The 572,123-nt window shown below is 44.2% G+C and overlaps 1 protein-coding gene across 1 annotated transcript; it reads left to right on the forward strand.

The window, feature by feature from the left end:
- Window positions 1–72,678: 72,678 nt before the first annotated feature.
- Window positions 72,679–407,183, forward strand: CFAP20DC (CFAP20 domain containing). The gene is made up of 18 exons (XM_040408726.1): window positions 72,679–72,964; window positions 91,630–91,698; window positions 103,305–103,394; window positions 107,934–108,027; window positions 130,387–130,459; window positions 183,157–183,271; window positions 195,820–195,973; window positions 208,583–208,747; window positions 226,153–226,289; window positions 227,197–227,377; window positions 237,271–237,378; window positions 244,544–244,663; window positions 260,496–260,806; window positions 302,417–302,788; window positions 316,271–316,474; window positions 352,742–352,803; window positions 382,945–383,042; window positions 406,892–407,183. The coding sequence occupies exons 2-18, from the start codon at window positions 91,678–91,680 to the stop codon at window positions 407,002–407,004; spliced, it is 2,418 nt and encodes an 805-aa protein (XP_040264660.1). The 5' UTR covers window positions 72,679–72,964; window positions 91,630–91,677; the 3' UTR covers window positions 407,005–407,183.
- The last annotated feature ends 164,940 nt before the right edge of the window (window positions 407,184–572,123 follow it).

The raw sequence follows: 572,123 nt of genomic DNA on the forward strand, positions 1-572,123 counted from the left end.
TCACCAGCCTATGACTGGATTGCAGGAAGTATTTAAAGGCGCTTCCTACCGCAGGAAGATGCCTGAGCAACTCATGGTCACTAGCTTGTCTAGTTCCAAGTGTGAAGGTGTTTTTCAAGTTCTGCTTTGCTGTGTACTGGACCCTGCTTTTGGAATTATCGGATTTTGCCTGTTTGCCCCCTGCCTCTGACCTCAGAATTTATTTACGGATCTTGCTTGTTTGCCGCCTGCCTCTGACCTCGGATTTCGTTTACAGACCTTGCTTGATCTCTGCCTGCCCTGACCACATACTTCCCCTCAGTGCTTGCACTGGTATTCCTGACCCCCTGGTCAGCTGCCACTGACTCGGGGACTTCTCTTGAGTGGCACCTGGCACCTGCCCTAATGGCCCAAGCCTATCCTTACCATCAGAGGCTCTAGTGAAGACCAGGTAGTTGCTTAGGCATGCCCCTCCAGAGTATAGCCAGTCAGTGGGTTCACACCCGCTTGCATAACAACCAGTGTGCTTCTTTACTGGAGGAACACCAGCCAGGCATTGAGCTGACTTCTTCAGAAAGGTTTTGTAATGAGGAAAGGCCTGAGCTAGCTGTTTTTCTCTCTCAGAAGGCTAGTGCACTCGTCAAAGTGCTGGTGGCCCAGGGTCTGTGGCTCAATTGTCCGGTTGGCTTCCTGGTCAAAGGGCTGATGACACAGGGTCTGTGACAGAATATCCTCATTTCAGCATCTTCTTTTGGTCATTTGTGCAGTTTGGCAAACACTGGTCCCTTTCTACAGACAACTAGGGGCTCTAACTGTTCTCTTTATATACAGTTTCTAACTGAATTGGAACCTTCTAGTGGGAGGAGTGGAGTGGAGAAGCACATTCTAAACAGAAACAGTTTTGCAATTTCAGTCTTTCATAGAATTGTATAACGTTTCAATACCAGTCTATGAAAATGACTAAGCAGTTTTTTTCAGACATAAACAACAGAACCAAACCAGACAGTCAAAATGTCAGTGTTTCTGTTTTTTCCTCTAAAACTTTGGATAGTTCCTATAAGCATAGATATAAAGTCCCAAAGGCTCTCATTATTAGATGGCTGTACAATAACCCTTTCCACAGTACAGTGCAGATATAGAGATATAACAGTGCAAATGAACATGATATGTTACAATAAACATATAAAATGCAGTTCAACAATATAAAACAGTATAAGTGCACACAACAGCATACATAACAGTGCAAGTTAACCCTTCCAAGTGAAGTAAAGTAGTGAGTTGATGGCTTTCCTCCTAAATACTGTCCTCAATCATGATTGCTGGATGCTCCGTATGTCCTGTAATGGATAGATGCAGGAACATATTAGTGTGGGTGGAGGACCCTGGGCAAAATTGTGGTTATGGCCATTTTCTGCCGCTCCAATTAGTTTACCATGCTGCTTCTTAGGTTACCCACAATATAAAGGCACGCTGTTTATATTTTTATGGTACTGCCATGTTGTCCCTACAAAATAATATTGCCATATACAGTATACAGTTGCAAGAAAAAGTATGTGAACCCTTTGGAATGATATGGATTTCTGCACAAATTGGTCATAAAATGTGATCTGATCTTCATCTAAGTCACAACAATAGACAATCACAGTCTGCTTAAACTAATAACACACAAAGAATTAAATGTTACCATGTTTTTATTGAACACACCATGTAAACATTCACAGTGCAGATGGAAAAAGTATGTGAACCCTTGGATTTAATAACTGGTTGAACCTCCTTTGGCAGCAATAACTTCAACCAAACGTTTCCTCTAGTTGCAGATCAGACGTGCACAACGGTCAGGAGTAATTCTTGACCATTCCTCTTTACAGAACTGTTTCAGTTCAGCAATATTCTTGGGATGTCTGGTGTGAATCGCTTTCTTGAGATCATGCCACAGCATCTCAATCGGGTTGAGGTCAGGACTCTGACTGGGCCACTCCAGAAGGCGCATTTTCTTCTGTTTAAGCCATTCTGTTGTTGATTTACTTCTATGCTTTGGGTCGTTGTCCTGTTGCAGCACCCATCTTCTGTTGACCTTCAGCTGATGGACAAATGGCCCTAAGTTCTCCTGCAAAATGTCTTGATAAACTTGGGAATTAATTTTTCCTTCGTTGATAGCAATCCGTCCAGGCCCTGACGCAGCAAAGCAGCCCCAAACCATGATGCCCCCACCACCATACTTCACAGTTGGGATGAGGTTTTGATGTTGGTGTGCTGTGCCTCTTTTTCTCCACACAGTGTTGTGTGTTTCTTCCAAACAACTCAACTTTGGTTTCATCTGTCCACAGAATATTTTGCCAGTACTGCTGTGGAACATCCAGGTGCTCTTGTGCAAACTGTAAACGTGCAGCAATGTTTTTTTGGACATCAGTGGCTTCCTCTGTGGTCTCCTCCCATGAAATCCATTCTTGTTTAGTGTTTTACGTATCGTAGATTCGCTAACAGGGATGTTAGCATATGCCAGAGACTTTTGTAAGTCTTTAGCTGACACTCTAGGATTCTTCTTCACCTCATTGAGTAGTCTGTAATGTGCTCTTGCAGTCATCTTTACAGGACAGCAACTCCTAGGGAGAGTAGCAGCAGTGCTGAACTTTCTCCATTTATAGACAATTTGTCTTACCGTGGACTGATGAATAGCAAGGCTTTTGGAGATACTTTTATAACCCTTTCCACCTTTATGCAAGTCAACAATTCTTAATTGTAGATCTTCTGAGAGCTCTTTTGTGCAAGGCATCATTCACATCAGGCAATGCTTCTTGTGAAAAGCAAACCCAGAACTGGTGTGTGTTTTTTATAGGGCAGGGCAGCTGTAACCAAGACCTCCAATCTCATCTCATTGATTGGACTCCAGTTGGCTGACACCTCACTCCAATTAGCTCTTGGAAATGTCATTAGTCTAGGGGTTCACATACTTTTTCCACCTGCACTGTGAATGTTTACATGGTGTGTTCAATAAAAACATGGTAACATTTAATTCTTTGTGTGTTATTAGTTTAAGCAGACTGTGGTTGTCTATTGTTGTGACTTAGATCAAGATCAGATCACATTTTATGACCAATTTGTGCAGAAATCCATATAATTCCAAAGGGTTCACATACTTTTTCTTGCAACTGTATATATATATAACATTTCAAACTTATTAGTGCCAATCACAAAGTGAAAATATTAATATATTTAACTGCGGTTCATTGGACCCACTAGAGGTAATTATTCTCTGGACAGAACCTTTATATCATCAATAATGTCCAATAGGTTTTGAATAAAAGAAATAGACCTTAGAGGCAAGTGTTCATTTCTAAAAGCAGCTCTCCAAATTGATTTCTCTCTCCTGGATGTCTGAGGGCCATTATTGCACCAGAGCCTGGGCCCACTAGAGGATCCCCTGGTGGGCTCGTCTGACCCTAGTGGAAATCTCAGGACACATGACTTGTGCTCTTCCTATAATTCAGTCCTCGATGGCCGTGCTCAGAGATGGTCTTGGCAGCTGCTCTCCTCCAGCTAATTTCTAAAGGTACTAAATGAAGGACTCAATTATTCCATCATTTCCTGACAGTGTTTTTGAAAATGGGTTTTCTAAACTAGACATACCCTTTGAAACTAAATTTATCGAACTACACAAGTGTGTTTTCTTATTGATGGCCCAAGCCTGGTTATCAAGGAAATAATGATAGAATCCAAATAAAATGTAACAGCAGCCTCTTCTCACGTTCTTTATGCCTTTCATCAAACAAGATGAGAAACTAGGCAATTGTCATTATCACATTTCGTTTTTTTTTTCTTCCCCAATCAGGATCCTGTCCCACAAAATTGTGTTGTTTCTGCTACCAGCAAAGTGTGACTCTGCCAACACTGAGCTTATTAACTTATTAACAAGTGTTTAATGCAATTCCTGCTGGAAGCTAAATTAAAGCCATTTAGCCTATGAACAGCACTTATTACCAATTAATTTCCTGGCAAAGCGGACTTTTGCAATGTAGGACACAGTTTGTAGGTCAATGCGATGTCGCCAGTCTTGATAAACAATTCGAGGAGGCCCCACTTATTAAACCGAGAACTTGATTATAGCTTGTTGTGTGACTACTGTATGTTGCCCTTAATTGTTAAGCTGTGTAAAGAGTTTGCAATTATAAACTGATGTCAAAGCATTCTGTGATAGCAAATGCTTATGAAAACCTCTTGGCAAACATTTCTAAGGCTGGTCAGACACATTAGAAAGCTGTTCGTCTGTAATAATGTTTTAAAAAGCATGCTTGGCTCGGCCCAGGAGAGGAAGAGGGTAAATAGCTGTAGCAATACAATCCTATTAGCCATCTTATCTCTTTTAAGAATAAAAGGGTTGGGCATGTTGAAATCCAACAGACTGATCCATTTCTCCTTCCAAAACTGCTATCTATGTGGAGTCTGGAGGCCTCATACACAGATAGATCGATAGTTACAGAACTAAGATAATAATGCACTTAGTAAAGTAGATGCAAGCATTATATATTGAGGGAGTGGCACCTTCAAGTGTGAATCCGCTCCTATTTTATCCTGGGAGTAGCATTCCTTTGCACTTTTGCCCTTCACATCTCATAGAGCGCCTTGATTAGGTGGTACATATAGGTGCGCTCGCTCCTCCTTCCATCGGTTGCCTGACGCACATGGAGGTGACTAGAAGCAGCGCACCATATGTGCGGGGTCTGCGCTCCTGAACATAGAAGCCCAGCGGCTTAGGTAGGTTTAGCGTAGGACCCGCCTGACCTGAGACCACCTTGGCGCTTGGTAGGCGGGCACAGATGTGTTTTGATCAAAATATATTGGCTAAGTGTCTCAGATATTATCACATCAGAGTGAGGACTTTGTCCATATATAATGCTTGCATCTACTTTACTAAGTGCATTATTATCGTATTTCTGTGATTTTCTTCAATAATATGGCCAGGGGCATCCGCACATTTATACACCAGACCGTGCAGGGTGTTTTTTTCTTTGTTTTTTCAGTGATATTTTTTGTCCACATTGGATAGTTAGCCGTTCATGCTGGAATCACCAGGTTCGGCCAACTAGTGCAGATGGTTGCTAACGCAAGCGCACCAAGGATTATCCACTGTCATTTATAAGTAAAATGATCATAAGCCCATCAAATATCTTTGTTTTTCTTAGTGTTTTTTTTTTCTTTTTTTTCTGAAAGAAAGCTCCAAATCCCCTAAAGAGACATAAAATGGTAAGGTAAGTGATAAACTGCTTGCTTTCTGCTGTCACCACTAGAGGGAGCTTACTGAATACAACTTAAAGGGAGAAGTGACATATGAGTGGCTGCCTACATGTCCCTTCTTGTAGGAGAGAGTGGATTATCTTAAATATTTATGGCAAAGCCATGGGGTATGATAGATGTGGGTTCTACCCCTTTAAATACTTGTAATGTGGGGTAAACTGTACTTTTCATTAATACTATTTTGAGGTGTGTATGTCTTTTTGATCACTTTGCATTTAATTTTTGTGGGGAGGTGAAATTGGCCATTTTGAACTTTTTTTTTTTTCCATTACATCGTTCACTGTATGGGAAACATATTTTTATATTTTAAAAGTTAAGGCATTTTTGGACGTGGAGATGCATACGTTGTTTTTTAATTGTTTATATATTTTCATTTTAAGCTTAGGGAAAGAGGGGTGATTTGAACTTTTATATTTTTTATATATAAAAAAAAAAGTTAACTATTTTTAAAAACACAATAGGCAACTATAACAAGCAATCATTAGAGTGCCACTTGTTTTCTGTAATGGATATTTATCATTAAAGTGGTGACTTCTGCCGTACTTGTATGGCGGAGGTTGTCAAGAGGTTTATTTTGACTTTTTAACTCTGACCAGCTACCTGTTGTACCTGTTAAAAAATTCATATTCATCTGCTCTGCAGCTGCATTCCAGGTCCCTGGCTTCCTACAACATTCGTTCAGTCCGTGTCCTATAAACTTATGGACAGACGGGGATCACATGTGCCTCTGCAGCCAATGACTGGCCTCGGCTGAGACGTGTCTCCAAGCAATACATCACTGCTGGGTGACATTCCGATTGAGAACACTTCACTGCTGGGACCAGTTATTGGCTGCAGGTGCTCATGTGACACTGTCCATCCAGAAGTTTATAGGACAGGGACCGGAAGAAGGGTGAAGGAAGCCAGGGAGCCAGGGAATGAAGCTGATGAGAACAGGTTGACAGGTTGTCTGTTAAAAAAAAGTCCCCAAAGCGGGACAACCATCGCTGTTTCAATTTCTGTCTCTCAACTTTGTCAGCGTGCAAATGTCATCCACAATGAAATCATATAGACACTAGGTGGGCTGCTGTTTACTTGGTGCTAAATAAAAGGTCGACATTTTTTATCAAAAAGTATATAATAACACTGTATGAGAATGGGAAATAACAGTCGCTGCAAGTTAATAAACCGTTTCGACAACACACAATAAAATAGTTTTGTAAGTCCTCCCCAGGCCGCACTTTAAGTCACAAAAGAATAATAGGAGGATATTGCAGCCATCTATTGGTAGAAGAAAAGAAAATCAGCGAAGAATGTTCTCTGTGAAAGTCTTTGTAAGCTCCTAGAAGCAGAGCCATACAGTCGTTGTTTCCTCTGTAACAATACAAGTTCAATATTCTGATTAAGCCGATCATTTGGGGGGCCGAATAAAAATGCAATGACTGGCGTCTCAATAGTTCCATGCTGCGGTCTGTGCTAGACCCCAAGGTCATTATTTCAAAGGCTCACTGCAATACATTATGCTGCCACTGATCCATTGTATCATCTCTGAATATGTGTGGGGTGCAGGTTGATTTGTTTTTAACGCAGGAGCTGAAGGTATTCATCTGTATTCTTGTACTATTAGGAATTATGTGTATATATATATATGTATGTATAATTTTAATAGCGTTCCTGCTTCCTCCCAAGATTTGTAGATTATTCTATTGCTTTATATATTTGAAGCATATGGTACACAAGCTTCCATTGCAATTAAAAGCAATGTATAAACAATAAATAATAATAATAAATACATAAATAATTAAATTAATAAAAATAAATGTGTATAAATAAATTGATTATGCTAAAAAAAAAAAAAAACAGGCTATTGTCAGAAAGTATTCTGCGTTACTCTACTATGAAACCGCGTTTATGCAGTCAGTGTTTGTTCAGTGTTTGATCGGTGATTTCCATCAGTGATTGCGAAGCAAAGCCAGGAGTGGAGGCTACACAGAGATAAGATATAAAGGAAAGATTTGAACCTGTTCAGCATTTTTGACACCGCACCAGGTTTTGGCTTATAATTACTGTTAGCGAATCGAAGCATCCGAAGAGGAATTCGATCCAAGGTTTAGGAAAAATTAGATTCGCCATGAACCCGAATTGCCTCGCTCTTCGTAGTAGCAAATCGTTTTTTTTTTTTCTAAAATGGCAGCTGCATGTGTCACACAGTGAAAGGAGGAAGCCCTGGAACGCGAGATCAGGCAGGTGGAGGCAGGGAGACCCTCCAAGTCCCTTGCGCAAATGTTCAGATGCATACTGTCATGTTTGTGTCGTGACAGCCACATTGTCAGGATTCAGCAGGGGGATGACTACTGGCTATCCACATTGTTAGACCCTCGCTATCGGTTAAAATTGGGGGAATTTTTTAGACCTTCTGAGAGGGATGCAAAAATTGACTACTATAGAGACATGGTGTGTAGTCCGTTGGTTGCTACCTACAAGCATCATTGCGCGTCTTCGGGAAGGTCTGACAGGGGGGACCCTCTGCGCTGACACAGAAGCAGCACCAGCTCCATATGCAGCAACTTCAGTCTGGAGTCTATGATGATTAGTTTTCTTCAGCTTCATCATGCGACTGAAGAAACCATCCAGCAGCATCAGGACATGCAGCAGTACCTCAACCAGCAGGTGTGGGTGCAGTGGCCAGGTACGGGTGGATAATATTCTGTATTTGTTGTGATGCCAATTGCAGCGTGCGCAGGGTACTATCCCAGGGCCCTTCCAAGGTGTTATAATGCACGTCCCAGATTAGGAATGCCAGAGTGGTGTAATGGCCTATAATGTCTCTATAGTTTTCTGGTAGTTGTGTCATGGTGTCTCCTACCTGGGTACGGCCGGACTCCTGGCTCCTAGCTCACTTGCAATAAATTTGAGTGTAGTGATAGTAGGAGTAATAGAGGAATTTTGCTACTGAAATGATGTCCAGACCTTTATGTGAAGTTCAAATGTTGCTTTACTTGAAATAACTTGCATCTAAACCGTATACACTGCGTGCAGAATTATTAGGCAAATGAGTATTTTGGCCACATCCTCCCTTTTTATGCATGTTGTCTTACTCCAAGCTGTATAGGCTCGAAAGCCTACTACCAATTAAGCATATTAGGTGATGTGCATCTCTGTAATGAGAAGGGGTGTGGTCTAATGACATCAACACCCTATATTAGGTGTGCATAATTATTAGGCAACTTCCTTTCCTTTGGCAAAATGGGTCAAAAGAAGGACTTGACAGGCTCAGAAAAGTCAAAAATAGTGAGATATCTTGCAGAGGTATGCAGCACTCTTAAAATTGCAAAGCTTCTGAAGCGTGATCATCGAACAATCAAGCGTTTCATTCAAAATAGTCAACAGGGTCGCAAGAAGCGTGTGGAAAAACCAAGGCGCAAAATAACTGCCCATGAACTGAGAAAAGTCAAGCGTGCAGCTGCCAAGATGCCACTTGCCACCAGTTTGGCCATATTTCAGAGCTGCAACACCACTGGAGTGCCCAAAAGCACAAGGTGTGCAATACTCAGAGACATGGCCAAGGTAAGAAAGGCTGAAAGACGACCACCACTGAACAAGACACACAAGCTGAAACGTCAAGACTGGGCCAAGAAATATCTCAAGACTGATTTTTCTAAGGTTTTATGGACTGATGAAATGAGAGTGAGTCTTGATGGGCCAGATGGATGGGCCCGTGGCAGGATTGGTAAAGGGCAGAGAGCTCCAGTCCGACTCAGACGCCAGCAAGGTGGAGGTGGAGTACTGGTTTGGGCTGGTATCATCAAAGATGAGCTTGTGGGGCCTTTTCGGGTTGAGGATGGAGTCAAGCTCAACTCCCAGTCCTACTGCCAGTTTCTGGAAGACACCTTCTTCAAGCAGTGGTACAGGAAGAAGTCTGCATCCTTCAAGAAAAACATGATTTTCATGCAGGACAATGCTCCATCACACGCGTCCAAGTACTCCACAGCGTGGCTGGCAAGAAAGGGTATAAAAGAAGAAAATCTAATGACATGGCCTCCTTGTTCACCTGATCTGAACCCCATTGAGAACCTGTGGTCCATCATCAAATGTGAGATTTACAAGGAGGGAAAACAGTACACCTCTCTGAACAGTGTCTGGGAGGCTGTGGTTGCTGCTGCACGCAATGTTGATGGTGAACAGATCAAAACACTGACAGAATCCATGGATGGCAGGCTTTTGAGTGTCCTTGCAAAGAAAGGTGGCTATATTGGTCACTGATTTGTTTTTGTTTTGTTTTTGAATGTCAGAAATGTATATTTGTGAATGTTGAGATGTTATATTGGTTTCACTGGTAAAAATAAATAATTGAAATGGGTATATATTTGTTTTTTGTTAAGTTGCCTAATAATTATGCACAGTAATAGTCACCTGCACACACAGATATCCCCCTAAAATAGCTAAAACTAAAAACAAACTAAAAACTACTTCCAAAAATATTCAGCTTTGATATTAATGAGTTTTTTGGGTTCATTGAGAACATGGTTGTTGTTCAATAATAAAATTAATCCTCAAAAATACAACTTGCCTAATAATTCTGCACTCCCTGTACAGCTTTGCTCTCTTGGTCCCAGCAGGTTTTGGCAATCATTGGCAGGAATGAGTACTTCTGCTTTAACTGTGGAGCTTGCAGGATAAACGTCTGATAGCTCTGTAACAGTGGCAGGATTAGCTTCTGAACTTATCTGTAACTTCTGCTGTATGGGGACAGACTAGCTGGGGAGGAATAGGCTTCTCCTAGGACTCTGGACTTCTCTCACATATGGATTCTCAGGGGATGCTTTCTTCCTGTAACTCTGGTGTTTGTCTGTAGTTTCTGCTTTCTTCATCCAGCAGAGGTGAAGGTGCTCTAGCAGGGATATATAGGGACATGTCTCAGCCGAGACTATGTCCCTGCTGTCCTCCCTAAGAAGGGGTTCTCCTGGACACTAACACACAGCCTTCCCCTGGCAGGGGTGGCTGGCACTCTCCACTAACTTCCTTCTCCACCCATACTACAGGGTGTGGGTCCAGCCCATCTCTCCACAGAGGGGGAGCTAAGCTGTAATAAACCATTCCAGCTCAGATACACTAAACTGTAACTTGTACCTGCCAATGAGTTGCTGCCACCTACTGGTAACCAGGCTAATTACATGAACAATTGCATTTAACATAGATTTATATGCACATTTGTGGAGGAGGACATAATGTAAATTATATCAGATGACAGTATAAAGGATCTTAGAAGATAGTAGCGGGGTAGAGGAGTGTAGTAACACAACTCTGGGGTATTACATTTGAATACTGAGACTGCACTCTGTCACCCATGATCCAAGATCACCTGGACTACTGGACATGCAAACTTGAAGTGTGGCCGCAACTAGCAGAGTTTACCATGGGCATGCTTTCCTGCCCAGCCAGTAGTACTATCACGAGTGCCACTTTGCACTTTGCATGTTATTCACTGCACTCTTTATTCGTCCTTTTGTCTTTTTTTCTGATTTGGCACTCACTTGCTTCTTTCACTATTATCATGTACTTGGTTTTATAATTAATTGAATTGGACCTAACAGATTATGGTATATAATATTATGTATGAATTTTTATCCTTATTTATAAGGTCTTAATTACTTGTCATATTCATTTTCTCATTGCGTGGATTGTATTTTCCTGCGTACAAGACTACATGAAAATCTTCTCAATAGTCGGGGGTCGTCTTATACACCGGGTGTTGTCTTATATGTCGGTATACGGCATGCTGAAACTTACTTCCTAGCCGGACTGGAGAAGCTGTCCTTTTCCAGCCTCAGGGACAGGCGCCCTCTAGCTGAGCCACCGTGCGCTGCATCCCGGCCAGCGGCTCCTGAAGCAGCCCCTTTTCCCGACTCTCAGTGGTTTTCTCATGCCGGCAGTATCACATTGCGTACTACCGCTCAGATCGTCTTGAAGACAGGGAGGGCTGGGCAGGCAGGGAGAGCTGACCCACCCAATCCAAGCAGGCTTTGTATGCAGTGTGCACAGAAAATACCGGTACATCGCTTGCCGTGATTGGCTGGTTGTTGTATACTGGGTTGGATTGGCGATTCTGAGGGAAAGCAGGGGGAAGCAGGAGCATCTGCACTTCATCCAATTATAATTTTGGAATGGCAGATCTCTAATGAAGTTTGGTGTGCATCTTATCTGTGGTTAAAAAGCAAAGTCTATCTGGGGAGCAGATACATGTGGTGGTGAATACAGCACAGCACCAGTATCTGTACCGGTTCATACAGTACAGCACCAGTACATACAGTACAGTATACAAATGGCTAACAGTCAAGACCCCATCATGGCTCTACCAGCAAGAAGAAAGAAATATGAAGCCAGTTTCAAACTTAAAGTTGTAAACATTGCCATGGAACATAATAACTGAGCTGCTGCAAGACAATATGAAGTAACAGAAAAGATCGTTCGGGACTGGAAAGCAAATGTAAAAGCATTAAAGAGTATGCCAAGGGGTAAGTGTGCATTAAGAAGAGGCACCCCACATTGGCCATAACTCGAAAAACATGTAGCAGACATGGTGAATGAGCATCGCCAAAACGGTTATGCAGTGACACGAAATAAAATACGTTTGTTTGCACTTCAGTGGCCAAATCTAACCCAGATCACAGCAACAGATCTAAGGCCACTGTATCCTGGTGTACTAGATTCTTGGAAAGGCATAATATGGGACTGAGGCAAAAGCTGAAAATTGCACAACAATTACCTGCAGATCTTGATGCCAAAGTAAATAGCGTTGGAGGGGTAGTCTTATACGGCGAGTATTGCCCAAACCCTATATTGTAACTGGAAAAGTTGGGGGTCGTCTTATACGCCCAGTCGTCTTATGCACCGGAAAATATGGTATATATATTATGTTATAAGAGTATATTAGGAATGAATTCACAACATCCCTTTTTCATATTTATTATTTTTTATATTGATTTCACATTTATATATATGTTTGTCTTTTGCGATGTCCAATTTATGGGTTTACAACTCACAAAGGATCGTTATTTGCTTTCCAGCGTGAAACACAAAATCAAGCTATTCACATATTGTAGGTGCGTTTCAGCATGGAACGCACAGCCATGTTAGAAAAAGGAGCGATGGATATAATTGGTGGCTCGTGTTCCGGGCCTCGTTCTGACCCTACACACGTGCCCCCACTACTTCCTGTTTGTTGTGGACTCCTATCCGGTCGCGTGGTCTTAGCACGAAGGATACAGGTGCCAGCATAATATAGGTAACAACTCGCTAATGATAATGGATTGTTCCTGATATAAAAAGAGTGGTAAAGAATTATTTTTTCTTTACCCCCGGAAGAAGCCTTAGGGCGAAATGGGGTTGGGAGAAGGGCGACGCTTTATTGGTTTGTTACCCATGTTTATTGGTCTTTCAGACATTTTTGCCTTTACACTTTTGCCAAATCCTGTACTGGGTTTTTAATTTTGAGCCCTAAATACAGTTGCAAGAAAAAGTATGTGAACCATTTGAAATGATATGGATTTCTGCACAAATTGGTCATAAAATGTGATCTGATCTTCATCTAAGTCACAACAATAGACAATCACAGTCTGCTTAAACTAATAACACACAAAGAATTAAATGTTACCATGTTTTTATTGAACACACCATGTAAACATTCACAGTGCCGGTGGAAAAAGTATGTGAACCCTTGGATTTAATAACTGGTTGAACCTCCTTTGGCAGCAATAACTTCAACCAAACGTTTCCTGTAGTTGCAGATCAGACGTGCACAATGGTCAGGAGTAATTCTTGACCATTCCTCTTTACAGAACTGTTTCAGTTCAGCAATATTCTTGGGATGTCTGGTGTGAATCGCTTTCTTGAGGTCATGCCACAGCATCTCAATCAGGTTGAGGTCAGGACTCTGACTGGGCCACTCCAGAAGGCGTATTTTCTTCTGTTTAAGCCATTCTGTTGTTGATTTACTTCTATGCTTTGGGTCGCTGTCCTGTTGCAACACCCATCTTCTGTTGAGCTTCAGCTGGTGGACAGATGGCCTTAAGTTCTCCTGCAAAATGTCTTGATAAACTTAGGAATAAATTTTTCCTTCGATGATAGCAATCCGTCCAGGCCCTGACGCAGCAAAGCAGCCCCAAACCATGATGCCCCCACCACCATACTTCACAGTTGGGATGAGGTTTTGATGTTGGTGTGCTGTGCCTCTTTTTCTCCACACATAGGGCCAGATTTATCATTAGCTCAAGTCAGAATAATGGAGTGAAAAAGTCCCAAAATTAAGTCCCAAACGCTAAAACTGCGCACAAATTTGCGACTTTTTTTCTGCTCTGCACTATGCTCGCCAGTTTTCTGAAAGTGGGCGTGTTTTCTTATGTAAATGAATCTCTAGACAGATTTACTATTGGGACTATTTAAAAAGTCGCAAAAAAGTCGCAAAAAAGTCGCAATTTCACTCCAGTGAGGACCATGCTTTTTAATAGAACATGCGACTTTTTCATAAAAACGTGCGACTTTATCGTAAAGATGTGCGACTTTTGTAAAGCTGCTTACTGACGGATAAACTGCTACCGTCAAACCACATTTATTACAGTCTTAAAGGGCCGATCATAAATCTGACTTGGCAAAAACTGACTTTAGTCATATGTTAAAGTGGAGTGATCTGTCAGAGTAATGATAAATCTGGCCCATAGTGTTGTGTTTTTCCTCCTAACAACTCAACTTTGGTTTCATCTGTTCACAGAATATTTTGCCAGTACTGCTGTGGAACATCCAGGTGCTCTTGTGCAAACTGTAAACGTGCAGCAATGTTTTTTTGGGACAGCAGTGGCTTCCTCTGTGGTATCCTCCCATGAAATCCATAGATTCGCTAACAGGGATGTTAGCATATGCCAGAGACTTTTGTAAGTCTTTAGCTGACACTCTAGGATTCTTCTTCACCTCATTGAGCAGTCTGCGCTGTGCTCTTGCAGTCATCTTTACAGGACGGCCACTCCTAGGGAGAGTAGCAGCAGTGCTGAACTTTCTCCATTTATAGACAATTTGTCTTATCGTGGACTGATGAAAAGCAAGGCTTTTGGAGATACTTTTATAACCCTTTCCAGCTTGATGCAAGTCAACAATTCTTAATCGTAGGTCTTCTGAGAGCTCTTTTGTGCGAGGCATCATTCACATCAGGCAATGCTTCTTGTGAAAAGCAAACCCAGAACTGGTGTGTGTGTGTTTTATAGGGCAGGGCAGCTGTAACCAACATCTCCAATCTCATCTCATTGATTGGACTCCAGTTGGCTGACACCTCACTCCAATTACCTCTTGGAGATGTCATTAGTCTAGGGGTTCACATACTTTTTCCACCTGCACTGTGAATGTTTATCTGGTGTGTTTAATAAAAACATGTTAACATTTAATTATTTGTGTGTTATTAGTTTAAGCAGACTGTGATTGTCTATTGTTGTGACTTAGGTTACTTTCACACCTGCGTTTAGGTGCGGATCTGTCTGGTATCTGCACAGACGGATCCGCACCTATAATGCAAACGCTTAGATCAGTTCAGAACGGATCCGTTTGCATTACCATAAACAAAAAAGAAATTTTTTTAATTTTTTTTTTGTTCATGATAATGCAAACGGATCCGTTTTGACTTTACATTGAAAGTCAATGGGGGACGGATTCGTTTGAAAATTGAGCCATATTGTGTCAACTTCAAACGGATCCGTCCCTATTGACTTACATTGTAAGTCTGGACGGATCCGTTTGCCTCCGCACGGCCAGGCGGACACCCGAACGCTGCAAGCTGCGTTCGGGTGTCCGCCTGCTGAGCAGAGCGGAGGACAAACGGTGCCAGACTGATGCATTCTGAGCGGATCCGCATCCACTCAGAATGCATTAGGGCTGGACGGATCCGTTCGGGGCCGCTTGTGAGAGCCTTCAAACGGAACTCACAAGCGGAGCCCCGAACGCTAGTGTGAAAGTAGCCTTAGATGAAGATCAGATCACATCATTCCAAAGGGTTCACATACTTTTTCTTGCAACTGTATATCATGCACTTGTTGGGCTACACTGTCTGATATTTGTGCCATTTAAATTGATACATGGATTATATATAACTGATATCGCGATGCCCTCTTTGTCCTCTTTTGGATTTCTAGTTGTCGCCAATTTATGTCTTTGTACTATTTATTTATTTTAATCTAATAAATTATAATTGTTTACATACAAAGTGGAGGATATTTTTATTATGGGGTATTTAATGTCTAGAATGTGCAAAGAGGTATCTCCCAAATGTCACCTATTGGGAGAGGACCCCTGTGAATCAGGATCCAATTTTCCAACCAGTCTTGGCAAGCCTTCAGATATTCATATGTATTCAGCAGTTTTGAAGTGTTTGCCCCCCCCCCCCCCCCTTGATGCCTTGGAAGCGGCTTAGGCAGGGTGTTTAATCTCCTTAAAGAGATCAGCCCTGTACGGAGACTTACTGGAAGTACCCAAGGGTATGGCAAATTATTGGCAATGCTCTATGGTAAACAAATATGCAAAGCCATATCTCCCAAAATAAAGAGAACAATCTCACCAGTGCCACCTATGGGAAGTGGCTCTCTGAGTCAAGATCTGACTTTCCAACAAGCCTTGAGATTTGACAAAGGAAAATACCCTGGTCAGATATCCATCTGGGGTGCTCGCTCCTCATCAGTATGGAGTAGGATTCTGGCTGGCTCAGTGCAATGACTTGGCTAGTTTTATACTTGCAGCAGGAAACTCTGGCAGGCTGTTTCTGTAGAGATACCACCAACAATACTGTCATGATGTAGGGGGAGTGGAGGAACACCAGAATCTTAACAGAAGGAAAATGACCAGGAACTAGGCCTCAAGGCTAGGGAAAGGGAAACGGTAACCACCTAGGAAACCCTAAACCTAGCCCTGACTCCTGTCAGTATGAATAGACCCTGAAGGTGGGAATATTCATACACCGCAAACCTATGCCCCCCATAGTAACCCTGAATATCCCTAGGCGTAGTGACAGGGTCTGAGACTACTTATTGCTCCCCAGATGAACGAACCAGCGTCTCCCTGAGGCCTAGTAAACAACGAGCAAAAGGGAACAACAAAATACAAAGAGAAGTACACTTATCTTCAATAGAAAATGGATGAGCAGGAATTCAGATGAAAACTACACACCAGCTCTTCCAACTCCAGGCTGATAATATCAATCGCATGGTATGAAGTGTGAGTCCAGACTAAATAGAGGAGCAGTAATGACCACAAGCTGCACATGAGACAAGAGGTGTGGTAATTACCAACAACACTGCAACAAGTGAAAAGAGAGAGACTGTCAGATAACCTCACGTGCAGCCAGTCTCTCAGATTTTCTAACCTTTGTCATGGGAGGGACCGTGACAGCAACCCCCCTTCTATGGGTGACCTCCGGACACCCAGGCCCGACCTTATCTGTATGAGCCCTGTGAAAGGCTTTCACAAGGCCACTAGCATTAACGTCGGACGCTAGAACCCACATTCTTTCCTCTGGACCATAACCCTTCCAGCGAACGAGATACTGAAGGGATCTACAGAGAATTTGTGAGTCCACTATACTGGCAATCTGAAATTCAAGATTACCGTCCACCATGACAGGAGCGGGAGGCAAGGAGGACGGTTCAGCAGGTTCAACATATCTCTTCAACAATTTGTGGAAAACATTATGAATTTTTAAAACCTGCGGAAGTTCAAGACGAAAGCCTACCGGGTTAATAATGGCAGAGATCTTGTATGGACCAATAAACCTTGGACCCAACTTCCAAGAGGGTACCTTCAGCTTAATGTTTCTTGTGGACAGCCACACAGAATCACCCACTCTCAGGTCCGGACCACTCATACGTCTCTTGTCAGCCATACGTTTATACTTGTTGCTCATATTTATTAAACTATTTAGAATTTTCCATTAAATTGATGACAAAGAAGCGGAAAATCGTTCCTCTTCAGGTATACCAGAAGTCTCAGTACCAGAAAATGTGCCAAAGTGCAGATGGAACCCATATGCCTCAAAAAAAAGCGACTTATCAGTGGACTCCTGCCTACGGTTATTTATGGCAAACTCGGCCAAAGACAAAAATGAAGACCACTCCTACTGATTCTCCAAGATCAAACATCTAAAATAAGTCTCCAGATTCTGGTTAGTGAGTTCAGTCTGCCTGTTCGACTGAGGATAAAAGGCCGAAGAGAAGGACACTTGTACCCCCAGGCGAGTACAGAACACCTTCCAGAATCTGGAAACAAAATGAGTAGGGTTGAGCGAAGTTCGGGTTCGTACCGAACTTTACGGTGTTCGGCACCCGAACATTTCAGTAAAAGTTCGGGTCCGGTGTTCGGGTAATATTAATATACCATCGGATCGGAGTTTTCTCCAATCCGATGGTATATTTTAACTTGAAGCGTCCCGATCACCATGGGAAAGCCTCTATGTTAGAATATACCATCGGATTTGAGTTAGATCGTGAAAACTCAGATCCGACAGTATATTCTAACACATAGGCGTTCCCATAGAAATGGGGATGCTTCAAGTTAGAATATACTGAGAACTGTGGACATAATGGCCCCCTGCTGCCTGGCAGCACCTGATCTCTTACAGGGGGCTGTGATCCGCACAATTAACCCCTCAGGTGCCGCACCTGAGGGGTTAATTGTGCGGATCACATCCCCCTGTAAGAGATCAGGTGCTGCCAGGCAGCAGGGGGCCAGACCCTCCTCAGTATTAAAATCATTGGTGGCCAGTGCGGCCCTCCCCCTCCCTATTAAAATCATTGGTGGCTAGTGCGGCCCCCCCACCCACTTTTAAAATCATTGGTGGCTAGTGTAATACCAAGCCTCACAAAAAGTGTAATACCAAGCAATCAAATAGTCGTATGTATCCCAAAATGGTACCAATTAAAGCATCAGCTCTTCCCACAAAAAATGAACCCTTACACAATACAATTGCCTGAAAATTTTAAAAAAAATTATGGCTTCCAGAAAATGGCAACACAAAGTTTTTTTCTTTTCAAAAATGGTTTTACTGTGTAAAACTTAAAAATAAAAAAATGGGCATGTTAGATATCGCCACATCCGTAACAGCTGGCTGTATACAAATATCACATGATATACCCTCTCAGATGAATGGCGTAAAAAAAAAAAAAAAATTTAATACGAACAGCCATTTTTTGGTCACCTTGCCCCAAAAAGTATAATATTGAACGATCAAAAAAAATTATATGTACCCCAAAATAGTACCAATGAAAATATCAACTCTTCCTGCACAAAACGAGCTTCTACACAAGATGATCAGTACACAATTTAAAAAAAAAATGGCTTTCACAAAATGGAGACACAAAAACATGATTTTTTTTTTTCAAAAATGCTTCTTGTAAAACTGTCAATAATGAAGTGTGCCCATATAGCAGTTTACGACCACAAGTGGGGTGTTTCTGTAAACTGCAGAAACAGGTTAATAAATATTGAGGTTTGTTTGGCTGTTAACCCTTGCTATGTTACAGGAAAAATAGATTAAAATGGAAAATCTGCCCAAAAAAGTGAAATTTTGAAATTTTGCTTTTAATTTTTGTGGAACACCTAAAGGGTTAACAAAGTTTGTAAAATCTGTTTTGAATAACTTGAAAGGCGTAGTTTCTAAAAGGGGGTCATTTACTGGTGGTTTCTAGTATGTAAGCCCCACAAAGTGACTTCATTATTGAACTCATCCTTAATAAAGTGGGTTTTGGAAATTTTCTAAAAAAAATGTAAGAATTTCTTCTAAAATTCTAGGCCTTCTAATGTCCTAAAAAATAAAATGCCATTTCTAAAATGATGCAACCATAAAGTACACATATGGGAAATGTAAAGTAATAACTATTTTATGTGGCATCACTATCTGCCTTAAAAGCAGAGAAATTAAAATTTAGATAATTGAACATTTTTTACAAATTTTCTGTAAATTTTGGATTTATTTTATAAATAAACGTAAAAAATATTGACTCAAATTTACCACTAACATGAAGTGCAACGTGTCTCGAGAAAACAATCTCAGAATGGCTTGGCTAAGTAAAAGCGTTCCAAAGTTAATACCGCATAAAGTAACACATTTCAGATTTGCAAAAATCGGCCTGGGATTTTTAAGGCGAAAATTGCCTCAGTACTGAAGGGGTTTATTCATTTTATTGAGCATAGGAAACAATATCAGAGGCAAAACTCAATTACAATATGAAATATACTCTTCGATTTATGGTGGTGGACAGGGAACAGGAACAGTAATCACAATAGTATATAGACATGATGGTAACAGTCAAAAGTAACATGATTGTTATAATAGAGATATAAAAAATACACAAGCCATTAACACAAGTACTGACATGATTGGAAAGTGAAGTACATAAAGTAATAACCAAATGATAAGTAAAATAAAGTGCATGAACCAACCAGAGAGAGGAACGTGCACTGGACCAGGTCCACCACCACACCCCACCATGTGCTTATTGTGATAAAATTGGCTCCGTTCCTATCTGTTTGGCCTTGTTTCATCCTTTTCAAAGTTAGACCCTTGGTAATAAATCTGCCCCTTTTTATTAGCTTTATCTATCCACATTCTGATACTGTGTTTCCTAGAATTTGATCGACAGATTGATAATCCACAAGTCGCACAAGCATCGGAAGGTATGCACTTGGTCGAGGTAGACCGGCTTATTAAACTCTGACAGGTGCCATTTTTTTAAAATGTTTCCATCCAAACAGCCGATGTCATAATATCACCATATTCCGCTGATGAATACCAGCGCGGTAACATGTCTGTCACAATAATGTTTTACCTACAAATTATTGTCAGCCAGCAAGACACATAGCCAGGACCCCCGGGGATTTTAATTATTATTTTATAAGGTATTTCTCTCAAATATTTTCTCCTTATCATTCTAACTGCAGTCATTTCTGCTTTTGGTGCTAAGTAAATAATTTAGAAAATCATAAAAGAAATCCACAGTGAAAGCTTTTGTGTGATGGAAAATTCAGGTTACTTTAACCCCTTCCCAACTATATCTATAGAATTTTTCAGACTATAAAACACCCCTGACCATAGGACACCACCCGGGTTTAGACAATTATAACAGCGGTCCCCAACCGCCGGGCGATCAGGGCAGTCTTTAACGCTGTACTAATGAAGCGCTTCCATTATGGAAGCGCTTCATTAGTACAGAAGGACCAGGAAGCGGTGAAGGATCTGTACTCACCGCTTCCTGGTCCACGGCTCGGCTATCGGCTGTGCAGGGCTGCTATACACAGCCTCACGCTGTGCGCCGCTATACACAGCCAGCCGACAGCAGAATGAAGAGGATTGCGATGGTGACCAGGAGCAGGAGAGGTAAGGGTTTATTTTATTTGCACTGGGGGCTGATGGCTGACCTGGGGGACATATGGCTGACATGAGGGGCTGACATATGGCTGACATGAGGGGCTGACATATGGCTGACATGAGGGGCTGACATATGGCTGACATGAGGGGCTGACATGAGGGGCTGACATATGGCTGACATGAGGGGCTGACATATGGCTGACATGAGGGGCTGACATATGGCTGACATGAGGGGCTGATGGCTGACATGGGGGGCTGATAGATGGCTAATGGTTTGGCGGTTGATCTGAGCCATTGGGGGTCTGATCTGAGGTCTGATTAACATAATATTTTTTTCCTATTGTTCTCCTCTAAAACCTAGGTGAATCTTATAGGACAAAAAATACGGTACAGTGCAGCAGAGACCATAGTCCGTTTATATAGTCGTTCTATAGTGTTATATATTTTAATATGCACCTTGTGTTTTGCTATGCGCGGGAATCATTCAGCCCCGCCTACCCCATAAGCCCCGCCCCAGATGTTTGTTCATGGCAAAGGGGTGAGATTTTTTTTAATTTCATCCACTTTGCTGCTACTGTGAATTTTCTGACCCCATACCAAGTTGGAAAATCTACAGCTGATGCACTGCGTATGAAGTAACCCGTAGGGGGCAGTGCATGACACTGGAATTCAAAGAACATCATAGAGATTCTTTATGTCATGTGCCGCCCCCTCAGGCTTTACAGCCGACATAAGACAGCGTTCAGCTTTGTCCAGAGTGTAATGTTAAAGGGGTTTCTGGATTTAATACAGGATTACAGGGACTTTTGTTTGCATCAACAGCGCTACTCTTAGGCTGGGCCAGGTACTGCAGCTGATCTCCATTTACTTGAATGCTGCAATACCAGATATAGCCCATGGACAAGAGTGGAGCTCTTTCTAGAAAAAAATAAAACAGACCCTTTTTATCTTGTCCAAGATTTTGATAGGTCATCAGATCGGTGGGGGTCCAACACCCGGGACCCCCACCGAACACCTGTCTGAGAAGGCACCGGGCCTCCCGTGAGCACCGTGGACTTCTTCCTGCTTGCCAAGCACAGTGCCGTACATTGTATAGCGGCTCTGTTTGGTACCATGCTCACCCCCATAGAAGTGAATGGGTCTGAGCAGCGATACGAAGCACAGCCGCTATATAATGTACCGCGCTTTGTATGGCATGTAGGGAGAAGGCCGCTGATGATCTATCCTGACTATACAATATATGTATTTCGCCATAGTGATGTGCACCTACATACAGGTTGTGCTGACTCAATCCCCCACATTATCCTGACTATAGTTCATCAATATAAAAATCTCAGAAAACCGCTTAAAGGTTCATTCTCCTAGGTTGTGCTGAAGAAAGTAATTGGACTTTAACCATGGTCAAGATTTTCAAACTGAGGTTAAAGAATACTATTGAATTGATGGTGTCTTCGAAATAGTGGCAGCATTCGGTGGAACGCGTCAGGTGTCATCTGTTCTTAGACTTGGTCATTTTTACTTAATGCCTCTGACACTGTTATTCTTCAAAAAGAGTTTTCAAACTGCAGACAAGGCCGGGTGATCAGACTAGGCAATTTCCTCCATGTAATGATATCATTTCAATACTTTATTCTGGCTTGAAGAGATACATTTTGCTGAAAAAAAGAGCAAATTACTGATTATTTCATCTTGAAAAGGGGTCGTGAGCTGTTACCTTGATATCTTGAGAGCTGCTTTTGTTTGCTTTGTCAGCTCGTTCGCCAATTACCAGACCTAATAGGCAATTATCTGCATAGTTTTGTGACGGATTTGCATGTGCCATTATGAATGATAAAGAAAAAATGATTTGCAGATATTCCATAGGTTAATCAGGGACTGGCAGGATTATTATGAGGTGCCTTAGGACAAGCCTTTCAAGAGTATTTAATCTTAGGTTTTAGTCCTGATTTTGCAGATTTACACATGTTCTTGTTATAGCCGTACTCTCCAACCGGGGTATAAGAAGATCCGAAGCAGTACTTATGGGTGGAGGCACCTTGATCAGTTTCAGAAGGGACCTAAACACTTCAGTTGGGTCTTCTTGTGATTTTATGGCTACCCGACCAGTCCCATATTTCCCACTTTTTGCAGCAACTTAAAAGGGTTGTGTCATGAATAAAATTGTACATTTTTCAAACCTGGATCTAAATACTTTTCTAACTGCATGCAATTAAACAATTTAATATAGCCACTGAGTTATTCAATAAAATGTATCTGCATAGCGCCACCTGCTGGTTTTTCTTTTCCTATTTTCTCGTCCACCTCCCTTTGATGGTCGAGCTTAGTTTAAATCTTCATCTGTCACCAGCCATATGTTCTGTTAGAAGCTGTGACAGTTACAGGGAGAGAGCTGCAGCAGAAAGGACACCCCCCCCTGAGCTATGATGGGGAGATCTGCAACAGAAAGGACACACCTCCTAAACTGACCACTTGATATAAATCTAGCAGAACAGGTGGAGCAATGAATGCTCCCTGGACCCATGTGAGGTACACGGCTGGTTCTAAGCTTGTTAGAAAGAGATTCTCATGCACTATATGACGTCTGATTTCCATTTTTTACATTAATCATGGGATAACCCCTTTTTTTTTTATCAGGTCTGTGGCAAGTTTTAAAAGTCTCCCCAGATATGGGTAAAGTGGCAGATTTTTGGGGCTAGAATGCAAGGACCCCCAATGATCACAAGAATGGGAGTCCTTAGTCCCACCCATATGGAAGAGTTAGCATTAGCAGGTGCCGTACTCTCAAGAATGAATGGAATAGCAGCACACATACTCAAACAGCGATCCTCTCATATTAGGGGGCACAAGCAGGGGCATAGACCGAAATACAGAATTGCAGATACAAAAGTGCATGAATGGCTGGGTGGTGGTGGATAAGAATGAATGCAATATTTATTTTTTCTTTATTAGTGAAAAGGGGCAGGCAGGTAGGAGCCAGGCAGGTAGTACGAAGGGACAGGGGTGGGCATAATCTGATGCTACAGAACACATACGGCTTTGATCACATCTGTATTAGGGGCCAGCCTCCAGGATTCGTCAGGTATTGTTGTCTATGAGGCGCCAGCTCCGTGCCGTGATTTTCGTTGTGTTCCTATGACAGGGCAGAACGGCAAAAGTCACTAACGCAGATGTGGACAAAGCCTAATGCACACCTCAGATGCTGCAGAACATCATTATAGTGACAAGAGAACTACAAGTCTCATCATGACCGGGTTGTTATTGGAGATTAGAGGGCAATACATGGAGGAGTCAAAAAGGAGAGGACTACAACCCCCAGCATTACCAGACTGTTATTATACGGCATCAGTGGACATGATAAGAGGAGAGAACTACAAATCCCGCATGTTACATTACATAGAGACGGATGCAGTAGGAAAGAACTACAACTCCCAGTATTTCTAGGATGTTATGGGCCATCCCAGGACACAGCTCTCCTCTCCTCCAGGACCAGCAGAGAAGCTCCTCCCCAGGTTGTTCACCACATTTTCCTCTCCACTGCTGAGCTCCTTTTCCCTGCACTGGTCACATGAAGATGACATCACAGGTCTTTCACCTGCAAATCTGCTGATCACTGTATTCCTGCCATATGGAAATAAGAAACCTTTAGCAGAAGATGTATTGACTTGTGTAGGAGATGGTTGTTGGCAGGGGCAGACTGGGAACTTAAAGTGCCCATGGATAAAAAATTAAAAGTGGGCCCATGTTGGCAGGTCTAAATTGACAGAAGTCAGGACAACACAAGTAGACGAGGCCAGTAATACCATAGTGCAACACAAAATACCTCTCCAGCAACACCAAATACCACCGTGCAGCACAAAATACTGCAGTATTACTATACTGAGGGCAATGATACAGCTGTATTCAGAAAGGCACCTGTGTCTTATGTACTACATATGTACCTGATGCTCCTAGAATTAGATAATGCTGAGAGTATCAGATAATTATGTACTTGGCTAGTGGCCTTGAGGAGGACTTGGTTGGCCCCCTGAGCATTGGCCCACCGGGAAATTTACCTGTAGGGTCTATGTCGAGTCCACCCCTTGTTGCGGGCATGTTCTGTGCAAAGAGAGAGGAGAAGGTGAGCTGTGACCATCAGTGTGATGAAAGAGATGTTTAGTCTTATGTTCTTCATGGGGATGAAAACTAGATATTACTAAGTGATAAGGTATCCTAGAACACATCAGTGAGCCCTACAACCTGTGTTTTTACCTGTTGTTTCACGTAATGCACCTATGGACCAATAAAGAATTGTAGATTCATTCATCTAATTGAGTGTCCATTTGAGCAAGCAAGACAAATAGCCGTGACTGACAGACAGATACACATGCAAAATAATAGGGTCAGCCAAGATTAAAATCCAACCTATAGAATATGATTATTGATTCATTTTAGAGAATACTTCGGGAGGCTGTTGGGCAACCATCATAGACTTGACATACTTGGTGGCTCCCGTCAAATGCAATTCAATTTTTATTTATTTTTTGCAATTGATGCTTGTTGAGCAGGTATTAAACTTCAGAAGATATAAAAAAAAAACTGTCTAAAAAACAGCTATACATTCTGTTTGTATATCCGTTGGGTTGACTGGTTCAACCTTTAGTTAGTGCTTGTCGCTTAGGATTGTGCTGTAACCAAGCTAAAGTTATGTTGTCAAGCTGAAAGAAAGTTTCTATACTGGGAACAGCACAAGAATTTCCTAATCATCTACAGACGCTAATAACACCTGCACAGATTTCTGTGAGTTTGTTTCATTTCTCAAATTAGATTGCAGATTGATGAATATGTCAAAACTGAGCCTCTTCCTTGGAACTTACATTTGCAAGAATTAAAAAAGAATATTCTTTAAACTTCTATCAAGTAATAAAATCAAAAGTAATTCTTTATTGCACACTAAGAAGGGGACAAACTAGAAGTTACCTTTACTAAAATAAAAAAAATACCTTCTAAATCTAAATAAAGGATGTTAAAATGTGATGAACAAAATTTTTATTGAGATATGTCCCTTTAAAGGGGTTTTCCAGTAATAATGTAATTTTTGGGCAAGTGCCTTGTGCCCGCCCCCTGAAACAAAAGATTCATACTTACTTGCTCCACGCAGCTCTGGTCCTTCGCGCTCCCTTTGCCGTGTCCATCTTCCAGTTAACACGCTGTATTTGTCCAGTGGTGTGACTGCTTCAACGGAGACATGCTGCTTGTGCCACTGCTGAAGCCACTCATTGGCTGGAGCGGTGCATGTGACCATGTCCATGCACCACTGGATCTAAACAATGAGGGCACCAGGAGATAAAAACAGCAGAGGCAGTGTGGAGGACTGGAGCGGCGGGAAGCAGGTAAGCAGGGCCGGCTCCAGGTTCATGTGGGCCCTTGGGTGATAAATCCCAGTGGGCCCCTATGAGGCTTTTTTTACATTTACATGTCCCCCTATGGCTCCCACACGGTATAATGACCCCCAGTGGCCCCTATACAGTATAATGACCACTAGTGGCCCTTCACACAGTATTATGAACCCCTAATTTCCCCCCCCCCACTGTATAATGACCCCCAGTGGCCCTGCATTCAGAATAATAACCCCCAGTTGCCCCCATTCAGAATAATGACCCCCAGTAGCCCCCACACTGAGGGAATACTGTATGGCTCTGGGGGTCATTATACTAAACGGAGGGTCAATGGGGATCATTATACTAAATGGGGGGCACTGGGAGTCATTATACTGTGTAAGGGGCCCTCACAGTGTAATGAATGACCCCCCAGTGGCCCCCTCATATACCTATCATTGCTGGAGCGCAGGGGAGCCGGCAGTCCTGTCATTCACTAACCGTAGCTCCCTGCGTCCTTCTCTCCTCCGGCACGCTGCAGCAGTGGGCCAGGCCTGGAGGAGAGAAGGAGATGTGCAGTGATGTAGCTAGAACTGACTGGGCCCCACAGCAAATTTTAGTACGCGCCCCCCCTCCCCCCAGTGGGTTCACATCACGTTTTTCCTATCGGTTTGGTTTGATGTATACAAATGTGCAGCGCTCCATGTTTTTGTATCTTGCAGAGTCAAGTAAAAAATGCATACGATAACGTATATGTTTTTTTACAATGGAACTGTATGGTGAACGGACGCCACTGTACGGCATCAGTCTGAGGCATCTGTTAACGCATACATTTTTGGTATACATTAAATGGATGGCACAAATGGGATGTGAACCCAGCCCTAGTGTCAGAATAAGCACCAGTACACAGCAGAGCAGCGTGGCGGAGAGGGGAGGCCGCCATGTACTGACAGAGCGCTACCTGGTCCTGGTGGTCAGGGATGAGGACTGTGCTTCCCAAGGATCATTTTCTACTGGGAAATACAGGGCACAGTATAATACACTATAATCTATATAATATACAGATATTAGCCCTACCCCCGAATAATAATACAATTAGGGGGTCATTTATTATATAGAAATGCGTCTAGATTAGGCATATTTCTGACACCGATTGTGGCGCAAAGGTCCATAGCACCGCAATCTGTATCTTTTCTCACTTGTGCCAGGTCTAAAAAAAGTGGTGTGGGAAGGGAAAGGGATATAGTTATGGCCATGCAGTTATTGGATACCACCGCCATATAGTGATAACACCGCCATACAATGATAACACCACCATACAGTGACCGGATAAAAGGGTATAAGAAGGCACAGTACAGGGAATGACTAGGGGCACTGCACAGGGTGTGGTAAGAGGGCACAATGCAGGGTATAAAGGGGCACAGTACGGGGTGGGGGGCACAGTCACATGACCCTGTGACGTTAGAAGGTCCTTATGGTGAATGCGGTTCAGATGCCAGCAAAATGAGAGGCAGAGGAGTGAGACAGGGGCCCTTGATGGACAGGAGGGGTGGACACAGCAAGTAGGTGGAAGGGGCTCTGAGGGGGATTCATAGAAGAAGTAGTTGCAGGAGGTCTGTGCAAAGCAGAAATAGGAGATAGGAGGGTGGGACAGGAGCTCTGGATACATGAGGGAGGAAAGGAGACAGCAGGGGCTCCATGAGGATGAGATAGGACAGGATATGAAGGGGGGGGGGGCAGGTGTCATGGAGACGAACTGCTTAATGAAACAGTAAAACAACTAAATAGAATGAAGCAGTATCCAGCAGCAGATCGAAGAGTCCCCCCCCCCCCCTTCCCCTTCTGTCCCACAGAGAAGAGACAGTCACAGTGCAGATTCACTCACAGACTGTCTTCACACTTCTCTGCTCCAGCCCTGCCGGTCTCTCTCCTCAGGCAGCATGTCCTGTGTAGAAGGGACTTGTTCTGAGTCTCTGCAGCAGCCGGACCCATGTGACTCAGAGGGCCCACCAAAGGGGTACTGCGTAAGTGAAATGACAGCAGTGAGAGCTTCCATCTGTATTGATGGAAGTGCTCATAGCAGCTCAGTGGGCCCCCCCAGGAGCATTGGGCCCCGGCACTTGCCCAGGGATGTCAGGTTATGACGCCGGCCCTGCAGGTAAGTATGACTATTCTATTTCAGGGGGCAGACTGTAAGCACTTGCTAAAAAATCATTATTAACAGAAAACTTCTTTAAGACAGACTGTCTAGAAATGGACCATATTTATACAAAGTGGCTCAGGCTGGGTGATAAATTTGGTGTAGAGATGGACACTTTTGTCTTATCCTATTTGAAATATTGATTGATTTTTACACCAGAAATGTAGTGCAATCTTGGCGCTAAATGTCACATATTATGTTGGGCATTACAGAATCAATCCCCGTTAAAAAAAGAGTGAGTTACACATGTAATCCATAGAAATGTATCCATTCCCTGCTGTGGCTAAATGATGACAATCCTGAAAGGCAAATACCGCCATGAAGTCTGAACTCTCAATGTGAAGTACTGTGAGGCAACTCTCTAATTCAGTGTCTATAGAGAAATCACCAAAACACTCAGAGTCTACTGAAACACTTCAAGACTAATGGGCAGATACACAGGGCAATGATTAGGAACAAACAGTTTGTTCCAAATCATTGCCAATTCGATAAAGGTGCAATTACATGAAGGAATGACACCTTCTGTATTTGGGATGATGAATGATTGCTATTTTGATGTTTTCACGTAAATTCAAAGATTCGAGAATAACTAGGCTTACACAGGCTGTGTGATTAAATATGTTAGAAATAAACATAAAAGCAACTCAGATACATAGTAAAAACAATCACTCTAGCCTGTATCTAAACCAACAAGCAAGCTGCAGTCGGCCACCCTACCAACACAACATATGACCAATGCCCAAGATGATACGAGAGGTGTGGGGACAGACATTCTTTTTCATGTGATGTTTCCTGGAACTTAATGCTGTTTTATAATGCTCAAAATCTTTATACCCCACCCCTAGAGATAGCCAGTGTTCAAAATGCATGTCCCAGAGGTAATCACTAAGCAATGCAGCCTTCACAGCACAATAGGGGTTTTGTATATGCTGACTAGCTACACCAAGTAACTAAGTAACTATATAAAAATATAAAAAAGTAATATAATCCTTAAAGGGGAAAGATGCAATCAATGCTTAATTTAAAAAAAAAAACATTACAACACATGAACATTCATACCATACAGATTCGGCAGCACATCCCAATTTACACAGAGTAATGTGCTGCCAACAAAAATTTTACTGTACAGATGTAGCCAAGCAAAACTTGATTCTGATAACACATGGCACAGTGTTATTTTAGTTATCTCGTGACAAAAGCCATTGAAATCCATTGAAAAGTTAGTTATCTTTTTCTTGCCATTCTTTACTTAATGCGTTAACCATCAAGTTTAGCTCGGCTGCATCTGTATGTCTGGCATAAATCACAGATCATGGACAAACAAGTGTTTTTCTTGTCGGATGATGGGAGGCACATTTACATGGGGCAATTATTTACAGTGAGCACTTATAGTAATAATTCCAGATAACTGGTTCAACAATCTGTAAATGGGCATTGTGTAATGCGTATTAGAACTTTTGCATACTTATATATAGCTGTATGGAATATTTTACAGTTACAAGTTTGCAGACCTGGCATTGTAATAAAAGTAATAGGACACGCTAGGTTTCAAAAAGGAAAATCTGCCTTTGTATAAATTATAGACAAGGTGATAATTAAACAAGGTGAAATTTGCACATTGCCACCTGTTTTCTTCACACAAGCCTACCACTAGTGATGGAAAAACGGAATGACAAAGCTTTCCATCCACGTGTAGACATTCCTAGTAAAGGATTGAAATGTAATAGATTCTGTACAGTACACAATTGATTCAATTACCTCTGATTCTACCAATACTATACATATGAGTGGTGCCATTCTCACTTAAGGGTATGCTAAGGTAGGAACTTCCCATAATCCATGTAGAAGTCTTGGATTTATTAGATCATAGAATGTCCTAGGTCCTTAAACATTAACATTCATTGTCGGTCAACTATTTGTAAAAAGAAATCCATGGAATTTTTTTCAATTAGGGCTTGTTGGAGTTCTTAGAATGGTTTGCACAAGGGTTCCATACTAGACATCTATCTTATAAGTTACAGCTACTTCATGGTATGTTTCAAATCAAGATAAGGCAAAAATTAGAACGAGATGGAGGAGCACTTCTACACTGCGTGCAGAATTATTAGGCAAATGAGTATTTTGACCACATCATCCTCTTTATGCATGTTGTCTTACTCCAAGCTGTATAGGCTCGAAAGCCTACTACCAATTAAGCATATTAGGTGATGTGCATCTCTGTAATGAGAAGGGGTGTGGTCTAATGACATCAACACCCTATATTAGGTGTGCATAATTATTAGGCAACTTCCTTTCCTTTGGCAAAATGGGTCAAAAGAAGGACTTGACAGGCTCAGAAAAGTCAAAAATAGTGAGATATCTTGCAGAGGGATGCAGCACTCTTAAAATTGCAAAGCTTCTGAAGCGTGATCATCGAACAATCAAGAAGCGTGTGGAAAAACCAAGGCGCAAAATAACTGCCCATGAACTGAGAAAAGTCAAGCGTGCAGCTGCCAAGATGCCACTTGCCACCAGTTTGGCCATATTTCAGAGCTGCAACATCACTGGAGTGCCCAAAAGCACAAGGTGTGCAATACTCAGAGACATGGCCAAGGTAAGAAAGGCTGAAAGACGACCACCACTGAACAAGACACACAAGCTGAAATGTCAAGACTGGGCCTAGAAATATCTCAAGACTGATTTTTCTAAGGTTTTATGGACTGATGAAATGAGAGTGAGTCTTGATGGGCCAGATGGATGGGCCCGTGGCTGGATTGGTAAAGGGCAGAGAGCTCCAGTCCGACTCAGACGCCAGCAAGGTGGAGGTGGAGTACTGGTTTGGGCTGGTATCATCAAAGATGAGCTTGTGGGGCCTTTTCGGGTTGAGGATGGAGTCAAGCTCAACTCCCAGTCCTACTGCCAGTTTCTGGAAGACACCTTCTTCAAGCAGTGGTACAGGAAGAAGTCTGCATCCTTTAAGAAAAACATGATTTTCATGCAGGACAATGCTCCATCACACGCGTCCAAGTACTCCACAGCGTGGCTGGCAAGAAAGGGTATAAAAGAAGAAAATCTAATGACATGGCCTCCTTGTTCACCTGATCTGAACCCCATTGAGAACCTGTGGTCCATCATCAAATGTGAGATTTACAAGGAGGGAAAACAGTACACCTCTCTGAACAGTGTCTGGGAGGCTGTGGTTGCTGCTGCACGCAATGTTGATGGTGAACAGATCAAAACACTGACAGAATCCATGGATGGCAGGCTTTTGAGTGTCCTTGCAAAGAAAGGTGGCTATATTGGTCACTGATTTGTTTTTAAATGTCAGAAATGTATATTTGTGAATGTTGAGATGTTATATTGGTTTCACTGGTAAAAATAAATAATTGAAATGGGTATATATTTGTTTTTTGTTAAGTTGCCTAATAATTATGCACAGTAATAGTCACCTGCACACACAGATATCCCCCTAAAATAGCTAAAACTAAAAACAAACTAAAAACTACTTCCAAAAATATTCAGCTTTGATATTAATGAGTTTTTTGGGTTCATTGAGAACATGGTTGTTGTTCAATAATAAAATTAATCCTCAAAAATACAACTTGCCTAATAATTCTGCACTCCCTGTAGTCTGAGACCTATGAAATATATACCATATTTTTCACTCTTTTATCAGACCCAAGATCAGACCCCTATTCCTCCTTAGATCTCAAATTAGACCCCAATGAGAGCCCCTTCATCCTCAGACCTCAGATCAGGTCCATATCCTAAGAAAACAATATCTTTCTTTTCACACACAAAAGGAAAGATAAACTCTATAAGATCATGTTGGCAAAGTACTTAGGATCATGATAGTTGAGGAGTTGTCTTGTCATCCTCACTAGCATTGATGAAATATTGGATCATTTATAGCCACTTGGCCAGCTTAAAGGGATTTTCCATTAGTAACCTCTCTGAGTCCCAACGATCCCCTGCTGCTATCATTCCACCACTGCCACAGATCAGACCACTATGAGACCCCCATTCCTCCTTAGACCACAGATCAGACCAGTATGCCAAGAAAACAATCTCTGCCTTTTCACACACAAAAGCAAAAATAAGCTCTATGAGGTCATACTTGCAAGGTACTGAGTATCATGATGGCCTTTGGGTTGAGGAGATGTCTTGATAACTTGTCAGCTTCACAAGCATTGATGAAATATTGGATAATTTATGGCCAGCTTAAAGGGATTTTTCATTAGTCACCTCTCTGATCCCCTGCCAAGTCCCTGCTGCGACCATTCCCACAACAGCTCTGGTTCCTGGTGCTCTCCAAATAGCTGGGGGAGCCCACTCAGCTAATGAATGGCTGAGGTGGGTAATTGAGCGGCATGGATTATGAAGTGGAGAGCAGCAGGAACTGGAGCAGCATTGGAAGGAGAATTGGTGAGACATTCATGATTCTTTGTTATTTTTAACCCATTCCAACCCCTTTTAAAAAAAAAAAAAATTCTTACTGGAATATCCTCTAATTTTGTAGATGCTTATTCTTCTTTACAGTGAACAGCGAAGAACAACAGCACTTACGGCCCCTTTACACTTGTAGATGATCAGGACAATTATCAGGAGCAAACACTTGTATGAGGACTCGTTTCCAAATGTTCCATGCAAATGTGCTGGTGATCAGTTGACAAGTGAGGTGATCAGTTGACAAGTGAACTTTGATGGGATTATTAATGTGAGCATAAAAATAATCACTGGTCGATGGCACATCTCCCCATGTAAAAAGGATATGAACTGCTAATATAATGCAAAAAGCATGGCGTCGCAAATGATCTTAGTAACAATCATTCGTCCCTCATGCACTTTCCATAGGCCTGTATAAAGGACAGGTTTTATTGTTAATTGGCATTTTTTATGGGCCAGACTCAGGCTGTGCAAAAGAACACTAAAGGTCCTCAAACACATTCAGAATGGCTTCTTACTCACCTAGTCAATGTTTCAACTCCTGACTAGAGTGATCATCAACTCTACTAAAGGCTCCTGTGAAGGATGAACACAGATCCATTCTGGTTGTGTTTGAGTCGAGTTTGAATTTGCCATTGACCTGTTATAGACAAAATTAACAAATGTTTGGCAATCAATGGTGCTGTTTTCCTTTATGTTGTTAACTTTAATATTAAATTAGTCAGTTGACCAGCTTCAGGGCATTTGCCTGTCCTTCACAGAATGTTGAACCTATTGCGAAAATCATACTCATCTGCTCGCCATCGCTCTGTTCCTGCTCTCTGGTTCCATTCAGTGGTCTTCTGGTAAACGTCCAGATGAACGGTGTAATGTGTACCACTGCAGCCAATGATTGGCCTCAGCAGTGATGTTTCTACAAGCAGCACCTGACTCATGTGTAAGTTTACGGGCCTGGACCGTAGGATTGCTTCATGGAGCCAAAGAGCTGGAACACAGCAGAGAAGAGCAAGTGAGTATCATTTTGTTCAACAGGTTCAACACGCTGTGGGGGACAGGCAAAAAATGCCCAAATGCTGGACATCTCCTTTAAAAAGAAATTGGGTTTTATAAAATAAGAGCAAAATAGAGCATTTTGCTATTGGTGGGACTGGACAACTCTCCCCATCTCATGATGATCGAAAGAAGCATCAGCAATTCTAAATTTTAACATCCTTTGTTTTCACAGGATATAATCCACCATCAGAGGTGCTTCGATGTGGTTTACTCACTTCTCCCCACTGAGCTCAAGTCAAGTGTGCATGTGTATGTAGAAGTCAGGAGGAATAGCTTTTGACCAAACTAGATGTCAGATAGATGTTGGATGTATATGGCCACCATTAGAGTATCTAAGTGCCCTAATATGCTTAACCCCACCAATCATTCAATTTTACCCCAAACTTGTTTATAGGGTGGCAAACAAAACACACTGTCCATGCAAATGTATCAGCAGTTTGACCATGTGGATATATCTATAACTCTGGTTATATTACATTGTTGTAGTTGCAGGCTCATCCAATAGTCCAAACAAGATGCTAAATTCGCTCAGAAAAACCTTCTTTCTTGTAGAACCTTGAATGGAAATTCAGAGGAACAGTCAATGGGTCGAATGTGATGCCTATTTGACTGGCATTTCTAAATAACTTGGTTACCACCAGTAGCACTGACTTACTGCTGGTTGAGTTTCTTAATTTGGAATTGTGCTTTAACCTCACACAAATGTGCGTTCATCATCCATCAACATCAGAGGATTCTTCGACCAGAACAAAGCTGGCTTATAAGTGAAAACTCTTGGAGGACGACGCAGACGGCGTGAAAGTAATCATAATATGTAGTTTTTTTTACTTATTTTCCATGTCAGACACAGTTCTTTTCTTTATCAGTGTAGGCCTACTGCAGCCTAATACAACGAATCAAAGACCTTCATGATGAATACCAATGAGGACACCACATTGTCAGGACCAACTTTTGTACAGTTCTTTCAGAAACTAAACTATTAGCTCTAGACTGGTCCTGGAATATTTTTTGCCTTTAGAATGAAGAGAAAAGCACAAGGTCAGTCCCTGTCTATTCAACGCGTTTCACGTCTATTGAGTGAAATGTCTTTTGATACCTCCAACATGAAAAAATAGATGGATTTAATAACAAGTGAAAAGTTAGTCCGTGACTCCTCGAGGAGGAAGCATTATCCATATCTATTTGGGTGTTGTATCGTGTTGTTTGCACAGAATTATTGGCTATTGTTGATTTTATAAGAGGATCGTCTGAGTACAATAGGTCAACAACAGCAGCTATGGCCTTGCTTGAGGGGTGAGCCGGATCATACCAACTTAAAAGGAAGACATGAGTCATTGCATGTTTTCTACGGAAACTGTAGATTGCATGTACATGGCTGAAATGATGCAACTGCACTGTCTGCACCACAGAGAAACTGCTAAATGATGGGGTAAGGAACCCAGCCAGAAAACACCTTTTATCCAGTTTCAGCCATGCACTAAAGGCATTTAGAGCTATGTTAAACAGCAGCCAAATGGGCTATAGGGCAAAATGGGCATGAGGTGCCCATTGACTTCTATTGGAGATTGCTGTGGGCATGCTCTGAGAGCTGTAAAGAGGTCATTGTGCAGGGAGGGGGAGTAGGTGAGCTGTGATCACTTATTGTGGTGTGGTAGATCCTGTGTTATTTAGATATGCATGTTATCTTTCTGTGTAATCATGTCTGTAATGATAATGACTGCTGAGAAGTGATCTCCACAGAACCGAATGTGTCAGGGTCTTATTAATCTTAGTGGCCAGAAAGAAAACCTCAGGATTTTATGAATTATTAATATACAGTGACACAAAATGTTTTAAAAAATACCAAAATTCAAAAAAATATATATGTTTAACATAAAAACTTGATTTAAACAATTGGTCCTTTTATAATGACACACGGGAAAGTGAGAAGAATTGGCCATAGATCCAATTGCTAATCAGAGTGGTTCTGTCCTTCATGTCCTACATTGATTAACATAACGAAAGGATCAAGTGAATGGAATGAGCCGCAGTGCCGAGTACAACCACCCATGCAAACAATCAAGAGAAGCTAGAACTCGTAGAAGCGTCATGGCCCCTTCATTCTCCTGGAGGTCATACCTCTCTCACTTACCAAACGTTAAAGGGGTTGGGCCAAGTTTGCAATTTATTCTCTAAACACAGGATAGGGGATAACTAACTGATCGCTGGGGGTCCAACTACTGGGACTCCATCAACTCTGAGAATGGGAGTCTCGTTCCGACGATATGATGGAGCGGTAGGTTGATGGTACCACTGGAAATAGCCAAGAACTGTAGTCCGCTATCTCCCGCAGTCCCATAGAGAATAATGGAGAATCCAGGCGCAAGCACAACCTGCCACTCCATCAGATCAGGGGAACAGGACTCCCATTCTCAGGATCGGTGGGGGTCCCAGTGGTTGGACCTCCAGTGATCATTTAGTTATTCCCTATTTATTCTAAAGATAGACCATTTATAGTCCTACAGGAAATCAATAATTTACGATAATTGTTCTCCCATCATCCCTCCTTGTGTGATTTCTTTCACTATAGTCAGTATTGATCCAGGAACGAGAAACCGCCTCTAGACTACAACATTTCTGTGTTGACCGTGTTGATGACTTATGTAGGTAGATGCATGAGGTCTAACAAAAGTCAGAGATTTACATAAAATAATTCAACAAGCAATGGTGTTAGAATGTCATGTCCCCACCTTACTGGTGTTGGCAGGTACTAAAAATCCATCACTCTGTTGCTCCGGGGAATTGAATGCATTGTAAGCTGTGATTTATTCGATAACAGTACAGAAAATAATTTAGAATATTTCAGAGAACTTAGATCATTTTATACTGGAGGTACAACGGAAAGATTGGGGTCATACTGCATCATCTCAAAAGTTAAATGTTCGTTACTGAGGACTGCAATTTTATCTTGTAATCAGAGCAATTTTGTGTGATTTTCCATGATCCTTCTGTATAATGTTTGTTTGAAAAAAAAAAAAAAAAGGTTCTGTCTTAGCCTATTCTCTTTCCTAAAATCAGAGCCATATTTCACTGGCATGGTTGCTTTTATAGTGCACCTTAAAGGGCATCTGTCAGCAGATTTGTACCTATGACACTGGATGGCCTGTTGCATGTGCACTTGGCAGCTGAAGACATCTGTGTTGGTCTCATGTTTATATGTGCCACACTGCTGAGAAAAATTATGTTTTAAGATATGCAAATGAGCCTCTAAGAGCAAGGAGGGAGTTGCCGTTACACCTAGAGGCTCTGCTCTCTCTGCAACTGCTGCACCCTCTGCACTTTGACTGGCTGGGAAAACCTCAACAGTGCTGGGCCCTGACGATCAAAGTGCAGAGGGTGCAGCAGTTGCAGAGAGAGCAGAGCCTCTAGGTGTAACGGCAACGCCCCTGTTGCTCCTCGAGGCTCATTTGCATATCTTAAAACATCACTTTTCTCAGCAATGCGGACACATATGAACATGGGACCAACACAGATGCCTTCAGCTGCCAAGTGCACATGTAACAGGTCAGCCAGTGTCATAGGCACAAATCTGCCGACAGAAGCCCCTAAACCCAGTCCAAGCCATTTTTACATTACGGTCCAGGGATCCCTGCTACATGCCATGAAGCACCAGATGCTGGCTCTGTTCCTAAGCTCATCTGTGGTTGGACCTATCGGGGCACATGAGGAAGAGGTACTTATGGGGCTTTCGTGTTTGGTGAATAATTTGATCATTTAAATTTTGCTGTGAGGGTGCTATAAGGGGGTTTATGTGGTGGTACTTTTGAGGCGGTATATGGCAGATGTGTTGAGGGGCATGTGACTAGCCCTTGCAAGAGGGGACATGTGGCTGGCACTGTTAAGGAGAGGTATCTGGTGGGCATATGGATGGCACTGGCAAAAGGGGGCTCAATTAAAGGGGTGTCCCAGGGAGAATTAAACAAAAAAAATAGTCCGATAATAAAAATGAAAAATCTTTACTCACCTCCACTGATCCACTCCAGTCCCTGCTGCCCTGTGCTTCCTTTCTATCTTACACCTCAGCCAGTTATTGGCTGTTTGGGTCAGAGCTGCGGAGACCACAGCAGCAGGAAATTAGTGGAGGTGACTAAACCCCTATAATGACCCCCCCCCCCCCAATGCCCGGGCACCTCATATACTGTAGATTATACTTTCCCCGCTCTCCGGCAGCCGCGTACCTTCTGATCCCGGCATGGCCACTGTTAAATGGCCACTGTTAAATCTTCTGAGAACATCCCTTTAAGAGAGAGCATGTGGCAGGAGCAGATAGAAGGGGACATGCAGCTTGAGCTGGGAAGAGGGTGGCATATGGCTGGAAATGCCCCTTCTGCTGCAGCTTTCTCCCTGTAACGGTCACAACAGTAGATATAGCTGTTGGTAGTTGAAGCATGGAATTAAGCATGTGTGACCACCTCAGCGAGGTGGACAGAGAAATAATAAAAAATAAAAAACAGCAGGGGGCAGTATACGGATACATTTTATTGAATAACTCAGTGGCTATACTGCATTTTTTTATTGCATGCAATCACAAAAGTATTCAGATCCAGGGGCTAGTTTAAAAAATTTAGATTTTTTTTTTGTTGTTGTTGTTGGATAACCCCTTTAAGAAAGTCTAACTTGTAAAGCTGAATTAGAAATACTATATTTCTACATACCGAAACTGTGCATTTCCGTTTAATCTTATTTACCTATTTACACTGGCAGCTGAAATCTTAGCAGCGCGTTGCGCGGGCTTGATCACACCCCTGGGTATATCATGAATGCACGACTATTTCCTCCACAGATTTGCAATTAGGTTCGGCAAATATTTTCTACTTTTTTTTTTTACCTTTGTTATATTGCATTATTTCACATAATAATCTTCCTAAGGGTTTCAGGATGTATTTTCTATAATTTTATGTTTATTTTTTGCTCTCAGCAAATCGAATCAGAATATTTATGGGAAATATAAGAATCAAATAAGTGAATATAGGCTGACACCAGCTTTATCCTGCCTCTCTGACATTTATCATCTGCCCAAACTAATAACTGAGGTTATTGAGGAGCTATTCTTAGGAAGTTGTGTTTCATATTTTCCTACTGTAAGTTGAGCTTTGCGCTTTATTTCTCATGTGCTATGATAATTCTTCCTGCCAAATTACGACAACTAATCTGTCATGGGAGAAAAGGAATAATGATAGTTATTATAAGGGAGGGGGTGGACACGGAGAGGAAGGACTGCGTTATATTGTCAGTTTTGGGATGCTGTGCCCTCTAGAAGTAGGCTTATGAAGTGGGGACCTATCCTGGTGGCAGGTATGTCGTTGGAGATGGGCCCCCCTCAGCCTTAGGGCCACCACAGCTACACAGGTAGCACATGTTTACCCTGTGCACAAATAGAAAGAAGCAAATCTCCTACAATAGCTATTGTATTTATGTGCATTTTGCGACAGTTTGGGAATCTTGTGTTTCCATTGTCCATTCTTATTGATTTCTAACTATATCTTGATTGTGGCCATTGAATTTTGTCTGATACACAGCTCCAAATCCCCTGCAAAGTATGATGCTAATGGGGGGCGTAGCTAAAGGCTCATGGGCCCTGGTGCAAGAGTTCAGCTTGGGCCCCCTTTGCCAAATTCTCATCCTAACCCCTTCCCTCCAGCCCTACTGTTAAAGGCATACTTGGAAAACATTACATACAGCTCTACAAAACATGCAGGGTAATACAGCGCCACATACCTCAACATCCAGTGACGTCTCCTCTCATGTAGACGTTTTCTTTCCTAATCTTTCTATAAATACAGGACCTGACCTGGGCAAGGTTAATTAACAACTTTATTTACAGATGCCTAAGTAGGCAATAGAACCTGTCTTGGCCCGGGTGCAAACGAATACTTCACTTTTTCTGTAATATTCATTAAAATGTGTCACTAAATGTGAATGTGAATCACAACTTTTTGGACTACAGACAAAGAAACAAAATGGCTACTAAGGTGTTAAAAACACAGTCAACAATCCACCGTTGGAGGTGATGATTTAGTCAATTAGAGGCGATGTGCACAATCGCTCACTCTAAAGGCTATGAAGGCAACCTCTTGCCGTGCCGCGTCTGCAAATATTGTTGCCAACTCGGTCTAGTTGTCAGCTATATCTGATTATCAATTAGTGTCATTTGATAGTGGGGGACTTATTCCATCAGCCCACTGTAAAACTTGAAGTGCTGTTTGACAGCTGACAGTTATTGCAGACGTTGGCAACACAATTGCGACTCCTGTGTATGCCACCTGCTGATTGTACCGAACAGGTCACAGTGATCCAGACGGACTACTGTTTGTCTCTAACAGTGGAAACATGACCGCTTGTTAAAACCTAAAACTGCCCCCCGACATGTTTCGCCAGTATCTCTGGCTTCTTCAGGGGTAACGGGCAGCGATGAATGACCTCAGATACCGGAAGTTGAAACAGGATGTCCGTGATTGACAGATGTTGCCGCCCTATCAGTAGTGGGGGCGGGAGACTCCGTCAGCCAATTGCCATAGTAGAACAAACTCCCATCAGTTTCCTACATCACCTTCCGCCGTCGCCTCCCAAGCGCGTCATCACTATCTCACTGCCCTAAGAGCACATGCGCAGACACTTGGACATCCGCGACTTTGATGTGTGTCACTGCGCATGCGCTGCGTCATGTAGGGCTGCGCACAGACTCTGAGCCGCACGGATAGCAGAGAGGGAACAAAATGTGCAAGGCAACAAATCCCACCAGGAGTAGAAGGTGGGTTATTTTCATTGCAGGAACATGACTATTGGGCCATATGATGAAAAACGCTAAGGCTACCTAGTACTTACATCGGGTCATACCCTTAAATGCTAGTAGGATAAGCCTATCTATCTGTAATATATTCAGACTGATACTTAGCGTATTGAATAAAGCATCAGACCACAGTATTGACAGTGGATACATTCATGCACGCATATTTGTGTTCATCAAATGGCATCATGTGTCTATAATTTTGGGATACATATATCTCATCGTTCCTGAAGCTGGTAATTCGTGAAGAATTAGAAGTATGACATGGCGGTGCCTATAACAGCTGCCCATCAAAAAGTAAACAAGATCACTAATATTTTAATTTGGACATTCATATTCATTTTATTATATTGATTATTCAATCCAGTAACGAGGATCAAAAAGCCCATTCTGGCTCTATGTCTGTGTTTGAATATATATGTTCCGCTGACACTCCAACTACCATATAGGTAGGTGGATGAAATGTTCGAATCACTAGATCGATTCCAAACCACCTCCCTAATCATAAAAAAGCAGTGAAGGCGAAACCTTCGTTGAGCCCCTTTGGGTTAAGACTGTCAAGGCGATAGATCCACCTGGTTTCTTCTTGTAAAATAATATCATCCAGGTCGCCTTTACTTGCCCCTAGAGTTTTTTGCTAATCTTTTCCATTCAGACCAGACCACCATGATGATTTCTTTCAGCCGTCTTTTGCCTCTGCAGAGTATGACAAACAGATATCTTAGTTTCCTACTTTTCCATCGTCCTCTCCACCTTCTCAACACTGCATCCTGCCACCCCGAATACTGTGCCCGCTGTGCTCCCCAATACTATACTGCTGAAACGGTCACCCTAAAAATACTATTACCATGCAGACAGTACTCCCTTCAATAATTATGGGCACACAGTGCTCTAAAAAATAACTACGTCCATCAAATAGTGTCCCTGACACTAATAGTGTTGTAAACATAATGTCCCCCAAAAACAACTGTACTACTCTGATACAAAAAATACCCCCTTATAATGTGCACCAGTACAAAAAATACCCTCTTACCTTTCAGATCAGACCCCCATATCACACCTCAGATCAGACCCCCATAATAGACCTTAAATCAGACCCCCTATATCAGATCTTCAGATCAGACCCACATATCTGATCAGACCCCCATAACAGACCTCATATCAGACTCCCATATAAAATCCTCAGATCAGACCTCATATCAGAACTCAAATCAAACTCCCATATAAGATCCTCAGATAAGACCTCATATCAGACCTCAAATTAGACCCCCACATCAGATCCTCAGATCAAACCCCCATATCAGATCCTCAGATCAGACCCCCTTATCAGATCCTAAGATCAGACCCCCATTAGACTTCAAATCAGACCCCCATATCAGACCTCAGATCAGACCCCCATATAAAACCTCAGATCTGACCCCCATATCAAACGCCAGATGAGACCCTCATTAGACCTCCTTTAGACTTTCTCGTCAGACCCTTATATCAGACCTCATGTCAGCTGAACCTAACTAGTCTATTCCTAGTTTTATCCATGTCCTCGTTACTCCATAAATGTAATGGAGCGGGGGGGGGGGGGGAGGATTGTTCCTGCTCCTAGAGGCTCCGTTCTTTCATCTCTGTCATCTCCCTCCAAGTCTTCATTGACAGGGCCAGGCAGCGTTCGCATCCTCCTGCCGGCCCTGAGTGCATGGTAAATCTCGCGCCTGCGCCGTTCAGTATGCAGCGCAGGCGCAGTAAGGAGGTCGGCAGCCAGTGAGCATCCTTCCTTCACTATGCCTGCACTGAATAATGAACGGCACGGCGCAGGCGCGAGATTTACCATGCACTCAGGGCCGGCAGGAGGATGCGAACGCTGCCTGGCCCTGTCAATCAAGACTCGAAGGGAGGTGACAGAGGTGGGAGAACGGAGCCTCTAGGAGCAGGAGCAACGCCCCCCCCCCCCCCTGCTCCTAGAGGCTAATTTGCATATTATAAAAGTTACATTTATGGAGTAACGGGGGCATAGATAAAACTAGGAATAGGCTAGTTAGGTTCAGCTGACATTAGCACATCGCTAATGTCAGCCAGTTTAATTTAGGTATTTTTGGTGACAGAAACCTTTTAAAGTCCAACTGGACTTTAGCAGTTGGGGGTATGTCCCGGGACAGCCTGATACTGGCAACACTGATTGACTAGTGTTACACACTTCCAACTGGTAGCAACCAACTGGACAATTATGGCAATTCTTTCATAAACTTTTAGTAGGAATAATAGATGAATGACACAACATAGAGTTTTAAGAATAAATGGTTCAGAATTCTTATTACATGGGGAATGCAAGTTGTTACTAAAACAGACATGTCAAGAGAGGTAACAGGTCCTCTTTAAATGCTAAAAATCATTTTCCCTTTAGCTACCAGTAGGGGGAGCTCAGTAGATAACAACATTCTGTTTAGGGGTGACTGTTCAACTTTAATTATAGAGCCCCAAATCCTAAAAATATGTAACACATGTATATAAATGTAGATAAAACAATACTGAATCTCTAACTTAAAATTACTTTTGCTTAAGGGTGGACGTGAGGTTGCTCCCATGTGGAGTGCCAGTTGTTGTTTCTGGTTTTGTTTGCAACATTCTCATGAAAATAGTCAAAGAAAGAACAGCCATCCTCTAAGTCTCAAGCATGGATCACAACAGGTAAAATCTCTCTCCTTCTGAAATATCATAAACCATAAAGATAGCAGACAGAAACAAAAAAAAAATGTCAAATTTCAAAAAAGTCAAAAACAGGATATGTCAAGTTAACTATTTCTATACACTGTCCAATTTGGTCTCCTCAGCCTTAGCATAGGGACAGGAGGGAAGAATAGCTCGTTCATTCAGCAATGCCTTAAACAAAATGCAAGCAAGCTGTGAGGTGGAGATGAAAAGCCTCAAACCACAAAAGGAATCAAGGGAAGAAATGGGGGGGAAAAAATGTAAACCGGAAAAAGGCAACGCACTGGTAAATAATCTTTAAAACGGTTTTCTATCTGATCGGTGAGGGTCCAACACCCGGAACCCCCGCCGATCAGCCGTTTGAGAAGGCAGCACCACAGCCTTCTCTCAGCTTACAAACCACAGCGCCGTACATTGTATAGTGGCTGTGCTTGGTATTGCAGCTCAGCCCTATTCACTTCTATGGGGATGAGCTGCACCTAGGCTATTTGACCAATGAACGTGTCGTCACATGGCCTAGGAAAAGCTGCAGGAAGGCCACAGCGATACTGCGAGCGTCACTGCCTTCTCAAGCAGCTGATAGGTGGGGGTTTCAGGTGTCGGACCCCCACTAACCAGATACTGATGACCTATCCTGAGGATAGCTCATCAGCTATAAAGTCTCGAAAACCCCTTTTAATGAACAATAAGTAAAAGAAGAGCGGCTCCAAAAATGGGAATGCAGATGGGTACAAGGGGGTCACTGGCCAAAATATTCCCATCAGTACGGTGATTAAGCTCAGGCTAAACTGGGGTCTGAGAGGACCCTAAGCTAAACATTCCCTTTTCTTGGAATAGATAAGCACAATATATTAGTTCCGAAATATCAGTCTAATAATACCCGTTATACATTATCCATACAATGCCGTATAATGCTAAAATACCAGTGCAGGTTCTATATAATATCACTATAATGTGCCCAAATAAAAGTGCCATACAACACCTGACAACTACAGGGGTGTTGATGTGCTGCTGTGCCTTGCCGCCTGCAGGTGCGGCATCGGTGGTCACCATGTGGCGCTGTACCAAAAAACAGAGGGGAAGACAGCTGTTGAGTAAAAAAAAAAGCAGGAACTGCTGGCGGCGCGCCGAGGAAAAAGAATCCAATGAAAAGTTAGAAAATTACTTTATTAGTAGAAATCCACGCGTTTCGGGATTGTATTGATCTCTTTGTCAGGCCAGAAACACCAACTTGGTGTACCTGATGAAGAGATCAGTACCAATGAAGTCATCGTTTAACTCTTCATCGGATCCTTTTTCCCCAGAGTGCCGTCAAGAGTTGTCAATTTTTTAGTCAATACAGCTATCTTCTGTGTATTCCGGACCTGTACGGACACCGGAGGGATTTCGAGCAGTATCTGAGGCATCCTTTCCTATATGTTGTCTCAGCTGTGGTGCTCTCAGCACAACAGTGATAAGTGAGTGGCCACTTTGTGTATCTCCACCTGCTCTGTATAGCAGTACTATACAGCATTCATACGAACTCAGTGTAAAGGTGTCGCCTTTACCTGATGTTGTTTTCCTGATAAACATGCAAAATGCTCATTCACCAGGTAATTGGAACATTGGTATGGCCACATAAACTTAATTTTTTTGGCTGCAGCATTAGAATCATCTCCACTGACGAGCAGACAATTGCTGGGAAGGAACGCTTCCTTCCCGGCGATTGTCTGCTCCATCGGGCCGTGTTTATATGTTAAGGCTGTTCTCTGTGGCTCATTAGTGATTATGGTGTATTTATAGGCTTTGTTCTGTTAAAGCTCTATTGTACTTTACCTATATTTTAAGGTTAATTAATAAGTAATTGTCTTATATACCCTTCCTCAAAATATACTCTAATGTCATACATTGATTGTCCAATGGATTACAGAGAGTGTAGAAATGAGAAGGCTAGATTTTTCTAAGATACTGCCTTAAAGGGGTTGTGGGTTCCCTCAATGTCAACAACTGGTTAGACATTGCCGAGGCCAATCACTGGCCTCTGCGGATACCGAATCCCCTTGCCTCACGTGTCAATTTGTCAAGATGTAAAGGGAGCCGGTGATCGCCAAGGCAAGTTATTGGCTGCGGTGATGCCAAACTGGATGTTGACATTGAGGAAGCCCAGAGGAGCATCACAGTTATTGGCTGTGGCAATGTCAAACTGGATGTTGACATCGGGGGAGCTCAGAGGATCAGGGAGCCGGTGCTGGAAAGCAAGTAAGTTATCTATCTTTAACAGGTTCAGCCAAGAAGGGGAGTTTGCCATTTCCCTTCGCTCTCCATTCTTTCACAACCCCTTTAAGGATAGGCCATCAATATTCTAGTCTTCAAGTGTGAAAATTGGTATTGAAATTAGTATTATTTTTTAAGATGTGTTTCCTTTGGAGCAGCTATACTGTTACTATATGGCTACAGTAGATTTTTTAGGCACTTTTAGTATCTGAGTTTTTGTGGCTATCTTCGATCAACTCCAGAATACAAATGATCGTCTGCAGTGCTGACCCTGAAGTAATTCACTGCAGACCTCACTACACTTGGATGAAATGGAACAGCGTGTTGTACTTATTATAAAAATTGATTCATAGATGCACGTTGCAGCTAGGTCAAAACGAATTATTAGATTTGCTTGGATAAATAGCGCTTAAATGTAAGTAATACTCATCCATTTTGTTCAGTATTTTTTGTAATACACAAAAAATGTCAAAGGGCATTTGAAGAAAATGACAGCAATATTTGGAAAATGGTTGCACTACCTTAAATCGAAAGTCTCACAATTCTGTCACATTACTACTTCTGGGTGAAACGAGTCAACATTGATCTATGGCACCTATCACCAATCCTTTAAAAATGAAAGCCTTGATTCCAGTATGAACAGGGTCAAAATACTACATCTTTTTTTCCTTTTAGAGACCGAGTGCTCAAACTGCAATCCAAAAACCACTTATTAATCGCAAAGTGCCAACAGGGCAATTTAACCTGAATATTGAAAAATAGCGGCCAAGTTAAGCTGTGGGGCATGGCTTGACACAGACCCCAGTAAAATGAATTCCGCCATTGGTGCCCCCTGGTATTAAAAATGCTCCATTAATAGCCCCCAATATTAATAATGTCCCATTAGTGGTCCCCAGTATTAATAAAGCCCCAGTAGTTGCCCCAGTATTAAGACCCCCATTAGTGGCCCCAAGTATTAATAATACCCCATTAGTGTCCCCCAGTAAAATTAATGCCCCCATTAGTGCCCCTCTGGTATTATTTTTCCTCCATTAGGGGCTCCCAGTAATAATAAGGCCCCCATTAGAGGCCCCAGTATTCCCACTCCCCCGTTCCCCACTCATCTTGTGCAAAAAAATAAAATAAAATTCACCTCATCCATTTGATTCGCTGCTCACTGGATGCGCAGGACAGGACCTGCGCTCCAGCGTGATGACGTTTAGCAGGTCCTACTGCTTCCAGTCAATGCTGCGAAACATAAGCAGAAGAGAGGGGCAAAGGCAGTACTAATGAGTGCTCCACAATGGAAGTGCTCATTAGTAATAGTGCACAGGTGGCAACCCTACGCACATGCCATAGGTTCGCCACCACTGCCTTGGAGAATCCCTTAGACTCATTAATGAATATATGTTGCCATTTACCAGCTGTTGCCTAGTAACGGGCACTGAGCCCAACAGGTGACTACACTAGATCTCTAGGCAGTGTCCTAGTGGGATGTCATCGTAGTCCAAATGTGTTTGTCGACTACGCTCTGTGTGATGAAGTCACTCTAGTACGTATGTATATTTTTATGTTCTGCTTTGTTATGATGATGTCACAACAGCATGTGTATTTATAAGTGACATCCTGCCGTGATGACATCATTTGTTTATTTATAACCTCTTTTCTATTGTGATAAAAGCTTGTGCTATGCTGTGTTTATATGTAAAGGCTGAGCTCTGTGGCTCGTTGGTGATTATGGTGTAGTTATAGGCTTTGTTCCGTTCCTTATATTTTAGGGTTAACTATTAATCAATTGTCTTATCTCTCCTTCCTCAAAATATACCCTAATGTCATACATTGATTGGCCAATGGTTTACAGAGAGTGTAGAAATAAGAAGGTTAGATTCTTCTAAGTTCTAAACTACTGCCAGAATTTATGATAAGTTTGTGGGATATTTCTGAAAGAGCGAGTGATTATACTTTCATTACTGCGGAGGCCTCTGTCACTGCTCCAGAAATGTCAGGGAATACACAGTGTTTCACTGATGAATCGAAACAGTGATCAAAGGGCTGCTCCTTCTTACCAGATTTCATCACCAGTTGCTTGTCCAATCATTTATTAAGTTATTAATATGTTACAAATCTCAAGAAGTTACATAATAATTAAGATTAGATAGATAGATAATAGATAGATAGATAATAGATAGATAGATAGATAGATAGATAGATAGATAGTCAGATAGATAGATAGATACTCCCCGAAAGTCATTATGGACATCACAGGATCCATAGACATGGTAATGATATTGATACTTGTTCCATCATTTATCAATTAATATGTTACAAATCTCAAGAATTTACATAATAACTTAGATAAGATAGATAGATAGATAATAGATAAATGGATAGATAGATAGATAGATAGATAGATAGATAGATACTCCCCGAAAGTCATTATGGACATCACAGGATCCATAGACATGTTAATGATATTGATATACTTGTTCCATCATTTATCAATTAATATGTTAGAAATCTCAAGAATTTACATAATAGCTTAGATAAGGCTACTTTCACACTCGCGTTTGGTGCGGATCCGTCATGGATCTGAACAAAACGCTTCCGTTCCGATAATACAACCGCATGCATCCGTTCAGAACGGATCTATTTCTATTATCTGTAACATAGCCAAAACGGATCCGTCTTGAACACCATTGAAAGTCAATGGAGGACGGATCCGTTTTCTATTGTGCCATATTGTGTCAGTGAAAACAGATCCGTCCCCATTGACTTACATTGTGTGTCAGGACGGATCCGTTTGCCTCCGCATCGTCAAGCAAGCAGAGTTTTGGTGTCCGTCTCCAAAGCAGAATGGAGACGGAACGGAGGCAAACTGATGCATTCTGAACGGATCTCACAAACGGAAACCAAAACGCCAGTGTGAAAGTAGCGATAGATAGATAGATAGATAGATAGATAGATAGTGGATAGATAGACAGATGGTGAGGAGATAGATAGATAGATAGATAGATAGATAGATAGATAGTGGATAGATAGACAGATGGTGAGGAGATAGATAGATAGATAGATAGATAGATAGACAGATAGATAGATAGATAGTGGATAGATAGACAGATGGTGAGGAGATAGATAGATAGATAGATAGATAGATAGATAGATAGCTAAATATATGGAAGATATATTATATATTTTATTGATTATAATCACATTATTGAACAGAGGCGTGACCTGAGCCTCAATACAAATTCTGTAACAGGTTCCCACCTGTCTCTTATGTAGCAGAGGGCATTAGTATTATGATACAATAGCTTCAATCTTTTGTATTACAATAAAAAAAATCAAGCAAATCTTTTTCACGTCACCGTCAACACTTGACTTTTTTCAGGTTTGTGGAGGGACTGCTCTGCTCATCCTGAGTTTCCTGTTCCTTTATTAGAATTCCAGAACTACTGAGAGAAGAGAGGAGAAGAACCAGTAAGGTATCTCTCGATGCATACAGTGCCCAATGATATGCTAGTCAGGGTCTAGGTGAAAACCTGTCATCCTGTAATGGCTAATAGTGGGTGTTATCTTTGGAAACCCGATATATGTTCAAAAATAGTTGGAGACTAGTGATAAGCGGCAGGGGCAATATTCGAATTTTGCAATATTTCGCGAATATTTGGTAGAATATTCGTCATATATTTGCGAATTCGAGATTATTTTCTTGATTGCAAAAAATAGGCAATGTAATATTCCCGTAATGCGCACAAAATACAGGCGTGGGTCATTATAGCTACATTTTTCAAGCTGCTAGAAGTTTCCCGAGACTGGAGAAAATGGCTGGCACGGCAGAACATTACAATAGCTTTATATGCAGATAGAGTGCTCCAATATATTCGTGATTGTGAAATCGGCACTAATGATGCGAATATTTTGGCGCAATACGTGCAACTTCACATTTTAACAGGTCTGACTTCTTGGTGATTGGTGCATATTTGTGAATTTGTGACATCACAGCACTATGTATGTACAGTATGTATGGACAGCAGAATCAGCTACACGATATCACTATCTAACCCACACTGACTATCTCCCACTATCTGTATTATATATATATATAAGCTAACTAACTATCTAATGTAATGACACAGGAAAGCACAGAGCACAGCAATAACACTGCTGTCTCTCTCAGATCTGCAAAATACTGCACACAAGGGCTGCTGGGGAGGTTCTTATATAGTAAGGGGCAGGCAACTTTCCTATTGGTTGCTAGGGATGTTGCTAAGCTCTGACAAAGACATTGCAGCCCTCTCATTGGCCCACAAGCAAGAAGGGAGGTTACTGATGGAAAAAAAAAAATCTAGAATATTCTAAATTACGAGTATATATCACTATATTATAAATATTTGCGAATTCTCGATGTGCCGATATTCGCGATTAATATTCGCTATTCGAATATTCGCGCCCAACACTATTGGAGACAAATAAATAGAGTTCCTATACAAGTGCAATGAAAACTTAAAAGGAACCCGATGCCATCTGTGTGCTGCTTCATGAGCTAATTACAAAGTGGGTAAGAAACCTATTGGCGTGGCCTATATGTGGCCATTGCACGGTATCTTACTCCAGGATGGTGCAGTGACTCCCATGGACACACCTAGGCTTAGTGGTTTACTTGCATTGAGTCAATGAGCATACCGTTACATTGTTGGTTACACATAGGATTGTGGTAAAGAGTTTGAGAGCACTGGTGGGGGTCCAACTACTCCATTTAAGCAAATGGGTTGAATCTGCAATACCCTGCACTGTTGCTACTACTGGTAGACAGACCAATATAGGCAATGACGAGACTGCAGAACGCACATGGGCACTGCGGCCCCCTTAAACAGCTGACTGGTGGGAATGTCTAGAGTTGGAACCCCAATCATTCAATATTGATGTCCTACCCTAAAAACAGATCATCAATGTTACAAACCCCAAAAACTCTTTAATAATAATTATAATAATAATAATAATATATGAACTCAGTCGGCACAACAAGCAACAGATTAGGGTGTACAGCATTGATGGGGCATGCTCTATTGTAGCCTGATCTCTGCTTGGCAGATGTTTAACCATTCATTAGAATCTGTGCAATGATCTTTCAGGCCAGGTTACATGTTGAAATTTAGCATTGTGCAAGCCGAGCATATTTTTTATTATCTTTTTTGCCTCTATTGCTCTGGATTCGCAATATCTTGGTTTTGCATATGATTGAAGACATTAAATTGACATGTTTCACCAGTATTCACAAGGACTATGATTGCATTGCAAAATCACGTCAATCGGCATAAAAACGCACATGGTTTTCATGACACTTTTTCTTTTTACATCATTTACTGCAGCAAAAGAAAAAACGTATAAATGCAGTACACCGGATAGGGGTCACTAAACAAATTAACACCTTGTAATTATTTCTTATGGCTAGCTTTCCATGTTCCTGTTTAATAAATGTCCTTACTAAGTATTGTATTTAGGCAACTGTTAACTTATATTGCACTTGATGCTATGTGCCTGGTTTCCAGCAGGTGAAATGGTTCTAGAGAACTAACTCTTCCATTCTTTTTCCCCCTTTGGGCAGAAGTGGACTGTCTTGCTTCCTACCAAGGGAAGGGTCTTCAGGAAGCTGTAATTAGTTGGAGCTGGACAGTGGAACAGTGAACATCATGCGGTGAGGAGAATTGTCAGACCCTGTTGTAACAGGAGCTTTGGAAAGCAGCTCGTAGAGCATCACGCTCCTCTTGTGGTACTCTACTTGGGGAACAACAGCCTAAGGACACCCCACTCTTTTGGGACGCCAATAAGATTGAGGCCAGTTATACTGTAGGAGAAGTAAGCAGTAGATAGCAAACCTGCCACCATATTACATACTGTTGGAACCAAGTAAACCATTGACATTGATGGTATTGTCAAGTACACGTGGTTGAAATGTTCCCAAGTCTGGACTTCCCTTTATTCTCCAAATCAATCTCTGCAATGGAGCTCAACCCAAGGGAGCGATGGCCTGAAGGTAGGAGCACCGTGACACAAATACCGGGACACTACACTAGGATTATTACCACCCGCACTTCTAAAAATCAGAACTTCTCCCCTGGGGGTCCGTTCGTTGCATAAACCCAGCCTGAAGGTCTCTTATAAAGTGACCGAGGGGGCTCTTTATAATATGGAATCCACCTGTATGTTGTAAACATGAAGCGTTACCTATTTCTGTGAGAAGGATTTGAAAAGAGAAAAATCCTTTCCTCCCTAACGGTTCCATGTAAGGCTGCTGTAGAGCAAAAAGCACTGGGCAGTAAGATAAGCAGGTCTTGTTTAAAGCACAAGCGGAGAACAACAGCTGGCAAGACTACAGACGACGCAACCTGAGGAAGAAGCTGGCACCAACTTCATAACTTCAAAGGGAACTACAGACAAGTACGACTATGTATCTCTGGATGAAGTTGACAGGCGCACATGTTTTAAATAACACCTCCATCTAGAGGGAAGAGAAAGAACAAATGCTGGACACGAATCAGACACAAAACTGCCCAAAAATTCCCAGAATTAACATTTAGCACTTATCCACAATGTTTGTGATTAGTGTCTGATCCTACAATGATATGCCAGCATTTCCCATCATGCACCAGTACTGGAGGGATGTATGATGGAGTTGTTGTTTTTTTGGGGTGTTTGATTATTACAGTGACTATGAACCACACAGTAAGGGTCCATTCACACGTCCGTTTTTTCTTTCCTGATCTGTTCCGTTTTTTCTGGAACAGATCTGGACCAGATCTGGACCCATTCATTTTCAATGGGTCCTGGAAAAAAACGGACAGCACAATGTGTGCTGTCCGTTTCCGTTCTTCCGTTCCGCATGTCCGTTTAAATATAAAACATGTCCTATTCTTTTCCTGAAAAATCGGATCCTGGTACAATACAAAGTCAATGGATCCGCAAAAAACGGATGACATACGGATGTCATTCCGTATGTCATCCGTTTTATACGGAATCCGTTCCTGGAAATTACATTTTAATTTTTTTTTATTTTTAAAGAAATCCAAACAACTTTATTTGCTTATTTAAATTTATACATGTTTCCGTTTTTTGCGGATCCGCAAAAAACGGATGACATACGGATGACATATGGAAACATTTTCAGGAACAACGGATCCGCAAAAAACGGACAGAAAATCGGATTATAGAAAAATACTGACGCGTGAATGTAGCCTAAGTAGCATTTCCTCAAAGTGTGCTTCCTATTAAACACGCATGACCTGGGTAAGGCACCGTAGAGGCTACACTCACAGCATGTGGGACATTTCCTAGCATGTAGAAATACCGATTTCCAGTTGCATGGCCTAGAGAGAATACTACGATGTGTAACCGTAAGCGGTGTAACCGTCATATGGGAAGGAATGCATTAATAAATTATGCTGCCACGTTGTCGCTGCCAACAATGTTGGTTGTGTATTTATTGATCCTATCTGTAACTTGGGAGGTGGCACAGCATGCCCGGATAATACCCTGCAGGCAGCCTCTTCTCACAGATGACAATGAGATATGCGCTTCTCTCTGTCGTTCCCTGTGTTAGTGTTATCCCATGTGCAGGCCTTCTCACAGGGGGGCCATATGTGCCAATAAATGCCCAAAACCTGAGGGGTGCACTGTTTTCTAATAGATGCCAATTACTAATTAAATTATTAATATAATAGCTAGTAGACTCCCCTCTGTGAGCCCGAAGGTAGAGCTGCTGCAAAGATATATTTCAGGATAGGTCATGAATATTCTGCTCCAGGAAAACCCCTTTAAACAAGGATCGGGAGGACCAAAGAAGAACCAGTCCTGGACCACCACCTGAAAGTTTCATAATATAAATAAAGTCATTTTTATCAAATTTGGATAATGGGCTGCTATTATTTATTCTACCTACTTCAATAGCACTACTATATTACGCAGCACTTTACAGACATTAGCATCCAACTGTCCCCAATGGGGCTCACAATCTAAGTTCCCTAAGTCTTTGGAGTGTGGGAGGAAACCGGAGAACCCGGAGGAAAACCACGCAAACATGGGGAGAACATACAAACTCCATGCAGATATTGTCCTTGGTTGGATTTGAATCTAGGACCCCAGTGCTGCAAAGCACCAGTGCAAACCACTGAGCCACAGTGCTGCCAAGGGACTTTGCTATGGGCATTACACAAAGGACCTGTAAGTAGAGAGGTAGAAAGGAATCTCCTCTCTGTATCAAACATTGGGCGTAGAGGCCACGTCTAAATGGGGAGCAGAGGTTGTAACCTCTGCAATGTCCTTGGGCCTGGGGAGACCAAATAGGTTCTTCTAAAGCAGGGATGCCCAACCTGTGGACCTCCAGCTGTTGCAAACTACTACTCCCACCTTTTCAGGACAGCCTACAGCTATCAGCCTACAGCAGGGCATGGTGGAGTTGTAGTTTTACAACAGCTGGAGAGCCTCAGGTTGGGCATCCTTGTTCTAAAGCATATGAGGAGACCAATAACATAGATAGCACATGATAGTTTACAGATTTTACATTGCGGGACATAAGCTTCAAGTTTCAGCTCTGGCGTGAAGAACGGATGCAAGGATAGAGAGGGAGAAAGAAACACTAGGCCATGCTTTTCTGGGTGGCAAAACCTGGTCCCATACCAGGGGGCCCTTCGTATGGAACTGCCTGTAACAACAATGTTCACAGAATATACGCTGCCATAAACTGTACCTATAGTCGGGGCCAGCCTTAGTGTATATGGCACCTTACGTTCTTTGTGTGAACCCAATGAGTTAAATGACAAATTCAGCTTTGCTACATCTTCAACGAGTAATCTGTATCATACATGGTTAAAGGATTTTCCTATTGATAGCCAATCCTCAGGATAGGTCATCAATATGAGATTGGCGGGAGTCTCACTCCTGGCACCCCTGCCAATCAGGAAGGAAGTTACAGCGCTCAGAGAAGCTCAGGTGTGCGCCGTAGCCTCCTTGTAGCTTTCCATTTGATAGTGGCTTTGCTTGACCTTGCATTCACTTGAATGAGACTGAACTGTGCCTGGGCCATATGACCAATAAACGTGACGTCACATGGCCTAGGAAGAAGCTTAAGTGCTCATGGAGCGCTTTGACTTCTTTATACAGCTGATCTGCGTAGGTACAGGAGTTAGACCCCATCAATCTGATACTGATGACCTATCCTGAGGATAGGCCATCAATACCAAAATTCCAGAACACCCCTTTAACCTCTTGGGTACATAGGGCGTACAGGTACGCCCTGATGTCCCGGTACTTAAGGACACAGGGCGTACCTGTACGCCCTGTGTATTTCCGATCACCGCCGAAAGCAGGCAGTGGTCGGAACTGGGTGCCTGCTGAAATCAATCAGCAGACACCCTGGGACAATGCCAAGGGGGGTCCTGGGACCCCCCCGTATCGGCGATCGCTGCAGATTAACCCCTTTTATGCCGCTGATCGCGCTGCTGTGGCGGGGACTGAATGTCTCAGAAGGCAGCCCGATGCCGTGAAGAGGCTGCCCAATGCCTTGCGCGGCATCGGGACCTGCCTTCTACGAGAGCCGAGGAGATCCAGCCTCAGGCTGGGTCTCCTAGGCAACCTATTAGTGTATGACTCAGTATCATACACTTACAGGCAATGCATTACAATAAAGATGTATTGTAATGCATTGCAGAGGGGATCAGACCCCCAAAAGTGAACATCAGAAATAAAGTAAAGAAAAAAAAAAGTGTTTTTAATAGAATTAATAAAGTAAAAAAAAGAAAAAAAACACCCCTTTCCCCTTATTTTGTAATAAAAAACAGAAAAAAAGCACACATATTAGGTATCACCGCGTCCGTAATGACCGGCTCTATAAATATATTACCGGCTCTAGTAATATATTACTCTGTCCGATAAATACCATAAAAAATAAATAAAATAAAAACACGGAAAGCCATTTTTGTCACCAAAAAAATATAAAAAAACTATGGCTCAGAATATGGAGACAATAAAACATCATTTTTTTGGTTTAAAAAATGCTGGTATTGTGTAAAACTTAAGTAAATAAAAAAGTATACATATTAGGTATCGCCGCATCCGTAAGAACCTGCTCTATAAAAATATCACATGACCAATCACCCCTTAGGTGAATACCGTAAAAAAAATTGCAATAGCAAGCGATCAAAGTCATACGCACTCCAAAATAGTGCCAATCAAACCGTCATCTCATCCCGCAAAAATCATACCCTACCTAAGATGATTGCCAAAAAACAGAAAAAACTATGGCTCTCAGACTATGGAGACACTAAAACATGATTTTTTTTGTTTCAAAAATGAAATCATTGTGTAAAACTTACATAAATAAAAAAATGTTAACATATTAGGCTTTGCCGCGTCCGTAATAACCTGCTTTATAAAAAATATCACATGACCTAACTCCTCAGGTGAATACCTTAATTTTTTTTTATAAAAACAGTGTAAAAAAGCCATTTTTTTTCACCTTACATCACAAAAATTGCAATAGCAAGCGATCAAAGTCATACGCACTCCAAAATAGTGCCAATCAAACCGTCATCTCATCCCGCAAAAATCATACCCTACCTAAGATGATTGCAAAAAAACAGAAAAAACTATGGCTCTCAGACTATGGAGACACTAAAACATGATTTTTTTGGTTTCAAAAATGAAATCATTGTGTAAAACTTACATAAATAAAAAAATGTTAACATATTAGGCTTTGCCGCGTCCGTAATAACCTGCTTTATAAAAAATATCACATGACCTAACCCCTCAGGTGAATACCTTAATTTTTTTTTATAAAAACAGTGTAAAAAAGCCATTTTTTTTCACCTTACATCACAAAAAGTGTAATAGCAAGCGATCAAAAAGTCATACGCACCAAAAAATAGTACCAATCAAACCATCATCTCATCCCCAAAAAAATGAGCCCCTACACAAGACAGTCGCCAAATTTTTTTTTAAAAACTATGGCTTTCAGAATGTGGAGATACAAAAAAATCATGGGACATGGAGTCAAAATAACAGTCCAGCAAAATCTGCCTTCTAAAAACCGTATGGCGTTCCTTTCCCTCTGCGCCCTGCAGTGTGCCCGTACAGCAGTTTGCAACCACATATGGGATGTTTCTGTAAACTACAGAATCAGGGCCATAAATATTGAGTTTTGTTTGGCTGTTAACCCTTGCTTTGTAACTGGAAAAAATGGATTCAAATGGAAAATCTGCCAAAAAAGTGAAATTTTATCTCTATTTTCCATTAATTCTTGTGGAACACCTAAAGGGTTAAATAAGTTTGTAAAATCAGTTTTGAATACCTTGAGGGGTGTAGTTTGTAAAATTGGGTCATTTTTGGGTGGTTTCTATTATGTAAGCCTCACAAAGTGACTTCAGACCTGAACTGGTCCTGAAAAAGTGGGTACAGGTACGCTGGAGGGGTTAAAAAAAATAAAAAATTATTTAACTCACCTTAATCCACTTGTTCGCGCAGCCCGGCTTCTCTTCTGCCTTCATCTGTGAGGAAAAGGACATGTGGTGACGTCACTGCGCTCATCACATGATCCATCACCATGGTTTTCACATGATCCATCACCATTTTTAACCCCTCCAGCCCTATTGTACTATGCATTCTGTATTAAGAATTCTATTATTTTCCCTTATAACCATGTTATAAGGGAAAATAATACAATCTACACACCTAACCCAAACCCGAACTTCTGTGAAGAAGTTCGGGTTTGGGTACCAAACATGCAGATTTTTTTCACTCGCGTGCAAAACGCATTAAAATGTTTTGCACTCGCACGGAAAAATCACACAATTTACCGTGACGCACGCCTGTGTGAAAGAGGCCTAATGGTATGGCCACACAGTCAGGTTTCTGCATGCAGTTTTGGAAGCCAAAACTAGGACTGATTAAAAAAATAGAATTCATATTCTGTCCTTTATACGTTTTCTCCTTTTGTTTTCACTCCTTATTTTGGCTTTCAAAACTGCATCAGGAAACCTAACCGTGTGGATGTACCCTAAGGCTGGGTTCACACGGGCGTTGCGGGAAAATGTGCGGGTGTATTGCGGGAACGCGAGTGCAAAACATTGTAATGCGTTTTGCACTCGCGTGAGAAAAATCGTGCATGTTTGGTACCCGAACTTCTTCACAGAAGTTCGGGCTTGGGATCGGTGTTCTGTAGATTGTATTATTTCCCCTTATAACATAGTTATAAGGGAAAATAATAGCATTCTGAATACAGACTGCATAGTAAACTAGTGCTGGAGGGGTTAAAAAAAATAAAAATATCGCGTAGCCCGGCATCTCCTTTTGTCTCCTTTGCTGAACAGGACCTGTGGTGAGCATTAATTACAGGTAAAGGACCTTTGGTGACGTCATTCCGGTCATCACATGATCCATCACCATGGTAAAAGATCATCTGATGGATCATGTGATGACCGGAGTGACGTCACCAAAGGTCTTTTACCTGTAATTAATGCTCACCACAGGTCCTGTTCAGCAAAGGAGACAGAAGGAGATGCCGGGCCGCGATCAAGTGGACTAAGGTGAGTTAAATTTTTTTATTTATTTTTTAACCCCTCCAGTGCTATTGTACTATGCATTCTGTATTCAGAATGCTATTATTTTCCCTTATAACCATGTTATAAGGGAAAATAATAATGATCGGGTCTCCATCCCGATCGTCTCCTAGCAACCGTGCGTGAAAATCGCACCGCATCCGCACTTGCTTGCGGATGCTTGCGATTTTCACGCAACCCCCTTCACTTCTATGGGGCCTGCGTTGCGTGAAAAACGCAGAATATAGAGCATGCTGCGATTTTCACGCAACGCACAAGTGATGCGTGAAAATCACCGCTCATCTGAACAGCCCCATTGAAATGAATGGGTCGGGATTCAGTGCGGGTGCAATACGTTCACCTACCGCATTGCACCCGCGCGGAAATCTCGCCCGTGTGAACGCAGCCTTAATCTTAGACTATAAGGCTGCGTTCACACGGGCGAGATTTCCGCGCGGGTGCAATGCGGTAGGTGAACGTATTGCACCCGCACTGAATCCCGACCCATTCATTTCAATGGGGCTGTTCAGATGAGCGGTGATTTTCACGCATCACTTGTGCGTTGCGTGAAAATCGCAGCATGCTCTATATTTTGCGTTTTTCACGCAACGCAGGCCCCATAGAAGTGAATGGGGTTGCGTGAAAATCGCGGGTGTTCCCGCAACGCACCCGCACATTTTCCCGCAACGCCCGTGTGAACCCAGCCTAAGGGCAAGTCCTAACGGTTTTATTATAAAGTAAAGGAAGATTCTGGGGCTCTCAGAAGACTCATTGTATACATAACAAGGATCTGTGCCGTATGTCTTCTTCGGCTGGCACAACTCAAGATTTGAAGATCACAGGGAACAGGTGAGATCTTTTGCTTAGGGATCATTTCTAAATTTTACCCTTTCTTTATGTAAATTGTAAAGATTGATAAGGGATTGTAGATGGGCTTTCTAAATAATCTACAAATGGAGAACGTACGATAAACCATCTAGAGGCCACTCTGCCATCTCAGACCTCTGTGCCAGGGCTACCTACAAATCTACAAATCCTGGGTTTTGCTGATTAATATCACATCCTGAAAGACTTAAAATCCTATTTTTTCCCCCCAGTTCATGTATCTGTGATCTTTAACTAATCCTCTGTAAATGTGAAACAGCGGGGGAATAGCTAATACCACAAGAAAAATTGTTCCTTAGAAGACATAAGCTGAAAAAAGCACTAAACGAAAAATGTTCTAAGCAGCTCGAGAAATGCCATATTGCAGAATCAAGGGGGAGGTCATAAAAAGCGTGCGGATTTATTTATGATGAACATCTGCTTTCTGTATATCAAGCAAATTAAATTAATACAAAAGGGATCTTTAGAAGTGTCTGCTCTATCCAGTGAAGGGCTTCTCAGCAACCTCGGAAGGGATTTCATTTAGGGAGACAATGCCCGTAATCACAATCTTCGAGCACTTCCTTTGTTGGACAAGGTTACTGTAGTCAGATTTATTCTGCCGAGAACATATACAATTCACGTCCCGGCAGTTCATTGTAGATGGAACCTGCTCATGGGGTTTTCAGGGGAAGAAAAGGCAAATGTTCTCCCGAAGTTTGTTCCAGCGAAGAAGCGAAAGAAAACACATTGCTTACTCAAAGTGATTTATTTCTAATGAAATATCAGGCATGAGAGCTATTGCAGACTGGCATTTCAACGAAGGAAAGAAAATATTTTCTGCTTGAGAAATCGTGCTGCTTTTTTTGTACAGTGAACTTCATCCTGACTGCTGGCGGTTCTGTTTGAGTACATAAGAGAATGAGGCATACGGTGGGGAAAAGGTCCATGGGGGGACATCACTCATTTAAATGGGGGTCTTATGCCAGAAACCAAAATTATTGTAGCGTCCTGATTCCTGAATATTCCTAGGGCTCATGCAGCTGAACATATTTTTTTCCTGTGTCCGTTCCATTTATTTTTGCGCCCCATTCACTTCAATGGGGGCCGCGAAAAAACGGAAATGACTCTGTGTGCAGTCCCGCAATTTGCAAACCGCAAAACATCCAACAGTTGTGTGTATAAGCCCTTAAAGAGGAACTGTCACCTATGCTGACACATCTGTTTTAGTAACCACTTTTATCCCCATGTAATAACCATTCTGGAGCATCTTTTCCTATGTTGTGCCATTCCTTTAGTATTCCCGCTAGTGGCTATAATTACATTTATAGCTGTTTGCAATGACGGTCCAGATGAGCGATACCAATCTGGTGTGTATCTCTGCGCAGAATGATACTATCCGATCAGTGCCACCTGGGCCTTCAGTGCAAACTGTTAGCAATTGATGCATAACTTCTAGCAGGAATAACAGAGGGATGATGCCACACAGAGCCATAAGAATAGATGCGCTATTATTACACGGGGAATGCAAATAGTTACTAAAACAGAAATGTCAGGAGAGAAGAAGGGTCCTCTTTAACAGGGTATTTCAGTATTAGGCCATCAATAACTAATCAGCAGGAGTCTGACACCCCACCCCCGCCTCCTGTTTCAGAGCAGCCACTTTCTAGCCACCTCTTCTAACAATTATAGCTGCCCTTAGGACCTTGCATAAATGTGTGTGGCCTGTGGCTTGTCACCACTAAAGAGGAGCCACAGACACAGACTGACACCTACGGCTCGCACCCCAGTCCTATCTATGGATCATGGACGTGTGGAAAGGCAATTGCACAGAATTCAATGGGAGTAGTAGTAGCTCTTATGATGATGTTGCGTGAAGAATGGTATTACCCGCCGTGTCTTTTCTATGGGTACTGGTGTATACAGTCGACATATTTTTATAGGCACAAATCTAGAAAATTAATAGTATCTGGATCATGGTGGGCATCCAGTTTAATGGAGTGAATGAATTTAGGTAGTCCGTGAACAGCGGTATGGCCGCCACATCCCCAGACCACACCATAAGCAGGTCATCGATGTAGCGGCCATACAACTGCACACAGCCACCAAACAGACGAGTGTCGATGAGGAGAAAGCTCCTCTCCCACCATGCCATAAAAATATTGGCTATGGAGGGAGAGAACTTGGCCCCCATCGACACTCCCGAAATCTGTAGGTTTAATATTACACACATAATACAACAAATCAAACTTTGTAGATACCTCCAGGTTTGGTGTACTGCACAAGTCAAATGCAACTTTTTTTCTGCAGAGCCCTTAATATAAGTCTTATGTGGCTACAAGTGGGTATTTTTTAAATGTTGCCTTATAATTCTAGCCTTAGGCCGAAGCCTGATTAGGGGGTAACATATTGTAGGAATGATTTGTCCAAAAAAAAAAAGGTTTTGAGGGAACATCAACCAATACAAGGGGGGCTAAATATTACTAATGGATCTGCGGCAGAAAACAATCTAAAAAAGTGGCGCAAAATGGCTCAATGTCTAGGGTTTCTACACTTTTTTTTCCAATGTGGTCGACAAAGGGATAGGGCTTAGGAGCAAGTGTGCTGAGCTTCACTGGAAAGAGGTAGGGCCTAAGATGCACCATTTTGAACCAAACATTTGGCAAATTCGGGCATAAAATCTGTCTTAAAGTAAGCAGCCATTCGTTAATATAGGTCAAAGAAAGGCGTCCATCCCTGCACCACATTTATCATCCAGCGATAAATCTGGTGCAGGTCTAGACTTCCGGTCTACAAGAATCAGGGCCACAGCTTCAACTTCAGCTTTTACTATTCATATGTTGCTATGTAACTGGTCAACAATTATTTAAAAACTGACGACCAATTATAATTTTCTTTCCAATCCATCACCCGTTGACGTAAATTATCACAAAATCTAAAAAAAATTACACTGATAGAGCTGGTGTAGATTGATGTGTTATTAATATATAAATGATCCACGCAATGATTCGTCATTTATCCCAAAAAAGCAACTTTTTGCTTGAAATGAAGAATTTCATAAGAAGACATATTTTTTATTTTCTGTCCAGGAGAGTTTTATTGACCACATTCTGATTCCTTCCAGAAGTAAATGATGCTATCGGCTTCCAGTGTGTGAATGTGATCCTAGTACTCAACATCTACACGACAGCCATTAGTTTTAGATTTTGGCTTCCATTCACATTGGTAGATAGTTTAAGTGATACATAGGAAATTTTCACAGTAGGAATCATTTTTACTCTTCTCATTCAGTGGAACATCATTCCACTGAATGAGTCAGTTTCCAATCTTATGAGTCAGTTTAGAAAGTCCAAAAGATTTTTAATATCGTATTACCAGAAAAATACAATGACAGGTTCAGATCTGGGGAAAGTTAGAGCTCTGCACCCTATAATTCCTTTCCTGGGATGACTCCAAAATAAGGCTGACCATATACTGTACTTTAGATAACTTGTGGGCCATATGCTCATTGAGCCTATAGCTATCTCTACAGAACCCCTCATACACATGCATGCTCGGCCGCATGTGTATATAGAAACATAGAATGTGTCGGCAGATAAGAACCATTTGGCCCATCTACAGGGAGTGCAGAATTATTAGGCAAGTTGTATTTTTGAGGATTAATTTTATTATTGAACAACAACCATGTTCTCAATGAACCCAAAAAACTCATTAATATCAAAGCTGAATATTTTTGGAACTAGTTTTTAGTTTGTTTTTAGTTTTAGCTATTTTAGGGGGATATCTGTGTGTGCAGGTGACTATTACTGTGCATAATTATTAGGCAACTTAACAAAAAACAAATATATACCCATTTCAATTATTTATTTTTACCAGTGAAACCAATATAACATCTCAACATTCACAAATATACATTTCTGACATTCAAAAACAAAACAAAAACAAATCAGTTCCAGAAAGAAAGCATACCCTGAGAAGATAACTGTGAGTAAAGTCCAGAGATCCAGGAGAAGCCATATTCCTCCTCATCTAGTCAGTCCCTATACAGCAGAAGATAGAGAGTTCAGAAGCCAAATTCCTGCCACAGTATAGAGCTACAAAGCAGACTTCCTTTCCTGTAAAGCTCCAGGTTGACAGAGCAGAAGATAAATTCCTGCCAACCATTGCCAATACCTGCTGGGACCTAAGACTAAAGCTGTATCTTATAGATATTAGAGAAGGCTCACCTACTGATCAAAATATGGAATGGGTGCACCTACAAAGAAGAATTCACCCGATCTTCTAGAAGGTAATTGTAAAAATAGAAAAGTAGCAGGGCACACCTTCACTCAGCTGCACATGGAGAGTTTGTAAAGGCAATATATTTATTTAGACTAAATTGTTTACAAAGTTACATAAAATATACATGTAGAGAAATATAGACGTATACTAAAATATACTAATAATAAAAAGTATTAATAAAATCATAAAGAGTATAGTCCTGGTGGATCCCTGATGTGTTTGAATAACAATCCCAATAAAGTGGTTCTGTATAAATGGCGTTATTCGTCCGGTAACTTCACTGCCCCAACTAATATCGCGGTGGGGCGTACTCGAGTTAAAATCCATAGTCAGATGGAATCCTCAGTATAATCTCTTGTATTTACTTGGTTAGATCGCTTTATATATTTAGTACCTCAGATATCGTGGCCTGCATATACATTCACTCGGCGTTGGTTTACTCACTGTTCTGCTGAGTTTGCCGGTTATGCTGCGTCTATCGTGGCGTCCCACGTGTATACATAGACAACAATAAGATAATATGTTCCTATGTAATACCCTGAGATCCCAATCAGAACTATACAGAAATCCATGTCACATCTTCAGTATAGCACAATTTAATCAACCTGGACTATACCTGGGAAGGTATACAGGGAGTGCAGAATTATTAGGCAAGTTGTATTTTTGAGGATTAATTTTATTATTGAATATTTTTGGAAGTAGTTTTTAGTTTGTTTTTAGTGTTAGCTATTTTAGGGGGATATCTGTTTGTGCAGGTGACTATTACTGTGCATAATTATTAGGCAACTTAACAAAAAACAAATATATACCCATTTCAATTATTTATTTTTACCAGTGAAACCAATATAACATCTCAACATTCACAAATATACATTTCTGACATTCAAAAACAAAACAAAAACAAATCAGTGACCAATATAGCCACCTTTCTTTGCAACGACACTCAAAAGCCTGCCATCCATGGATTCTGTCAGTGTTTTGATCTGTTCACCATCAACATTGCATGAAGCAGCAACCACAGCCTCCCAGACACTGTTCAGAGAGGTGTACTGTTTTCTCTCCTTGTAAATCTCACATTTGATGATGGACCACAGGTTCTCAATGGGGTTCAGATCAGGTGAACAAGGAGGCCATGTCATTAGATTTTCTTCTTTTATACCCTTTCTTGCCAGCCACGCTGTGGAGTACTTGGACGCGTGTGATGGAGCATTGTCCTGCATGAAAATCATGTTTTTCTTGAAGGATGCAGACTTCTTCCTGTACCACTGCTTGAAGAAGGTGTCTTCCAGAAACTGGCAGTAGGACTGGGAGTTGAGCTTGACTCCATCCTCAACCCGAAAAGGCCTCACAAGCTCATCTTTGATGATACCAGCCCAAACCAGTACTCCACCTCCACCTTGCTGGCGTCTGAGTCGGACTGGAGCTCTCTGCCCTTTACAAATCCAGCCACGGGCCCATCCATCTGGCCCATCAAGACTCACTCTCATTTCATCAGTCCATAAAACCTTAGAAAAATCAGTCTTGAGATATTTCTTGGCCCAGTCTTGACGTTTCAGCTTGTGTGTCTTGTTCAGTGGTGGTCGTCTTTCAGCCTTTCTTACCTTGGCCATGTCTCTGAGTATTGCACACCTTGTGCTTTTGGGCACTCCAGTGATGTTGCAGCTCTGAAATATGGCCAAACTGGTGGCAAGTGGCATCTTGGCAGCTGCACGCTTGACTTTTCTCAGTTCATGGGCAGTTATTTTGCACCTTGGTTTTTCCACACGCTTCTTGCGACCCTGTTGACTATTTTGAATGAAACGCTTGATTGTTCGATGATCACGCTTCAGAAGCTTTGCAATTTTAAGAGTGCTGCATCCCTCTGCAAGATATCTCACTATTTTTGACTTTTCTGAGCCTGTCAAGTCCTTCTTTTGAGCCATTTTGCCAAAGGAAAGGAAGTTGCCTAATAATTATGCACACCTAATTTAGGGTGTTGATGTCATTAGACCACACCCCTTCTCATTACAGAGATGCACATCACCTAATATGCTTAATTGGTAGTAGGCTTTCGAGCCTATACAGCTTGGAGTAAGACAACATGCATAAAGAGGATGATGTGGTCAAAATACTCATTTGCCTAATAATTCTGCACGCAGTGTAGTCTGCCCAATATACTGAATACTATGGATAGCCCCTGGCCCTATCTTATATGAAGGATGGCCTTATGCCTATCCCATGCATGCTTAAACTCCTCCACTATATTTGCAGCTACCACTTCTGCAGGAAGGCTATTCCATGCATCCACTAATCTCTCAGTAAAGTAATACTTCCTTATATTACTTTTAAACCTTTGCCCCTCTAATATAAAACTATGTCCTCTTGTAGCAGTTTTTCTTCTTTTAAATCTTCTCTCCTCTTTTACCTTGTTGATTCCCTTTATGTATTTAGCAGTTTCTATCATATCCCCTCTGTCTCGTCTTTCTTCCAAGCTATATATATTCTGAATGTTGGGAGAAGTCAAAGCCGCCCCTTTTACCACTGTTCTAAATCCTCTGCTTCCCCTCACATAGTGTAATAGAAAACTGTCTGCCCTCAGTCACCACTAGGGGAAGCTCAGTGCATAGGAAATTATACAGTTACCAATGCACTCAATGGAAGCTGCAAACTCTGTTTGCACTGAGCACCCCCTAGTGGTGGCTGCATGAAAAAATGCTGTAACAGGCCAGGCACTGCAGGATTCCCATTCACTATAATGGGATTCAACGGGAATCCAATAGGTTTCTGGCACAAATACTGGCATTATGCCCGGAAAAACACTGCTGCATGCAACGGATCTCTGCCACAGAAATAAATATGTGGCTGCCGGTGACAGCGCCTGATTTATAATCAATACGGAGAAAATCCCAGAGCACTGGCGGGCTGTAGAGGACAAATAGGGACAATCTTTAATAAAGAACAATTGGAGAAATGCTTTTTTTGCCCCAAATAAGTGCATTGCAATAATAATAATAATAATAATAAAAAATAATCACCCAACGGTATCCATAGTCTTTAAAGGGGTTGTCCACTTTTTCTTTTTTTTTAAATACTCTCCCATCCACCCAGAGCGACCTGTGAAGGGAATTATACTTAACTACCCTATTCCACTCTGTTCCAACTCCGTGGGTCCCGGGCTGTCTTCGCTGCACTTCCGGTCCTTGCATGTAAACTTCTGGCATGGACAGGGTCGCATGTGCCATTGCAACCAGTGACTGGCCTCAGCGGTGCAAGGTCATGTGCTGATGTGGACATATCACCGCTGAGGCCAATAACTAGCTGCAGATGCGCATGTGACCTCATCCATGTACCGGAAGTGCAGTGAAGACCGTCCAGAACCCACGGGAACGAGCAGCGGAGATCAGGTAAGTATAGTTTCCTTCACAGATCATGCATGATGGGGAGGGGGGAGTTAAAAAAAAAATCTAAAAATTATGTGGACAAACCTTTTAAAGGTTATGGCGGGATTTAAAAAATCATGTACAGCCCCTTTAAGAGAAAACCAATGGGTGGGATTTATTAGTTGACAACTTGGCACAAATAATTCCGGGGAAATATGGAGAGTTTTTTTTCATCTCAATTCACACCTAAAGCAACAAAACTCATGTGTGAATGCAGCCTAAGAGATATTTAATATTGATTGCAGGAAGTTTGAGAAAACACGTCCCCTCTACAATTATAACTCTCCTTCAGTTTTGACACATCGCCATACATATCTGCGACCTATATTGGCCCCATGTAACGTAATCCATCTTTCACTGTAGATTTACCATGTCATGTGTTCAGATTATCTGTAGCGTGCCGCTTCCCCCAGTCCCAATGTTTACGAATGCCGAGTGGTGATGTGGTGGCCCTAATAGTTTGTGTCACGGTGCTCCTACCTGGATACTGTCGCTCCCCGGGATTAGGCTCCGAAAGGAACAAAGGAGTTGTAGTAGGTGGAGTAAGTAGAGCCCAGACTTGGTGAAGTTTAATGGTTTCTACTTGAATAAACTTGTGTCATCCAAACAATACTTGATCTTTCTCTTGGCTCCAGCAGGTTAAGGGTAAACTGGCAGGTAAACTGGAATACTTTGCCTTATCTATCTGCTGCTGTGCTAATCTCTGGCTTCAGTCTGGTTACTGGACTTTCTAGGGGTTCTGGCACCTTTGAGCAAGGTGCCTTTGGCCGTTGACCCCCTCGCAATACTCAGTCTATGAACTGCAAGGAGTCGGGGTGCTTTTGAAGCTGCTTTCCCTGGGAGACTCCTGCTGCAGGAGGAGGGAACGCTCCCCTCACTGCGCCATGTCTGGTCCTTTTGGACTCTAAACTCAGCTCCCTATACAGCTCCATGCAACCTGTCCCTTGGTAGGAAGCATGACTAGCCCACTTCTGCCCAAAAGGGGGAGAATGGAATGGTAAATTCCATTTTATCTAAAGGTACTCTCTGCCAGATACACTGCCACCTGCTGAACAACCAGACACAGTGCATGAAGGAAAATACAGAACTGTTACAATGCAATATTATTAAGGCACAGTATCAGAGGACCTGGAATTAAATACAAGGATGACATTCTTTGTTAGCCATTAGAGACAGTAGCTAGGTGTAAGAATGATAGTGCCCCCTCTGGGGTACTACAGATCTTCCCCTATACGTGATAACCTGCATGAAGAGCAAAAAAATTAGGCAAAGCTACACACCAGCGTCTCTTCCCAGCCCAGATTTTTTCTTTTTTATTACTTTTGGATGCATGGCAGGCTTTCTTGCCAGAGGCTTTATAGATGCCGCAGTGTAATATTATTGATGCTTAATTTTTTTTTTTTAATTGCATCGCCTATGTTCATGCAAGCTGCAGTAAATTAGTTTAATTAATCAATTTATGTTAATTATGTGTTACGAATGCTGTGCTCATTTGCATATCAGAAGTAAAATGAATAAAATACATCAGCCTTAAACCACAGATGGGGGGGGGGGAACCTATCGTCATTCTCACAAAAAGAACGTAGTCAAGTCAGATAACACGAAGGATCATTTAGGAGTTTTTTTTTTTCTGTCCAAAATATTGGATTCTTGAAGGTAACACAATGCGAGGATGAAGAATATTTTGGGTTTTTGTTGACCACCTTTTTTCAGAAGGCTGCTTTCAGATGGACATGGTCTAAGTTCAGTCCAGTTAAAACATGGGGATCTCTGGCCACATGTTGAACTGTGCTTTAAAGAGGTTCTCCATATTTTTTTTTATCAGCCCGACTGCTGGCTCCCGTGCTCCGCTCAAGTCCCTGAATGTGAATTTCTGGCCAGTCGGTGATCTGCTCTGCTTCTGTCATGTCAAATGGTGGATGGGTAAGCAGGGCCGTCTTTAATATTGATTGGACCTGGGCAAAAATTTACTTGGGCCCCCTGGGTCCCGCCTTCCCACACCTTAGCATGCAATCACGCCCTCCACCACAACACACACACAAAAAATCAGTGAATGACTGTAAATACTTCCAGTTCTGAAGACTCCAGCGGCTCAGGATCAGTGCTCTGGGCAGCTGGGCTCAGGCTGGAGGTGGGCACCGCTCTGCAGGAAGGAGACCGGGGCTCGGCTCACCCTGGTGTTACAGTGCACCCCAGCACCCCACAGTATGCAGTATAGCACCCTATAGTATACAGCAACCCACAGTATGCAGTATAGCACCCTATAGTATACAGCAACCGACAGTATGCAGTATAGCACCCTATAGTATACAGCATCACACAGTATATAGTAGAGCAGTATAGCAGCCCACAGTATACAGCACCCCACAGTATACAACACCTTACAGTATACAGTAGAGCAGTATAGCACCTCACCGTATACAGCACCCCAAACTATACACGATACAACACCCCACACTATACAGCCCCCACACTATACAGTACAGCAGTATAGAACTCCACAATATACAGCACCCACAGTATACAGCCCCCCACAGTATACGGTACAGCAGTATAGCACTCCACAATATACAGTATACAGCCCCCCGCCCCCCCACAGTATACAGCCCCCCACAGTATACAGTACAGCAGTATAGCATTCCACAATATACAGTATACAGCCCCCCACAGTATACAGGCCCCCACACTATACAGCCCCCCACAGTATACAGACCACCACACTATACAGCCCCCCACAGTATACAGGCCCCCACAGTATACAGCCCCCCACAGTATACAGGCCCTAACAGTATACAGGCCCCCACACTATACAGGCCCCCACACTATACAGGCCCCCACAGTATACAGGCCCCCACACTATACAGCCCCCCACAGTATACAGGCCCCCACAGTATACAGCCCCCCACAGTATACAGGCCCCCACACTATACAGTAGTTTGCAGTATATTAGCATAACAGCCCCTGTCACCTTTTTCTGATGTAATCTTCACAAAAAAAGCTCCACAGTTAAGGCAAACTTCTGTCACAACACTCCTGGTAGGACCTTGATGACCTCATAGCCATGTGACCAGTGATATTGCTAGGTTACTGGTCACATGGTGATGATGTCATCTAAGGTCCTAGAGAATCACAGCTCACAGTACGCTGCCTGGAGTGCCGGCAGGCATGGCAGCACCCCCTGTGTAGCTGACAGCCTGACACCCGGGGCAGTGGCTAGCAGGGCTCAAGAGGCAGCTGCCTTGGGCCCCCCAGGAGCAACTGGGCCCGGGGCAGCTGCCCCTTGGTAAAGACGGCCCTGCGGGTAAGTATGCTTCCTTTTGAAGGTCTGCCCAGAAGAGGGGAGTGCCACCCCTCCCTCACCCCAAAATTTCACAACCCCTTTAAGCCCCAAAATGTCCTATAATCACCCCACAGTCACCACTTTGGACTGGGTTTGCATTAGCCCTGCCCAATTTTGTTTACGGGATTGACCTGGAAAAATAGGAAGAGTTGGCATATGCATGTGTATGGGGTCCACAGTGGAAAGAGAGAACTAGAATGTTGGATTTCAACATGTCCATTGTCCAATCCTCTGTTCCCAAGAGACAAAACAAATCATGGGCATTAGAAAATGTCTTGCAGCCTTATAAACCCTTCTACCTATTAGGCTGGCCTGAAAAGAGTACCAATGGACCCTCTTTGGGCCCAGGCTCTGACTTAATAATGAGCGCCAAAGATCTGACTGAAGACAACCCCATTTGGAAGTCAATCACCCACCACCGGGGTCATTATTGTTATGGGATGCTTCGCTGATCACTTATTAGATCTGGCTGATGATTCGTCCTGTGTGTGCAACGCTTACCATGCCATTCATAGCGGACATGAGCATGTTCTGTATAAATGGCCCTCAGAACCATCTCTGGTGGTCTCTGGTGGTCCTGGTAATCCTAGTCCAACACCGCCACCTGCTCATAGATTACAGGTCGATGCTGCAAATTCAGTTCGCTTATCTCAGCAACTAAATGGTGACAAATCCCATCATTTATCCACAATGTCGCCTCTTCGTGTAGTTCAGCATTCAGGTCTCCACAAGGCCCGTCCTGATGAACTGAACCCCTAATAGAAGAGAACAGCGTCACACTCGTCTTCATCGCCGCTGATGATCTCTGATGAAAAGTGAATGCGGAAATATAAATAATGTGAATCCAGAGAAGTTCTCTCATGTACATAATATCCACTATTTATTCCCCAGAATAAAATCTCATGAACATTTCAGTTTTATTACAAGTGTGAGAATTACCGTCGTCTGGAGGAGAAACCGGCAAATACATGAAGAGAGATGAGGCCGGACATCAAAACGCTTCTTCAATCCCCTCAGTTACTACATAACCTGCCTATCTATCTATCTGTTATCTATCTATCTATCTATCTATCTATCTATCTATCTGTTATCTATTATCTATCTATCTATCTATCTATCTATCTATCTATCTATCTGTTATCTATTATCTATCTATCTATCTGTTATCTATCTATTTATATATCTATCTATATATCTATCTATCTATCTATTATCTATATCTATCTACTATGTTATCTATCTATCTATATCTGTCTATCTATCTATCTATCTATCTCATATATATATTTTATCTATCTATCTATCTATCTATCTATCTATCTATCTATCTATCTATTATCTATCAATCAACCAAAAAAGCTTTATTATTAAGCAGGTCTAAATTATACATTAGTATTGCCAAAGCATGTGGGAAATAGGGGGTTGAGAATCTATCTATATATCTATTATCTATCTACCTTTATATATCCATCTATCTATTATCTATCTCACATCTATCTATCTATCTATCTACCTTTATATATCCATCTATCTATTATCTATCTCACATCTATCTATCTATCTATCTATCTATCTATCTATCTATCTATCTATCTATCTATCTATTCCATATCTATCTATCTATTCCATATCTATCTATCTATCTATCTATCTCATATCTATCTATCTATCTATCTATCTATCTCATATCTATCTATCTATCTATCTATCTATCTCATATCTATCCATATCTATCTATCTATCTCATATCTATCTATCAGCAGCACCGCAGGTCCAAAGTAAAATCGGGGGCCAGCAGATGTTGGAGCGATCCAATCTCCCAAAAATGGTAGAAAACCAAAATATTCCACGGCCTCCAGAAGAAGTAACATGGATGTGACTTTAATTCACCAACGCAACGTTTCCACCGTTTGAGGAAGGTTCCAGTGTGTGGTCCGAAACGTTGCGTTGGTGAATTAAAGTCACATCCATGTTACTTCTTCTGGAGGCCGTGGAATATTTTGGTTTTCTCTCTATCCAGACACACACCTCTCCTCCCAATCTCTACTCCTGGTCCTGTCCTGAGGCTGGGGTCAGAGTGATGGAGATCTGGTGGAGACTGAGGTGTTTGGGAGATTCCCAGGAGAGTCGTGAATGATCTTAATGTACTATAAATGTTTAATAAACACTAAACTCCATCCTCCGTACATGTAACAATAAGGAGTAATAATGTACAAACCTCCCGTATAGACATGACCTGCACTGGGCCAGTATACGGGCCACTTACCTCACATGATGTGTAGGGGGGGGGGTTCATCTGTTTTACTGTCAATGTATTTAAGCGGGGAAAATGGAAATAAAGAATACAGCTTCCCATTACATGACATTGTGCCCTGGATATCAGGACTTAATGCACCAGTTGCAAACACTGGATATATAAATGATAGGAGTGGTTGTCCTCCATGTGGCCAGCCTGTTGTGAGTGTGGCCGGTTCACACAGGAGCTCGGGTGTCAGGGACAGTTGGGGAAGCGGAGCCGCGTGCAGATCACGTTACCGTGTGAATGGAGGAGGAGGAGGAGGCGGCTGTGTCTGACATGGAGGACACAGAGGCCCAGCGGAGCAGACCCGGGGCAGGCCTGGCTGCAGGTTGCTAAGCAACGTCCACGCTGTTTCCTGCACTTACTGGGGACGTTCTATCTCTGCCCTGTATTCCTGGGGCCCCCGGTAATAAGTCCTGTGCAGTGTAAGTGACAACTAGGAACCTGCCATTAACCCTTACCGTCAGCAAGGAAGGATGTCCCAGGGAGTAGATGCATGTTTGTTTGTTTTTTATTTTTATTTTTTATTAAGCAATCGGTACAACGCGTTTCAGGGCTGAGATCCCCTTCTCTAGGTACTAATTACTTCTGAGAGACCCCAGGCATCCCTGACCAGAAGTACCTGCATCCCTGACCAGAAGTACCTGCATCCCTGACCAGAAGTACCTGCATCCCTGACCAGAAGTACCTGCATCCCTGACCAGAAGTACCTGCATCCCTGACACTTAGCACAACCCCCCAAGGTGAGCCTCCATTTTTATTACTTTACCCCTGAGGCGCGCCGTTTCTTGCACGTTCTACAGTGGACACAGCCTGCACAAACCATTAACCCTTACCGTGTCAGTGCAATGCACCATTCACCGTATGGCCTGCGCTGTCACCTCTCCAGATGCAATACAGACATGGGCTCCTAGGAGCCCAGCTGGGGGGGCCACAGCCAGCAGAAGAGCCTCACTGCACATTTTGTCTCTCCTATTAACCCTTTGTTCACACTATTAGTGCCAGCAGGGTAAATGTAGTACTACTTGGTAAATAGTATGTAATGCTGTGGACTGCTACCTGACTACAACTCCCAGCATGCTGGATGCTGTAGTTTCACTGGAGAGTCACAGTTTGCAGAAGATTGATGTCATTTGTGGTTAAGCGGAATCCTTCCTCCGGACGGAGAGACCCCCTTCCCTTTGCACCTATGCTGTGGCTAATATAGACCCCTTCCATTCAGGGCCGAGGTAGAACACAAGTGCCGCTGGCGCATTCATGGGTCCATACTTTATTAACTAAGTAGCAGGACATGTAGGTCATACATGGGGGATGTCCCTGCACTTACTATTATTTCTGGGCGCCGCTCCGTTGCGCAGCTGTGGCCCCCGTTACATTCTCACGCGCTGTATGCTAAGTAACAGCATCGGAACACCAGGGAGGAGACATCAGCTTCTCTCCTGGGCGTTCCTTCTCTCTGGCTGTAGCGCTGTCCAATCGCAGCGCAGAACGTCACAGCCAGGGACGGAAAAAAAACTCCCCTTCTCCCTGGCTGTGACGTCCTGCTCTGCGATTGGACAGCGCTACAGCCAGAGAGAAGGAACGCCCAGGAGAGAAGCTGATGTCTCCTCCCTGGTGTTCCGATGCTGTTACTTAGCATACAGCGCGGGAGAATGTAACGGGGGCCACAGCAGCGCAGAAATAATAGTAAGTGCAGGGACATCCCCCATGTATGCCCTACATGTCCTGCTACTTAGTTAATAAAGTATGGCCCCATGAAAGGTCCTCCAGTGTCCAGCGGGGCTCAAGAGGCAGTTGCCCTGCTTCTATTACGGTCACAAACCCGTGCCTACCGCCATATTACGTCACTGTGCTATCAGATAAGGGAAGCCTTTCCCATAGCATGCTTTCCAGATATAGCAAGACTGATTGGGCTGATCGTTATGTACACGGTTCCTGTACAGAGATACGTGAACATTAAAGGGGTCTTCCCACCCCACGTATGGCAAGAGCAGTTCTGAAGACAGTTGTGGGTCCCAGCAGGGAAAATATCCATTTAAAGGAGCGTGAGATCGATGGCCTATAGTTAGGATAGGTCATTAGTATCTGACTGGTGGGGACCCCCCCCGCGGATCATCTGTTTAAAGGGGCCGCTGCCTCTTCTTAGGCCAGTGATGTCACATTCATTGGTCACATGGCTTATTTAAAGTTCATTCTCATTAAAGTGAATAGGCTTGAGCTGCAGTACCAAGCACAGCCACTATGCAATGAATGGCGCTGTGCTTGGTGAGCTGTCAGGAGGCTGGAGTCAGTGGTCTCTCCCAACAGCAGATCGGTGGGGCACTGATCAGATATTGATGACCTATCCCGAGGTCCCCTTTAAGACTGGTAAATGCAGTGCCAGTCTTGTCAGATTCCCCCGTTTGCTTTGAATTTCTTTGCTCCTTAATTTTGGCTCAACGGTGACATACAGGGTGCCATACCCCTTTACCATCAAACTTTACCCACTTTTAGAGGGTTGGTCAAAAAGTGCCTCATTAAATGTGGCCCGCGGCACGCCTGCCACAATACTGTCTCAATTTGAGGCCAAATTTTGGAGCAATTCCATTAGTAAATCTCCCTGTTTATATGGGAGCCCTGTGCATGCAAGCTTCTAGACTACAGGCCGCACACGTTGCGTCTTATGTGCGGATTTGTATGGGGAAAATCTGCAGCGTAAAGCAGCGCCAGCTACGTGGATGAGATATGAAGACTCTGATCCACACGTTGCAGAATTGTCCTGTGTGTGAAGTGAACTGCGGACCAGATTTTGAAATCTCAGTTCTTTCTGGGGATTTTCAGTGCGGAGTTCACCCTTTGCAATTCCATGTGGATATTACAGCAGATTTATTCTGGACTCTCAGCACAATCGGCATGCAGAAGATATGCAGATCAGAGGTCAGGAATAGACGAAGGAGCTCTGGAAATGTGAGGGGAAGGTTTTCAGTTTTCTACGATCATCTGAATGTTTGGAGGGTTGGAGATCTGGAACCGAGGGGAAGGATGGGAGAAAACTTGGAACTAACAACCCCTGGGGTCCTAACCTGTGCCCCTTAACATCACAATCCTCACCCACTTCTCTGTGGTCCCGCCACCTATTCCCATCTTCTTTCAGTCCCTGCAGCTTGGTCCCGTGACCGCTGTGACCAATCACAGGCCTCAGCGATCACATCGGCTTGAGCGATACATCATATGTCACAGTTGCGATGTGTCGTGTGACTGCAGAGGCCTGTGACTGGCTGCAGCCGTTTCGGGACTGAGCCACTTCCCGGTCATGCAGGACATATCGTTGAAGCTTATATGAGGTCTGTGATTGTCTGCAACATATAAACCCCGTTCACCAATAAGCGGTTTGGTCCCGGAGTTCATCGTGTCTGGCATAGCTGGAAAGGTCCGGAGCGCTGCCAGGTCCCATTAGTGCCGAATAATGGCACTAATGCCGAAAACACCGTCGGATCCCATATGAGTCAATGGACTCAGGCAGGGAAAGGCAGCACCTGGCTCTGCCAGAACAGCCTGTCATGTACGACTAACTCTAGTCCTTTTCCCAGCAGGCCAATATGGTAGCTATTACAGTCGTTTAGACATGATATTATACATTTGTGCACTAGGAGTTTTGTATTCTCTTTTGGCCACTTCAACACTGTCAGTATTTTTCATAAGCAGTCCGGTTGCCTGGACCCATTCGTCTTCTCCTCCTTCCTGGTGGGCCTGGCCGCTAGAGTAGTTCCCTTTTTTCTCTTGCAGGGTGTAGGCCTGATTTCTGCTGGCACCACCCGTTGCCGTCCATAGAGACAGCGGGCGCATGCCCTAATCTTCCGCCGTCATTGGATGGTCACCAACGGCTACTTAAAAGGGTTGTCCGGGTTCAGAGCTGAACATTTTCATTTTCACCCCGGCAGCCCCCCTGACTTGAGCCTCGGAGTAGTTCCTGCTTCGATGCTCTCCTTTGCCCTGCGCTAAATTGCGCAGGGCAAAGGCATTTTTTGGAGATCCGGTGACGTAACGGGGCTCTCCATGGGGCTGCCAGGAAGCCCGTTGACGTCACCGGAACTGATGGGCGGGATTTAGCGCTGCCCTAGCCAGTAAAACGGCTAGGGCAGCGCTAAAGCCCACCCATCTGAGCCGGTGACGTCACCGAACACACTGTGTGTTATTGAAAGCAAAAGAGCCCGTGCCCTGCGCGATTTAACAGGGGGGCTGCCTGGGTGAAAATAAGGGTATGTCCGGGTTCAGCTCAGCTTAACATGAGCAATAGGTTCCAGTTCACTAGTTCCTGCTAAGGTGGGCTGCTTTACTTTTGTTCCCCTGTGCACCCACTCCAGTCTGTTTTCTGGATTTTGATCTTTCGCTGCCTGTGCTGATTGTTGTCTGATCTCTACTGACCCGGACCTTTCTGCCCTGACCTCAGACCGTTTACTAGATTGCATGTACTCTGCCTTCCCTGATCTCAGCCTGTCCCTGACTACAGATTTGCCTGATCCCCCATTGTCCCGTACCAGTATGTCTTGACCCTCGTGGTTCAGCAGTCCCTTGAGCAGAGACTAGTCTAAGAGGTAGCAGCCTGGTGGTTTCCCTGCAGCAGAGTCCAGATTCCTGTATAGGGGTTAAAGCGTGAATACCAGGGGGGGCCACATACATAATACCTATGGGAGTAGCCCCAAGTGCATTCACACCCACTGCGTAACACTGGGCAGCAGATCCCTTACACAGGATGATTTTCGCGTCCACATTAAGGATGCCGTCACCTGATGAATTAGCATTTTCACCTTTACATAGGGCAATTATCAGAAATGAACATTTCTTCCCTCCCAATAATTGCCCTGATAGTCAGCCTTTGTAAAGAGGCCGTAGGATTGATACTAAATGAATTGGGGTTTTATGAAGCACTATAAAGCAATATAAAAACAGAAGAGCAAAAAGTGTCGGAGCTGTTGTCTGCTCTCCGGAATATAAAATGAATCGGGAGCTGTTTACGGTGTTGCTACTATGGAGATAATCCAGCCGCAAGGCTCTGCAAGCAGAATGAGATCTGAAGATTTAAGTGCTTCGAGAATAAAGAAAAATGCTGCTATATAGTTCTTGTCTTCAGACTTATAAAGGGGATTAATACCAAGTCTGGCCTCTTACAGGTGTTTATTACCGAGATGTCTGCATCGAAACAAAGTAATAAACTACTAGCACCATATCAATAAATACATAGCAATAACAAGATCCTGCTAAAATGATACAGGACCGCAGATTAGACGTCACACTGGACACCTTTTGGGAGTATAAAGGCAGCAAGTATGCAGTTTAATAGGATAATGCATTAAAGATAATCCATCCCGAAATGAATGATTTATTTGTGCAAAAAAATAAAAAAAAACACTGGGAGAGATTTACTAATCCTTTCTAAAATGTAGACTTAGACAAGCAGTCTAAAGATGCACCAAATTTATCACAGCGGCTCAGACTGGATTATAAATTTGGTGTATGGTTTAGCTTGCACCAAAATTGTGGCCCAAAATTTAAGCCATGCCCCCTTTCCATTAAGCCACGCCCCTTTTCAAGTTGTAGAAACCCAAACCAGATGAGCTAGGCACCATGGAGTATTGTTTTTGGAAAATAGTTAATAGTATAAATAGTTCTAAAATGTAAAAAGGCGTTTTCCAAGATTTTTTTTACTGATGTCCTATCCTCTTGATAGGTCATCAGTATCTGATCAGTGGGGGTCCAACACCCGGGACCCTCGCCGATCAGCTGTTTGAGAAGGCACCAGGGTTTCTGTGAGCGCCGCTGCCTTCTTGCAGCTTGAGTGGGGCTGAGCTTCTCGTAGGCCACATGACCGATGAACGTGTTATCACTGGCCTAGGAAAAGCAGAGAGAAGGCTTCGGCGCTACCGCGAGCACTGTTGCCTTCTCCAACAGCTGATTGGCAGGGGTCCCAGGGAAGGAGCGGGTTGTCTCTGCCCTGTCATTAAGTCTAGGGCATCCGAGGGCCACCAGGGTTTTCTAGGTTCCGTTGTATGGGCATCCCTACCATCGAGAGGTGCCCATACGGATAGGAGTTAGGGCCAGGAGCAGGGTTTTATAGGTGGTGACCCTTTTCCTTCCCTAGCGGTGAGGCCTAGTGTCTTTTCCCTTCTTGTTGTCTTTTGGTGTTCTCCCCTACTACATCCGTGACATTATCCAGAGCCAATACCGCCATTTTTTGTTCTGATCTGTGCAGCTATGGATGCTATGGTCAAACAGCTGCAGAATTTGACTTTGGAGGTAGCAGACCTCCGTGCGATGGTTTTGCAGCCACAGGCTGCTGGTTCCGGTGGTGGGTTCCAGGCCTGCCCTGAACCGAAGGTAGCTCTCCCGGACAGGTTTTCCGGGGGTAGTGACAATTTCATCTAGTTCAGGGAGTCATGTAAATTATACTTTAGGCTAGGTTCACACCTGAGCATTTTACAGCGCGTTCGTACGCGCTGTAAAACGCTCAACAGGCAAAAACCAATGTTTCCCTATGGGCATGGTTCTCACCTGAACGCGCTGTAAAAAGCCCTACGCCCCAAGAAGTACAGGAGCTTCTTTGGGGCGTATTGTCGCGCATAACACCTCTGTTTTTCATTGTACGCCTCTGTGGTCAATAGCAAAAACGCGCATACGACGCGCGTTTCCAAAATACAAAAACGCCCCAAAATACACCTCAAAAACGCCCGATAAAAACGCCTGTAAACAGCGCTTATCGAATACGCTCAGGTGTGAATCCAGCCTTAGGCTTCGTCCATACTCTTCTGGTGATGAGTGTCAACGTGTGGGTATGATTATTATTTTATTGCTTAAAGTGGACGCCTAATCTTGGGCTTTTTCTCTGCCGACCGGATCACCGTCCCTCCGGTCGGTAGATGAATTCTTAAGGCTGGGTTCAGACCTGAGTGCATTTTATATGCGCGTTTAACGCGCGTTTTTGTCGCGCGTTTTTATGCGCGTTTTTTTGCAATAGTAAACGCGCGTTTGACGCGCGTTTGTGTGATTGACTGCAGTGTCCTATGGCCACAAACGCGCGTCAAAACGCCCCAAAGAAGCTCAAGTGAGAACCAGGGCCATAGGGAAGCATTGGTTTTCATGTGTTGAGCGTTTTACAGCGCGTTTGAACGCGCTGTAAAACGCTCAGGTCTGAACCCAGCCTTAGAGCCTTGGGTCTTAGCTATGATGACCCGGATCGGATCTCTCAGGCCAAGACCAAGTTACGGGGTTTGCGGCAGGGAGAACGTTCTGCGGAGACCTTTTGCTCTGAATTTAGGAGATGGGCTACGGATACAGAGTGGAACGATTCTGCTCTCCGTAGCCAATTCTGCCAGGGTCTCTGTGAGAGACTGCAGGACGCATTGGCTTTTCATGAAAATCCTGAGTCATTAGAAGCAGCTATGTCCCTTGCTGTACGTCTTGATAGACGCCTGAGGGAGAGATCTAGGGGTCCTCACCTTCAGAACTTACTGTCCAATAAGGGTACTGCTTCCTTTGACACTTATGGTGAAGAGGCACTGGTGTTTGCGCCTTGTGATGAGCCTATACAGTTAGGAGGAGCTACTCCTGGAACTGCTGGCAAAAGCTTGGGTCATGTGAAAGGAGTCTGCTTTTGTTGTGGCAAGAAGGGACATTTTGTGAATATTTGTCCGTACTTGCAGCATCAAGGTGTAAACAAAAGGAACAAAAAAAATTACTATTGGTAGTGTGGGTGGGCAGCAAGAAAACCTACTTTTGTCTTTTACTGGTAGTACCCGTTTTCTCCTGTCAGTCGAGGTGGCGCTAGAGTCCAAAACTGTGAAGATCAAAGCATTTATCGACAGTGGGGCAGGAGTTAACTTGATTGATGGACAGTTTGTACGCATTCACGGGTTGACTACTAATGCATTAGAGAATAGTATTTTTGTCTTTGCAATTGACTCAGCACCTCTCGCCCAAAAATGCCTGTCGCAGGTAGTGAATGACATTCATTTAAGAGTGGGTGATTTGCATCAGGAATCTATCTCCTGTTATGTATTGGAGAGTCTGCCTGCTCCGTTGGTCTTGGGCTTACCATGGTTAAGCAAACATAACCCTAACATCGATTGGCAAGCGAGACAGATTCTCGAGTGGAGTGATTTTTGCATGGACAACTGTCTTAATGCATCGTTCTCTATGGTTACCACTAAAACTGTACCCTCGTTCATTTCTGAATTTTCTGATGTGTTTTCTGAGAGTGGTAATCAGGAGTTGCCTCTGCACCGGGAGTATGACTGTCCCGTCAATCTTATTCCCGAAGCTAAATTGCCCAAATCTCGGTTGTATAATCTTTCGGAAACTGAAAGAAAGGCTATGCGAGAGTATATCACCGAGAGTTTGGCAAAGGGACATATTAGACCATCCAAGTCCCCAGTGGCTGCTGGATTTTTCTTTGTAAAAAAAAGGATGGTATCCTGAGACCATGTCTGGACTTCCATGAGCTCAGTCGTATTACCATACGTGATCCTTACCCCCTTCCTTTGATTCCGGATTTGTTTGGTCAGATTGTTGGTGCCAAGGTGTTCTCTAAATTGGGTCTGAGGGGGGCATATAATCTGGTAAGGCTCAAGGAGGGGGATGAGTGGAAGACCGCATTTAATACCCCTGAGGGTCATTTTGAAAACCTGGTCATGCCCTTGAGTTAACCAATGCTCTTGCGGTTTTTCAACACTTTGTCAAGGACATCTTTCATCATCTGGTGGGGAGGTTTGTCGTTGTATACCTTGATGACATACTAATTTATTCGCCTAATATGGAGACTCATCAGGATCATGTGAAACAGGTGTTACAGATCCTAAGAGAGAATAAGTTGTATTCTAAGATGGAAAAGTGTGTATTTGCTGTACAGGAAGTGCAATTTCTGGGTTACTTGCTCTCATCCTCAGGTTTTCGTATGGATCCCGAGAAGGTCCGTGCCGTGTTGGACTGGGATCGACCCGAAAATCTGTGCCACACAATCTGCGGTTTTTGGGGTTTACCAGCTACTACCGTAAATTTATCTTGAACTATTCATCGGTGGTTAAACCTTTAACAGACATGACTAGGAAGGGTGCTGATATTTCTATCTGGTCTGATGCGGCATTACAGGCCTTTTCTGCTGTGAAAGAATGTTTTGCTTCGGCCCCTATTCTGGTGCAACCGGACGTGTCTCAGCCATTTATTGTTGAGTTTGACGCGTCAGAGGTTGGGGTAGGAGCAATATTGTCGCAGGGTCCTTCACCCAGTAAATGGCGCGCATGTGCATTTTTCTCTAAAAAAACTCTCGACTGTTGAAAGGAATTATGATGTGGGGAATAAGGAATTGCTGGCCATTAAGTTGGCATTCGAGGAATGGCGGCATTGGTTGGAAGGAGCAATTCATCCTATTACGGTAATTACGGATCACAAGAATCTGTGGCCTACTTGGAGTCGGCTAATCGACTGAACCCAAGGCAGGCCAGATAGTCATTGTTTTTCACCAGATTTAACTTCATCGTCACTTACCGCCCTGGGGTTAAGAACGTCAAGGCGGATGCTTTTGTCACGTAGCTTTCCTGGGGGAGGGTGAGTCTAATGACCCTAGTCCCATTTTATCTGAAGGGGTAGTTATTTCCGCTCTTTACCCTGATCTCGAGGCCAGGGTGTTGGAGGCACAGGAGGATGCTCCGGACTCTTGTCCTCAGGGGAAATAGTTTGTTCCCCCCGAATTACGTCACAAGGTGTTCGAGGAACATCACTGTACAGTGCTTGCTGGGCACCCTGGGAGCAGATCGACTATCGATCTAATCTTTTGCAGATTCTAGTGGCCGGGGTTGCGTAAGTGTATTAAGGACTATGTGTCAGCCTGTGGTACCTGTGCACGTGCTAAGGTGACACATACTCGGCCTTTCGGATCTCTGCTTCCATTGCCCATCCCGTCCAGACCTTGGACCCATTTGTCCATGGATTTTATCACGGATTTACCGAATTCTACAGGAAAGACCGTGATTCTGGTGGTTGTCGATCGTTTTAGTAAAATGGCACACTTTATTGCATTACCTAGTCTACCCAATGCTAAAACTCTTGCGCAGGTGTTTGTCGACAACATCGTGAAACTACATGGCATTCTCTCTGATGTGGTGTCCGATAGAGGGACTCAGTTTGTTTCCAGATTCTGGAGAGCGTTCTGTACTCGTCTGGGTGTACAATTGTCCTTCTCTTCGGCTTTTCATCCTCAGTCGAACGGACAGACGGAGCGCACTAATCAGAATCTGGAGACTTACTTGAGATGTTTTGTTTCAGAGAATCAGGAAGAGTGGTCTTCATTTTTGTCGTTAGCTGAGTTTGCTATAAATAACCGTAGACAGGAATCCACTGATAAGTCGCCGTTTTTTGGGGCATATGGGTTCCATCCACAGTTTGGTACATTTTCTGGTGCTCATAATTCCGGCATTCCTGAGGAGGAACGATTTTCCTCTTCTTTGTCTTCTATTTGGCGGAAAATCCAAAATAACCTGGAAAAGATGGGCAACAGGTATAAGCGTGCGGCTGATAGGAGACAGGAGGTCCGGACCTGAGAGTGGGTGATTCTACAAGAAACATTAAACTTAAGTTACCTTCTTGGAAGTTGGGACCAAGATTTATTGGTCCATATAAGATCACTGCCATTGTTAACCCTGTAGCCTTCCGTCTTGAACTTCCTCAGGCATTGAAAATCCATAACGTAGTTCATAAATCGTTGTTAAAGAAATGTGTTGAACCTGTTGAGTCGTCCTCCTTGCCTCCCGCTCCTGTCAGGGTGGACGGCAATTTGGAATTTTAGATCAGCAGGATTGTGGACTCCCGAGTTCTTCGGAGATCCCTCCAGTATCTCATTCATTGGAGAGGATACGGACCAGAGGAGAGGATGTGGGTTCCAGCGACCAATGTTAATGCTAGTCGTCTGGTGAGAGTATTCCACAGAGCTCATCCTGATAAGGTCGGTCCTGGGTGCCCGGAGGTCACCCGTAGAAGGGGGAAGGGGGGGGTACTGTCACACCGGTGACAGGTTTGAGAAGGTCTGAAAGATTATCTGCTCATTAGTGATCTGACAGCCTCTTTTGGTTTCACTTTGTCTGTGTGTTGCTTGTATGTCCACACCTCCTGTTCAGGTGTGGATCATGTGACCTTTACCTCCAGTGGCGTTGCTAGGGCTGGTGTCACCCGGTGCGGTAGAAAATGGTGTCACCCCCCCCCCCCCCCTCCCCGAAGCAATAATTTTTTTGCCATATATGGGGGCTATGGTGGTGCTACTGCCATAGGGGGCATCCGTTAGCTCAGCAGACCCCCCCTAGCAGTCAGAGCCTGGTCTCGGGAGGGACACTTCCAGATTATTTTCTGCCCGCCACCACAAAACAATGGTGCTTATAGAACAGACTACACAGTGTAGCGGTATACTGTATATTGTGTGGCACAGTGTATGCTATATGTGTATAACAAACATATTTCACATAAAAACTTACAGTTACTTGGCTCGGCCCTTGGGGATCTCGGACGCCACTTCAACACTTTGGCCGGGGGCTCGGCGAAGCTGATGTTGTGTTTTACCCTAATGAGAAAGATTTAATCATAGGGATTTGGAGAAAGGGCAGAGGAATAGCAGAGCAGGGAGAGGCTGGTGCTGCTACTAGGGGGCTAATACCATAGGGGAGTAATAAAGCCCACCATAATGCCCCCCCCTAGTAGAAATAATTCTCCTTTTAATGCCCCCAGTTGAGCTAATGTCCCCATAGTGCCCCCATAATGTCCCAGTATAAAATACCCCTATATAGCGCTCCCAGTAAATTCCCCCATAGTGCTCCTCTCCCCCCTTCCTGCTAGTGCCCCCCATAATGTACCAGTATAAAATGCCCCATATATAGTGCCCCAGTAGATTCCCTCAGTGTCCGGCCTCTGATAGGCTGCCGGCCTAGTGTCCCCCATAATGCCCCCCAATAATGTGCCAGTAAGTGTCCCCATAGATGCCCCCCCATCATGTGCCAGTATCAAGTGCCTCTCTCCTCCCCCCCCCACATGTCCAGTATCATAGTGCCATCTACCCCTCTATTGTGCCAGTATCAAGTGTCTCTCTTCTTCACACCAGTATAAAGTGCCTCTCTCTTCCCCCCCATGTCCCAGTATCATAGTGCCATCTCCCCTCCCCAAAAGTGCCAGTATCAAGTGCCTCTCCCCCCCCCATGTCCCAGTATCATAGTGCCATGCCATCTCCCCCCCATGTGCCAGTATCAGGTGCCAACCTCCCTCCCCCCATGTGCCAGTATCAAGTGCCTCCCGCTCCCCCCATGGCAGTAACAGTCGGGTATTAAAAAATAAATAAACACTTACCTTCATGTCAGCGATGCGATGCAGCCTCTTCCTGTATGTCCATATATGGAATCAGTGCTTGTGTATTCTAATTTAGCCTGTATTTCAGAAAAGTTTCTGCTGGGATTCGAACCCACGCCCTTCTGTATCAGAGGCAAAGCACTTAACCACACAGCCATAAGAGCTGCATTGCTACTGACTGAAAAAATATGAGACTTGTTTAATTAATACTGTTATAGCTGGCTAAGTGTACATCTATACACATCACAGCTGCCCTAACACACCCAGCTCTGCTACATCTATACACATGACAGCTGTCCCAGCACACTCAGCCCTGCTATATCTCTATATATGATAGCTGCCCCAGCACACCCAGCTCTGCTACATCTAATACACATGACAGCTGCTGGTGCAGCTGTCATGTGTATTAGATGTAGCAGAGCTGGGTGTGCTGGGGCAGCTATCATATATAGAGATATAGCAAAGCTGAGTGTGCTGGGACAGCTGTCATATAGAGATATAGCAGTGCTGGGTGTGTTGGGGCAGCTGTCATGTGTATAGATGTACACTTAGCCAGCTATAACAGTAGAAGTCTCATATTTTTTCAGTCAGTAGTAATGCTGCTCTTATGGCTGTGTGGTTAAGTGCTTTGCCTCTGATACAGAAGGGCGTGGGTTTGAATCCCAGTAGAAACTTTTCTGAAATACAGGCTAAATTAGAATACACAAGCACTGATTCCATTTATGGACATACAGGGCGGGACACAGGAAGAGGCTGCATCGCAGTGCTTTGCCTCTGATACAGAAGGTCGCAGGTTCGAATCCCAGACACATCTTTCCTTCTCCTGAGGACGGCAATACAAATGACTCGTAAATGCCGGCCCTGCTGGTGTCACCCGGTGCGGTCCGCACTCCTCTTGCAACGCCACTGTTTACCTCCCCCTATTTAGTTTGACTTCACCCATCACTCCTTGCTCTGGATAGCTTAATTTGGTGTTGGAAGAGCTGGAGTGTGGTTCTAGTTTAAGTCCTCATCATCCATCATCCTTAGAAGTTAAGTGTTCCGCTTGTTGTGTTTTGTATTCCCCCCTCTTTTGTTTACTAGGCCTCAGTGAGACGCTGGTTCCTTCACCAGGGAAGGAGCGGGTTGTCTCTGCCCTGTCATTAAGTCTAGGGCATCCGAGGGCCACCAGGGTTTTCTAGGTTCCTGTGTATGGGCATGCCCCTAATCGAGAGGTGCCCATATGGATAGGAGTTAGGGCCAGGAGCAGGGTTTTATAGGTGGTGACCCTTTTCCTTCCCTAGCGGTGAGGCCTAGTGTCTTTTCCCTTCCGTCTTGTTGTCTTTTGGTGTTCTCCCCTACTACATCTGTGACACCTATGCAGAGGATAGGTTATCAGTAAACAAAATCCTGAAAAAAAAAACTTTAATGTGACATTATGTATCAAAATTACACCAGATTTCATGGCACCAGATGGCATTTTATGACAAGATCTTGTAGGGGTTGTCAGTGCCGCTGCAGTGGGATATTCTAGTAAACAGTGGGCATTCAAATGAATAGGTAATCATACAATACGTGGCTTTTGTGGAAAATGCCTGTTTCCAGTGGCTGAATGGCAGAGGAGGGTCGCGGGTAGGATAACATCTTCTATTATAACATTATAATAGGGTAAAGGGACAAGGGTTTTCCATTTGGAGCACCCTCTTTAAGTGTAGCATACAGAGCACCTTTGTTATTTTCATTGTTCTCCTCCACTAATGCAGCAGAACAACAGCAATGACCAGTGTAGAAGTGAACATACTGTAGCCCCAAACACTTGAGCTGAGCTATAACAGTTACCATTAGCTACTGAATCTGCTGAATCATGTCTTTGTTGTGTCTCTCTGTTTCTGTTCTTTCTCCCTCCTCCTCCTTCCTCTGCCCCTTTTCGTAGACTTCTATTGGATGATATGATCTGATCCTTCAGTGAGCAGGCAGCCCGTCTTGGTTTTAACAAAGCAGATTATTCATATATTTCAGAAATAAAGTTGGTTTAGGAAGGAAACAGCAGACAACTCTAGAACAAGCCATTTTCTCCAATAAGATGTCTTACAAAGTTTCTTGTATTCACCTGTTTTATTGATTTATACAAAGTTGTGTGAAAGCTCAGTGACCAGTTAAGGTTTGTTACACCTTGAGTCTAAGGCCCCCTTACGGACTATGCTTATCTTCCTTTTTGTTATATACTGTGTATGGAGACAGCTTGATTTTGTGATGTTTGTGAAATAATCTGTATCAGGCCATACTATTGCATAGCGTAGTGCTTTACCAATGAACACGCGTGTCAAGAAAGACAAGATATATATGACTAATGGTAATGAATACAGAATCAAAGGATGGATGAGCAAGTTCTAACCATCAGATTTATGTGCTTTGGTGGATTGATGGGCAAACCATGACTAATAGATGCATGCACTTAGATGAATTAGGAATTGATAGGTTAGGCAGGCATAATAGATGCATGCATGGAGGGGAATCAATGAGGGAAGCTCAGCTAATCTTTGGCATCATTTCAATATTTTGTCTATTTCACGTAGTGAAGCGAATTTAAACTTAAGGCAGATTTCACATGGGGAGACCACCGCACAGATCATTATTTAATTGATCACACGCATTACATGGAAATGGTTATTAGAATATAAATCATCCCCATGGTTATGACAGACAGTCACGCAGTTATGCTTTCTAATTACAGACGCCCAATAATAATTTCATCCATCATTTGCCAAGCAGTGAACTTTTGAAATACCTCGATCATTTCTAAAAATTGTTTAGATCATAAAACTATTAACTTTAGAGAAGATTATTTGTTACTTTTTGCACTTATAAATAAAGACGAAGTGCTGGGTTCCAGTCTCATCCAAGTTAATTTCTCCCACTTGGAAAAAAAAAAAGAAGCCAAATGCGAAAGTGTAAGAACTCTGGATCGGGTAGCTCACCAGTGCTCGGCAATGGTCATCCACTGCGGTACCTCAAGGGCAAAAAATTGCCAAAACTGGAATAATGGCTTTCCACAGACTCTACACTTACACTTAGGGCTCATGCACACAACCGTATGCCCTCCGAGACATACTGTCCGTGAGCGCGGGGCCATTAGTCCTGGAGCGGCATACATCGTGCGCATGGGAGCGCACAGCATCATAGGTTACGGAGGAGTTATGTAAGTAGAAGTATCAGCGGCCTTGGCACTTACAGCCCGGACACCGCCCCTGGGCACTTACAGCCCGGACACATCCCCTGGGCACTTACAGCCCGGACACCGCCCCTGGGCACTTACAGCCCGGACACCGCCCCTGGGCACTTACAGCCCGGACACCTCCCCTGGGCACTTACAGCCCGGACACCGCCCCTGGGCACTTACAGCCCGGACACCGCCCATGGGCACTTACAGCCCGGACACCGCCCCTGGGCACTTACAGCCCGGACACCGCCCATGGGCACTTACAGCCCGGACACCGCCCATGGGCACTTACAGCCCGGACACCGCACATGGGCACTTACAGCCCGGACACCGCCCCTGGGCACTTACAGCCCGGACACCGCCCCTGGGCACTTACAGCCCGGACACCGCCCATGGGCACTTACAGCCCGGACACCGCCCCTGGGCACTTACAGCCCGGACACCGCCCATGGGCACTTACAGCCCGGACACCGCCCATGGGCACTTACAGCCCGGACACCGCCCATGGGCACTTACAGCCCGGACACCGCCCCTGGGCACTTACAGCCCGGACACCTCCCCTGGGCACTTACAGCCCGGACACCGCCCCTGGGCACTTACAGCCCGGACACCGCCCATGGGCACTTACAGCTCGGACACCGCCCATGGGCACTTACAGCCCGGACACCGCCCCTGGGCACTTACAGCCCGGACACCGCCCCTGGGCACTTGCGAGCCCTCATTTACATATGAATAAAACAGTGATTTTGCCTCTGTTGAACTTCAGAACACCACAACAACGGTACCATTTGACTCATGTATAATTCTGCTACAGCGCTATGTAAGCGGTCTATAATGTCAAATTGTGGTGACAGACTCCCTTTAAATTTCTAACAGTAAAATACGGAATTGCTCTTTGTACTCTTCCCAACCATTTTATGCTATTCTAATGTGCATGTATACACAGTATATAGTACCAGGGGTGGGCAACCTGCGGCACTCCAGCTGTTGTGAAACTACAATTCCCAGCATGCATACTTGATCTACTCTTCTCTGAACTCTCATAGAAATAAATGGAGCATGATGGGAATTGTAGTTTCACAACAGCCAGAGTGCCGCAGGTTGCCCACCCCTTTAGCATATATATATATATATATATATATATATATATATATATACCGTATTTTCTGGCGTATAAGACGACTGGGCGTATAAAATGACCCCCAACTTTTCCAGTTAAAATATAGGATTTGGGCTATACTCACCATATAAGACTACCCCTCTTCCAACGCTATTTACTTTGGCATCAAGATCTGCAGGTAATTGTTGTGCAATTTTCAGCTTTTGCCTCAGTACTATATTATGCCTTTCCAAGAATCTAGTACACCAGGATACAGTGGCCTTAGATCTGTTGCTGTGATCTGGGTTAGATTTGGCCACTGAAGTGCAAACAAACGTATTTTATTTAGTGTCACTACATAACCGTTTTGGCGATGCTCATTCACCATGTCTGCTACATGTTCTGGCCAATGTGGGGTGCCTCTTCTTAATGCACACTTACCCCATGGCATACTCTTTAATGCTTTTTCATTTGCTTTCCAGTCCCGAACCATCTTTTCTGTTACTCCATATTGTCTTGCAGCAGCGCAGTTATTATGTTCCATGGCAATGTTTACAACTTTAAGTTTGAAACTGGCTTCATATTTCTTTCTTCTTGCTGGTAGAGCCATGATGGGGTCTTGACTGTTAGCCATTTGTATACTGTACTGTATGTACTGGTGCTGTACTGTATGAACTGGTACAGATACTGGTGCTGTACTGTATGAACTGGTACAGATACTGGTGCTGTACTGTATGAACTGGTACAGATACTGGTGCTGTACTGTATGAACAGATACTGGTGCTGTACTGTATGTACAGATACTGGTGCTGTACTGTATGAACAGATACTGGTGCTGTACTGTATGAACCGGTACAGATACTGGTGCTGTACTGTATGTACAGATACTGGTGCTGTACTGTATGTCCAGATACTGGTGCTGTACTGTATGTCCAGATACTGGTGCTGTACTGTATGTACAGATACTGGTGCTGTACTGTATGTCCAGATACTGGTGCTGTACTGTATGTCCAGATACTGGTGCTGTACTGTATGTACAGATACTGGTGCTGTACTGTATGAACCGGTACAGATACTGGTGCTGTACTGTATGTACAGATACTGGTGTTGTACTGTATGTACAGATACTGGTGCTGTACTGTATGTACAGATACTGGTGCTGTACTGTATGTCCAGATACTGGTGCTGTACTGTATGTCCAGATACTGGTGCTGTACTGTATGTACAGATACTGGTGCTGTACTGTATGTACAGATACTGGTGTTGTACTGTATGTACAGATACTGGTGCTGTACTGTATGTCCAGATACTGGTGCTGTACTGTATGTACAGATACTGGTGCTGTACTGTATGTACAGATACTGGTGCTGTACTGTATGTACAGATACTGGTGCTGTACTGTATGTACAGATACTGGTGCTGTACTGTATGTCCAGATACTGGTGCTGTACTGTATGTACAGATACTGGTGCTGTACTGTATGTCCAGATACTGGTGCTGTACTGTATGTACAGATACTGGTGCTGTACTGTATGTACAGATACTGGTGCTGTACTGTATGTACAGATACTGGTGCTGTACTGTATGTCCAGATACTGGTGCTGTACTGTATGTCCAGATACTGGTGCTGTACTGTATGTACAGATACTGGTGCTGTACTGTATGTACAGATACTGGTGTTGTACTGTATGTACAGATACTGGTGCTGTACTGTATGTACAGATACTGGTGCTGTACTGTATGTCCAGATACTGGTGCTGTACTGTATGTACAGATACTGGTGCTGTACTGTATGTACAGATACTGGTGCTGTACTGTATGTACAGATACTGGTGCTGTACTGTATGTACAGATACTGGTGCTGTACTGTATGTACAGATACTGGTGTTGTACTGTATGTACAGATACTGGTGCTGTACTGTATGTCCAGATACTGGTGCTGTACTGTATGTACAGATACTGGTGCTGTACTGTATGAACCGGTACAGATACTGGTGCTGTACTGTATGTCCAGATACTGGTGCTGTACTGTATGTCCAGATACTGGTGCTGTACTGTATCTACAGATACTGGTGCTGTACTGTATGTCCAGATACTGGTGCTGTACTGTATGTACAGATACTGGTGCTGTACTGTATTCACCACCACATGTATCTGCTCCCCAGATAGACTCTGTTTTTTCACCACAGATAAAATGCACAACAAACTTCATTAGAGATCCGCCGTTCCAACATTATAATTGGGTGAAGTGCAGATGCTCCTGCTTCCCCCTGCCTTCCCTCAGAATCGCCAATCCAACCCAGTATACAACAACCAGCCAATCACGGCAAGCGATGTACCGGTATTTTCTGTGCACACTGCATACAAAGCCTGCTTGGATTGGGTGGGTCGCTCTCCCTGTCTGCCCAGCCCTCCCTGTCTTCAAGACGATCTGAGCGGTAGTACGCAATGTGATACTGCCGGCACGAGAAAAACCACTGAGAGCAGGGAGAGGGGGCTGCTTCGGGAGCGGCTGGCCGGGATGCAGCGCACGGTGGCTCAGCTAGAGGGCGCCTGTCCCTGAGACTGGAGAAGGACAGCTTCTCCCGTCCGGCTAGGAAGTAAGTTTCAGTATACCGGCATATAAGACAACACCCGGCCTATAAGACGACCCCCGACTTTTGAGGAGATTTTCATGTGTTAAAAAGTTGTCTTATACGCAGGAAAATACAGTACATATATAAAGTATGTGTAACTAGATCACTTATGTTTTACAGACATATTGGGCTCACAGAACACCAAGACGTCTTCAGCAGGCCAGCAACATGTTCAAAAATGATTATCAGGTATAAGTGTATAATATAAATATGGTACATAATATAATTGTATTTTCTATGTGACTTGATATGTTTTTCATACAGTGTATTAGACTCAAGCATCTTTCAGTTATATCTGTAAAACTGTTTCAAATCAAATAGTGTCGCGGCTGTGTCACGGTCTTGGTGTTATTCGCTGTGACACATTTGCCGCATATGCTGGTTGCTGGGGCAATGTGTAGTTTATGCAGCATGTGTTTGCACTGCTCCCTGTATCCTGGTTCCTTCCATGTCTAGTACTTGTGGGGTTAAGTTCCTGAGCTGGGTGTGGTCACTAGGTGCTATTTATCCTGTCTGTTGCTGAGGGCCAGGAGTTTAGTTGTCCTCCAGCCTTTGTTTGGTGCTGGAGCTATGTTCCTGTCCTGGGTGTTCCATCTGCCCAGTTCTTGAGGGCCACCTAGTGAGAAATTGATGTCACCTTCCCTTCCTACTCTGTTTTTATGTGTGATACGGTTTAGGTTATGGATTGGTTTTGTATGTCTAGTTGTTGTCCCGTGTCTGGTCTGTTTCTGGTGTGTATAGTCCTGCATGGATGCTAGACATTTCCCCTGTCTGTGCCTTTTTTGAGAGGGCTCTTGGGTTCCCCGGAGGGGGAACAACGAGTCAGTGTGCAGCTCTGCCTGAGGCCGCCATGCATCCTCTCCGCATGGGGGTCCAGGCAGTTACTGGTGTGCAGGGTTTTGTGTTTGTTGTTTGTACTGGGCCCTGTATGGTGTTCTGGTTCCAGTACATATGCATGGGTTCCAGTCATTGTTGTGTGGACTGCTGGTGTTTCTTCCAGCAGCCGCGGCAGGTAAGTCGCCTTGTATATTGGTGCTCTTGGTCCAGTGGTTGTTCTTGCCACTGGTTTCTTACCTGCCGTGTTCCAGTTTGCTACTCACTGTCATCTCTCTATGTTTGTGTGTATTGGTGTTATGCTTACATTGTAGGATTTTCTAGGGGTCAGGTGGACTCCTACTAAAACATTACTGAAAACTTGTTGTTAAATGTTTTAGAGGTCAGGTGGACCCGCGCTAGAACATGACAGTAAGTTTTGTTTTCCTCTTTCCTTTGTTTCTAGGCCTGAGGGAGATTCTGTTTCATCATTTTGGTGGAGGAAACGGTTGTTTCTATTCCTGAAACTATTACTAGGGTTCTACAGGGTGAGTTAGGGCCCTAGGTTCCGGTGTATGAACTTCCCTACCATCGAGGCCTGTTCATACTTATAGTTAGTCAGGACTTGCATTAGGGTTGCTCTAGGAGGTGACCAGCTCCCTTACCACCAGTTTTCAGGCCTAGTTTCTGTTCCGCTTCCCATCGGTGTTCAGTGTGGAGTTTCCTCCCACACCGCACCGTGACAAAAAGACCCCCATTACAGCTCCTATAGGTTGACACCCACATACTAGGAGATCTGCTAGCTGCGCTATGTGTTTTATAGCTATAATGGCCACCAAATATCTTGCAAAGTAACTTTAGACAAGGACCTTTTCACACACAGTGGCCAGAAAATGTATAGACAATTAAGTTTTTAATGCAAATTAGTGTGTTTTTTAAAATTATTTCCTTCCTTCCTTCGTTCCTTCATTCCTTCCCTCAAGAAGGGCAAGCTGGTAGGTTATGCAAACTGAGGAAGTAGCAGTTGTCTCTAAGTTCTGTAGATTATCAAATTTTCAAGCAACTAGGTCCAATCTGTGGCATGTAGGAGGGGCATAAAAGTCAGATTGAAAGCAGTGTTTTTTTCGGATCAAGTCTTGTGGGATGCCTCCTGTTTGTTGATGTGCTAGTTATCACCACTTATTGCACACTGAGGGACACAATCCTTAAACTGAGAGACCTTGGTTTATCACTCCAAGAGATCGCTACCCGCCTAGGCCGGGACATCAGCACTTTTCAACAGTGTGTGTCCTGGTGTTTGAGAGTGAAACTACAAAGTGAAACGGGAACCTCTGCACGGACGGATCGTCTGATTAGTAGAATGGCGCATAGTGATACATTCTGTAATGTAAGTGTAATTGGACGTCACATCCCAAGCCTTAGGGTGGCAAACCGTGTCTACACAAACCATCGGAAGGTGTTTGCACGACATTGGGCTTCAAGCCAGACATCCAGCTACAAGTATTCCATTGCCCTTAAGCCACCGCTTTTGTGCCCAACAAGTTAGCAATGGAGGCCTATGTCAGTGATTCTGCTTTTGTCTCAGACACAGTAATAGCGATTGGTCTGGAGGACATGTGGGCAATGCCATGAATAAGCCTTCACGAGGGAACGTCACACTTGACCTACTCCCAGGATTATGGTGTGAGGCACCATAATGTCTGGCAGCCGGACCCCTCTAGTCTTCATTTCAAGTTCAACAGCTCTGTATTACATTGATTTGCTTGTGGAACCAGTGGTATGGCCATTTCTCCAGTGTCCCAGGAGTCATTTTTCAATGGGCTGCATGTTGCTCATGCTACTGAGCTGCCTACATGGCTTAGATGTGCTACCATGGCCTTCAGCGTCTCTGGACTTGTCTTCCATCGAGTATATATGGGATGTCATTGGTTGGCAATTGCAAAGGGACCTGCCAGCAGCGGATCTTGATGATTTATGTTCCCAAGTGCATTCTATTAAGGGTACATTCACACGTTTGTAGTGTATTGCGGATCCGCAATACACCGGGCCGGCGCCCCTATAGAAATGCCTATTCTTGTCCACTAATGCGGACAAGAATAGTACATGTTTTATTTTTTTCGGGAGACGCGGACCGGAAGTACGGAGCCGCGGACTGGAATGCGGATGCGGACAGCACACCCGTTCCGCAGAATTGAGGAACAAATGTGGACCCATTATACGGATGTGTGAATGGACCCTTACAACCATTAACCTCACTGATAGCATGCCAAGGCGTGAAAGTGCGTGTAGTTCTGTGTATGGCTCTGATTCTCAATACTGAATAAGGGTGGGTTCACATCAGCGTTATGTATTCCGTTATGGCTTTCCATTATAACATGGTTATAACGGAAAATAACGGAATCCATAAGGCGGAAGTCAAAACGGAAGCCTTTAAGAGGCATTCCGTTTTGATCCTTCATAATACAAGCCTAGGGGGCAGCATAACGGATCCATCCTGGTTTCCATTATACAGGAGTCCAGTTCTGCATAAAGGAAACCAGGACGGATCCGTTCTTCTGCCCATAGACTTGTATTATGACGATATGCAAAACGGAAGCCTTTAAAAGGCATTCCATTTTGCTTTCCGTCACAATAGAAGTCTATGGAAATCATAACTGATCCGTCTGGTTCCCGTTATGCAGAACGGACAAAAAAGTCCTGTCGACAGAACTTTGTTTTTTGTCTTGCATAACGGGAACCAGACGGATCCGTTATGATTCCCATAGACTTCTATTATGACGGATCAAAACGGAATTCCTCTTAAAGGCTTCCGTTTTGACTTCCGTCTTATGGATTCTGTTATTTTCCGTTATAACCGTGTTATAATGGAAAACCATAACGGAATACATAACGCTGATGTGAACCCACCCTAAATCGAGATGTTTTTAATATCTTCCATCCTTTTTTATTTTACAATTTACATATCAATAATGTGTCTAATGATCCTGTGATTTCCATAATTCCACAACTTTCGAGGAGTATATATTGTCTATCTATCTGTCTATCTATCTATCTATCTATCTATCTATCTATCTATCTATCTATCTATCTATCTATCTATCTATCTATCTATCTATCTATCTATCTATCTATCTATCTATCCATATTGAATCAGGGAGGACTTGCTGCTGCACATGGGCCCTATAGGCAAGACGACCTTCCACTACATTCAAGACTTAGGCTGGGTTCACACTTGAGCGTTTTACAGCGCGTTTTTCAAACGCGCTGTAAAACGCTCAACACATGAAAACCAATGCTTCCCTATGGCCCTGGTTCTCACTTGAGCGTTTTACAGCGCTGAAAAACGCGCTGTAAAACGCCCTACGCTCAAACAAGTACTTGAGCTTCTTTGGGGCGTTTTGACGCGCGTTTGTGGCCATAGGACATTGCAGTCAATCACACAAACGCGCGTCAAACGCGCGTTTACTATTGCAAAAAACGCTCGTCAAAAACGCGCGTCAAAAACGCGCGTTAAACGCGCATATCAAAGACGCTCAGGTCTGAACCCAGCCTTAGGCTACATGCATTTGAACATTTTTTCCGTGTCCGTTCCGGTTTTTGTTTGCGGATTGGATGAGGACCCATTCATTTCAATGGGTCTTCAAAAAATGCGGACAGCACACCGCGTGCTATCCGCATCCATATGTCTGTTCCGTAGCCCCTCAAAAAATATAGAGCATGTCCTATTCTTGTCCATTTTGTTACAATGGATGCGCAAAAAAAACTGATGCAATACGAATGCCAAAAGGATGTCATCCGTATATTTTGCAGATCAGTGTTTTGCGGACCGCAAAACACATATGGTCTTGTGAATGTAGCCTTATAGATAATAATGGATAAGATTTTGTATCCTATAGACCAATGGGTGCACCTATGGCAGGGCCGGTGCTATAATAAGGCAGACAGGAAGCGGTGAAGGATCTGTACTCACCGCTTTCTGGTCCTCCGCTCGGCTATCGGCTGTAAAGGGCTGCGCACCATGTGACCTCACTGTGCGCAGCCTTCACAGCTAACAGCCGAGAACCAGGAAGAAGAGAGAAAGTGCTGATGGTGAGGAGTGGTGGCGTCCAGGATCAGGCGAGGTAAGTTATTTTATTTTATTTTATTTGAGCTGATGGCTGACATGGGGGGGCATGATGGCTGATATGGGGGGCCTGATGGCTGATATGGCGAGGTCTGATGGCTGATATGGGGGGGGGGGGCCTGATGGCTGATATGGGGGGGCCTGATGGCTGATATTGGGGCCTGATGGCTGATATGGCGAGGTCTGATGGCTGATATGGGGGGGCCTGATGGCTGATATGGGGGGCCTGATGGCTGATATGGCGAGGTCTGATGGCTGATATGGGGGGGCCTGATGGCTGATATGGGGGGGCCTGATGGCTGATATGGGGGGGCCTGATGGCTGACATGGGGGGCATGATGGCTGATATGGGGGGGCCTGATGGCTGATATGGCGAGGCCTGATGGCTGATATGGGGGGGCCTGATGGCTGACATGGGGGGGCCTGATGGCTGACATGGGGGGCCTGATGGCTGACATGGGGGGGCCTGATGGCTGATATGGGGGGGCCTGATGGCTGATATGGGGGGGCCTGATGGATGACATGGGGGCATGATGGCTGACATGGGGGCATGATGGCTGACATGGGGGACTGATCTGAGGCATTGGGGGTCTGATCTGAGGTCTGATTAACATTGGGGGTCTGATTGGGGCTGTGAGCTGAGGTCTGATTTACATTGGGGGTCTGATTGCTGGTCTGACCTGAGGTGCAATGGAAAATATTTTTTTCTTATTATCCTCCTCTAAATCCTGGGTGCGTATTATGGGCCGGTGCGTCTTAGAGGGTGAAAAATACGGTCCTCAAACCAGCGATTGTCTGAAGCAGTGAGAAGATACCAGGACCACACTTGTGTTGCTTGTGTTGGCAAAAGTCCTGGCACCTGCCCTGACCTATGGCGTATGTTACCATACCCCTCTGCCCCATCCAGGGTGCAGCTTTTAAACTATGTTGATCCTTCCGCTAGCTTACATCAGATTGCACATACTGACAAATGAGCGTGCAGTCGGCATAATGTAGAGACAGGCTTATTTTTTAGCATACCATTGAAGCAGAAAATGACAGGCACAGGTGCGTACGGTTAAAAACTAAGAAAACATTCAGAGAATCGCTGGACTCATGCAGGAAATTGCTTTGGGCAACCTCACAAAGCGGAGAACTCATATTTTTTTTTTAAAGTTTATAATAGTAAGAGCGCGATCAGACACGGGCATAATAACCAGGGAGGGATGAATAAGCCGCTGTGTACTTTGTCATCTCACACCAAATAAGAACTCTCTGCCTTTGGCACAGAATTATATTAACTCCACTAAGAAAATGATGGGGATGTATGATTTGCTTCTGGTGAATATTTAATTTTCGTTTTCGCACCAGTACGTATGTCACCCGGCGTAGTGAAAAATAAGCTGGTACAGTTGGGGGTGGTAGTCCGCTGGGTTTGCTTAAGCTTTTTTGTTTTTTATGTTCTGTCCTTTGAAGTTAGTGCGGTGTAATAGACGCACATTAGTCATTCACATATATAATAGGTATTTACCGCACAAGGGAATACTGCAACATTTATTATTATTTTTTTATTACTTTTTGGTATTATGTGGTGCAGTGTCCCTATAACAGCAAAATGCGCGGGAAGAAAAGGCAAGAAAAGGCACAGACACCTATAATAATAAACATTGATAATTCGGCAGGCTGGATTGCGATGCCCAAAGTAACAGTCATCAGTATTGTTGAGCGAATCGAAGCATACGAAGTAAAATTCGATCCGAAGTTTAGGAAAAATTCGTTTTGCCGCAAAGCGAATTTCCACGTTCTTCATGGTAACGAATCAATTTTTCTAAAATCGTGGCTGAAAATAAAAAGATTATACTCACCTCATCCACTTCATCGGGGAGAGGCCATCCACTCCGTCTTGAGTGAAGAAAACCTGCCAAAGGACCTGCGTTGAGTGTGAAGACATCATCACCTGATCAGTGATGACGTCACTCCGCACGGCCAGTGTGATTAAGTGGTGACGTCATCACGCTCGCTGCAGGTCCTTTGGAGGGTTTTCTTTAATCAAGATGGGAGCAGATGACCTCTCCGCAAGCAAGTGGATGAGGTGAGTATAGTTTTTTTTTTTTAACTCCCTGAGCACCTGAATGTCTCAGATGCCGCAATCAGCTTTGATCGTGGCATTTGAGGGGCTAAATGACGGGAGGCGGCTCAGTGACGGCTCTATACAATGAAAAGCGATTTGTGATGAAGTAATTCGTAACCAATCAAATTTCTTGACGAAGTTCAGCGAAACTTCGCTCATCACTAGTCATCAATATTGTGGCCGCAACACACAAACAGTTTTTTAACAGGCAGCGAGGTCCGTATAGCTGTTTAGGACATGGACCTCACATCTGCTATTGTCTCCACTGCACTTTAGGCAGGGACATACATAGATCTGATAAGGCCCCATTACAAAATTTAGTATGGACCCCCTCCACCCACCCCCCACGCAATTCTATGACGGAATGCCTTAAGAGGCTTTCCTTTATTCATTCTGTCATAATAGAAGTCTATGGGCTGCAAAACGGATCCGTCCCGATTCCTCTCCTGCATAACGGAAACGGGACGGATCCTTTTTGCAGCCCATAGACTTCTATTATGACGGAATGAATAACGGAATGCCTCTGAAGGCATTCCGTTATGCATTCCGTCATAGAATTGCCTTATGGTCCGTGGTAACGGAATCCATAATGCAATTCACCTTTTACCAGTAAACGAAGCGTGAACGAATTTCAAAATATGAAATTCGCTCATCTCTAGTTACAACACTCCCAAGCAAAGAAAAACGCAAAGCACGACTCCCAGATTTCTGACAAACTTTGTATTTTTATTCAGTGGAAGAAACATTTTCATTAAAAAAATAAAAAATAAAAAAGTTGGAACAGGTGCTTCATAAATACGGCACTCATCCTGTCCACCAGCTGTATTTCTCAGTGGCATAATTATATTAGTAAATGTCCTGCTTCCCTTCACACGGTGTATCATTAAGCTGGCTGCCTGCCACTGATATCAATGTCAGCTGTAAAAAAATCTATTTGCACTGTGCGCCTCCTGGTGGTGGCTGCTAGAAAATGCGGTGAATCTATGTGAAGAATGGAAGAAGTAGTTCAGCGCCATCCCCCCTCCATCCACCCCATAGCAATGTCATGGTTTGCGTCCTTGGTAGGTACACTAGTGTACTTGTTCTGTGTGACACAGACCAGAGCAGTATATGCTCGGGGTGCGAATTACACTGTTTACTTGTATGGGTCCGTGAGAATGTATGTGTCTAGTCATTAGTCATGTCAAGGTATAATCCCCCTACCCCCAAAAAATAATCCAGAATAATAACAATAACTGCATTGGTCTTAATTTGTCAATGGTGGCAGTCCAGTAATGACTGATACCTCACCAATCAAGGAAGTGGTGAGGGAAGCGCTGCACAGTACTCACCCCCCCTGGTCTTCTTCCAGGCCCCGTACAACATCAGGTCAGTGCAGCGCGGGCCAGAAGAAGACCGTTCTGAGGCTGATGGGGTCCAATCTGAGGCTGATGGGGGTCCAATCTAAGTCAGATTGGGTTCCGATCTGAGGTTGACTGGAGTCCGATCTGAGGCTGCTGGAGGTTGACAGTCTGATCTGAGGCTGATGGAGCTCGGGGGTTTGATTTTGGGGTCTGATCTGAGGTCTGATTTGGGGATCTAATCTGAGGTCTGATAAAAAAAAATATATATATTATTTTCCTCCTCCAAATCCAGGGTACATCTTATAGTCCGGTGCGTCTTATAGTCCCAAAAATACAGTGCAAATTAATAATCGTCTTGCAGTAATATACTTTATACATGAGATGGTATTCTGTAGCTTACAAAAGCAAGCAGACTTTTTCAGCTTAAATTAAAGTTTATTGGACATTTCTGATGCTGGTGAGTCACGAAGCCCTGCACCTGATTCCCTCCATTGCCAACAATACACTAAAGGTCTGCCAGGCAGTCGGCAATTCCAGATGTTATGGCCGCCAGGAGGTTCCTGTGTAATATTCCCAATTTCCTTTTTATGGCAACTGTAATTGTGAAAATATCATCCCTTCGCAGCACAGGTTGTACTGAACCGTGTGAGTTTTTTTGGAAGAAGCTGTCGTATGGATTAGCGGGCCCCTGCTGTGATAATATAGAGGGTTTTATTCGTTTTTATTTGCCATCATATACAATTATGTTGTCGCCTTCGTGTGTGCAGAGAAGTAAAATGTGGAAACGATAGAGACGGATAGAAAGGAGGGCATTACAGCGTTGCCAGCCATAGCTGAGAGCGTCCACGCCATGAGGCAGCTTAAAAGAAGAGGCCATTTTCAATGGAGCCCTAGCTGAGCTCTTGGCATTTGGGGAAATCTCTCAGGCACATAGGAATTCGATTCTTCTAAACCCTTGTTCATAAAAGCTTGATGCTTACTAAATTTATAGAGAAACATAACCTTAAGGTCTCATGCACACGACGGCAAAACACGGACCTGCAAAATACGGATGATGTCAGTGTTGCATCCATTTTTTTCTTTTTTGCAGACCCATTTACTTCAGTGGGTCCGTGGACCTCATTTTGTGGCCAAGAATAGGACATGTTCTATCTTTTTGCAGAACGGACATATGGATGCGGGAAGCACACAGATCATCCATGTGCTGTCTGCATCTGTATGTCCGTTCCGCAAGTCATAGAACATGTCTTATTCTTTGCTGCAAAATGTGGACCACAGGCCCATTAAAGTCATTAAATGAATGGAACACAGACATCACACATGAGTACAGTTGAGCGGACACCTGGATGTTCGGGTTCGACGGGTTCGGTTGAACTTCACAAAAAAGTTCGAGTTCGGGACCCGAACTTGACCCCGAACCCCATTGAAGTCAATGGGGACCCCAACTTTTGAGCATTAAAACGCACAGGTATTTCCTATTCTCTTCCTCACAGCAGCAGCATCCTATCCCTACACTAATCAGAGCAGAGTGACGTGCAGCGCTACGTGACTCCAGCTTATATAGAGGCTGGGTTACATGCTGCACTGGCCAATCACAGCCATTCCATTAGTAGGCATGGCTGTGATGGCTTCTAAGGGCACACAAGTTAAACGCTTGTTGATTGGCTGCCCTGCAGCCTTTCAAAAAGGGCCATTTACTCGCCGAACACCGAACCCGAACTTTTACTGAAGAGTTCGGGTCCGGTGTCCAAAAATCCTAAAGTTTGTTACGAACCCGAACGTTACAGTTCGGGTTCGCTTAACCCTACACATGAGTCATCCGTATTATGCAGACTGCAAAATACATACAATCGTGTGCGTAAAGCCTAAAGGAAAGATCCACCACCACAGCTTTTTTTTTTTTTTTTAAAGAATAAAGCCGCTCTGAAATAATTTTTACAGCTGCTGTGCGTTTCTGCAGCCCCAGTCTTATCTGTACCCTATTTCTTGTTACTTCGCTAAATTAAAGGGGTTGTCCCATGAAAAATATTTTACAGCTTTCAAACCATCACCTGGATCTCAATTCTTTTGTAATTGCATAGAATTAAAACTTTAGTATCGTCACTGAGTTATTCAATCAAATGTATCTGTATGGCGCCACCTGCTGTTTGCTTTTTTTCTTTCTTTGTCCGTCTCACTGAGATGGCCGCACATGCTCAGTTTCATCCTTCAACTGCCTCCTGAGCTGTGATAGGAAGAGATCTGCAGTTGAATGGACACATCCCCTGAGGTGCAGTAGAAAGGACACTCCCCTTGAGCTTTCAGCTTAATATAAATCTAGTAGATCAATGAATGTGGAGATTTCTGGATCCATGTGAGGTACAGGGCTGGTTCTAGCTTTGTTAGAGGTTGTCATGTACTATATGATGTCTGATCTTCATTTTCTACATCAGTTATGGCATAACCCCTTTAATGTTGCTAAGCAGTGATAAGCGAAGTTTTAAAAAATTCTGTTCGGCGGCTTCACCAAATTTTACAAAAAAATTTGCTCTGTGACGAATTACTTTGTCTCAAAGTGGATTTCTTTGTAAGCAGTGGGTGCAATGACGGGGAACAGCGATTACATTATTGCCCCCCCCCCCCCCCCCCGCTGTGGAACCCCTCAGATGCAATGATCATCGCTGATCGCGGGAGTCTAAGATCCACATTAAAGCATTTTAGTGGTTGCTCCTAAAAGAAAAAAATAATTAAATTGTACTTACCTTATCCATTTGAGTGCAAAGATGCCACCACAGCCATCCTGCTTGAAGATCCAGTGGTGCTTGATGATGTCATCACGCTGTCTGGCTTGGTTATGTTATACGTCACCGTGCACGAGATTTTCAAGCAAGGATCTTCAAGCAAGATGGCCGAAGTGGCCTCTTCACGCTCAAATGGATGAGGTGAGTATGATATTTTTTTTAATTTTCACTGCCATTTCAGTGCAAATTGATTCGTTACTACGAAGCACGAGGAAATTCGGCTTTGCGGTTGATCGAAATTCGGATCGAAGTCCACTTTGGAAACTTCGATTCGCTCTTGCCGAGTATTGGGGTACGGAGAGAATGGAGAATGACTGCAGGATCAGACTACAGGGTTTGTTGTCTGTTACTATGGATACACTTAGACGCTGCAGGGTACGCAGCAAGGTACTCAGATTATAAGACTTTGCGGCGATCAGATGCCTGATTAATAGGATTTCACTTTGTATTGCTTGGAAATGAGTTGTTGAAATAAAAAACAAATGTGCGCTGGGCAAAACCATGTGCAGGAAGCTCTAGTGTGGCACATGGAGTCCTGCATACTACGCGCCACCGTAACATTACTCATTTATATACTGTATTGACTGTATCACTGATGTTTTGTGTTCACATGTAATATCTTTCAGGGGGGACCATTTGTTGAAATTTTTAGCGCACAAGGAAAGGATCCAGTGGCCAAGTGGAAACTCTTTGGCAGCCAGTCAGCAATCTGGAAAGTAAGAGAATTCTTCCAAAAATTAATATAGTGATTTTTGTTTTTCTACAAGCTGCTCTCTATATTTCCAGGTGGTAACTGAGGACCTATCTAGAGGAGAGGTCATCTGTATTAAAATGTCAGAAAACCCCTTTAAGTTTTGAAGAACGGCCTTCTTTCTGATCGGTTGGAGGTGGTTTATAGAATATGATATCACTTTAAGACTCTCATCAATGGATCCTGTTCAGTGTACTTTGAGAATTGTGCAGTTTAAATATTAATTTGGAATTCCAGGTTAGAGATGAATCTCTTCCTTTCAGTAAGTGTTAAGGGAATCTGTCACCTGGAACTTGGCCCAAGTCACTCTGTGCACCCTCCTCCTGCTTCCTCTGCCAGCCCATCCCTCTCCTTCATTGACAGGGCCTGGTTCCTGGATAGTCATCTTGCCTGGTTCTGTCAATCAAGAAGGAGAGGAAGGGGCTGGTAGAGGAAGCAGTAGGAGCTAGGGTGCACAGAGTGGCTTGGGCCCACCCTCGGTGCACTTAACTGCACATTTGTATATACTGTAGATAAAAGTACTTTTTCCCCAGAATAAAGCAATGGATAGCTGAGTAAAATATATCATTACATTCAGCTGAGCTAGCCCTACACGGCATTATTCCTGGTTTATCAGTAGATTCCCTTGTGCCAGAGTTAAATGCTGTGTACACCTTCGGGGGCAATAATTTTATGATTACATTTTACTCATTTTGGGCTAAAAATAATTTTTTCAGTTGGTCTTTATTCAAAAAATATTGAGCCATTCTGTCACAAAAGGTTAACTGTCTAGCTGTTTGAATAAAACTTTTACTTTGTGCTGGTCATCTAAGAAACCTTATCTCTAAATTACTAAAAGGTCATAAACACTTATTTAAGCCACATTTTTATCAGTAAGCTAAAAGCTGAGCTATAATGAGTGATTATACAGTCAGAGATAAGGCGCCATCAGCTGAGCTGCCTGACATAACAGAGTAAAAATACAGAGCCTACCACTAGAGAATCTCAAGGCTGTACAGAGAAAGGAGCTCAACATTTGTAACAAAGACCAATTGAATACATGATTTGTATCTCAAAATGAGTACAATGCAATGCCCCCAAAGGCATCCATAGCCTTTAATACAATGGAAGGAAATACTATTAATAGCAAAGTTGAGGAACTCCCCTTTCCTCCTAGAAATACAGGGAACAGAAAAGTTATTGCTATGTACATAACAGGGATCATTGGTGTCCATAAATCCAATGTAGTCACCCACTGGCTGTGTTGCCAAGCAACAATCTAACCATATACTAAACTCTAATAGCAAACAGCAAGCTTTAACATAAATCAATATTAGTTAAAAGAGCCTAACCCGCGCTAAATAAAAATAGATCCAACCAATATATAGAAGACACAATCAGTACTTGCCGTTGGCGATGTAAAGTGAATCCTATCCAGATTGCTTTCACTTTCACTATCGCAGTAATGGCGATAGTCTTCAGCTTTCTCCTTCTCAGGCTCTGGTCGGTAACTCTGGCTCTGGTCGGTAACTTGCGTGCATGAGGGGAAACCGTACTGTAGTTTCCAGGAGAACGGGCCTTCAGTGTGACATCACACGCTCGTGCTATCAAGGTCTTACCTTGTCCTCATGGTGGTGCCATTTTGGACATGTGCAGACTGCAGTCTCTTATAACCTCTGAGTGTATCATCACTTGCCTGCTGCCTGGGCGTCGCACAGTGATGATGTGGCAACACCTGACTATATCAGTCTGCTCAGGCTTCAGGTACATTGCCCTTGCGTTTGTTCTCCAAGGTGCATCTCTGGCAGTCTGAGCTCCTTGTGTGTTCCTGTGTATGATCTGGCCTGGCTGACATTTCCTCTCGACCCCACATCTGACCCCGGCTTGGACGACTACCCGCTTTGGACCTGACCCTGGCTTGGACGACTACTTGCTTTGGACCATTTGGTACCAATTTATTCAATCAATTTTATTTGATGTAAGTTTTTTTATCACTCAACAATCATAGATTCATTATGGTATTGTTCATAGTCTAAAATAACCATGGCCCCTCCTTTATCCGCGGGGCGGATAATCACACCATTATTCATCTGTAACATTTTTATACTTTTCTGTTCCTCTTTACTCAAATTATGAATACCCATTTTTTGGGGGATTTATTTTCCTCAAATCCCTCAAAACGAGAGTTTAAAAATCTCAAACATCAGAGTATTCATTTATCGGATTAAAATTCGATTTAGTCTTCAGTTTAGTGTGCAGAAAGCCATCATTATTCTTATTTTTATCCTCGTTTTTATTCTTATTTTTATTTTTATTATTATTTTTATAACCCTCTTTTTTCATTTTTCTTTTTATAAAAATATTTCTTTAAAACAAGAAAACAAGAATACATAAGAATTTTTTAATACCTATAAATGCATCAAATGGATGAAACTGGGCAGATTTTACAAACACAATTTTAGTCCTTTTTGTAATAATTTAGTGTCACTTTTGGTTAATACATATTTACTTAAGTTATATATTTTTTGTCCTGTTACTTCGATCTCTTTTTGGAGATTTTCTTTCCCTTTGTCCCTCTTTTTGTTCTTTTCTTGACGGTGTGGCCTGAAAAAAAACTTTTTTAATACTTTTTTAAATCTTATTTTTATTTGCATTATCTGATTTACGTATATTCCTTTTAGGTATAAGAGTCTTATTTCTAAAAATCACTTTGGGAATTCTTAATTGATCTAAATAAAAATGCCTACTTTTAGTAAGAAGGAAGTACATTTTCTAGATTTAACTATAATGATTCAGAATAATCTAATATTTACTCAAATATACTCCAAACCAACAGATAGCAATACCTTTATCTCATTTGACAGTTGTCATTTACCTATATGGCTTACTTATATCCCCCACAATCAATACAGTAGATTGAGGAGGAACTGTACAACGGTAGAGCAATTTAAAAAGATGCAAGCATTCTTCACATGAAATTTGGAGAAAAAGGTTATAAAATAATTGAATTAGAAAAAATAAAACAAGTAGTAAAGCAAAATGAGAGAAATACCCTTGTACAAAAGGTGGCTAGAGATAAGGCAAGTAAAGAAAAGAATGAAATTGATTTCAAAGTCCCTATATAATTACTCAATATAACGAAAAGGAAAAACTTTAAAAAAAATTGTAAAACGCCATTGGGACATTTTGAAGCAAGATAAAGTCATAGGGGAAAAATTATCCCAATACCTTAGTTTCATTTTTAGGAAAGCAAAAAATCTGGGGAATCTAATAGTTTCTTCCATTAAAATGAATACAATTACGTGTGGAAACCAAAATAGTCAAATTAGTAAAATAAAACAAAAGTTTTTTTTTCCTGTAAAATGTGTAAAGCATGCCAATTTTTGAAATGCAAAAAAAACATTATGGAACTCAATAATGGGCAGAAAACATAAAATTAAGAATCACCTTACACGTCATTCAAGTAGAATTATTTATTATAAGTACTGATTGTGTCTTCTATATATTGGTTGGTTCTATTTTTAGTTAGCGCGGGTTCAGCTCTTTTAACTATTAGTTTTATGCAACATTAAAGGGGTTGTCCAAGTTATATTTATTGATGACCTATCCTCAGGATAGGTCATCAGTATCAGATCGGCTGGGGTCCGACACCCGGCACCCCCGCGATCAGCTGTTTGAAGAGAAGGTGCGCGCCGTGCCAGCGCCGCCTCCTCTTCACTGTTTACCTTCTCGCTGTTGCATCTGCAGCGCTGAGCAGGTGTAATTACACCCAAGCCGTCCCATTCATTTCAATGGTACGGATCTCTCCTATACAAGTGTATGGGAACGATCCGTCCCATTGAAATGAATGGGACGGTTAGGTGTAATTACACCTGCTCAGCGCTGCAGATGCAACGGCGAGACGGTAAACAGTGAAGAGGAGGCTGCGCTGGCACGGCGCGCGCCTTCTCTTCAAACAGCTGATCGCGGGGGTGCCGGGTGTCGGACCCCAGCCGATCTGATATTGATGACCTATCCTGAGGATAGGTCATCAATAAATATAACTTGGACAACCCCTCTAAAGGCACTGGCAGTTAACCCTCACGAACCCAGCAGCGACGGAACTTACATAGTGTAACTTGGTGAAGTCTTTGCGGCGGCAGCGCTGGTATCTATTTACTTTTTTGTAATAAATCAAAATTAATTTTATTACAGAGCCTACAGGCCCCTTTAAATCTCTACCACAGGCTTACGCATTTCACACCACGCTGAGTGTTGTAGCAGCTGATTTATTTTTAATCTAAATATAATAACATGCTTTAGAAAATTGATTTGGACAATTGGCGCGTGGTTTAATGAACAGCATTCACCTATCATTCAGGCGCTTACAGTACATTACCTGTGATCAGAAACTCCCGGGGGTTTATATCTGCTCTTCTAAAATGAAAAAAAAAAAGGGAATCTTCTTTGATCAGTTCTGCTCGGTGATTTTTCTAATAGCGTTTGATGGCTAATTTATTATATTTTTTTATTAATATGATTCAAGGACTTTGATAAAGAAGTGAAGAGCTTCGTCTTTGTCCTTGAAGGAAGCAGCCAGACTATCAAGATGCAGCTGCCAAGGGAGAACAAGCAAATGCGTAAGTGTCCTGGCGTTACTGGAAGTGTAAGTCTCATCCTAATTTAACCCTTACGCCTCTGTCACACATCATGTGCTGCCCATCTTCTCCACGGACAACACTTGTATCAATTGACTTTAAATGGCATCTGTCGGCAGATTTGTACCTATGACACTGGCTGACCTGTTACATGTGCGCTTGGCAGCTGAAGGCATCTGTGTTGGTCCTATGTTCATATGTGCCCGCATTGCTGTTTTTATATATGCAAATAAACCTCTCGGAGCAACGGGGGTGTTGCCGTTACACCTAGAGGCTTAGCTCTCTCGGCAACTCCCGTTGCTTCTAGAGGCCCCTTCTGACCTCTGCTCCTTTGACAGAATTGCACAGCATTATAATGATTCATAATGATTTAGTTGTATTACACTGACAGGATTATGTCAGTGTAATTCATTAGATTCCAGGCCTCTCAGAGTCACACAGCATTATAAATCATTATAGTGCTGTGTGATCCTGTCAGAGGAGCACAATTCAGAATGAGAACTCAAAATGACACACGTTGCGGGTTTCTCACATTGAACATGCTCATGTGTGTCTGGCCTTAAGGAAGACCTCATACATGAGGATGTCATAGCCTTTACTTCTCTACCATTCTAAGTAAACCGGCAGCCATGTTCCAGCCATGTAAAATCTGCATATCCACTAGCAATATGGCCAGTCTGCAAAGAGATAAATAGGGATATTTGAGGATCATGCCTGAAGACAGAAGTTAGTTTCACTATTCTCAGTGTAGGCACGCAATAATAAAAAAAGATGTATTAAAATGCATTCTTGTGCTAATGGTTGTGAGATTAATTATTCTAAAGTTACTTGCATATTTTCAATTATTTCTATCAGCAGAACTTTGTATAGTCAATTAATATATTCCTACAATAAATGAGCCTTTAATTTGTTTATTGCTAGCATTAATATAAAGTGTTCCCATTCCAGATTCTCACATTGCCATTCATCATACAATATTACAACTAAAAACTGGAACACACTTTATGAATGCTAATATATAATGGAGTAAATTCTATTAGGAAATGGAAGCGTCTTACGATTACCGGTAGTTACCGCATAGACCGGATTGGTTTCCTACCCCTGGTAAATGTACCCATTCTGTTTACAGAACAGATGATGGAAGTAGGCCATCAACTAATTTAAGGGGTTGTGTCACAAAGGGGTAGGGGCAAGTGCAGCCCCTAGTCTCAACCAACCAATGTCCCTACCTATTTGGACCATAAACGACGGCCCCCAACTTGATGACAGTCCCTGCTCTGCTAAGTGCATGGGGAAAGATGGAGGACAGGCAGAGTCAGGAGGAACGACAGAATACAAGCAGTAAGCCAGTAACAATCTGTAATCAGAATCAGAGGGTAAAGTAAGAACAAACGAAAGACAAACACTGGCTGAGGTCAAGACCAGGAGTATATGTAAGGAGCCAAATCAGAAGTCAAATGATGAAATCAGGTACAGGCTAGGGTCAGAAATCCAGAATTTCAATGCATATCGGTAGATAGTGTGGTAAAATAACCAATCATAGGAAAATACCTCCAGCAGTTTGCCTCCTACCACCAACATGGAACGCTGGCACAAAATCTGATTGGCCCGATGTCTGGGTGAACCCACCATCAGACCTACTGCTGCCCAGACTAGTCACCCTTGCAACAGTATGGAGGATGCCACTGCCCACGGACCAAACCCATTCCAGGAACGCAAATCGTTAAGTACATTACAGGTTGTCTCATCTCTGTAGGATATTCCACCAATGTCTGACTCGCTGTGACCTTCTCCTTGGGTTACATGCTAGGTAGTCCAACTGCTGTGACACCCTCCTGGGGGAGATACTGGTTGGTCCAATTTACAATAAAGTGAAGAAGTGGCAATGGTGCTAAGAAAGGGTCTCACCACTTCACCTCTTGTTGGCCCACTCTTGGCTCTGCTTTTCCTGTACTTTCACATGTGTCAACACAGCAGATAGACAAAACCCACTCTGCACAGGTAAAATCTATAAAGTAACTGCTGTGCTAGTTAAAAAAAATTCCCACAAAGAATATCTATCCCCTACGTACAGTTTAGAGGATGTGTCTGTTTACTGGTGATCTGAACGCATGGACTCCCAACAATCATAAGAAATAAGATCCTAAAGTTCCCATGTGAATGGAGCAGTAGTGCGCATGCATGACCATTGCTCCATTTCCTTCTATGGGACTACAGCAGTGAAGTGATAGTCATTCATCCACACTACAGCTCCATTCACATCAGAAGTCCCAGACTGTTGTATTCTTGATCACTGTGGGCCCCACCAGTTGATCTTCCGGGGATCAGCCACTTATGCCTTATCCTGTGGTTTGAGAATAGGTGTTCTTTGTGAGAAAACCCAATTAAGCTTCATTCTAAGCAGAGGTGCAACCTGTAGCTCCTTGACCTTAATAATAATTGTAAACTGTAACAAGTACCTCCAACTACCATGTGTTATAGTAAGTGACAGAGGGCTCCCCTTCCTTAGACATCAGAGCTCTAATGCGACTACCACCGTAGCACCTTTTATAGATACATACTTGATTCTGAGGATGGGTGGTAGTCCTGGCCACAAGCCCCACCAATTAAGAAGTGATTGAATATTGATCAGCCATCATAAGATCACCGTAAGATGGTTATATCCCTTTAAGTTAAAGACAAAGGCACTAAAGTGTGTTTAATAACATCTCCGTTTTCTGCTCACCTCTTCCTCACTTACTTTTCAGGATGAAGTGTCTATGTAATAAGACATATACGTCAACCAGAACTGAGAGCTCTCTCTGTGTGAGCAGCTCTGTATTCATTGAGGGTTTAGAGTAACATAAGGAGAAAGACATGGATAGTGTCAATGTAGTGTCAGAAAAATCAGCCATAACCTTAAATCCCTCTGCCTAAAATTGTGTAGCCCCCCTCATGATGCCAAAACAGCTCTGATGCATCAAGACATGAACTCCACAAGACCTCTGGCATTGTACAGCATTAGTGTTTTCTGCAATTTGTAGTTCAACAACAGTAGCTCTTCTGTGACATAGGACCAGATAAGTTATCCGCACCCCAAGTGCATCAGTGAGCCCATGAGCGCCCATGGCCCTGTCATTACTTCATCGGTTGTCCTCCCATGGACCACTGCATACCAGGAACATACAAAAAGATCTGCCTTTTTTGTCCAGCCACCAAAATTTGGATCAAGTCATTAAGCTTGCCTAGTTTTCTTGCCTCCAATACATAAATATCAAGAACTGACTGTTCCTTGCTGACTGATATATCCCACCCCTCATCAGTGTTATTTATTTCACCTGTCAGTGGTTTTAATGTTCTAGGTGTGCATTCATTAGTGAGAGGAATAGCGACAGACAATTTTCAAGCTTGTCAGAACAAGCTGCCCACTCAGAATCACTCAGAAGTTCCATATAGGAAATTATAGAGAAGTACTGAACAGCAGTGATGTGAATAAAACACTTTGGTCGAGAAATAACACTTATTATCAGCTGCTTAATCTGTCTCTCTGTGTCACAACTGGTGCTCACTACTTTTCCCTGCCCCTTCCCTGTCCATAGATGTAATCTGATCCTTCACTGAGCAGGCAGACAGTCTTGGTCTCATACAATGGAATTCTCACACAATTTTAAGAGAAGGTTAGTTTAGGAAGGGGGCAGCTGATAAGTGGAGCAAGAGGCAATGTTTCTCTGATAAGATATACACCACCACAATGGATTTGAAATGAAACGAACAAGATGTGCTTTAACTGCAGACTGTCAGCTTCAATATAGGGGTATTTACATCCAAATCAGGTGAACGCTGTAGGAATTACAACAGTTTGCATATGTGCCTCCCACTTGTTAAGGGACCAAAAGTAATGGGACATAATAATAATCATAAATCAAACTTTCACTTTTTAATACTTGGTTGCAAATCCTTTGCAGTCAATTACAGCCTGATATCTGGAACACATAGACATCACCAGACGTTGGGTTTCATCCCTGGTGATGCTCTGCCAGGCCTTTACTGCAACTGTCTTCAGTTCCTGCTTGTTCTTGGGGCATTTTCTCTTCAGTTTTGTCTTCAGCAAGTAAAATGCATGCTCAATCGGATTCAGGTCCGGTGATTGACTTGGCCATTGCATAACATTCCACTTCTTTCCCTTAAAAAACTCTTTGGTTGCTTTTGCAGTATGCTTTGGGTCATTGTCCATCTGCACTGTGAAGCGCCGTCCAATGAGTTCTGAAGCATTTGGCTGAATATGAGCAGATAATATTGCCCGAAACACTTCAGAATTCATCCTGCTGCTTTTGTCAGTAGTCACATCATCAATAAATACAAGAGAACCAGTTCCATTGGCAGCCATACATGCCCACGCCATGACACTACCACCACCATGCTTCACTGATGAGGTGGTATGCTTAGGATCATGAGCAGTTGCTTTCCTTCTCCATACTCTTCTCTTCCCATCACTCTGGGACAAGTTGATCTTGGTCTCATCTGTCCATAGGATGTTGTTCCAGAACTGCGAAGGCTTTTTTAGATGTCATTTGGCAAACTCTAATCTGGCCTTCCTGTTTTTGAGGCTCACCAATGGTTTACATCTTGTGGTGAACCCTCTGTATTCACTCTGGTGAAGTCTTCTCTTGATTGTTGACTTTACACACATACACCTACCTCCTGGAGAGTGTTCTTGATCTGGCCAACTGTTGTGAAGGGTGTTTTCTTCACCAGGGAAAGAATTCTTCGGTCATCCACCACAGTTGTTTTCCGTGGTCTTCCGGGTCTTTTGGTGTTGCTGAGCTCTCCGGTGTGTTCCTTCTTTTTAAGAATGTTCCAAACAGTTATTTTGGCCACGCCTAATGTTTTTGCTATCTCTCTGATGGGTTTGTTTTGTTTTTACAGCCTAATGATGGCTTGCTTCACTGATAGTGACAGCTCTTTGGATCTTATCTTGAGAGTTGACAGCAACAGATTCCAAATGCAAATAGCAGACTGGAAATGAACTCTGGACCTTTTATCTGCTCATTGTAATTGGGATAATGAGGGAATAACACGGGCCATGGAACAGCTGAGAAGCCAATTGTCCTATTACTTTTGCTCTCTTAACAAGTGGGAGGCACATATGCAAACTGTTGTAATTCCTACACCGTTCACCTGATTTGGATGTATTGTGGTGGTGTATAGAGCCCAAAATTTTAGAATTGTGTCTATGTCCCAATATTTATGGACCTGACTGTAATACAATGTTTCTTATATTCACCCATACTATTGATTTAAGCACAGTTGTGTGAAAAGTTAGCAACTATTTAAGTAATGGGTGATTAAAGCAAACAATGACATTTGAAAACCAGATACTGCATATGTTTCAGGCTCTGTTGACTAACATTAGCTCCTTTTTGGCAATAGCAATACGGCCACCAAATACACTGTGACATTTCATAAAGCATTTGTTTATCTGTGATTCTTAAAGGCCTGGTTCATATGGTTCTCAGTTATGATACAGTACTTTGTATACAATGCCCTGAAATGACAAGGAGCCGATAATTGCTAACGAACGTTCACATAAACGCCGTTGCAGTATTACACTGCAAGATTTTTGGTCTCTAAGCATGATTAAAAATCAGCCATGCCGACGGTAGATCGTGCTACCAAAAAACGATCTGCTGCCGGCAAACCCCTATATGCTATAGGGACGAGCAATGGCATAGCGATCACGCTTTCTGCATGCAATAGCAGCTGTCTCCTCTGCTAGCTAGCAAGCGATTCCTGGGAGGTAACGCTTCCCTCCCGACAATCATCTGCCGCATCGGCCTGTCTAATACAGGCTTAAGACCCCAGGTGATGATCAGAGAAGTATTAAAGTCGGAAAAATCCCGTTATTGTCAGTTACACCACCCACTGCATTAATCTGAAATCATTGCCCTTATAGGCAATGATTTAAATAAAAAAAATTCAGTGCACAGATGCCATGTGGTTGACCAGTTCAATGAATGGAGCCCTGCTCATTAAACCATAAGTGCGTGAAAGGGACATGAAGTGCCTCTGTGTCCTTTATATCCATTTTGCCTGCATTCAGCAATATGTCATGTCATTGGAGTCCTACTGAAGGCTTCAAAAGCAGATGAAAAGTGTGAGTGCACTTTTGATGCTCTTTTCAGATGATCTGAGTAGAATACCTCTCATTGAATTGCATTCCGCATAAAAGACATCTCTTTCTTTGTCAAGAGCCATGGACTCGAGTGTGTAAAATGCATTCGATTAGGACATGGTGCATGTATGAGCACATTTGCTGTTTGCATTGCTTCCCCCTTCCTTCCCCAGGGTTAAATTAAAGTGAAAAGTATTTAAAGAGGTTTTCCAGAAGTAAAATATCCTCAGGATAGGTCATTAATATGTAATCACCGGCTACGGCGCTCCAGTGAGCGCTGTGACCTCTTCCCCCTTATCTTGGACAACCCATTTAAGTCTTAAGGCACCAGGAGAAGTGTCTACTAGATGTCTCTTTTCTGTTGTCTCTCTACCCACTCCATTGTCAGGTCTGGACTATGCAAAATAAATTGATTATTGGTTCATTGCTATGTGTAACAAAGATATTTTGTTGACAATTTTGACAAACAAAGGCCCGACTGCATCCTATTCACCATATACATCAATTTTCACATTCAAGCTTTAATCCTAAGGGTAATTTGTATATATACGCAGTTGAGTCACATTATTCTGACCACCAGCTAATATTCAGTGTAACCGCCATGTGCAGCACGGACAGCAGCTAGACAGGCTGGGAGCGACTCATTAAGGTCCTTGTAGGTGGTCACAGGTATGTGGAGCCATGCTGACCCTGCTTGAGGGTGTGTGGGGGGGATCCATAGAGCAAACATGGTGATCAAGGTGGTCTCACAGATGCTCAATTGGGTATAAATCTGGAGAATTAGGGGGTCAGGGTAGTACTTGGAAGTCTTAGTTATGATCTTCCAACCAATGTCAGACATTTCTAGCCATGTGACATGTCTTATTGTCTTGGAAGACAATCAGCATGTATGGGTGTACATGACCCGCAAGGATGGATTCATAATCAAATCAGTTGAGAGAGCCTTTCAAATGGATGAGCGGTCTCAGAGAATGCCACAAAAACCTTCCCCAGTTCGTAACGCCGCCACCACCAGCTTGTGTTCTTCCAGCAATGGTTGGAGGGTATTTGTTCTCTGACGTTTCTCACCTGACGTGCCACCAATCCATCCGTTCAACAAAGCAGAAAACAAGACTCAGCGGAGATCCAAATCTGATAATGCTGTGAAAATTGAAACTTTTTCTGCCAATGCAACTTTGTTATCAGAGGAGCAGTGACCATCCTTCTGCTTCGGAGCCCCATATGTAGTAGGGTTCGCTGAACTGTTGTTTCAGCCCCTGGTTCATTTCGAATGTGAGCTGCTCCACTGTAGCGTGTTGGTCCACCCTCACGCACCTTCATAGCCGAGGTTCGCCTCTCACATCAATGACACGTGGTGCTCAGTTTTCACGTTGCCTATTCGCAATGGTGCCATTTGTCCACTCTGGATACACTTTCACTCAGTGGCGTCTCTTGCTTTCAAATTTTGGGGGGGCACACTGGGGGCCAGGACAAAAGTAGGGGGGGCAGCTATAACAACGATACATTTACACAAGTACGCTTAGAAATGCTGCGATACTTTACCCAATACCTAAAACCGCAACAGGGAAGAAAAGTCCAGCTGTCTGTGGATGACACTTTTATAGAGAGGGGGATCTGTGGATGCCACTGCTATGGGGGGGATCTGTGGATGCCACATACCGTATATAGCATCTTATGCTATAGGTGTCATCCACAGATCCACCCCATGACAGTGTCATCCCCATTTCCCCCTCCATAACAGTGTCATCCACAGATCTCCCTCCCTATAACAGTGTCATCCACAGATCTCCCTCCCCGCCTCTCACAGGAGTGTACATATATAACAAACATATTTCACATGAACACTTACAGTTACTTGGCTTGGCCCTTGTGGATCTCGGACACCACTTCAACATTTGGCCAGGGGCTCGGCGGAGCTGATGTTGTGTTTTATCCTAATGAGAAAGATTTCATAATAAGGATTTGGAGAAGGGGTAGAGGGATAGCAGAGCAGAGAGAGGCTGGTGCTGCTACTAGGGGGTCATACCATGGGGGAGTAATAAAACCCACCATAATGCCCCCCAGTAGAAATAATTCTCCTTATAATGTGACAGTGCAAAAAATACCCCCTTATGCCCCCAGTTGAGCTAATGTCCCCCATAATGTGCCAGTATAAAATACCCCTATATAGTGCCCCCATCGAATGCCTCCATAGTGCTCCTCTCCCCCCTTCCTGCTAGTGCCCCCCCATAATGTACCAGTATAAAATGCCCCATATATCATGCCCCAGTAGATGCCCTCAGTGTCCCCCATAATTTGCAAGTATAAAATACCCCTTCTTAGTGCCCCCGTAGATGACTCCATAGTATTCCTCTCCCCCCTTCCCCATAGTACCCACCATAATGTGTCCCAGTATAAAATGCTACTGTACAGAGCCCCCCATATAAAACACCCCTTCTTTGTGGCCTCAGTAAATGCCCCTATAGTGCCCACCAATAATGTGCCAGTAATAAGTGCCCTCAATAACGTGCCACTGCCAGTATTAAGCCCCCCCATCATGTGCCAGTATTAAGTCCCCCCCATCATCATGTGCCAGTATTAAGTCCCCCCATCATCATGTGCCAGTATTAAGTCCCCCCCATCATCATCATGTGCCAGTATTAAGTCCCCCCATCATCATGTGCCAGTATTAAGTCCCCCCCATCATCATCATGTGCCAGTATTAAGTCCCCCCATCATCATGTGCCAGTATTAAGTCGCCCCATCATCATGTGCCAGTATTAAGTCCCCCCATCATCATGTGCCAGTATTAAGTCCCCCCATCATCATGTGCCAGTATTAAGTCCCCCCATCATCATCATCATGTGCCAGTATTAAGTCCCCCCCATCCTCATCATGTGCCAGTATTAAGTCGTCCCCCCATCATCATCATATGCCAGTATTAAGTCGTCCCCCCATCATCATCATGTGCCAGTATTAAGTCGTCCCCCCCATCATCATCATGTGCCAGTATTAAGTCGCCCCCCCATCATCATCATGTGCCAGTATTAAGTCCCACCATCATCATCATGTGCCAGTATTAAGTCCCACCATCATCATCATGTGCCAGTATTAAGTCGTCCCCCCCATCATCATCATGTGCCAGTATTAAGTCGCCCCCCCATCATCATCATGTGCCAGTATTAAGTCCCCCCCATCATCATCATGTGCCAGTATTAAGTCCCCCCCCCCATCATCATCATGTGCCAGTATTAAGTCCCCCCCCATCATCATCATATGCCAGTATTAAGTCGTCCCCCCATCATCATCATGTGCCAGTATTAAGTCGCCCCCCCCATCATCATCATCATATGCCAGTATTAAGTCCCCCCCATCATCATCATATGCCAGTATTAAGTCATCCCCCCATCATCATCATATGCCAGTATTAAGTTCCCACCCCCCCATCATCATCATATGCCAGTATTGTAATAAATAAAAAAAAACACTTATACTTACCTCAGTGTCAGCGATGCGATGCAGGCCTCTTCTGGCCTGTGTCCCGCGCTGTAAGGCTCAGGCGGCGTGATGACGTCATCGCGCCGCCTGCGCCGGCCTATGATAGGCTGCCGGCCTAGTGTGTCGGCAGCCTATCAGAGGAAGGGGAAGGGACACACCTCTCCCTCCCCTGCACTGCCGCAGCACAGGCAGATTACAATGGGGATGAGCGCAATGGAAGCGCTCATCTCCCTGTGACCGGCGGCGGCGGCGGCTCACTTGTGGGGGGGGGGGCATTTTAGTTGGGCGGGCACATGGGGGGGCACAGCATGATGTAGGGGGGGCCGTGGCCCCCTCTGGCTTCCCCCTGGCAACGCCACTGCTTTCACCACAGCAGCGCAGATACAGTTCACAAACTGCGCAGTTTCTTAGATACTCATAATCATCCCTTTTTGCAACTCTGATAAATCACCCCTTTGACCCATGACAGTAGTGAGGGGTATGTGTGCAGACAGCCTATTGCACACCTTATATACCCACCAAGCCAGCTCAGCACACCTTATATACCCACCAAGCCAGCTCAGCACACCTTATTTACCCACCAAGCCAGCTCAGCACACCTTATATACCCACCAAGCCAGCTCAGCACACCTTATATACCCACCAAGCCAGCTCAGCACACATTATATACCCACCAAGCCAGCTCAGCACACCTTATATACCCACCAAGCCAGCTCAGCACACCTTATATACCCACCAAGCCAGCTCAGCACACCTTATATACCCACCAAGCCAGCTCAGCACACCTTATATACCCACCAAGCCAGCTCAGCACACCTTATATACCCACCAAGCCAGCTCAGCACACCTTATATACCCACCAAGCCAGCTCAGCACACCTTATATACCCACCAAGCCAGCTCAGCACACCTTATATACCCACCAAGCCAGCTCAGCACACCTTATATACCCACCAAGCCAGCTCAGCAGACCTTATATACCCACCAAGACAGCTCAGCACACCTTATATACCCACCAAGCCAGCTCAGCACACCTTATATACCCACCAAGCCAGCTTAGCACACCTTATATACCCACCAAGCCAGCTCAGCACACCTTATATACCCACCAAGCCAGCTCAGCACACATGACTTCCTTCATGAGCTACTCACGGCCGATGTCGAAAGTAGGAAGTGGTCATAATAATGTGACTCGACTGTGTATATGTCTACAGTGATATGGATAATTTTATTGCACATCTGTAAGATTTCACCGTTGAAGAGCCTGTTATACTCATTCATCTCTAGGACCCCGGGGAGTTCATATCTATGCATTATTTTTCATACACAGTGTTACATACAGTATTATCACTGTGACTCTAAAAGGAATTTGTAGTGCATGTGTAGCTTCTGCTGAGAGCTTCTGTATTATATTTTCCTCTGTGTCTATAGATTCCTAAATGGAGTGATAATAATCCCAAATGGCTCTTGATGCATCTTATGACTTGTAATACACGGAGGTACAAGTGCGGTGGTGATAAAGCCGGAATCAGTTCAAGAGAGGCTCAGACTTTCTTCACTCTCATCCACTAAGATCTATCTTGTTCCTTTCGCTGCAATGATATGAAAAGATTTTTTAACCCCTTGAATATTGCTTAGGGCACGTTATTTTGTAGGACACCAAAGCTGTTTGGAAAGGTTATGGCTCTGTTCGCTCTTCCTGGGAGGAAAGTAGTTGACAAATGCAACGACGCTCACTTTTGCATTGTGTTAAAGGGGCTCTGAACCCGGACATACCCACATTTTCACCCATGCCCGAAGCTCTCCCTTGCCCTGCGCTTCTTTATTTATATTTTCACACTGCTAGGTGGGGGCTTCCGTCCAGCAGTGTACCCGGGCTCTGATGGGCGGGCTTTAGCACTGCCCTAGCCGTTTTACGGGCTAGGGCAGCGCTAAAGCCGGCCCTTTAGTGCCGGTGATGTCATCGGGCTCACTGCTGGGCGGAAGCCTCCGCCTAGCAGTCCCTATGGAAATGCTCCGATGCTCATATTGGGGGGGAGGGGGCTGCGTGGGTAAAAATGTTGTGTGACACAGTAAAAGGTCTGGTGTGGAGGGGAAGGTATTTTCCTCCCAGCATGTGCTACTGGACTGATTGACAGCCAGGTGAGGTCAAGCACCGGACCGGATCTCAGATGCCGGTTCAGGCTTTGCCGACACCTGACGGTCTTAAAAAAAGTGAGCTGGGCGGCAGTAGGGGTCTGTATGAGGCTTGTGCCTGGATGAATGCTTGCGACCTGTTTGGGGAGGACAGGTAGACTAAATCCGGAACTTAAACTTCGGTGTGGACCAGTCCGATTAAGAACAGTTTTTGTGCCTCTGTTCTGCGTCCGCTCACCCTGCCTACCAGAGCGAATACTCACAGTGGGTATGGCTGGCTTCAGCTCTGAACCCAGACAACCCTTTTAAAGTAGTGGAGTGCCCCCATCTGAACATACTCGGGGGCTGCTGTGACTTCAGATGTTAATTGCTGCCCTGTTTGAACTGCGTCTCATATGTTTTCCCTAGTTCGCCACAGGTTTGACGTGAAATGCAAGGAACTCTTGTTGATGTTCTGGAAGCTATAGTAGTGTAATTGCTTGCGTCTTTTATTATATTGGTTGTGGTGGCTAACCGGTGTGCCCAGGCCTCTTCAAACTGCGGGGTTTGTCGGGAGTTAGATTCCCCCTGATAAAATATTGATAACCTATAAGAAGATATGTTGGACACTCTTTAAGCATGAGAGAGCCACCATTGCCACCTTAGAGTTGTGAAGGTATAGGCCATTATACAGTATAATAACTCTAATCTGCTTTTCTGGTACAGTAAAATGCTGCAGATTTGCCACATACAAATTCACTGCTGAAAATCAACAGCATTTATGTTCCATGTGAACATACACTTAGGTTACAATATGAAGGGTTTTGGAACCGCGCTGCTCTGGACCAAGTCTCCCGATAAACGTGGATGGCAGAGGATGAGCCCCTTTCTCCCAACACCCAAAGGATCCAATCTTCAAAAGATCTCCTCCTCTAAGGGTTTAAATGGGATAGGCAGAATAGTGAAGCACCCTTTGCAATTTTTTCTTAAAAGGTTTTATTATACTCACAAGAGTTGGTAGACAAAAAGCATATAATACAAGATATCAGAACGTCAGGTTCCTGCCCGACCCGGGTTTCGCTGTCTCGCTTCCTCAGGGGCATCTGCTGTGCATGCTTGCACTCCGGCCCTTAAATAGCCCAACTGCTCTTAATCAGTTAACCAGTAAGCTTCCGGAACATGCAGCAGTTACTAAAACAGTTGTACATCTCACATACTTAATTTGTCATTGTTGTTCCTTTATGCTTTCACAAACACATTAGATGTAAAAATAAGGAAGGTTCCTTCCTCCTTTATGAGAGTCATAAATTCATACATAAAACATATAAAACATTAATAAAATAGAAATAGGGGATCAGTTCCCTCTATTATAAATTAAACAAACCACATTTCTATCCTTATGTTGCCGCACCATTGCATATTAAATTGCAGCCTAATTCGCATTATAACATCATATAACCAAAATCTACATTACCGTTCCTAGTATCCACCCACTCCTAGTGCATAATGTCAGTATCCCCCACCCATTCTTACTAGCGTCATCCAGGTATCCCTTGCCCCACCTCCCTCCTCTGTCATAATATCATGTGACAGCACCGCCCAATAGAACGGTCCGAATATCATGACGTCACTCACAGGTCCTTGAGAAACAAAAATAAAGGAGGACAGATGCCAACATGGGTACAGACAGGCTACTGGAGCATATATTGAATGTGTAACTGTCCCCTAAACTGCCTATTCCTGAATTTTATATCCACCAATCTCCACCTAATTCCTCCTATAGCGCAATACGGGTATCCTCGACCCCGCCTCCTTCCCCCGGCGTGCGTCTCTTGGGGCACCATCACTCCGCCCCCACGACGTCACCCACAGGTCCTTAGGAGGCGCGGTGGTGGAGAGCCAGATCACGCCACTAGGCGCAAGTTACAGTATACAAGGTTTCAAATCAAATTCAATATTAAGCCCTCCTGGTTGTAGGGTCCCTAATTGATAGATCCACTCCACCTCTTTCTTATTAATCTGTGCCAAAGCATCCCCTCCTCGCCAGTGATGTTTAACACTTTCTACTCCCACAAATGTTAAACCTCGCGGATTTTTTTCATGCTTTAATTTAAAATGTGCTGATACACTGTGGGTCATCAGGCCTTTTTTTATATTACGTAGATGTTCCTGTATTCTGACTTTCAGTTTCCTGACCGTCCTGCCCACGTACTGGAGCCCACAAGGGCACTCCAGCACGTATACCATACCCTCTTTTTCACACGAGCAATCACCTCTTATACGGAAATCAGCCCCATTCTTTTTTGATGTTATAAAATTGGTGTATCTCTGCCGTTCTTTCGAATTCCGGTTCTTACATCCTGCGCAAAATCCGCACCAGGTGAATTTTCCTCCATTTTTCTGGGTCTTAATATTTATTGGGGGGATGGCACTATGCACAAGTTTTGTTCTAATGCTTGCTGCTTTTTTAAATATAAAGGAGGGATTCTTTGGTATCGTTTTTCCTAGTATCGGGTCATTCTTTAGAATAGCCCAATTCTTTTTTACCATTTTCTTAATGTTGTCGGACATGGAGCAAAATTTGGTTACAAAGGAGAATCTATAGTCCCTATCCACCTTTTTGTTAATCTCTATAGTTGGTTCCTTTCCTCCCACTTTTTCTAACTCCACACTCTGTATACACTCATCCAGAACAGCCTCATTATAACCTCTCTCCAAAAACCTATCTTTTAGTACCCCGCATTGTGTCCTATAGTCGCTCATCACTGTACAGTTACGGGCCATCCTCTTAAACTGACCTTTCGGTATGTTCTTGAGCCATGGGCCGTAATGGCAGCTCTTGGTGTCAATGTAGGAGTTCACATCTGTTTCCTTAAAATAGGACTTGGTCATATAACGGCCATCTTCTATCCGTATGCACAGGTCTAGAAAGTTAACACTCTCATTACTGATATCCCCCACAAATCGTAGGTTCCAGTCATTATTGTTCAGTTGGTCAATGAACAACTCGAGTCCCTCTCTTCCTCCTTCCCACACTAGGAGACAGTCATCGATGTACCTCCTCCAGAAGGTCAGTTTGCCTCCTGCGGTGTCCGCTCCTAGTGTGGGAAGGATGGCACTCTCCTCCCATGCACCCATAAAAATATTTGCAAAACTGGGGGCGAATTTCGCCCCCATCGCAGTACCAATGCACTGTACGTAATATGAGTCCCTGAACCAAAAATAGTTATGATCGAGGCAATAACTGAGGCATCCTAAAATAAAATCTCTCTGCGGATCCCCTATTCTTTCATCATTCCTAATCCTACTTTCTACCGCCTCCATCCCTAATTTTTTTGGGATGACAGTGTACAGGGATGCCACGTCAATTGTGGCCATCCATGTATTCACAGTTGGGGGACTAAGGCCTTCAATAAGATCTAACACGGATCCAGTGTCCTTTAAATGCGAGGGGTTTTGCAACACGTATCCTTGCAGAAAAAAGTCAATGTATTCCGTGACCCTGCACGTCAACGAGTTAAGCCCCGAAACAATTGGCCTCCCCGGAGGATCTATTGGGTTTTTATGTACTTTGGGCAGATGGTAAATCACCGGTACTAGCGGGAATGGGATGGAAAGGTATTCATATTCTTTTTTATTCAATATCCCTTTTTTAAAACCCTCTGATAGAATGTTATCCAGAGTCAATTTATACTCCTGGGTGGGGTTACTTTTCAATTTTTTGTATGTTGTTGTATCTGATACTAATCTTGCCATTTCGGCTTCATATTTTTCTTTGTTCATTACAACAACCCCCCCTCCTTTATCAGCTGGCTTTATAATAATATCTGGGTTTTTTTCCAGATCTTTAAGGGCTTTTCTCTCTTTATATGTTAAATTTTGTGTCCCCTTATCCATATCCATCTCTTCCAACTCCTTTAATAGACCAGTTTTAAAGGCCTCTACACATTCGTTATTGGGATTTTTCGGAAAAAACTTTGATTTTTCTTTCATTTTTGTGTGTAGGATCTCCCTATCCTTATCCGATTTTATATTAATCCCTTCAACATTTATGTTCTGTGGTGCAGGGTTATTAATCCAATATTTGGCCATATTTATTTTTCTGATGAATTTATGAATATCCAAAAATGCCTCAAACTTATTGATCCTCTGGCTTGGTGCATATTTCAAGCCCTTACTCAGGACATTCTTTTCTCCCTCTGTTAGGGTGTGACTGCTTAGGTTAAAGATTCCTCTTATATCTCCTTGCTCCTTTTCATTTTTGGGCTTATTTTTCCCTTTTCCCCTTTTTCCTCTACCAGGCTTCTTTTTTGTGGGGTCCTTACTGCTTGTTCTCTTAGTTCTCCTTCCCTCTGTACTCCTTTTATGCCCTGGTGGGGAAAATTTTGCTCATCCTGTGGCCTCAAACTCTGTCTGTCTCCCTCCTCAGTATCCCTTTTTGGTTCTTCTCCATAGCTGTTTCTTTCATAATGGGCTCCTTTTCCATAATGACTCATATTATAGTTTTCATTGTAATTTTCCTGTGGTCTCCATTTAGGTTTTCCCCTATATCCTCCTCCCTGATGTGACTGTCTGTACGGTGGTCTGTATTGCTGCCCCCTATATCCATTGTTATACCCGAAATTCCCATTATACTGTCCTCCTCTATAATCCTGATTAGGACCCCAACCACCCCATTGTCGACCTCCCTGGTTATACTGATATGCACTGTTTTGCGGGTGCCTATGATGGTTCGTTTTCCCTGAATGCGAATCATATGCATATGTATTATCCCTATTCTGCTGATAATAATTGTCATGGTTTCGATTGTGATACCCATGGTTCTGCTGCGGCATATACTCATTAGCTTGTGGTTTATAGTTGTTTTTAAAAACTTTTTGTTTCCCCACCCCATTCTCAAGTTTCGTAAAACCTCCAGTGTAGTCTCCATGGTTTGGATTACTATCACTGCATTCATCCACAAATATCGTTTCTGACCTAATCCCCTCCGTGTTTTTTTGCTTATTCTTCCATTTATATATCATATCTGTTTTGTAATCATTACAGATTTTGGCATATTTCTTTTGTTTTTTACTCCTAATTTCTTGTTCGGATTTGAGCACGGATTCTTGACATTGCTTACTACATTTCTCATATATCTCTCTATTGGCATTTATTAGTGGATTAATCACCTCTTGTAAATCATCAATGGCCTTATTAATCTTCCTTAGTTTGTTCTTTCGAACCACAATAATATATTGCATAGCTTTCCAGGCACATTCATTCATTACTTTCTCCCAACCCACTAAATCTTCCTCCTCCTCAGTTACCAAAGGGAGTTGCCATCTCAGACCTTCTGGGATCCTGCCTTCCATTAGGAATCGCTCCAAGGAGGCAATGTCCCAGGTGGTCCTGATTTCCCTAGTGAACTCTCTTTCCAGTTTCACAAATAGTAATCGCATGTCATCCTGCCCTTTGTCAATATCATACGGAGTTTCATTAAACACATCAAGATTACACTTAAAATTAGCTCTAAAATCAAAAATGTCCATGTTGTTAACAAGACTTAATGACCCACAAATACAGGTAAAAAAGCAAAATGAATAGTCAGTCCTGTGTCCCAACACCGACAAATTACTTGCGCTGCTGCTGGTCCCGGAGTAGTGTGGTAGGTCATACACACTGGTGAATACAATATGAAGGGTTTTGGAACCGCGCTGCTCTGGACCAAGTCTCCCGATAAACGTGGATGGCAGAGGATGAGCCCCTTTCTCCCAACACCCAAAGGATCCAATCTTCAAAAGATCTCCTCCTCTAAGGGTTTAAAAAAACAAAAAGTTTTTAAAAACAACTATAAACCACAAGCTAATGAGTATATGCCGCAGCAGAACCATGGGTATCACAATCGAAACCATGACAATTATTATCAGCAGAATAGGGATAATACATATGCATATGATTCGCATTCAGGGAAAACGAACCATCATAGGCACCCGCAAAACAGTGCATATCAGTATAACCAGGGAGGTCGACAATGGGGTGGTTGGGGTCCTAATCAGGATTATAGAGGAGGACAGTATAATGGGAATTTCGGGTATAACAATGGATATAGGGGGCAGCAATACAGACCACCGTACAGACAGTCACATCAGGGAGGAGGATATAGGGGAAAACCTAAATGGAGACCACAGGAAAATTACAATGAAAACTATAATATGAGTCATTATGGAAAAGGAGCCCATTATGAAAGAAACAGCTATGGAGAAGAACCAAAAAGGGATACTGAGGAGGGAGACAGACAGAGTTTGAGGCCACAGGATGAGCAAAATTTTCCCCACCAGGGCATAAAAGGAGTACAGAGGGAAGGAGAACTAAGAGAACAAGCAGTAAGGACCCCACAAAAAAGAAGCCTGGTAGAGGAAAAAGGGGAAAAGGGAAAAATAAGCCCAAAAATGAAAAGGAGCAAGGAGATATAAGAGGAATCTTTAACCTAAGCAGTCACACCCTAACAGAGGGAGAAAAGAATGTCCTGAGTAAGGGCTTGAAATATGCACCAAGCCAGAGGATCAATAAGTTTGAGGCATTTTTGGATATTCATAAATTCATCAGAAAAATAAATATGGCCAAATATTGGATTAATAACCCTGCACCACAGAACATAAATGTTGAAGGGATTAATATAAAATCGGATAAGGATAGGGAGATCCTACACACAAAAATGAAAGAAAAATCAAAGTTTTTTCCGAAAAATCCCAATAACGAATGTGTAGAGGCCTTTAAAACTGGTCTATTAAAGGAGTTGGAAGAGATGGATATGGATAAGGGGACACAAAATTTAACATATAAAGAGAGAAAAGCCCTTAAAGATCTGGAAAAAAACCCAGATATTATTATAAAGCCAGCTGATAAAGGAGGGGGGGTTGTTGTAATGAACAAAGAAAAATATGAAGCCGAAATGGCAAGATTAGTATCAGATACAACAACATACAAAAAATTGAAAAGTAACCCCACCCAGGAGTATAAATTGACTCTGGATAACATTCTATCAGAGGGTTTTAAAAAAGGGATATTGAATAAAAAAGAATATGAATACCTTTCCATCCCATTCCCGCTAGTACCGGTGATTTACCATCTGCCCAAAGTACATAAAAACCCAATAGATCCTCCGGGGAGGCCAATTGTTTCGGGGCTTAACTCGTTGACGTGCAGGGTCACGGAATACATTGACTTTTTTCAGCAAGGATACGTGTTGCAAAACCCCTCGCATTTAAAGGACACTGGATCCGTGTTAGATCTTATTGAAGGCCTTAGTCCCCCAACTGTGAATACATGGATGGCCACAATTGACGTGGCATCCCTGTACACTGTCATCCCAAAAAAATTAGGGATGGAGGCGGTAGAAAGTAGGATTAGGAATGATGAAAGAATAGGGGATCTGCAGAGAGATTTTATTTTAGGATGCCTCAGTTATTGCCTCGATCATAACTATTTTTGGTTCAGGGACTCATATTACGTACAGTGCATTGGTACTGCGATGGGGGCGAAATTCGCCCCCAGTTTTGCAAATATTTTTATGGGTGCATGGGAGGAGAGTGCCATCCTTCCCACACTAGGAGCGGACACCGCAGGAGGCAAACTGACCTTCTGGAGGAGGTACATCGATGACTGTCTCCTAGTGTGGGAAGGAGGAAGAGAGGGACTCGAGTTGTTCATTGACCAACTGAACAATAATGACTGGAACCTACGATTTGTGGGGGATATCAGTAATGAGAGTGTTAACTTTCTAGACCTGTGCATACGGATAGAAGATGGCCGTTATATGACCAAGTCCTATTTTAAGGAAACAGATGTGAACTCCTACATTGACACCAAGAGCTGCCATTACGGCCCATGGCTCAAGAACATACCGAAAGGTCAGTTTAAGAGGATGGCCCGTAACTGTACAGTGATGAGCGACTATAGGACACAATGCGGGGTACTAAAAGATAGGTTTTTGGAGAGAGGTTATAATGAGGCTGTTCTGGATGAGTGTATACAGAGTGTGGAGTTAGAAAAAGTGGGAGGAAAGGAACCAACTATAGAGATTAACAAAAAGGTGGATAGGGACTATAGATTCTCCTTTGTAACCAAATTTTGCTCCATGTCCGACAACATTAAGAAAATGGTAAAAAAGAATTGGGCTATTCTAAAGAATGACCCGATACTAGGAAAAACGATACCAAAGAATCCCTCCTTTATATTTAAAAAAGCAGCAAGCATTAGAACAAAACTTGTGCATAGTGCCATCCCCCCAATAAATATTAAGACCCAGAAAAATGGAGGAAAATTCACCTGGTGCGGATTTTGCGCAGGATGTAAGAACCGGAATTCGAAAGAACGGCAGAGATACACCAATTTTATAACATCAAAAAAGAATGGGGCTGATTTCCGTATAAGAGGTGATTGCTCGTGTGAAAAAGAGGGTATGGTATACGTGCTGGAGTGCCCTTGTGGGCTCCAGTACGTGGGCAGGACGGTCAGGAAACTGAAAGTCAGAATACAGGAACATCTACGTAATATAAAAAAAGGCCAGATGACCCACAGTGTATCAGCACATTTTAAATTAAAGCATGAAAAAAATCCGCGAGGTTTAACATTTGTGGGAGTAGAAAGTGTTAAACATCACTGGCGAGGAGGGGATGCTTTGGCACAGATTAATAAGAAAGAGGTGGAGTGGATCTATCAATTAGGGACCCTACAACCAGGAGGGCTTAATATTGAATTTGATTTGAAACCTTGTATACTGTAACTTGCGCCTAGTGGCGTGATCTGGCTCTCCACCACCGCGCCTCCTAAGGACCTGTGGGGGCGGAGTGATGGTGCCCCAAGAGACGCACGCCGGGGGAAGGAGGCGGGGTCGAGGATACCCGTATTGCGCTATAGGAGGAATTAGGTGGAGATTGGTGGATATAAAATTCAGGAATAGGCAGTTTAGGGGACAGTTACACATTCAATATATGCTCCAGTAGCCTGTCTGTACCCATGTTGGCATCTGTCCTCCTTTATTTTTGTTTCTCAAGGACCTGTGAGTGACGTCATGATATTCGGACCGTTCTATTGGGCGGTGCTGTCACATGATATTATGACAGAGGAGGGAGGTGGGGCAAGGGATACCTGGATGACGCTAGTAAGAATGGGTGGGGGATACTGACATTATGCACTAGGAGTGGGTGGATACTAGGAACGGTAATGTAGATTTTGGTTATATGATGTTATAATGCGAATTAGGCTGCAATTTAATATGCAATGGTGCGGCAACATAAGGATAGAAATGTGGTTTGTTTAATTTATAATAGAGGGAACTGATCCCCTATTTCTATTTTATTAATGTTTTATATGTTTTATGTATGAATTTATGACTCTCATAAAGGAGGAAGGAACCTTCCTTATTTTTACATCTAATGTGTTTGTGAAAGCATAAAGGAACAACAATGACAAATTAAGTATGTGAGATGTACAACTGTTTTAGTAACTGCTGCATGTTCCGGAAGCTTACTGGTTAACTGATTAAGAGCAGTTGGGCTATTTAAGGGCCGGAGTGCAAGCATGCACAGCAGATGCCCCTGAGGAAGCGAGACAGCGAAACCCGGGTCGGGCAGGAACCTGACGTTCTGATATCTTGTATTATATGCTTTTTGTCTACCAACTCTTGTGAGTATAATAAAACCTTTTAAGAAAAAATTGCAAAGGGTGCTTCACTATTCTGCCTATCCCATTTAAACCCTTAGAGGAGGAGATCTTTTGAAGATTGGATCCTTTGGGTGTTGGGAGAAAGGGGCTCATCCTCTGCCATCCACGTTTATCGGGAGACTTGGTCCAGAGCAGCGCGGTTCCAAAACCCTTCATATTGTATTCACCAGTGTGTATGACCTACCACACTACTCCGGGACCAGCAGCAGCGCAAGTAATTTGTCGGTGTTGGGACACAGGACTGACTTTTCATTTTGCTTTTATACACTTAGGTTACGTTCACATCTTCGGTGAACGTTTTCGGCGGAGGTTCATTGGATCTGGCTTTGCCAGATTTAGCAGATCACTCTGGTTCCCTATTGACTATAATGGACTTCAGTGGTGATCTGGCCGCTTTCCGGAATAAATGCCGGGTTTCGGCTGGAGAAATACAGCTTTTTTTTGTTCGACCAACAGCCGGTGTAAAATGCAGATTAAAAAAATACCAAAAAGCAAAACTGTGCTAGCCAGACAATTTGACTTTGGGCTTGTCCTTTATCTTGGTGGCCCCCTGGTTGTCATCCTCTAACTCCTATACAGGGATCTGGCCTTTGCTGCAGGGGAGCCACCAGGCCACTACCTCTTCCAATAGTCATCGAATAGTCATAGTGTGGTTGGCTGCTGACTGACTCCATTACAAAGCACCAAGGGATAAGGCAATACACGTGGTCAGTAAACAAGCAGAGGTCAGGGCTGGCAAACTTCATGCGAATCTGTGAAACAATCCAAAGGTCAGGAATCTTAGTAAATCTTCATGAGTATTAATTTAATCCCATTATATAATTAATATGGAGCTGGTATACATTACTTAATATACCAGACATTAAACTTGGCTCAATCTTTTGTCTTTAGTTGGACTGATCCAGAGGTTCCTCATCCTTCAACTCTACATCCCTCTAGGACAAGATTTCTCCGCTGAGCTCCTGTAAGTACCAGAAGCATCTGCATTATTTCTGCACAGAAGACACTTGATCAATTGAATTACAACCACTAGCCATTAACTGCATCTGGCACATTTCACATTAGAAATTGTGACTTATGAGGTCAATAGTAATTAAGCTAATTTAATTGTTATCACCATAATCTAGTATACTGTGGAAAAAGTGGACAGTGTTTCTATTGCAAATGTACGGTTCTTCCTATCGGAAAGAATGACATTACTTGATAAAGATTTCTAACAATGCATTAACTGCATGGGGAAAAAAACCTATCTACACTTTATATAAGAAGCTTCTGGTCCAAAATAAGAAAGTGCTAAACATACATAAAGCAGCCTCACCAGTAGGCTTTCCTTCACCTGCTGCAAAGGTTCAGTCCCTTGCCGTAACCCTTATTTAAATCCCCTGGACAAGGCATTTTAGTGCTCTTTCTGGCGCCCAGAAACATGATCTAGCAGCCCCCCACCTTCTCCAGATACTCTTGTATATAAAGCATCTAAAGGGCAAATATATGTAGCTATTGCATCTATTTTCTAGTGTTCTCTTCATCTTGCCCCCTATTTCCAGTCTTCGCCGAGCCCCATCTACTGTATACAAAATGAAAAGTTACAGATAGAATAGACCCATATATATAGATATATAGATATATATATATATATATGACCTGTCTGATTTTACTGAGTTCAAGGGTAGTTCAGGGGTTAATTATAGTTAATTATAGTGTTTATGCCACACCCCCTGGTGATGTAGAGTGGATTAGCACTAGCAGTTAAAGGGGTTGCCTCATCATAGATAATGGGGGCATATCGCTAGGATATGCCCCCATTGTCTTACAGGTGCGGGTCCCATCGTTGAGACCCGCACCTATATAGAGAACGGAGCCCCGCAAGGTGGTGGATGGAGGACTCCGGTCCGGCCACCACCACGCTGGCTCCCCATAGAAGTGAATGAGAGCGTGCCGCGCATGCGCGGCCCCCGCTCCCATTCACTTCTATGGGGCCAACGGAAATAGCCGAGCCAGTGCGGGGCTACGTTCTCGATATAGGTGCGGGTCCCAACGGTGGGACGCGCACATGTAAGACAATGGGGGCATATCCTAGCGATATGCCCCCATTGTCCATGATGAGACAACCCCTTTAATACCTTCTTTTCTAGATGGGCTACGGCGATAAAGGGGTTAATATGGATATACATCATACATGGTAATCTAGAGGGTTGCAGGTTAATATCTAATATCCCTGCAGGTATGGGAGGCTAATAATATAAGTACAATAAATGGTTATTAGTATGCAGTATAGAATGGAAACGTGGTCAATCTGTATAGCGCCACCTGCAGTTTGTTTTTTCCTTATTTTTTTGACCTGCTCACTGAGATGGCCGCACATGCTCAGTTTCATCCTTTCACTGCCTCCCGAGTTGTGATAGGAAGAGCATGGACACGCCCCCTGAGCTGTGATAGGGAGAGCATGGACACGCCCCCTTAGCTGCAGCAGAAAAGACACTCCCCTTGAGTTTTCAGCCATATATAAATCTAGCAGAGCAATGAATGTGGAGATCTCTGGATCCATGTGAGGTTGAGGGCTGGTTCTAGATTTGTTAGAAAGAGATTGCCATGTACTAAATGATGTCTGATTTTTATTTTTTACATTAGTCATGGGAGAACCCCTTCAAGAGAACTCACTGCTTATGACTTAATACAGTTTCCATTGGTTTCCATATTAAAGGCGTCTACAACTAGCTCCCCCTAGTGTGAAAAGAAAATATGTTGACCTTTAATGTATTCTCCTGAACTACTCAGTGAGAAACTCCTCCTAAAAGTGGCCACAGACATTCCAACATGTCATCTAATGTGCTTGGAGGTGTCCCATTTTCCCCCAACCAGAAGGATTGGACTGTGGATTTCAACTTGCCCGATCCTTATGTTCTGAGGGGAGATGAGCCACTGCCAGAGGTGTGGACCCCTGGGCTTGAGAACCAGTGTACATGTACTAAAGGATGTATGGAAAAATTTTCAGCATGGGTGATATGGGATCTGTTAGCCGCAATAAATGTTCTTAGTCAAGTAAGTATATGTGGAGCAGGGAGTACATTAATGTACAGAATATAACTAATCCTTTCAATCAGAAGAGTGTGCCATCCGATTTCGCCTTCTTGGTGGAGATGCCAGCTCAGTCAATCCCTGGGCATCTCTTTTCATTTTCTATGTGTCTCAGACCAGTGGTTGCAGGGTAATGGTCCGACCGGTGGTAAGTAATGCTTCCTACACCATTCTGCCCTTTATCTAAAACATTTAATTGCATCGGACAACCCCTTTAAAATGTTACTATTACACGATGAACACAAAGCCATCCATACAGTATTATAATGGCAGCTCACGGGATGATGGGGGGGACTCAGCCTTGCCTTTTCCTCTTTTCTTAAAGAACCGGCACAAGGCTTCCACTCTTCACAATTGCAACAATGTAACAAAAAGCAAAAAGTAAACAGCAAGAGTGTCACCTTGCCCTTCTGATGGGAATGGGCCTCCCCTTCACAGAATGAAGTGGTGTGATGTTATAGACCAGCAAGGGGACTCATTTTGATTTCAGCTATATGTACGCCACTATTCCCTTTAAAGGGGCAGGTTCAGGCCCCTTTAAAGGGATTTTCCCATTATTGAGGTAAAACATGAAAATAGACATCATATAGGACATGACGATGTCTTTCTAATAATGCTAGAACCAGCCGTTTACCTCACAGGGATCCAGAGCTCTCCCCATTTATTGATTTGTTAGATTTTTTTCAAGCTGCCAGCTCAGGGGGTGTGCCGTCTGTCAGTGGGCATGTCCTGTCTGCTGCAGCTAGCGGTAGTTGAAGAATGGAACTGAGCATGTGCATCCACCTCAGAGAACAGAGATGGTGGACAGAATAATTGGTTGTGGAACCACTGTACCAACCGCAAAGTGATTGGCTGCTGAGCCACTGGGACACAAACGCCAGAGAAAGGCATCAAGACAGTACCAAGCAAGGCACCGCACACAGGCAGACAATTAAGCAATATATTTGGCACAAGTACAAACACAATAAAAACAGACTACAAAACATGATCGCCACAACACGTATAATACAGATACTGGAGAAGAAACTAGAACAAGATTACCAGAATAGAATACAGACAGACAGAAAATGGACCAAACAGAAAGAAGCCAGCACGCAGACAACAACTACAGGCAACAGCCTGTAAGGGCCTGGCAGATACAGAGAATGGCACAGGCAAGGAAGAGGAGCAGAGCAGCCAAACAGCGACAGAAAACATGAAAGAAGTTAATCTCTGCAATGCCAAAGGTCAGAAAGCAACCAAGGGCGGATTGGGAACTTAAAGGCAATTTTTTTTTAAATTATTGCATTGTATTTATTTTGAGCTAAAAATAATTTTTTTATTGGTCTTTATTAACAATATGGAATCCTTTTTTCTGTACAGAGCCGACATGCTCTACTAGCTGCCTGTGGATTTTCTGTCTTTTCCGTCATCTGGGGAGCAGGCGGGCTCCTTATCTCTGCTCTCTGACATTATAAACACTCATTTAAGCTCAATCATTTTCTTACTGATAAGAATGTGGCTTAAATAAGTGTTTATGACCTTCTCAGTAGTTTAGAGATAAGGTTTTTGAGATGACCAGCACAAAGTGAAAGTGAAAGTACCATTCGCGCAGTTAGAAAAACAGTTAACCCTTTGTGACAGAACGGCTCAATATTTTTAATAAAGGCCAAATGAAAATAGTATTTTTAGCAAAAAATGAGCGAAATGGAATCCTAAACAAAAAATTGTCCTCCAAAGGTGTACTGTACATATCCTTTAAAGTGGTCCTGGAGGGGAAAAAAAGTGGCCCTGTTTTGTAGTGGGTCCTAAAGTGACAGAAGGCAGGGTCATCATAAGTTATACCATATTTCTAGTATATTATACCACCCTGGCATAGCCAAATACCACAGTGCATCACAAAATGCTCCCCAACAACTGCACCTATGTGGTGGCCAGCGCCAGCCGCCATGTTCTGTCCTACTACACCAGTTGCCATAAGATGGTAATACAGTTGAATTCAAGATTCAGGAGGGGAGCGTCAGATCATTACTTACCTGGCTGGTAGCTGTCAGCAGGGTTCAGGCTGCCCTCAGGGCATCGTCCCACCGGTAAGTTTTCCTGGGGCCAGTCCACCCCTGAAAGCAGCCAATTCACACACAGGAAGACAGACACAGGGACAGCGGAGCGGTGGATGCAGGTCGCCAGCGAAACACGGATAGATTTCATCGAATAACTCAGAAGCTTTGCTACATTTTTAATTACATGCAATTGCAAAAGTATGCAGGTTTGAAAGCTGTAGACAACCCCTTTAAGACCGTGAGAGATAATTTGCTGTAGTTTTACAGTTCTCGGAAAGAAAACGCGCATAATTCAATGTTCCCTCTTCATCAGCTCAAAGCAGCAGAGCTAATCGAAAAGGTCAGGTAGAAAGAAAAGGCTTTTCATGTTTTAGCGTAAATTCTGTTTACGCATGTTGTGCGGCATGTAACGTCTTTGCATACAGATGAAAAGCTCCTTCTTCAAGGTTAAATTGATCCTTTGCATTCTGCTGTATAAACAGACAAGAGTCTGCACAAGGCCGTTCATCATTTAAGGTAAATGGCAAGCTAGACCGTCCTTCATTTCAGCGCCGGTATGCAAGAGGCAAAAAAACACAACCGAAGAAAACAAGGAATCTTTGCCCAGCTGAGCTCCCTGATAGGAGAAAAGTTTTAACGAAATACGGCGACAGTGTGATCACTCTTAATCTACATATCGTGAATATATATATATATATATGACTAATTGAAGCCATCTGCTAAGGCGCTCATACAGATACAGGTCCCATTGCACAGGCACGTCTAATCACTGGCTGTTTATTTCGTATTCGTGACTCGCTCCGTACAGAATCTTATAAGAAATGTGAAGCTGCTGAGACAGAAGTAGTGTTTTCTGGAACTGGGAGGACTTGTCTATACATGTTTATAGGCTCAGCGAAATCATTCTGTTCCCTTTTATTCAATAGCGGAGCCAAAAGGCAAAGTTTGGGCCAGTGTGTATACAGTAGTAGCTACACCTTACTGTCACGGTGTAGGCTGACAGCACAATATATAGGATCTAGATAAATCAATGTTACTTAAAGGGATTTTCCAAGACTTAAGAACTGATAACCTATCCTCAGGATAGGTCGTCAGTATCTGATCGGTGGGGGTCCAACACCCGTAACCCCTGCCGATCAGCTGTTTGAGAAGGCACCAGCGCTCCTGTGAGCGCTGCAGCCTTCTCCCTGCTCACCAAGCACAGCGCCGTATATTGTATAGGGGCTGTGCTTGGTATCGTACTCAACCCCATTCAGTTCAATGGGGCTGAGCTGGGCCTACTAGGCCATATGACCGATGAATGAGATGTCACTCGGCCTAGGGAAAGCTGCGAGAAGGCTGCAGTGCTGCTGCAAGCCCCCATGCCTTCTCAAACAGCTGATCGGCAGGGGTCCCGGGTGTTAGTCTCCCACCGATCACATACTGATGACCTAACGTCTAATGTCTTTGAAAAACCCTTCTCCTTTTGATGTTTCTTTTTCTTTAATATCACTAAATGAAGACTATTATTTACTATATATACTATTAATAATGCATATTTAAAAATAACTTTAATATGTCATAGAAACATATCAAAGGTTTTCATGCAGGACAGTTTCCCGCAGGTGGGGGATCAGTGGGAGGGGTATTGGGGGATAAATCAGGCACATAACAAAACACAATTCATGATCCCATATAGGCCCCCACTCAGTGATTTACAGGTGATGTCTGCTGTGGCTGGAGTCCTTCTCTTTCCTTTTTTTTACCAGTCCTGCACAAATGACGTGTCCCGACCACAACTTATTTCTGCTTTTATGCCCCCAGTAGTGCCATCTTCACATATAATGCCCCCCAGTAGTGCCTTAGTGCCCTCTTTACATATAATGCCCCCCAGTAGTGAACTCTTTACATTAAAAGTGCCCCCCAATTGTGGTCTCTTTAAATATTGTGCCCCTTAAATATAGTGCACTCCCAGTAGTGACCTCTTCAAACATAGTGACCCCTCTCCCAAGTAGTGACCTCTTCAAACATAGTGCCCCCAAAGTAATTGCCACTTTAAACATAGTGGCCTTTTTAAACATAATGACCCCTCCCCTCAGTAGTGGCCTCTTTATACATAGTCCCCCCCCCCCCCAAAGTGGTGGCCTCTTTAAACATAATGACCCGTCCCCCAAGTAGTGGCCTCTTTAAACATAGTCACCCCCCCCCCAAAGTAGTGGCTCCTTTAAACATAATGCTCCAAAGTAGTGGCCTTTTTAAACATAATGACCCCTCCCCCAAGTAGTGGCCTCTTTAAATATAGTCACCCCCCCCCCCCAAGTAGTGGCCTCTTTAAACATAGTGACCCCCAGTTGTGGCCTCTTTAAAGATTGTGTCCCCTCTTGTAGTGGCCTCTTTAAATATAGTGCCCCCCCCCCCCCGCCAAGTAGTTGTCCACTTAAATATAGCCCCCCCAGTAGTGCCTCTTTGCCTATAGTGTCCCCCAGTATATAATGCACTAACTCCTCCCTCTTAGGGCCTCCACCTGGCCTCTCAGTCTGCTGCCCCGGCTGCCTGTGGTTACAGTACAGGCAGCTGTGAACATCATTGCAACCTCCTGCGCAGTGTCTTCTGTGACCCAGCGTAGGAGGTCGCAATGATGCTATTGCAACAATCCTGCACCCTAGCACTGCCTCATAGGCTTCAGGCCTAGTGGCCTTCAGCCTATGAGGCTAAACGGCAATAGTTCACGTCCCTACCATTCAATTTCGGCGCTCCCCGCAGACCAGTACCAGACGGTCCACAGCCCGGTACTGGTCTCCCGCTCTGTGGTTGAGGACCGCTGCTTGTCCATGGGCAGTCTTTCCCTATTACTAAATAAGCCCTAACCCAACGTATATGGCCTACAGGTATCTGTACATTAGGACTGAGCTCATTTCAGAGCAGAAATCTTGTTTTCTCTGAAAAAAAAAAAAAACTGAAAGAAAAACACACAAAAGGAGTCAGCACGCTCCCTTCTGCTGTAGACTATACCTAATCACTCTCTATAGTCTTTGAGAGAAGGGTCTTGTAAACCAGCTCCGTACTTGTCTTTTGAACACTAGGCTGACACAAGCATAGCCCTCTACTCCCTGTTATTACACTGTTTGTCACCAGCACAGCGTGTTCCACCATACGTAACAACTCAAAGGGAAGAGAATATTCCGAAGGCAAGTCAGTAGGTGAAAATCAGGAGGGATTCCCCTGGATTCTGACAGCGAAGATGAATATTAGTGCAGTGATATATCTCATTAACCTGTCGAATTAGCGGCTCTTACCACTGTGCCAGCGACGACTTGTGCTGCTTTTGCTTTTCATATCTGCTGTACAGAAAAAGATCTTCCTGGCAGTTTTTCTTTTACATAATTATTTAGGAAGGAATTCTCTCAGGTGCCGCCTGGCGCATTCCTAGCAATTGTTCTAAGACTAAAGTGCGCCTAGAGCAGATGTCCAAAAGGCTGCAGATGAAGGCGATCGAGCCAAATAAGGCTACATTCACACGTCCGTGGTGTGTTGCGGGTCCGCAACACACCAGCCCGGCACCCCCATAGAAATGCCTATTCTTGTCCGCAAGCTGCGGACAAGAATAGGACATGCTCTATCTTTTTGCGGAGCTGCGGACCCAAAATTGGGGCCGCGCTCCGCAATTGCGGCTGCAGACAGCACACTGTGTGCTGTCCGCATCCATTCCGTCCCCATAGAGAATGAATGGGTCCGCACCCATTCCGCAAAATTGCGGAAAGGATGCGGACCCATTTTGCGGACGTGTGAATGGAGCCTAACAAACTGCAGGACCAGAAAAAACTACCGAAAAATAAAATTCTAAAAATAAATAAATTTTACACTTGCACCCTCATGCATCACAATGCAATCACAGTCAGAGATTCCCAGAAGGAACCTTCCCTGATTGTATTAGTAGTTTCTTTCTTCTCCATCTGGCCCAGACTGCCATCAAGGCTTCTTCTGGCTGTGACTAACCTGCTACAGTACCTAATAGTTCCGTAGCTATAGTGGAATCAGGAAAGCAGCTGCTACAGGGCCCGGACTCAGAAGGGGCCCGGACTCAGGATGAGAACTAAAAGATTTTATTTCTTTATTTTTTATTATTTTATATACAGTGACATGACATACAGTGGATTTGTGTAGGAAACATATGGAGCCACTGCTGGGCCTGCTGTGAGAGAGAAATATTGACTAGCCACAGGAGTCGGGGTGGAATAGAAGGAGGGGGTTGCGAAGAAGTTGCTATAGAGGGAGGGGCCTTTAAAAAATTTGCCGTGGGCCCCAGTCATTTCTAGTTACAGCACTGGTCAGGAGGGAGAAGATAACTGTGTTGGGTCCGGTGTTATCTATACCTAGGTGATATCTGTCATTGTAATCCTACCTGTAAAAATAAGCAGATAACTGCAGTGATCCATGAAGAGGAAGACATGGCGCTTATTGTTAGTCTTGTTAGTCTGTGGCCAGTGTAAAAACTGAAGTATTTTTTTGATATATAGATGGTGACATGAAACATTAACAATAACCATCCAAAATGCTTTAAAAATGTTTAACATGAAAATGTGATTTGAACAACAGGTCATTTTATAATAACACCTTCCCTTTAAGTTAAATGAGGCGCTTCTGCTACGTAGCTAAGGAGCAACTGACAGAATTTGACATAACATACAGCACACATTGTGACTACGTCTTGGTAGTTCTGTGCGGGGGAGATCATTAGATTCTCATGCATAAGGCAACAGTTGTGATCTTTGCTCCCCTTCAGGGTCTACCTTTGCAAAACAAACAAAAATTTCTCAGCAACAACCTTTTGCGCCAAGGCGCACCTGGTGTGACCTCACCAATGTCACATGCACTTACCTGCTTGTTTATAGGGTTAAAATAATTCACATAATTCCCGTGCAGTTATATTTTTGGCGTTTTTGATTTCACGCTGAAAATACTGCGGACGTCTTCTCTCCCAGAAGACATGTGTACCCATTAGATATTCATCCTAACCAGCAATTACAAGTGTAGACAGCCCTATACACATATGCTCCATACACAGAGGACGCGGAGCAGTACTTGTTGAATGTTGATCGTGAAGTTCGGCCCACACAGCGGCTGCTTCCCCGGTGTGATGTCTGCAGGCAGCCATCTGTTAGCAGCGAGGAGCTGTCCAGGTGCTGAACGGCCACGACGCCTAGTAAAACTGACAAGATTTTAATACTGTACAAACACTTATCATTTAAAGGGAATGTGCCACCTATAATTTTCTCTGCCAGTTAAAACCAGTGACTCATATCCTATTTTATAATTTATTTTAATTTTCCGATTGTTGATTTAATTTAATTTTTATTCTATTACCCCGACCATGATTATGGGGGCTGTCATCTTGCCTTAGGGTACTTAGGAGTTCCGTCACGGGAGCTCAATACCAGAAAAAAACTGATAAGTTTTACCCTAATGCATTCTGAATGGAGAGCAATCCGTTCAGGATGCATCAGTTCAGTCCATCTTACGTTTTTTGGACGGAGAAAATGCTGCAGTTTTCTCTCCGGCCAAAAATACTGATCATTTGCCGGAATGCCGGATCCGGCATTAATTTACATTGAAGTGTATTAGTGCTGGATCTGGCATTAAGTGTTCCGGCAAAACGGATCTGGCTTTCCGGTCTGCGCATGCACAGACCTTTAAAAATGCAAAAAAAAAATTATACCGGATCCGTTTTTCCGGATAACACCGGAGAGACGGATCCGGTATTTCAATGCATTTGACAAATGCCATCAGTTTGTGTCCAGATTGCCGGATTCGGCAGGCAGTTCCGGCGACGGAACTGCCTGCCGGAATCCTCTGTCGCAAGTGTGAAAGTAGCCTTAACTGACGGGAACTCTGATGGAGAGTTTTGTAAGCAGACTCTGTGACCTGTGTAGAGGTCATTGCACAGGTTGGGAGTAGATAAGCTTTGGCAATCATCTATTGTGAATAGAGGATCTTATCTTTTATATATATATATATATATATATATATATATATACTGTATAGAATACAATTGCAGCACAGCAGGCCAAATATAAATATGGAGGTGCAGGCCAATGGATCCGGCAACAAATCCAGGACAATATAAGAATAAAAATGGCAGGACTCTCACAAAAGCTAAGCTAATACTTTATTCACCCAAATATTATATTATATATATCTTTTACTAGTCATTGTGATCCTGCCTTTGATGATAGTGAGACGACTGCTAAAAAGTGATCTGTATAGAACAAGTGGTGACTTTTATGAGGCTTAGTGGCCACTTGGAAAACTGCAGGATTTCAGGATTAAAACAAAACAAAAACAAAGAAAATTTATAAAATCACCCAAAATTCTATAAAAATATGTTTAACATTAAAGCTCGGGGGTTAGAACACTGAAAGCTGGGGAATGGGGGCAGTAGGAAGATAAAAAGTGCCAATCTGGAATCCTGCAGATATTACTCCTTCAAGACACAGGCAGTCAATGAACAGGGAGGTATTCTTTTTGGCTTACTTGCTTCATAAATATGCTTAAAATTAAATGTGTCATACCGCACCAAAAGTACACCAAATTTTGGTGAAGAGAATTTACCATACTAAATGTGGTCCAGTATTCTTCTTTGGCAGTAAAAAAAAAAAAAACACCCCAGGCACCCATGCTGCCATCTACCATCCATGAGAATATTTAAAAGCGTTTTCCAAGTGTTTAATACTGATGACCTATCCTCAGAATAGGTCATCAGTATCTGATCTGGCTCCCCACCAATTAGCTGCAGCGCTCTGAGTGCGGCCACCTCCTTCTAGGCCAATGACGTTGTGTTCATTGGTTCCATGACCTAGGTGCGGCTCAGTCCCATGTAAGTGAATGGGGCAGAGCCACAATACCAAGCACAGCCACTATATAATCTGCAGCGACGCTCTCGCAGGAGCACCATGGCCCCCTCAAACAGTTGATTGGCAGGGGTACCATGTGTAGGACCCCCACTGATCAGATGCTGATGACCTATCCCAAGGACAGGTCATCAATATTAAACACTCAGAAAACCCCTTTAAGAAAGTCCAGGAAGCATGTGTTTCATGCCTATTCTTCTTCCGATATTCAGGATTTGAAATACACCATTGGACCCTCTTACTAATAAAGACTCCCATACACAGTAGATGTGCCTTGTGTATTTCTACATTTTTATTGAAGAACATTGTAAGTCAGTGAGATCTATCAGGATACATTGGGATCTGTCTGAAGATCTGTCATACCTGACATAATAGTGTATAAGGGAGCCCATAAGACTAAAAATTACAGAGCGCACAAATCAGTTAATACCCCAACGAAACAGAATTAAATCAAGGTCAAAAACGACTGACCTATTAGTGTTTTGATCAGTCACAACATTCTAAACACATGATATACCCATGGACCTGGGAGGAGAGGCATGCCAGATGGACTCGGTCATCCACATCGGCACAAAACAAGAACCAGGAGGTAGAGAAGTTGCCGAGCAAGTAAAAAAAAAAAAAAAAAAAGACCTACATCCAGCGCTTTTTCTAGAAGTCATACACACCTGTGATTAAAAGTGCATTGATTGAGACATAAAAGCAATAAAACGTTTCGGGACAATGCCCCTTCTTCAGAAAATGGACTAATCGTGATGATAATGTATTTTGAGCCTCATTTCTCAGAGGAAGATTTATGTCTAATATTTGCTAGGGGCCACCGGTTACACTACCATTTAGACTGGTTATTTATTGACCTTTCAGGTATTTTTTTACAAAAAGTCTGCTTCCTAGAATTTCAGAGCTCACTGGTTTCTGAATGATATTCAGATGTGGAATAGTAGTCAGGGCTTTAATGTTAGCCATGATGCTAGCGTGAACGATTCTCTCTCTCATCATCCCACTCGGGGCCCCTGTGGGCATCTCCCGAATGTTACAATCTCAGTTACCTTGTTGCAAAATGTATCTCTTCATATAGTATCATTACGGGCTCTGTAATCTGGAGCCTTTCATCTCACTGTGTTTGCTCATTAGGATTAACCTCCAGGAGGCAGGAATACATCTGGATATGTTTGTCTTTGACAGTATATGAAGAATCTTGGAATATTGTGTGTTTAGTGCTAACGTGAGAATGGCTTGTGTGTTCACCGCCATCTGGATTCCTGCGCTCATTATTATCAGGCTTGCATATTGTCTGTATCCTCTCCTGAATAATTTACAAAATGAGACAAGATGGGCTCGCAAACAAGGCCTTTTAATCTGACTTTATCCTAATTAGGAAGGGAGGGAATGTGCCGGCACGCCTCTGTATTTTTATCTTCGGCCGCCATGTCTTTCTGTGTGGGAACATGTAAGGTGTTAGAAACAGGAGCATGGATTGGCAAACAGTTTGTCTCTTCTTCCAGTTATGTCTATATCAGGTTCTGTAATGTGTCTTTGCTGCTTTATAACGTGTCATGTCTAGAAGTACTAACGTTGGTGTCTTTTGTGGAGCAATGTGTGATGTAGAAAAACAACTGCGATAAACCAGGAATACATATATATAGCAAGTGGGAGGCTAGCGTTCTTTATCATCTATGTATTATGATTGCTGGTGAATATTTCTTATGGACAGTCTCATCTGATATATAAAACAGTTAAATTCTATGACTCAGGTCTCTGACCTTTGGCTTTCCATAAACTGTTAGGACATGCTGGGAGTAATAGTTTTGCAATGCCTTGAGATACACAGATTGAACATCACAGGACTAGATAATGTATGACAGGAAGGATGGCACAACGTAATACTCATCGATCACTTCTCCAGAGTTTTGGCCAGTATTTTCCAACCGGTGGCTCTCCTTTGCTTTACATATACAACTCCCATCATGCCCAGATAGCTGCCGGCCACTGGCATTCACGACACGTATGGAGTTGTTGAAGCTGAAGAGCCATAGGTTGGAAGCATTGTTCTAGGTCAGTGATGGCTAACCTCCGGCACTCCAGCTGTGGTGAAACTACGACTCCCAGCATGCTCCATTCTTTTTTATGGAGTTCTGAGAAAAACCAAGCAAATGTACAGTACAGACCAAAAGTTTGGACACACCTTCTCATTCAAAGAGTTTTCTTTATTTTCATGACTATGAAGGCATCAAAACTATGAATTAACACATGTGGAATTATATACATAACAAACAAGTGTGAAACAACTGAAAATATGTCATATTCTAGGGTCTTCAAAGTAGCCACCTTTTGCTTTGATTACTGCTTTGCACACTCTTGGCATTCTCTTGATGAGCTTCAAGAGGTAGTCCCCTGAAATGGTCTTCCAACAGTCTTGAAGGAGTTCCCAGAGATGCTTAGCACTTGTTGGCCCTTTTGCCTTCACTCTGCGGTCCAGCTCACCCCAAACCATCTCGATTGGGTTCAGGTCCGGTGACTGTGGAGGCCAGGTCATCTGGCGCAGCACCCCATCACTCTCCTTCATGGTCAAATAGCCCTTACTTTCAAAGTTTTCCCAATTTTTCGGCTGACTGACTGACCTTCATTTCTTAAAGTAATGATGGCCACTTGTTTTTTCTTTACTTAGCTGCTTTTTTCTTGCCATAATACAAATTCTAACAGTCTATTCAGTAGGACTATCAGCTGTGTATCCACCTGACTACTCCTCAACGCCACTGATGGTCCCAACCCCATTTATAAGGCAAGAAATCCCACTTATTAACCCTGACAGGGCACACCTGTGAAGTGAAAACTATTTCAGGGGACTACCTCTTGAAGCTCATCAAGAGAATGCCAAGAGTGTGCAAAGCAGTAATCAAAGCAAAAGGTGTCTACTTTGAAGAACCTAGAATATGACATATTTTCAGTTGTTTCACACTTGTTTGTTATGTATATAATTCCACATGTGTTAATTCATAGTTTTGATGCCTTCAGTGTGAATCTACAATTTTCATAGTCATGAAAATAAAGAAAACTCTTTGAATGAGAAGGTGTGTCCAAACTTTTGGTCTGTACTGTACATCTTGGGAATCGTAGTTTTACCACAGCTGGAGGTGTTCATATTCTTGTGTTCCATTTCCGGTATTCCCACAAACCGGTCTAATACTGTTAATGGTTTCTCCGTACTTGAAGTGTCCGTTGAGTCCATCAAAACTTGAAATGTATTGAAACAAGATCCATTTAGTCCATGTAAAGGTGCAGCTACACAATCAGATTTCTTCTTGCAATTTTGGAAGCCGAAATCAAAAGTGGAACATAAAAAGAAACGAAAATATAAAGGAAAGTTATGATGACTTCTTTTTTAATTCACTCTTAGTTTTGGCTTCCAAACCTGACTGTGCGGCCGTGCCCTTATACTGGTGCTATAGCAAAACTTGGAATAGAGCCACACATGGCAAATGTTTCTTATGGGATTGTCGTGGATTTTGGTGCAGATTTGCCACGGATTTCACCCTATGCATCGCAAAGGGTGGAACTGAAATCCACAGTGGAAATCCACAGCATAAAATGATCCTCTGTGGATTTAAAATCCACACCATAGGTCAATTTCTGCAGCAAATTTTTTTCCACATCATGTGGATGAGATTTTGCAATATCTCATCTTTTCTTTTTCATTTTTATTAGGCTTTTAATACATAAAATCTGGTCTTTACCGGCTGGTTCTGAGCAGTTTCGGTGCTGGAAGTACACAGCTCTGTTCATTATGGAGGGGAAGGAGCTGGTTACTGCTCCCATTGAAGTGAATGAGAGCCGAGCAGCAGAAACCAGCTCTGTCCACTATGTAGTTCGGGTGCCTAGCTGGTCGGGAACAGGTGATGGGCGGGGGTGCAGGGTGCCAATCAGATATTGATGGCCTATCATGAGAATGTATTTGTTTTCAATCACAACTACCTAAAATATGTAGAAGGAATCCGACACTCCATGTGGTTAAGTGAAATCTCTTCTTCAAGCCCTCAAGCGTGTTCCGAGCACCCTTCAGGATCTATTCACACAGACAGGGTGAGCTAATCATTTGTTTTATATGTGGACAATACCCTAAATGGACCATGATCTGCCCTATCAACTGTATAAATCAATTCTCTCTCTATTGGATCTTGTGATATTAAGTAGGAGAAAGAGTGATACAGAGAACAGAGGACAGTTGAAAGTCTCTGGTCAAGTAGTAGTAGTTCATGCAGGGCTATATTAAGGGTTCCAGGAGTACAGAGCACTCCATTCATTGGGGCTCCAAACTAACGTGAGGCCTTACTCTACCACAAACTGGAGGACATTTAGTAAGACTCGTTCACTGCTTTGGAATAAACCAGGAGGATTTTTTTGTGCAGTGTGCACCATACTGTAGTTTACATGGAAATTTGAACGTGTTTGTCCGTAGACGGGAGGAGAGTGCAGCACGGGAAGCACATGCCCAAATTATTTCTGGATGTGGATACACCCCTTTTCCTCAGATCTTCAACGCCATGTGTGTATGCCCCCACATGTTTCATAATGTGTCCTCCAAGCCCTGTGTGTTGGATTTAGCAACTCCTCTAGAAGTTCAGGAGATATTTCCTTTTTAAGGGAGCTTCCTAGAAGTTCCAGGAGAGTTGGCAAGTTTGTACTATGACATCTACAAAGATACCTACTCGCAAACACTTACTACATGTATAGCTTAATTATAGACCTAAATGTGGTCATATGTATTGACAGCACATTCATTATGCACTGAGAAAAGGGGAAAAATGTACTGTGCATAGCAAAGTTTGCAGCATTTTTTACACCCCCTAAATACAGTTCTTACTGTTGGGCTTTTATCACATTGTATTGTTCTGTTATAGGAGAAGAACAACGAAAATAATGGAAGTGCAGGATCTGGCACAGAACTAAAACAAACTGAGCTGAACAGACTCCATTGATTACAGTGAGGTCCACTCAGTTTTAGCTTAGGATGCTGCTTTTTTTTTCTACCGGACAAAAAAGTCCTGTATGCAGGACTTTTTTTGTGCGGTCTTTTTAACAGAATCTGTGATAGAGGCCCCAAACGGAGCTTCCAATGCAGATGTGAATAGATAGTATCAGATCAAAGTATAGTATCAGATCCCTTTAATACACAAACATAGTGCAAGAACCAAGATCCATACATAATTAAAACACTGGATCCAAGCACAGTACATAAATACAGCTCATACAGTTAGTCAATACATAAAGCAATACAGCACCATAAGTCTAATGCAGCACCAGAAACCCATACCATAAATACAGTACCAGAATTAACATCAGTGCATAGATACAGCACCAGACCCAAGTGCATTACATATGCACTCACCTAAAGAATTATTAGGAACACCATACTAATACGGTGTTGGACCCCCTTTTGCCTCCAGATCTCCCTAAATTCTACGTGGCATTGATTCCACAAGGTGCTGATAGCATTCTTTAGAAATGTTGGCCCATATTGATAGGATAGCATCTTGCAGTTGATGGAGATTTGAGGGATGCACATCCAGGGCACGAAGCTCCCGTTCCACCACATCCCAAAGATGCTCTATTGGGTTGAGATCTGGTGACTGTGGGGCCATTTTAGTACAGGGAACTCATTGTCATGTTCAAGAAACCAATTTGAAATGATTCGAGCTTTGTGACATGGTGCATTATCCTGCTGGAAGTAGCCATCAGAGGATGGATACATGTTCTCATTCTGTTTACGCCAAATTCGGACTCTACCATTTGAATGTCTCAACAGAAATCGAGACTCATCAGACCAGGCAACATTTTTCCAGTCTTCAACAGTCCAATTTTGGTGACCTCGTGCAAATTGTAGCCTCTTTTTCCTATTTGTAGTGGAGATGAGTGGTACCCGGTGGGGTCTTCTGCTGTTGTAGCCCATCCGCCTCAAGGTTGTGCGTGTTGTGGCTTCACAAATGCTTTGCTGCAGACCTCGGTTGTAACGAGTGGTTATTTCAGTCAACGTTGCTCTTCTATCAGCTTGAATCAGTCGGCCCATTCTCCTCTGACCTCTAGCATCCACATGGCATTTTTGCCCACAGGACTGCCGCATACTGGATGTTTTTCCCTTTTCACACCATTCTTTGTAAACCCTAGAAATGATTGTGCGTGAAAATCCCAGTAACTGAGCAGATTGTGAAATACTCAGACCGGCCCGTCTGGCATCAACAACCATGCCACGCTCAAAATTGCTTAAATCACCTTTATTTCCCATTCTGACATTCAGTTTGGAGTTCAGGAGATTGTCTTGACCAGGAGCACCCCCCTAAATGCATTGAAGCAACTGCCATGTGATTGGTTGACTAGATAATTGCATTAATGAGAAATAGAACAGGTGTTCCTAATAATTCTTTAGGTGAGTGTATAGATCACCATTCTCAGCTTAGCCCTTCCCATATAAGTTTGTACAGTGTGAAACTACAGCTCCCACTATGGCCTGGACAGTTGTAAAGGTATGCTGGGAGTTGTTGTTTCACAAAACAGAATTCTACCACCCACCGTAGATCATACAGGTGACTACAGCAGTGACCGGACGTAGTCAGTGGCAGAATAATCCTTTCTGTTTAATGACTGCCAGGTGACATCTCCTCCAGAGTTATTCTCCATCTGGTTCAGACCACCATAGTGACTTCTCCCGGCCACAACTTGACTCTGCAGATTTTGCTGCCCAGATAGCTTCAGTTTCTCGCTTTTTTTATCACATCGGCACCCTATATACTAACACAAACCCCTCTTAGTGCTATTAGCTGTGCCCTCTATATAAGTGCAACATACACTGTGCCTCTGAATGTCACATACTACACACGTCGACAATAAAGTGTCACACAAAGAGCCCCTAATGGTAGTGCCACACACTCTGTTTCCTCTTTATACAGTGTCACATGCTTAGTACCCTCTATAGATAATGTCACACACTCTGTGAAACTCATATTTAGTGCCGTAATCTCTGTGCACCGTGTGTATAGTGCCTCTTCTTGGTGCACCCTGCTGTGTATAGTGCCTCTTCTTGGTGCACCCTGTGTATAGTGCCTCTTCTTGGTGCACCCTGTGTATAGTGCCTCTTCTTGGTGCACCATGTGTATAGTGCCTCTTCTTGGTGCACCCTGTGTATAGTGCCTCTTCACGACCTGTTGACTGGGGGTCCCCCATAAAAAAAATACAGGAGGATATTTTCCATCCTGGACTTAAGTCTCTTATTATGTAGAGACGGAGGCCTCTACTTTCATTTGCCAATTCCTCCAGCAGACCGTGCAAAAGACTTAAATCTGCACCTTCTCCCTTGTTTGCATAGATTTGAGCCATTTTCCAGGTCAAAAACTGGCATGGAAAATTACAAATGAACTGGACCTGCTGGCCCGCCTGCTTCCCCTCCCATGCCACAACTCCTTTTCTTGCCACTTCGGAAAAGTGCAACTTATATCCGGCACTATTGTGGCGTATATCTGTTAATAAATGTCCCCCAGAATATTTCTTCTTTTTTATATGTTTATACCAGATCTTATACCCTAGTAAAAGAAAACGACCTAAACATGTAGTGCACAGAGTATGGTATACTGTAAATGGAAGTAAAAGATTTCATGATAGGCTTTTATGATATCAGCTCAACAAAGAGCGTCCTCTTCTATTACTAAAAGCTTTTTGAATAATAAAAGGGAAATGCAGCATATATATGCCCCCTGCGGATTAGACGGCAATGTGAATTCAGTCCACTTCAATCAGTTTAGTGTTCCCCTTGTATTAGATCCACAGGAGTCAGAAGTGTCTAATAAATGGGGCCGATCAGTTATTCTCCATGATCAAACATATATCAAATACTACAGAGAAATCAACAAGAGAGAAAAGAAAAATGAAGCTATGAAAGCATAAGAGAAAACTAAAAGTAAAGAAGGAATAAGATGAAATACAGTTGGTTTGGTTGGGGGTCATAGGTAATCAGATGGAGTGAAAATGTAATTAAAGGGGTCGCTGGAGGGGGTTCCTATTTATGAGTCAATAATGGCTACAAAGAGAATATCTCGTTCTGGAGAACCTTGCAGTTCTATGATTTAGATGGACACCCGCCGCTATTGAGTTAATTAAGAACTATGTAATACTTCATTTCCCCTGTGGAGGCACTGTAGGGAAACTTAACACTTGCTTACCAGTATTCATACTATTTTTATTGTCTAGTGTTTGGACTATAGTCCATCTTATGCATCATTATTGAATGTTTATTTGTATCAGTCTGAATTATTAGCTCCTGTTCACATCTGAAAAATCTATGCCCCTTTTACGAAATAAAAATCTATCAACCCAGGTCACTTGATAAATTACTAAGCGTGTATTCGGAATGGGATATATAACGTAGGTTAGAAGGATTGTTACAGTGGCCATTTTTGAAGTTAAATAAAAAAGAAAAGAAAAGGTCCATATGTTTCCAAGCTCTCCGATTTCAGTGACCCAGACTTGGGCTTTATACGCAGTTTGAATCCCATTTTGATTAATTGCATCTGTGAGATCATTGTAGCGTCTTCAACTAGGCTGAAAATAGTGTCGTGCTTGAGTTGCTCTTCCAATCTAGCAAGACTAATAGAAAAATAAATATGTTTAGGAGAATGGTTTAAAGGTTGCTGTGTTTGCAGGGAGGAGCGGGCCAGTTCCAAACTTAGGTTTAGGAAAATGCAGACAATGTGTTTGCCTCTGTGCACGGTGCAATCATTAAAGGGGTTGGTTGGACACATTTTATTTACACCTTTTTTTATTTAGAAGAGTCCCCTGATAACTTTATTACAAGGTATTCTACTGATGGGACACCCAGTGATCAGCTGTAATATGTGGCGGAAGATGGAAGCAAGTGTTCTAGTTTCTCTGCAGTGCCTCCGCAGGGGAAATTAGGCTTTACACAGTTCTCACTGAATCGATGGAATGCCCATGAAATGCATGAATGTGCCAGGTCATCCAGAGTGATAAATGCTCTATGTAGCTGCTCTCTGCTTTGGTTCCTAGCTAAGGGGACTGAATTGAAGATCTCCATCCCTTAAAGGGAAGCTGTCATTTTTTCATCCAAAAATCAATTTTCGCATATGTTACTTCTGCAGCAGCATTATGCATAAAGCAATCTTCAGTTTCTTCACATACCACTGTTTTCCTTGAGTTTTTCACTTAGTTATGGCTGTTTAAACATTTACAATATAAGGACCGTCTCAAGATGTCTCCTCTGCCAGTTATCTGAGGCCAAAACTGCTTTCCCTCACTTCTCATAGACACTTGCTGTAGCCAGCAGCTCCCTGCCAGCCAATCAGATTGGATTACTGAGAGACACGCCTCCTTACTCTGAAGCCTAATGCAGCCATGCAGTGTGAAGGACCGCCCCTCCATCTTCCTGTCTTCTTAGCCAGAGACAGACAAGCCGTAGCAACTGTCTTTTAAGGGAGCAGTGGAAAGGGACAGAGGACATTAATGAAAGCTGTTATTATAAGGTAATTACAGATCTTTTGACAATCATTGACAGACTAACTCAGGTATACATGCCTGTAACAGTACAGCCTGGATCGCAGCGGCTCCCTGTGACTCCGCCCACTTACCTCCGGGCCTTAAATAGAAGACAGGTGCTAAGCAGGGTGTTCCACTAATGGAGTGCGCACCCTGCTAGCTCCATTGCATCTGAGGACTCTGTCCACATATCCAGACCTCGATCCCTAACAACATTGTGAAGGACTGCCTACCTTCTTGCCACTGGCTTCCCCACTGCTGGCTTCCTAGCCAGGACCAACTAACCGCAAGTATATGCCTGTTACCTGCTCTGATTGAGGTCCTGGAACTCAGTGTGGGGTGGTTCCTGCTGGTGTGAGGCGATATTCCCAAACCAATACTAAACTGAGGACATGCTATACTAACTCTGAACTTGCTGCATATTATATACTAAACTGAGGACATGCTATACTAACTCTGAACCTGCTGCATATTATATACTAAACTGAGGACATGCTATGCTAACTCTGAACCTGCTGCATATTATATACTAAACTGAGGACATGCTATGCTAACTCTGAACCTGCTGCATATTATATACTAAACTGAGGACATGCTATACTAACTCTGAACCTACTGCATATTATATACTAAACTGAGGACATGCTATGCTAACTCTGAACTTGCTGCATATTATATACTAAACGGAGGACATGCTATACTAACTCTGAACCTACTGCATATTATATACTAAACTGAGGACATGCTATACTAACTCTGAACTTGCTGCATATTATATACTAAACGGAGGACATGCTATACTAACTCTGAACCTACTGCTTATTATATACTAAACTGAGGGCATACTATATACTAACCCTGAACCTATGGCATACTATAGACTAAACTGAGGGCATATATACTAACTCTGAACTGTTCACAAGCTTATACTAACTTGTGACTCCTGTAATACTGGGAGACCTTCCTTTCCAGCAGTAACTAATTAGATGGATAGCGGTAAATGATTTTGTTACCCCAAACTCTCCGCCCAAGACTGAGAGAGACGCCTGGGGTACATACTGAGTAACCGCGAATCCCACAGCCAAAAACAAGGGCGGTGGGATAATAGTGGATGTCCATTGCTTCCGCAGTTGAGATCCTAACTGATCAACTAGGTGCGTTACAATGCCTAGATCTAATAAACTATCAAATAAAAAAAAAAATGACAGTTACACTTTAACGTAAAATTCCCTCCTAGGATTTCATAGGCTTTCTAAGCCAAATAGACCCTTTTTAGTTACTGACGAAACAGATGTGAACGCAAAACCTTACTGTTTGTCTATGGAAATGTTTATTGCTCCTTAAGGGTACTTTTACACTAGCGTTATTCTTTTCCGGTATTGAGTTCCGTCCTAGGGGCTCAATACCTAAAAAACTGATCAGTTTTATCCTAATGCATTCTGAATGGAGAACAATCCGTTCAGGATGCATCAGGATGTCTTCAGTTAAGTCACTGTAGGGTTTTTGGACGGAGAAAATACTGCAGCATGCTGCTGTATTTTCTCCGTCCAAAATTCCGGAACACTTGCCGGCATTATTTTCCATTGAAATGCATTAATGCCTGATCCGGCACCAAGTGTTCTGGCAAAATGGATCCGGTTTTCCGGTCTGCACATGCGCAGACCTTTAAACATACAAAAAATAAATAAATGCCGGATCCGTTTTCCCGGATGACATTGGAGAGACGGATCCGGTGTTTCAATGCATTTGTTAGACGGATCCGGATCTGTCTACAAATGCTACCCGTTTGCACGCTGATTTCCGGATCTAGCGACGGAACTGCCTGCCGGATTTTCACAACGCAAGTGTGAAAGTACCCTTAAAGAATAAGGCATTGTTTTAGATGAGAATGTTTATGCTACTTGCACACATGCTGTAAGGTATCCTGCAGGCTATTCCAGCAGAGGAATAGTCTGCCGAAGTTCACCATATCCAGCATAGCCAGATAAGGCCATGCTCCGCCAGATCCCACTACAGTCAATGGACTCCAGCAGTGAATGCATCGGTATCCGGCTAGGCTGGATCCAGGAAAGTCTGCCGGAACAGCCTGCCTAAAACCATACCACTGCTGTGAAACTAACCTGGTTTTGTTCACCCAGTGCTACTGTTGTAGTTACACAGGTTGCAGACTACCAGAAGAATGCGTTATGTTTGGCAACTGTGACTTTTAACAGGTTTATGTTGGTGGCTCAGTAGCTACTGGGTCTTTTTTTACAATGACTGAACACAATCATATTATTAGGTGTCAAACCTACCATCCAGAACTACAATGAGGTCTATGAATGAGCACTTGGAGAAGGGCAATGAGCTTTCACTTCATGGCCTGCCTTTTGTGGCAGTGCTGTCATTCAATCAGCAAAGAACATGGAGCATAAACTTTATCAACTCACTGACCAAAAAATTACTGTGACATTAAATTATAGGATTTATTTTCAGTGAAGCTCAACACAGTCAAGGTGAAAGGGGGTCTGTCAGCAGTTTTCACCATACTAAACTGCTGACAGCACTGGGAAGAGCAATGCAAACATATATTTTATGGAACTTTTATTATCAGGAGTAGTGTGAATATGAATGTATCCTGCCAAGCACTGCTCTTGCAAGAACCCAGGAGGCAGAGCTTCACTGTGAAGTTTTCTATGAATTGGTCTCCTCAGCTTTGAAGGACAACTATAGCATCCAACCAGGAGGTCCCAACAGCTGTCACTCAGAGCAGAAGGAAGGAATTGTGAAGCAGCTCCATGCAGAGAGCACTTCACAGTGAAGCTCCACCTCCAGGACACTTGCAGGAGCAGAACCTGGTGGAATACAAGTTTATATTCACACTACTCCTGATAATAAAAGATAAATAACAGGTATGTGTGTACTGCTGTCTCTCCACCCCTGTGTGGTTCTGTCAGCAGTTTAGCATGATGAAAACTGCTGACAGACTCTCTTCAAGAACATTTAGAGTCGGCATGAAAACTGTGCACATTTTGGCCCTTCAGAGTCAGTGTGAACCAGACAAAATTTGTCCCTAATCAAGCAGGATAATGGTCAACAAATTATACACACTGATATATGGTCATGGAAATACATTTTTTTACCGCATTTTGCAGCACTCCTTGTTGACTCCCTGTTTGGGTGACAACTAATTTAGTACTTGCAGCTATACCTACAGAAGTAGTCACAGGAAGTTGTATATGCTGGACAAAACACTTGTTTTAAGCTTCCAAATAGGGATGAGCGAATCGAATTTGGATGAAACATCCAAAGTCGATTTGCATAAAACTTTGTTTGAATACTGTACGGAGCGAGCACTTTGTGCAGTATTAGAATGTATTGGCTCACATGAGCCGAAGTTACTACTTCGCGAAGTCTCGCAAGACTTTGAATAATGTATGGAACGAACGCTCCGTACAGTATTAGAATGTATTGGCTCAGATGAGCCGAAGTTATAACTTCACGAAGTCTCGCAAGACTTCGGGTAATAACTTAAAAAAATTAATTTGTACTGTTAAAAAGCTTTTCCCAAACTCGGGTTCGGTTACAAGGTACCACTTGGAACTGAAACCGAGTTCAGGAAAAGGTTTATAACAGTAGAAATTAATTTCTGAAGTTATTACCCGAAGTCTTGCGAGACTTCGCAAAGTAATAACTTCGGCTCATCTGAGCCAATACATTCTAATACTGTACAGAGCGTTCGCTCCATACATTATTCAAATGAAACATCCAAAGTCAATTCGCTCACCCCTACATCCAAACATTCCAGACAAGAAGAAAAATGGCATTAACGGGAGCCATAATAAAGTATAAGCCAACGTTTCCATGAGAAGCTGACTTGTGGTGATATTGCGTAAATCAATAAAGAACGTCTTCTGCTATGTTTGCTACCGCACTCATCAAGCATGGGGTTGACTGCTCTACGTTTACGGATGTAATTGCTAGTGACTACTGTATAAAAGAAGAGTAACTTCATATCACACATAATCAATGACTCAACTTGCATTATGTATCATTGATCTGACATATATTGGACAATGAATTGACTCGGCCACATGATAGGTACTTCACAGAGTAAATAAGCGTGGCATCCCCCGCACAAGAGGATTCAACCTGGGCATCTTAAAAAAGATCTTCAAGCAAGAAGAAAAGACAAGGGACCATAGACTTCTGCAGTCATTTTCTTGGTTTATCTCTTGACTCATCTTCCATATGAGCCTTATATTTGTATATACTGTAGTAAGAAATGATCCCTAATAATGGCATTACAGCTCAGCCCCATTCACTTTAACTACACACAGCCCACGGACACGAATGTCCCTTTTAACCCTTGTAATATGAAAAGTTCTAAAAGTTCTTTTACTTTATATTGCACGTTTTACATTCTTGTTTGTAACACGGAGTTGAAAACTTCAGGGCCAGGTTCAGATGTGGAAGATTTGATGCAGATTATAATGGCTGTTGATGCTACGGATTAGCTTCAGGGGCTGGGTGCTTGTCAATACAGAAAGGGGGGCTGCCGAACCATCTACTCTGGATCAGTGGGGGGTATTGGGGAGACGAGTTGTCTTTTTTTTTTTTTCTATTGTATAACATTTGATGCTGTTTTAGTTATATTTTTTTAAGAGTTCAAATAACTCATTTACGTATAGACAGTATTCAGTAGGCAGAAGTGCCCTCTAGTGGTGACAGTTTGCAGGGATTTTACAGGAATAAAATATTGATGACTTGGATGATCTTTGGGGGGGTCCAACACCAGGCACCCCCATTGATCAGCTGTTTGAAAAGGCTGAGGAATGTGATCAGTCACTTGGCTTATGTGTAGCTCAGCCCCATTCCAGTGAATGAGCCTGGGCTGCAATGCCTATCACAGCCATAGCTTGGCATGCTGTGAGGAGGCTGCAGCGCTCACCAGAGTACAGCGCCCTCTGCAAACAGCTGATCGGTGGAAGTGCTAGATATCGGACCTCCGCTGATCAGATATTAATGACCTATCCTTAAGATCCGTGATCATTATTGTACTCCTGGAAAACCCCTTTAAAGGGAACCTGTCATGTGGATATTTGATTATAATCTAACTAATTATATACAATCATTAACTACTAAAAAGTACCTTTAGATGTATTCACTTACTGGTGTGATAGATGGTTACCTCATAATATACTCACAAAGATGCCACATGCTAATGAGCTGATTTGAGTCCAGCGTGATGTCATTGAGTCCAGCGTTTATTTAATTCAGAGCTATAGCCACTCCCCTGCCCACCTGCTGCTGGTTCATATGGAAACAAACTGTCATTCAGCAGCAGGTGGGCGGGGAGAGTCAGGAGCTCATAAATATTCAGGACTCATCATTATCAGCTGGAGCTTTTCAATACAAGATGTTGGCAGATTGACTGGGTCAATTAAAGAAAGTGACCCAGCATTGTGCTAAGAGAATCAGTCACTTATTTATGTTGCCCTTAGTTAGGACACCATAAAACTGGTGACAGGTTCCCTTTAAGGCCTCATTCACACGACCGTGACGTGTTCTGCGGTCTGCAAATTGCGGATCTGCAAAACATGGATGCTGCTTGTGTGCATTCTGCAATTTAGTAATAGAAATGCCTATTCTTGTCTGCAAAATAGACAAGAATAGGACATGTTAAAAAAATTTTTTTGCGGGGCCACAGAATGGAGCAACAGGGGCTGTCCGCATCTTTTGCAGCCCCATTGAAGTGAATGGGTTCGCATCCAAGCCGCAAAAAATGCGGCTCGGATGCGGACCCAAACAACGGTTGTGTGCATGAGGTCTAACACTGCCTGTCCTAGGAAGGCAGAGCTTTGTGTGAGAGAAATGGAGCACTAACCAAATATAAAACAGAGCACTAAGCAAATAAAAAACGGAGGGCTAACCCGATATAAAATGAATGGGGGGGGGGGAGTGGATATAGTTATTACTGTATATTGTCGTGAGGGTGTTCTTAGGATGTTGTATGGAATTTTTCTTCTTGTAAGGATGTCTATGATTGCCATGCTAGGCATACCGTTGTGATTATTACTGTTTTATGTACTAATATCATGATTTGGAAAATAAAAATATATATTTATCAAAAAAAAAAAAAAAAAAGTAATGAGCTCTAAATTGTGGACTAGAAACTTTGCATTCTTCTTGCTTCGGTTTGATCGCTGCATGCCACCCACCTCAGTAGGGGTAGTTACAAGATAGAACATATAACATTGTAAGGCCTCATGCACAAGACCGCATGTATTTTGCAGTCCGCAAAAAACAGAACCGCAAAAAATACGAATGACATTGGCCCCTAATAGAACAGAACTATCCTTGTCCGTAATGCGGACAATAATAGGACATGTTCTATTTTTTTTGCGGAACGGAAATATGGACATACGGAAACAAAATGCACACGGAGTACCTTCCGTTTTTTTTGCGGACCCATTGACATGAATGGTCGTAAAAAAAAAACGGAACGGACACAGAAAGAAAATACGTTTGTGTGCCCGAGGCCTAAGTTTAATTTTCTCCCTTTTTTTCTTTCTAGATTTGCATGTATAGCAATGTATGGTAACTACTATGCATTGTCCTTTTCTATGTGCAAGCGACTCCCAGACGTCGTGTTAGAATGTGATAATGTCCTCACATGTCAGAAAGGAACAGGCCTGACGTCAAAGTCGCAATCAGCACAATGAATTGTCAGCTTTATGTGCAGCTTAATGCAATCAGTGGAGCATTGGTATTTTAATAATAAACTATAGCCGCAGTTGACAAGCCAACAATGGACCTGGTGTTCCCTTCAGCGACAATACAAAATAATTGACAGGTTTTTGCAACTTGGTAAATGCCGGGATATCAAGAAGAGCAGAAATGTTTTATTTATATCTGGTATGTCCTATGGTGGAGTTATACTGCAGATAAGCTGCGTACAGCCTTCCAATGGTCCGATTTATAGCACATGTTCAGTCAGTTGTTGTATATGTGAATCTAAAGCTGGATATAGACATGCACTACCGTAATTGACTTTTGGGAATTTAATTAATAATGGAGCATTTCAGATGCTCATCTCTTAGGCCCCTTTTACACGGGCGAGATTTCCGCGCGAGTGCAATGCGTGAGGTGAACACATTGCACCCGCACTGAATCTGGACCCATTCATTTCTAAGGGGCTGTGCGCATGAGCAGTGATTTTCACGCATGACTTGTGGGTTGCGTGAAAATCACAGCATGCTCCTCTTTGTGCGTTTTTCACGTAACGCAGGCCCCATCGAAATGAATGGGGTTGCGTGAAAATCAAGCAAGCAAGTGCGGATGCGGTGCGATTTTCACGCACGGTTGCTAGGTGATGATCGGGATGGGGACCCAATCATTATTATTTTCCCCTATAACATGGTTATAAGGGAAAATAATAGCATTCTGAATACAGAATGCATAGTACAATAGGGCTGGAGGGGTTAAAAAAAAAAAAAAAGTTTTTTAACTCACCTTAACCCACTTCTTCGCGCAGCCGGCATCTCTTCTGTCTTGTTCTGTGAGGAATAGGACCTTTGATGACGTCACTACATTCATCACATGGTCCATCACCATGTGATGGACCATGTGATGAACGCAGTGATGTCAACAAAGGTCCTTTTCCTCACAGATGAAGACAGAAGAGATGCCGACTGCGCGAACAAGTGGATTAGGCCTCATGCACCGTTGTGTGCATCCGTGGCCGTTGTGCAGTTTTCAGTTTTTCTTCGCGGACCCATTTACTTTCAAAATCCGTCGGCCCCCCTCCCCCCCTCTATTGTAATTTCATTGGTGGCCAGTGTGCGCCCCCCCCCCCCCCCCGCCCGATCATTGGTGGCAGCGGAGATTCCGATCGGAGTCCCAGTTTAATCGCTCTGGGGCTCCGATCGGTAACCATGGCAACCAGGAAGCTACTGCAGGCCTGGTTGCCATGGTTACTTAGCAATATTACAATATTAGAAGCATCATACTTACCTGCTGGCTGCTGCGCTGTCTATTTCCGGCCGGGAGCTCCTCCTACTGGTAAGTGACAGGTCTGTGCGGCGCATTGCTTAATGATCTGTCACTTACCAGTAGGAGGAGCTCCCGGCCGGACACAGACAGCGCAGCAGCCAGCAGGTAAGTATGATGCTTCTAATATTGTAATATTGCTAAGTAACCATGGCAACCAGGCCTGCAGTAGCGTCCTGGTTGCCATGGTTACCGATCGGAGCCCCAGAGCGATTAAACTGGGACTCCGATCGGAATCTCCGCTGCCACCAATGATCGGGCGGGGGGGGGGGGGGGGGAGGCCGCACACTGGCCACCAATGAAATTACAATAGAGGGGGGGAGGGGGGCCGACGGAGGCCGCACACTGGCCACCAATGATATTCAAACTGGGGAGGGAGGGGGGTCTGCCCCCTGCTGCCTAGCAGCCCCTGATCTCTTACAGGGGGCTATGATACGCACAATTAACCCCTTCAGGTGCGGCACCTGAAGGGTTAATTGTGCTGATCACAGCCCCCTGTAAAAGATTGGGTGCTGCCAGGCAGCAGGGGGCAGTCATGTACACAGTTTGTAGTATATTCTAACTAGAAGCGTCCCCATCACTATGGGAACGCCTCTGTGTTAGAATATACTGTCGGATCTGAGTTTCACGATGTAACTCAAATCCGATGGTATATTCTAACATAGAGGCGTTCCCATAGTGATGGGGACGCTTCAAGTTAAAATATACCATCGGATTGGAGAAAACTCAGATCCGATGGTATATTAACTCCTGACTTTACATTGAAAATCAATGGGGGACGGATCCGTTTGAAATTGCACCATATTGTGTCGATGTCAAACGGATCCGTCCACATTGACTTGCATTGTAATTCAGGATGGATCCGTTTGGCTCCGCACGGCCAGGCGGACACCAAAACGACTTTTTTTTTCATGTCCGGATCCTCCAATAATCAAGGAAGACCCAGGGACGAAAAACGGTCATGGATCACGGAAAAACGGAACCCCGTTTTGCGGACCGTGAAAAAATACGGTCGTGTGCATGAGGCCTTAAGGTGAGTTAAATTATTATTATTATTTTTTTTAACCCCTCCAGCCCTATTGTACTATGCATTCCGTGCTATTATTTTCCCGTATAACCATGTTATAAGGGGAAATAATACAATCTACAGAACCTTGAACCCAAACCTGATCTTCTGTGGAGAAGTTCGGGTCTGGGTACCACAGTCAGTTTTTTATCACGCGCGTGCAAAACACATTTCACACGCGCAATAAAAACTGAACAATGGAACGCAATCGCAGTCAAAACTGACTGCAATTGTGCACCTACTCGCGCGGGTTTGCCGCAATGCACCGGGACGCATCCGGACCTAATCCGGACACGCTCGTCTGCAAGGTGCCTTAGGGTGCCTTCACACGCTGCGGATTTGGTTGCCGAAAACCTCTTTCTATTCATTTGAATGGGGAGTCAGACACATGGATTTCTGCAAGCCTCATTCAGGTGAATGGAACTGATTTTCAGTTGTGAAAATTTCTGCAATAAAAACTGCAGCATGCGTAGGCAGAACTAGAGATTCTTGCAGGTTTCTATATGACATGGGCAGCCTAATGACTTAGAAAAGGACTGTGACAGATTGGTTTCTGTGTTTTTTTTTAACATCAAGGTTCTTTTTTAGTTTTTTCGCTTTTTGGTTTTTTAACAAAATGCAATGCAGCCAACGTTACATGCTGGCTAATAGAAAACTTTTCAAAAGAAGGCCTACAAAGTAGTCTTTTGAAGTGCTGTTTTAAAACAGTTTCCTGATTTTTTATATTTTTTTTGCCCCTTGGCATTTTTCCTTTTGAATGACGTTTTCCCATAGACTTTTCTATAAGAAAAAAAAAAAGTCTGAAAAAAAATGCATAAAAAATGTCATGTCATTAAAAAACACCACAGTGGTACAGGCAAGGCTTCAGCATAGAGGAGCGAACAGAGGCAGACGCTTACATAGCACATCATGCTCCTGCCTGTGCCTGCTCCTCTAAAGCCTGGCATAGCACCTAAGAGCTGAAGAGCTTTAAAGGGGTTTTCGGAGGGGGTCTGACACCTGGGACCACTGCCGATCAGCTGTAGTGCCATGCGTGCATGCCGTCTCCTGTCTCTCTCTTCCTGCTCGCCATAAACATAGCAGCAGCGAGCAGGAAAAGAGACAGGAGACGGCACGCACGCACGGCGTGTGCCATCTCTTCATACAGTTGGACCCCTACAGGTCTAATATTGATCCTGAGGATAGGTCATCAATATTAAAAACCTGGAAAACCCCTTTAAGCGGAGCAGAGCAGGTACAGACAGGAGCAATGATTTGGGCTCCTGCCTGTACTTCGCTTACTGAGGCCCCAGTGGAATCCATACACCAGTGTACAGCGGTGTACAGATTCAAAAGTGCCATAGGCACCTGAACTTCTGGTGCCTATTTTCCTAGAAAAAAATAGAATTCGATTCGGCTGAATTTCACAAAAAAATTAGCTTCGTGACGAATGACTTCGCCACGAAGTGCATTTTTTTGTAAGTGGCGGGTGCAATGACAGGGAGCTGCGATAGCGCCGCCCCCCGTCATTGTATCCCTCAGATGCCGCATTCATACATGATCGCGGCATCTGAGTGTACAAACAGTGGGAAATTAACATAAAAAATAAAATATGTATGGCGTCATCATGCCGGCCGGAGTGATGATGTAATCTCGCGCCGCACGGGATTTTGGCAGAGATCTTCAAGCAAGATGGAGGCTGGCGGCCCTTTGCGCGCAAATGGAGGCAGTAAGTTTGAATTTCAGGATTAATCGATTCACTGACACGAAGCACGAGGAAATGCGGCTTCTAGGCGAATCGAATAATTCCTGAAATTCAGATTGAATTCCACTTTGTGGAATTTGATTCGCTCATCTCTAGTCAATTCCCATCAATTACCTACAGTACAGACCAAAAGTTTGGACACACCTTCTCATTCAAACAGTTTTCTTTATTTTCATGACTATGAAAATTGTAGATTCACACTGAAGGCATCAAAACTATGAATTAACACATGTGGAATTATATACATAACAAACAAGTGTGAAACAACTGAAAATATGTCATATTCTAGTTTCTTCAAAGTAGCCACCTTTTGCTTTGATTACTGCTTTGCACACTCTTGGCATTCTCTTGATGAGCTTCAAGGGATAGTCCCCTGAAATGGTTTTCACTTCACAGGTGTGCCCTGTCAGGTTTAATAAGTGGGATTTCTTGCCTTAGAAATGGGGTTGGGACCATCAGTGCCGTTGAGGAGAAGTCAGGTGGATACACAGCTGATAGTCCTACTGAATAGACTGTTAGAATTTGTATTATGGCAAGAAAAAAGCAGCTAAGTAAAGAAAAACGAGTGGCCATCATTACTTTAAGAAATGAAGGTCAGTCAGTCAGCCGAAAAATTGGGAAAACTTTGAAAGTAAGGGCTATTTGACCATGAAGGAGAGTGATGGGGTGCTGCGCCAGATGACCTGGCCTCCACAGTCACCGGACCTGAACCCAATCGAGATGATTTGGGGTGAGCTGGACCGCAGAGTGAAGGCAAAAGGGCCAACAAGTGCTAAGCATCTCTGGGAACTCCTTCAAGACTGTTGGAAGACCATTTCAGGGGACTACCTCTTGAAGCTCATCAAGAGAATGCCAAGAGTGTGCAAAGCAGTAATCAAAGCAAAAGGTGGCTACTTTGAAGAACCTAGAATATGACATATTTTCAGTTGTTTCACACTTGTTTATTATGTATATAATTCCTCATAGTTTTGATGCCTTCATAGTCATGAAAATAAAGAAAACTCTTTGAATGAGAAGGTGTGTCCAAACTTTTGGTCTGTACTGTATATAAATGTAGAAAGAACATAAAGCAGGACTTCGGATAGATCATTGAATAAAAAGCATTAACAGATACGTAAAGTTATAAAATTCAAGCATTTATCACATAAAAGCAATTGAAGCATGCTAAGCCATACCTACTGCCCAGGATTCCACACTAAAGGCTCTTTCACATGAGCGAATCCCGTGCGGGTAATCCGCTGCGTGAAAGAGAGCCAAGCCCCGTTCCGGACAGCAGAGACACGGAGCAGTAACATGATTGATAATGGTCCGTGCCTCTCTGTGATCTTTTTACTACAAAATCACAGTGACAACTTTATCTCGTGTGAAAGTGCCCTAAATCATTCAGTTAGTTTATGTACTACACATACAAGAGTTTTGGAGAAAAATGCTGCAAAGTAAAACCTGTATGACACCTCTAGATTTCTCAACGATGACGATAGCTGATCGAATTGTTTGCGAGTCATTAGCTATCGAATGTTAGACATCACAATTGTCATTAGATGTAATTGGAATAAAATCACTGTGTACTCGCTAATCGTTCAGATGATGGAGGCGTACTACACCCAAAACTTTCAAACTGCACCTCCCGTGCAGTTGTTAACGAGCATCAAACAACTCATTAGAAGTACAGATATGCGCGATGAGCGATATTTTCGTAACATACCGAAAGATCACAATCACGAGAATCGAACGATGCTACAAACGTTTAAAACAATTAGACATAACTATTATCGCTTGATTCTGAAGGATATAATGAATGTTTGTACGATTGTCGCTTGGTGTAATAGGCCATTAAGAATGCTTTCAAAAGTAGAAGTGTTGATAGATTTATTTTTATCAATTAACAAAATGCAAAGTAAATAAACAAAAGAGAAATCTAAATCAAATCAATATTTGGTGTGACCGCTCTTTGCCTTTAAAACACCATCCGTTCTTCTAGGTAAACTTGCACATAGGTTTTGAAGGAACTTGGCGGGAAAGTTGGAGAACTAACCACAGATCTTCTGTGGATGTAGGCTTGCTCAAATCCTTCTGTCCTTTCATGTAATCTGAGTGAGGATTATGTATGTTTCCAACAGTAGAAAACTTAGGAAGTAGCGGACAAAAATGAATCCTTTTTTGCAGTTTGTTAAAACATTGTATACATAGTAGCAAGAAGCCTACAGTGGATTTATCAGAAATGGACAGGCTTCTTGCTACTATATATACAATGTTTTAACAAGGATTCATTTTTATCCGCGAATGCTGAAGCTTGAAAATTGCGAGTTATACAGTTCCGTAGTACCATCATTACACTGGCTCCATTGCGGAATTTAACCTTAAGGGAAATTAAATTAATAACCATTGACATAGAGCTGCTCCGATGATACATTACTAAAACACCTAGTGGAATATAATGTTCCTTCCTCAGTGACATCCATCCTAAACAAGGCTTAATTTGCAAGCCATTCTTACCTATTACTTATAGAATGTATCATATTGGTAGCAGAGCGAGAATAGAAATTGTTCTAGTCTAGCAATACATCTAATGGGCTCGAAACCATCCACTGAAACAGGCATTAACATACCTTACATGGTAATTATTTTCTTTTTTTTTTTAAGCGGCAAGTAGATTTCCTCTTTGCTTAGTAAGAGAAAGTTAATTCACCCGTAAAGAAATTAGAAATGGCTGGGTGTTAATCACAATCATAATTTATCTGAATTTTTTATTTTATTTTTTCTATTTCATCATCGCTGTCTCAATAGACTGCATTGACACCTACAGGCAGTTGTTTAATGCCAGGGAAATATCTCAACCTTCAGTCTAGAAACTAGTAGTAATATCTACAGTCGACTTTTTTTTTCACTTTAATAATATTTTTGCCATTACAGTCGGAAGACATGTAGAAAATATGACTAATTGTGATTAATATTGTTTGGACATACATTATACACATACACCCTATTTGCAGGTTGTTAGACACACTATAATATAGGAAGAAAGAGATGGAAATGAGCTCTTAACAAGCTCTGCCTCTGATGCCACCAGATGTAAGGCAGCTATAGTATAAGTCAATGTTCAACCCTTTAAATAGGCCTTGAAACATGATTCGGATATTAAATAAGCCAGCACCCCATCTGCAGACAGCTGTTTCGCGCTGTTTACCCCTCATCAGTGCAGAGCAGAGAGTTCTGGCTTAACTTGGTGAAAGGCCTAAGTCAGTATTTGTGGGGTACTAACTCTCATTGGGGAGAGAGAGCGGCTTATTCAGCGTGAGGAGACTTATGGACCATACATGCTCCTCTGGAATTCTGGGAAGAATGGGAATGCGAATGAGCTCTTAACAAGCTCTGCCTCTGATGCCACCAGATGTAAGGTAGCTATCCTATAAGTCAATGTTTCGGCGTGATTGCTGGCTTATTTAATATCCTAGTCATGTTTCAGGCCCTATGTAAAGAGAAGAACATTGACTTATAGGATAGCTACCTATAGGATAGCTGGTGGCATCAGAGGCAGAGCTTGTTAAGAACTCATTTGAATCCCTTTCTTCCTAGAATTCCAGAGGAGCATGTATCCCCAAGGAGAGATAGTACCCCCCAAAACATTTCAACTATGAGGGTTATACATTGTCTTTTTCTCATTCTTTACTATTAAGGTGCTCGTACACCTTCAAAAGCTGTCAGATGAATGCTCATTCCGCTGACATTTATTTATCTCTCCCAATTCCCCCATGCACGCTCAGTTTGGCTGATATTACACTTATGTGTATGGGGCGGAATTTAGAAATTAGCTTTTTGGGGAAAAAATGGTGTATGCATCCTAATTCAAAGGTGAGTGGTAGAGATGAGCGAGTTGATTATGAACTTTGGAAATTCAACCCAAATTTTTTTATAAAAAAATTGGATTCTTTTGGAAGAATCAAGAAGAGGGAGGGAAGTATGGAGAGAGGGAGAGAACTTTTATAGGCAGTCAGAGCTATTTTGATTTGCATAGAATTTATTCAGACAAATTGGACGCGTCTGGTAATGTTCTAATCGTGTCTTCTTCTGAATGAAGGAACGGTGGGGACAACCATATAATAACTGCTGAGTTTAAAGGTCATGCACCCCTCCTGAGGTTAAATCCTCACCCACCATAAAGTGGACTTATTTGCTCATATATAAAAACCAAAAAAGTAAAAAAATTTCAAAACTGAATTCAATTTTCCTACAAGTTTTGGAATCTTCCCAAGAGCTAAAACGGCTTCCGTGCGCCATTGCAAATTGGTGGGTGTTATCTTCCAAAAAGTCTCTATAGCATATAAGCAAATAACTAAACTTGGTGTAAGCAGTATTAATATTTAATATGTTTTTGTTGTTTCTGAAGTCTAATTACATAACCGAAGCCTTTATTGTGTATTGCGGTGTTTATAAAGAAGGCTGGTTATTAAATGTGCTCACGGTGTTTCCAGCAACTCATAGCCTAAAGACATCTAACTCCTGTGCGATGCATGGAGCTCTATGCAGAATATCCTATTGATCTCTTCTTTGTAGGATACTTGAAACATTTGCTCAAAACAAGTCAAACCATGTGCACTTTAAAACGTGTTAAGACACAAAACATGGTGTAACAAAGATCAAAATATCATAGACTTAGGGAATTGTACGAGTGCTGCATGTAGTGTAGCATTACTGCCAGCGGGGGCAGCGTTATTCCTTGTTTTATGTATAATGAGGTTGTGGGGCGGAAACGGACATAGACTTGTCCTGTGGATACCTTTCTTGTAAATCAAGATTTGTATTTTTTTTATTTCTTCCCTTCCAAGCCAATGAAAATGACACGCAAACTTTTGGAGTCATGTATGGCAGAATATCAAACAAAACTTTTGGTGGTGTTTTATCTTTATAACAAAAATTGTGCTTTGTCATAAACACATCAAGTCACACACAGTCCTCTAGGCAGCTATCAGATAGCAGTAAGATATTAAATTCTCCGTTGGGAGGGCTGAAATTTATCACACTTGGGAAGACATCATCTGATATGTTTCAGGGCACCGGAGTTGTACAGTGTATATGAAAATCAACTCCGTTTTACATCAGGCATGTCCTGTTGTGGCATAGATCCTAATGGTCCCCACCATGTTCTAAAAGTCTAATTTGGGAAAATCCAATTTAAGGCCTTGATAGATTAGTTAATGACATTAAAGTGGTTAATCAAATATGCCCTATGCAGCTCTCTTGTCTAGGACCTGACCTAATGCACCTAACAAGTGCCCCATTAAAATAAAAAATAAAAATACTTGTCCGCAGTCCCACTGCTGCCCTGTTCCCAAACACTCACTGGAACAGAAAATGTCTTGGTCCCTTGATTGCTGCAGTCAGTGACTCGCCTCAGCAGTCACTCCTGCTTGAAGGATTTGTCAGTGACATACCATTCAAGCACATGGGACATGGTCCTGGATTTGCAGAGATTGTCCCAAATTTTCAGAGACAGTCCCTGCAAATTGGCAGCTGTCGCAGGCTGAAAATGGGCAAAGCCTATGTAAACCCTGCCCATGAATGAGAGGTCTTGTGTGGTTTGGGGGAATTCCTGGGGCAGGGCCTATTTGTTCTGAATTTACCAACTGCAAAGTTGGTAAGTATGGTGATGCTGAGGACTGTGATTGGCAATAGTGGTCAGGGGACCAAGCCACTTCTTGGTCCTGTAGGGATCGGGAGAAGCTGAGAACAGGGCAGCGGTGTGGGTATGGTGGACTGCAGATAAATAAGTCTGCTTTTGTTTAAGACCATAGGGATTTTTGCCTCCTTTTCAGAAAACCTTTTTAATTATGGATTATGAACGAAGATTAAAATTAAAGGGTTATTCATGTCACATAATTGTATGGAAAATTACTAGAATATGCCATACTATTATGAAGGGTGGTGGGCAGTGCTTCCCACCTATTTCATGCCATTTAATTTTGTTCTACAGGGTGGGCCATTTATATGGATACACCTTAATAAAATGGGAATGGTTGGTGATATTAACTTCCTGTTGGTGGCACATTAGTATATGTGAGGGGGGAAACTTTTAAGATGGGTGGTGACCATGGCGGCCATTTTGAAGTCGGCCATTTTGAATCCAACTTTTGTTTTTTCAATAGGAAGAGGGTCATTTGACACATCAACTACGGATACTGGAAGCCTGTGCTAGCATTTCTCCTGCGGTGTTGCTATCAGTGTGTGAAGAGTGGGAGAAGAGGGTTGCATTGACAATCCAACACAATGTGCAGCACATTGAACACATTTTGTAAGTGGTCAGAAACTTGTAAATAACTCATGAAAGAATAAAGTTACGTTAAAACCAAGCACACCATTGTTTTTCTTGTGAAATTCCCAATAAGTTTGATGTGTCACATGACCCTCTTCCTATTAAAAAAAACAAAAGTTGGATTCAAAATGGCCGACTTCAAAATGGCAGCCATGGTCACCACCCATCTTGAAAAGTTTCCCCCCTCACATATACTAATGTGCCATAAACAGGAAGTTAATATCACCAACCATTCCCATTTTATTAAGGTGTATCCATATAAATGGCCCGCCCTGTATTATGTGGCAAAGAAGCAATCAGTACCCATAATCACTTGAGCCCAGGTACCACTGCCATCTCTGCAGCACCTATTCCCCTACTTGCACAGCAATGGGCAAGAGCGCCACTGTGCATGAGAAATAGTGCAGGATCCAATGCAGATACTTTAGTCAGGTCGCGAATCCTGATTGATCGGCGGTATAGGCATTGCTTTATGTGTGGGAGTGCCCCTTTAATGGTGGCTATGGTGTTGATGTCCGCCAGCTTTTCCTCAAATAATTCTTAAAGAGAAGTCAAGTGATGGGTGAGAAGAACATGAGCAGGGTTAATACAGCCGTGAAAGCATTTGCTGTGAGCATGTTTTCCAGCGTGTAGGGCACATGACTATTATTAAGTCTGATGCACATTGCAGGTGTTATTTTTGTTTTTTGTTTTTTAAGATTTTAGTTTTTACCAGCAGATGTTGTACTGTACAGTCTGAAAGCACTTAAACAGTCAAAGGGAGTGATTTTGTGAAAGGTTAGCCGTGTCAGCAGACTCGTGTTTACAAGGTACATGCACTTAGCTAATGTCATATTCCATTTTGTCTTATGTTTTATAACAATGTCTGAACGCTCCTGAAGTCTGCATTTTTATAAACAGTCTAGACACCGCGCAAAGTGAAATGCCAGGAAACCGAAATTTTCATACTCAATACAGTCAGGAACAAAGTCCAAATCTATTTATTTTACACGTGTATCTGTAGGAAGATTGATTTAATGGTGCCATAAGTGGTGCCGGGTTTGCTAAATTGGGCTTTCAGTTTAGCAGGTAATTTTACAAGTACTAGTTTCTATGTTAAAAAGCTTTGCAATTCTCAGTAGCAAAACTACTGCTTCCTTACATTTACAGGAATGCACAGTTTAGAAATCCATTAGCTGTGTCTGTAGGATTTTATGTGAATTCTAGAGACAGTAACGACAGTAAAAAGCAGAATACAGCAGAGAGGAGAAAACAGAGACAGACTCTGAAGATGTTGAAATATACCGATTAGAGATAAGTGGATTGATTCTAAATAAATTGAACTGGCTAAAAATTTCTCAAAAACTTCAGATTCCCTTTGGATTTGGACCAAATTTATTTGAAATTTCAAAATCGATTCAAATCTGGTGGCAGGCTCGACCAAACAAATTTTGGAAAATTTGCTAATTTCTAATAATGATGTTATCATTGTCCTGTAGGAAACCAGCTGTGTAAATAATTAAGTGCAATCTACTAAGATATTTTAAAAGGCTATGGCACTTAAAGGCTATGTATACATTGTACTCATTTTGAGCTAAAAATAATTTTTAAAATTGGTCTTTATTAAAAATATGGCCTCATTTTTTTATGTACAGAGCTGACATGCTCTAGTAGCAGCACCCTTTAGATTTTCTGTGTTTTCCGTCAGACTAGGAGAAGACAGACTCCTTATCTCTGCTCTCTGCCCTTATAAACAATCATTATAACTCCGTTCTTATCTTACTGATAAGAATGTGGCTCAAATAAGTGTTTATGACCTCTCAGTAGTTTAGAGATAAGGTTTATTACAGGACCAGCACAAAGTGAAAGTGAAAGTACCATGATTTTAAGCCAAAAACTAGTAAAATGCAATCATAAGCAATTGCCTTCGAATGTGTACATAGCCTTTAATTTCTTTATGGCTGATATCTCTCATGTGTATGGCTAGTTTTAGATTGCGTGCGGTAAAAATCATTCCATTTGCCATTCTTTTACCCTTCCAGGTGAACCTACCTTACAGTTAAATCCCTGACCTCTTTACTCACTGCCTGTGGGCTGAACACAACCAGAGCCTATGCGTTTACTTTTCTAACAGATCTATGATAGGTCTTCCGTAGAGTCCTCAGCTGTATGCCTGTATATTTTTAGTTAAATTTTGTACAAATCAAGCAGAAAAAAAAATCACAGCATGCTCAATAGGACTCAATAGGTGCATATATTTCCATATATACATCGCCAAACGGGGGCCTGTACTGCAATGCACAGAAGACGTATGGCTCCATACCGAGGCACGTACATATTGGATCCCTAACCTTTTTACACAGGATATAAGGGGTGAATATGCTTATCTACAGATAAATACAATACATCCCTAGTGCGATCCTATCAAGACATCTGTAAATAACTGATGTCACAGAAACGAATCAGAACTCAACTGACCAACAGTGATCTAAATTGGAAACACTGCTTCCCTTTGTGTTACAGGGAATTGCATTAGAGGAGAGTGTTACTATCCACAACATGTTTCTATGACAGCGAATTCCCATTTCCCATTAATGGCATCATTTTATTATGCCCCAGGAAAGCCGGCCTTCTGTTTATCACCAACATTATCTTAGATGGATTATTCATGTGTAAATATGACTTTAGTTATGTTCCAGGCTGCAATAAAAATGGAAGTAAAATCAATGAATGAATTCAGTATTAATACACTCTCAGTAACTGTGAAGCGAAATATCCATAATACCTATTTTACTCCTTCGGAATTTATCTACAAAAAGCTGTTGTAGGAGATCGCCATAGAACATAGTTACAAGTTTGTAATTGTTACAAGCAACAGGAATTTGTTTAATGTTCACTTAGGTACTAACTTTATCGGAGCAGTTTCATTGCATTTGCCTTGTATCCGAATCTAGTTTTGGTTATTGCCTAATTTGCCCTGATTAATTGGGGTGGAGTTACTGATTGCGGAGCCTTTATATATCTAGGCTTTACTGTGTTCTGATTGCTATGTGCATTTGCTTCCAGATATTATTGTATCTTCCCTAGTCTAGTGTGTCTTTTGCGCATTCTGGGATCTGTTGTTCTATAGTCTTTCTTTGCTGTGTTTTGGAGTTTGTTGCTGTGCTTTCGTAGTGTGTTGACTGGTTTGCTAGGTTGAATTCAGAGCAAATTTAGTTCGGTATTGCTTCATTTCTGTTTGTCGTCATTCATCTGCAATCAACTTGTATGCCATGCATCTTCCATCCACTTCATTGCTGGGTCATCTCCCCTATCCGTTGCCTTTATCATTGGTGATTTTACAGTGTTCATATGTGCTTTATATACAAACTGTTATTTACAAAACTGTGACGGGTGTACTCCCTTTTTGGGAAATACTGTACATTGTTCTTGCAACTATCCGGTTGTTCTGCAATTCAGCACTGCAGTAAGTACTGGGGGTATCTGAGTACGGAGAGACACAGTACTTAGGAAGATGACTGCTATAGTTGAACTGAAGTCCAGTTCTGTAGTCTTGTGCACAATCGGTGTTGTTACACCAAATACATTACCCAGTGAGCATCAACATAGTGACGAGTGAGTATTTGTGACCAGGTCACGTTGTATGTGGACATGGACTATGGTTAGGTGAAGAAATTAAGATTTTTTTTTTTCAGGGCATGCTTTAAAGGATAACTGTCACGTTTAGACCCTAATTTCAATTTTCATATATGTAGTTACTAATAAGATGATATTCCAGAATCAGTTACTATTAGACTGACTTACCCCATATTTAATAAGATTCAGCCCTTAGCAACCAGTCTGCATAAAACTGCAATTTCACTATTCAGTTAAGATGGCCGCCACTGCCCTCACCCTGAGGCTAATCCCGCCTGCCCTCACTAGCCAGTAACAATAGCCCCCCAAAAGTGTCAGTAACCAGAGCCCTCCCCCCTAAAGGGTTAATCTCCTGCAGCACAAAGGGGTCCTCTTACCACATGTTGCTTTCATTTATACACTGAGCAGACGGCAGATCTCCCTTCCCTGGTCTGTGCTGGTTCAACTCTGCATTCTCCAAGTCTGCTGAGTGAGGGAGCGTCTGCCAAGCGCAGGGACAGGGAGAAGTGCACACAGCCCAGGCACTGTTATCAGCTGCTGGGGAGGACCTGGCTTTAATCATTTACCTACAGTCCCTGGCTGTCAGTAATGTGACCCTGCACGCTGCGTGCTCCGTCCTTCAACAGATAGACGGACCATGCCTAGCAACCCTATTTTAAGCACAGGTAAAAGTAGGCAGTACAGGGAACAAAAATGTGGAATTAAGGGGTAATTGAATACACAGTGAAAAGTTGAAATAGGGGCACCAAGGTGATATTAACCACCTCCGGACCGCCTAACGCAGATTCGCGTTCCGGAGGTGGCAGCCCTGCGCAGAGTCACGCATATATGCGTCATCTCGCGATGGCCGAGATTTCTTGTGAACGCGCGCACACAGGCACGCGCGCTCACAGGAACGGAAGGTAAGAGAGTGGATCTCCAGCCTGCCAGCGGCGATCGTTCGCTGGCAGGCTGGAGATGTGTTTTTTTTTTAACCCCTAACAGGTATATTAGACGCTGTTTTGATAACAGCGTCTAATATACCTGCTACCTGGTCCTCTGGTGGTCCCATTTGTTTGGATCGACCACCAGAGGACACAGGTAGCTCAGTAATATGTTGCACCAAGCACCACTACACTACACCCCCCCCCTGTCACTTATTAACCCCTTATTCACCCTTGATCACCCTTGATCACCCCTGATCACCCCATATAGACTCCCTGATCACCCCCCTGTCATTGATTACCCCCCTGTCATTGATCACCCCCCTGTCATTGATCACCCCCCTGTAAAGCTCCATTCAAATGTCCGCATGATTTTTACGGATCCACTGATAGATGGATCGGATCCGCAAAACGCATCCGGACGTCTGAATGGAGCCTTACAGGGGAGTGATCAATGACTGTGGTGATCACCCCCATATAGACTCCCTGATCACCCCCCTGTCATTGATTACCCCCCTGTCATTGATCACACCCCTGTAAAGCTCCATTCAGATGTCCGTATGATTTTTACGGATCCACTGATAGATGGATCGGATCCGCAAAATGCATACGGACGTCTGAATAAAGCCTTACAGGGGTGTGATCAATGACTGTGGTGATCACCCCATATAGACTCCCTGATCACCCCCCTGTCATTGATTACCCCCCTGTAAGATCCATTCAGATGTCCGCATGATTTTTACGGATCCACTGATAGATGGATCGGATCCGCAAAACGCATACGGACGTCTGAATAAAGCCTTACAGGGGGCGTGATCAATGACTGTGGTGATCACCCCATATAGACTCCCTGATCACCCCCCTGTCATTGATTACACCCCTGTCATTGATCACCCCCCCTGTCAGGCTGCATTCAGATGTCCGTATGATTTTTACGGATCCACTGATAGATGGATCGGATCCGCAAAACACATACGGACATCTGAATGGAGCCTTATAGGGGGGTGATCAATGACAGGGGGGTGATCACCCCATATAGACTCCCTGATCACCCCCCTGTCATTGATTACCCCCCTGTCATTGATCACACCCCTGTAAAGCTCCATTCAGATGTCCGCATGATTTTTACGGATCCACTGATAGAGGGATCGGATCCGCAAAACACATACGGACATCTGAATGGAGCCTTATAGGGGGTGATCAATGACAGGGGGGTGATCACCCCATATAGACTCCCTGATCACCCCCCTGTCATTGATCACCCCCCTGTCATTGATCACCCCCCTGTCATTGATCACCCCTCTGTAAGGCTCCATTCAGACATTTTTTTGGCCCAAGTTAGCGGAAATTGGTATTTTTTTCTTACAAAGTCTCATATTCCAATAACTTGTGTCAAAAAATAAAATCTCACATGAACTCACCATACCCCTCACGGAATCCAAATGCGTAAAATTTTTTAGACATTTATATTCCAGACTTCTTCTCACGCTTTAGGGCCCCTAGAATGCCAGGGCAGTATAAATACCCCACATGTGACCCCATTTCGGAAAGAAGACACCCCCAGGTATTCCGTGAGGGGCATATTGAGTCCATGAAAGATTGAAATTTTTGTCCCAAGTTAGCGGAAAGGGAGACTTTGTGAGAAAAAAATAAATAAAATCAATTTCCGCTAACTTGTGCCAAAAAAAAAAAAATTTCTATGAACTCGCCATGCCCCTCATTGAATACCTTGGGGTGTCTTCTTTCCAAAATGGGGTCACATGTGGGGTATTTATACTGCCCTGGCATTCTAGGGGCCCTAAAGCGTGAGAAGAAGTCTGGGATCCAAATGTCTAAAAATGCCCTCATAAAAGGAATGTGGGCCCCTTTGCGCATCTAGGCTGCAAAAAAGTGTCACACATCTGGTATCGCCGTACTCAGGAGAAGTTGGGGAATGTGTTTTGGGGTGTCATTTTACATATACCCATGCTGGGTGAGAGAAATATCTTGGCAAAAGACAACTTTTCCCATTTTTTTATACAAAGTTGGCATTTGACCAAGATATTTATCTCACCCAGCATGGGTATATGTAAAATGACACCCCAAAACACATTCCCCAACTTCTCCTGAATACGGAGATACCAGATGTGTGACACTTTTTTGCAGCCTAGGTGGGCAAAGGGGCCCATATTCCAAAGAGCACCTTTCGGATTTCACTGGTCATTTTTTACAGAATTAGATTTCAAACTCCTTACCACACATTTGGGCCCCAGAATGCCAGGGCAGTATAACTACCCCACAAGTGACCCCATTTTGGAAAGAAGACACCCCAAGGTATTCGCTGATGGGCATAGTGAGTTCATTGAAGTTTTTATTTTTTGTCACAAGTTAGTGGAATATGAGACTTTGTAAGAAAAAAAAAAGAAAAAATCATCATTTTCCGCTAACTTGTGACAAAAAATAAAAAGTTCTATGAACTCACTATGCCCATCAGCGAATACCTTAGGGTGTCTACTTTCCGAAATGAGGTCATTTGTGGGGTGTTTGTACTGTCTGGCCATTGTAGAACCTCAGGAAACATGACAGGTGCTCAGAAAGTCAGAGCTGCTTCAAAAAGCGGAAATTCACATTTTTGTACCATAGTTTGTAAACGCTATAACTTTTACCCAAACCATTTTTTTTTACCCAAACATTTTTTTTTTTATCAAAGACATGTAGAACAATAAATTTAGAGCAAAATTTATATATGGATCTCGTTTTTTTTTGCAAAATTTTACAACTGAAAGTGAAAAATGTCATTTTGTTTGCAAAAAAATCGTTAAATTTCGATTAATAACAAAAAAAGTAAAAATGTCAGCAGCAATGAAATACCACCAAATGAAAGCTCTATTAGTGAGAAGAAAAGGAGGTAAAATTCATTTGGGTGGTAAGTTGCATGACCGAGCAATAAACGGTGAAAGTAGTGTAGGTCAGAAGTGTAAAAAGTGGCCTGGTCTTTCAGGGTGTTTAAGCACTGGGGGCTGAGGTGGTTAATCACCACAATCCAATACTCAAAAAAAAATAAAAAATACGACAGTTATCCTTTAAACTGCAAATGTTAGGAGCAAAAATGAGCGGAAGTGAGTTCCACGAAATATGTCCAGCATGGGTGAAGTCCTGCATCTGGGAGTGCAAGGAATAATACTGTAGGGTGAGTATTGTAGATTATTGGCTGAACAAAGAATATGAGTGGGTCATGTATTATCGTGGGATCTGTAGTTCTCGAAGAAATAGCCTTAACACGACTTTACTAAACTATGATAAAAGATATATACACAGAGATACGCAAAGATAAAGCAAGTAACGTCAGAGTCGTCAGACAAATGGGCCAGCTCCAGTTCAACCAGCGGCCAACATGGCACTTGGCCAACGCCCGTGTTATACAAAGAGAAATAATGGTAGAAAGACATTTTACCCTGATGATGCCTTCAATGGAACTGAGCTCCTTGTTACAAAGCTAAGTGTTTCTAGTCTCCTTGCCGCTACTAGTCCCACCTAAAAGTCAGTACACATGTACAGTTAACTCATACTGCAGAAATGCGGCCAGGTATCAGATATCAGCAAACAATTATATTACAAGGAATTAAAGGGGAAAGACCAATTAAAACCTTGCTTTACAGTCAGTAGACGAGATGAGAGATGAGAGCGGAGATGTAGGAGTGGGGTAGGGTATAGAGATGAGTGAATCAAATTCATCTAAAAATTTTCCAAAACTTCAGGGTTCCAGAAAATCTTAGACTCTTGTGATTTGATTCAGATGAATTGCTCAAAATGTGGGCCAGCATTTTACAGGTCAGAAGACAGAGACAACGGCCTCTTCTATCAAAAATTTTTGGACAATTTGAAACAAAACATCTGATGAGGAAGTGTGTTAATAAACAGGCTGTTTGTTGCCATTGACTGCGATCAGTTTACCGATTGTGATATATGTCGCTGAAACTTTGACATTACTAATGCCGTCTTGGCTTTACACTGCGTGCAGAATTATTAGGCAAATTAGTATTTTGACCACATCATCCTCTTTATGCATGTTGTCTTACTCCAAGCTGTATAGGCTCGAAAGCCTACTACCAATTAAGCATATTAGGTGATGTGCATCTCTGTAATGAGAAGGGGTGTGGTCTAATGACATCAACACCCTATATTAGGTGTGCATAATTATTAGGCAACTTCCTTTCCTTTGGCAAAATGGGTCAAAAGAAGGACTTGACAGGCTCAGAAAAGTCAAAAATAGTGAGATATCTTGCAGAGGGATGCAGCACTCTTAAAATTGCAAAGCTTCTGAAGCGTGATCATCGAACAATCAAGCGTTTCATTCAAAATAGTCAACAGGGTCGCAAGAAGCGTGTGGAAAAACCAAGGCGCAAAATAACTGCCCATGAACTGAGAAAAGTCAAGCGTGCAGCTGCCAAGATGCCACTTGCCACCAGTTTGGCCATATTTCAGAGCTGCAACCTCACTGGAGTGCCCAAAAGCACAAGGTGTGCAATACTCAGAGACATGGCCAAGGTAAGAAAGGCTGAAAGACGACCACCACTGAACAAGACACACAAGCTGAAACGTCAAGACTGGGCCAAGAAATATCTCAAGACTGATTTTTCTAAGGTTTTATGGACTGATGAAATGAGAGTGAGTCTTGATGGGCCAGATGGATGGGCCCGTGGCTGGATTGGTAAAGGGCAGAGAGCTCCAGTCCGACTCAGACGCCAGCAAGGTGGAGGTGGAGTACTGGTTTGGGCTGGTATCATCAAAGATGAACTTGTGGGGCCTTTTCGGGTTGAGGATGGAGTCAAGCTCAACTCCCAGTCCTACTGCCAGTTTCTGGAAGACACCTTCTTCAAGCAGTGGTACAGGAAGAAGTCTGCATCCTTCAAGAAAAACATGATTTTCATGCAGGACAATGCTCCATCACACACGTCCAAGTACTCCACAGCGTGGCTGGCAAGAAAGGGTATAAAAGAAGAAAATCTAATGACATGGCCTCCTTGTTCACCTGATCTGAACCCCATTGAGAACCTGTGGTCCATCATCAAATGTGAGATTTACAAGGAGGGAAAACAGTACACCTCTCTGAACAGTGTCTGGGAGGCTGTGGTTGCTGCTGCACGCAATGTTGATGGTGAACAGATCAAAACACTGACAGAATCCATGGATGGCAGGCTTTTGAGTGTCCTTGCAAAGAAAGGTGGCTATATTGGTCACCGATTTGTTTTGTTTTGTTTTTGAATGTCAGAAATGTATATTTGTGAATGTTAAGATGTCATATTGGTTTCACTGGTAAAAATAAATAATTGAAATGGGTATATATTTGTTTTTTGTTAAGTTGCCTAATAATTATGCACAGTAATAGTCACCTGCACACACAGATATCCCCCTAAAATAGCTAAAACTAAAAACAAACTAAAAACTACTTCCAAAAATATTCAGCTTTGATATTAATGAGTTTTTTGGGTTCATTGAGAACATGGTTGTTGTTCAATAATAAATTTAATCCTCAAAAATACAACTTGCCTAATAATTCTGCACTCCCTGTAAATTGCTTGGAAGGTGATACGTGACTTTTCAGAGCACCTTTGAGTTGGGTCAAATTTATTTCTACCTGAACTGAATCTGCCATAATGAAAAGAGTTGATGTCATGAGATACGCCACTAAAACAGTTCTTCTCCTTTTTGATAAGAAATAGTGTATACATTGTGCATAGACTGTGGATTTCATAAGTGCGACTCTATCCAGGTAACTGGTTTAAAAGATCTAAGAAATGAACTTGTGGTGCCGTTCGACTCTCCAAACACTCCTCCAAATGTAGATGTTATGTGTGGAATGATTGCGGCTAATAACCGCAGCTAGCGCAGTTACTCACCTCCTGATCACTCGAATATTATTATAAATGAGGTTGATTTTCCTTTTGACTACCTCATTTTTTCTCAACATGGTCCTATTACTTTCCTATCACATTCCTGACCCTTAGATATCAATGCTCCAGTGGAGACATAATAAAAATATATTAACTGTTCTGTGACTGCTCCAACGAAACTTCAGGAGGGGGGGGGGGGGGAAATAATGAAATAAAACGTGACACTTGGGTCTTACGACTGACGGCGGCTTGTAAGAGCAGCAATAAATAGATTCCCTGGAAACAGTACCTGTCTGTGGAATGACAATGACTCCTCGCTCCTCGGAACGTGTACTGGGTAATGGGATTTCTATAGCTTCATTCCATTTACAATATTGTTGATTTTCAGAACAGAGGGGAGAAAACTATATTTCTGCAGGTATCTTTTAATCTTAATTTCTGATGTTTCGTCACACTCGCACTAGGAGATGGAAACATCTACTGTTTATGCAAATAGCCTATCTTGATTCAGCTTGGTGAATTAGACTCATCTTAGGCTTTTTATATGGAAGATTGATCTACCTGGAAGATTGAAACAAAAATGAGACTAAGCCTGGAAATAGAGAGTGGATGTGAATGCAGATCAGATGATAATAAGGCAAGAAAGCATCACGGGTACAGTAAGGTAAAATACGGACAAGTGCAAAATATTGTTACAATCTTTACGATCTGATTTGATGAGAATGGTAAAGTTTGTAGTACCGCTGTGCAAAAGTAAAATGATAGGACTGGATACTATAGAAATTCTAAATTGTGAAAATATTATAGTGGAGAATTGCATTGATGTATACTCCCAAAATATATATATATATATATATATATATATATTTTTTTTTTTTTTCTAATAGAATCAGACAGTAAGCCAGTAAGAAACTGGGACAGGGAAAGCTAAGGTAACATGCCTGTATGTCACAAACTTACCTGTCCAGGCTTCAGAGGCGAGATCTCCCGATTCGGCGAAGTCATGCCCCCTGGTGACACAACAGCATCGTTAGCAGCAGGATGCAGTGATCTATTTCTCCCCACAGAGGGTGTGGGCTGGAGGAAACTAGTAGTGGGCTGATTGCTTAGCTGCTCTGTTACTGTGTGCTGTGTTCTGACTAATGGAGCGCCGAGTCATGACCTGTCAGGTTCTGATTCTGGAACTCGTGCTGCATTTAAACTCCTTCCTGGCTAGATACCATTGCCAGTGATAGTTTTTCACTCCCTTGCTGTGCTCCCAGTTCTATTCTTTGTGTGTTTGGATTACTTATTAGATTGACCTCCGCTTGCCTTTGACCAGTCTCTGTCTCGTGATTTGGTATTGTGTTTCCCGTCTGGTTCTGACTTTCAGCTTGGCTATTCTGACTACCCTCTGTCATCTGATTTGGTACTGCATTGTCCACCCAGTTCCGACCCATTTCTGTATGACTTTGTCTTTGTGAAGTTTCTTCTCTAGCAGAGTAGGGAACATCGACCAGTTGTAGACTTGCCGCCTAGGGCTTGCGCTGCATGTAGGCAGAGAAAGCGGGCTGGGTTCCAGTTAGGGCTCACTGTGTGTTCCTGCCTACTGTGCTGACATTGTAGGAGTAGTTTATAGTCTTCTAGTCTGTATCCGTGGCAACACATAGGTCTGTATAGGAGACTTATTGTACATACAGAACTGTACATAAATCAATAGTACATGTGACTATAAGAAACGTTGTAATATATCTTATCAAAGAGAAATTCATTGTTCTACAGTTGTCAGCTGTTTCTTCCTGATCCCCTCCATTTGGAAAAATAACATTGACTCTGAAAATTATGAGAATTTCCTCTTGGACGAATGCTAAGTTAGGAAGCAAATTCTCCTTTACTTTCTGCGTGCAGTGGATGGGAGCTAGTCTCTACCTACCAGATCTGGGAGAGCTGCAAACTAGACATACAATATGCATGGGGGAAACTGGCAAATTACATTACTGGGCCCCATAGAAAATTTTTGAACGCTTACCTCACCCCCACCCACCCAACAACTTTCCCTCAACCCCCTCCTCCTGTTCAGCACGCAACCTGTCACTGCTCAGCCAGACATTGAATGCAAAAGTCATGTGCCCCACATCAAAATGGATGTTAATGTGGGAAGACCCAGGACCTGCAGAGCCAGCGGTGGAGCAATGGAGCCAAAACCCAACGGTCAGGATCAGACAAGCATGATCGCCACCGTTGATCTGGTCATGCTGGAGGGTCTAAAAAAAGATGGACAACCCCTTTATTAATAAAATCTCTTAATAGGTCCCACACAGCAGTGAGAATACCCCAAAGCTCAGTCACCAGGAAGCACAGCACTTTCAGGCCAGTAGGCACTAGGCATTATTCATGAGCCCATACAAGCCAATATTCTCTAACTTTCCCTGAGCCTCCTAATCTTGTCCAGCTCCAGTCCTTTTATCTCCTGTCACTGACCTACAAGTCTGTGACAGAGACAGCAACACACTGCCCTGACCTCCGCAGTCTTCAGAGACTCAGTCCCCTGAAGCGCAGACTATGTACCGTTCATACTGCCCCCTCCTGCACTGATCATCATGGTGGCGACTTCAACACAGGGCTTTCACCACCACTTCATCACAGATCCTTCAGCTCTTGCAGTGGCTATGGCTGCTATGGCAGCAGTTACGCCCATGTATATAATGCTCAGAACGTTTGATGAAAGGTTAATTAGGGGTATGCTTCAAGCAAGAGTATTTGCCTCATGTTTTTATTTTTGATTCTCTAGAACATAGAGATGAATTGCAAAAGTATAGTTTGGTAGAGATAGTGACCATGACCGGGTTGTAGCTCCGCTGTATCTGCAATATGTCAAACAATAATAACTTCTAGATGTAGTGAATTAGGAAGAAGAGGTCTTCAGTACAGCTGTTTGCTTTTATTAGGGACTGTGCCTGGTGTTGCAGGTCACTCCAATTCACTTGAATGGGATGGAGGAGTTACAGTAAACTCCAATACCAGGCACAGTCCTTCTGAAAGTACAAAGCTGTGCATGCTAAACACTTAGGAGGATGTGATGTTTGCTGGATCTAATCAGCTGGGGTGCTGAGGACAAGCCATCAATTCGAGTCCCTTTTAAAACAATGAAATACTAGCACTAGAGGATGCTCTGGAGATATCTGCATAATGTGTTATTATTGAGGTACACGTACAAAAAGTCTGCAGTAATCTTCCCCCTAGTGGTGGCTAAAGGCATTCAGAACGTTATCATTTAAATGGGTTGTCCGGCCATATATATTGATGACCTAATGCCAGAATAGGAGGATAGGTCATCAATATATATGGCTGGACATCCCCTTTAACACTATGTCTATGCAGGGGAGATGTAGCGCTTTATCAGAAAAATAAAATATAAATTAGACTACTTTCACACTTGCGGCAGCAGGGTCCAGGAGGCTGTTCCGGTGGGGGAACAGCCTGCCGGAGCCGTGCTAATGCTGGCACACCGTGCCGCAAGAAGTCCACTCCGGCCCCATTCACTATAATGGGGATAGGCCGGAGGTCCGGCCACAGCACAGCAAACAGGCCGATAGGCAGCCGGACAAAAACCGCAGCGCCTAGTGTAGTTTTGGTCCGGCCGCCTTTCGGCATGTTTGATTTCCGGTAAGCACTGATCTGGCAGGCTGTTCCTCCGCCAGAACAGCCTTCCAGACCCTCCTGCCACAAGTGTGAAAGTAGCCTTAGCACCAAATTTTTATTGTGTTTAGATTAGGAGAAGGGCATTGACTTTAAAGGAGATGTTTGGCTACGTAAGAAAATACATTTGGCTTGACGCGTCTTATCATGTGATTTTTGTTTTGTTTTTGTTTTTTAAATACATATTCCCAATGTGCTAAAATGTAATCATAAATGAATTATGTAAATCTGATTATGACATATACTGTATGAGAACGCACCAAGATACGGCAGGAGTCATATTCCTAGTTTCATATTTTCAGCCCTAAATATGTATCGGTTAATCCACTGCTCTCTTCCACAGCCAGTCAGATGTCAGTGTTGATAATAACATGTAATAATCTATCTGAAATATGGACAGCATATATGAGATTGTTGATGTTTAGCCAAGTTTTATTAAATGTCAGCTCTGCAGGAGGAACATTCTATAAAACCTAAGCTCAGAGATAGAGTTGAGCAAAGAAAGACTGGACTTTATGGTATTTAATGGTATGCAATAGCTCCCATGATAATATGAGATGAAGGCTCCACACATCCATGATTATTAAAGGCTGAGGCTTTCTCACTTCACACAAATTGAATTCTTTCACAGAATGAAGGGCTTTTAAAATACAGTACAAAGTGCAGAAATAAATTAGCATGTAAAGTGATCTGTGATATCAGGCTTTGTTTCACCTACAGTAAGTCTGAAAAAAAAAAATTCTCATCTTATAAAATGTCATCTTTAAAATGCGCCGCCGCAGCTCCTGACACAGAATTTTATAGGAAACGCAACGTTTTACATGATGTTATCGAAATGCAATTTATTATGTCTGCTGTAATCTGTGTAATATTTTTCTTCCAGAATAACCGATTTGGCAAATATTAAAAGAAGATTATATTTATCGACTGTCCACAAGGAATTATCCGCAACACCGTTACATGCAAAAATCCCGCTCTTCATCATCAGGCGGAAAGTTGTAAGTTCTTGTTCATGTTCTTCTGTGAAAAATGGTAGAATAGATGTCCAAATATTAAGGATAATTCTATTAGGAAATTTTGGATGCGGAGACAATCTCAAGTAAGGACTGAAAAATATCTCTTTATAGTTAAAGGGGTTATCCGAAACTTTTAAAATCCCCCCATATGCCCGGGCCCCTCACAATGAATATACTTACTTCGCTCCCCGCGCCGCTCCTCGTCCCCGCACCGCCGCTGCTGCTTCTCCCAGTGCGCAGATTAAAACATCCAGTGTCGGGGGGAGCGGCCGAAGGCAGGCGGGGACGGGGATAAGCCTCCCTAGCATTGCGGGTGATGCTAGAGAGGCCCCCCCATCACCGGATGTTTTTATCTGAGCACTGGGAGAAGTAGCAGCGGCAGTGCGGAGAGCCAGGTAAGTATATTCATTGTGAGGGGCGCGGGCATATGGGGGGAATTTATTAGTCTCTTATAACCCCTTTAAATAAATCCACCACCTCGGTCACCAGTAAATATGTATCTATTATCCCTTGAATCAGTGCAGTATCTTTGCCTTGAAAGCTCAGCTGTTTATACTACAAACCTCACCTTCCTTACTAGTTCACTATTTTTACATTTGCTTTGGCATGCAGTGCTATTTACGCATTTATGTGGCGCTACTATATTACGCAGACATTATCATCAAGATTTTTCCTTAACGGAGCTTACAATCTAAGTTCCCTATCCCTTTGGAGGGTGGGAGGAAACCAGAGGAAACCCTGAGGAAACCCACACAAACACGAGGAGAACATACAAACTCCATGCAGATGTTGTCCTTGGTCAGATTCGAACCTAGGATCCCAGCGCTGCAAAGCACCAGTGCTAACCACTGAGCCACCCTTATCATACCACAAATCGGGAATAGCATCATGGCTTCCATCATAACCAGAGTCGATGGCTTCAGTGTGTACAGTGTACTGAGCTTTAGGGCCACACTTGACTGCACAATTATACACATTAGAATGCCCACAACTTTCTGCAAGATCCACCAATATTATTTTAATGTATTTCAGTGTGTAGGTAGCCGATATTCAAGGGCCGACTCTGGGGCCGTCCCTGCAGGGGTCCGATTCCATGAGTAGATTAAATAGAGACCCCTAAAATAAATAGCAGGAAATCTTTAAGGCCCTAGAGCCTAGATGGCTAACCTCCAGCACTCCAGCTGTGGTAAAACCACGACTCCCAAGATGTATACTTGCTTGTCTGTTCTCAGAACTCCACAGACATGAATGAAGCATGCTGGGAGTCGTAGTTTCACCACAGCTGGAGGTTAGCCTTTACTGCCCTAGAGTCTATGAGTACTTCCCACATAGGAACTTAGAATAAACTCCGAAAGACTAAATTCAAAGGAATATTTCCATGAAAACTTTTCAGATCCAAAAGCAACTAATTAAATGTAAATGCTTTCAGACTATTTCGAGATAGCAACACTTATGCTCAAGACGTTTGTCATCTAAATAAGTTTGAAGAAAATTCAAGTTTTCTGCTTATACGCAGTCTGTGCCGGAGCAGAGGGGAAAAATATGGTGATAAAATTATTATTCATAAAGTTGTACCACAGAGGTAGTTCTTAATTTGAAATAAAAAAAGAATAAATCTATTTTACCGGAATGTAATTTAAATTAGTTGGGTCTGGTGTCACCCGGCGCCAGGGTTTAAAAACAAAAGTACACTTTAATGAACAATAAATTAAATTGTATCTGAATATGTAGTTCAATTACATGCTCTCCATCGGAGAATAAATAAATCATTCATGCAAAATATGAATAAAAAAGCTTGATCAATTGCTCCGGAAAATGTGATTAATTGGCTTAAATCTTCATTACACTTCATAACTGCTACATTTCGGTGTGTTTGTCTGTGCAACTCAGGGAGTGAGACGAAAAATCCAGCAGAGATATATGAAAGGAGCACCCCCAAGAAAAAACTTGTACACTGTTATAACGAGTGCAGGGGGAGTGGGGGCGGAGCATGACACAAAGATTTACAGAGCATCAGATAGAAGTCATGCTCCACCCTTTCTGCACTAGACGTAACACGATGGGGCAGAGTTACCAACAGTTCAAACACAGTGCAAACTAACACTAGTTAATCTAAAAATGTACTACGTTTATCACAGCAGCTGATGCTGGCTGATAAGTCTGTTGCACAGGTAGACTGTCTAGTACACCACCTCGCTTACTTTACGCCAGAATCATGCACCAAAAATTTAGATTTTTTTTTTTTGCAAACCTTAAAGGAGTTCTCTGGTTTCATAATGACATTTTTTAACCTAACCAGAGTACCCCAAACACTCCATATACCGTTTTCCATGTCAGCACTTCCGTTCCCTTCTTCTGTGTTTCATTGCATCCTGGCAGGATGTTTACATATCTTACTTCCTGTTTTCTTCAGCTTCCTGCCTGTTTTTCTAAACAATCCCAGTGTCACGTTTCGGTGTGGGAGGGAAACGCCACACTGAGCATAAGAGGGAGAGGGCAACAGGGAATCAGGCCTGAGAACTAGGGTAGGAAGATCGACACCTCCTAGTAAAACCCTAACCAAAATCCTGACTGACTACCAGTATGAACAGACCCCAGAGGTAGGTGTGTTAATACACAGGAATACCTAGAGTCCTATCTAGCCCTATAGGACCCTGGTACTAATGGCAGGGACGAGACTACCTGTTCCTCCAAAAGGAAGGACAAACAGGAGTCTCCTTCAGGCCTAATACAAATAATAGGAAAATGCAACACACAGAACCCAAACAAAATACAAAAAGGGAAAGGAAAAACTTAACTTCAAGGGAGCAATGTAAGTGCCAGGAACTCAGCCGAGATCCACACACCAGCTATCAACAACTGAAACTGAAGCTATAAACCGCACAGCATAGTGGGAAAAGCAACAATAAATAAGGAAGGTTAAATGACCACATTAGCAACACTTGAGGCAAGGGGTGTGGCCATTACCAGAAACATCACAGACGCCTATTGATCCACAAGGAAAACCTGTCTATCACGGCGGGGAGTGGGGAAAACCCCCCACCGTACGATGACTGGGGGATAAGGAAAGCAACTAGGCCTGAACACAAGGATAAGGGAGCAGGTCACCTCCTCATGCATCCCTATACCTAGCCCTAACTCCTAACCGTATGAGCGGACGTGGATGGTAGGACGGCTCATACCCTGGATACCTGAGGCCCTGAGTCGCCCTGAGAATCCCTCACAAAGGAGCTGAGGAGAGGCGCCCTGTTCTTCCAGGACACAGAAGAACAGGAGTCTCAAAAGGCCTAGAAGCAGGGAAAGGAAAAGACCATATGCAGCAAGAGAATCGGCAGGTAAGAAAACAAGACAACACACTTACCTGCCGCTACCACCACAACTGGAACCCGTGAATACGTACCGGAGCCCTAACACCAAACAGGACACCATACCAGCAACTCACACAGGTATCCAGCACACCAGACTCCGCCAGGACCCCCATGCCGCAAGGTGCATGGCAGCCCCAGGCGGCACTGCATACAGGCTAGGAAGTCAAGCAACCATGCTGGAAGATATCACCAAACATACCAGACAAGGAACACCAAGCTAGACATTACAACACACCAAAAAATAACCCCACACCAAACATACAACACATGTAAGGGAGGGAAGACATCGCTGGAGACCTCGATGTCCCACTAGGAGGACCTCAATCTGGGAGATGAAATATGAAGACCAGGAGCATAACTCCAGCACACACCATGGCTGGAGTACCACTGACTCCTGCCCTCTAGCCACAGGTAAGATGAAGCACCTAGTGACCACGCCCAACAAGGTGGTTAACCCCTCCAGCACCAGACAGAGAAGGAAACAACTGACAGGGGAAGTGCACACACCAGCATAAAAAGCTACACGTTGCCACAGGCAACAACATGCAAGGCAACCATGTCACGGCACACACCACAAAGGCCGCAACACTTCCCCCGCATGCTGAAACAGCAACACGTTGCCACAGGAAACAGCAAGCGTGGCATAAGTGTCACAGCGCACACCAAAGGCCGTGACACTGTCAGATCAAACCACGTGTTGCCAGTCTCACCGATCTCCTGCCACCTGTCGCGGGAACGTCCGTGACACCCAGCATGCTATGCTCTGTAAAGTTTTAACAGGGCTTTTTCAGCCTAGCTAAGGCCAAGTTCACACCTCAGATCAGTCATTTCCATCAGTTATTGTGAAGTATCCGAAATGGACTTCCGAATTTCAGGAAAAATTAGATTCCCACGAAACCGAATTTCCTCCGCGATTAAGTGGATTAGGTGAGTATAATTTTTTAAACCCCTGATTAACTCCTGAGGAGCTTAATGTGACTCACAGATGCCACATTCAGCGTTTAACGTGGCATCCAAAGGGTTAAATGACGGGGGCAGCGTGATTGTCGTTCCCCGTCATTGTGCCCGCTTCATACAATGGAAATTGATTTTTGGCAAAGTAATTCGTAACAAATCGAATTTCTTGTCAAAATTCGGCGAAGCTGCCGAATCAAATTTTTAAAAACCTCACTCATCTCTAATTGTGAACTAAAACCTATAGTGAAGAGATCAGTTGTAATTTAAAGAGGACCTTTCATCACTCCTGAAATGCCTATTTTAATAGCTTCATGCATTCCCCATGTAATAACAATTCTGGAGCATCTATTCTTATGTCTCTATGTTGTGCCATTCCTTTATTATTTCTACTAGAAGTTATGAATTAATTGCTATTAGCCTTCAGTAAGGGTGCAGAGGGGAGGTAACAGGTGGGGGGGGGGGGGTGTACCTGCACAGTCTGAAAATGGCAGCACTGATTGTATAGAGTGAGTCCGTGCAGGTACACCCCCCAACTTGTTACCTCCCCTCTGTACCCTTACTGAAGGCTAATAGCAATTAATTCATACAGTAACTTCTAGTAGAAATAATAAAGGAATGGCATAATATAGAGACATAAGAATAGATGCTCCAGAAATGTTATGACATGGGGAATGCATGGAGCTATTAAAACAGGAATGTCAGGAGAGGTGAAAGGTCCTCTTAAAAGAATTGCACCTGTTGTGCATTTTTGACTCGCACCTGGTTTTGGTTCACACTAACTGATCTAAAAAACGGACCAAATAACTGAAGTGTGAAATAACTGGAGTGGGGAGATGTAGGGAGAGTGAAAACTGCAGAGAGAATAGTGTGGAAGGAGGAGCAAGCCCTGAGAAAGATTACAGAGCAGAGCATGCTGGGTTTGGTTAGAAAGCTCACAGGAATCTGATGAAAACAGGAAGTTCTGCAGGTGAACATCCGGACAGGATGCAGCGATGCTGACAACAGGGGAAGTAAGGAGCTGACATGAAAAACATGAACAAAAATATTCAGTGTTTGAGGTACTCTGGCCAAAAAAAAACCATTTATTATGAACCCCTTTAAGCTAACCTCCTCCTGTTATGGCAGACTTCACCCCTTAGCCACTTAACTGTACCCCTTTGTCATACAAGTTGGAAAAAGGCTCTCAAAGTATGTTGGGTGTAAAGCATGGACAGACAGTTTTTGGCACCTATTGCTCCAGCGCATTTTGATTAGTAAATATCCCTCAGTGTGTCAGTTTTTCATGGAGTGTTCCTTTAAAAAGCATTTTTCCCTTATAGCATACCTGCGTTTTTGCATAATGAATATGCTTCTTTGTACAATCATAACTATGAAGGAACTGGTGTTTTTTCAACTTCCCTAGTGTATTTTTCTCCCATATTATTCACTGTTTCAGCTGCACAGTTAGATGCATTTCTTTCAGAAGCAGTTGGTGTCTCCCTTTTGCCAATACTGTATGCAGTGACCTCCTTTGCTTCCCATTATGTTTGTTTTCTTCTAGGAACCTCAGAAAGCTGCTAAGGAGGGACAGATGAGACACACAGGAGCTTCTCAGCTCTTCAGAAGCAGTGTAGAAGCAGTGCTCCTATCAGGCTTAGGAGCTCAACTAGCTCTGACAACCCCCATTTCCTCTTAGTAGTGTTGGTCGAGCACCTAAGTGCTCAGGTGCTCGAGTAGAACACCTCAGGATGCTCGGGTGCTCTACCGAGCACCCGATCACAATGGAAGTCAATGGGACAACCCGAGCATTAAACCAGGCACCCCCTGCTCTGAAGAGGGGAGGGTGTCTGGGTCATAGGAAAAAGTCAGAAATTGATGGAAACACCACTGAAATGTTTTGGGAACAGCATGGGGAGGATTTCTGGATGCATCTTGGACTCCCAGTTCGCTGCTGGGAACATTGTTTTCCAAGTAGTACGCCACTTTTACAGACTGACAATAATACGCACAAAACCAAAGATAAAATTGATTTTAGAGGAAAAAATTGTTAGGAAACATTAGTTCCTGTATATTTACTTGTATATACAGTGCAAGTGCTGCCAAAAATTACAAGGAAGAGGCACTCCGATACAACCTGTATATCACATAAAGGAGGGCCTCATTCACATTGTGGAACAATTGTTCAGGTAGTGGGACTCCTACACTCATAAAGCCTATGTACTAAGTGAAAGGGCTGCCAAAAATTACAAGGAACCGACACTCCAATACACCCTTTATTAAACATAAAGGAGGGCATCATACACACCCTTGGAAAATTATGATTGATGGCCTGCTAGTGACCCTCAAAAACTATTGGAGCAAGGGCCTGCTGATCTGACCATCTAAAACATTAGGGGAGAGGGCCTACTGCTGATCTGACCTTCTAAAACATTAGGGGTGAGGGTCTGCTGCTGATCTGATCATCTAAAACATTAGGGGTGAGGGTCTACTGCTGAGCTGACCCTCTAAAACATTAGGGGCGAGTGCCTGCTGCTAATCTGACCATCTAAAACATTAGGGGCGAGGGCCTGCTGCTGATGTGACCATCTAAAACATTAGGGGCAAGGGCCTGCTGCTGATCTGAACTAAAACATTAGGGGTGAGGGTCTGCTGCTGAGCTGACCCTCTAAAACATTAGGGGCAAGTGCCTGCTGCTGATCTGACCTTCTAAAACATTAGGGTCGAGGGACTGCTGCTGAGCTGACCCTCTAAAACATTAGGGGGCGAGTGCCTGCTGCTGATCTGACCATCTAAAACATGAGGGGCGAGGGCCTGCTGGTGAACCTCAAAAACATGGGTAAGGGCCTGCTGGTGACCCTCAAAAACATTATGGTTGAGGGCCTGCTGGTGACCCTCAAAAACATTATGGGCGAGGGCCTGCTAGTGACCCTCAAAAACATTATGGGTGAGAGCCTGCGGCTGAGCTGACCCTCTAAAACATTAGGAGCGAGGGCAGCCTATTAAGCATGTTGATCTGATGGAGGAGGACAAGAAAAAGGAGATTGAACCATATACCCTTTTTAGTGGTGGAAGGGGTGCATGGGAATACAGTGTATTCAATACACCATAAAAGCCACATTTAGGGTCCATTCACACGTCCGCAATTCTGTTCCGCATTTTGCGGAACGGAATTGCTGACCCATTAATTTCTAAGGGGTTGCACCATGTGCTGCCCGGATCCGGAATTGCGGATCCGCACTTCCGGGTCCGCAATTCTGTTCCCGAAAACAAATAGAACATGTCCTATTCTTGTCCATAATTGCGGACAAGAAGGGGCATTTTCTATTAAGTGCCGGCAATGTGCGGTCTGCAAAATGCGGAACGCACATTGCCGGTGTCCGTGTTTTGTGGATCCGCAAAACACTTACGGACGTGTGAATGGACCCTTATAGTGCCTTTATGTTCATCTGCTTTCCTCTGGTGGAGTAGAGATGTCAGGGGCAATCCAGACCTTGTTCATTTTTATAAGAGTCAACCGGTCAGCATTTTCAGTTGGCAGGCGGATGCTCTTATCAGTTATTATGCCCCCAGCAGCACTAAATACCCGCTCAGACAGGCGGCAGGGCAGGCCAACACCTCAAAGGCGTAGAGCGCCTGTTCGTGCCACGTGTCCAGCTTGGACACCCAATAGTTGTAAGGCACAGAGGGATCACTGAGGACTATGACACGGTCTGCTACGTACTCCTTCACCATCTTCCAAAATGTTTCCCTCCTTGTGACACTAGGCCACGCATCAGGTTGAGGGTGCTGGCGGGGTGTCATAAAACTGTCCCAGGCCTTGGAGAGTGTTGCCCTTCCTCTGTTGGAACTGCTGCGTGTTCCCCTCGTATCCCCTCCTTGGTTGGCCAAGGAACTACGTACTCTGCAGCCAGCGCTGTCAGCTGGAAATTTTTGGAGTAATTTTTCCACAAGTACCTTCTGGTATTGCACCATTTTGCTTATCCTCTCCACCACAGGAATGAGAGATGAGAAGTTCTCTTTGTAGCGGGGGTCGGGAAGGGTGAACAACCAGTAATCGCTGTTGGCCAAAATGTGTACAACGCGAGGGTCACGGAAAAGGCAGCCTAACATAAAGTCAGCCATGTGTGCCAGAGTCCCAACAGAAAAGACTTCCCTGTCCTCATCAGGAGGATGACTCTCAATCTGCTCATCCTCTTCCTCCTCTTCTACCCATCCACGCTGAACAGATGGACAAAAACTTCCATGAGTACTACTCTCTGTAGCGGAGGCAACCGTCTCCTGCTCCTCCTCCTCATCATCATCATCCAATTTGTGCTGAGAAGACAAACTGAGGGTGGTCTGGCTTCCCCCATTTCCACCTCATCCACATGCAAAGGGTCCGCCTTAATTGTGAGCAGTGAGCGTTTGAGTAGACACAGAAGTGGGATGGTTACGCTGATAATAGCGTTATCGCCCCTCACCATCTGTGTTGATTCCTCAAAGTTGCTTAAAACCTCACAGAGGTCAGACATCCATGCCCACTTGTCGCTTGTGAAGAGCGGAAGCTGACTGGAAAGGCAACGACCATTTTGCAGCTGCTATTCCACTATTGCCCTCTGCTGCTTACAAAGCCTGGCCAACATGTGGAACGTGGAGTTCCAGCGCGTGCTCTAGTCGCACAACAGTCGGTGAGCTGGCAATTGCAAGCACTGCTGCAGCGTTGCCAGACCTGCGGAAGCTATCGATGACTTGCGTAAATGGGCACACACGCGGCGCACCTTTACCAGTAGCTCAGGCAAATTGGGGTAGGTTTTGAGAAACGGCTGAACCACTAGGTTGAACACGTGGGCTAGGCATTGTATGTGTGTGAGCTTGCCGAGCTCCAAAGCCGCCACCAAGTTACGGCCATTATCAGACACAACCATGCCTGGTTGTAGGTTAAGTGGCGAGTGCCACAGCCCAGTCTGGTCCCTTATCCCCTGCCACAGCTCTGCGGCGGTGTACTGTTTGTCTTTGTCACCTAAGCAGATAAGTTCAAGCACGGCCTGTTTCCACTTCCCCACTGCAGAGCAACACTGCTTCCAGCTACTGACTGAAGTCTGACTGGTGCTGCAAGATGATAATTCAGAGGTGGAGGAGAAGAAGGGGGGTTGCAGCCACTAACGTAGGTGGTGGCGGAAACCCTGATGAAAGTAGGGCCTGCAATCCTTGGTGTCGGTAGCACCTGTGCCATCCCAGGGTACGACTCGCTCCCGGCCTCCACAACGTTCACCCAGTGTGCCGTCAGGGAAATGTAGCATCTCTGGCCAAAAGCACTTGTCCATGTGTCAGTCGTTAAGTGGACCTTCCCAATAACTGCATTGGTCAGGGCACGGGTGATGTTACAGGACACATGCTGGTGTAAGGCTGGGACTGCACACCGTGAAAAATATTGGCGGCTGGGGACAGAGTAACGCGGGACGGCCACCGCCATCAGGCTGCGGAAAGCCTCAGTGTCCACAAGCCTAAATGGCAACATTTCCAGGGCCAGCAATTTGGAAAGGTGCGCATTTAGTGCTATGGTCTGTGGGTGGGTGGCTGGGTATTTGCGCTTTCATTCAAAAGGCCTGGGGTATAGACATCTGTACGCTGCGCTGGGACACAGAAGTGGATGTGCTAGCTAATGGTGCTTGCAGAGGTCCAGGTGCATGGTGGGACACATCTGGGCCTGCGTGTTGAACAGGGGATTGGCCATCACGTAACATAGGGGAAGAGGAGGCAGTGGTGTGACCCGCAGACACTGATTGTGGAACCTGGTGTTCGGCCCACCTATTATGGTGCTTTGATGCCATGTGGCGGATCATGCTGGTGGTGGTGAGGTTGCTAGTGTTCACACCCCTGCTCATTTTGCTACGGCACAGGTTGCAAATGACAATTCTTTTATCGTCCGCACTTTTCTCAAAAAAGCCAGACTGCGGAATACCTACCCCTTGGTAAGGGAGATTGCCGCAAGGGGGTGTTCCGGGGAACAGTTGCGGGCCTGTTTGGTGTGGCCGGCCTTCTACCTTTTGCCACCTCACTGCCTCTTGACAACTGTGTCTCATCCTCATCATCAACCTCTTGAGACAATAATTGCTGTTCCCCACCATCATCTTCTTGTGACTGTGGATGTTCAAGAGTTTGGGAATCAAAACTCGTTATACAGGAGGTATAGCGCAAGTAATGTCGCTGTCACCACCGGCTAATAAAAAACTACACTGAATTAATGTCACTGATATTTAGGATGGGCAAACGTTATACAGGGGATGTAGCGCAGGTAATGTAACTTTCCACAGCGGACACCGTCTACGGAAAAAGTACACTGGATGTCACAGATATTTTTAGGCTGCGCACACATTAGACAGGAGATGTAGTGCAGATAATGTTGCTGTCACCAGCGGCAAAAAAAATGACACTGAATGTCACTGATATTTTGGATGCGCTAACATTATACAGGAGATGTAGTGCAGGTAATGTGGTTGCCACCAGCAGCAAAAAAATTAGACTGAATGTCACTGATATTTCGGATACGCAAACGTTATACAGGAGATGAAGCTCAATGTAACTGTCCACAGCGGACACCATCTACGGAAAAAGTACACTGGATGTCACAGATATTTTTAGGCTGCGCACACGTTAGACATGAGATGTAGCTCAGATAATGTCGCTGTCTGCAGAGGCCAAACAATTGCAAGCTATTTGGCGCAGGTTGCGCTAAAAATATATATTGCTGCCAGATACAACTATAGTCCTTAAAAGGACTTTTGGGTCTCTAACAAGTTTTTTTCAATAAAAATATTAGTATTTTAAACCTTACACTATCTGTCCCTTCTTCAGCACAGCTCTCCCTAAGACTGAGCTGAACACGTGTCATTGGGTTCTATATTGCACCCGATGACGCGTTCCGGCCAGCCAATCGCTGTAATGCCAGTAACCAACATGGCTATGGCATTGCAGTGAATGGCAGTGGCTGCGTAGCAGCCAGCAAACATGCGGGGAGGAGACTCGAGCATCGCGCTCCAGCACAAGCGGTGTTCGGCTGAACACCGCGATGTGCCGAGCATAGCGATGCTCGAGCTGAACTGGTGTTCGACCAATCATGCTCGCCCAACACTACTTCTTAGTTGTCTTCTGAGTCTCTGTTACCAGGGAGGCATCTTGCCCGAAAACAGGAAGTCGACTGCAAATTAGGTGGGAGTGAAACCCCTAGTGACCATGACTTTACAGATTTTTGTAAATGAAGTGATTTAGAAATTTTCTAATTACACCATCTCTATTAAATGAAATGAAATTGTGTGAAAGTACAGTGACTCTATTATAGTATATTGTAAAACTCCATTAACGGTCCTCTATTGCCAAGTTGTTAAATTAATTACCCTGTCCGAAAAAAAAGTTGTGTGGCAATCATTATAGCGCCTTTAGAGCTCCCAAGGCAGGGATGGTGAACTTTTTCTTTCTGAGTGTGCCCAAATTTGCAATAATTTTCTGGGAAATACTCTAAAGTACCAAGGTACCAATGATGCCGTAATGGTGACAGTAAATTAAGGTAAATAAATGCTGTAAATTGGTAACTGCGTCCCCCTATAGACTTGGCCATAACACCTTTTAAGAGTGACAGAGGACCACCATATTAATAACAGCAAAAGGACCCCTGAACACAGTACAATTCATATGACATGACCCCTTAACTGTGCAGAAAGAAGACCTTCAAATGTAGTGACAGCCACAGCCACCTCATGACAATTTCAGCCACAGGATCCATCTAACATTGGCAACAAGAGGAACCATCAAATAAAGTGATTATGTAAGCATGTCTTAGTGGGTCTGGTCCTGTCTCTGGTGGAGAATGTCCTGAATGGGACCGGACACTGGCAGCTGTAATTTTAGTTATGCTGTGAATGTCATAGAAGTACCCTTCTGAAGTCCCAGCCACCAGAGGAAAATTCTCACCACTTCGGGCATGCATGCAGTGTTTTCACCACCAATCTCCTATTGAGTTATCCCCTAGCTTCTCTGGACTAATGAATGAAATACTTTATGTAGCAGAGCATCCCCTGCTCACCTGGGACTCTATATGTAGACAGACTCACCATTCAGGAGCCTAGGAAAGCCAGGGGACAGACATTGTAGGAGTTATAATGGTAGAATGTATATAGGGTATACGACTCGTCATGAGTAAAGGGTGCTCTGATATTAATTTCTTAAAGAAATCTGCAATTTCTCTTTTAGTGGTGCAATCTCTGTATTGATCTCGTCTCCTTTACAAGTGGGATCTTTAAAAGCGCGGTTTTCCAGTCCCTGGATGGAATCACTGTTTCAGCCAACTGTAAACTCAGGAAGATTTATACCATGAAACTAAAGCCCCAGGACACGGTGGAACAAGGTTTGTGACAATGGGATTTCTGTCTGTAAGTTACTATATATACTCACTCGAGTCACATTATTATGTAGCACGTAGATCATGAAAGAAGTCACATGTGGTGAGTTGGCTTGGTGGGTATCTAAGGAGTGCGATAGGCTGTCTGCACACGTATCTCTCGTTGCTGTCATGGGTAAGAGGGGCGATTTACCAGAGTTCCAAAAAGGGCTGATTATTGGCTTTCCGGGTAAGAGTGGCGGTATTTCTGAACCTGCGCAGTTTGTGAACTGTTCTCTGCTGGTGTTGTGGAAGTGTATTCAGAGTGGACAAATGGGACTGTTTTGAATAAGCGACGTGGGAACTGTGTAGCATCACGTGTCATTTTTGTTGGAGGTGAATGTCGGCTATTAAGGTGCACAAGGGCGGACCGACATGCTACCGTGGAGCAGCTCCCCGCAAAAAAGAACCAGGGGCTACCAGAGGTGTGTCTAAAAAATAACAGTATGGGGGTCTGAAGCAGATGGATGGCCACTCTAGCAGATGGAATTAGACCTCCGTTGATTGGAAAAGGGTTGCCTTCTCCGATGAGTCACATTTTCTGCTTTATCGAATGGATGGACATTGACATGTGAGGAGAGAAACATCAGAGAACAAACATCCTTAACCCCCTAGGGACTTAGGGCGTACCGGTACGCCCTGTTTCCCGAGTCCTTAAGGACCTAGGGCGTACCGGTATGTCCTAACTTTAAAACGCGATTGCTGCGCGGTGGGGGTTAATCGGAACAGGATGTCCGCTGAAATCATTGGGCATCCTGTCACAACGCAAACCCCCCCCCCCCAGTGTCAATTCAGACCTGCGGTTTGCGGCTTTTACCTGGTGCGGCAGCGCCGGTGCCATCGGGTCCCCATGAGGCTGTAGGGGGGACCCGATGGCATGGAAGGCAGCGTGATGTCTAAGGAAGGCATCGCACTGCCTTCCGGTGATGAGCCTGTGAGATCCAGCCCCCTGGATCTCACAGGCCCCGGAAGCTGTATGAGTAATACACACAGGCAAGTAGGAAGTATGGGGCGGGCGGCGGTCATTGAAGCTGAATGCCGCCAGCCCGCATGTCCTGTGCTCGGCAGCCACGTCCTGTTCCAAGGTAGAGGAGTAGAGGAGAGCGATTCTCCTCTGCACTGCTGCCCTGTATGTTGAGCTGATTGGTGGTGAGCACGGCGGGAACTGCTGCTCTGCCGCCTCCACCAATCAGTTTAGTCAGTTTCCTGACCGCTCGCCACTGCTGTAAGAGAAATAAGGAAGAAAGGAGCAGTGGCGTACTAAGGGGGGGGGGGGGGGGAGGCGGTCCACCCCGGGTGCCGGCTCTCAGGGGAGTGCCAGAAGCAATGAGCGTTCTGGCATACAGATGGAAGTGTTCATTGCTGGGGTGCTGGGAGCTGCAGTCCTGTCACTCACCTCTCAGCTCCCAGTGCTGCTCCCCTCTTTCAGGCCAGCAGAGCACAGAATGGTGAAGCAGGAAGACTTCTCCCCGCTCCACCATTCAGCCTGCAGGCACAGATCGCGCTGCCGGCCTGTATTTTAGACCACCTTTTGGTTGAAAATATATATTTTTTTTTTTTTTCTTCCTCTAAAACCTGGGGTGCGTCTTATCATCAGGTGCGTCTTACAAAGCGAAAAATACGGTGTATGTATATATATATGTGTGTGTGTTCTTTAGATATAGTGTACATTTTATGGCAGTCTAGAATTTTGCAATTCATAATTTTGACAATTAGAGATATGGAGGATAAGCAGAGGTGTCGTGTGAATTTTCGGACCTCAGCGTCAAAGCCGTATTATATCTTTATGGCAATCAGTTCTGATGAATATGGTGGCATGTAAGATATTCTGCCACGTAGCATGATCTATAGCAGGCATGCTCAAACCTGCGGCCCTCCAGCTGTTGCAAAACTACAACTCCCATCATTCCCTGACAGCCTACAGCTATCAGCCTACGGAAGGGCATCGTGGGAGTTGTAGTTTTACAACAGCTGGAGGGCCGCAGGTTGAGCATCCCTGATCTATAGCCTATTATCGGTACACACATGCTGATGTGCAAAATCTATCACATTCAACTATCTAGCATAATCTACAGGGTCGATAAAAAAAATGAAAAAGCATGCTGTGCATAATTTGTGGGATCTTCTATTGCATGCTAACGTGTATTTGGGTATTGATCGATGCACATGCTGTCATACAGGATGAAAGGCACATGTCATGATCTTTAGGATCAATACATCGCAGGCTGCCGTATGTCATGGCATTTAGTATTGATATACCGTATATGCTGGTCAGACGTTGAATCCTGTACACACGGTGGGTCGCACGTCACTTATAGTCATGTGATGACATCATTCAGCAGCTCTAGTGCTGAGCATGCACTCACGTAATGAGGTCTCAACGGGACAGGCTAAGGGCGCTGTGCAATACATGCGACTGCCAGGCAGCATCTGAGAACTGTTAACATAGACATGTTAAAGAGTGGTTTCATTTTTACTAAAAGCACTTTCATATTTAAAAAAAACTATCAATTAACCAAAAACAGCAAAAGTAAAAAAAAAACTTTAGCAAGAGCTCCAAAGTGCCATTGCTCTCAGATGAACCACATAGACATTTTTTGGAGGACCCTCTCACAGGCCGGTACAAGACTGCACCAATTCATATGAGCAACCATTTTAATGCAAGTCTCCCACGAACTATACAGTTGTAGTTTTCACAAGTGCACATAACACATGCGTAAATACGTCTGTAAAATGTGTGAAAAATGTAAAAAAAAATCACCTCTCTTCAGACAAAGCTGTTAAAATAGACCTGTGGAGGATTCCTCCCTCCAGTGACAAATATGACAATAGCTTCGCACTTTATCTGTGATAACGTTCTGTATAGGTGAGTAAATATCGTGTCATTTGTGATGTCTGCATGAATAATTCTTCACCCGCTCTCTATATACGGCGTGTCGGTACTCCAGATGACTGAAAAGTGGTTTACTGGATAGTGGGAAGGAAAGGGGTTAATTTGTTCATGCATACATTGTAAATATAGTTAAAGGGGTTGTCCTGTGTGGGACAAAATGTCAGATAAGGCTCATGCGCATGGACATTGCTCGACCGTTCCGTGCATTTGGGACCGCAAATTAAATGGGCACTATCCATGTGGCTGCCGCGACGGATCCAGACCCATTCAACTTGAATGGGTCCATGATCCATCTGCACCGCAAAAATGAGAGGCACAGAGAGAAACCCCATGGAAGTACTCCGTGCCTCCGTTCCGCACCAGTGAATGGGTCCGCATCCCTGATGCAGTGAGCACACGGCCGGTCCCCACATATTGCAGACCCGCTGTTTGCGGGGCGCAATACGGGCACAGCCAGGCAACAGCCGTGTGCATGAAGCTTAAGTGTGAGCCCCACCTCTGGGACCCGCTCCTGTCTCCAGAATGGTGCACCAAAGTGAACGGAGAGCATACCGCGCAGGAGAGCAAAAGCTGCAGAAAATGCACCTGTGAATATGTGCAGTGTATGATAGTATTGGCCGTTATATGGAAGCTAATTTCTATTGTGCACGTAATGGACCCGTAAGAACACTGGAAAAAATATGCTTGTATTACGCACTATAACTGTAGTTTTAAATATTCTTTTTTTTTTTTATTATAAGAAACAGGCTAACTTTTTCTAATAACATTACAGTTCCTGGCGTGCTTCATTAAATCCGCAAATCCGATCCTCTAAGAAACCCAGAGAGCAATCGCAGTGTAAGAATCAAAAAGGTTGAAATATATAAGGGCTATACGTTTTTATCTGAAAACCCCTCAAAACTGTTAAATATAATGACACCACTTGAATTAATCAAATCTGTTTTAATTTTCCCTCTGATACATAACACCGTTTTCCTTCTCCTTATGGTCCAGTTGGCTGAGATCACAAATTACTGTAATGAAGCCGGTCACTGATAACCTTTGGACTTCAAGGGGATAGTTAAATAAATTTCATTTTAATTATAAGCTGCAGAGCCAATGAATCGTGAAAACAATCCATTTATTCAAACCAGTTTGCTTTAAGCTGTGAAAATGTAGAGCCTTGAAGTGAATGCCCACCCTTGAACACACTAGGTTTAAAATAATGTCTTTCTTCTGTCTTTATAGTGGTCAAAGCTCCAATTTTCTGATTCCATTGCATAGACAAAGAATTGAAAGAATGCTCTCAATTTGCAGCCACCACTAGAGGGAGCTTTAAAGCATATTGCATGACTCAACAGTAAACAGTATGCAGTAGGCTCTTAAGCTCCCTCTAGTGCTGGCTGCAGGTAGTATGATTTTATTTTTAACCTTTTCACGGCCAAGGGCTAACGATATGTAATGATTCTTGACTTTGAAGGTTTGTCACAGCTAGAATATAAGGGCTGTAGGAAGGTGCAAGGGTCCGTCGTTGACAGAAGGTATGTGTCACTGAGGTTGAAGTAAGAGGTTGAAGTAAGAGCTAGTGCTGGTTGACACGTTGCTATTTTAGTATGGCTGTAATCTGATCCGGGCCGGCTCTTACTGGGAGTAGTCAAAGTGCTGGGTGGGTGCCTGCTCCCCATGCTCCAGGCTGGGTCTTTACTGGCCTATATCAAACCCAGCCAGCAGTCTCAGCTGTGTGTGGATTACTCCTCTCTGACAGTGGAGCGCTGTCAGTCCCTGTGTGTTTTGAAACATAGAATGTGTCGGCAGATAAGAACCATTTGGCCCATCTAGTCTGCCCAATATCTGGGATCTGAAAACTTGTGCCATGCAAAAGGGCTGGGAGCCGCATGCTGAGAAACAGGCCCCTAAAGCCTGCTGTGGACCACAGGTGGTAAAACTGCAAACCAGGTGAAGGTTTCTGTTCTGTGGACTTTTAATGGTGTGAACAAACACCTAGACTGCAAAATGTCACTTTTTGTTTTTCCTTATGTGTGAATAAAACACTGAACTGTTTAAGTTAAAGACTTTGTGGTTGCCTCTATACTGCGTCCGCTAGCCTGTCTACCAGAGCAAATCCCCACAGGGCTTAAATCATCTTCTTATTATCCCAGAATATAAATCTGATTTGATCATGGAAAACAACATGAACATTTTACCTCCTGATCCAGTGTGTCTGTGAGCCTTCTACTGGAAAAAAGGACAATGCAGCCGCACTCTGCAAACACAAATAAAGTACAATCATGCCATAATTATAGAAAACATTCTGGTGCTAATGCTACACTTATTTAGCAAATTTGAGATTCTTGGCAAACACATTTTGTGCAAAATTATTTGGGCCCGTCTGCCAAACGTCAAGGTGATCTCTATCAGACGGGAAACTAACACTAAATCCTACCTGTTATGTGCCATAATAGCCACCATAAAATTCAGGGAGTGCAGGTTCCGCATGCATGCTGGGTCCACTCTGCTTTTGCTAAGTGTAGCATTAGCACCAGAATGTTTTCTATAATTATGGCATCGTACTTTATTTGTGTTTGCAGAGTGCTGCTGCATTGTCCTTTTTTCCTGTATGTTTCTAGCCATTGCAGCGTGCACCTGCACATTGGGATGTGCTGACTGACCCCCTTTTTTTGCAGTTTTACTGGAGCTGGAGGTGTGGCTGACTCCTGTTGGTCTTGCACCCCTGACTAGCCTGTCTTCCCCATAGGCTGATTTTAATTAGAGTAAGTATAAAGCTGTAGCCTGCTCTCATTGTATTTATTGAAAGCCCTTTGGCACCAGGAGAGGTATAGAGTGGGCTCAGCATGCATGTTGATACCTGCATCCCTGGATTTAATAGAGGCCTTTATGGCACCAAAAATGGTAAAAAGCAGAGTGGACCCAGCATGCATGTGGAACCTGCACTCCCTGAATTTTATGGTGGCCATTATGGCACATAACAGGTAGGATTTAGTGTTAGTTTCCCGTCTGATAGAGATTACCTTGACATGTGGCAGACGGGCCCAAATCATTATGTACTAAATGTATTTGCCAAGAATATCAAATTTGCAAAATAAGCGTAGCATTAGCACCAGAATGTTTTCTATAATTATGGCATTATTGTACTTTATTTGTGTTTGCAGAGTGCTGCTGCATTGTCCTTTTTTCCTGTATGTTTCTAGCCATGGGATGTGCAGACTGACCCCCTTTTTTGCAGTTGTATGTGAGCCTTCTACTGTCATCTGGCCCCATGTATAGGCTGCAGTGATTACATGACAGAATACAGGGATACAGGAACTTTTCTTCTAGTTATCACCGTGCTTGTGCATCAGGGAGTATATGTGCAGTCTGTTACATTACAAGGGTCTTTCTTATTCTTTAAAGGGGTGACAGGATGAACAGTTATACATCTAACTCTCCCCTGTGTCTAATTACAACATCTGCCAACTCTACAACCTATGGGGTCATTTATTAACCTGAAATACGTCTATATTAGGTGTATTTCAGACGCAGATTGCAGTGCAACAGTTTTTTGAGCCTCAATCTGCGACTTTTCCCCGCTCTCGCCAGGTCTAAAAAAGTGGGTGTGGAAGGGAACGGGCTGATAGACCCGTCTCATTCTTCCTTTTCTATGCCTGGTTTAGGCGTAGAAAATGGTCTAAATGTAAGACAGCTCGGAAGCTGTCTTACATTTAGAATTGGAGCTGGATGCGCCGATGTTATGTAGAGGCCTGCGCTTCTACATAACAAAATAAATATAACATTTCAAATCACCCCTTCTCCAAAATCAAAATAAAAAAATTGAATAAAAAAACATCATAGGAATCGCCGCATGCAAAAACAGCCGTAGTATTAAAATATTACAATATTTGCCTCTATGGCGAATGTCATAATTGAAAACTGTGCAGCAATATACTGTATATTGATCTTGATGACCTATCCTCAGGATCGGGGATCCTACTTCCTCTTTATTACACAGCCAATTGTCTCGTAAGATTTGGTGATGTAGTGTTATGACAAGTACTCGATCCGTTCATTTGAATGGAGCGAGTACTTTTAATCACACTGCGCCACTGCAACACGTAGTGTAAAGAACAGGAAGCAGCACTCGCATGGACCACCGCTTACTCTTCAAACAGCTGATCGGCTGGGGTGCCAAAGAATCGGTCATCAATATACACTGCTCAAAAAAATAAAGGGAACACAAAAATAACACATCCTAGATCTGAATTAATTAAATATTCTTCTGAAATACTTTGTTCGTTACATAGTTGAATGTGCTGACAACATAATCACACAAAAATAAAAAAATGGAAATCAAATTTTTCAACCCATGGAGGTCTGGATTTGGAGTCACCCTCAAAATTAAAGTGGAAAAACACACTTCAGGCTGATCCAACTTTGATGTAATGTCTTTAAAACAAGTCAAAATGAGGCTCAGTAGTGTGTGTGGCCTCCACGTGCCTGTATGACCTCCCTACAACGCCTGTGCATGCTCCTGATGAGGTGGCGGACGGTCTCCTGAGGGATCTCCTCCCAGACCTGGACTAAAGCATCTGCCAACTCCTGGACAGTCTGTGGTGCAACGTGACGTTGGTGGATAGAGCGAGACATGATGTCCCAGATGTGCTCAATTGGATTCAGGTCAGGGGAACGGGCGGGCCAGTCCATAGCATCAATGCCTTCGTCTTGCAGGAACTGCTGACACACTCCAGCCACATGAGGTCTAGCATTGTCTTGCATTAGGAGGAACCCAGGGCCAACCGCACCAGCATATGGTCTCACAAGGGGTCTGAGGATCTCATCTCGGTACCTAATGGCAGTCAGGCTACCTCTGGCGAACACATGGAGGGCTGTGCGGCCCTCCAAAGAAATGCCACCCCACACCATTACTGACCCAATGCCAAACCGGTCATGCTGGAGGATGTTGCAGGCAGCAGAACGTTCTCCACGGCGTCTCAAGACTCTGTCACGTCTGTCACATGTGCTCAGTGTGAACCTGCTTTCATCTGTGAAGAGCACAGGGCGCCAGTGGCGAATTTGCCAATATTGGTGTTCTCTGGAAAATGCCAAACGTCCTGCACGGTGTTGGGATGTAAGCACAACCCCCACCTGTGGACGTCGGGCCCTCATATCACCCTCATGGAGTCTGTTTCTGACCGTTTGAGCAGACACATGCACATTTGTGGCCTGCTGGAGGTCATTTTGCAGGGCTCTGGCAGTACTCCTCCTGTTCCTCCTTGTACAAAGGCGGAGGTAGCGGTCCTGCTGCTGGGTTGTTGCCCTCCTACGGCCTCCTCCACGTCTCCTGATGTACTGGCCTGTCTCCTGGTAGCGCCTCCATGCTCTGGACACTACGCTGACAGACACAGCAAACCTTCTTGCCACAGCTCGCATTGATGTGCCATCCTGGATAAGCTGCACTACCTGAGCCACTTGTGTGGGTTGTAGACTCCGTCTCATGCTACCACTAGAGTGAAAGCACCGCCAGCATTCAAAAGTGACCAAAACATCAGCCAGGAAGCATAGGAACTGAGAAGTGGTCTGTGGTCACCACCTGCAGAACCACTCCTTTATTGGGGGTGTCTTGCTAATTGCCTATAATTTCCACCTGTTGTCTATCCCATTTGCACAACAGCATGTGAAATTGATTGTCACTCAGTGTTGCTTCCTAAGTGGACAGTTTGATTTCACAGAAGTGTGATTGACTTGGAGTTACATTGTGTTGTTTAAGTGTTCCCTTTATTTTTTTGAGCAGTGTATATTGCTGCACAACCCATTTAATATGGCAATGCAAAGAAAAAAAAATGTTTTTTCCAACGTTTAATTATTTTTTAGTATTACAGTGCAAGAAAAACTATATAAATGTGAAGTGGCGTAACTAAAAATGACTGGGTCCCACAGCAAATTCTTGAATGGGCCCCCCCCCCCCCCCCCCCCCAGCAACTTCTTCGCAACCTTTTCCTCCTGGGGCTAGTCAAAATCGCTCTCTCAGACCAGGCCCGGTAGCCGCTCCATCCTTATTCCTACAGGGTCTCTGTATATAATGTAATTGTGTAATACTGTTGAGGAGGCCCTGACAATGAAATCTTTTAGTCCTCATCCTGGGTGTGCCCTTTCTGAGTTTGGTTCCCAAAGCAGCCGCTTCCCCTATCGCTAAGCCCCTGTAAATGAGGTATCGTTATAATCATCCTGACCCAGAGAATGAGAATGAATGAAGGTAACAGGTCAGTGTTACCTCATAGGTAAACACCTAGAGGCTGTGCTCTCTGTGCAACTGCCGCGCCCCCTCTCTGCTTTGATTGACAGGGCCAGGCAGTGAAAATATTGTCAGAGGACGCGGCAGTTGCAGAGAAAGAAGAGCCTCTAGGTGTAACGGCAACGCCCCCGTTGCTCCTAGACGCTCATTTGCATATAACAAAACATCATTTTTCTCAGCAATGCGGGCACATGTGAACATGGGACCAACACAGATGCCTTCAGCTGCCAAGCGCACATGTAACAGGTCAGCCAGTGTCATAGGTACAAAACTGCTGACAGATGCCCTTTAAGAGTTTCCATTCATTTTAGTAAAAGATATCCTGGCAGAAAACAAGAATACAGTAGGACATAAAAATGTAGTGGCATATTTACTAAACCTATGGATGGCATAATTTTAGACAGCCTGTCTAGACCTGCACCAGATTTATCACAGCTGGCTCATCCGTTCAGGGCTAGACACCTTTTTCTGACTCTGTACCAACTACTGCTTGACTTACAGACAGAATTTTACTCCAGAACTGCGGTGCAATTTTGAGGCAAAATGTCACATTTTTCGCGCAAAGCCACCACACCTTCCTACTAAACCCTACCCATTTTGAGTGAGTCAGAAATAATTGTAGAAACCCTATTTGTACCAAATTTTGCCAAGCTGTGTCAATTTGCATCACCTTTTTTGTGAGATTCTAGTGTCCTAAAAAAAAGTATCACTAGAAATGTGCTTTAATCTAGTGTTTTGTAGTGTACTTGTTATTTAAACCAGAAAGTGAGAAAATAATATTTCCTTCCTCATTAGAATAATAAGCTTATCAAACCTCTTTACTTTCCATAAAAGCTTTGAGCGGAAGGAAATGAAATGAAAGCTCGGTTTGTTTTCCTTGTGTACTTTTTGTTTCTAGAACAATGGTAATGTTTGATTTATGATGCCTATAAAGAGGTTATGCAAATATCTTAATTACTTTATACGTTCCATTTTGAGTTAATGTGTCGAGTGCTTAGCGCCAATCCTGCTTAGCGGAAGACTAAATAAATTATAGACTTTGAAGAAAGTCGGAGCTGAAGAAGTAAAAAGTCTGAACAATAAAAAAAAGGGAAAAAAGTTTACACTCTGTAACGAATACGAGAGAAGGAAAAAAATAATAGATTTGCCGAGAATATGAAATGCCATTTGTATCTGGCAAAAAAAAATAAAAAATTCTTCCGAAGAAGATGAAAGATTTGTGACAGATTTAAAAATAAAAAAGATTTCAGTACGTATGTGCCAGAGACATAATAGAAAAATGCCACCCTGTTTATCACCTTTTCCTTGCATATGCCTGTCAATTAATGCAGAAATCTGTGACACACTGTACTTTTTATGATTACAAACCGCACATGGTAATTTGAAAGAAATTGAAGACTTAGGACATCGGCAGAAATGAGCTGTACTCTGACTATTCAAAGTGAACACGGCTTGAATTCTGATTTGTAATAGCCAAATAATTTATTTTTTTACAGTCTTTTATTGAAACAGCCTGTGTTATTTTCCTTCCTTATTGTCGCGATGTTAATGTAGGCAATTTGCATAATTGTTCGAGAAGGTTGTTGTGCGGCTGTCATATTTTGTGCTCGTAAATGATGTGTCATTACAATACATAGGCAACGTAGATTAACTCATTTACCTTTCAAAAATACGGTAACTGAATTTTGGACTACAGGGCATGCCCACCGGTGCCAACCTGAGGATGACACAGGATGTATCACAATTCAGTACTGTAGAGGGTGCCCTTGGCTACCGTGGTCCTGCACTTCAGGTCCCAGATTTGGTGCCTGTAGAAAAGCCGCTACACTTCATCTAGTTTTCAGCTACTGTATGTTGGTGAGATTCATATAATATTTCATATAATTCATATTATATATTCATATAATACATAAAAAGGCTTTCTTTGTAATTTTTAAGAAAGAAAGACATTTGTGCTCCGAGTCCCATTGTAGTAGATACTGTATGTTGGGTAGTGTTCTTTAAACAACAGTTTGGCAGTGCTATTTGAGCGCTGCATGGTGGCGGTAATCAGGTAATCTTAAAGGGGTTATCCAACCCCTAAATTGCCTACACCCGGGCCCCTGACAGAGGCTATACTTACCCGGCACCCGTGTCGCTTCTGACGGCCACCGCTGTATCTTCCCGTCGTGCGAATGAAAACATCCGGCTTCCAGGTGGGGGGGATGCAACCAATAGCAGGTCACGACGGGAACAATTCTTCCTAGGGTTACCCACGATGCTAGGGAGGCTCGTTCCCGTTGCGGCCTGCTATTGACTGTAGACCACCACCCTTCCCCAACGCCATATGTTTTAATCCACATGACGGGGAGATGCAGCGGCGGCTGTGCAGGGGTCAGAAGCAGCGCACGTACGGGGAGCCAGGTAAGTATAACATCTGTCATGGGCCCGGGCATATGGGGAGGCATTTTATGGGTTGGTTAACCCCTTTAAGGCTCTTTTCACACTGTTCGAGGTTTAGAAGACGTGTGTTTAACAGGTGCATCAATCACCCATAGGCACCCTGTTCAAAAAAATTCTCTACCCTGTAAGGAGTATCACAGTCTGCTGCCCTATCCCATGCTGTATAAAAATTTAACCCTCGTCTGATGCCACCAAAGGGAAGCCAAAAGCACACTCTTTTGGCCTCCGTTGGTATAATAGAAGCCTATGGGTCAGTTTTGAGGAGTTTTCCGGAAGTAAGATATTGATGACCTATGCTAAGGATAGATTATCAGTATCTGATCGGTGTTGGTCAGACTCCCACCAGCACCCCCCACGATGAGCTATTTAAAGGGGCCTTGGTGCTCTGGTGACAGTACCATTCATTGTACAGCAGCTGTGCTTGGTACTGCAACCCAGACTTATTTGGTTGGACTGAGCTGCGCCTTGGTCATGTGACCAATGAATGTGTCACTTGCCTAGGAAGATGTTGCAGCACTCATCTGAGCACCACTGCCTCTTCAAATAGATGATCGGCGGGGGTCCCAGGAGTTTGACATCCACCGATCAGATATTGATGACCTATCCTGAGAATTGGCTATCAATACCAAAATCGTGGAAACCTCCTTTAATGTATGAGAGCTTTTATACAATGTATGACTATATTATTTGTGTCAATGTGATACAACTTCAGGGGGCTTCAATTGAAGGTGGTACAATCCACCCTAAGGCCAAGCCTATTGTCTACTGCAATACTTCTCAACGATCATAGTACAGTTGGCGATGCTGACATCTATCGATTACTTCCTCAACCTATGGGATGTCTACTCAAGGTAAAACTTAGGTCCTCAAAAACCGCATTAGTATCTAATGGTTTATAGACAAAAAAAAAACAGCAGACACTTGAATGTATAGGAAGTAAAATGTACAAATGTAGCTATGGTGATCTATTTTACAGACATATGTGAATCATCATTATCAGACTGCGATCCCACCGATACAATTCCTCGAAGCTGCCAAATTACCACCGATGTTGAGCAGGTCACCCAGGTCCTAGACCTTACAAAATTGCGTAACACTGACGTTCGAGACGATGGTAGACCTGTGTTATCCACCGAAACAGGTACGTTTTGTGTATCCAGACTTCAAAATGACATTTAGATTGTTTGAATGAAATTGGAAATTTTATGTTTTATTATTATGCTATACATATCTTCCCTACATCTTAAAGGGGATCTTAAAATCTCTGAACCTGGACATATATCCCATTTTCACCTAGGCAGCCCCCCTAATATGAGCATCGGAGCATTTCATGCTCCGATGCTCTCCCTTGCCCCGTGCAGGATCGCGCAGGACAAAGCCTGTTTGTTTATGTTTTTTACACTGCTAAGCGGAGGCTTTCGTCTAGCAGTGTTCCCGGTGACACCACCGGCACTGATGTGCAGGCTTTAGCGCTGCTAGGCCATTTTACAGGCTAGAGTAGCGCTAAAGCCAGCCCATTAGTGCCAGTGATGTCACCGGGCTCACTGCTGGGCGGAAGCTCCCGCCTAGCTTTATCCATGGAGAGCCCAGTACATCATTGGATCTCCAAAAAAAGCCCTTGTCCTGTGTGATTCAGGGCAGGGCAAAGGAGAGCATTGGAGCATGAAATGCTCTGATGCTCATATCAGAGAGGCTGCCTTGGAGAAAATGGGTATATGTCGGGGTTTAGCTCTGAACCCGGAAAACCCCTTTAATGAATGATAATTGATGGGGGTTGATCCCTAGGGGCTTCACCATTGGAGGAGATCCTTGTGTCTCCTGTAGTGCTAAAAACCCTTTGTCTCTGGATATTTTTGTAAGGCCTCATCACATAAGTATAATACTGATCTGTGTGACGTATCTCCAAACCATCCCTTTCTTTCTTGGGATTGTCCCATGGACCAGAACCTAGAGGAATGAAGCTTGTGTAAATTTACCACCAAAGTGGGAATTCCTGGGTTGTTTTGTGAGCGCGATTGGGCAGATTAGGGATCACAAATGGTGATTCATGTGTTGTAAACATCCATAATACGGCACTGTTCCATCAGATGCTATGTTATAAAGACAATTTTTTTTACTGTGTCATACAGAGGTACCATATGGCGGCACACACAGTAATGTGGATTCAGAGGGACTCCATGAGCCATTGAGTTCTAAAAATCCAAGTTGGCACAACTTTCTATAGTTTACATTCAGGTACGCAGCAATAAGGGTCAACTGAGTCCTTTTACCTGAAGGGCCCCAAACTCCCCTCTGCAACTTAACAAGACACCAGTATTATAAATGCCACATGAAAAGTGGGGGAACCTGGTACAAATTTTACAATGGGACCTGTAAACTTCAGGTTATTCATGTGGGTACTGTGACACTGACCAATTTATTTCAAGTGTTAATGTGAACCCTAATGTGCACCGTATGGCTTACTTATATATATTTATTTATGTGCATGTCTACTGACATCTAGGCCTGCGCATGCGCAATTGACAGACGCTCTGTGTATCCATAGAGAAAACCTGATGATATGTTTTGCTCCTCCATCTGAGGCCATCTTCTGGACAGGAAGCTGAATGGGACAGGAGGCCTCCGACTAGGGAAAGGGGTGCACAGCCCCATAAAATGGCCTGGACATAAAATGCGCATGCGCAGGCCATCACAAGTCAAGTTCACTGTGTTTCAATAAAATAATTATATTAGTAAGTACCATATAATGCACATTAAAGGGGACACCAGAGACCTAGAGACGTATCAAAGTGCTAGTACTCCCGATCACTAGACTGAGGAGAGAGAAGCGCTCACATATCGCACACTCTCTCCTCTCTGCAGGAAAGGAAGCAAGACGGCTCAGCGGAAAGTCTATGAATCCGCCACGATTGCTTCTTCTTCAGTGAGAGAAACCGTGGTAACTCGTGGTAAGCGCTTCTCTCTCTCTCTTCTATCTTCAATAGAGGTCTCATCACTCAGACCCCTACCGATCAAAAATCTTGATATGTCTCTATGACATACCAAAAGTTTTCTGAAAACTTAGGGACACTTTAACACTTGGAATGAAAGGAGCCAACCCCTTGAACAACCTGTGCCAGTCACCTCTTTAATTAGGAAAACTACAACGGGCTCAGGAGGAGGACATTCACTAATCATCATTCATCCATGCACTAGTAGAATCATTTGTAAATGGACATGGAATGCCTCCTTAAAGGGGCTATCCCATGATTAATGTAAAAAATGAAAATCAGACATCATACAGTACATGACAATCTCTTTCTAACAAAGCTAGAACCAGCTCTGTACCTCACATGGATCCAGAGATCTCCCCATTCATTGCTCTGATAGATTTATATCAAGCGGACAGCTCAAGGGGAGTGTCTTCTCTGCTGCAGCTCAGGGGGCGTGTCCATGCTCTCCCTATCACAGTTCAGGGGGCGTGTCCATGCTCTCCCTATCACAGCTCAGGGGGCGTGTCCATGCTCTCCCTATCACAGCTCAAGAGGCAGTTGAAGGATGGAACTGAGCATGTGCGTCCATCTCAGTGAGCAGAACAAAGAAATAAGATTAAAAAAACTAATAGCAGGTGGCGCTATACAGATAGATTTCATTGAATAACTCAGTGGTTATACAACATTTTTTATTCCATGCAATTACAAAATATTCAGATCCAGGTGCTGGTTTGAAAACTGTAGAATATGATTCATCTGAAAACCCCTTTAAATATTAGGCCTGCAACCATTCTGTAATCCGGTTCCCCTCGTCGGGACCAGCGGTCTAATCTGACGGATTCTCTTCGGGCGAGGATTGCGCATACGTCGATAGAAAACTCAGCATAGACTGGAAATCTACTTTTAGCTCTCAGGGTTTGTCACTTTCTAGCGGCAAGATATTGAGTTGGCAACTGCCATATATCAGAATAACGGCTTTTTCTGGCAGCGTGCGTTGTGATAAAGGAGAGATTTTACAGACAGGGTGTGGGTACCGGAGATGAAGTATAATGCCTGTCAGGACAGACTCGCTGTGCCGGCTGTTGTCACCGTGATTGAATATATATGTGCTCGGTCTACAGAGTTATCACATGACATGTTATAAATACAAGCTGCTAAGAGTCACTCCGAGAGAACGCTCTGCGCTTAAAGCGCTCCTGTCCCCTAGACGTTTCCATCGCAGCACACATGAAGGAGCTCAAAGCAATCGCTTCCTTCTATTTATTACTTCTAGAATATATGGCTCCCGCAATCATTACCTGGCGGGCCTCTTCCGCTCTCCCCGGCCTGTCATATATGTCAGAATAGACTGCTGCGCTTAAAAAATGTCGCAGGATTTGAAGGAATTTTTACATTTTATTAGCTCTTATGAAAGTTTCTTAATGAGCTTTATTAAACATGCCCCCCAATGCCCGAGCCCCTCATATAGATGATACTTACCCCGCTCCCCGTCGCGTAGATCAAAACATCCGGCGATCGGGGGGATATCTGCCAATAGCAGGCCGCGATGGGGACGAGCCTCCATAGCATCACAGTTGACGCTAGGGCAGCTCGTCTCCGTCGCGGTCTGCTATTGGCTGCTCCCCCCGTCGTCAGATGTTTTGATCCACGCGACGTGGAGATGCAGCGACGGCTATGCGGGGATCAGGAGCGACGCGGGTGCCGGGGAGCGGGATAAGTATCCTCTATATGAGGGGCCCGGGCATTAGAGGGGGCATATTTTACACATTGGATATCCCGTTTAGGGTCCATTCACACATCCGCAATTCTGTTTCGCATTTTGCAGAACGGAATTGAAGGCCCATTCATTTCTATGGATCCGCACTTCCGGGTGTGCAATTCCGTTCCTGAAAAAAATAGAACATGTCCTATTCTTGTCCGCAATTGCGGACAAGAATAGGCATTTTGTTTATTAAGTGCCGGCGATGTGCGGTCCGCAAAATACGGACGCACATTGCCGGTGTCCGTGTTTTGCGGATCCGTGGATCCGCAAAACACACACGCTCTTGTGAATGGACCCTTAAGGCCACCAGCTACCATTTCCAGGTTTCCATTTCTATCAAACTGATAAAAAGCCTATTTCTTAGTTTTATCTGTTTCTGGAAAAGCTGAGTGACAAATGGTATGGCCACTGTAAGGGGGTAATCACACGCAGCAGGTTTGGTGGCCAGCACATGGATTTCTGCAATCCCCATAGAAATGGAATAGTCGCCAAAGTTTCTGCAGTAAATCTGCCGTGTGTGAATTCATCCTGTCACACAGCCTTCTTAGGTTCTTAAATATCCTTTTTTATTTAAAACTGCATAACTATTCATATTTTCTATTTAAAGAGGACCCATCATGTCTCCTGACATGTCTGTTTTAATAACTACTTGCATTCCCCATGGAAAAACTATTCGCAAGCATCTGTGCTTATGACTTGCTAGAAGTTATGAATGAATTGCTAGCAGTCTGCAGTAAGGGTACAGAGGGGAGGTAACCAGTGGGGGGGGGGGGGGGGTGTACCTGCACAGACTCACTCTATCCAATCAGTGCTGTCATTCTCAGACTGTGCAGGGACACACCCCCAACTGGTTACCACCCTCTGTACCCTTACTGCAGACTGCTAGTAATTCCTTCATAACTTCTAGCAGGAATAATGTAGGAATGGCACAACATAGAGTCATAAGAATAGATGCTTCAGAATTGTTATTACATGGGGAATGCATGAAGCTATTAGAACAGGCCTGTCAGGAGCGGTGAGAGGTCCTCTTTAAAGAGGTTGTCATGTGCAATTAAATGTTTTAGATAAGGGGCGGAATGGTGTAAGAAGCATTACTTACCACTGGTCAGACCATTACCCTGCTGTCACTGCTCTCCACTTCCTGGTCCCAGGTAAACACATAGAAAATGAAAAGAGATGCCCACTCAGCCTGTCACTGGATTGGCAGCAGTCTGCAGTAATGGTCCATATGGGTGTTACAAGTTGGGGGCGTGTCCCTTTACAGCCTGACACTATCAAATCAGTGCTGCCGGTGTCAGACTGTGCAGGGACATCTCCCGTCTGGTAACACCCAGTTAGACCCTTATAAACCCTTAGTGCAGACTGCTGATGTTGCAGACGGCCCGGGAGAGGGTAGCAGAGGATGGGAGTGGTAGTGGTTCTGCGGATGGTAGTAGTACTCAGAGTGGCAATTCTCCCTTGGGCTGTGCAGTCACTGGAGGGTGCACCCTTTCTTCTCTTAGAACATACTCTGGTCTTGGGGCTTCTGCTCTGGGGTGCTCTTGATGTTAAGTGTCTCGGCAGGGTGCAAGGCAAGAGTAAGGATGATGGAAGAGTCAGTAACCAGGCCATATTAATAAATACGTCTCTTTAATAAAGTGCTGAGTGGGAGTAGTAGTTCCAAATAGATCACAGTGGAATCCTTCCAGCAGTAATGGTGGAGGTTATAGTACCCCTTCTGTCTGTGTCCCTATAGTCTCTCTGCAGGACCTTAGGCATGCGATGAGGTTCCTTGTAAATGTTTCTGTAATTCCCGGGCTGAGGGGGTGCAAATATAACATACGTCTGGCCAAACTGCTTCAAGGTGTGGAAGGGGGAGCTCGCAATGTTCCCTCACAGCAGCAAAGTCTCTCTCCATAAACGTGCGCAATACCTTGCTGACTGACTCCAATGCACGGCCTTGTAGATTCTGGACCTGATTTTTCTTTCTCTCTGAAGCACTTTTGGTGATGAGGTTGTTGTATTGGCTGTAGATTGTCTCCGAGATAAAGACAATGAGCTCTGAGCTTGGAGCTAGCTGTGAGGAGCTTGGACAAGTAAGTCCACTCTCTTCTTCAGCTAGGCTTTCACTACCCACTAACCAGGGGGCGAACCCAGATCCATCTTCTAACAACCTAAGGGGATAAGTAAAGGTGTTAACTCTAAACGATCCATACAGTGTAGTGAAGAGTGAACCAGTTCATCCTGCTATGGAGGAACCTGGTTCGTTCATCTACATAGCTCATGTTCATTTCAATCTTTATCTCCGTATGAGCAATAGAACGTATTGCCTCCAGTAAGGCTCTTTCAATATGGCCGCTGTTAACGCGAGACTTCTATAGTCTCACGCATGCGCCGTTACTGTGAATAGCGGTGCATTCGTTAATGTATTGCTTAATGAATCCGAACCCAGATTTGTTAATGATTATGGACTCCACAAATCCAAGTTCAGATTCGTTATGTAATTCATTAATGCATGTGCCGCAACTCACAGTAACGGCGCATGCACGAGGCTACAGAAGTCTCGTGTTAACGCGGCCATATTGAAAGAGCCTCATCGGAGGCAATACATTCTAATTTGCTCGTGCGGAGATAGGGATCGCAATGAATATGAGTTATGTAGATGAACGAACCGGGTTTGTCCAAAGCAGGCCGAACCAGTTCGCTCATCACTAATACAGTACAATACTATTAGGTGTAGAAATACGGTAAATCACAGAATTTCACTTAGCAACATAACATTACAACAATTAGGCTTTAAAGTTACCCTGTTCTGGGGTACAGCACTGGCAATTCATTCATAAACGTCTTCAAGAGAAACAGCATCTTGTACGGGATTGCTTGTCCCATAGACTGCAATAGAATACTATTGCAGTCTATGGATTCTGAAAGGCCGCCTGAGCAGCCATTCCTCAGGTACAGCTTTTGAGGCAGTGGGAACCTTCACAAATCCCCAGGCTCTCATGGCAAACCAATTGGAGCCCTGTGCGGGCTCCAATCAGAGGACCGTGTATGGAACCATTCATTTCAATGGGTCCCCCAAAAAAACAGAAGTTACTCCGTGTGCATTCTGCATTCTGTTTCTGTATGTCCGTTCCGCGAAAAAAAATAGAACATGTCCTATTATTGTCCGCATCACGGGGCCAGCTGTTCCGTTCCGCAAAGTACGGAAAGCACACAAACATCATCCGTTATTTGCGGACCGCAAAATACATACGGTCGTGTGCATGAGCCCTAAGTTCATTGTGGTTTTTCGGAAGGGCTTTAATATGACAACCTGGGCCTCGGACCAGGAAAGGTTGCACACTCGTGGTCTAAATAATGTAGAAAATAATACCGCCATACAGTTAATACGTTTTATAGTCACAATTCTCAAATACCAGTCCGTCTGTGGCACTTCCTGAATGCCCCTAAGGCCAGCTATGGCATTGTGGGTAAAGTACAGTATGTTTTTATGTATGCGATGGAACAGGAACTTAAACACTTTAAAAACTTTCGTGCCTCGGTTCCCGCGGCTTTGCCCACATTACAGCTTCCTATTTGTAGTAAATCATTCCTGTCATGTGAATAATAATGTTACCATTGCACTGATTTCCAATCCCCATGTCATTGCGGCTGCTTCTTGATCAGGTAAGATTTGCAACATTTCATATTCCTTCCTCTAATTGAACAGAGTCGGAGCTTGTTATTTAATAGAAGAGTTCAAGTTGCTAATGACAGCATGCATTGCTCCACTGAGTTTGCATCAAAACCAGTCATTTACTTTAAAATTACAAGCTCGAAAATGTATTTATTTCCTTCCCCCTAATGTTAGAGATTCATGATCATCATTTTAATTAAAGAAGTTTTGGAATTCACTTCAAACGCCACAAGTTTTCTTAGTTTAGAGATTAATCGAGAAGCAGAAAGACGTCTGTTTTTTCCCCTCTAAATGTTATGCATTAAATGGCGCCTGTCACCTGCGTACTGTGAAAGCGTTTTTTCTGCATCAGACTGCAGATTCAGCTGTCAATGTACCAGGAAGTAAAGACATCAACAACGCTGCTTTTCTATATATCAGCCCGTTTCCATGAAAATGCCCACACAGATCACAAGAGATTCATGATGTTCAGACTTTTCAATTTGCTATGGTGCATCTGCTTGAAAAGTGAAAGGCTCCATAAATATGATATTTTTCCAAATTATGCATTCAACAGATTTATAAATCCCCTCCCCCCCAAAGATTTTTGTGCTGGGCCAGCTCAAAACTGCTAAAAACAGGCAAAACTGTATTTTCCTTCTTAGGGTACGTACATAACAGCACCTTTACATGGTGCCTGTCAAAGTACCCTATACACAGTGCCTACATAGACAGTGCCCACTAGAGAGTACCCTATATACAGTGCCTACATAGACAGTGCCCACTAGAGAGTACCCTATATACAGTGCCTACATAGACAGTGCCCACTAGAGAGTACCCTATACACAGTGCCTACATAGACAGTGCCCACTAGAGAGTACCCTATATACAGTGCCTACATAGACAGTGCCCACTAGAGAGTACCCTATATACAGTGCCTACATAGACAGTGCCCACTAGAGAGTACCCTATATACAGTGCCTACATAGACAGTGCCCACTAGAGAGTACCCTATATACAGTGCCTACATAGACAGTGCCCACTAGAGAGTACCCTATATACAGTGCCTACATAGACAGTGCCCACTAGAGAGTACCCTATACACAGTGCCTACATAGACAGTGCCCACTAGAGAGTACCCTATATACAGTGCCTACATAGATAGTGCCCACTAGAGAGTACTCTATATACAATGCCTACATAGACAGTGCCCACTAGAGAGTACCCTATATACAGTGTCTACATAGACAGTGTCTGCTAGAAAGTACCCTATATACAATGCCTACATAGACAGTGCCCACTAGAGAGTACCCTATACACAGTGCCTACATAGACAGTGTCTGCTAGAAAGTACCCTATATACAGTGCCTACATAGACAGTGCCCACTAGAGAGTACCCTATATACAGTGCCTACTTAGACAGTGTCTGCTAGAAAGTACCCTATACACAGTGCCTACATAGACAGTGCCCACTAGAGAGTACCCTATATACAGTGCCTACATAGACAGTGTCTGCTAGAAAGTACCCTATATACAGTGCCTACATAGACAGTGCCCACTAGAGAGTACCCTATATACAGTGCCTACATAGACAGTGTCTGCTAGAGAGTACCCTATATACAGTGCCTACATAGACAGTGCCCACTAGAGAGTACCCTATATACAATGCCTACATAGACAGTGCCCACTAGAGAGTACCCTATATACAGTGCCTACATAGACAGTGTCTGCTAGAAAGTACCCTATATACAGTGCCTACATAGACAGTGCCCACTAGAGTACCCTATATACAGTGCCTACATAGACAGTGTCTGCTAGAAAGTACCCTATATACACAGTGCCTACATAGACAGTGCCCACTAGAGAGTACCCTATATACAATGCCTACATAGACAGTGCCCACTAGAGAGTACCTTATATACAGTGCCTACATAGACAGTGCCCACTAGAGAGTACCTTATATACAGTGCCTACATAGACAGTGCCCACTAGAGAGTACCCTATATACAGTGCCTACATAGACAGTGCCCACTAGAGAGTACCTTATATACAGTGCCTACATAGACAGTGTCTGCTAGAAAGTACGCCATACACCAGGGATGGCCAACCTGAGGCCCTCGAGCTGTTGCAAAACTACAACTCCCAGCATGCCCACACTGCCTACAGCTATTAGCCTACAGCAGGGCATGGTGGGAGTTGTAGTTTTACAGCAGCTGAAGAGCCACAGGTTGGCCATCCCTGCTATACACAGTGCCTACATAAACAGTGCCCACCATAGAGTACCCTATACACAGCGCCTACATAGACAGTGCCTGCCAGAAAGTACGCTATACACAGCGCCTACATAGACAGTGCCCACCAGAGAGTACCCTATATACAGTGCCTACATAGATAGTGCTTGCTAGAGAGAACCCTATATACAGTGCCTACATAGACAGTGTCTACCAGAAAGTACTCTATACACAGTGCCTACATAAACAGTGCCCACCAGAGAGTACCCTATATACAGTGCCTACATACAGTGGATATAAAAAGTCTACACACTCCTGTTAAAATGTCAGGTTTCTGTGATGTAAAAAAAATGAGACAAAGATAAATCATTTCAGAACTTTTTCCACCTTTAATGTGACCTATAAACTGTACAACTCAATTGAAAAACAAACTGAAACCTTTTAGGTAGAGGGAAGAAAAAATATAAAAATAAAATAATACGGTTGCATAAGTGTGCACACCCTTAAACTAATACTTCGTTGAAGCAACTTTTGATTTTATTACAGCATTCAGTCTTTTTGGGTATGAGTCTATCAGCATGGCACATTTTGACTTGGCAAGATTTGCCCACTTTTCTTTGCAGAAGCACTCCAAATCTGTCAGATTGCGAGGGCATCTCCTGTGCACAGTCCTCTTCAGATCACCCCACAGATTTTCAATCGGATTCAGGTCTGGGCTCTGGCTGGGCCATTCCAAAACTTGAATCTTCTTCTGGTGAAGCCATTCCTTTGTTGATTTGGATGTATGCTTTGGGTCGTGGTCATGCTGAACAATAAAGTTCCTCTTCATGTTCAGCTTTCTAGCAGAAGCCTGAAGGATTTGTGCCAATATTGACTGGTATTTGGAACTGTTCATAATTCCCTCTAGCTTAACTAAGGCCCCAGTTCCAGCTGAAGAAAAACAGCCCATTGGCATGATGCTGCCACCACCATGCTTCACTGTCGGTACGGTGTTCTTCTGGTGATGGGCAGTGTTGTTTTTACGCCAAACATATCGTTTGGAATTATGGCCAAAAAGTTCAATCAGACTATAACACCTTTTCCCACATGCTTTTGGGAGACTTTAGATGTGTTTTTTCAAAATGTAGCCTGGCTTGGATGTTTTTCTTCGTAAGAAAAGGCTTTCGTCTTGCCACTCTACTCCATAGCCCAGACATATGAAGAATATGGGAGATTGTTGTCACATGTACCACACAGCCAGTACTTGCCAGATATTCCTGCAGCTCCTTTAATGTTGCTGTAGGCCTCTTGGTCCCTCCCAGACCAGTTTTCTTCTCATCTTTTCATCAATTTTGGAGGGACGTCCAGTTCTTGGTAATGTCACTGTTGTGCCATATTTTCTCCACTTGATGATGACCGTCTTCACTGTGTTCCATGGTATATCTAATGCCTTGGAAATTCTTTTGTACCCTTCTCCTGACTGATACCTTTTAACAATGAGATCCCTCTGATGCTTTGGAAGCTCTCTGTGGACCATGGCTTTTGCTGTGGGATGCGACTAAGAAAACTTTAGGAAAGACCAACTAGAGCAGCTGAACTTTATTTGGGGTTAATCAGAGGCACTTTAAATGATGGCAGGTGTATGCTGACTCCTATTTAACATGATTTTGAATGTGATTGCTTAATTCTGAACACAGCTACATCCCCAGTTATAAGAGGGTGTGCACACTTATGCAACCACATTATTATTATTTTTTTTTTCTTCCCTCCACCTAAAACATTTCAGTTTGTTTTTCAATCGAGTTGTACAGTTTATAGGTCACATTAAAGGTGGAAAAAGTTCTGAAATAATTTATCTTTGTCTCATTTTTTTACATCACAGAAACCTGACATTTTAACAGGGGTGTGTAGACTTTTTATATCCACTGTAGATAGTGCTTGCCAGAGACTACTGTATACACAGTGCTTTCATAGTGCCTGCCAGAAAGTATTCTACAAACAATGTCTGCACAGACAATGCCCACCGAAAAGTACCCTATACACAGTGCCTACCAGAGAGTACCGTAGGTAAAATGCCTACTTGATGTCTGCCAGAGTACCCAATACACAGTGCCCAACAGAGAGTGCCCTGTACACAGTGCCTGCCGGAAAGAATGCAATGCCTACATAGACAGTGCTTGCCAGAGAGTACCCTACATACAGTGTCTACATAGAGGGTGCACACCAGAAGGTACCCTATACACAATGCCTACATGGAAAGTGCCCACCAGAAAGTACTTTATGCACAGTGCCTGCCAGAGAGTATCATGTACGAAGTGCCCACATAGATAGTGCTTACCAGAGAGTACCCTATAGACAGTGTCTACTTAGACCACGTCTGCCAGAAAGTACCCTATGGACAGTCTCCACTAAAAAGTACCTTATACACAATGCCTACACTGACAGTGCCTGTCAGACAGAACCCTCTGCACAGTGCTTACTTGGGCATTGCCTACCAGAAAATACCCTATAGACAGTGTTCACATGAACATCATGGACACTGCTCACCACAAAGTACCCCATACACAGTATCTACATAGACATTGCCTGCCCGAGAGTACCTTCTACACAGTGTCTATATTGATAGTGCCTACCAAACAGTCTGCCCACCTGAAAAGGTGTAGATTTCAGATTCCGGCATATGGAGCTGTCGATATATGACAAAGTATTAAGAGGTGAGCGCCTCTTAATAATTCTGCTGCCTCTAACTTCATTGCATACTAGATGAAGACTGGAATTAGAAACCCCAGACTTAAATTAATCACAGAGCACAATAGCCTAATTATATATAGAAAAATTCTCAGATTGTAACACCTGCTTTCTTCAAACTTTTATCAAACAGGAGGTACACTTTAAACTTAAAGAGTAACTAAGCTTTTAAAAAAAAAATTTAAATGTTCCTAATGGCCTAAAAATTTTCTAATGTATTTTATTAATGTATTTTGTATTTTTACTAGAGATATTTCCCCCTAAAGCGCAGATTTCCTACGCGCATTAAATTCGCTCTTCTGGCACATTGCTGACTTCTCAGCGGAGTACCGACTGTGCACTTTATGAATGGGGCCGCAGAGAACAGAGTACGGGCAGAAGCACACATTGCAGCTCCTGCCTGTGCCCCCTGAGATTTACTAAATGCTGGGAAAGCACATGGGTACCCTATAACAATGTGCTATGCAAGGATTAGCTGAGCGGACTCCTGCCTCTGCCCGCTTCTCTAAGCTAAAAGTCCTGCATGTAAGTTTTTAGCTTAGAAAAGCAGGCACAGGCAGGACCCTGCTCCGCTCCACTAATCCTGGCATAGGAATTTATACAGTTACCATTGACTGCAATGGAAGGCGTAATATTCTCTTTGCACTGAGCTCCCCGTAGTAGCAACTGCATGAAAATGCACTGTTTTCTTGTCTGGAAGAGAAGGAGTTCAGCGCTGGGTCCTCCTTCCTCCTGGGCCCTAGAGCAGTCACATGCCTCCATTTAAGGTACACCACTAGTAGGATGATACAAATATGAGAGGCATAGTGCTCATATTACTCACTAATTGGTGGTCCTAAACTACTATTTACTATTCCTACAGGAACTTACTATACATGCAAAGAGCCAACCAGCAGCCACATAAATGTAATGACCTTTTTCTTTTACCAGTCTTTGAAGCCAAACAGGCCTTGGAGAAGAAATGCAGGACAGAAATTATGACAAATGTGATATGTTTCAAGAAAGTACCAGAAATTAGCTCACAGACAGGAGGTTTATGGAGCCAACCAGTAGAAGACACCATGGCAGACTGTGACTATATAGTAATAAATATAAAAACAACTCATACAGTATATGGACTAATAGCTAGTGATGGACGAACATTGGCCGGGACGGTTCGTGAACGCTCGTTTGTGAACAAATGTTCGCGAACCGCGCGTTTGTGGCGGGCCCCATTGACTTTAATGGCAGGCGAACCTGATGCAGCCACCAAATATTTACTATAAGTGCACAAATAGTCCCACAACATGGACAGTGAATTTGGTGGAAACAGGTATATCGAACCCCTTAATCGGTATTTTGTGGAAGCAGGTATAACAAACCCCTTAATCAGTATTTCGTGGAAGCAGGTATATTGCAGGCCTCAATCAATATTTGGTGTGAACAGGTATATCAAACTCTTTAGTCAGTATTTTGTGAAAGAAGATATATCGCAGCCCTCAATCAGTATTTTGTGGAAGCAGGTATATCAAACCCCTTAATCAGTATTTTGTGGAAGCCGGTATATCGCAGGCCTCAATCAATATTTGGTGGAAACAGGTATATCGAACCCCTTAATCAGTATTTTGAAAAAGCAGGTATATCGCAGGCCTCAATCAATATTTGGTGGAAACAGTTATATCAAACCCCTTAATCATCATTTTGTGGAAGCAGGTATATTGCAGGCCTCAATCATTATTTTGTGGAAGCAGGTATATCAAACCCCTTAATTAGTATTTTGTGGAAGCAGGGATATTGCAGGCCTCAATCAATAATTGGTGGAAACAGGTATATCGAACCCCTTAATCAGTATTTTGTGGAAGCAGGTATATCCCTGCCCTCATTCAATATTTTTGTGGAAACCGGTATATCGAACCTCTTAATCAGTATTTTTTGGAAGCAGGTATATCGCAGCCCTTAATCAATATTTGGTTGAAGCAGGTATATCAAACCCCTTAATCAGTATTTTGTGGAAGCAGGTATATCGCACCCCTCAATCAATATTTGGTGGAAACAGGTATATCGAACCCCTTATTCAGTATTTTGTGGAAGCAGGTATATCACACCCCTCAATATTTTTTTTTGCTACAACAGATATATCACACCACCCTGTTTATTTGGGGCAACAAGTATATCGCAGCCCTCAATCAGTATATTGTGGAAGAAGGTATATAACACCTCTCAATCAGTTTTTTTGGGGGCAACAGGTATATCACACCCGTTGCAAATCGTTGTTCCAATAGTGCTTATCCCTCTATATAGCTGCGGTCTCGCAGCAGAACCGCACACAACTGCTTCACAATACAAATGCACTATATACATTCTATGTTAGAAAGTATATTATAGGTATATCACACCCCTCAATCAGTTTTTTTTGGGGCAACAGGTATATCATACCCGTTGCAATAAGTTGTTCAAATAGCGTTTGCCCCTCTATATAGCTGCAGTATCGCAGCAGAACCGCACACAACTGCTGCACAATACAAATGCACTATACTATACTTTCTATGTTAGAAAGTATATTATAAGTATACCACACCCCTCAGTATATCACACTTATCAATAGCACACCTATACCAGTCCTTAAAAAGTCTTTTGTGGCCCTATTAGCTAGCGTTTGGTGTCCCTAACAGCATGTCCCTGCTCCACAAAGCAACCTCCTCCTACACTGGCAAAACACAGAATGTAAAATGGCTGCCAGTTCAGGTTCTTTGATAGGGTGGGGGTGTGTCCATGTGCTGAAAAGTCCTGCTGTCCTGTCCCACCTGATGGATGTGTCATGGGTTAAAGTTCGGCGCAATGCAAAAGATTATGGCGCCGGCAGACACCACCATATGTTCGCATGTTTGGTGAATCGCGAACGCGCAAAGTTCGCCGCGAATTGACTGCCGGGCGAACCGCAAGGCCATCTTTACTAATAACTCAGTCTGCCATATTCTACTGAATACCAGCAAGATCAATATGTATAGTCTAAGGACTACAACGACCAGTATGCCATATTCTAGGGATTACAAGAATCAGTGTGCCATTATGGTATAGACTCTCCACTTCATCATATGTAGTATACTGTACATACACACAGCAGTTGCAACATCCATTTAGATTACTTTATGATGCCAATACCTTACACATTACTATCTGAAGGATACTGTCAATGCTTTTTAAATTTGGATACATCTTGGTTTAGGCTATGAAGACCTTCAGGTGCAACTTTATATTGATTGCATTTTATTTATTTTGGACTAAAATATTTTTTTTCATTTGGTCTTTATTAAACATTTTCAGCAGTTTTTGTCTTACAGTGTTAAATTTCAGCCCAGGTGCAGAGTATCTTAGTTTCGGTTTTACATTGAGTCATGTTGCTCTTCTGACAGCTATGCATAGCCCTTATCTCTGAACTTCTGATGGCCCAAAACACTCATTATAGCTAAATTCGTATCAAACTGATAAGGCTATGGCTTAAATGAGTGTTTATGAGCTTTCTGGAGTTAAGAGATAAGGGCTATACATCCAGACATTAGAGCAGCAACCTGACATCTCAGTATGAAACTAAAAGTAAGATACTCTGCAGATGGGCCAACATTTAACCCTATAGGGAAAAAAACTTTTTTTTTTTTATAAATATAAATCGTAAAAATGATTTTTAGCCCAAAATGAGTAAAATTCAATCATAAAAAGAAAATTCAGAAGGTTGTCGTAGTCTTATTAAAGCCAAGTTAGGTTCATAAAAAACTATCTATTGTATACATATCCATATAGTTTAGGTATAGTAGCTCTTTGAATAATGTTCATCTTTGAAGGAAAAGGAAAACATTGGGAATTATATCACATGAGCGCAGTAATCATTTATTATTATACTATTGTTGCTTTGCTTTGGTTTTTCTTTTTGTAGCCATTGTGTGTATTCTATGTAACAAAGCATGAATGATAGTTATGGAGTGTAAGGTTTGATGATTGCAGAAATATCTCTGTTTTCATATCTGAAAATACAAGATGCAATTGCAGATTACCTTCTCCTACAACGTGTAAACAATATTCAAATTGATTATTGGTATAGATCTGTCTTGTTCAGGTTTTTACCTATTGTGTAGAGGGATATGCACTTCATACAGCTGCTGCATATAGAAAGTGCAAAGTGAAGAGAAGATCTAGACAAAGAACCTTTATAACTTTATCTTCTGAATGATCACTGCCAGAAGATTACATATTACTGCTATTCACAAAATTTGCAGTTTTTATATTTTCTGTTTTGTTTCTTTTTGCTATTTGCCACTGAAAATGCAACTTTCTACAGAGTCTTGATTTGAACATTTCCTTACGTAAAGTCTGTGCAATTTCTTCACCTAGCTGGTTGCCTTACTGTTTCTGATGCAGATCTGATAGCACACAGCACAGCTCCTGGTTGTTGCAACTCTGTTTTCCTCCTTTATTTTATTTTTTTGTGTTAGCGATAGCAGCAAGGAGGGGGAGGAGGTTGTTCACAGCAGATCAGAGTATAGAGAGGAGGAAACATCCAAAGAGTGGGAAGATCACACGGTCTGTAGGTTTAGATAGAGATGAAAGCAGTAATGGTGGTCTGCAGGAGGGGGGTGAATCACACAAAATGTGTATCAGTTTTTATAGATTTGGGGGGCACACAGTTCTCAGCTTCAGTGTCTGGCAGCACAGGGGACAATAGATCCCCCCCGCCCAAGGGGCTGTAGCTTTTTAATTCAGCATTTTTTGTAATAAATACAGAAAAATATGAACCTAAATGTGGCAAAACCCCAAAACAAAACCAACAAGTGTGAACATACCTTTACATCGTCTGAAATGCTAATAAAAAACAATGGGGCACATTTATTAAGAACTGCGTTTTAGACGCCGGCCTTAATAAAGCCCCATAGCTGGCGGAGGATCTGCCGAAGGTATGAAGAGGCGCAGGCCTCTCAATAACTCCGGCACATCCAGCGCCAGTTCTAAATGTAAGACAGCTTCCGAGCTGTCTTACATTTAGACCATTTTCTAAGCCTGAAACGGGCGTAGAAAATGATGAATGAGACGGGCCCGCCAGTCCGTCCCCTTCCCTGCCTGCACCACGCCCACAATTTTAAAGGGAGAACCCCCCCCCCCATGTCTCTTTTTCATTATGGTTTATACCTGAACGTGTTCTTTCTAGTTTAACATGATATCCTAACAACACGTGTTCTGCTCTGGCAGATCTGCTCACAAACAGAGGACAAGGCAACTCTCGAGACATTAGAAAGGGAGATAAGTCTCACATTGCATTTGGATCTAAAGTTTCCGGACCTCCTCCAGCCACCTCAAGAAAAACCAGTGCCAGATCTTCAGGAGAGGTGAGAAGCTAGGTCTTTGCAAATGATTAAAGTGTCAAATAAATGTTATATTTGTGCAGCTTATGTGCAGTTTGATATAGCTTATGGAAATACCATATATGCATTTTTTTTTAACCTACATATTTACAGTGTTTTCTTAGATATAGTTTTCTCTATGTTATTCTATTATATTAGATCCTCAGCTATTCTCCCAGCGTCATGTTATAGAGCAGGGGGATCTGAGCAGATATTCTTGTGGGAAACTATTTAGTATAACCATCTATTTAAATCCCTTCTCTTTCAATGATTAGGAGTCATGTGGGCTGTATGACTGTGCCCTCAGCTATAGCTGTCAGTCACTCAGCAGGAACCACATTACTAAACATCTTGGTCTATTTTCTTTTTGTTAACATTATCAACATAGGATTGAAATCTAATCCTTTGCCCCTTGAAGGTTGCCTTTAAGGCCTCATGCACACGGGCGTTGGGCGGTCATGGCCCTATTGCAGCCCGTAAACGGCGAGTCGGCAATCTACGGCCGCCGGCCGTGTGCACCCCGCATCACAGATTCAGACCCATTCACTTAAATGGGTCTGCAATTCCGGAGATGCGGAATGGAGTCACAGAACGGAACACCGGAAGCACTACGGAGTGATTCCGTGGTGTTTCTTTCCGTTGTTCCGCGCCGCAAATAAATAGGACATGTCATATTTTTTTTGCGGTGCGGACAGACCACGGACCCATTCAAGTTGAATCGGTCCGGCCCGCTGCACGGATGTTGCCAGTGCATTGGGAACCGCAATTGCCTGAGGCTAATCGCTCTGATGTACTCTGCATAGTCACCATGGCACATGCATGATATACGTTATGAATAGGTTTCATCAGTCTCGTACTTGCATTCATTTCACTGTTTTTATGCTTCACTCAGTCAACAAGGTCTACAAGTAGACATGAAAAGTCTTTGCAACAGATGACTCAGGAGAAAGGAACCACTACCGTGGGGCATATGACAGACGTAAGGATGTTGTCCCCCACACTTTGCCATCCTTTAGACCAGAGGAATAAAGAGAACATACAACATGCAAAAAAAAAGGAGCCGCGATCCCTAGGTAACTCATCTGTAACATATAGATCCTATATGGCAGTGGTCTACAAGCTGGGCTCATCTAGAGGGCGTGTGTTGTAGACCATTGCTTTATACCTTATATGATCCTGCAGCTCACTGTCATATTGGTCCTAGTAACACTGATCGTCATTTGCTGCAATGTTCCTTCTCTACATTATACATTTACCATATGCAGGTTGTCAGTGACATCTGAAGACTATTGCCTTAGGGCTCGTTCACACGAACGTGTGCTGCCCGTTGCCGTATTGCGGACCGCATTTGCGGATCCGCAATACATGGACACCGTTCCGTGTGCATTCCGCATTATGGTTGCGGACCCATTCACTTCAATGGGTCCGCAAATCCAGAGAAGCGGAACAGAAGCACGGAACGGAACACTACGGAAGCACTACGGAGTGCTTTCTGGGGTTCCGTTCCGTGCCTCCACACCGCAAAAAGATAGAACATGCCTTTATCTTTTTGCGGAACGGAGGGATCGCGGACCCATTCAAGTGAATGGGTCCACCATCCCCATGCGGCTGGGCCACAGTCGGTGCCCGTGCATTGCGGACCGCAATTTGCGGTCCACAGCACGGGCACAGGCTTCACACGGTCGTGTGAACGAGCCCTTATGCAGTATAATCAGGGTCAAAATAAAATGATAAGGAGCCCTAGGCAGCAAACAAGCAACAATGCCACACTCCACATGTTTTTGTGCAGATCCCCCCCATGATACTAGCATGCAAAATCTGCTACAGATCATCCTAATTTATCTTTTCTGAAAATATACAGATGGAAATAAATTACCTAAACTGTAACGGACAGTGGGTGTGGACTCACTGTACCAACTAACCTGTTTGACTTTGTTTTCCTTACAGTCCCTTGGTTTTCACCCTTTAACTCTTATACAGGGATCTGTTCTTTGCTGCAGGGGGGGCCACTGGGCCACTATCTGTTGACATAGTCCTGGTGTGGTCGGCGGCTTACCTACAGGGGTGCAAGGCACAGATGGGTGAGGCAATATTCGTGCTCAGGAAACAGGCCAAGGTCAGGACAGTTAGAGTTCGAACATATCTGAGAAAGAAGTCCAAGATCAGGACAGGCAGCAATAAAGCAGTATGGGAAACAGGCTTAGGTCAGTACAGACACTGGAGAATTAGAGTTGGCTGTCAGGCAGAAGTTTGGTACACGGGCAGTCAGACAGAATAATGCACCATTGCTGGTTAAGTAGAGACTAGGAACCTAAAGCTCAGGCACCCTCCCACTGGGGAAGGTGCTTTATATACCCAGGAGTGGCCAGCCATAGGCTGGTGAAGGATTTGGATGTGCCTGGACTGATGCATTAAGAGGCCAAGAATGAGCACTCATACCCTATAGAACAGTCCCGCAAGCCTACGCAGGAAACGCAGGCCACAGCCTGCAGATGACATACTAGATGCCAACAGCTGGGACTGTCTCTAGCTCGGAGGGGTGGGCTAACGGACCCGGACTGCTGACTGACTGAGAGAGCCAGCAGGGTGAGTAGCACAGTGCCCATAAAGAGGAGTGTGGAAGCGGCAGGCATGAGCCAGCACAACATAAACCTTCAAATAAACAGGGCGTAGCTGCATATTAAGCTTTAATAAACTGTACTTGTCAGATGGTGTAAGGGTAGACTGCCAGAGGTAAATGTAAATGGAGAGGCTGCTGCTCATGTAAAAGTACCATGGCTCCTTCAGACAGCTGATTGGTGGCACTCCTTAAAAACAGGACCTAAACTGATCTGATATCAGTGATCCTGGAAAAGTCCTTTAATATTTCTTTAGTGGTCAGAGCTGTTTAGGGAAAATTCGATTTGCCGCAAAGCTGAATTTCCTTGTCCTTCGTGGTAGCGAATTGATTTTCCCTGAAATGGTGTAAAAAAATATAACAAAATAATACTTCATCCGTCTGTCGCCATCTTGATTCAAGATCTCGCATGATATCCTGTGGGCGGTGACGTATGATGTCACCAAGTTGGCCGACGTGATGACGTCATCACGGGCCGCATAAGATTTCACGGCAAATCTTTAATCAAGATGGCGCCGGCCCTTCGCAAGCCATTGGATGAGATAGGAGTTTTTCATTTTACACTGTATTATGACTTTCAGATGTAACGATCAGTTATGAATGCAACATCTGAGGGGTACAATGATGAGGAGCGGTGCAATCGCCACTCCCTGCCATTGCTCCAACTACTTACAAAGAAATGTGCTTCATAATAAAGTAATTCATGACAAAGCAAATTTTTTGTAAAATTTGGCGAAGCAGACTAATCTAATTTTTGAAGAATTCGCACATCTCTAAACAAGACATGTAGCCTAGGGCATAAATGTCTGATCAATGGGACTGCTAGGACCGCCAGCATTCACAAAAACAGAGCTCCTGGAGTCTCCTATGAGAAAGGGGTGGTGATCACACATGCATACTACTGCTGCATAAGGAAGTCCATGTGCTCTGTTTTCATGATCTAGAAGGGTCCTGCGGTTTCACCCCCCCCCCCCCCCCCCCCCCAGTGATCAGACACTTATCCCTTATAGATAAGGGATAAGTGTTGTTATTGGAAAAACCCCATTAGTTATAAAACAGTCTGTTGTAAGCCCTCCTAGTAGACACAACAAGCACTCAGAATTCTATTATTTAACTCTAAACTATGTACACTGCTCAAAAAAATAAAGGGAACACTTAAACAACACAATGTAACTCCAAGTCAATCACACTTCTGTGAAATCAAACTGTCCACTTAGGAAGCAACAATGAGTGACAATCAATTTCACATGCTGTTGTGCAAATGGGATAGACAACAGGTGGAAATTATAGGCAATTAGCAAGACACCCCCAATAAAGGAGTGGTTCTGCAGGTGGTAACCACAGACCACTTCTCAGTTCCTATGCTTCCTGGCTGATGTTTTGGTCACTTTTGAATGCTGGCGGTGCTTTCACTCTAGTGGTAGCATGAGACGGAGTCTACACCCACACAAGTGGCTCAGGTAGTGCAGCTTATCTAGGATAGCACATCAATGCAAGCTGTGGTAAGAAGGTTTGCTGTGTCTGTCAGCGTAGTGTCCAGAGCATGGAGGCGCTACCAGAAGACAAGCCAGTACATCAGGAGACGTGGAGGAGGCCGTAGGAGGGCAACAACCCAGCAGCAGGACCGCTACCTCCGCCTTTGTGCAAGGAGGAACAGGAGGAGCACTGCCAGAGCCCTGCAAAATGACCTCCAGCAGGCCACAAATGTGCATGTGTCTGCTCAAACGGTCAGAAACAGACTCCATGAGGGTGATATGAGGGCCCGACGTCCACAGCTGGGGGTTGTGCTTACAGCCCAACACCGTGCAGGACGTTTGGCATTTGCCAGAGAACACCAAGATTGGCAAATTCGCCACTGGCGCCCTGTGCTCTTCACAGATGAAAACAGGTTCACACTGAGCACATGTGACAGACGTGACAGAGTCTGGAGACGCCGTGGAGAACGTTCTGCTGCCTGCAACATCCTCCAGCATAACCGGTTTGGCATTGGGTCAGTAATGGTGTAGGGTGGCATTTCTTTGGAGGGCCGCACAGCCCTCCATGTGCTCGCCAGAAGTAGCCTGACTGCCATTAGGTACCGAGATGAGATCCTCAGACCCCTTGTGAGACCATATGCTGGTGCGGTTGGCCCTGTGTTCCTCCTAATGCAAGACAATTCTAGACCTCATGTGGCTGGAGTGTGTCAGCAGTTCCTGCAAGACGAAGGCATTGATGCTATGGACTGGTCCGCCTGTTCCCCAGACCTGAATCCAATTGAGCACATCTGGGACATCATGTCTCGCTCTATCCACCAACGTCACGTTGCACCACAGACTGTCCAGGAGTTGGCAGATGCTTTAGTCCAGGTCTGGGAGGAGATCCCTCAGGAGACCGTCTGCCACCTCATCAGGAGCATGCACAGGCGTTGTAGGGAGGTCATACAGGCACGTGGAGGCCACACACACTACTGAGCCTCATTTTGACTTGTTTTAAGGACATTACATCAAAGTTGGATCAGCCTGTACTGTGTTTTTCCACTTTAATTTTGAATGTGACTCCAAATCCAGACCTCCATGGGTTGACAAATTTGATTTCCATCTTTTTATTTTTGTGTGATTTTGTTGTCAGCACATTCAACTATGTAAAGAACAAAGTATTTCAGAAGAATATTTAATTAACTCAGATCTAGGATGTGTTATTGTTGTGTTTCCTTTATTTTTTTGAGCAGTGTATATACAGGACATTTGGAACCCATACTACAAAAATGGACCCCTGGCCACTTAAAAAAAAAAATATATTAAAAACAAATCAGCACAGAATTATGGACTTAACTGTGGCATTGTGTTAAATGTGGACTTTTCATGAAGAGGCATATTAGCATTATGGCTCATGCCACTCACTTATCCGGTGTTTGCATGTGTCTTTGTACGTGTAGCGGCATACTGCTGCATGTGGTTTTTGTTTGCTTTTATATTGCAGCCGTGGTGGCCTGTGCTTTGCTTCATATTGTTTGGAGGTGCTGGTCTTTGTTTTTTGCATTGTATATTTTGGGGCGGTGCTGCCTCCATTTGGACCTTGCATTCCCGCCCATCTGCCCAGGGCTTTTAATCTGAGTAAAATATAGCTGTATTCTTCATTGCCTTGGATTTTGTAGGCTTAGGCCCAGGTGAGACAAGTCTGATAGTGTAGGTACCATCTGTTGGAAGCTACCTTGTTGCTGGTAGATGGGCCCAACACAATTTTGATCAAAAAAGTACTCAGGGAGTTTCTAGTTTTTATATAGTGGGTAGTGTTGAGCAAGCATGCTTGGCCGAGCTGCTGTTCGGCTCGAGCATCGCTATGCTCGGCACATCCGAGTGCTCAGCTGAATACTGCGGGTGCTTGAGTACAATTTAATACAATGGAAGTCAATGGGAGATCTGAGCATCAAACTAGGCACCCCCTGCTCTAGGGAAGAGAGGGTGTCAGGTTCACAAAAAATGGTTAGAAATTGATGGAAACCCTATCAAAATGGTTTGGAACCAGCATTAAGAGGATAGCTGGATGGATCTTGGACTCCTATTATCTACGACATACAATAGACAACCACACAAAGGCTATATGCCAAAAGCCAGGTATGTGCAAGCCATCAATCTATCCATGAGACAGATGACAGGCTGAGTCAGCATACCTTACAAAGGAAGCCTTGTGCACTATGAGACATTCCAAACCAGCTATTATCTGACCAGAGCCAGTAAGCCTCAAAGTTACTTCAGATCTGTTGGATGGCTCGGGTGGACCTGCGCACCTAGATCAATATCATTAGGGTGACAAAAAGTTTTCAGGTTTTCCTAACATAATATTCAATAACCTTTCTATACAGTTTTGTCATGTAAAAACTCATTTGCATAAACAGGCATATGGGAAAGACATGCAAATGAGCAGAATCTGCCTTGTTTTTCAGCTGAAAAACCATTTGCATGGAAAATTTGCAATCTACACTACTCATGAACAGCACCATCTATTGGTTTCATAGTCTTATGACAAGACTATTAGACTATGAGTCTTATAACAAAACTATTAGTGTAGCCTTTTGCATGGAAAATTCGCAATATAAAATCGCGATTAGAATATTCGCGATCTGCACTACTCATGAACAGCGCCTTCTATTGGTTTCATAGTCTTATGACAAGACTAATAGTCTTGTCATAAGACTATGAAACCAATAGATGGTGCTGTTCATGAGTAGTGTAGATCGCAAATTTTCCATGCAAATGGTTTTTCAGCTGAAAAACAAGGCAGATTCTGTGTCACGGATGAGAGTGGGGGAAACCCTCATCCGTGCGATGTTAAGGATAAGGAAGCTGCTAGGCCTGGACAACAGAATTAGGGAGCAGGTAACCTCCTGAAGCGTCCCTAACTCTGACCCTGACTCCTAACTGTATGAGCCAACCCAGATGGTAGGAGGGCTCATACTCAGGAACCTCGAGTCCCTACTAGCCCTCAAGAGATCCCTGGACTAGGAGCAGGGTAAGACGACCTGTTCCTCCTAGACACGGAGGAACAGGAGTCTCCCTGGCCAAGCTGCAAGGAAAGGGGAACATCAACAGCATATGGATATGGCAGGTGAGTGAAACCACTTCCACACCTACCTGCCACAGACACACTGACTGGAACCCGTGCTCAATAGCTGTTGTCCACACCACACACAAAAGGACACAGCACACAACATAACTCACACAGGAAACCAGATCCATAACTGCAATAAGGTGAGACTCCACACAAACATAAGCATAACATCAATACATTAGTTTTATGACCACAAGGGTGGCCCTCACTGGATAGATGCACTTTGGTGCTCGATCAACACTAATAGTGGGTGTAGCGATGGTGTGGTTTGGATTTGTCCATTTTTCCGGTGTTTGCATTTGCGGTTTTCTCTGCTGCATTTGGTGCTTTTGCATGCATCTGTGCTTTGTTTCATATTGTTTGGAGGTGCTGGTTCAACTTTGTGTTTTTTTGCATTTAGTTATCTTTGTCTTTTGATATATTAACCTATATTATTGTGTAAATAACAAGAAGCTCTATTATCTATAAATGCATTCCTGCTAAGGAGGTTTGGAACAATTTTGGAGTACAGATTATAATATATAGTAAAAAGTGGAATTTTTTTATATCATACTCTCTGCTCAAACAAAGTAAGCGATCATTTAACTTTGGTGCTTGAGGCATTAAGTTAAAGTGAGCTACAGTATCAATATCGACAACCTCACACTTTAAAGGATACTACAGATCAGACCTGCTTAACGACGCTAAGCCCTGAGGCACCTCTTGGGTAAAATGAACAAATGCAACTGGGTACTGTATGCCTCAGGCTTATCACTGTTTTAACACACAAGGTCCCATGTGGGAGCTGCCACTGCAAAATTGTGATGCTGCAAAACATCTCTAATAGGTAATCTTAAAAAGTCGTAGTTCTAGTTCTAGGGGCACTGCTTCAGTGCTACAGCAGGTTTACATCATTTGGACATTTATTATTAAATGTATTAAATGCACCGTAATCTGATTGTAATTCAGACTGCTCAATGATTCACAGACTATTAAATATAGAAATATTTGTGCCGTCTTTTCTGTCTTCTGATCTGTAAAATGGTAGGTTCAATTTTGAGAGATTTGTGCAGCACAAATCACGTAAGTTTCAGATTTACAGATATTACTTTTTTTAGGGAAATTCGTAACGTTTGATTTGTGTACAATAGATTCACTCATCTCTTCTTAGAGCCACTTAAATGGTCACTAGCTTTTCACACTTTGCATTAATTAATAGTATAGACAAATACATGGTATAAGAAAGTTTGCAATATACTTTAAAATAAAAAATGCCTTTATTTCCCCCAGTGGCGTGCCTAAGGTGTTTAATTGGCACCTGGGGCAGGTCCTTTCTCTGGCACTCCCCTCATACTTTAAAATGTTGTGCCCACTCACAATTGTTACTGATGTAGCAGGGTTAGCACTCCAGCTCTTAACTAAAATTTCTTAACTCATCGCGTTATCTTGAGACAAAAGCCATTGAAAAGCAATTGAAGGTGTTTGCTTAACGCATTTAGTTTAGATAACACATCTCATAAATCATGAGTGTTAACTCTACTACATCCGTATGGCTTCATTTTTTCCCCTTACAGTAGTTATGCCCCCATTGCATCCCTTCACAGTAGTTATTTCCACACTGTGCCCCTCATTGTAGTTATGCCCACACTGTGCTCTATTACAATAGTTATGGCCATATTGTGCCTTCTCACAGTAGCTATGCCCTCATTGTGCCCCCTCACAATAGTTATGCCCTCATTGTGCCCCCCTCACAATAGTTATGCCCTCATTGTGCCCCCCTCACAGGCCCTCTCTGTGGCCCCTTCAGAATAGTTATGCCCTCACTGTGCCCCCTCCCAGTAGATATGCCCTATCTGTGTCCCCATAACAGTTGTTATGCCCCTTCAAAGTAGTAATGCCATCTCTGTGTCCCCTTCACAGTAGTAATGACATCTGTATTTCCCCATCCACAGTAGTAATGATCACATTGTCCCCCTTCAGTTTTAATAAAACAGAAAAGAGACAGTGACTACTCACCTTGTCCCATTCCTGATGATAAGATCACCCCTGGCACTCCCCTGCTGGCACAGATCACACTGCAGCACTGTGTGGAAGGAGTATACAGGCAGATTCCCGGGCCTGCATGGTCCTCCTACACAGTCCAACAGCGCAATCTGTGCCTGCAGGGCTGAATGGTCAAGCAGGGTGCGCCGACCTGGATGGGGAAGGAGTGCGGGGAGCTGAGCGATCAAAAAGTGAAAGGTCTGCTGGTTTCCCAGCACTCTAGCAATGAGCACTTTAATCTGTATTGATGGAAGCGCTTATTGCATCCGGCACCCCCTTACAGCTGGCAACCCCTCCCCCCCTTGGCATGCCATTTATCTCAACTTATCAGCTCTTTTCCTCCTAGTAAAGTAACATTCACTCTGATTATTTGCCGAATCCATCTTGAGAGACCAAGACAGATTGTCAACTCACTAAGAGATCAAATTAGAGGGTAGGAGGAGTGAGCTGCAGTGAGAAAGACACAGGCACAGACACAGAGACTGCATCAGCTAACACTCTCACCTCAAGTGCCTTATTCAAGTCATGACGGTTCAGTACTTCTTTATAAGGCTTTGTGTGGTGTTTCTCAGTGATTATGACTGAGAGTGAGAGCGAGTTAGGGAGCAGAATCTTCTGTTTTCTTCATTTGCATTATATGGGAGACATCATTACAGCTAATCTCCATCCACCAGCTCAGGGAGAATTGTGAATTATAGATGGAGAAATGGGGAAAACTACAAAAATGTATACTATATCATATAATCACCAGATATAGTGCTAATGCACATGTTCACAGACAACAGCTTATTCTGAAAAGTCATCTGAAACTGAAGGATTTGGGAACTGTTCACTTATGTTTTTATTGGTAGCACATGTCTCGGCTCTGCTGCTTTTGGGTGTAGCAGAAAATGCAAGGGATTTTTGCAGCAACATACTTGTGTTTATGCTGTGTGTTTTCTTTCAGCAAGCACACAACTTTCAGCAGACTTAAATTGCATTAAAGGGGTTGTGCAGTGATTTAATATCCTCAGCATAGGTCATCAATATGAGATCAGCAGGGGTCCGATTCCCAGCACCCCCACCAATCAGCTCTGAAGTGTTGAGGCGCTCATGCAAGCCCTGCTTTCTGTGTGTCATCTCTCTTGCAGAGGCGGCACAATGTAATTACAACTGAGCAGTTAAAACTACACTGCGATGCTGCTACAAAGGATATGGTGCATAGGTAACTCAATTTTGTAATTAATGCAATTCAGTTTTGCTGTGTTCGATTTGCATTTTTTCCTTTGCTGAAAGAAAACACAGTATAAAGGCAGATATGTTGTTGCAAAAACTGCAGGCATTTTTTACAGAGTTCTTTGCTGCACCCTCATTGCCCAGACGTATTAAGTTGCTTTACTGTATCTTCTGGAGTGGATCTAGAGAGGGATCTTCCGTTTGGCTTGAGTTTTGTTTTTGACGTTCTATTTTAGCAATTCACTGACACACTCCAGTAATCCTTTATCAAAGACCTTTTCTGATCTACAGACTGTTAGAACAATATGAATATATCAGTTTGTTTAAGGCCCCATTCACACGTCCGTAGCGTGTTTTGCGGATCCACGGACAAGAATAGGACATGTTCTATTTTTTTCGGGAACGGAAATGTGGACCCGGAAGTGCGGGAATGGGTCCGCATGGGTCCGCAAAATGCGGAACGAAATTGCGGACGTGTGAATAGGGCCTGACAGTCTAGGTAGTAATCTAGTTAATGTGTTTTAGGAGCAGATTACCGTCCACACCCACCGATGGATCCTATCACTAATGAGAAAGGCAGGAGACTGAGGAGTGTTGGGAGTGCAAAGAAAGAGGAGCCAAAAACTGTGCTCGGTAAGTAACCTCTCAACTGGGACCCTCATTAAGTTGAAATTTTGTATGTACTATACACATATGTATTTAAGCGTATCCATACTTTCACTCACACACTTTTAAAAGACTATATACAGGAGTATTTGACTGTAAATAATATTATAAGTGATAACCAGCATGGGTTTACCCAGGACTGAAGTTGTCAGGCTAACCTGATTTGTTTTGCTGAGGAGGTGAGTAGAAGCTTGGACAGATGGGCAGCTGTGGATGTAGTGTTTCTGGATTTTGCAAAGGCTTTTGATACTGTCCCTCATAGATGTTTAATAGGTAAAGTAAGGTCTATAGGCTTGGAAAGTATAGTTTGGAATTGGATTGAAAACTGGCTGAAGAACCGTGTCCAGAGAGTTGTGGTCAATGATTCTTATTCAGGGTCCTGGGTTATAAGTGGTGTACCCCAAGGCTCAGTGCTGGGTCTCCTATTATTAAATTTATTTATTAATGATCGGGAGAATGGGAATAATAGAACAGTTTCTATTTTTCCAGATGACACTAAGCTATCTAGTACTGTGCAGTCTATGGAAGATGTCCAAAAACTACAAACTGACTTGGACATCAACAGTGTTTGGGCATCAACTTGGCAAATGAGGTTCAATATGGATAAATGTAAGGTTATAAATCTGGGTACTAATACATAGATCATATGTCCTAGGGGGAGTAACACTGGGAGAGTCATTTGTACAGAAGGATTTGGGTGTACTTGTAGATAAAAGATTAAATAACAGTACACAATGTCAAGCAGCTGCTTCGAAGGCTAGCAGGATATTGTAATGTATCAAGCAAGGCATGGAGTCGCGGGGCAGGGATAAAATATTACCACCTTACAAAGCCTTGGTACAGCCTCTGGAATATGCAGTTCAGTTCTGGGCACCAGTCCACAGAAAGGATGCCCTGGAGCTGGACAAAATACAAAGGAGGGCAACTAAACTGATAAGGGGCATGGAGGGTCTTATTCATGAGGAAAGATTCAAATAATTAAATGTATTTAGTCTTGAGAAGAGATGTCTAAGGGGGGACATAATTAACCTATACAAATATATAAATGGCCCGTACAAAAAATATGGTCACAAGTTGTTCCATGTAAAATCCCCTCAAAGGACAAGGGGCACTGCCTCCGTCTGGAGAAGAAAAAGTTCAGTCTACAGAGGCGTCAAGGCTTCTCCACCATAAGAACTGTCAATCTGTGTAATAGACTTCTCAGGACGTGGTCACAGCAGGAACAGAGGATAGTTTTAAAAAGGCTGAGATGATTTCCTAGAACTAAATAATAATAATGCTTATGTAATTGTGTAGAAGTCTGTTTTTCACTCCCATTTCCTTAATTCCTATTCGCACCCATCCTTTGGTTGAACTTGATCGACTTGTCTTTTTTCAACCGTACTATGTAACAATATCATCATATCCTCATGTGCATGTATAAATAGACATATGAACACTGTGGGGATTCACTCTGGTAGTTAGGATTAGTGGGTGCAGCACAGAGGCAAAGTAAAAGTTCTTGGTTTAAAACATCAGTGTTTATTCACACGTGAAAGCAAAACAAAAACGCAAGTTGGTTGGTGATCGTTCACACACATGACATATACAAAACAGTCACCTTTTCTCCTGGGTGTTACATCACACCCTGTTAGAAGTTCTGCTTTGTCAGGTCCACAGGCAGGCGTTAGGCGGCCTGTTTGCCCTCAAAGGGGTCTGAGCCCTCCAGCCCGGCTCAAGCCGCGGATCCCAACATAGCCCTCAGATCACAGCACACAGACCTCCTGAGCTTCACTGTCAGATGGAGGTAATCCTCTCCACCTGGCAGTGCTGGCTGGTTTTTATGCCTGGCAAAACCCAGCCTGGAACATGGGGAGTAGTCACCCACCCAGCACTTTGACTACTCCCAGTAAGAGCCGTCCCAGATCAGCTATTACAGCCATACTAAGTATCAAGGTGTCAAACACCAACTGCTGCTGACAAATATAAACTGGCTCTTACTCCACCGAGGCCAGGAAACTCGGTGACACGTACCTATCATCCACGATGATTCCTTGTACCTTCTTACAACACATTGACAGTGCTAAATGTATAGAATATAAAGTGCCCAAATACTGTAAATAGTGCAGTATAGTGCCTAGGTAAATGGTGTATTTAGCACTCAAATAAATGTTATACAGCAGATTTTATATATATCAGATTAAAATAAAAGGTGTAAACAGTACAACCAATACAGACAATTACTTTCATGTAGTATTCAAATAAACCAGGGGTTAAGTGCCCTGCTGTGCGATCAGCTTCAAAACTATTGTATGTCCCGATGTACAGGACCTGGACTAGGAACCAACAATTAAAACAAAGTAGCTCTAGACTACAGAGATCTCTTGGTTGCTTGCTCCCAAGCAACAGAGCATGGAGCAACAATATGGGTCATTCCCATAACACTGGATGATAGAGAAGAGAGGCACGCATTTGATGGAGAAAACACTGTCAGCCATCACACCCCCTACCATGACATCAGCAGGCATAGGACCCAACACTGCCAGCCATAGGACCCCCCTAACAATGCCAACCACAGGGCTCCCATAACATTCTCAGCTGTCTGTATCCCTGTCTGTATCAGCTGTCTGTATCCCTCTGGCAGCCTCCCATTTCTCTTGATCATATTTGAGATGTTTCAACAACTTGATTGGAGTTCAATTGTGGTAAAATCAGTTGATTGGACATGATTTGGAAAGACACAGCCCTGTCTATATAAGGTCTCACAACTGACAGTGCATATCAAAGCAAAAACGAAGCCATGAGGAGGAAATAACTGCCTGTAAAGCTCAGAGACAGGATTGTGTGGAGGCACAGATCTGGAGAAGGGTACAACAATTTTCTACTGCACAGTTTAGAACAACCAGGATTCCTACTAACGCTGGCCACCCCACCAAACTAAGTAATCGGGGAGAAGGGCCTTGGCAAGAGAGATGACCAAGAATCCAATTGTCACTCTAGCTGAGCTCCAAAGATCCTATGTGCGGATGGCAGAAAGTTCCAGAAGTTTAACCATTACTGCAGCACTCCACCAATTCGGGCTTTATGGCAGAGTGTCCAGACAGAAGTTCTTCAATAAAAAAATAAAAAAAAAACATGAATGCCCTCCTGGAGTTTACAAAAAAGCTCCAAAGGACTCAACTTTTTGGCCTACAGAAAACAGTTAAATAGTGCCTACAGAATCAAGATAATTACACTGCTGTTCCTACAAGGTCTAGGTAAATAATGCCTACGGAATACATAAAAATAGTGCCTGCAGGAACCAGATTGTACATGCAGAATCTAGATAAATAGTGCCTACGTTATTCAGATAAATAGTTCCTACAGAATCCAGATAAATAATGCCTACAGTATCCAGATAAAGTATCTACAGAATCTAAATAAATAGTATCTACAGAATCCAAATAAATAATGCCTACAGTATCCAGATAAATAGTCCCTACAGAATCCAAATAAATTGTGCCTCTAGTATTCAGATAAATAGTGCCTACAGTATCCATATAAATAGTGCCTACAGTATCCAGATAAATAGTTCCTACAGTATCCAGATAAATAGTTCCTACAGTATCCAGGTAAATAGTGCCTGCGGAATCCAGATAACTAGTTCCTACAAAGTCCAGATTAATTGTGCATACAGTATCCTGGCCTACATATTTATGTCACTTCAAATCGTGGACTTAGAGTTAGTGGTGCTAGCCTGTGAATATGGCACCTCTCCTAAAATGCCAAGACTTACCAACCACCAAAGCTGGTTAACCTTTAATGGATATTGTACAGTTAAAATAAAAGCCTTGCATGCTAGTTTTTAAAGTGGCTACCATACAGGCCATGAGTTCTTTTTAGGCCTTGGATTATGTAGCCTAGCTACTAACATAATAGCAGTAGTCATGCTGCAGAACAAGATCTTTCAATAGAGGTTTAGATAAATGACAATATAATTTAACTTAAAGGGAACCTGTCACCAGTTTTATGGTGTCCTAACTAAGGGCAACATAAATAAGTGACTGATTCTCTTAGCACAATGCTGGGTCACTTTTTTTAATTGACCCAGTCAATCTGCCAACATCTTGTATTGAAAAGCTCCAGCTGATAATTATGAGTCATGAATATTTATGAGCTCCTGACTCTCCCCGCCCACCTGCTGCTGATTGACAGTTATTTTCCATATGAACCAGCAGCAGGTGGTCAGGGGAGTGGCTATAGCTCTGAATTAAATAAACGCTGGACTCAATGACATCACGCTGGAGTCAAATCAGCTCATTAGCATGCGGCATGTGGCATCTTTGTGTGTATATCATGAGGTAACCATCTGTCACACCAGTAAGTGAATACATCTAAGGCACTTTTTAGTAGTTAATGATTGTATATAATTAGTTAGATTATAATCAAATATCCACATGACAGGTTCCCTTTAAAGAGCATTGCATAGAAAGGTTTTCCTACCAGACCTTAACAGCATGTCAACTAAATATTTATATTTGAATGGTCTTCAGACCTGGTGCATTCTTTCTGGTACACACATTTTTGCCTATTTTCACTACTGACAAGGTGAGACTACGTATTTTAATTTTTTGTGAGTGATTATACATCCATGCAGTGCCTCGACTACCTGCATCCTGATGAACGAGCCTTCTATCCTGGAATATTTTGTTATTGATGTTGTTCTCTGATATATTGAGGAATTGCAGACTAAAATGAGCTTTGCATGTAAAGATAACTCTACTACATCTCCAAGAGAAAATTCTGCAACAACTACATCATGGCCAATATTTCATTTCCCTGAAATGGATGCAGATGGCTGTGACACGACACACACGAAGGATTAAGTACATGAAGTTTGTTATTAAAAAAACAGTAAGAAAATCTGTTGTATTTAGACATAAATTGAAGCTCTTGGGCTCTGAAACAATCTATAACAGCAACCCCCCCGGCTATTAAATAGGACCTGTCACATCTACTGAAACGTCTGTTCTAGTGACTACTTGCATTCCCCATGTGTTATTATTAGACATTTATGAAGGAATGGACAGTGCAGTACGCCAGATCTGGGGGAATCAGCAATTGTTTTATAATGTATTGTTATTTTATGCCATGTTATGCCTCTATTCCAGCATATAAAGTAATGGTTGGAAATGGTTGGCAGGAAGAGGGCTAACCTATCTGTCCCTCACCTCTTACATAGTAACATAGTACATAAGGCCGAAAAAAGACATCTGTCCATCCAGTTCGGCCTGTTATCCTGCAAGTTGATTCAGAGGAAGGCAAAAAACCCTGTGAGGTAGAAGCCAATTTTCTCCACTTTAGGGGAATAAAAAATTCCTTCCCGACTCCAATCAGGCAATCAGAATAACTCCCTGGATCAACGACCCCTCTCTAGTAGCTATAGCCTGTAATATTATTACGCTCCAGAAATACATCCAGGCCCCTCTTGAATTCCTTTATTGTACTCACCATCACCACCTCCTCAGGCAGAGAGTTCCATAGTCTCACTGCTCTTACCGTAAAGAATCCTCTTCTATGTTTGTGTACAAACCTTCTTTCCTCCAGACGCAGAGGATGTCCCCTCGTCACAGTCACAGTCCTGGGGATAAATAGCTGATGGGATAGATCTCTGTACTGACCCCTGATATATTTATACATATTAATTAGATCTCCCCTCAGTCGTCTTTTTTCTAAAGTGAATAACCCTAATTTTGATAATTTTTCAGGGTACTGTAGTTGCCCCATTCCAGTTATTACTTTAGTTGCCCTCCTCTGAACCCTCTCCAGCTCTGCTATGTCTGCCTTGTTTACAGGAGCCCAGAACTGTACACAGTACTCCATGTGTGGTCTGACTAGCGTGGTGTGCTGGTCCTGCTTCCTGCCAGGAGGGGGAGTTCGAGTCCATACAGCAAGGAGGTAGGAAGCACATGCCAGAGCTCCTTCTTCAAGGGACCATATCCAGTTCTCCTGAAATTCACAGAGTCAAAATTACTTCCATCAAAGAAGCTTCAATGTGCCTAGACAGCAGAGTGTTCAGTGAAATCAGAGCTTTACAGGCACTGCTGCAGGTCAAGGACTATGGCTCAGACACCCATCACCTAGAACAACCACCAGGCTAGACTAACTTCAAGCCTGTGTATCACAGTGAACACTTATATCCACAAGTGCCTGCTAAAGCCATCTAATTGCCACAGAACCAGCCACCATACCTCCTCAGCTGGTGCCAGAAACTGCACTTTGTACTTACTACTGCAGGATGTACCACAATGTATATTTGGCACTAAGTAAAGAGAAACTTTTATACACTTCCTTCTGTCCTGATTCTTCAAGCCACCTTTCCACTGCACCGATTCCCAGGGAGCAATGGCCTGAGAGGGTACACCGTGACACAACATCTCATCATGGCCACTACCACTCCCATCCTCTGAGCCGGCAATTCAGGGGCTCACTGTATCAGCAGTCTGCCATAAAGGTCCATATTTCTGTTACCAGGTGGGGGTGTGCCATCTAACACTGGTAGCACTGATTGGATCACTTTGGTCCAGTGACTGTTTAGGGTCCTACAGCCTAGACGGCACTGATGTTATCTTCCAACTTGTCTCTTACATATTTACATGTTTGAAGAGGTGCACATACGCCGGAAAATATCCTGTCTTCTTTGCTCTTGTTCCACCCTACTGGTAGCAGGGGGAATTACATTGACAGGAACATAAGGGTATTGATAATATGCGCGCACAAAATAATTCCATTATGAAGGCCTTACAAAAGTATGTTAAGAAAGGTAATGTCTGTAGATTTGCTTATTGGACGCATAACACTGACTCTTTTCTCAAAGTTATGCCGGTATGTAATATAAACCTTAAAAATGGATTTTAAAAAAAAGGAAGAAAAAAAAGCAAAACAACAACAAACCATATTTGAAAAATGGAAGCGCTGCCTGGAATCTAAATTGGTCACCTTAGTTATGAAACATAGTACGGGCATTCTGAGTAAATAAAATGAAAATATCTGCTCTGCTTTATGGCTTATCAGTGGGAACAGCAGGAAGATCTCAGAACTAATAAAAATCCACTTGCAATTTAAAACATGCAGATAAGGAGAAATGTATTTTATATGATATATTTTCTCTCAGACAGCTCTTCAGTGGGACACTGCGGAAATGAAGATAAGCTCTCTGTTCAGATCCATATGCCGTCCTGCGAGAGGGAAAACAGACCAAAGACATCAAACAGCGCAGGCGCAGACGATTCAGGTGAGACTGAACCTCCATTACAACATCTCTAGTACCAGTTTGGTAGGCAAATAGATCCTAAAAATAGTTTGCATTTTTTCCTCTGTGAGCAAAACAGCCTGGACTTTGGACTAATCAATTTTACCTAAATGCAGGAATGTAGATAGGGAGAAGGAATGTAAAAGTAGTCTTTCAGTGTGTTTTAATCTTGCACCTGCGCTGTACACCAGAATTTTGGCCCATGCGCAGTACAGGTTTTCTCTCCTGGGTAGGAACAAAATTCTGTACTGAGCATGTGCTAAAACTGGTGCACTGTGCAGGCTCAAAATTATGGGACCAAGCGTGAGCAGGATACAGACATATGAGGAAGGAGGGGCTTACTGACAAGAGGGACGACCTTTGTTGCACTAAGGGTCAAGGGCCTGCCCTCAGTGCTCTGAACATCTAATTTGCATATTTTTAAAGCACTATTTCTCCTCAATTCTAAAGGAAGGGTATGGTATAAATTGTCTGTTCCCACACACCTCCAATAGCTATCAGCTGACAGCTACCTTTCCCAATTCCTCAATATACATAAATGTGGTTTCAATAGGGAAAGAGGAGAGAGCCGCTGCCATACACCTCTAGAGGTGACAGATCTCATACAAGAACAAAAAGAACCAGACACTGAATGTCAATGCACTTTATCATTCTGTTCCTCAACATCATCTGTCAGGAGGAACTCCCCATACAAATTAGATTGTTTGCTGATCCTGCCAAAAGCATCAGGTTCAGCTGATAATACCGTGTATGGGAGCCCCAAGGATTAACCACCTGCCCCGTTGGCCAAAGACCTTCATTAGCTGTCAGCCAATTGGCCCTTCAACCAACAGCTCTTCTCGTCGACTCTCCTATTCAGATTTATGCTGGTTTGTCGAGGTGTCCTTGTGTTGTCAATGGGGAGAAGGGCAGTACGTTGCTGCTAGACACCTGAGATTATCTCCTTTTAGAATCTCCCTTTGAGAGCAAAAGATTTAATCATGGCCAAAATCTGGCAAACCATCAGCACATTAGATGGTAGGCCTGTCTAACTGAAATCAACAGGTTCCAACAACCATAGACTATAGTTTTTGGCCACATTTATACAATTCCCATTGACTGCAGTGATATACCACCCAACATTTGCATCCCCATTCACAGGACTCTGGTTTGCCTGGAAATGACAGGTTCGAACTGCTCAACCCCCTATATGATGCTGATGCAGGGATTTAGAGTTGGGAAGGAATTTTTTTCCCATAATATGGCCTCATAAGGGGTTTTCCCTTATAGATTGGTATTGATGGACCTTTGGCTTTTTTCCAACTTAACTATGGGACTGTTTTTGTTGGAAAACAGGTGACAAACAGTATAACCATTGTGGCAAATCAGGGTTGGTACTCAACTTTCTCATGGTCCTGAAAGGCAAATCTATTATATATTTTATTTATTTTACTCACTTATATAGCACTGACATATATCGTAACGCTTTACAGACATTATCATTACTTGCTGTCCCCGATGTAGCTCTCAATCTAAGGCCTTATTCACACGTCCATGATGAAATCTGTGATAAGATGGTCAGTGATTCATCCTTGAAGAGTTCTGTGAAGAATCCATGTTGGGTCTGTGTATCCGTTTTTCGCTCTCCATGTGTCATCCCCACATGGAAAATGAATCTTCAGAGCATCTCTTATAAATGAAAACCACAGACCAAACATGGATGGGATCCATGTTGTGTCTCTGGTTTTCACTAATTATGTGCATGAGGGATGCATAATCACAGACAAAATAGGGCATGCCTCCATGAAGTCACCACGGAACCGCAATCTGTGGAAAACCACTGATCTGTGAAGACAATGGGTAAGTGTGTTGTCTGTGGAGAACAGACAGCTTATGTTCGTGACTCACTGATATGTGAAAGAGGCCTTAAGCAAGGATTGAAATTTGACCTCAAATGGAGTCCTCCTTGCCTGGCTTTTACCATGGTTCTGTGTTGGGTCCATGTTTTTCACGGACCCGTACACTATAGTAGATGTGATGGTTCACAGACAAAACCATGGACCGTGCTCAAACACAGATATTTTAATACACCCATTTAAGTCAACGGGTAAGTGGACAACACAGCACACATCCGTGAATTACTGACATGTGAAAAAGGCCTAAGTTCGCTATCAGTATGTCTTTGGAGTGTGGAAGGAAACCCACACAAACACATGGAGAACATACAAACTCCATGCAGATGTTGTCCTTGGCCGGATTCAAACCCAGGACCCCATGCTGTAAGACACCAGTACTAACCACTCTACATCCAGTAACATGTAAGAATGTATAGCTAATAGCAGATTTTAATTTTGGGAATCTAGAAATGCTGGATGACGGCTCCTCTCATGACAACTTGAACAAAATTCATCTTTATTATTTAGTTTAATAACTTTCATATTTTTCACAGACAAAACACAACACATTGGCGCACAGCTGGGGGGATATTGTTTTCATATATCAGAGACATAATGCAGAACTTGTTACGTCTAAGTTATTTTTATTGTTTTGCAATGATCTGATTTGCAATAGTCATTAACAAGATTAATATTTTACGGGTCTCCTTGAAATGAACCAATCAGGATGGAGCCTGCTAATGAAGATTAATAACTATATAAAATGGAATACATTAGGATGATTGTTCTATTATTCTCCGGCAGTACTCCTCATCTGCTCTCGATGCCGTGCGAAACACTGTCATTTTACTGCAGTCACACACATGTTGGATAAATAGGCACCAGCTGAATGTGAGAGGCATAGGCAGTCTGAAGATCTAGCAGAGCTGAATTTGTCATTTAAAGGGGGTCTGTCAGCAGTTTTGATCATGCTAAACTGCTGACAACACTAGGTAGCGGCTGAGGAAAACAGAGAAAACATATATTGTATCATCAGAAGTTGTGTGAATATGAAGTTTTATTCTGCCAGGTTCTGCTCCTGCACTGGAGGCGGAGGTTCACTGTGAAGTGCTCTCAGCTCTATGCATTGGGCCTGTCCCCTGTAGAAAACATATATTGTATCATCAGAAGTTGTGTGAATATGAAGTTTTATTCTGCCAGGTTCTGCTCCTGCACTGGAGGCGGAGGTTCACTGTGAAGTGCTCTCAGCTCTATGCATTGGGCCTGTCCCCTGTAGAAAACATATATTGTATCATCAGAAGTTGTGTGAATATGAAGTTTTATTCTGCCAGGTTCTGCTCCTGCACTGGAGGCGGAGGTTCACTGTGAAGTGCTCTCAGCTCTATGCATTGGGCCTGTCCCCTCTGCTCTGATTGACGACTGTAGCGGTCTCCTGGTTGGATGTGACAGCTGTTATTATTTAATTAAGTAGGAGTAACTGAGCGGATTGATATATAGTTTGTGGGAAAAGATTCAGTAGAACTTGTAACTAATTCATTTAAAGGGGTATTCCCATCATAGACAATGGGGGAATATTGCTAGGATATGCCCCCATTGTCTGATAGGTGTGGGTCCCACCGCTGGGACCCGAAACTATGCCGAGAACAAAGCGGGGAGAGTGGTGGCTGGAGGTTTCCCGGGGTCCGACCACCGTCAAGCGCTTTCCCCGTACAACTGAATGGGAGCCCACCGTGCTTGTGCGGCCACCTCACCATTTCATTTCTATGGGGACACGGAAATAGCTGAGCCAATGCTCGACTATTTTTGGTGGCCCATGCGCAATGCAGCCTCCATCACCTTTCCCCGCTCCGTTCTCAATGTGCTTCTATTGTCTGTGATGGGAAAACCCCTTTAAGTCCTTGCGCTGTCTAAGTCCAGTGGGCGATCCTATCAATGACTGCATGCATACTCACATAGGAAAACAAAGCTAGAACCAGCCCTGTACCTCACATGGATCCAGCCTGCTCCACATTCATTGCTTCAGTTGTTGTGCTAGATTTCTTTCAGGCTGGCAGCTCAGGGAGTGTGTCCTCTCTCAGGGGATATATCCTTTCTCCTGCAGCTCTTTCCCTATTACAGCTTAGGAGATGTGTCCTTTCTCCTGCTGCTTTCTCCCTATCACAGCTCAGTGGATGTGTCCTTTCTCCTGCTGCTTTCTCCCTATCACAGCTCAGTGGATGTGTCCTTTTTGCTGCAGCTCTCTCCCTGTAACTGTCACAGCTTCTAGCAGAAGATATGGCGGGTGGCAGTTGAAGATTTAAACTGAGTGTGTGCGACCACCTCAGCGAGGTGGACAAGAAATAAGTAATAAGTAAAAGAACAAATAGCGTTTGTGGCACAACCCCTTGAAGTTAATCAATGATAAGTTATACTGACTCTTTTCCTATAAAGCTGTATATCTCCTCCTGCTCTATAGCATTCAGTCTTAGGACTAATAGACTAATAGAATAGCATTTCTAATGTGACATCCTCTCTTTAAAGGGAGTCTGTCACCTTCCTCTTGCACTATTAACTCCATTACTACATGAGTAATACTGCCGACACTGACTCTTGGATTTCTAATTAATGTCTTGATTCTCCTCTCATTTCTCTGAGGAGCTGATGCAATGCTCCACTGAAAGACGTTGAGAGGACTTCTGAGCCCACCCTCAGCAAGTCCTCTCCATTATGTATGTGTGCATGCTCAGAAGTCCTGTCAAAAAAGTGGTCGTTTTGCAGCAGTTATTGGTGCTTACAGGGGGTGGCAGGTTCCCTTTTAAGTCATCAACAAGGAATTTAAATTTCTCAGAACAAGCCAGGGATCCCGATGCTATCTCCTGCTTCCGTAAAACCACAAACTGACAAAGTGCTAAGAGCAATCCTGAGCCCTAGCCTATGTCATGCATCACACTGAATGAAATCAATTGCATGTAGAGAATAGTTAGACTTCAACTTCATGAATATTGGCTCAGTTCATAAAATGGAGTCTGGAGAAAGATTGTCTGGCCTTTAAGGCTGTAGCATCTAATGAACTATGTGATCCATTCATCACTCCAAAAGCTTGATTATCGATAGCAGTCCCTCCATGTAATGTATCTGACTACTAAGCTCTCCACATCCCTTTTCCTAAAAGAAATGGAACATGACAAACCTATTTCTTTGAGCCCGATCATTAGTCCTCTACCACAACAAGCATTAAGAGCTGTGCATTTGAGAGCAGCTGTGCTACACGGATAGCAAGCTTTCTTTAAACAAGATAAATGGACATCATCTTTTTAATGCAGCAGTTTTGGAATGCACAGCAACACATAAATCATCTAGGTTCCTGTTTATGTGAAAAAATTTGCTGAAGGTTTGCTTTATGTTCTGCATGGGTAAACTCTAGGCTTTTGCTTATATCCTTAAAAAGCTCCAGTCAATTGTATATATCACATATCTCCCAAAACAGGGGGTATTTACCAATGTGCAAACAAAAGCAGCGACAGACTGCAATCCATAAAGGAATCCATTGTATTACAAAGAGGACCATCAACCATAATTCTCCTCAATATAACACCCTTATGATCATCGTAAAGATATTGACAGGATTTTCTATTCTTCAGTGTGATGGACACATGTCTAACATTTTTGGCTCTAGTCACCACCACAATGGATTTGAAATGAAACAAGATGTGCTTTAACTGCAGACCGTCAGCTTTAATTTGAGGGTATTTACATCCAGATCAGGTGAACGGTGTAGGAATTACAACAGTTTGCAAATGTGCCTCCCACTTGTTAAGGGACCAAAAGTAATGGGACAATTGGCTTCTCAGCTGTTCCATGGCCAGGTGTGTGTTATTCCCTCATTATCCCAATTACAATGAGCAGATAAAAGGTCCAGAGTTCATTTCAAGTCTGCTATCTGCATTTGGAATCTGTTGCTGTCCACTCTCAAGATGAGATCCAAAGAGCTGTCACTATCAGTGAAGCAAGCCGTCATTAGGCTGAAAAAAAAAAAAAAAAACATCAGAGAGATAGCAAAAACATTAGGTGTGGCCAAAACAACTGTTTGGAACATTCTTAAAAAGAAGGAACGCACTGGTGAGCTCAGCAACATCAAAAGACCCGGAAGACCACGGAAAACAACTGTGGGGGACGACCAAATTTTTTTTTCCCTGGTGAAGAAAACACCCTTCACAATAGTTGGCCAGATCAAGAACACTCTCCAGGAGGTAGGTGTATGTCTGTCAAAGTCAACAATCAAGAGAAGACTTCACCAGAATGAATACAGAGGGTTCACCACAAGAGGTAAACCATTGGTGAGCCTCAAAAACAGGAAGGCCAGATTAGAGTTTGCCAAATGACATCTAAAAAAGCCTTCACAGTTCTGAAACAACATCCTATGGATAGATTAGACCGAGATCAACTTGTACCAGAGTGATGGGAAGAGAAGAGTAATACGCATACCACCTCATCAGTGAAGCATGGTGGTGGTAGTGTATGGAGTGGGCATGTATGGCTGCCAATGGAAATGGTTCTCTTGTATTTATTGATGATGTGACTGCTGACAAAAGCAGCAGGATGAATTCTGAAGTGTTTCGGGCAATATTATCTGCTCATATTCAGCCAAATGCTTCAGAACTCATTTGACGGCACTTCACAGTGCAGATGGACAATGACCCAAAGCATACTGCAAAAGCAACCAAAAAGTTTTTTAAGGGAAAGAAGTGGAATGTTATGCAATGGCCAAGTCAATCACCTGAGCTGAATCCGATTGAGCATGCATTTCACTTGCTGAAGACAAAACTGAAGGGAAAATGCCCCAAGAACAAGCAGGAGCTGAAGACAGCTGCAGTAGAGGCCTGGCAGAGCATCACCAGAGATGAAACCCAGCATCTGGTGATGTCTATGCGTTCCAGACTTCAGGCTGTAATTGACTGCAAGGGATTTGCAACCAAGTATTAAAAAGTGAAAGTTTCATTTATGATTATTATTCTGTCCCATTACTTTTGTCCCATTAGCAAGTGGGAGGCACATATGCAAACTGTTGTAATTCCTACACCGTTCACCTGATTTGGATGTAAATACCCTCAAATTAAAGCTGACGGTCTGCAGTTAAAGCACATCTTGTCCGTGTTATTTCAAATCCATTGTGGTGGTATTTAGAGCCAAAAATCTTAGAATTGTGTCGATGTCCCAATATTTATGGGCGTTACTGTAAGTCTTCCTATCACTGGAAAAGAACCTCCAGCTAAAAATTAAAATTTCACATTGTCTTTTACAAGTTTTTCCACTCTAAAGTTCTTAAGCTTTTACTCCAGATTCATTAAGATATCTTCATTAAAGACTAGCAAGTACAAAGAACATTAATAAGGTTTCCTGCTCACCTGCCTCAAACCACTGTTAGGTCAACTGTCTATGTCCACAATTGCCCTGCTCTGCCCTTGGGGGCATGATACCTACCCACCATGCTGCTGCCCCCATGCTTCTGCCTTGTGCTTCAGCCTCTGTCATCTAGGACTTTCAAATCCTTCAATGGCTAGGTGTTTCTGCGTATTTAAGGCATCCTCTCCAGAGACAGAGGGTGCCTGAGCTTTAGGTTCCCTAGTAATCAGCAAAGGTATTCTGATAGTCTAGTGCTATTGTGTTTAACCTGCATTTATCTTGCATTTGTTCCTGTCTGTGCTCCATCTTGTTTCTGCCGTGCCTGTGCGTTCCAGCACTTCCAGTTTCCGATCTGTCTGTGTTGTAGTTAACCTTGTATGTTTACCTCCTCTGTATCTTCACTATGATCCTGCCAGCCTGTTTACCCTATGTTTTCTCCATCTACACTTCAAGGCTGCTGTCTGGATCTCAGAAACCTGCTTTTAAGTCTTAGTGACTGTGGTTCTCCTGAATATTTGGTGCATTTTCTGTATCCTGAGCTTCTGGTACTTGCACCAGAGTCTCTGACCCCTGTGGGTGAACTGCCAACTAAACCAGGACTATTCCAGAAGGTAGATGTCCATTTGCTTCCCTGCAACGAAGTCCAGATCCCTGTATAGTGGTTAAAAGTTGAATACCAGTGGAGCACTGGTTATTTCTGGGGAAAAGTGTTCTTTTTTTCTATTACTTGACAACCTCTTTAAAACCAAATACCTTAGAAAACAATGTAAATCTCAAGGAACTGCAACAGCTGTGTAAAACCTCAACTTCCATTGAAATGTGATCCAAGAATAAAAGTTTTGCAACAAAGTTACTTTTTCCATAACTCTTCTTGCTACAAATCTCTAGACCCAGGCCTCAGTTGTATCACAGGTTCATCCCATGGAGGAATAGTAACCGCTGTGGGATCAGGAGGTAAGTAATTCCCCCGAAGTGTAAACTCAATGGGAAATTCTGGAATATTCAAGCAGAAATATCCACAAATATCATGTAGATGTTCTATTAAATTATCCATACTGTTACCTCAATATGCTGACCTATCAAAGTTAATACTCAATCCTAATGAAGTTGTTTTCCAAGTGTTATGTTCCTCTTGAGTTCCCGATGGCATACCTTCTCTTAATTTTCCTGTGCATGTGACAATTTCTTCAGTGAGCACATTAGGTTAAACCGTGGTCAGGAGAACTCTATGAAATAGTTATCTTCATGCATTTTTTATTTGCGTATCGTTCTTCATGAGGGCAAGAAATTTGAAAGTCAAATTAAAACCGGCGCTAATGGGCCTCTTGGGAAACTATTTAAAAAAACTTTGAGCTTTCCGTAGACTCAGGAATCATAAGAGCTGATCACATGAGCCTCCAGTTAGTTCATTTACATTCCTCAGTCACTGTCCACGAGAAGTATCGCTGAACGATTACAATAAGTGAAGCATGTTCAACTTGAATTACATCAAAGCAGGAAAAGCCTTAAAGGACTTACTGCAAGGCAGGTGTTAATTATAATTTCAGACTTGTGAATTTCTCCCATATTATTACAAGGCAAACTGACAATGAAATGCAAATGAATCGCCCATAGCTATGACCACTATTTTCCATCAATTATTAAGAAAATTGCAAGTTTCTCTAATGCTCTAACGGGTACAATGCCTCATTTTATGTTTTTTTCTGTATTCATGTGGAAAATATCACAGGGAAGTTAATTAATACTTTTGCATTGGATTGTATAGTTTTGTTCTTTTGAGTATATTACAGTTGTGAAGTGGTATAATTATAGATTTTAATAGCAAACATAGTTAATGGTCTCTAAAGAAACATTACATGCTTTAAATATGCACATCTTGATTATTGGCTATTAAGCATCAAGGGCTTTTATTGTCTGAAATGTACTAAATGCATATTAGCAAATGAATAGATATGTCCATTATCATGAAGAGGAGCAACAAGTAGAGACTAAAACGGGCTGTGGTTAATTGCAAACATACAATTTATTTTGTGGGTGACAAACATTGTGTATTGATCAATGAAATTTCCAATCTTTGGCTTTCCAGCCATTGTGAAACTACAACTCTCAACAGCTGGAGAGCAACATTTGCAGAGCACTGCCCTGGATACATAGTGAGGCACCAATTTTGTAAAAGGTTTCCAGTTGTCGTCAGATTTTGGCTTGTCAACTTTCGACTAATTTTCTAAGAAAATATTTTTTTTTTCGTTTTTGAATTATGATGATATTGATTGGTTTGTTTCAAATTCTTGAAATGTTTCTACACCTCCAATGCCCTAAAACTTTTAACCACACCTTGGAGATGAGCATTGGAACCATGTCCATAGATCTTTGACCCATTACTTATCTGATGTGCCATGATCCAGAGATCATGCCCTGCTGTTTCTACATTGTGACACTCTTGGCACCTGTCAACCTCATCTCCTATAACTTGTATAATGAAGTTAGAATAAATATTTATTGGTATTGTTGACCTCATGGAGAGGCACTTGAAACTCCTGGACTCTAATGCATAATGTGTAAATATCACGACCGGCGTGCCGATCACATACGTGACGCAAAGGGAGGGAAAAGGGAAGGCCCTGTCCAAGGGAGAGGGAAAGATGGTGACCCCTAACTCACCTTGAGGCTGGCACCTGACTGCCCTGACGTCCCTAGACTGGTTTCTCACCCGTACGCCGATCACGTGCCTAAACCCTGGCTTTCCCTAAGATGAGCCCTACGTAGTGAATAGGGTGGTGGGAACACTAGTCCGCCCCACTGACACTAAAGGGAAACACTAGGGAGAGGACAGACAATACTGACAAAACATATAGTCCCAGGTGGGCGACAACAAACAACCATCAGGGATCCGGAGGGTAATGCTCTGGTACGACAACCAGGGATAACAGCAACTCAGCTCCAGTGGGTCAGTATAGAAGTCAAGGCAGGAAGCTCTATATCTAGCAACCAGAGAAGTGGGAGAGGGGAATATAAGGAGGTTGGGAGTGCCGGACAAGAAACAGCTGAGGAGAAGAAGCTACGGATCCCTGAGTGAGACAGAAAGCATTGCAAGGCAAACACAGAAAGCTACCATTAAGTAACAGCGCTATCTTTAGACATAGAGCGCGCAGCCACCCGCTGCGACTTCCTGACCCCGGGTATAACGGAGTCAGACGTGGCTCTTGACACCCTCGTGACAGTAAAGTGCCAATTTACTATACTTCTGTCCTTCTGTGTGGCACAGAGGTTGTTGGGCTGGGCTAGACGTATTTGTTCTGAAATCAAAATAGTCTTTCTTCTCATTTTAATCCATTCCCGCACCTTGTCATAATAGAATTGTCAAGGGCCTCAGGTAGTCGACACTGCGATGGAGTCTGCTAGAGATGAGCACATTTCTTTAACTTTGTTCCGGGACCAATTCACACGAATCGGTCATCATATTCGATAAGGTCTGAATAATTCAACCCCATTCAAAAGTGCCCCCATTGCCCTGAAAAGTCATACATGACACTCTGAGCAGAGCCGTATTTAAGCACCCAAGGGCATGTGCTTTGGGCACCACCCAGTAGGGAGGTAGCACCAGAGAGGTTTTTTCCCCCCACTTCCCCCTCCCCTGCCAACAGGGTAACCTGGTCTCCAGGACACAGGGCTGTGGCAGTCTGCTAAATGGCTGATAACAGAGAACAATAGAGCTCCAGACAAAATAGCAGTGACAAACAACCAGGACCTGCTCTAAACAGCTACACTACAAGAACTTAGCAGTGGAGAGGAGAAGTGGTGGTGAAGGACCTGTGATGACATCATGTGCCATGAGGTAGCAGTGCTTTGCATAGAAGAGACGAAAGTGGAGAAGTGATTAATTCAGTGTGAGAGCCAGGGAAAAGCTGGGAGTTGTAGTTCTTCCCTCATATGTTTTTCCTGCAATGTCCTCTGATATCACCTAATACCTGGACATACTGGGATTTGTATCTCTCTCCTCGTATACCCTCTCCCTGTAATGTCCTCTGATATCACATAATAACAGCTTAGATATGCAGGGAGTTGTAGTTCTCTTCTCTTATACCTCCTCTCTATAATATCCTCTGATATCACATAGTAAAAGCCTGGGCATGTTGGGAGTTGTAATTCTCTCCTTTTATACCAACTCCATGGAATGCCTTCTGATATCACATAATAACTGCCTGGCCATTGTTGGGAGTTGTAGTTCTCTCCTCCTATTCCTCCTCCCTATAATGTTCTCTGATATCACATAGTAACAGTCTGATCATGCTGGGAGTTGTAGTTGTCTTCTCTTATACTTCCTCCCTTTGATATCCAGTAGCAACCTCTTGGAGACAGTGAGGAAAGGGGTTGAATATCACAAGTAGGCACCAAGTTTGGTGAGTAAAGCAATGATTTACTAAGCTTCTTAGTAATACTGAAATGTCAGCCTTATTATAATCTATCCCATGGTGTTTTGTAGTTTTGTAGTTTTTTTTGTAGTGTGGCTTTTCAGTTAAGGATGCGTGCGTATGAGGGAGTTGGGACAGATAGCAGATGGCCTAGGGAGTGTTTGGCCGTCGGCTATCTAAAATATGGACATCAACGGGGGAAGGGGTGCACTAAAATGCCTGTGGTAGCATGAACTTTATATACAGCCTTGACTTTGTGGTCTTCCAGTACTCTATGTGACCCCTTTCAAGCGCCTTAACAACAAGGCAGCATTGGTAGTCTCAAAGTGACAGCAACATATATGGCTGTGGGTAGTCAGCTGGTGGTAACAAACAGCCTGTTTAATAATGCACTGCACTGTCTGGTATTTTATGCTCTTTTTTTTATTAAAAATGGTCCAAAAATTTGTTGGAATAGCAACAAGTTTGGTCTTATGTTAAATGATCCATTTTTTTTTCAGTTAGTTCATCGCAAACTCGATTCATTTGGAATCCACTTGCTCATCTCATCTCTAGAGTTTGCTTTTCCCAGGAATTTAACGTGAACTAAATCACACCTATTTCTAACCCACACTGGATCCAATCAAAAAACATAAATAAAAATTGAGAATAAAAAGATGATGCTTCAAATGGTAGCAGGTCCAACTTTCAAGTGATAACTTGTTGCTCCATTTTATCTTCACTTTATGGATCTTTGACTCCAGGGGCCAATTTATTATGTAAGAGGAACCTTTAGGCTACTTTCACACCTGCGTTAGGTGCGGATCCGTCTGGTATCTGCACAGACGGATCCGCACCTATAATGCAAACGCTTAGATCCGTTTTAGAACGGATCCGTTTGCATAACCATGAACAAAAAAAAAAAATTTTTCATTTTTTTTGTACATGATAATGCAAACGGATCCGTTTTGACTTTACATTGAAAGTCAATGGGGGACGGATCCGTTTGAAGATTGAGCCATATTGTGTCAACTTCAAACGGATCCGTCCCCATTGACTTACATTGTAAGTCTGGACGGATCCGTTTGCCTCCGCACGGCCAGGCGGACACCCGAACGCTGCAAGCTGCGTTCGGGTGTCCGCCTGCTGAGCGGAGCGGAGGACAAACGGTGCCAGACTGATGCATTTTGAGCGGATCCGCATCCACTCAGAATGCATTAGGGCTGGACGGATCCGTTCGGGGCCGCTTGTGAGAGCCTTCAAACGGAGCTCACAAGCGGAGCCCCGAATGCTAGTGTGAAAGTAGCCTTACTTGTCTTAAGCTCTTTTTGGTTAATGTTGGTTTAGTCTGCTAACATATCTATTTATCTACGTGTTTACAAAGACCTCAGAACATTCTTGAATATTTTATTACATGTTTGTTGTGAACTAGTTCCTTAGCGTACAGCCACACCTTCAGGTTTCTGCAGTCAGTTTGGGAAGCCAAAACCCGGAGGGAATTAAAAAAAGAGGAAGTCATATTTGCCCTTTATACTTTCTCTCTTTTTATGATCCGCTCCTGATTTTGGAAACCTGACTGTGTGGCCATACCCTTATAGTTTGCCAATATACTGATAAAAATCCCTTGTCCTTTGTAGGTGGAAAGTTTTCTTTTGTGTATTCGGACATTCTGATTAAACAAGTACATGGTGGAGTAATCAAGGTTTGGCTTGTCTGCAAAAAGGAGCCATTTGTATATTCACCAGCAGTCAGAAACTGACCAATACATTGTATATATGGGTCTTTTGCAAAAATACTATTCATTTTTATTCTTTAAGCTGTCATATTTGTTTCATTCAAAAACTCTTGAAAAAACTCTTGAAAGATAAAACTAATGTAAAAATGAAGATTAAACCCTTCATAACAGTGGCGGGTCTTACTTCCAGGATAGACGTCCTTAATGCTTGTGTTCCCCTTCTTTCCAGAACCCTTAAGGGCACACATCTCATGAGAGTAACCCAGTGGTCAGGTGCTCACTGATCAGATACTTAGCATCTATTTTTGTGGGTCAAGCCCTTTATGGTTGTACAGTCGTGGCCAAAAGTTTTGAGAATGACAAAAATATTAGTTTTCACAAAGTTTGCTGCTAAACTGCTTTTAGATCTTTGTTTCAGTTGTTTCTGTGAGGTAGTGAAATATAATTACACGCACTTCATATGTTTCAAAGGCTTTTATCGACAATTACATGACATTTATGCAAATAGTCAGTATTTGCAGTGTTGGCCCTTCTTTTTCAGGACCTCTGCAATTCGACTGGGCATGCTCTCAAACAACTTCTGGGCCAATTCCTGACTGATAGCAACCCATTCTTTCATAATCACTTCTTGGAGTTTGTCAGAATTAGTGGGTTTTTGTTTGTCCACCCGCCCCTTGAGGATTGACCACAAGTTCTCAATGGAATTAAGATCTGTGGAGTTTCCAGGCCATGGACCCAAAATGTCAATGTTTTGGTCCCCGAGCCACTTAGTTATCACTTTTGCCTTATGGCACGGTGCTCCATCATGCTGGAAAATGCATTGTTCTTCACCAAACTGTTGCTGGATTGTTGGAAGAAGTTGCTGTTGGAGGGTGTTTTGGTACCATTCTTTATTCATGGCTGTGTTTTGGGGCAAAATTGTGAGTGAGCCCACTCCCTTGGATGAGAAGCAACCCCACACATGAATGGTCTCAGGATGCTTTACTGTTGGCATGACACAAGACTGATGGTAGCGCTCACCTTTTCTTCTCCGGACAAGCCTTTTTCCAGATGCCCCAAACAATCGGAAAGAGGCTTCATCCGAGAATATGACTTTTCCCCAGTCCTCAGCAGTCCATTCACCATACTTTCTGCAGAAGATCAATCTGTCCCTGATGTTTTTTTTGGAGAGAAGTGGCTTCTTTGCTGCCCTTCTTGACACCAGGCCATCTTCCAAAAGTCTTTGCCTCACTGTGCGTGCAGATGCGCTCACACCTGCCTGCTGCCATTCCTGAGCAAGCTCTGCACTGGTGGCACTCCGATCCCGCAGCTGAATCCTCTTTAGGAGACGATCCTGGCGCTTGCTGGACTTTCTTGGACGCCCTGAAGCCTTCTTAACAAGAATTGAACCTCTTTCCTTGAAGTTCCTGATGATCCTATAAATTGTTGATTGAGGTGCAATCTTAGTAGCCACAATATCCTTGCCTGTGAAGCCATTTTTATGCAACGCAATGATGGCTGCACGCGTTTCTTTGCAGGTCACCATGGTTAACAATGGAAGAACAATGATTTCAAGCATCACCCTCCTTTTAACATGTCAAGTCTGCCATTTTAACCCAATCAGCCTGACATAATGATCTCCAGCCTTGTGCTCGTCAACAATCTCACCTGAGTTAACAAGACGATTACTGAAATGATCTCAGCAGGTCCTTTAATGACAGCAATGAAATGCAGTGGAAATTTTTTTTTGGGATTAAGTTAATTTTCATGGCAAAGAAGGACTATGCAATTCATCTGATCACTCTTCATAATATTCTAGAGTATGTGCAAATTGCTATTATAAAAACTTAAGCAGCAACTTTTCCAATTTCCAATATTTATGTAATTCTCAAAACTTTTGGCCACGACTGTACATATCATTAAGGTAGACCTAGCAACATCTGTGGATCCCAGGAGGAGTAGGAACATCTAAATCTCTATTGGCCTATCTTTCTTTCTCATCAGTGACTTGAGCCTGGACAATGCTTGCTCTCTCCACAGATGTTGCAATGGTAGCAAACAAGGATAATGGAAAGGAGAAAGGGGTTATGTTGCCCTTCTCTCCTGCAAAACATGTGAAGACTGAGGTAAACATTTGGTGGGTTCTCCTGACTAAAGGCATGGCCTTTTTGGTCATATCTCCTCCATCTAATCCTTTACAAGATATGGTTCTTTGCATAAAAGTACAATTATTTTCAGTTCTACATAGGATAAGTGTCCCTAAATTTGTGCTCATGGATCCATGGACCTCTACTTTTGATGGTAGCTCAAGGACAACCTTCAGATTTACACAGGACTATTATATCTGTATCACATCTTGCTGTTATCAAATTTAGTTGCAAATAGATTAAAAATGTGTAATTTTCATCACCGTCTTGCATGACATGTCACTTCTCATGTATTTTATTTTCTAGATGACTGGATTTTTTATGACAGTTTTCACAGTGTTTCCAAACTGTCTGACAATCGACATCAAACAGACATCAGGAATTTATGTGAGCAGTTGGCAGATAACAACGAAAGTGACACTGCCTATCCTGAAGAAAGGACCCCCGGGGCCCCCGACAACATTTTCACTCACTCTTCAATGTCTGGCTCAGTGCATCATGGGAAACTTCAGGGTCAATCATCTGACAGGGATACAGTCTCTTTGGAAATCTTGGAACAAGACAGACGAGGGGCACGGATGGAAGATGATTTCTATGGAAGTGACAACAGCATTGAGGTAATTTTCAGTTGTGAACTGAGAAAAGGGCATTTCTCTTCTTGTGTGATGCTCTGCAGGAGAATATGTGTTTATTAATGATATATTTTTACAAAATGTATCAAAAACAGTTTGTCAACGATGTTGTCAATTAACGATTGGTATGAAACATCCTCTTTCTTTGCATACAGATGGTCTGCAGCATGTATTATACTGTGGCCCAGCTGTTGCAGAACATCATAATATGCACCTCAGGTGCTGCAGAACCTTATAACAACCTTACCTCCTAACACTTTGAAAATCACAAAGAGGGACAATAGCAGCTGCAAATTTTTTAATACAAAGCCATGCCTCTAACTTTGCCCAATGCATATCTATACACACCCAATTCGGCCCAGTCCCCTTAGTGTCCCCACACAGAAGTTACAGTGGCATGCCAAAGCCTGGTCAAAATTACTGTTACTGTTAAGCAAGTTAAAGGTGAAATGATCTCCAAAAGGCATAAAGTTAAAGATGACACATTCCCTTTGTATTTTAAGCAAACAATTCTTTAGTTTCATCTTTTACATTTTCAAAATAAAAAAGGAAAAGGGCTCAAAGCAAAACTTTGGGCACCCTTCATTGTTAGTACCTAGTATCACCCCCTTTTGCAAGTATCTCAGCTTGTAAATGCTTTTTGTAGCCAGCCAAGAGTTTTTCAGTTGTTGTTTGAGGGATTTTCATCCGTTCTTTCTAGCAAAAAGTCTACCAGCTCTATGAGATTTTTAGGCAGTCTTGCATGCTTTTGAGGTCTATCCACAGATTTTCAATCAGATCTTTGAGGGCCATGGTAAAAAAAAATTTGAGGCGTGTTTAGGATCATTATCTATTTGTAGAAGCCATCCTCTTTTCAACTTAACCTTTGTTACAGTTGGTGTTATGTTTGCTTCCAGAATTTGCTGAAATTTGATTGAATCCATTCTTCCCTCTACAAGTGAAATGTTCCCTGTGCTGTTGGCTTTAACACAATCCCAAAGTATGATTGATCCACCCCATACTTAATGTGTAACTGGCATTTCATTTTTTTTATACCCTAATGGTATAGTACACCCTGCTGTATAAGTGCTTTAAAAAATTTTTTTTTTTGGTTTTACCTGATAATAACACCCACACATGTGTGCTACTTTCCTATTCTGCAGCCTCTTACAGCGTTGTCATGTGCAGTATTATAAACAAGCGATGAGCAGAGCACTGGGAGGAGGAGCACAGCCCTGAGTGCCTGGGCTCGGGCAGAAAGTGGAGGGGGAGGGCTGTTTAGATAGTGATATCTCCTGAATGGTAGCAGTTTGAAAGCTGATATTTCAGGCTTTCATACAAGACTAAATGACAGCTAAAGTGCAAGCAACGAGTCTGGAATAATTGCGGGTAAAATCTGCTGTTACTTTCACTTTCAGCTTCATTCACAGCATCCTGATTTCTATCAGTGATATCTTCCCCTGTGCTGAACATATTGCTGTCATTCTGGTATTGTCTGAAAGCTTGGAATGTCAGCTTTTAAACAATATAAAGCCCATATCTGGTACCAAACCAGATATATAAACAGCTAAAGCCACGCCCCCTCCCTGTCAGTGTGGAGGAGAATGAGGGAGCAGCTGCAGAGCTGACAGGCTGCAGAAGTTGAGAAAAATATATGGAAATATGTGTGACATTAACATCAATATAGCAACCCACATCATGAAATAACGTTATTTGTACCACACAGTGAACACCATTAAACATTTTTTTATCTTTCCCCTAAAAATAAATTAATAATAGTTATTTAATACACTATATATACCCCAAAATATATATTAATGTGACTATTAAGCGGCTGAAACAAATGCTTACTGCTTACTTACTTATCTTAGCTGTATGTGAGAGGATACACACTGCTGTGGCGTAGTGGGGGAGGTTACCTGCATTCTGATTGGTCTTGTCTGTCTCTGGTTAGCTGTATGTGAGAGGATACACACTGCTCTGTGGTAGTGTGCGGAGGTTATCTGCATTCTGATTGGTCTTGCTAGTTCATGTGAGGAGAGCAAGGGTTATGGGAAGAGAGGGAAATACAGGATGGCCTCAAGGACATGGCAAAGATCACCACAGGAAGTGCAGCAGAGGCCATCTTAGGAAGATGCTGAAATAGAGGCACAGAGAAATAGGGTTGCTAAGGGCTGAATACAGACATCAGAATGGTAAAATTAATTGAAAAATAAAGCTTCACATATGTTAGGAATTAAATTTTTGGTTGTAGAGGTGTTCTTTTCATGAAATTCTGTGCCCTTTTCTCTCCAAACATACCTTTGCTCATTCTGGCCAGAGTTCTATTTTAACCACATCGGTCCACAAGACTTGTTTCCAAAATGCATCAGGCTTGTTTAGATGTTCTTTTGCAAACTTCTGATTCTGAACTTTGTGGTGAGTACACAGAAGAGGTTTTCTTCTGATGACTCTTCTGTTAAGACCATGTTTGTGCAAATGTTGCTGAACAGTAGAACAATGTACCACAACTGAGTCTCCTAAAGGTCTTTTGCAGTCAAGCGTGGGTTCTGATTTGCCTTTCTAGCAATTCTATGAGCAGCTGTCACAGAAATTTTTCTTGGTCATCCAGAACTTCTCTTGACCAACACAGTTTCTGTTAACTTTCATTTCTAAATTACATTTCAAACTGAGGAAATGGCAACCTGAAAACGCTTTGCTATCTTCTTATAGCCTTCTCCTGATTTGTGGGCCTTAACGATTTTAATGTTCAGAGTGTTAGGCAGATGCTTAGAAGATTGTATGGATATGTAGAGAGAATCTCTAAATCGCACATCCTCATACCTATGCTTCTGATATACAACTGTTTTCAATTATCAGCATTTCTTATGATAAAACATGGCTATACAGCGATGCTATCAATCATTTGCTGTGCACTATATAGAGTGAACAGGTGAGCCATATAGAGTGAACAGGTGAGCCATTTGCACCAGAGTGAACAGGTGAGCCATTTGCACCAGTTCACATGCGTCTCTGCTTCTGTGCCGTGCTGGTGGAGTGATGGGACCCGGGGCCCATGTGGCCTCACTGTACAGTGGGGCCGCTGTGCGGCTGCTGGATCCCATTGCCTGCTGGAGCGGTGTGGAGGCGTGTTGGTCGCCGCACGGCTCTGCGCCATGGTTAGAGTAGGTTCCCACTTAAATTAGAGGCATCCTTGTCGCGGTAAGTGGGCCTATGCGCTTTGATCAAACTGTATACTAATTGCCTCTTTATAGTGCACAGCAAATGATTGATAGCATCGCTGTATAGCCATGTTTTATCATAAGAAATGCTGATAATTGAAAACAGTTGTATATCAGAAGCATAGGTATGAGGATGTGCGATTTAGAGATTCTCTCTACATATCCATACAATTTATGCTATAAACTTCTTTTTCCCCCCTCCCCTGAATCAGCACTCCTCCCCATGTGGCTCAGGTGCTTTTTAATTAGCAGAAGTCTGCAAAGGGTTTATATATTCCTACCACATCTCAGTTGGAGTTCCTGAGAGGCTGTGAACAGGTGAGCCATTTGCACCAGTTCACATGCGGCGCTGGACGGCGGCCGTCTCTGCTTCTGTGCCGTGCTGGTGGAGTGATGGGACCCGGGGCCCATGTGGCCTCACTGTACAGTGGGGCCGCTGTGCGGCTGCTGGATCCCATTGCCTGCTGGAGCGGTGTGGAGGCGTGTTGGTCGCCGCACGGCTCTGCGCCATGGTTAGAGTAGGTTCCCACTTAAATTAGAGGCATCCTTGTCGCGGTAAGTGGGCCTATGCGCTTTGATCAAACTGTATACTAATTGCCTCTTTATAGTGCACAGCAAATGATTGATAGCATCGCTGTATAGCCATGTTTTATCATAAGAAATGCTGATAATTGAAAACAGTTGTATATCAGAAGCATAGGTATGAGGATGTGCGATTTAGAGATTCTCTCTACATATCCATACAATTTATGCTATAAACTTCTTTTTCCCCCCTCCCCTGAATCAGCACTCCTCCCCATGTGGCTCAGGTGCTTTTTAATTAGCAGAAGTCTGCAAAGGGTCTATAAATTCCTACCACATCTCAGTTGGAGTTCCTGAGAGGCTGTGAACAGGTGAGCCATTTGCACCAGTTCACATGCGGCGCTGGACGGCGGCCGTCTCTGCTTCTGTGCCGTGCTGGTGGAGTGATGGGACCCGGGGCCCATGTGGCCTCACTGTACAGTGGGGCCGCTGTGCGGCTGCTGGATCCCATTGCCTGCTGGAGCGGTGTGGAGGCGTGTTGGTCGCCGCACGGCTCTGCGCCATGGTTAGAGTAGGTTCCCACTTAAATTAGAGGCATCCTTGTCGCGGTAAGTGGGCCTATGCGCTTTGATCAAACTGTATACTAATTGCCTCTTTATAGTGCACAGCAAATGATTGATAGCATCGCTGTATAGCCATGTTTTATCATAAGAAATGCTGATAATTGAAAACAGTTGTATATCAGAAGCATAGGTATGAGGATGTGCGATTTAGAGATTCTCTCTACATATCCATACAAGATGCTTAGAAGAACCCATGGCTGCTGTTTTTTGGGACAAGGTTAGAGGAGTCTGGGTATTTATAAAGCTTTGAAATTTGCATTACCTGGCCGTTTCTAACGATGATTGTGAACAAGCCTTAACCCTAACAAACTATTTAAGGTCTGAGACCTCGGTCAAATTAATCTGAGCCCTCAAAACTCCTTGGGTTCCCATACTTTTGCAAGGTACTCCTTTCTTTTTTCACTTTAAAATTGTCCAAAACCAAAATAATACACTGATATTGCTTAAAATGTTGAAATGTGTGTGTTTCAACTTTAACTTTATGCCTTTTGGAGATCATTTCATCTTCAACTTGCTTAACTGTTCATAGTAACAATCATTTTGACCAGGGGTGCCCAAAGTTCTGTATGCCACTGTATATCTACATTGTTCCCCCTTCACAGTAGTTCTGCTCATATTGTCCCCCCACACAGTAGCTATACGTTCATTGTGTCCCCTCCTCTGATTTCCAGGCCTGCATACTCCTCCTCCACAGCCCACCAGAGTGATGTATGACCGCATTATGCCTGCTAGGGAGTGCCTGCAGTTAAGATGAATGGTGAAGCAGGGAGTGGACATACCTTGGCCCTCCTAGAACCGTGGGACAGCCAAGAAAAACCGGGCTGTCCTTCCGGATCCAGGATGGTTGGGAGGTATGTCCCAATTTGCTACAGAATCTTGTAACACACGATGCTAGACTGGAATATTATCCTTACTCATCAAAAAAGAGGTTCTGCACTACCTGTCCCACTGTGCCTTCTACAGTGAATAATGAAGAATATCAGAAGTGTCATACCTACAAGTGAGGTCAAAGGTTAAAATAAGCCCCATTATGTAGTGTTGGTCGAGCACCAAAGTGCTCGGGTGCTCGAGTAGAACACCTCGGGATGCTTGGGTGCTCTGCCGAGCACCCGAGCACAATGGAAGTCTATGGGAGAATGCAAGCATTAAACCAGGCACCCCCTGCTCTGAAGAGGGGATGGTGTTTGGTTCATAGGAAAAGGTCAGAAATTGATGGAAACACCACTGAAATGGTTCTGGAACAGCATGGGGAGAATGTCTGGATGTATCTTGGACTCCCAGGTCTCTGCTGGGAACGATGTTGTCCGAGTAGTACGCCACTTTTACAGACTGACAATAATATGCACCAAACCGAAGATAAAATCGATTTTAGAGAAGAAATTGTTAGAAAACATTCTTTCCTGTATATGTACTTGTATATAAAGTGCAAGTGCTGCCAAAAATTACAAAAAAGAGGCACTCCGATACAACCTCTATATATCATAAAGGAGGGCATCATTCACATTGTGGTACAATTGTTCAGGTAGTGGGACTCCTACACTCATAAAGCCTATGCACTAAGGGAAAGGGCTGCCAAAAATTACAAGGAACCGGCACTCCAATACACCCTTTATTACACATAAAAGAGGGCATCATACACACCTTTGAAAAATTATGATTGATGGCCTGCTGGTGACTCTCAAAAACATTAGGAGCAAGGGCCTGCTGCTGAGCTGACCATCTAAAAAATGTTGTGGGCGAGGGCCTGCTGCCGAGTTGACCATCTAAAAAATTTTGTGGGCGAGGGCCTGCTGCCGAGCTGACCATCTAAAAAATGTTGTGGGTGAGGGCCTGCTGCTGAGCTGACCATCTAAAAAATTTTGTGGGCGAGGGCCTGCTGCTGAGCTGATCATCTAATAAATTTTGTGGGCGAGGGTCTGCTGCCGAACTGACCATCTAATAAATTTTGTGGGCAAATGCCTGCTGCCGAGCTGACCATCTAAAAAATTTGGTGGGGCAGGGCCTGCTGCCGAGCTGACCATCTAAAAAATTTTATAGGCAAGGGCCTGCTGTCGAGCTCACCATCTAAAAATTTTTGTGGGTGAGGGCCTGCTGCTGAGCTGACCATCTAAACATTATAGTTGAGGGCCTGCTGGTGACCCTCTAAAACATTATGGGTGAGGGCCCACTGCTCAGATGACCCTCTAAAACATTATGGGTGAGGGCCCACTGCTCAGATGACCCTTTAAAACATTAGGAGCGAGGGCAGTCTAATAGGCTTGTTATGATAGAAGAGGAGGAGGAGAACGAGAAAAGGGCGATTGAACCATATACCCTTTTTAGTGGTGGAAGAGGTGCATGGGAATACAGTGTATTCAATACACCATAAAAGCCACATTTAGAGTGCCTTTATGTTCAGCCGCTTTCCTCTTTTCCTCTGGTGGAGTAGAGAAGTCAGGGGCAATCCAGGCCTTGTTCATTTTTATAAGAGTCAACCGGTCAGCATTTTCAGTTGACAGGCAGATGCAGTTATCAGTTATTATGCCCTCATCACCACTAAATACACGCTCTGACAAAACACTGGCGGCGGGGCAGGTCAGCACCTCCAAGGCGTAGAGCGCCAGGTTGTGCCACGTGTCCAGCTTGGACACCCAATAGTTGTAAGGCACACAGGGATCACTGAGGACGCTGACACGGTCTGCTACGTACTCCTTCACCATCTTCCAAAATTTTTCCTTCCTTGTGACACTAGGCCGCATCAGTTTGAGGGTGCTGGCGGGGTGTCATAAAACTGTCCAAGGCCTTGGAGAGTGTTGCCCTGCCTCTGTTGGAACTGCTGTATGTTCCCCTCGTCTCCCCTCCTCAGTTGGCCAAGGAACTATGTACTCTGCAGCCAGCGTTGTCAGCTGGAAATTTTTGGAGCAATTTTTCCACAAGGACCTTCTGGTATTGCACCATTTTGCTCGTCCTCTCCACCAAAGGAATGAGAGATGAGAATTTATCTTCGTAGCGGGGGTCGAGAAGGGTGAACAACCAGTAATCGGTGTTGACCAAAATGCATACAACGCGAGGGTCACGGGAAAGGCAGCTTAACATAAAGTCAGCCATGTGTGTCAGAGTCCCAACAGTCAAGACTTTGCTGTCCTCATCAGGAGGATGACTCTCAATCTCCTCATCCTCTTCTACCCATCCATGCTGAATAGATGGAATAAAACTTCTATGGGTACTACCCTCTGTAGCGGAGGCAACCGTCTCCTGCTCCTCCTCCTCCTTATCATCCCATTTGCACTGAGAAGACGAACTGAGGGTGGTTTGGCTATCACCATGTGTACTGTCTTCTCACATTTCCACCTCTACATGCAAAGTGTCCGCCTTAATTGTGAGCAGCGAGCGTTTGAGTAGACACAGAAGTGGTATGGTTACGCTGATAATAGCGTTATCGCTGCTCACCATCTGTGTTGATTCCTCAAAGTTGCGTAAAACCTCACAGAGGTCAGACATCAATACCCACTCCTCGCTTGTGAAAAGTAGAAGCTGACTGGAAAGGCGACGACCATGTTGCAGCTGGTATTCCACTACTGCCCTCTGTTGCTCACAAAGCCTGGCCAACATGTGTAACGTTGAGTTCCAGCGCATGCTTATATGCACAACAGTTGGTGAGCTGGCAATTGCAAGCGTTGCCATACCGGCGGAAGCTATCGATGACTTGCGGAAATGGGCACACATGCGGCGCACCTTCACCAGTAGCTCAGGCAAATTTGGGTAGGTTTTGAGAAACCGCTGAACCACTAAGTTTAAACGTGGGCTAGGCATGGTATGTGTGTGAGCTTGCCAAGCTCCAAAGCCGCCACCAAGTTACAGCCATTATCAGACACAACCATGCCTGGTTCAAGGTTGAAGACACTGTTATCGACCCAGGCGTTCTGCCCACTTATTAGGGTGCTTTGATGCCATGTGGCAGATCATGCTGGAGGTGGTGAGGTTGATAGTGTTAACGCCCCTGCTCATTTTGGTACGGCACAGGTTGCAAATGACAATTCTTTTATCGTCCGCACTTTCCTCAAAAAAGCGCCAGACTGCGGAACACCTACCCCTTGGCAAGGGAGATTGCCGCAAGGGGGTGCTCCAGGGAACAGTTGTGGGCCTGTTTGGTGTGGCCCGCCTTCTCCCTTTTGCCACTACACCGTCTCTTCCAGCCTGTTTTGGTACTGCGGATCCCTCCCCCTCTGTACTGCTGTCCTCGCTCTCTTGCCACTTTCCCTGGTTGGGTCAATGACTTCATCGTCCAGCACCTCCTCTTCCACTTCCTCTCTCTGGTCATCCTCCTGACTTGTTGACCTAACAAGAACCTCACTTATTAACAACTGTGTTTCATCCTCATCATGAGCCTCTTGAGACACCAATTGCGGTTGACTTATTGGCAACTGTGTCTCATCATCATCATCCACCTCGTGAACCACTAATTGCCGTTCCCCACCCTGATCTTCTTCTGACTGTGGATCCTCCAGAGTTTGGGAACAAGATCTCCTCATATCCCTCTTCAAGCGGGCTTGGCGAGAGGCCCAAATTAAGGAATGGCAAAGAAAAAGGCTCCTCGGAATATCCGAGTGTGGGATCACTTGTTTGCCAAGACTCTCCATGGTGGGTGGAAGGAGTATCAGGGTGAGGATTCTGTTGACCAGACTCTTGGCTACTGAGACTGGACTTTGTGGAAGACAAGGTGGTGCTTAACCGACTGGAAGCATTATCTGCTGCAATCCAACCGACCACCTGCTCACACTGGTCTGACTTCGAGAGTGGTGTCCTGCGCCGCCCTGCAAACTGGGACATGAAGCAAGGTATTGTGGATCAGTGTGTTTCTTGTGCGCTGGCAGCAGGCACAGTTTCACCGCGCCCAGGGCCACGGCCTCTGCATACACCATCAGCAGCATGGCCACTTCCCTGTCTCTTACTGCTCGCCTTGCGCATATTGAATGGTATATATGCTTGCAAGTATGTCACATGTGCAGTAGCGCAGGTTTTGTAAGTATGCGCAAATAAAGTACACAGAATGTCACAGAAATTTTTAGGATGCACACACATTAAACAGGAGGTATAGCACAAGTAATGTCGCTGTCACCACCGCCTAATAAAAAATTACACTGAATTAACGTCACTGATATTTAGGATGGGCAAACATTACACAGGAGATGTAGCGCAGGTAATGTTGCTGTCACCAGCAGCAAAAAATGAAACTGAATGTCACTGATATTTCGGATACGCAAACGTTATACAGGAGATGTAGCGCAGGTAATGTAACTGTCCGCAGCGGACACCGTCTACAGAAAAAGTACACTGGATGTTACAGATATTTTTAGGCTGCGCATACGTTACACAAGAGATGTAGCGCAGGTAATGTTACTGTCACCAGCGGCGGAAAAAATTACACTGAATGTCACTTATATTTCGGATGCACTAACGTTACACAGGAGATGTAGCACAGGTAATGTCGCTGCCACCAGCAGCAAAAAAATTTGACTGAATGTCACTGATATTTAGGATACGCAAAAGTTATACAGGAGATGTAGTGCTGGAAATGTAACTGTCCGCAGCGGACACCATCTACAGAAAAAGTACACTGGATGTCACTGATATTTCTAGGCTGCGCACACATTAGACAGGAGATGTAGCGCAGATAATGTCGCTGTCTGCAGCGGCCAAACAATTGCAAGCTATTTAGCGCAGGTTGCGCTAAAAATATATATTGCTGCCAGATACAACTATTGTCCTTAAAAATACTTTTGGGTCTCTAACAAGTTTTAGCAATTTAGTGCAGGTTGCACTAAAAATATATATTGCTGCAATAATCCTTAAAAGGACTTTTAATTCTATAACAAGTAAAAAAAACTTAAAGCGGACCTTTCATTACGATAAAAAATCTAAACTAAGTATACAGACAAGGAAAGCGGCGCCCAGGGATCTCCCTGCACTTACTATTATCCCTGGGCGCCGCTCCGTTCTCCCGGTATAGGCTCCGGTATCTTCAGATATTCGGCTCAACCGGGAGGAGCCTGCTCTTGTTCTCCTGGGCGTCTCCTTCTCCCAGGCTGTAGCGCTGGCCAATCGCAGAGCTCAGCTCATAGCCTGAGAGTTTTTTTTCTCCCAGGCTGTAAGCTGAGTGCTGCGATTGGCCAGCGCTACGGCCTCTCAGGGAGAAGGAGACCCCCAGGAGAACAAGAGCAGGCTCCTCCCAGTTGAGCCGAAAATCTGAAGATACCGGAGCCTATACCGGGAGAACGGAGCGGCGCCCAGGGATAATACTAAGTTCAGGGAGATCCCTGGGCGCCGCTCTCCATGCCAGCATACTTAGTTTAGATTTTTTATTGTAATGCAAGGTCCTCTTTAAATATTGCTATTTCAATCCCTACACTATCTCTCCCTTCTGCTCTCCAGCTCTCCCTGACTAATACTGAGCCGAACACGTGTCATCGGGTGCTATATAGCACCCGATGACGCGTTCCGGCCAGCCAATCACTGTAATGCCAGCAGCCAACATGGCTAAGGCATTACAGTGAATGGCAGCACTTACCTGCACGTTTATTGGCTGCGTAGCCACGTGCGTGGAGGAGACTCGAGCATCGTGCTCGAGCACACGCGGTATTCGACCGAACACCGCGATGTGCCAAGCATGCTTGCTCAACACTACCATTATGATGTTGTATTTTGCCACACAAAGGCCTCAGGTTTGTCTCCCCCACCGCGTCCTCTCATGACTCTTGGGGCAGTTCTTCACTTTGCTGGAATAGTTTGGATTTACCTGCCACAGATGGTAACCTAATATATAAGCAAAGTCTTTGTGTCTCCTATAATAGCCTGTGTAATGTCACATCTTACATGTGCATCCTTCAGCATTCCTTGGGCATTTGCGCAGATGAGTATTGCTAAGAGAAAAATTTATTGATCCGGCTCTGCAGGTACTCTATTAGAAATATTACATTTTTCTCCATCTTATGTCAGTCAGAAAATCTACTCAACATTCCTCCGTGATTTGTTATTTTTGACCAAAGCGTGGAGTGATTTCTTTTATGATCGATGGGATTTGTGTAGATTGTTTTAGAAATTATATTTCTGTAAGTATAGTTATCAAGCAGAACAGGCAGGGGCTTATACCGTACATATACTTTGAAGCTTTTTTCTATGTTCATCTGATTGCCTCGACCTTATAGGCTTTCATAACAATTTAGAGTAATAATTTACAGTACTGGTCTCGTCATATGGGTCAGAATGAAATTATGGGTTCCCTCGGGCCTGGGCGCGATCACAATGACACCCCCTGTTGTCACGTTCCTGCTTGAAATGCGCTGCATTATGGAGGCCTAATACAAGACAAAAATAAAACAAAACATTTCACATAGTGTCTACAAAATCAAACTGGCCATAGATTGATTTCTTTCCATTCATTTCCAGTAGCCAGCCCTCCAACGAACTGCATTAGAAGATGATTTTGTTGCATTATTTCGTAGTTGAATGGCAGCATGACTTTGTCTTCAAGTCTTTGTGATTGTCAGATTCCTTCTTTTTAAATCCAGTCACAGCTACAGACCCTTAGGATTCTCTATGCCAATTAAGTCAGTCGGCAGACTGATTAAATAAATGACTGAATATTTTAAGGTTGATTTCTCTCTAATAAATTCAATAGCAGCGGCTACTGCAGCGCATGATGATTATGAGGCGTATTTGAGAACCGTATTGTATTCAGTCTTTATCTCCTAGTCACCTGCGAGGAACCAGAGATTTAAAGGGATTGTCCAGGATTTTTATATCGATGGCCTCAGAGGAGAAATGGAAACTTAAAGTGGCCCTGGAAAAAAAGCAGCATATGGGTGTCATCCTTGCGCTATCCGCATCCATTCCGCATGTCCAATTCTTGGCCGTTTTATGGACAAGAATCAGTATTTGTAGAATGCAGGATGCACACAGCCAGTATCTGTATTTTGCGGATCCGCAATTTGTGGACCACAAAGCAGATACAGACGTGTAAACGTAGCCTAATTCTGAGAGCCTTAGATTGTTATGTACCTGGCCAGTGGCCGTGAGGAGGGTTTGACCAGTCTGCCCCTGGATGGCCTATCCTCAAGATAGACCTTCAGATCAGTGGATGTCTGACACTTGGTACCTTACCGATCAGCTGCTCAGGAATAGCTGTGGTGCCAAGAATAGGTTGTAGAACTACAAAGCTCTTTCCGTTGTTCAGTGGAGAGAGCTGGTAACTGCAGTGCTGCTCCAAAAACTTCAGGAGGTGCAGCACTGCCGTACCCAGCTCCATCCACTGTACTCAAAGGGCAGAGATGTGTAGTTCCGCCGCTTATTTTGGGTGACTGAGCTACTTCTGAACAGCTAATTAGCGGGGCTGCAGGATGTAGACCCCCACCAAGCTGATATTGATAGGCCATTAATATACAAATCATGGAAAATCACATTAAATGGGGTTGCCTGGTTGGTACTATGCCTATGCCTAGGCCCCAAAGGATAGTCATATGGATGATACTGGTCACATGGTGATAGCATCATCACAGGTCCTTTCTCCTCTTGGAGGAGCATTGCTGCAGGAGAAATTTGCCATAGTTTTATGTGGAGATTACATTGGGAAAAGGTGACAGAGGGTTTTATACTATATACTGCATACTACGGGGTACTATACTGTATACTGCGGGGTGTTATACTATATAGTCCATACTGTAGGGTGGTATACTGTATACTGCATACTGTGGGGTACTGCATACTGTATAAAGTATACTGTAGGGTATTGTATACTGTGGGGTGTTACACTGTATACTGCATACTGTGGGGAACCATATACTGTATACTGTGGGGTGTTATACTGTATACTGTGAGTTTTTCTACTGTATAATGTCAATGGGGTGTTATACTGTATACTGTGGGGGTGTTATACTATATACTGTAGACAATGGGCTGTTATACTGTATATTGTGGGGGTGTTATACTATATACTGTAGACAGTGGGCTGGTATACTGTGGGGTGTTATATTGTATACTGTGGAGTGTTATACTATTACTATATACCGTGGGATGATATAGTATATGCTGTGGGGTGTTATAATATATACTGTGGGATGTTATACTGTATACTGTGGGGTGTAATATTATATACTGCATACTATGGGGTGTAATAATGTATACTGTGGAGTGTTGTACACTATACACTATGAGGGGCTGGGGGTGTTATACTATATATTGGAGCAATGCAGAACAGCTTGACTCAGCAGTGATCGCTTTGTAAAAACCCCTTGGCAAACCAATACCCTATTAAGGTATGAGAAATAAAGGGGCTGTGTCTCTTGAAAGGGGGCCCAAAAAACACCAGGAAAATCATGAGTACATAGTTTTCTTTTTTTTCCCCAAATGGTGAGAAGTTCTTTCTAAAGGGTTTCTCCCGGCTCTCCTATATTGATGACCTATCCTCAGGATCTGAGCGGGTCCGACACCTGGCACCCCCACCAATCAGCTGTATGTGGAGATGGCACGCAATAGACATAGCAGCAGCAGGAAGAGAGACGGCGCGTGCGCCTTCCTTACATACAGCTGATAGGTCCTCAATATAGGAGAAAGCCCTGAAAACCCCTTTAAGGCCAAATTAGGATGAGATTTGAAGTACAGGTTGCTTTGCATGCTGCCTGATTTCACAGGAACTTACCATTGGAAAAGAAGGGTCCACAAACAGCCCCCCCCCCCCCAAAAAAAAAGCATCAGGAAAATCATGAGAGCAGTGGAATTTCAGGAAAGATCATAGATCATAGACCATTCATAGATCAAAGATCTTCAAGGCCAGTTTAGGATAAGAGTTGTACAAGTAGTACAATTTGCTTGCCTCCTGCCTGATTTCGCAGGCACTTACTCTACTTAGATAAGTACTTTTCTAAACTTAATTTCTTCTATTCTACATTTATCATAGCAAATGCTCATAATAGGACTTTACTTCACATTCCCGCATTGTCTAAACATTTTTTTTACCTTTGTGACTGATCTTTGTATTATTCCTCTACTCCTAAAGACACATTTAATTGGCTCTATATTAATTATTCAGTAATAATGCTATTCCAGGTCCCTAGGCAGAAGTAGATCATTTTAGTTAAATTTGAATAAAATGATTCTCGTATTTAAAAAGAATATCTTTCCACATAAAGCCTCAGAGACACTGGATTTTCATTTTGTGAAATTGCCTGTGTGGGATTTCAGTTAGCTCCCGTCTTTTCATCCCTCCCGATCTGCCTCGTAGACTATTTTCTTCTTTACATACCGCTCCACGTGAGAGTTCAGATAGGAATTTATTTTATTTTAATTCAAAGCAGATTCCTCAAAGCAAGTTGCTAAAAATCTAAGGGTAGAAATGTAACACTATGACCCCGCTGGTACACATTTAACATTATAAATGCACATCTATGTGGAGAAAGGACTTTGTATTTGCAAATATGTATTTAAGTAAGAAAAGTGAACGTGGTAACGCTGAAGCTTGGACAATGCATATCAAGTGTGTAGATCGTGATGGTCTTACGGGCTATCACTGACTTCTCCAAAAAGAGAAGAAGAAAATAAGCCTCAATATTCTGAAATATTGTGTCAATGGAAGCAATTCCACGTATGGCTGGTTCTCCATAGCATCAGACCCCCCCAACACACATACAACATTATTGTCCTCCTATCAGGGCCAGTCACTAGGTTCTGGGTGCAACTCCTTCCTCTGCACCTCTTATAGCTATTTCTTTGTCTCGTTGATTATCTGTAAGCAGGGGCATGGGTAGAGGATGCTTAGAGGTAGCAACTACTACTGAGTCCAGGAGCCTGAAAGGTCCCAGAGACCCTTCTGCCACATAAGAAGACACCAGTATTATAGAGCGCACATGGTAGGTATGAGTCCCTGCTACTGATTTTGCCTTGTGGTTGATGGCAGGGGCGTAGCTAAAGGCTCATGGGCCATTGTGCAAGAGTTCAGTTTGGGCCCCCCTTCCCTCAGTGGTTTGTGGTTCCCTCAGTGGTTTGTGGCCAAGGGCAGGGAAGTACATAGCCTTCGTGCTGCCTGAGGCAAAAATTGAAACGGCCCCTCCCCGCCCCATGCTAATTCTTGACCTAACCCCTTCCCTCCAGCCAGAGGTGTAACTTGACCAGCATGCACTTTCTGTAATACTGGTGTCTTCTTATATGGCACAAGGGTCTTTGGGTCCCCTCAGGCTCCTGGGCCCAGTAGAGACTGCTGCCTCTGCACCCCCTATAGCTACGCCCCTGTCTAATGGTCTTCAAGTTACGTCTCTGCCTGCAAGGGAAAAGGCTGCTCAACAACTGCAAGAATGTGGATATTCCAGGGATTGTTGAAAGTATATTTCCCCATATTGAAAGAATAAGATCACACAAGTTACGGTACTACTGTCATTTTACCATGACTTGCGGGCAAACAAAATTTGACTTGGACACCTTGCATTTTGCACTGAATCGTGGTCAGCCTAAAATATTACAGTGTGTTACCAAACCAGGTGAATTAGGCAGAAATAACCCTCCAGCCTCTCCCTTATTAGGAGTTCTCCAAGCTACAGATATTGATGACCTATTCTCAGGGTCCAGCACCTGGCATCCTCGCCAATCAACAGTTACAGGATGCCGCAGAGTCGGAAACCAGCAATGTATGGAGCAGAAGCAGAAAGCTCCATATACTGTGTCGTTTTTGGTATTGGCATGCTGAAAGTGACCTCCCATTCATTTGGATAAGAGCTGAGCTGCAGTTCCCCCAATACACTGCACAGTATATGGAGCTGTCTGCCTCGAGCTCCATACAATCAGTTATCAGCAGTACATCGCCTACTGTAGATGGGCATTTGCTGCCAACAATAATGAAAATGTTTGTGCCGAAGATTGTGCCATGTTAACGGAGCTAAACGAGCAGAGATGGACATGCTACATCGTCAATCCACACTTGTTTCTGGCAAAAATTATGCCTATGTAAAAGGACCATATACTTTAGCAAACTTCTATCCCATTTTACCCCCTCGGACCACCAGTTTCTGTTAGGGTACGGCCACACGTTTAGGTTTCCTGATACAGTTTTGGAAGCCAAAACCAGGGATTAATAAATAAAAAAATATATAGGAGAAGTTGTATCTGTATACTTTCTCTCCTTTTATGATCCACTCCTAATTTTGGCTTCCAAAACTGCATCAAGAAATCTGATCGTGTGGCCGTACTCTTACTGGATAATCCAACACAACCTTTTAAAGGAATTTTCCAAAATTTTGATATTGATGGTTATCCTCAGGCTCCTGGCTGTTCAGCTGTTCGAACAAACCAAGGCAAGAGCTGTGGCCTCTTCCTAGGTCTGTGACGTCACATTCATCGGTAACGTGGCCTAGCTGCAGCTCAGTCCAATTTAAGTGAATAGGGTTGAGCTGAAATACCAAGCACAAGCACTATTCAATGGACGGATATCATCTGAGAGGTAGAAAACCTGGAAGTACGTGCTTCCAGGCCTGGGATGGCTTCCCCACACACAGATCAGGGATGCTGTTCAATCGCTGTGAAAGACCTGAGCCTGCTGGAGACTCTCAGGCCTTTCACGGTTATATTCCAATGTAGGCCTGCAGGTGGCAGCACTTTATTGGAATATATAGAATTTTCTATTTAGCAGTGTATTTTAAATTCATTGCTAAAAAGAAATGGCAATCTGATGACTGATTGTAGTTAGGCCCTTAAGAAATAAACCTCATAGGCATTGTCATGTCCCAAAATACCCATATTATTAAAATCTAAAATATTTATCCCACATGGTGAATGGTGTAATGAAAAAAAAAAAAGGCTGATTCTACTTTTTTTTTTGTCGCTTCATCTCCCCCCAAATTTTTTAATAAAAATTAATTAAAAAGTCATACACACTCCATTAATAAAAACTACAGATCACCCTTCAAAGAATGAGCTGCCACACGACTCAGTCGACATAACTATCAAAAATTATGGGGGTCAGAATATGGCCATAAAAAGAGAATTTTTTTTTTTTCAGTATAAAATCACAAGAAAAGCTATATAAATGTGGTATCGTTGTAATCGTAATGACCCAGAGAATGACACTGACAGGTCAGTTTTACCACATACGGAACGCTGTGAAAATGATACCCATAACATTGTGGCAGAATTGCGTTTTTTTTCAAATTCCATCCCATTTGAAATTTTTGGCTAGCTTCCCACCAGATTAAAAATAGTGAGTAAAAATAGTGAATGTGACGCACAGGAGTGACTAATGACCAAAAGAGGTGCACTCAGTCAAGTGGACTCACCCTGTCCACTCAAACATAAAACTGAGTAAGCAAAAGTAACTGGGCACTCTCAGGATATCTGAACCATATGAAGTTTATTTCAGAGAGAAAAAAGGGGGTCAGTCAGCACATCCCAAAGCGCAGGGGCACGTTGCTATGGCTGAGAACAAGACTGTTAAACAAAACAAGCAATGCAACAGCTCACTGCAAACCAAATAAAGTACAAAATTGCATCATAATTGCAAATGCTGAACTAATACGTTAGAGATACTTGGCAAATCGTTTTGTACAAAATTATTTGAGCCCGTCTGCCGCACGTCAAGGCAATCTCTAGTTAGACGGGTTCCTAACACTAAATATACCTGTTATGTGCCATAGCGGCTATCATATAATTCAGAAAGTGCAGGTTCCACTTACATGCTGGATCCTCCTGAATTTCTGTCATTTTCGGTGCTAAAATGGCCTCCATTATATCCAGGGAAAGCAGTTACCAGCATGCATGCCGGGCCCACTCCACACCACCCCTGGCGCCACATGGTCACCAAGGACTGCAATGAGAGTCCACACACTATCTCTCTCCTGGTGCCAGATGGCTTCAGTGAGTGAGGGGGAGCGGGCCAAGCTATATTGCTCCTTGGTGACCATGTGGCGCCAGGGGTGGTGTGGAGTGGGCCCGGCGTGCATGCTGGTAACTGCTTTCCCTGGATATAATGGAGGCCATTTTGGCACAGAAAATGACAGAAATTCAGGCGGATCCAGCATGTAAGTGGAACCTGCACTCTCTGAATTATATGATAGCCGCTATGGCACATAACAGGTATATTTAGTGTTAGGAACCCGTCTAACTAGAGATTGCCTTGACGTGCGGCAGACGGGCTCAAATAATTTTGTACAAAACGATTTGCCAAGTATCTCTAACTTATTAGTTCAGCATTTGCAATTATGATGCAATTTTGTACTTTATTTGGTTTGCAGTGAGCTGTTGCATTGCTTGTTTTGTTTATGAAGTTTATTTGCATGTAAAATCAATAGATATAGTTCAATAGGTGGCAATGCACACAGCGGTGGTAAATATTAGATAATATCACAAATGACAAAAAAACATACCCAAAATCCACAACAGGCAGTAATACCTAAACAATATCATAAAATTAATGGGATACAATATATCATAAAAAAATCGAGAAATAGATGGAATGGAATAATCGATTCACAATTAATAAATGTCAATGGATGCAAATCGTCTAAATATTTTGTATGAATATTCGTGTGGGAAAAGTCTCGAATCTATTGGTAGCGATATAAGTAATGTCCTAAAATGCGCCCAATTCGATAAGTCGGTCAGTGGAATCCGAAAGTTTTAATGTCCCAGTAAGCAATAAGCGTCCCGCTAATCACATGAACCAGCGGCGTCCTACTGGAATGTTAGCAACAAAAGTTTGAATTATGCCAGATTAAAATCGAACGGTCTTACCGTCTCACTTGCTGTGTCGACAAAGGTGCTTTGTACAGTGGTCCTATGAATATGTAGACCAGTAATATACGAGCGATATTCGTCCTTAATTCCCACACTGGCAACTGTTTGGCACGTGCAGTCAGACCTTCACCATGGAATCAGGTCTTACAGGTTGCTTTTCAAATATACCATTCGTGTGGCGGACGATTTCTCTTTGCGAAAATCAGGTACAATCCTCCAGCTTCCCAAGTGGTCCCAGAATTTGGGGTCCTGTCTTAGCTAGACGCGTTTTGGGGTATCGAATTACCCCTTCCTCAGTAACAGCTACTGAGGAAGGGGTAATTCGATACCCCGAAACGCGTCTAGCTAAGACAGGACCCCAAACCCAAAAACAGAAAATCGCCATGTCAGGAAGGGGTTAAACACCTGGAAAACCCCTTTAAGTAAAAGGCCATGTAGCCAGGTATAAAAGATATCTCTTTCAAGTGGCAACCCCTCAGCGAGCTCATTAGCAGAACATTTTTCAGAAAAGACACACAGTTAAAAAGTGTTTCCCAACCGAATCCATTTGCTTTTTTGTAGTGTTTGGTATACGTGAGACTTGATGCCATTAAATTCCTCCGAATACTGGAATCGCACGTCCATTCCAGCAATTTTCACTTATTTAAACAGTACAATGAAGCTGATTGCACAGAAATTCCCCCAAGACCTGCCCTCAAAGATAATCCATACATCTCGCCTGAAAGGTTAACGTATTTGTGGAGCAAGCGCTGAAAAGATCTGAAGGATGTAATTACTGCTTGCAAATTATCCTGGATTTAGGTTACATTTCTTAATTTCCTGCTTGTAGAACAAATTTGGTCCATTTGCATAAAATGGTGGCTTCCAGAGCACTAACCTGAACAGGTCTACAACCTTTTGATATCTGCACACGCTTACCTCTGCTAGATGCTGCCCTAATAGGCCTACGCAAGCAGCACTTTTATTACATTAGAAGACAGCATTTAAAAGTCAAATTAGACGCCGGGGCTTGTTCTTTGCCGAATTCTTCTGTCCATAAACAAGAAGCAAACATGTCCGAGACTCAAACTGGGGGAGATTTATCAAAACTGGTGTAAACGAAAACTGGTTTAGTTGCTCATAGCAACTAGTGATGAGAGAATCGAAGTCCACAATTTGCCACGAAGCCGAATTTCCTCATGCTTCGTCGTAGCAAAACCATTTATCTTGATATAGAGTTAAAAAACTAAAAAAATCATACTTACCTGATCCATTTGCTTGCGACGAACCGGCCACCGGCCTTGAAGATCTTGCACGAAATCCCGTATGTGGTAAAGTATGATGTCACCATGGGCCGCGCAACATTTCGCGACAGATCTTTAAGCAAGATGGCGGCGGCCGATACCTCGCGAGCAAATGGATCAGGTAAGGGTATGATTTTTTATATTTTTTTACACTCTTTTATTTATATCAGATGCCACGATCATGTATGAATGCGTCATCTGAGGGGTACAATAACGGGGAGCGGCGCAATCGCCGCTCCCTGTCATTTTACCGACTGCTTACAAAGAAATGCGCTTTGTCACAAAGTAATTTGTCACATAGCGTTTGTTTTTTTTGAATTTGGTGAAGAAGCCGAATCAAACTTTTACATAATTCGCTCATCTCTAATAGCAACCAATCAGATTCCTCCTTTCATTTTTCAGAGCTCCTTTGCAACTGGCAACTAAGCCGGTTTTCCTTTACACCAGTTTTGATAAATCTCCCCCAAAATGTCTGCATTCTTTCCGTCTATACATATAAATGCCATTAATTGTATGGACATGGAAGGCTACTGCGGCATAGATTTTATAAGAGCGTTAGAGTGGCTTTCCCATGAACTAAATGTATCACCTACCCACAGGATAGGTGAATAATGAATAATCACTGGGACCCCCACCAGTGACCAGAATGGTGGTCGCCGAGTACCCTGTGTGAATGTAGTGATGGTATGCATGCTCACATTATTGCTCTCTACATTACTTCATTACTACATAATCTCTGCTATCTGCAATTCCATAAAAGTGAATAAAGCTGTGATTACTCAGGAGCACCCTCCCATTCTCATGATCACTAGAGATCCTGGAGGTTGGACCCCTAGTGATCATTCACTAACCCAGTTCCCGATATTACAGAAGATGTCGGATCTTTGAATATGGCGCCCGCCCTGGAGTGAATGCTTTAGCCGCTAAAATGTGACCATGGCATCTGAGTGGTGAAAGTGCAGGGGGCACTTAATCCTGCTTCAGTGACAGTTTTCCCTGGCAGAGATCGGGGAAGCTGTTACCTTGTAATGATAGGCATTGGTGCCTCAAGCAGGCTCTGGCCTATCACTAGTATATTCCAGTACAGGCCTGGAGGTGACAGCCAGGAATATGCTGAATTGTGTATTCCGTGATCGATAGTATGCCATTAAAGAATGCAAAAAGCAATCTAAAGATTGCTTATTATATTGACTTAAAGGGTCATCAGAAAATGATCTATAGTTAAAAAAAAAATTTTTTAAGTTTAACACATTTAAAAAAAATTTTATGTCATTTTAAATTTTCCATGTCAATATCTATATTTAAACAAAAACCACAAAGCCTAAAAATAGGCGCCACTTCTTGGTCTGTACAGATCACTTTACTGCAGTTACCTGCTTATCTCATTCTAATCCTGCCTGTGATGATATCACCTCTGTGTATAGATAAGACAGGATCCACCATTCACAATAGGTGATTGTCAGAGCTTATCTATTCTTTCCTTGTACAATGACCTCCGCACAGGTCACAGAGCCTAGAAAACTCTCCCATAGAAGTCAATGAGGTCCCCTCCTGACCATTGTGTCTATGGCCCATGGGGCTTCCGTAAAGCAATTTTCTTAACGCTTTTCAAGTGCTGTTAAGAAAAAATCTGGCAAGATGGCCGCCCCCATAATCATATTTAGGAAATAGAATAAAAAATCTGTAATCAGAAAAATAAAAACAGATTTGAAAAAAGGAGATGTGTCCCTATCTGGTTTTAACTGGCAGAAAAAAATTTGGTGACACATTTCCTTTAAATCAAGTAAAAAAAGTTTTTAAAAAAATATACAAAAATGCAAATCATCCCATTTTTTTTATTTTTTACCGCCGTTCAGGGCAAATCAATTCGTTACCACGAAGAAATTTGGCTTCGCGGCCAATCGAATTTTCCCTGAAGATTCGCTCAACACTATTTCACAGCATAGACGTTTCAAAGCTTCCAGTGTAGTTGCTATGTTTACTATTGCTTTCTGTTATTAGCCTTTTTTCCTGTGGATGTTCTTGGCTTCGCGTCACGTTAATTCATCTGAACATGAGTTCTTTCTGTAATTTACGTTCAAATTGAGGGAATTTATCAACGGCAGCAGCCCTAGGTGTCTGTCTCCTGACAAAAGTGAAAGGCCGATTTCCCATCACTCCTCTTCCGATGCATAAAATATGTTTTTGTATAGATCCTTAGGCCTTTTGCCCACGACCGCATGCCCTCCGAGATACAGGGTCCGTGAGCGAGCCATATCTCCCGGAGCGGCATTGATCGTGCACACGGGAGTACACAGCATCATAGATTACAATGATGCTGTGGACGTTGGGCCGCCCCGCGGGGCTATTGTCCCGCACTCATATGATCAGCCCGACGTCCACAGCATCATTGTAATCTATGATGCTGTGCGCTCCCGTGCGCACGATCAATGCCGCTCCGGGACATATAGCCCGCTCACGGACCCTGTATCTCGGAGGGCATACGGTCGTGGGCAAGAGGCCTTAGTTATATAAAAAAAGATCCTGCACCTCCCAGCTTTATCCACTTAATATAAAATGATTACAATCTGCTGATTTTCCTTCAGAATCTTTCAGAACCTTAGGCATTTTTTATTCAAGCAACCGTAATCATGTTTATTTTTCCTATATATATATTTGGAAGGCAATGTGTCATCAGAAAACTACCTATTTAAATATAATTTACATATTTTTTATAAATAGTATTTTTTTGTTGTTTTCCATGCTGTAGAAACCTAAAATCTTACAGTTTTCACTCTGAACACTGAGCCTCAAAATAGGCTTATACTATAGTCTCGCCACTATAAGCTGTACAATCTGACATTGGTAGCACTGATTGGATAATGTCAGACTGTGCAGGGACAACCCCCCAACTGGTAACACCCATCTGGATCTTCACTGCAGACTGCTGGCAATGTATTCATAACTTCTAGTAGGAATAATAGTTGGATGGCAGAACATAGAGTCATAAGAATAAATGCTCCAGAATTGTCATTACATGGGGAATAAAGGTAGTTACTAGAACAGACATGTCAGGAGAGGCGACAGGTTCTCTAGAAGTACATTCCCATGATATAGCTTGCCCTCATACTTCCATACAATGCAAATTTGATATTGCTATTCAGTGCCTGTATAATGCTGCCATACACTGCCTAACTACCCTCCATAAAGCATCCAAATAATACTACCATGTGTCCACATAACACTGCCATATATTTCCTACACAGTGCTGTTCAACGCCCAAATAAAACTGCCATGCATTGTTCAAAAAATACCGCCATATAGTGCCTAAATGGTGTAGAGGTTAATGGTAAAGCTCCTGTTGGTCCAGGACAGCGAAGCTCTACATGTTCCGCTCTCAGACTGTTTGTGGGGCTCCAGTCACCCAGGGAAAGGGGGTCTGGAGCCATTGCCCATTTCGCTAGCCGCCTAAAACTGCCATTCATTGTCCAAATAATACTACCATACAGTGTTTGCTGTAGAGGTTAATGGTAAAGCTCCTGTTGGTCCAGGACAGTGAAGCTCTACATGTTCTGCTCTCAGACTGTTTGTGGGGCTCCAGTCACCCAGGGAAAGGGGGTCCTGAGCCATTGCCCATTTCGCTAGCCGCCTAAAACTGCCATTTATTGTCCAAATAATACTACCATACAGTGTTTGCTGAAGACGTTAATGGTAAAGCTCCTGTTGGTCCAGGAGAGTGAAGGTCTACATGTTCTGCTCTCAGACTGTTTGTGGGGCTCCAGTCACCCAGGGAAAGGGGGTCCTGAGCCATTGCCCATTTCGCTAGCCGCCTAAAACTGCCATTCATTTTCCAAATAATACTGCCATAAAGTGTTTGCTGTAGAGGTTAATGATAAAGCTCCTGTTGGTCCAGGGAAGCGAAGATTTACATGACTGCTTGTGGGGGTCCAGTCACCCAAGAAAAGTGGGTCCTGAGCCATTGCCCAGTTTGGTAGCCTCTTAAAACTTTTTTATTTGTTTGCAAACTACTTACAGTGTAAACAAATGGACAATTTTCTGGTTTAGCACAGCGTTCGAAGATTTTTCATTTGCACATTTCTGCTAGCCACTGGAGGTCTCTCATCGCACGCCTGGGCCTCTATGGGAAGCAGTTTCAAAGTTGCATTGATTAATAGATCAGTGGAGGCAGGATTAGACCAACCATTACAAATTGAGTCGTTTAGGGCAGAATTAAAAAATAATAGCAGCAGGCGTGCGTAATATTGGCAGACCTACAGAAGTCTATATTCCACATAAATGCACTTACCTCTGCAGTACCATGACAGGCTAGGAGTAATATAAATCACTTATCATTCTTTTGTTCTATATGAAGCCAGTTGAGCAGCAAACTGCCAGCCGTTCTTGCATCATAATTTGCTTTGAAAAAACCCAAAAAAAAACAAAGAAGGTTTGTGCCTGTCTATTGCCGCCAGAAAACCACAGCGCATTCCTCTTTTCATTATTAATTTGTCATTTATATTTTAAAACCACATAGATCAATGAGATTTGAAATCTTTGCGAAAGGATAACACAACGGAACTTTTAACGGAGATATCTGAAAGTAAGAGAGGATTTGAAGTTTCGTAAATATTAAAAATATCCCACAAGAAAATTCAATATTTTTCAAACCAGCACCTGGATCCGAATACTTTTGTAATTGCCTGTAATAAGAAATGTAGTGAAGCCACTGAGTTTTTTTTAAGTATAGCGCCACCGGCTGTTTGTTCTTTTCATTATTTCTCACTTCACTAAGGTGGTTGCACATGCTCAGTTCCATCCTTCATATGCCACCAGACTTATCTACTGTTTGAAGCTCTGACAGTCACAGTGAGAGAGGTGCAGCAGAAAGGACAATCATCCTCCCCGAGCTTCGATAGGGAGAAAGTTCTGCAAAGACACACGACCTGAACTGTTGTAGGGAGAGAGCTGCAACTGAAAGGATATGCCTTCTGAGCTGTGATAGGGAGAGAACTGCATCAAAAAGGACAAGACCGCTGAGAAAGGACACACCCCCTGAGCTGTGATAGGGAGAGCATGGACACACCCCCTGAGCTGTGATAGGGAGAGCATGGACACACACCCTGAGCTGCAGCAGAAAAGACACTCCCCTTGAGCTGCCAGCTTGATATAAATCTAGCAGAGCAATGAATGGGGAGATCTCTGGATCCATGTGAGGTACACGGCTGGTTCTAGCTTTGTTAGAAAGAGACTGTCATGTACTATATGATTCATGTTTTTACATTAGTCATGGGATAACCCCTTTGATACACTTATAAAGAAAGATTGGACAAGTTCTTGCAAAATGTCAATTTAGGACAATGAAAGACATATGCAGTAAGCCCAGAAGAGGAGAGAGGACAGGAGTGATGCTGGTGATAGCAAAATGGCAGTTGTAGTGGTTACTCCCTTGGGCAGTACAGTGATGGAAAGGGTGCACCTTTCTTCCCTTTGAAGCACACCCTGGTCCTTGAAGTTCTCTTGCCTATTGGTGGTTCGGGGGCCCTTGATGGTGATAAATAGTGAGGTGCAAGGTAGGGTACCTGTCACGGTCCCTCAGGTGACTGATGTCAGGAAATCAAGGAGATTGGCTGAGCGTGGAGGAATCTAACAGCCTCCTTGATTTCTCTTGATTCAGTGTTAATAGGGTTAATGACCATTTCCCTTTTCTCAGCTGTTGACAGTGGTCATCACTTCTACCCTTTATAGTCTGACCCCACCCTTCTGACTATGCGGTAGATAGCTTCTTTTGGGTTTGGCTGATCTGGTGTGAGTTTGTCTCTGGTGTTCCTGATCGTCTGTCTCTACAGAAGTTAAGTGTCGCGTTTGTTTGTGTTTGTTATATTCCCTGTTGTTTGTATCTTGGCCTGAGACAGAGACTTCCATTCGTCCATCTGGGGAGAAATGGATTATCTCTGGTCCTAACCTTTTCCAGGGCCTTATATGGATATAAAGGCCTAGGTACCCTGCATATGAATATTCCTACCTTCAAGGTCTATTCATATTGATAGGTAGTTAGGGCCCGGAATAGGGTTGTCTAAGAGATGACCTGTTTCTTCCCTACTTTCCAGGCCCAGTTACTGTTCCCCTTCCCTCCTGTGTTCAGTGTGGAGTTTCCCCCACACTGATCGTGACAGTACCTTGGCAGCGGTGGAGGAGACAATGATGAGGCAGTGTTGCGGTAGTTCTTTACTTGAAGTTCAAAGTCAAGCACATCAGTTACAGTTCTTAGCTTGCATGGCAGCTCATTCACAGAGTGCAATTTTCATAGATCTTACAGGTTACGTGGCAGCAGTAGTTAATAGGTCAAGATGTCTCTTCTCTAGGCACATGCATCCAGAAATAGGGGCACAACACTTCACACCAGGCAAGCATGGAGCAGACCCCAACGTCAGACTGAACGCTGCAACTTTTATACAGGTTGCTGTACTCACAATTTAGGTTATGCCAGGTTTCCTCTGTGGGATTTAGTATAGTGGGCATATCCAGATTCTGCCTTTTGTGAATTTGTCCAGGACTGGAAGCCATTATACTTCTAGACCATGTTGCTATAGAGCCTATAAAATCCTTTCAGACAGCTTATATCCACAGAGCTTCTACTTGCACCACTCCTTAACACTGGAATGCTTTTCAAGTGTATAAAGTTATTTTTCTTTGACTAGCTCAGAATGGTACCTGGCTTTACTCTCAACTCTCCCACTTAGCATCTACGCTCGCAATTTGATCTAACTCTAAACTCTATCTATCAACTACACTGACTGATGTGTTCTAACCCCATCTCAATATCTCTCTATCTTGAGGGGTTGACAACAGCCTCATCTAGTGGAGGGTGTAGATACGGTCTATTAATTTATTGATCAGCACAAATACATAAAATGCATATGTTACATGAAAGCACAGCTTTACACCCCTTTTGAGGCGTTCCACTACCTTGATAGTGGGATACTGCATGTACAATGAGGGAAATGGGTTTCACAAAAATCCCAAAGGGACACTGTTCTGACTCAATAGCTAAGCAGCAAGTGTTGAGGTTGATGGGACAATATGGCTATGCTTGTCTGTATTGAACAGTGCTCACTCCTGAGATCTTGTTAGGCAGATCAACTCAACTGATCAGGCATGTTTGACGAATCCTGATGAGGCTTATTCCAGACTGAATTCCTATAATTATGCACAAAACAGTACATGAAAATATGATTTTTGCCAGGGTTCAACAAAATATGTGGACTGCACAAAGCATATATGTAAAATGGTGGCAACAGTAAGCGCAGTGCAATAAGATATGATGTCTACGAAGCATGAAAGCATGAAACATAACAGACACCCTCCTGCTACTTTTTCATACCACTGACAATATGATCCTGTTCTTGTTTGCCTTCTAACCCCTTTTACATCTATTCCTTCCCCCCATGTGCTCTACTTTGTTAAAGCCTACCAAATGTTGATACCACCTGTAAAGAAAGGCAATAAGGCCAAACTGAGCCAGACACCTCATCCACTGGGCTAGGGGCAGACACAACAGTAGAAGGTTCCTATGAAAGAAGAACATTTTGGTCCTTTGTTCTCCAAAATCTCATCAGAAAGTATCAACATATGTAACATACACTCACCTAAAGAATTATTAGGAACACCTGTTCTATTTCTCATTAATGCAATTATCTAGTCAACCAATCACATGGCAGTTGCTTCAATGCATTTAGGGGTGTGGTCCTGGTCAAGACAATCTCCTGAACTCCAAACTGAATGTCAGAATGGGAAAGAAAGGTGATTTAAGCAATTTTGAGCGTGGCATGGTTGTTGGTGCCAGACGGGCCAGTCTGAGTATTTCACAATCTGTTCAGTTACTGGGATTTTCACGCACAACCATTTCTAGGGTTTACAAAGAATGGTGTGAAAAGGGAAAAACATCCAGTATGCGGCAGTCCTGTGGGCAAAAATGCCTTGTGGATGCTAGAGGTCAGAGGAGAATGGGCCGACTGATTCAAGCTGATAGAAGAGCAACGTTGACTGAAATAACCACTCGTTACAACAGAGGTATGCAGCAAAGCATTTGTGAAGCCACAACACGCACAACCTTGAGGCGGATGGGCTACAACAGCAGAAGACCCCACCGGGTACCACTCATCTCCACTACAAATAGGAAAAAGAGGCTACAATTTGCACAAGCTCACCAAAATTGGACTGTTGAAGACTGGAAAAATGTTGCCTGGTCTGATGGGTCTCGATTTCTGTTGAGACATTCAAATGGTAGAGTCCGAATTTGGCGTAAACAGAATGAGAACATGTATCCATCCTGTGATGGCTACTTCCAGCAGGATAATGCACCATGTCACAAAGCTCGAATCATTTCAAATTGGTTTCTTGAACATGACAATGAGTTCACTGTACTAAAATGGCCCCACAGTCACCAGATCTCAACCCAATAGAGCATCTTTGGGATGTGGTGGAACGGGAGCTTCGTGCCCTGGATGTGCATCCCTCAAATCTCCATCAACTGCAAGATGCTATCCTATCAATATGGGCCAACATTTCTAAAAAAATGCTATCAGCACCTTGTTGAATCAATGCCACGTAGAATTAAGGCAGTTCTGAAGGCAAAAGGGGGTCCAACACCGTATTAGTATGGTGTTCCTAATAATTCTTTAGGTGAGTGTATGTTACATACATAACAAAGAGCCATAAAATGTATGCACTGAGTCACTTACAAGCACCCTAAAAAGCATTAGGAAGCTACTAGTTCCTTTTAAAATGGCTGTGGCCCACCCCTGCCCAGGGGACAGTAGTGAGAGCAGCCACCTCAATGGTATGTCCACCCTCGAGGACCAAAAACAAACAGTTGGCTTCCTGCATGCATAGCAGAGAGCCCCATACCTCATCAATTGAACTTGCAGTACTCGCTGGTAATTTGTACAGCCTCACGTCAGACCAAGTAGATTATGTGTGGCACAAGATGACCAGCTTTTACAGTACAGTAATCTGCTGCTCAAAAACAGTTAACTGCACGGGGACAAGCGATAGCTCGTCCTCAGACAGAGAAGATAATTGCTTCATGTAACTGCCGCTTTTGCTTCCTCTAAGTAAGTGTTTTGTTCCCGATAATTGCCTGTAACATCAGTCCATGTAAAAGGACCTTAACACTATATAGTCAGCTTTGGTGCTATATAGATCCATCTGGAAATGGTAATGCAGTAAAGCAGATCCCTCTATTGCTCATGACTGCGGTAAAACCAAAAATACAGTATAAAAAAAAATAACCTGCAGCGAAAGTGATGTAAAAGTACAGAACTGTAAAACACAAAGCAGGAATATTTTGTTTCTTGCCTCATCTGTTCATAGTGTATGCGGGAGAGATGTTCACATTCTGTCTAAGAGGGGGGGGGCTTGTTTACCCCATTAGAATAATCTCTTTAGAATGAGCTCTCAGCATGGGTAATAAGGTCAGCGTATCCAGCACGAATGTCCATATAACCATATGTACGGTCTCTTTAGCAAGATTTTTCCAGAGGAGCTCTGGGGAAATCAGCTCCCCACAATATACATATGCAAGATACAGTTCATCTGGCAGACACTATTGATGTTTCTGGAACAAGTTTCAGCTTGAATATCTAACAAAGACAATGTAGCGGCACTCCAAAGACTTTCTGTTTTTCGAGAGATTTGGTTTGCAATAATATAGTCATATTCTGTTCATAAAATAGAAAGAACATCTGAGCATTCAGCCTGTTATTACTGCGCACTCTTCAGACTTAGATGGGTTCTGCAACTTTATTAATAAATTAATAATAATTTCTGCAACAAGCTGAGCGTCAAGTCGTCCGTCCCCCCCCCCCCCCCCCCCTCACCATACCATGCACCTACAGCAATAGTACTGGGCAGTGGGGTAATGCCTTTGTGAGCACTAGATAATCGCCGACCATAGCTAGGTTCTGAATCGATAGGTCTTCTTTCACATTAATCAACTTTAAACAGCTACAATCATTGCAAGAGATTTAAAGGGCATCTGTCAGCAGATTTGGACTTATGACACTGGCTGACCTGTTGCATGTGCACTTGGCAGCTGAGGGCTTCTGTGTTGGACCCATGTCCATATGTGCCCGCATTGCTAACAAAAATTATGTTTTGAGCTATGCAAGTAACCCTCTAGGGCGTGTCATAGGTACAGATCTGCTGACAGATGCCCTTCAAATGAGCCCCTTAGACCTTCCATGACCAGGTTTCAAGGAAGCTACACAGAACCCTGGATGATTAAAAATGGTCTAAGTGGATCATGAATGGATTTCAGCTCCATACTAGCCCTTGTAGATAATTAACTCCAGATTCCTTTTCATTAGGTATATACTGTATGTTCCTAGTTTGAACCTAACCTGAAAATTTTCGGTGAGTTTTTCTTTTATTCTTTGTTAACTAATTATATATTGTGAAGGCAAGAGAAAACCAGCAACCTTGGATCATCTCTGTAGAGTCAGTGGTTATGCCATCACCTTCAACTCATTCCCCATTCTGTTTTATCTGTTGGGACAAAAATTAATAGAACCTAAATGGCCACTTTTTTCCAGTTCTTGAAATAAAAATCTGTCTGCCTTCTGCCACCACTAGAGGGAGCTCAGGAGCTTCTTGCATATGTATCATACAATAAACTCTATAATGAAGCAGTCTGCAGTAAGCATCTATTTAGATTTTAAAAAATGCAGCTCAAAGGTGGAAAGACACTTAAAAAACTGTTCAAGCTGTGTAAGTAGCACTCTGTTTAGCCTGTTTTTGTCATAATCCTCAAGCAAATCGCAGAAATACGATGTTTCTAAGTAGGCCTGCCAGTTTTCTGTCTCACGCTCACACCATAGGAATATTTCCTTGTCAATTAGCAATGTCCACCTTTCCATTAATGACACATTAGATTTTTTTCCAGACATTATTAAATTATGTAGAGAGAATTGATGGGGTCACAAGGCACATCATCATTAAAGCATTGCATTTATATTCAGCAGCAGCTCAGGTGCCCACTCCAGTTAATGCCGATGAATATTAAGTCAGGCTCGTGCTTTGTGTATTGAAGAGTCATGAATCATAGAAAACGGTGAACATATCAGCGCTGAGATCCAAAAAGAACACAGGCTTCTAATGGGACCTGTCAAGGTGTCCATCATGTTGATAGCAAGGATAGAGCTGCATGCTACTCTATCCTTGCCTTCGAAAGTAATGGAACTGGGGATAGAGGCTATGGACACAGATATGAACAACTGATAGGTGCGGGTGCTGGCTGTTGGATCTTTGTCCATCAGGTATTGATAGACTACCAAAATAAAAGTACTGGTAAACCCGTTAAAATGTAACAATCTAGCTGCCTACAGCCGCCCATAGAGGGAGCGTAGGAGCTTACGGCACACTAGAACTCAGTGTGCAATATGCTTCTAAGCTCCCTCTAGTGGTGGCTGTAAGAAGTCTGAATTCTATCTTTTCACCTTAGGTATACGCTAGTGGTTCTGAGCCCTGGACCTGTCTAGATAAAAAAAATAGTGTTCAGTGTTGGATATAATGGTAATGGGACAGGAGCAGTTTGGGTAAGTTCCATAGACTTTGAATGAAGTCTATGGCAGGGTGCATGCTCAGCCATCGTTCCAATCAAACTTCTCCTAGCCACAGTCTTTTGGGAATGGGATACAAGGGGTCACCTGTTCTGGCAATTGGGTGACCCCACTGATCCAACATTTACCACCTCATGAAAAAATGCTTCTGGCTGGAATACCCCTTTAAAGGGATTCTGTCACCAGATTTAACCCTATTAAGCTAGCTGACATTAGCCATGTGCTAATGTCAGCTAAACCTAACTAGCCTATTCCTACTTTTATCTATGCCCCCGTTACGCCAGAAATCGAACTTTTATAATATGCTAATTAGCCTCTAGGAGCGGGGGGGGGGGCGTTGCTCCTGCTCCTAGAGGCTCCGTTCTCCCACCTTTGTCGCCTCCCTCCAAGTCCTGATTGACAGGGCCAGGCAGCGCTCGCATCCGTCTGCCAGCCCTGTGCTCTGGTGAAATCTCGCGCCGTTCAGCATTCGGCGCAGGCGCGGTGAGGAAGCTGGCAGCCTGTGAGAGCATATTTCCCTTACCGCGCCTGCGCCGAATGCTGAACGGCACGAGATTTCCCCAGAGCACAGGGCTGGCAGACGGATGCGAACGCTGCCTGGCCCTGTCAATCAGGACTTGGAGGGATGCGACAAAGGTGGGAGAACGGAGCCTCTAGGAGCAGGAACAACGCCCCCCCCGCTCCTAGAGGCTAATTAGCATATTATAAAAGTTAGATTTCTGGCGTAATGGGGGCATGGATAAAAGTAGGAATAGGCTAGTTAGGTTTAGCTGATATTAGGACATCGCTAATGTCAGCTAGCTTAATAGGGTTAAATCTGGTGACAGAATCCCTTTAACTGCTCTGCAAGATATAGTATAAATCTAATTCTATTGCCCATTGTCACGTATTTCTTGGGGGTATTATCTTCTGTTCCTCCCCTGACTTGAACTGCTCACATCTCCCTCCAACTCACTGCTCTTTTGCATTACTGATTTTTTATAAGTAACATAAAATGCACACTTTTTCTAAAAAAATTTTTACAAATTGCTTACTGGCGCCAGGATGGTTTATGTAATAAAAAAAGAAAAAGAAAAAGCCAATATGCCAGGGGTCGAAGCTTGGGCGAGGAGATAAAATACCAGCTGTGATTTAAGATGTAAATGTTGATTCCTGGACGTTTCCTTAATGTTTATCCTCCCAGGTATAAGAAACATGCATTAACTTCAATCTGACATGTATGTAAAGTTCACGCCGATGTCTCTATTAATATGTAATGACAATATTATGCATGTGCCTTGTATGATGTTTACCAAGTTTCCCTCCAAGGCACCAGGGTCCCATCTGTTTGCAGGAGGCGGCTGAATTACCGACAGCAAATGGAGTGATTAAGTTGGCTGCAGACCCTATGCTTAAATCCATGACATTTCAGCCAAGGGCTATCTGCTGTTCAATGCTTTATTCTGTCAAAACCGCTCGTATTATTTCAGGAAATGATACTGACAGGAGCGGAGAGGTTGGGCTATGCGCAACTGAAGAGAATTCAGATATTAGCAGAGTTTATACAAAAAAAACACTGAGTCTTGGCTAGGTTTTGGGTTCCTCTGAAAAATATCTGTTGGGTTTCAATTAATTTAACGCAAGTTGAATTGGCCTTTAACGTGGGCCGCTAGCTGAGCTCTTGCTGTCATTGAACGGCTTAAAGGCAATTTGTCGCCAGGAAATTCGCTATTACACAAAGCTCCTCTGAATGTAATGATACTTTTCACTACACTTTGGAGTAAACATATTTTTTAATCCATATGCAAATGAGCAGTTAAAGGGCCAGGCTTTTTGTATTGAAGACCTATCCTCAGGATAGGTCATCAATATCAGATCAGCGGGTGTCCAACACCCGGCACCTCTGCCGATCAACTGTATGGGGAGAATACGCACGCAGTGGGCACGTGCCATCTCCCTTCTCTCTTTCTGCTCTCCGCTGTATGTCTATGGGACAGCTTCAGCAGACAGGGAGAGAGAAGGGAGACGGCATGTGTGCACTGCGCATGCCGTCTCCCCATACAGCTGATCGGGGGTGGTATCGGGTGTCGGACCCCCACCGATCTGATATTGATGACCTATCCTGAGGATAGGTTACCAATAGAAAAAGCTTGGACAACCCCTTTAAGTGCACCGACGGTGGGTCCTTGCTCCCCCTGCTTCCTCTTTCAGCCCCTCCCTCTCCTTCATGATGGACAGGATCAGGCGAGATAACTTTGCAGGAACCTGGTCCTGTCAATAAAAGAGAAGGAGGGTCTGGCAGAAGAAGCAGGAAGAGCAAGGGTGCACAGAGTAGCTTGGGTCCACCCTTGGTGCACTTAAAGGGGGTTATCCCTCATAGGACATTGGTGGCATATCGCTATGGATATGCCACCAGTTTCAGATAGGTGTCGCTCCAACCACTGGGACCCACACCTACCTCTAGATCGGAGATCCCACAGTGAAGGAGAGCACGCCGCTCATGCTCAGGCTCCTTCCATTCATTTACATGGGAGTGCTGAAAATTGGCGAGAGTCGGAAGACTCAGTTGAAATGAATAGAAAGTGCGCGTCAAGCACAGGCCACGCTCCATTCATTTCTATGGATCTGCTGGAAAAAGCCAAGCCAGCGCTCGGCTATTTTCAGTGCTCCCATAGAAATTAATGGAGGGAGGCTGAGCATGAGCGGTGCAGTCGCTCTTGTTCACCTGGTGACTGTTTTCTCATTAAGGTGCTATACCTGCGTGTCAGTTTTTAGAGCGCTTTCTAACTCTTGCCCTGCATTTTCTGGCCCTGAAAAACTAAGGAGACATAACATACGGATCACTGGTCTCTATGGAGTGCCAGTGTAACTTTGTACAAGGATTTTCCCTGGGAGACATCACAACAGGAAGTCGACTAAAGTAGAACAGCACCTCTCTCATCCATGGTTAGTGTTTGGTATTGCAGCTCAGCCCAATTCTGGTGAATGAGGATGAGCGAATAATTATACCATTTAGTGTCAGATTATCAGGGCCGTACAGGTTGGTCAATACCAACAAAAGTGTGAGATCTAAATGCCAAAAATGAAAATGAATCAGAATATTTAACGTTACCAGCTAGAGATCGGTTAAAAACGCAACTCGACCCGATTCAAGCAACTGGTCCAGAGCTACGTGCAGTACCACTCACAGCCACTACAGAAAGCACAGCACTGTGCCTGGTAATGAAGAGGTCGCAGCACTCACCCAAGCCTCACAGCGCCTTCAAACTGGTGATCATGGGGGGGGGCGCCAGAAGTCAGACCCCAACCGATCTGATACTGATGAATAATTCTAAGTCCAAGACGGACACTTTTTTAATCTCATAGCAGTGGGATAACAGATGTGCCATCTTGTGTTAGTTAACCTTTTTTGTGCCATTTTTTTTTTACTTAAAGCGTTAACCATCAAGTTTAGCTCGGCTGCATGTGTACATGATGGCGGTAAGCTCTTAACCATAACCCGACATATAAAAGCATCGGGTTAAATTGCAATCTGTCAGTGGCCTTCTGATGCTACAGATCGCTGTTACGACATTGTCATTAGACAGCTGCTGTCACGGTAAGGAGACAGGAGACCAAGCAAACTGGTCTCCCTGCTTGGCATCCAGTGCACTGTAAAGTAAAATAAATAAAAAAAATTATAAAAAGGGAAACTAAGAAAATAAAAAATAAGAGTTACAGCTATACTATACTACAGGGATCAGCAACCTTCGGCACTCCAGCTGTTGTAAAACTACAATTCCCAGCATGCTGCATCCATTTGTATAAGGGTTTTTAGAAGAGCAGAGCAAGTATGCATGCTGGGAGTTGTAGTTTCACAACAGCTGGAGTGCCGGAGGTTGCCTACACCTGCTATACTAGTTTTAGCATTAGTATAGCAGACTATGTATACACACACATTTTTCCCTCCTTTTTTGTTCATAAAAACATAAAATAAAAATACTGTATTTTTTGAACTATAAGATGCAATCGGACTATAAGATGCACCTAGGATTTGGAAGAGGAAAATAAGAAATAGTTTTTTTCATCAGACCTCAGATCAGACCCCCAAATCAGACCCCAAGCTCTATCAGCCCTTAGATCAGACCCCCATCAAACTTCCTAGCTCAATCACCCTCAGATCAGAACCTTATTAGACCCCTAAGTTCCATCAGCCTCAGATCAGACCCCCAAGATCCATCAGCCTCAGATCAGACCGCTTTCAACCTCAGATCAGACCCCCATCAGCCTCAGATCAGACCCCATCAGCCTCAGATCAGACCCCCCCCAACATCCATCAGTCTTAGATCAGTCCCCCATCAGCCTCAGATCAGACCGCTTTCAACTTCAGATCAGTCCCCCATCAGCCTCAGATCAGACGTTAAAAAAATAAATAAATAAACTTACCTCGCTTGCTCTGGACGGTGCTGCCACGCACTGCTCCCTGATCTTCTTCCGGCCGGGGCTTCACAGTGACCTGATGCCGTACAGCTTCAGGTCATAGTGTGCGTCTACGTGCACTACCTCCCGATGCTGTACGCCATCAGGACACAGTGCAGAGCAGGGCTAGAAGAAGACCAGGGAGGCTGAGTACAGCTGTGCAGTGCTTCCCTCACCGCTCCCTGTGCCTCCCACATGCTGATGACCGCTTCCATAATAGAAGCGGTCATTAGCTTTCAGACTATAAGATGCATTGCTGCTATCACCTCAGGTTTTTTTTTTGGGTGGGGGTGCGTCTTATAGTCCTAAAAATACGGTATATATTTATCACTTTTAGCAATAGTATAGTGGACTTTGTGTGTGCAAAATTTATCAACATACACACATTTTTTTTTCTTTTCGCTTTCTTTAAAAAAAAATACGATTTAAAAATGTTTCTCTTGAAATCTGTTGTACCAGTTAGAAAAAAAAAATTGATAAGAAATGAAAAATATAATTTCTTTTCATAATTTTCAGTTTTTCCTTTTTTTTTAACCTATTATATCTGTCATCTATTGGCACAAAAGAAAGGTCTACAGTGTCCTATGAAAAATTATATCAAATACATGTGGGTTGGCTAAGAAATTAGTTGTTCACAGTTAGATAGGCCCATTGCTTAAACTTAAAAATTGGCCTGGTAAGGAAGGGGGTAAACACTCCGGTAATGAAGCAGTTAAGCAAAACCATATTTTTGAATTTTAGTGGTAAAATCTCAGCTAGGATAAAAAATATCTGGCAGTCCTCTTTCCCAAGAGGTATGCAGCAGCTGCATGTTCTACCCTCTACTGCTCTTAGAGGGGAATAACTAGTCTACCGTCATGGCCTTAAGTGCCAGATCTGTGTCCTTAGGCCAGGCCACTGCGGCGCTCAGCGACATCGTCATTTTTCCTAATAAGTCCCAAAGGTTTTTTTTATCATAAGTAACAGAAATAATCTGGAGCTATTTCTTTAACAATCTGCAGGCAGGTGCACAAAGCAGAACTTCAGTCACTTGATATTCATAATTGGTAATGTTTGAGAGACTTATTACGTACTTAATAGCGCCTGAAAATCTCCATTTGGCCTACATAGCGCGTGATGCGGGCAGTGGGTTGAGAGGTGACAAAGTATAATTGATAGAATTTGATTTTCATGCTGAACAGGAGCCTATAAAAACATCATTAGTGTCCGCACACCGAGCTGCCCCTGCCGCCGTCTTAAGCAAGATGAATAATGTGATTGAAGGGCCGGCTGCAAAGGGGGGTGTCACAGATCATGTCCCCTGACGATCACTTCTTCGGGGTGAACATTAATGTTCATAATAACATTTTCATTCTGTTATTATTATAAGAAATGGCCGTATAGGGGCCCATTGCTTATAAACACTGACACAAATATATATATATAAAATGCGGTAAAATGAAACGTATCACAGAAAAAAAAGTATAATAATGCACAAAATAGATGCAATCATTATATATAGACTAAGCCCTCATTCTGATATAATAAAATCTGAGACTCTTAGCCAATATATTTTGATCAAAATACATCTGTGCCCACCTACCCCCGCCAAGGTGATCTCAGGTCAGGCAGGTCCTACGCTAAACCTACCTATGCTATTAGGCATTTATGTTCAGGAGCGCAGACCCCACACATATGGTGCGCTGCTTCTAGTCACCTCCATGTGCGTCAGGCAACTGATGGAAGGAGGAGCGAGCGCACCAATATGTACCACCTAATCAAGGCGGTCTGTCTGTTTGATAGGAAGGGCAAACGTGCACAGAAATGCTACTCCCAAGATAAAATAGGAGCATATTCACACTTGAAGGTGCCACTTCCTCAAGCATATGCTACAAAATAAACAAATATCAGAGAAAAGAGATAAAAAAGCGGGGGTAGGTGGGCACAGATGTGCTTTGATCAAAATATATTGGCTAAGAGTCTCAGATTTTATTATATCAGAACGAGGGCTTAGTCTATATATAATGTTTGCATCCATTTTGTGCGTTATTATACTCTTTTTTTTTTCCTGTGATTTTTTTTCATAAATGTAGCCAGGCACATCCGCATATTTATTTATCATATCATGCAGGATGTTTTTATCTTTGTTTTTTATCTCTTTTCTGTGATTTTTGATAAAAATGAAATTTAGAATAAAAAGAATTACCATAACCTATATGGAGTTTAATAGGAGTCTGTGATGGTCATGTATCAAAACTACAGAATATTCCTCTAAATCATACCATAGAGACAGCCAATGTGCTCATCATAGGGCCCCTGTACAGAGAGGGACCAGACCAGGTTGGCTATATACTTTATTTTAATGTGTGGTGAGAAGTTATACCCTTTCCATAAGGTATGGGTAGTTAAAGAGGTTCTCCAAGACTTGTTGAAATTTGACAAGGAGCAATGGTCTTTAAAAAATTTGAGAAAAAAAACCTGTACCTTTTTAAAATATCGCTCCTGTCCTTCACCACTCTTGTCCCTGCTGCTCTATTCTCTGCCGGGCCTGTAGTGATGATGTCATGTTCATCATTCATGTGACCGCTGCAGCCAATCACTGACCTCGGTGATTCACACGGCAGTGACTGGCTGCAGCAGTCACGTGAAAGCTCAAAGGCCTGTGACGACTGCATTTTTTATTTTATTTTTTATATATATTTCAAAGCCCCTTGCTGCCTACTGGATTTTAGCAAATTGTGGAGAACCCCATTAAGTTAGATCATGAAAGATGATTGGGTAAACAAGCACATAGCCCTTATCCCCCAGGCACTTTGTTGTGTGGTAGTGTTGACCAGCGCCAGTATTGTATCAGTATATACAATAGGTATCGTTAGGTCTGCCATTTACCTAGGAAAGATCCATTTTAATTCATTTCAATGAGACCTCCTCACCTCTAGGTGTGCCCTAATCAAAATATCTCTCGAAACAGAAAATAGAACTGCCTTATTTGTATGACTTAATAGTTCTAACTTGTTTGTGTGTTGTTTTTTTCCCACATCTATGCCTAGAACATAGGGGCCTTGACCTCCTTGGGATTTTGTTTCTGAAGCAGCGCCATACAGTGACGTTGATCAGATGTAGAGGGCATTTCTGATCAATGGACCATCAATGTTAACAGTGGAAAAACTCCTTTAATAGTCGTTATAAGCTAAACCTCAGGGGAGACAGTTGAAAAGGAGAAAATGTTTAGCTAGAGCCAATACACGGCAATGTATCCCCTAATGTAAAGAGCAAATAGCAAAGTCTTATTAGCATTGTGTGGAGGTCCGCCATTGTCTGCTGCAATACCACGCACAGGAGCTACTAAATGAGCAATGCAAAAAAATGAAGAAGATGCAGAGCTTGCCCACACTCAGCGGCCCCCTTCAAACTGCTGGGGAGCCCTTAGGTGAAAATACTTTTTTGTCTTCTATGATAATGGACAGTGTTGAACTGGCCAACCAGAGCTTCATGCAGTCTAGCCGAAACAAACTCATAAGGTCCAGCAGTTAGGTGGCAGTGAAGCAGATCATTAGACGTACAGTGAACGTGGACATGACCTGTATATTTGGAGGGTGGGTCTTTAGATTCTTCTGATGGCCCTAGGCCCGTGATGGCTAACCTCCGGCACTCCAGTCGTAAAACTACGACTCCCAAGATGTACACTTGCTTGGCTGTTCTCAGAACTCTATAGAAATGAATGGAGCATGCTGGGAGTTGTAGTTTCACCACAGCTGGAGTGCCAGAGGTTAGCCATCACTGGCCTAGTCTATCCCTGTCCCACCTGGCAGTGAAGGCAATCCAAGGCTTTTTCTCACCATCACCAGTTTTTTCTAATACAGACAACATTAAAGGGGCTGCGATAACTTCGGAGCGAGGACGTGCTCTGCGTCCTCGTCTCCAAGGCAACGGGGGGGCGGAGAGGACTCGGCCGCGCACGCCTCCTTAGCGTGGTCGGCGTCCTTCGCTCCCGTAAGTTCGATGAAAAGTCTGAGCGCCGAACTGGTTGCCTGTGATTAAGGTCCTATCCCTTGTGAATATTCGATTGACGTCTGACTTGGTATTTGTATTTCACCTTAACCTGACTACGTCTCTTGCTAGACCCTTTTGTACTTTTGCTTCTCCTGGTATTTGACTTCTGCTTGACCTTTAGACTTGTCCTTGCCTGCTCCCTGGTATTGCCTTGACCTCCTGGTTTTGACCCTGCTAGTTCGACCTCTCGTTGTCTGTTTGTCACTCCGCACTTACGCAGGTTAGGGATCGGCGCCCAGTTGCGTTCCGTTGCCTAGGACGGGCAAGTGCAAGTAGGCAGGGACAGAGGAGTCAGTTTGCACCTCCCCTATTCCCTTTTTCGGAACAGCGCTTTGCATGATTTTCAATTTATGGACTTAAAGGGGTTGTGTCACTTCAGCAAAGGGCATTTATCATGTAGAGCAAGTTAATACAAGGACCTAATGTATTGTGATTATTCATATTGGTTGCTCTGCAGGCTTGATTCATTTTTCCATCACATTATACACTGCTTGTTTCCATGCTTTACGGCCACCGCTGCAGTGCAGATATGAGGTGGCGGGGATGGGAGCTGCTCCTACGGTCCTGGCCACCAGAGAGGCTGGCCCTTTAGTGTGCAAGCACGACCACCGCTGCTGGATTGCAGGCTGGTCATAACCCCTGGAAACGAGCAGTGTATAAAGTGATGGAAAAATGAATCAAGCCAGCAAAGGAGGCAATATGGACAATCACAATACGTTAGTAAGTGCCTTGTATTAACTTTGTCTACATGATAAATGCCATTGGCTGAAGTGACGCAACCCCTATAAGATAGACCACAAATGTATAATCAGTGGGATCCAACCCTGGTATTCTCTCAGGTCAGCCAGACAAAGAAGTTGCAGACCCTTTGCGGAAACCGGCAGAGCAATGTCCAAACAAATATAGCTGTGCCTGGTATAGCGGCCCAGTCCCGCTCAGCCTCTGGACTTGAATAGGTGGTCCTGCAGTGCCACGCAAATCCATACCCACAGGGACTTTTTGCTAAATCGTAGGCATTATGGGAGTCGGACCCACACCCATCATACTCTGATGACCAAGCTTAAGCATATGTCATGAACTGAAGACCCTATCTTTAGCCATAAGATCTACGTCTATAGTAACCATGTTTTTTTTTTTTCATTTCTTGTAATAGGAGAGCTATTTTATTCAATGGACTTCCAGCCCTAAATCAGCCCATGACGCAACCCAGTTGTCTGAGTCATCCCGTTTGGCGGACCTGACTAGCAGAAGTTCCGGCTTTTCCTCAAGCATACAGTCAAACATCAAGGCTTCCATTTCAAACGCTGATACAGAAGCAAAGACAGGAGGCTTCAGCGCTCAGAGAAGTCTGATGCCAACTCGCAGCCTGTCCCCAAGCGGAAGCAGGAATGAAATCTCTAAGGAAAATTCAATCATTTCGAAAATTCAACAATTTGTATCAGATAAAATGCTAAGGACTTCAATGAGTAAGAAATCCCTAAAGGAAATCCCCAAGGAACCGAGGAAAATGACAGATGAATCTTCAGTAAGTAAATGAAAACATCTTTTCTTTATGCTTGATTTCATCTTATCATTGGCGGGAGGGCATATTGTTATGTAAAGGCTTCATCAAAAAAATAAAATTGGGAAAATTATTTTGGTCACCACCAGTCAATAATCCGGTAGTCCATCAGTCTTCATTTTTAAGTGGAAAAGTGGTTTAAATCTAAGACTGCATGTCAGCTCTTGGCTTAGCGGAGCAGTCAGAAGCAAGAGCCCGCCCGCTCCGCTCAGCTTATCCTGGCATAGTACATAGGTACAGGCAAGTGTGCACCTAGCCTTCCTGCTGCCTGAGCCGGAAACTGAAACAGAACCCCTCCCCAATGCCAGTTTAACCCTAACTTAACCCATTCCCTTCAGCTCATGGCCCTTTATGTCCCTATCTGGTGCTGCCTGAGGCGATCGCCTCACCTGGCCTCATTGGTGGTGCACCCCTGGGTACAGGGTACCCATGTGCTATGCCAGGAGTTAGTAAACCTCCGGGGGGGGCACAGGCAGGAGCAACAATGTGCACTCCTGCCCATACGCACTGCTGCTGCGGCCTTATTAATGGGGGGGGTCTACAGCCCGTACACCACTGAGCAGTCAGCGGTGTACAGAAATGTCAGTTTTAAAGTATATTAGAAAAACTTTTATTAGGGCATTAGGGACATCCTATTAAAATGTTACTCTTTAAAGTATAAAATCCGTTTCGCCATATCAACATGTGAACATTTACAACTTTATTTCACTTTGTTTGTGTATTTCATTCTCTTACTTAAGACATGAGCTTCTCTTAGGAATAAAAGACAGGCGTGTGTTTTAGAAAGCAATGGCTAGGACGTCATCTAATAAGAGCCCTACTTCCAATCTATTGATTCAGTAAGGTTTATATTTGCCCACTGCGACGGGGAATTGATTTGGGAAGGTTTATATCTTCCAGCTGTGAGCTCTGGTCAGTTATACGAAGGCTTTGTTTATCCTCCCTACAGAGGGCTAAAATAGGAAGTTGAAAAGGTTATGGAGGGTTTACAACGAAGAAAAAAAACACAAAAAATGAAGCTGAATTTTGAAGTTGCATTTCTATTAGTTATGAGATATAGCGCTATATATACAGCAGGTATCACTAATAAAGTGATTGTAAAGCACTTGATACTTTTTGTTAAAAGATCACAGCAAAAATAGATAATGGTCCTTAAAGGGGTATTCCGGCTGTTACAAATTATCTTCTATCCACAGGATAGGGGATAACTATTAGATCAGTGGAGTCCTACCGCTGGGACCCCAACCAATCATGAGAATGGGGACCCCATACCCCTCAGAGCCCTCCAAAATGAACAGAGCGGCAGGTCAAGCATGCGCCCTGCCACTCCTGCCTCTCCACCGCTACGAGAATTCTGGAGCCGAGTACAGCGCTCAGCAGTTTAATGAACCTCCTTAGAGTTGGATGGAACCACAGTTTGCATGCCCGACTGGCCGTTCCCTTCAGGGGTACAGAGTCCCCATTCTCCTGATCTGTGGGGGGACATCCACCGATCGAATGGTTATCCCCTATAACTTGTTACAACCGGAATACCCTGTTAAGGGCATATTTATTTTGACATTCTTTTTTCATTTTTGGTATTTTACTCTCAAATGCATCTAAAATAGGACAAATCGCCTACCGTTTTATATGCACAAATACTTTGCAGTTCTATATGTCTCCATGACTACAAACTAAAAAGAAGCCCTGTATAGACTGATCCTGATGTCATACTTAGTGATGGACGAACATCGGCCGGGACGTTTCGCAATCAAATGTTCGCGAACCGCGCGTTAACGGCGGGCCCCATTCACTTTAATGGCAGGCGAACCTGAAAAACCTTCAGGTCATATTTGCAGCCACCAAATAATCACTAGAAGTGCACAAATAGTCCCACAACATGGACAGTGACATACCAGAGGGGGATCAATGGCAAAAATTCCCACAAAAAATATGTATTTTTATCAGGGGCCATTTTTATCGTCTTAAAGGGGTATTCCCATCCCAATGATCACTGTTAAATCTGTTAATTATTTGACAGTGATCATTTTTGTAAATACATTTAATTACCCAATTCTCACCCTTTTAGAGAAAATAAGTCCCCTCTTACCTGATCGTTGCCTTTGGTCTCCCCTGGTTACGGCCACCTCTCTTGACGAAACCCGCCGGGCCGCGCTTGCGCAGAAGATTGAGGATTTTCTCCCGGCTGGGCCGCGCAATGTCCTGAACGCGCACGCCGCCGCGCATGCGCCATGATGACTTTTACCTTTCCAGTATAGTACAGAGCTGCGAACGCGCACGCCAGCTCTGTACTATACAGGCCAGGAATATGTCACCATAGCACATGCGCGGCCGGCGTGCGCGTTCAGGACATTGCGCGGCCCGGCGGGGAGAAAATCTTCAGTCTTCTGCGCAAGCGTGGCCCAGCCGGGAGAAGAATCCAGGAAGTGAACGTCGCGCTCAAGGAAGGTAAGTATGAAAAGGGAAGATGGGAATACCTCTTTAAGGGAAACTCTCAAAAATGTGCCCTGCTGGATCCTAGAAAATTTTTATTTTAGGCCACGGGAGTACAGGCCCCAAAAATTAGGCATTAACCTGACAGAAAACAACAATTGATGATGTGCCTGGAGGTACAATAGGTGGTCACTGGATAAAAATTTTACTTTAGGCCACTGGAGTAGAGGCTAGGGTTGGGCGATATACCGGTGTTGGCGGGGCGGTATTAGGAAAAAGCGATGTGGCCCCCATACAATATAACGTCTCCATGTGGCTGCCCCATACAGTGTAACGTCTCCTTGTGGCTGCCCCATACAGTGTAACGTCTCCTTGTGGATGCCCCCATACAGTATAGTGTCTCCTTGTGGCTGTTCCCATACAGTGTAACGTCTCCTTGTGGCTGCCCCATACAGTGTAACGTCTCCTTGTGGCTGCCCCATACAGTATAACGTCTCCTTGTGGCTGCCCCATACAGTATTACGTCTCCTTGTGGCCCCCATACAGTAGTGTCTCCTTGTGGCTGTTCCCATACAGTATAACGTCTCCTTGTGGCTGCCCCCATACAGAGTAACGTCTCCTTGTGGCTGCCCCATACAGTATATTGTCTCCTTGTGGCTGCCCCATACAGTATAACGTCTCCTTGTGGCCCCCATACAGTAGTGTCTTCTTGTGGCTGCCCCACACTGTATAACGTCTCCTTGTGGCTGCCCCCATACAGTGTAACGTATTCTTGTGGTTGCCCCCATACAGTGTAACGTCTCCTTGTGGTTGCCCCCATACAGTGTAATGTCTCCTTGTGGCTGCCCCATACAGTGTAACGTCTCCTTGTGGCTGCCCCCATACAGTATAGTGTCTCCTTGTGGCTGCCCCCATACAGTATAACGTCTCCTTGTGGCTGCCCTATACAGTATAGTGTCTCCTTGTGGCTGTTCCCATACAGTGTAACGTCTCCTTGTGGCTGCCCTATACAGTATAACGGCTCCTTGTGGCCGCCCCATACAGTATAACAGCTCCTTGTGGCTGCCCGGCTGCCCCCATACAGTGTAACGTCTCCTTGTGGCTGCCCCATACAGTGTACATCTCCTTGTGGCTGCCCCCATACAGTATAACGTCTCCTTGTGGCTGCCCTGCTGCCCCCATACAGTATAAGGTCTCCTTGTGGCTGCCCCCATACAGTGTAACGTCTCCTTGTGGCTGCCCCAAATAGTATAATGTCTCCTTGTGGCTGCCCCCATACAGTATAACGTCTCCTTGTGGCTGCCCGACTGCCCCCATACAGTATAACGTCTCCTTGTGGCTGCCCGGCTGCTTCCATACAGTGTAACGTCTCCTTGTGGCTGCCCCCATACAGTATACATCTCCTTGTGGCTGCCCCCATACAGTATAACGTCTCCTTGTGGCTGCCCGGCTGCCCCCATACAGTGTAACGTCTCCTTGTGGCTGCCCCCATACAGTATAACGTCTCCTTTTGGCTGCCCTCATACAGTATAACGGCTCCTTGTGGCCCCAAGTGTTTTTTTCTTCTAAATGGGCATTTATCGCGATATATATCGTTATCGCGATAAATTTCTTAATATCGTTATCGTGGGAATATTTTTTATATCGTCCAACCCTAGAAGCAGGTATATCGCACCCCTCAATCAGTATTTTGTGGAAACAGGTATATAGAACACCTGAATCAATATTTGGTGGAATCAGGTATATCGCACCCCTCAATCTGTATTTTGTGGAAGTAGGTATATCGAACCCTTCAATCAGTATTTTGTGGAAGCAGGTATATAGAACCCCAAAATCAGTATTTTGTAAAAGCAGGTATATCGCACCTCTCAATCAGTATTTTGTGGAAACAGGTGTATCGCACCCCGCAATCATATGTACAGATACTCCAGTCTCTGCTGTGGAACTCTGCAGCTCCTCCAGGGTTACCTAAGGGATCTGTGTTGCCTCTCTGATTAATGCCCTCCTTGCCCGGTCCGTGAGATTTGGTGGGCAGCCGTCTCTTGGCAGGTTTGCTGTTGTGCCATGTTCTTTCCATTTGATTATTATAGATTTGATGATGTTCCTGGGGATCATCAAAGATTTGGATATTTTTTATAACCTAACCCTGACTTGTACTTCTCAGCAACATTGTCCCTTACTTGTTTGGAGAGTTCCTTGGTCTTCATGGCAGTGTTTGGTTAGTGATGCCTCTTGCTTAGGTGTTGCAGTCTCTGGGGCCTTTCAAAAAAGGTGTGTATATGTAATGATAGATCATGTGACAAATTGCACACAGGTGGACATCATTTTACTAATTATGTGACTTCTGAAGGTAATTGGTTGCACCAGAGCTTTTTATGGGCTTCCTAGCAAAGGGGGTGAATACATACGCACATGCAAATTTTTTTGTTTTCTATTCCTAAACAATAGTTTTATTTACATATTTTTCTCATTTCACTTCACCGACTTAGACTATTGTGTTCTGATCCATCACATAAAATTCAGATTAACAAAACATTGAATTTAAGGCTGAAATGTACCAAAATACGAAAAAAGTCAAGGGTGGTGAATACTATTGCAAGGCACTGTACCTTCAGTATCGCAGCAGAACGCAGCACAACTGCTGCACAATACAAATGCACTATAGTATACTTTCTATGTTAGAAAGTATATTATAGGTATATCACACCCCTCAATGACTTTTTTTTTGGCAACAGGTATATCACACCAGTTGCAATTAGTTATTCCAATAGCGTTTGTCCTATATAGCTGCGGTATCACAGCAGAACCGCACACAACCGCTGCACAATACAAATGCGCTATAATATACTTTCTATGTTAGAAAGTATATTATAAGTATATCGCACTCCTCTGTGTATCACACCTATCGATAGCACACCTATACCAGTCCTTAAAAGGACTTTTGTGGCCCTATTAGCTAGCGTTTGGTGTCCCTAACAGCCTGTCCCTGCTCCACAAAGTAACCTCTCCCTACACTGGCAAAACACTGAATGTAAAATGGCTGGGATATCGGGTTCTGTTATAGGGTCATGGTGTGTCCATGTGCTGAAACGTCTCAATTGGCTGTTCTGTCCCACCTGATGGATGTGTCATGGGTCAAAGTTCGGCGCAATGCAAAAGAATATGGCGCATGCGAACATCGCCATATGTTCAGCGAATCGCGAACGAGCAAAGTTTGCTGCGAAACGACTGCTGGGCGAACCGCAAGGCCCTCTCTAGTTATACTCCTTTCCAACTATCCCTTACTCAATTACCATGGAGATGAATTGCTCTGCACACGAGCTGCATACATGGAACGGTTGGCGATTTTTAATCTAGACCATTTGCAAATTACTTTATTTTTACTGTAGGTAGAATGAAGCAATACAGTGGTTGAATAAGTGAACATAACCTTTATAGAATGCTTATATCATTGAAAAGTGTTGTACAATGCGATATCTACTGTATATCTTGTCACCCCCAGCCACATAAATGCTGCTAGAAGGAGTTTCATTGGGGCAGTGGTGAAGCAAGTATGACCCCCACCAGAGTGGAGTACGATGCTGGGCGCTCTAACCCCCACCAATCTAACAATTATCGCCTATCCAATGGATAAGTGACAATGCTTCATGCTGCAATTAACTTTGACTTCTGCTCATATTGATGCTTATTGTAGTTCCCTGAATGTTCTCAGAACTGTGCAATGTATAAAGGACTCATGGAGAGCAGCAATGTACAGTTGACCGTACACACTTAGGCTACTTTCACACTTGTGCTTTCCCTTTCCGCTATTGAGAACCGTCATAGGATCTCAATAGCAGGGGAAAACACTTCCGTTTTGTCCCCATTCATTGTTAATGAATGCATTCCGTTCCGTTTGGTTGCATCACCATCACGGACAGAATAGCGCTGCAAGCGATGTGGTGCAGAGCAAGACGGATCCGTCCTGACATACAAGGTAAGTCAATGGGGACGGATCCGTTTTCTCTGACACATTAGAAAACTTTCAATGGAGTTCATGATGGATCCGTCTTGGCTATGTTAAAGATAATACAACCGGATCTATTCATAACGGATGCAGGCGGTTGTGTTATCAGAACGGAAGCCTTTTTGCTGATCCATGACGGATCCATGAAAAACGCTGGTGTGAAAGTAGCCTAAGCCTTTCCTGCTAAGGATCGAGCAATCGGTGTGCTTAAAGCTGAAAGATGAAGAATAAAAAGACAAAAACAAAGGCATTCTACATATTTGTGTTACATGTACATGGGTCAGATAAATAAAAGACTAAGAAAAGTTAGTCTTAAAGGGGTTCTCCAGGATTTTGATACTGATGACTAGGGGTGAGTGAATTGAGCTTCCGATCCAAGATCCGAAGTTGATTCGTTCAAAAACTTTGTTTTAATGCTGTATGGAGACCTTTTGGATCTTGGATCTGAAGCTCAATTTGCTCACCAGAGTCATCAGTATCAAAATCCTGGAGAACCCCTTCAGGATAGGCTACTTTCACACTAGCGTTTTGGCTTTCCGTTTGTGAGATCCGTTCAGGGCTCTCAAAAGCGGTCCAAAACGGATCAGTTTTGCCATAATGCATTCTGAATGGAAAAGGATCCGCTCAGAATGCATCAGTCTGCCTGCAGCGTTTTGCTATCCGTCTGATGAAGCGGAGCCAAACGGATCTGTCCTGGCACACAATGTAAGTCAATGGGGACGGATCAGTTTTCTCTGACACAATAGAAAACTGATCCGTCCCCCACTGACTTTCAATGGTGTTCAAGACGGATCCGTTATGGCGGTGGCTTATTCCCCTACGAACATGTTCAATGTTGGGAAGCCCCCGTACTTATAGTTGGCTGGTTTGGCAGTATTTTTTGTTATGTGTATGGGGACCTTTAGGACTGCCTATCAGTCCCACTATATATATATATAGTATTTCTCATTGTTTACATAGCGCTGACATTTGCAGAGCTTTTCAGAAGTTGTCACACCATCCCTGTCCTCAGTGGGTCTCACAATTTAATTTCCAGAGACATTAGGGCAAAGAAGTATGTGTTTGGACTGGAGTGTGGACAGAAACCATGGAAAGAATACCTAGAGGAAACATACACAAACAAAGGGGGAACATATAAACTTCATGCAGATATTGCCCTGGGTTGGTTCTGAACCCAGAAGCCCAGTGCTGCAAAGCAACAGTGCTAACTACTGAGTCACCATGCTGCCCAAATTGTTTTCCTTCAAAATGCTTCCAATCAAATGCCCCCAAATCTTAATCAGGTTTTATCAGTGGGGAAGGGCGAGGGGGGGGTTCAACATTTGGCACGGTCTTAGTTCAGCTGAAACCACCACGCTCAAGTGAATGGGACGAAGCTGAAATATCCTGCACAGCTACTACTAAGTAGACATCATGCAGGTAAACAATGAAGTAACCACAGTGCTCACACGAGTGTGGTGGCCCCTTCAAACAGATGATCGTCGAAGGTGCAGAGAGTCAGATCCCAACAGATCTGATATGGATGGTCTCTCCTCAGGATAGACATCAATAATCTGAACCCAGAAATCTTCTTAAAGGATCGCTGAGTTTTGGTAAAATTTTGATATGTCGTAGAGCCATATAAAAAGTTTGATTAGTGGGGTCTAAGCACTGAGACCCTCACCAATCGGTAGAATGAGAAGAGAGAAACGTTGACATATTGCACTTCTTCTCCTTACTGCAGGAGATGGGCCCAATAAAAAGGGCCTATTTCAATCCTGTCCTCTGCAGTGAGGAGAGAGAACACAATATGTGGACGCTTCTTTCTCCTCATTCTAGCGATCGTTGGGACTCTCAGCGCTCACACCCCCACCAATCAAAACATTTGAAATGTTGCTATGACATAGTAAAAGTTGTACCAAAACTCAGTGACTCTTTAAAATGTATTGTAGATACACCAAAGCAGTAGCCTTCATGCCAGCTCTGAGGGCTTGGTTGGCACCATTCCTCCTCTTAGATTATATACAGTACAGACCAAAAGTTTGGACACACCTTCTCATTCAAAGAGTTTTCTTTATTTTCATGACTATGAAAATTGTAGATTCACACTGAAGGCATCAAAACTATGAATTAACACATGTGGAATTATATATATGTGAAACAACTGAAAATATGTCATATTCTAGGTTCTTCAAAGTAGCCACCTTTTGCTTTGATTACTGCTTTGCACACTCTTGGCATTCTCTTGATGAGCTTCAAGAGGTAGTCCCCTGAAATGGTTTTCACTTCACAGGTGTGCCCTGTCAGGTTTAATAAGTGGGATTTCTTGCCTTATAAATGGGGTTGGGACCATCAGTTGCGTTGAGGAGAAGTCAGGTGGATACACAGCTGATAGTCCTACTGAATAGACTGTTAGAATTTGTATTATGGCAAGAAAAAAGCAGCTAAGTAAAGAAAAACGAGTGGCCATCATTACTTTAAGAAATGAAGGTCAGTCAGTCAGCCGAAAAATTGGGAAAACTTTGAAAGTAAGGGCTATTTGACCATGAAGGAGAGTGATGGGGTGCTGCGCCAGATGACCTGGCCTCCACAGTCACCGGACCTGAACCCAATCGAGATGGTTTGGGGTGAGCTGGACCGCAGAGTGAAGGCAAAAGGGCCAACAAGTCCTAAGCATCTCTGGGAACTCCTTCAAGACTGTTGGAAGACCATTTCAGAGGACTACCTCTTGAAGCTCATCAAGAGAATGCCAAGAGTGTGCAAAGCAGTAATCAAAGCAAAAGGTGGCTACTTTGAAGAACCTAGAATATGACATATTTTCAGTTGTTTCACACTTGTTTGTTATGTATATAATTCCACATGTGTTAATTCATAGTTTTGATGCCTTCATAGTCATGAAAATAAAGAAAACTCTTTGAATGAGAAGGTGTGTCCAAACTTTTGGTCTGTACTGTAAATCTGTGCAGATTTCGACATTTCGCCCTTTTCCCAAGCAAGGCAATTTTTTCAAATGTACAAAGGTCAGCCAGGCGAAGAGTCATGGCGTCTTTACGCATACAATAGATGCTGCCATTGAAATTGGGGCAAGGCCCTCTGGCTTTACTATATTAGGCTGGAAGCAGCACTATTTCCAGTGTTGCCACAGGACCCTCTTTACCCTGTACATCTGTAATGTTGACTAATTGCCCATATATACACAATGCATACTACACAGCTGAAATTATTCCAACAAACCTAGGCTGAATTCACACTTCAGTTATTTGCTCAGTTATTTCCATCAGTTATTGTGAGCCAAAACCAGCAGTGAAGCCTCCACAGAGATCAGGTATAATGGAAAGATCTTCATCTGTTCTGTGTTTTTGACCTGGGTTTGGCTCAAAATAACTGATTGGAAATAACTGACCAAATAACTGAAGTGTGGACTTATCCTCCTATAACGAAGCAATGAAGTTGTGCATTGGTAAGTGTATTACGACCAAAATTCACCAATGAGTCCTAGCCTAAATCCAATAGCTGTCACCATCCAGCCGGGGCTATTGCCATATCCAATTCCCCTCACACCCTGCTGCATGTCACACATGTAATGAAGAAGTTGTTTGCATTTATCTTAGACCAGGAGTTTTTATTAAAAGGGCTCACTAGCTCATTTGCTTGCTTCATGTCGGTAAGAGGTTGTCCTCTTATGTTGCATTGCAGCTGAGATCTTAGTAACAAATGTGTTTTACCGTGAATTCTGAGATCCGGGAATAAGTTAGGCTTGACATAGTCTAAGTGAATAAGAAGTTTCCTAACGGCGATAAATACATATACAGACATACAAATCATAGACATAGTAAAACCAATCACTCTGACCTGTGTTCATGGGCAGGCTTCTGTCAGCCATCCTTTCAGACACAGGCACCTAACCGACATCCAGTCATGGTGGCACTCAAGTAAGGGAATCCCAGGCACTCTTTGTCCTATGCATAGAACGTTATAGCTCAGTGCCTATTGGCCCCACTGTGCAGTACGCATGACCAGTGACCGCATCACTTAGGAATGCGGCCACACGGAACAATAGGGTCTGCATATATTCTCTGGGTAACTCACTACATTACAAAGTAGTAAAAGTAAGTCAACATCACTGCATTAAAAAGGTAATATTAAAAGTATGCTAACAATTAATAATTAAAGGGATAGAACCATTAAATAAATCTTGCAACACAAGATAAAAGGAGTCGGCAGGTGAGAGGAGACCCCCACCAACCTAGACCACCACAAGTATGTGTACTGCCACTTTATTTATCTTTATGGGACTGCCCAGCACTGTACTCGGCCATCTCCAGCAGTGCCATAGATAATGTATGAAACAGCATATGATGTTTCGGTGGGCATTGTGGGATAGGAGGCCCCCATTCTCATGATTGGTGGGAGTCCCAGCTGTAGAACCCCCACAAATGTAATAGTTTTTCATTATCCTGTGGATAGGGGATAACTTAAAATAACCAGAATACCCCTTTAAGGCTGTATGTCTCCAGTAGCAAGAATTGTCTGTGTTTCTAGTAAAGAGGTAAGATTTTATATATATATTTTTTTTAGTTTTTTAATACTTCACTGATTCCCCACCACTTTTGTTCAGAGTCTCTCTTACCTGAAACCTCTTGGCACACAGGAAATGATCGCTCAGCCAATCATTGGCTGCAACATAGTCCCGCCTCTCAGCCATTGATTGGCTGAGAGGTTATCTCCTGCATGTCTAAAGGCATCAGGAAGGGGAAACCGGCGGGAGATCTAAGGTCTATGTTGTGTCATTTCCCTAGTATTCCTTCTGGAAGTTTATGAATGAATTAGCATCAATCTACAATAAAGGTCCATCTGGGTGTTACCAGGTTGGGGGGGGGGGGGTCTGTCACTATCCAATCAGTGCTGTCACATCATATTGGCCTGTTTCTTCTTTATTAGCGTGTTTATGGAGAAAACTCTTTGTAAACAGTGAAGAACATGCAAACTCCATACATAACCACCTTGTACTTAAATACTTCCAGACAGCTCATCCGTTCGTGAAAATGTCCTGATTTAGGTAATTTATTTGTTCTGTAGCTGCCATTTAACCATTTAACCCTAGAACGTGCCACTATAGACGGGCGTGATGATTATTGGCATTCACAGCAAGTCTTCCTTTTACAGTTTAAACAAAAAGTGATTCATTTTCCTCTAGACCAGGGATGCCCAACCGGCGGCCCTCCAGCTGTTGTAAAACTACAACTCCCACTATGCCCTTCTGTAGGCTGATATCTATAGGCTGTCTGAGCATGATGGGAGTTGTAGTTTTGCAACAGCTGGTTGGGCATCTAGACATATCCACCCAGCTTATTCCTAATCTTTTTTTCATTCTAACAGCCAGTATATTGAGCTATTTTTAGTCCATAGTAGAACTGCATAAATCTTCCTAAAAACAGCCAGAGTAACAATGTAAGAAATGTGTGAAAAATGGAGCCCTTGAAACATTAAAGCTGCATAAAAAGCTCAGATATGAAATAATGACACACGGATGATCTTTCTTCATTCCAAGTAGGATCTGAAGAGTTTAACAACTTGCAGGGATTCAAGAATCCGTCTTCAACGTCTTAGAGAGATGTCCGCGTACAGCCCGGATCATTTTCATTTTTAGTATTCGGCGCTTTGTGGAGAATCACAAAGAATCTTACATGCTGGATAATGAACACAAAGTTCAGCCGATTTCCTAATCTTCATGCATTTGCAACGTTTAACTATATGGGCGCCAAAAGTTTTTGCAATAGCCTTTTTGGAGTAGCTCTTAGTGGTTAATAGCAGAATGTGAATGCAAGTTTCCAAAGTATGAAGTGTACCTATAGTTTATCTAATTTAATGTAGTCCAAACTTCCTTATGGGGGGGGATGAGCTCAGTTTTTTTGGAAACAAGCTAGTTTTTCTGTTTCACTTCACATCATTTGATTCAGAAAATTCTGCCTGCCTACATCTGCCACTAGGGGGAGCTCACTACATAGGGATTTATAGAACTTTCTTTGAACTCCAGTGGTGTCATTTTATTGTATCGCTTAGGCTGGGTTCACACCTGAGCGTATTCGATAAGCGCTGTTTACAGGCGTTTTTGAGGCGTATTTTGGGGCGTTTTTGTATTTTGGAAACGCGCGTCGTACGCGCGTTCTTGCTATTGACCACCAAGGCGTACAATGAAAAACAGAGGTGTTACTCGCGACAATACGCCCCAAAGAAGCTCCTGTATTTCTTGGGGCGTAGGGCGTTTTACAGCGTGTTCGTACGCGCTGTAAAACGCTCAGGTGAGAACCATGCCCATAGGGAAACATTGGTTTTTGCCTGTTGAGCGTTTTACAGCGCGTAGGAACGTGCTGTAAAACGCTCAGGTGTGAACCTAGCCTTAGATTTAAAGCATTAGCAGAGCACTTACCCAAGGCAACTTTTCAAATTCCAGCAATTATTTTTCACAGGTCCTTTAAAATGTTTTGGCTGTTGGCTGCAACTCCACCAGAACATAGCAGAAATTATAGTAGTGTTGCTTGAGGTCAGTCCACTCTGCCAAGCCATGGCCAGTTTGCCTCAAATGAGATCTCAGTTTGCAAATTTTTTATTCCAGTTTTCTGGCGTACAGCCACCGATTTGTTCACTTCATGGCTCTGGACTTACTTTACTGTTACATGTCCCAAGATATTTGTCTTTTTGTCTTCCAGAAGAACAGATTGTATGCACATGCTATGGAACCCAATTATGTGTAACTACCAAATACGGTAGAAGGTGGTGGTGTTGGGGACAGTTGTGCTTGATCTGGATGCATCTGGACCATACCATTGTTCAGATGGTTTCTTCTGCATGGAATCACCACACATTGCTTCCATAGCAATTCAAAAGGAAAAATTATCTACTGTCTCCAAAAATAAAGGGTCAATACTACCAAAACCTAAAACCAAAGTATATGTTGTATACGTTACATAGATGTGTTCCCCTGAACTGATTTCTGGACAGACCTAACCTATTGTCTTCCTTCATAGGCATACAACTGGAGAAGTTACCATGTAAACCGACTCAGTGCCTCTGAAATGCAGATGCTGGCCAGTCTGAAGAGGCAGCAGAATGAGGAGATGGAGGATGAAGGAACATCTCATGGACTAAGCCAGTCTCAGATTGACCACTGTAATGTTAGTATGAGTACCAGCAGTGATGATACAACCACCTGGACCTCCTGTCTGCCACCAGTAAGTGCCCTTCTCGTCTTAGTAATAAACACTTATAGCAAGGCAGATATGAAGAATTCAGGTCTCACCGCTATTCTTGCCTTAAAAAATCCCATGATGTGTACAAGCACCAGGTTCCTGTTATTCTATCTATATCTTGTGTTCGATCATTAAATCCGCAAACAGTCCACTCTCAAGGGTTTGCAATTGGCAGATGGTTTAAGACGAGGATGAGGTCAAACCCAGTTATGTAGACATACTAGACCAAGCTGGTCATCATCACCAGCTTCTCCATATTGGTCATCATTCATTCCTTGAGTATATTGCAAGCCCAGAAAGCTTCTGAATTAGATAATTAAAATCCAACATATGTATGCTGCCAGCCTACCATGTTGTGGCACAGTTGCAGTATTTTGAGTGGTACAAAGCCATAGCTGCTACCAGCTACATACCCCTGTAGACATAATGAAACACGATGGGCTAGCCAACAACATCAGCGTTTCAGATTGTATATGCTAACGCACCCCAGCTTTTCACGTAAACCCCTTTAACTTTCCGTTATCACCTTTTTATCCATTTCTAATTTTCCAAATCCCTCTGGTTTATTTCTGTCCTGTATGTAGCACTTCCTGTAGATGTATCCAACCAAACCCATGATCCACTTCTTTGTCTGCCACAGCTCCAGGACCCCCCTCACTAGGGTTGAGCGAACCCGAACTGTAAAGTTTGGGTTCATACCGAACTTTACGATTTTTTGACCACGAACATTTCAGTAAAAGTTCGGGTTCGAGTTCGGTGTTCGGCGATTTAATGGCACTTTTTGAAAGGCTGCTGGGCAGCCAATCAACAAGTGTTTAACTCATGTGCCCTTAGAAGCCATCACAGCCATGCCTACTAATGGCATGGCTGTGATTGGCCAGTGCAGCATGTGACCCAGCCTCTATATAAGCTGGAGTCACTTAGCGACGCACGTCTCTCTGCTCTTACTAGTGTAGGGATAGGATGCTGCTGCTGTGAGGGAGAGAATAGGAAAGAATCTGTTATCAGAACTCTGCGATCTACAGCGATTTATTTTTTTTGTGGGTGCAATGCAACATTTTTGTACCCTGCCCTGAGCCCAGTGACACAGAAAAATAAGTTTTCTCCGTCTGTTAGGCTACTTTCACACTAGCGTTCGGAGCGGATCCGTCTGATGTTTCATCAGACGGATCCGCTCCTTTAATGCAGACGTTCGCATCTGTTCAGAACGGATCCGTCTGCATTAAAACTTAGAAAATTTTCTAAGTATGAAAGTAGCCTGAGCGGGTCCGTTCAGACTTTACATTGTAAGTCAATGGGGAACGGATCCGCTTGAAGATTGAGCCATATGGTGTCATCTTCAAGCGGATCCGTCCCCATTGACTTACATTGTAAGTCTGGACGGATCCGCTCGCCTCCGCACGGCCAGGCGGACACCCGAACGCTGCAAGCAGCGTTCAGGTGTCCGCTCACTGAGCGGAGCGGAGGCTGAGCGCTGGCAGGCGGATGCATTCTCAGTGGATCCGCCTCCATTGAGAATGCATCAGGGCCAGACGGATGCGTTCGGGACCGCTCGTGAGCCCCTTCAAACGGAGCTCACGAGCGGAGCCCCGAACGCTAGTGTGAAAGTAGCCTTAGTTAGGTGGGCGTCGGCGGCCATTATGTGCAAGTTCAGTGCACCAGCACTGCATATGTGCCAGGGACAATAATTTAATCCTGTTCTTTTAGTTCAATGGGCAACATATACCCATTTTTTAAGTGCACCTGCACTGCATATGTGCCAGGGGAAGGGAAAATAATATAGGGAATCCGTCTGTGAGTTCAGGGACCCAGGGGGTGACATATTCACATTTTTTTCTGTAAAGTACAATCCAAGTAAATCCATCTGTTAGATTATGTGGGGACAAATAAAAGATTTTTTGCTAAAAAGTACATTTGCGCCCTGCACTGCATTTGTGAATGAAAATCAGTTAAATCCATCTGTTTCACTGTGGGTGAAAAAATCTTTTATTTTTTTCCATAAAGTACCTTTGTAGCCTGCGCTGCATTTCTGACAGTCCAATAAAACCAGTCAATACTGCTGTTACATTGTTGGTTGACAAATTCAAATTTTTGTGTGACCGTGAAGTAATTGTATAAAATTCGCCTGTCACACTGCTGTGTGACCTCGAGAAATTTTTCCTCTTTATGACACCGGCACTGCCTTACTGTCAGTGAACTTAATTGTTGACTATTGGCGGTTACATTGTCGCCTGACATAAACCATCTGTTAGTTTGGTGGGTGAACGCAAAGAATGAGGAGAGCGTCAAATAAGGGACGTGGCCCCGGTCGTGGTGCTGGTGTTGGTGGAGCTCCTGTTGCAATGAGAGGACATGGTCGATCTGTGCCAGCTACATGCACAAGTGAAACACCTTCCTCAGGTGCGAGTAGGCGACAGAACCTTCAGCGTTATTTGGTCGGGCCTAATGCCACTCTACGAATGGTGAGGCCAGAACAAGTACAGGCGATAGTAGATTGGGTGGCTGAAAGTGCCTTCAGTTCCTTCACATTGTCTCCCACCCAGTCCCCTGCTGAAAGATCAGAGTTGGTGCCTGCAGCCCATGGCCATCAGTCTTTCACCTCACCCCCTTGCAAATCAGCCAAGCAGTCTGAGCCCCAAGAGTGCACCGATGCCCAACCACTTATATTTCAGGATGAGGACATGGGAAGACCACCGCAGCACGTCTCTGATGATGACGAAACACAGGTGCCAACTGCTGCGGCTTTCTGCAGACCGACAAGGAGGGCAGGGGTGAAGAGTGGGTGGAAGATGATGTGGAGGATGATGAGGTCCTCGACCCCACATGGAATCAAGGTCATGCGAGTGACTTGTGCAGTTTGGAGGAAGAGGCGGTGGTCGCTCAGAGCCACCAGTACAGCAAAAGAGGGAGCAGGGTGCAAAAGCGTCTGTTACATTCTTGGGTGACATTTTACCATTTTTGCCATATAGAAACCCCTGCTCTGCATAGGTGACAGGGACCTAAATTTCTAAAAATCGTCTGTTACATTGATGGTTGACATTAACCCATTTTTGCCAGTGAAAACTCCCTGCTCTGCATAGGTGACAGGGAACTAAATTTAGTAAAAACGTCTGCTACTGATCGTAAGATACGCGAGTACAAGCGCACGCTGGTCGACTCGCTGCTAGTGGCATTCCCACCTGACAGTGGGGGCACAGTGGAAGCACAAGGCGAAGGCTGAGGAAGAGGTCGCCAACGCAGCTGGGGCACCGCCAGCACCTCAGAAGGCAGGGTTAGCATGGCCGAAATGTGGAAAAGCTTTGTCAGCACGCCACAACAACCAGCGCCACCAGCTGATACGGAACGTCTTAGCAGGAGGTAGCATTTCACCAACATGGTGGAGCAGTATGTGTGCACACGCCTACACGCACTGAATGACGGGTCTGCCCCCTTCAACTTCTGGGTCTCCAAATTGGGCACATGGCCTGAGCTTGCCCTTTACGCCTTGGAGGTGTTGGCCTGCCCTGCAGCAAGTGTATTATCCGAACGTGTGTTTAGAACGGCAGGAGGCGTCATCACAGACAAGCGCAGCCGCCTGTCCACAGCCAACGTGGACAAGCTCACGTTCATTAAAATGAACCAGGCATGGAACCCACAGGACTTGTCTGTACCTTGTGCAGAATAGACATGCATACCGGCCTCACCCAGCCATTGTTGTACTCCAGCACACTTTCTCTTTGTTTTATTTGTTTTATTTCCCAATGTTTTGGGGTCTACCCAAATTGAAACGAAAAAAAATTAAATAAAAACCAAAACCAAAAACCAGTGTTGGCTACCTCCTCCACCGCCACATCCACCACCTCCTCAAACTCCTACTCCATATGAACCTCCTCCTCCTAGATCAAGATTATTATTTTATATTTTTACGTATTTTGTTATTTTAAGTCATTTCCCTATACACATGTGTTTGCAGAGCACTTGCCATGTTCTTAACCACATTTTGCTGTCTTTTGCAGCCCTCTAGCCCTTTCCATGACTTTTTTAGAGCCATTTTAGTGCTCCAAAGTTCGGGTCCCCATTGACTTCAATGGGGTTCTGGTTCGGGGTCAAGTTCGGGTCCCAAACTCAAACTTTTTTGCGAAGTTCGGCTGAACCCGAACATCCAGGTGTCCGCTCAACTCTACCCCTCACCAACTAGTTTATAGCTCCTCCTACCAACCTAGTCACATGGACACTCCCCTATCACTGCCCCACCCATGGATATGACATCACAGGAAATAGGAAGGAGCTGCATGGACATTATCGTGGCCACAGCCCAAAACGGAAGATAGGAGCAAGAAAGGGGAGAGAAATACATAGAAAAATTACATCTACATTATTATTGATAAAACCAAGATGCATAAAAACCTCAGATTATAAATAAAAATTGCCAAAACTTCAGCTCCCCAGACTTGTCACTAGGCTTTATCATTCCTCTTGTCAATAGCTTGTGTGTCGTTACACAAGCAGTGAAAAAAGGGTCAGATTATGTAGAGCACATCGTATTGGCAAGGGGGGTGGTAACACCAATTTGTCTATTTAGTCATACCTTTCCAGGAGGAATAATAGAGGATCATCACAACACAGAAGTTGCTCCTGAATAGGCTACGTTTCATGGGGAATGCAAGTAAACCAGACATGTCGGAAGAGCTTAGAGGTCTTCTTTAAGTGGTGAATTCCTTTTAAGCCTATTAGAACTGGGGCTGATGGCCCATGAAAAGGAATTTGAGACCCTGCTGATGTCAATATCAGCAGCACCGTGGCTTGTACCCTCTGTTTGCCACCAGGTGCTCAGGTACTGTATCTGGCTGGTTCTGCCGATACACTGCATTGGGAACGCACAGCCATGGCTTCGGTTCTCCACTCCGTGTGCACACACGTGCACAAACTGGAGCAGTACAATCTGCCCACTTCCTGTCTGTGCTAAATCTTCTTCTCTGGCCATCCTGACCAAGGATCTGCTGCCACCTGCTGGAGTTTGATATTAATGCAGCATCTCTGCGTGTTGACAGTCATCACATATTTCTTAATTCAGTGTTTTACTGGAATATCCACTGATATATTTTTTTCTTATTATGTGCATAACCTCTGAACTGAACAAAGATGACAATAAGGGCTACATGGAGATCAGTTTACGCGGTATGAATGCCGATAAGTGCTTCATATTTTTCACTGGTGTGTGGGCGCAGGAACATTTTCATCCTCTCTGTTTTTTTAAGTGTTGTATGAATCGTTTTTTTTGTTTCTTGCTAATGTACAAAATACAACAGAGTTTATAACTTCACCTCATCTGTCTGCACTGCGCTCACGCACTGTATTTATTCATGTACGTTTTTCCACTGTTAAGCAGTGACATTTACTCCTCTAATTGTCAAGAAGCAGTCTTCATGGAAACGGCTATTGACTGAAAATCTGTCAGGAATTATATGGCTACATTCACACGATTCGGTTTTTCATGCTCATTTTTCGAGCATTTTGCATCCATTTTCTGGCCACCTGTCTGTTTTTAATGGCCGCTTTGCAGGGGCGTAGCTAAAGGCTCGTGGGCCCCGGTGCAAGAGTTCAGCCTGGGCCCCTCTTCCCTCAATGCTTTGTGGCCAGGGGCAGGGAAGCACATTGCCTTTGTGCTGCCTGATGCAAAAATTGAAACGGCACCCATCCTCCAACCCCCCGGGCCAAATATTTGACCTAACCCCTTCTGGCCCCCAGCAGTAATAATGTCCCCCATAGTGGCCCCCAATGTCCCCTATAGTGGTCCTCAGCTGTAATAATGTTTTTTTCTTCATTTTTATTTTTTGGACAAATTTTTTTTATAAAAATTCCTCATCCACTTGGACGCGCAGAGTCAGTTACTACTCTTTTGATGCCGAAGAACCTGTGCTCAATCATGATGTCACCACGTGCGCCCTACATGATCACAAGGTGACGTCGTCACGCTTGAGCACAGGTCCTTCGGCAGGTCTTCAGATCCTTATAGATCATACGTTTCTGGAGTAAAGGTGTTTTCCATTAAATGCATCTGCATTGGTGCTCCACATTTTGTCATGTATTTTTCTCGTCATGTATATGACTCTATAGAATTGGTGGAGTTCTGACACTTCTGTGTTTATGTTACTTAAAATTCCCATGTGATTTGGGGATAGAACGGGTTAGTTCTATCATTTTGTAAAGTTTCAGACCGTTATCTCCCTGGAGAGATTTAGGCCAAATTCATTGCAGATTTTATGGAACATTTAACAGAATAATTTATTATTTTTATGAGTATGTTGTTTTATCCCTCCGCATCTCAAAAATGACTGAACGGATAATAAAATACCTGCGTAGGCTGAGCAGACTGCAAGCTTTCCACCTCATCAGGGTGTTAAAAAGTAATGAAACTCAGACTATGTGTAAAGTGTTTTGTACTTTCTTATATTTGACCATCTCGTTCTCTTAGAATTTTTTTAACGAGGTGGTCCCAAGATTGAATGTTATCCCCTATCCACACAATAGGGAATACACAGGGGTGGACTGAGAACTTAAAGCGGCCCTGAAAAAAACAACTAAAAGTGACCTCATGTTTTAGGCAAGTTAAAATTGACTGAGGGCGGGCAAACACAAATAGGCAGGGATAACAGAAGTAGGAGTGGCAGCAATATAATGGTGCAGAGCTAGATACCGCCCCTGCAGAACCAAATACCACAGTGCAGCACAAAATGCTGCCTCGTCAGAAAGTACAGCACTTAATACTGCCGCCCTCACCGCAGTATTCAACTGTATCACCATCCTGAGAATGGCGATATGGTTAAATGCAGGAGGGCACCTGCGGCCACTGGCCAGGTGCATCAGTACGCTCAAGTGGCCCCCGGGACATCGTCCCACCGGGACATTTCCCTGTAAAGTCTATGGCCAGTCCGCCCCTAGGAATACTGGTGTCACGCCCTGCCCTGTGGGTGTTCTGAGACGATCTGTCAGAGTTGCTGCATGTGACCCGATCTGACAGTTTGTTTTGTGTTTGAACAGAATCCCACCTTATAGGTTTTCCTTGTTTGAACGCTGGAAGTTTTGGTGGATCGTCTGCTCCAACTCATCTATAGATAAGTCCTTTTCCCTTTTTCCTTCTGTGTCTGTTTTTACTAGGCCCCTAGAGTGACGCTAGCTCCTTCGGTGGTTGAAGGAGCTGGTAGTCTCTTTCCCTTTTCCCTACTGCTGAGGCTTTAGTCCAGTGTGCTACAGCTTTAGGTACGTGGGCATGTGCATATCTACCATCGAGATATGCACATGGGCATAGCAGCTGAGGGAAAGTAATTTAGGGATTGCTAGGAGGTGAACCCTTTGTTCCCTATCTTTTGGGGCCTAGTCAGTTGTTTTGTTTGCTTTGCCGTTTCCTTCCCTTATCTTACCTACCGTGACATTATAACCGGCCTACCATCATTTTTTTTGCAAAATGGAGACTATTGATGCTTTGGTTGATCGCATGCAGGGATTGTCTTTGGAGGTAGCTGACCTCTGCAATTCGGTTGCACGGTGTCAGAGTACTTTGGCGTCTGGTGCCGCCGGGGGAAACCAGGTCTGCCTGGAACCTAAGGTCGCTCTCCCTGAAAGGTTTTCCGAGGGAAGTGATAACTTTGTCCTGTTCAGGGAGTCCTGTAAATTGTATTTTTGGTGGATCGTCTGCTCAAACTTATCTATAGATAAGTCCTTTTCCCTTTTTCCTTCTGTGTCTGTTTTTACTAGGCCCCTAGAGTGATGCTAGCTCCTTCGGTGGTTGAAGGAGCTGGTAGTCTCTTTCCCTTTTCCCTACTGCTGAGATTTTGGTCCAGTGTGTTACAGCTTTAGGTACGTGAGCATGTGCATATCTACCATCGAGATATGCACATGGGCATAGCATCGTAGGGAAAGTCTTTTAGGGATTGCTAGGAGGTGACCCCTTTGTTCCCTAGCTTTTGGGGCCTAGTCAGTTGTTTTGTTTGCTTTGCCATTTCCTATTTCCTTCCCTTATCCTACCTACCTCTCCCCCTGCCCCCTAATGTGCCAGTATCAAGTGCATCTCTCCTCCCCCCTCCATGTGCCAGTATCATGGCGCCAATAGCCCCCCCCCTCCCCCGTGGCAGTAAAGTAACAGTCCCTAAAAAATAAAAAAAAGGTCAGTATTTAAAAAAAAAAAAAAAACACTTTTAGAAAAGTTTCTCCTGGAATTCGAACTTACAACCTTTCACATCAGAGGCAAGGTATTTACCCTCACAGCTATGAGAGCTGTATAGACAGTTACTTAAAAAAGACTTCTACTGTAGATAACTTTGATACTTAGTGTACATCCATACACATGGCGGCTGCCCCAGTACACTGTGTATGGATGTAGCAGAGCTGGATGTGTTGGGGCAGCTGACATGTGTATGGATGTACACTAGGTATCAAACTTACCTACAGTAGAAGTCTTATATATATATATATTTTTAAGCCACTGGTAATACAGCTTTCATAGCTGTGAGGGTAAATACCTTGCCTCTGATGTGAAAGGTCATGAGTTCAAATCCCAGGAGAAACTTTTCTGAAAGAAAGCCTAAATGAGATTTAAATACACCAGGGTCTTGTAGCTGTGTGTCAGCTGCATGCAGCTCTCTCTGGCCGAAGTGAACAAACTCATGCTCGCGCATCCGGCCAGCAGGACAGAAGGATATGATGTCAGATGGATGACAAGTAGCAGGCAGAGTGCGCTCTACGCGGTTGCCTACTCTGCTTATGGGTGGTGTCGGCCCTGCCAGCAGTCGCCTGTTTAAATCCCCCGACATCAAAAAGTACAGGAGCCTGATTAGCCCTGCATCCCTGTTTTCTGACAGGCCGTCCAACCCCAGCATCATCAGAGCTGGTTGCACTAGACTAGAGCGGGGCCAGGACCGCTTCGGGAACTTGGGCAGGTAAGTACTTGACTCCAGAGATTGCACTACATTTTTTCCGGAAGAGTAAAAATACTCCTCTTACCATTTTTGAGGAGTATTTTTAGCCAAGGAGGAGTACGAAATTTGCGGTAATTCTAATACATAATATAATACATAGGCCTGCACTGGCTCACATCTGCGTTGGAGGCTCCGTTCTGGACCTCAGTCGCAGATTGTGTCAAAATGCTCACACAAAAAAAGCCTTGTATGTAGGACTTTGATAAAAAGACAAGATCGTGTACAGAAATTGACAGTTACGTGCCCGATCCAGCACTTCCATTATTTTCGTTGGTCTGTTCATTTAACAAAGCAGAACAACAGAAATATATTGGTGCGGTGTGAATGTGCCCTCCCATCAGCTTCCCCAACATACAGTCCCATATAAATAACCACTCCCTCCTATTAGCTTTTCCAACATACAGTCCTATGTAAATAACCACACCATCCCATTAGCTTCTCCAACATACAGTCCCATGTAAATAACCACCTCCTCCCATCAGCTTCTCCAACATACAGTCCCATGTAAATAACCACCTCCTCCCATCAGCTTCTCCAACATACAGTCCCATGTAAATAACCACCCCTCCCGTCAGTTTCTCTGTGAATAATACTTCTCCCCTCCCTCCAGCATAGGGTTAATAAGCGCCTGGGAGGGATCTGGAGTGAATGCACAGCAGGTTATGATCCGCCATATTGGGCTGTACTTTATCACTTGGCTATAATAACCTGCTGTGCATTCACTCCGGACCCTAGGCTGGCCGGCATTGAGTTCCATCACAGGGGCTCAATACCGGAAAATAACTGATCAGTTTTATCCTAATGCATTCTCCGTCCTGTGCATTGTGGACAGCAATTTGCGGTTCCCAATGCACAGGAAACATCCGTGCGGATTCCGCAGACGGATCTGCAGTAGGCGGGTCGGTGGTGTTCACTACTTGGGGTTCTTTAAGGGAAAGTGTTTGTCGCGACGCCAGTTGCATTTCAGCAATGAGGGACAGGGCCCCCCTTTTAGTAGATGTGGTGGTACCCAGGATAGAAATGCCAGAGTGGTGTAAGGGTGGCCTAATGTCCCTTGGTGGTGTAGCACGTGTCACGGTGCTCCTACATGGATATCCTGGAACCCCAAGCGTGGGCGTCCACTGCAGTGAAAAGGGTAGTTGATGAAGGGGAGGATGAAAAGAATTGAGTCCAGACTTGATATGATGTTTAACAGTAACTTTTCTTGAATAAACTTGCATCAGAAACAATCTTCAGGCTTTATCTTGGTTATCATCAGATTTTGGCTTAAAGGGGTTTTGCAGTTTCCTCTGAATAGATCATCAGCATCTGATCGGCGGGGGTCCGACACCCGGGACCCCTGCCGATCAGCTGTTTGAGAAGGCAGCGGTGCTGGAAGTAGCACCGCGGCCTTCTCGCTGTTTACCGCAGGCCCAGTGACGTCACGACTAGTATCACTGGCCTGACCGCGGCTAAGCTCCATTCAAGTGAACAGAGCCTTAGCCCAGGCCAACTCTCTTCAGTTCTGCGATGCTGACTGGATTAAATAGGAACTTTTCCTTTCTGCTGAACTTTACTTGCTGTAGTCTGACTCCTTCTTTCTCTCTCTTTATCTTTGTCTTTATCTGTATCCATATCTTTATCCAGGGAACTACATACACTTCCTGGCTTCTGAGGCTTGTAGCTGGGTCTCTGGGTCCCACAGAATTGAAGGTGTTCTGCAGACTTCGACAGGGCTCTCCCGCGAGGGACGAGCTCCCTGCAGCACGACCTCTCCCCAAGGAGGGGAAGGCTAGACTGCCTTTCACTAACTACACTGAACTCCTCCGGGACAAAAAGGTTCCATTCCAGATAAGCTAGCTCTGCCAATATTGCCGCCATCTGCTGGTGAACCAGGCACATAACATGAATGCAACAGTTACACAGAATAAATACACATTTTTGCAGGATATGGAATAAATACACAAGATGACACAGGATCAATCATTAAGGATAGTGATGGGGCAAAGAAAGTGGTAATGCCCCCTAGCGGAGCGTTACAAATCCAGACCCATTCAACTTGAATGGGTCTGTGATTCGCACCCCTGCGGTGCGGAGACACAGAGAGAAACCCCACGGAAGCACTCGACAGTGCTTCTCTGCCTTTGCTACACACCGGACCTTCTTGATTGCGGACTCATTCAAGCGAATGGGTCCGCATCCGTGATGCGGTGAACACACGGCTGGTGCCCGTATATATTGCGGACCCGCTGTTTGCATGAAGTCTTAGACAGAAAAAAAAAACACAGCATGCTCCCCCCTGCACCCATCCAGTGGTTGAAAAACTCCAGGCAGGCCCACTGTCTAATATTGAAAGAAACCACTTTTCTTTATTTTTTTACACCCCTGCTGAACAGTATAAGCAGGAGTCTGAAGCCTCAGCCGAGCGCTGCTTCCCCTCACTGTTGAGCGCAGTAGTGAAGACGGTCCCATAGACTTTCTATTGAGGCCGTCTTCAGTACCGCAATGAGCAGGGAGGAGAAGCAGCGTTCGGCTGAGGCTTCAGACTCCTCGTTATAGAGATTAGCGGGGGTCTCAGAGCTGTGACCCCGCTAAAGCCAACTGCCCACCAAGACCCCATACCCCACCAGGCGCCATCCGGTAAGGATCGTGTACCGCTGCCGGACTCTTTCCCCCTCACTACAGAGCAGCGTGCTCAGTGGTCGGCAGCCCGTTCAAACCGACCAATAACAAAGCTCCTTGATGTACGGAGCTTTGTTATTGGTTGTTCCAGGCAGCAGCAGCATCGGTGCGCTGCCTGTGCCGCTCACAGCGCTTACTGCGCTGATGAAAAGCAGGGAAAAGTCTAAGGCGTATTGGTCCACCTTAGACTTAAATGGCCTGAACAAGCGTCTATGACGCTTGTACAGGCGTTATTGCGACCTCTGCTTGACTCCATAATGAAACATAAAGATTGTAAGTGAAATAGAGCTACAGCCTAGAATACTGGTAAGGAACACGAACACTGGGGGAAAAAAATCCCCTATTTTTTTTTACAGGAATTTAGGGACATTTGGCAACCCTGCTGGAGAGGGGCTGATAGTACTCTGTGCAGTCAGAGACTAATGCAAAACCTGTGACAAAGTCCCCCACCTACCATGTGCCATTTTTAATACTGTTGACTTCTAATGTTCCACAGGGACCCTTGGACCCCTACAGGCACCAGGACGCAGCCGTGTTTGCTGCCTCTGTTCCCCCTAAATTCAAGGGAACTAAAGGCCCTGGATTAGGAGTTTAAAGGAGTTGGTCACTTTGTGGGTAGTGTTCCCCAATGTGTATGTATAAAGCACTAATATAGCCAATTGTACCATTTCATAAGCCATGCCAAATCTTCTGCGCTGCCCGCATAGAGGTCTTGTCCATAAAATGGCCGCTGATGGAGGGTCATGTGACCAGACGCATCACTCAACCTCCTCCATCTTGACACTCTCAACAGTGCAAGTACAGATGGCAGGTGCCGTGTATTCGAATGGAGGAGGCAAAGTAATGCGTCTGGTCACATGACCCTCCATCAGCGGCCATTTTATGGACAAGACCTCCATGTGGACAGTACGAAAGACTTGGACAACAAAGGGGAAATATCTTTTGAAATCTAGAAAATAGTGCAGAATATCAACAAAGGCATACAGGCATCTTACAAACACATTGATGAAAGGTATCCAGAAAGTGGCCAACCCCTTTAACTCGTAAAAAAATCCCAACTTTTATATCAGTGGGGAGATAACATAAAACTGTCTCCATTGCCAACATCAACCAATCACAGCACAGCCTTCATGGTCAAGAAATTGGGTTGCTATGGGCAACAAAGACAGTTTTTGTTTTTTTTGTTTGTTTTTTGCTAAACAGGCTTCATAAATCTCCCCCATTGTGAAAAGGTTGCAGTTTTGTTTTTGTTTTGTTTCTTAAAAATGAAACTTTTTTTTGTCAGCGATTTTTTGAGCCAAAAAATGCCACAGCCATATGTTAGATGTTGGCCAATAGCAAACTATAAAATGCCCTGCAAATTTTTTGTTTGAAGTGGTGTTTTGTTTTTGTATTTTTTTGGCCCTTTTTTAAAAAAAAAATTTAAATCGCAGCATGCTCTGGATGTGGCATTTTTTTTAGATGCTTTCCTGTTTTATGAAAATAGTCTGAAAAAATGTGACTAACATACTGTACGCCGCCCTACAAAACACCTGTAAAAAAAAAAGCATGAATTTCATGTTTTTTTAGAAGCCAAAGAAATGCAAAAAAAAAAAAAAACTAAATGTGAAAGCACACTAAGGCGTTGTCACACTAAGGTCTCATTTACACGGACGTATTTTCTTTCCGTGCCCGTTCCTTTTTTTTTCTGGACCGTATGTGGAACCATTCATTTCAATGGGTCAGCAAAAAAATGGAAGGTTCTCCGCGTGCATTCCGTTTCCGTATTTCCGTTCCGCAAAAAAATAGAACATGTTTTATTATTGTCCGCATTAAAGACAAGGATAGTGCTGTTCTATTAGGGGCCAGCTGTTCCTTTCCGCAAAATACGGAATGCACACAGACGTCATCCATATTTTTTGCGGATCCATTTTTTGCGGACCCCCTCCGATTAGAGCATATGGATGTCACAGAAGGAAGTCCCCTTCAATGAGCCAAAGCAGAAAGCTACTAGTGCTGCCTGCACTGCAAACCCAGCCTACCCATGTATTACATGTGGCACCATTTACGGTATTTGAATAGCCACGTGCAATATTACATTTCCCCAACAGTGGCCGCTACAGAGCAAACGTTTGGCTAGTCGTAACTCCTCCCACCAGCTGATCGGCCGTGATTTCAAAAGAACAGACCAAGCTATATTTCAAAAAAGGTTGCCTTAATGAGACAGTCCCTCGAAGTAGTAATCTGAAAGTCTCCTGGATGGTTACAGCCAGACGAAGAGGACGCTATTTCAGGTCACATTTGAACCCTTGCCTAAGGCCTCTTTCACATGTCAATGAATCGGAGAACACAGCACGCCCCCCCCCCCCCCGTTGACTATAATTAGTGTTGAGCGAATCAAAGTCCCTGAGGTGGACTTTGATCCGAAATTCAGGATAAATTCGAATCGCCAAATCTCCACATGCTTCGTGGTAGCGAATCAATTTAACCTGAAATAGTGTAAAAAAATAAATAAATCCTATTTACCTTACCCATTTGCTCGCGACGGAGCGGTTGCCGCCATCTTGCTTGAAGATCTTGCACAAAATCCTGTACGGGCCGCGCAAGATTTCGCAGCAGATCTTTACGCAAGATGGTGGCAGCCGGCCCGTCACAAGCAAATGGATCAGGTTATGTTTTTTTTATTTTTTTATTTTACACTTTTATTTCGTTGCGATACTATGATCATGTATAAACGCAGCATCTGAGGGGTACAACGAAACAGTCGCTCCCTGTCATTGCACCCACTACATTCCATTTTTTGCGTTCCGTATACGGAACCATTCATTTCAATGGGTTCATAAAAAAAAAAAACTGAATGTACTCCGTATGCATTCCGTTTACGTATTTCTGTTTTTCTGTTCCGTTCAACGATAGAACATGTCTTATTATTGTCCGCCTAACGAACAAGGATAGGACCGTTCTATTAGGGGCCAGATGTTCCGTAAAAATCGGAATGCACACAGATGTCATCCGTATTTTTTGCGGATCCGTTTTTTTGCGGACCACAAAACACTGAAAAAGCCATACGGTCGTGTGCAATAGGCCTTACAAACAAATGCGCTTCGTGACGAAGTGAATTTTTTTGCAAATGTCGGCGAAACAGCCAAATCGAACTTTTAAATACCGTAATTCTCTCATCTCTAAGGGCTCATGCACACAAACTTATTTTCTTTCCGTGTCCACATACGGAACCATTCATTTCAATGGGTCCGCCAAAAAAATGGAAGTTACTTTGTGTGCATTCCGTTTCCGTATGTCCGTCGATCCGTTCCACAAAAAAAAAAATAGAACATGTCCTATTATTGTCCACATTACGGACAAGGCTAGGACTGTTCTATTAGGGGCCAGCTAATCCGTTCCGCAAAATACATCATCCGTGGTATTTGCGGATCCGTTTTTAGCGGACCGCAAAATACATACGGTCGTGTGTATGAGCCCTAATTGTATTGGGTGCATTCACACACCAGTCATTTCCGAAGGATCGTGGGTCCGTAGTGACCCATTGGTAGCATGCCGTATTTTGTCCGTGATTACGGATCCCCTCATACACATTATAAGCTAGGGTTCCGTGAAAAACCACATGCGGATCCTGCTCGGATGCTCTGGAAATTAAATTTTCAAATTACAGAGGACACACGGGGGGGGGCAAAAAAAAACGGACACACAGATTTTTGCGGATGTACCTTCCCACAGATGTCATCGTGGACACGGACACGTGCGAGAGAGAGGCCGTAAGGCAGAGGTTAACAGGATGGTAGATACCAATGATAGATTAGGCCATTTCTACAACAGATGCACAACGGCGAGAGCAAACTGTAAGAATTATATTCCCGAAATCTACAAATGTGCGATAGGAAGATAGGGATCTGCAGCTTGGCTTAACGCTGACACATCGCCGGCTTTTTATTTATTACAGTATGATATCTATGTGTAAAGCATGGGCTTAAAAACAACATTATTATGTTCTGCGGAAGATTCTTTGTTTAGCAGAGTTACCAAGACAGACAATAAAAAATGTACGGAATAAGACATTTCTGGGAGTTTCGGCCCGGACTGCGGCCCAGCATCCTGTATGGCAACAGCTCCACCACTAGGCGATGCGGTGTATTGCAGGCACCTGTGCTGTAAATAATATCTTGATAATCAGTTAATATGGTTATCCGTGCTGGCTTGTGAATGGGAGATAATTATTAGATTTTCAGTCTCTGTCCTACTTATCTATGCTTCATTAGGACATGCTGATTATACCAGACTGCCTAGTTTGTAACGAACCCGCGTAAATGCGAAGCGCTCAGGGAGCGTGCACGACATCGGCGCGGTGAGCGCATTAGTAGAGACTGCTCTCTCCAGCCAGATGTCAGGAATATGATTATTTGCAGGAGCTTCTCGGAGACGTGACCTTTTGCATCCTCCAGTTGTATCGGTTGAGTTGTATCCCCTCCCGTTAGTGCCGCGCAGGTCAATGTCAAGTGTGAAATCTATACCGAAGCAGGAGAATGCCTAGGAAACCGATCCGTTCTCAGAAATGAACTTTCACCGCGTGGGGCTCATTTATTGAACATTTCAGGGTTTATATACAAGGGGGCGGATATAGATCGCCTAGAGAGACACATTTATGCCTCCTGCTTCTCAAGAACATGAAGATCTATTCAGTAAGCCCTTTAAAGAAGGGTCAATTTGTTTAAGGCCTCTCGCATGCGGCCGTTGTGGTTCCATTCCGTGCCCAATTTACGGTCCCCCAATGCGCGGGCAACATCCGTGTGGCGGCCGGGCCGGATCCAGACCCATTCAACTTGAATAGGTCCGTGATCCGTCCGTTCCGCAAAAAGATAGAACATGTTCTATTTTTTTTGCGGAATGGACGCAGAGATCGGTACCCCACGGAAGCCCTCCGTAGTGCTTCCGTGGGGTTCCGTTCCGTGCTTCCGTTCCGCACCGCATCTCCGGATTTGCGACCCATTCAAGTGAATGGGTCCGCATCCGTGATGCGGAATGCACACGGGCGGTGCCCCATGTATTGCGGAACCGCCGTATGCGGCCCGCAATACGGCCACAGGAGCACAACGGCCGTGTGAAAGAGGCCTAAAGAGGAGATGTCCCCTCCCCTGACATGTCTGTTTTAGTAACTACTTGCATTCTCCATGTAATAATAATTATGGAGCATCTGACTCTACATTGTGTCATTCCTCTATTATTCCTGCTAGACGATATGAAGGAATTACAAGCAGCTCGCAGTGAAGGTCCAGCTGGGTGTTACCAATTGGGTGCTGTGTCCCTGCCAGTGGCGACTCTAGGAACAATATATAGGGGGGGCACAAAGATACCACAGTCAAAAATGGGGGGGGCAAAAACAAAATAAGTATATATAAATAAGATTACAAAATACGAGAGAATTGCGGTATGCAGGGATACATTTATAATAAAACAATTTACTTACAAAAGAAGCTGTTCAGTCGTCTGCTGTGCCGTCCTCTGCTTGCTTCCGCGGATTCTTTCCCCTTCTTTCTGTCTCTCGTCAGTGCGCAGGCGTACTGTTATGGGGGATCTGTGGAAGACACACTGTTATTATGCCTCTCATTATGCCTCTTATCACCCCCATATCAGCCCCCATGCCTCTCATTAGCCCCAATATCAGTCCTTATGCCTCATTAGCCCCCATTATGCATCTTATTAGCCCCCATATGCCTCATTAGCCCCATTATGCCTCTAATAGTCTAATTAGCCCCATTATGTCTCTCATTAGCCCCCATTATGCCCCCAGCAGCCTCATTTTTTATAAAATAAAAAACCGCTTACCTCTCCTGCTCCTGGACGCCGCCTGGAATTTTCTTTCTCCTCAGTCGACTGTGCTCTGAACTGGCGCGCACAGCGTGAGGTCACAGAGCGCCCTCACGCTGTGCGCAGCCCTGCACAGCCGACAGCCGAGGACCAGGAAGCGGTAAGTACAGAGCGTTTACCGCTGCTTCCTGGTCCTTCGGTACTAATGAGCGCTTCCATAATGGAAGCGCTTATTAGTATTCACCGGCCATTGGGGCTCAAGAGTCAGAGCAGCTGCTTTGGGGAATCAGCGGGGGGGCACCCGGGGGGCAAAGAATAACATAGTCGGGGCAATTGCCCCCCCTTGCCCACCTGTAGCGACGCCACTGGTCCCTGCACAGTCTGACACTATCCAATCAGTGCTGCCAGTTTCAGACTGTGCAGGACACGCTTCCTACTGGTAGCACCCATCTGGATCTTCATAGCACACTGCCATTAATTCATTAATAACTTCTAGCAGGAATAATGAAGGAATGGCACAACATGTAGTCATAAGAATAGAAGCTCCAGAACTGTTATTACACGGGGAATGCATGAAGTTACTAAAACATGTCAGGAGAGGTGACAGGTCCTCTTTAAAGGAAAACGCCAGTCAGAACCGATACATTGTGTTATGCTTAGAGGGTGGTGCGTGACACAAAGGACACCAGAGATATAATAAAACACCATAGTATTTAATGCAAAAAAACTATATATATATATACAGTGTATATAAACCACATTTTATAATATTATGAAAGTATCCACATTTCGAATTTGCCGTGAAGCCGAATTCCCTTGTGCTTCGTGGCAATGAATCAATTTTCCCTGAAATGGCGGTAAAAAAAAAAATCATACTCCCCTCATCCATTTGAGCACAAAGAGGCTGCCACGGCCATCTTGATTGAAGATCCCACGCAAAATCTTGTGCGCGGTGATGCATGACGTCATCACGCGCTGTGCGAGATTTCGCTCGGGATCCGCAATCAAGATGGCTCTTTGTGCTCAAATGGTTGAGGGGAGTATTTTTTGTTTCTTCCGATTAACCCCTGAAAGTTGCCATCATTCAGTTTTAGAGCTGCCCAGGTCCCCCTGAGTGAGGACTGCTCTGGCTCATATAGGGGACCCCCTTTTATTTCGTTGCGATACTATGATCCTGTATGAACGCAGCATCTGAGGGGTACAACGAAACAGAGTGTCACAATCGCCGCTCCCTGTCATTGCACCCACTACATTCCATTTTTTGCGTTCCGTATACGGAACCATTTTTTTCAATGGGTTCGTAAAAAAAAAAACGGAATGTACTCCGTATGCATTCCGCTTACATATTACCGTTTTTCCGTTCCGTTCAACGATAGAACATGTCTTATTATTGTCCGCCTAACGAACAAGGATAGGACCGTTCTATTAGGGGCCAGATGTTCCGTTCCGCAAAAAACGGAATGAACACAGATGTCACCCGTATTTTTTGCGGATCCGTTTTTTGCGGACCACAAAACACTGAAAAAGCCATACGGTCGTGTGCAATAGGCCTTACAAAGAAATGCGCTTCGTGACGAAGTGAATATTTTTGTAAATGTCGGCGAAGCAGCCGAATCGAACTTTTAAATAATTCTCTCATCTCTAAGGGCTCATGCACACAAACTTATTTTCTTTCCGTGTCCGCGACCGTATACGGAACCATTCATTTCAATGGGTCCGCCAAAAAAATGGAAGTTACTTTGTGTGCATTCCATTTCCGTATGTCCGTCGATACGTTCCACAAAAAAATAAAATAGAACATGTCCTATTATTGTCCACATTACGGACAAGGCTAGGACTGTTCTATTAGGGGCCAGCTAATCCGTACCGCAAAATACGTCATCCGTGGTATTTGCGGATCCGTTTTTAGCGGACCGCAAAATACATACGGTCGTGTGTATGAGCCCTAATTGTATTGGGTGCATTCACACACCAGTCATTTCCGAAGGATCGTGGGTCCGTAGTGACCCATTGGTAGCATGCCGTATTTTGTCCGTGATTACGGATCCCCTCATACACATTATAAGCTAGGGGTCCGTGAAAAACCACACGCGGATCATGCTCGGATGCTCTGGAAATTAAATTTTCAAATTACAGATGACACACGGGGGGGGGGGGGGGGGGGGGGGGGAAACGGACACACAGATTTTTGCGGATGTACCTTCTCACAGTATTAATGCAAAAAAACTATATATATATATACAGTGTATATAAACCACATTTTATAATATTATGAAAGTATCCACATTTCGAATTTGCCGTGAAGCCGAATTCCCTTGTGCTTCGTGGCAATGAATCAATTTTCCCTGAAATGGCGGTAAAAAAAAAAATCATACTCCCCTCATCCATTTGAGCACAAAGAGGCTGCCACGGCCATCTTGATTGAAGATCCCGCGCAAAATCTTGTGCGCGGTGATGCATGACGTCATCACGCGCTGTGCGAGATTTCGCTCGGGATCCGCAATCAAGATGGCTCTTTGTGCTCAAATGGTTGAGGGGAGTATTTTTTGTTTCTTCCGATTAACCCCTGAAAGTTGCCATCATTCAGTTTCAGAGCTGCCCAGGTCCACCTGAGTGAGGACTGCTCTGGCTCATATAGGGGACCCCCTGCCACAAGTCATATTCTGCAGCTTTCTAACAAGCACTTGGTTCTGAATAATTTAGTAATTGCATGTAATTGATAATGTAGTATAGGCGCTGAGTTATTCACTGAAATCTAGCTGTATAGCGCCACCTGCTGTTTTTCTAAATTCTTTGTCCAGCTCTCTGAGATGGACGCACATGCTCAGTTCTATCCTTCAACTACCAACAATTGCAGCCGAAAGGAAACGCCCCCCGACCTTCCAACTTGAAATAAATCCAGCAGAGCAATTGGAGCAATGAATGGGGAGATCTCTGGATCCATGTGAGGTGCAGGGCTGGTTCTAGCTTTGTTAGAAAGAGATTGGCATGTACTATATGATATTGGGTTTTCATTTTTTTTACATGAATCATGGGATAATCCCTTTAAGTCATAATGATTCTTCTAATGGAACAAATTCCTTTGAATTTAGTGTATTTGCTACAATGAGAGATGGGAGGTAGAAGAGAGCATAGGCTATGCATTTCGAGGACTCCCCTGCATAACCGAAACGGGACGGATCCGTTATGCAGCCCATAGACTTCTATTATGACGGAACGAATAACGGAATGCCTCTGAAGGCATTCCGTTATGCATTCCGTCATAGAATTGCCTTATGGTCGGCGGTAACGGAATCCATAACGCAGTTCACCTTTTACCACCATACGAAGTGTGAACGAATTTCAAAATATGAAATTCGCTCATCTCTATAAGGAACCAAAGAGACCTCTCATTAAGGGCTTGTTCACACGAATGTTTTTTGCGTTCCGTATATAGGCCGTTTTTTGCATTCCTTATACGGTCCGTATACAGAACCATTCATTTCTATGGGTCCGCAAAAAAAACGGAATGTACTCTGTGAGCATTCCGTTTCCGTATATCCGCATTTCCGTTTCCGCTACATTTTGAGTCTTGTCCTATTATTGTCCGCAAATCACGTTCTGTTGGCTCCATTCAAGTCAATGTGTCCGCAAAAAAAAACGGAACACATACGGAAATGCATCCGTATGTCTTCCGTATCCGTTCCGTTCTTGCGGAACCATCTATTGAAAATGTTTGAATGGAGTGCCGGTCACACGTGTGCTTTAAAGTTGTTATCCCATGAAAATGTAAAAAATGAAAATCAGACATCATATAGTACACGGCAATCTCTTAACAAAGCTAGAACCAGCCCTGTACCTCACATGGATCCAGAGATCTCCCCATTCATTGCTCTGCTAGATTTATATCAAGCTGGCAGCTCAAGGGGAGTGTCTTTTCTGCTGCAGCACAGGGGGCGTGTCTTAGCTCTCCCTATCACAGCTCAGGGGGCGTGTCTCAGCTCTCCCTATCACAGCTCAGGAGGCAGTTGAAGGATGAAACTGAGCATGTGCGGCCATCTCAGTGAGCAGGACAAAGAAATAAGAAGCAAAACCAACAGCAGGTGGCGCTATACAGATACATTATCTTTAATAACTATACTAAATTTTTAATTAAAGGGGTTAGCCCATTACTAATCTAAAAAATGAAAATCAGACATTATATAATACATGACAAGCTCTTTCTAACAAAGCCAGAACCAGCCCTGTACCTCACATGGATCCAGAGATCTCCCCATTCATTGCTCTGCTAGATTTATATCAAGCTGACAGCTCAAGGGGAGTGTCTTCTCTGCTGCAGCTAAGAGGGGGCGTGTCCATGCTCTCCCCATCACAGCTCAAGGGGAGTGTCTTCTCTGCTGCAGCTAAGAGGGGGCGTGCCCATGCTCTCCCTATCACAGCTCAAGGGGCGTGTCCATGCTCTCCCTATCACAGCTTAGGAGGCAGTGAAAGGATGTAACTGAGCATGTGCGGCCTCCTCAGCAAGCAAGACAAAGAAATAAGAAAAAAATAAAAAAAAACTGCAGGTGGCGCCATACAGATACATTTTATTGAATAACTATACAAAATTTTTAATGACATCCAATTATAAAAGAATTCAGATCCAGGTGCTGGCTTGAAAACTGTAGAATATTTTTCATGGGACGACCCCTTTAACTTCATTCAGCTCTATGGGACCGCGGAGATAGCCAAGTATGAGATCTGAATGGATAAATACATGACCACTGCTCCACTCAAACAGAGGAACAAGGGGCGCCCATTATCGTGATTGGACCCCCAACGATCAGACCTGTGGATAGGGGGGGATAGGTTTTTTTTCATGTGACAACCCCTTTAAGCTTTTTTGATCAGCCCACCCACTTTTTAACAAAGTGCCATGAAAAAAAGCAAAAAAAAATAAGAAAAAGCCTTTTTATTGCCAAAAATGTTTTCTCGATGCTTTCCTCTCAGCGACTCTAGAGAGGTAACCTGAAGCTCCTGAGTCTCATTGCAAAATCTATACCAGGACCCCCTTCCTATCATGTGGAATGTATAAGGCTGCTGTCTTTTTGGGGTCGCTCCTCAGGCACCTGGACCATGGGTGACTGCTACACCCCTGTACGCCGCTTGTATAATTTGCCTAGAAGACCGGGTAGAGCTTCAGAATCTACCTATAGAAGAACAATAGTGTTGTTTTTACCATTTATCACAGTAAGAACAAGGTGTGCGCTTTTAATGAATCTGGCGCACAATCGGGGGAGGAGAGTTATTGGCCAATGTTCATGCGGTGTGGCGGTATTAATAAATCTCCTCCATTGTATTTAAAGTAGAAACAGCTGTTGGCTATTGCACATGTAAAATCTATTGTTCTCTTTGGTTCTGCGTTTCGCTTCGTGCCTCTCTCTAAGCATCGGGGTAATAATTTGGCATCACTTTTGCGCCCTATAATTGTTCTTTGAAGTAAATTTCTCTCCGTGATCAGATTCAGTAACGGCACGCCAGCTGCTTTAATAAGGTTCTCACATCTGTGCTTAATGTCTCTCATCAATGCATGAGACGTACTCGCTGACAGGCTCAATAATGAACAATCAGCCTGGCTACGTGCAGTAAATACGCGGCACACGTGAGGCGCCCCTGTCGCTCTCAGCAGATTCACCTTCTTTTCCGGTATCTGGAACTCGCCAGAATCTGCACAAACAATGTCAGATTGCCATCCAGCCGCACGTCCTCACAGCTTCCTTCTCACTTTCGGATGCACAAATTAATTCTTCGTTTTTTGGCACCTCATCCGCCTCTGAAATGTCCTGAGTGCCAATTCTGTTATTGGCAAATGACGAGGAAAAGGGGATTTGCATGGCAAGCCCGCCGTTCAGTTCCCCTCCATGTTGTCTGGATTGGAGCGAGGTAAATAAACATCAGGCAAATGAGGCTTAAAGGATCACGAAATCTGAACGCAACCTAACAAGTAACATCCGGAAATAGAAGGAGATGTAAGATTCACTGTCTATGTAAAGAGGCCAGAACGAAGAGGTTCCAAAGAAGTAGTAGGGTATAACCACCATTGGCCTCCCCCGCACCCTTACACCCCCTCGGCCCCTGGTGGAGTCCCAAAAGTCTCTGGAGACTGTAGCTATGGCTGTTCCTGAGTATGAGTTTGACTGTCTAGGATCAGAGAGCTATTTGATATTAAAAGGAACGGGTCATCTGAAAATGTCACATTGTTGAATTCACTTTTTTATTGTAAATACTGTATATTGTTTTCCTTTTTTTTGTGTTTTTATCCCATTTTCTAGAAAGGAAATCTTGAAATGTTTCAGTTTTCACACTAGCCATTAGGCACAAGAGGCTCTCACTTTCTGATTTCCGAAGCTTACTGTACAGCTTTTCTGTACAGACTGGGATGTGTTGAGCAGAGTCATCTCAATATAATTACAGGGTGGATTATGGACAGCTCTATTGTACTTCTGGAGGTCCAGATGCAGCAAGATAATAATGCTATACGTAGAGGTAAGGCTTCGTATGCCTCTCCTCTGGTCTCAAGGGGAGAAGGCTGTATTCCGTCATTTCCTGGAGACTGTAAAGTATAGATTGACCAAACACTCATTCATCTGACGGCGATCTCTCCCTACTCCCCCCATATGCATACATGTTTGGTTTGGCCGAGTGTGTTGTCGGTGGGGTGAGAGGAGGAAGCTACTACCAGACACTTCTAAAGAACAAAAAGATTGGGTGAAGCTAAATTAAACGTGCCCAGTCCTTCTCTGCTCAGTCAGGGGAAAGTCAAGCGCTCCCCATACAAATTGCATTCTGGGCCAGTCCCACCAAAACTATGGGTTCACCTGACAATACACCACTAATGTATATGGAGGCCTTAAGCTATGCTTAAACCCCCATACACATATATGGTCAACTCAGCTAAGCATGCATGTGTGCTGATCGAAGAGAGGTGAGAAAGGCGACAACTCTAGCCGCAGCTTATCTTCTCAAGAACAAAAGAATCTGGAAGTTGAACTCCATCTTCCTGATCCTTATCTCCTCCCAACCTCTGCCATCCAGGGAGAATCAGGAGGCCACTATACACATGAGATCTTTGGCCGATCCCACTGAAATTGGGATTGGATACTGTAATGTAAGGTGTATGGCCACCTGAAAGGGATATTCCCATCTTAACAGGAGGTGGATCCAGAGGCAGGACCCGCACCTTTCAGGCATTTATATGATATGGATTTGCCCTAAATGTTGAGATGGGAAAACATTTACAAGACAATTAAAAGTGTATCGATGGAGGGTGAATCCTTTCTTCTGGTTGTGTCACTCCAGCAAATGGCATTTATCAGGTAGAGAAAGTTAATACAAGGCACTTACTAATGTATTGTGATTGTCCATATTGACTCCATCGCATTATACACTGCTCGTTTCCAGGGGTTACGACCACCCTGCAATCCAAAAGTGCCGGACTATGTGCACTTCCAAAGCTGTCCCCTTCTCCTAGAGCAGGGATGGCCAACCTGCGGCTCTCTAGCTGTTGTAAAACTACAACTCCCACCATGCCCTGCTGTAGGCTGATATCTGTAGGCAGTCTGGGCATGCTCGGAGTTGTAGTTTTGCAACAGCTGGAGAGCCGCAGGTCATCCATCTCTGTCCTAGAGTGTGCAAGCACGGCCACTGCTGCTGGATTGCAGGGTGGTCGTAACTCCTGGATACGAGCCGTGTATAATGCGATGGAAAAATGGATCAAACCAGCAAAGGAGGCAATACGGACAATCACAATACATTAGTAAGTGCCTTGTATTAATGTTCTCTACATTAATAATCTAATCTTTACATTTGTGGAAGTGAGACAACCCCTTTTATACAAAGCCCTTACTAATGTGTCGTGATTGTCCATATTGTCTCCTTTGCTGGCATGATTCATTTTTTCCATCACATTATGCACAGCTCGTATCCAGGGGTTACGACCACCCTGCAATCCATCAGCGGTGGTCGCGCTTGCACACTATAGGAAAAAGCGCCGGCCTCTCTGGTGGCCAGGACTGTGGGAGTGCGCATGGCTGTCCCGGCCACCTCATATCTGCGCTGCAGCGGTGGTCATAACCCCTGGAAAAGAGCAGTGTATAATGTGATTCCAGCCAACAAAGGAAGCAATATGGACAATCACAATACATTAGTAAGTGCCTTGTATTAACTTCCTCTACATGATAAATGCCACTTTAAGTGAGACAATCCCTTTAATGGCAGCCATATTGTTTTTGAGCTAGCCTTCCTTTCATCCGCTAGAGCTGTTGAGTATCATTTTTAACAATTTATAAATATTATTTTGTATTCTCAGTGTTAGTTGCTCTATATTGACTATAAAGCATCCTGTCCCTGTATAGATGGCTCTGCAAATAACAGGGCTGCCTGTAGCGATGAATATCATTGCCTCTTCTTACGTCTTACAGAAGCTATAATAATTATTTTAATGCATTATTGGCTGTAACAGAAGAGTATGAACATCGCATTTACTATAAGATCAATCACGAAGAAACCGCCAATTCAGCCGCACTAATTATATAAGCCGCCCTGTTCCCGGGCCGTCCGCTGCTTGGCTTACACATCGGATGTCTCAGACCTGAGCAGTAGTATGAACTATTCCTTGTGGGGTTTAGGATCACTGTGAGACATCTTTCATGTTTCTATGCGCATTTTCGGATGCTCCGCTCACACATTAGTAGCGTTATACAGTTTATATAGCTGGAGGTAATACAGAATGGTAATGCACCTGTACTTTGATTTCCCGAGTTACAGCTCGGCGACTCCTATTCCTTTAATAAACAGCTTTTACCATTGCTTTGACTTTATAATACTCTTTATTTTGACAAGCATTCAGTATGTAAATTTATATGGTGCCTGTTGCAGTCTATAAAACCAAACTGTTCCCTAATATTGAGATGGAGAATATTTGCAATGCAAATTTACGTTGTGGGTTTAGGCAAGCAATTCCATGCAAAAAAGTTCATGCATCGATACAATCCTGTATAAATGCAGTCTAAAACCTGAATAGCGCCGTCCAACATGTCCGGTGGATCTCCAGTTCTCCACATAAAGGGTAATAGTTGCTAACAATGTAGATTGTTTTTGCTCAGAGGCCGCGTAGCTAAAAGCTGGTTGGCCCTGGTGCAAGACATCAGCTTGGGCCCCCCTTCCCTTGGGGCAAGGGGCAGGGGTGCCCCTGGCCTTTCTGCTGCCTGAGGCAAAAATTTAAACCGCACACCCTCCCCATGCCAAATTCTCAACCTAAGCCCTTCCCTTCAGCCCTACTGTTAAAGACCCACTTGGAAAATGTTACATACAGCTTTACAAAAGATAAAGGGTAATACAGCGCCACATGCCTCTAACATCCAGTGACGTCTCCTCTGATATAGATGTGCTCTTTCCTCATCTTCTCCATTCAGACCAGACCACCATGATGATTTCTTTCAGCCGTCTCTTGTCTCTGCAGAGTTTGACAGACATCTTAGTTTCCTACTCTTCCATCATCTTCCCACCTTCTCAACACCCCATTCTGCCACCCCCAATACTGTGCCCGCTGTGCTCCCCAATACTATACTGCAGAAACTGATAATCGCCCTGAAAATATAAGTACTACTCGGATAATGCCCCCTTCAATAATTATTAGCACACAGTGCCCTAAAAAATACCTGCGCCCAGCAAATAGTGCCACTGACACTAATAGTGTTGTAAACATAGGGGCACATTTACTAAGACCAGCATTTTAGTCGCTGGCCTTAATAAAGCCCTAAACTGGCAGTGGTGGACGCCGGCCTCTCCATAACTTTGGCGCATCCAGCGCCAGTTCTAAATGTAAGACAGCTTCTGAGCTATCTTACATTTAGACCTTTTTCTACACCTAAAACAGGCGTAGAAAATGGTGACTATGATGGGGCTACCCTTCCCTGCTCCCCTTCCCTGCTCAAGTCAGGCCCACAATTTTACACCTGGCATGAGCGGGGCAAAGTCGCAGATAGCAGCGCAACTAACCGCAACTAATTTAGGTGAATTTCAGCATAGTAAATGACCCCCATAATGTTCCCCAAAAATAATTGTGCTAAGTACCCCCCACAGTAATAGTGCTCTCCAGATTCCCACCAGTAAAAATAATTATCAGCCACAGTTCATAGTGCCATCAACAGTAATAATGCCCCCATTGTGCCCCTACGTGTAATCATGTTTCCTATAGTCCCCCAGTAGTAAGAATTCTGCTTATAATGTGCGCCAGTACAAAAATCCTACCTTATGTGTGCCAGTACAAAAATATCCCATTATAATATGTCAATACAGAAAATACCCCCTTATGTGCACCAGTACAAAAAATCCCCCTATAATGTGCACCAGTACAACAAATACTCCCTTATAAATACCCCCTTACGTACCTCCTTACCTTTCAGATCAGACTCCCATATCAGATCCTCAGATCAGACCCTCATATCACAACTCAGATAAGACCCTCATGTCACACCTCAGATCAGACCCTCATATCACACCTCAGATCAGAAGCCCATATCAGATCCTCAGATCAGACCTTAAATCAGACCTTAAATCAGACCTCCATATTAGACCTTAAATCAGACCCCCAGAAAATACCTCAGATGTGACCCCATATCAAATCCTTAGATGAGACCCCATCAGACCTCCATGTTAGATCCCCAGATCAAACCTGTTGAGATTCCTATCAGGCCTCCATGTCAGACCCCCATATCAGACCTCAGATAAGAGCCCCATCAGACCTCAGATCAGACCCCAAATAAATAAATGTACTTACCTCTCCTGCAGTAAAATAGATACTCCAGCAATTCAGTTGCAGAAATTGTTGATCTATATTAGAAATGCGGCTGTACAAGTGAAATGATACATTTCGGCCACATACAGCCTTTCCTCTCCTGCTCCACCACTGCTCTCCAGGTCTCCCCTGCAGTCGTGCTCCCTGGATTTCTCCGGAACCGCGCTGCACTTTGACCTGACTGCGTACAACGTCAGGTGTTAATGCGCACACTACGTCCTGATGCTGTATGCACGGGCCCAGGGAGGAAGACTAGGCAGGGGTGAGCACAGAGCTTTACTCACCGCTCCCCGTGCCTCCTGCATACTAGTGAGTGCTTCCATAATGGAGGAGAGTACTAGTATTCTCTTTATAAGACCTACTGGCGGGTCTGCCTGCCGGTCGCAATTGCAAATTCTGCAACACCTATATCTATACCACTATTTTTGCTGCTGATCTTGCCGTGATGGTTCAGAATTGTGCCACATCTCTATCTTTATGTGTTTAAGAACCTGCCACCTCTCCTGACATTTCTGTTTTATGAACTACTTGCATCTCCCTTGTAAAAAAAAAAAAAGTCATCTCATTATCATCATAGGCAGGATTACAACAAAAAGTAACACCTTAACGGGGTTAGCTCATCTCAGACATTGAAGGCATATCGCTATGATATGCCATCAATGTCAGATACTGTTGATCCCACTTCTGGGACCCACTTCTGTCTCCAGAATGGGGCCCCAAAAGTTAACAAGGAGCAGCCACGCATGCGCAGCCAGTCCTCAATTCACCGAGCACGCCCTGCTATTTTTGGAACTCCCATAGCAATAAATGGAGAGCACGGCATGCATGCACAGTGTGCTCTCCTTCACTTTGGGGGCCCCATTCTGGAGATAGGAGTGGGTCCCAGAAATGAACCCATACATATGTGACATTGATGGAATATCTTCGCAATATGCCATCGATGTCTGAAATGAGCCAACTCCTTTAACATAAATAACACTACATCCACTATTCACAATAGGTGATGTAAGAGCTTATCTACTCCCCCTCCCTGCCTAGGTCACAGGACATGGCCACAACAATCTCCCATGAATGCATGTATGAATCAAATATATATATATATATACACACACACACGTAAGCTACATTATCCCTTTAAAGGGGTTGTTCACCCCTGTAGGCTTTATGGGGATACCCCCCCCCCCCCCCCCCCCCCCCCAATGTGATCAGAGAGGGAATCAGAGGGATGCAGAGGGAATTATACTTCCCTGATCCCTACCACTGGATTCTGGCTTCTTCGCTCCCCCATGTCTGCTCCTGGTCTCCGGGCTTGCAGTGTCAACATTCCCTCCTGTGGGGGGAATCATGCTTACCTGATCTCCGCTGCTTGGTTCCAGTTCCTTTGCTCCCCTGTGGCTGCAGCTGTCCATTCTCCCAGCATCAACATCTGGTTATACTTGGGTCACGTGGCCCCTGCATCCATTGACTGGCTTCAGCCTTCACTGGTGACATGATCCAGTGACCCGACGCATGGGGGACACTTTAACCGCTGCGGTCAGTCATTGGATGCAGCAGCCATGCGACCCAAGTCAAACTGGATATTGATGCTGGGAGAACGGACAGCTGCAGGGGAGCAAAGGAGCAGGAACCCAGCATTGGGGATCAGGTAAGTATGATTCCGTCCACATGTCCAGCTATGTTGGGGGGGGGGGTCTACCCAAAAGACCCCCAGAACAACCCCTTTAAGATACAGTATGCATGAAGCATCATAGGTTCCAAAATAAGACAAAAATAAATCTGTACAGAAATTGTCTGTTTAAATCACTAAATAAGGATTAAACCGAGTCCCTAAATCAATGTACTGTAATAGCGGAAAATTCCACGCTTATCTGACAGATGTTATGCTTCTGTAATGGGATGGGATTTTAATGTTATTTTTTTGCTTTTGTCTCAGAGTTTTATTATCCCACAGCCTACAAAAAAATTACCCTGTTTTACTGTAAATCTGCAAAAGCCTTCGATCTGTACATATTTCAATGTTTCCATTTACAATTTTATTCAAACTAAAAAGTCATTCACGGGCTGCACTCAGATTTGTTCTAAAGAATCTGTTTATCATCGCGGAAAATACCATGAAACCTGCTTCTTGTTGTTAACAATCACTTAAAAAAGGGTTTGGGGACGTGAAATTTGTCTCATCGCTAATAGACTGTATTCGTCTGCTGAAAGCCAAATCTCTAGTGGACGATACAAGATAGCTTTGTTTTAGGGAGGTAAATAATACACTGCTCAAAAAAATAAAGGGAACACAAAAATAACACATCCTAGATCTGAATTAATTAAATATTCTTCTGAAATACTTTGTTCTTTACATAGTTGAATGTGCTGACAACAAAATCACACAAAAATTAAAAAATGGAAATCAAATTTTTCAACCCATGGAGGTCTGGATTTGGAGTCACCCTCAAAATTAAAGTGGAAAAACACACTACAGGCTGATCCAACTTTGATGTAATGTCCTTAAAACAAGTCAAAATGAGGCTCAGTAGTGTGTGTGGCCTCCACGTGCCTGTATGACCTCCCTACAACGCCTGTGCATGCTCCTGATAAGGTGGCGGACGGTCTCCTGAGGGATCTCCTCCCAGACCTGGACTAAAGCATCTGCCAACTCCTGGACAGTCTGTGGTGCAACGTGACGTTGGTGGATAGAGCGAGACATGATGTCCCAGATGTGCTCAATTGGATTCAGGACTGGGGAACGGGCGGCCCAGTCCATAGCATCAATGCCTTCGTCTTGCAGGAACTGCTGACACACTCCTGCCACATGAGGTCTAGCATTGTCTTGCATTAGGAGGAACCCAGGGCCAACCGCACCAGCATATGGTCTCACAAGGGGTCTGAGGATCTCATCTCGGTACCTAATGGCAGTCAGGCTACCTCTGGCGAGCACATGGAGGGCTGTGCGGCCCTCCAAAGAAATGCCACCCCACATCATTACTGACCCAATGCCAAACCGGTCATGCTGGAGGATGTTGCAGGCAGCAGAACGTTCTCCACGGCGTCTCAAGACTCTGTCACGTCTGTCACATGTGCTCAGTGTGAACCTGCTTTCATTTGTGAAGAGCACAGGGCGCCAGTGGCGAATTTGCCAATATTGGTGTTCTCTGGCAAATGCCAAGCGTCCTGCACGGTGTTGGGCTGTAAGCCCAACCCCCACCTGTGGACATCGGGCCCTCATATCACCCTCATGGAGTCTGTTTCTGACTGTTTGAGCAGACACATGCATATTTGTGGCCTGCTGGAGGTCATTTTGCAGGGCTCTGGCAGTGCTCCTCCTGTTCCTCCTTGCACAAAGGCGGAGGTAGCGGTCCTGCTGCTGGGTTGTTGCCCTCCTACGGCCTCCTCCACGTCTCCTGATGTACTGGCCTGTCTCCTGGTAGCGCCTCCATGCTCTGGACACTACGCTGACAGACACAGCAAACCTTCTTGCCACAGCTCGCATTGATGTGCCATCCTGGATAAGCTGCACTACCTGAGCCACTTGTGTGGGTTGTAGACTCCGTCTCATGCTACCACTAGAGTGAAAGCACCGCCAGCATTCAAAAGTGACCAAAACATCAGCCAGGAAGCATAGGAACTGAGAAGCGGTCTGTGGTCACCACCTGCAGAACCACTCCTTTATTGGGGGTGTCTTGCTAATTGCCTATAATTTCCACCTGTTGTCTATCCCATTTGCACAACAGCATGTGAAATTGATTGTCACTCAGTGTTGCTTCCTAAGTGGACAGTTTGATTTCACAGAAGTGTGATTGACTTGGAGTTACATTGTGTTGTTTAAGTGTTCCCTTTATTTTTTTGAGCAGTGTATAAACGACTGTGTCTTCATACTTAATGTTAGGTCAGCTGTCCGCCGCTGCCCTGCTCTCCCCTGCGGACATAATACCTGCTCTACTCAGCATGCCGCTGCCTCCATGCTTCTGCCTTGTGGCCCAGCCTGTGTCTCCTTAGGGTGCACTCTCACCACCAGATTCTTAAAGGGCCAATGTGCATGCTTCCAAATCCTTCCCCAGCCAATGGTTGGGGGTCCCTGGGCATTTGAAGAGCACTCTCTAGGTGCAGGGTGCCTGAGCTTTAGGTTCCCTTCTGGCCAACAAAGGTGTTTTTTTTTGTTTGTTTTTTGCATTTTATTTGTGTTTATACTGCGTTATCTCCTTTCTTTTGTACTGCTGCGCTTTCTAGTCAAGTTTTGTTCTTTTCATGTTTAGGTTAACCCAGTCTGTCTACCTAGTCTGTATTCCTGCCAATCACCCTGCCTGTGTCTACACTACTACCCTGCCTGCTAGCCAGCCTATCCTATATCTGCCTTCAGCTACATTATGCATCGGCATTAAGTGTTTGTCTTTGGCCTTAAAACCAGCATTTTAACCTAAGTGACTGTTCAGAGTATACTTGCAGTTTTGTTATTCTGAGCTCCTGGTGCTTGTACCGGAGTCCCTGACCCCAGTGGGTCAGCTGGCAACTATATCAAGAGGTAGCAGTCTGGTTGCTTCCCTGCAGCGAAGTCCAGATCCCTTTACATGGGATTGTAAAGGGATTGCTAGAATAACGCCCTTCGGGTTTATCCCACAGACAAACCAGTTAGTTGACCCAGTGGATTCACACTTGCTGATTCTTAACGCTTAACTAAATCTTAATTATTAAGTTTGATAAAATCTACTAAAGGTGAGCTGGTATTTTACTATGGACGTCATTAACTAAATCTTGTCTGCTCTTCACTGCTGACATGGATATTCTGGATTTTAAATAGTAGGCAGAGGTGTAAATGTGAAGCCCCTGGGCCCCAATGTAAAATCTGTACCAGAACCCCCACTTACCAGGGGGTTCTTTAGAACCTGGTTGCATCTTAAATCTCTGCATAGCTATGTCCCTGATACCATGGGTTCCCTTATTTTTCAGAGTACTTTCCCATTGCATTGATTCTACCATGCATACCATCAACCATCAACAAGGACTTACTGTATGTGGAATGGCATTAAGTTACACATGTGTAAAGTAAGCATTCAATGGATACATCTCAGGTTTTCCCTTCACCATGAGAGCCTTGAACCTATGCAAGGAATTCTGCTGGGTCAAGGGTAGGGATGTCCTCTGGTACTACTAAGGGAAAAGGGTTTGGGAAAGTGAACAAGTATCCTCTTATCCCAGATGGAATGTACAGCGGTATGATCCACCAACAGAGGTGGCCTTGTCCTTCACAGTTAAGGTGCCCATACATTCTCATTAGTGTCAGACGGCTTCCCCATCAGCTTGGCAGCATGTGCTTGTGTTTTAAGTCGGGAGAAAAGAGTAATAGAGTAATAAAAGAGTCACGGCCACCTGAGAAGAGTCCTGGTTATTCCTGCTCTCCTGCTGATGACTGACCGTCTCCTACCAAGTTTTCTCCCTTTCTCTCTAGGAGAGAACTGACAATCATCAGCAGATGGTGAGAGAGCAGGAGATTATGTATAACCAGGACTCTTCTCAGGTGGATTTGACTCTTTTCCAGGCCTGGGCTGCAATGGTTATGATGCTGGTTCTCGGCAACCACTTACTATTAGCTCATGAGTGACACACCGCTGACATCAGCATTTATGTCACTAATTTATGATGCCCTCGGTGAGGTCAGCAGAATGTTAATGTCAGATTCCCTTTAAGCAAGGAAGTTATCTGATATTTTATTATTGTATTCACTACTAGTGGATTTTAGTTGGAATCTCCGTCAGCGATTACAAAATTGCACCCCGCTGATCAAACTAATGACTATTAGATCAAAAGTATTATATTCATTAAAACGAAATGTTTGAACATAATGTCCACTTTTCATAGTCGGAGAAGGGAAAGTGCTCGTACTGAGCAACTCAAACCGATCATCGAAAGCTTCATTTGACTGCATATTGGCTTATCCAAACAGCTTATGTCAGCTGGCAGATACTGAGAATAAATGACTACATATATAATTCTGACAGCCACGCTAGGTTCATACTTTCAGGAGTTTGCCTTGTGGCTATTGGTTGGCAGTGCAGCATATTTGATGGAGGGGATGGCTTTTAAATTATATTTTGAGATGTCAGGACCTCGAAGCAAATGTGCTGTTCTGCCCAGACATCTCTGGTTAGGCTCCAAGCCCTTCTTTCCGAGCTGAGATTAAAAGGAAATTCACGTAAAAACTGAAAGAAGAACTTGTTCGTTTTCATTAGGAAGTCTTATCTTATTGTCCATATAGAGTATGGTAGGCAATGTGCAAAATAGTTTGAGAAATTATTTTTTAAGTGCTCTAATTACTTATGTTTCTTCTAAATCAAAGCAAGATTCTGCACCAATCACTTGGTGGGTCAGTGGTTAGCACTTACCTGTAGGTCTTCAGTTCAAACATGACCAAAAACAGATGGCATTTGAATCTTCTCCCTGTTGCATGGGGCTCCTCCAAGTGCTCTGAATAGGTTGTATGAAATTTAAATTGGGAACCCCAGTAGGGACAGTGAGTAATGACTAATGAATCTTTGTAGAGAGCAGCAGAATATATCCAACACGTGTGTCCAAACCATAGGTTACTGCCAGATATGGTCCCGAGAGTCATTTTGTGAAGCTAATGGTGTTTGCCGCTTTCCTTCACCCACGCAAAAATGTGATCTCCTAGTTAAGTAGCAGTCAAACCAAGGTTTGGAACTGTTTAATAAAATCTGTTTAAATTTACCAATATAGTGCCAAACTGACCTTTTCTCTGGGAGATGCTCGTTTTCACACCATGCTGTGGACGTAGGAGGATACAGGTGCTGCTCCAACAAGAAGCTCTGTGGTCTCACCATCAACGAAGGAGGCTGAAGGGATTCTACTTGCAAGCCGGCTACATTGAAGATGTCTTGGACATCTTCAAGTATAGCCAGCTTGCAAGTGGACCCTAGTCAAACTCCATCTTTGATAATGGGACCACAGAGCTCATTCAAACCTCTTTGTAGAAGGCTATGACTACAATATGGTGTGGAAACAAAGAGTGTTATCCAGAGCAAAGATTAGTTTGTCTCTACTGACCGTCAAAGTGGTAATGTTAAACTGATTTTATTGTACTTGGAGGTGGACTGGACTCTCTTCATCCTTACCTGTTATGGTCTGTGGAAACAACAGAGGCTTCTAGGTTAAGATCTGTTTTGACTGTGTTTAGCATAGCTGTAGAGGTGGTAAGCCAAACTTCTGAATCTGACTCCCCTACACTAATTAGTAAAAATAAATATACTGTTGTTTTTTTTATCACCATCATGTAATATCTTTCATTTTGATGGAAATAGGACCTGTGGACTGTAGACTGGGACTCACTGGCAACCTTTGGTTACTCAATGGTCATGGTAAAGTTTAGGGTTATTGTGATGGCCTCATGACCTCAGTGTTTCCCTATGAGAAAAAAATTTGCTTTAGGGTTCATTCACACAAACGTATGACTGCCATACCTGTTTTGCGGACCACAAAGCCACGGATCCGCAAAACACAGGCACCAGCCATGTGCACCCTGCATCTTGGTGCAGACCCATTGATTGCAATAGGTCCACGATCCGTAAGATGTGGCCAAAGATAGGACATGTCCTATATTTTGCGGCGTGGAGGCACGGACCCGGAAACACAGTTAAACACACAGAAGCCTTTTGTGTTCGTGTGAATGTGCCCTTACAAACAGTACAAACCATAAAAGCACAAATTTATATCCCAAAACATCATTGCCAGCATTTTTACAGTACTTGCTGTTACCTTGAATTTGATCGCATAAGAACGTGGAGGATTCCATTGACCTGCATAGACAATTTGATGGTTCGGAGGCTCGTGTACAGTAGAAATGTTCCTTTGCACTGTGTCTTCCAGGATTTCAATCTTATAGATTGTGAATACATTTTTTATATCCCTGTGATCCCTTCATCTATTTGTGCAATTTTTTTTTTTCATTTCTCTTGTATTTTTGACATCTTATAGTAAATTGATTTAAAATGTTTTTATTTTTTTTTCTGGTTATTACAGCCTGTCAATCAGGGATCCCACTATCAAACTGAAATGAATCCTCTGGCTCAATCCAACCCTCGGTAAGAATTTTTTTTAACTTCTCCTTAAAGGCTATGGACACCTTTGTACACTTTTATATGATTGCATTTAACTCATTTAGGGCAAAAAATAATTTTTTTCAACTGGTCTTTACTAAACATGTTCAGCCGTTTCTGAGATAAGGGGGTTAAAAAATAAGTCTGATTGCAAGCTGTCACTTTTTGTCATCTTTGAATCCCTTTACAGTACTTTCACACTAGCGTTAAAGTTTTCCGGTATTGAGTTCCGTCATGGGATCAATACCGGAAAAAACTGATCAGTTTTATCCTAATGCATTCTGAATGGAGAGCAATCCATTCAATATGCATCAGGATGTCTTCAGTTCAGTCACTTTTACTGTATTTGGCCAGAGAAAATACCGCAGCATCCAAATTTCCGGAAAACACATGCCGGCATTATTTTCCATTTGAATGCATTAATGCCGGATCTGGCACCGTGTTCCGGCAAAATGGATCCAGTTTTCCAATCTGCGCATGCGCAGACCTTTAAAAATGCAAAAATAAATAAATACGGGATCCATTTTTTCGGATGACACCGGAGAGAAGGATCCAGTGTTTCAATGCATTTGTTAGACGGATCCGCATCCGGGTCCATCTACAAATGCTATCCGTTTGCACACGGATTTCCGGATCCGGCAGGCAGTTCCGGCAACGGAACTGCCTGCCGGATCTTCACAATGCAAGTGTGAAAGTACCCTTATCGGACAGCTCATGTGTACCTCTTATCTCTGATCTTCTGAACTCATAACGCACACTTATTTAAGTCTAATTCTTATCCGTTGGATTGAACTATAATGAGTGTTTGAGTTCAGGAGATCAGAAATAAGAGCTACACATGAGCTGTCAGATGATGGGATTCTAAGAAAACAGAAAGTAAGGGTACTTTCACACTAGCGGCAGGACGGATCCGACAGGCTGTTCACCCTGAAGGATCCATCCTGCCGCTATTTCGCCGTGCCGTCGGACCGCCGCTCCGTCCTCATTGACTATAATGGGGGGCGGGGGCGGAGCTTCGGCGCAGCACGGCAGTTCGCGGTGAGAGGCCGCCGGACTAAAAAGTCGGATATGCAGTACTTTTAGTCCGGTGGCCTATCGCTGCGCACTGCCTTGCTGCGCCGGAGCTCCGCCCTTGTCCCCATTATAGTCAGTGGGGATGGAACGGCGGTCTGGCGGCACGGCGAAATAGCGGCAGGACGGATCCGACAGGGTGAACAGCCTGTCGGATCCGTCCTGCCACTAGTGTGAAAATAGCCTAACAGCTTGAAAATAGACTGATGTTTTAACCCCTGTACCTCAGAAACGACTGAGGATTTCTAATAAAGAGCAATTGAGAAAAACAATTTTTAGCTGTTACTAGTGTAGGTAGGGACAGAGAAGGACAGTAAGCCCTAAGGTTAGAACTCAGCCTGCTTTCACTACCTACTTGCAGTACAATCCCTAGATCGCAACTGGTCAACGGTCCCTACACTATTTAAGTGCAGAGACGGACTAACAAACAAAGACAGACAAACACAATACCAGAGTTGTACGTAAATGGGTCAGAAGCAGACAAGCAATACAGTAGCAAACGAGAGACAGAGAGTTGTCAGAAAATAAGCCAAGATCAAAACCAGACAGACAGCACAGTACAAAATGAGAGACAGAGAGTGGTCAGAAGACAAGCCGGCGTCAGAGGAACAAGCAATCCAATAAGCACAGGAACAAGGAACCAGGAACACATCTAGTGAGTCAGAGACTATCACTGGCAACGGTGTATGGCCAGGAAGGGGTTCAAATAGAGCGCCGAGTCCCAGGTTCTGATAGGTCCATGACTTGGCGCTCTATTAGTCAGAAACACTAGCACACAGTAATAAAGCAGCTGAGCAGTCAGCCCACTGCTAATCTCCTCCAGTACACGACCACTGCGGAAAGAAACAGAGCATTGCATCCTTTTGTTAAGGATGCTGTCAGGTCACCATAGGTAGTGGTTCTCCTGAGGCTGAGGCTCGCGCCACTGGAGCCTGGACAGGTAAGTTTCTTACATTAGCCCAAAATTTGTAAAATACAATCATAAAAAATTGCCCCAAAGGTGTCCAAAGCCTTATCAATTCAGTATTCTTTTTTTTATTGCTCCAATGCATCTGAAATGGATGGATGCTATCATCCAAGTGGTAAATTATGCTTATTTTGTTGTTTTACTCCATTGGCCCTCTTTGCCCCATTTTCGCTCGAAACTGGACTACCCCTTTAACTTTGCTAATAGCATTAATTAAAAGCCTCTAACTGTTATGTGTGTATATAAGCTCCAATGCGTCCCCAGGTGCCTCCATGGCTATAGACTACAGACAAACTCTGGTTGGTTCGACACTCCTATCATATTCTGTTCCATTTGCCTCTTGTTTATTACTAACAATATACATTAGCAAGCAGTACTATATGTACAGTATGTTAGCAAATATGGCAATTTTGACATGACCATCCATGCTTGGCCACCCTTGCTGTGAAAATGGACAGTGACCATTACTGAATGCTGAACACAAGTATGTACTTAGCTTAAAGTGGTTGCCTAGTTTAGAAAACCCTTCTGCCATGTTCCTTGATGGCACGTTGAGTTAACAGAGGTGGGTCCCCAGTCAGGGCACCCAATTTATCCCCAATTGAAACACCAATGACAATGTTTCATCTTCCATAACTTGGTTCTACAAAGAAGAAAACAGGCACTCCCAATGTGCTTCCTCAGCCAATACCTGCTCAATATGGGAGCGGTCAGGCCAGGACCTCCATCTGTCGCCTTGAATTTAGGGGATTAGCAATGTTGCCAGTTTAAAAGTTGAAGAAAATATCTGCAGTCAGGTTCACTTCTATTTTAGCTATACACAACTTTGAGGAACTTGATTTCCGTTTCTCGTCATGTTTCTATATAAGGATAAGGTCTGATGACCAAATTACCCATTAAGATACCTCTGCAATGACCCCCAGTCTTCTCCTATCTCATAAATTATTCCTTTGTTCCACAGACTGCAGAACGCCTGACACAGGCTGTGACCCTGATTTATAATAGATTAAAGGAAATCAATTTATTTTTGTGTTTAATATTTAGTTTACCTACAATGTTAAATGTCACATTTTCTTCAAAGGAGGCTTCAAAAACACGTCCGTCCTGCCCCGCTTCATTAGGTGAGCTGCCCGGGGGTGGTTGTGGAACGTGAAGTATATTTAATGAACGGGCAACATTTAGAATGCAGAACAAGCTATTTCTTAGATGGAAATGGACTGCTGGGTCTATGTCCTCATCTATGGGAAGCAAAAATGCTTCCTTTATCACAGCATGTGCCCCATCGGTCCTTCATGTTCCCTGACAACTTCCATGACATCAATAAAGCAAACACAGTCAAACCTCTATGACAGTGATGGTGAACCTTTTAGAGGCCGAGTGCCCAAACTGCAACCCGAAACCCACTTATTTATCGCAAAGTGCGAACACGGCAATTTAACCTGAATACTGCAGTCCAATATAGTATATCTTCCAGGTACTTTACCATTTAGTCTACATTCAGTGCTCTGCCTGCGCTGTTATTAGTGCACCCTTCGCTGATTAGTGGCAGGAAGAGTCTAAGGCATATTGGTACGCCATAGACTTTTTCCAGGGTGCGGGTGCCCAGAGAGGGAGATCTAAGTGCCGCCGCTAGCACCCGTGCCATAGGTTCGCCACCACTGCTCTATGAGACGACCACGTGATCTTCTTGGAGGGTGGACTTCTCAAGCATGGTGAAAGTGAAAATCTGTCATAGGAATTCGGGTCTTCTCAAAGAGGTGGTCTTTGTGAGAGGTTTAACTTTATCAACAAGTGTACGTTGTGCAGAAATGCTGCAGAAAATCTCACCCGCACGTTGCAGAGAGTGTCCACAGCAGAATCCATGCCTAACTTTTCTCTTGCAGTATAAGGCTTATTGCACACAAACTCGTGTGCTCCCCATGGCCGTGTTGCGGACCGCATTTGCGGATCCGCAATACACGGGCACTGTTCCGTGTGTATTCCGCATGTATTCCATGTGTATTCATTTAAGTGAATGGGTCCGCAATCCGCTGCGGCTGCCCCAGCAGTGGGTGTTCGTGCGTTGCGGCCCGCAAGAGGCCTAACTGTTGCAATGTATCTGCACTGAAAAACCACTGCAAAATCCACACAATTTGAGGCAGTTTTTGTCACAGCGGATTTTGGCCAGGTCCAGTACGTGTGGCCGCACCACAATGGTTTCGAAGAATTGCTCATGTCTACCAGTGAAAATAGTCGTAATTACAGAACAGATATGACTTTTCATTTAGACAGCAGCAAAAAAAAAAATTCACGCAAACATACCTTGATATGGGTCCTAAATTAACCCCTTGTTGGCAGACGCCATACATTTTCAGAGCTAGATGCGGCGAAAGGGGTTATCCCATGAAAAATGTAAAAAATGAAAATAATACATAATCTAGTGCATGACAACCTCACAGCTAGAACCAGCCCTGCACCTCACATGGATCCAGAGATCTCCCCATTCATTGCTCCAATTGTTCTGCTAGATTTATGTCAAGCTGTCAGCTTAGCGCAGTGATAACTAACCTCCGGCACGCCAGCTGTGGTGAAACTACAACTCCCAGCATGTTCCATTCATTTCTATGGAGTCCTGAGAACAGCCAAGCAAGTGTACATATTGGGAGTTGTAGTTTTACCACAGCTGGAGTGCCGGAGGTTAGCCATCACAGGCTTAGGGGATGTGTCCTTTCTTCTGCAGATGATGGCAGTGAAAGGATGGAACTGAGCATGTGCTTCTGTCTCAGTGAGCGGGACAGAGAAATTAGATAAAGAGGAAACAGCAGGTGGCGCCATACAGATAGATTTAATTGAATAACTATACAACATTTTTAATTACATGCAGTTACAAAAGTATTCAGATCCAGGTGCTGGCTTGAAAACTGTAGAATATTTGTTGTGGTTCCCAGCTTTTTGACAGTTTTTGGCTCTACTCCCTGTCGGACTTGTGAAGGGAAGGACACTTTTCTGCCCCTCACTGTCCATTGCTACATTTGTCTCGCTCCTGTCCCTGCTTGTAAACTTCTGGCATGGACCGGGATCGCATGTACCGATGTAGCCAAGGACTGGCCGCAGCGGTGATATTTGCCCCCAAGCGGTACATAACTGGATCATGTTCTGTTGTTTCTGGTGTCTTCTCATGTGGAAGAGGAAACTTTGGCCTTGGGGGGGAGCAGGGGGTGTAAAGGTTGGGGGGGGGGGGAGTTTACTCTTCCACATAAGAAGACACCAGTATAAATGGCGCATGGTTAAGAAGGAGGGAAGCCTGTTACAGATTTTGGATTGGGGCCCAGGACCATTACATTATGCCACTGCTTGACAATAAGCTGTTCCCCTGCTGTTGCGATCAACTGCAATCTGTTGGGGAGTCCGACAGCAAGTGTTTAATTTCCCTACAGCACTCCTACAGGCGAAATGAAGCATTACACACAAGTATTATTTAATTAATAGACTGTCTGCATAATGGGTTGACATGTTGGCTTCTCCAAAGCCAGCGGCACTCTTTGTAGGCTCAATCAACTGTAGTTGATAGATGAGGGTCTTGAACAGGAGACCTCATCTAGGATATTATACCAGACTTCTTACTTCCAGGGTCCCATCCTGTCATGAACCCCTTCACCAGGTTGTGTATATATTATTCTGTGCCTTCACTTACACATGTACTAAAAGCCGCTGTCTTGGATTTAGAGATATTTATGGTCTACAAATTTTGATTACTATAATGTCCAGGGCATTATAAACGTCCACAGGATATCAGAATAGCTTCTCTGAGCGCAGTCCTCTAGTCTTCGCTTCTGCACGTGCTCATTATAAATATGCCATTCTCTTTACATCTCATTTTCCTGATTTATGGTTAATAGCATTGATATGTCAGCTCTTAATAAAGCAATGGAAATAACATTGCTCTCTTGTGTTGCTGTTCAGCACTATCGACTAGAGTAGAGCAGCTGCATATCATAACTTGCACCATTGCTATTGCCATAAAGTTTAATTAATGCAGGATCCATAGATACGGAGGGAAATTGCTTGGTTATTTTACCATATAAGACGGTTGTTTTAAGGCAGAAGGAAAAAGAACAAGGTAGTCCAAAGTGGAAGAAAGAAAAAGTGATAAAACAGATGGAAAATTGACAAAAGAAGGGATCTGCCATGTACTTATTTGCATTGACCACTAGATGTCAGCACAAGAAACACTCAAGGGTGATATAGTAAGACTGTCATGAAGAATGTCATTTTACAGCCTGTTGTGAAGAATAAATACTATAGAATCAGGGAGATCATAGATTAGTTTAGTTAGTGTCTGTTCTTTACTGCCCGCACACTGCAGACCCTTTCTGCCATAGATTTCATAGCAAATCCACGACACATCCAGATTCTGATGTGGATTTTGGAAGTGTGAAATCCATTGTGAAAATCCGCCAGAGATTTGACCAGTTGCAAAAATGAACATCTGTGGAATGCCATCAATTTTTTTTACAGGGAAATCACTATGAACCCTATATAATCCAAGCAGTTACACACTGTTTATTTTATTTTGAACTGTCCCTATAACAGTGACCTTCACGGTGCCTCACCCCTTTAACAGTGTCTCCCACAGCACCCCGTCCTCTTACAGTGATCTCCACAGTGCCCCGCCTCTTAACATTGACGTCCACAGCACCCCGTCCCCTTAACAGTGACCTCCACAGCACCCCACCCCCTTAACAGTGACCTCCACAGCACCCCGTCCCCTTAACAGTGATCTCTACAGCACCTCAACCCCTTAAGAGTGACCTCCACAGCGCCCTGCCCCCTTACAGTGACCCCCTCATGGTCCTACCCCCTTAACAGTGACCTCCACAGCGCCCCACCCTTTAACAGTGACCTCCACAGCACCCCAACCCCTTAAGAGTGACCTCCACAGCGCCCTGCCCCCTTACAGTGACCTCCTCATGGTCTTACCCCCTTAACAGTGACCTCCACGGCGCCCCACCCCTTAACAGTGACCTTCACAGCGCCCTGCTCCCTAAGGCCTCATGCACGCGGCCCTTGCCTGGCCGTGGCCATATTGCAGCCCGCAAACAGTGGGTCCACAATATGCGGCCATCGGCCGTGTGCTCCCCGCATCACGGATGTGGACCCATTCACTTGAATGGGTCCGCAATCCGGAGCTGGGGTGCGGAACGGAGGCACAGAACCCCACAGAAGCACTACGGAGTGCTTCTGTGGTGTTTCTGTCCGTGCCTCCGCACCACAAAAAAATAGAACATGTTCTATTTTTTTGCAGTGCGGACAGATCACGGAATGGGTCTCGATCCTTCCCGGCCGCCGCACAAACATTGCCCGTGCATTGGGGACCGCAAATTGCCGGGTGCATGAGGCCTTAGCAGTGTCCTCCACAGCACCCTGCCCCCTTAACAGTGTCATCCACATGGCCCCTCTCCTCTTAACAGTGACCTCCACAGCACTCTGTCCCCTTAACAGTGACTTATAACAGTGGAAAGAAAAATGGCTGAGTTGTAATGGAAACCTGGTGTACAACTGTGTGTATGTCAAGACTGAAGGACCTGCAAGCTTCTATTGGCTAATAAGGGTCATGTGACTGTGTGTATTTCAGTTAGGATAGGAGTGAAGGACCTGCAAGCTCCTATTGGCTAATACATTTTTTGAGAATATCTCAAGAACAGTACATCCTAGACAGCTGAGAAACCTCCCCAGACACCCCATGTGCCAAATTTTGTGTCCAACGGTTCAGACGATTAAATGCCAATAGGGGACAGATAGACAGACATTGATTTTTATTTTATATACACTGCTCAAAAAAATAAAGGGAACACTTAAACAACACAATGTAACTCCAAGTCAATCACACTTCTGTGAAATAAAACTGTCCACTTAGGAAGCAACACTGAGTGACAATCAATTTCACATGCTGTTGTGCAAATGGGATAGACAACAGGTGGAAATTATAGGCAATTAGCAAGACACCCCCAATAAAGGAGTGGTTCTGCAGGTGGTGACCACAGACCACTTCTCAGTTCCCATGCTTCCTGGCTGATGTTTTGGTCACTTTTGAATGCTGGCGGTGCTTTCACTCTAGTGGTAGCATGAGACGGAGTCTACAACCCACACAAGTGGCTCAGGTAGTGCAGCTTATCCAGGATGGTACATCAATGCGAGCTGTGGCAAGAAGGTTTGCTGTGTCTGTCAGCGTAGTGTCCAGAGCATGGAGGCGCTACCAGGAGACAGGCCAGTACATCAGGAGACGTGGACGAGGCCGTAGGAGGGCAACAACCCAGCAGCAGGACCGCTACCTCCTCCTTTGTGCAAGGAGGAACAGGAGGAGCACTGCCAGAGCCCTGCAAAATGACCTCCAGCAGGCCACAAATGTGCATGTGTCTGCTCAAACGGTCAGAAACAGACTCCACGAGGGTGATATGAGGGCCCGACATCCACAGGTGGGGGTTGTGCTTACAGCCCAACACCGTGCAGGACGTTTGGCATTTGCCAGAGAACACCAAGATTGGCAAATTCGCCACTGGCGCCCTGTGCTCTTCACAGATGAAAGCAGGTTCACACTGAGCACATGTGACAGACGTGACAGAGTCTGGAGACGCCGTGGAGAACGTTCTGCTGCCTGCAACATCCTCCAGCAGGTTTGGCATTGGGTCAGTAATGGTGTGGGGTGGCATTGCTTTGGAGGGCCGCACAGCCCTCCATGTGCTCGCCAGAGGTAGCCTGACTGCCATTAGGTACCGAGATGAGATCCTCAGACCCCTTGTGAGACCATATGCTGGTGCGGTTGGCCCTGGGTTCCTCCTAATGCAAGACAATGCTAGACCTCATGTGGCTGGAGTGTGTCAGCAGTTCCTGCAAGACGAAGGCATTGATGCTATGGACTGGCCCGCCCGTTTCCCAGACCTGAATCCAATTGAGCACATCTGGGACATCATGTCTCGCTCTATCCACCAACGTCACGTTGCACCACAGACTGTCCAGGAGTTGGCAGATGCTTTAGTCCAGGTCTGGGAGGAGATCCCTCAGGAGACCGTCCGCCACCTCATCAGGAGCATGCACAGGCGGGAGGTCATACAGGCAAGTAGAGGCCACACACACTACTGAGCCTCATTTTGACTTCTTTTAAGGAAATTACATCAAAGTTGGATCAGCCTGTAGTGTGTTTTTCCACTTTAATTTTGAGGGTGACTCCAAATCCAGACCTCTATGGGTTGAAAAATTTGATTTCCATATTTTTATTTTTGTGTGATTTTGTTGTCAGCACATTCAACTATGTAAAGAACAAAATATTTCAGAAGAATATTTAATTAATTCAGATCTAGGATGTGTTATTTTTGTGTTTATTTTTTTGAGCAGTGTATATATATATATATATATATATATATGTTAGGAAGGCTCAGCCGGTTAGGTGTCGAGACGGGCACGCCTGCCCGGGTCCAACTTTTAGCCACGACCACAAATATATATATATTTATTTAGTAGTATTATATATAAGTTCCTTGATCCAGTGGTTCGGGGTGTTGCTAGAGTCTCAAAAGATCCGGGGCCCAAGCCCCAATGAATATGACCAGTTCTCTAAGTCTGCCCCCCTTCCCCCCTCACACCGCATTTTGCTGTACTTGCTATACAGCAGCACATACCTGTCACATCCAGTGCCTCCAGGTGAAGTCTACTCCGATGTAGATCTTCTCTGTCATCATCTTCTCCATTAGGTTCATATAACTTTTCTCACCCGCGCCTTGTCTCTGCAGAGTGTAACACACAGACATCTTAGCTTCCGCACATTTTATCATCATCCCCCATCCTGGAGTCCCCACAGTGTTATTCTGCTGCTCGCTGTGCTTCCCAATACCCCCAAATACTATCCTAAAGAAATTTGAGTGCCCCCCTAGTAATAGTCCTCCTCCTCCAAGTCCCACCAATAGTAATTCCTTTCTAGACTGCCCCCATTAGTAATACTGCCCCCTACAGTGCCCCAACAGTGATAATGCTCCCCAAGAAGAGCCCTCTAGTATTAATAATACCCTCACAGAGCCCCCAGTAGAAATAAGGCCCCGTATTTTCCCCTAGTGGTAATAATGCTCTCTACAGACCCCTCAGTAGCAATAAGGCCCCCCATAGTGCTCTTAGTAGAAATAAGGCAGATCTATAAGTCCCTCCTATAGAGCCCCCAGTAGTAATAAGAACGCCTAATGTGCCCTGGATTTATAATACCCCTACAGTGCCCCCAGTATTTATACTGCCGCCACTGTTATAATGGTCACCCTGAAGTGCCCCCAGTATTTATAATGCCCCCTGTAATTTTTTTCCTCTGTCCACCATACAGGCCCATGTAAATAACATCACACCATCTCTCCTGCCCCCTCCAAAATACAGTCCTATGTAAATAACATCACTCCCATCCCTTCAGCCCCTCCAACATACAGTCCCATGTAAATAACACTATTTCCCTCTCTCTTCCATAGAGTCCCATGTAAATAACATCACCTCCTCCCCAGCCGCCTCCAACATGCAATCTCATGTAAACATCACCCCCTCAACATTCAGTCCCATATAAATAACATCCTTCCCCCCTCCAGCCACCTTCAACATGCAGTCCCATGTAAATAACATTACCCCCTTAACATTCAGCCCCATGTAAATAACATCACTCCCTCCCACAGCCGCCATCAAAACACAGTCCCATGTAAATAACATCCCTCCCTTCAGCCTTAACATACAGTCCCAGTTAAATAACCACAACTCCCAGCATTCCTCTGCCCCTCCCTTCACTTACCTCTCCTCATGTAGCAGATCTCAGCACAGCTTCTTCCCCCAGGTCTTCTCCTCTTCACTGCCATCCTCTCCTGCACTGGTCACATGATGGTGACATCATCGCAGGTCCTTCTCAACCACTGCCTGTTCTACTGGTCACATGATCTGTGATGTCACCACAGGTCCTTCAGATCTTCAAGTGCATTAGATTCAATAGTATTGCTGTCCTGAGGATGGCAATACAGTTGTATCTAGCAGGCAGGACATTCGGGGCCTGGGACAAAACATCAGGGGCCCAGGCCCCGAATGTTTTAACCTAGCAACGCCCCTGCTGTGTGTTATTCTTCTTCTAGTCATATCACACTCTGATAGTCGCTTGCTCTCAGCAGTCTAATGATATCATCCATATTTGTGCTCTTCTGCGGTCAGATTATTTGGAGCTCTGACCCTGCTAATCTCCAGGCTTTTCACAGTAAACAGTGTTTTGCGTACAGTGAACGGCTTCATTTATTCCCTGCACAATTGCTGCGTGGAAAATAAACTGCAGATTATGAGATTGTATTCACTTCTTTTGTTGAAGGAAACCGTCACCGCAAATCCATTAAAAGCAGTGCTCGTGTATCAAAAAATAAATAAAAAAAACTTACTTTAGGTGTGAATTCATTCAGATTACAGCGTGTAACATGGGGTACCTCAGACCTAACCCCTCCAGAGACCATTCTGTAGATGACTGATATGGTAATGGAGAAGAGGAGAACTGAACTGCAGGAAGAAATACATAGACACACACAGAGCAGCCGCTGGCCTTAGTAAGTATTTAAAGGGCATCTGTCAGCAGTTTTGTCCCTATGACACTGGCTGACCTGTTACATGTGCGCTCGGCAGCTGAAGGCATCTGTGTTGGTCCCATGTTCATATGTGTCCGCATGGCTGAGAAAAGTAATGTTTTAATATATGCAAATGAGCCTTTAGGAGCAACGGGGGCGTTGCCGTTACACCTCCTTAGAGATGGAGTATGGCGAGGGGAAACACCGGTGAAAAATTAAATATAGTGATCATGTAATGGTCAAATATAGTGTTGTTCCTCACGTACACACACCTGACATGGCGGTCTTAGTAATTTCTTGCATTCCCCACATAATAACAATTGTGAAGCATCTTTTCATATAACTCTCTATGTTGTGCCATTCCTCTGTTATCCCAAATAGAATTTTTGGAATGAATTGCCAGCAGTTTGCTATGAAGGTCCAGCTGGGTGTCACCAGTTGGGGGGGGGGGGGTGTCCCTGCACAGTCTGACACTCTGACAACTGATTGGACAGTATAGCCTATGCAAGCACCTTTCTGACAATTTATTCAGAACTTCTAGTAGGAGTACTAGAGGAATGGCACAATGAAGAGTGTTTTTTACCATATTTTTCAATTTTTTCAGTGTTCTCACCAGTTTACAAAAATGAAAAAAAAAATTTATGGTACCAACTGTGAGGGACGTGACCTGTCAGATTTACTATTATTTCTGCTAAGAATGTGTACATAGGCTGCTGTCAGATTGGCCTGTATTATTTAATACATTTTCTGCATTGCGCAGTGTGTCGCACCAATGTCGCGCAACATTTATTGTAATGATAGTCTATGGTGTCGCACTGTAACATGCTGCAACATGCTCCTCCATCGCAGTTTGATTTTTGCGTGACTGTCGCAGTCGCACCATGTCGCAGTGCAACACCATAGACTATCATTACAATAAATGTCGTGCGACACATGTCGCAGTGTAGTTGTTCCCTTTTTGTCATGCGACTTCTTGTCGCCATGTAGCCCTAGCCTTATACTCAGACTGGCGTATGTAACGTGAGTCTGAGTTTATCTGACCCCATTTTCCTATAGGAATACACATGCACTGTGGAAGTGGAGATCTGTGCACATGGAGCTTTGCAAGTGGCCCCATAAGTTCTATGTCATATGGACAGGGTGAACCTACCACTCTCCACTATGCTTTTAAGCTTCTCACTTTTACCCTGGCATCCCCTGCTGGTTTCCAAGTGATTGATAAAGTTAATAATCTGCAGCTGTTTGGTATTTTTTTCCCCCGTACCTTTCATCCGCCCAACCTGTGGCTGAGCGTTCAAAGAACCTAATGAACGCTCTCTGTTATTGTCTGCTGTACCGTGATTGCAGGTGAGCTTCCAGACAGTGTGAAAAACTACTTTCTACTTTCTTCTCGGTAGAATTTATTGGCTTTGTCAGATGACTGGTTAACACATAAATCAAATTGGGTTTAATATGTGGTGTTAAATTAAGCAGGAAAGCACCCATGGCTTCCTTATCGAACTTACTCAGCAAAAGGGAAACGGTCTTGAAATTTAAGGTGGTGATACACAGTGTTTCATTTCCAAGCAATCTCATGTTGTTCCTCAAGGGTCATGCCATGTGCAGGGTTGACCAAGAGTGGTCATTGCTGCGCAAGTAGTGAGCAAAATGTTCGAAAATCTTCTCCTGAATATGTAATCTGGCCACATCAAGCGACAAAGCGAGTTTCTTGAGAAGAAGTTGGATAGACCTCACCATGTCTGGTCAGCTTAAAGAGGTTTTCAGGTAAAAATAATTAATCATTAAAGTGGTTGTCCCACAAAAAATATTTAACAGTTTTCAAACCAGCACCTAGATCTGAATACTTTTGTAATTCCATGTAATGAAAAATTTAGCATAGCCACTGAGCTATTCAATAATATCTGTATAGCGCCACCTGCTGTTTTTCTTCTTATTTCTTTGTCCTGCTCACTGAGATGGCCGCACATGCTCAGTGTCATCCTTCAACTGCCTCCTGAGCTGTGATAGGGAGAGCATGGACACGCCCCCTGAGCTGTGATAGGGAGAGCATGGACACGCCCGCTGAGCTGCAGCAGAAAAGACACGCCCCTTGAGCAGACAGCTTGATATATGTGGAGCTCTCTGGAACCTTGTGAGGTACAGGGCTGGTTCTAGCTTTGTTAGAAAGAGATTGTCGTGTACCATATGATGTCTGATTATAACCCCTTCAAATAATATATTTTTTTATCAACTGCCGGTCTCTGTTGCCCTCTGTGCAGTCTACACATGGCCGGCTATGGGTATGGTGACATGCACCACTCCAGCTGATGACTGGTTTCAGCATTGACCTGCTGCACGTGGTCACATCACAGCTGAAGCCAGTCATTGGCTGGAGTGGTGCATGTAACCTTGACCATGCACTGCCAGGTGAAAGCAGTGCCAGGACCAAAAGATGGAGACAGTGGGGGCAGTGAGACAACCGGAGCAGCGTGGAGCAGGTAAGGCTAGTTTCAAGGCAGAAAAAAGCCTGACGGAGCTATCTGGATCTGGCATATGCCAGGATTCAACTGGACAAATATCACTACACAAGTCAGGGGATCAATTTCTAGTGACCAAGGATATAAAGCACATGATCATTATACAGCTCCACATGCAGAAAAATTATGTCCAACCAATGGCCCGCCAGCTGTTAGAAGACTACGACTCACAGCATGCCCTGACAGCCTGTTGGTGGACAACAGCTCATTGGACGCCCGCGGCTTTCAGGGCATGTTTAGAGTTGTCGATTCCCAATGGCCGAGGAGTCACAGATTGGAGACGACTGTTGTAGGCTACAATAGGAGAGAGTTAACCGGATCTTCACCATTTCTACATGTGGTTTCAAGAAAAAAAAACGACTTCTAACATCAGCCTTGCTTATTACCAAGTTCTTTGCATGAAAACTATACATTAGATTGTTCACAAAATGAACTGCAATCTTCTCTAGTAACATCCCCATTATGAGTCCCCCCAGGGACCCCCTTCCTGAGCTTTTATTTGTCGGCTTTAGAGCCCTGAATGACGTATTTTATCGAGCACACCACCTCTGAAACAAATAAGAGAGAAAATACGCAAAACATGTTGACTTTCTTACAGATGCTTCTTTCTGCGCCCACTCAGACCTGGGGGATCCGCAGTAAATAAAGAGCAGGCACCACGCTTCCATACCCAGACAATACACGCCATTGTGTGCCTACAGCACAAATCATCTCAACCTCAGCTTCAAGTACTTGAGAAAGAATAACTTCTTGGTGTGGGCTCACTTGAACCAAAGTTTCTCCTCCTTGTGATAGTTGTTGTTCTGTCTTTATACACGTTAACACAGTGTGCAGTCTGACATTCAGTATAAACCATCTCCGTTTTTCAAATAAGAGGACTGTTCTTTGTAGTCTAACTTGTTTATTGGTCAACAAGTCGTACATATGTGATTTATATAAGATTGATTGATAGAACAGGATTGTTTGGTAAAACTACAAGAATACAAATAACATGTATAGGTATTAAGCATGGATAGCATGTACTATAACATTTGCATTAACAGTGAAAGCACATGGTAAAATGGCTGCCTATACATAGGATTACATGTCTAGCTTAGGCTACTTTCACACTCGCGTTTTGGGCGGATCCGTCATGGATCTGCAAAAACTGATCCATTACAATAATACAACCGAATGCATCCGACATAAACGGATCCGTTTGCATTATCTGTAACATAGCCAAGACGGATCCATCATGAACTCCATTAAAAGTCAATGGGAGACAGATCCGTTTTCTATTGTGCCAGATTGTGTCAGAGAAAATGGATCCGTCCCCATTGACTTACATTGTGTGCCAGGACGGATCCGTTTGGCTCAGTTTCGTCAAGCAGAAAGCAAAACGCTGCAGGCAGCGTTTTGGTGTCCTCCTCCAGAGCGGAATGGAGACTGATCAGAGGCAAACTGATGCATTCTGAGCGGATCCTTTTCTATTCAGTATGCATTAGGGCAAAACTGATCCGTTTTGGACTGCTTGTGAGAGCCCTGAACAGATCTCACAAATGGAAAGCCAAAACGTGAGTGTGAAAGTAGCTTAACAGTAGTAGCAACTCCCTGAGTAACAATTACAACTAACTGAACAGCTCTGCATAACATGATGTCCCTGTTTTACAAGGATGGTGGCGTTTGAGAAGGAGACATGCATAGAACAACTCTGAACTGTGTCCTGGAGATTGGAGATTTCTCTTTCCCAGAATGCTTTGCACTCCCACAAAGCAGTGCACCACCCACAATGTAACAGGAAAAACAAAGTGTATTACAACTTAACACTGCTAGATGGTGCTATAACCACACTAAACACTTTAGAAATACCAAGACTGAGGCAGACGTGATCTGTAATGATTCTCTGACCCAGCTGGGCGGAACAGTTGTTCTCTCAAAATATGTGGAAAAGAAAGGTTATCTCAGTAAACTAATATCTGTAAGTTAACAACTTCCCGTTAAAAGTAACACTCACTAATATGACGTCTCGTACAGAGAATATTTTGTTTGATGAGTGCTTATAAAGGAGTATTAGTGCTGAGTTTGTCATATTGCACAGATATGAGCATGCACTGTCTTTGCTTTCCTGACTGAAGGTAAACCTGCTATCATGGTCCACAAAAGATATAGTTAAAGGGGCTGTTCGAGTTTAGAAAAGCAGTGCAGCTCATTTGTATTTAAGTGAATGGGAGTGACCTCCAGTAGTAGATAAGGCCTATGGACAACCGTGGTGCAGTTTCTAAAAAAAGCTGACCATTTATTCTAACCCAAAACAACCCCTTCAAAGCAGATCTACAGAGAAAAAAAGAACAGTTAAAGGGATTTTCTCCGGGATTTTGATACTGATAACCTGTCCTCAGAATAGGTCATCAATATCATATTGGTGGGGGTCAGACACCCGGCACCTCCACCGATTAGCTGTATGAGGAGACAGCACGCACTGCTGCTATGTCTATGGCAAAGCAGCAGCAACCGAAAGATAGAAGGTAGACGGCACGCGCACACTGTGCGTGCTGTCTCCTCATACAGGTGAAAAGCGGGGGTGCCTATTGAGGATAGGTCATCAATATTAAAAGCCAGGAGAACCCTATTATGGGGTTTCTCTGGGATTTTGATACTAATTACCTATCCTCAGGATAGGTCACAATATCTTATTGGTGAGGGTCCAACTCCTGGCACCCCTGCTGATCAGCTGTACAAAGATGCCACGGGGCTATGTGAGCACTTAGACCTCTTCCTAGGACGTGACATCATGTTCATTGGCCTAGACAAAGTGACATGATGTTCATGGCCTAGACAAAGCTCAGTTCAATTTAAGCTGCGGTACTAAGCAGAGCAGTTATCCAATGGACGGCACTGTGCTTGGTAAGCTGTGAGGAGGCTGCAGCTCTCACCAGAGCTCTAGTGGGCGCCAAACAGATGATCGGCGGGGGTGCTGAGGATAGGTCATCAATTTGAAAATCCCAGAGAACCCCTTTAAAACTTACCTCCAGTTAAACTTCCAATTATTTATCCTGGGAGATGTTTACATATAAAATTAGGAGACAAAGTCTCCAGATCGGAGAAGTACAAAGACATCCATACAATGCCAAAGGCCTCACCTGCAAAGGTCCTACTCAGAAGAGACTGCTGGTACCTACTTCTTGGTAACATGCAGTATATTTGGTAGTTAAGAATAAAGTAGAAGACAGATGGAAGTATGAGTTCAAGATCAGACTACACATGCTTTCTTTGTAGTCTGTAACCATGGAGACAGATAGGCTGAATGGAATCTCTAGACACAAAACAGTAAAATATTTTCACATAAGGACGTTTCCAAATTTAATTTCTATTTCAAATACAATGAATTCATTTCAAATGGAGAACAAAATAGATCTCCAATTTAAGGCTTGAAAAGTCGATTCACATAACTCATGCCGGTTATAAAAGGCACTGCTGACTGGTGGCCCCATCCGGACAGCTATCATCAAGAAATGTTAGCAGTGCCTACACAAATCGTTTATTACATGGTACTTATTCACATGTATGGCCAAGCTTGTTGACAGATGCATCTCCTCTCCATCAGCTATAGATGAACTCCTATTACCATACTTTGTGGATGAGTTTGCTTTTCTCACTTCAGATTATTAAACAGTGTTTGCTATGAAAAATATATATTACACTTCCAAGAATGCAGATCACCAGAAAAAGTCATGTGCGAACATTGATCCTATAAGGAACCCTGGGTTATTTTAGCTGTGACTACGGTTTAGGAGTGTAATACAGACTGTAATGAAAAGTAACGCAATGTACGTATAAATTTACTCAACTTTGTCAATCCATTCTCTGTGTAGTCTGTAACATGAAAATTTCATGTCCTTACTATTTACTGCCAGGAATAAGATCACTACATGATTGAAGCGCGTTGGCTGTAATATGCTGTATTTTTGCATGTAGCGCTTATTTTAATGGAACACTTGAAATAAAACTGCAAATTGATTTTAAGTTCCTGGTGCTGGACAAATATTTGATGTGGATTATTAAAATGCTCTGGAGCGGAGCCCGTGCACCAGAGGATAATCAAGGTATCCGGCGAGCTGGCGTGTGTTGTTACATACCTTACTATTTAGTTTCTGGAATATTGTAATATTCGGGTTAATATCAAGTGGGATTTTTTTTTTTTTATGTAATTATAGGGGGAAATTGGTTTAGGTTGCAGTCTGGTATTGGAGCCTTGAGGTAGATCAAAAGTTCTCTCTGTGCTATATGAGAAGCCTGGTACTATAAATCACACATGATAGCCGGGGCCTTGGTACAGATTTTACACTAAAGTGTACCATGTACTTAGGAGAAAAGTTGACCAAACAGGCCATTCTCAATCGGAGTGATTGACTACAGATGTCTCCTTCCAAACTTTACTTTCAGTTTAAGATATCTCAAGATGAGTGTCACAAGATGACCTGCTTGGAAAAACAAAAAAAAATAAACATTTTTTTTTACTCTATCAGGAGTGGTGAATAATGCAAAGGGTTTTTGTTTTCAGCTGGTTATCTCATGCCACCCATCTCGGGATATCCTGAGCCTTTCACTCATAACGGGATATCTCAACACTTTCACTCGTCACAGGGTATCTCGAGCCTTTCACTCATCATGGGATATTTTGAGCCTTTCACGCATCATGGGATATCTCGAGCCTTTCACTCATCATGGGATATCTCGAGCCTTTCACGCATCATGATATATCTCGAGCCTTTCACGCATCATGGGATATCTCGAGCCTTTCACGCATCATGGGATTTCTCGAGCCTTTCACTCATCACGGGATATCTAGAGCCTTTCACTCATCATGGGATATTTTGAGCCTTTCACGCATCATGGGATATTTTGAGCCTTTCACGCATCATGGGATATCTCGAGCCTTTCACGCATCATGGGATATCTCGAGCCTTTCACGCCTCATGGGATATCTCGAGCCTTTAACTCATCACGGGATATCTTGAGCCTTTCACTCATCATGGGATATCTCAAGTCTATCAATCATCACGGGATAACTGTAGTCTATCACTCATCTAGGGATATCTCGACCCTTTCACTCATCATGGTATATCTTGAGCGTTTCACTCATCACTGGATATTTCAAGCCTTTCAATGATCTAGGGATATCTCAAGCCTTCCAGTCATCACATCTCAAGCCTTAACTCATCTTGGGATATCTAGAGCCTGGAGGGAAAGTCTGGAAGGACACATATGTATCTTATGTGTGAATAGGGCCTCCAAGCTCTCCCCTGAAAGATTATGTCACAGAAAATGAGGGGTCCATCATGTTGAGTTGTCCATCATGTTTAATTTTGTTCTAAGAGGAGATAAGCCACCGAGGTGTTTGGCAGAAGCTTACTCCTCTTTCCCCATTGACACACTTTGACCAACCAAGCATGCATGTGTATGGTGGCCATGCACATTAGTCTAAAGTTAATCAAAACAGATAGTTTGAACCAAAACAAACGTTCTTGGGGTGAAATTTAACAACAAGTTGGGTCGAAAAGAAATAGTCTGTGTTTGAAATTTTCATCCAATAAAAGATCTTTCATTCAAAGAGATCGTTCATGGATGAAAGATCTTTCGTTGAGGGAATGCTCCTGGAAAGATATTTCATCCGTCATCTTGTTTCATTGAACACGTATGGCTAATTTAAACAACTGTAATGGCCAATATGGACTAAAATGTACACGGCCGTGTCTGCAAAAAAGAACATTCAGCAGATGGTGGTTTGTTTAACCAGCTTCTGTAGAAGGCACATTAAAAATAGTTGTTGGCCAAACAAGTGGTCAGCCAACAGAAGCATCTTTTAGGAGTTTTCAGTTAGGTAAAAATGAGACGAGGAGATGAAAGGGTTTTGTTTAAAAGATGCATAATACAGTTATATACCTAGATGAGGACAAGCTCTGTAGATAATGAAATGTGAATCTCATCTCGGAAGATGCAATGTTATTGCGTTTCCCCACGCATGCCTCGGCGCACACTGTATCACATTAGTATATAGAGCTTTATTCGTGAGCCTGTACATTGCATTATCAGATTCATATATGAAACACATTGGATAATAAACAGTGTGTAGGGCATTATCCGAGAGATTCACAACAGTGAAACAAATTAAAGTGATTTCCCAAACGTTACTTCTAGCAAAGGCAAGTCCCACCAAGGCCTACAGTAAATGAAGATATTATGTTTTAAGGATAGAATGTATCTGTCATTTTGACAGATTGTGTTGCACGGAACAGATTAACAGATTACTCTTAGTCAGGCTGTGGCGCGCTGTGAAAAATGTGCAGGGAATGATAACTGTCGGATTTTGCTGATTTAATGATATTTTGAAGCCATAATAACAGTATAGAAACGTGATGATATGCTTCTCCACACTCCCTTTTAGCCTAGGACCTATAAACGGGGTCACCCCCCGACTTACATCTATTCTCTTCCAGGCTCCTATATTATTGATGAGAATAGGTTTATGTTTCAATATTTCAATGGGGGCATTTTGAACTAATGTTTTTTTTATCTACTGTCCTGAAAGTGAAGGTGATTGTCTGTCATAGTTATACATACAGAAATTTACTCCCACAATTTCTTTACTTGCATTCAGGTGCTGAATATAAAATACACCAGAAACTTGAATCTTCTTTGCAACATTTAAAGGGAATGCATCATTAGAAATTTACCTATTGTTTAAATCACTGCTTTAAATTAAACATGTGTTTTTGCTTTTTAAAATCTAAAATCTAAATCTAGAAGCTTTCACACTGGCCACTAGGCCTAACATTGTGTTGAGACTTCCTGTTCTGTACAGGTAACTATTTGGTAGCCACCTTATTATCATTACAGGCAGGATTACAATGACAGATATCACAGGATCCACCATTCACAATGAGTGATTGTCATAGCTTATCTACTCCCTCCTGACCTCTGCCTAGAAAACTATCCCATAGAAGTCAGTAAGGTCCCCTCCTGACCAGTGTGTCTATGGCCCATGTGGCTGTTCTCAAAGAAAATGAAATATTGACATATTTTAGGACTAGTGCGAAAACCTCAGAATTTTTGAATTTTAAATAGAGATATTGACAAATATTTTTTTTTATAAAATCACCAAATATTCTAAAAATAAAATGTCTTTAAACTGTAAGCAATAGGTTTTTTCCTGATGACACGTTCTCTTTAAAGGGTTGCATAAAATTAGAAAATAATTGTTTCTTTCTTTCATTAGCAGCGCCCTCTTATTCATTGGCTGTGTGTGGTACAACAGCTCAGCTTAAAGCCTCTTTCACACGGTCCGTATACGGAACCATTCATTTTAATGGTTCCGCAAACAAAAATGGAATGTACTCCGTATGCATTCCATTTCCATATTTCCCTTTTTCTATTCCTTTGAAAGATAGAACATGTCCTATTATTGCCTGCAAATCGCGTTCGGTGGCTCCATTCAAGTCAATGGGTCCGCAAAAAAATGGAACACACACGGAAATGCATCCGTATGTCTTCCGTATCCGTTCCGTTTTTGCGGAACCATCTATTGAAAATTTTATGTCCAGCCAAATTTTTTCTATGTAATTACTGTATACTGTATATGCCATATGGAAAAACGGAGCGGAAAAACAGAACAGAAATGGAAACACAACAGAAACATTAAAAACTGAACAACAGATACGTGAAAAATGGAGCGCAAAATGCTAAAAAAGCCATACAGTAGTGGGAAAGAGGCACAAGGCTGTAGTTTTGATCCACATCTGATCTGCATATTTTGCGGATCGGATGTGGACCCATTTTGCAAAAGATGCAAACAGCACACCATGCTAATTAAAGGGATTGGCCCCACAAATTGGTGGCATATCGCTTTCTCTAGAATGGGGCACCCAAAGTGAATGAGGGTGCAAGCATGGCCACCCTCCATACACTTCTATGGGAGTGCCGAAAATAGCTAAGCACCGGCATCCTATAGGAGTTCCAGAAATAGCCAAGTGTGCTCTTTTGGATCCTTTTAGAACTCCCATAGAAGTGAATGGAGAGCATGCAGCGCTTGTGCGGTGCGCTCTCCTTCGCTTTGGAGGCCCCGTTCTAGAGATAGGTGCAGTTCCCAGAGGTGGGACCTGCAGCTATCTGATATTGATGGCATATCCTAGCGATGTACCACCAATGTGTGAGATGGGCCAACCCCTTTAAAGGAAGTTGTGCCATTTAGACATTTATGGCATATCCATAAGTGCGGGTAAACGATTCTCTCCATTCAATACTTAGAGAAAAATCAGACAGTGGCCAAGAAAGCATGCTCGACTATTTTCTAAAGTCCCATAGCAGTGAAAGGAGAGAGCTGCACAAGTGCAGCCTCCTCGTCATTCCCAGTGATACACAAGACTTCCCTGTTTTTGAGCTAGGGTTGAGTCCTCAAAAGGTCAGACCTGCCCTTATTGAACATTTCTAGCATATCCAATGGATATCTTATAAATGTCCAGATGGGAATGCCACTTTAATATGGACAATTAGATTTTTAGATTTGCTGTGTTTAAATGCTTATTTTTTTTCTATACAGGGTGCTTTCCCCGTATCTCCACCCAAGGGGCTCATTATTCTCAGGAACACAGTCATTATCTGTAACGGACCGTTTCAGCAGACAAGGGGTTAAAATCCGTTTAGGCGATATGCCCCTTTCTGAGAGACAGGCACAGCTACTGCAGAACACCAATGTCCCGAACTGGATACAAAGTAGCACTCCAAACTGGAACCTCACGAATAGCTGCTAGCAGACGAACAGGGATCAGCTTACACTTCTGGCAATCGGTCCTCTAACAGCATACAGTGAATCCCCCCAATAACGAGACAAGGCTCCGTGTTGAGGGTCAAGCAGTGGTCTGACTGTACTTCACATACAGCCTCTTTTATTCATAAACCACAAACATAGTACTGCCCACAGGGGTTTAAAATACAACCAATCAGTAATTTACAACACATACAATGTAAGTACAGCAACCAATCGTTCACGCCCCCAGAGGACCAGAATGAAGACTGTGACATAGGACAGATACAACATATTCCCACAATGCATCATGGTTTCCTCCTCTCTGTCCAGACAACCTGAGGAGCAATCCAATTATCTCTGAGGACAAAGGGAGATCGCCAATACACATGTGGATATAACAGGACAGACATCACCATTTAAACACACAATGGGACAATGGCACAATAGAAACACACCCAGCATTTTCCTCCCAAGCTGACAAGTTACACTTATTATAAATTGTTACAACTTTGTGAGTTTACATTGGCCATACATATAACTTACATTAATTTAAACAGTATAACTTGGGGACAAACCTATCCAAAATTCACTTGAATAGGTTCAGGGGTTTAAAAGTTAGTATATGGCCCATAATCCAGGGGCAAGAGGCCAGCAGCCAGTCCTCTCCAAAACCCAGTGGCGAGGTTGGTTTCGCCACACATCTCCCCCCCCCCAGGGAAGACTAACCAGGTACCTGACCTCACGCCAGTCGGTACCTGAGTTAGTGTGGCAGCCCACCCACAACCCAATACTGGACCTGTTGCATTTGGTAGCCTGTCTCTGTCCAGTGAGTCCACCAAGGTTATGTTGGAAGCTGGTACTGCCGGTCTCTGTGTTGCTCCCTGGCTTGGAGTGGAGGTTGCTTTGTGGGCAGGGATCAGCGGTACTCTGCCCTGGTGCCAGCGCTACCACGGAAGAAGCCTGGTTGGAGCCTGGTTGTTGGAGGGGGAGACCGACTGTCTCTACCCCCTGTGCTGTAAGTGCAGAGACCACGGTCCCATCTGCACTGTTGTGGGGCTTACTGTCTCCCCCTGGTGCGTTAAGCTGCCGCTGGGGAGAGGGGGTAACGAGCTCCTCTCCCATACATACTTCCAGCCGCTGGGGAGGGCGACCAACCGACCGTCTCCGCTCCCAATACAGTGTCCTGTTGCTGGGGAAAGGTGACTGGGCTCTCTATTCCCTGCTGGACACTCTGCCGCTGGGGGACAGGACCGACTGTCTCTGCCCCCTGTAACTCCGCCTGCCGCTGGGGAATGGAGACTGGGCTCCCAATACCCAAAAAATCACTCTGCTGCTGGGGGGCAGGAACAACTACCTCTGCCCCCTGTAACTCAGCCTGCCGCTGGGGAGGGAGGACGCTGCTCTCCTCTCCCTGCACTTCACACTGCCGCTGGGGAATGGAGACTGGGCTCCCAATTCCCTGCAGGACCGGTGGAGAGACCTCGGTCCCATCTCTACCGGCCACCTGGGGTCCTTCCCAGTAACACTCTACAATATCTGCCCAGCTGAATGGGTCTGGATCTGGGTCTGTCACCTTACCGTCCTGCTGAGCCTTCTCAATGGAGTGGAAGAGATCTCGGTAGTCCTGCTCCAGTTCCCACTCCAGGGTTGCTAGGTGAGCCAGGTCTTGCTCTACCTCATGGGGGTCATCCCACTCATGCCTAGCCTCCCTCTCATAGAAAATGTCCTGAAGTCTGGACTGTGCAGGGCTCCCGAAGTCAGGCTCTGCAAAGGACTCCCATAACAAGCCAGGACCATCAAAAGCCTCTCCCTCTGGCTTGTCATGTTCGGCTGTCCAGGGTATATACTGTGCCATATACCACCAGAGCGCCTGGTAGGCATCCTCCAGCCATAGCTCCTGCCATACCCGGTGCTCTAGTTCCTTCACCCATTCCTCCAGGGGCTGCTCTCCCAGGAAGGGCATCCGCAGGGCCACTTGCTTCTGCAACCGCTGCTCTTCACTGGGGAGACTCTCACCCCGCTGGTATTGTAGATTATCCAGGGCTTGGTACCAGATGCCTTTCCTTAATGCATCCCGGCCATCCAGGTCCTCCTCCTCGTATAACACTGCTGGTTCCATCCTGGTGCTTTTAGGGTCGCTGTACTGGGACATGCGTTGTCCTTAAATTGTAGAATCCACAGAAATGGTGTCTCCTGTAGCTGTCCTTCTGGCTGTAGGAACGATCCCACCGCTGCCACCAATGTAACGGACCGTTTCAGCAGACAAGGGGTTAAAATCCGTTTAGGCGATATGCCCCTTTCTGAGAGACAGGCACAGCTACTGCAGAACACCAATGTCCCGAACTGGATACAAAGTAGCACTCCAAACTGGAACCTCACGAATAGCTGCTAGCAGACGAACAGGGATCAGCTTACACTTCTGGCAATCGGTCCTCTAACAGCATACAGTGAATCCCCCCAATAACGAGACAAGGCTCCGTGTTGAGGGTCAAGCAGTGGTCTGACTGTACTTCACGTACAGCCTCTTTTATTCATAAACCACAAACATAGTACTGCCCACAGGGGTTTGAAATACAACCAATCAGTAATTTACAACACATACAATGTAAGTACAGCAACCAATCGTATACGCCCCCAGAGGACCAGAATGAAGACTGTGACATAGGACAGATACAACATATCCCCACAATGCATCATGGTTTCCTCCTCTCTGTCCAGACAACCTGAGGAGCAATCCAATTATCTCTGAGGACAAAGGGAGATCGCCAATACACATGTGGATATAACAGGACAGACATCACCATTTAAACACACAATGGGACAATGGCACAATAGAAACACACCCAGCATTTTCCTCCCAAGCTGACAAGTTACACTTATTATAAATTGTTACAACTTTGTGAGTTTACATTGGCCATACATATAACTTACATTAATTTAAACAGTATAACTTGGGGACAAACCTATCCAAAATTCACTTGAATAGGTTCAGGGGTTTAAAAGTTAGTATATGGCCCATAATCCAGGGGCAAGAGGCCAGCAGCCAGTCCTCTCCAAAACCCAGTGGCGAGGTTGGTTTCGCCACATTATACAATGGCAATATATTTACAGATGTCTTTGGGTTTCTTTCAAGTGTAGATGTGACCAGGATGGTGCCTAGTAGATTCCCAGATCATTGACTATTTTCTGAAAAGGATCCACATGGACTTCCAAGCACCAGAACGGTCTTGGCCTGCCATCTAATTTCCCTACAACAAATACTTGAGTAGGGACAATTAATGAGCTAAAGGGCTTTTGTGGGTTAGTTTTCCTAATGGTGAGCACAACAGCCCATTTGGCATATTTTTTTTTCAAAAAACGCCACTGTGAACCGAGTGTGGCACATCGGTAGGTTGGGGTTGGCACTGTCTCAGAGCCAAAGACAAAGGCACTGGAGAAATTTTATTTAGAATTAACTGTGGTTCCAATGATGGGACCCAGCTATCAGACATTGAAGCCATAGCTATTTTCAAATTATTATCCAATTTTATAGTACGGTAAGTAAACCCATGATCTGCTCGTCCCAAGTTACAAACATCATTTTCTGAAATTCTACTTGTGAGAGGCTTGACATTCCTTTCTCCCTTTTGCTTTTCCTTAACTCCAATGTCAGGACATGAACTGCTTAGTATTCTCCCAATCTGGCAGAGAATGCTGGTCTTGGCCTTTGCATGTTGATTGTATTGATTACAGCTCAAAGCCTTGATGACGCATAACTAAGTGTCTTTAATTAATCAAAATATGCCTCATTACTTTTCCTGCTGGGCTGAGGAGATAAACAGTAAGCTAATTCATGATATTCGAGGTCATTTCCAAACATATGTGCCTAACCGTGCAATCATACTTCTACAGTATTCCTCTATTTCTCAGTTAGTCAAACCCAGATTGAGATCTTTCTAGCTTGTTGTATACTCATTACTTGGTATTATAATGGACATTTGAAAACTATTTGTTAGCTTACTTTGAACTCAACTGTTGGGAACCCCATGTTAACAAGTACAGGTACAAATTTTAGCCTGGGGGTCAAGTATTCCACACTGGTCTATGAGTAGCAACCCATCTTTAAAGAGAACCTGAGTTCAAAAAAGTCTGCATAATGGCTGTGCTTCTTTGTACAATCATAACTGTGAAGGAAGTGGTCTTTTTTGGGCTTCCCTAAAGTCTCTTTCAGCTATATTATTCCCTGTTTCAGCTGCACAGCTACATGCATTTCTCTCAGAAGCAGGGTGTGTCTACTTTCTGCCAGTACTGTATGCAGTGACCTCACTTCCCACTATGTTGTTTTATTTTAGTCAGCTCAGAAAGTTGATAAGGAGGGATAAATCACACTTGCAGAAAGTCAAGAGGCTCCTGTGATGTTCATAAGTAGTGTAGAAGGGACAGATGTTGCCTGACAACAGGCAGTGGACTGCTACTTAGGTGGATGTAAGATCTTCAGTGACCATGACTTTACAGCATTTAATTCAGGAGGATGCAGGCATATTTTTTTCATATGAAGTGATTTATAAATGTTCTACATGTTTATTAAATTAAATGAAATTGTGTGAAAGCACAGTGAGACTCTAACCTGTTTATAGCCACCTGCTTTATAAAATAAAGGAGGCAGAGCTATCTGGGATTTCAATCCATCCTCCATACGGGACCATAAGGGGTAGCTCAACACAGATACAGATGAACAGCCTGTTGGAAGTCTAGAACATAATAATCAAGAACATATGAATGTTTTTACGTTCCATGGAAATATAATTGTGTATTTGCCACCATGCACATTCAAAGCTCTCCCTACAAAAACAGCTTGTAGCTGTGGTTGTCTTGCATTTGTCGGGCCGTCAACATGCCTGCAGCAGCCAGCAATGATCTGAAGGAATCCTGGTGTTGATCATTACCACGTTGCTAAAGTGTCTTAGCAAGTGTCATGTTAGGCGTTCGCAGTTTAAGACAGCTTTGTTATTCAGTCTTGAGTCACACTTTAGACTGTGACATGTCGAGAATGAGTGCCAAGTACGCAACAAAACAAAAAGTAAAAAAATTTATAAATTGCAATATACTGTAGTCTTGTAGTATTTTTATTTTTTTTACATTTTCCTTGGGATCATTCCAGCTGAGGCAAATTTAATAAGACCCATAATACTTCTTATAGTTGGCCGTGCAAGATAGACTAATATATCATTCCAGATCATTGCCCACACTATCGGGCCCTTTTACATCGGCTGATGAGAGGGCCAATTATTGGGAACATCCACTTTCCACTGGCCAAGGTAAAGGCCAATGCTGCAACCATGACATCATATTCTCTGATGATGTGCCTCTAAACACAAGACACCACTTCAACCAATGACTGACCTACATGGTATACGGCACATGACTGCTGAGGCCAGCGAGGCTGCAGCAGTCACTTGAAGTATATAGGCATATCATTGCTGCAGCCAAGCAATCAAAGCCAATTAGGGATGATCTAAGTAGTAGCACTGGAAGCAGCAGGGGATGAAAAAGATGAGTATAAATTATTTTATTATTTTATTGCTATTCTGTCTGGCAAAAAAAAAGATTGAAGTGAATGGATCTGTTGTGGTATACATCTGAATACTAGTATAAGATATCCAGATGTATACTCCCAACGAAAAGGTCAACGGAGAGCTAAATGGGGTGTGAAATCAATCTAATATGTACGACTGGTCTAAGAATGAAAATGCTGCAGTTACCACTAGAGGAAGCTAGAGGAAGCTTGAGAGCATCTTGCATACTGCTTTATTATTAAGTTCAATATACTGTATAAACAGTAGTGTAATAGTATTAATATTCATTGCTCACCTCATATGTGGAATTGTCAGGCTCTGGAAACCGAGTTAGGAGTCCAGTGGCTTTGACAATCCCGATGGCTAGAGTTTCCTGAAGCAAAGTAGTCAAAGAACAGTTCAAGTTCAGTTCCAGATGACTGGCAATAGTTGTAGAATGAGACAGAGGCATAGTCAGGTAACAGTCCAAGTTTGGTAACAGATGAATGGCAGCTGTTGTAATGTGAGGCTGAGGCATAGTCCAGTAACAGTCCAAGTTCAGTACCAGATGAATGGCAATAGTTGTAGCGTGAGGCAGAGCCATAGTTGGGTAAAAGTCCAAGTTCAGTAACAGATAAACACAACAGTTTGTAGGGAGCTTAGGAGCAGTAGCAAGGAGTAGTAGAAGTGGCAAGGCCTGGCTTAAAGGCTATGTACACCTCTGGGGTCTATTTTTTTTAATTATTGCATTGTACTCAATTTGAGCTAAAAGTCATTGTTTCAATTGGTCTTTATTAAAAATATTGAGCCCTTTTTTCTGTACATAGCTGAAATGCTCTAGTAGCAGCCTCTTGATTTTCTCTCTTTTCCGTCAATTGGAGAGCTGACGGGTTCCTTATCTCTGCTCTCTGACATTATTAACACTTACTATAGCTGAGTTCTTATCCTACTGGTAATAATGTGGCTTAAATAAGTGTTTATGACCTCTTAGTAGTTTGGATAAGGTTTATTAGATGACCGTCACAAAGTCAAAGTACCAGTCACACAGTTAGAAAAACAGTTAACGCTTTGTGACAGAATGGGTCGATATTTTTAATAAAGGCCAATCGAAAATATGATTTTTAGCCAAAAATGAGTAAAATGAAATCATAAACAAAAATTGCCTCCGAAGGTGTACATAGCCTTTAAATAGGAAGTCCAAAGGTGGAGCTGATAAGGCAAATAAGGCAAGAATATAAAAACTATCCATCAGATTCAGGAAAGGAGCTGTCCAGAATCACCAGTAGCTCAGTGATAAGAGGCAGGAGTTTCTGGGTTCAAATCCTGATATGTAGTCCATAAGCTCTTGACTCTTGAGCTCTCTCTAGTGGTGGCTGCAGATGGCTAAAATATATCATTTCATTATTATGGACATATCAACTCGGTAATAAAAAAATACAGATCTTCAGTTGCTGCAAAGTAGTAAAAGAGGGTCATTTAGCAAAAATCATGACGAGAAAAACACAACATAATTCTGAGACATTGCAAAACTATAGAATTAGAAATTAAATGCAAGAATCAGAGAGCATGCCTGAGAGGCTTGGAAGTATAAAGATATGAATGTCTTGAAGAGGTGAAACTGAAAACATTAATAGGTAACATCTTCTTTTCCGTCACCCAGGGATTGGTTAAATGCATTCAGTCCTCCTATCATCCCAACAAGCCAGAATCCGGACCCTTTACTCAAGCTTAAAGAATGCAGACTGAGCTGTAATGAAGGTAAGAACGAAGCCCATGGTATCCTTAGAAAAAAAATCGCAATCAAAGATAAGCAATTTTATGAATTGAGGAACCGCAGGGATTCCTTTGAGAAATGTGGGAAATGTCAGCGGCGACATTACGTACAGTGCAGCCTGCTGTAATATCGGCTAACCATATGATCACTGCTCTTTTTCCAGCAATGGAAAATTCACTGAGAGGGCTCATAAATCTTTAGCCGTATGCTCAGAGCCCAAGGGATGGAGATGTCTTAGTGATGTACTATCCAAAATACATTAGGCCCCTAAAATTGGGAATCATATCTGCTCTGTACATTTGTAATTGCTTATGACGGGACTACAGAGACTGAGAATCCAGGGGAGCACTTTGTGAAATGAACGGGAAGACACTAAATGAAAATAGAAAACCATGATAGTGAGTAGGAGCTTGACTTCTTCAACCACCATGGAATTATATTTGGTAAGTATTAGTTAATATTTTTATAATGACAAGGCAAAATTAATTTTACAATAAGGCTGTGCTGCACTACCAGACCTAGCCATAGATAAGAGTGGTGCTGTTTCTGGAAATCCTTTCCCAGTGTTCCATGATGCTGTACAGTGCAGTAGAACTGAGGAATGAATCCAATAAGAGGCACATACAAGTAAAGGAAATAGACATAACAAGCTTAAAACTAGAGATGAGCGAATTTCATATTTTGAAATTCATTCACGCTTTGTTTACTGGTAAAAGGTGAATTGCGTTATGGATTCCGTTACCACGGACCATAACGCAATTCTATGTTGGAATACATAACGGAATGCCTTTAGAGGGATTTCATTATTCATTCGGTCATAATAGAAGTCTATGGGCTGCATAACGGATCCTTCCCGATTCCGTTATGCAGGGGAGTCCTCTCCTATGGTGTTGCTATGGCTGAGATCTGGTCCCTCGACTCCTTCTTCTCAAAATGTTTGCCAGAGTCTTAGACTTGCCAATGGAGCTGCTCTCCACTGCCCTGGGCGTCATCGGTGCTGGTTCATCGCAGGGCAATGGGGAGCGTGTGTATTAGACTTGCTGAGAGGAGCTCCATCATCAAGTCTAAGAGTTTGTGATCTTTGTGAAGATGGAGTCGGGGACCAGATCTTGGCCATAGAGGCTCCATCATTCCAGTGAAGGGCACTAGGTATGAGGACTATAAAATACCAATGTATAGTCATATTTTGGGTCTCTTTAAAGTTTGATGACAAACCCTTGAAAGATGATTGCCAAGTATCCATTAAAGGGGTTGTCCGGATTTGGAGATGAACCCGGACAAAACCTGATCTTCACTCATGTAGCATGTACAGTATGAGTGGAGTATCGGAGGATTTCATGCTCCCCCTTACCTTGTACTGCATCACTCAGGCAAGGGCTTTTTCTTTACTACCGGTGACATACCGGGCTTCACAAGAGTGTGCTAGGCAGAGACTTCCGCCTAGCACTGATCCCGGTGATATCACCGGCATAAATCAGCATTCTTATAGAGCTCAGGGTAACTTTATAGAGCGCCCATTTGTGCGGGATCACTGCTAGGCAGAAGCCTCTGCCTCAAATACTAAAAATGTCAACAAAACAGACCTTGCCCTGCACGATGCAGCACATGGCAAGGGTGAGCATCGGAGCATGAAATGTTCCGATGCTCCACTCAGTCATGCTAAAAGAGTGAAGATGAGATTATGTCTGGTTTCAGTTCTGAACCCAGAGACTCCCTTTAAAGGAGTTATCCAACCCCTATAATACCCCCCAAAATGCCTGGGCACCACATACAAGTTATATTTACCCTGCTCCCCGGAAGCCGCGTGTCGCTCCTGATGCCCACCGCTGTGTCTAGCCAATAGCAGGCCACGACGGGAACTAACCTCCCGGTTGGCTGATCCCCTCTGTCGTCGGATGTTTTGATCCGCGCGGCAGGGGGATGCAGCGGCGGTCGTGCGGGCATTAGGAGCGTCGTGGGTGCCGGTGAGCGGGGTAAGGATAACCTGTATAAAGTGACGGGCATTTTGGGGGGCATTGTAAGGGTTGGATAACCCCTTTAACTTGTTACCAGGCATTGTAGGTTAGTGGATGATATTGGATGACATTTCTTTATTTCCCACATGGCGGCATAATAACAGTAAATCTTTAGGGGTTAGTATAGGTATATAGGTATAGTTTTTGCTTCAAGACATTAGCTGCTGGGTAAGTCTCTTTGAAAACATGACAAAAAAAAGGCTCTCCATAGACTTTAGTTGTAACTTCTGTTCCGGAGGAGAGTGAGAAGAGCAGCTCTGAAGGTAACATCACTTACATGTGAAATACTGCGCAGGATAAGAGAATGGGAGCATCTATAGGGGGAAAGCGCTGTTTAATGGGGTTTACCAAATAAATAACTATTGTAGACTTTAATGGAGTGAATGGCCACTAAATAAAAAAAAATTAACTGGGCCCCTCTCCAGAGGTCATGTCCCAGCCAATAAGACTAAAGCCGGGGGTCACATCACCGTTTAGATTCCTGTTCTGATCCGTCAGAAGAACAGAAAAATAAAAATAAAAAGAGAGCTATTATTTTGAGCATCAGTTATGTTCAGTTTGCATCGGTTTGTCTCACTTCAGTCAGAGATCAGTTCTTTTTGCCAGGAGAAAAAGTACTTTTTGCAGGACTTTTTCTCCTGTTAAAAATAACAGTTCTCTGATGAAAGTGACACAAACAGATGCAAACACCTTTAAAGGGGGCATCTGTCAGCAGATTTCTGCCTATGCAACCGGCTGACCTGTTGCATCTGCGCTTGGCAGCTGAAGGCATCTGTGTTGGTCCCATGTCCATATGTGCCCTCATTGCTGAGAAAAATTAAGTTTTGATATATGCAAATGAGCCTCACGGAGCAATGGGGGCGTTACCGTTACACCTAGAGGCAGTTGCAGAGAGAGCAGAGCCTCTAGGTGTATCAGCAACTCCCCCGTTGCTCATAGAGGCTCATTATCTTGTTGCATCAAATCTGGCTTCATCATTGACTCAAGTTTCTGGGAAACCTACCTTGCACCTCACAGCAACCACTAACACCAAGGGCACCCCTAAACACTATCAGGCAGGAGAACCCCAATACCAGGGAGTGCCCCAGAGTGGAAAAAAAGTGCACCCTTCCCTACTCCTATCCTCCGCACTGCCTCTGTGGCTCACTGCAGATGAGGTAAGCAATCACATGGGCACATCTAGTAACATAGTACATAAGGCCGAAAAAAGACATTTGTCCATCCAGTTCGGCCTGTTATACTGCAAGTTGATCCAGAGGAAGGCAAAAAAAAAAAAAAAAGTGAGGTAGAAGCCAATTTCCCCCACTTAAGGGGGAAAAAATTCCTTCCCGACTCCAATCAGGCATCAGAATAACTCCCTGGATCAACGACCCCTCTCTAGTAGCTATAGCCTGTAATATTATTACACTCCAGAAACACATCCAGGCCCCTCTTGAATTCCTTTATTGTACTCACCATCACCACCTCCTCAGGCAGAGTCTCAGTCTCACTGCTCTTACCGTAAAGAATCCTCTTCTATGTTTGTGTACAAACCTTCTTTCCTCCAGACGCAGAGGATGTCCCCTCGTCACAGTCACAGTCCTGGGTATAAATAGATGATGGGAGTGATCTCTGTACTGACCCCTGATATATTTATACATAGTAATTAGATCTCCCGTCAGTCATCTTTTTTCTAAAGTGAATAACCCTAATGTTGATAATCTTTCAGGGTACAGCTGCCCCATTCCAGTTATTACTTTAGTTGCCCTCCTCTGGACCCTCTCCAGCTCTGCTATATCTGTCCTGTACTCCATGTGTGGTCTGACTAGCGATTTGTAAAGTAGTAGGAATATGTTCTCATCACGGGCATCTATGCCCCTTTGATGCAACCCATTATCTTATTGGCCTTGGCAACAGCTGCCTGACACTGGTTTTTACTGCTTAATTTTACTGCTTAGATCCTTTTCCATGTCAGTGTTACCGAGTGTTTTACCATTTAGTATGTACGGGTGACTTGCATTATTCCTTCCCATGTGCATAACTTTACATTTATCAGTGTTAAACCTCATCTGCCACTTATATGCCCAAGCCTCCAATCTATCCAGATCCCTCTGTAGTAGTATACTGTCCTCTTCAGTGTAAATTACTTTACACAGTTTAGTGTCATCTTCAAAAATTTATATTTTACTGTGCAAGCCTTCTACAAGATCATTAATAAATATATTGAAGAGAATAGGGCCCAATACTGACCCCTGAGGTACTCCACTAGTGACAGTAACCCAATCTGAGTGTGTACCGTTAATAACCACCCTCTGTTTTCTATCCCTCAGCAGTTACTTACCCACATACAGACGTTTTCTCCCAGTCCGAGCATTCTCATTTTATATACTAACCTTTTATGTGGTGAAAACCATAGTAATCCCAGAAGCCCCCTTTAATGACATATATAAATCTAATCGGATGGGACTCCCACAGTCCGGAGATCAAGACTGCCTCAGAGTCCTGGGAACAGCAACTCCATTTTCCATTTATTTGTCTAATGTAATACTTAATATCGGCTTTAATTCAGAGTCATCTCCTGTTTATTGAGCGAATATATTTTCTATTATGACCGTGGTTCAAGGGCTCCATTTGCATATCAGCGGCTCTTACAGCCATTACTCTGATAAACAAGGCATAGGGTTGAGTGATAAAAGCGCCATACGTTCACCTTCCTTCACGTTTAGCGTGTGCTGAAATGTCCATCGGCACAAACAAAAGGTATTCAGCGGCGTTATTATGATTTATCGACCTTTAAATGCCATCCGCTCGGATGCTATTCGGTTATTTCCCGGTGCTGGAGCGGCTTCTGTAGCCTACACATCAGGTAATAGCAAGCGGTGATTTAACAGTCAATATTACAGCCATCTTCCTTCTTCACAAGATTTAAAAGGCCACGCAGACCCTTATATATAATACAAGCAAACGTGGCCGTGACATTTTTAAAAGGTTAATTCAAAGTAGCCAGAATATGCACCGAGCCGCGTTTTAAACAACCTTCTCGTATAAGTAGCTTCTCAGCGCAAGCTAAACATGTATTGATTAACATTGTGATACAAAGCCACATTCAGAGCTTATTAATACGTTATTACAGAACATTTCGCCCTAAAATGACCTTGTTCTGTGAGATGCGTGGAAGCAGAGGGTCACTCAGAGGCATACCCAGAAGTAACAGGGCCTGACCGCCCACTGACAGCTCAGACATATTCCGAACTCTAGGAGTTATCCTCAGGATAGGTCATCGATATCAGCTTGGTGGGGTCCGGCTCTGTGTACCCCAACAACCAACTGAATAGGCCATGGATCTCCATGTTCGTCAGTCACATGGCCTATGTGCATGCACTACTCTTTTGCGGTGCGAAGGCACAGATAGAAACCCTACAGAAGCACTTTTTGTCAGAAACAGCACCACTCACGGTTATTTCTGGTATCGCAATGTGTCCCATTTTCAGTTAAATGGGTTATCCCTTGATTAATGTAAAAAAATTTAAATTATATATATACAGTACAGACCAAAAGTTTGGACACACCTTCTCATTCAAAGAGTTTTCTTTATTTTCATGACTATGAAGGCATCAAAACTATGAAGTAACACATGTGGAATTATATACATAACAAACAAGTGTGAAACAACTGAAAATATGTCATATTCTAGGTTCTTCAAAGTAGCCACCTTTTGCTTTGATTACTGCTTTGCACACTCTTGGCATTCTCTTGATGAGCTTCAAGAGGTAGTCCCCTGAAATGGTCTTCCAACAGTCTTGAAGGAGTTCCCAGAGATGCTTAGCACTTGTTGGCCCTTTTGCTGTCACAACCAGACAGCTGAGAAGCTCTGACAGAAACCGTTCAGAACCTCCTCCTTGAGTTTTCCTTGTTTTGGTTTCAGTTCCTCATCTCGTTAGCCTATCTCAGCTGTCATGCAGTTGGACTGATTGCTTCCCTTTAAATTCCTCCCCATAATGCAGTAGTGTGCGGCTTATACAACTTCCTGGAGTGTGTGCTTGCTGTTCCTAGTTCCCAGTCGTCTGCAAGATAAGTGCTGTATATGTATTTGTGATTTTCTGTTTGCTGGATCCAGGTGACCCTGTCTCCCTCCGTGTCTGTGTAGGGAGCCGGTGGTCGTGTCCCCTCACTATTGTAGGGTCTTCAGGTGTTAGATAGTCGAGGTACGTGGATATGCGACCATTCACCTTTGGGGTGTTCGCATAGGCTGAGCAGTCAGGGAGAGTCTGTCAGGTCCATGCAGGGCTGTCCCTTTTGTTCCTTAGTTGTGGATCCAGTGAGTCATTGATTATATTGCATTGTCTTGTTTCCTGTACACCATCCGTGACATTATAAGCCGCCAAAACCGTCTCAAGCATGGATCCGGTTTCACTTTTGGCTGAACGCTTACAGGGTCTTTTATTGGAGGTAGCTGATCTCCGTATAACTTTTTCTCAGTTTCAAGTGACCGGTTCAGCTTGCGTTCATGGAATTTGTTCTGAGCCTAAGATCTCGCTCCCGGATACGTTCTCCGGGGGTAGTGAGAATTTTGTGCGTTTTAGAGAGGCTTGCAAACTCCATTTTCGCCTTCTTCCCCATTCCTCTGGTGATGAGGAACGGAGGGTGGGGATCATTATATCACTGCTCAGGGGTAACGCTCAGTCCTGGGCCTTTTCGCTGCCGGAGGGGGCACGGCCCCTCCGTTCAGTGGATGAATTCTTTTTAGCCCTTGGTCAGATATATGATGATCCGGATCGTATTGCTCTGGCTGAGTCTAGACTGCGTCTGTTATGCCAGGGTAAACAATCCGCAGAGATATACTGCTCAGAATTTCGGAGATGGGCAGCTGATACTGGTTGGAATGATGCTGCACTCCGAAGTCAATTTTGCCATGGTCTTTCAGAGGGATTGAAAGATGCATTTTCCTTTCATGAGAGGCCTATCTCCTTGGACTCTGCTATGTCTCAGGCCGTTCCTATTGATAGGCGTCTTAGAGAGAGAGGAGAGATCTCTCCTTCCTGTCATACTCAGTCCCGGGACAGTGCAGCGGTCTCATTCTGTGCGCAGGGGTCTCAGTCGCTGTCAGCCCCTTCTGAGCAGGAGCCCATGCAGCTGGGGTTGATTGCCTCTGACAATAGAAGATTCAGCTCGCATGGGAGGGTTTGTTTTTGTTGTGGAGGTATAAATCATTTAGCAAATGTTTGTCCCTCTAGGAGATACAGGCAGTTTTCTGGGAGTAATAAAGAAACAAAAAATCTTTTAAAAATGTTCCGTCTGTTACTATTGGCAGGGTTGAGGCGGAAATTGAAGGTTTTCCGTTTGCTTGTAGTTGCCGTTTTGTCCTGCCTGCTAGGGTGGCGCTAGAGAGCAAGAGCATTTTTTGTGAGATTTTTGTGGATAGTGGAGCAGCTGTCAATCTCATTGATAATCAATTTGCAATAACTCATGGTTTCCAGGTATGCACTTTGGGAAAGGATATTCCTGTTTTTGCTATTGATTCCGCTCCACTTTCTCAGAAATCATTAAAGGGCATAGTTCATAATATCCGTTTAATTGTGAGTGATGCTCATGTTGAGGATGTGTCATGTTTCGTCCTTAGCGGTTTGCCTACTCCTCTAGTGTTGGGGCTACCCTGGCTCACTAAACATAACCCCACCATTGATTGGCAAGCGAGGCAAATAAATGGTTGGAGTGACTTTTGCAGAGAGAATTGCCTCACGACATCTGTTTCAGAGGTTTCTACTAAGACTGTACCACCTTTCCTCTCTGAATTTTTGGATGTCTTCTCTGAGAGTGGAGTTCAGGATTTGCCCCTGCACAGGGAGTACGATTGCCCTATTAATCTCATCCCAGGTGCCAAGCTGCCTAAATCTCGTTTATACAATCTTTCCCAACCTGAGAGGGTCGCTATGCGTGCTTATATCTCTGAGAGTCTGAGAAAAGGACACATATGACCCTCGAAGTCACCTGTTGCCGCTGGTTTTTTCTTTGTTAAGAAAAAAGATGGTTCTTTAAGACCTTGTCTGGATTTCAGGGAGCTGAACAGTATCACTATTCGTGACCCTTATCCGCTTCCTCTGATCCCGGACCTGTTTAACCAGGTTGTTGGGGCTAAAGTCTTTTCCAAATTAGATCTAAGAGGGGCATACAACCTGGTCAGGGTCAGAGAAGGAGACGAATGGAAGACGGCCTTTAATACCCCTGAGGGCCATTTTGAGAATTTGGTTATGCCTTTTGGTTTGATGAATGTCCCAGCCGTTTTTCAGCATTTCGTGAACAGCATTTTTTATAATTTAATGGGAAAATTTGTATTAGTGTATTTGGATGACATTTTGATTTTTTCTCCTGATTTCAAAACTCATAAGGAACACCTACGTCAGGTCTTGCTCATCCTGCGGGAGAATAAATTATACGCGAAACTGGAAAAATGTGTGTTTGCGGTTCCAGAAATTCAATTTCTGGGGTTTCTTCTCTCCGCTTCTGGTTTTCGCATGGACCCCGAGAAGGTCCGCGCTGTGCTTGAGTGGGAGCTTCCTGAGAATCAGAAGGCGCTGATGCGTTTTTTGGGCTTTGCCAATTATTACAGGAAATTTATTTTGAATTATTCCATTGTTGTTAAACCACTCACTGATATGACCAGAAAGGGGGTAGATTTTTCTTCCTGGTCGGTAGAGGCACGTAAGGCCTTTTCTAATATCAAGGAGAGTTTTGCTTCCGCTCCCATCCTGGTACAACCTGATATTTCTTTACCCTTCAGAGTTGAGGTTGATGCTTCTGAGGTAGGGGTGGGTGCGGTCTTGTCTCAGGGTTCCTCTCCTGCCAAATGGCAACCGTGTGCCTTTTTCTCAAAGAAACTCTCCTCCGCAGAGAGAAATTATGATGTGGGAGATAGGGAATTGTTGGCCATCAAGTTGGCTTTTGAGGAATGGCGCAATTGGCTAGAGGGAGCCAGACACCCTATTACCGTGTTTACTGACCATAAAAATCTGGCCTACTTGGAGTCAGCCAAGCGTCTGAACCCGAGACAGGCCAGATGGTCTTTGTTCTTTTCAAGGTTTAATTTTGTTGTCACGTTCCGCCCTGGGGTTAAGAATGTGAAGGCAGATGCCCTGTCACGTTGTTTTCTGGGAGGTGGGAATTTTGAAGACCCGGGTCCCATTTTGGCTGAAGGTGTGGTGGTCTCTGCTCTTTTTCCTGAATTGGAGGCAGAGGTGCAGGCAGCCCAGTCAGAGGCTCCTGATCTTTGTCCTCCTGGGAGGTTGTTTGTGCCTCTCGCTTTGAGACACAAGATTTTTAAGGAACACCGCGATACGGTCCTTGCTGGGCACCCGGGGGCAAGAGCCACACTGGATCTCATCGCTCGGAGATTCTGGTGGCCTGCGCTTCGTAAGTCGGTTGAGGGTTTTGTGGCAGCCTGCGAGACTTGCGCTCGTGCCAAAGTCCCTCATTCACGGCCATCAGGTCCTCTCCTTCCCTTACCCATTTTTTCCCGTCCTTGGACACATCTGTCAATGGACTTTATAACGGACCTGCCCCGTTCCTCAGGAAAGACTGTGATTCTGGTGGTGGTGGACCGTTTTAGCAAAATGGTGCATTTCATCCCTTTTCCTGGTTTGCCCAATGCTAAGACGCTGGCGCAGGCATTTATTGACCACATTGTCAAATTGCATGGTATTCCTTCAGACATAGTCTCGGATAGGGGCACGCAGTTTGTTTCCAGATTCTGGAAGGCTTTCTGTTCTCGCTTGGGGGTTCGGTTGTCATTCTCTTCTGCTTTCCACCCGCAGTCGAATGGCCAGACAGAGCGCGTCAATCAGAATCTGTAGACATATCTGCGCTGTTTTGTGGCAGAGAATCAGGAGGATTGGTGTTCTTTTTTGTCCCTTGCTGAGTTTGCTTTAAATAACCGTCGTCAGGAGTCCTCTGATAAGTCACCATTTTTTGGTGCATATGGGTTTCATCCGCAGTTTGGGACTTTCTCGGGAGAGGGGTCTTCTGGTTTACCTGATGAGGACAGATTCTCCTCGTCTCTGTCATCTATTTGGCAAAAGATTCAGGATAATCTAAAGAGCATGAGTGAGAGATATAAGCGTGTGGCAGATAGGAGACGTGTGCCTGGTCCGGACCTGAATGTTGGTGATCTGGTGTTGTTGTCTACCAAGAATATCAAATTGAAGGTTCCCTCCTGGAAGTTGGGTCCTAGGTTTATTGGGCCTTACAAGATCCTGTCTGTCATCAATCCTGTTGCCTACTCTCATGATCTTCCTCAGACTTGGAAGATCCATAATGTTTTTCATAAGTCCTTATTGAAACCTTATGTTCAACCCATTGTACCCTTGCCTTTGCCTCCTCCTCCGATTATGGTTGATGGGAATCTTGAATTTCAGGTCTCTAGGATTGTGGATTCTCGTCTTGTCCGCGGTTCTCTCCAGTACCTCGTTCATTGGGAAGGTTATGGTCCTGAGGAGAGGATGTGGGTCCCAGTGACGGACATTAAGGCCACTCGTCTCATCAGGGCTTTCCATAGGTCCCATCCTGAGAAGGTGGGCTCTGAGTGTCCGGAGTCCACTCGTAGAGGGAGGGGTACTGTCACAACCAGACAGCTGAGAAGCTCTGACAGAAACCGTTCAGAACCTCCTCCTTGAGTTTTCCTTGTTTTGGTTTCAGTTCCTCATCTCGTTAGCCTATCTCAGCTGTCATGCAGTTGGACTGATTGCTTCCCTTTAAATTCCTCCCCATAATGCAGTAGTGTGCGGCTTATACAACTTCCTGGAGTGTGTGCTTGCTGTTCCTAGTTCCCAGTCGTCTGCAAGATAAGTGCTGTATATGTATTTGTGATTTTCTGTTTGCTGGATCCAGGTGACCCTGTCTCCCTCCGTGTCTGTGTAGGGAGCCGGTGGTCGTGTCCCCTCACTATTGTAGGGTCTTCAGGTGTTAGATAGTCGAGGTACGTGGATATGCGACCATTCACCTTTGGGGTGTTCGCATAGGCTGAGCAGTCAGGGAGAGTCTGTCAGGTCCATGCAGGGTTCTCCCTTTTGTTCCTTAGTTGTGGATCCAGTGAGTCATTGATTATATTGCATTGTCTTGTTTCCTGTACACCATCCGTGACATTTGCCTTCACTCTGCGGTCCAGCTCACCCCAAACCATCTCGATTGGGTTCAGGTCCGGTGACTGTGGAGGCCAGGTCATCTGGCGCAGCACCCCATCACTCTCCTTCATGGTCAAATAGCCCTTACTTTCAAAGTTTTCCCAATTTTTCGGCTGACTGACTGACCTTCATTTCTTAAAGTAATGATGGCCACTCGTTTTTCTTTACTTAGCTGCTTTTTTCTTGCCATAATACAAATTCTAACAGTCTATTCAGTAGGACTATCAGCTGTGTATCCACCTGACTTCTCCTCAACGCAACTGAGGATCCCAACCCCATTTATAAGGCAAGAAATCCCACTTATTAAACCTGACAGGGCACACCTGTGAAGTGAAAACCATTTCAGGGGACTACCTCTTGAAGCTCATCAAGAGAATGCCAAGAGTGTGCAAAGCAGTAATCAAAGCAAAAGGTGGCTACTTTGAAAAACCTAGAATATGACATATTTTCAGTTGTTTCACACTTGTTTGTTATGTATATAATTCCACATGTGTTAATTCATAGTTTTGATGCCTTCAGTGTGAATCTACAATTTTCATAGTTATGAAAATAAAGAAAACTACTAGCAGAAGGACCCGTGTGTATCGTTAAAAGATATCAAGAGTATCGACAATAACAGTGACATCTACAGTACCCCACCCCTTTAACAGTGACCTCGACAGCATCCCGCCCCCTTAACAGTGACCTCCACAGCAGCCCGCCCCTTTAACAGTGACTTCCACAGCGGCCACCACTTTATTAGTGACCTCCACAGTACCCCATTTCCTTAACAGTGATTTCCACAACACCTCGTCCCCTTAACAGTTGCCTCTACAGCAATCTGCCCCTTAAAGGGATTCTGTCACCTTGTTTTAGCTTATAGAGATGCGGCCATGCACGGCTAGATCGCCGCTAGCATGTCCGCAATATACCTGTCCTATAGGGCTGTGTGCTTTTATTGTGTTTAAAAAATGATTTTAGAGATATGTAAATTACCCTGGTAAGGAACCCAAGGGGCTGTTCTAACCTTCCTGGAGCCCAGCACCGCCCCCTGTGAAGGAGCCCAGCACCGCCTGCGTCCTCCAAATCTCCTCTTAGATCACAGTTAGATTGCCGTAATCTCGCGATGCGCGAGCTCGTGCACGTGCAGTGCCGGTATAGTGTTCCTTCCCTGTGCTGGCATCAACCTCAGGGAAGGAACTGCGCGTGCGCGAGCTCGCTCATCGCGATATTACGGCGATCTAACTGTGAGCAAGGAGGAGATTCGGAGGACGCAGGCGGTGCTGGGCTCCTTCACAGGGGGCGTGGCTGGGCACCACGAAGGCTAGAACAGCCCCATGGGCTCCTTACCAGGGTGATTTACATATCTATAAAATCATTTTTTAAACACAATAAAAGCACACAGCCCTATAGGACAAGTATATTGCGGACATGCTAGCAGTGATCTAGCCGTGCATGTCTGCATCTCTATAAGCTAAAACGAGGTGACAGAATCCCTTTAACACTGACCTCCATAGTGGACCGTCCCCTTAACTGTGACATCCACAGCAGCCTGCCCCTAGGGTGGCCAGAGGTCTGGTTTTAGACCGGACAGTCCGGCTTTCAGACTCCCTGTCCTCCAACCAGCGCAGGGCCTGGACGGACACAGGGATGTCATTTTGAACAGCTCACTCTCAGACAGCAGCACTCTGCTGTCTGACCGTGAGCTGCAGGGAGAAAATCACCCTCCCTCCCACCCCTGCAGCTGACAGAAGTTGATTTTTACCTTAATTTGTTCAATTACCGTCAGCTGCGGAGTGGAAGGGGGCGTGGCTTAGCGGGACCTGGGGGCAGGGATTTTAAATCTGTCCGGCTTTCAGTCCGGCTTTCAGACTCCCTGTCCTCCAACCAGCGCAGGGCCTGGACGGACACAGGGATGTCATTTTGAACAGCTCACTCTCAGACAGCAGCACTCTGCTGTCTGACCGCGAGCTGCAGGGAGAAAGTCACCCTCCCTCCCACCCCTGCAGCTGACAGAAGTTGATTTTTACCTTAATTTGTTCAATTACCGTCAGCTGCAGAGTGGAAGGGGGCGTGGCTTAGCGGGACCTGGGGGCAGGGATTTTAAATCTGTCTTTTAAGGGTGGCCTGAATGGCCACCCTACCTGCCCCTGAACTGATGAACTGAGACCTCCACAGCACTCCTCTCCCTTAACAGTGTCACCCACTGCGCCCTGCCCCTTTAAAGCTGACCTACAGCAGTGAAGAAAAATGGCTGGGTAATTATGGACAACTGGTGTAAAAACTTTGTGTATGTGGAGACTAAGGGCCTGTGAGCTTCTATTGGCTGATATGGGTCATGTGACCAGGCTTCTATTGGCTAATGTATTTTTTGGGGAATATCTCCCACAGGGATGTCCCTTTGGACAGCTCACTCTCAGACAGCAGAATTATGGGTTATTATGGAAACCTGCAGTAAAACTGTGTGAATTTGGAGACTAAGGGCCTGTGAGCTTCTGTTGGCCGATAAGGGACATGTGACCGTGTGTATGGCAGTTGGGATATGAAGAGAAAGACTTGCAGGCTTATATTGGCTAATGGAGGTCATTTTTGGGAATATCTCAGATATCCTGAGATATTCCCAAAAATGACCTCCATTAGAGCTGTGACACCCATAAGATTTCTTTCCAGGTAGCAAGGGATGTATATACCAAGTTTCTTTGAAATCGATGGTTGCCTTTTTGAGTGATTGCGGAACATACATACACCCATACATATATATGTCCTTCTTTATATATACAGTAAATGACAGCCTGTCGGGATTCGAACCCGTGATCAGCCACATCCCAGGCGGTAGCCCTGCTTACTAGGCTACCGTCCTCTCTGGACATTACTCCCTGAAACCTATTATGTAACCTCAGTCTTGCCAAGCCTTGCTCATCACCCTTGATTCCCCACACCTGGTACTTCCCTATATAAGTCCAGCCCCTTGCACTCTAGCTTGCTGATTATTGAGCTCCTGAGCCTTGATCAAGCTTCTCCTCATCTGCTGCTCTTGCTACAACTGGAAGTCCACTGCTGACCAGGAATTGCCTACCGACTACTCTTCTGCTTGACCCTACCTACTGAACTGCTACCACCGTTGCCATCCGGATTGTCTGACTACGCTTACTGCCGCCTGCCCTGACCCACCGCCTGCCTACCGACTACTCTTCTGCTTGTCCCTACCTACTGAACTGCTACCACCGTTGCCATCCGGATTGTCTGACCACGCTTACTGCCGCCTGCCCTGACCCACCGCCTGCCTACCGACTACGCCCCTGCCAGACTTCCTGCACCTACTACCTGCCTGCGGTCCTTGCCACTGGGCTCCACTCCTACCTCCAGCCAGCGGTCCTCTGACTCAGGTGAGCCTGTAGGACTGTTACAGAATAATCAGCCACACTATGGAGTCCGCAATGGCCACTCTGCGTAAGCAGGTCTCCGAACTTCAAGAATTTGGTACTACATATCAGGAGAAATTTGCCCAGCTCCAAGGCGTAGTCCAAAGCCAACAGAGGGAGATTTTTGAACTACAGAGGCAACTCCTGGACGTTCGCGGCGCGCCCGCAGACACCCGCATGCCACTCCCATCAAGATTCAGCGGCGACAGACGCCAGTATCGGGGGTTTCTAAACCAATGCCGCATCTATTTTCAGATGTACCCGGCCCCCTTCACCACCGAGAAAAAGAAGGTGCTATTCGTGGTCAATCTCCTGACGGATGAAGCATTAGCATGGGCATCACCATACGTGGAGACTAACAGTCAGCTCCTGGACAACCTAAACAACTTTATCACCGCCATGAGCCAAGTCTTCGATGACCCCAACCGCTGTGCGACAGCCGAGGCGCGACTACATGGTCTGCGGCAAGGGAGACGCTCCGTCGCCGAATACACCGCCGAGTTTCGCCGTTGGGTCACGGACACCACCTGGAACCCAGCGGCACAGAGAAGCCAATTCCGGCGAGGCCTGTCAGAATTAATAAAGGACGAACTCGCCAGAGTTAAGGCCCCGGACGATCTGGATGACTTCATTCAGTTATGCATCCGGATAGATCAAAGACTCTCCGAGAGGAAGAAAGAAAGACTCTGGTCCTCGGACCACAGACCCACTTACTCCTTCTCTTCCACCGCCCAGCGCGACCCCCAGTCAGTAACTGAACCTATGCAGGTCGACGCTCTACGTAGGTCTCTATCCACAGCTGAGAAGGAGCGAAGGCTGGCCAAAAACCTCTGCCTCTACTGTGGGGAGCCGGGTCATTTTGCCATCAAATGTCCTCATAAGATCCGAAAGACTATTGCCGTCACGGAGCTAAAGGAGCAACCACAGACTCCAACCCCGCCAGCAGCCCCGGAAAATAACAACACGGCGGCTCATGGATCCCACTTCATCGTCCCCATCCTCGTCGACATTGAGGGGCGACAACTCCCCTGTTCAGCGATGTTAGACTCCGGGGCGGGAGGCAACTTCATGGACCTAACCTTCGCCCGCGAAAAGAACATTCCACTGACAATCAAGGCAGCCCCCGTTGACCTGGAAACCGTCGACGGATCCCCACTCTCCTCGGGGCCGGCCACTCACGAGACCACCGAACTACAACTCCTCATTGAACCTGATCACCGTGAAAAGATCCACTTCTCTCTGATCGCCTCCCCGAAGTTCCCAGTGATCTTGGGCATCTCATGGTTGGCCACCCACAACCCCTCGGTGGACTGGGAAACCCGCTGCATACGATTCCCATCCGAGTTCTGCACGCTAAATTGCTCCCACAATCCCGTCCTTCCACCCGAAGACACCACCATCTCAAAACTATCCGTCAAGGATCTGCTACCCCCTCAATACCGTGAGTTCCAGGATGTCTGCGACAAGAAAAACGCAGACAAGATGCCACCACACCGACCCTATGACTGCCCTATAGAACTGTTGCCCGGGGCCAAAATACCCTTTGACAGTATCTACTCCCTCTCAGAGCCTGAACTCAAGGCTCTGAAAGAGTACCTGGACGAGGACCTGAGGAAGGGGTTCATCCGGCCCTCCACCTCCCCCGCGGGAGCCCCCTTTTTCTTCGTAGAGAAAAAAGACTCCTCCCTGCGTCCCTGCATAGACTACAGAAAGCTTAATGACATAACCGTAAAAAACCGGTACCCGCTCCCACTGATTTCCGAACTCCTTGAGAGACTCCGGGAAGCGAAGATCTTCACCAAACTCGACCTTCGAGGGGCCTACAACCTCGTCCGAATCCGCCCTGGGGACGAATGGAAGACCGCCTTCCGGACACGTTATGGTCATTTCGAGTACCTGGTCATGCCTTTCGGACTCTGCAATGCTCCCGCCACCTTCCAGCACTTCATTAACGACGTCCTCAGGGACATGCTGGATCTGTTTGTAGTCGTTTACCTGGACGACATCTTGATCTTCTCTGAAGACCTCGAGCAGCACCGCGAACACGTCCGCAGGGTACTGCAGAGACTCAGACAGAACTCTCTCTATATCAAGCTAGAGAAATGCGAGTTTGAGCGAACCACCACTCAGTTCCTCGGATACATCATCTCCCCAGAGGGCCTAAGTATGGACCCGGGGAAGGTCCAAGCTGTGATGAACTGGCCCATTCCGAAAAACGAGAAGGAGATACAAAGATTCATTGGCTTCGCCAACTTCTATCGGAAGTTTATCCGGAACTTCTCCAAGGTCATATCACCAATCACCCAACTCACCAAGAAGGCAGTCCCCTTCTCCTGGACACCCGAGGCCCAGGAGGCCTTCACCAAGTTGAAACTCCTCTTCACTTCTGCCCCAATCCTAATCCACCCGAACCCCGAGCTCCCATTTACAGTCGAAGTGGATGCATCAGACTCTGCGGTGGGGGCAGTTTTGTCACAACGGACAGGGGAGAGGATGCTATTACACCCGTGCGCATATTTCTCCCGCCAGATGTCCCCCTCCGAGAAGAACTATGACATCGGGAACAAAGAACTGCTGGCGATCAAGGATGCCTTCTCCGAGTGGAGACACCTGCTGGAGGGAGCCACCAACCCCATAATCGTGCTAACTGACCACAAGAACCTCGAGTTCATCCGCAGCGCTAAGAGACTCTCAGCCAGACAGGCCAGATGGAGCCTATTCTTTTCCCGCTTCAACTATCTCATCACCTATCGCCCTGGATCAAAAAACGGCAAGGCTGACGCCCTCTCCAGAATGTTTTCCGAGCCCTCACAGAGTAACAAGGGCCAAAATAACATCTTACCCGAGAGAAGGGTCGTAGGGGCCACCTACTCTAAAGAACTCCTGGGCACAATCAAAGAAGGATACGAAAATGACCCCTTCCTCGCCCACCCCACAAGGAATATCAGCCTTACGTTTAAGAACGGTCATTGGTTTCATCAGGACCTACAACTATATGTACCAGAAATCGCACGGCTCGAAGTGCTCAAATTCAACCATGACTCCAAGCTGGCCGGCCATTTTGGCATAAGAAAGACCCAGGAGCTTCTCTCCCGCTCCTTCTGGTGGCCAACATACAAGGAGGACATCAAGAGGTACATCTCCTCGTGCGCGGTCTGTGCCCGCAATAAGACTCTTCGTTCCTCTCCTGTGGGTCTGTTACAACCCCTCCCTATTCCCTCCCGCCCCTGGGGCTCGATCTCCATGGACTTTGTGGTAGACCTTCCTCCTTCAAAAGGGATGAACACTATCCTGGTCGTGGTCGACCGTCTCACCAAGATGGCCCATTTCATCCCCTACAAAGGCATACCCACCGCCAAACAGACGGCCGATCTAATTCTCAGAGAGGTCTTCAGGCTGCATGGGATCCCGGACGACGTGGTCTCCGACCGAGGCGTACAATTTGCCTCAAAGTTCTGGAAGAACTTCTGCCTGGCGCTCGGGGTTAAAGTGAACCTATCCTCCGCTTTCCACCCTCAGTCAAACGGGCAGACTGAGAGAACTAATCAGACCCTAGAGCAGTACCTACGCTGTTTCAGCTCCCACCTGCAGGATGACTGGCTTGACCATCTCCCCACGGCCGAGTTCGCCTACAACAATGCTGAGCATAGCTCAACCAAGCACAGCCCTTTCTTTGCTAACACAGGCTCGCACCCGGTGTTCATTCCCCACCTACCCGTCGCCTCCACCCTCCCAGCAGTGGCCGAACGCCTAACAACCCTACAGGAGGCACAAAAGAACATTATAGACAACCTCCAGCTCGCCCAGAGGCGTTTTAAACAGGGAGTAGACAGACGTCGCAAACCCACCCCGGGCTTCCATGTGGGAGACAAGGTGTGGCTGTCCACCAGGAACCTCAGATTGAAGGTCCCCTCCAAAAAGTTGGCCCAAAGATACATGGGTCCGTTTCGGGTCACCGAACAAATCAACGAGGTCACGTTCCGGCTCGACCTTCCGGACTCCATTAGGGTGCACCCTGTCTTCCATTGCTCACTCCTCAAGCCATACGTGGAGAACACCTTCACAGGCCGCCACTCGCCCCCTCCACCACCCGTGAGGGTACAGGGTGAAGAAGAATACGTTGTCGCAAAGATCCTCGACTCCAGGATCCACCGGGGAAGACTACAATACCTAATTGGGTGGGAGGGTTACCCTCCCGAGGATAACTCCTGGGAGCCAGAAGAAAATGTCCACGCCCCCAGACTGGTAAAAGAGTTCCACCAACGGCACCCCGGTAAGCCTGCCCCTGCGGTGCCCAGAGGTCACCTTGGAAGGGGGGGGAGTACTGTCGGGATTCGAACCCGTGACCAGCCACATCCCAGGCGGTAGCCCTGCTTACTAGGCTACCGTCCTCTCTGGACATTACTCCCTGAAACCTATTATGTAACCTCAGTCTTGCCAAGCCTTGCTCATCACCCTTGATTCCCCACACCTGGTACTTCCCTATATAAGTCCAGCCCCTTGCACTCTAGCTTGCTGATTATTGAGCTCCTGAGCCTTGATCAAGCTTCTCCTCATCTGCTGCTCTTGCTACAACTGGAAGTCCACTGCTGACCAGGAATTGCCTACCGACTACTCTTCTGCTTGACCCTACCTACTGAACTGCTACCACCGTTGCCATCCGGATTGTCTGACTACGCTTACTGCCGCCTGCCCTGACCCACCGCCTGCCTACCGACTACTCTTCTGCTTGTCCCTACCTACTGAACTGCTACCACCGTTGCCATCCGGATTGTCTGACCACGCTTACTGCCGCCTGCCCTGACCCACCGCCTGCCTACCGACTACGCCTCTGCCAGACTTCCTGCACCTACTACCTGCCTGCGGTCCTTGCCACTGGGCTCCACTCCTACCTCCAGCCAGCGGTCCTCTGACTCAGGTGAGCCTGTAGGACTGTTACACAGCCTCTTTCTATCAAAGCTCTGTACCCCACATGGGTCCAGTGATCTCCTCATTTATTTCTCCAGTTGTTCTATTAGATTTATTTCCAGCTGGCAGCTCAGGGGGTGTGTTCTTTCTGCTGCAGTACAGGGAGTGTGTCCTTTCTGTTGCACCTCAGGGGGTGTGTCCTTTCTATTGCACCTCAGGGAGTGTGTCCTTTCTGTTGCACCTCAGGGGGTGTGTTCTTTCTGCTGCAACCCTCTGCCTATCATACCTGGAGGGGGGGGGGTTCCTTTTTCGGGGGGAGGGGGTGTCCTTTCTCCTGTCACGGCTTCTAACAGTAGATATAGCTGTTGGCAATTGAAGAATAGAACTGAGCATGTGTGGACAGAGAAATAAGGAAAAGAACAAACAGCAGGTGGCGCAGCACAGATATTATTTGAATTATTGAATAACTCAGTCACAACATTTTTATTTACGAGCACTTACAAAAGGTTTCAGGTCCAGGTGCTGGTTTGAAAAATGTAGAATATTTTTTATGGGTCAACCCCTTTAATAGGGTTGTGCTGCAATACCAGCCATGGAAAGGCATGGCACTGTTTCTGAAAAAAATGATTTTTTTTTTTGTTATTTTTTTAATTCTGGAAAACCATTTTAAAGATTAAATAAATAAAATAAATAAATAGATATTCTGGTTTGTTGGTGGGATAGAGTTTTTGGCCAGTTCTAAGTGATCTGAAGTCTGTTAAATTATTTATAGTGAGTTTCTGCAGCTGTACTTGTCCCAAGACTGTCAGATAAGTAATTGGGAAAGTTATGACCGCCTAGATTGAAGGGTTATTGCCAATAAAATCAAGGACTATCAGGTTCTAGGATCATCACCCGACCTTAGTCTGGCCCCTGTAAATGATATGATACCAATGGCTGGCAGCTGTGCCAGTGAAGAATGACCTTGCCCCTGGCATACATGAGTTAGGTTGCCGTTAATAAAATATAGCCTGGAAAGTAATTGTTGCTCTCACTTCTTGTGTTCACTGGTGTTCCAGTTATTAGTTTTGAGATTTTGTCGTGCTCAGTTGCTGGAAATTACGCTTTATTTATAAGACGCTCAAAGTATCATTGTTATAAGCACCGAGTACATATGTCCAGGTGCTTACACACCATGCTGGTATAGCGGTGAAGAATCCCTCTGTGGTTGGCATCACGAACTGAAGAGAAACATAGAAGTACTCTGCCCACAGAAGGATCTGATATACAGATGCATCCATCCTCACCTTTTCTTTAATTTTCTTAATGGGGTTGTCCAGCTTTGAGACATTGTTCTTGTTGAAAAACTATACTCACCTGCTTCTCACAGCTCTGTTCTGGCTCTGGTTCCCTTCACTGGTCTTCTAAGCCCTGACTTGTGAACTTGTGGACGGGTGGAGTCACGTGCACCACAGAAGCCAATGATTGGCGTCAGTAGTGATGTGTCCCTAAATGGCACATGACCCGGCACTGACATGCCACCTGGAGACACATCATCTGTCACGACAGAGGGTAGGGATAAGTGCAGCACCTAAACTCCACCCCACCTCTGTCCCTGCCTACTTGCACGACCCGTCCTAACCGATGGCGTACAACTTGGCGGCAGTCCCTCGCTTAGATATGTGCAGGGGCCTAAGAAGATAACAGGAGTACCGTAACAGAGTCAGACAAGCCAAAGTCAAAGCCAGGAGGTCACGCAGGTACACAGGGAGCAATCCGATAACGAAGTCAAAACACAATCTAGAGTCTGAAGCCAAGAGGTCACGTCAATTCCACAAGGTCGAGGTCAAAAACAGAGCCGAGGTCCAAAACACATAGAAGACACAATACGAAAATGCTCGTGAGGGTGGCAAGACCATTCACAGGCAACCTGTGGCCAGCAGGCTGCCTGTTTAAATAGCAGAACAAGTGGGTCACATGACGTGGCCAGCGTCACGTGACCCAAGTCCAGCCCAAACCATCTGAGCGCCGATAAATTGCGATCGGCGCTCAGTACCTCTTTCAGCTAGGAGGATGCCGGCCACGCTGAGGAGGAATGCGCGGGCGGGTCCTCCCCGCCCCCCTGTCCCCATGGAGACGAGGACGCAGGCCGTGTCCTCTCTCCTGCATAGATGCGGGATGCTGGCGGCGCCGCAAGGAGGAAGCGCGTCTCAGGCTCCCGGTTACATCATCACTGACACCAGTCATTGGATGCAGCCGCACAAGCGAACCTGTTCATCCAGAAGTTTACAAGAAAAGAACCTGAAGACCAGTGAAGGTGACCAGGAAGCCAGTGAGTGGCAAAGGAGTGGCAAGGAGCAAGAACGGTTTTGCAACAAGTACATAGCCATGCTACCACCAGTTAAAAAATGTCCCAAACCTGGACAACCCCTTCAACTTTAATCTAGCACAAAACTAATTCAATATTATGAATGTTATCAAACCTTGGACAGACTGCAACTCACAACATGACCACTTGGTGGCTGCACATATACACATATAGCATAGGCATCTTGTGGCACATTATCTAAAAAATTAAGTTTTGTTTTTTTCGGTCATCTTGTGCCGCACATCAAATACGTTAAGCCAAGAACAAAGTTAAGGAGGGACACATCTGTAATTAACTGTGTAGGCATGTTCGGCACTATGTTAGAACAGCCTATACCCTACAGGATAATTTTTTCTTGGAATGGCACGAAATGAAATAATATGGAGGGTTCCTCATGGGATCATGATCATTCCTGTTGAGGCTTGGGACTTTTGTGTGCCAGTAGTTCTCATAATGTGTCATAGAAAATGACCCCCTATGACCCCATCTGCCATGGTAAGGCAACCTCTTAGTAGTGGAAGGTTGCTTTTTGGGCTCAGAACTCAGAACTACAAATTAACTCAGGTAAAGGCCCAAAAAGAGCTGGGTCCCATCTATAAGAGGTCGCCTTGCCGGAGTAGATGGGCTCATACTCTTTGATCAAGGCGTATGCTAACAGTCTACCATTTCTGTGTATATGGTATACAGCAGTAATGCAATTCACAGTCTATATATTCCATGTTTGCAGAGCGCTGAAGCATTCTGTATTTGCTTTGGCATTGCAGTCGCAGCGTACGTGCACCTGCGCACTTATTTCATTTTATCAGACTCGATGACTAACATTGTCTGTTTTGCATTATATAATTTGAATACATCAGGAAATTAATTAAAAGAAAATGCATGATTAATTCCAAAGTCACTCAAGAGATACAAAACCCATCACAGGGCTAATTAGAGATCTGAATGAAAACATCTTGGAACATGCTATTGTTTGTCTGCACATTTACATTTACATTCTCTTCCTCTTTCACTAAGATAGCATACGGAAGGTTAACGCTAAAATAACCTTCTTTGTGTCACAGGCCTAATGTCTAACCATGGGGAACAGAGGCAGCCATTTTGTGATCAGCTTTCCATTTTGTGAGATACTGGTGACATCACTGCCCAATTTCGCAGTGATGTCATCGACTCATTATGAAGTGATTGAATTTATCTAATTACTATACATCTCATGCCCTAATATCGGAAGGCAACTTGACCAATCAATACCCTAGGAAATCTAGGTAAAAACTCTTCATATAGCTGCTGTTTTGGTGTTCACCTGGATTTTCCAGATAGATAAAACTAAGAAATAGTTAACTAGAATTTTAAATTTGTTTTCCAGGACCCATCGGGCCCCGCAGATCCACTTCAATTACTTATATCTCGGCCATAGCATTACGTTTCTAATATACTTACCATCTCACAGTTGCATGGATGACCCGCTCAGGAACGTGGTCACGTAACATGCCTCTTCTAAAAATCCTGCATCTGTAGACATCAGCTCCTTTACCAGGTTTCTGGTCTGGTCTGTGGATGGAGACATCACTTCTACTGCCCAATGGGGGAAGTGCTGTGGATACTACTCATCTTCTTGATGCATGCACAAACTCCTAAATCCTTCTTGTACGCATGCAAGGCAGATGAATAGTTCTGGCCCCGAGCAAAGCACCTTCCTGGGCTGCGTAATTGACATCCCCGTCCATAGACCAGACAGTAAACCTGGTAAAGGATGTCAGCGGATGCAGGATTTTTCAGAATAGGCCCATGGCAGATCCATGCAACTTTGAGAAAGGAAGTATACTGTATTACAGACTTACAGACTTTCTTCTACAGGTGACATATGAGTCATTAAGGTGACTTTGTGGTGCCCCTCGATCTCAGAAAAGACCCTCAGACAATCCATAGACCAATTGGTGCACCTTTTCTTTAACACAATACAAAATACCGTATTATATTTTCTTACATTATGTTATGTCTCTTACCCTACAGGTGATGATGGGATTGGTGCAGATGAGGAAGAAGACATTCTTACCTTGCTGTATGACCCATGTTTGAACTGTTATTTTGACCCAGAGACTGGAAAGTACTATGAATTAGCTTAAGGAAAATTTTCTCAAATTGTCCCAGAAATCTTTGTGAACTATACCGGTCCTTCTTTTTTTTTTTTGCTGTAAATATGCCTGATGCTCAGAGGTGGTGAGAACACATTTCCAGTTCTTTCCACAGTTTTCTTTAAAAAAAAATGTATGTCTTTCAAGAGGCTAAAATTGTAAAATAATAAACTTTACAGTGTTTGTACCTTACCAGCGCTCTTCTGTTCCCCAGCCACTGGTCACCTTGGTCACCTTGCTGCTCATTGTCTAGAAAGCCACAGAATGACGTGTTGTCCATAGTGAACATACATCCCGTTTCATCATCATCATTATATCCAACATATTGCTACTTTGCTATTCATCTCAGAGTGGCTCCTCACCAGGAATGCCTAACACCTATAATCAATGTAGCCCAAAATTTCGAGACTGACGTAAATTTTGGCTTTCACAAAGTTTGCTGGTTCAGTGTTTTTTTTATCTTTTTGTTTCTACGGCATACTGAAGTACAATTATAAGTATTTCATATAGGGAGCAAATTTGCTTTGATCGAACCTGATTCGTTCATCTGCATCGCTCATATTCATTATTATCCCTATTTCCGTCTATGCATTAAAATGTATTGCCTCCAATGAGTGAGGCTGTTTGAATATGTGTGGTGCAGATGAAAAAATCGGGTTCGTCCACAGCAAGACACACCGGATTCGCTCATCACTAATTTCATACTTTCTTTATTGACAAATACATCAGGTTTATACAAAGACTCAATATTTCCATTGCTGACCCTTCTTTTTCAAGACTCTGCAATTGGTTCAGGCATTCTGGATATCAACTTGTGGACCAAACCCTGACTGGTGGCAAACCATTCTTGTCTCATCAGTGTTTGGAGTTTTTGTGGATTGACTACAGGTTCTCTATGCGATTGAGATCTGAGGAGTTTTCTTACCATGGACCGAAAATTTCAATGTTTTGTTCGCCAAGCACAGTGGTTATCATTTTTCCTTGTGACATGGTGCTTGATTCTTGAGGAAAAAGCTCTTTGTTCTTTACTAATTTGCTCCTGGATGGTTGAAGGAAGTTGGAGGATGTTTTGATGCCATTCTTTTTTCATTGGATGAGAGGCAGTCCCACACATGAATGGTCTCAGGATGCTTTACTGTTGGCATGATGCAGGCCTAATAGTAGCGCTCACCTTTTTTTCTCCATGCATTCATTTTTCCAGATGTCTCAAACAGTCTGAATGGGGCTTCATAAATAATAACTTTACCTCAGTCCTCTGCAGTTCAATTCCTGTATTTCCTGCAGAAAATCAGTCTGTCCTTGATGGTTTTGACACCAGGTCATCCTCCAAAAGTCTTCGCCTCACTGTGCTGGCAGATGCACTCACACCTGCCTGCTGCCATTGACTGGTGGTCACCCGATCTTGTAGCGGAATCCTCTTTAGGAGACAGTCCTGGCAATTGCTGGACTTTCCTGGGCACCCTTAAGTCTTCCTCTCAGCATATGAACCTATCTCACTGATGTTCTTGATGAGACATGGCCAACCTGCGGCTCTCCATCGGTTGTAAAACTACAACTCTCACTATGCCCTGCTGTAGGCTGATAGCTGTAGGCAGTCTGGGCATGCTGGGAGTTGTAGGTTTGTAACAGCTGGAAAGCCTCGGGTTAACCATCTCTGTTCTTGATGATCCTATAAATAGTTGATTTAGGTGCAATCTTACAAGCAGCAATGTCTTTACCTGTGAAGTCCTGTTGATGAAAAACAATGATGACTGCATGTGTTTTCTTGGAGGTAACCATGGTTAACAGAAAAAGACAATTATTTCAAGCACCCACCTCCCCTTTTTAAACAACCAGTCTGTTCTTCTAATTCAATGAGCATGGCAGAGTGATATCAGCTGCCTTGTCCTTGATACTACTTTCTCCTGAGCTAACGAGAAGATTAGGGATGAGCGAATTTTATGTTATGAGATTTGTTTGCGCTCCGTTTGGTGGTAAAAGCAGAATTGCATTATGGATTCCGTTACCACGTACCATAACGCAATTCTATGATGGAAATTTATAACGGAATGCCAGTGAGTGCCGGTCTTGTTTTGTACATGATACCAGCAGGTCATTTTGTGGCAGGGCTGAAATGAAGTGGACATGTTTTTTTTTGTGAATAAGTTAATTTTCATGGCAAGAAATGACTTTGCGATTATTTTCAATTCATCTGAGGGATCGGTCATGCCAAACTAATTTAATCAGTTTCTATGAGGAGGTAAGTTCTAGACTTGACAGCGGCGAATCAATGGATGTCGTATATCTGGACTTCTCCAAAGCATTTGACACTGTACCACATAAAAGGTTAGTATATAAAATGAGAATGCTCGGACTGGGAGAAAACGTCTGTATGTGGGTAAGTAACTGGCTGAGTGATAGAAAAAAGAGGGTAGTTATTAACGGTACACACTCAGATTGGGTCACTGTCACTAGTGGGGTACCTCAGGGGTCAGTATTGGGCCCTATTCTCTTCAATATATTTATTAATGATCTTATAGAAGGCTTGCATAGTAAAGTATCAATTTTCGCAGATGACACTAAACTGTGTAAAGTAATTAACACTGAAGAGGACAGTATACTACTACAGAGGGATCTGGATAGATTGGAGGCTTGGGCAGATAAGTGGCAGTTGAGGTTTAACACTGACAAATGTAAGGTTATGCACATGGGAAGGAATAATGCAAGTCACCCGTACATACTAAATGATAAAACACTTGGTAACACTAACATGGAGAAGGATCTAGGATTTTTTATAAATAGCAAACTAAGCTGCAAAAACCAGTGTCAGGCAGCTGCTGCCAAGGCCAATAAGATAATGGGTTGCATCAAAAGGGGCATAGATGCCCGTGATGAGAACATAGTCCTACTACTTTACAAATCACTAGTCAGACCACACATGGGAGTACTGTGTACAGTTCTGGGCTCCTGTAAACAAAGCAGACATAGCAGAGCTGGAGAGGGTCCAGAGGAGGGCAACTAAAGTAATAACTGGAATGGGGCAACTACAGTACCCTGAAAGATTATCAAAATTAGGGTTATTCACTTTAGAAAAAAGACAACTGAGGGGAGATCTAATTACTATGTATAAATATATCAGGGGTCAGTACAGAGATCTCTCCCATCATCTAATTATCCCCAGGACTGTGACTGTGACGAGGGCAAGAGCGTAAAAAAGGAAAAAAGAAAATGAGGTTATCCCAACTCTATAAGGGGATCAACTGAATACCCCTGAAGAGAAGGAAAGACGGGCGCCAACAGGACTGTGATGATATAAAGAAGTAGGTCACTTATAAGGAAATAGGCAGCTCAAATCAGTGTAAACAGAGTTTAAACACTAAATCATAATACAGAAAGAACAAGAATCCGTAACCCTTGAGGTGAAGGAAACGACACCGGGAAGGAGAAGGATGAGCGCCAAATTTCTAATCTGTGATATTGAATATGAATAACTATATATATATATATATATATATATATATATATAGAGGTAATCAACTGGATAAAAACAAGTGATAAATAATAAAAAAATATATATAGATAATAAAATAAAAAAATTATAAAAAAGCTTTAGAGCTTTTCCACTCACTTCACAAGGGGGGTCACCTCCAGGATAAACTCAAGACACCCGGGTTGATGCCCCCCTGATCCGAGGTCGTTCGTAGAATGGTAGAGATCCAGGTAAGTGGACCAAATCTGCGGTGAAGATGGAAACAGCAGGCGGATCCTTTACTTCATGAAAATCTCTCTTTATTGAGAATAAAATAATCTCAACGCGTTTCGGGGTCCATATAAAATCCCCCTTCCTCAGGAGCAAATAGATAAGGTGAGTAGTTGTCTACAGATACATATATACCAAATGAACAAATCAAAACAAATCAAAAATTGGCGCCAAAAACTAATGGGCGTGGCTACAAAAATGACATCACCCACAGTGATCTCAAGGGTGTGAAAATCAATCTATAAGTTTCACAGTCGTCCCCTTAGGGGGCAAATGATATTGCAAGTACCTAAATCAAACATAGGAGACATATACATATGTGACGAGGGGACATCCTCTGCATCTGGAGGAAAGAAGGTTTGTACACAAACATAGAAAAGGATATTGGCTTCTACCTCACAGGGTTTTTTATTTTTTGCCTTCCTCTGGATCAACTTGCAGGATAACAGGCCGAACTGGATGGACAAATGTCTTTTTTCGGCCTTATGTACTATGTTACTATGTTACTCTTAATAATAATATCGAATTAATGCAGATTTCCCCCATAAAAACTGAAGCAACTTTGTAAAAACCAAAATTTGTGTCAGTCTCAACACTTTTTTGCCACAATTGTAGTTCATGTCAAAAAGGCTTGGACTTTTCAGAGGAAATTCAAAATACAAGTTTTAGAAAGAGTGGTAAATGCTATTGCACTATAAGCCATCAAACACAAGACTAGGCTGTTTTCACTCTGCATTTTATCCCACCGCTTGGATTTCTGTCGGAGGTCTCAAAAATTCGATTCGGCTGGTTCGCCGAATATTCAGAAAAAATTTGTTTCGATACGAATTTATTAAAAAACAGCTATTTAAAAACACGTTAAAAAACAGCTATTTCCTGGCTGCAGAGAGCCTGTATAGTGGTGTAGAACACTGTGCCTTGCAGTAACACGCATAGAGAGTCTGCTGTGATAGTAAAACAATACTGAGAGTCAGTATGACATGTAGAGGACAGGCGTCGCTTTTAGAATCACTGCACACTTCACTTATTTGGGCAGTTACGGGGCCAAAACTGACCAAATAACTCACGTGTGAACCTTACAGGTCAATGTTAGCGCCAGGTATAAAGAACCGTGCAGAGGACCAAGATCCTACTATAGCATGAAAGAGTGCACTTCTTTTATACCAATTCACTGATTCCACATAGATTTCTACAGAACCTGTTCTATTAAACACTTATACAAATAGAGCCCCCCCCCCCCCCGACAGAGTGTAGAGGGTGTCAGCAATAAGTTTGTGTTGACGTCACTGATTATTTTGCTCTTCCTCTGATTCATCAGAACAATAACCCCCAAAAAACAGATCCTGTCTGTGGAGCATCTGCCTTCATTCGGACAGCATTTGGTCAGTAATCCATCAGTATTGCTAAAGCCATAAAAAACAGGAGTGGATCCAAAACAGAGATGACACGTGAACGGAATATTTGCATGTCTTCTGTGTTTTGTACCCACTCCTGCTTTTGGCTACCAAATCATAAGCCAATTCTGATGCAAAATAGTGACCATGTCATGCAGGCCTTAGAGCTGTTACATAGACAGAATCCGTTGTGCGTCTCATTTTTCCTTCCTTCTGACAAATTAGAAGAAGGGTCAAATAAATGATGATGTCAACCAGGCCGAAAGGCAAAATAGTGGCCCAGTCATGAAGTGGGGAGGGTGGGAACAGCATGAGAAGTCCACAGAGTGGCCCTATGACATAGTGGTGAGGTGGAAGCAGCATGAGGAGACCACAGAGTGACCCAATGACAGAGTCTGGAGGTGGCAGCAGCATCAGGAGGAGGCCACAGAGTGGCACAATGACAGAGCGTGGGGGTGGCGGCAGCAGCAGCATCAGGAGGAGGCCACAGGGTGGCACAATGACAATGTAGAGGTGGCAGCAGCAGCTTTACTAGACCTGAGTGGTGAGGTGGCAGCAGCATCAGGGGACCACAGAGTGACCTGTTGACAGAGTGGGGAGGTGGGTGGCAATACCAGTACTAGCTGAAGATGGTGGGTGAAAGAAGGAGCCCTTGGTATCAGATGTGTGGCATCAGGCGGGTGGCAGCATCAGAATAGTAGCTCAGGCAGGTAGCCAAAAGAAACTGGTCTCTTTTGTCAAAGTGTTGGTGTGGCACCATGGATGATATAGTCTGATGCATCAGGCATTGGTGGGTGGAAATCCAGGCTGATCCATGCCTTATTCATCTTGACAAAGGTTAGTCTCTCCAAATTTTGGGTGGACAGGCGAGTTTTTCTTGGGGTAACTATGGCCCCCGCCGCACTAAACACCTGCTCTGATGCCACACTACTGGCCGGGCAGGACAGCTTTTCCACAGCAAACTCTGCCAGCTGTGGCCACAAATCCAGTTTGGCTGCCAATTAATCGAGCGGATCTTCAATGTGGTGTGGCAGGATACTGTCCAAGTATGCCACCACCTGCTGGTTCAGGTCCTGCTCCAGGTCTAGCTGATTCTGGTGAGTAGTTTCTTCACTAGTCGGGTGAAGAAAGCTGCTCATCAATGACTCTAAACTCAAGTTGCTGCTGATGGAGCTGGAACTGCTCCTACCCCCCCCCCCCCCACCCTGCCACAGCAGCCATGGCAGAGGAACGTGAGCGCCCCCCCTGGTCAGACCTGCGAGAGGATGGACGATGGCGCAGATAGGCAGCGGCCAACTGACTGCATGGGATGTCTCTATAGTAGTTCAGTTTGTCCTCCCTCTCAGCGGGTGTAAAAAAGGCCCCTATTTTGGACTGGTAGCGAGGGTCCAACAAGGTGGAGAGCCAGAAATCATCCCTCTGCCGAATGCTGACAATTCTGCTGTCACTACGCAAGCAAGTGAGCATGCATTGGGCCATTTGTGCAAGTGACTTGGAGGGACTCCCTGCCTCCATCTCCACTGCATACTGCCAGGGTGTGTCTGGGTCCTCTGCCTCGTCTTCCTCATCGCCCTGTATCTCCTCTGGCTGCTCCTGCTCCTCCTCTCCTGTCACCTGTGTATAAAAACCACCCATTTACCTACACATTGCTTGTGCTCCAATGTCCTCCTCCAGTTCAGCCCCGTCTCCAGTCCCCTGACCAGCCAGATTTATCAGCATCGGTTCTAGGACATTATGTAGTGGAATGACGTTGTTCATCCCGTAGTCCTGGCGACTGACAAATAATGTGGCCTTCTCAAAGGGCCTGAGCAAACGGCAGGTGTCACACATGAGCTGCCACTGGCTAACATTGAAGTTACACAGTATAGTAGTCCTGTCCGCTTGGATCATCAAGAAATAGTTTATGGCCTTTCATTGTTCGTATAGTCGGTCCAACATATGGAGGGTGGAATTCCAACGGGTGGAAACGTCGCATATCAGCCTATGTTGGGGGATGCCGTTCTGCCGCTGCAGCTCAAGGAGGGTGTGCTTTGCTGTGTACGAGTGGCTGAAGTGCATGCAAAGTTTCCTGGCCCATGTCTTGCAGATGGGTGGAAGACTTCAGGAACCGCTTGACAACCAAATTGAACACGTGTGCCATGCAGGGCGCATGGCTCAGCCCTCCTTGACACAGCGCCGACACCATGTTCTTCCCATTGTCGGTCACCATGGGTCCGATTTTGAGTTGTCGCAGAGAAAGCCAGGATTCGATTTCTTGATGAAGGACACGGAGCAGTTCCTCCCCTGTGTGACTCCATTCACCCAGGCAAACGAGGTACAGAACAGCGTGACACCGCTGTGCCCTGCACATGTGGTATGCTGGAGGGGCACTGTGAATTGTCCCTGCAATGGAGGCTGAGGACACGGTGGAGCATGAGGAGGCAGAGGCGGACATTGTCGCAGGAACAACGGCGTGAGAACGTGGAGGCAGAAGCGGCGTCACCTGGCCAAGTTGCTGGTGTGGCTGTGCAGGAACCCAGTAGGCCGTAAAGGACATGTGTTGTCCCTTACCGTAGTTACAGCTCCACACGTCGGTGCTGCTGTGCACTTTGGTCAGACACCGACAGGCTCAAGGACTGGCCCACCTTCTGTTCTACATACGTGTGCAGGGCTGGTACTGCTTTTTTGACAAAGACATTATGGCTTGGGACTCTCCACCTCGACTCGGCACAAGCCATCAGTTCTCTGAAACGTGCGGCGTTCACCACTTGGAAATAAAGGGACTGCAGCACCAGCAACTTGGCCAGGAGCACATTCAGCTTCTGCGCCGTTGGATGAGTACACACATACTGTTGTCTCTTGGCAATCGCTTCGGTGATCGATTGCTGATGGAATGACTGACGAGGAGTAGGAGGAGGAGCAGGAGGATCAGGACCAGCAGATGATGAGAAGGACAGACAGTTCCCTTCGGCTGAGGTGGTGGAGCCTTGACTGCCTGAAATCGGGTGCATGCCACTGGGTGATGCAGCGCTTGCTGAGGCAGGTTGGACCACCACATCAGAGCCACTTTTCTCTTAGGCCACTTTATGGTGATGCTGCATATACTGACGCATTTACATACAATGAGATATTTCAAGATAATGTATAGGTCTAGTTAAATATGTTGAGGCAGGGCCATAGTGCCAACATTAGCTACCTGCACACAGATTCTACAAATGGCCATGTTCACCTCCTCCGGCAGCTTAACAAAACACTATCACACTGAGGAGTAGGTGATTTTGCCCCTAACACTCCACACTGACTGACTGCTACCGTCGCTGCTTCCGTGAACCCCTGCACCACTACTTTCCAGGCAGGTAGACTCCTGCGAACTGGGTGGTCTATCCCGGGCACGTTTGGCTCCCGACCTCCCACTGCTGCCACCCTGCTGGCTCCTGGCCACGCTAGCGACTTGCTGGCTCCGCCGCTGCCTCACAGGCAAGCTGCCACCCTCTTCTCCCGATGATGATGAAGCCCCTAATTCACCCGGCTCCCAAGTGCGATCAGCTACATCATCATCATCGAGTACTGTCTGCACATCACTGATGTCCTCCTCAACTGTCTCTGGGTCAGGAGCCTGACAGCTCGCAACACCAGCTCCCACACCACTCTTCTCATCACTAGTTGCCTGCCTACTGGAGGAAGTGGCGGATGTCTCCTCCACATCTTGGCTGGCCAGTAGCTGCTGACTGTCCTCTAGTAGCTCGTCCTTGCTGTATAGTGGAGCTGAGCCCACAGTATGTTACCACGAAGCGTGAGGAAATTCGGATTTGGTGCGAATCAAATTTTTCCTGAAATTTGTATCGAATTCCACTTCGTCAACTTCAGTTTGCTTATCTCTAGTCGGAGGTATACATTTGAGTATCCAAAAATGCTATTCCGATGTATACTTCAATGGGTCCATTCACTTCAGTGGGACTAACGAAGTCCATAGGATTCTTCTTTGGATTACGTTAGACCTGCTTGTTATTCGTTCCGTTTTTACCCAAGAGCAGAATAAAGATATTCTGTCCAGCAAAAAAGACAGAAACAAATCGAAATCTGGTCAAACAGAGTTAAAAGATGAATGCTTTGGACTCCATTTGTCTCATTCAAGTAAATGTACCATTTTCAGGTATTCAGATGTATACTCCCTATGTAAACCCAGCGGGGGTGTTAAAATGAAGTGTGAACCCAGGCTTAGCAAGTATTAACGCTACTGTCCTCTGTTTGATATATGGCTCCATCAGAGCTTAGGCTCTTATAGAGAATCCTTAAGGCCAAAGTACCGTGTGTTCTTATTTGAAGGTGTTAACAATGTGGGAATTAAACTCCTGACACAATGCCTCACTATCTTTCTTCTTTCCATAATTCTTTATAGTTACTTAAAAAAAAAAAAAATATGGCTGCAATCCACACCAACATCTTTCCTACACCACCTCCTATGTCTCACAAACAACAGTCTATAGGGTTGTTTAGTGATATTCTAGCATTCTGTCTGTGATGCTTTCTGTGACTGACCATACACTGTCAAAAAGTTAAAAATAATGGAATGTGTGGGGGTACTATTTTGGATAAAGAGGACCTGTCACCTCTCCTGACATGTTTGTATAAGTAAATACTTGCATTTCCCATGTAATAATGCAGTCGCTAGTTTTGGGGTGGCCTCAACACTATGTCAATATTGTCGAGGTGTCACCACCTGTTGCTGCTCTCTAGAACGGAAGGTTAGGCATGGTGCACCCCAATGGGAAATAAGTCAAGAGAGGGTCTTCAGTAAGCCAGTTCGCTTCTTTACCGGAGGAGCTCAAGTACAAAACATAGAAACATAGAATGTGTCGGCAGATAAGAACCATTTGGCCCATCTAGTCTGCCCAATATACTGAGGAATGGCCTGATATAGTTGTCCCTCAGTCTTTCAGAAGGCTGGTGCCCTGGCCAAAGGCTGGTGGCTCAGGGTCTGTGGCTTAGTTGTCCGGTTCCTGGTAACCCAGGGTCTGTGGCTCAGCTTCCCCATCTCAGCATCTTTCTCTGGTTACCCATGCAATCTGCAGATAGTTACCAGTGCTCCTACTAAGCATTGGTACCCATCTGCAGACCAACATAGTCTCATCTACTAAGCACTGGTACCTATCTGTAGGCCAACAGAGTCTCATCTACTAAGCAGCACTGGTCAGTGGCGTAGTGTGGGTTGCCAGCACCCGGGCAAGCCAAGTATTGCCCCCCCCCCGAACCTGTGGTCACACCAAATTTTACAGATAATGTAGTAGATATCACCTGCAGTCCTATGTAACACCACAGATAACATGGTGATAACTCTCTGTGTACAGATAATGTAGTAGATGGGTGTGAGGCCCCAGATTTCAGAACACGCACAGTGTGACCAGACGTCTGGGGCCGGGCTGCTACAGTGTGGGCCAAACTTTATATCCACCATCCCATCACTACAGAACATACAGGGTTAGGGCCCCATACCTCTTACATCCAGTGAGGTCTCCTTTGATGTAGTTGTTCCTTCCCTCTTTTCTCATCTTCTCCTTTCAGACCTTCAGACCAGACCACCATTTTTCAGCCATTTCTCGTCTCTGCAGTTTCACAAAATCTTAGTTTACTACTTTTCCATCATCCTCCCATCTTCTAGACAAATCATCCTACCATCCCCAATACTCTGCCTGCTGTGCTCTCCAATAGTATACTGCAGAAACAGATAAACCCCCTGGTAATACTAGTACCATGCAGATAGTGCCCTTCAATAATTATTGGCACACAGTGCCCTAAAATAGCTGCACCCAGCAAATAGTGCTCCTGACACTAATAGTGTAAACATAACATCCCCCAAAAATAATTGTGGTAAGCTGATACAGTGCAGAGGGGCCCCCAACAGCACTAGTGCTCCCAAAAGTCCCACCAATAGGAATCATTCTCTGCTAGAGCACACATGTAGTAATAGTGCTCCTACAGTGCCCCAACATGTCCCCACTGTGCCCAAGAAGTAATAATGCTCCCATAGTGCCCATACTAGTAATCATGTTCCCCCTAGACCACCATTAGTAATAAAGCCCACCATAATGGCCCCCAGTAGTAATAATTCTCCTGATAATGTGACAGTGCAAAAAATACCCCCTTTTAATGCCCCCAGTTGAGCTAATGTCAACATAGTGCCCCATAATGTGCCAGTATAAAATACCCCTATATAGTGCCCCCAGTAAATGCCCCCCACAGTGCTCCTCTCCCCCTTCTTCATAGTGCCCCCCATAATGTACCAGTATAAAATGCCCCATATATAGTGCCCCAGTAGATGCCCTCAGTTTCCCCCATAATTTGCAAGTATAAAATACCCCTTCTTAGTGCCCTCCATAGATGACCCCATACTCTTCTCCCCCTTCTCCATAGTACCCACTAGTGTTGAGCGCGAATATCGCCACTTGAGAATTCGTGAATATTTAGAATATAGTGCTATATATTCGTATTCGCGAATAGCGTTGATTGCGAATATTCTAATCGCAAATTTATTACAAATTTATCGCGAATATCAGCACTTAGCAACATCTCTAGCAACCAATAGGAAAGTTGCCTACCCCTTAGTGTTGATTGCGAATATTCTAATCGCAAATGTTTATCGCGAATATATTACATTGCCGATTTTCGCAATCAAGAAGGTAATGACGAGATCACGAATTCTCAAATTTGTGAATTTATGGCGAATTTTCGGCCAAAAATTCTCTAAATATCGCAAATTCGAATATTGCCGCTCATCACTAGTACCCACCATAATGTGTCCCAGTATAAAATGCCCCTATACAGAGCCTCCCATATAAAATACTCCTTCTTTGTGGCCTCAGTAGATGCCTCCATAGTGCCCCCAATAATGTGCCAGTAAGAAGTGCCCCCATAGTGCCACCCAATAATGTGCCAGTAAAAAGTGCCACTAATAATGTGCCAGTAAGAAGTGCCTCCATAGATGTCCCCACAGTGCCCCCAATAATGTGCCAGTAAGATGTGCCCCCATAGATGCCTTCCAATAATGTGCCAGTAGGTGCCCCCATAGATGCCCCCCAATCATGTGCCAGTGAGAAGTGCCCCCCATAGATGGCCGGGGCCCTGGATGGACAGGAGGGGTGGACACAGCAAGGAGGTGGAAGGGGCTCTGAGGGGGATTCATACAAGAAGTAGGGGGCAGGAGGTCTGTGCAGGGCAGCAATAGGAGATAGGAGGGTGGGACAGGAGCTCTGGATACATGGGGGAGAAAAGGAGACAGAAGGGGCTCCATGAGGATGAGATAGGACAGGATAGGGGGGGGGGAGGTGTCATGGTATTCGGAGCAACGCCCCCCCCCCCCCTTCCGTTCCTAGAGGCTAATTTGCATACTATAAAAGTAAGAATTCTGCAGTAACGGGGGCATGAATAATCACCAGAATAGCATAGTTAGGTGCAGCTGACATTAGCACATTGCTCGGTTCCAGCATAATGACCTCTACATATAACAGAGCATGCTCACTAAATTCTCCCATAGAATCCAGTTGCAGGAGTCGCTGATCTGCAAAATACGGATGCGGTCCATGTGCATCCTGCACTTTTCAAGGGCCCCACATAAAAAATGTTTATTCTGGTCTGGAAAAAAAAACCAACAAGAATAAGACATGTTCTATAATTTTCCGCTCGGCTGCATGGATACGGACACCACACGGGTGGCATTTTTAGAAATGAATGGGTCTGCGTGTGATCCGCAAAAGATACGGATCGGACGAGGACCAAAAATACTAATTAACATGGTAACTGGGTGATCCTCAGTGATGTCAGTTTAGAAACTTGCGGCATCCTGATCACTTTCCCTGTGACAACATCTGGCTACATTAGTGACTACACTACAGTTCCGTCATCACTCCAGCTAGTGGTGACGATTCCATAGTGCCCCCAATAATGTGCCAGTAAGAAGTGCCCCCATAGTGCCACCCAATAATGTGCCAGTAAAAAGTGCCACTAATAATGTGCCAGTAAGAAGTGCCTCCATAGATGTCCCCACAGTGCCCCCAATAATGTGCCAGTAAGATGTGCCCCCATAGATGCCTTCCAATAATGTGCCAGTAGGTGCCCCCATAGATGCCCCCCAATCATGTGCCAGTGAGAAGTGCCCCCCATAGATGGCCCCCCAATCATGTGCCAGTAGCCAGTATTGTACCATATACAAAAATAAACACTTATACTTGAAAATTATGGAATATGGACAGGGCACTCAAAGAGATCCGGGACCATGTGATTGTACAGAAAATTAATTTTTATTGAAGTATTAATAAAAAGGAGATCAGCATACCATGTAATAGTCAACCCAATATATGGACACAGTTAGTAGCAGCAAAAATAGCATACAATAGCAATACTATATTTTGGGTAGTAGGGTATAGTAATTGAATAATAATATAGCAGTACTCAATATTCTCAGTAGACCTGGCTCTATCTTAAATACATATGAAATTCCAGACACCAGCTAGTGACAGCTTTGCAATATTAATATTTTAAAATGCATGAAAAAAATGCATAAATATCCACTTAGGCAAAAATCGATGATATAAAAATCGATCCTGTATGAAGTCGATCCTGTAAAAAATCCATCAGTTAGTTCTAGACAATTATCGAGACCAATCTGTCCTGATTCATAAATAAAAGTTCTTATAGTCATGCGTCCACACCTGAATACAGCGGCGTCCCGCTAAAACAGGGTAGGTAGCGGCGTCCCGCTACTGATCAACTTGCAAGTATTTGATTACCTTTACAGGTACAGGTACTGTATCGATGATATAACTTTTATATTAAAATATATGTTATTAAAACAGGCATAGATCAGGATAAAAATAATACATATATGATATAAAATAGTTTATAAAAAAATATTACATAAAAACATGGTCCCGGATCTCTTTGAGTGCCCTGTCCATATTCCATAATTTTCCTTTATATTTCGAGTGAGTGTTCTCGTTTTGACAGGAGCACCTACTTTGGTGTCCGGGCCTCCTAGTGCGACATCACTATTATTTATTAAGCACTTATACTTACCTCCATGGCAGCGATGCGATGCAGGCCTCTTCCGGCTTGTGTCCCGCGCTGTATGGCTCAGGCGGCGCCATGACGTCATCGCGCCGCCTGCACTGGGCCTGCAGCCTATCAGAGGAACGGGGAAGGGAGACGCCTCTCCCCTGCCCCACAGCATATCCATCTGTATCACTGTCCTGAGGACGGCGATACAGATGACTATGGGGATGAGCGCTTCCACAATGGAAGAACTCATCTCCCTGTGCCCTACCGCCGCCCCCCACTTGTAAGCAGGGCCGCGCCGCCTGGGGCGATCGCCTAACTTTGCCTAATTGGAGGTACGGCCGAGGGCAAAGGCCCCCCACGCTATGCCACTGGCACTGGTACCTATCTGCAGGCCAACAGAGTCTCATCTACTAAGCAGTGGTCCCCTCACAGAGATGGGACAGGCCTTTGCTTACAATAGCACATGCTTTTTCCAGTAGGAAGTAAAGGATTCAAGATTGTGTCCAACTTTCAATAGCCGATAATTTCTTTCCCATTGCTGCTTGTACATTATAGATTTTTTGGGAGCGCAAAATATATTAAAAGAGAATGGGATTAATTACTTAGCAAAGAGACAAAAACACTGTCTGTAGAAAAAGTCAATTAGTTTCGCAGGGGGGCATTAAATAAAAACACCCCTCGCTTTATATTGAATACTTTCTAGAAAGCCAACAGCATTCTCCAACTGAATGGATACAGAATGGGGCTTTCATCACAAGAACTGCCTCTGTTCTCTTAATTCCTGGATATGGGGAATTACTGAGCAATGAAGACGTTAATCACAGGACTTGCAACGTGGTGAAGAATATCCCTAACGCCTATTTCACAGGAGTGGTTGATCCCTTTAAAGCAAATTTGTGCAGCCATTAGTTGCAGTGTTGGGCGTGGACTGGCCACATGTGGCCAACCGCACCGTTTGGTCGCACCCTTAGACCAATTTCACGCGAGTATTCCGTTCGGGAAACACGCTCCGATTGGCGCCTGTATTTCCTGTTCTGAGCACTTCTCCACTGTCCGGAACTCACAGCACCATACGTAATGACTCATGATGATGTGTCCGCGGATCATCTGTACGGTAATCACAGCATTATGTGAGTGCAGATCAGTAGAGAGCAGTGTTCAGTCCAAGAAATACAGCCGTCACATGGAACGTTTCCTGGACTGAATACTCTTGTGCAAAACTGGTCTGAAGGTGCAACCTCACATGGGCCGCATGAGCCCAATCCATCCTTACCCTCAGCAACCAATGGCTGTACGAGTTTGCTGTAAAAGGATCAACCTCGCCAAATCTCCTGTGACTGTTCTTAAAGGGGTCATCCAAACCCTATCATGCCCCCTCTAATGCCCAGGCCCCTCACACAGGTTGTACTTACCTCGCTCCCCGGTAACCGCGTCCCGTCTGATGCCTGCACGGCCGCCGCTGCATCTCCACGTTGCGCGGATCAAAACATCCAAAGATGGAGGGGGGGGCAGCCAATAGCAGGCCACGATGGGGTTTGGATAACCCCTTTAAATTAAAGGGAACCTATCACAATGAACATACAGTTTGCATTTTTTTTAGAGCAGGAGGAGCGTAGCAGATTGATATTTAGTTTTGTGGGAAAAGATCCTTTTAACTTGTCATTTTTTAATTCCTGGTCAGTGTGGACCTAGGAGTCCAGTGGGCGGTGTTACTCACTGACTGTATGAACACAAAGAATACCAAACGGGCAGTCAATCATTGAGTAGGACCACCCACAGGACTCCTTATTTCAGAATGAGCAAGGATTAAAGTGAATGAATTACAAGTCATAGTGAATCTTGTGTCATAAAACTAGATCAATCTGCTCAGCTCCTCATGCTTTACCAGCAGGGCCGGCTCCAGGTTCATGTGGGCCCTTGGGCGATAAATCTTAGTGGGTACCCTTGTGGCATTTTTTTTTACAATTACATGTTACCTGTGGTTTCCACACCGTATAATGACCCCCCAGTGGCCCCTATACAGTATAATGACCACTAGTGGCCCTTCACACAGTATAATGACCCCCCCAATGCCCCCACACATAGTATAATAACCCCCAGTGGCCCCCCCATTCAGAATAATGATCCCTAGTGGCCCCCATACTGGGGGTTATACTGTATGGAGGGGGTCACTGGGGGTCATTATACTGTGTAAGAGGCCCTCACTAGCTAGAACTGACTGGGCCCCACAGCAAATTTTTGTACAAACTCCTCCTCCCCCCAGTGGGTTCACATCACAGTATAATACACTAGAATCTATATACTATAAAGATATTAGCCCTACCCTGGAATAATAATATAATAATACAATTAGGGGGTCAATTATTAAACAGAAATACGCCTATATTAGGAATATTTCTGACAAAGATTGTGGCGCAAAGGTCCTTTGCGCCGCAATCTGCAACTTTTCCCTACTCATGCCAGGTCTAAAAAAGGTGGGGTGGGCAGGTAAGGGGATACAGTTATTGCCATACAGTTATTGGATACCACCGCCATACAGTGACTGGATAAAAGGGTATAAGAGGGCACAATACATAGAATGATGAGGGGCACTGTACAGGGTATGGTAAGAGTGCACAATGCAGGTTATAAGAGGGCACAGTACGGGGTGGGGGGTACAGTCACGTGACCCTGTGACATTAGAAGGTCCTTATGGTGAATGCGGTTTAGACACCACAGTAATGAGAGGCAGAGGAGTGAGAGAGGTGACCGGGGCCCTGGATGGACAGGAGGGGTGGACACAGCAAGGAGGTGGAAGGGGCTCTGAGGGGGATTCATACAAGAAGTAGGGGGCAGGAGGTCTGTGCAGGGCAGCAATAGGAGATAGGAGGGTGGGACAGGAGCTCTGGATACATGGGGGAGAAAAGGAGACAGAAGGGGCTCCATGAGGATGAGATAGGACAGGATATGGGGGGGGGAGGTGTCATGGTATTCGGAGCAACGCCCCCCCCCCCCTTCCGTTCCTAGAGGCTAATTTGCATACTATAAAAGTAAGAATTCTGCAGTAACGGGGGCATGAATAATCACCAGAATAGCATAGTTAGGTGCAGCTGACATTAGCACATTGCTCGGTTCCAGCATAATGACCTCTACATATAACAGAGCATGCTCACTAAATTCTCCCATAGAATCCAGTTGCAGGAGTCGCTGATCTGCAAAATACGGATGCGGTCCATGTGCATCCTGCACTTTTCAAGGGCCCCACATAAAAAATGTTTATTCTGGTCTGGAAAAAAAAACCAACAAGAATAAGACATGTTCTATAATTTTCCGCTCGGCTGCATGGATACGGACACCACACGGGTGGCATTTTTAGAAATGAATGGGTCTGCGTGTGATCCGCAAAAGATACGGATCGGACGAGGACCAAAAATACTAATTAACATGGTAACTGGGTGATCCTCAGTGATGTCAGTTTAGAAACTTGCGGCATCCTGATCACTTTCCCTGTGACAACATCTGGCTACATTAGTGACTACACTACAGTTCCGTCATCACTCCAGCTAGTGGTGACGATTCTGGAGCCATTGGCTGAGCGAGCCGGCCAAGCCATTTCCAACATGCTAAGCCCAAGAAGTGCAACTGAAGATGAGTGAGGACCGGAGCAGCAGACGAACAGCAGCAGCATGGGATCCGTTATTTTTGTTACTTTTCCCCTCTCCTACCACATTGTTATTTAACCTGAATACCCCTTTAATGTTTGGATTTGTGTAAGTTTTTGTTACAATCCTCTGGTGGACGATAAATAAAGATCCGAAACATAGAATACATTTATTTGGATATTGCAATATATAAAACATTCTATTAATCATTATATTTGGATGACGTGGTATTTACTACATAGTAAGTGGTAGCTTAGATGCAGTCAGCAGATGCTGTGTCTTGTCCCTGGAAGTAGGGTTCCTACCCTGTTAAGTATAGCTCAAAATTACTCCAGTGACACAAGTAAATGTTCTTGAAAAGTGATATTTTTTTATTTTTATGCGGCTTAAGTTGTGACATTTCGGCCAACACTGCCTTTTTCAAACTGGTGCCGCTTTTAGAGGAACTTGAAAAACGATGGCTGAGTCTTGCCAAATGTGCTGCTGCACTGCCGGTAGGTGGTATTTACTACAGTCAGGTCCATAAATATTAGGACATCGACACAATTCTAACATTTTTGGCTCTATACACCACCACAATGGATTTGAAATGAAATGAACAAGATGTGCTTTAACTGCAGACTGTCAGCTTTAATTTGAGGGTATTTACATCTAAATCAGGTGAACAGTGTAGGAATTACAACAGTTTGCATATGTGCCTCCCACTTGTTAAGGGGCCAAAAGTAATGGGACAATTGGCTTCTCAGCTATGTGTTATTCCCTCATTATCCCAATTACAATGAAAAGGTCCAGAGTTCATTTCAAGTGTGCTATTTGGAATCTGTTGCTGTCAACTCTCAAGATGAGATCCAAAGAGCTGTCACTATCAGTGAAGCAAGCCATCATTAGGCTGAAAAAACACAACAAACCCATCAGAGAGATAGCAAAAACATTAGGCCTGGCCAAAACAACTGTTTGGAACATTCTTAAAAAGAAGGAATGCACCGGTGAGCTCAGAAACACCAAAAGACCCGGAAGACCACGGAAAACAACTGTGGTGGATGACCGAAGAATTCTTTCCCTGGTGAAGAAAACACCCTTCACAACAGTTGGCCAGATCGAGAACACTCTCCAGGAGGTAGGTGTATGTGTGTCAAAGTCAACAATCAGGAGAAGACTTCACCAGAGTGAATGCAGAGGGTTCACCACAAGATGTAAACTATTGGTGAGCCTCGAAACAGGAAGGCCAGATTAGAGTTTGCCAAACGACATCTAAAAAAGCCTTCACCGTTCTGGAACAACATCCTATGGACAGATGAGACCAAGATCAACTTGTACCAGAGTGATGGGAAGAGAAGAGTATGGAGAAGGAAAGGAACTGCTCAGGATCCTAAGCATACCACCTCATCAACCAAATGCTTCAGAACTCATTGGACGGTGCTTCACAGTGCAGATGGACAATGACCCAAAGCTTACTGCAAAAGCAACCAAAGAGTTTTTTAAGGGAAAGAAGTGGAATGTTATGCAATGGCCAAGTCAATCACCGGATCTGAATCCGATTGAGCATGCATTTCACTTGCTGAAGACAAAACTGAAAGGAAAATGCCCCAAGAACAAGCAGGAACTGAAGACAGTTGCAGTAGAGGCCTGGCAGAGCATCACCAGGGATGAAACCCAGCGTCTGGTGATGTCTTCGCGTTCCAGACTTCAGGCTGTAATTGACTGCAAAGGATTTGCAACCAAGTATTAAAAAGTGAAAGTTTGATTTATGATTATTATTCAGTCCCATTACTTTTGGTCCCTTAAAGGGGTTATCTGAGTTAATGGGGAAAAAAAAAAAAAACTCTTAAAACCCATCAGGATATACATATAATTTGGTTAAGCTAGATTTCATCAAGTTAAAACCCATGCTTACACCTTTTCATGGTTCTGTCATTGCTGTGTTTACATGCTGAAGTACATGCTGAGGGGGCGTATAACAACAAAGCCTGAGCTCTGCCTCATGAATATTTCTGGGCGTGAACAACCTGACCTTTCCCGCCCCCTGCTCTGCACTTTGCATAAAAAAAACCACACATGATCATCTCCTAGCTCACACTGGCAGAAGATCTTCCTGTCACATTGCAGCTGGAGCTGCCCGCCGGATCTGCCGATCAGTGTGACAACTGACAGCATTTGTAGACGGATCCGGGTGCGGACCCGTCTACAAATGCATTGCAAGAACGGATCCGTCTATCCACTTGTCATGCGGATGGACGGATCCCTCTGGCAGTCTTTTTCAGAGTTTTCATGGTCTGTGAATGCGCAGACCGGAAGGACGGAACCGTCCTTCAGTTGTTTTGCAATGCCCGGATCCGGCAGGCAGTTCCGTCGTCGGAACTGCTCGCCGGATCACTCTGCTGCAAGTGTGAAAGTAGACTTAGTCCTGCGACCTCTCACCGTGCACTGCCGTGCTGCCAAATAGCGGCGGGGCGGATCCTACAGGGTGAACAGCCTGTCGGATACGTCCTGCTGCTAGTCTGAAAATACATTTACGCTAGTGGGAAAGTACCATTATCAGTATCTGTATCTAAGCAATATCTATATTATTCTAATATATATTCAATATGGATATTGCTTAGATAAATATATATATATTGGTGGCAGATATGGATTTTATATAGCTATATCAGTAAATATGATGGACTATTATATATTTATTTTTCCCAGGGGGTGGTAACTGTAGAATGTGTAGTTGTGGAGGGTAACATGGGTGTAATTACGATCCCCAGACGCAGAGGGGATCACACTAACTCTTAGCTCAGTGAGTGCAGGAGGGAGAAACATACCCTGCTGCCGGAGAAGAGATCGCCTCGGCTCTGGTGCGTACCGCGCATGCGCGATCGCATACCATCGCCGAGGCAGTGTGAAAAGAGCTGGAGAGGGGCGGGCACCAGAGGCTCTGACGTCTCGTTTACAGAGCCGGGCCACTCCCTCAAGCAGGGAGAAGCCTGTAAACGAGACGTCATGGCCAGAGCCGGCTTGCTGACGTCGGGGGTCACATGACCCATAAGTGAACTGGCCAAACAGGGAAAAATAGCTAATGTAAGTGATTAGAAGAAACGTTCAATAGACTATAATAAGAGTAATTAGAATGAATTTATTTAAGTCGGATAACCCTTTTAACAAGTGGGAGGCACATATGCAAACTGCTGTAATTCCTACACCGTTCACCTGATTTGGATGTAAATACCCTCAAATTAAAGCTGACAGTCTGCAGGTAAAGCACATCTTATCGTTTCTTTTTAAATCCTTTGTGGTGGTCTATAGAGCCAAAAATGTTAGAATTGTGTCGATGTCCCAATATTTATGGACCTGACTGTATATTGTTATCGACCACATTAGTAACACTGCCCCCTGGAGGCTCAAAAAAAAAATCACAGTCATCACATATCACTTTCCTGTAAAGCAATACAGTGTTTAGATTTTATTTTTCCTGAATTAAATGCAAAGTATGGAAATTGTCCTTCAGTACGAGTTCTCTGCACCAGGATAACATTTGCTATAATTGAGGGTTCCCTTTTGCCTGGCATATGCCATTTCTTCACAGCTAGTGGCAATTCCCAGCCCTCGTTCAGCTGCTGCAGACATCAATTCTGGCTCCTTGACAAGCTGTAACGCAGGACACACTACATTTGCAAAATATTGCACGGTCTATAGCGCAAGATATCAAACGTCTGTTTGGGAAAACCGCTAGCGATGATCTTGTTTATATTCGCCTTGACTTCTGCAGCTGCTTAAAATGAACCGGATTGTCGCACGAAACAGATTTCAATTAGCATAGGGGACGGGGGCTGTGTAATACTTCATAACTCCGTCTTGCCGCAGTCATCATTACCCTGGCAGGGTGGAAGAGGAGTTTATTTCTCTCCCTTGGCACGGTTAGACCCTCAGTTCTCTGCTCCTCGCACTCGAGACGGCAACAAGGCTAAATATAAATATGAATTTCTTCCCCTTGCAGAGTTGTTTGGACATGATTTGGGTGTCTGCAGAAGAGCTTCTAAAATCTCTGACTACAATGTCATCACCATAGCAATTACATTACTCAAGGGCTTGAAAATGACTATTGCCCAATGAGAAATCGCAGAACTGTGTGCTGCAGAGCAGCCATTCATGAGTGCAGCCCCAAATATCCTGTGCCCCCTATTAACAGGGGCAGATTTGGCATTTTTTGGGGCCCCAAGCAAAGTAATATCTAGGTGCCTCCCTCCCCTTTGTACCTCTAAGCTCCGCCTTTTGTAGTGCTAAGCCATACCCACCTCCCAGCTAAGCTTCACCCATCCTCCTGTTAAGCTCTGCCCCATCAACCCACTAAGCCCCATCTTCAACTTGCCCTGGGCACTTCTGCTACTGCTCTACAGCTACAGCGTCCCCCAGCAACTGTGCAGCTGAACTGACCTCATAGGCAGTATGTCCGCCCGTTTAGTAATTTTTCAGCTTAACCACCTTTGGCAGTAGACATATTTCCACACATATATGTAGCCTACTACTGACAATATAAAGCCTTAAAGGGGTATTCTCGTTGTTTCAAATTATCCCCTATCCACAGGATGTGTACAGCACTCAGATATCTCCAGAATTCTCATAGAATTAACAAAGAAATGAATGGAGCGGCCGGGGTCATGTGCCACTCGCCGCTCCGTTCATTTCAGGGGGGCTGCAGGCGGTACAGGGCATGGATAGGGGGTGTCCAACCTGCAACCTTCCAGCTATTGCAAAACTACAACTTCCAACATGCCAAGACAGCATATGGCTATCAGCAGGGCCAGCTCCAGGTTCATGTGGGCCCTTGGGCAATAAATCTTAGTGGGCACCCTTGTGGCATTTCTTTACATTTACGCGTACCCCTGTGGTTCCCACACCGTATAATGACCCCCAGTGGCCTCCATACAGTATAATGACCACTAGTGGCCTTTCACACAGTATAATGACCCTCCCCTCCCAATGCTCCCACACACAGTCAAATAATCCCCAGTGCCCCCCCACACAGTTTAATGACCCCACAGTGGCCCTCCATTCAGAATAATGACCCTAAGTTGCCCCCCCCCTTCAGAATAATGACCCCCCCCCCCCATACTGGGGGTTATACTGTATGGAGGGAGCACTGGGGTCATTATACTGTGTAAGAGGCCTTCACTAGCTAGAACTGACTGGGCCCCACAGCAAATTTTTGTACGAAATTTACTGTCGGCGGTCGGGAAAGGGTTAACTTCCAAGCCTGGGTATACCTGGTTTATAGGGATTCGTGACAAATTAATTCACAATGAATCAAATTTCTTGGCGATCTTCGGCGAAGCTGGCCAATTGTATGTTTCAAAACGTCGCGCATCTTTAATTGCACGCAGTGATCACCGTGAAAGAAAAATAGAATTAAAATAGCCAATTTTTTTTCCGGTCATTTTGCCAATAAATACTACAGCTCGTTCCATGAAAAATGATCTCTCACACAGCTCTACAGATGAAAACATTGAAAGGTTATGGCAATACAAGTATTTATTTTTATTTTTTTTTATTCTTTTATAGTAAAACAGAATAGAAACTATATAAATTTGGTATCCCCATCATCGTACTAACCCGCAGAACAAGCTTATCATGTCATTTTTTAGCGCACATCGAAAGCCATAAAAACAAAACACCAAAAACATGGTGGAATTGCATCTTTTTTTTTTTCACCTGGCAGAGATTTTTTTTCCTATTTTCCAATGCAGGTTAAGGCTACATGCACACGTCCGTATGTGTTTGCGGACCGCAAAAAAAAACGGATGACGTTCCGTATGCCATCCGTTTTTTTTTGCAGATCCATTGTAATAATGCCTATTGCATTCCATGCACTATTTTTTTTGCGGAGCAACGGAACGGACATACTGATGCGGACCCATTAAAATGAATGGGTCCGCATCCTATCCGCAAAAAAAAAACGGATCGGACACGGAAACAAAATACGGTCGTGTGCATGAGGCCTAAGTCAAATAGAACTTGTCCTGCAAAAAATAAGCCTCATATGGATATGTGAACAGAAAAAGGTAAAAATGTATGGCTCTTGAATTGCAGAAAAGAAAAATGAAAGCGCCAATTTGGCCTGGTCCCTAAACTGAATCTGTCAGCTCCAAGACACCCCAAAAAAATAAGACTAAGCGGTGTACATTGTAAGTGGTGCTAAGTCCGATGATGTCATTTTTATCTTCATACTCACCTGCATTCTGACTGAAAAAGGAGAGATATTGTTTATTAATATCAATCATTTTTATCAATAGCAATATCTGAAGTTAATGGTATAAAAAGGGCCAACTATTACCAATTATCCGGTGACAAGGGTTAATATTTCCCTCCCCCCCCCAACTCGTGGGATTGTTCTCAGTTTATACCACAGCTACAGTATGTTGCCTTGATATCACCAGGAATAACACACAACTCTGCAGATGTAACATAAAAAGACACCTTTACTGAACTACAATGTACTACGACATATACAAATACTTTCAATACTTGCCTACCCCAAATGATGTAAGCACAGGAAGGGGCGGGGTCAAGACTAAGGCAGTATGATGTCACTCACTCAACCATGTGTCTAATGTAAATATCAAAACAGGACTGAATCTCAGCCCTGTAACACCGACGCTGTGCAGCAGTAAAATGCATTGAGAGGACTGCTGAGCTCACACCTATAATGGAGAGGACTCAAAGAGGAGTCCTCTCGATGCATTTTACTGCTGGTTTGTCGGAGCACAGCAGGGAAAGGGAGGTGACTATAAAGATAAAAATTACATAATTGGACACAGCACCACTTACTGCAGAGTTTGGGGGTTGTTTCAGAGCTGACAGATTCTATTTAATGGGTTAAAATAATCATTTATGAGGGTAGCTGTTTTGTTATGCATTTATTTTACCTGTATGGCTCCTATCTTCTGTTCTAGTCTGTGGTCACATGACCATGGCCATGCCGCTCTTTCTTATTTCCTGTGATGTCATGCCTATGGGCGTGTCAAAGCAGCAACAGAAGTGGTGATAGGTGGAGTGTTTATGTAAATAGCTGGGCGGGAGGAGCTATATATTAGCTGGGTGTTGTTAGGGGCGGAGCTGGAGCTGTGGCAGAGGAAGGAGAAGTGCATCATGGGTTTGGTTGGATGCAGGAACAGGAAGTGCTACAGACAGGATGCAAACCAGAGGGATTGGTTTACATGGTGAAAACTGGTCATATTTAAAAACAGCATGGGGAAGAGGTACATGAGTTAAGCAACTGCATGAGCATGTCGGTTAAATACCACAGGGATTCCAGAAAGCCCCTTTAAACAGAGCGGAGCTGCAATACCAGACACAGACCACCAACTAGAGTGGCGCTGTATACCCTGGAAACAAGGCCTACAATTTGTAACAGCTTGCCCGAAGAGGTTAACTCTAAGTGTTCACATTTCAGATCTTTTTTTTTCTTCTTTTTTTTGCTTTTTGTACTGTATTTCGTGTAAGGAGGCGAAAATGCTCGTTTACCATGCCCATTATTCAAGGTTGCAGTGATTAAGGGGAAAAACAGGGGGGGGGGGGAGAGAACATTTGAGCTTTCTCTATAAAATCCTCATTACAGTTTTGTAAGAAGAGAATGGCCAAAATAATTATCTGCGAAAATGAAGATGTTTTCCCCCAGCAGAATAATATTTAATTGTAAGCACAAATATTTTGCAGGCAGATTTGTTCACAGCGGGGATGTGTTCCCACGCTCAGTCATAAATCATTCCTACTACTTTATGTAACATGAAATGGAATCAATGGCTAATTACCTAAAGAAGTATTTGCATACAATAATACTTCAAACAGCTTGCGCGTGTTAATCATCATTTGGCGTGCCAACATCTGCAGCTGGATCACTTGAAACAGAGATATTGACTTTTTATTTTTTTTCTCGCGCGAGACAGACGAGAGATTTCTGCTTTTTGTTAAAATTGCTGATTCCTAAGGGGTGGGTAGTTTGCATAATCTTGCTTGGACAATGCGTGCTTACCATTCATGCTGCGTATTGTGACAAACTGTGCGAACATGTGCTGAGCTGGAGATAATACAAGATGGAAGAGCCCGCAGGCCCGGGCCACAGGAAAACCCATTGAAGAGTCCATCGAACTGGCCCCCCGCGTTGTATATGATATAGATACTAGAGTGATGGGTCAACATTTGTAGATAATTGGCTCTAGCGAAAAGTGCATAGGGTGAAAATCCGTACTATCTGGTGCAACGGTTTATAATGGCTTTACTTTACTGTGTAAATAATTTCCAGCAAAACCTAAAAAAATTGGGGTGGGGAGTCTCGGATGTAGCTTTTGGCTCCATTTGAGGGCTGCACATTCATTCAAATTCAAGGGGGTGTCCAAGTGTTTAATACTCATGATGACCTATCTTTAGGCTAGGTCATCAGTATGTGATCAGTGGGGGTCAGACTCACAGCACCAGTCGTTCGAGGAGGCTCACTTACTTTTCTGAAAAGTGGCGAGCACATCATAAAACCCCCAAAAGTTGCACATTTCTTTCGGCCAATGGTGTTCATGCAAAAAAGTTGAGATTTTTTCATGCCACTTTACTTGTGCACATAGGTACAGATACATGCCCCCAAGAAACTGCTCAGCCCCCCAGAAATCTATACAGCCCAATACCCGCAAAAACTGTGAGTCCACCCGCCCGTCATGTAAAACCCAGAATGTTGGTACACTGGCTAAAGGCTAATGGCCCGCGGTCTGTGGCTCAGTTGTATGGCTGGCTCCCTCCTTAACTTAGTGGTGACCCAAGATCTGTGGCTCAGCATCTTCTTCTGGTCACTCAAGCAGTATGGCATAGTCTCTCCTACTATCCACTGGTCCCTTTCTACAGACAACTAGGGGTTCTGACTGTTCTCCTTACGTACAGTTTCTAGCTGAACTAGAACCTTCTAGTGGGAGGGCTGGAGTGGAGAAGCACAGCCTAAACAGAAACATTGCTACAATTTCTGCTTCAATAACCTTCAATGCAAGTCTATAGGAATTAATAAGCAGCTTGTCCAGACATAAACAAGTCTTCAGACATACAGTAAACAACAGAGCTAAACCAGACAGTCAAAAGGTCAATGTGTCTGTTTTTTCCCCTCTAAAACTTTGCATAGGTAGGAAGTCATAAAGTCTTTTAGTATTAGGCTACTTTTAAATTAGCGTTTTTTTGCAGATCTTTCATGGATCTGAAAAAACGCTTCCGTTACCATAAATACAACCGCATGCATCCGTCCTGTACAGATCCAGTTGTATTATGTCTTCTATAGCCATGACGGATCCGTCATGAACACCACTGAAAGTCAATGGGGGACTGATCCGTTTTCTATTGTGTCAGAGAAAATGGATCCGTCCCCTCTGACTTACATTGTGTGTCACAACGGATTCGTCTTGCTCAGCACCACATAGCGGACAGAAAAACGCTGCTTGCAGCGTTATTCTGTCCACGATGGGAGCGCAACCGAACGAAACGGAATGCATTTTGGTGCATTCCGTTTCGTTCAGATCAGTTTTGTCCCCATTAACAATGAAAGGGGACAAAACTGAAGTGTTTTCTTCCACTATTGAGATCCTACGACGGATCTCAATAGCGGAATTGAAAACGCTAATGAGAAAGTAGCCTTAGCTGGCCGTGCATTAACCTTTTCCACATTGCAACAGTGCAAATGAACAGGATATACAGGTATTACAATAAAATATAAATCCAGTTCAACAATAAGAAACAGTATAAGTGCACACAACAATATAAATCACAGTGCAAGTTAACCCTTCAAAGTGCAATAGGGAGTTGATGGCTTTGCATAGTAGCAATAAGGGCAAATGTCCATTATCCAAAGTACCCTTGCTCCAGGGCAGTATACTCATTACCCATTTAATGTCTCCTACTGACAGTTCTTTACGTTCTATGGCAAACCCCATGATGTCACCCGCTGATCTGCTTAGAGTGGTTTGCCGGGACTAGGCACAGCTGAGTCCCATTCCAGTGAATGCCAAGCAGTTATCCAATGGGCAGTGCTGTGCTTGGTAAGCTGTGAGGAAGCTGCAGTGGTCATGGGAGCGCCACAGACTCCTCAGACGGCTGATCGGCGGAGGTGCTTGGCGTTGGACCCCCACCTATCAGCTATCGATGCCCTGTTCTGAGGCTTAATCATCAATATTAACCACTTGGAAAACCCCCTTTAAGAATCTTTATTTCTCCACTGAATTTTTAATCTGCTGCCAAAAAATACTCTGCAAGTAAAGGGAGGGATTTGGGTAATAAATGTATATTAGGCAATTCATAATAAAGTCATTGTCTAATATAAGGCTCATGTAGGGGCCTTAAAAAAAATCCTCCTATCCGCTTTAGTAGCCGCCATGTAAATTGCTGAAGATGTAATCTGCCATGTTCTTTATAAATACAGACACTGTTTAGTAGACATTGACAAACCCTGAGAGCTGAGTTATTACTCCTCTGTATTTTCCACTTTCTTAGACTGTAAGAGAAATTTACATCCCGCTGCGTCGGAGGCGATCGCCATTGTAGTAGCCAGGTTTCGTCTTGTAGGAACAGCATGTGTTTTATTGTTTTCAGCATGTATTACAAAAGAAACCAGACACACTTTCCCAGTCAAAGGTAAGAAACGAGGCTTTAGATGCAGTCACACTGTGAGAATTCAGTAATGTGAATGGAGACATAATTGGGGGTGGGGAGCGGGTGACTGAATGGAACTAAAATGCTATGTGTATAAGGGCCCTTGCACACGACCGTATGCCCCTCCGAGATACTCGGGTCCGTGAGCAGGCCATATGTCCCGGAGCGGCATCGATCGTGCGCATGGGAGCACACAGCATCGTAGATAACAATGATGCTGTGGACATAGAGGCCACCCTCGGGGCTATTGTCCTGCACTCATAGGTCTTATGAGTGCGGGACAATAGCCCCGTGGACGGCCCGACGTCCACAGCATCATTATAATCTATAGTGCTGTGCACTCCCGTGCGCACGATCAATGCCGCTCCAGGACACATGGCCCGCTCACAGATCGTATATCTCGGAGGGCATACGGTCGTGTGCAAGGGCCCTAAGGCCTCATGCACACGAACATATTTTTTTTCCGCATCCAATCTGCATTTTTTGCTGATTGGATAGCAACCCATTCATTTCAATGAGGCTGCGAAAAATGCGGACATGTCCACATCTGTATGTCCATCCCGCCAAAAAAAAAGAACATGTCCTATTCTTATCCGTTTTGCCGACAAGTGTAGGTATTTTGACAATGGGGCACACGATCATGTGCATGAGGCCTACTACAGAACACAGTCAAAAAAATACCTGAGCATCACATCTTATTCAAAAAACAATGGGAATAAATATGGAGATGGTTTCCTCTTCTGGAAGGGTTTACACTGGATTTTGGGCCACAGCTGCAGAAATTTGTATCCATTCAGCCAATGAGTATTAGTGAGGTCGGCCATTGCCTCGTCCAAGAGGTTCAACGGGCAGAAGCATAACAACTCTTCACCGAGGCAAAAATTCACCACACTAGCCCTTAAATACACTCAGAGTTGCTGGTACCTCCCTAGCATCCAGCACTAGTGGCACATGCCCTGCCAGCACCTCTCCTAACTACAGTGGTATGTAAAAGTGTTGGCACCCCTGGTCAAAATTAATATTACTGTGAAGTTAGGCAAGTTGGGTTGCATCAAAAGGGGCATAGATGCCCGTGATGAGAACATAGTCCTACCACTTTACAAATCACTAGTCAGACCACACATGGAGTACTGTGTACAGTTCTGGGCTCCTGTGAACAAGGCAGACATAGCAGAGCTGGAGAGGGTTCAGATACTGATGACCTATCTCGAGCAGGGAAGCTCAAACTGCGGCCCTCCAGCTGTTGTAAAACTACAACTCCCACCATGCCCTTCTGTAGGCGGTACGGGAATGATGGGAGTTGTAGTTTTGCAACAGCTGAAGGGCCGCAGGTTGAGCATGCCTGATCTAGAGGATACGTCATCAGTTAAAAAAAACTCTTTAAAGGTAACGGGACGTATCAGCCTATTTCGCATCATTCTCTAGTGGCCAATGTGAAAAACATAACATTTCAGAATTGCATTTCATGTCATTTTCCCTTTTAGGTGTGGTTTCTCATCTTGATTGGCTGCAGCCTTGTGAATGGATAACTTAAACCAGTGTGATCCTTGCAGGATGATGATTACCCGCACCGCGTCTGTGAAGAGAGTCAAAAGGCCAATGAAAAGCTACTTAATTCTCCTGCCGCACTTATCATTAGCCTGGCAGGATGGAAAATGCACATTGACCTAACTTTAGAATTTTCCGGCAAAGATTTTTATTTCATCTCAACTTTAAGGGGAACGGACGGAATAATTTCGTAATTTCGTAATCTCATCCTTTGAAGTTATTATTATAATTTTTTATAAAATGTCGTTATTGCCTGCACAAAAAAACGGAATAAGTCTTACCGGTAATTCTGTTTCCATGAGATCATCACGACGGAATACAAGGAGATTGACCCCTGACCTCTGTAGGGGCAGGAACAGAGAAAGGTTAAATACCCCCCTCCCACCACCAACACCAGTGTTTCCAAAATCACACAGAGTAACCCGGTGGTGACAGTGAAAAAAGGTATTGCTTCATACCTTCTGGAGACCCTCCAAAGTAAAAATTTAGAACAATAGGGAGGGAATAACGTGCCGTCGTGATGATCTCATGGAAACAGAATTACCGGTAAGACTAATTCCGGTTTTTCCATAGCATCATCACGACGGCATACAAGGAGATATAAAAAATATATCAGTTAAGGGGGGGCTACAGCCTGGAGGACTTTCTGTCCGAAGGACAGATCAGAGGATCTGGAAAGATCCAGGCGGTAGTGCTTTATAAACGTATTAATGCTGGACCAAGTGGCAGCATGACAGATTTCTTCCAGGGATGCCCCAGCTCTCTCTGCCTAAGAGGAAGACATGGCCCTAGTGGAATGGGCCCTAATGTTGACTGGACACGGAAGATTTTGTATTTGATAACACAGACAAATAGTTTCTTTGAGCCATCTAGCTATAGAGGACCGGGAGGCTTTTTGGCCCTTAAACCTTCCTCCAAAGAGAACTAGCAAGTTGTCGGATTTTCTAAACTTTTCAGTCACAGCAATATAGTTTAAGACTGCCCGTCTAACGTCCAGAGAATGGAAGGAGGATTCTTTGTCATTAGAGGGGTGTTGACAAAAGTAAGGTAGGGTAATTTCCTGGCTCTGATGAAAACTGGATACAACTTTAGGGAGAAAACCGGGGTCCATTCGGAGAATGATCCTATTATCTAGAACGCGGAGGTAGGGTTCCCTGACGGATAGAGCTTGCAACTCGCCTAGTCTGCGGGCCGAAGTTATTGCAATTAGGAAGGCAGTCTTTAGGGACAATAATTTTATTGAACAATCGGAAATGGGCTCAAAAGGTGGTAGAGTGAGACCCGTAAGAACGATATTTAAATCCCAGGAAGGGACACGGGAGGTGATTGTTGGGCGGAGCCTGGTAGCTGCCCTAATGAATCTTTTGATCCAACGATGACTAGCTATATCTTGGTCAAAAAAACAACTTAGGGCTGAGATTTGGACCTTCAGGGTAGAGGGTCTAAGCCCCAGATCAAGACCCTGTTGCAGGAAATCCAGAATTCTTTGAATGTTGGGTCTATGCAAGTGTGGAGACTTGTCACCACTCCAGGAACAGAAGCGCTTCCAGATTTTAAGGTAGATTGCTGAAGTTATATTCTTTCTGGAGGCTTTCAAGGTAGTAATAACTTTATCTGACAAGCCCTTAAGTTTCAGGGTTTGGGACTCAGGATCCATGCAGCTAATTTCAAAAACTGAAGGTTTGGGTGCAGAACCGGACCCAGCTGGAGTACATCCCCCCGCATAGGAAGGGGCCAAGGATCCTGGAGGGAGTATTTCTGGAGAGATGTGAACCAACTTCTCTTCGGCCATAGGGGAGCGATCACAATTACCGTGGCCTTGTCCTGGCAAATTTTCTGTATCACTTTCGGAATTAAGGGAAGTGGAGGAAAGGCATAGCTTAGTTTCCAATGCCAACAGATGGCGAAGGCGTCCAAGGCATGAGGTCTGCCCCTGGGGTTTAAAGAACAGAATGTCTCCACCTTTGAGTTTTCCCTGGTGGCAAATAGGTCCACGTCGGGCATCCCCCACTTTCCTACCACTAACCTGAGTGTTTCTGGGCTTAGGGACCATTCCGTATGATTGATCCTGTGGCGGCTGAGAAAATCCGCTTCCCGATTCAGTGTTCCTTTCAGATGAACTGCAGATATAGAGGCCACCTTCTGCTCCGCCCATGAAAAGATTTTCGTTGTCAGCGCTTGAAGAGTTGTTGACCGTGTTCCCCCTTGATGGGAAAGGTAGGCAATGGCCGTAGTGTTGTCTGATAGCACTTTTATGTGATGATGACACAGCATTCTCTCTGCTACCTTCAAAGCTTCCCAGACTGCTCTCAGTTACCTGAAATTTGACGACTGGGATCTGATTGATTGTGGCCAAGTGCCCTGAAATAGATGATCCCCCACCTTTGCGCCCCAGCCGGACAGACTTGCGTCTGTTACTACTTGTAATAGGGAAGTTTTCTGCCAGGGAGTCCCCCGAGATAATTTTTCGTGGTTTTTCCACCAATTTAGATTCTGCAGTACCCAGGTTGGTGGGATCACTTGACGATCTAGAGAGGATTGGCACCTGTTCCAGACACTCAGGATCCAGGACTGAAGAGGTCTGAAGTGAATTTGACACCAGGGAACTGCCGTAATACAGGATGTTAACAGACCTAGCATACTCATTGCCTCTCTGATGGAGCAAGATCTTCTTTTCTGAAAGGATTAGATTTTTTGTTGAAGAACCAATATTTTGTCTAGGGGTAGGAATACCGCTTGCTTTCGGGAGTCCAGAATCATGCCTAAAAAACGAACTTTCCTCGAGGGGGTGAGGACGGACTTTTCTTCGTCCACAATCCACCCGAGGTCGTTTAGGATGGAGAGAAAATATCTCAGATTTGAGTTGATTTTATTGAAGTCTTCGCTGATCAGAAGAAAGTCATCCAAGTAGGGAATTACCATAAGTCCCTTCCTCCGGACGAAGGCGACCATCTCTACCACTACCTTGGTAAATATTCTCTGGGCTGATGAAATCCCAAAGGGGAGGGCTCTGAACTGGTAGTGATGAATTTTCCCTGATATATCCTGGATTGCAAATCGGAGAAAACTTTGTGAATCGGCGTGAATGAGAATGTGGTAGTAAGCGTCTCGCAGGTCTATTGTACACATGAAGACGTCTTTGCTTAAAAGTGGAATTGTAGATGCAAGGGTTTCCATCCTGAATTTTCGGTAAAGAATAAACTTGTTTAATGGCTTCAGGTTTATGATAGTTCGAAACGTGCCTTCTTTTTTCTTGATTAGAAATAATGTTGAATAGTAACCCCTGCCTCTTTCTGGAGGTGGAACTGGGGAGATTACATTCATCTGATGAAGTTTCTGGACTCCCTGCCAAAGGTTGGGTTGGAACCGTGTCAGTGAAAATTTGTTTGGGGGTTTTGAAGACCACTCTATTTGATAGCCTGTACCGACTACTTTGGAGATCGAGGGATTTTGGGAAATAGATTCCCATGTCCCCAGGAATTCTGAGAGTCTTCCCCCCACTCCGGCGTCATTGCTTATCGGAGGATTTTTGGTGGGAGGAGGATTGACCTCTTCCCACTTTTGGATAACTCCAGCGCCCCGACTTCCCTTTCCCCCTGTAGCTTTTCTCTTGATTCGAGGAGGAGCGAAAGGGAAATCGGCGCCTGAAGGGACGATCTTCCGGAAACCCCTTCTTTTTGTCCGCGGCCTTCTCTAAAATCTTATCTAGGACCGGGCCGAAAACATATTCTCCAGAAAAGGGTATAGAGCAGAGTTTCAATTTAGACGTCTTGTCCCCAGACCAGCACTTCATCCAAAGTGCTCGTCTGGCTGAATTGGAAAGTGCCGCATCTGTGGCGGGGAATCGGACCGACTCAGCTGAGGCATCCGCCAGGAAGGCCGTGGCAGATTTCAAAAGAGGGAGAGAATTGAGGATTTCTTCTCTAGATGTTTTATTTTTTATATGATCTTCTAATTCTCCCAACCAGAGATACATGGATCTAGCGACTGAGGTAGCCGCAATATTGGTTTTAATATTAAACATGGCAGCCTCCCAAGACTTCCTGAGAAGACTGTCAGCTTTACGATCCATAGAATCCTTGAGTTGGGAGGCATCCTCAAATGGAAGGGATGTTTTTTTGTTCACTTTAGCAACTTGAACATCAATTTTGGGGATCTCATTGAAAATTTTGGACTCCTCGGGATCAAATAGTAATCTATTTTTAAACGAAGCCGAGACTCCCAGCCGTCTTTCCGGATCTGCCCATTCTTCAAGGACCATATCTTTAATACTCTCGTTTATGGGAAACACACAAGTTTTTTTAACTCTCAATCCCCCAAACCTCTCTTCCTGCACAGAATGGGTACGTTGTACTTCCTCCACTCCCATAGTAGATCTGACCGCTCTTAATAGGTCGGACATATCTTCAGTAGAAAAATAGTATCTACGACCACTATCCACTGAGTCCGAATCAGAGACTCTTTCCCCCTCTTCCCATGACCTGGCGGAGTGGACGCTCTCGTCCGCTATAGCCTCAGAGTCAGAAGGGGACGGTGCTTTTTCTTAGGTTGCGGCAAATCGGGGGGATTAGTAGACAGGTGGGCTAAAGATGAACGGATCTCCTCCTGTATCATAGATTTTAATTCCTCCTTTAGAGAGGGTGCTTCGTCCAGTACAATATTTGATATACAATTCTGGGATAGTTTCTTGGGATAGTTGTCAGGAAGTCTGCCACTACATGAGATACATTTGAGGGATCTCTTAAAGGGTTTCTACCACTTCGTTTCACATATTTACAGTCATGTGAAAAAATTAGGACACCCTTTGAAAGCATGTGGTTTTTTGTAACATTTTTAATAAATGGTTATTTCATCTCCGTTTCAACAATACAGAGAGATTAAAGTAATCCAACTAAACAAAGAAAACTGAAGAAAAGTCTTTTCAAGATCTTCTGTAAATGTCATTCTACAAAAATGCCTATTCTAACTGAGGAAAAAGATAGGACACCCTCACATGTATTCCCTCTTAAATTGGCTCAGATCTCACACAGGTATATCACACCAGGTGCACATAATTAGTAGATCGTTACTCTGCATGTTGAATGAGGCTTGCCCTATTTAAACCTCAGACATTTAGTTTGGTGTGCTCCTGACTGTTGAAGTGAGAGTGAGCACCATGGTGAGAGCAAAAGAGCTGTCAGAGGACTTCAGAAAAAAGATTGTAGCAGCCTATGAGTCTGGGAAGGGATTTAAAAAGATCTCAAAAGATTTTGAAATCAGCCATTCCACTGTCCGGAAGATAGTCTACAAGTGGAGGGCTTTCAAAACAACTGCCAACATGCCCAGGACTGGTCGCCCCAGCAAGTTCACCCCAAGAGCAGACCGCAAGATGCTAAAAGAGGTCTCCAAAAACCCTAAAGTGTCATCTCGAGAACTACAGCAGGCTCTGGCTACTGTTGATGTAGAAGTACATGCCTCTACAATCAGAAAGAGACTGTACAAGTTTAACTTGCATGGGAGGTGTGCAAGGAGGAAACCTTTGCTTTCCAAGAGAAACATCGAGGCCAGACTGACATTTGCCAGAGATAAAGTTGACAAAGACCAGGACTTCTGGAATAATGTTCTTTGGACAGATGAGTCCAAAATTGAATTATTTGGACACAACAGCAGAGGACATGTTTGGCGTAAACCAAACACAGCATTCCAAGAAAAGAACCTCATACCAACTGTGAAGCATGGAGGTGGAAGTGTCATGGTTTGGGGCTGCTTTGCTGCAGCAGGACCTGGTCAGCTCACCATCATAGAATCCACGATGAATTCTACTGTGTATCAGAAGGTGCTTGAAGAACATGTGAGACCATCAGTTAGAAAATTAAAGCTGAAGCGGAACTGGACCATGCAACATGACAATGACCCAAAACATACTAGTAAATTAACCAAAGATTGGCTGAAAAAGAAGAAATGGAGAGTCCTGGAATGGCCAAGTCAAAGTCCAGATTTGAATCCCATTGAGATGCTGTGGGGTGACTTGAAAAGGGCTGTACGTGCAAGAAACCCCTCAAACATCTCACAGCTGAAAAAGTTCTGCATTGAGGAGTGGGGTAAAATTTCCTCAGACCGATGTCGAAGACTGGTAGATGGCTACAAGAACCGTCTCACTGCAGTTATTTCAGCCAAAGGAGGTAACACTCGCTATTAGGGGCAAGGGTGTCCTATCTTTTTCCTCAGTTAGAATAGGCATTTTTGTAGAATGACATTTACAGAAGATCTTGAAAAGACTTTTCTTCAGTTTTCTTTGTTTAGTTGGATTACTTTAATCTCTCTGTATTGTTGAAACGGAGATGAAATAACCATTTATTAAAAATGTTACAAAAAACCACATGCTTTCAAAGGGTGTCCTAATTTTTTCACATGACTGTAGCTCTAACAAACCATCCTAATATAATAGGTTTTGGTGCAGCCGTTTCGCTAAAAAAAGAACTTATATCGATATGCTAATGAGCCTCTAGGTGCTATGGGGGCGTCATTAGCACCTAGAGGCTCGGTCTACCTTCACAAACTGCCGCCGCCCAGCGCGTCCCTCCAGCCCGCCCATCTCCTCCGGAATGCGATCCTCCCTGTGAGCATATGTATTCGGCGCATGCGCAGTGAATGTCTGACCGCTTCCCTGCTTAGACATCTCCACTGCGCCTGCGCCGATGACGTCATAGTGCTCCGAGGAACAGGCGCAGGATGTCTGTGCAGGGAAGCGGTCAGACATTCACTGCGCATGCGCCGAATACATACGCTCACAGGGAGGATCGCATTCCGGAGGAGATGGGCGGGCTGGAGGGACGCGCTGGGCGGCGGCAGTTTGTGAAGGTAGACCGAGCCTCTAGGTGCTAATGACGCCCCCATAGCACCTAGAGGCTCATTAGCATATCGATATAAGTTCTTTTTTTAGCGAAACGGCTGCCCCAAAACCTATTATATTAGGATGGTTTGTTAGAGCAGACACTAGCGGATTGCTAGTGTCTGACAGCTAAATATGTGAAACGAAGTGGTAGAAACCCTTTAAACTTTTTTTGGGTTTCTTTAGACACGTAAAAGGAAGGAGAAGGTAGCTATAAGGGAATGGACAAAAACTAAAAAAGAGGGGGGGGGGAGCTGAGGAGCGCTCCTTGTACAAAGAAGAGAGATAAGACCCACAGTTAGACTGGGAGAACAAAATCTCCCCCCCCCCCCTCCTTTTTCTTACAGCAGGAGAGGGGGATCAATAGACTCCCTGACCAAACAATAATACCCCCGAAGGGGACTCACAGATGGTGGAAGCGTCGGTTCAGGCTCTCTAGGGGACCGCTCTGTCCCAGACATTGTAGTCGGATGCTTCGTCCTTTTCCCGGAAGGTAAGGGCTCCGCTAGCTGTGGGAACCGATCCTCAGAAGCATCTACTAGAGTCCAGGCCTCGGCCTTAAGCCGGGCCGGACGCAGTCCACGTCACTTCCGGAACGCCAGCCGTGACGTCATAACTATGCACCGCGGGCAAGGGCGCGCAACCCAGCTGAAGCCTCAGTAGGCCAGGAGGGAGTTGACGCCGAGAGAACAGGCCCCGGATTAACCGGGACGAGACAATACCCCACACCCCCTGCCCAGCGTTAGTTCTGGACCGTGGGAGGGCAGGGGGACGCCATGCAGGATGCCGGCGATTTTCCAAGGTAAAGTGAAAACAAAAAAAAAAAAGAGGATTCAAATTTCTTAGCTTCCTTTCTCTGCCCTGTCCTCTGTAGGGACAGGAAACACTGGTGTTGGTGGTGGGAGGGGGGTATTTAACCTTTCTCTGTTCCTGCCCCTACAGAGGTCAGGGGTCAATCTCCTTGTATGCTGTCGTGATGATGCTATGGAAAATATGTTTAAGAGGGTTTTTTTTCCCCCTAAAGACTGCTTTTACAATTGATGCTGGCCCACTGATTAGCGCAAGTCTGCTTCAGGAACCAACGATCATCTGTAATCAGAGGGGCATAGATGGAACCAAACGTGCATTTCTCCTGCAGTGGCCACTGCTGGTGAAATGTAGTATTACAAGCTAGGTATTCAAATGAACATCCAACTGTGGGATACATGGAAGGACTGGATCCGTCAGAGAGTGAGGCTTCTTCTTTGTTAGTAGCTCAATGCTCCCATGTGGCCAACTCCCAAGGGCAGCACATGGTCATAGGTTTTCTTAGTGAGGCAAATTCTTTAGAATCATTTTTTTTTTTGCCTCTAGAAAAGAAAACCCCTTGAAATTAGGGTTCATTGCTGCAAGTGCATCTATGAAACATGCTCGCGTGTCATGCATTTAGACTCTCAAATGTTTTGTTTTAGGGCTCATGCACATGAACGTGTTCCGGCCGTAGGGCCGCCCTTTGCGGACCCATTGAATTGAATGGGGTCCACGATCTGCATCCGACGGTCTGCACCACAAAAAAGTACTGCATGCACTATTTTCTTGAAGTGCGGAGGCACGGACAGAAGCCCATAGAAAGCACTCCGCAGAGCTTCTGTGGGGTTCTGTGCCTGCGTTCAGCACCGCATCCCCCGGATTGCGGACCAATTCAAGTGAATGGGTACACATCCATGATGCGATGCAAAAACTGCAGGGGCCCGTATATGGCGGACCCTCTGTTTGTGGGCCGCAATACAGGCAGGACCGGCACACGTTTGTATGCATGAGCCCTTAGGCTGAGAGGTGTCACTGCAGGTGTAGCTGCTGCTATGTGGAAGTAGGCATTACGATAGGACCCCAGGGGGTGTCACGGCCGCAATGGAGGCAAAAAACGTAGTGGCATGATGTTGCTGGGAAACAGCTGTTTCACCCTCAAAAATGCACCACTATTAAAATCGGTCACTCGATTTTGCAGGTCTTTCCCTGCAAAGTCATGCAGCCACAGATCAATTAAAAAACTGCAGCAACAACATGCCTCCGCGATTTTTAGATGGACCTCAGTTGCGTCTGTGCCGCCTCATGTACAGAGGTGACGGGCAAAGACGAGGTGGAGACCCTTTAATCGGCTGTCTAGTTTAGAAAACCCATTTTCATAAGGCCTCTTGCACACGACCATGGTTTGCTTTCGCATCCGGGACGCATTTTTTGCGGCTCAGGTGCGGACCCGTTCACTTCAATGGGGCCGCAAAAGATGCGGACAGCACTCCGTGTGCTGTCCGCTTCCATTGCAAATTGCGGGAAGGCACACGGGCGGCATCCGTGTTTTGCTGATCCACAAAACACGGCACGTTCGTGTGCAAGAGGCCTAAAGCTGATCCTCTGATCTGGCCCCCTTGTCTCTCGGACAGAGCAGAGAATGGTTACAAAGAGTCCTCTGAATCAGTGATGGTCAGTTCGCAGTGTTCGCCAGGGAACACATACGGGCTGCCATCTTTAGTAAGGTAGACTCACCCGTCTGGCGATGCACAGGTAAGCCCTTAGCTGTGCCGGGAGCCGGTCTGAAATCAAATGCAGTCACCAGGAGCAGGCAGTTCCAAGAACAGCCCGATGAAGGACCCCGGCGGCTGTTCTCGGTACTGCCTGCTCCCGGTGACTGCATTTGATTTCAGACCGGCTCCCGGCACAGCTAAGGGCTTACCTGTGCATCGCCAGACGGGTGAGTCTACCTTACTAAAGATGGCAGCCCGTATGTGTTCGCTGGCGAACTGACCATCACTGCTCTGAATGACCTGTCCTGCGAGTTTCTCACACTGGACTCGTTCGTCTGTGTCTGGCCTTTATGGTTCACATAGGTCTCTTGCACACGACCACGCCATGTTTCGTAAAACACGGATGCGGCCTGTGTGCGTTCCGCAATTTGTGGAACAGAACGAGCGGCCCATGATAAAAATGCCTATTCTCGTCCGCAAAACAGACAAAAATAGGACATGTTCTATTTTTTTTTGCGGAGCCATGGAGGAGCAACGGATGCGGACAGCACGTTGTTTGCGGCCCCAATGCATTGAATGCAAACCCAAACAATGGTCGTGTGCAGAGGAGGGGAGGTCAGAACGGAACCTCACACTGAGGCCTCTTGCACACAAACGTATTTTCTTTCCATGTCCCTTCCGTTTTTTTTCATTTCAATGGGTCCGCAAAAAACCCCAGAAGGTACTCCGCGTGCATTCCGTTTCCGTATTTCCGTTCCGCAAAAAAATAGAACATGTCCTATTCTTGTCTGCATTACGGACAAGGATAGTACTGTTCTATTAGGGTTCAGCTGTTCCGTTCCGCAAAATACGGAATGCACAGGTTTCGCAAAAAAACGGATCCGCAAAATACATACAGTCGTGTGCAAGAGGCCTAACACACACTGTGAGTTTCTCACACTGAACTCGTTCACACGAACGTGTGATGCCCGTTGCCGTATTGCGGATCCGCAATACACGGGCACCGCTCCGTGGCCATTCCGCATCACGGATGCGGACCCGTTCATTTCAATGGATCCGCAAATCCGGAGATGCGGAACGGAAGAACAGAACGGAAGAGTACGGAAGCACTACGGAGTGCTTTCTGGGGTTCCGTTCCGTGCTTCGGCACCGCAAAAAGATAGAACTTGCTCTGTCTTTTTGCGGAACGGAAGTATCGCGGACCCATTCAAGTGAATGGGTCTGCGATCCCCATGCGCCTGCCCCACGGACGGTTCGTGTGAACGAGCCCTTACTGTGATTTTATTCTCATGTTCTGTATGAAATCAGAGGCACGTGGGGTACAATACGGGAAAACAGACTCCTATAGGCGCCGTATTGCGGCCGTCTATATGGCCCCTTGAATTTACAGACGTCATACTTTGTCCCCGGGTCATAAATCCATTGATATGTGAAAGAACTAAAAACGTTGCATATCCCGAAGTCTACATTTACAGCGTTAAACCCCCCCAGCAGTGATGTGAATATTATCCAAAGCTATTTGACCCCTGGTATATGAAGGGCTGCGCCACCGCTCCTGTAATGAGTCTGAAAACCCCAACAAACACAAAAACTGCGCACTGCAAACATGCCCTTAAAATACTGCATATTTATTAGACCAGCTGCTGCTGCCGTATTAAAGACGGGATTTTAACTGCAGGCAATTTCTTTGTCGCAATAGTTTTACCACCTCTTGTGCCCACAACGAGCGGCGCTGGCATTTATGCTGCATATCTCCGAGCCGTATTCTCGCTCATTAAAAGTTTTTTTTTTAATACTAATACTGTTTTTACTGCTTTTGTCTGTTTCATTAAAGGGACCCAGTACCCGACAGTAATGTGCAGGACCCCAAGGATCACCACATCTTAGGCCTAGTTCACACGTCCGTGACGACAGAAAGAAGACGACGCCGGCTGCGCGAACAACAGGGTGAGGTGAGTAAATTATATATTTTTTTAACCCCTCAAGGCACATTTTTGTAAGAATTCTGTCTTAAGAATGATATTATTTTCCCTTATAACCATGTTAGGCCTCCTGCACACGACCGTTTTTTCCCCCCATTTACTGGCTGTTTTTTGCGTTCCGTATACGGTACCATTCATTTCAATGGTTCCGCAAAAAAAACGGAATGTACTCCATATGCATTCCGTATTTCCGTTTTTCCGTTCCGTTTAGGCCTCATGCACACGACCGTTGTTTTATTCTGTGTCCGTTGTGCCGTTTTTCGTGATTTTCTGCGGACCCATTGACTTTCAATGGGTCCATTGAAAACTCGGCTAATGCACCGTTTGTCATCCGAGTCCATGATCCATGGTTCCAGTCCGTCAAAAAAATATAACCTGTCCTATTATTTTCGCGGAAAACAGTTTGCGGACCCATTCAAGTCAATGGGACCGCTAAAAAACACGGAGGCACACAAGATTGTCATCCGCGTCCGCGTCCGTTTTTTTCCTATCATTTGCATGGCAAACCTGTCTTTGATTTTTTTTTTTTACTTTCCTTTATGTCTGGTGATCCTCCAAAAATAAAGGAAGACACACGGAAACAAAAACGGAAACGGATCACAGAACCCCATTTTGCGGAACGGAACACAACAACGGTCGTGTGCATGAGGCCTTAAAGATAGAACATGTCCTATTATTGCCCGCAAATCACGTTCCGTGGCTCCATTCAAGTCAATGGGTCTGAAAAAAAAAAAAAACGGAACACATACGGAAATGCATCCGTATGTCTTCAGTTTCCATTCCGTTTTTTGCGGAACCATCTATTGAAAATGTTATGCCCAGCCCAATTTTTTCTATGTAATTAATGTATACTGTATAAGCCATACGGAAAAACGGAACAGAAACGGAAACACAACGGAAACAAAAAACGGAACAACGGATCTGTGAAAAACGGACCGCAAAACACTGAAAAAGCCATACGGTCGTGTGCAGGAGGCCTTAGGCTGCATTCACACGTCCGTGGTGTGTTGCGGATCCACAACACACCCGCCCGGCACCCCTATAGAAATGCCTATTCTTGTCCGCAGCTGCGGACAAGAATAGGACATGCTCTATCTTTTTGCGGAGCTGCGGACCCAAAGATCGGGGCCGCGCTCCGCAAATGCGGACAGCACACTGTGTGCTGTCCGCATCCATTCCGTCCCCATAGAGAATGAATGGGTCCGCACCCGTTCCGCAAAATTGCAGAACAGATGCGGACCCATTTTGCGGACGTGTGAATGGAGCCTTATAAGGGAAAATAATAAAATATTCAGAACACCTAACCCAAACCCGATCTTCAGTGAAGAAGTCCGGGTTCGGGTCTGGGTACCACATTCAGTTTTTTTTCCACGTGCGTGCAAAAAAACTGGACATCGGAACGCAATCACAGTCAAAACTGACTACAATTGCGTGCCTACTCGCACGGGTTTCCCGCAATGCACACGTGCCACACCCGGAGCAAATACAGACACGCCCGCGTGAAAGAGGCCTTAGTGGTCATAGAACACAGAGGTGGCATCTGTGCTTTTCATGGACCCATAGACTATAATGTGCAGGAGGGATCCGTATTCATGGAGTCACCACAGCCCCACGGCCCATCAAGAAACCACTGATGTGTGAATACATACATTAGGGTCCATTCACACCAGCGTTTTGGCTTTACGTTTCTGAGATCCGTTCAGGGCTCTCACACGCGGTCCAAAACTGATCAGTTTTGCCCTAATGCATTCTGAATGGAAAAGTATCCGCTCAGAATGCATCAGATTGCCTCCGATTAGTCTCCATTCCACTCTGCCTGCAGCGTTTTGCTGTCCGTCTGACGAAACTGAGGTAAAAAACGGATCCGTTCTGGCACACAATGTAAGTCAATGGGGACGGATCCGTTTTCTCTGACACAATCTGGCACAATAGAAAACGGATCCGTCTCCCATTTACTTTTAATGGAGTTCATGACGGATGCATGTGGTTGTATTATTGTAACGGATCCGTTTTTTACAGATCCATGACGGATCCACCCAAAACGCGAGTGTGAAAGTAGCCTTAAGGGTCCATTCGCACGTCTGTAAGTGTTTTGCGGATCCGCAAAACATGGACACCCGCAATTTGCGGACCGCACATCACAGACGCTATAATAGAAAATGCCTTTTCTGGTCCGCAATTGCGGACAAGAATAGGACATGTTCTATTTTTTCAGGAACGGAATTGCGGATCCCGAAAAAACTGATGCGGATCCCAAAAATACGGATTCGCATCCTAAGTGAATGGGTCCGGAAATTGCAGAACGAATGCGGAACCAAATTACGGACGTGTGAAAGGGGTTTGTGTCACAAAACATATTCTACCGGCACCTGGATCTGATTACGTTTCTAATTGCATGTCATTAAAAATGTCATCTAGCCCGTGAGCTATTTAGTAAAATGCATCTGTACAGCGCCACCTGCTGTTTGTTCTTTTCCTTATTTTCTGTCCGTCTCACAGAGCTGGTCGAGCGTGCTCAGTCTAAGGCCTCTTGCACACGACCGTATGTATTTTGCGGTCCGCAAAAAATACGGATGACGCCCGTGTGCATTCCGGGCACTCCCCGGCACCCGCGTCACTTCGGATGCCCGTACGGCCGCCGCTGCATCTCCCCAGTGCATTTAGGAGACTGCGCTTGTTAAACCAGCCCCAGGGGCTATTCGGACAATCAAATTAGGGATGAGCGAATTTCATATTTTGAAATTCGGTTTCGTTTCGTGTTGCGGCATTTACTGAATTGCGTTATGAAATTGCGTCCATGACGGAATGCATAATGGGATGCCTTTAGAGGCTTTCCGTTATTCATTCCGTCATAATAGAAGTCTATGCCCTGCATAACGGATCCTCCGGTTTAGGCCTATTGCACACGGACGTTTTTTTTTCCCGTTTACTGGCCGTTTTTTGCGTTCCGTATACGGAACCATTCATTTCAATGGTTCCGCCAAAAAAACGGAATGTACTCCGTATGCATTCCGTTTCCGTATTTCCGTTCCGTTTTAACATAGAACATGTCCTATTATTGCCCGCAAATCACAGTCCGTGGCTCCATTCAAGTCAATGGGTCCGCAAAAAAACGGAACACATACGGAAATGCATCTGTATGTCTTCCGTTTCCGTTCCGTTTTTTGCTGAACCATCTATTGAAAATGTTATGCCCAGCCCAATTTTAACTATGTAATTACTGTATACTGCATATGCCATACGGAAAAACGGAACGGAAAAACGGAACAGAAACACAACGGAAACAAAAAACGGAACAACGGATCCGTGAAAAACGGATCGCAAAACACTGAAAAAGCCATACGGTCGTGTGCAATAGGCCTTAGGAGAGGAAGCCATAACGCAATTCAGTAAATACCACAACACCAGGAGAAACCGAATTTCAAAATATTCGCTCATCCCTAGAAAATCTGCCCTTGAAAAATGTCTGAATACATGGTTATTTCTGCAGAAACGTCAGTAATCCGCTCCGTGTGTACAGCGCTCTGTGCTCGGGGACAGCAGCCGACTGTCACCTGTGTCAGGTAAATAGGAAAGAGAACGCCCACCGTCCTACAACCAGCCAATCGGCGCTTACGTCTGGCGCGTCGCAGCCAATCAGGAGCTTTCCCTGGAGGCTTTTTGACAACATATGTGTTAGGCGTGACAAGATGGCGCCGCTGGAGCTGTGGCGGCTCGGGCCTGGCTATGGAGGGTTTGCTGCTGGTGCGCTGGCTTCTGGGACTGTAAGAGCCGAGCGGTATGCCGGGAAGCTTCTTCTCCACGGGGCAAGAATCGCAAGGGGACCGCCCAGTGTGGACGGCGCCGAGCAACAGGTGACTGTGCTGATGTCAGCGGCGCATTAGTATGTGAAATTAACCCTTCACACCCCAGTCTTCTGCACTGCTATCCCTCTGCTTGCAGCTTAACCAGTTGTTATTCTGTGTGTTAAAAACATCAGTCAATTCATTATACACATATATATAATTACACACACACTTATTATTACCCCTGTACATTATACAGGGGTAATATAACTGAGGGCTATCAGGGGACATTATACAGGGGGTAATATAACCTCCTGACAGAACCTCAATTTTGAGGCTTGATTAGGGTGCACACCCGCCAAACCCCGTGCGCACACCTATGTATACACACACACACACACACACGCCGCACTTGGGTCACAGTTGCCCGTATTTATCATGGCGCCATGCCCAGTTAATGACTAAGGTGTAAAGATCGCCATGTCCTTACCAGACAACGTTAACTAAATAAGATGTGACACATTTAATAGGCTTCAAAAAAGTGGAGCCAGACCGTCCGGAATACGACTTTTGAACCAAACGCAACGTTTCTTTCTCTCAGGACGTTGCTGCCGTGTCAGATAGGACTGGACAAACCCCAGGAGTCGGGGCTCGTGCCCATGAACATAAAGGCTCTGCGCCCGCATCGTGGTGGACTGCAGTATGCGGGCACCGGCCGCGTGCACCCCGTGCTGCGGATGAGGACCCATTGACTCGAATGGGTCCATGATCCGCAAGATCCGGCCAAAGATAGGACATGTATCTTTTGCGCAACGGAGACATGAATCGGAAGCACCACAAAGCGCTTCTGTGGACTTTCGGGGTCCGTGCCTCCGCACCGCAAAAGATAAGACAAGTCCTGTCTTTTGCCGTATTTTGCGGATCGCGGACCCATTCAAGTCAGTGGGTCGGCATCTGCAGCACAGTGTGCACACAACCAGTGCACCGAGCCCTTATGTTCGTCTGCATGAGCCCTCAGGGATATGAAGCTGCCAGATTTGCTTGGAGCCGCTTATCTCGGGTCAAGCAACAGGACTGGGCGTGCTGACATCCAACATGACTGATCCTTGTTTCCTGGAAGTGGGCGGCAGGGCACAGGGATTGTCGGTGGAGCCCATGAAATTGGGTGGCAACCACAATGAAGATCTCGGGGGTCATTTATTAAGACCACTATTTTTTTGACGGTCTTATTTGCTGCCGGAAGATGCGACTAATTTATGCAGTGACGTGCATCTTTAGTAGTCCGTGTGCCTGCCAGAATATGGCAACTTTTAGTCTAGGTCTACACAACGACATGTGTCGCGCGACAGATAGGGCACAACTACACTGCAACATTAGTCGCGCGACAATTTTTATAATGATAGTCTGTGGTGTCGCAATACGACATGCTGTGATGCGAAAGTCGCAGAAAAATCCATCTCGAATGGATTTTTTGCAACTGTCACGTCGCAGTCGCAGCATGTCGTATTGCGACACCATAGACTATCATTATAAAAATTGTTGCGCGACAAATGTCGTCGTGTAGACCGAGCCTTACTCCTTTTTTTTTTTTTGTAGGGCGGGAGTCTCGCCCCCGCCACCCCCTCGACACTCCTATGTGTCAAATGCGGCGTAAAAAAAAGGCCCATGTGAGAAGTATTGTCACGCAGGCTTTAAAAAATGTCGCAAAATAGGGGCAGTGCGACAATTTTATTCCAAAAAGAGGCGTAAAACTGTTAGTAAATGACACCCCTCATGTTTGTGGTTAATCTAAGACTGCATTCACATGACAGTGGGAAAAAGCATCCATTTAAAAATAGCAATACTGTCCATTTTTAAAGGACATCTGTCAGCAGATTTGTCCCTATGACACCGGCTGACCTGTTACATGTGCGCTCGGCAGCTGAAGGCTGAAGTGTTGGTCCCATGTTCATATGTGTCCGCATTGCTGAGAAAAATGATGTTTTATTATATGCAAATGAGCCTCTAGGAGCAACGGGGGCGTTGTCATTACACCTAGAGGCTCTGCTCTCTCTGCACATTGACCGGGCTAGGCAGCCGTAATCACTTGTACATTACCTGGCGCTGCCAAAGTGCAGAGGGTGTGGCAGCTGCAGAGAGAGCTGAGTAAGGGTCCATTCACACGTCCGCAATTTCGTTCCGCATTTTGCGGAACGGAATTGCGGACCCATTCATTCCTATAGGGAAGCATGATGTGCTGCCCGGACACGGAATTGCGGACCCGCATTTCCAGGTCCGCAATTCCATTCCCGAAAAAAAAAATAGAACATGTCCTATTCTTGTCCGCAATTGCGGACAAGAATAGGCATATTCTATAGTGCCGGCAATGTGCGGTCCACAAAATGCGGAACGCACATTGCCGCTGTCCGTGTTTTGAGGACCCGCGGCTCCGTGGATCTGCAAAACACGTTGCGGACGTGTGAATGGAGCCTAAGGGTACTTTCACACTTGCGTTAAACTTTTCCGGTAATGAGTTCCGTCCTAGGGGCTCAATACCGGAAAAAAACTGATCCGTTTTTTCCTAATGCATTGTGAATGGAGAGCAATCCGTCCAGGATGCATCAGGATGTCTTCAGTTCAGTCATTGTATGGTTTTTGGACGGAGAAAATACCACAGCATGCTGCGGTATTTTCTCCGTCCAAAATTCCGGAACACATGCCGGATCCGGCATTATTTTACATTGAAATGCATTAATGCTGGATCCAGCCCTAAGTGTTCCGGAAAAACTGATCCGGTTTTGCGGTCTGCGAAAATGTGAAGAAAAAAATAAAAAATACCAGATCAGTTTTTCCGGATGACAACCGGAGAGACAGATCCGGTACTGCAATACATTTTGTGAGACGGATCCGCATCCGGATCCGTCTACAAATGGTATCTGTTTCCATACAGATTGCCGATTCCGTGACGGAAAGTGCCCTAAAGGCGCACATGGCTTAGTATCACCAGAATCGTACGAAATACGGTGAAGACTAAATATTTATTTGGGATTTTGCGCAGTAAGTTATTATTATTTTTACCTTTTACTATGAATCCATCCTTTGTGTTTGCAGTTTACATCGCACCGTTTTCCGAGCGCGGTCCAGACAAATTGAATTCTGCAAATTAATTAGAAGCGATTTGCATAATACGCTTGTTGAGCACCTAAAGTCGTGATACTCTGTTGAGCACCTTCTCGTTTTGTAAAGGACATTCAATTAATCGTACGTGGCGGGAAGAAATCCTGTTCCAGCGTAACAACGGCGCCGGTCTGTGACTGCACCAAGGACTTCATCATCCTGCGAAACAAATGTGTAAAAACTTTCTGCACCTCACAAACTTTTCTAATTAGACATCGATTGCAGAGTGGCAATGATTTTGCGACCTCAGCCAGTCATGGCGCTCTATAAGGTCAGTTTCGGGCGGGCGCGTCTGGTTCGTGAAACACGGTCCACGTGATGGCTGCGCGTCATGGGCTGAGCCAAACTTACTATGATGCTGTGAGTTCCAGTCTGACTGTGGGTCTGTAGTACCGTACTCGCCGCATTGTGTGTGTACCGGCGAGTACAGGACAGGCTGGAACTCGCAGCATCATAGATAATTATGATATAGTAAGTTTAGCTCAGACAAGGCGCAGTCGGTCCTTGAAATGTGACCGTCACATGGACTGTTTTTCACGGACTGTAAACGCTTGTCTGAAACCGGACTAAAAGTTTTCCCACAATTGTTTTATTTTATTTTTTTAACTTATTAATTTCATATTTAATAGGGTGGTTTCATAGACAAGCTTGGTTCATGTAACCTATTGGGTGATATGGACGTCGATGAGTGGGGTTTCCTGCTCTAAAACCCCCCCTCTGCGAGCTAAAAAAACAGAGTCCCATTCTAGCTGATCCGGCAAATCCATGCATTATTTAGTTGGCCATTCATTTCAATGGAGGTGATGTAATGCTGCAATTCACCAGCAGCAGACACTACTTTGGTCCCCGTTGACTGGCACTACAGGTACCATTTAAAGGGGTATTCTCATTTGAGATTTTCGCCATGCCCGCCTCTGAGACCAATACCTACCTCCGGCCACCGCATCCAGGCCAAGGTTGACCGGAGAGGTTGCTACACAAGTGTAAGAAAACAGCAGAGCCCGAATTCCCATAGAACTGAATGGAGAATGCTGCACATCCACAGCCACCTCCTCTACAGTGGCCGTGGCAGCAGTCAGGACGAGGATCACTGTTCTGGAGGTGGGTGCAGGTTCCAGAAAAGGGACCCTCATCTGTTAGACATATATGGCATTTACTGTGGATATGGCATAAATGTCTAAGGTTACTTTCACATCCGTGTTCTTCCTTTCCGGTATTTAGATCCGTCATGGGATCTCAATACCGGAGGAAAAGGCTTCGGTTTTGTCCCCATTCATTGTAGATATGGACAAAACTGAACGGAACAGAGTGCACCAGAATGTGTGGTTGCGGTCCCATGCGGGATAGAAAAACGCTGCAAGCAGCATTTCTGAGTGCGTCATGGGATGCGGTGCAAGACAGATCCGGCACCATTGACTTAGGCCTCCTCCTTTTTTCCCCCGTTTACTGGCCGTTTTTTGCGTTCCGTATACGGAACCATTCATTTCAATGGTTCTGCAAAAAAAACGGAATGTACTCTGTATGCATTCCGTTTCCGTTGTTCCGTTCTAACATAGAACATGTCCTATGATTGCCCGCAAATCACGTTCCGTGGCTCCATTCAAGTCAATGGGTCTGCAAAAAAACTGAACACATACGGAAATGCATCCGTATGTCTTCCGTTTTTTGCTGAACCATCTATTGAAAATGTTATGCCCAGCCCAATTTTATCTATGTAATTACTGTATATGCCATACGGAAAAACGGAACAGAAACGGAAACACAACGGAAACAAAAAACGGAACAACGGATCCGTGAAAAACGGACCGCAAAACACTGAAAAAGCCATACGGTCGTGTGCAATAGGCCTTACATTGTGTTTCATGCCGAATCTGTTTTCTCAGATACAAAAGAAAATGGATCCGGCGCCCATTGACTTAGGCTCCATTCACACGTCCGCAATGTGTTTTGCGGATACACAGAGTCACGGATCCGCACATTGCCGACATAATAGAATATGCCTGTTCTTGTCCGCAAATCCTAGCGATATGCCCCCATTGTCTGAGATGGGGGATACCCCTTTAAGGCTGCACATCTGCGTTTTCAATTATGATTTTGAGATCCGGCAGAGGATCTCAAAAGCGTAATTAAACAGTTCTGTTTTGTCCCCAATCAGTATGCATCCGTTTTATTTTGTTGCGTTTTGGAACTGGACACAAAAGCACTGCAAGCTGCGGTTTTGTTTCTGGTTTGCGAAACGGAACAAACCATCATAAGTCAATGGTGCCGGATCCTTTTATTATTTAACGAAAAACCGGATCCGGCGCCCATTGACTTATGATGATTTTCATACTGGATCCGGTTTGTTCAGTTTTGATTTAATTCAACCAAAACTGAGCCACCTGGATGTATTAAATGGCACGGACCGGTTTCATTCTCGTTTTGAGTTCCTCTGCTGGATCTCAAAACCGGGAATTAACAATGCAAGTAGCTTTAGGCCTCATGCACACGACGTTGTTGTGTTCCGTTCCGCAAAATGGGTTTCCGTTGTTCCGTGATCCGTTTCCGTGTGTCTTCCTTTATTTTTGGAGGATTACCAGACATAAAGGAAAGTAAAAAAAAATCTAAGACAGGTTTGCCATGCAAATTATAGGAAAAAAACACGCGCGGACGCGGATGACAATCTTGTGTGCCTCTGTGTTTTTTAGCGGTCCCATTGACTTGAATGGGTCCGCGAACCGTTTCCCGCGAAAATAATAGGACAGGTTATATTTTTTTGACAGACTGGAACCACGGATCACGGACGCGGATGACAAACGGTGCATTAGCCGAGTTTTCAACGGACCCATTGAAAGTCAATGGGTCCGCAGAAAATCACGAAAAACGGCACAACGGACACGGAATAAAACAACGGTCGTGTGCATGAGGCCTAAAGGAGTATTGATGACCTAGCCTTAGAGTAGGTTATCAATATCAGATTGGCGGGGGGAGAGCACTCCAGCCACCCCTGTTGACACCAAAACTACAGTTCACACGGCTCCATCCACTGCGTAGTGACCAGGCCTGGTTACTGCAGCACTGTTCCCAGGCCTGGTTACTGCAGCACTGTTCCCAGGCCTGGTTACTGCAGCACTGTTCCCAGGCCTGGTTACTGCAGCACTGTTCCCAGGCCTGGTTACTGCAGCACTGTTCCCAGGCCTGGTTACTGCAGCACTGTTCCCAGGCCTGGTTACTGCAGCACTGTTCCCAGGCCTGGTTACTGCAGCACTGTTCCCAGGCCGGGTTACTGCAGCACTGTTCCCAGGCCGGTTTCCCAGGATGAAATCTCAATCTTCTGCTACTGTGTACCAAAAATAGAAAATATTACTCATTATTATACATTAAACCATGAAAATCTGAAATCTGTCACATGATGAGATCTCTGGGCTCCTTGGCCTGTTTACTCTTGATCAAGACGGAGACAGACCTTCCTCACACTAAACTTTTTTTTGTCCAGAATGGGATTGCCCCATATGGGAGCCCTCTGGCCCCCGGCACAGACTGTACAGTCGTGGCCAAAAGTTTTGAGAATGACACAAATATTAGTTTTCACAAAGTTTGCTGCTAAACTGCTTTTAGATCTTTGTTTCAGTTGTTTCTGTGATGTAGTGAAATATAATTACATGCACTTCATAAGTTTCAAAGGCTTTTATCGACAATTACATGACATTTATGCAAAGAGTCAGTATTTGCAGTGTTGGCCCTTCTTTTTCAGGACCTCTGCAATCCGACTGGGCATGCTCTCAATCAACTTCTAGGCCAATTCCTGACTGATAGCAACCCATTCTTTCATAATCACTTCTTGGAGTTTGTCAGAATTAGTGGGTTTTTGTTTGTCCACCCGCCTCTTGAGGATTGACCACAAGTTCTCAATGGGATTAAGATCTGGGGAGTTTCCAGGCCATGGACCCAAAATGTCAACGTTTTGGTCCCCGAGCCACTTAGTTATCACTTTTGCCTTATGACACGGTGCTCCATCGCGCTGGAAAATGCATTGTTCTTCACCAAACTGCTGTTGGATTGTTGGAAGAAGTTGCTGTTGGAGGGTGTTTTGGTACCATTCTTTATTCATGGCTGTGTTTTTGGGCAAAATTGTGAGTGATCCCACTCCCTTGGATGAGAAGCAACCCCACACATGAATGGTCTCAGGATGCTTTACTGTTGGCATGACACAGGACTGATGGTAGCGCTCACCTTTTCTTCTCCAGACAAGCCTTTTTCCAGATGCCCCAAACAATCGGAAAGAGGCTTCATCAGAGAATATGACTTTGCCCCAGTCCTCAGCAGTCCATTCACCATACTTTCTGCAGAAGATCAATCTGTCCCTGATGTTTTTTTTTTTAGAGAAGTGGCTTCTTTGCTGCCCTTCTTGACACCAGGCCATCTTCCAAAAGTCTTCGCCTCACTGTGCGTGCAGATGCGCTCACACCTGCCTGCTGCCATTCCTGAGCAAGCTCTGCACTGGTGGAACTCCGATCCCGCAGCTGAATCCTCTTTAGGAGACGATCCTGGCGCTTGCTGGACTTTCTTGGACGCCCTGAAGCCTTCTTAACAAGAATTGAACCTTTTTCCTTGAAGTTCTTGATGATCCTATAAATTGTTGATTGAGGTGCAATCTTAGTAGCCACAATATCCTTGCCTGTCAAGCCATTTTTATGCAATGCAATGATGGCTGCACGCGTTTCTTTGCAGGTCACCATGGTTAACAATGGAAGAACAATGATTTCAAGCATCACCCTCCTTTTAACAGGTCAAGTCTGCCATTTTAACCCAATCAGCCTGACATAATTATCTCCAGCCTTGTGCTCGTCAACATTCTCACCTGAGTTAACAAGACGATTACTGAAATGATCTCAGCAGGTCCTTTAATGACAGCAATGAAATGCAGTGGAAAGGTTTTTTGGGATTAAGTAAATTTTCATGGCAAAGAAGGACTATGCAATTCATCTGATCACTCTTCATAACATTCTGGAGTATATGCAAATTGCTATTATAAAAACCTAAGCAGCAACTTTTCCAATTTCCAATATTTATATCATTCTCAAAACTTTTGGCCACGACTGTACATACAGCGGGTGCTACTTTCTGAGCCTCCTACCCATTCAGCACTCTTCAGTTCGTAGTTTCCCACCTTCTAGCTCTGACATACTAGTGGTTCTAGGTGACTTTTTTTCCCCCCATTTCTTTATTTTACCCTCACCCACTCAGTTTATCATACTACATCTTCCACGTTTTTATTTCTTTTATGTCTCCACTTTCGCAGTGTTGACGCTTGTGCAAAGAGCGCTTTGTCCAGTATCTGTGGTAGGCTTTGTCAACATCCTTGTGTGATAACGGGCAGCATTTGTGTATGTGTGCGTTACTCCACATCTTACTAAGCTTTGTTACACCAGGTGTTGGCACACAATTATTCCATTGCGGTGGTTTATGTATAGTTAAAAAAAAAACACTTTACCTTCCTTTGTCCACCTTGGTGAGAAAAATCCTAAAAGTAATACGTGTCCTCCTTTCTCCACGTATTAGAAGTCGGCATCCATGTGAAACGTACCTAGACCATTTCCAGTAGCAAAACCACATTGCCAGGGTCAGTGCACAGCTCTTTCGCATGGTGCTCCATCTCTCCCTGTAGAAGCGGTCCTAGCGGGGAAAGCACACAGTGGCGGTCATATTATGGCGTCACTCTGTCTTCTGCTGCTTAAAGGGATTGATGCAGGTGGCTGCATACACCAGCCGTTCATATTGCTTCCTTTGCCGGCTGGATTCATTTTTCCATCACATTATACACTGCTCGTTTCCATGGTTACAGACCACCCTGCAATCCATCAGTGGTGGTCCTGCTTGCACACTATATAGGAAAAAGCATCAGCCTTTTTGGTGGCCGAGAACGTGGGAGCTCACATAGGCTGGTGCTTTTTTCCTATAGTTTGCAAGCACGACCACTGATGGATTGCAGGGTGGTCATAACCATGGAAACGAGCAGTGTATAATGTGATGGAAAAATGAGTCCAGCCAGCAAAGGAGACAATATGGACAATCACAATACATTAGTAAGTGCCTTGTATTAACTTTCTCTACATGATAAATGATATTTGTTGAAGCGAGACGACCCCTTTTTGAAGTTTTGGTCTCTCATTCGGCGCTGATGAACCTGGACCCCCGCTAGGCTGGGGTAAAGAAATAACAGTCTCTGTAGTTGGACGATGCGGCTTCCTTCTTTGTATGATGAGGATTGTAGTGTATTCATGGCTGGCTTATAAATGCACTGAAAAGCCGATGGATTTTGTGCATTCATTCTCTTAAAATCGTCATTTTTGTTCAAGTGCGTTATCTGCTAAAGATTCCTTGGAACAGAACCAGCGTTAGACACTTGCCACCCTTCATGCCGATGTGAAGAAGTCGGGGGGACGTGAATGTATTCATCATCATCATACCAATGAGGCAGAGTTGAGCCTTTTCACCTTTAACTTTCATGCATGTGTTTTGCAAAATTGCTAAATGATCTAGTACTTTACAACAATTTTCTTCCACTTTTCGCTGTGACAAGGTCACATTTCAGATGGGAACAATGTCTCATGCATTAGAATATCAAAGCTTATAGATTTTCTAGGCTGAGGTTCTGCATTTTAAATTTATTTTTTCTATTCTATATGTATCTTACAAATGAGTTCTTCCGCGGAGTCGACAGTGCGCAGTGGCAGTGACAGGTTCAGTGGCGAACGAATGCAAGAGATTAAATATTAAATGTGCTGTCGGAGATTGGTCAACACTCATTATCTGAGATGTTCGTTATTCCTGTTCGGTGACCTGAGCCCCGGATTCACTTTCTAGTGCACTTTGAGGAGCAAAGTATTCCAGGCTCAGTGGCCCGTGGTTTGAGGTATTATCTAAATAGGGCATCCTCAAACTGCGGCCCTCCAGCTGTTGTAAAACTACAACTCCCACAATGCCCTGCTGTAGGCTGATACCTGTAGGCTGTTCGGGCAGGCTGGGAGTTGTAGTTTTGCAACAGCTGGAGGGCCGCAGTTTGAGGATGCCTGATCTAAATCCATATAACCAGGTAAAACTTTTGTGATGCTTAGGCTATGTTCACATCTGTGTTACCGTCAGAGTGGATAGAAAAGTCCTGCAGGGATCTGTTAGTGTCAGCGTTATTTCTGTTCTTCTGCTCCCATAACGGAGCTTCCATGTGCTCCTTGGTCCGTACTGCAAAAAAAAGGACATGTCCTCTCTTCAACCGCATCCTGCAAATCGTGGACCCATTGGAGTCAATTGGTCCGCAGCTGATGCCCGTGTTTTGCGGATCTGCGGTTTGCAAAATGGGCACGGCCGTCCTATGGTCCTGTGAAGGCGTCCTAACACGGGGTCATCTTATTCTTGAAGAACAAGCCTACTATCAAAGGGTCTTTAAAATATGAAGCATGAAAGCTCCCGCACATACGTCTGTCATATTCTCGGGCCACGTTCAATTGAAGTTTCCTTTTACCCCATCTGTTTTTCTTCTGTATGGATCAGCACAGCAGCCGGTATATGATGTCTTCAGCATCTTATGGGTGAGAGATACTAGTGTATGCCTATAGTGACATCTGTCTGAGGTATTCATTGGGAAAGCCTCTTGCTGTATACCAGACACGCACTGGGACTGGAACCAGATGATTATGCTCTGGACGTAGCCCCATTGAAGTCTATGGGTCCGCAAAAATGCGGAATGCAATCCTTTTTTTGCGGACATGCTGAACTGTCCGCAAAAAATAAATGGATCCGCATTTTTGCGGACAGCATACGGCCATCTGAATGAGCCCTCACTCTGGGATTGAGATCTGGGGAGTTTTCCTGACCATGGACCCAAAATTTCAATGTTTTGTTCACTCTTTTTTGCCTTGTGACATGGTCTCCATCACGCTGGCAAAGGCATTGTTCCTCGCCAAATTCCTCCTGGATGGTTGGGAGAAGTTGCCCTTGGTGGCTGTTTTGATGCCATTCTTTATTCATGGCCTGTTCCCTTGGACGAGAAGAAACTCCACACATGAGTGGTCTCAGGATGCTTTACTATTGGCATGACATAGGAGTTAGGCCTCATGCACACGACGGTTGTTGTGTTCCGTTCCGCAAAATGGGGTTCCGTTGTTCCGTGATCCGTTTCCGTGTGTCTTCCTATATTTTTGGAGGATCACCAGACATGAAGGAAAGTGAAAAAAAGTCTAAGTCAAGTTTCCTATGCAAATGATAGGAGAAAAAACGGACGCGGACGACAATATTGTGTGCCTCCGCGTTTTTTCGTGGACCCATTGACTTTAATGGGTCCGCGAACCGTTATCCGCAAGAAAAATAGGACAGGTCATATTTTTTTGACGGACTGGAACCACGGATCACGGACGCGGATGGCAAACGGTGCATCAGCAGAGTTTTCAACTGACCCATTGAAAGTCAATGGGTCCGCAGAAAATCACGGAAAACGGAACAACGGACACGGAACACAACAACGGTCGTGTGCATGAGGCCTTATGGTAGTGCTCACCTTTTCTCCTCCAGGCATTCATTTTTCCAGATGCCCCAAATAGTGTGAAGTGGGCTTCATCAGAGAAAATAACTTTACCCCAGTCCTCTGCTGTCCAATCCCTGTACTTTCTGCAGAATGTCCGCCTGGCCTTGATGTTGTTCTTGGAGAGAAGTGGGTTTTTGCTGCCCTTCTTGACACCAGGCCATTTTCCAAAAGCCTTCGCATCACTGTGCGTAAAGATGCACTCGCAACTGCTTTCTGCCATTCCTGAGCAATCTTCTCATCCAAGGGAGCAAGCTCTTCCACAGTTTTTAAGAACGCTGCCATGAAAAAAAGAATGCTCCTGGATGGTGCTCTTGCAACCAATCTGGTGATGAGCCCTGCTTTTTCCAGCATGATGGAGACCATGCCGCAAGGCAAAAGTGATTACTAAGGCCCTGTTCACAGTTGTGATCCGGCTGAGTTATTGTGCATGTATGACGGGAATCAGCTGGACAAAAACCATTGTGTGAAGCAGTTTTTATCTGGCCGGATCTCCACCAGATCCCATTATAGTCAACGGGGATCCGGTAGTACACAGTCACGTCCATCGATGCTGGATACGGGGAGCTCTGGTAGCCTGATCCTCAGCTGGATCAGGTTGCCCGATTCTAAACACAACTGTGAACGGGCCTGAGTGGCTCGGTGAACAAAACATTGAAATTTTGGGTCCATGATCGGGAAACTCCCCATCCAACCTGTGGTCAATCCTCAAAATGCAGGTGGATGAACAAAAACACCAAAAATTGTGATAAACTACAAGTACCGATTTTAGGGGCAATAATGAGTTTTCATCCTCAGGATTTGGCCCAGAAGCTGATATCCAGCATGTCAGAGCGAATGGCAGAAGTCTTGGAAAAAGAAAGGGTCATCACTGGAACTTAAACTTGATGGATTTGTCAATAAAAATTTTAAAAACCTTTGAAAAAGCAAACTTTGTGAGAATCTAAATTTGTGTCAGTCTTAAACCTTTTGGCCACGACTGTACAGCTGATTTGTTGGGGGTCCTTGCAGTCAGACACCCTGTGATTACCTCTTCATCAGGGGAACCTTCTACCTCTATTAGGTGAACAACCAAGAAACTTCATCGTGTGATGTTCCTTTGACCCTTACGGCAGACACCGCATAAAAAAAGAGCGGTTTAAATGTATTTTTATCTCGAGTCTATACATCGGGGACTGGAATATATCTGAGAAGTGACATATCAATTAGAGAACCACTTGCATGACGGCTGTAAGGTCTAGGGAATAGAGACTATGCCGATTTCCATAAGCTACATACACTTACTACACCTTTTATGCATCATCTCCCTTTACATAAAAGTAACATTTCAAATATTAAGCAAATCCCCCGCCGCCCAGGCAGCGCCTTTTTCTAACCACTCGGCAATAAATTGATATGATTTCGGAAAATGATGGAGTATACTCATCTCACATCAAGCCTTGAGGGCTACGTCTTAAGAGTAATGGACAATCAAAGATATTACCTAGTGATGTATGCAGCAAAGTTAATTATGCGCTACTTGTATAATCCCCCGTGGCCTCAGAGGCTGAGCACGTCAATAAGGAAGACACGGAAGAAAACAGGACGGTGCGTTTACAGAGAGGAAACCTTTGACGCGATGGCGGTGCCTTCCATTAATCACGGAGAACAGTGTGTTTCCGAGACCGCGGAGAGCCGTGCCCAGTCCATTAAACTATCAATAGTTTTAATTTCGGCGTTACATTTTGTGCCCATTGTATTGCTGGGCTGGAGGGGCAGAGGCGGCCGGTCTCTGGTTGGTCTCCATTGTCCACCAGGATTGATAGAACGAACATTAGCAAGGAGCCGGATTACTTTTACCCAAGACCTTTCTCGACTGTGATGAACGGCTATTCGAGCTGATAGATGTGGATTGCTGCTCGTTGCGAATACATAGAAAATGAGTTTGGAGCAAGAGAAAATGGAACATGAAATGTATTCGAGAGCGAGAGAGATACCTAAGCCTCCATTTCGAGGGAAGAGATGGAGAAATTTGTACAAAATTGTGAGTGGGTAATCATATTTATGCTGAACAAAGGGATTTAAATGCATAGGAAATAGTCAGATCACAGTCGACCCTGGCACTAGTTCAGCAATAATCTTTGTTAAGTTTATTTCTTGTCGTGCTGGCACAGGATTAATGCTGTCTATTGCGCAGAGGTTGGCATGCGTGTTTTTTTTGTTTTGTTTTTTTTTTTAAGATTTCTAGGACGCCCAATACTTTCTTGACACAATGTGACATGCCACATGATTACGAGGGAAAAAAATATAAAATAAAATATAGATATATATATTTGGCTCTCCAAACTGCATCTGACCTTCCATAAGATTAAGCATTGCAGCGTACTTTCCACCTCTCTGCTATCCAGCTTGGAATAGCAGCTCTGTATATGTCCCGAGCTTTCTGAATCCAGTGCTAGGACAGCCGCACATGTAAAGAGAAAGGGGGTAGGGGTGGCAATTCTACCACACAACCACCAGGGGCACTTTTGCTAAAGACTCGCATTACAGTAAGAAGTCTATGGAGTAAGATTCTCCAAACCTGCAGAACATGTTCTCTGGGGTTGAACTATTCAGACCTTATCCTTAAAGGGCATCTGTCAGCAGTTCTGTACCCATGACACTGGCTGACCTGTTAAATGTGCGCTTGGCAGCTGAAGGCATCTGTGTTGGTCCCATGTTCATATGTAATAACCTATAAATGTGCTCCCAAAGGGAACAAAAAACACCAAACCCAACAACATAAATCAGAATAATATCAGTTTTTTAAGCAAAAAATAAAGAATATATAATTAAAAACGTAAATCGGATGATGGTTCAGCATTATGGTTACCTGTTTCTGACGCTAAGTCACTGGACCTGTCGATCAAAGTGCAGAGGGAGCGGCAGTTGCAGAGAGAGCAGAGCCTCTAGGTGTAATGGTAACGCCCCAATTGCTCCTAGAGGCTCATTTACATATAATAAATCATCATTTTTCTCAGCAATGCGGGCACATATGAACATGGGACCAACACAGATGCCTTCAGCTGCCAAGCGCACATGTAACAGGTCAGCCAGTGTCATAGGTACAAATCTTCTGACAGATGCCCTTTAGGTTGGTCAATATCAGATCGGGGGGGATCTGCCTCCTGGCGCCCTACCAGTCAGCAATTTTGAGGAACAGCAGATGCCAGAAACAAGCACTGGAACTACTCAGTTTTGTCCATTGTGTAGTGACCATGCCTGGTTGCTGCAGCTCTGATTCCGTTCACTTGAATGGCAAGATGATGGACATTCTCACTTTACAGCTTGAGGGATGCTGCAAACAAGAATAGGAGCCATCGTTGGGAAGGTACAGCTAGGCCTTTAATGAGATGAGTAGCAATGTGGGGATATGGGTTTAGGGCCAAAACCTGGTTATAACCCATCCCGAGCCTCTGGAGTGGATGACCTAGCACCATACAATGACCTCTAACCATCAACCACAGCAGATTATCTCTTAAGAAGAAAAGGATTGGGCAGATGACATCCAGTGTGCCCGATCCTTATCTCCTCTTATATCGGCCCTGGGGGGAGAATACACATATTAGATGGTCTCCTGAAACTGACAAAATTGTTGGGTTTGGCTGATGCACATCAGGCCTGGTAAGCAATGCACCTGGAGATGTGCTAGTATCAGTGTCAGATAATTGTCTTTTTCTTAGTTCTGCTTGAGGGGAAGGAGGTGTGGAAGTTATGAAAGATCAAGATGGGGAAATATAGACAAGAAGCAAGTATAAGCAGAACTGAATTAAAAGCAGTATATTACAAACAATGTGTGGTTAAGTGCAACGCAGAAAGCATTAGAGGCAGTGAGAAGAGGGAATGCAAAATGGTAGTGTCACGAACCAGCGGGTGTGAACCCACTGTGCCACATGTCCTACCTCCTCTAAGGGCGTTGTCTAAGTGAACCCCTGGATCTTCACAGTACCCCTGATGGTGGGGATAGACTTTCCTGAGGGGAACACCAGGTCGCTACCTCTTGAGGAGGATAGGCACACGAGGCAGCTGGTCCAGGCAGACCAGGAGGTACCTGAGAAAGGTACCAGAGGTGCAGGACCGAAGGATGAGGCAGAGGCGTAGTCAGACAGGCAAAAGGTCAGGGCACAGTTACAGGTCAGGCAATCCGGGTCGGCAACAGGAAAGTCAAGGCAAGCAGGTAGGGATATAACAGGTAGCTGAGTCCAGGAATACAGATACGAGTCAGGAACACAAGCTGAGACCAGGAACCTTAGCAGGGCACTGAGGCATCTGGGAAAGGGGCTAGGCCACTTATATATGCACAGGAGGTCTAGGATAGGTCAGCGAGGTCACATGACCTAACCCATAAAGCCCAGGAAGTGACGCGTGTCGGCCCTTAAAGGGAACCTGTCATGTGGATATTTGATTATAATCTAACAAATTATATGCAATCATTAACTACTAAAAAGTGCCTTAGATGTATTCACTTACTGGTGTGACAGATGGTTACCTCATAATATACACACAAAGATGCCACATGCCGCATGCTAATGAGCTGATTGGAGTCCAGCGTTTTTTTTAATTCAGAGCTATAGCCACTCCCCTGCCCACCTGCTACTGATTCATATGGAAAATAACTGTCAATCAGCAGCAGGTAGGCGGGGAGAGTCAGGAGCTCATGAATATTCGGGACTCATTATGAGCTGGAGCGTTTCAATACAAGATGTTGGCAGATTGACTGGGTCAATTAAAGAAAGTGACCCAACATTGTGCTAAGAGAATCACTCACTTATTTATGTTGCCCTTAGGACACCATAAAACTGGTGACAGGTTCCCTTTAAGGAAGTGCTGCAGGAAACCAGCAGCAAGCATGCTGTGGCCAGGGCTGAGAGCAAACGGTGGAGCGGATCCCAGAACCTACACAGACAGAGCCCAGGACTGCAACGGTGAATAGGAAGCCTGGGACCGGGACATTAAGCAGGGGAACAGTGGCGCACAGCAGCCGCTGTTCTAGGTAGTGAACCAAATAATGTGTAACAAGGGCGTAGTGGGACAGATGTATCGCTGCAGTTGCTAAATTCTAGCTCTATATCCAGATGTCAGTACTTTGCATGATATAGTATGGCATATGCAACTGAATTATTAAATTGATGCTCAGCTCATAACAAATGATGTAATGCTGAAGGCTATGTGAAAATTGACGCAAGGTTAGGGCAAAGCCTGAGCAGTCGTGCATATGCTCCAATTCTATACAACCCCATGTGTCCTTTTTTAAAGGGGTATTCCCATCTCCGACAATAGGGGCATATTGTATGAAAAGTCTGGGTCCCACCTCCGGGAAGCCTAACATGAGACCAGCAAAGTGGTGGCTGGTGGTGTCGGGTCCGGTCACCACCAAGCCTTATTGTCCCGCCAAAAATAGCCAAGCAGCGCGCTCGGCTATTTTAGGCGGCCCCGTAGAAATGAATAGAGGGCAGCCGAGCATGCGCGATGCTCGCTCTGTTTACAAGATAGGTGCGGGTCCCAGAGCCCCCCCCATCAGACAATGGGGGCATATCCTAGCGATATGCCCCCATTGTATGAGAAGACACAGCCCCTTTTAACATTAAAGCAAATAACAACTGAAAATGATATCAGATTGATATAATCTCTGAAAAAAGTCCCTTTTGGGAAACCCATGACCAAGATCCGGTCTCCCCACCGGTCAAGTGAACCCATATTGGATCACCATAGGTTGTATTGTGATCTAGGTTTGGTTAAGTAGAACTGCGGTGACAGGACCTTGTTGCCATGTTCTGATTGCCCAAAACTAACCTTCCAGTATCTCTGAAACTATAAAAATGTCTGGTTTCAGGAGGAAACTGGATAATGCAGGGGATACCCCTGCAATTCAGTAGTGATCATTACTTTTCTGGCAGATGCCACTCTGCTGCTTTGGTTTTTCTGGCCAGTTTGTTTACCTGGCTGCTGCGGTGATGTCATGTGGACGATGCAAGACTGCTGCTGCCAATGACAGGCATCAGTGGTGCACCGAAGATGCCAGTGATTGGCTACAGTGGTCACATGTTGTCGACGCAGTGTCACTGCTGCAGCCTCAGCGCTCCAGATGGCGACCAAAATAGTCGCCAATGCGATTTATAATTTACACTTTTTAGTCTTGTCGCCATTTGCGACTGGACCCGCCGCTGCAGCTCTGCAGTTCAATACTGTGGCACGGCACAGGAGATGATAGTTCTCTGCCCTGCCGCCAATCACCCTCATAGACTACAGGCGCATGCATGATGACCTAATCACGCCTGCCTTCGCCGGAACACAGTGAAGCGATGTGACCGTAGACCAGAAGAGGTTGTGGCCTGCATCGTGAACACCGGCGAACGTGGGATACAGGTGAGTATTATTATTATTATTATTATTATTATTATTATTATTATTATTATTATTCAGGGCTTTTACTAACAGGAAGGATAGCACTGCAGGGGGCATAATATTGAAAGGGCACTTTTGGGCATTACTCAATGGGGGCACTGTGGAGGACATTACTGGAGGGGCACTGTGGAGGACACTACAACCGGAGGGGCACTGTGGAGGACACTACAACCGGAGGGACACTGTGGAGGACACTACAACCGGAGGGACACTGTGGAGGACACTACAACCGGAGGGACACTGTGGAGGACACTACAACCGGAGGGACATTGTGGAGGACACTACAACCGGAGGGACACTGTGGAGGACACTACAACCGGAGGGACACTGTGGAGGACGTTGCTACTGGAGGGGAGCTGTGGTGGACGTTGCTACTGGAGGGGCGCTGTGGGGGACATAACTGGCAGCATAATTGTGGCACTCTAGAGGAATTTTTAATACATGGGACAGTATATGGGCTATTACTGGTGGCACTGGGGACTTTTAACACTGAGGCCCTATAGGGGGCATTTTGCACTGTATGGGGCATTACTGGATGTACTGGGGGGGGGGGGGGGCGGCATTTTAATCCTGGGGCACTATAGTGGGATTTTTTTGTACATGGGAATTACTACTAGGGGCACTATAGTGGCATTTTTACCTGGGGTAAAATAGGAGATATTAATGCTGGAGGCACTGTAGGGGCATTTCTATTACAGGGACATAATAGGGGACATTATTTTTGGGGACAGTATACGGGCATTACTACTGGGAGCACAATATAGGGTTTTATTATTACTGGGGGCATTTTAGCGGACATTATTATTACTGGGGGAGGGCACTCTAGGGGGGTATTAGAATTGCTGGAGGCACCATAGGGACACTATGTCTACTGGGGTCACAATTTTTTCAGCAGGGGCATTGGGGAGCACAGTGGGCACAGGGCTGGGAGGGACAGCAGGATGACATTGTTGGGAAACCAGCGTGGGGAGGTAGTGTTAAAAATGTGGGGAGGCTTATATAAAAATTAAGAAATCTAGATGTCAATGGATGGAAGAGGTATGTGTCACTGTAGTCTCCTATGTTTCTTAGTTCTGGCAGGAAGTATGCTGTATGTAGAGCTGGCTCACTACTGTCTCATCTCCAAGTCTTTTTAAATAATATTTTTTTTAAATTTGGCGACTAAATTGTTCAGTAGCCAATTGCTCCTAGGTATTTTTTTTTTTTTTTTTTTTTTTGTCTGGAGCACTGAGCCTGGTAAACAGATGCTGGTCGGGAGAACCAGAATGGCAGCATGGGATCTGCCAGATAAGTAAAAATCACTTTCTTATTGTAGGTGGATTACCTGTATTGTCACAACCACTAATTGGCATCGCATACAGTGAATGGGAGCTGAGATGCAGTAACCCGACACGGCCACTAAACTTTTACTGGAACAGGAAGCACAGCTCCATTTAAAGTGCTAATTCCAGCGCCAGAAGCTACAGGGAACAGGTAAGAAATGAGGTATGGGCTGTTGGGCCCCCAATGATTGGATACTGACGACAGGTTCTCAATATCGGGAGCCTGGAAAACTCCTTTTAAAGGGAATCTGTCACCTGGTTTGAGCATATTAAGGTGTTACTACTGCCATGTACATTAAAATACCTTATTTCTTGCTGTAGTCTTCATTTTTTGTTTCATTAGCGATAAAATCCACTTTTTATGTTATGCAAATGAGTGTCCAAGGTGCCCAGATGGGCGTTATACTAATCTGGAGCCCAGGAACTCCCCCGTATAGTGCCCAGCCCGCCTTCCTTTAGGGCCCAAACACTCCTCTTCCAGCACAAGTAACTGCCCACACCCGAATTCTTTGCAGCCGCCCCCCTCCGCTATGTGAAATCTCACGCAGGCGCAGTACCACAGACTGCCTGCGCCTGTGCGATGTAGAAGCTCCTGAGGGCAATAGCTTTAAATTTGTCACTGGGCTCGGTGCATGCCCAGTCACACATTTAAAGCTGTTGCCCTGAGGAGCTTCTACATCGCACAGGCGCAGGCAGTCTGTGGTACTGCGCCTGCGTGAGATTTCACATAGCGGAGGGGGGCGGCGGCAAAGAATTCGGGTGTGGGCAGTTACTTATGCTGGAAGAGGCGTGCTTGGGCTCTAAAGAAAGGCGGGCTGGGCACTATACGGGGGAGTTCCTGGGCTCCAGATTAGTATAACGCCCATCTGGGCACCTTGGACACTCATTTGCATAACATAAAAAGTGGATTTTATCGCTAATGAAACAAAAAATGAAGACTACAGCAAGAAATAAGGTATTTTAATGTACATGGCAGTAGTAACACCTTTTTAATATGCTCCAAACCAGGTGATAGATTCCCTTTAACTGGAGACCATAATTATTTAAATGGGATTACTGCCTTTACAGTAGATCAGGCATGCTCAACCTGCGGCCCTCCAGCTGTTGTGAAACTTCAACTCCCAGCATGCCCGAACAGCCTACAGCTATCAGACTACAGCAGGGCATTGTGGGAGTTGTAGTTTTACAACAGCTGGAGGGCCGCAGGTTGAGCATCCCTGCTTTAGATCTTAAATGTGGGCCCGAAACCACTTAGTCTGACTTCAGTTGCTCCAAATAAAGTCATGTGAAAGCAGTTGTTATAGCTTCGGATTTTGGTAGGAAAATCTCTTGATCCAAGGCTATTACCTACAAGCAATGACTTGACGGGCTACAGAGGAGTTGGCAAGTCTGGTATCGGTACCTTGCCTCCAGAGCAGCACATACCTGTTGCCTCTTTGCACCATAGAAAGTGCATGGAACTTCCATTTGGCCAATCACAACCAATCTATGTCGAGCATAGTCTGGGGCTGGATCATAATTGAAATCCGCATCCTGCTTAAAAGAACATGATGTGCCGTCAGCTTGTTTTTGTGGCCTGGGTTTGTGCAGGAGTCTCTGCACTTGTGAGAACCACCTGTCTCTGATCGGTTGCTGAGAAAGCCAGGCCTGACACATCTGATCACCTTGCAGTTGGGCAATGGGTTTGCTGAGGAGTCTGCAGATCATGATGTGGCTTTCCTCCAGGCCGTTAGAGCTGTTCTGCCATTCGAGGAAGACAATATGGGAATATGGATATTTTTCCATGCTTCCACTGGAGCGGTTTATTCTAGATAAGGCGAAGAGGAATGGAAGTGGGAGGAAAAGCATAGGCGTCAGCTGATTCCTCGCACCTTATCTAACCGTTTGTAGGCATTTGCAATCTTAGCTGGTGTAGGGAAAAAGCACCAGAGAACTTCTCGGCGTTGTTTTGGTATTGGATGCTATTGGGGAAGCTTATCAGGTCTATGGGGGACAGACTTGGCTCTGTTAGGATTAGCATTTTCAGCAGCAGAAGGCAGTTCGTCCTAGTATTTGTAGGGAGCATAAAGATATAGGTTTTTTGGTTGAGGGTTACGATGCGTGCAAGGTCGTCTCGGCTCTTACAGGGTGAAGCCAGCGGCAGGATGGTTGTCAGCTGGGGTTTTCTAGAGATGTTGCAGTGATCCGTTGGCTGGGTTGTTGAGGTATGTTGTGTGTAAGGTGCTGTCGGAAGTTCATTGTTTTGTCTGGTTGGATAGGCCCCTGGACGTACTTGTGTTACACGTGGGTGGGAACTATCTGGGGCGTGCCCTTTCCGGGAGCTGATTTGGGACATGAAGTTTGACCTGTTGTGCTCTCTGTTTCCGGAATCATGACTGTGCGCTCTGACATCGTACCCAGGAAAACATGGTGGAGTGTGCGGTCCGTTGACCATTTCAATAAGGCCCATCTTAAAGTGAATTGTGCTATGAGCGGCACAGTGGTGGTGAGCCATCTAGAGCTACAACAGGGAACCAGAGTTTTGGAGGCACGGTTGTTTAGATGAATTATGAAGTAAAAAATGATGAATGATGATGGCAGCAATCCTCGATTCTTTTCCAGAGATGAAGCTTTATTCGGATTATTATCAGGCCCAGATACAGCAAGGTTTATAGCTTCTACGATGAATTAACTTAATAATACCCAGAAAGATGTTACCTCATTTCATCCATCCCTTCCCTCAGCCTTCCTTCTCATAACATTTTTATCCATTAACTAACATGTGGAGGACATCTAATTGGCTAGTACAAAATTTCAACCCTGATCATAAGTCTATTGGCCGTTTTTAAACTACACTGATATTCTGATAGGTTGATTGTCTGTCTAATTCTGGTGGCAGTTGTATAACTTAAAATGTGGAGGGAAAATTCTTGTCAGGCCACTTCTGTTTATACCCTAGGTGACCGACAATAGTCACCTTTACTGTAAACAGAAGTTCCTCGAGACAGAAACCGTTATCCATTGTTCTCACGGCCAGAGAGTCTGCACCGGCCTAAAAAACCCTGAGGTCTACATACGGTACTTCAACAAAAGGATTCCAATCTCAGCTCTAGACATTACCTAGGAGTTGTGAATGGCTTCTGACTGTAACTATTACCAACTGATTTAATGTTCTCCAATGTTAGATCCATGTAAGGGCCATGTGTCAATATCGTATATCATACATCTATAAAAATATGTAATATACCAATATTGGCGTTCATTTAGACGCCATTGGAATCGATCTGTGGTATATGGGGCGGCATGGGGGTGGGGGCAGGATTGCCAACCATATGGAAATTTTTGGACAGTATCTGTAAAAATATTTTTTGCTGTGTTCAGTTGGCACTCCTTAGTGTGCAGTGGTCTCGTCTAGGGAAGGCGGCCCGTATATTATTGAAGAGAATAGATAAAAAAAAAGACTGTGTGTATTTTTTTTTTTTTTTTTTTTGGAGGCTGGTGGTACTTGACTACTGTAGATTATTTTGGTGGTAATTTTCATCATGTCACAGCTCTCAGTAAGTGCTGGTAATGAGTTCTTATCAGTATATTGAGCTATAGACCTGTATCACTTTTATAATCTTTATCATTCATTATGGTTTTCCAATTTGTCCGTAAAAAAGATTTTTTTGTCCAGCAAAAACAAAAACTCTGGCAACACTGGTTGGTGGACTTGCAAGTCACAGTTGGGAGGGCCCCACAGTTGGTGATATACTCCCATGTGTGGTGGAATTATTAGTGGTTGGACCTGTTCTCAGGCTTGGTGGATCATTACATGAGCTAGGGCCCATTTGGTTGGGATAGTAGACAATAAGTTGAGCGCTAAGTAAGGTATTCATCAGCAGTACCTCCGACTTAGCTCACTGGCTGGAGGTAAGGTGGCATGCTCGCAATAGTGTTAACAGGAACTTCAACATGGGCTTCAAGGGCCTCCCTCGTCTTTATTAATAGGGTATACATATCTGTTATATGTTTTTGCATATGGATATTATTGTTCCCATATCTTATGGGTTAATAGACATGGTGGTTGGGTTTTGGTATTTATATTTTATATATGTACTTTATTAAGAAAACGGCTACTGTGGCTGATTTAATCCAACCTGGAGTCAATGTTTTATTTTTGGGGGAGGAGGGTAGGTAGGGGCATAGGTGGGCCTGCGAACCAGTAACCAATACCAGCATTATGTTCCTTTAATGTAAAGACAGACACAATTCTTTTTGTCTTGCAAAAGGGAAATTCTAAATTGAATGTATTATTCTGAAAGGGGAAAAGGTTGTTATCTATGATCCTATGATTCCTATGATTTATCTAGACAGCCTTGAGGAAGGAAAAATGTAGCTCTTCAGAGTTCAAAAATACGAATAAAATATATAATTATATGGCCAGGTTCAATGGGCAATATGCACCAGCCAATTTTGTTATTATGTTATTATTTATAGAGCATATATATTTTTCATTGAACTTTTGTGGCTTTTCTATTAAGATGTCATCCAATCTAGAATAGAATCCCTTTTTAAAAGGCATCTTTCTCCGTTTTATATGCTTTTTTTTTTTTTGACCCAGGTCATGCTAGTTTCACTAGACTGGCAACTTGGAATTATAAAAGCGGTATATAAAATATATATTTATACACTCCTTTACACTGAAATTGCAACACTAAGAAGGAAAAGACATGGAATTATGGAAGTCGCAGGATCGATAGACATGTTAAAGGGGTTGTGCCAACTTTCTAAGATATCCTCTATCCACAGGATTGGGGATAACTAGCTGATCGCTGGGGATCTGACCTCCACCGATCACAAGAATTGGGGTCTAGGTTTCCCGGTTCAAGCAATCTGTCCCTTTCAGTTTGTGACAAGTGGTGATAACTGGCAAGTTAATGAACAGGAGGTATCTCACAATCCTCTCGCATGACTGATCGGACTTTTGAGGTTTTATGTTGCCAAAAAAAACGTTGCTTTCAATCTGGCTTTTACATCCGTCCCACATGCCACAGATTGGAGCTAGGTGCTTGAAAATTTGATCATCTGCAAACCTTAGTGACACCTGCTAATTTGGAAAACCTTTCAGTTTGTCCTTCTTGGTGTTGCAGTATCAATGGCGAGGAGTAGTGTTGAGCGAATCAGACTGCTGTATCTGAACCCGATTAGTTTGAAAACTTAATTAACAATATAGCCTCCGTACTACCGTAAAATGTATGGGCTCCGCAGAAGCCTTTGCGAACTTGCTGCAGATATCTTGCTTCGTCTCGTGTCTGTGACGTTTATAGTTAATAGAGTCTGGCGGTGGTAATGGTGGCATTCCGGTTGCATCCAGCATTTCCAGATCCGGAGAGTTCCAGCATGCTGCTATCTGCTGGAGATGTGAAACTAGCCGAAGCCGCACATAATGATGCTCCTGGTTTGGATCTGATCAGAGCTCTGCTGGAGCGGTGACACCACTGGAGTCTAATCTTATCCGATCTCCTAGAAATACATTGTATGGAGCGTTTCCAAGAAGTTGGAAAATCTCGAGCAGTATCTTTCACTGCATTTGACAGATGGCCGTGCATTGCGTAAATTATTAGTCCGGACATCACATGCTGCAACCTTTACGGATGAAAACGCGTAATCCCAAAGCAGCCAGTCCTGTCTGCAATAATGACCGTAGCGTCCTAGACGTTATTTCCCATTTAACCTCCTGAGAAGATGTTTTATGGAATGTTTGTCATGGGGGTGAACAGCGGAGAAGCTTTTCCCTGTCATGTAGAGTTTTTCTCTAGCCTTTACCACCTTGATGTATATTCTCTAAATCTATTCTGTTCAAAGGAATCCCAGAGAATTGAATTTCGCCAAGGACAGTCATTTCTTACAATTCCCTGACCCCAACAAAGCCTGCTTTTATGCTGCGCGCATAAAGAGCCGTTCCCTCTCGGACCCCCCCCCCCCCCCCCCAACAAAAAAAAAAACTAAAAACTCTTTCCTCATCAAAGAAAAGCTGCCCGCTGGTTATGCAAGTTTAATTGTGCATGGTACAGGTTAAGAAGAACAGCAGCCATTCACTCCCGTATTTTACGTATATGAGATTTCTTTACTTTTACCAATACGTTCCCCCCAGCCGATCTACAAAAGACGTCGTCTGTTCCCTTTGTCCGCTGTCATTGCCAGATTACACAGTCCAAGGTTTACTGATCTTCTAATCAATGGGGAATTTCTACAATTCCAGTTCAGATGTTGAATTTGCTTTCATGAACTTATCTGTGCGGCGGCTGAGTCCTGGAGATCACACCTGAGCCAATGTACTCTTCTTATGTGGGAAGAGGGAAGTGCCCTTGTCGTTCCATTATGTAAGGATGCAGAACAAAAAAAAACTTTTGTTCTTGCGGTGGTCACAAAGTTGAGACCAGTCAAGCTCTCAAAAACTTTGCAACATGTTAATTTTAATGCAGTGCAGTTCATTTAAGCTGGCACTGAATTTTTTATTTTATTTTTTTGTTTTTTTTGGCCTCCTCCTGGCCAATCGCAGCGCAGAGCTCACAGCCTGGGAGGTTTTTTCTCCCAGGCTGTGAGCTCTGCGATGCGATTGGCCAGCGCTACAGCCTAGGAGAAGGAGACGCCCACAGAACAAGGGCAGACTCCGCCTACTATAACCAAGTCCCCGAACATACCGGAGGACATAACGGGAGAACGGAGCGGCGCCCAGGGATAATAGTAAGTGCAGTGAGATCCCCGGGCGCCTCTGTATATGTCATGATACTTAGTTCACAATGTCAGGATCGGTGAAAGGTCCTCTTTAAGCTGAAACAGGCTGTTTTTCAGCTGATCCAAATTTTAGGACCACATGCCTTTTTTAAAAGGCCAAATCTGTGCAAAGATGTGGATTCATTGTCATTTTCTGTCAGGTAGTCACACGTTGTGATGGCAAAGGCAAAAAAACTCTCCCTTTTTGAACGTGGTCGGGTTGTTGCACTGCATAAGCAGGGTCTCTCACAGCGCGCCATCGCTGCTGAGGTGGGACGCAGTAAGACAGTCATTTGGAATTTCTTAAATGATCCTGAGGGTTATGGAACAAAAAAGTCAAGTGGAAGACCCCAAAAAATTTCATCAGCACTGAGCCGGAGGATCCAATTGGCTGTCCGTCAAGACACTGGACGATCCTCGACCCAAATTAAGGCCCTTACTGGTGCTGACTGCAGCCCCATAACCATCAGACGGCATCTGAGACTGAAGGGCTTCAAAAACAAAAAACGTCTTCAAAGACCTCGTCTCCTTGAACGCCACAGAACTGCTCGTTTGGACTTTGCAAGAGAGCACCAAACATAGGACATTCAAAGGTGGAAGAAAGTTGTATTCTCTGAGAAACCTTGATTGTCCTGATGGTTTCCAACGTTACTGGCATGGCAAGCAGATCCCACCTGAGATGTTTTCTACGCGCCACAGTAGAGGGGGCGCCATAATGGTGTGGGGGGCTTTTTCCTTCAGTGGAACAATGGAGCTTCAAGAAGTGCAGGGGCGTCAAACGGCCGCTGGCTATGTCCAGATGTTGCAGAGAGCATTCCTCATGACTGAGGGCCCTCGTCTGTGTGGTAACGACTGGGTTTTTCAACAGGACAACGCTACAGTACACAATGCCCGCAGGACAAGGGACTTCTTCCAGGAGAATAACATCACTCTTTTGGCCCATCCTGCGTGTTCCCCTGATCTAAATCCAATTGAGAACCTTTGGGGATGGATGGCAGGGGAAGTTTACAAAAATGGACAACAGTTCCAGACAGTAGATGGCCTTCGTGCGGCCGTTTTCACCACATGGAGAAATGTTCCCACTCACCTCATGGAAACGCTTGCATCAAGCATGCCGAAACTAATTTTGGAAGTGATAAACAATAACGGCGGAGCTACTCATTACCGAGTTCATGTTGGATTTCTGTTTTGGGGGGGTTTAGGGGATTTTTGGAGGTGTGGTCCTAAACTTTTGATCAGCTGAAAAACAGCCTGTTTCAGTTTATTCGTTGTTTTCATTAAATTGAATGCTCAAAAATTTTTTTGTCTCACTCCCATTTCTTCTTGTTGGATGTTGAAGCTCTACTTGGAACCTTGTTAAGATCCAGCCATGCTAAATATGATTTTTTGCCATTTTTCAAGTGGTCCTAAACTTTTGATCAGGACTATATGTCACTTTACAGGGTCCATGTATATGATGAATGAGCCCTGAATTTATGTCCTGTCTGTACTGAATGGGAGTTCACTAGAGAAGAAGCTGGGATGGACAAGTGGTGCATCTACAGAGCTTGTCCATCTTTAAAGTGTTACCGATACGCCATGACTTTGTTAGGATATGCCTTCACTTTATGACTGGTGGGGGTTTGACCTCTGGAGAATGAAGAGGACCTCAACACTAATCTAGCACTACATCCCCTTCACTGTTCTTTCCTTACACAGTGGCACCTGGGCCACCCGCTTTATAGGGAACTGCATCACGTCTAGGGGTCCAGCAGCTCCAATCTTCAGGAAGAACCAGCGATGTATCCTCTTCACTCTAGAGATTGATGGGGGTCCCAGAGATTGGTCACCTACCGATTATAAAGTAATGGCATAACCTAGCAACATGCCGTCACATTGTAAGATGGATTCAAAATGGAGGCCCTCTTTGTATACTCGCAGTGTATTCCATTGTATATTAAAGAAAATGACATCAAAATGTAACATTGTGCCACTGTAAAAAAATAAATATGGAACCGTCTTAAAGGGATTGTTCAGCCGACTAAATTTGAACGGGTTGTGTCACTTCAGCAAACGGCATTTATCGTGCAGGCACTTAGTAATGTACTGTGATAAATTTTTCCATTGCAGTATACACTTCTCGTTTCCATGGTTACGACCACCCGGCAATCCAGTATTGGTGGCCGTGCTTGCACACTATAGGAAAAAGTGCCAGATTCTCTGGTGGCCAGAACCATAGGAGCACACATCGGCCATCGCTTTTTTCTATAGTGTGCAAGCGCGGCCACCGATGCTGGATTGCAGGGTGGTCGTAACCATAGAAACGAGCAGTGCATCATGTGATAGAAAAATGAATCCAGCCAGCAAAGGAGGCAATATGGACAATCACAAGACATTAGTAAGTGCCTTGTATTAACTTTCTCTACATGATAAATGCCATTCCCTGAAGTGAGACAACCCCTTCAAGAAAGGCGCAGAACAGTGTAAAATAATGCCATACACCTTAAACGCTTCATGACGCCCCACCTGTCTCTGCTTCCAGTTCCTCTTGACACACAGGAACGACACGTCAGCCAATCACAGACCAAAGCGGTGACCTTCCTCGTCCAGTGATTGGCTGAGCAGTCATTTCCTACATGTTGCGATAGACCTGGAAGGAGACATTGATGCGGGATCGGTAATGGATAGTACTTATTTTTATTTTTATTATTTTACTCCCACCTGAGTAATAAAACTCTTTACACGTGTTTTGTCTTTTTATTAGCAGCACTGGCGTTTTATGGTTTTATTTTATTTCGTTATTCTGTGTGTGTATTTATGGAGCAATTCCTTTCCTTGTGTGTGTGAAAACCCGCTGTAACCTGCCAGCGTAACAGCATTAATGATGTACTGAGCTACGACGGACGCCAGAGCGCCAGCGCTCAGATCTGGCAGGGAGAATATTAATACGGCGCACACCTTGGAACATTTGGTAATTAATTTTCACTAAGATGGTTTTAATTCAGCTGGAGGAAGCAAGTCTGCTGTGAAATGTGATCCTAATTTGCATGTGCGGATTCCACCGCGCGAGACCCGTCTGCCGGGCTGGAGCCTGATGTGGAGGGACGGTAGTTTATTATGTGGGTGCAGACATGATGCTGTGGGTGGTGCGGTGCTCGGCGGCCATATGGCACAGAAGCAAGCGCGTACCCCTAAGGATATTAAGCCTGAGAATGAAAAATAACACTTCACATGTTTAAGCTGCCAGTGTCTGAGACGTGATTTCTGCCATTCAGTTCATAACGTGGAAGAAATAACCCAGGATGGCGATATTTGCTAAGTGAGTGTAGGATTTAGGCCAGTTTCACATGAGCATGCTCCGTCTGGGGGTTATGTTCTGTGTGATGGACACGGACCACAGGTCGTCTGACCCAAATCTACTGCATCATTGCATCCCACAATTTAATGTTTTTTTTTATTTTTTTTATTTTATTTATATCTTTATTGATTTTCTTACGGCATAACAATATAAAAAGGTATCTGATCACAGAGAATGGACACAACAGGTACATTTGTACAATATTACCCATAATGTCGAGGCACGCGTATATAGCCCAACAAATATCAAAACCGAGAGCGCCTCAAAATTATTGCCAAGTCTCTGTCACCCATAACAAAAACAAAACCATCCCCTCCCAACCACCCACCCATCCCTCCCACTGTACCTGGCCTGGTACGACCGCCTCGAGGGGCGGGGGGCGCATCACGCCCTCTTTCTGTATGTCCCCCAGATCATCATATGGTACATTATTTCTAAAGAGATGGTAGATCATCAGTTCCAGCCCGGTGATACACACAATTTAATGTTAAAGGGGCGCTCCGGGCTTTGGTGAAAATACTCCTGTGTGCTGACCTGTGAAGGGAAGGTAGTCTGCTCAGTACTTACCCTTCTGTCGCACCACCATCACTTGTGTTCCTAAGGTCTGGGCTACACTGCGACTTTCTGGAGCACGACTGATTGATTTTAACTATTAACTGACAGCTGCAGTCCACAAGATTGAATGCATTCATTTGGACTAGGGTTTAAGGGGTTGTGCAGCGATTTATACTGATGGCTAGGGCTGCAGCTATCGATTTATTTTTGTAATCAAGTATTCTACCGATGAATCCAACGATTGAGTACTCTATAAAATGTCATCAGACCCCCCCCCCCGGGCAATCATCAGAACCCTGTGCCATCATTCCATCAGCAGCCCCCCCCCCCAGTGCCATCAGTCCTTTATGCCACCCCCGATTGCCATCAGTCCTCTCTGCCATCACCCCCCCCAGTGCCATTACTCCTCTGTGCCATCAGCTCCCCCCAGTGCCATCAATTCTCTGTGCCATCAGTTCTCTGTGCCATCACCCCCCGTGCCATCAGCTCCCCCCATGCCATCAGTCCCTCCCCTCTGTGCCATCAACTCCCCCCAGTGCCTTCACCCCCCCATGCCATCAATCATCTGTGCCATCAGTCCCCCAATGCCATGAATCCTCTGTGCCATCATCCCCTCCGATGCCAGCGTGCCCTCAGCTCCCCCAGTGCCACCATCTCCGTCCCCAGCAGCCCTTTAATACTTACGTCTCCTGTAGGGGCGCCGTTCCACAACTCCTCTGTCTTCTTCTCCGCACACTGCACTGTCATCCTGACGTCACGCAGCGTCAGGTCATAGTGCAAGCATACGTATACTATGTCCTGACGATGTGTCAGGAGGACAGTGCAGAACGCGGGCCGGCAGGTGACCACGGAGCGGTGAGTAGTAGCAAGTGCTTGAGTCCCGCTCTGTGGTCACGTGACACAAACGAATTTGCATTGAGGATTTTTTTTTTTTTTTGTCTAATTACTCGATCCAATCGAGTAATCGTTTCAACCCTAGTCCCGGGTGTCAGACCTCCACTCATATGACATTGATGACCTATCCTGAAGATAGGTCATCAATATCAGTCGCTGCATAACCCCTTTTAAATAGTTAAAATCAATCAGTCACACTACAGAAATTTGCTGTGTAGCCCAGGCCTAAGTCTTACATACTGTAAATGCAGCTGAACAGGAAGACTGTGGAACAGATCTGCTCAGGACTTGAGCAGAAGAGCCCACATCAAGTCACTGTTCTGAGGAAATGGGAGAATTGGAGATACGACAAAGGCGTAAGTACTGGGCAGACTATTTTTCCTCCAGAAGTCCCCTTTAAGTCAGTTAGACCAAAAGTACCCAAAATTCTAAGCTTTCAATTGGAATTGTTAAAAAAAAAAATATAAATCTGCGATTACTAGATGTTGGACATACTTGTCATGCCCCCCGGTGTTTTGATTCCCCCTCAGAATGTCTCCTTGTATCTAGTGCTGTCATAAAGTAGCCACTTCGAGCGCATCGGTTCTTTTTGACTGGCAAAAACAATAACCGTATTTGCTCTGCCACCCATGTACAAGAGGATCTGAGTGATAGGACTGTACTACTGAGCATGTGTGACCAGTGAGGGGGGATCGAAAGAACGGCAAGGGTTGCCATAACAAGTATGTAATGAGTATCTAGACTAGGGCTGCAGTAAACGATTATTTTAGCAATAGAGTATTCTACCGATAATCGAGTACTCTAATAAAAACAAATGAATTAATAGACTGTTTTCCTTTATAAAAAATCATCAGTCCCCAACACCCTTCGTTCCCTGCTGTGTGATCAGCTCAAGTGCATCAGTTACCCCAGTGCCATCACCTCCCCTCCGTGCCTTCAGCTCTCCCCCACCCCAGTGCCATCAGCTTGCCCCCCAGTGCCAGTACTTACTTTTCCTGTAGGGGCGCCGCTTCACAGCTCCGCCGTCCTGACGTCGCACACCGTTGGATCATAGTGCTTGCATACGTGCAATAAGTCCTCACGACGTGTCAGGGCTGAAAGTGCAGCGCGGTGCGGGCCGGCGGGTGACTACGGAGTGGTAAGTATCAGCAAGCGCTTCACTCCCGCTCCTTGGTCACATGACACAAACGAATCCTCGATGCAAAAAATTTGCATAGAGGATTTTTTTATGTCGAATTACTCAATTGAATCGAGTAATCTTTTCAGTCCTAATCCAGACACAGAAGCATTTTTTTAATTATTCCACTTCAAAAACTTACGTTTTACATTTATCTAAAAGAGTAAGTGAACTATTAAATGTTATTTTAATATAATTCACCATGAAAAAGATATTTCAAATTTTGCTTTTTGTTACAAAAATTCTCTAGTCTAAGCCGAATGCACACGCCCGTGAGCGGTCCGTGGTAACACGGCCTGGATTCCTGCTGAGAGCAGGAGCGCACGGCGTTATTGGTTGCTATGACGCCATGCGCTTCATGCCGCCGCTGCACTACAGTAATACACTCATATAGATCATACGAGTGTATTACTGTAGTGCAGTGGCGGCATGAAGCGCATGGCGTCATAGCAACCAATGACGCCGTGCGCTCCTGCTCTCAGCAGGAATCCAGGACGTGTTACCACGGACCACTCACGGCCGTGTGCATTCGGCTTTAGAGATAGTCAGGTCCATAAATATTGGGACATCGACCCAATTGTAACATTTTGGGCTCTATACACCACCACAATGGATTTGAAATGAAACTAACAAGATGTGCTTTACCTGCAGACTGTCAGCTGTAATTTGAGGGCATTTACATCCAAATCAGGTGAACGGTGTAGGAATTACAACATTTTGCATATGTGCCTCCCACTTGTTAAGGGGCCAAAGTAATGGGACAATTGGCTTCTCGGCTGTTCCATGGCCCGGTGTGTGTTATTCCCTCATTATCCCAATTACAATGAGCAGATAAAAGGTCCAGAGTTCATTTCAAGTGTGCTGTTTACATTTGGAATTTGTTGCTGTCAACTCTCAAGATGAGATCCAAAGAGCTGTCACTATCAGTGAAGCAAGCCGTCATTAGGCTGAAAAAACTAAAAAAAATCATCAGAGAGATAGGAAAAACATTAGGTGTGGCCAAAACAACTGTTTGGAACATTCTTTAAAAAGAAGTAACGCACCGGTGAGCTCAGCAACACCAAAAGACCCGGAAGACCACGGAAAACAACTGTGGGGGATGACCGAAGAATTCTTTCCCTGGTGAATAAAACACCCTTCACAACAGTTGGCCAGATCAAGAACACCCTCCAGGAGGTAGGTGTATGTCTGTCAAAGTCAACAATCAAGAGAAGACTTCACCAGACTGAGTACAGAGGGTTCACCACAAGAGGTAAACCATTGGTGAGCCTCAAAAACAGGAAGGCCAGATTAGAGTTTGCCAAACGACATCTAAAAAAGCCTTCACAGTTCTGGAACAACATCGTATGGACAGATGAGACCAAAATCAACTTGTACCAGAGTGATGAAGGGAAGAGAAGAGTATGGAGAAGGAAAGGAACTGCTCAGGATCCTAAGCATACCACCTCATCAGTGAAGCATGGTGGTGGTAGTGTCATGGCGTGGGCATGTATGGCTGCCAATGGTACTGGTCCTCTTGTATTCATTGATGATGTGACTGCTGACAAAAGCAGCAGGATGAATTCTGAAGTGTTTTGGGGCAATATTATCTGCTCATATTCAGCCAAATGCTTCAGAACTCATTGGACGGCGCTTCACAGTGCAGATGGACAATGACCCAAAGCATACTGCAAAAGCAACCAAAGAGTTTTTTAAGGGAAGAAGTGGAATGTTATGCAATGGCCAAGTCAATCACCGGACCTGAATCCGATTGAGCATGCATTTCACATGCTGAAGACAAAACTGAAGGGAAAATGCCCCAAGAACAAGCAGGAGCTGAAGACAGTTGCAGTAGAGGCCTGGCAGAGCATCACCAGGGATGAAACCCAGCATCTGGTGATGTCTATGCGTTCCAGACTTCAGGCTGTAATTGACTGCAAAGGATTTGCAACCAAGTATTAAAAAGTGAAAGTTTGATTTATGATTATTATTATGTCCCATTACTTTTGGCCCCTTAACAAATGGGAGGCACATATGCAAACTGTTGTAATTCCTGCACCGTTCACCTGAATTGGATGTAAATCAAATTAAAGCTGACAGTCTGCATGTAAAGCACATCTTGTTTGTTTCTTTTTTAAATCCATTGTGGTGATGTATAGAGCCACAAATGTTAGAATTGTGTCTATATCCCAATATTTATGGACCTGACTGTATTCTATTTATTGTGTTATAATGGTGCCCCCTGGTGTTTAATCTTCATAGTTGTGTCCACATCCACATGCTGAGGTGGTCGCACATGCTCAGTTCCGTCTGTCCCCTTCCACCAGCTCTGTCTACTGTTAGAAGCTGTGAGAGATAGGGGGCAAACCGCAAAACATGGATACTGGCCTTGTTCACATCACATGATGGTGCGGACCCATTGACTTCTCTGGGTCCAACGGTCTGCTTGTTGAGGCGAAGTATACTGCATGTCCTATCTTCTGCGGCACGGCCTGACTGATGCTGAAGCACAAGCTGCAAAAGAGAAAACTTGTCCTATACTTTGCTGCAACATGCAGACCACAGACCCACGGAAGCCGATTGATGCGGTATGCACAGGGTCGGTATTCATGTTTTGCAGCTGTGCGGTTTTTGGATCGCAAGTTAAGAGCTGCGGCAGAAAGAACAGGCCCTCTGAGCTGTGATAGAGTGCTGCAGCATAAAGGACAGGCCCTCTGAGCTGTGATAGAGTGCTGCAGCATAAAGGACAGGCCCTCTGAGCTGTGATAGAGAGAGTGCTGCAGCATAAAGGACAGGCCCTCTGAGCTGTGATAGAGAGAGAGCTGCAGCAGAAAGGACAGGCCCTCTGAGCTGTGATAGAGAGAGTGCTGCAGCATAAAGGACAGGCCCTCTGAGCTGTGATAGAGAGAGAGCTGCAGCAGAAAGGACAGGCCCTCTGAGCTGTGATAGGGAGAGAGCTGCAGCAGAAAGGACAGGCCCTCTGAGCTGTGATAGAGAGAGAGCTGCAGCATAAAGGACAGGCCCTCTGAGCTGTGATAGAGAGAGAGCTGCAGCAGAAAGGACAGGCCCTCTGAGCTGTGATAGAGAGAGAGCTGCAGCAGAAAGGACAGGCCCTCTGAGCTGTGATAGAGAGAGAGCTGCAGCAGAAAGAACAGGCCCTCTGAGCTGTGATAGAGAGAGTGCTGCAGCATAAAGGACAGGCCCTCTGAGCTGTGATAGAGAGAGAGCTGCAGCAGAAAGGACAGGCCCTCTGAGCTGTGATAGGGAGAGAGCTGCAGCAGAAAGGACAGGCCCTCTGAGCTGTGATAGGGAGAGAGCTGCAGCATAAAGGACAGGCCCTCAGAGCTGTGATAGTGAGAGAGCAGCAGCAGAAAAGACAGGCCCTCTGAGCTGTGATAGAGAGAGTGCTGCAGCATAAAGGACAGGCCCTCAGAGCTGTGATAGTGAGAGAGCAGCAGCAGAAAGGACAGGCCCTCTGAGCTGTGATAGAGAGAGTGCTGCAGAATAAAAAACAGGCCCTCTGAGCTGTGATAGTGAGAGAGAGCTGCGGCATAAAGGACAGGCCCTCTGAGCTCTTTCAGAGTGCTGCAACAGAAAGGACAGGCCCTCTGAGCGGTTTCAGAGAGTGCTGCAGCAGAAAGGACAGGCCCTCTGAGCTGTTTCAGAGTGCTGCAGCAGAAAGGACAGGCCCTCTGAGCTGTGATAGTGATAGAGCTGCAGCAGAAAGGACACATCCCCTGAGCTGCCAGCTTGAAATATATCTAGTAGAGCAGTGATGCCCAAGCTGCGGCCCTCCAGCTGTTGCAAAGCTACAACTCCCAGTATGCCTGGACAGCCTACAGCTATTGGGGCATGCTGGGAGTTGTAGTTTTGCTACAGCTGGAGGGGTGCAGGTAGAGCATTGAAGCAATGAACAAGGGAGCTCTGGTTCCGTGTGAGATACAGGATTGATTCTAGCCTTGTTAGAATGAGATTGTGTACTACAGGCGTAATGCCTTTAATGCGTGGAGTAGTCCCTTTAATCTTTGCCTGGATTGCTCTGCTTTCACTCCGGCCCAGTTGAATGTATGTGTACGGTGTCGGTGTAGAGTGAATGTTGTACTATACCTGTGTATCCCAGAGTCTGAGCATTGCACATCTCTGTTGTGTGGGTTTAGGATCTAAGCTGCCATTTATTCCAGTCCTGAGTCATTGTGTGAGATAAGCTGGCAGAATACTGCCGGCATCACAACCAGCTGGAGAAGCCGCTGTCACCGGGGCCCCCACCCCTTCAAATTTCGATGTTCAGATAATATCCAGTATTTTGTACTTTCTTCTACATCGCCCTCATGTGTAAAAGGACAATACAAGTCGAAATATTAACAGAGTGTTCAGACTGCAGCTAATAGTAAATGAAAATAATAGAATAAGCCTTTCATTTAGTGTGACTGCTCCTATTCACAGTCTTGCAGTATTCAGTATCTTGCAGACTGGTAATCGGTTTGCAGGTTGGTTTCTATAGAAAGTTATAGTAATGGGGTTTTCTGAGATTTTATTATTGATGTATCTGATCTGTGGGGGTCCGACTCCAGGGACCCCTGGATTGTCTTTGTAAAGCCCGACAGGAAAGGTCTTGAGCAGGAGATTTATTTTTTGTAACTGCTTTCCACTTTGGCCAGACCCCTCTATTGAATCAGGAGTATGGGTGTATGAAAATGGGTTTTCTTAACTGGGCAACCCCTTTTAAAGCTCTGAACCCAGACATATCCCCTTCTTCACCCAGGCAGCCCCTCTGTGTGGAGCATCGGAGCATTTCTCTGCGCTGCATCGTGCAGGGCGAGGTCTGTTTTTGTTATATTTTTAGACTCCGCCCAGCAATGTTCCCGGTGACGTCACCGACCCTAATGGTCGGGCTTTAGCACTGCCCTAGCCGTTTTACAGGCTACGGCAACGCTAAAACCCGCACATTATTGCCAGTGACATCACCGGGCTCACTGCTAGGCAGAAGCCTCCGCCTAGCATTCCCATTCGGAGATCCGGTACGTCGCCGGATCTGCTGAAAAAGCGCTTGTCCTACGCGATGCAGCGCAAGGGAGAGCATGTGGGCATGAAATGCTCAACTCGGAGGGGCTGCCTGGGTGAAGAAGAGGCCATGTCCGGCCGGGTTCAGCTCTGAACCCATACAACCCATTTAAGATTCAAAAATTCAATAACTGGTAATTAGACATTGCCACAGTCTAGTGAATCCTATCGCTCACCAGTGTCTGCTTTCAATTTTTATACTCTAGCAGGGGACAAGAAGGGGTGCTGCAGAGAATGGAGGCTAGGTTGGCGGTATTTGTAAGTCACCCAAAGGGAGGTACCGAATAAGTATTCAGTCGATAGACTGGACCAGGGATCAGCAACCTCCTGCACTCCAGCCGTTCTGAAACTACAACTCCCAGAATACTCTATTCACTTCCATGGGAGTTAAAAAAAAAAAACAGCCAAGCATCTTTGCATGCTGGGAGTTGTAGTTTCATAACAGCTGGAGTGCCGAAGGTTGCTGATCCCTGGACTGGACAGTTGCTTTAAACGGTTAAAGAGTAACTAACTAACCTTTATTTTAAACTATTCTAAATGAGCCATAACGAATATTTTAATGTACTTTATTTACTTAGTTCGCTGCTTTAGTGCGATAATGGGCACCTGAACTTCAGGTATCAGTACACTCCTATAGTACACCAGCGACGTGTCAGTGTACGGATGTACAGAGTCCACTGTACTGCTGACAGAGGCCTGTACAGGCAGGAGCACACATCTCTGCTACACCCTGGCATAACACATTGCTGTGCCAGGGCTGGAGTGGGCACAGGCAGTAGCAGCGATGTGTGGCGCAGAGTTCCTGTCTGTGCTCACTCCACTCTGCTAAATCCTTGCATAATATATCTGCACACACTGAACTTTTAGCGTAGTGGAGGCGGCACAGGCAGGGGCAGCGATGTGTGCTCCGGCCAGTACAGCGCTCACTGCGGCCCCTATGTCTGTAGTACAGTGGAATACGTACACCACATACATTTTAGCGGTGTACAACTGTGTACTGTTTCCAAAGCGCTATAGACACCTTAACTTCGGCTGCCTATTAAATATGTAAATACAGTACATAAAAAAATGAATTTTAAAATGGTGTATGTTAAGTAAAAGAATAATTGGCCTTTAACCCAATATTCTAACTCCCCCTATCCACTTTGGATATGTCATCAGTATCTGATTGTTGGGGGTCCGATACCCCGGAACCCCGCCGATCAGATACTGATGACGTATCCTGATAGGTCATCAGTATCAAAATCCCAGAAAACCCCTTTAACCACATCCCATTCTTGCCGACTCTTGCCCTGACTCACAATGGATTATCATTTTTAGATGACTTGCTATTAATACGTTAAAAATGAAATGCGCCAATTTTTAATTTTTTTTGCAAATTATGCCAGAATTCTGGTGCAGTCGCATTCGGAAATGGCCATTGTATGAGTAAGTGTGACTTGTCATTGCAGGTCAGAGTTCACCCTGGAATCATCGCTGCTGTCGTCGTGGTTGCCTTGCTAGCATTATTGGCGGCCATTTTCATCATAAAAAAGTATTGCTTTTCTGAAAGGTGAGATTTTGTTTGAAAAAAACTGTATTTGTAAGAAGGGCACACTAATAGTAATCTGATTACAGGATGTCCTGCTACTGGGACCCCCCCAGCAAACAGCTGGAATCTGTACAAGAGCCTGGTTGTGTTGGTTTTTCCCTGCAGCGCCACCACAGGTGGAACAAAGTATTGCACAATTCTCATTTTTTACAGTATTGTTCAGGTTGTAAAGCATGTTTTGACTTGCAATTACCATGTAAATAGATTTTTGTATTTCTGTGTATAAAAAAAAAAGAAATCACAAAGTACAGTAAAAAAAAAAACACGTAATTTCTTTAAAAAAAAAAAAAAAAAGTGGTTCAAAACTGCACATGTGAACTTGGCCTTACGACGCTGATGTAAGGGACATAATGTGAGATGCGACCGGGACGTTGCTTACAAATTCTAGGCCATAATTCCTCCTTTAGGACAACGAACGTCTTTCCTGATGAGCATTACAAATAAGCTGTGATATCGGTTATTTCCTGGTGATTCATTTACACCGAGCAGCATATTGGAGAGACAATCTGGATAATTCTTTCCTATCTTTCAGCGTTATTACATACAGATACTCCACGCTCAGGAGTCACCACGAAGAGTTGGACAACAGCACCACCAACAGGCTGCAGGAGGAATCAGACGAGGTAAGGTGAAAAAATGCCACAATCTTTACAGAGAGCAAGACGGTCAATAGCCTAATCGGTGTCCCCGCCAGATGCCTACAGACTTCTCCACATTTAGCCTTTTATTTAACATTATTTTAAACTATTCTAAATGAGTAATACTTCATTTTTGTAATACGCTTTATTTACTTATTTTACTGTTTTAGTGACATAATAGGCACCCAAAATTCAAGTCTCTATAGCGCTCTGGACTCTGTACGCTCATACAGCACTGACATGTCCGCAGTGTGTACAGGTGTACGCTTTCCAGTGTACTGCTGGCATAGGCGCTGCACAGACAGGAGCACACATCGCTGCTCCTTGCTTGTGCCCGCTGCACTCTGCTAAAGTTTACATTCACACAACCATAAGTATTTTGCGGAAACGCACGCGCCCAGCCCTATGGTAGAAATGCCTGTTCTTGTCCACGATTGCAGACAAGAATAGGACATGCTCTATCTTTGTTGTGGGGCCGCCGAACAGAGCTACGGACGTGGACGGCACACTATGTGCTGGCGGCATCTTTTGCAGCCCCATTGAAATGAATGGGTCCGTGCCTGTTCTGCAAAATTGCGGAACAGATGCAGGACCAGAAATACGGTCGTGTGAATGGACGGTCAGTGATGTGCTGTAGCAGAGTGGAGCATGTGCTAAGCAGAGCTCATTCCACTCCGTTAAAGTCTTGCATAGCACATCGGTACAGGGTCTCAGTGATGAGCTGCGCAGAGCTTTTAGTGGAGCAGGAGCAGCAATGCAAATCTGTTTTGAAAATCCTCATTAAATCAGGTACATGCGGAGGGGCTTTTTTTTTACACCCCTTTCCTCTGGTACTGTACTTTGTATTATTGGGGATTTTTGTTCCGGTATTTGCATGTGAATTCATCCATAAGGAGGCGCTATCCAGACTTTGCCCCCACGGTCACAAACCACCATGTCATTTGAAATGTATTGTTAGGGTGCACTCACTTTTGCCAAAAAAATCTGTAGGTGCACAAAGTTGTGGATGTGAATTATGGTGCAGATTTTGTTGCGGAATTCCTGGACGAGAATCTCTCCATTCAGTTCAGTGGGAAACTTATTATGCAGTGGAAAATGCTGCAGAAAAACCCGCAACAAAATCCATGCAGATTTTGCTGCAGGTTTTTCCGCAGCATTTTCCACAGCAAAAATCAGTTTCCCTTTGAAGTGAATAGAGAGATTCTCATCCAGGAAATCTGCAACGCAACATTATTTATGCTGCAGAATGTAAATTTCCACGGAGGAACACCACGCCGGGATAGACATTTTCAGGGGGAAGGGGGGTGAGTCTTGATGTGGCAGATTAAAGGGAACCTGTAGCCTTCAAAAAACATCCCAAGCCGGCAGCAGTACCTGAGAATAGCCAGAAGCTTGTTTGTAACGATCATTTTCTTCCTGTAGGCAGATGAAGCAAAAGCTGTAAAAGCGTTCTTTAATCCCCCGCCGGCGCGCGCTTCTCTAGTCAGGCTTGAAGTCACGGGGGTAGCGGCCTCCTTGCTTCAGGTCACGGTAACCACGGCCCCTTCCCTGCCCCTTCGCTGTGACTGACAGCCGGCAGTTCGGCAAAGCCAGCCGAACGGTCGTGCATAAGCGCTGTCAATCACAGCGAAGGGGCAGGGAAGGGGGCGTGGTTACCGTGACTTGTAGCAAGGAGGCCGCTGCCCCCGTGACTTCAAGGATGTGTGGAGAAGCGCGCCTGCGGGGGATTAGAGAACGTTTTTACAGCTTCTGCTTAACTACCTGCAGGAAGAAAATGATCGTTACAAACCTGCTGCGGGCTACTCTCGGGTACTGCTGCCGGCTTGGGATGTTTTTTGGAGGTGACAGGTTCCCTTTAAGGCTACTTTCACACTTGCTTTGTGCTGTCCAGTTTTGAGATCCGGCACAGGGTCTCAAAACCGCAGCACACCGCTTCAGTTTTGTCCTCATTCATTGTCCCCATTCATTGGGGACAAAACTTAACAATCCGGAACGGAGCGCACCAGAATGCATTCTTTTCTGGTTTGTTGCGTTCCCATGCCTGACACAAAATCGCTGCAAGCGGCATTTTGTGTCCGGCATGGGAAACTGAACAAGCCGTGTCGACACCAAAAACCATGCAAGTCAATGGTGCCGGATCTTCTTTTTTTGTTTGTTTGTTTTTTCGGACACGAAAAAACTGATCCGGCTCCCATTTGAGTTGCAATGGTTTTAGCGCTGGTTTCTTCATTTTCGATAGAATATAACCGGATCTGTTCTGAACGGATGCAGCGGGTTGTATTATTTGGACGGAAGCGTTTTTCTGTGGTTTAGAGATCCTCTGCCGGATCTAAAATCAGTACAGCATAAAGGCTTATGTGAAAGCTACTTGATTGCTTATTCTGCCACGTATGAGTACACCATGAGCCTGTCCGTCAGCCTTACACACCTTTTATTGTCTCTTCCAGGATCTGCTGGACTAGCGGATATCAAATAAAGACTGGAACTTGGCTCTGAACGCAATATTGTGCAATGGCGTTGGCTCACTTGGATATTTCTATTTTCCTGAATTATGCGATTTTCTATGCACTGAATAACATGGGATACAAAAGAGATCCATTTATATTATAAATCATCAGTATTATACAGATGTAGTAGAGTTAACACACATGCTTTAGGAGACGTGTTATCTAAACTAAATGCGTTAAGCAAACACCTTTTAATTGCTTTTCAATGGCTTTTGTTTCAAGATAACGCGATGAGTTAAGAAATTAGAGTTGAGTTTGTGTGTTAACCCTGCTACATCTGTAGAACCACACCCACACATTTTTTTTTTATTCTCTTGCCCATTAGAAAGGTACATGTCAGTTGTAGTGAAGGTAATCTTTGGTGGCTATATTTGTGAGTTATCCCCTCCCTTCTGATCCTCAGCTGTGTCATGTGACCAACACTCTGACTCTGACTCTGCAACTGTCTTGTGTGTGGACAGGAAGTCTGTTTCTCCAGTCAATAATATTCTGACTTCCTGTCCACACAGGACGGTGTCGGTCACATGGCACAGTCTACTCACAAATAAGAATATTACCCCCACTACAATTTGTATCATGGGCCAGCGAATAAAAACATTTTGTGAGCGTGCTTCTTTAAATTATGTTAAATGAAATATGCCATTTTAAAGGGACTGTTCAATACCTCAGTGCAGTGGTCGGATGGGTACAGGTCTCTGGGTCCTCTGCTGGTAATATCGGTGTTAACTACCTCATTGCTGTAGAGGCGTAGTCTACTCCTATGTGAGCCTGCAACCCAATCATCAGCGCAAGGAGGCAGACACGTGATGGGGTATATATTACAAAGCTGAGACCTATCCTGATTGCTGCTCCCGAGGCATTTATTTATTAATATGTCTGTGTCTTTTATGATAAAAGCTGTTAGCCCCAGCAGTTGAAATACATTTGTCAGTATTGGGCTTTCTGACTTTGCACGTAAATTCAAGAGATTTCCCAGTTGTATGTAAAAAAAACTTTTAGGGGTAAAATATCTGCTCCTACCAGTCAGACTCCCACCCATCACAAGCATGAGAGTCCAGAGTAAATGGAGCGATGGTGATGCATGCGCCATGCCGCTCCATTGAACTCTGTGGAACTGCCAAAGAGGAGCCAAGTTGAACGCAGTGGCAGAGACCATGCGTGACCACCACTGTACTCACTCCAAGGACACCAGCACCTCCTTCTTGTGATAAGTTCTTGTGATATGGTAGGACAATCCCTTAAAGGAGCTATCCAGGAAATGATAATGATGACCTTATCAGAAGCCGGGCTCCCGGCAGCTCACCAAGCACAGCACCATGCATAGTACAGTGCAGTGATGGCTGACCATGGCACTCCAGCTGTGGTAAAACTACAACTCCCAAGATGCCCCCCTTTGCTTGGCTGCTCTCAGAACTCTATAGAAATAAATGGAGCTGGGCGTCGTAGTTTCACTACAGCTGGCGTGCCGAGGTTAGCCATTACTGGTATAGCGGCTATGCTTGGTATTGCAGCTCAGCCCCATTGACTTTAATGGGGCTGAGCTGCAACTAGGCCACGTGATATGGAGCAGCCAACTTCTCCTAACAGCTGATCGGTGGTGGTCCCAGATGTCAGACCCCTGCCGATCTGATATTGATGACCTATTCTGAGGATAGAGAAAAAAAGACTATGCAACAGCACTCTGCAAACCAGATAAATATTCTGAGGCTAGGTCATCAATATGATTTCCAGGATAACCCCTTTTTAAACTAGTATTTCCACCATAGACATTTTTGGCATATCCACAGGAGAAAGTGGAGAGGTGGCCGTGGACGCGTATGTGCAAAGCTGTCTTCATTCGCATTTTTGTCTCTTCTCAGCTGTTTTCGTCATTCCCATTGACATGTGCCCCCACCTCTCCAATTCTTCTCCACTGGATGTGGCCGCCATCTTCATAGTCGTGTCAGGTGATCTCTGTTCTCCATATAGGTGTGGGTCTCCGAGGCTGAAGTCTCTCCTTGCTCTTAGTGAGGGCTCATGCACACGACCGTATGTATTTTGTGGTCTGCAAAAAACGGATCAAGAGAAAAGAAATCGGAACACCTTAATCGAAAACTCACTCCTGCGCACGCTAAGATTGTTAGATGAAAAAAAGTCCCTAACAAAATGAATGAATCCCATAGTAAACACCTCCTACTATGTTTACAGCTGTTTTCTCTCTAGATATAAACATTCATGTTCCCATTCAATGGCGGCAAGCAGAGGTCTTGAAAATGGCAAGGAATGGAAGTGCACAATGTAGAATATTTTTTAAAAAGTTTCATTTACATAAAAGTGGCTATAAACTGGAAAACCTCTTTAGGGAACCCCCTTCCCCCACATCCTATGAGCCAGAGCAGAAAGCCACTAACTAGCAGCAGCTCTTGCTCCGGTCAACTTGGCTGCTGGGGAAATGGGCAGATTCGCCCAGAGAAATCCGGTGTTTGCAGGAAACTCAGGAGCCAGACCTCCATCTGTGGTGAGACCACCCCTTTAAGGTAATTCCAAATAGTTTATCTTTTGAGTGTTATTTATGGTTTTAGTTCAGTGAACACGTATACAATACAGTAATTACAGCAGTATATATTTATACAAGCTGCAGTAGCATAAATCACATTAAACATGGTGTTTGAGCTGAAGGCAGCATGTTATAGAGCAGGAGGAGCTGAGCAGAGTGATATATAATTGTGTAGCAAAAGATTCAATAAAACTTGTAATTTATCTTACTTTGGAGTCCAGGAGGCGGTCCTGTTAGTGATTGACAGCCTCCCCTCTATGACTGTGTATACAGAGATACAGTACAGACCAAAAGTTTGGACACACCTTCTCATTCAAAGAGTTTTCTTTATTTTCATGACTATGAAGGCATCAAAACTATGAATTAACACATGTGGAATTATATACATAACAAACAAGTGTGAAACAACTTAAAATAGGTCATATTCTAGGTTCTTCAAAGTAGCCACCTTTTGCTTAGATTACTGCTTTGCACACTCTTGGCATTCTCTTGATGAGCTTCAAGAGGTAGTCCCCTGAAATGGTTTTCACTTCACAGGTGTGCCCTGTCAGGTTTAATAAGTGGGATTTCTTGCCTTATAAATGGGGTTGGGACCATCAGTTGCGTTGAGGAGAAGTCAGGTGGATACACAGCTGATAGTCCTACTGAATAGACTGTTAGCTGCTTTTTTCTTGCCAGAATACAAATTCTAAGTAAAGAAAAACGAGTGGCCATCATTACTTTAAGAAATGAAGGTCAGTCAGTCAGCCGAAAAATTGGGAAAACTTTGAAAGTAAGGGCTATTTGACCATGAAGGAGAGTGATGGGGTGCTGCGCCAGATGACCTGGCCTCCACAGTCACCGGACCTGAACCCAATCGAGATGGTTTGGGGTGAGCTGTACCGCAGAGTGAAGGCAAAAGGGCCAACAAGTGTTAAGCATCTCTGGGAACTCCTTCAAGACTGTTGGAAGACCATTTCAGGGGACTACCTCTTGAAGCTCATCAAGAGAATGCCAAGAGTGTGCAAAGCAGTAATCAAAGCAAAAGGTGGCTACTTTTAAGAACCTAGAATATGACATATTTTCAGTTGTTTCACACTTGTTTGTTATGAATATAATTCCACATGTGTTAATTCATAGTTTTGATGCCTTCATAGTCATGAAAATAAAGAAAACTCTTTGAATGAGAAGGTGTGTCCAAACTTTTGGTCTGTACTGTAGCTGTCAATCACTGATGGGACCGCCCCCTGGACTTCAAAGCCCAGAATGAGCAGGATGTTAACTGTATAAATTACAAGTTTTACTCAATCTGTTGCTACACAATTGTATATCAATCTGCTCAGCTCCTCCTGCTCTATAACATGCTGCCTACAGATTACTTTGCATTTTCATGGTGGCAGGTTCCCTTTTAAAAAAAGGTTGCCTTCAGTATAAAAGTGAACTGAATCCAGCATATTGTTGTTATGGGCAACAGCTCCATTTCCATTGCACTGACTTCCAATGACCCCAATTATCACGGCTTCCTTATAGCTTGGGGAATATACACAAACGGATCCATAGCAATGTGCACACAGGTAGAATTGCACTACTGACTGGCGGGGTCCGACCACTGGACCTACAGACCTGCCGAGATGCTCCAGAAGAGGCCATGTCCATGTTTGATGCACCTTGTAGTTGAATGTCCTTGAAGAAACAGTGCTTTCTTTTGTATTATCCTGGAAAAACGCCATATGACAAATAAGCAGTTACACAGGTGGTACTCGCCCGATATAAAAGCACGAAGCAGAGCGACACTGACCTGAAATGTGGAAATGCCTGTAGTCTGCATCCGGAATAATCTGGGGAAGTCGGTGTTTACACAGGGCAGTTCTGACGCAGTTTTTTATGCATTTTGTTTATGGTCAAAATCAGGATTTTTCTCTTTTTAGGAATTATTCCTGGTCTTAGTGTGAAATCTGCTCCAAAATTGCAATGTGTATAGTAGATCTCAGGCTCCATTTGCTCCATGGGCTTATTTGCTCAAAAATCTTGAGACATTTTGTATTTTTACTAAACTCAGTATTTTTATTCCACTTCAGTAAAGGGGCGGTGTAGAAAGTGGAGTAACATCTCAAGTTAGAAGTGTTAGGGTAGTTTCACACTTGGGTTAAACTTTTCCAGTATTGAGGTCTGTCCTAGGGGCTCAATGCCGGAAAAAAAAACAGAGTTTTATCCTAATGCATTCTGAATGGAAAGCAATCCGTTCAGGATGCATCAGGATGTTTTCAGTTCAGTCACTCTTACGGTATTTGGCCGGAGAAAATACCGCAGCATGCTGCGGTATTTTCTCCGTCCAAAATTCCGCAACACTTGCCTGAATGCCGGATCCGGCATTATTTTCTATTGAAATGCATTCGGCCCCAAGTGTTCTGGAAAAACGTATCCGGTTTTGCGGTCTGCAAAAATGTGAAAAAGATAAATACCGGATCCGTTTTTCCGGATGACAACCGGAGAGACGGATCCGGTATTGCAATGCATTTGTGAGACGGATCCGCATCTGGATCCGTCTACAAATGGTATCCGTTTGCATACAGATTGCCGGAATCCAACAACGCAGGTGTGAAAGTACCCTTAGACTAAGGCCTCTTGCACACGACCGTATGCCCTCCGAGACATACGGTCCGTGAGGGGGCCATATGTCATGGAGCGGCATACATCGTGCGGGAGCGCACAGCATCATAGGTTATTATGATGCTGTGTGCATCGGGCCGTGTATTCCTATTGTCCCGCACTCGTATGATATTATGAGTGCGGGACAATAGCCCCGCGGGCGGCCCGATGCGCACAGCATCATGGTAACCTATGATGCTGTGCGCTCCCATGAGCATGATGTATGCCCCTCCGGGACATATGGCCCCCTCACGGACCTAATGTCTCGGAGGGCATACGGTCGTGTGCAAGAGGCCTAAGGCTAGGTTCACTGATCCAGCAGGCTGTTGCGTCAGGAGTTTACCGGATCAGGCCTAGCCTCATACTGCCGTTTGCTGCCGGACCCCATTGATTGTAATTGGTTGTGTCGGGGATCTGTCCGCTTTCTGGCATTAGTGTCATTTTGTGGCCGGAAAGTGGCCACTTCCCCGCCGGATTCTATTATAGTCAATGAGGTCCGACGGTGGCGCCATGTTTAGTCCTTTCCAGCTCTGCTGTGGATGCATCGTACAGGACTAAAATGGGCCATACCATTTTTTTTTTTTTCATTAGGAAGAGGCTACTGCATGGATATAATAAAGGTCTGTAAGCAAAATTTGAAATGGATGTATATTAGAAAATTGTTCAACATCCTATTCTCTACATAAATAAATGTAATCATTAAAACCAGAATACCTCTTTAAGGACCTAGGACAGCACTGACCTTTGACCTACTACTGACTTTTTCACAGCCCTAGACCTCTAGGAAATGTAAAGTAACCCCTTAATCAGCTACCAGAGAATTTACAGTTAACCTTTTGCACTTACTTTGGTCAGCAAGAATTTTGAAATTGTGAGGAAAGTTGTCTAAAAAAAAAAACTAAAAAACTGTGGGGCCCTATGTTTTGTATGTAAAAAAGCAACTAATAAAGGGTTAAAATTAGGCCTATGCTTGACCATCTTAACCCCTGGACGGCATGCTCTGTACATGTTCGTAGGATGTTGTCTCTTTAAAGATGGCTACGGCTCTGGAGCAGAGTGGGTGCCTAGGCCACCGCATGCCTGCTGCTTCAGACCGCAGACCCCCAGGGCTAATGTCTGTGATTGGCAATAACGGCGTGGTCTGTTTTGACCATGACATCTCAGGCGGCTTCCCCGTGGTGAGATCAGGGAAGCCATTCGTTCGTGTTAATATCATGGGTCTCTCTGAAGAGTTCCATGCTATTACCGCTGTAGTTCTTATGGAGGCCTGCAGGTGGCCATGAGAAAAGGGCAAATCTGCCATACGCTGTAATACCTTTCCCAAATTAAAAATAAACAGTAAAAAATAAAGATCCTATGCACTGCCGCGTCCCAAAATGCCTGAACTATTAGTGTATTAGTTTATATTTTAACGGGGGAAAAACCAAATCAAAGTGGCTGATTTGCAGTTTTTTCATCGCTTCACCTCCCATAAAAAAGTGCTGAAAAATTCATACACACTCCAAAATGGTATCGATAAGATCTGCAGATCGCCCCTCAAAAAAAACTTTTTTTTTAGTATTAAAACGCAATAAAACCTATATAAATGTGGTATCACTGTAATGGTACCGACCCAGAGAATGAAGGGAACAGGTCAGTTTTAACACCTAGGGAACGTTGTGTGGACAAAACCCATAAAACTATGGTGCAATTGTGTTTCTTTTCCATTTCCACCCCATTTGGATTTTTTTTTTTTTTCTTTTTTACAGCTTCCCACTACATTGTATGCAATATTTAATGGTGACATTGGAAAGTACTTGTCCTGCAAACAAACCAGAACGGACAATTTGCCATGTCCTCAAAGGGTTAAAGTAGTCGATCGTTGAGCAACCTATTATACATAATATCCACATGCAAGTGTCGGTGACATATTCCCCTACATGATGAGACATTTATTATATTCATGCCTCACGGCCAAAAAATTGTCTCGTAAGCGGCTGGAGGTCACTTTTTTTCTTTTTGGTTGGTGGACCTCCCAGATCCTTGACCCCCTCCCCCCATCCCAGCTTTATTCTTCCTGCAGATGCATATTGCCTACGGGTGATGGCACTATCATCGGAAGCAGCTACTTTTTATGTCTCTACTTTGCAGCTTTAATTTCCAGAAACAGAAGTGGAAACCATTTGCGACATGTAAATCAGGGCAGCGTATGCCGAGATTAGCCGCGTGTTAACGAATCTCTGGCGCCCGATCTAGGCTAATGCCTGGCTTGTCGAGAAGAGGCTATGCTTCATTTACCGCTTCAGACTTTGGGAGAGAGAAGCGATCTATCAGAAAACAATGCCGGCCCATGTGATCTGGCTCTGGATGTGAGCGCTCGCTCCATGTTTAGTGCCTTGCACCAGCGCTGATTATAACAATACACATATCTGGCGATCTGCTTCGTCCGCTGTCTACATTTTATTTTAGCTTCTGTCAAGCACTTTTTTCCCACTAGTTAATGGGTAATCCATGTGGTTTTCTTATTTTATATTAACTGCCCTTTATGTAAACGTTTACTTGCTGTATGGAATAAACTATTTTGTATTATAGTCCTTTTTGTTTTCTGTTTAATTTGTGTTCTGTATAGATGTTTTATAAAGGTTTAAAGGGGTTATCCAGGATTTTTATTTTTATTCAAATTTTATTAATTTTTTTATGTCTCCCTTCCCCAGAAGAACCCGTGAAGCATTACAGTATGTTTTACCTATTCCGTTTGGGCTCCATGGCTCTGAAGCTTTCTTCACCAGACTTCCGGTCCCCCCCCTGTAAACTTCCTGCACTGACGGGGTCATGTGCAACGCCGCGTCCAATGACTGGCCTCAGCAGTAAAATGTACACTGCTTGGTCACGCATCGCCACTGACACCAGTCATTGGCTGCAGCAGCACACGTGACCCTGTCCTTGCAGGAAATTTTTACATGAGGGTGCCATAAGTCCTGTAAAGACAGCCTTAGAACCACATAGCCGAAATGGAGTGGTGGGGATAAGGTACAGTAAGTGTAGCTCTCTTCACAGGTCCTACTTGGGGTGGGGAGGGATTTGAAAAAAAGAAAAAACAAAGTCCCATAGACTTTTTCAGCTAAACACCTGGAGCTGGCATTTTCAAAAAAAAAAAACACTTTAAGGGTCCATTCACACGTCCGTTTTTTCTTTCCTGATCTGTTCCGTTTTATGCGGAACAGATCTGGACCAGTTCTGTACCCATTCATTTTTTCAATGGGTCCTGGAAAAAAGCGTCCGTTTCCGTTGTTCCGTTCCGCATGTCCGAAAAAATATAAAACTTGTTCTATTCTTTTCCGCAAAAATCGGATCCTGGTACAATACAAAGTCAATGGATCCGCAAAAAACGGAAGACTTACGTATGTCATCCGTTTTATGCGGATTCCGTTCCTGGAAATTACATTTTTATTTTATAAACTTTTATTCCCTTTTTTTTTTTTTCAATTTTTTTTTTCAAAGAAATCCAAACAACTTTATTTGCTTATTGAAATTTATACATGTTTCCGTTTTTTGCGGATCCGCAAAAAACGGATGACATACGGAAACATTTTCAGGAACAACGGATCCGCAAAAAACGGACCGAAAATCGGGATATAGAAAAATACTGACGTGTGAATGTAGCCTTAGGCTGGGTTCAGACCTGAGCGTATTTGATATGCGCGTTTAACGCGCGTTTTTGTCGCGTGTTTTTATGCGCGTTTTCTGCAATAGTAAACGCGCGTTTGACGCGCGTTTGTGTGATTGACTGCAGTGTCCTATGGCCACAAACGCGCGTCAAAACGCCCCAAAGAAGCTCAAGAACTTGTTTGAGCGTAGGGCGTTTTTCAGCGCGTTCAAACGCGCTGTAAAACGCTCAAGTGGGAACCAGGGCCATAGGGAAGCATTGGTTTTTATGTGTTGAGCGTTTTACAGCGCGTTTGAACGCGCTGTAAAACGCTCAAGTGTGAACCCAGCCTCAGGGCAAAAAACGCCACTAAAAATGCAAAAGTGCAGAAAAAAATCCATCCTTTAAGGCCTCCTGCACACGGCCGTTTTTTTCCCCGTTTACTGGCCGTTTTTTGCGTTCCGTACACGGAACCATTTATTTCAATGGTTCCGCAAAAAAAAATGGAATGTAGTCCGTATGCATTCCGTTTCCGTTTTTCCGTTCTAACATAGAACATGTCCTATTATTGCCCACAAATCACGTTCCGTGGCTCCATTCAAGTCAATGGGTCCGCAAAAAAAACGGAACACATACGGAAATGCATCCGTATGTCTTCCGTTTCCGTTCTGTTTTTTGCTGAACCATCTATTGCAAATGTTATGCCCAGCCCAATTTTATCTATGTAATTACTGTATACTGTCTATGCCATACGGAAAAACGGAACGGAAAAACGGAAACAAAAAACGGAATAACGGATCCGTGAAAAACGGACTGCAAAACACTGAAAAAGCCATACGGTCGTGTGCAATAGGCCTAAGGAGTTGTCCCATTACAAGAATTTATCCCCTGTCCACAGGATGTGTCTGATTGGAGGGGGGGGGGGTCCAAGATAAGTTCTTGTCATGGGACAACCACTTTAAAGAGATTCTCCAGATTCAGAACATTGATGACCTGTCTTCCAGATATGCCATCAATAAAGGTCAGTGGGGGGGTCTGATTCTCGGAGCTCCTGCCGATCACATGTTTTAAGGGGCTGTGGTGCTGAGTGAGTGCTGCACCTCCTCATCGTTTACATTGCTTTATCTACCTGCACAGACGTTCCTTTGCTAGGCCACTTCCCATCTACTTCAAGGCTGATGCAGACAGAGAAGGAAGCTGGCTACCGAGAACCCCATTTAATGCATCAGTTTTTCCCTCCAGAAACAGCGCCTTCCTTGTCCATGGGTTGTGTCCAGTATTGCAGCTTAGCCATATCCACTTCAATGGGGATAAGCACAAGCCAGCCGCAGTTTTTATCTCATCCTTAACTACTGACCGTGTTCATTATTATACCAAATCAGACACTTGACTGCATGTTCTTAGGGCTTATGCACACAAATGTATTTTTTTGTCTGCGTGTCCGTTCCGTTTTTTTGCGGCCCGTATGTGGAACTGATCATTTCAATGGGGCTACAAAAAAAATACGGAAATGACTCAGTGTGCATTCCATATCCATATGTCCACAAGTCCTTTCCGCCAAAAAATGAAACGTGTCCTATTCTTGTCCATTTTGCGTATATGTCACACGGATGCAGACCGCAAAAATCCATCATATGGTCGTGTGCATGAGCCCTTAGACTTTAGATTCAGAATCTGCCTGGCTGCTTTAAGGGACACTCCTTATTGTGCAAACAGACAGATGCCCCATAGATGATTGAAGTCACAAGAATGGGGGCTATTTGCTGTGAAACAATCCAGGATCGGTTGTCAGCATAGCTTGTGTCCGGCTTTCGTAACATGGTGATTGTTCCTCCCCTTATTAGTCACAATCCAGTCTGACCAGATTTTTTTCATGGACATGTCCACTCCTCTGACACGTCTATTTTAGTAAATAACATTGGAGCACCTTCTCATGGAACTGTGCATCGTGCTGTTTCTCTGTTATTCCCCCGAAAATGTATGCGTAAATTGACCATTTGCCACAACCATTCTACTTGTCAATAGAGCCCGTCTCTCTACACATTTATATTATCCGATTGGCGTTGATGGGGGTAGGCACTCGCCACATTGATAAGAACGTAAATGCCAGTTGTCAATTTATGCATACATTTCTAGGAGTTTTAACAGAGGAATGGCACTATGCAGAGTTATAAGGCCCCTTTCACACGGGGGCGAGAATTCCACGCAGGTGCAGTGCGTGAGGTGAACGCGTTGCACCCGCACTGAATCCGGACCCGTTCACTTCAATGGGGCTGTTCAGATGAGCGGTGATTTTCACGCATCACTTGTGCGTTGCATGAAAATCGCAGCATGTTCTATATTCTGCGTTTTTCACGCAACGCAGGCCCCATAGAAATGAATGGGTCTGCGTGAAAATCGCAAGCCAGTGCGGATGCGGTGCGATTTTCACACATGGTTGCTAGGACATGATGTAAGTAAATTGATAAAAGTCAATTTGCTGTATTATTTTTTTTCCCTTCTAACATGGTTATAAGGGAAAATGATAGCATTCTTAATACAGAGTGCTTACTAAAATGTGGCTTTAGGGGTTAAAAAATAAAATTAACTCGCCTCATCCTGTTGTTCGCGCGGCCGGCATCGTCTTCTTTCTTCTTCTTTCAGGACCTGCCAAAGGCCCTATTGATGACTATTTCTATCTTCATTCAGCAGGACCTGTGCTGACGGCACCGCACTCACCATGTGATTACATCATCAAAGGTCCTTTGGCAGGTCCTGAAAGAAGAAGAAAGAAGAAGATGCCGGCTGCGCGAACAAGAGGATCAGGTGCGTTAATTTTATTAAATTTTTTAACCCCTAAAGCCACATTTTAGTGAGCATTCTGTGTTAAGAATGCTATTATTTTCCTTTTTCTAACCATGTTATAAGGGAAAATAATAAAATGAATAGAACACCAAACCCGAACTTCAGTGAAGAAGTCCGGGTTCGGGTCTGGGTACCACATTCAGTTTTTTATCACGTGCGCGCGATAAAAACTGAACATTGGAACGCAATCGCGTGTACCTACTCGCACGGTTTTCCCTGATCGCAGACGCAACGCATCCGCACCTAATCCGGACATGCTCGTCTGCAAGGGGCCTAAGAGAAGGTGATCCAACATTTATTTTTTGCAGACGGCAGATCTAATAACTATTTGCCGCCGGCAAACCAATGTACAGCATGCGGATGAGCGATGGCATTGTGATCACTCATCCCCATGCTGCGGAGGAGATTGCCCCATGTAATAGCAGCGGTCTCCACCACCAGTGAGCAGGCGATTGCCGTGGGGAATGCTTCCCTCTCGACAATCGTCTGCCACATGGGGCTGTGTAATACAGGCTTAAAGGGGTTATGTCACTTCAGCACATGGCATTTATTACATAGAGAAAGTTAATACAAGGCACTTACTAATGTATTGTTATTATCCATATTGCTTCCTTTGCTGGCTGGATTCATTTTTCACATTATATACTGCTCTTTTCGACCACCCTGCAATCTATTAGTGGTGATCGTGCGTGCACACTATAGGAAAAAGTGCCGGCCTCTTTGGTGGCAGAGACCTTAGGAGCACACATAGACTAGTGCTTTTTCCTTTAGTGTGCAAGCACGGCCACCGCTGCTGGATTGCCGGGTGGTCGTAACCATGTAAACGAGCAGTGTATAATGTGATGGAGAAATGAATTCAGCCAGCGAAGGAAGCAATATGCACAATCACAATACATTAGTAAGTGCCTTGTATTAACTTTATCTACATAATAAATGCTATTTGCTGAAGTGACAAAACCCCTTTAAGTCGTCATTCACACTTTCCTGGAGTGACGGGATGCAAAGCTGCACCATTACCAAAATAAAATTACAACTACCAAAGAAATCCAACTTTTGTGCGCTGCTTTGCATGATTTTTGCTTCCCTCTGCAGTCGGGCAGATCCATCATGTCACTCCATGGATATTAGAATCCTGGTTGTGTTCACTTAAGGGGGACTTCACACAAAGGCCCACATTTACTAATGTCGGTGCACCTAGACTGTGGCGCTAATTGCACCAAAATGTGGAGCAATTTGGCACATCTATGTTTATAGAAGTTATCTGCGACTTGACAAGGAGGAGTGGCTTACTGGAAAGGGGGTGTGGCTAAGCACCTCAATTCTGGCATAAAGTTCTATCTCAGACTAAGGGCTCATGCACACGAACGTGCCGTGTTCTGTGATCCGTAGATTGCGAATCCGCAAAAACATGGATGCCGCTCGTGTGCCTTCCACAATTTAGGGAACGGGCGGCCCATTATGGAAATGTCTATTCTTGTCTGCAAAACGGACAACAATAGGACATGATCTATAATTTTTGCTGAGCAACGGAACGGAGCAACGGATGCCGACAGCACACAGAGTGCTGTCCGCATCTTTTGGCGCCCCATTGAATTGAATGGGTCCGCATCCGAGCCGCATAAAATGCTCGTTCACATCTCCGTTAGGAGATCCGGCGGGGTGTTCCGCCACAGAGCAGCTGCCGGATCCTCTACTTCACCACCAGATCCCCATTGACTGTAATGAGGTACTGCGGTTATCCAGCCGCTTTCAGGCATAATTGCCGAGTTTCAGACACACAAAAAAACATTGCATGCTACGTTTTTTTTTTTTTTTGTTTGGCGTCAGATCAGGCAGCCGGATCCCCTTAATGGAGATGTGAACGTACCCTTAGCCAACCAATAGTTTGTATAGAGTTAGGCTAGGTCTACACAACGACATTTGTCGCACGACAATTTTTATAATGGTAGTCTATGGTGTCGCACTGCAACATGCTATGGATGGATTTTTCTGCGACTGTCGCAGTGCGATGACATAGACTACCATTATAAAAATTGTTGCGCGACATATGTTGCAGTGTAGTTGTGCCCTATGGGTCGCGCGACACAGGTTGTCGTGTAGACCTAGCCTTAGACAAAAGTGTCTATCCCTGCAGCACATTTGTCGTCCAGCCTGAGCCCCGGTAATACATTCTGGGCACGTTTAGACAGCCGGTCTAAGCTGACACTAAAAAGGTTTGTAGCCAGCTTACCCTTCCTTGTGCTCCCAGGATCTGTGCTGCATGGACTCTGCCTGTAAATGTGGAAAACTAAAGAAAGAAATAGTCCAGCATCTCAAAATCCGTAAATCCGGCTTTATTCCAGAAAATCCATACACGACAATTCGTTGCAAAAAGATCCAAACAATTCCTACGCGCAGGGGCGGATTGGCCATAGACCTTACAGGGAAATTTCCCGGTGGGCCAATGCCCCTGGGCCCTCCTCACCGCTGGCCAGTGGAAGTTTTTGGGGATATATTTCGTGATGGACTCTGGTATTTGGCTCTGTTGGGGTGGTATAATGTGACACAATATGGTATTGCTGGCCCTGCCCCCCCCATCAGTTTGGACCCAACTACAAAACGGGGCCACTTTTAGTATTTTTTCCAGGGCCCGGGTTGCCCCTGCCTACGCGTTTCAAACAGCTTTTGTGTCCATACTCGTGGCAATGTGTGTGGTACAATGTTTCATGTCATAAAGTCAGATGCTGGGCTATTTTCTACTTTAGCTTTTTACATTTACACCATATGTAAGATTAGTACATCTGCTCCCATAGTATTTCTAAGAAAAAACACTATTTTTTGGGGCCTTTTTTGCCGTTCTTGGCTAAAAGCTTGCTGAAAGGAAATTAACAAAGGCACTACTAGTGCATTTTTGGTGGTGTTTTTTGTGGCTTTTGTGGGGGGTTTTCTTGCCATTTTCGGTTTAAAAAAAGTCTGCCACAAAAACATGCGTGTGAACACGTGCAACTAATGTTAATTAAAAAAAGAAAATGCACATAAGAGGACAGTAATTTTCCTCTTGTTGTACAAGGATATTTACACGAACATTTCCATGCTGGCATCTTTACAACATGCTTTTACATCATCCTATATTTCTGGTTCGGTAACTCTTTAACTAATTCCATAGAATTTTAACAAGTCACTGTGTAAATATGAGGAACTTGGCGTTTACATCACTGTTTGTTTATTTTCCATTCTTCTGATCCATCAGAAGAACAGAAAAGTTAAGGAAAAAAAAATCTTGTATTTTAAGCATCCATGCTTATTTGGCCTCCATTTTAGCCATTTCCTGCGTTACCCTTAGACCTCATGCACAAGACCGTATGTATTTTGCAGTCCGCAAAAAAAGGGATCCGCAAAAAATCTGGATGACATCCGTGTGCATTCCGTATTTTGCAGAACGGAACAGCTGGCCCCTAAAAGAACAGTCCTATCCTTATCCGTTATGCGGACAATAATAGGACATGTTCTATTTTTTGGCAGAACGGAAAAACGGACATACGGAAACGGAATGCACACAGAGTACCTTCTGTTTTTTTGGGGACCCATTTAAATAAATGGTTCCCCATACGATCCGCAAAAAAAAAAAACCCGGAACAAGGAATGAAAATACATTTGTGTGCATGAGGCCTAATGCTGTACAGAGACAGGTCTCTGTAGAGCATTAAAATGAAGTTTTGGCTGGACCCGAAGCTCGATTCCCTCCCCCCTTCTGACTAAAGGCAGGGCACGTATGTTACGTGCAGGGTGACTTGTACCTTTACAATCCCAGTATTTGACCTAATAATTAAATATCTTTAACATATGTATTCACCTTAATCGGGTCCTAACACTTTCCTAGCTATAGCATTCATGGAATTAGTAATTACAGTATTTTATACATTTTTTTACATGTTGACTCTACATCTAGATTTCTTATTTTCGCCCGCACGGCCAGATTAAGGCTGCTTTCACACAGTCAGTGTTTGGTCAGTTATTTCCAATTGGTGATTGTGAGTCAAAACCAGGTGTGGGTCAATAGGATCGCTGGTTCCTGATGGGTGCTATGGGAGCTGGAGGCCTTACAAAGTCCTCTGGGTCTGTCATCTGCCGAATCCTACGAGGCCCTGCTAAAGGCAAGGTCTAATAGGCCAAGTGTCGGTGTTAAACTGACAATACATAGATAACTATTGCAGTGTATTGTATCAATAATCAATCCACTGTATGTATAAGTCCCCAAGTGGGATTTAAAAAAAGTAATAATTTCACATATAGAAAAATCACTTTCACCGTTATCCAGTTAGTTATAACTACACATAGCTGGAATCACTACATCCGTAATGACCTGATCTATAAAAGGAAGAAAAGCAAATTGACGGCAGCATCTCCAGAAGTGAAATTATTTTCACAGTGAGTCCATGAAAAATATGTGCAAAAATCGCAAATAAGGTGCAACGTTTCGGCTAACAAGTAGCCTTTATCAAGCATACTTACAGAGTGCGTTAAGACAATATATATATATACCATACATAGTACACCGTTATTCAGACAAACACCTGTTCATTGAAATTCACCAATACGGTGTAATATTCCCGTGTCCGTCACATCAATTACCCAATTAAAAAGACCACAGTTCATTACCTGAAAGGGGGTGGTTGCCTGCAGAACACCTGCACCATGCATATCCACACTAGCGTCTCCTTGATCAAAATGCGCATGCCCGAAAGTTCCTCCTATTCACACAGGGATATGTAATGGTCACATGTCCCATTCATGGTCACTTGACCGAAGGCGTCATCCAAACCCAATCACCTGACTGGACATGTGTCCAGACCACGTAATCCCTCACCGCCCACATGACTGCCGAGTACATCTTCATCACTATAGAAACCAGGTCACGTGCTCAATCAACACCCATGTGACCGTCTCCATTGCTATAGAAACCAACCACATATATTGACCAGGGATCTATACCGGGATCTACCAGGATCGTCGGTAGATCAAACCTTGTTCAGTCATTCCTTGTACTCAGAAGGCATATATCGAGCTGTCCAGGGGTAAATGTTAAATGTAATGTAAGAATTTGCATCGCTATAGCAGATTAACCCATGCATGACAGGCGTTCCGAAGGCCTCCTCCCCGATCTAAAAAAGGAAAAAAGGAACTCGATTATACTGAAATGGCTATGTACTGATGATGACAATAAATCAATACCACTCGCATTAAATACTAGGTTTAAACCATGGGGCTGTAATGTTTTAAAAGTATAGATCCACTTCAACTCTTTCTTCTTTCAAATCATCTCTCTGTCACCACCTCTTCTCAGTTTGCCCACTGAATCAATCACTCAAAATCTCAATTCATTGAGTGGCCACTTTCCACAAAATGTCTGGCCATTGGTTTATAAAACATTTTTTTCCGAATCGTGCTTTTATGTTTGTTGATTCTCTCTAGTGTTGGGCGAGCATGCCTCCTCCCCGCACGTTTGTTGCCCACTACGCAGCCAATAAACGTGCAGGTAAGTGCTGCCCTTCACTGATTGGCTGGCCGGAACGCGTCATCGGGTGCTATAGAGCACCCGATGACACGTGTTCGGCTCAGTCTTAGTCAGGGAGAGTTGTGCTGAAGAAGGGACAGATAGTGTAGGGAGTGAAATACAAATATTTGTATTGAAAAAAACTGTTAGAGCCCCAAAAGTCATTTTAAGGTCTATTGTTGTATCTGGTAGCAATATAATTATTAGCGCAACCTGCACTAAATAGGTTGCAATTGTTTGGTCGCTGCAGACAGCGACATTATCTGCTCTACATCTCCTGTGTAACGTTTGTTCATCCTAAATATCAGTGACATCTATTCAGTGTTATTTTTTTTTTAGCCGGTCATGACAGAGACATTACTTGCGCTATACCTCTTGTATAACGTTTGCGCATCCTAAAATTATCTGTGACATTCAGTGTACTTTTTTCATCGACGCTGCAGACAGCGACATTATCTGTGCTACATCTCCTGTTTAACGTGTGCGCATCCTAAAAATATCTGTGACATTCTGTGTACTTTATTTGTGCATACACTTACAAAACCTGCGCTACTGTACGTGTGACATACTTGCAAGCATATATACCCATTAATATGCGCAAGGCGAGCAGTAAGGGGCGGGGAAGTGGCCGTGCTGCTGATGGTGCACGCAGAGGCCGTGGCCCTGGGCGCGGTGAAACTGTGCATGCTGCCAGAGCACAAGAAACACACTCCTCTCGAAGTCAGACCAGTGCGACCAGGTGGTCGGTTGGATTGCAGCAGATAATGCTTCCAGTTGGTTAAGCACCACCTTGTCTTCCACAAAGTCCAGTCTCAGTAGCCAAGAGTCTGGTCAACAGAATCCTTACCCTGATCCTCCTTCCTCCCACCATGGAGAGTCTTGGCCAACAAGTGATCCCACACTCGGATATTCTGAGGAGCTCTTTTCAGCGCCATTCCGATCCGCAGGACCGCAACAAGCTGGAAGAGGCAGTGGGTGGCAAATCGGAGAAGGCGGGCCACACCAACAGGCCCGCAACTGTTCCCCGGAGCACCCCCTTGCGGCAATCTCCCTTGCCAAGGGGTAGGTTTTCCGCAGTCTGGCGCTTTTTTTTAGGAAAGTGCAGACGATAAAAGAATTGTCATTTGCAACCTCTGCCGTAACAAAATGAGCAGGGCCGTCAACACTAACAACCTCACCACCACCACCAGCATGATCCGCCACATGGCATCAAAGCACCCTAATAGGTGGGCCGAACGAATCAGTGTCTGCAGGTCACGCCACTGCCTCCTCTTCCCCTGTGTTACGTGCTGGCCAATCCCCTGTCCAAAACGCAGTCCCGGATGCCTCCCGCCATGCACCTGGACCTTCGCAAGCATCATCAGCTAGCACATCCGCTTCTGTGTCCCAGCGCAGCGTACAGATGTCTATACCCCAGGCCTTTGAACGAAAGCGCAAATACCCAGCCACCCACAGGCCGTAGCACTAAATGCGCACCAAATTGCTGGCCCTGGAAATGTTGCCATTTCGGCTTGTGGACACTGAGGCTTTCCGCAGCCTGATGGCGGTTGCTGTCCCATGTTACTCTGTCCCCACCCGCCATTATTTTTCACGGTGTGCAGTCCCAGCCTTACACCAGCATGTGTCCCGTAACATCACCCGTGCCCTGACCAACACAGTCATTGGGAAGGTCCACTTAACGACTGACACATGTACAAGTGCTCACATGACGGCACACTGGGTGATCGTTGTGGAGGCCGGGAGCGAGTCGTACCCTGGGATGGCACAGGTGCTACCGACGCCAAGGATTGTGGGCCCTACTTCTGTCAGGGTTTCCTCTACCACCTACGTTAGTGGCTGCAACCCCCCCTTCTCCTTCTCCGCTTCCTCCTCCACTTCCACCTCTGAATTCTCATCTTGCAGCACCAGTCAGACCTCAGTCAGTAGCTGGAAGCAGTGTAGCACAACAGTGGGGAAGCGGCCTAAACTGATCTGCTTAGGTGACAAACGGCACACCGCTGCAGAGCTGTGGCAGGGGATAAGGGACCAGACTGAGCTGTGGCTCTCGCCACTCAACCTAGAACCAGGCATGGTTGTGTCTGATAATGGCCATAACTTGGTGCCCGCTTTGGAGCTCGGCAAGCTCACACACATACCATACCTAGCCTACTTGTTCAACCTAGTAATCACGGCCCCAAAGCAAGAATCTGAATTGGGCCCCCTAACCCCGCCCACTACCCACCCCTGGCCCATCCCACCTCCTGTCCTGGCTCCTCCCCTGCCACACCCCCTCACGCCAATAAAGAAATGTATACATACGTTCGTACGTATTCATACTGACCCAGAGAATGAAGGGCACAGGTCAGTTTCAGACGGGTTCAGACGCTTGGCCAATTCCAAGTAGGCCAGATTCTTATGGTCTGTAAACACGGTAATAGGGTGTCTGGCTCCCTCTAACCAATGGCGCAATTCCTCAAAAGCTAATTTGATGGCCAACAACTCCCTATCTCCCACATCGTAATTTCTCTCTGCAGAGGAGAGTTTCCTTGAGAAAAAGGCACATGGTCGCCATTTGGCAGGAGAGGGACCCTGAGATAAGACCGCACCCACACCCACCTCAGAAGCGTCCACCTCAACAATAAAAGGTAGAGAGACATCAGGTTGTACCAAAATGGGAGCGGAAGCAGAACTCTCTTTGATACTAGAAAAGGCTTTAAGCGCATCTACCGACCACGAGGAAAAATCGACCCCCTTTTTAGTCATATCAGTGAGTGGCTTAACAACAGAGGAATAATTCAAAATGAACTTTCTGTAATAATTGGCAAAACCCAAAAACCGCATCAGCGCCTTCTGATTCTCAGGAAGCTCCCAATCAAGCACAGCACTGACCTTCTCAGGGTCTATGCGAAAACCAGAAGCGGAGAGAAGAAAACCAAGAAATTGAATTTCCGGAGCGGCAAACACACATTTTTCCAGTTTAGCGTACAATTTATCATACCGCAGAATCAGCAAGACCTGACGTAGGTGGTCTCGATGAGTCTTGAAATCAGGAGAAAAAATCTAAATGTCATCCAGATATACCAGTACAAATTTCCCCATTAAATGATGAAAAATGCTGTTCACAAAATGTTGGAAGACGGCCGGAGCATTCATCAAACCAAAGGGCATAACCAAATTCTCAAAATGACCCTCAAGGGTATTAAAGACCCCTGCGCACTGAATGAGACCGCCCCACTGTCCTTGGACTGAATATGACAGGAAGGAGTAGTCTCTCCTCTCTCTCTCTAAGACGCCTGTCAATACGAACAGCTAGAGACATGGCAGATTCTAACGAGGCTGGTCTCTCATGAAAAGCAAATGCATCTTTCAACCTTTCCGAAAGACGATGGCAAAATTGACTTCGGAGTGCAGCATCATTCCAACCAGTATCAGCTGCCTATCTCCGAAATTCTGAACAATATATCTCTGCGGACTGTTTACCCTGGCATAAAAGACGCAGTTTAGATTCAGCCAGAGCAATACGATCCGGGTCATCATATATCTGCCCCAGGGCTACAAAAAATCCATCCACCGATCGGAGGGGCCGTGCCCTGACCGGCAGCGAAAAAAAAGGCCCAAGACTGAGCATTATCCCTGAGCAGCGAGATGATGATCCCCACCCTCTGCTCCTCATCACCAGAGGAATGGGGAAGTAGGCGAAAATGGAGTTTGCAAACCTCTCTAAAGCGAACAAATTTTTCACTACCCCCGGAGAACGTATCCGTAAGCGAGAGGCTCGGAACAAACTCCATGAATGCCAGCAGAACCGATCACCTGAAACTGAGACACAGTTTTACGGAGATCTGCTACCTCCAGCGAAAGACCTTGCATGCAGTCCATCAAGGCTGAAACCGGATCCATGCTTAAGACGGTTATGGCGGTTTATAATTTCACGGATGGATGTTGCAGAAAGCTGGAACCTTTTAAATAAACATCCGACTGGCTTGATCCCAAACTAAGGAGCATATGGGTGAGCCCTATAAAACCCCTAGAGCTCTCCCTGACTGCTATGCCCATGCAAAGGTCTTTATGGTAGACGATTGCATGCCCCCGTACCTTATACTATGTGACACTTGAAAACCCTATAATAGTGAGGGGACACGACCACCGGCTCCCTCCACTTAATACGGATGGAGTCAGGGTCACCTACAATCAAGCCAGCAAGGAAACACAAATAAAGGAAACAGACTTATCTGAGGAATCAGGAGAAGCAGCATCCAGCAGTGAACAACTCATGCAGGAAGAAGTATAAACCGCAAAAGTGAGGCAGTATGGGAGGGAATATAAAGGGAGACAATTAGTGTAAATAGGTGACATCTGGGAGAAGAAAAGGAGATGACAAAGTGAAACCAAAACAAAGAACGTCATGCAAGAGGTAGCGAAGAACGTCTAACAGACCTTCTCACAGAGCTGGCGGTGACAGTACATTGCACACTGAACTGTTCACGAAGCCTACTGATACCAATACGTTCTTATGCTATAATAGCTCCCATCCCAGAGAAAGATGATTCAGTCTCTTCCTTTTTCCCAATTCCTCAGAGTGAAGCGTATAGTGACTGATCAAAGTAAACTTGATCCTGCCCTGGATTCTATGACAACTAAGTTCCGGGACAGGGGTTATCCCTATCGGTTGCTGGCTGAACACAGAGACAGAGTATGCAGCCTTGATAGGAATGACATTCTGTCCAAGCAGAGAACTGCTCAGAAACCAGATAGAATCCCGTTTGTCTCGGTGTACAATGAATTGAGTCCTTCCATCAATAAGATCATCAGGAAACACTGGGATATATTGGGTACCTGGAGTAGGAACATTCCAGAGTTTAAACATCCCCCGTTGTTTTCCTATCGACGGTCTAGGAACCTGCGAGACCAACTAGTTAGGGCTGATATTAGTTCCAAGGGCACTATGAGACAGACCACGTTGGCACAGACTGGGTTGGGTTGTTTTCCCTGCCTAGGCGGTGTCAACTGTAGATATATTCGCAAGGGGAAGAAATTTACACACCCTAATTATAATAACTTATAATATAATAACCTAAATATAATTAACCTAAAAAAATTAATCAGGTATCTCTTACGATATCATGTTTCACTTAACTTGTGATTCCAGTTTTGTTATATACGTGTTGTCCTGTCCATGTAATTTACTTTATGTGGGCGGGACATCCACGGAATTAAAAACTCGCCTCAATCATAGATACAGTATTCGGAAAAAGCTCCTTGACCCTGCCAGTATCCAAAGATTTTACATAAGGAGAATGACTTTAAATGTTGGATCTTGGACCACATACCTCTACCTAGACGAGGTGGTAATAGACTCAAGTTGTTGAAACATAGGGAGTTACTGTGGATACATAGGTTATAATTGTTTCTTTTTTTTCTCTTCAGATCACTTGCACTATATGAAGGAAACAGGGATGGAGAGCGGAGTCGAATAGCTGCTTCACATACATTGGGAATTCGGCACCTTTATTGTAATTATTTATTTTTCACATGCTGCCCTGAATGAGGAGTGCCAAAGGGTACAAGCCGCATTAGTTATATTTGTTCAGCCCACATCTGTTAAGCGTCTTATTTTATTTGCCCTCCATATATAGTGACTTATCGGCCTGAGGAGATCCCTCATGAGTAGGATGATGCCTACATTACTCTCATGTTACTCCCCCCAGATAGCCACGTGATATGTTGTGGTCTTCGGGTTGTTACATGGAAGAGTAGGGTTGCAGCCCTGTGAAGGGGACTGCTCCTACCTCTTTGCGGCTCTATACTCTATTACAAGGCTGTATTCCGATATGAATACTATTGGTATATGCAATTTGGGCACTGGACCAGTAAACAAGATGGCGCATGTGCGCCTTGTTCAAACTGGGAATGCGCACAATATTTTCTAGTGAGCGGAATGGCAGAAGGGGAATGCGCCTGCGCAGGCACTCGGCCCTGATGCAGGACGCGTTCAGCAGCGCACCTGATTCGCACTCCCCAGAGCAGGCAGTGGATGGAATACAACGCCGTGATGGCGTGTGGATCGTGTGCCTCATCCCCTGGGTATGTCAGCTTTTTCGGTCTTTTAGCTCCTCCCCTTACATTTTATGTCACTTTTTTTCATGGTCAACACTTGAGTTGGTGATTATTATTAGGAACACAAGCTTTGATATACGGACATTAGATTACATTTTATAGCACAATAATTGTATGACCATGGCTACACTATGTATTATTAATCTGTAATACACATTGTACATTTTTATGTATTTTTTCTTATTGTTTTGTATGCTACTTCTGTAACATCCACTGATCTGATTGGATCACAAGATGATGATGTGTGTTGCTACACCTATATATATACTCACCATTTGTATATGTTCTTTGCTTGAAAAAGGCTCTAGTATTGAGCCGAAACGTTGCTCCGCATGGGTAAAGGAGTTCTTATTTTTTCATGAGACATTGGAGTGCTGTTCATTTTTCTGGACTATAATTGGGGTAAGAAGCCTATTCCCTCAGGAACGTGCACCCTGACTTGCTTATTGGCATGTGCCGCCATTTTCCGTTGTTATATCTATATATACACTCACCTAAAGAATTATTAGGACCACCATACTAATACGGTGTTGGACCCCCTTTTGCCTTCAGAACTGCCTTAATTCTACGTGGGATTGATTCAACAAGGTGCTGATAGCATTCTTTAGAAATGTTGGCCCATATTGATAGGATAGCATCTTGCAGTTGATGGAGATTTGAGGGATGCACATCCAGGGCACGAAGCTCCCGTTCCACCACATCCCAAAGATGCTCTATTGGGTTGAGATATGGTGACTGTGGGGGCCATTTTAGTACAGTGAACTCATTGTCATGTTCAAGAAACCAATTTGAAATGATTCGAGCTTTGTGACATGGTGCATTATCCTGCTGGAAGTAGCCATCAGAGGATGGATACATGTTCTCATTCTGTTTACGCCAAATTCGGACTCTACCATTTGAATGTCTCAACAGAAATCGAGACTCATCAGACCAGGCAACATTTTTCCAGTCTTCAACAGTCCAATTTTGGTGAGCTCGTGCAAATTGTAGCCTCTTTTTCCTACAAACCGGATTCCAAAAAAGTTGGGACACTAAACAAATTGTGAATAAAAACTGAATGCAATGATGTGGAGATGGCAAATGTCAATATTTTATTTGTAATAGAACGTAGATGACAGATCAAACGTTTAATCCGAGTAAATGTATCATTTTAAAGGAAAAATACGTTGATTCAAAATTTCACGGTGTCAACAAATCCCCAAAAAGTTGGGACAAGTAGCAATAAGAGGCTGGAAAAAATAAATTTGAGCATAACGAAGAGCTGGAAGACCAATTAACACTAATTAGGTCAATTGGCAACATGATTGGGTATAAAAAGAGCTTCTCAGAGTGGCAGTGTCTCTCAGAAGCCAAGATGGGTAGAGGATCACCAATTCCCAAAATGTTGCGCAGAAAGATAGTGGAGCAATATCAGAAAGGTGTTACCCAGCGAAAAATTGCAAAGACTTTGTATCTATCATCATCAACTGTGCATAACATCATCCGAAGATTCAGAGAATCTGGAACAATCTCTGTGCGTAAGGGTCAAGGCCGTAAAACCATACTGGATGCCCGTGATCTCCTGGCCCTTAAACGACACTGCACCACAAACAGGAATGCTACTGTAAAGGAAATCACAGAATGGGCTCAGGAATACTTCCAGAAACCATTGTCAGTGAACACAATCCACCGTGCCATCCGCCGTTGCCAGCTGAAACTCTACAGTGCAAAGAAGAAGCCATTTCTAAGCAAGATCCACAAGCTCAGGCGTTTTCACTGGGCCAGGGATCATTTAAAATGGAGTGTGGCAAAATGGAAGACTGTTCTGTGGTCAGACGAGTCACGATTCGAAGTTCTTTTTGGAAATCTGGGACGGCATGTCATCCGGACCAAAGAAGACAAGGACAACCCAAGTTGTTATCAACGCTCAGTTCAGAAGCCTGCATCTCCGATGGTATGGGGTTGCATGAGTGCGTGTGGCATGGGCAGCTTGCATGTCTGGAAAGGCACCATCAATGCAGAAAAATATATTCAGGTTCTAGAACAACATATGCTCCCATCCAGACGTCATCTCTTTCAGGGAAGACCCTGAATTTTTCAACAAGATAATGCCAGACCACATTCTGCATCAATCACAACATCATGGCTGCGTAGGAGAAGGATCCGGGTACTGAAATGGCCAGTCTGCAGTCCAGATCTTTCACCTATAGAGAACATTTGGCACATCATAAAGAGGAAGGTGCAACAAAGAAGGCCCAAGACGATTGAACAGTTAGAGGCCTGTATTAGACAAGAATGGGAGAGCATTCCTATTTCTAAACTTGAGAAACTGGTCTCCTCGGTCTCCAGACGTCTGTTGAGTGTTGTAAAAAGAAGGGGAGATGCCACACAGTGGTGAAAATGGCCTTGTCCCAACTTTTTGGGGATTTGTTGACACCATGAAATTCTGATTCAACATATTTTTCCCTTAAAATGGTGCATTTTCTCAGTTTAAACTTTTGTTCCGTGATTTATATTCTATTCTGAATAAAATATTAAAAGTTGGCACCTCCACATCATTGCATTCAGTTTTTATTCACGATTTGTATAGTGTCCCAACTTTTTTGGAATCCGGTTTGTATTTGTAGTGGAGATGAATGGTACCCGGTGGGGTCTTCTGCTGTTGTAGCCCATCCGCCTCAAGGTTGTGCGTGTTGTGGCTTCACAAATGCTTTGCTGCATACCTCGGTTGTAACGAGTGGTTATTTCAGTCAACGTTGCTCTTCTATCAGCTTGAATGAGTCGGCCCATTCTCCTCTGACCTCTAGCATCCACAAGGCATTTTTGCCCACAGGACTGCCGCATACTGGATGTTTTTCCCTTTTCACACCATTCTTTGTAAACCCTAGAAATGGTTGTGCGTGAAAATCCCAGTAAGGCTACGTTCACATCACCGTTCAGCCTTTCCGTTCTCCTGCTCCGTTTAGGAGCAGGAGAACGGAATCGACGGAAAAGGCACATAACTGACGCCAAACTGAGTCAAACGGAGCCCTTTGGACCCCATATAATTATAATGGGGTCCGTTATGTTTCCGCTCAGAAGATGATTTTTAAGCGGAGACAAAAGTCCTGCATGCACAACTTTTGTCTCCGCTTAAAAATCATCTTCTGAGCGGAAACATAACGGACCCCATTATAGGCTATGGGGTCCTTAGGCTCAGTTTGGCGTCAGTTATGTGCCTTTTCCGTTCTGCTGCTCCTAAACGGAAAGGTAGAACGGTGATGTGAATGAAGCCTTACTGAGCAGATTGTGAAATACTCAGACCGGCCCGTCTGGCACCAACAACCATGCCACGCTCAAAATTGCTTAAATCACCTTTCTTTCCCATTCTGACATTCAGTTTGGAGTTCAGGAGATTGTCTTGACCAGGACCACCCCCCTAAATGCATTGAAGCAACTGCCATGTGATTGGTTGACTAGATAATTGCATTAATGAGAAATAGAAAAGGTGTTCCTAATAATTCTTTAGGTGAGTGTATATCTCCATATACACACACATGCATGCACAGATAAATATAGACATATATACACACACATACATATAGACACATATATATATATATATATATACAGTACAGACCAAAAGTTTGGACACACCTTCTCATTCAAAGAGTTTTCTTTATTTTCATGACTATGAAAATTGTAGATTCACACTGAAGGCATCAAAACTATGAATTAACACATGTGGAATTATATACATAACAAACAAGTGTGAAACAACTGAAAATATGTCATATTCTAGGTTCGTCAAAGTAGCCACCTTTTGCTTTGATTACTGCTTTGCACACTCTTGGCATTCTCTTGATGAGCTTCAAGAGGTAGTCCCCTGAAATGGTTTTCACTTCACAGGTATGCCCTGTCAGGTTTAATAAGTGGGATTTCTTGCCTTATAAATGGGGTTGGGACCATCAGTTGCGTTGAGGAGAAGTCAGGTGGATACACAGCTGATAGTCCTACTGAATAGACTGTTAGAATTTGTATTATGGCAAGAAAAAAGCAGCTAAGTAAAGAAAAACGAGTGGCCATCATTACTTTAAGAAATGAAGGTCAGTCAGTCAGCCGAAAAATTGGGAAAACTTTGAAAGTAAGGGCTATTTGACCATGAAGGAGAGTGATGGGGTGCTGCGCCAGATGACCCAGCCTCCACAGTCACCGGACCTGAACCCAATCGAGATGGTTTGGGGTGAGCTGGACCACAGAGTGAAGGCAAAAGGGCCAACAAGTGCTAAGCATCTCTGGGAACTCCTTCAAGACTGTTGGAAGACCATTTCAGGGGACTACCTCTTGAAGCTCATCAAGAGAATGCCAATAGTGTGCAAAGCAGTAATCAAAGCAAAAGGTGGCTACTTTGAAGAATCTAGAATATGACATATTTTCAGTTGTTTCACACTTGTTTGTTATGTATATAATTCCACATGTTTTAATTCATAGTTTTGATGCCTTCACAGTCATGAAAATAAAGAAAACTCTTTGAATGAGAAGGTGTGTCCAAACTTTTGGTCTGTACTGTATATATATATATGGCCCATATAAACACATGCATGCATAGATAAATATGGACACATATACACACATGCATACCTAGAGATATATATAGACATACATATATATATATATATATATATATATATATATATATAGACACACATAACAAACACAGATTGGTCACTTACCTTTCTACTTGGAGGCTGCAGGAGAGGAGTAGTCAGGAGACAAAGAGGAGGAGTGGGAGCACCGCTGATAGCATGCAGAGAAGTTTTTTCTTCCTGACCTCTGCTCTGCATGCTTCCCTCTGAACGCGGACCTGGCAGCATCAATCAGCGTCAGCAGGCACGTGTGTAGAGCCCGCTTCTCACTGGCTCAGCGTGCCTGCTGACGTGTAATGCTGCTGCCCTGCGGTCCTCCTGAGCCTGCACTCCCGACAGATAAGTAAATAAACAGGGGGGTGGGGAGCCCGGGCCACCTCAATGCCGGCCCATTCATTCATAGTAGGAATAATTGTGCAGAGTAGACGTAGGGGGCGGAGCCTTCCATGCGCTCGGGGCCCCCCTGTGCCGCAGGCCCCATAGCAGTGGTGTACCCTGCCTATATTGGCGGTACGCCACTGCGGCTGAACATAAAGGCACTCTAAATGTGGCTTTTATGGTGTATTGAATACACTGTATTCCCATGTACCCCTTCCACCACTAAAAAAGGTATATAGTTTTAATCTCCCTTTTCTCGTCCTCCTCCTCCATCATATCAACATTAGAGATGGCCTTGCGGTTCGCCCGGCGGTCGTTTCGCGGTGAACTTTGCGTTTTTTGCGATTCGCCGAACATGCGAACATATGGAGATATTCGCGCCACCATATTCTTTTACATTGTGAAGAACTTTGACCCATGACACATCCATCAGGTGGTACAGGACAGCCAATTGAGACGTTTAAGCACATGGACACACCCCCTACCTTATAAATAAACCTGATCTGGCCGCCATTTTACATTCAGTGTTTTGCCAGTGTAGGGAGAGGTTTCTGTGTGGAGCAGGGACAGGCTGTTAGGGACACCAAACGTTAGCTAATAGGGCCACAAAAGTCATTTTAAGCACTAGTATAGGTGTGCTATCGATAGGTGTGATACACAGAGGGGTGCGATATACTTATCATATACTTTTATAATGAGTCAAAAACACATAGATCTATATAGTGATCACCTGGAAGTCAGGGGCCTAGGGGCTAGGGGTTTACTAGGGCCATTTTTATATAGGGTAAGGTTCCGGACGGGGTCGCTCTTATCAGGGCGGGTGGTCTGTGGTTAGGCTATCAGGGCCAGAATAGCACCCCCCTGTAGGGCAATATCAGGGACAGTTCTTTGCTCACCCTGTCCTTCAATACCACATCATCATCTAGCCCAGGGATGGATGTTTTTTGCTTTCCCTGGATGTGCACTGGAACCCCCCGGATTGTGGTAGGACATATGGTTTCTGATTTGGTGCCGCCGAGCACTTGGTATTGCCGACCACATCTATGCTTTTTGCTTAACTTTTGCTTTAACTCATTTTGAGGGATATCTTTTCCATTCACACGTCCGCAAAATGGGTCCGCATCCGTTCCGCAATTTTGCGGGACGGGTGCAGACCCATTCATTTTCAATGGGGCCGGAATGTGCTGTCCGCATTCGCATTTGCGGATCCGCACTTCCGCATCCGTGCTTCCGCTTCTGCAAAAAAAATAGAACATGTCCTATTCTTGTCCGCAATTGCAGACATTAGGCATTTTCTATTATAGTGCCGGCGATGTGCGGTCCGCAAAATGCGGAATGCACATTGCAGGTGTCCGTGTGCGGCGATGTGCGGATCCGCAAAACACTTACGTACGCGTGAATGGACCCTCATAGTAACATTATTAAAGGTTACATTAAATTTTTATGTATATTCTAATGGATTGCCTTCCTTGTACAATGTTATAATATACGTTCTATGTTAGAAAGTATATTATAGTGCATTTGTATTGTGCGGCAGTTGTGTGCGGTTCTGCTGCGATACTGCAGGTATATAGAGGGACAAGCGTTATTGGAACAAATAATTTCTACTGGTGTGATATACCAGACGTCCCCCAAAAAAACTGATTGAAGCGGGGTGTTATATACCAATATACTTTCTTTATAGTGCATTTGCACATGCGCGTACATGAAAATTATATTGCAGATATTTTGCATTGAAATAAATAATAAATGGAGATCGCAAATTCGAATAATACATCTGGTATGTCACTGTCCTTGTTGTGGGACTATTTGTGCACTTCTAGTAATTATTTCTTGGCTGCAAATATGAGCTGAAGGTTTTTCAGGTTCGTCTGCCATTAAAATGAATGGGACCCACCGCGAACTTGCGGTTCGCGAACATTTGATCGTGTTTGCGCGATCACGTTCGCGAACCATCCCGGCAGATGTTCGTCCATCACTAATCAACATGCTTATTAGGCTGCCCTCACTCCTAATATTTTAGAGGGTCATCTCAGCAGCAGTCCCTTGTCCCTAATGTTTTTGAGGGTCACCAGCAGGCCCTCGCCCCTAATGTTTTGATGGTCAGATCACCAGCAGGCCCTCGCCCCTAATGTTTTAGAGGGTCAGCTCAGCAGCAGGCCCTCGCCCCTAATGTTTTAGAAGGTCAGATCAGCAGCAGGCACTCGCCCCTAATGTTTTAGAGGGTCAGATCAGTAGCAGGCCCTCGCCCCTAATGTTTTAGAGGGTCAGATCAGCAGCAGGCACTCGCCCCTAATGTTTAAGATTGTCAGATCAGCAGGCCCTTGCTCCAATAGTTTTTGGTGGTCACCAGCACACCATCAATAATAATTTTTCAAGGGTGTGTATGATGCCCTCCTTTATGTGTAATAAAGGGTGTATTGTAGTGCCGGTTCCTTGTAATTTTTGCCAGCCATTTCACTTAGTGCATAGGCTTAGGAGTCCCACGGCCGGAAATAAGCAAATAACGCCATATCAGCATGGCTTCGTGAGGGATCGGTCATGCCAAACAAATTTAATCAGTTTCTATGAGGAGGTAAGTTCTAGACTTGACAGCGGCGAATCAATGGATGTCGTGTATCTGGACTTCTCCAAAGCATTTGACACTGTACCACATAAAAGGTTAGTATATAAAATGAGAATGCTTGGACTGGGAGAAAACGTCTGTATGTGGGTAAGTAAATGGCTCAATGATAGAAAACAGAGGGTGGTTATTAGCGGTACACACTCTGATTGGGTCACTGTCACTAGCGGAGTACCTCAGGGGTCAGTATTGGGCCCTATTCTCTTCAATATATTTATTAATGATCTTGTAGAAGGCTTGCATAGTAAAGTATCAATTTTTACAGATGACACTAAACTGTGTAAAGTAATTAACACTGAAGAGGACAGTATACTACTACAGATGGATCTGGATAGATTAGAGGCTTGGGCAGATAAGTGGCAGATGAGGTTTAACACTGAGAAATGTAAGGTTATGCACATGGGAAGGAATAATGCAAGTCACCCGTACAGACTAAATGGTAAAACACTCGGTAACACTGACATGGAAAAGGATCTAGGAATTTTAATAAACCGCAAACTAAGCTGCAAAAACCAGTGTCAGGCAGCTGCTGCCAAGGCCAATAAGATAATGGGTTGCATAAAAAAGGGGCATAGATGCCCGTGATAAGAACATAGTCCTACTACTTTACTAATCACTAGTCAGACCACACATGGAGTTCTGTGTACAGTTCTGGGCTCCTATGAACAAGGCAGACATAGCAGAGCTGGAGAAGGTCCAGAGGAGGGCAACTAAAGTAATAACTGGAATGGGGCAACTACAGTACCCTGAAAGATTATCAACATTAGGGTTATTCACTTTAGAAAAAAGACGACTGAGGGGAGATCTAATTACTATGTATAAACATATCAGGGGACAGTACAGAGATCTCTCCCATCATCTATTTATCCCCAGGACTGTGACTGTGACGAGGGGACATCCTCTGCGTCTGGAGGAAAGAAGGTTTGTACACAAACATAGAAGAGGATTCTTTACGGTAAGAGCAGTGAGACTATGGAACTCTCTGCCTGAGGAGGTGGTGATGGTGAGTACAATAAAGGAATTCAAGAGGGGCCTGGATGTATTTCTGGAGCGTAATAATATTACAGGCTATAGCTACTAGAGAGGGGTCGTTGATCCAGGGAGTTATTCTGATTGCCTGATTGGAGTCGGGAAGGAATTTTTTATTCCCCGAAAGTGGGGAAAATTGTCTTCTACCTCACAGGTTTTTTTTTTGCCTTCCTCTGGATCAACTTGCAGGATAACAGGCCGAACTGGATGGACAAATGTCTTTTTTCGGCCTTATGTACTATGTTACTATGTTACCACAATGTGAATGAGGCCCTCCTTTATGTGATATATAGGTTGTATCGGAGTGCCTCTTCCTTGTAATTTTTGGCAGCACTTGAACTTTATATACAAGTAAATATACAGGAAAGAATGTTTCCTAACAATTTTTTCTCTAAAATCGATTTTATCTTCGGTTTTGTGCGTATTATTGTCAGTCTGTAAAAGTGGCGTATTACTCAGACAACATCATTCCCAGCAGCGACCTGGGAGTCCAAGATGCATCCAGACATCCTCACCATGCTGTTCCCGAACCATTTCGGTGATGTTTCGATCAATTTCTGACCTTTTCATGTGAACCAGACACCCTGCCCTCTTCAGAGCAGGGGGTGTCTGGTTTAATGCTCAGGTTTTCCCATTGACTTCCATTGTGCTCGGGTGCTCGGTAGAGCACCCGAGCATCCCGAGGTGTTCTACTCGAGCACCCGAGCACTTTGGTTCTCTCCCTTATTTCCATGGTTGTCTCTCCAACATACGTCAAACTACAGGGTGGGCCATTTATATGGATACACCTTAATAAAATGGGAATAGTTGGTGATATTAACTTCCTGTTTGTGGCACATTAGTATATGTGAGGGGGGAAACTTTTCAAGATGGGTGGTGACCATAGCGGCCATTTTGAAGTCGGCCATTTTGAATCCAACTTTAGTTTTTTCAATAGGAAGAGGGTCATGTGACACATCAAACTTATTGGGAATTTCACAAGAAAAACAACGGTGTGCTTGGTTTTAACGTAACTTTATTCTTTCATGAGTTATTTAAAGTTTCTCTTTGTTTACAGCCATTGACATGTCGCCAAGGTTAACACGTGAGGAGCGGATAGAAATTGTGTTGATGTCTGGTGAACGCAGAAACCGGGTCATTGCAGCAGATTTCAATGCAAGACACCCTACGAGACCACCCATCTCCCATGCTACAGTTAGCAAACTGCTTGCTAAGTTTCGTGAAACTGGTTCAGTGTTGGATTTGCCAAAATGTGGACGCATGAAATCTGTCTCTAATGAAGAAACATCAGTGGCTGTCCTAGCTTCATTCAGCAAGAGCCCACAGCGTAGCACTCGTCGCATGTCACTGGAGAGTGGCATTAGTCAAACATCCCTTCGGCGGATATTAGCTACTCACAAATGGCACCCTTACAAACTCCAGCTACTGCAGCATCTCAACGAGGATGACCCAGATCGGCGCACTGAATTTGCAGAATGGGCAAAACAAAAATTGGAACAGGACCCTCAGTTTACGCAGAAGATTTTGTTCAGTGATGAGGCAAACTTTTATGTGAATGGTGAAGTTAACAAACAAAACCACCGCTATTGGTCTGACACTAACTCACATTGGATAGATCCCTCCAAGACTGTTGGAACAAAAAAATTGATTGTATGGTGTGGTATATGGGGTACAAAGATAGTGGGGCCATTCTTCATCAATGGAAACCTCAAGGCCACTGGATATGCAAAATTGCTACATTATGATGTGTTTCCCTCTTTATGCACTGAAGCTGGCACGTTCCCTGAGTTTTTCCAGCAAGATGGTGCACCACCACATTATGGGTGTCAGGTCCGAGCATTCCTAGATGAACAGTTTCCTGGAAAGTGGATTGGTCGTCGTGGGCCAGTTGAATGGCCCCCAAGTTCTCCCGATCTGACCCCCTTAGACTTTTATCTTTGGGGTCATCTGAAGGCAATTGTCTATCCTGTGAAGACACGAGATGTGCAGCACCTGAAACTACGGATACTGGAAGCCTGTGCTAGCATTTCTCCTGCGGTGTTGCTATCAGTGTGTGAAGAGTCGGAGAAGAGGGTTGCATTGACAATCCAACACAATGGGCAGCACATTGAACACATTTTATAAGTGGTCAGAAACTTGTAAATAACTCATGAAAGAATAAAGTTACATTAAAACCAAGCACACCATTGTTTTTCTTGTGAAATTCCCAATAAGTTTGATGTGTCACATGACCCTCTTCCTATTGAAAAAACTAAAGTTGGATTCAAAATGGCCGACTTCAAAATGGCTGCCATGGTCACCACCCATCTTGAAAAGTTTCCCCCCTCACATATACTAATGTGCCACAAACAGGAAGTTAATATCACCAACCATTCCCATTTTATTAAGGTGTATCCATATAAATGGCCCACCCTGTACATGGACACTGTATCATGTAGATTACATCCTTGGATCTACATGTATAGTATCCATTAACCTTGTACACATATCCTGTATATGGGTGCGAAAAAGTATCTCCTTTAATCATGTTACCGCAATTGCAGCATCCAAGACAGGGAAAATCACCCTTTTTTTTTAGGAGCAAGATATGTCTGTTTATCTCCTCGTTCACTCCCAATGTCCGCCTTAACAAGTCTGTGTCTCAAGTTACTGTTTCTCCTAAATGACATGAGTGGAGGGACCCCAAATTCACTAATGGAAGGTAGACCTTTCTGTAGGATGTGCCACTCTTTTTTAAGGATCGCCCCTATTCTACCACTATGTTAACCATAAGTGGATACAAATGGGATTCTTGTTATATCCTTCTTCTTGGGGTTCGTCTGTAGAATACTCTCTCTATCTACCCCTTTTGCCATGCCTAAGGATCTATGTAGCAATCTATGTGGATAACCTCTATTTACAAATTATCTACACATTACTTTTGCTCGGCTATCAAACCTCTCATCATTTGAGACCACCCTACTAACCCTAAGAAGTTGGCTCCATGGAAGTGACTCCACCATACGTCGAGGATGACTGCTATCAAATTGCAATAAATATTCCTATCCGTCGGTTTTTGATATAAGTCAGTTTGAGGCAGTCATCCTCACATATATCCTCACATCCAGGAATTGTAATTTTCTCTCCGATGCAGTTTTAGTAAATTGTAAACCCGGGACACCCTTATTCAAATGTTGGTTAAATGTCTCCAACTCCTCATCCGCACCACTCCATATTAGAAACACGTTGTCGATGTAGCGCCACCAACACAGGACCCTCTCCATGAATGGTGATTGGTACACCAGCATGTCCTACCTACCTTCCCTCCACTCATGTCATTTAGGAGAAACAGTAACTTGAGAGACAGACTTGTTAAGACGGACATTGGGAGTGAACGAGGAGATAAATAGACATATCTTGCTCCTCAACAAAAGGGTGATTTTCCCTGTCTGTGATGCTGCAATTGCGGTAACATGATTAAAGGAGATACTTTTTCGCACCCATATACAAGATATGTGTACAAGGTTAATGGATGCTATACATGTAGATCCAAGGATGTGATCTACATGATACAGTGTCCATGTAGGTTGATGTATGTTGGAGAGACAACCATGGAAATAAGGGAGAGAATCAACAAACATAAAAGCACGATTCGGAAAAAAAATTTGATAAACCAGTGGCCAGACATTTTGTGGAAAGTGGCCACTCAGTCAATTGAGATTTTGAGTGATTGATTCAGTGGGCAAACCGAGAAGAGGTGGTGACAGAGAGATGATTTGAAAGAAGAAAGAGTTGAAGTGGATCTATACATTAAGAACATTACAGCCCCATGGTTTAAACACAGAATTTAATGTGAGTGGTATTGATTAATTGTCATCATCAGTACATAGCCAATTCAGTATGATCGAGTTGTTTTTAATTCTATTGTATATTTTTTCCTTTTTTAGATCGGGGAGGAGGCCTTCGGAACGCCTGTCATGCATGGGTTAATCTGCTATAGCGATGCAAATTCTTACATTACATTTAACATTTACCCCTGGATCGCTTGATATATGCCTTCTGAGTACAAGGAATGACTGAACAAGGTTTGATCTACCGACGATCCTGGTAGATCCCGGTATAGATCCCTTGTCAATATATGTGGTTGGTTTCTATAACAATGGAGACGGTCACATGGGTGTTGATTGAGCACGTGACCTGGTTTCTATAGTGATGAAGATGTACTCGGTAGTCATGTGGGCGGTGAGGGATTACGTGGTCTGGACACATGTCCAGTCAGGTGATTGGGTTTGGATGACGCCTTCGGTCAGGTGACCATGAATGGGACATGTGACATGTGGATAGGAGGAAATATCAGGCATGCGCATTTTGATCAAGGAGACACTAGTGTGGATATGCATGGTGCAGGTGTTCCGCAGGCAACCACCCCCTTTCAGGTAATGAACTGTGGTCTTTTTAATTGGGTAATTGACGTGACGTGACGGACACGGGAATATTACACTGTATTGGTGAATTTCAATGAACAGGTGTTTTTATGATTAACGGAGGATCATTATTGGATGAAGCCGCTTAGAGGCGGTACTATGTATGGTATATATATTGTCTTAACGCACTCTGTAAGTATGCTTAATAAAGGCTACTTGTTAGCCGAAACGTTGCACCTTATTGCCGATTTTTGCACATGTTTTTCATGGACCCACTGTGAATAAATTTCACTTCTGGAGATGCTGCCGTCAATTTGCTTTTCTTCATTCATCGGAGGACCAAAGTGGATCTGAGGTCATGATGGGCTGATGCATTCCAGTTTGTCTCTACGGTATTGAATGCTGCTCTGAATATTGTTATTGCTGATCAATAAAAAGATCACTTTTCCCACAATGTGAACATCATAAAAAAATGTGAATAACAATGGCAGAATTGCTTTTTTTGTCACCTCCCCTTCCTTAAAACATGGTACAAAAAGTGATCAAAAAGTCATATGTACCCAAGAATGGTCCAAATAAAAACTAAAGCTCGCCTCACAGAAAAACAAGCCTCACGTAGCCTCAACAGAAAAATAAAAAAGGTATGGGTCTAACAAATGGTGATGCACAAAAAAAATGTTTTAATACAAAAAAGTGCTTTTATTATGCTAAAGCAGTAAAACATGAAAAACAATATAAATCTGGTATGGCCATAATTGTACCAATCTACAGGATAACGTTAATATATCATTTATATTGGTGAACCCCATAGAAAAACTCCTTGGGGTTTTCAATGTTCTGGTAACTCAGGGCTTGCACAAACCAATTCCTGTAAAATCTGTGTTTCAAAAGCCAAATGGAACTCCTTCCCTTCTGAGCTTTGCAGTTTGCCCAAACAGCAGGTTACAACTACATATTGGAAATTGCCATTTGCGTGAGAAATTGCATAACAATTTTTAGTGTGCTTTTTCTTGTAAAAATTAAAAACTTTGAGCCTAAACTATATATTATTTTTAACAAGCAAGTTTCTAATGAATTCTTTGAAACCCCTGTGGATGTCAAAATGCTCACTGCACCCTACATTAATTCCTTGAGAGGTGTGTTTGGGTTGTTCCTTATGTTTTGACACCTCAAGACCTCTGCAACTTGAAATGATACCTGAAAAACATACTAAAAATGGGGGCCCTAGAATCTACAAGGTACTCCTTCAGTTCTGAGGGTGGTATCCCTAGGTGGTAGCACTCTAGGGATATTTCTAAAAACGTCAGAATCAGGGTAAAAAATACAGAGTATTGTTTTCTACTTTATCACCTGCTATGTTTAAAAAAAATGGATTAAAATTGAAAATCCGAAAAAAAAATTACTTTTAAATTTAACTTCTGTTTTGCATTCATTCCTGTGAAACACCTAAAGGGTTAACAAACTGCCTAAATGTCATTTTAAATACTTTGAGGGGTGCAGTTTTTAAAATGGGGTCATTTATGGTGAGTTCTGCCCAGCAGGGTTAGAAAATTATTCATTTCATTCTGCCAGGGTTTTGGTATTTCTCAAGTGTTTAATGTGGTTATAGCACCATATAGCGGCATTAAGTTGTATTACACTTTGTTTTTCTTGTTACAAAGACTGCTGCATTGTGGGTGGTGCAAAGCATTGTGGGAGTGAAAAGCATCCTGGGAAAGAGAAGTCCCCAGTCACCAGAACACTTCAGCAGAGCTATCCTTTTGCATATCTCCTTCTCAAACTCCACCATCCTTGTGAAAGCATATGTGGTGAGAAATCTACCTTTTTTTCAGGGATATTATGATATGCAGAGCTGTTCGGTTATTAGTTAGACATGTACAGGGTGGGCCATTTATATGGATACACCTTAATAAAATGGGAATGGTTGGTGATATTAACTTCCTGTTTGTGGCACATTAGTATATGTGAGGGGGGAAACTTTTCAAGATGGGTGGTGACCATGGCGGCCATTTTGAAGTCGGCCATTTTGAATCCAACTTTTGTTTTTTCAATAGGAAGAGGGTCATGTGACACATCAAACTTATTGGGAATTTCACAAGCAAAAACAATGGTGTGCTTGGTTTTAACGTAACTTTATTCTTTCATGAGTTATTTACAAGTTTCTGACCACTTATAAAATGTGTTCACTGTGCTGCCCATTGTGTTGGATTGTCAATGCAACCCTCTTCTCCCACTCAGCAACACCGCAGGAGAAATGCTAGCACAGGCTTCCAGTATCCGTAGTTTCAGGTGCTGCACATCTCGTATCTTCACAGCATAGACAATTGCCTTCAGATGACCCCAAAGATAAAAGTCTAAGGGGGTCAGATCGGGAGACCTTGGGGGCCATTCAACTGGCCCACGACGACCAATCCACTTTCCAGAAAACTGTTCATCTAGGAATGCTCGGACCTGACACCTATATTGTGGTGGTGCACCATCTTGCTGGAAAAACTCAGGGAACATGCCAGCTTCAGTGCATAAAGAGGGAAACACATCATCATGTAGCAATTTCGCATATCCAGTGGCCTTGAGGTTTTCATTGATGAAGAATGGCCCCACTATCTTTGTACCCCATATACCACACCATACCATCAATTTTTTTGTTCCAACAGTCTTGGAGGGAGCTATCCAATGTGGGTTACTGTCAGACCAATAGTGGTGGTTTTGTTTGTTAACTTCACCATTCACATAAAAGTTTGCCTCATCACTGAACAAAATCTTCTGCGTAAACTGAGGGTCCTGTTCCAATTTTTGTTTTGCCCATTCTGCAAATTCAGTGCGCCGATCTGGGTCATCCTCGTTGAGATGGTGCAGTAGCTGGAGTTTGTAAGGGTGCCATTGTGAGTAGCTAATATCCGCCGAAGGGATGTTTGACTAATGCCACTCTCCAGTGACATGCGGCGAGTGCTATGCTGTGGGCTCTTGCTGAATGAAGCTAGGACAGCCACTGATGTTTCTTCATTAGAGACAGATTTCATGCGTCCACATTTTGGCAAATCCAACACTGAACCAGTTTCACGAAACTTAGCAAGCAGTTTGCTAACTGTAGCATGGGAGATGGGTGGTCTCGTAGGGTGTCTTGCATTGAAATCTGCTGCAATGACCCGGTTACTGCGTTCACCAGACATCAACACAATTTCTATCTGCTCCTCACGTGTTAACCTCGGCGACATGTCAATGGCTGTAAACAAAGAGAAACTTGTAAATAACTCATGAAAGAATAAAGTTACGTTAAAACCAAGCACACCATTGTTTTTCTTGTGAAATTCCCAATAAGTTTGATGTGTCACATGACCCTCTTCCTATTGAAAAAACTAAAGTTGGATTCAAAATGGCTGACTTCAAAATGGCCGCCATGGTCACCAGCCATCTTGAAAATTTTCCGCCCCTCATATATACTAATGTGCCACAAACAGGAAGTTAATATCACCAACCATTCCCATTTTACTAAGGTGTATCCATATAAATGGCCCACCCTGTAGTCCTATGTTAGGCAGCCATTTTACCATGTGCTTCAGTGTTCTTCAAATGTTACAGTACATGCTATTCTATACATTATACTTATACATGTTATTTGTATTCTTGTAGTTTTACCGCACATTTGTACAATGTCTCACTCATGCGCATCGTGCAGAGAGTACAACCTGTTGACCAATAAACAAGTTAGACTACAAAGAACAGTCCTCTTATTTGGAAGACAGGAATGGTTTATGCTGAATGTCAGACTTCACACTGTGTGAATGTGTATGAAGACAGAACAGTAAAACAGATGCTAGTCACCAGCAATAGTGGATCTGACTATACGGACCCGTCATCACACATGCGGTCCTGCGTACAAGATTGTAGCGGCTGCCATACAGTCACAAGAAGTGAGAATGCCGCAACCAGCAAGTGCAGTATGATCCAGACCACGCTGAAGTCTGTTTCTACATAGACTAAGTCCACAAAGAGAAATTAAGCAGCCAGCAAAAGGCACACAATGTCCGCCAGCCAGGCATCATCATACAGGACCAGGTCACGAGCAAGCTGCTCTAGCAAGTCCTCAATAAAAGAAAAGGCTGCTCTTGCCTGTGCAGAAGCTGAGGCTGCAAAAGTAAGGCTTCCTTTGCTGCACAAGAGATGCAACTAAAGAAAGAGAGAGCACGCCTGCAAGCGTCAAAGAAAAAAGAGAGAGCACGCCTGCAAGCGTCACTGGAAGAAGAGACAGCACACCTGCAAGCGTCAAAGGAAAAAGAGAGCACATCTGCAAGCGTCAAAAGAAAAAGAGAGAGCACGTCTGCAAGCGTCACTGGAAGAAGAGACAGCACACCTGCAAGCGTCAAAGGGAAAAGAGAGAGCATGCCTGCAAGTGCCACTGGAAGAAGAGACAGCATGCCTGCAAGCATCACTAGAAAACTCGCAGCAGAGAAAGAAGTGGCAGCCACAGTGGCCAAAGCAGAGTTCCTACAAGCCTTTGAGTTCCCTGAATCCAAGAAGCACAGCAAAGTACTTGGGTCAGACCTAGATGAAAAAGGTCCAACACAGCGTATCTCAGAATACTTTCATCAGCATCCAAGACAGATGATGACTATGATCCAGAATATTAGCCAGCCTATACAGAATGTCAAAGATCCTACTTTGAACCAAAGTACCTCGAGCAGGACGGTATGCGACAAAACGATGCTGACCACAACTACCGCCCTACAGAATAAAAGCTACAACCTTCGCTTCGACTTAAAGGGACAACCTTCACGTCAGAACGGTATTATACAGACTTCAGCCAGAAACCCCTAAAAGGTATGGTGATACAACCCACAACATGCAGCATAACAACAACACACCAGGTAGTATTTGTGCTAACCAGGCCGCCATGGACTTCGCTAAGTTCTTTGCTAAATGGGAGCTGGTTACCAAAGGACTTATAAAGTTCACCGATCGCCCCGAGAACTGCAGGGCATGGCGAGCCTCCTTCCAAAATGCCATAAGAGACTAGATCTTTCCTATCGTGAGGAGTTACTCATGGTAAAGTGGCTTGGAAGCAAGTCTGCTGAACACGCCAAAAGAATCAGAGACCTTAACATAAACTATCCGGACAAAGGCCTAAAGATGGTGTGGGAAAGACTTGATGAGTGTTATGGGTCAATAGAAGCTATTGAAAATGCTTTATATAAGAGAATTGCTAATTTTCCCAGAACAGTGGGTAGGAGTTACCAGAAGCTCAGGGAACTCAGTGACTTTTTGATAGAGGTACAGGTTGCTCAGGCAGAAGGAGATCTGCGGGGGCTAGCGTTCCTGGACACTGCCAGAGGTGTCAATTAGATTGTCCAAAAACTCCCTCATAACCTACAGGAGAAGTGGATCACGCATAGTTTCCATCAGGCTACATGCACACGACCGTGGTGTGTTTTGCGGTCCGCAAATCGCAGATCCGCAAAACACAGATGGCGTTTGTGCGCGTTCCGCAATTTGCGGAACGGCATGGACAGCCTTTAATATAATTGCCTATTCTTGTCCGCAAAGCGCGGACAAGAATAGGACATGTTATATTTTTTTTTGCAGGGCCACGGAACGGAGCAACGGATGCGGACAGCACACAGAGTGCTGTCCGCATCTTTTGCGGCCCCATTGAGGTGAATGGGTCCGCATCCGAGTCGCCAAAACTGCGTCTGGGATGCGGACCAAAACAACGCCCGTGTGCATGAGGCCTTATAAACAGTTTTTATAATGTACCATTCCCCGCCTTCATGGCGTTTGTAGACTTTGTTACTCAACAGTAGTGATGAGCAGCAGGGGCAATATTCGAATTTGCGATATTTTGCGAATATTTGGGCGAATATTCGTCATAAATTCGAGAATTCGCCATTATTTTCTTGATTGCGAAAATCGGCAATGTAATATGCGTGTATTGCGCGCGCAATACAGGTGTGGGTCACTTTTGCTACATTTTTCAAGCTGCTAGAAGTTCCCTGAGACTGGAGAAAATGGTTGGCACAGCAGAACATTACAATTGTTTTATATGCAGATAGAGTGCTCCAATATATTTGCGAATGCGTAAATCGGCAATTAATGATGCACATATTTTGGCGCAATACGTGCAACTTCACATTTTAGCAGGTCTGACTACATATTACTGATTGGTGATTACTGATTGTACCACTAGCCCTGGTGTCAAATCTCATAAAACACCAGTGGCAGTCCACAAAGCTAATGTCTCCACAGGTTCTTATTACAGGCAGTTTAAGTCTGCTCAAGAAGATTGTTGTGATATCACAGCACTATGTCTGTAGCATGTCTGTATGGACAGCAGAACCTATCACGCTACCTTTCAGCTACACTATATCACGATCTAACCTACACTATCTCCCACTAACTGTCTGTATTATATATATAAGCTAACTAACTATCTAATGTAATGACACAGCAGAGCACAGCAATGACACTGCTGTCTCTCTCAGAACTGCAAAAAAAAACTACAGAAAATGGCTGCTGGGGAGGTTCTTATATAGTAAGGGATAGGCAACTTTCCTATTGGTTGCTAGGGATGTTGCTAAGCTCAGACAAAGACATTGCAGCCTTTTCATTGGCCCACAAGCAAGAAGCAGGGAGGGATCATGGGTTCAGATGAAAACAAACCTAGAATATTCGCAAATACGAATATATAGCACTATATTCTAAATGTCCTCGAATTCTCGAAGTGGCGATATTCGCAATTAAAATTCACGATTCGAATATTCGTGCCCAACACGACTCAACAAGCGAAGATTAGAAATGATCCCAGTTTTGACTTTACTCTGTCATGTCCCACTAGCCCTGGTGTCAAACCTCATAAAACACCAGTGGCAGTCCACAAAGCTAATGTCTCCACAGGTTCTTATTACAGGCAGTTTAAGTCTGCTCAAGAAGATTACAAACTCAAAGATCTTACCAAAGAATGCCCCCTGCACAATAAACCACATTCTCTACTAAAATGCAGAGCCTTCAGGGAGAAGTCTTTAGAAGAATGCAAAGAATTCCTCAAAGAGAACAAGATCTGCTTCAGGTGCTGCACTTGAACGTGAAGAATATTTCAGAACAACAATGCAGAAATGGCACCTGCGCTCCAAGACTCTGAGGCGTCTTGGTACCTATATTCGGCATGTATCATCCTAAAAAACCAGGGCAGATACGAGTAGTATTCGACTCGAGCGCCAGGTGCGAAGGTGTCATGATGTCCAGACTTCTGGAGGTACTTCTACGCTTCCGCAGAGATTCTGTAGCATTTATTGTCGACATGCAACAGATGTTCCACTGCTTCCTCATCAAGGAAGAACACAGAATCTACTTGAGGTTCTTCTAGTACCACAAAAGCGACTCCAATGAAGACATTGTAGAGTAACGAATGAGAGTGTACATCTTCGGAAACAGTCCTTCCACTGCAGTCGCTATCTACGGTCTCAGACATTCAGCCCGAAAGGGTAAAGCAAAGTATGGGTCAGATGTCAGATCCTTTGTGGAAAAAGATTTCTATAGTGGATTACTGCTTGAAATCCACACCCATGGCTCAAAAGATGCTCACGCTATCTAATTTGAGGTTGCACAAAATCGCCTCCAACAGCCGTGAGTTAATGGAGGCCTTCTCACCCCAAGACCATTCAAGTGATCTAAAGGACTTGGATCTTAGCACCGACTCCCTTCCCATGCAGTGGAGCCTCGGTTTGCTCTGGGATTTAAAGGCAGATACATTCACCTTCCAAATTAGCAAGGAAGAAAAGCCCTTCACACGCAGAGGAGTCCTGTCCACGTTAAACAGCTTATATGATCCTCTGGGATTCGTAGCGCCTGTTACCATCCAAGGTAAAATGATGTTAAGAGACTTCACCACAGAGACGTCTGATTGGGCTGATCCGATTTCCGCAGAGAAAAAAGACCTGTGGACAGTTTGGAAGAAGTCTCTTGAAGCTTTGTCTAGCCTTTATGTGGCATGACCATATGCTTCCGTGCCATCAACTGAAGTCAAGATGCAAAGACTATATTTCTTCTGCGAAGCTTCAGTCAAGGCGATTGCAGACGTAGCATACCTAAAGACCATTGATGTCAAAGAACAATGCCATATTGGGTTTGTCATGAGCCGGACCAAACTAGCGCCACTCCTCGAACACACTATTCCCAGACTGGAGCTCTGCGCTGCTGTGCTTGCAGTGGAGTTGGCTGAACAACAGGAATGAACCTGGAAATTGAGAAAGTTGAGTTTTACACGGACAGCAAGGTAGTCCTAAAATATATTTGCAACAAAACCAGGCGCATTTACATCTACATCTGCAATCGGGTGCTAAGGATCAGGAGATCCACTTGTCCTAAACCGTATACACAGCATATCCTGCAGACCAGGTGACTAGATCTGTTGCAGCGAGCCACCTTAAGGACACAACATGGTTTACGGGTCCTGCATTCCTGTACCGTTCAACGTCTTGCAGCATCGGATCCGACACGTTTGAATTGGTAGACCCAGATGCCAATGAAGAAATCCGACCTGAAGTATCTGTTCTACATACGGTGACTTCAGACCACCAACTCAAATCCTATCGTTTCAACAGGTTCTCCACCTAGATGTCGCTCGTTCGTGTTATAGCCTGTCTAGTTCATATAGCTCAGTCTTACAAGTCGACATAACCTGTGAGCCAGAAACCCTGCAAAGGTTGGCATCACTGCAAAAATGCCTTTACCGCTCTTAATCTGGAAAGGTCCAAGAACATAATACTTTGCTCGATATAACGTGAATGTCATGCTAAGGAAATAGACTACCTCAGCAAAGGTCAAACAGTCTCCAAAGATAGCGCTTTGAAAAAGCTTGATCCCATCATTGACGAAAATGGGTTGCTAAGAAAGGAGGATTTAGTAGTGGTGTCTGTTGACGGGACATTGACCCATAAAACTGGCTAAAGCAAGAATAAATTATCTTGTTGCCATAGAGGTGGCGCCAGATATCAACCAGCGCCAGCTCCTGGCAAACAGAGCTCAAAGGAGATCCAGCCCTGCCTTGCCCAGAAGAGGTAGAAAAATGATCCAACTCAGGATCAGGTACAGAATTAAAATCTCCGGCAACTAGTAACGGACAAGGATTTTTTGTGGCAAGATATTTAGATAATAGAGAAAAAACTGTTGATTTATATGGTGGAGGAATATAGATGAACGCCATTATAATCTCCTGCCCTTTCCAATACCCATGCAAGAAGACAAATCTTCCTTCTTTATCAATCATGTTATCCACCGGTAGAAATTCCATCCCACCGTGAACATAGACACTAACTCCTCTTGCATAAGAGGATAAGTAAGCATGATATTCAAAAGAAGCCCATTTTCTTTTCAATGTATAGAGCCTGTCTACAGTTGCATGGGTTTCTAATAATACAACAATTGCCGGCAAATGACGGGCCACCTGATCAAACACCACCATCCTCTTCACCCTGTCTCCCAACCCTCTCACATTCCAGAATATTACGTGACATAGGGAGTAAATAACTGATAATCCCGGTCCCCCATCTAGGAGAGAGACACATAAACCTATCAAGCGAGTGACGACAGCCAATCCCTCCCTTATGCCCACCCCCAAAATACCCCCTCCATGGTTGATAAGGAAAAACACATTACCCATCAACCTCTTTCAATCCACCAAACCTCCCCCCCCCCCGCCACTTTCCCCCTTAGCCTCCCTCCTCCCCCACTGTCATATTTTCTTTATAACCCCACCGTGTCCAGCCATTGAACCGCATCCGCCAGTGTGGAGAAAAATGGACCAAATCATTATGTACCACCCTGAATGTGGCTGGATATATCATTCAGTACTTAATGTTAGCTGCAGCTAATCTTTTTTTTTACATCAAAAAAGGATCTTCTTTTAATTTGGGTCTCTCGTGAAAAATCTGGGTATATTGATATCAGATTACCATTAAAGTATGTCTCTAATACTTCTCTTTTACGTCTAAGAACCCAGTCCCGGTCCTTTGAGCAAACAAATTTCGCCAAGATTGCCCTAGGAGGAGCCCCTGGAGGAAGCTTTTTAGAGGGGATTCTGTGGGCCCTTTCCACGCAGAAAGTAGATGCATCATGATCTGGCCCTAGATTATCAACCAACCATTTTTGGATAAAATTTGCAGGGTTATCCTGTTCTGTCCCTTCTGGAAAACCTACTAGTCGCAAGTTGTATCTACGGGACCTATCCTCCAAATCTATCACTTTCCTTCTAAGCCAGGAACGGTCTGCATCTACCTCTTCTAATCTCTTTTTTAATAGACTGGTCTCTGAAGTGGCAGAGTCAACTGCAGATTCCAGCTCCTTCACCTTCACTCTTATTTTAGCCATCTCATCTCTAATTATCGTGATATCACCTTGTACTGCTGAGAGGGACAAGGCCATCTCTGCGACGGAGGTGTTAGTAACATTTACTACTCCCAATATATCCGAAAGTTTTTTATCAATACTCTCAAAACCTTTGCTCTGGGACGTGCTAGTCTTTATCGTACCTAACTCTGCCCGGTCCGTATTAACCACTCCCTGCTCAACCTGTGGAACAGATCTTTGCATACCTCCCCTAGTTTTAGGTGGAGGGGACTTCAAAAATTTGTCTAAGCGAGCCTGGGGGCTTCCCCCCCTGACCACCTTTCGGCGAGGACATCCCTCCTGATTTACGGTACTTAGGTGGCATTTTAAGGGGCCCCGTAAGAACAGTTCACACGGGGGAAAACCAATATTAGAGCCTGGCAATATGACACACAGAGGGATTTCCAATACCAGAACCACTAGTAGTCCGGATCGACAAAGGGAAATACCCCACATTAACTATAAGACCAAGACAGCCTACTTCGAAGTCATAGAGACAGGAATGGCCTACACATAGATTAAACACAGATGAATATGATGCCTGGCATCAAAAAAAGCAAAATACATGTAGAAGGAAAACATAGAGACAGGATACATATTGGCTAGGGCAGAGACATGCAAATATTCCGCTGTATACGAACACCCTCCTGACGCTATACCAACTTAAGGTCACACTATGCAGGCGGAGGGCTCCTTTAACTCCAAAAGGCAGTCTGGTTCAAATAGCACAGGAGGCTACAGGCAAAGCCACTGTAGATCTGAGAATCTTACTGCATAAGAGTTTAACACATAGATCATCTGCGGTGGATCAGGCAGAGGCCTCTTCAGACATCACAATCCTGCCCTCCAGATGGAGTCCCCAAATAGGCCTGTTCCACCCAGCAAACAAGCAGACAAAATTGTCAAGTCGCCCAGCTAGAATCCTCCCAGCGCCTGATATTCAGAGGGCAGATCCATCCAGGTATACACGCAGAGGCACCTGAGAGACACAGGTGGCGCAGAAGGTCTTCATCTGTGAGCTCAACCCCTTGCAAGCACAGAGCACACAGAGGGATTTCGACTCCACAGACTAACAGCATCCAGCCTCCACAAGACTCCACCGACGTCCACATCTAGGCACCGCTGTTCACCAGCATCCACCGCAGGGTCAGGAGGGGAAAAAGTGCAGCAGCACCCGCACGCTATACACCAGCTTCCACCACAAGGTCGAGAAGAGAGAAAGCGCAGCAGCGCCCACACGCCAGGACCACCAGAGCCCCACCAACTCCTGTCACCTACCAGAGGTGAGCAACTGTACTTCGGCCGGTCCAAACCACGGGCTCTGTCTCTTTGCGGCTAGGCAGGGTGAGGGTATGACCACAGCAGTTAGGGCAGCGTCTTCAGGGCCCACGCCGGCTTCAACTTTCAAACCAGCGCTACTATGCTCCACAGAGGGCAGCTCCCGGCATACCACGGACGGACGCTCCCGGCAGGTCACAGCTAGGCTCGGCATTCCACATCAAAGCAGGAGGTAGGGAAAGAGGGGGGAGTGGCGGAAGGAGGAGGAGCGCGGCACGCACCCCTACGTCATGCCGCTACTACTGTTAGTTAGACGTGTAGTCCTATGTTAGGCAGCAATTTTATCACGTGCTTTAGTGTTATGCAAATGTTACAGTACATGCTATTCTAAACGCTATACTTATATATGGTATTTGTATTCTTGCAGTTTTAGCGCACACTTGTACAATCTCTCACTCACGCGCATCGCGCAGAGAGTACAACCTGTTGACTAATAAACAAGTTAGACTACAAAGAACAGTCCTCTTATTTGGAAGACAGGAGTGGTTTATGCTGAATGTCAGACTGCACACTGTGTGAACCTGTAGGAAGACAGAACAAGCTATTAGCCATAGTCATCCAAATTATAAGAAATAAAAGCTTGAAATATCTTGCTTTGCATGTACTGAGTCTATCTCATATACTGGTTTCACCATTTAAGTTGCATTACTGAAATAAATGAACTTTTGCACAATATTCTAATTTTTTGAGTTTTACCTGTAGAAGCAGGTACGATATACAGGAGCAGCGCTGGAGCGCCTCCCACTGAATGTCCTTGCTCCATGCTGTCTCCTCCTCCTATGGCCCTTCTCAGGCTGGGATCCGCAGTGCTGGCACAACACTTGCCAGTACTGCTTTTTGTTTTCTATTGGCTGGCACTTTACTATGAAATCTGCTGCCGGCCAATAGCAGAACTTCATAGGATCAAGCCCCACCCCCACCCCCCCTCCAGCACAAAGCTACTGTAGAGCAGTCTGGCTGCTCCTGCATACAGACCATGCCTGCCCACCTCCTGTGTGTCCTGTTCTCTGCCCCCCCCCCCATAGTAGGTTACTGATTAACCCCTCCACTGCTGTCCCTGGATGGCATAGGGGTTGATGACACCTACTTCTCCAGTCTTCCTGTGAGGACCAGACATCAGCTATCTACAGGAAAGGTAAGTGTCTCTGTGTAGAAATAGGTGTATAACTATGTTCATGTGTGTGTATGTATAAGTGTACATATATATATATATATTTATTTATATATGTGGTGAACTCATGTATAAGTACGTCCATGTGTGTGGTGACTGTGTATGAATGCATCCATGTAAGTGGTGAGCGCATGTATGAATGTGTCCATGTATGTGGTGACTGTGTATGAGTGTGTCTATGTATGTAGTGAGTGCGTGTATCACTGCATCCATGTAAGTGGTGAGCGTGTGTATGAGTGCATCTATGTGCAGTGGCCAGGTACGGGTTGATAATATTCTGTATTTGTTTGTGACGCCAATTGCAGTGTGCGCAGGGTACTATCCCAGGGCCCTTCCAAGGTGTTATAATGCACGTCCGAGGTTAGAAATGCCAGAGTGGTGTAATGGCCTATAATGTCGCTATAGTTTTGTGGTAGTTGTGTCACAGTGTCTCCTACCTGAATACAGCTGGACTCCTGGCTCACTTGCAATAAATGTGAGTGTAGTGATAGTAGGAGTAATAGAGGAACTTGGCAGAATAAATGATGTCCAGACCTTTAGATGAAGTTCAAACATTGCTTTACGTGAAATAACTTGCATCCAAGCTGTATACAGCTTTGGTCTCTTGGTCCCAGCAGGTTTTGGCAATCATTGGCAGGAATGAGTACTTCTGCTTTAAATGTGGAGCTTGCAGGATAAAACATCTGCTTGGTAGCTCTGTAACTATGGTAGGATTAGCTTCTGCACTTATCTGGTACCTTCTGCTGTATGGGGACAGACTAGCTGAGGAGGAATTGGCTTCTCCTAGGCACTGGACTTATCTCACTGATGCATTCTCAGGGGATGCTTTCTTCCTGGAACTTTGGAGGTGGTCTGAAGTTTCTGCTTTCCTCATCCAGCAGAGCTGAAGGTGCTCAGACTGGGTATATGGCCAAGTCTCAGCCGAGACTAGGTCCTTGCTGTCTTCCCTATACAGGGGGTTCACTACATCTGGTTCTAACTGTTTTTTCCCTCCCTTGCTGCAGGAAGAGGTACTAGCCCACTCTCCACAGAGGGGGGCTAAGCTGGGATAATCCATTCCAGCTCAGATACACTAAACTGTAACTATACTTGCCAATGGGTTGCTGCCACCTGCTGGTATACCAGGTAAATTACATGAACGATTGCATTTAACATAGGTTTACATGCACATTTGTGGAGGACATAATATAAATTACATCAGATGACAGTATAAAGGCTCTTAGGAGATAGTAGTGGGGTAGAGGTGTGTAGTAACACAACGCTGGGGTGTTACATTTGTAAGTGGTGTGTGCATGTATGAGTGCATCCATATATGTGGTGAGTGCGTGTACGAGTGTATCTATGTAAGCGGTGAGCACGTGTATGAGTGCATCCACATACAGTGGATATAAAAAGTCTACACACCCCTGTTAAAATGTCAGGTTTCTGTGATGTAAAAAAAATGAGACAAAGATAAATCATTTCAGAACTTTTTCCACCTTTAATGTGACCTATAAACTGTACCACTCAATTGAAAAACAAACTGAAATCTTTTTGTTGGAGGGAAGAAAACCAAAAAAACTAAAATAATGTGGTTGCATAAGTGTGCACACCCTCTTATAACTGGGGATGTAGCTGTGTTCAGAATTAAGCAATCACATTTAAAATCATGTTAAATAGGAGTCAGCATACACCGGCCATCATTTAAAGGTCCTCTGATTAACCCCAAATAAAGTTCATCTGCTCTAGTTGATCTTTCCTGAAATTTTCTTAGTCGCATCCCACAGCAGAAGCCATGGTCCACAGAGAGCTTCCAAAGCATCAGAGGGATCTCATTGTTAGAAGGTATCAGTCAGGAGAAGGGTAGAAAAGAATTTCCAAGGCATTAGATCTACCATGGAACACAGTGAAGACAGTCATCATCAAGTGGAGAAAATATGGCACAACAGTGACATTACCAAGAACTGGACGTCCCTCCAAAATTGATGAAAAGATGAGAAGAAAACTGGCAGGGGCGTACATAGAAATCACTGGGCCCCATAGCAAAAATCTGAAATGGGCCCCTTAACCATGCCCACTACCCACCATGGCCCTCCCACTTCCTGACTTAGCTCCTCCCATGCCACACCCCCATTAAATAAATTTATACATGACCTACTGAAACTGTTAGTGATAAACATTTTTATTTTATTATTAACCAACTTTGTTGCAGTAACGTATAAAATGTACATGTATTTTCCAATAAGGATTTGTTCTGTTTGTTTGATAGTGCAAAAAAAAAAATCTGTTTTACTTTTTTGTCGCCATATTTGGACCCCTATAACTTTTTTGTAATTATGTATACAGAACTATATGGGGGCTCAAATTTTGCGGGGCGATCTGAACTTTCCATTGATACCATTCTGGGGTGTTTATGACTTTTTGATCACTTTATTTAAATTTATTGTGGAAAAGGAAGCGACCAAAAACAGCTAATCCGCCTTTTGGACTCTTTTTTTCTGTTTTGCTGTTTGCCATATGGGGAATATTTTTTTATAATTTTCATACAATAGGTGTGTCACTTGCCAGGCTTGCCAGAGTGGGCACAGGACAGTGGACATTAGGGCGCAATATGTATGCCACACAACTGAGCGAGTGCAGGGCAGGAGCGCATACACATCACTCCTCCTGCCTCTGTCCACTGTGCTAAAGCCGGACGTAAGCCATCCCCCACATCTTAACCCCTTTGCTACCTGCGCCATTTTGTCATCACTTCTCTTACCCCAAACCTCTTTAACTCCTTGCTGCTGATGCTGAGTGTGCACATATGTGTGTGTGTGTGTGTGTGTGTGTGGGGGGAGGGGTTTGGCTGGTTGGTGAAATATCATTTGGTGGCTATGTGCACACTCAGCATTAGCAGCAAGGAGTTAATATCCATCCAACCCCTCCTAATGCCCTCCAAAATGCCCAGGAGGGGGGGGGGGGGTTGTTAGGAAGGAGTAGGTGTAGGAGGAAAGCACACTGTCCTCTATGAGCCCCCCCCCCCCCCAACCCCTAATGCCCCCCAAAAATCTCAGGACAGTCACAGTGTGCTTTCTTCCTTCTCCCCCATGGGCATTTTGGGGCTCATAGAGGACAACAGGACTCACTGGAGTGGGATTGAAGCATGTCCCACCCTGTCCTGGCTGTTCCCCTCCCCACCCCTCCTCTCTCTTGCTGCCTGGCCTGCCGCTGTGTGAGTGTCTGACAATCTGACATCTATTAGTGAGTGACATAACATACGGTACCTACTAGTCTCTGCTGACTGAGTGCTGACTGAGTCTGCTCTGACTCTCTCTCCGTCGCACTCGTCTCAGGCAGCCAGGGCCAGGCACTGCAGGCAGTGACACGGCAGGAGTCCGGACGAATGGTTCTGACTTACTTCAGGCCAGGGAAACACAGGTGCTTCTGTTCTAACTTCTTCCTTCTTCGTCTCCTCAGCTCAGGCACACTGGCGACGGCCGACGTCTTCGAACCGATTCTCCCGCCTCCCTTGCGCCACTGGCCAATCAGCAGCTGCCTCAACAGAGTTGCCTTGTGCTGATTGGCCAGCGACTACAGCGCTACATGCAGGCTGGTTTGATCCTGATTCCGCGTCAGCAGACTGTCAGGATCAGGAGTTCAGGATCAGGTCGGGGAGGGGGGGGGGGGGTGCTTGGTGCTTGGCGGCAAAGAAAGAAGAGTTGGGGCTGAAGATTCCTGAAGAAAAGCAGCCGCATAGCCGGCCCGCATGTCATGAGTGGGCGGGGCCAAATAGTGTGGGCGGGGCCTTCTCTGCGCTCCGGGCCCCCCAGTGCCGCGGGCCCCATAGCAATGGCGTGGTCTGCCTCTATGGGCAGTACGCCACTGAAAACTGGTCTGGGAGGCTACCAAGAGGCCTACAGCAACAATAAAGTAGCTGCAGGAATATCTGACAAGTACTGGCTGTGTGGTACATGTGACAACAATCTCCCGTATTCTTCATATATCTGGGCTATGGGGTAGAGTGGCAAGACGAAAGCCTTTCCTTACGAAGAAAAACATCCAAGCCAAGCTACATTTTGCAAAAACACATCTGAAGTCTACCAAAAGCATGTGGGAAAAGGTGTTATGGTCTGATGAAACCAAAGTTGAACTTTTTTGCCATAATTCCAAAAGATATGCTTTTTATTATTATTATTATTTATTATTAAAGCGCCATTCATTCCATAGCGCTGTACATGAGAAGAGGTATACATACATAATACAGACAATTGCACTAATCATAAACAAGACGAGTTACAAACTGGTAGAGAAGGAGAGAGGGCCCTTCCCGTGAGGGCTTACAATCTAAATGGTATGGGAGAAGGACACAGTAGGTGTGGGTGAAGTTGGTCATGGCGGTATGGAGGCAGCAGGGTCACTGGTTGTAGGCTTGTCTGAAGAGGTGGGTTTTCAGGTTTCTTTTGAAGGATTCCACTGTAGGTGAGAGTCTGATATGTTGGGGTAGCGAGTTCCAGAGTATGGGGGATGCACGGGAGAAATCTTGGAGGCGATTGTGGGAAGAGGCGATAAGAGGAGAGGAGAGAAGGAGGTCTTGTGAGGATCGGAGAGTGCGTGTGGGGGTATATCGGGAAAGTAGCTCAGAGATGTAGGGAGGGGACAGGTTATGGACAGCCTTGTATGTATTTGTTAGTACTTTGAAGTGAATTCGCTGGGCAATGGGGAGCCAGTGAAGGGATTGGCAGAGGGGAGAGGCAGAGGAGTAATAGGGTGAGAGGTGTATTAGTCGGGCAGCAGAGTTGAGAATAGATTGGAGGGGTGCGAGAGTGCTAGATAGAAGGCCACAGAGGAGAGTGTTGCAGTAGTCTAGGCGGGAGATGATGAGGGCATGTACAAGCATTTTCGCAGATTTAAAGTTAAGGAAAGCACGGATGCGGGAGATGTTTTTGAGTTGGAGGCGGCAGGTGGTGGAAAGTGCTTGGATGTGCGGTCTGAAGGAGAGGGCAGAATCCAAGGTCACTCCAAGGCAGCGGACTTGGTTGACCGGGGAGAGTGTGCAGCCATTGATCATGATAGATAGGTCTGTTGGGGGGGTTGAGCAAGATGGGGGAAAGAGGATCAATTCTGTTTTATCCATGTTAAGTTTTAGAAAGCGAGAGGAGAAGGATGATATAGAAGATAGACATTGTGGGATTCTGGATAGTAAGGTGGTGATGTCTGGTCCAGAGAGGTAGATTTGTGTGTCGTCAGCATAGGAGTGATACTGAAAGCCATGGGACTCTATAAGCTTTCCCAGGCCAAAAGTGTAGATAGAGAAGAGCAGGGGTTCTAGGACAGAGCCTTGCAGAACACCAACAGAGAAGGGATGAGACGAGGAGGTGGTGCGGGAGTGGGAGACGCTAAACGTCCGGTCTGTGAGGTATGATGTGATCCAGGAGAGGGCCAGGTCAGTGATGCCAAGAGATGAGAGAGTTTGCAACAGAAGGGAGTGGTCAACAGTGCCGAAGGCAGAGGACAGGTCAAGGAGAAGGAGGACAGAGTATTGTTTCTTGGTTTTGGCTGTCAGTAGGTCATTGGTGACTTTGGTGAGAGCAGTCTCAGTCGAATGGTGGGGTCGGAAGCCAGATTGTAGGCGGTCAAAGAGGGAGCAGGAGGAAATGTGAGAGGATAGTTCAGAATGGACATGTTGTTCAAGTAGCTTTGAGGCATACGAAAGCAGTGATATAGGGGGGTTAACTGGACAAAGAAGATGGGTCAAGTGAAGGCTTTTTGAGGATGGGTGTAATGGTAGCATGTTTAAAAGCAGAGGGGAAAACACCAGAGGTTAGTGATAGGTTGAAGAGATGAGTTAGGGCTGGGATAAACACTGTTGTGAGGTTAGGGATGAGGTGGGATGGGATTGGGTCAAGTGCACAGGTGGTGAGATGTGATCTGGAGAATAGAGTGGAGAGTTTTTCTTCTGTAATAGTGGAGAAGCGGTTTTTGGGAGAAGAGGACCGAGCAGTTGTGTAGAGGGTCTGTGGGGACTGTGTAGTGAAGCTTTCTCTGATGTTGACTATCTTTTGTTTGAAATATTTGGCAAAGTCCTCAGCTGAGAAGAGAAGAGAGGGTGGGGGCACTGGGGGATGGAGAAGGGAGTTAAAAGTGCTAAAAAGTTGTTTAGGGCTGTGGGCCAGGGAAGATATGAGAGATGAGAAGTAGGCCTGTTTTGCATCAGCGAGTGAGGATTTGAATATGAGGAGGGATTGCTTGTATGCGGTGAAATGATCTTTTGAATGGGATTTCTTCCATCGCCGCTCAGCAGCCCTGGAAGCTTGTCTGAGTTTTTTGGTCAGGTTGGTGTGCCAGGGTTGTCTGTTAATTTTTCGGGTTTTGTTGTGTGTGAGGGGGGCAACAGTGTCCAGAGCTGTACTTATTGTGGTGTTATATAGGGTGGTAGCAGCATCTGGGTCTTGGAGGGAACAGAGGGTAGAGAGTGGGAGAAGAGAGTCAGAAAGCAAGTGAAAGTCTAGATGTTTAAGGTTCCTGCGGGGGTGTGCTAGTGTGTGGACCGGGGGAGCAGCAGAAGAGATCAATGAAGAGAAGGTGAGTAGGTTGTGGTCGGATATGGGGAGAGGCGAATTAGAAAGGTTAGATAAGATCCAAAGTGTGACCATCTCTGTGGGTGGGAACTGAAGACCACTGTGATAGGCCGAAGGAGGAAGAGAGCGATAGGAGTTTAGAGGCGGCTGAGTGGCAGGTGTCAATAGGGATGTTGAAGTCACCCATGATGATAGTGGGGATGTCGGCAGAAAGAAAGTATAATAGCCAGGTGTTAAAGTGGTCAAGAAAGATGGTGGCTGGGCCTGGGGGGCGGTAAATGACGGCTACTAGGAGGTTGGAGGGAGAGTAGATGCGAACAGAGTGTACTTCAAATGAGGTGAGCGTAATGGAGGGTGGCAGTGGAGTTGGGCTGTAGGAGCAGGTGTCTGATAGGAGAAGACCAACTCCTCCACCATGTTTGCAGCCGGGGCGGGGAGTGTGAGTGAATTGAAATCCACTATATGAGAGTGCAGCAGGGGAGGAGGTGTCAGAGGATGTCAGCCATGTTTCTGTGAGACCGAGAAAGGAAAGGTTTTGAGAGATGAAAAGTTCATGAATGTACAACAGTTTGTTACAGACAGAGCGTGCGTTCCATAATGCTCCTGCAAGAGGAACCAAAGGAGCAGGGGTCACAGGAATGGTTATTAGGTTTAAGGGGTTGCAGAAATTTGTAGAAGGAGATTTGTATTGGGACGTAGAGATGACAGTGGGGATTTGCTGAGGGGGGCCTGGATTTGGAGAGATATCACCAGTATTAAGGAGAAGCAGAGAAAGTGTTAATAGGTGAGAATAAGAGAGGGCAGGAGGTATTTGTGTGTGTTTGGGAAGGAAGTGTTTTATGTTGCCAAGCAGGTTTGTGCAAGCTGTCAAATGAGAAGGTAAGATGGAGGGAGAGATAAATAGTTCCTTGCTGGGTGAATGAACATGGGGGTATTTCAGGAGGTTGTTGACAAGTGGGAACAGTAAGATGAAAAATTTAAACATTGTTTGCATTAACTATTCCTGTAATTACCTGTGGTCCCCTTCTGGTATAATACAGTCTGTGCACTTAAGAGTTGCACTTGAGAGATCTTGCATTTGGAAAGACCAAGGTCTGAAAAGACCTAGGACCTTAGATTTATACCACTCAGTGTTCAATCAGGTGTGACCAAGAGGGGAGGGGGTACATTTGGCCTAATCAAGGAGGACCAGATACAGGGGTGAAATAGTCAATGTAAACAGATACTCAATAAATACAGCAGGGAAAGAGACATTAATAGTTCAGACTAGACATACCAGGATTTAGAAGGAGAGATGAGAGCAGGGGCGTAGATAAGGGGGGGGGGTGATAGGGGGTTCAAACCCCCCCAGGTGTGCCGCTGACCCGAACGCCCACATACTGTATTACTGTGGCGGGGCACGGGAGCGCATAGCTCCCTCTCCCGTCGCCTATCACCGCCATAGGCTTCAGGCCTTGTAGGCCTGAGGCCTATGCGGTAGTGAAATCCCGGCGCAGGCGTGCGTGATGACGTCATCGCGCGCCTGTGCCGGGACGCAGCACTGTGACGCGCCTGACTCATCCCGCCTTCCTCTGCGAGCAAGCGCCTGGCCCTGGACATAGGTGAGTATTTAGCTTTTCATTTTTTGTTCATTTTTTATTTTTTTTATTTCATGTGCCTACTTTGGGGGACATGGGGGGGGACACACAGGAGGACATATTAGGGAAGATAAATCGAGTACATGATGGGGGGGAAATGTGGGGGCTGTATGGGGCCAAATTATTATGGGAGGGAATACTATGTGGGGGCAAATTATTATGAGAGGGACTACTATGTGTGGGCAAATTACTAGATGGGGCAGTGTGGGGGAAAATTATTATGGGAGGGACTACTATGTGGGAGCAAATTTCTATATGGGGCAGTGTGGGGGAAACTATTGTGTGGGGGCAGTGTGGGGGTAATTGCTATGTGGGGACAGTGTGGGGTAATTTCTATGTGGTGGCAGTGTGGGGAAATTGCTATGTGGGGGCAAATTACTATGTGGGGGCAGTGTGGTGGAAATTACTATGTGGGGGCAGTGTGGGGGCAAATTACTATGTGGTGGCAGTGTGGTGGAAATTACTATGTGGGGGCAGTGTGGGGCAAATTACTGTGTGGGGGCAAACTACTATATGGGGGCAGTTTGGGGGAAATTACTGTGTGGGGGCAAATTACTATGGGGGATTACTATGTGGGGGCAGTGTGGTGGAAATTACTATATGGGGGTGTTGCTATTGGGGAGGCACTGTAGGGGCAATTCTATTATTTCTGGGGCCACTATACAGGGATTATTGCCTAGAGCACAATAGAGGGTGTTATTATTACTGGGGGTCTCCAAGGGACATTATAGTGGCTGTGGACACTATAGGAACATTTGGGGGTAATTTATCAAACTGGTGTAACGCAGAACTGGCTTAGTTGCCCATAGCAGCTAATCAGATTCCACCTTTCATATTTGACAGCTCTTTTGGAAATCCAGTTCTACTTTACACCAGTTTAAATTACCCCAATTATGTCTATTAGGGTCACTATTTTTTCAGCAGTATAGTACCTGGGGCATTGGGGGGCACAACGGGCACAGTATTGGGGGTGGCAGCAGGATGACACTGTGGGGACACCAGGATGAGGAGGTTGATGGAAAAATTTAGAAATCTAACGTGTCTGTGTTACAAACTGTAGAGACGAGATGCGGCTGAAAGAATTTGCCATGGTGGTCTGGGTCAAATGGAGGAGAAGAGGAAAAAGAAGGTCTACATGACAAGAGATGTCACTGGATGTAAGAGGTATGTGGTTCTGTATTCTCCTCCATGTCTTTTTTATTACAATTATATGTATTTTAAATTTGGCAACTAAATTTTTCAGTTTAGGACCCAATTTGGGGTATTTTTTTTTAGTCTTAAGATGTCATATGGCCTAAGAAGAGACTCTGGTGCCCATGAAGCACCGCAGCCTCTTCATACAAAAAAAAAAAACTAAACTAAAATGGAGGGGGCCCAAGTTGGGTAGACAGCCCCGGGCCTATCATGCACTTAATCCGCCCCTGGGCAGCATAGGCGTGCGCATGGGGTGTGCCAGGTGTGCCTGGGCACACCCTAATCACACCCCTGTGCTCCGCCGCCTGCCAGCCCCGCACTAGTGTAATTCGAGAAAGCTGAACCCCCCCCAGGAAAAAAAATTATCTACGGCCCTGGATGAGAGGGATGGACAATATCAGACTGTGGAACAGCTGGGTGTAGCAGCAAGCTTCAGACAAGACATACCTGGAGATGAGAGAATTGGGTGATGGTCAGTAGGCAGTGATGACAAAGTGGATTCAATATCCGTAATATTACATTCTGGTATAATTCAGTCTGTGCACTTAAGAGTTGTGCACTTGAGAGACGTTGCATTTGGAAAGACCAAGCGCAAAAACAACACTGCACATCACCAAAAGAACACCATCCCCACAGTGAAGCATGGTGGTGGCAGCATAATGCTTTGGGGTTGTTTTTCTTCAGCTGGAACTGGGGTCTTAGTTAAGATAGAGGGAATTCTGAACAGTTCCAAATACCATTCAATATTGGCACTAAACCTTCAGGCTTCTGGTAGAAAGCTGAACATGAAGAGGAACTTCATCTTTCAGCATGACAACGACCCAAAGCATACATCCAAATCAACAAAAAAATGGCTTCACCAGAAGAAGATTAAAGTTTTGGAATGGCCCAGCCAGAGCCCAGACCTGAATCCGATTGAAAATCTGTGGGGTGATCTGAAGAGGGCTGTGCACAGGAGATGCCCTTGCAATCTGACAGATTTGGAGTGTTTTTGCAAAGAAGAGTGGGCAAATCTTGGCAAGTCAAAATGTGCCATGCTGATAGACTCATACCCAAAAAGACTGAGTGCTGCAATAAAATCAAAAAATTCTTCATTAGTTTAAGGGTGTGCACACTTATGCAACCATATTATTTTATTTTTATATTTTTCCTTTCCTCTACCTAAAAGATTTCAGTTTGTTTTTCAATTGAGTGGAACAGTTTATAGGTCACATTAAAGGTGGAAAAAGCTCTGAAATGATTTATCTTTGTCTCATTTTTTTACATCACAGAAACCTGACATTTTAACAGGGGTGTGTAGACTTTTTATATCCACTGTATGTTTTTATATCCACTGTATGTGGTGAGCGCGTGTATAAGTGCATCCATGTAAGTGGTGAGCACGTGTATGAGTGTATCTATGTAAGTGGTAAGTGCGTCCATGTATATGGTGAGAGCATGTAAGAGTGTGTACATTAAGTTGGGGGGGGGCCCATACAAAAATTTACTGTGGGGCCCAGTCAGTTCTAGCTACGCCCCTGGATGATATAGATATACACTCGTGATCAAAATTGTTGGTACTCTTCTGTTAAAGAAAGAAAAACCCGGGGGCGGAGCTAAGCGGAGCATGTGAGCAGCAGCACGCTGGCCGAGCTCCTCTGCACCGTGTGGAAAAATCATCCTGAAACCCACTGACAGTCTTATTAAGCGCTGGGGGAAGGCTCCGGATCGGCTCCTGAATACACCGCCGGCCCCTGGATCGTCTTGGTGCTCGCGTCCTGCCGCAATGAAACTGAAGAAAGACGGGAGAGTTGTGGAGAGGGAGGCCCAATGGCGCCGGCGCGGCAACTCCAGGCCGACAGGGTCGGGCAGCAGAGACACAACGGGACGCTGCGGCCAGGCTTGAAAGATTTGCTAGGACCTCTGCAGTGGCGGTGAGCAAAGGGTCCCAAAAGAGGCAAGCGGCTGTGAAGGGGGACGTACAAATGGACTCTGATCCTGAAACGGAGGAGTCATCTGGGGAGTGCATTGACCAGAGTAACAGATTCTGTCCACTGTGCCCTGACAAGGATGCAAACACTATGGGGGCTGCAGAGTCTGATGTGGATGAACCCACTCTGAAAGATGTGATGCCGGCGATAACTGGCTGCAGCAAGTCACTGGCTACTCTTACTGAAAAGGTAGGAGCCATAAAAGAGGACGTTACCATTGTCCGCCATGATATGAGAAAATTAGCAGAACGTACCACAGCCCTGGAAGACAGAATGGGTTTGGTAGAAGATATTTTACCCCCCCTGAGAAGAGATATGAGAGAGTACGCCAGGAGGGTGGATGTAATTGCTGCCAAACAGGATGACCTGGAAAACCGGGCCCGCTGGAATAATATTAGAATAGTTGGCATACCTGAGAGAGCTGAAGGGAATCACACGGCAGAGTTTTTCGAAACCTGGCTCAAGAATCAGTTTGGAGCGGAGGTGCTGACGCAGTTTTTTGCTATAGAGAGAGCCCATAGAGTTCCCACCAGACCGTTACCACCGGGGGCGCCTCCGAGACCCATGCTGGTGAAATTGCTGCATTACAGAGATCGGGACATTATTCTGAGGAAAGCCAGGGAGCTGGAGGATCTTACGATCGATGGAAATAAGGTGTCCCTGTATCCTGACTTCTCTCAAGAAGTACAAAGACGGAGGGCGAAATTCCTAGACATAAAGAAACGACTGCGATCCCTGAAGATTGCGTATTCCATGATGTATCCTGCCAAATTGCGGATAGTAGCCCTGGGGACTACAACTTTCCACGACAATCCGGAAAAATCGAGGAAATGGCTGGACCGACATGAGGGTCAGCTGGCGGCAGAGGGAAAATGATGGCCAGAAGAGGCGGTGATAATCGACACAGTCATTAATGAGGATGTGTGGTGTGTTAGACGGTATGGGTGGTAGTATGACTGGCGAGATTGTTATTACTAGGGGTTAAAATGTACAGAATGTAATAGCTCCTGTTTAAAAAGCTGGTTGTTAATGAGGGAGACATCCTGTATTGGGTTCAATACCTCCTGTTTTAAGTGGTGCAGAGGGTGCAGGTATATGTCGTATATTTGCTAAGTATAATGTGAATTGTTTCCTTTTTTCTTTTTTGTTGTTATTTCCTATAGATATAGGTGTTGCAGATACCGCCCTACATCTGGGGTAAATAGGCTAACTACTGGTGCTTAGCCTCGGCGGCGGGTGCCAATTGGATCCCACGGGCCTGATAATTCGGGTGTCTTTAGTGGGGCCCCGCTGTGGTGGCTAAAGTGCCCCTTTCTCTTTTTCTTTGGGGGGGGGGGGGGTTTAGTTGTCTGTTCAGTCTATAGACAGGGGAAGGGAAGGGGGGGGGGGGGTTCCTGCTTCTGATAGTTAGAGTCTGTGAAGTGTGACCATGATTTCTCAAAGTTCTACAGTTAAAATCCTAAAGCATGAAAAGCGGAATATGTTATGTCTTTTAATAATAGATTCCCGAGGCTACATCCGATTTACTGACCTGATGACTAAACTATTATTATGGCAGGGATAGTCCACTTCCTTAGCTGGAATACCAGAGGGATGAAGGAGTGTAATAAACGGAGGGCTATTTTAGATAGTGTCAAACAGCACTGCCCTGTGATATGCTGCATCCAGGAAACGCATTTACTGGAGGATCAAACAAAACTGCTCAGTCCGCATTGGGCTGGACACTGCTATCATGCTACATACTCTACATATGCGAGGGGAGTATTTTAGTGCACAAATCCATAGCATTTACATGTATCTCGCATAGGATAGACAAGGAAGGTAGATATATATGCCTACATTGCACGCTGTACAATGTCTCAGGTGTAATAATAGGGGTTTACATCCCTCCGCCTTACTCTCCGCAAGTGCTTAAGGCTATTCAGAGCTACTTGACGGGAGTACCGGATGTCCCGGTCATAGTTATGGGAGACTTTAACAATATTGTTAACCCTGCACTAGATAGGATGGGAGGAGGATCACACTCTCCTGGGTGTGGCCTCTCGCCATTTGGAAAGCTTCTGCAGGAATCCCTCTTGTTGGATTTCTGGCGATTGAAAAATCCATTGTTGAAACAGTATTCGTGTGTCTCCTCTACCTGTGATTCTTTATCAAGGATTGACCTCATATTGGGGAATGCTGGTATGGGGCACTTTATCCGGGATATCAAATACCTGCCTCGTAAACTATCGGACCACTCTCCAGTTCTGGCGGTTGCTGACTTTCAGCCCAGCAGGATAAGGAGAAACATGGTTTGGAAGTTTAACCCGCACTGGCTGTATGTGTTACCAGATCTTGGAGGAATAGGGGACAAACTTAAGGAATATTTTGACATTAATCTCCCATCGGCATCTAAACTAGTGGTATGGGATGCCATGAAGGCCTATTTAAGGGGGCTACTAATAGTGGATATCAAGACTAAGAAGACCGAAACTAAACTGACAGTACAAAGACTGACTACCGCGGTGGAGCTCTTGGAGGCAGCGTATGTCGCTGGTCCAACAGCGGACACTGAGGCGCAGTGGAAAGAGGCGCAGGAAAAGTTGAATGAAAAATTGTTGCAGAACGCAAAGAATAGGAGATTCTTTCAAAAGCAGTCCTATTATGAGGAGGGCGAAAAAGCGGGGAGACTGCTGGCCCTAATCTCCAAAGCCCAACAGCAGACATCATATATAGCGGCGCTTAGGGATTCCGAGGGAGTACTAAGGGATGACCCCAACATGATAGTTCATATTATGCAGGCCTTCTATTCCTCATTGTATAAATCTAGGATAACAGCCTCAGAGGAGGAAATTCGAGAATTTTTACTGCAGCTGCTGCTGCGTGCCCTGTCGGGAGAACACAGGGATATGTTAGATGCCCCAATAACCATTAAGGAGTTGGAGGAGGCCTTAGGATCCATGTCTAATAATAAGGCACCAGGGAGGGATGGTTTACCACCTGAACTGTATAAAAGGTTTTCGGCCATACTCTTGCCGCAGTTGCTGGAGGTTTGTAAGGAGGCGAAGGAAGCGGGACGCCTACCTGCCTCGATGAATGAGGCTATCATTGTGCTTATCCCGAAACCCGGTAAAGATGAAAAAGAAGCAGATTCCTACAGACCTATCTCGCTCCTGCAGACTGACGTGAAACTGCTGGCGAAAGTGATGGCTAACAGGTTAAATCAGGTTATTACGATGCTTATTCACACAGACCAGGCGGGCTTTATGCCAAATGCCTCCACTGCTGTCAGAAGACTTTTTATGAATATCCAGGCGAGCCAGGTCCACACCTCGTGTGCGGCGGTCGCATCTCTTGATGCGGCCAAGGCATTCGACAGTGTGGAATGGCAATATTTATGGCTAGTACTGGAGAGGATGGGCTTTGGACGTCAATACATAGAATGGATACAACTCTTGTATGCATCCCCGAAGGCGGTGTTACGAATTAACGGGGCTTTGTCGGATCCCTTTGAGTTGCATAGGGGGACGAGACAAGGGTGTCCCCTGTCGTTTTGTTTGCGTTGGCAGTGGAGCCCTTGGCGGAGGCTTTGAGACAGGCAATCTCGGTGAGGGGTTTTCAGTATGGGGAGCTGACTGAAAAAGTCGCTCTCTATGCTGATGATCTACTGCTGTTCATGGAGGATTGGAGAAATTCTTTTAAAGGAGCCATGCAGATTATTAATGATTATGGTGCAATGTCTGGTCTCCGTATTAACTGGACGAAGTCTGTAGTAATGCCATTAACTAACGGAGATGTCCCGATCCCGGAGGACGCCATGGGCTTGACGATAGTATCATCCTTTAAGTATTTAGGTGTCCAAATAACCCCTGATACTAGGGATTACGAAAACCTGAACCTAACGCCTTTGCTAAATAGATTTAAAGATAAGGTGATTACGTGGATCAAGCTGCCGCTTTCCATGGTAGGGAGGACAAACCTTATAAAAATGATTTTGATGCCTCAGTTACTGTATCTTCTCCATGGATCCCGTTCCGTTTTTTCTATAAAGTGAATGCCCTGTTTAGGGATTTAATTTGGAAGAAGGGGGTCCCTTGCATTAAACTTAGTACCCTACGACGACCTAAAACAAATGGAGGTCTGGCCCTACCGGACCCGTGGTTGTATTATTTGTCGAGTCAGTTACAGCATATTAGAGGATGGGGAGATATGGAGAAGGTGAATACGGCAGGGAAAATAGTGAGATTTCTTGTAGGACGGCCATGTTTGATGTCTGCATTGGAAGATGGTACCTTCCATACTAAAGGGGGTCGTTATGGTGTATTAAACACCATTCACAAGGTGTGGTGGAAGGCCAGAGATATAGCAAAGGTCTCTGGGTATACGGCGTATACCCCAATTTGGCCTAATTATATGTACAAGGAAGTGGACAAACTTACGGAATTACGGGTATGGAATTCGTATAACCTTAATAGAATGACTCAGTTGTACTCGGACGGTACATTGAAAGAATTCGCACAGCTACAACGGGAATTCAATATCCCAAAGAAATTATTTTATTTGTACTTGCAGATCCGACATGCCATAAAGACGCAAGACAAGTCTGAAAAAGTTGCCCCCGCACCAAAGCATAGTATTATAGATCTTACAGTGACAAGTGGTACTACTAATGGAGTTATTTCACTTCACTACAGTGTATTTATTGATATGCAAGTTAAAAGCGCACCTTTACAATTGTATGCCAAGTGGAAATCAGACATATCGGACCTCACTGAGGAACAGTGGGTAAAGGTGTTAGAAGACTGCCCGTTGTTAGCTGTCAGTGAAGCGCAGAGAGTCTCCCAACTGTACTTATTGCATAGGGTCTACAGAACGCCAGTGGTCTTAAAAAGAATGGGGTTAGCTTTGTTCTTAATATGCTTGTGAAAATCAAATAAAAATATCTGATTTTAAAAAAAAAGAAAGAAAAACCCACAATGGTCATTGAAATAACTAGGAACTGACCAAAAAAATAATAAAAATTGACTGCAAATTAACTAATGTAAAGCCAGACATTGCTTTTGACTTGTGGTCCAATAGAATAATTTATAAAACAAACTAATGAAACTGGCCTAGATAAAAATGATGGTAACCATAAAGGGGTATTGCAATTAGCTTAATTTATCCCCTATCTACAGGATAGGGGATAACTATTAGATCGGTGGGGGTCTCAGCGGTAAGACCACTACCGATCATGAAAACTGGGGCCTTGTACCCCCTGCAGCCTCCCATTTTTATGGGACTTCCAGAGATAGCCATGTACAACGCAGCTACGTTCATTTCAGAGGGCTGCAGGGGGTACAGGGCCCCCGTTCTCATGATTGTGGGTATCCAAGCGGTAGTCGACAGGATAGGAGATAACAATGTAACTGGAATACTCCTTTAACTTAATACTTTGTTGCACAACTTTGTGAGGCAATCAAGTGATTTCTGTAATTCTCAATGAGACTTCTGCACCTGTCCATAGGTATTTTGGGCCACTCCTCATGAGCAAATTGCTCCAGGTCTCAGGTTTGAAGGGTATCTTCTCCAGACTGCATGTTTTCACTCCTTCCACAGATGTTCAATAGGATTTAGATCAGAGCTCATACAGGGTAGAAGGCCACTTCAGAATAGTGCAATGCTTTGCTCTTAGCCATTCTTGGATGTTTTTTGCTGTGTTTTGGGTCATTATCCTGTTGGAGGAGCCATGACTTGCGACTGACACCAAGCTTTCAGACACTGGGCGGCACATTTCGCTCCAGAATGCCTTGATAGTCTTGAGATTTCATTGTACCCTGAACAGATTCAAGACACCCTGTGCCAGATGCAGCAAAGCAGCCCCAATACAAAAATCAGCCTTCTCTATGTTTCACAGTAGGTACAATGTTCTTTTCTTTGAATGCTTCATTTTTGCGACTGTGAACATAGAGCCGATGTGACCTGCCAAAAAGCTCCAGTTTTGTCTCATCTGTCCAAAGAACATTCACAGAAACTTTGTGACTTTTCAATATGCATTTTGGCAAATTCCAGTCTCACTTTTTTATGATTTGCTTTCAACAGTGGTTTCCTCCTCGGTCGTCTTCCAGTAAGTGCACTTTGGCTAAGACAGCGAAGGGTGATGTAATCAGATACAGATGTACCTTGACCTTGGAGTTCACCTCCAATTCTTTTTGGAAGTTGTTTGGGGCTCTTTGGGTACCATTCAAATAATCCATCTCTTCGGTGTGTGATCAATTTTCCTCTTGCAGCCATGTCCCGGGAGGTTGACTACAGTCCCGTAGGCCTAAAACTTTTGAATAACTTGTGCAATTGTAGTAACAGGAACAAGCTGTTTGGAAATGGTCTTATTATTGCCTTTACATTTAACATGTTTGTCTATAATTTTCTTTCTAATCTCCTGGGACAACTCTCTCCTTAGCTTTCTTTGGCCATCTTCAGTGTGGTACCCACTATGATACCAAACAGCACAGTGACTACTTTTCACCCTTCAAATAGGCAGACCAGTTGATTACAAGTTTGAAGGCACCTGTGATGATAATTAGAGGACACACCTTAGTTTAACATGTCTGTATTTTAATGGCAGTGATTTAACCACCTCCCATCACACTAACGCCGAAAGGCCCCATTGCTGCGGCGCTCCCAGGTCACACTAACGGCGATTCGCGTCATCTCGCGTGAGCCGAGATTTCCTGTGAACGCGCGCACACAGGAGCGTGCGTTCACAGGATCGCGTAGTGCACAAGTTCATCTACAGCCTGCTGGCCGCGATCATTGGCTGGCAGGCTGTGGATTTTTGAATCGACCAATGAAATCGGTATATCAGACGCTATTTTGAAAATAGCGTCTGATATAACTGCTACCTGGTCCTCTGGTGGTCCCTTTTGCTTGGATCGACCACCAGAGGACACAGGCAGCTCTGTAAGTAGCACCAAATCACCACACTACACATTAGACATTACCCTGTCATTTATTAACCCCTTATTTAGCACCTGATCACCCATATTAGGCTCCCTGATCACCCTGATCACCCCCTTGTCCACCCCCCTGTCATTGATCACCCCCATGTAAGGGCCCCTTTCACCGCCAGGTAGTTAGCTACTTGCTAGGTAGTTAGCGCCCAGCCCACCGCACCGCAGTCACTGATAAGTCGCTGATTAGCGCCATCGCTGTCGCTAATCAGCACTAGTACTATATAGTATCTGTAAGTGATCAAGACTGATCGCATTCAGATCTATATCAGTACATTAGGGTCACCTTAGGCTCTACAAAACGCAGTGTTCACCCGATCAGGCCTGATCTTGTGCGCACACTTGCCTTCAGTCCGCCCCACCGCAGTGACAGAAATTATTTTTTTCTGATCACTGCAAAAACACTGTAAAATCGCTGCGCCACTATAAAGATCACTTTTGAGCTTTTTGGATCTTTATTAGCGATCGCAGCTTTACTTCGCAAGCACTCCTTTTTACTAGGTAGGTTTGCTCTTTTTCCTGGGTAGTCTCAGAGGAATACCCCCTAAATTTACAACCACTTACATCTAGTCGGAATTCAATGCTGTGGCACCGCGCGACCAGATGTTGGCTCCCTATTTAGTTTCCCGACGCACCAGACGCTGGTATAAGAAGGTGTCTGTTTATTTAATTCAATTGGCGATGTATAATAGTTTTGTTCTCTACAGTAAGGCTGGGAGAACAGGATCCTTCCTAAAATTCCAGGAAAAGATCATTTCGGAAATCCTGTATCCAGGAGGGTCCGTGCCCCAAGGCCCTGATGTAGTGAGCCGGCTACATGGCAGACACTTCCCGTCTGTCTATCCTGGTACCCCAACTCAACGTTCCCCAAGAAAAAGATGTCGTGTCTGTAGCAGGGGTGGAATAAGGCGTGACACCACCTTTTTTTGTCCTGACTGTCCTGACCACCCTGCCCTATGCATAGGGGAGTGTTTCCGCAAGTTCCACACTCAGGTACACTATTAGCATAGGGATTGCGTACACAGGACAGGCACACAGGGGTCTTAGGGCCCTTTCACACAGAGCTGCCACAAACCTCTCCTTTCACCTGGGACAAAGTGCATATTGTACTTCGCCACATCTTTGGGCGATTTGCGCTTTGCACATTGTCCCATGGGGAAGGAGAGGTTTGTCCTATAAAGGTAAAAAAAAAATAAAAATCACCGGTAAGCAAAAAAGTTATTGTTCTGTTTCAAAAGTTTATAAAAGTTAATGTTATCTAAAGTTAATGTTAATAAATTTATTGCGTTGCGGCCTGTTTTTTTTTTTTTTTTACCTTCTAGGTGGACCAAGCAATCAAGCAGCTGCAGCACTGATGTGCATTCTGACAGAAGCATTGCGCTGCTGTCAGATTACACAAAAGTCGGTGTATGCGGCGCTGCAAGACGAGATTTCTCCTCTGCAGTAAAAGATACGTTTGCCGAGGCTTATGAGCTGAGGAGGCGGCGGAGTTCATATGCTTTGGCAAACACTTTGTATATATATAAAAAAAAATTAAAAAATCCCGGCAATGATTTATTCATCCACATCGATTGATGTGAATGGAGAAATCTGGTTTGCCAGGGCATACAAGCTAATTGGGTATGGATGTTGGGCGGAGCTCCTATGTCCTGGCAGACGCCTTTCCCCTCCTTTTTTTTTTGGCAGAGATTTTTTCACCCACATTGATCGATGCGAATGAAGAAATCTGTGCCGTTCATTTTTTCTTTCAGCCCAGAGGCTGAACGAAAAAAAAAAATCTCATTACCCGTATGCTCAATATAAGGAGAATAGCAGAAACTCCTAATGCTGGCCATACATGTAATGACTGCGGAGACCCTCAAATGCCAGGGCAGTACAAACACCCCACAAATGACCCCATTTTGGAAAGAAGACACCCCAGGGTATTCGCTGAGGGGCATATTGAGTCCATGAAAGATTTAAATTTTTGTCCCAAGTTAGCGGAAAGGGAGACTTTGTGAGAAAAAACTAAAAAAATCAATTTCCGCTAACTTGTGCCAAAAAAAATATAATTCTATGAACTCGCCATGCCCCTCATTGAATACCTTGGGATGTCTTCTTTCCAAAATTGGGTCACATGTGGGGTATTTATACTGCCCTGGCATTTTAGGGGCCCTAAAGCGTGCGAAGAAGTCTGGGATCCAAATGTCTAAAAATGCCCTCCTAAAAGGAATGTGGGCCCCTTTGCGCATCTAGGCTGCAAAAAAGTGTCACACATGTGGTATCGCCGTACTCAGGAGAAGTTGGGGAATGTGTTTTGGAGTGTCATTTTACATATACCCATGCTGGGTGAGATAAATATCTTGGTCAAATGCCAACTTTGATATTTCTCTCACCCAGCATGGGTATATGTAAAAATACACCCCAAAACACATTGCCTAACTTCTTCTGAGTACGGCGATACCTCACGTGTGACACTTTTTTGCAGCCAAGGTGGGCAAATGGGCCCACATTCCAAAGAGCACCTTTCGGATTTCACAGGCCATTTTGTACAGATTTTGATTTCAAACTACTTTGCATGCATTAGGGCCCCTAAAATGCCAGGGCAGTATGACTACCCCACAAGTGACCCCATTTTGGAAAGAAGACACCCCAAGGTATTCCGTGAGGGGCATGGCGAGTTCCTAGAATTTTTTATTTTTTGTCACAAGTTAGCGGAAAATTATGATTTATTTTATTTTTTTCTTACAAAGTCTCATATTCCACTAACTTGTGACAAAAAATAAAAACTTCCATGAACTCACTATGCCCATCATGAAATACCTTGGGGTGTCTTCTTTCCAAAATGGGGTCAATTGTGGGGTAGTTATACTGCCCTGGCATTTTAGGGGCCCAAATGCGTGCGAAGTAGTTTGAAATCAAAATGTGTAAAAAATGGCCTGTGAAATCCGAAAGGTGCTCTTTGGAATGTGGGCCCCTTTGCCCACCTAGGCTGCAAAAAAGTGTCACACATGTGGTATCTCCGTACTCAGGAGAAGTTGGGGAATGTATTTTGGGGTGTCATTTTACATATACCCATGCTGGGTGAGAGAAATATCTCGGCAAAAGACAACTTTTTCCATTTTTTTATACAAAGTTGGCATTTGACCAAGATATTTCTCTCACCCAGCATGGGTATATTTACACCACTCACAAAAAGTTAGGGATATTTGGCTTGTGGGCAAAATTTCAGGATGCACCTAAAATGCACTCTAACCTTTACAGGTGATCTTAATGTGACCTTTTCTAAACTTCTGAATGCACATGTCCAACTGTTCAATATTTCAGTACTTTTTGCACAACTTGCTGTTCTCTAACAAGGAGCTTAACGGCAAAATTCACAACAGGTGTTTGATCAATGAATCGCCTAATAAAGTTCTGGTTCCATTAGAATTGGTATTTAAACAGTCCTCCTCATCATACTGTTCACATTTTGACATCATGAGACCAAGACGACACCTAACAATTGATCAACCAAGCCATTGCGAGGCTTTAAGCAGGATGTTCTCAGATGGAAGTGGCCACTGAGCTTAGAGTGTCACAGAGTCAGTGTCATCAGCACGTTGCAACAAAACAAAGAGACTGGAAGAGTCACAGAAAGGCATAGAAGAGGACGTCCTTTGGCCACACCCCTCACTGATGACCGCTCCATTGTGATGCCCTGCGAAACCAGATGATGAATGCCACACAACTCCAGAAACATTTATGGGAGGTAAGAGGCACCCAAGTGTCACATCAGACCATTCAAAACCATTTATATCAGTGTGGTTTGTGTGCTAAACTACCTGCAAGGGTACCTGACCACAGGCGCCATCTTCCTGCATGGGCCAGGGAGCATCTATACTGGACAAGGGACCAGTGGGCCTCAGTGCTGTTCACTGATAAAAGTCGATTCACACTGAGCAGAAATGATGGCCGTCAACGATGTTGGAGACGTCAAGGAGAGCGCTATGCATCAGCCACTGTTGTCACCAGACGAGCCTTTGGTGGTGTTGATGTTACAATGTGGGCAGGTGGTCAATACAGAACTGCCCTACACTTTGTGAATGGTACAGTGACAAGCCCATACTACTTGAATAACATCATTAATCCAGTCATTGTGCCTCTGCGTGAACAACACAGGTCTAATTTAATCTTCATGGACGACAATGTGCCAGCTCATCGAAGTCGCATCATTAGGGAAAGGCTGCTGGAGACTGGGGTACCTCAAATGGAGTGGCTGCACTTTTTCCAGACCTGAATACCATTAAAAAACCTATGGGATCAGCTGATTTTCCGATCAGAGGCTTGTGACGCTATACTCCAGAACCTCAAAGACCTGAGGGCTGCCCTTTAGAAGAGTGGGATGCCATGCCTCAGCAGACAATAAGTCGACTTGTGAACAGTATGAGATGTTGTCAAGCTGTAATTGATGCTCAAGGCCACATGACAAGTTATTGAGACAGTGACAATTTTTGTTTCAATAAATTGTTTGAGATGAGGAAATCACCATTGCTGCTTCTACTTAAATATCCTACTTTCAGGATATAATATCACTGCTGCGTGAACTTTTTACATTTTCCATAAATTATATATATGTACAATGAAGGGCATTTACTAATGTGTTTACACAATGGTGGCATAAAAAACGGTGCATCACACTCTGGATCAAGACTGGCGTATGGGAACTTCGGTCTTAATAAATGTCCCTCAATGTGTCACAAAATATTCTCAGAATGGCTTGGATAAGTAAAAGCATTACCACATAAAGTGACACGTCAAATTAAAAAAAATAGGGCTGCACTTTAAGGTCAAAGTAGGATTCATCCTTAAAGGAGTTGTCTGAGTTATGAAAAAAAAAAATATATAGGACTGTAAATCTGATGGGCAGAAATATATAACTAAGCTGAGCAAGTTTTAGGCAAAAAAAAAATCAATTTCCTAATTTTCCTGGTTCTTTTATTTCCCAAGGGAGTGAATACAAGTCCTGCCCTGAATGACATGTCTGCGTGCTGGGATACTCAGCATCATGTTGTATGTGTAGGACTACAAGCAGGGGAGCACCCAGAAATTTTGTCTAGGGGGGGTCCAAAAAGAAAAAAAGCAGTGTGCGGCGCAAAATGTTTGGGCACGCCCATTTTTTCTAAGCCCATCCTACATAAAATAGGCCACTCCCAACAAACACTGTACAGCTGAAATTATATTGTTGAGTATGAAGGTAAGAGTCTCGCCCTTATCCTACATAGACGCACTGTACTCAATACTCCACCATACAGGGCCCCAAAATAAAGCTCCTATACTCACACTGCCCCCCACGTGGCTCCGTGGCAGGAGCTGTTGCAGTTTCACATCCTCCCTCCTAGTCCTGAGGATGCCAAAAGAGGAGTGATGGAGGAGCTGCGCAATATTGAATGTGTGTAGGTCCAGGTGGAGGAGCCCGGCTCTACACATCATACAGAGAGGCGAGGACCTGTCCTAGCTGCACTGCCTGCTTCATATTATACAATAGACAACAGCAGGCTACAGCCAGGAAGCTCCTCCACTTTCCTCCCTCCCTAGATCCTGCTCAAGGCCTGTGGTTCCCCCCACCATTCGCCACCCGCCCGTGGCCTGCTGCCCCTTTTAGCCGTCCTCACCCAGCTCTGAATCCTCCTTCTGCAAATGGCAGGAGGAGGAGCCGGAGCATCTCCTCTCCTACATAGCGCCACATATGCAATGAGCAGGACACTGGGTCATTGGGGCTGCTAAGCAGTGGGTCAGATTTAGGTGTAACTAAGTTTGTGACGCCAGTTGCAGCTTGTGCAGGTACTGTAAAAGGGCCCTTTAAGATGGTATAGCTCATGTACTAGGTTAGGAATGCCAGAGGGGGATATTGTCTCTGTATTGTGTCAACGGTTTCTCCTACCTTAGTACGGCTGGACTCCTGTATCCTGGCTCACATGCAACAAAATTGAGTGTTGTAAATAGGAGTAATGGAGGAATGATGGAATTCCACACAGAGAATAGGGTCCAACTTGTCTTTACTTGAGGTTATCTTATGCAGCTCTAGATCCATACAATGCTACAGCAATAGTCTTTAGGTCCCAGCAGGTATTGGCAATATGTGGCAGGAATTATATATATCTTCTGCATCTAGTACATACACCTTTAAGAATCTGGCAGGTATCTGTCTTCTGCTCTGTCTATCTTCTGCTTTCTGTGGTCCTGACTAGCTATGGAGGTACTTATCTTCTCCTTGTATTTGGAATCTGTACTTACAGGACTGCTCGCAGGGAATGGTGGTTTCTTCCTGGAGATCTAGTAGTTCTGAAGATGGCTGCTTTCTTTGTCATCCAGCTGAGGTAAGGAACTCAGGCTGGGAAGGTTGCTTTGGGCCTCAGCAAAGGCCTGAATCCTTGGTTGGAATCCCTGTTTCTGGGAGCTCCTATTCACACAGCCTTCCCCTAGCAGGGAGAGCTGGAACACACCGGATCTAACTGGTTTGGGTCTGCTACATACTGCTGCCACCTGCTGGTGGACATGGATATTATAGCATATACATTCAAGAGTTTTAGTGACATACTCTGGGATGTTACATACCCGCTTATTTAAGTGAAGCCGTCCTCGGCGTATGCTATAATAAGAGGAACAAGCTCTGGGTTCCCAATACAATACAAAGTGATGCATGAATATACACATAATGACATACAAAGACAAAACATTTAACGGTTTCCTCGAGGTTCCAGCCCGCTAGCATAAGGTGTCCAACACACAGTTTCCTTATCTTGGTATAACCAGGTAACCTATAACTGCACAAAGCTAAATCTTTACTGACTGACTTTGTATGTTCTGGATCCTTTAAACATCAAGGAAAGCATGGGGGTGTCTTTACTCCGTAATCCCACCATTATGTAATGGAATGCCCGCAAATGAAAGGGTGGCTTTATCCTGTATTCCCTTCCCTGCATCATAGCCTGAAGAAATTTGGCTTAAAGCACGATCACTATGATGTCTAAGAGGAAGCTAAAGTTGTGGCTCTAAGGTTTAAGGCGCCTTACCTTAGGCAAAAGGCTCAGAAGGGGAGGTATTTATCGTCTCCATATCTTCTGGCAAGTCACAAGAGGAGGGCAGTACGTTCCCATGGATCTCCTGGAAATAAGACACCTCCGGATGGGAACAATCTGGAACATTTAACAAGCGGGAAGGAGCAGCCTAGGGCTTCTAATGATTCCCGAAGCAGCAGGGGTACCTGTGAAGTAATATGGACCTGTCAGGACTTACCATTTGGTCCTACCCTGGGTACCTATGGGTATATATCACCGGGTGTAGGCCATTGGTGTACAACGTCCATCAGATGACAGTCCGCATGAGGGGGGAGAGAACAAGAGCTGTAAAAAGGCACACTTTAGGTAAGTTGCTACAATTTTTTTGTTAAGTGCAATGGTAAGTGCAATCATTTGAAACAGTGCATCAATTCACATTGTGGTACCTAGAAAGATAATACACACAATGGGCAGGATATCTTGAACATTGCATAACATCTGTAAACTGGTTACATAAATTATTAAATAGCATGACAATTAAATGCAAGCTTTTATGTTGCAAACATTTTATAAAATAGTGCAATTTTATAAGTGCAAGGGATAGGCTCAACAATAACTTGAGTCCGTATTCCTGGAAGTGCTTGTAATAGAATCCTCTGGAATCTGATAAAAGTTCCTTTTGCAATCCACAGGGCAAAAGAGTTAATTGTAATCCAAAGGGTTAAAAGTTAATAGCAGCAGGCTATCAAGTAACCTGAGAAAGGGGATAAAACTTTCAACTTGGATGTAAGGGGGTTAAAGTGCTGATGGGGGAGTCCTTACTGACATGACCATCTGGAAAAGGACAACAATGGCAACCTGGAACAAAAATGGTTAAAACACATAAACAATGCCAACAGGTCCTCACCCGTCAGGCGATCAGTCCATGGCGTGGCTCCCAAACAATGTCACTTGTGGTATTTCTTTAGTGGGGACACCCTACAAGTAGGTATCCAGCTCTTCATCGCTGCTTGAGCTGCTGAACCTCATCAGAGGTAACTCTTGCCTCTGCTGGTGGCTTAGGGTAGTGTTGACGGTGGTGCGCCAGCGGCCTCTACCGGTGACAGTAGGGATAGGTTGTACAGCCAACCTGGAGAACGTAGCTGTAGCTTGCTGCAGACCGGGATCCACAGCCGGTGCAGGAAAGGGAAGAACTTCTGGCTTCAATGGCTCAGGGAGTGCTGGAGCAGTTGTCTGGGGCTGCTTCCATGGGAGCACGTAGGGTGGCATGAAGCATGGTTGGACCTTAGGATTAAAGGTCAAGACAGAATTGTTGATTTGCCCTACCCTCAGGGTTGGTGGCGGTGACAAATCGGGAATTAAAGGTGCAGGGGCTGGTTGTGCTTTTTCTTTAAATACCAGCCGGCCATCTGGGGTCTCCTGCAGACATCTGGTCTTAGCTGCAGAGCCTGGATCTTCCTGCCAGGTCTCTGGGGTGATGGCAGGGGAGAGAGGTTTCTGGAGCAGGGTGACTCCAGCTGCAAATAGTCCTTGCATGGACCGCATGGGGGTATATTCGACTTGGTCCCCAATATACAAGTTATGCCTCTCCTGGGGCAAGTAGTGACGCTTCACTGATCTGCGGCCCACAAACACTTCTGTGCCTGAGTGGTTGTCTTGCAAGAATCCCACACCGCGTTCCACGGAAAACCACAGGACGGTTCCGGTACGTCGGGTCAGGACGGGATCTCCGGACTGGGGGCTATCAAGTACCTCCTTCACCCACTCTTCTATGGCCGATTTGTACTCCCAGGCCGTCTGGGCAAAGGCGGTAATCTCATGCGGCACCTCTGGGTTGAGGCTGCTGAGTTGACTGTAGCTGGGCGGTGGAGTGGAATCCCTGGCCGCCTCCACTGCACCAGTAGGTGGCTGTGGCTTGGTAGGCCTCAGGTTGATAGGCGGTGATGAGGTCTCTGGACGTGGCGGTGGAGCGGACATGGACCGGGCCTGGGCCTCAGGGAGCGGGGTAGCTCCTACCTGATGTCGTGGCCGGGCGGCCAGTTCCGGTGTCCTCCGCTGGTCCTCTCCGGATTCAGGCGCCATCTGGATCACGGCCTTCTTCTCTGCTGGTGGAGTGATGTCAGTGACGGCCTCTGCCGGAACGGGTACAACGTCCACATCGATCCGGGCAGGTTCGTCAGCTTCCGCGGGTGCACCGTACACGGCGGAGGGATCCACGGCCTCCTGGTACTCGATTACCAGGTCTGGAACACCGCTATCAGGAACCGGGACTTCATCGGTCATCTCAGGCATCTCCGGTAGCTCAGGTAGGCTAGATGCAGCAGGGATCTGAAGCGCAGTGGTATCCACGGCCTCCTGTCGGGCAGCAAGAGCTGAGGGTCCGTGTCTCTGTATTAGCTGAGAGACCCAGATCTCCATAAGCTGTTCGGGGTATACGTCCTCCCCATCAATGGCCATGGCATTCCATCTTGGTCGCAGATAGGCCATCTTCACTGTGCTCCGGCACACGCTGATTGCTGACACTAAAGGAGGGGCACAGAGGGTGGAGCTTTTATCACCTCTGGCCTGATCATAGACAAGTCCATAGAGGGCGTTCTCCAAGTTTCCCGCTCCTGAAGGGGCGTATTCGATATCTTCGCGCTCTTCCTGAGGGGTGTAGTCATATTTTCCCGCTTCTGGGGGGCGTATTCCTCATTTTCGCGCTCCTGGGAGGGCGTTTCTTGATTTCTTTGTCTTTCAGCATGAAGATGCAGCGCCATCTTGGAATGAATATGGCGAATCTCCACAATGCCGAATGAACACTTTGTGTGCAGCAGCGCACGTGCAGCGCTCTCTCTCTGGCACAGCAATGCAAGTAAGACAAGTCACTTTTTAGCAATTTCTGTACAATCTTCAGCCCTGATTGTTATACTGTGTAGCATGTGGTTTAAGTCAGTTTTTTGGCGCAATTAGATGCGGTTCTGTTGCTAGGGATGGACACACAATACTATCCGATCCTGTTCGTGACGCCACTTGATGCAATGAGCAGGACACTGGGTCATTGGGGCTGCTAAGCAGTGGGTCAGATTTAGGTGTAACTAAGTTTGTGACGCCAGTTGCAGCTTGCGCAGGTACTGTAAAAGGGCCCTTTAAGATGGTATAGCTCATGTACTAGGTTAGGAATGCCAGAGGGGGACATTGTCTCTGTATTGTGTCAACGGTGTCTCCTACCTTAGTACGGCTGGACTCCTGTATCCTGGCTCACATGCAACAAAATTGAGTGTTGTAAATAGGAGTAATGGAGGAATGATGGAATTCCACACAGAGAATAGGGTCCAACTTGTCTTTACTTGAGGTTATCTTATGCAGCTCTAGATCCATACAATGCTACAGCAATAGTCTTTAGGTCCCAGCAGGTATTGGCAATATGTGGCAGGAATTATATATATCTTTTGCATCTAGTACATACACCTTTAAGAATCTGGCAGGTATCTGTCTTCTGCTCTGTCTATCTTCTGCTTTGTGTGGGCCTGACTAGCT

The sequence above is a fragment of the Bufo bufo genome, chromosome 9 (genome assembly GCF_905171765.1).
Source record: "Bufo bufo chromosome 9, aBufBuf1.1, whole genome shotgun sequence".
In the NCBI taxonomy this organism is placed as follows: domain Eukaryota; kingdom Metazoa; phylum Chordata; class Amphibia; order Anura; family Bufonidae; genus Bufo; species Bufo bufo.

Coding starts and splice junctions, on each gene's coding strand:
- CFAP20DC (XM_040408726.1), top strand. CDS start 91,678: ATGTTCAAAAATGATTATCAG. Junction 108,028..130,386: donor AAGGGAGAACAAGCAAATGC/GTAAGTGTCCTG, acceptor TTTTGTCTTTAG/TTGGACTGATCCAGAGGTTC. Junction 183,272..195,819: donor TCATCATCAGGCGGAAAGTT/GTAAGTTCTTGT, acceptor TTTCTCTTTTAG/TGGTGCAATCTCTGTATTGA.